Source organism: Scatophagus argus, chromosome 8 (genome assembly GCF_020382885.2).
Source record: "Scatophagus argus isolate fScaArg1 chromosome 8, fScaArg1.pri, whole genome shotgun sequence".
Lineage (NCBI taxonomy): Eukaryota > Metazoa > Chordata > Actinopteri > Scatophagidae > Scatophagus > Scatophagus argus.
In genome coordinates this window covers 20730196-21306911 of record NC_058500.1, presented here as the reverse complement: position 1 = coordinate 21306911, position 576716 = coordinate 20730196, and the positions used below count along the sequence as shown (strand labels likewise).

At 40.2% G+C, this 576716-nt stretch overlaps 9 protein-coding genes and 1 long non-coding RNA gene across 32 annotated transcripts; 5 read left to right on the top strand and 5 right to left on the bottom strand.

The window, feature by feature from the left end:
- Positions 1-92101: 92101 nt before the first annotated feature.
- Positions 92102-371367, bottom strand: LOC124063494 (plexin-A1-like). Of its 5 annotated transcripts, XR_006844116.1 has the most exons (35): positions 371022-371367; positions 345495-345700; positions 313886-315283; positions 293045-293227; positions 233205-233336; positions 220494-220594; positions 218829-218952; positions 218350-218503; positions 217100-217199; positions 209327-209441; positions 193225-193425; positions 163489-163585; positions 157803-158026; positions 150374-150525; positions 148714-148834; positions 148195-148331; positions 145744-145911; positions 138735-138828; positions 136732-136968; positions 133105-133248; positions 125863-126097; positions 120613-120761; positions 115492-115589; positions 114639-114797; positions 113762-113828; positions 108836-108982; positions 108106-108265; positions 106524-106627; positions 106335-106431; positions 103946-104136; positions 101716-101885; positions 100747-100959; positions 98649-98799; positions 96978-97487; positions 92102-96849 (listed from the first exon to the last, which is right to left on the bottom strand). XR_006844116.1 is itself a non-coding variant. In XM_046397214.1 (34 exons), the coding sequence occupies exons 3-34, from the start codon at positions 315269-315271 to the stop codon at positions 97392-97394; spliced, it is 5907 nt and encodes a 1968-aa protein (XP_046253170.1). In that variant the 5' UTR covers positions 315272-315283; positions 345495-345700; positions 371022-371367; the 3' UTR covers positions 92102-97391. The 5 variants fall into 5 exon arrangements, 4 of the variants coding, with proteins under 4 accessions (XP_046253170.1, XP_046253172.1, XP_046253171.1 ...); XM_046397214.1 differs by having other exon boundaries at positions 92102-97487; XM_046397216.1 differs by having other exon boundaries at positions 92102-97487; positions 120619-120761.
- On the top strand, positions 176459-178268 carry LOC124063496 (N-lysine methyltransferase KMT5A-like). The gene is made up of 3 exons (XM_046397220.1): positions 176459-177247; positions 177421-177583; positions 177761-178268. Exons 1-3 carry the CDS (start codon positions 177118-177120, stop codon positions 177990-177992), a joined length of 525 nt encoding a protein of 174 aa, XP_046253176.1. The 5' UTR covers positions 176459-177117; the 3' UTR covers positions 177993-178268.
- LOC124063495 lies at positions 184628-189425 on the top strand. Of its 2 annotated transcripts, none has more exons than XM_046397219.1 (6): positions 184628-185236; positions 185338-185427; positions 185559-187629; positions 187971-188057; positions 188630-188738; positions 188837-189425. In XM_046397219.1, exons 1-6 carry the CDS (start codon positions 185174-185176, stop codon positions 188934-188936), a joined length of 2520 nt encoding a protein of 839 aa, XP_046253175.1. In that variant the 5' UTR covers positions 184628-185173; the 3' UTR covers positions 188937-189425. The 2 variants fall into 2 exon arrangements, with proteins under 2 accessions (XP_046253175.1, XP_046253174.1); XM_046397218.1 differs by having other exon boundaries at positions 188630-188746.
- A 7818-nt stretch (positions 371368-379185) lies between the features above and the next one.
- Positions 379186-382891, bottom strand: LOC124063942. The gene is made up of 3 exons (XR_006844181.1): positions 382599-382891; positions 381088-381158; positions 379186-380118 (listed from the first exon to the last, which is right to left on the bottom strand). It is a non-coding gene; the product is annotated as an uncharacterized LOC124063942 (long non-coding RNA).
- A 9226-nt stretch (positions 382892-392117) lies between these two features.
- LOC124062865 (MICOS complex subunit mic25a-like) lies at positions 392118-457970 on the bottom strand. Of its 6 annotated transcripts, none has more exons than XM_046395902.1 (10): positions 457760-457912; positions 456877-456922; positions 454778-454868; positions 454040-454160; positions 452586-452718; positions 434793-434816; positions 431060-431143; positions 419954-420024; positions 409849-409984; positions 392118-392603 (listed from the first exon to the last, which is right to left on the bottom strand). In XM_046395902.1, the coding sequence occupies exons 3-10, from the start codon at positions 454842-454844 to the stop codon at positions 392580-392582; spliced, it is 660 nt and encodes a 219-aa protein (XP_046251858.1). In that variant the 5' UTR covers positions 454845-454868; positions 456877-456922; positions 457760-457912; the 3' UTR covers positions 392118-392579. The 6 variants fall into 6 exon arrangements, with proteins under 6 accessions (XP_046251858.1, XP_046251859.1, XP_046251854.1 ...); XM_046395903.1 differs by having other exon boundaries at positions 456892-456922; XM_046395898.1 differs by lacking the exon at positions 456877-456922 and having other exon boundaries at positions 457760-457968.
- Positions 457971-458219: 249 nt separating this feature from the next.
- Positions 458220-464087, bottom strand: LOC124062864 (E3 ubiquitin-protein ligase Midline-1-like). The gene is made up of 4 exons (XM_046395896.1): positions 463275-464087; positions 462479-462618; positions 460462-460629; positions 458220-460212 (listed from the first exon to the last, which is right to left on the bottom strand). Exons 1-4 carry the CDS (start codon positions 463899-463901, stop codon positions 459504-459506), a joined length of 1644 nt encoding a protein of 547 aa, XP_046251852.1. The 5' UTR covers positions 463902-464087; the 3' UTR covers positions 458220-459503.
- A 7764-nt stretch (positions 464088-471851) lies between these two features.
- Positions 471852-476128, top strand: LOC124063975. 3 transcript variants are annotated; one of them, XM_046398147.1, is made up of 4 exons: positions 471852-472032; positions 472339-472393; positions 472731-472762; positions 473593-476128. In XM_046398147.1, the coding sequence occupies exons 1-4, from the start codon at positions 472014-472016 to the stop codon at positions 474948-474950; spliced, it is 1464 nt and encodes a 487-aa protein (XP_046254103.1). In that variant the 5' UTR covers positions 471852-472013; the 3' UTR covers positions 474951-476128. The 3 variants fall into 3 exon arrangements, with proteins under 3 accessions (XP_046254103.1, XP_046254107.1, XP_046254106.1); XM_046398150.1 differs by having other exon boundaries at positions 471868-471942; XM_046398151.1 differs by lacking the exon at positions 472731-472762.
- A 656-nt stretch (positions 476129-476784) lies between these two features.
- LOC124063694 lies at positions 476785-492801 on the top strand. Of its 8 annotated transcripts, XM_046397603.1 has the most exons (5): positions 476785-476999; positions 477141-477195; positions 477533-477564; positions 478659-478807; positions 490501-492801. In XM_046397603.1, the coding sequence occupies exons 1-5, from the start codon at positions 476981-476983 to the stop codon at positions 491731-491733; spliced, it is 1488 nt and encodes a 495-aa protein (XP_046253559.1). In that variant the 5' UTR covers positions 476785-476980; the 3' UTR covers positions 491734-492801. The 8 variants fall into 8 exon arrangements, with proteins under 8 accessions (XP_046253559.1, XP_046253563.1, XP_046253562.1 ...); XM_046397607.1 differs by lacking the exon at positions 490501-492801 and having other exon boundaries at positions 476786-476999; positions 478659-480220; XM_046397606.1 differs by lacking the exons at positions 476785-476999; positions 477141-477195; positions 477533-477564; positions 478659-478807 and adding exons at positions 482124-484214; positions 484355-484409; positions 489407-489438 and having other exon boundaries at positions 490352-492801.
- A 5206-nt stretch (positions 492802-498007) lies between these two features.
- LOC124062871 (twist-related protein 2-like) lies at positions 498008-501665 on the top strand. Its single transcript, XM_046395915.1, has 2 exons — positions 498008-500038; positions 501111-501665. Exon 1 carries the CDS (start codon positions 498444-498446, stop codon positions 499089-499091), a length of 648 nt encoding a protein of 215 aa, XP_046251871.1. The 5' UTR covers positions 498008-498443; the 3' UTR covers positions 499092-500038; positions 501111-501665.
- A 1013-nt stretch (positions 501666-502678) lies between these two features.
- hdac7a (histone deacetylase 7a) lies at positions 502679-559904 on the bottom strand. 4 transcript variants are annotated; one of them, XM_046395913.1, is made up of 27 exons: positions 545297-545558; positions 544687-544737; positions 544144-544212; positions 524976-525166; positions 524705-524792; positions 524001-524121; positions 523708-523808; positions 523235-523357; positions 522910-523019; positions 522112-522213; positions 521381-521552; positions 520557-520762; positions 519061-519264; positions 518053-518272; positions 517517-517650; positions 517018-517138; positions 516516-516565; positions 515844-515951; positions 514478-514533; positions 513968-514055; positions 513707-513826; positions 513471-513568; positions 507575-507693; positions 507029-507162; positions 506380-506461; positions 506122-506260; positions 502679-505993 (listed from the first exon to the last, which is right to left on the bottom strand). In XM_046395913.1, exons 4-27 carry the CDS (start codon positions 525120-525122, stop codon positions 505951-505953), a joined length of 2886 nt encoding a protein of 961 aa, XP_046251869.1. In that variant the 5' UTR covers positions 525123-525166; positions 544144-544212; positions 544687-544737; positions 545297-545558; the 3' UTR covers positions 502679-505950. The 4 variants fall into 4 exon arrangements, with proteins under 4 accessions (XP_046251869.1, XP_046251866.1, XP_046251868.1 ...); XM_046395910.1 differs by lacking the exons at positions 544687-544737; positions 545297-545558 and adding an exon at positions 559691-559904; XM_046395912.1 differs by lacking the exon at positions 544687-544737.
- Positions 559905-576716: the final 16812 nt, after the last annotated feature.

The window sequence follows — 576716 nt, the reverse complement described above, 5'->3', positions numbered from 1 at the left end:
GGCATTTGGAGAAGAGTGGTGGTTTACACTCAGGGGTCAGGAATGTCTGGATTTCTGGAGGAACAAACACCCAGAGAAGAGAAGAGCACATGAGTTCATTTTTAATACTTTTAGGATTGAAAAGTGGATTTAAATTCATTCTTGCTTCTCTTGTGTCTCCTTAGAAACTTACAGGTGAAATAATGGTGTCTCCTCCACTATATTCAGTATACACACACACAAGATGGAATGGTTACATTTAGTTCTTGTCTGCGGCCACTGTAACGTGTATGCATGCCTTTGTATTTACTAACTTGTTCATTTATTTGCCTTTAATTTTGACAATTATTCCTGGTCTACATGCACACCCGTACTTCAGAAAATGTGTAATGTACTGTTGGCTCCTGTACATGAAGACATATATATGTTTTATAGAAGGCCCTTCTGTTGTGCACGTGATCAACTAACAAGTATTGTTAAATTCTGTCTCAGTATTAGAAATGATTGTGTGGTATTTTGCCTTCAAAAACACCTTTTTTGCTTCTTAGCTCTTATTTCATATTTTGTGCATGTATCCACAACCCCATGCCACCACACAATTATACATTGTATTAAGCCTTTTGACCACCGGTGAACCAACACCCAATTGTACAACAACATCAGCATGTGTGCAGCAGTGATCCAGTAAAGCAAAGTCAATCATGGTAAATCATTAAGCATCCCCTCCAACTCCAGGGTCAAACTGAATCCACTTCAACCTTGCCTCTGTGTGATTTTACAGCAGAGTCCACTGTTCTCGAGAATCTTATCTCCACTCTCCTTTAAAACACTCTCCCAAGAACCAGAGTCACTAAAAAGCCCTTCTACTATCATTAATTAATGCAGAGTTGATTAGTTTTCCCCACTTGCCGCTCCAGAGCCCGGTTGACTTTTTCCACATGCTTATAAAATAGAGAAAAGCAGCAGTGCAGCGTTGAAATGTGGTCGATCACTGTTGGAAATTAAACTCCAATGAAATGCGGACCGAGTGGAGCTCAGTGGTGCGTGTGGAAGGAAAGCCTGAAGGGTGTGTATGTGTGTATCAGTGTGCTGTAGCAAAAATAAATATAAGGAGAGTTGTGTGGTAATGCATAAACTATCTACATAGATGGAAAGGAGACATGCAATAAAAGCAACATCTGCGCAGTGTAACACAGTTAAATAGCTGTGCTGGAAACTTATAATCTTCCATTTTTGGAGCAAGTGTCAAAGAGGTATCATTTTTCAAACTGAAGTTTTTGTTGCTGCATGCACAAGGGCTTAAGGGGAAGACAGAGCAAGTGAGTGAGGGAGTGAGGAGATGGAAGGAGAGAGATCTCATCGTAAACACACAACCTGGAGCTCATTAAAGGTGTCTCTCGGAGGGCTTCAGAGGCAGTCGCAGAACTGGACTCAGACCCTAGCCTTTGTCCTCCAAGCTCCATACTAAACAGCCTAATTAGACTTAGATTCTCCTGTGCTTGCTAATGATAGACCTTACAACATAAGGAAATACAGCACATTGGGAGCCTTAAGCTGATGCTCATACTCTGGTTGTGGCTCTCTCTCACATCAATAATGTCAGGTTATTGCCTTGCTTCTTTTGTCACAGTGGAATTGTGGTTGTGTCCTGGGGATTACACTCAGCTGTAAATGCTTATTGCTTTATGATGTTTTTTTTCAAACATGACATTACAAACAACTTGAAACTTCAGTCCAAACTAACAAAGACCCTGAACACTTAAGTAGTAGTGCTACCAGTTCATCCTCTCATTGTGTACACTATATAGACAAAAGTATTGAACCATTTGACCATTACACCAGCAGGGACTTTAATGACATCACATTCTAAATACATAGACAGCTTTGCAGCGATAACAGCTTCCACTCTTCTGGGAAGGATTTCCACAAGATTTTGAGTGATTCTGTGGGAATTTTTGCCCATTCATGCAGTAGAGCAATTGTGAGCTTAGGTGCTGATATTGGACAAAAAGGTCTAACTCAGGTCTCATTACAGTTCATCCCAAAGGTGATCGATGGGGTTGTCAAATTCTCCCACACCAAACTCATCCAACCATGTCTTAATGGAGCGTTGCTGGAATAAAGTAATGCTGGAATACAAAGGGGCCCTCCCCAAACTGATGCCACAAAGTTGGAAGCATAGCATTGTCCAAAATGTCTTGGTGTGCTGAAGCATTAAGAGCTCCCTTCACTGGAAGTAAGGAATCTAGCCCAGCCCCTGTAAAACAGTCCAATCCGAATACTTCTGTCTGTATAGTGTAGACTTGAGAACAGACTTGAGAAAAAATAATTTCATTCACTGTGCCGCTCTAAGGATGCTGGTAGTTATTAACAACTTTTACGGTGGGATTTTACAGAAAGGCTTTTAATCACTTTGCTTTTATTGTATTTACTATAGAAACTCTCCATAGCACTAATTGAGTGTTCCAGATAAACTGGGTTATGACTTGGGTTGTAACCAGTTATGATTTTATTATAAATGAACTTGCAGATGATCTTTTTGAAGAAGAAAAACACAAAAGATTTTCAGTTTACATTGAATTAAGACAAAGAGCAGTGAACAGTCTCATCAGATAAGCTGGAATCAAAGCATGTTTAGAACTTCTTAACTATTTTCACTTGAGAAATGACTCATCAGATTTTTTTGTTCTGTCGATCAATTAATCATCTCATCTCCGATTTTGTGTCAGCCAGGTCCTAAGGGTTAGTTCTGTCTGCAGTCTACCATCAGTTGTTTGTTCATGTGTGTAACTGATGTTGGCATTTATTTGATGGATTTAAAAATTAAAAATTCTATATTGCAAGAGTACCATTGTGTATTTACATGATACTTCCTGCAAATCACTTACAAATTGTTCTGTCCAAAATGTGACTTGAATACTGCTTCAGTTTGATTCTCTGAAGTTGTCTTTCTTTTTTTATGTTAAGTGACCAGTTATCACTGCTCCTGCTATCTAGTGCTTGTATTTTTGTAAATAAGGATTCTTATGAAAATGTAAAATGTGCCTTTCATGTTCTAATTACTTTTTACTTTTATTTTTTAAATGAACCATTCATGCCACCAGTGCCATAAAGATAAACGTGAGACATGAGAGCATCTAAAGAAGAGAAACATAGTGAGGGCAGAAGGAGTGAATCACTAGTAGTAAGTCATAGTACATAGTAAGTCAGCTAGAGAAATACAGCAACAAACTGTCAAAGTTTTCAGTAGTTGTCCTTTATCTCTACCTACCTAACAGTTACCCTCTTTTATTTGTCCCTTCATGCACCGCAGCTGTGCGGAAGAACTGAAATGCGAGCTGAGAGAGAGATGAGGAGAAGAGATGAAGAGGAGAGGGGTGCAGGGAGGGGGGCGAGAAGAGCAGAAAATTGAATCATCAGCTAACAGGCTTTGTTGAAAGAGCTTGCTGGGGGCATCAAAGGCAATTGGGGGAAAGGGTTAAGGGCAGGCGATGAGCACAAGTGGGTCAGTGTGTGTACAAATTTATATGTACACATATGTGTACATATGTATTTGTATCAGCCCAGACACACTATGATACAGGGGCCCATGGTGCCCATCGCTCCTCTGCAGGCTCTCTCCGACATGCAGGATTACAGTGATTTGCTGTGATTAAGCAGTCACCAGTTAAGTTCAAGCAGGTTTTTGTAATAGTTTAATTCATGGGCAAGGAGACGGGCTTAAATGAGATTGTAGAGTGTGGTCGATTAAGCTCATTAGGCGTTTTGAACAGGGCAGTCTTTCTCGCATCCCTCTTTTCCCGCGATCAGATCCGAGAAAATGAAAATGGGAATTAATTAGGAAGAGAGACTGTCCTGTCCCAGTGTGTAATTCTGTGGGGTGTGTGTGGCCTTAAGGCTCACTGCTTTTTCAGTCTTCATATCTTGTAGGGCTGGTGTTGTAGTAAATCTCCATCTGAACCTGTGTGGCTAAATGAGTCCACACTCAGGCTGTCACAATATCAGATTTTATTATCACATGTGTATTATTGAAGATATTTATAACTCATTTTTTAATATCATGATTATCATCAGTATCTGTATGTGTTTTTTTTGTCATAACACTATCACTAGTTTTAACAGCACATACAGACATGTTTATTTGCTTTTATTTATCTGTCAACCCCTTGGTGATTATGTTTGCTCATTATCTTGCTAATTTTTAACTTTGTTATCACCTGAGCTAATAATTCACTAACTGCCTGATTTTCTTTTCTTGCTTGTTCTGGTTTTGTAATAAACTTTGTTTCCCTTTTAAATTAAGCGATTAATTAAACACCATCCTGTAATTATCCTGGGATGCTCAGCAAAAGATACTTAGCCTCCCTTTAAAATAATAATTTTAAAAAAAAGGATTACAGTTAAGGTACATTTGAGTTGTGTTTGTATAAAATTTCAACCAGTCACAGTTACCAGGTTGATCAAGATTTTCAGATTATTTTCATCCTCCTGTCTGTGTTGAAGTGCTCACAAATCAAAAGTGTGTTAACTGGACCTTAATTATCAGGCACCAAAGTAAACGCAGCAACTTACTAGTTATTAAACTTGCAGATCGATATTGTGGTGAAGAAAGTGAAACATGAATGGTATCACTGCAGAAGTTGACCTGAAACTTGGGGCTGAGTGTTACCAGACTTGGCTGTGCTCTGACGCCGTGAGGCCAAAGTTGTACCGGCTCTGGCCCGTTTGTGGATTACTTGATTTGGCTGGGTTTCAAGGTGCAGACCTGAGCTGAATTGGGATGGGAATTAACTGCAGTTAGTTTACCTCCAGCCACCTTTGAGCCTTCGAACATGCCTGGGTCTGTTCTGCCTCATCATTCATCAGGAGGCAGCTGTGATTCTGGCTACCAGCTGTGCCAGATTTAGGCTGCTGTTGGGAGATGCCATTTTGGTTACCTGGGAAACAGTCCAGCCTTCACAGTCTCTTAAAAGCCCTCTTAAAAGCTTGACATATCACAGGGGATGACAGAGTTGCACCCACTGACTTATGTTCAGAAAGTCAGAAGAGAGCAGAGAAAAACTAAAATAGGTCAGTAAAAAGTGCCTTTCAGCCAATTGGAGGAACACAGTATCTACTAACTGGGAGGCCAGTTCTTCCAAATAGCTGAAACAGTTGTGACACCATTGGAAGTATCTCTGTTTCCCTGTCATTGTTCAAACTGGGGCAGGATTATACCATGTGTTGACACGGATCTTTGGCCTAATGTGGATTGACCTGTAGACAGTCTCCCTGCACTCTCCCCACTTCTCACTTCCATTTAAGTCCAGGATCATTTAACATACCCTATATAGACAAAAGTATTGGGATGGGGCTGTTTTTCAGGGTGGATTAGGCAACTTACTTCCTTCTCAATGCTTCAACATACCAAGACCAAGGCCTTTTTCTATTCCAGCATGACTGTACCACAGTGCACCAAGCAAGGTCCATAAAGATTTGGTTGGATGAGTTTGGTGTGGAAGAACTTGACTGACCCACACAGAGCCCTGAACTCAACCCCACTCAACACATTTCGGATAAACTGGAACAGAGATTGTTCACCAGGCCTTTTAGTCCAACATCAGTACCTGACCTCACAAATGCTCTACTGCATGAAAAGATCCAACAGAAACACTGCAGAATCTTGTGGAAAACCTCCCCAGAAGAGTGGAAGCTGTTATAGCTGCAAAGCTGACTATGCAATGTCACAGAAGTTCCCATTGCTCTACTGGTCTGGTGGCCCAATACTTTTGTCCATATAGTGTATCTGTATGTATAACAATATTCAGGACAGTTCTTTACTGTGAAATAGCACATTAAATGTTTTGTTCACTGTTTTATAGGAGTTATGTATGTGTAAAGCTAATAAGTCTATTTCACACAATATCACACTATTCCTTGAAAAAGACTAAGCCAAAGAATGGTATATGTCTGAGCTGTGTGTGGTCAGAACGTGAAAATGTGGTCAGTTTGTTAGAGGGCTCAATTGTTGAGTCGACAATGTGAATTTGTTTACATTGTTAAAGTGAACTGAAGGGGCAGATCACATGACAAATTTATGCTGTTTGAATTAAAGGTGATGGATGCAGTTCCAAAAGTAATGCTTTCCATTTGTAACTTGGGTTGTTTGCCTTGAAAGAGAATATATTTTAATTTCACTGTTAACTGTTCTTCTTATATGTTAACCCACCCTGCTCTTTCATGTGTTTCTGTCTGTGGATGTTTTTCGTTTTCTAAGAGTCACTCAGTGTGGAGTATTTCATCAGAGTGACTGTTATTCAGGTTATTTTAACTGTGCGGTCCTCCATGCCTCTTGGCACAAGGGGAGCTGTTTTCTCCAATATTTTGTTCTGCACCACACATATTTGAGCCTCTGAATTAACACACTTTCCATATGAAATTAAATTTATTCTTCGTCTTTTCAAAGCCTTGCACTTGATTGCATGTAAAAGTGCTAAACAAAATGTAAAATCTTTTGTCTGTACACAGAAAATATTTATCTGTAAGTGTGAGCACATGTCATTTTATGTTAAGCATGACATTTAACCCTCATTTTTGCTAGGTATTATCTTTTTCAACTTTAACCATACAACTATGTACAGTTATTGTGGGAAGGGGGAAAGGGGATGTTGGATAGACCCGGCAGACCTAAACAAACAGTGGGGGTTTGTTGGGAACGTCGGGCTGAGGACCCTATAAGGGTGGTCTTCAACTCCCACCTGAGGCAGAGCTTTGACTGCATTTGACTCCACCGAGTGGTGGTAGGGGACATGGAATCTGAGTGGGCCATGTTCTGCATCGCCATCACTAAGACAGCTGTTCGAAGCTACGCTCAGAAGGTCACTCAGGCTAGTTGAGGCAATGATCCTCAAACCTGCTGGTGGACGCAGGGGTGAAGGATGCTGTCAAGTTGAAGAAGGAGTCCCCTACATGGCATGGTTGGCTTGTAGGACTCCAGAGGCAGCTGACAGCTACCGGAAGGGCAAAGGATGTGTGGCTTGGGCTTGGCTCTCCCATCATTAGGGCAGACGTTGCTGAGGCAGATAAGCAACTCTGCAGCGAAGGTGCCCTGGGGGTAGATGAGAGTTGTCCCGGCTTTCTCAAGGCTCTGGATGTTGTAGGGCTGTCATGGCTGACATGCCTCTGCAACGTTGCACATCAGGGACAGTGCCTTTGGAGTGGTAGGCTGGGGTGGTGGTCCTCCTTTTTAAGATAGGGAACCAGAGGGTGTGTTCCAACTACGGAGCAATCATACTACTCCAGAGTGCTGGAAAAGATAATCCATCCATCTGTTTGTCTGGAGTTAGAGCTTGGTTCATATTTCTGTCAATAACTCAAACTCATTGCTAGCTAGGATTGGACTCCATCAGGGTTGCCTTTTGTTACCGATTCTGTTCATAATCCTTATGGACAGAATTTCTAGACACAGCCAAGTAGTGAAGGATGTCAGGTTCGGTGACCTTAGGATTTCATCTCTGCTTTTTGCAAACGATGAAGTTCTATGGGTTTCATTTTCATCGCTTACACTGGGACAGTTTGCAGCCAAGTGTGAAGTGGCTGGGAGAGATGGAAAAATGGATGGTCAGGATCCATCCTGGACATCTCACTGGGTAGTTGTTTCAGGCATGTCCATCCGGGAGGAGACCTCGGTGCAGACCCAGGACACCATACAGAGACTACATCTCTCATCTTGCCCGGGAGAGCCTCAGTATCCACATGGATGAGCTGCTGGAAGTGGCAGGGAGAGGAGGGTCTGGGCCGTTTGCTGAGACTGCTGCCTCTGCAAGCCAGACCAGCATAAGCTGAAGAAAACAACCACAACAGTGTTTCTACAGAACTGTCCAATATTTGCTTTTCTGTTCAACAGTAACTTTGCTTTAGCAATGTTCTATGATGATGACCTAATGATTACAAGGGTGACATTCACCTTCTTCTATCTGCTGCTTACTGTATGCATTGTATGTTATCTCAAAAAAGCCAGAAAACTGCCAAATTCTCTGTAATGATCCAGTATTTCTGCATTTTTCAGCAGAAATGACTTTCCTTTGCAAAATAATTAATTTATTAATTTAGTTCTGTTAATTGTTTTCTAAATAGCAAATATCCATTATTCAGAAAGTCGAAATAAATTGCAGAATGTTTTTTTTACAGTGTTATTTCTAATCTCACAGAGGTATATTTAAAAAAAATGTGCATGTAGCATCTCTTTATTAAACATAAAGAGATTCCATATTCCCTCTGTCTCTGACTGGCCTGCCACAGGCACTTTTATGTGGTTTAATGTTTACATTTACAACCCTCTGAGAGTCTCCCTGATGAAGACAAATTAATTCATCGCTGTTAATTATTCAGTGTGAATTCATAAAGGGCAAGATAAATAAATAATTTAACGACAGGCTATGTGTTTCAGAAGCCCCTTTTCTGAGGACTGTTTGAGAAGAATTTCTTTCTCATTTTTTTTAATCTGTCTACTCTGAGGTAATCTTTTTGAAGCTCTTTTAGTTAGTCGTAGTTTTATCCCAGCAGTGATCCAGTCCAAGCTTATATACTTTACATTTTCAATTTGAGCAGTGCATAAAGTCCAATTGCATGCATGAGATATGCCAGTCCTTCTCCCTTAACTTCTGTGGAGAACAGATACATTATCCAGTGAACTTCTTCAATACCCATGGTCCCTACACCCTTTATGGACTGTCTTGCTCTTTACATTATGTCGTCTGATGTTTTTTTATGCATGTTTTTTGGACACATTTGTTTTCACAGAGTTACACACTATGAAGTGACTGGAGCTCTGTTTTGTTTTCAATAGGAGAGCCATCATGGGGAATTGGTTTCACATAACAACAATAATGGGGTTTAACTGCTTTGATGAATAAAATAGGAATGGTAATGGTTTATTTATATTTTTGAGGTTTCATCACTTTAGACCTAGCAGCCCTCTCCAACTCAGTCATTACAAACTCATGCTGTGCAAGCATAGCTACAGTATTAAAGTGGACACCCCAAAGTTTCTAAACATAACAGATACTTTAGGAAAAATAATCAGGTACACGCAAGTCATCTGGAACATTTGATGGAATGGTACTGCCATAAAAAAAATATGGATATTAGATATTGGTAAGCAATGTTTATAACCTCCTGAAGGACACTTGAGGGGAAACAAAAGAGGAAAATTGCACATTAAGGGATTGCAATAGTACATGAGGACCAGTGCGAAACGTTCCGAATTGGTCAGACTGAGACCTATCCACACAGTCTCAGTGCTGTGATGGTGGCCAAAGGTGCATCTACTAAATACTGACTTGAAGGGGTGAATATTTGTGCAATCACTTATTTTACATTCTATATTTATAATTAATTGACATTACTTTGTAGAAATCTGTTTTCACTTTGATATTAAAGAGTTTTTTTTGTAAATTTTTGTTTAAAAAAAGAAAAAAATATATTGACTGTGATTCTATTCATAAAAGCAATAAAAGGGAAAAACATCAAAGGGGGTGAATTTTTATAGGCACTGTAGGTGCCTTCAGCAGTTTGTGCTGCTGTCAGTATTTGAAAATCATTCTTTATTAAATTTATTCATGGAAATGTCACGACTAGATAATTGCAGTTGTTATGTCAGTGAAAGTGTTGGAAAGTAACTGCTAAATATAAATCATAATATGCAATATTATCACACCTGTAACTGTAATTCACTAAGCTTTTAAGGCACTAACTGAAAATAGTTTTAACACAGAGTAACCATACAGCTTGATCTACTGTTACTGTGCTGATACAAAAGGATATTTATTCAGGATGTGATGGAAGTCAGTTCATTTAACTCTGTAAGCCATCCTTCCTATAGCAACAATTCTGCCTAACAACCCTGCAGCCCCATGTCTTATTACTAAGTTTACTTTCATCTTCAAAAGCAGTTAGACATTTCAAAAATAAACCTTCCTATAAACACTTTGTATGACTTGATCTCAGAGAACATCTTGTATTTATTGTACTGCATCTATTTCACAGCTGTGCAACACAAGCCTTCCTTTAATGTGATGTTATCTCAATGCTGTGAATTTATTAGAACATTTATCACATATAATGAATGAAAATAATCAAGGTAACTGACAATCTTGATTGTTTTATCGTTCACTTATCATCAAACAGGAATAATTGGCTTAAATAGCTCTTGGGATCCGTAGAGATGTTTAAAGGACATTAATCAATGACAAGTGTATCCTTTTCATCCCGTTTTTGATGTCTATGCTCATGTTTTTCCCTCTTAGTCCTCTTTTTGATGACTCCACCCTCTGTGCTGCTGAGCCAGATGTGACACAGAGCAGGGAGGGGTGCATGTACAAACACACACTTTCAGATTAAAGTGCTTCCATGACCAGATCCACATACACTATACAGACAAAAGTATTGGGCGGGGGCTGTTTCTCAGGAGTAGGGCTCAGCCCCATACTGCCAGTGAAGGGAAATCTTAATGTTTCAGCACACCAAGACATTTTGGACAATGTTACTATTCCAACTTTGTGGCAATAGTTTGGGGAAGGTCCTTTTCTATTCCAGCATGACTGTGCCCCAGTGCACAAAGTAAAGCTCCATAAAGACATGGCTGAATTCAGTACCTGACCTCACAAATGCTCTACCGCATGAATGGGCAAAATTCCCACAGAAACACTCCAAAATCTTGTGGGAAGCCTTGTCAACTTCATATTACTGTCTATGTATTTAGAATTTGATGTCGTTAAAGTCCCTGTTGGTGTAATGGTCAAGTGTCCCAGTACTTATACTCCATATAGTGCACCACAATGACAAAGATGGCAATTTATCAGTGTAATCCAACAGTATGATCTTTCACATTCACGATCTTGAGACTGATTCTTGATCCCTATATACACACTACATATATTTATTGCTTTTCCATATAAATAACCAATTCCATTTACCACATAAATGTTGAAGTTGTATTTCTTTCTTTGCTTGATGCACCGTAGGCCTTTCAGAGGTGCATCAGAGGACACTATGGATCAAAATATGTACACAGTCCTCTAAGTCTTTCTGATTCCTCTCACCATCACTGGATGAAATGGATAAATCATTTAGTGTTAGATTTGGGTTAGAAGGAAAATAAAAGACTGTAGCTCTTCAAAAGAGTTGTTAGAAACTTCAGCAGTTCATTACTTATGAACGCTGATGTTTGTAATGTATTATTTATTCAGCAAACCCATTTCAAATTCAGCGCTGTTTACAGTATTTCTTTACAAGTGGTTCAGAAGTATAAAGACATGCTTCAGGCTAGAAAAAGCATTTCATCATAGCATGTGAGTTTTCCCTCTACACAAAGAAGTGATTCAGACAAAAACAGTTTTAGTGAGCTGGTGCTGGCATTACCTGGCATTGTGCATTAGAGTAGAAACAGTAGAAACAGTATATGCTGTGCTCTCCCTCAGACGAGGATGAGGAAACAGACCTATCCCACTGACTTCAAACCATATACATGGCTGTTTATACAGGGTTTGACCTCGATCTGAAATCCTTCATCACTTCTTATGATGCTCAATTACTGTCCTTGTTTCTCGGTTGTTGGTTGACACATCCTTCCACTATAATTGGCCATTTTGTTTTAGATAATGTTGAAAAATATTGACAATTCATTTTATCATCTCAGCAAAAACCATATAAACATTTTAGCCTATGCTCAGTGACTGTCTCAGGATGTCTGAGGGGCAGGGGTGAAAAATATAAAATTGGCACCAGTGCACAGAAAGTTGTGCCAAATTTATGGTGAAACAGTTCAAACCCTTTTCTAGTATGTATAGCAGAACTATATGTCACTACACTGTGTTTGCTCCAATGGAAGAGCACCTAGAGGGCATTTTACTGTGTTTATCTACTGCCATGAATCATCATTCAGACAAAGAAGGAGGAAGAGCACAAGTTTGAACCAAAAACAAGAAAAGCAATTAAGCAATATCACGTGGAAGGCAGAGGAAAAAGTAATGCAGGTTTGTGAATGGATGAGTAAAGAATATAATTGTATCATGCAAACAAAAGAAACCAAGCAAATGAAGTGGACCATGCAGGAGCTGAGAGAAAGAGGCCTGCTTTAAGGTAGGGTTGCCACCTTCAGCATAAACAAAAACCCTTGTCAGCAGCATTATGCCTGGATAGTACAAATCAAGCGAGGAAGGCCTTGAGATTTTGAGTGTCACATAACACATTACCTGTATTCACATGATATTTTGTGGACCAAAGTCCTCTGCTACTGCTACAATAAAATTTCAAAGATTTTAAAAACTTTTTTTGTAGGCATTATAAAATAAATGTCATTTTATCCTTTAGTCCAACAAATTTCAAGAATAATTTGGTGGTCTTGTCTTTGGAAGATTAAATTCCACCAACTGGGTTACAGGATAAATCCAGTTTTTATTAAGACATGCATCTGAGTCTTCGTACCCAGAGCATAAAAGGAATGACAGTCAATGTGCCTGTCATTCTATTGCCTGTCATTGTCTTCAGCTAATTCTTTAATAATACTTCTCCACTATGTCTCATGAAACAATTTTGGTTTTAGTATTTCTTCTATCATTCCAAGCATGTGACAATGTAGTGTATTAACGCACATTTTGTGTATCCTTGAGGTTTAATCAAGTTGAATGCACTTCCTTCCTCACTGAATGATTTCAGAGTTGAGATATTTTGAAATATTCTTCCATGTTAACTAACTTTCAGTCTTCTTGCCTCTGAAACTGTCAAAAAGAATGTGTGGTGTTTGTTTTTTATTTTTTATCTCTGTCTTCCTTCCTCCTTTCTCTTCCACTCGCCCCCTCAACTCTTCTTCTTTTCCTTCTTTCTTTGCTGCCAGTCACGCAGCAGCAATGTGACTCTCTTTGGCTCCCCTGGTGTACACAAAGGTCAGCAGGATGTGGCTTGGTGTGACCATGAAGAGAAACCTTATAAAAGATGTAATTTAAAAAAAAGCAGAACATCAGCTCTTGCCTCTCATGCTTCTGGAACAGAGCGAGGCAGAGCTGGCAGTGGTGCATTGTAATTACTTCCAATTACCTCATCTAAAAACAGACACATATCACACATGCACACACAAGCAGACAGATTTGTATTATACAACATGTAATCATACTGCAAGCATCATAGGTTTTTGTCATGAAAACACCATAACGACAGAGAGTTCTAATAATTGTTTTTCTCCATCTCCTCTTCTTCTGATGCCCTCCACCCTCCTGTATTTAGGTTTATTGTAATACTTGAGAAAGACTTCATTCTGAGGTGTGTACAATAAAAAGTGAGTCTCACTCCCTGTGTGTGTTTGTGTGGAAAGGAGGACACACATTAAGGGTGACCATCTTATTCCCTTTCCATCTCTCTCTTCTTATTCCTATTTCCTTCACTCACACAAACACTCTTAGGCAGACACTGCGAGAAAACACACATTGATACAAAGTCACACTAACATTGGTGACCGTGTACTCACACTTACCAGTGGCTCTGGTAAACCAGGCTATTTGCACATGCTAATTTGATTCTGTCTTTTACTGCATTAGAACTTCCGCGAGGGTGCAGATTTGACTGCTGGCACTATTGACTTTATTTACCATAAAGGCTACTCACAGTGATGTCTTAATTATACACTACCACTGCCTGGAACTCAGAAATTCATAATATAAAATTCATAAAAAGAAATCCTTAATAAACAATCAAAAATATGAGCATGTGCCCATACAGATAGATGCAGAAGCAAATATATGACGTACAAGGAATACAGGAGCAAGCATCCGCAAGCACAAACTAACAACTGACATACTGATACTGATACACAAATTGTAGACACACTCGCTGTCACACACACCTTGCAAGTGAAATCAAACCAAGGAAATCAAAACAGAGTTTTGAAGTCATCTTAACCTGGGGCTGTTGCCCTGGCAACCTTGTCTTTGAGGAGGAAAATCCTGCCAGGGATCCAGAAACAGGCTGGAAAATCACTTGGAGCAAAATCAATGGAACGTCTATGGTGCTGCATTAAAACGACACCATTATACAGGAAAATATTTCTGCTGTTCAGTGTGAAATTAGCGCTGTAAATTAGGGAAATAATTGAAATCCTGATAGCTCAGCAGTCTGGAGCCTGTGTTGCATTTGCTTTTTGGGAGAAAAACCAAAATACTATTTTGGGGTGTTTTTATGTGTTAACCAGTTATTGAAAGAATGTTTTCAACAAAATCCATGATGTTAGTTGATAAACTCAAAACTGCAGTGGTTATCATAAATAAGGATGGTTTTATTAGTTTTTGAATAGCTTTTTTGGAAAAATCCAAGTGTAGTCTTAAGGTCAAAATGAATGTTTTATAATCTGCTGCACACCATCGAGTCTGCTTGGAACACTGCAAAGCTATTTCCAACGAATTCAAAGCATCTACTGTTTAACCACTGCTCCTGTTAGCACGCAGTATCAGCGCTGTCTTGTTGTTTGGTGTGTTTTGGTGACACTTTTAATAGGCTATTGCAAAGCAGTCTGAAATCATGGTTCTTCTACATTAATCTGGCGCATGACAGAACCTCGCCCCACTGGTGCAGCACAGTAGAACACTGAATATTCTTCATGAAGACGTGAAGGCTGGGATCAAATAAAGACTGCTGTGAAAGTAGAGAAGAGGATTATGTCCTGTAACAGTCTAGAGGAGGAGCAGCGGGGAGAAGGCAGCTCTTCATGTACCGATAGGTATGTCTTCATCACTTTATATCAATCACTCTGTCAAAACAGTCAGCAAAGAGAGTGTCATGTATAAAACAAAACATGAGATCCTGCAGATAAAAGTATATGAAAGAGAAGGGAGGAAGGCAAGACGCAGCTCTCAGCCAGAACCTGTGACTGACCGCGTCCCCATCTCTGGCAGCTTGTAACATTGTGTTCAAGTTTCTTAGATTATGACTGATAATTTTTTTCAATATATCTAATTTTTGGTTGTAAACCACTCAATAAAATGCTTCTGTGCTAAATTCTCCTGACTTCACATGTCAGTCAAAGAGCAGATGTGTGTGCGCAGATCAACCTTTTATGCTGCTCTGCTGTGCTGTGTCAGACAGGCAGGACGTCACAAGTGAGGCTGGGAACATAAAACCTCAAGCACTAAACTGCAGGACAAGAAGGCTATTTGTAGTTTGTGCCACAATATAGTGTTCCCGAAATTTAAAATTCTATGGAAGGCTGACAAATAGGATTAAAGCTAAATAAAAAAAAAATAAAAAAACAACAACAAACAAACAAGCAAATGGGATTAAAACTAAATTTAAATTTAAAAAGAATATATATCTACATGTTATATTATCACTCAGTAAAACAAGGAGCAGAAGTTACTTTATTAGTATTTCAAGTAAAAGACTGAATTAAACATCATTATAATTCAGGTGCACAGCTGTTCTGTTATTGTGCTACAACTGGAAGTACAAAGCAAAATGCAGAGGAAAAAAAGAATAATTGAAAATGAATGAAAATAGCTAAATTGAATCAAATATATAATAAACATTATTATACAGGTTGCATTCAAATAGCAGCCTGAGTTTAAGGTACACACAATAAAGTATGGGCTGATACTCGGGATATTTATGTCATTTTAAGACTTCATTCAAGATTTATGCTTATGATGATCTGCATATATAGAGACAAACAAATCACTCACCCCCACATTTACACCTACAGGCAATTTAGAATTTTAGTCACCGGTTAACCTAACCTGCATGTCATTAGAGTGTGGAAGGAAGCCACAGAGGGAACCCACACAGACAGGGGGAGAATGTGCAGACTCCACACAGAAAGGCCCTGGCCGGTGTTCCAACTGCACCGCCATGCCAACCCGTCTAGTTATTTGTTTTTATTTGTAGGTATTTTATTTTAAAAGTAGCACTGCTTTTACCAATACCTCCACTTAGATTTAGCACTGGCACTGTCACCTTTGCTGGAGGATATGAAATACACTGCTATAAACTATCTAACATGCAACCTTGAATGGAAAGATCTGATGTAACGAATAACAGAGGGTGCAGCTGGACAGGAGGAGCCGTTTGATTCGATTTTTGTGGCCACATCAGGGCAGTGGAACGAGCTCGAGATACCACATCAATATCACCTTCACAATAACATATATACGTAATATAAATATTATGGTAAATAGGATTACTGTATGCTCGCAAACAGTTGCCTTTTTACTGTTGCAATACGCACAGATGATGTAGAAATCCCGGAATGATTGTGGGCTAAAGGGGAGAGCAACACGACGAGTGGTTTATGTCATAAAATCCAAGAAATATAAAAGTAACTGCAACTGATATGGTGTATCTAACCTCACGTATTTAATCTTACTATCGGATCATTTCTCCTCTCAGCTGTTTCCCTCATCACCATTAATTCATATCCACATGGTGAGATCAATAGAGTGATCGTGGTGTTCTGAAACATTAAAAAAAACTAAAGTAAGAGGAAATAGAGAAAGAAAAGAGTGTTGTGGGAGCTACCTGCCTGTGCCCTTTTCTGATCGATGGCCTTGCCTGCAGCCTGGTGTCTTGCGTGAACACACACACACACACATATGCACAGCCACACTTTTTGATTTGTTTGAACTGTATGTACTGCTGTATCTTCTGATGTGTTTGTGTCCCCTGAACACACTTTTTCAGAAAGCCAACTCAGCTCTTTTCCTATTCTACACACACACACACACATAGAGAGTCAGCTTGTATTCTATATTGTTCCTGCACTCTTCTTTAATATCATGACATTCAGAGGTAATATGACAGCCTCGCCAAAGCAGAGTGCCTTTTCCTCAGTATTCATCACATCAGCTCCTCTCACCATAAAAACCATATTTTTGCATCAGTGCTAACCCCAGAATTATTGTCAGCACTGCTTTTCTGTGACTGCACCTCTCTTTTCATACCATTGTGCTGGTATCTTGTACTAATGCTGCCCCAGCTCAGTGGTAGAAATGCAGGCATTTTTTAGCACAGGTGGTCCCACTGGTAAACCTTAACCCTGGCACACTACTTGTATGAAAAGAAAATAAAAGAAAAGAAAAGAAAAGAAAAAAGAGACGGGGGCAACAACAAGAAGTTTCTTTCTGTTTCCACCTCTCCCTCCTGGAAACTTCTGCTGTTCTTCAGCTGGGAAATCCTTAAGTCTACAAACAGATGGCAGCGATTGCCTTTTCTCGTTTCCCACCCAAACCATGAGCTTGGTGTGTTTGTATGTGTGTGAGAGTCTGTTTACACATGGGTGAAACATGGGGATGGAGGGCAGGGAAAAAGTGGCATCGCATCCCATGAGGGACTGTGACAATGCATTGTGGGCCACGGTGCGGGGCCCTCCCTCCAGTCTGTCCGTCTAGCACCCCACCTGCCTTGTCCGAGTGTCCATCTGCCCATTGCACATAAGCCCACTACATCCAGAATCAAAGCTTTAACAATAGATTGCACTGTTTTAGCTCGCTGATTAGCACTTTGGAACCACAATGTTCTATCTTACACAAAGACATGCTGCATAGGAAAACCGAAAATTACAACTGAAAATTTAAATTCAGTCCAAATGGTTAAATGAAAGAAGTGTTATTGACTCTCACCTACCAAAGTACTGTACAAAGTCAAATAAAATGAACATTATGGCCACTGAAAGCGAAACTGACCACAACAAAACACGCATACTATTCATGCCAGGCTACCAGGCTTCACTGAAAGCATTGGTCTCCATAGCAACCATGATGTCCAGATCCATTTTACAGTACTTTGAATTTTCCAATCAAAGATGAGACTGACTTTAGGATTATAAAGAAGACAACAATGGCGCTATTTCAAGCACGAGCTGCTTTATTCATGCCTTCCCAGCTCATTCATTAGCTACTTGGCTATCATCTGATTCTCTTCAACTTGTCCTTTCAGCTGTTCCTTTCATGGGTCGCCACAGTGAATCATCTGCTTCCTCATCTGCCCTATCCTCTGTATCCTCTACCCTCACACCAACTATCTTCATGTCCTCCTTCGCTACATCCATAAACTTCCTCTTTGGTCTTCCTCTAGACCTCCTGCCTTGCAGCTCTAACATATTATCTGATTAATAATGTCCAATTAAATTCATACAGATGTGCAGCAAGGCCTTTAGAACCTGAAATTGCTTACTACTGCTTTGCTGATTCACAGTTGCAGACATCCCCTCCATCACCCAACCTACTCCTTAAACTTCTGGTATTACCGACTTTACAAAGTGTTCATGTCTTTTTTGCTGCTCGTAGACAATGAATGCTCAGTCAAAGAAAATCTGTTTAACCATTAATCCATAAATGATCAATCCTGTATTTGATGGTAAAATGTATTAGTGTTAGTTAGTTAGTTAAGAGTGAGTTAAGAGTTAAGTTATGCATACGCCCATTTTTGGTAAAAAAAAAAAACAAAAAACAAACAAACAAACAAAAAAACCCTCAAGTCCATTTGCTCAGTTATTGTGGTTCATCTGAGCTTGAGAGGAAGTTGTCAGCTGCACCCCAAATCAGAACAAACAACAAAACTGACCAGCCGAAAAGGAGGGTCCCTGTTCACTGACAAGTGGAATCTGAAGTGGTCCGTCTGTGGTGTGAAAGCAAACAAGCATATTACAGGATTTTATGATGGCTGAAGTGTGATTTTAGCATTATTTCAAATGCTATTCTACTAATATATTCATCTACTGATCATGAAATTTGTTCGGGAAGCCATCTCATAGTTGATCTGTATTAGCTATCTGCACAGGTATTTTCCCTGCATAAAAGGTGCTTGTATCCTCCTCATCGTACTTTGTCAGTTCCTGTCCATAAAACTGTATTTAACAAGGATCCTACAGAAATCATCACTACGCAAGACGCCTCATTTTCTTCCTGTCATATAACGATTTTCAGACTAATATTACTACTACTAATATTTACAATCAGTTATTTCAGTTATGTACACATCAAAAGCACTAAAGTGCTGCATAAACATTTGTCAGTCACTCAAGTTTGATTTCCCCATGGGTGTCCTGATGATGGTCTGATGATGCAGGAGAACAATCATTAAAACTGTCCAATAAACAAGTTTTCTGTCAGTCTGTATATCTTCATGCAATTCGTCTTTGTTGGTGCTTTTATGAAAAGTCAGTGTGAACGACTACTTGTTAAATGTATTGCTGATGAACAAGATGGAAGGTTATTAGGGTTAATGGTTTCAAGTTGTTGTGGATGTTTTCATAAGAATGACAGCTTTGTGTACTGTGCTCTCATATAGTATAATTAAAATGTTGTGATTATAGGAGAAAAAAAAATGTTTTTTGAAAAATGTTGTGATGGCATACTGACTGAAAAGAAAGTTTTAGTGAGGGATTTCTTATCAAAAAGGTTAAGCCTCCCTTCACACATGTAGTTCTCTGAACCAAGGGAGGAAAAATACATTGTTGTCTTTTAATTCTGGGGTGCTAGGTATTTAAACTGATAAACTAACCAAGATTCATAAACATGATGGAATAAGTGATTATGAGCATCGTTAGTCAAAAGTGCATCTGGACCTCTTTTATCACAGATAGGGACAAACAATCTATGATAAAACAGGCAAAAAGTTTTTCTTCTTCAAGTTATTTCTTTGTACTAGTAGGACTGCATTGCAGTCTTTCAAGTGTCTCAGTGATGATGTCTTTTTAAAGTAAACTCTGCTTTTTCAATGGCAGATGGAAAATTTGGCCTTGGATTTTTGGTAAAGAAAATAACTTCTGTAGTGAACAAAGACTTATTGTATGAACACATCCTGTTCAAAAAGACAGTCTCACACACTTCACACTTAAACAGACTTACTGTATCGGACCTCACATAGTAATACAATTTTAAAGACAACACTTGCGTTGTCTTTGAAATTCATGGTAGGGTATCAATTTATATTGCAGTCCATTTTATGTTTTATATTTTTCATCCTCAAACTTTCAGTCTTTATATTACTGTTAGGCAGTACACACTGATAGTACACTGTACACACTTTGAAATTCATGATGCAATAATTTGAAATACCAATCCTGATTAGGCTGTTAGGGCCCTGGGGTCTGAGAGGTTAGACAGACACTTGTCTGTGTAATGTATGCATACCCTACATCAGCCTGAATGCAATAACCTTGTCAGCTGATGATAGTGGTGGGCGGATGCCTCAGGAGTGTGGTTTGCACCAGGAAAAAGCCTCATGTTGTCTCCAGTCAGAACCAGTAAGAACACAGAAAGTCTCAAGGCGATCGAAGCTGTCACACTCCATAAAGAGTGAGAGACGATGAATTAAAACAACACACAGAACAAAAAGTTTCTTGCCAAGTGGAAGGGTAGTCTTTGACTTCTACTGTCTAAATATTGAACTGATTGTATAAATATCTTCACTCTTATGATAACTGAAATAATACATACGATAAACTGCAGTCTGTGTGGCTGAAGTTCATATTCTCACTGTGGCAGAAAAAAACTTTAACAAAGTGTTATAATATGTGGGTGGCACAACAATTTATGTTTGTGACCTGTTTTAACATTCCAACAGAAACTTTGTAGACTTCATAGTTATCATGAAACTCTCATTAGTGCAAAAACAGAAGTACAAAAATCTTAACTGCTGTAAAAACAATATGAGATTTTCAGTAGTTATTCACTACACAAATAAATAGGTGTTACTTTAATTCTATAAATTGAAAATCAATACACACAAATAGAACAATTAATTTATATCTATTATAACATGGCAGCTATTTAGCTATATGTTCCACTATTGTTTGTGAATGTACTGATTCATATTTGACTGGCACTGCCAAATGTTACGGTTTGATTTGAATTTCGTCAGCATTGTGTGTTCAGGTGCGCTTTTTCCTCCCAAAGTTATTAAGCGAGTGACGTATGCATTAGAGATGCTGGTGTTCTACCGTCACATCTACTGGGAGTGAATGTCCTAACCTTCATTTGCCCTGGATTTATATCTCTCAGGGAAGTGGGGTTTATTTTATCTGCACTGGTCAGTGGTATTTTTTCCCATCATCAATATGTGTAGTTTACTCCCGCTTCAGTAATAACTACAGAATTAATTATCTACTTTAAACTTTTTTTTTCTACTTTTAAACTTGCCACTCCTCCTGTAATTTAAATCCCTTCCAGACCGACATCTTGTTTTGTTCCATGTAAAAAGCTGCTTGTCCTCCTTTTTTCTTTTTTGGAACAAAAACAAAACAAAATACAACAAAATATTATGATTAGCTCTGTGTGAAATGTGACTTTTGTGTGAAACTCAAAATTAAAGTCAGAACTCAAAAAATCAAAAATTACAGCTGCCAGGAGAGCAAGATCCCTTAAAAGTTTCTCAAATTTCCTGCTGTAAAATGACACCGTACAAATATGTCAGACTGGCTATTAGCATTTCCCTGTTTGTAATTTACCATGGATGTGCAGATTACTTTGCATCTAACAGGGATTATTATTTTTGTATCTATTAGACTTGAAAAGCTAAAATATCATGTGGAAAGTAGCCAACTTGCCGCTCATTCAGTGTCCATGTCTACGACAGACCACATCCTATAACTTCCTGACAGTTAAAATGCTGTGCTCAAAGATAAGCGAAATTACAGAAGAGCACAGCTAATATTTCATTCCTCATCTTCCCCCTGCAATGCTAATCCCATTTGAATTGGGCTATAGCCAGTATTTAGTCAGGAGTTTGAGATATTCCAAGATTTGCATTTTTGAAAGCTTAAATTTGATTTCCAAGTTGTCTTAGTCACTGCTTACTTTATTTAATCATTTTTCCACCCCTAAAAATGGAATAGTTTGGAAGTACATAACTGTTACCTTAAAAATCTCTCTAGACTTTTTAAAGCTTTGTTTTCAGTGTTTTCTCTTTTTTGCTTTCAGCCAGTGAAGCTCTCCTCAGAGCAGATCGACATGGTTAAAGCTCCAGGATGTGAATCAGATGGGGAGGGATACGTGTCAAACCACCGTAATCTTTCTATATTTACATTCATTGCTCTCGTCTCTCTCACTGTGTGCCTACCTTGGCAGCGGTTGTTCTCAGATCAGCTCTGCATTGCTTTGGCCTCTGCCCCTTCCTTCTACTCTGCCCACTCAGGTTGCGTTCCTGCCTGCTGCCAGCCAAACAGGGCTGTACCAGTGGCAGAGAGAGAGAGAAGGAGGGGGGCGAGACAGAGAGAGAGAGAGAGAGAGAGAGAGAGAAAGGTGGATCGAGAGGCAGGACAAATACAGCAGAAGGCAGAAAGAACATCCGGGAAGAAAAAGTTTCCTCGTCAGTATGAGGAAAACTTGATATGAGCTGAAGTTATTGGCCAACTGCACAGAAGAAATCCAGTTTACTCAACTGTAGATACTGTTGTGCCAAGTTTGGGAAAACTTTTAAAGACACACAACCTTACAGTGCCATGCAACAAAGGTTCCCTAGCAGACTCTGGGCAAGACATTAGTGTTGTGCCGTTCACAAACGATTCGATAAAAGAACGAATCTTTTAAGTGAATGTACTGAACCGAATCCTTTCCTCAAGTGATTCGTTCATTTCTCAGTGTTCTCACTGCTGCAGGGAGGGAGGAAGGGAGGGACCATGCGCACCAACTGTGCCGCCATACCGAATGACTCATTGACCTACAATCTCCTGAATCATTTTCCTCTGAGGGAGACACTTTCATGGTGACCGTTGTTCCCCGTTGTTTTAACAGATTTAGTTTCCAGACAAACCAACTTAAAACGTTAGGCTGGCAGCAATGAGAAGAGAGTGAGACTCACCAGCTGTAGCTGGCACTAGGCGGGAGCGGCGGAGGGAGATAGAGGTGTGTTGTGTTCAAGTGTACTTTGAAAACTCTGCTTTTTAACTCTACTTCGAATCTTTTTAGTGAACTGATTCTAGTGATTCAGTACATCCAAAAGAACTCCTGTGCCCATCACTACAATACATCATCCCTCCAGGAGGACAGTATCTTTATCAAACTGCAATCCACTCTGCATTTCTCATGCTGAGCTACATATTTGTCAGGTTTAGAACATGTAGGCAGCAGTTGGCAGATGAATGTGTCAGTTCCAGTTCTGTCTGTGCCATACTGCAAATTAATATTAAGTTACAAAAAATCACATAATGGAAACATTATTAGAAAAGGGCAATCATTTAACCCCAGTGCTTTCATGTAGAGCTTTTGCAATTCATTGACTTCTCAAAGTGTTTTACAGCACATGCCATATTCATTCATCCAGTCACTGCTGCCATGCAAAGCACTCAGTCATTCACACTCGCACACCAATGAAATAGCCATCAGGAACAATTTGGGATAGCATCTTAAAAGATGCTGGGATGATGTCCTGACAAAACCGCTTCATGGTTTGTGATTTTTACATGAAGCAGATTTATTGGCTTGGTCAAAGAATGCAAGTTAGATGCCGATATTAGCCCTCACTCCCTTCTCAATGAATTATGGGATCATCTCATTTGTATATTTGTATTTGAACCCATGGCAGCAAGAAGACTCCAACTCCATGTAGTTTTACAAAGTATTAGGAGAGAAATTATTACTTTGGTGTTTCATAAAGACTTAGATTTTTAATTATTAATTAATTTTCACCCCTTTTATGTAACATCTTTTTATGTCTTTGTCATCCTCTCTCTTGCTGTCTATGAAGACCAAAAAGCTTGAGCTCAGCTCTAAATGGATGCTTACACACACACACACACATGCATACATAACACAGCACACATCAGCAGTGATGACACCAAACTTGACATCAGAGGCCACAGTGCATTCTCATATTCATAAGAATGAAATATGAATGAGTGCTGCATGCATGAATACTATGGCACAGTTACACATTCAGATAAATTAAACATTCATATTTACATTTGCAACAAAGTGGGTATTGCAGTTCCTCTAATGCTGAATATTGTATAAAGGGCATTTTGGGTTCAGCCACACATTCATTCTGTTTGACAATGATGGAGGCTGCAGTGTTTCTAGCAAGGGGTGGTGACATGTTGGACACAGCAAATGACCTGCACCTGCGCCTGTGTGTCCAGCCATGACAGCACACACCCCCTTCTCTGCTGATCTTCATATGTTTTGGGATAGATGATGCCATGTCGTTCTTTCCACAGGCATCTGTTAAAGTTAGTGGTTGTCAAGATATTCCAGGATTCCCGCAATTCTCCTGTGTTTCCCCCCCCTCCCTGGTGTTTTGTTTGTTCCTATGTTCTCTCTCCCTGTTTGTCTGTGCATGTGTTTAGAGCTGGGCGTGGTGAACTAATTTCCTCTCCCCGCCTCTTCACCTCAACACCTGCTGCTAATCCACCTCTGATCATCTCCACCTCCTGACTGCAGTTAAAAGACCGGCTCTCCCATTCCATCTCTGCCAGATTGTTTTGGTACTCGTTGTGGTAATAAATATTTCAGGCTCACTTTCTTGTAGATTTTTGGCTCTTGTCTTTGGATATATTTTCTGATAACTATGGTAGCCTCTCTTGTCAGAGGTCTCACCATGTCTTCTTTTGTTTGTTGGCTTTCCCCACTTATTTGGCATCCTGACACTCAAATTTCCCCATTACGGTTTGAGTATAATTTTGATTGTTTTGCCTCACAGTCATAGTGACAATTTGAATAAGAAAATCACTTCCTTTTGTTTTGTGTAGCTCACTTTATTGGACTTTTGTACATAGTTTTGCTCTTTTGAGAACACCTTCTGGTTGGATTTTGTGTATAATGCTTTGTACTTACTGTACTTACTCAAATTGATTCAGATACAATTTTTTCTGTGCCGTTCTTTTTGCCTGGACCTCAACAGTGAGGCCAGCCTTAAAATTGGTCTGCAACATGACCCTGTCCCATGTCCTCTTAGTCTGCTTATGAGGCTTTGAGCTCTTTGATCCCTACTTGCAAACATCATTTTTTTATGGATAGAGTTGTGCAGAATGAGTTTCGCACAGGTCCATTAAAGATTCATAATTTTGTAAGAACAGTAATTTCTTTTAGCTGTGAATAGATGTTTTGCTTTTGTTTAACACAGCTGATGCATTAGAGTTTTGGGTCTTTCTGTGAGTTCTTTGTTAACTGTTTGGACAAAAAGGGTGTTAAAAATGTGTGAAATCAATGAAAAAGTGTTAACACACTGACAAGAGAATACTTCTGCTGTGCTAGAAAAGTGATGATGAAACTCAAATGAATCTCAGTTGCATTAAGTGTGACTTTGTGACTTTGAGAACAGCTATTTTATGCATCTGCAGACAGGGAGCAACAGAACCCATCATTTGGAATCATGTCCACCTGTAAAAGGCATATTCAGTTTTCACTTGGCTTTTAGCTTGGTTTTGATCTTAACTATCTTCTGAGGAAAATATCTGGCTCTTCAGCTGTTAAGGGCTCTGCTGAGTTCACCAGCTATCTGCAAACTTTGTCTGCTGTTTGGTGCTGAGCAGAGAATAAGTTTTTAGAGCTTCTGCATTGCTGCCTGCTGCTGCAAATGGAACTTATGACAGCAGTGAGATGTTGATGTTGTGGGCTGTAGAAGAAAAACAATTAGCTGAATGACACTAAACCCCTCTATAAAGCTAATATGAGGAGTCGGGGTGTTGTTCTCTGCTTGCTTGGTTTGCATTTGATCTTTTGCCAGTATGTAAATATTCATGAGGGCAGCTTTAAATAAAGTGTTGCAAAGGTGCTGCCTATAAGCACAACCAATAGGTTCCTCTCATCATCAGCAAGCTTTGTGACTATCTGATTGGACAGCAAAATGATAGGAAAACATTCATTGCAAGGTTGGGGCCATCACTTCTGCCATAAGGTGCTTGTTTTTGTGATATTCTCTGCAAGGACCTTGTGCAAAGGCTCCAAAATTCATGTGCACTGTTACATCATCCTCTGAAGATAAAGCCTGACTTCACTAATTATTGTGATATTTCACTGTGGTTTAACTTATTTAGCACAAGTTCATGTTACATGAAACTCCAACATTGCCTTAATTTTACATACACCAGTGGCATACACGTTTTTCTCTCCACGACTCTCTATATCAATAATTAAACAAAGAAACATGCTTTGTGAAAAGTAATCCATGAACCAGGGAAAACAAATCAACCTGCATCAGTGTGTAAGCGAACAGATGCAGATTTTTTTCTTTTTTCTTAAGCCTACTGTGCAGCTCACATGTGACACTGCTGATATCTGACACCAAGTGCTGGCAGTAGACTTCTGTAACAGGCTCAGAATGACATGCCGTGTCCAAACTAGTGCAACAAATTTAATTACATGAGTCACCTATGCAAAAAAAATGATTTATTATCATCAATACTGCCCATCATCGTTTATGGAGTTAACAAAGTGGGCCTCTGTTTTGCTAATTGCTGTATTAGGTGAAAATAACTGGCATTTGTGTAGCTTAAGGTGCTCACACACAAGATGAGTGGTAGAGCCTGGCTGTACCATCGTTTTCCTTACAGCGTATTTGGAGTGATGTACATCAATATTTTGGGCTGTTATTGTGTTGTGAAGTCTTGCCTTCACAGAGGTGAAAATATTCTCCTCAAATACACTGCAGTCTCTGTCCTCTCAGGCCACTCAAATCAAACTTTTAAAGTTACAATTTTTTTCAATTAACTCAGCCTCCTGTCAGTATGTTCTCTTTAGTAGCATCTATTAGTTGGCAACACTGACATTATTTACAGATCAGTGTAAAACAGCTACCACCAAAAAAAACGCTGTGATAGGTCAACATAACCAAACGCTTCAGATGACCGTTAATGCTAACCATTAACACATTAGTATCCCTGATGCTAAGTGCTACAGCTAAATCAGTATGCTTTCAGAACATACACATATCTATCTTTTCATACAAACTGCTATTCAAATTATTACAAGTGACCTAAACAAATGCCTTATGTGTCAAAAAAGTGTCAAAAGTGTGAACAGGATTTTGCCACTGCCAAAGCCCGATTACAGTAGTCCTACCTGTGCAAAACGTATTTACTGCTGACACTACTCAGCAACCCTTTTCATAACATCTTTGGATGTCAAATCATCATTGAGTTGAAATATGTACATATCCTGTGGACAACATTTACAAGGTTGAAGACATGACCTGGAGCTGTCAGACTACAGCTTTCACAGCGGATCCTAACATTAACACCTGTCTTTGAGACAGAGACAGTATCAGCCGGGGCCACAGAGTGACATTGATTGAATCGAAATTACACATCCATTACAGATTGGCAGTGCATTAGTTTGCAAATGAGGCTTTCAAAATTTCTTTTCCGTTGCAGTGAGTGGCAGCAATTCTACCTTGACATCATCTCAATATTTTTCCTACTCTAGTGGTTCTCTAATGGTCCTACTTAAATAAGACCTTGTGCTGCTTTATCATACCGGGTGTTGCAGTGCTGACTGACAAAAAAGGGCATGTCTATTGAAGTTACTGTCAGCTATCACTGCTGGTAGCATACTGTCATGTTGAGAAGTACAGTGCACAATACATGCAAACCAGGCTTGACTTTTTCACTAATATTGGATTTTTTGACTTAGTGGCCAAGTATCATCAAAATGTGGCAGCTATTCTTATTTCTGAGCCTGCTTGAGTGTTCCATTTGAATTATGAGGCCAGAGCTGTCCGCTCTATCCATTGTGAATCTATGCGGGCGGTCTGAAACTCAGACAGGATGTCATCACTTTGTTTGGAGGAAACAACATTCTGACACCTCGGAGAAGAGTGACGGCATACCGTTGGTCTCTGGAGAGACATTTTCCTGGCAAACGAGGATACTGTCAAAATGCTCGTACTCGCACACAGATAAACAAGATGGCAGACAATTTGTGCAAGCAGACAGGCCAGGAGACAAAACTCTCTCTCTCACACGCACAAAAGATTTAACAGTAGGCAAGATTGCAGGGTCCAGACAGCACTTTCACACCTCTCTGTCTTCCTCATTCCTTTCGCGATGACAGGGCCCATTGGAAGAGTTGTGTGAAGGACAGGAGAGAGAGATGCTGTTAATGTGTGTGTCCATGAGTCCGAGGAGTGCATGTGTGTAAAAACGTACAAAACCGAGAAAGTTTATTTTAGTGATTAAATTGTATTTTATGTTTTACTCTTACATTACATCATGAAACTTGTTTCGGGTTTCAGCTGGTCTTGATTGATGAAAGATGATCAGATACAGCTGGCAAGAAACGTCAAAGTCTTCAAAGCTGATTGCTTGGTCGGCCCACTCATATCTCAAACATCTATTTAGAGACAAAGCTCAAGGCTATTTCTTGACTTTGAGGAGCTGTCAGGCAGCCTGATGGTGTAAGATACTTGTCCCAGCCAGGACACTTTTTTTTTTTAACAAACAAACAATTGTTCTGTGTTAGTTGGTGACCTTTGGACATGCTTGCAAGCAGGTAGGCCAGCTCCTCACTCAACTTTTCACATTTCCTAAATTGTTGAACTACTCCAATATGTTTTGGTTATACCAGAAAGTGAAACAAAATCATCAGTCATTTCACCTCTTTATATCCACATATCATCAAAGCTTGATGAGATAACTGTTTGAAGGGCAAGTTGAGCTCTACTGTCCCTTTCAATAAAGACAAAAACGGCATAATAATAACAGAATATATAATAATAATAATATATATAATAATATATATAAATGTGTTTTAAGTTAACTCTAAAATGTTGCCATTTTAATGTGCCTGAGCCTTTACATGGTGTTAGTTTTAGCAAGGTGCACTTAAACTGCCAACTGATCACACATCTAAGTAAGCATAATAATCTAATATTGATCGGTACTAAATAATTACACCTAAGAGAAAACTGTTAAAACATGGACAAGTGAGCCTTATTCTAAGACAGCATAGCTTGAAAAGAGTTCATACATTGTTTGAAGATATTAACATATGGAAAATTTATTACCTATTATTTATCTTAAATTTCTAAGGTTTCAACAACTGCATGAAGTCTTTTTATTAGAATTACTTCAGTGTCAGATAGTGGCCTGATTTAATGCTCGTTTCAAGAGACCTTAGCAGTTCATATTTGCTCACAACACTGAAAGATTTGTGTGTGTGTGGCTTGTGGATGTATTCATAAACTCAAGTGCACTCACACATTTGTACAGTGTGTTTGCATCTGCATGCGTGTTTGGCAGGTAGGGGCAGTGCAGCATTTAACACCTGTATGCCAGCGTCACCTCAGAGCCTCTTTGCTGCTCTGTGCCTCCACAAGGCGCCACTTTGTTCAACAGGCTGAAAATGGAGTTGACTCCAGCTGAGTCCCCATGAGAGTACACACTACGGGTCTGTGGGGAGTATATTTCAACACTCCACATGAATAATCGCAGCACTTTGTATTGAGGGAAATGTTTTTTTTTTTGGGTTTTTTTTTTCACTCTCCCCCATCTTTGTCTCACCTCACTCTGGCTCTCTGGGGACCTGGGCAGCTCGCTGCAGGAGGGGACATTTCTTTAAAGTAAATACATTGACCTTTACAAATAGGGGTGGACCACGGCCAAGACTGCTGCTCACTATCTGTGTATCACCATATGGGACACATGCCTTTATACCACAAATAGCTCAGGAGGCACTAAATGGGTTCAGATGCTTCTGGTGTTTTTTCATCATCTTTTGTTTTCCAGCCATTTTCTGGAGAATGGTGGAAAATGGAGAAGAAAGTTTGATGACACAGGCTCAAAGTTTTCATAAAGTAAACACCAGATGATGAAAAACACTCCAGTAAAGCTTGAAATTTATAAAAGGTCTTCTACAAAGTGTGAAACTGAATAGCTTTGGTAAATATCTGCCTGATAACAAAGCTGCTGCTCAGAAGGAAAATAACATTGTCAAGGTTTCCGAAGCTTAACTTATAGTTCACAAATTTGAGAAGGTTATTATATGTATGGTCTTAACTTTAATAAAAGTGTATAAAAAAACAAAATGTGTCTGTGAATTGTGAATTTTCTTTTTTCAGTTACTCTTCTTTAACCATACACTTTTCCATCATATCACTGTCACACAAACATTGACCCATTTTTATTCCAGTTTCTCTGTGTGTATCTTCGGTATGTTCTCCACATAAAGTGTCAAAGTTTAATCTGTGGAAGCAAACAAGTCTATGTGAGAAACATCTGGCCCCTCTGTCGTGACAGCAGGAATAATAAGGTTGGTTCAGTCACAGAATGGTTATCATGAAAACATTATGCAAGAGCAAATTAATGATAAAATTGCAGAGACACTTAAGAAAGGAGGAAAACGTCTTAAGGCTTGACTTGGTGACATGACTTCTCAAGGCAAGTGGTGTTGATAAAACTCAAGTGGTCACCAAAAACATGACAATTTATCCTTTATAGACCATAAATATCCATAACTAATTTAATTAAAATCTTGCCATTTTTTGTTGTGATACCTTTTCATGGATGAAGAAGTTGGTCAAGACCAAGCCGTGACCTGACAGAGGCACGCAACAAAAGGTCAGCAGATCATCACAAACATTTAAAGTCATTCTGCAGGGAACATAAATCCACAGAATACTTGTCAAGAGTCATTGATCCGGATGAATCGTCTGGAAATGTTGCAGTCAGCACTGTCATCTTTTGGCCAAGTTACGAGTGAACTAAGATAGCATATTAAATAAATTCATGATTTTGTTTACTTATAAAACACTGGTTGTAACCATGGTTCTATGAGTGATGAGACCACTCACATCATCAATAATACCGCACCTGAGCACGTGTTCTAATTTCCACCAACCCTGATCACTACGATTGAGAGAAGCTCACATTAGAATTGGAATTCTTATCTTCTGCAATTCTCAGTTGATTCACAGATTCCAAAGATCATTTCATTATTCTGATACAAACAGAAGACTGTAACATGTTTCCAAATGAATGAAGTAAACTTTTTAAAATAAAAATGCTGTATACCTTCAAACACTATTCTCTGTTTTTTTTTTTTTTGTTTTTTGTTTTTTTTTTTTGGTCAGATGGTGAATTTGATCAAGATCAGTTAACTACCAGTAATATTTCATATTGCAACATAGGGGACTAGTGAACAGATCACCTTGATAGCACTCCTGATGTGATAACAATTTGCAGCTAAATAAATTGGACTTTCGAGGCAACAGTTTTCAGACACTGCATCTTTAAACTGCCACCAAGCTGAATTTAAGAATAGAGTGCATGTATCGTTTGAGAAGCATTGACCCAGTTTAACAGCAAACATGAATCCACCATTCTCCAGGAACAAGTGCAGTGGTTTGTCTCCTTTCTGAACTGTGACCTGAAATAATTTAAGGAATGACATTGCATTTCAGGTTTTTTTTTCAAACATTGGTTTCGACGTAAACAACAAAAGTAGATTTTGAACATTCCAAAATGAGACTAATTTAATTTGAAAGTAGTTTAGGAGAATACAGTGTATGAGAGAAAGTTTTTCTGTGTTTATTTTGTCCGCATGCCCCTCCCCTGCACACAAGCAGAAAGTGGTGTTTGTTCCCTGCCAACCAGAGCTGCCAACCAGTCTGCAGTCTGTGCCTTTTTCAGTATGGTAATATCCAGACAGGAAGCAGAAGAAAGAGGAGAAGAGAGGAGAAGAGGAGACAAACAGCTCACATCAAACAGAAGCCCACCTCTCTTCCCTTGACCTGCCTTTTATCTGCATATGTCTGAGATTTTTGTCTCTTCTTCATCTTCAACATCACATTTTTCTTTCGCATCATACACTAAAAATTCAGTGTCATGTTTACCAATTTTGATTCCTATACTATCTCTTTAAACAATTCTAAACCTAATCCAGATTGTTAATTTAAAGCAATAATTGCTTCTTTTCCTTTCCCTGTCCTCTTCTTTATATCCTTTGGAGGACTTTTAGTTGCGAGAAATAAAAGAATACATCCACACACTCCCATCTAGTGGGCACCTCTCCAGGGTGTTTGGCTGAACCACCTGGACTTGCAGCACTTCGCAGGAGACAGACACACACACAGACATACAAAAAGTGGGAGGAATAGGCCAGCTGGTGTGTGTCTGTTTATGTGTGTGAGTCATGAGATATGCAGAGCTACTCATGCCGTTCCCAGTGGGTCTCTTATCACAAAACATTACACACTTTCGAGCTCTGAGATCATCCTAAATCCAAGTCTCTTAGACTCTCTTGGTCTCTCTCTCTCTCTCTCTCTCACACACACACACACACACACTCCCTCACTGTGCTGTTTAGCTGAGCAGTCAGAGACATAGTGCGATGGAGGGTTTGGATGCTGTCCCAGTGATTTTTTTCAAGGAGGAGGCCAGTGGTTGAGTGATGCTGAGAGCCTTAGTGGACACACTCCACCTCCCACATGACATCCTCTTAATGTTAAACAGAAAGGAAAAGCTCTGAAAGCACCATAATGCAATGAATAGCTACCTAAGAGTTTTGCCCTGAATACATATTAATTTCAGAAAACAAAAGCATTGACCTGAAGTTTGTCATCAAAAGACAGGGGAATAATTTAGTAATTTATTATCTTATTATACTGACTCTGACTCAATGACAAGATCATTTTCTTTCAGTTTAATAAAACTAATTTATGGAATGAGGAAGGAATGTCTACAAACTGCAAATCAAAATCAAAGAAAATCATTGATGTGCATGTTGGGTTTTGGTGATGTAAAGACAGTAACATGCTTTATGGCATTTGGCTAGAGGTAAAACAACATGGTGTTTTGGCTGATATATTGGATAATAGTGTAAATTATGTCATTATAGAAATGGCTAAATAAGTTTGTGGTTATTTGGGAATGAGACAGAGCTTACAAATGTATTGTTCAGCAACAATATTGCAGTGCACATACATGGGATTCATGTGTAAAATATTTATGTTATGCATTAATCAAATAACAAATCTACTGATATTTTGTTCTCAAACTATCAGATTTAATATCAGCCTAAAAACTTCAGTGCTGTTTGGACCATCCATCCACTAACCATCACCACCTATCCTGTGCAGGGTCATGGTGATGCAGGCAGGGTACATCCTGGACAAGTTGTCAGTTCATCACAGGGCTGGCATATAGAGACAAACAAACCATTCATGCTCACATTCACACCTGCAGACAATTTCTGCAGACAAAAGTCACCACTTAACCTAACCTGCATGTCTTCAGAATGTGAGAAGAAACCGGAGTACCCTGGGGGAACTCATGCAGATGTGGGGAGAGCAGGTAAAATGACCACATGCTTCTGGTCCTGCCACAAATTTTGCTGCATCTTATCCAGATCTGAAAGTTCTGAACTGAAGTTGTCCCTTCTAGACAGAGAATCCATGAGAACATCATTTAATTTCTCAGCTGTTAGTCTTCAGAAGCACACCTTACCTCCACTTAAAATGATCTGAATGACATCAGAACGGTACCAGAGTATGTGAAGAGACAGCGACTGTCTTTCTGTCACCAGCTGTCACTGGCCCATTAACATACACCTCCATCCTGAACTCCGTGACACTGATTTCTTCCCTCACCCTTCATCCATTTATTGCTTTATCTCTCAACCCTAATCCCTTCATCCTTTGACCTTCAGCCCCCATCCCTCCAGACCCTCAATCTGTCCTTCCTACATCATCTTGTTTATATTATGCGATAAACTTTTCTAAAACCATCTTTACTGGGACAGTCTTCCTTAGGGAAATCACTATCAGAATTGGATCCCCAGTGTGAGATTTTTTTTTTTCCAGTTCCTACTCACCTTCAGTTCCAAATACAATCAGACAAACACACACAAAGATGCTCACAGCAATACAGTCATCATCATCATCATTACTATTATTTTTATTGGCTGTGGTAGTAGTGATGTTATTTGTGTTAATGTTATTTGCATTATTCTTTTATCCTTTTTTTATCCATTATCCCTCCATTTGCATTGTTTTTATTTGTTCAATTATCTTCTTTACAAAGATTACGACTTGGATGCATTGATACTACTGCATTAATCAGTGTTTTATGTTACTACAGTGTGGAGACAGGTAATGATGGTGTACATAGTAATGATTGTTATTAATGATATTAATAATAATGACAACAATAACTATTATGTGACACCCTCAACTGACCAACCTGTTGTTGTGTTGTGGTGAAGATGACAATAGTAGTATTACATGTTTATGGTTGCATTATTAATATTTGTGTGTTGTTGCTATTATCAATATTTTTATTACTAACGTTATTATATGCAGCATTATCACATACAGCTTCCAAACACAAACATTACATCCAAAACATTTCACTTTACTGATAACTGCGCTCATACATCAGTGCAGATATTCATTTGCCTTGGATACTGTATTTTCTTTCGCTTTTATATTTTATTTTATGATGCTACTAGTCCTTACAACCCCTGCCTTTCCTCTGGTGGCTGGACTGTTGTGATTTGGGATACTCTGATGGATTTAACTGGAGGACATCACCCACCATCTGCCAAAACGCCCTACTCTCTTACTGTTCATCCACACTCAGACTGGCGAAGACGAGGGAGGGCCGTGTCTGCACTTTCGAGATGGGCAATTTAATAATACAGGCAAATGCTAAAAGGCGCTGTCAAACAAGTAACAAAAGAAACTATCCAACATATGTACATATGTGAGACCTGTCAAAAATGACATGAGGTTCGACAGCAACCAGTAATGTCCCCTTCCCATCACCATGTGGGTGGTTCACAATCACATCTATCACACCCTCTGTGGGTGGTGTGAGCACTGCTAGCCACCATAGCTGTCATCCTAATATAATGGATTTTGATGAAATGCCTCCCACAAGATTAGGAAGAGGTACTGGAGCTGTCAAGGGTCATACACTGTGGACGTCCATCTGAATTATGTGAAGCCTTCACTCTACTTCACTCCAACTGACATTAAAACTGTTTTAAAAATTCAAATTTATGTTGATTAATCTTGCAGGCACCCTCCGAAGTAGCCAACCACTGGCACGCAGTAACCACTCATCATGCCCTCATCCTGCTTTTATTTAAGCACTTCATTCCAGGTGTATCCCAGACAGAGCGGGGCGGCTGAGCAGGGGTTTTGTTTGGTGTTGGGGAGAGTCACCTCACTTCAGGGCAGATCTTGGGGTTAACATGAGGATCCCAACTCTGACAGGGTGTCAATACAAAGCAATTTAAGGGACCCCATAAAGAATCGACCCCCTAGATAACAGGCAATTTCTCTGCACTGCTGGTCACCACGGCCCATAGAAGACCAAATCAGAGCAAAGAGAGCCAAGAAGAGACAGAAAGAGAGAGAGAGAGAGAGAGAGAGAGAGAGAGATTAGAAGAGAGAAGTGAGGGGATGTGATTAGCATCATACCCTATAGACTATTAATACATGCCCGCAGTGATGCCCTGTGTCTGTTTATATGGACGCTGACATGAAGTACATGCACACAGAAACCAGATGGATGCAGGTATGCAGGTCCACACACACATATCACAGACACACAAAAACTTTAGCTTACACACCCACACTGAGCGCTTCCTCTAACACAGCTGATATGGATGCAGCTCAGAGAAGGGAGGATGTGAAAGCGGTGTTAGGCTGTGAATAAGAGGCAGAACCAGACTGAGAGAAGGAGAGAAAATTAAACAGACACAGAGCAGGGAGACTCATGCTGAGAGAAAATGGACAATGAAAATGAATGAATAAGTTATTCAAAGAACTGAAAGCCAAAGACAAGGAAGAGAACAGAATTTATATTTAAAATTAGATTTTTACTTTACAGCTATGACATGCAATTATAGCGTGTGCTTCAAACAAGGTTGGCAAGGTGGTAAACCTGTTGGAGACAAAACCTCTCCATTTGTAACACTGTGACACACTACATTTCAAAGCCTACTCAATACGATTATTCAGCTGTGATTAAGTTCAGATATTTTTACTTTTTTCAAGAACAATAGTGCCATCAATTATTTATACAAACTCCACAGTTACTATTTCAAATATTGAGTCAGAAATGCACCAGAAAATTATCTGACAATGAAACAATTTGGGGGCAAACTGGATAAACTTTACGGTAGTGCCACACAAGATGAAATTCTTGCTATAATTCTGCAATCGCTGGATATTGTTAACTCCTCCTAATTCCTGGGTCAGTGTGGTCCTTTTTGAATTTGAACTCATAATAGGTATATCCCTTTAAAAAATAACATGTCTTCAGTAACAGGAGGAATTGGGGACAATTAAAAGTAACATTAGCTGCTAACACTAGCATTACTTGTCCAGTGTTGCTAGATCCTGATGATAACTTAGCAGAAATCAGAAAGACTTTATTGCCATTGTAAGTGAAGAGGTTTCACATTGCTAGGAATTTGTCTTGGTGATTGGTGCATACATAGAACGTAAAAAGTGACATATACTAGAAGAATAAAATAAAATGGAATAAAATAGAATAAGTCCTGCCAGCACATTTTGTGGCATCGCTGTACATTTTATAGACTGCAAATTCCATGTAGATGTGAATCAGAATCATACACGATGGATCTAACAAACAAACAAACAGACAGAGTAAGAAAGTGACAACTTGGATGGACTTTTTTGATAGCTATTTACAAAAAGATACAAATTTTAAGTTGCATCAGTATTTGTGTGTAAGTCAAGCAGAATCTTTGTAACTTTCATCAGTTTTCTGTATCAGTTATTAGTCACACCCCTATCTTGTGCACTAAGCCATGTCAATGTAGCAACGGTTTGTGTAGATTCCTATCTTTTATCCCATTCACCACCTTTGCGAACTACAACACTGACTGCCGGCTAGGCCAGGCAGACCTCTTAAAATCTATTATATTAATTGTCATGATATTGTAACGAGTTGTTACAAAATTACATATGGGTGTGATGCTCCTTGTCCACATACGTTTGGCCATACATTGTAATGTGTATATAACAGTGGCGTGCCGTCAGGGCCAGCAAGGCCTTCTCTGCTGGCCTGAACACTATCAGAAGCACTGACCCACATTTACAACCTAAATTCTAATATTTGTTCCATGAAATTGTATTAATTTATTCCCAATAGTTTATTCTCTTCATTTCATAGCATTTCTCTCTGCTGCACCGCTTCCAATACGTGCATGTGGATGTTCAATTTTTGTCCAATCAGATTTCAGCCTCTTTGTGTTGCCATGTCAGTCTAATCTGCCCAGGGCCTTCAGAATCAGTAGTGCTAGCCCACGCAATTTAGACTATATTAGTCATTGACTGTTTCTTTAACCAATCAGATTTCAGAATGCTCGATGTGATGCTTCCCAGGGCCAGCAGTATTCTTCCGTCCTCTGATTAGTTGGTCAGAGCAAAAGTCACAACCAAGTGTGACTAGCAGTTCTGAACTGCTCCAGATGATGTACATGGTACTGTTGTGGTTGTAGTGTAGAGGTTTGGAGTTGTCTTAACTGTGTTTCTTGTTGTATTAATAACACGAGAAATTCCTCTCTCTCTAATGCCACGCCTTGTCATATTGCGTTTTTGGATAGTTTTGGAATATACTGATTTACGGGGCTGCAGTGGTTAACAGTACTCTTCTTATGGACTGCAGAGCATGAAAGTGAAGACTGACACTCAGATGACACTGTGAAGGAGAGAGAGAGAAGCAAAAATAAGGAGAGACTACAACAAGACAATGACGAGTAGGAAGAGAGTGAGCAAGGGGGGAAGGAGAAAGAGACAGCGACAGAGCAAGGCAGAGGGACAAACACTTGAAGCAGCATCTGTTCCGATCATCAAAGTTTTAATGACCACATTCAACCATATTTATTTTTGGGCCTCTTTTATTAAAATACAAACAGAAAATACAGGAAATATGTACACAGAATTTAAAACACACAATTTTCAGAACAAAACGGCTTCTACAGACAAAAGTCAGTATTTAGTGTGACCTCATCCAGCACTGAGCACATCTTAAACTCTTTTGGAGAGACTGTCTTGAAGTTTTCTAAAGTAATCTTCTGCTACATCATACCTGGCTCCTTTCAGCACTTTCCAGAGTTCTTTAGATTTAGGCTGTCTTTTATTTCTTTCTCTGTCCAGGTGATCCCATACTGTCTCTATAATATTCAGGTCTTGACTCTGTGGAGGCCAGTCCATGACTGACAGTGTTTTATCAGCTGTTTTTCTCTCCAAATATGACTTCACCCCATTCTGCCAATGGAGTGAAGTCATATTTGCTTGCATATGTGCTTAGGATCATTATCATGCTGAAAAATAAAACCATTCCTAATCAGACACTTTTCAGAGGGAATGAAATGATGACTTTAAACCTGTCTGTACTTTTTAATATTCATGATTCCATCAATTCAGACATCACCAACACTACTAGGACAGATCTTTCACTGAAGGCAGCAATTACTCATTCTTCCATGTCTCTCCTTTCACATATTTCACAATTTCACTTGGATTCGTCTTTCCATAATACTCTTTTCCACTGATCTTCACTCCAATCTTTGTGAGATTTAGCATATCTTAGCCTTTTCATTCTGTTCCCCTTCTGAAAAGGTTTTTTTTTTGGTTGCTACCCTTCCACAAGGACCATTCCTGATCAAGCTTCTTTGGACTGTAGAGTGGTCAACTTGGCATCCTGATGAAGCCGCCAGATGCTGAGTCAGGTCCTTGCTGGCCTTCTTCTGGTCTCTCAAAGAAGAAACCTTGTGAAACTTCTCATCAGATTTTGAAAGAGGTCCTTCATCCCTCCTGACTCTTTAAATTTCTTGAATACCACATCTTGAGTATCCAGTTTGTTTGCTGATTTCTCTTTGAAGCCTTACATATGTATAGATATTGTCAGGGTATATCACATGATTCTGTATTTCTGACATTTGAAACTCACTTCTGTCTAGCCATGCTAGCTCCAACATCATTAGGACTCATTCATTCATTAAGATTCATTCTGGAAAGCATGAATGTCTGTACGAAATTCCATGGCAATCGATCCAAGAGTTGTTCAAATATTCCAGTCTGCATTACCATTCCTGGAGCCACAGTGCTCGATTGAATAAAATGCTGATCCCAACAAATGACTGCTCAGAGTTCAGACTGTGGTGCAGAAACTCTGTCATTCTAGTAGGAGAATACAGCATAAATTTGTGTGTTATGGATTTTCTGAATAAAGTGACTGCTCGACTAAGATCAGGGCAGCTTGTTGAAAATATGCTCAAAAAACTAAAGAGTACATGACAACTTTTCCTCAAGTCAAGGCTACATTAGTTATCAGATAGAGTAACTGCGATCTTTCGAGAGTCACACTGCCGTCATCATTGCAAACACTAATGTTCATGTTCACTAACTCTGGCTTGCAGATTGTTTCTTTGCGGTCTTAATGAGGCTACTGACTGCTCAAACACTTCCTTGAGTCGGACAGGCAAAGTGATTGAGAGGCTGCAGATGAGACGTGTCTTTAGTGTTGACAGGTAAGCAGGCAACATGAAGATGCATATTTTCCCCAGGCACACACACTTCTGTTTTACTGTGCAAGGGATAACCTTAAATTGGCTGCACTTCTTCAAACTTTCCCTCTGAAGTGGTAATTGTTCTTTGTCTTACATTTATTCTCTTCAGTCTTCTGTCTTAACCACTGTCCCATAACCACCTAAATGACAAGGACACATTTTTCACGTCTTTCAGAGGATGCTTGCATGAATGATCACACTGACACACACAGACAGAAATAGGTAAAACTTACTGTCAGAATGCCCAAGTTAGTTCCCCAATCTTCCTCTTCTTTGAACCTACTCTTCCTCGCCTGCTTGTCAATTTTATCTCTGTTGCTGCCTGTGAACCATAAATGTATGAAACAGAGAAGGAGCAGCCAGGTGAATACACTATCACTTGGTAACCATGGAAACATAGGTAGCAGCTCTCAAGGTGATGCTGTATTTAGAATTCTTCCAGGGACACATACCAGCGCACACACACAAAATGTGTTTTTGCTGGTGTTGCAGTCAAAACCTAACTGACTTCATTTTCTTACCTCTACCTGTCCGACCTATAGCCTCAAACTTCAACCTGCAAGGCAAACGTTTTACGAAGGAGTTCCAAAAACACATCCAAGGCTTCATTTTCAAGCAGAGCAAATGGACTGAGAAACACTTTTAAGAGTCTTTTTACATCTGCTTCCATTAAGTCAGACTTAGATTCCCCCCTTGACTCTGTTTGGGCAGGTGAGAACCTGGTAATCACAGGCATAAAACAACCACATCAAGACCCTTGAATAGGAGGTGGTCTCAGTCCAGTCTCAAACGAACTCTGGAGTAGGTTATTTTTTGGTGGGAACAACCTAACTACCAGGTGTACATCACAAGTCAGAGCAAAACAACCCTGTAGCAGGTGTGTTTTGCGTTCTTGAATGAGACAGAGCAAGCAAACTATTTGCAGAGAGTGAAGATTAGAATTTTCAAGACATTTCGTCAAAGTGCATTCAGCATTCTGCTGGTATTTTACCCAGAATTTTGCCATGATAATTAACATGGTTATGAGCAAATTCAAATGGTGCTGATGCTTTATGTTCAATTGTGTGGTAATGTTGCTTTTGCAGAAATATGCACTAATCAAGAATACTTGACTCTTCCTGCATTTACTTTCTTGCTCCCAATCCAGATACATTTGACCGTTAGCTGGAGTGAATATTCTGATGTGGTTTGTAGACATGAATTTTGGTCCGCATGGATTTTCTCTGTGTGAAATGAAACCGAACCACAGGGAAAACGCTCATCAACTGATTTGGACCATAGCAAATCAGTAAAAGGTGTGAAAATGACCTAGTCTCTAGTCTCCAGTTGTTAGACTGCACCAGAGTTCAACTGACAGCCTGAACAAACCACACATACCTCCACTGAACAAAATCAAACAGATTTGCAGTGAAAATGCTCCTCGAAGTCAGCATTGCTGAAGTGATGATTTGTGTCTGTGAGAAATAACAAATTTGGCTGTAATGCATCCTTTATCGCTCAAACAGCACCTCAGGCAATGAGCAGATTCATTAATTACCACACACTCTTTTCATACAGATCCTCGTTTAATTAATGTATTTGAGTGATTTAAATTTACTGATGGCAGTGCACGAGATACGTTAGATCAATGACTGTTAGATCACTGAGTGACATTACCGAAGTACAATACAATCTGTACTTAAAAGTTGTAATTTTATGACTTTAACTTCATGTTGTGGGCTGAAGCTACATGTACTTTGGTTAATAAACTTGGTGTTCCAGACAGTGTTCAATTCTGACAGTATCAAACAAAGCTTTCTTTGTTGTGTTCTATCTCGTTCTTTGTTGTTGTTAGATAGCCAGTCAAAGCAAGAAAAAAAATGCACTCTTATTCTTTTTCCTCTGTGTAACTGCCTATGACAGAGAACTATTATCTCTCAATGAAGTTAGAGAGATTATATGATTATTAAAAGGATATAGACTGCAAGAAAAATTATAATCAGTTAATTTAGTCTGCTATTTTCACCACTTCATGGTGAAAAGCTGATTACAACCGCTGGCTTTTATTGTCGCTAACTAAAACACACATTATGTAAATTTTAAAGTTATGTTCATGCAAGTGAATGTCATGACATTTCCTGTAAATTTGTTTATAAATGTACATTCCATGTGTGAAGCTGTCTTTGGAAGGCCAATAAACTAATACTAAAATAATTTATGGCTTTTTAGTGATTTTCAAAATGTCTGATTTAACAGTTAAACTTTAGGGCTTTAAATGGATTTGTGTAAAGGCTAATCTCAGGCTTCTAAATGGCTTGATGAGTGGCTGCACACATACTGCATGACATCAGTGAAATATAATGTCATCATAAACCAGCTATGGTGAGACAGCTATGGTGTTTCTGCCGTGTGAGAGACATGACCATGTTCAGTCGTTTTAATTGTTCATACATGCCGGGAAGTAATGGGACCTCTGTGAGAGAAGAAATACACAAATATATTCATATTTGAAGAATATGTTGTAATATTTTATGTTTTTGAGAGAGTCAACATTTTTCCTGAAAAACACAACTTTTGAAAATAAAAATGATAGTGATATTTTCAGATAAAATACATTATCTAGTATGTATTTTTAGTATTTTTTGTGAATACATTTGTGAATACATTTATTTAATGAATAAAATATCCTTGTAATTTGCTTTTCTCATGACAAACACCACCCTTCATTTGGTGACTTTGTACAACAATACAAACTAAATACTTGGAACTACTGTGTAGCAGTGACAAAATAATGCTCAAAATAAGTTGTAAATGTACTACTTCAATTAAAGCCCCTCTGTGGTCCACCTACACAGGTGCTTGCCAGTTTACAATTTATGCAAATGACTGATATTTGTGAGCCTCTAATTAGTTTTCCTGCACCTATTTGGGTTTATCATTCTTATTTGTCCATGAAGTTTCATGAACCTCATGTACTTTCAGCACACAGTAGCTCTGCTAAAGTTCAACCTGAGCAGAGGTCTACTCATGCAGAATAAGTGAAAAAGTCTGTGTGGGTGTCCAGGGCCTTTGAACAGTCTCCAGCCCTTATGTTACATTAGACAGAGGGCTGTTTTTGTTATTTACTCATCCCTCATTGATATAAAGGGGGTGGACAAAATAATAGAAACTCATGTCAGTATAATGCAGTGCAGTTAAACAGCATCAAAAACTGCATCCTCCAAAATGACCGCAGAGTTATATTGAAGTGTCTATTTAACAGTTTCAACAAAAATTGAACATAACAACCATCATGAAAGTATAATTTATTGCAGAATTGTAGTATTGACTGCATTCCTGTTATCAGGGTGCTCCTAATAAATTGATAACTCACGAGTGTGTAGCCTATATACATAACTGATGTATAAAAAATTGGCGTTTCACAGCTTACCAGTGTTTAATATTTCAAGAAAACAACAATAGATCATCATAATTTATACTTTGTGGTTGCGGCTGCCATGAAAAGGTGCAGTTAAAGTCCTAGTCTAAGAGTTTTTAGTCCTTGGTTAAGTTTCAAAAGAGTTCTTAGGAAAGACTATGTGACTTGTTTCTCAAAATACTACGATTACACTCTCAAACTAAATTCTGAGCATCTCTCCAACACTCCTCCTTCTCTGTGATGCTCAAATTTGTTTCTTCCTCCTTCACTTCCTCTTCCTACCATCCGTCTCCTTCCCTCTCCTTTCCTCTCCCCTCACTATTTACAGTCAAATCCAGTCTTTACGTATGGATCATTAATAAAGTGAGGTAAAGATATTGGATTAAGAGCAGATTAAAGATGATTAATGCTGCATAATGAGGACTAATCTGGTGCTTCTCTGTTTCACTCTGTGTTTCAATGTGTGTTTTGCTCCTCACTTGCTGAGTCATCTGCCTCTAGGTACAGCAGCTGAAATATACATAAGATGTTGGTTTACTGAAATAAAGAAGATCTGTTATGAAAGAGGCACATGAGCTGTTTAAACAAGATTTGTGTCTCTTAAATCCAGTGAGGGTAAATTATTAGCATTGAACACACACGCATTACACACACAAAAACACAATATACGGACTCGGATAGTCTAGCAGTTCATGAACACACCACCACACTTAAATGCTGCCATACCACATTATTATGTTGAAGTGCTTAAAGACACACACATGCACACTCATAGACTATGCCCTTGAACAGTGCAAGGAGAGGGGGAAGGTCACAGACAATCATCCCATGGTCCTCTGAGGCCTCCCAGCATCCAGGACGCCACCTTTGGGAGTCCCACTTCTTCACCACTGTTCCTTTCTCCCCCTCTTTTCTACCATGTGTTAAAATGTGTGGTGCTGCACTGGTGTGGGTGTCAGATTTATGGATCTGTTACTCCATAAATCTGAAGACTTATCAGATCAAGTTTGTAATATAATAAGGGAGGATTAGGTTATTGATAGGAAGTTATCATGACAAAAATCATTTTAATTTTCTTCAAGATGATTGCAGCAAAAATATGATATTGAAATTGTGAATGTCCTCAAGGAGAGACTTTCCAAATTGGGCCATTATCTCAACCTCTATTTCAAGAAGGTAGAAATATTTTGGTCTTCAGATGTGGATGGACAACAACTGTGTTGGCTTTGCTTCTTGTCTTCATACCCCAACATGCAGGCCATATTTAAAGGAAGTTGAATATTTTCTGACTTAGATTCTGCTATTAATTGGTCCGTTTTGTGTACAAATATCCTAAAAGTTAGATAGCTGACAAGCAGACAAAAAATGTCATGAAGTGACATGAAATGATCAGTGTCCAATCAATTCTGTCAAAAAAACAAATCTGCTGCTGGTAAACCAAACTGTTGTTCAACAGCTGAAGACTTTTGACCTAGCATCTGACAGGGTCTGATGTGCCACCAAAACACCCTTGGAGCTGCTGTCAAATGTGAATTGTCCTTGGAGCATGTCCCTGTGTGTTATTATGTAGTTTGGTAGTTGGCAGCAATAAATATGTTGGTGATGGAAGACAGAAAAAGCAGCCCTCCTGTGATGAAACCCATTGACTATACTGTGTTTAAACCTGTTATTAGAAGAAATGTGTTGGCATGTTTTGGCCAGATTCTCTTTTCTTTTAGAAAGTGAAAGTACAGGTTTAGTGTGATGATTTCAAATAATAGTTCAACGCAGAGCCACTTTTTGCTTCTTTGAAGGACCATTGTGCTATTTGCTGGAGGCACAGATCCCTGCCAAGAACTTTGAAAAATGTACTTGTCTTTTCCCACGTTGTATAATTGTGAGTTTTTGCTGCGCCTGAGCAATAATTTGCCCTTTTCATTCGTCCTCCGCTACCTTTTCTGCCCTACCATCCTCCAGCTTGTCTTTTTCTCCCTCCTCCACCTATGCTTCATGCTCCCTGAGTCCCAATTCCCCATTTCCCTCCCAATCACAGACTCCCGGAGGATTCGAGGCCCTCTCTAGTCATCCTCCCCCCATGAGATGCACACATAAGATCCTCACACACACACAGAAGCACAGACAGCTTCATACATGCACACACAAACACCAATCTCTCTGCCTCATCCCTTTATCTTCCATCACCATCCCTTTCCCAGATGTGCCCCGTCCCATGAGAGAATCCCCCCGTGCCCCAAAATAATAAAATAAAATCTGGCTGCAGTACTCATCAGCCCCTTTCTGAGAGGGGGAAGACAAGCTGATGAATGTGGTGTGGCTGATGTGGATGAGAGGAGAGCAATTAAAATCTTCTCTGCTCCCCTTTTCTCTCCAGATCCAGAGGGAAAACTGGGAGACAGAGATTGTGTCTGGCATGAAAAAAGAAAAAAAAAGAAAAAGAAAACAGTAAAATCTATCTCATCCCAATCAGAGAAACCTATTTTGAAGGTGAATAGAGACAAAAGAACTACTGACTTTAATGGGACCCCTCTCATGCAGAATCAAGGACATGTAGACCCTTTGAGGACAAAACACTAGTGCAGAAAAAATGGAGCACATATAGAAAATCTGATCTTATCTGAGAATTCTTATCAGTCATTTTTAAACATGTTTTATAGATCTACCGCAGATGTAACAAATCAAAAACCCTTTTTAGTCCACAGTAAAAATGAGATGAATTTACCTTCTAATAATCAATATCCCCATCTGGAGAGAAGACCCATACTGTGCTTTGTTCTGTGCAAAGCAATGCATGAGGGCATTTAACAGAGGTTATGCATTGATGTCACTTTTTCACATGAAATCAGTGCTCTCACCCCTGCTGAGTGCCTACATGAATTGGCTGCTATAAATGAGTGAAGCTGCAAGAGGACAAAACAAACTAATAAACCAAACTAGATAACAAAGGAAAAGGCCACAGAATCAACAATGATCATTGAACATACTGGACAGTCGGTTGTGAATTACACAGAGTTTCTTGACACAGCTCAACAACAACATCAAAGTCTGAAAGCATATGGACATTCATGTCTGTGGACAGGTATGCTCTGCATTATTGAATGACATTTCATGTTTCTTGGTTGTAGAATGGCCTCTTTGCAAATAGATGTTATTTTGTGTGAAGAGAACAGAAATGAAATGAAATGAAACCGAAATGTCGTGTACATGGAGAACAAAATGCTGCCAATGCAGCCAGACTGACAAGTGAAAGGCAGAAAGAGACAAAGATGCCTCTGAGGAACAGTTAAATAAAAATAAATAAAAACAATCACCAGGCAAATGACATGACTTCATAATTCACTGTAAGCATACTGTTGGGTACATACATACTGGGTCATATTGTTGCAAAACACTATGGGCTGGTGATGCCAATTAAATGTGTTGAATGCATTTCCTCCTTTATAAAATCTTTACAAATGTAATAAGAACAGTCTAAACCAGGATTGTTGACACACATGTTTACATGGGCAGGCAGTCTTCTTCTTTCCTCCATTGTTGGCACATTGCTACTTTTTTTGGCTTGTTAGTGGCATCATCCCTCACTAAGTGGAATTATATGAAACAGCTGGGAGACATGTGTGTGCAAGGGCATGTCCATGTCCTGACTCATGCACAAGATGCAAACAAAGCAGGGACTTGCCTATAAAGGCATCTATCTATCTATCAAAAAAAAGCATTGGGTCACTTGCCCATTCAACAGAGCTTTAATGACATCACATTCTAAATACATCAGCTTTGCAGCTGTAACAGCTTCCACTGTTCTGGGAGTGTTTTTGTGGGAATGTTTGGAATGAGCAATAGTGATGTCAGGCACTGATGTTGGACGAAAAGGTCTGGCTCGCAATCTCCATTCCAGTTCATCCCAAAGGTGTTGGATGGGGTTGAGATCAGGGCTCTGTGTGGGTCAGTCAAGTTCTTCCACACTAAACTCATCCAGCCAAGTCTTTATGGACTTTGCTTAGTGCACTGGGGAACAGTCGTGCTGGAATAGAAAAGGGCCTTCCCCAAACTGTTGCCACAAAGTTGGAAGTATAACATTGTCCAAATTGTCTTGGTATGCTGAAGCATTAAGATCTCCCTTAACTGAAAGTAAGGAGCCCAGGCCAACCCTTGAAAAACATAACCATCCCAACACTTCTGTCTATATAGTGTAGGCGATGTAGACTAGTAGGCTAAGACATGCTGTGTTGTTGGTTGGTGCTTGTGGGCTGCTGCGCAGATACCTTTCAGTAGGACAAAGGAAAGTGACTGCTGCAGATGTTGACAAATCTTTAACATCTTTGGTTCTGCTTAATTTACTTTTGTACACTTTACCGATCATCTTGGTTGGATTGATACCGACTGTGAATTGCTGTCAGACAGCACTTGGGGAGCACTACAAGTAGTGTTCAGCAGCGTGACTTTTCTCCTCTATTTTGTTTCACAAATTTAAGTTGGGAGGGGTTTAGGGGATAGTAACTAAGTGGTCTCTTTCTAGTCTGCTCCATCATGCCTCCACTCTCTTGCTCTTTTAATGTCAAGATGACACAAGCAAATATCAATTGCGCTGACAATTATGAGAAATGCCAGCCATTTGATGTGTTTTTTTTCTTCCCCACTGTCTTGGGATTCAGCTCCACCCATTTTGGGGACCTTCATTGTATCTCTCTTTGGATCCTTTCCTGCCAAAACCTTACTACCATTTGTATCAATGAAAAAGTCCTTAAAAAAAAATCATACACTCAAAAAGCTTTACAATTCTTTACACTTGCCAGTGTCAAAAACCAGGGAAGCATATACGATCTATAGAAAGAAAGAGACAGCGTATTGAGGAGCCAAAATTCACACATCCAAACTGTGACATGTATGTGTGTGTCAGAGAAAATTAATTACAATTTTGAAGGAAACACTTTCACTAGTTATCTCTGTGTAACAATAAGGTGGTATGTGCAAGCTTCCTGGGAGACCACAGACTGATATTTTTGGTACAGTATATAAGAGATCAAGATTTGCTCTTCACCTTCACAATCATTTGATGTGTTGTTGTAAAATGAAATAGCAATTATCCAAATGCTAAAAGAATTTGAGCAAAACAAACTATTGAAAACTACATGAACCACTATATGAAAATCTTCTTCTCGTTTTTTTTTTTTTTTTCTTTCCCAAACTAGCAAGTTCAGCCTTTTCAGTCGTTTCTTGGAGAATGCTTATCTGGTTCACATCCCATCATGCCATCATCTTCAAACTCTCCAATCAGTGCAATCAGTCAAAACCAGTGCAATCATCGTGCCCAACAAATAGAGCTAAAATGATTGGTTTAGATTGTCACCGTCCCACAGAGATGCCATATCTCCAAAAAAACAACACAGCCACTGAGTACTGCTTGATTCTTATTCCACTGACAGAGTTCTCAAGGAAAGTAATGATACGTCTAGGATACAGTGCATTTTGCTTTCTGTTGCCAAGTTACTAAATTTGGGTCCTCTTGAGGATTCTGACTGGTTTTTTTTATGTTTTTTTTTTTTTTTATGGTGACTGACTGGGCACCCTACTTTCACACTGTGACCAATTAGTCTCATATGTCAGGTCCAAACCATGAGTATAATGGAAGTAAATTAAAATTAGATGCAACTTTTTCTTCACTAACCAGACCTAAACTTTGCTGCTTTCAGTCCTCTGAGGCTTTGGTAACTTCAGCTGTGAAATTGTTCCAGATGAGCAGCTTTGTGTGATAATGAATGAAAAGTTGTAAGGTACACCAGACAGAGGAAAATGATCTGTATGTTTGGGAAAAACATTTGTGGAAATGATTTCGAAATCGACCAGTTAAGGAAATTATTTTTAAATGAGTTCATCATTGGCATGGGTTACCACATCTAACTGGATGTCACATATTTATTAATACTAACTTGATGGCAGAGGGTGGCACGGCGGTGCAGTGGTCTGGGCCCTTCTGTGTGGAGTTTGCATGTTCTCCCTGGGTTCTCCGGCTTCCTCCCACAATCCCAAAAAACATGCACATTAGGTTAATTGGTAACTCTACATTGTCCCAAGGTGTGTGGTTGTCTATCTTTGTGTATCAGCCCTGCGATTGACTGGCGAGCAGTCCAGAGTGTATCCCGTCCCCCAACCCAGCAATCCTGACGGATAAGCAGTATAGAAAATGGATGGTTGGATGATGGCAGAGCTATGCACATGAAAATGTTATGCTACAAGAAGATCAGTTTGAATCTTAGAGCCACTGACCAAACTGCTGTATTTAATGAGTTGTGAGTGAAAATGCTGATGTCAGGACTTTGGCTGTCTATACATTCACTTAAGTTGACTTCATGTCCTTGTTGTCTCTGCAAATCACTTATGACTCAGTTTGCCCCTCTTCCTGTAGTTTTTCTGGAGTTTTACTTAGCAGCACTGATGTTGAACATTCCATTGTTCTGGAGGTGTAAAGGACGCCCTGTCCTACACTATGTAGCATACAACACTCTTTCTCCCCTCTATCTCCCTTTCTCTCACCCACACCCCCCTCCACCCCCCCACAAAACAACCCCACCTCCTTCCCAGCGGGGGACTGGTGCCATGTGGTGATGAATAGTCAGATCTGAGGCAGGAGGACGCACAATGTAGGTCGAGCTCCAGGGGTTGTCGTCTATTGGTGTGTATGTGTGTTTATATATGTGTGTATGTGTGTGCACATCTAGGCACTTGGGGGGACTGCCGGGTACATGCCGCTCTCCAGTGAGTGCTAATGTTGGGGGGCGAGGTGGGGTTTTGGAGATCGCATATACCTGCTACAGTATGATATATGAAGTGTCCTTACCCCCTTATACACCTGTTCCTGTTCCCTATTCTGTCTCTGCCTTACACACACACACACACACACCACCCCTGCACCCCCACCCAGAGACAAGGTGGGGATAATCAGCTCATTTGTTATGGTGCCGTTAGATTAGTGTATGAACATATGCATGATGATGAACTGCACTGCACCAGAGCGACAACCTTGTTCTGAGGGACCACAAAGTCGCCCACGCAGAGGAGGATGGGCTATAAAACACAGCAACCCCAACTTCAATGACTTTGGGGTCAGAGGAAGCTGGGGTGTAATGGTGAATGGGACCCAGGGATAGAAGGTCATGCAGGCTTTCTTTTTTCCCCTAGATTTAAGGACAGTATGTGGTTTGTGCTTGATTTCAAAGTGCCCAGTCCTGGAAGCTGTGGTGACCCTTTTCCCTCTCTGCTGGTGTGTTTATTTTGAACAGTCTTGGGGGTGGGGGAATGGTAAAATGGAAGCACTGGTACCAGATGGGTATGTAATACTGTCTTTGGACAGACATCAGACAACAGAGACTCTACTTGTTAGTGGAATTTGGTGAGCAATGTACACCCTGTTTTTCCCCTGGCATTTCTGTCCTGCTATTTCTTCTATATATAAATATAATGTTATGGCCGTGACAAGATAATATCAACCTAACATTTGCCCCACTGATTTAGTGGTCTGTTCACTCTTTAACAAACTCTATTGCTTTTAATTTGCCCAAAAAAACTTTAAAATATTACATATACTGATAGAAATCAACAGGAGAGCAAGAAGCATCAACATTGTCTGAGAAAGTCTGAAATTTGTGACCAGTGAATGTATTTCTTTGTCCTTGGGCAATGCTAGCACTTTCCCGGTTGCTAAGTGGATTTGAACGACTGAGAAAATGTTCCTATGGGGCTCAACATTACACTGAAGAGTGACTCCATCCACATACAGAGCAGAGCCGGATCTTACTGTAGACCTGGATGTTCCCTTAGCATAGTGTGCCAGCCAGATTTATACTTAACTTTTCTGTGACACAAGTGTAGTGTACTTTTTTATTTTAATTGTTCCTTCTCTTATATCACTTAGATAAACAAAACCACCTCCTACACATTCACTGTAGTTTTTTGTTTCATTGTACTTTTTCATGTTTCATCCCTCTTTTCAAACCGCCACTTTTATTCAAAAACATTTTACAGCAATTTGTCTTACTTTTATTAAGAACCCCCCCCCACACACACTCACTCACACACATACACACACACCCATACACACACACACCACTCTCTGCTCCCCTCTCCAACTATCCCCTCTCTTCTTCCTATCGCTTTCTTCTTATACTGCAACGTATTGAAACAGCATGGAGGCACCCCCTCCACGCCTTTTCATCTCTTCTTTGTTTCTCTCTCTCATCCACCTCTCTTGTGTAACGACCTCAATCTGTCTGTCTCTGTTAGCTATCGTCTGCGACAGTCATTCTGTAATACGCTCAAGTGGGAAAACCTTGAAGTCGCGTCTTTCTTCTGCTTTCTCATTTTGACTTTATTGGCAGGACTGTTTATCAGAAACAATATTGCCAAAGCAGAATTCAAAGTAAGCAACAATGTGTAACACATACAAACACATCACAAGCTCCATACTTTGGCACTGACATACTTACTCGTGAGCAAATGAGTGTGTGCATGCATGTTGCATCTCCACAACCATGGTGACTTGAAGCAACTGTGTGTGTGTGTGTGTGTGTGTGTGTGTGTGTGTGTGTGTGTGTGTGTGTGGGTGTTCACCACAGTATCTTCGTCTGTGCCGGCTGCGCGGCAGAACAAAACAAAACAAAACAGAGCAGAGCAGATCTGCACTATCATCCCCAGGCAGGCCGCCGCTCTATGTATCTGTGCTCAGTTACCTGTTGGTCCTCATATAATTACAGCAGCCACACTCATCCATCACAGTATTGTTGTGGTGTACACCAGGCCCATTCTTTCCCTGGCTCAGCAGCGTTACATAAAGAAACAATAACAGAGTCTAAACAAGCACCATCCACCAGAGGAAGGGGAGGGAGGGGGCACAGACAGAAGGACGTAGTGCAACAGACACACACACACACACACACACACAAAAGATTATTAGACTATATTGCCACTTTCTTTTTTGTCCTGGTTGGAAGTTTGTAATGACAACTGATACATAGCGAACTGGAGAATGAAATATTAGAAACACCTGCTCTTTCTCTGCTATAGGTTTGATTCCTGAAAGAAATTCACTTTTAAATCAGTTTAACCTGTGAAGGACAGATCTGCTGTGGCTTAAAGAAAGGCAAGAAGCTAAAGAGGAATTTTTACACCTGCTGATAGCTCAGGGAAGATCTGTGCAACAGACATTTTACATTATTGTGCAAAGACAAAAATTCAAAAGTTTTGAATCAACTGATTTAATATGCTCAGCCTTGAAGAATGTAATGAATCTAATGGATTTATTATTTAAATAAGGAAAAAAGAAAAACAAAACATATTCAAATCTACACACTACATTCAATAAGAATTGATTGTATTTGATTGTAATGGATATATTTTTCTTTTCACATAACACACATATTCTAGTGAGTATAAGCAATGTTAAATAAGGTAAAATATTTTTTTCATTAATACACTGACAAAACTTCTATTTTAAATATGGTATTATGAGAACAAAATGAACACCAGCCAAGAAAGGCGCACGAGGATAGCATTTTGCACATACTGCTGTGTAAATAATGTGTTGTATAAATGTAGAGAATTTTCCATCATCGTGCAAAACCTTAAAACTGAATCACCTCGAAAACCAAGAGAAACTCCAGATAATTCATCAAGTTTTCACACTCTTATCTTACAGACACTAGGACTGTCATGATATCAGGTTTTCACTACACAGTTATTGTAGTCAGAAGACTTTTATTAAAGATATCTGTAGAAAATTTAAAAAAAAAAACAAACAAAAAAAAACAGTGAAATGCAGAGTTGATTGTGGAAAACAAATCAAGACTGTTTTATTTAGTTTATGTCTGTATGTGAAAGAGTCATGTTGTATAATGAATTATCAAGGCAATTAAGTTGTCTTTGTTTTGGAAAATGAGAGAAACTTGACAGTACAGCTCTGTTGTTCCATTTATTAGGGAAAAGAAGTGTAAGAATATTTAATTTGTGAGATTTCATAACTTTGTTTTGATTACTTATTACACCAAATGATAAGCAAAGGCAGCTTGTGAAACTTAACAACCTTGCCGCTCGTATACAGCTCCCAGCTGGAACTACAGGGGTGTATCATACCACAGAGGTACAAAGTGGTATTACGAGGCAGTATGGGCCGTGGCTAGCTGGTTGGCATGCTAACTTCATTAAATATCTCTACAACACAATGGGCCGTGGCTAGCTAGGTAGCATGCTAACTTCAATAGATATCACTACAACACAATGCTTGACTGCAGAAACAGTATTGTTTCTTCGCATTCTGCTGATAATGTTTGTTTATTTTTTTGAATGTTTTAAAATAAAATCATAGTTTATCTTACACATTGCACCTTTGTGTATTGTGTTTTTTGTCTTTTTATTTTGACCAAGTAATTACACTCAAAATATGAGTGTATGGAGGTGGATAGAGTCCACAACCATCACAGTACAACATGATGCAAAAAGAACTATTACTCTTAATGAACGGAGAAGGCAACCAAATGAACTAATGTACTAAAGATCTATAAGGTCTAACATCTGTTCTGAATTTCTTAGACAACATTATTGTATATGTATTATTAACATCATATCAAAATGTATTTTTTAAATATAATGTTTATCATCAATACAGGTATATCACAACACCTCTAGCACACACGAAAAGTGAACATCAGACATAGAGAACAGTCATCTGAGAGCTCTGAGATTTGTGCATTTGCACATTATTGTGTCATTTTACAGTTTCAAACTGAGCAATGCTTGGCTTCTACTGTACAATAATTAAAAGAAACACATGAGAGATGTTTCTGCCCTGGGATCTACCCCACTTTAGACTAGACATTAATAACATCCTTTTTCTCTTCCTTGTCAACACAGATGCTGTAATTAAAAGCATCCAATGTACACTGACTGAGGTGAGGGTGGCCATAACAATACAGATGAAAAATGGGACAGACGAGTGGGAAGAGGACAGAAAGACACAAAGACAAAAAGTATTAATTGAGTAAAACACCTCCTTTTGACTTGTCAGACAAATACTGTGTTTTTATAATTAATTGTTTCAATATCTTAATCCTATTTTAAGCTAATATGCTCCTCAAATTACTGTCTTCAGTTAACACTTTTTGAAATGCGACATACATGATGCATGCATTAGCTGGAAACTTCTTCATCCGGGGTAGAAATTTATAGCATCAGCTAGATGACTGTATAGGCAGAGCCAGAGGACCTAAAACAACACTGCCTGCAAAAGCTTTGAGAAACTTTATTTCCCTCTCTTTATTAAACTGTCCATCACATAAATAGCTAGGATTGACTCAATCTTGTGTATTTCCTTTTGAAAAGAAAAGTAATTATCATAAAGGCAACAGGGAAACCTGTAGCCCTATTCCCTTCAGACATTTATTTTGCTGTAGAACAAAACAATTCGGACTTGACCTGTGGGCTCACAGTGGTCGGGCCATCTTATCATTAACATAGTAGATGACAGTGTAATCACACTGTGTGCATTCATTTAAAATGTCAGCAGAACAAATGCCTCACACTATAAAATCTTCTCTCAACTGCTGCTGGCTAATGGACTGGTTCTGAGTTAAGAAGTAATGGAGTGACAGTGAAAAACAACATTTAAAGAAGCAAAGGCAGACAGAGACCCCAGGGTCATTATATTAGTTTATGTAAGTTCAAACAGAGGTTTTGTGAATTGTGGGAGTAAAGCAGTTTTTTTTTGTTTTTGTTTTTTTTTTACATAACATACTAACAGATACTAACCAGAAGTGCTGGTCCACCATGTGCTACAATGAAAAATATTATATTAATTATTACTATTATTTTGGAAACAGCAGAAACATAAAAGTTTTTATATTCTTCTCACCTCTTGTTCTTCAAACCCATGGTAATAATTTTTTACAGTGAACAGTGACTTATCAGTGAATAGCAATCTAAGAACTATGCAGGTGCCAAATCTCAAAAAAGACTAGATCTTGCATAATGGTGTTTTAAGTTCTGTTCTGACCAAAGACTGGCAATTAATCCTTACTGCAAGAGTAAGGATTAATTGTCTAGGACAAAATTTTATGGCAAAACCATCAAAAACTTATTTTGACATTTCAGTCAAAACTAAAGATGTCACACTGCATAGTAGCATCATGATTTGGTGTTAAAATCGTTTCGCATGGAAAGGTTGCATGCTTTGATCAACCTCCCCCAGTACCATGTTTTCCACAGCCATACTGCAGGTCATACAGTCATTATTCACACAGCCAAAAGAGGTTCCTGTCAGGACCAACAAATGACCAACATGGACAATCTCCAATGTACAGTAGAACTATGTCAGTGAACAGCACTCAGACCACTGAAACAATCACAGATGAAACAATCATCTGAAATGTTCCATTCTTTTATTACATGTGTTGAAAGCTCTGCCAACATGTAGTCGGATTTCCTAGAAATAATTAACCTTTCTGTGGCAGGCATTTTATGTATAAAGAGTCTGCTGTCACACACCATGCTGTGCCTTTCTATCCAATTAACTCTATGACCTGTTTACCAGCTTGTGTGCAACATGATCCTCTACAGCATGTACTATGCCTGCATTCTAACAAGAAGCTAATCAACAACTCATTGGATGTGGAAAGTTCAAGCTAAATTGCTGTGGTCAGTGTCAGCAAACGGCTAACATTTTCTTTTTGAAAATCCATCAGTCATTCCCCTGGAGAGAAGACAGGTCTGTAAACATTGTTTACTGATAGTACTCCAGTATGCTTAGGCTAACCTAACGTTCCTCCTGAATATCAAATGTAATAACACAAGTGTCCAAGCTAGAGCACATCCTGAGACAGAAATGGGAGTGCTGACAGCTTGATTGCAGAAGTTTCTCTAGGCATGGCCTTTACAATAGCTGCACACCATCATTTCAATCTGCCTGGAAAGAAACTGCTCTGAAGGGGTGAATACAGATCAGCCTTGGCTTGATGTGATTATGGAAGTGCCAAACAGAGCAGAAAAAATTATATAGTGATAAACGATAAGTGATAAACATCTTTGTAATTGCTCACAGCCTCATGTCGGGGAGTGAAAATAGGTACTTGGCAATGTCCTAGATGTCTTCACGACTATCTAATTTCTCCTTTTTATGTGCTACAATGGAAATAAAGTTGTGTCATTATAGCTGTAAGAATGTATTTGCTTAATTTACAATTTGACCTATACAAGTTCCACATTACCTGGAGCTGTGTAACAGCCGCTGCTGCATCCTAACAGGGCACGGTCATAAATTTATGAAACACATTATGGTGTATTCATTTTCAGCCAAATGTCTTTGATGTTGAAATCAGGCAGCTAAAATGCAGTGTGCGCTCATCTGTTTGCACACTAATATCACTGCATGCCCAATTCAATTTCTGAACTTGCGATGTTTTCTAGATCGTTCTTCATATTCTCTGTTCTCTTCAGTCAAACAATGTGTCATAATAGAGCTTACACAGGGCTAAATCAGTTGTTTTATGCAGGGCCATATTTATTAGAACAGGTATAAGTTTTTTTGGCATTTGGGCTCTGTACATCACCACATTGAACCACATGGAATTGCAGCCATTTTCATACACCCAGCCACAGAATCTGAGCAGAGAGTATAGCCCTAAACACTTCAGAATTCATCCTGCTACTTTTATCGGCGGTCAGGTCATCAATAAACACCAGTGACCTTGTTCCATTGGCAGCCATACATGCCCAGGCTATAACATTGCCCCCACCATATTTGACAGATGATGTGGTATACTTCAGATCATGAGGTGTTCCTTTCCTTCTCCGTACTTTTCTCTTCCCGTCATTCTGGTACAATTTAATCTCGCTTTCATCAGTTCAAAAAACCTTATTCCAGAACTGGGCAGGCTTTTTCAGGTGTTTTCTGGCAAAGTCTAATCTGGCTTTTCTGCTCTTAAGCGTTCCATCAGTGTTCAATTCAATTTATTTATATAGCGCCGAATCACAACAACAGTTGTCTCATGACACTTTCCAATCAGAGCAGGTCTAGACCAAACATTTTTAGAGAGACCCAACAAAAAGGCGAGGAAAAACTTAGGCAGAAACCTCAGAGCAGACCCCGGAATGACAAGCACAAAGACTCTGGGGAAGAAGTTAAGCTAGTGACATGCATTGATTGAGGAGGAGAGAGAAGTTCAGTGCAACTCCAGACCTTTATCTGCTTGATTTGTCGTGGACTAATGAGGGAACAGCTCATACCTGGCCATACCTGGCCATTTGTTCTATCATTTTGGAGCCACCAAAAATAGGGGTGGGTGCATATAAATGGCTGTAATTCCTAAATGGTTAATGCAACACTTTTGTCAAAGCCCTTGAATTAAAGCTGAAAGTCTTCATTTTGCAAATATCTTGAGTGTTTGTTTCAAATTGGCCAAATGGTACAAATATATATATATACATATATACTATATATATACTTGCCCCAATACCTAGGCTGCTTTTCAATAATATACTTTAATTAAAAAGTATACATTATTGAGTTAAAAAGGATAGTCATTAAGTTTCCCCATAATTTTTGTCTGTTACATTCCTAGATTACCTGTTCTATTTACATTTCCTACCATGACTAAGCACTCACAGGTGCTGCTTCTCATAAGAGAACACTTATCACAGTCGGTGACTACTCTGGTTATTTTTCCCTTCATTTCCTATTGATGTAGTATGACTACTGTACATATAAGATGTTTTATTATTTTTTTTTAAGAAAAAACCTACCTAGGCTGCTTTTCACAAGAGGTTATTATGCTTGAATGCTTAAATAAAGTGTGATACAGATTGTCTGAAGTGTTTGAAAGCTACTCTGTCAAGCCTTCCTTTTTCATTTTTTACCTTCTTGTCTGTGTGTGCAAACAAATACCACTACATGAATGCCTTTGAGGAGAGACTGAACAAAAGCTGTGACATAGAGGACTGCTTTGAACGTTTTGCGAGAAGAGAACAAATTTTGTGTTAGGCTCCTCCACCTTGACCTGCAGATGTTCTCTAATGATAGCAAGATTTAAATAACATACTGTGCCACCTCTCAAAAACTGACTTTAGTAAAAGCAAAAACTTCGTGCTTTGCAGCAGCTCTTCATCTATTCATCACTTAAGGTTATGTTGAAGTGTTAGGTGGACTTACTGTATATGGCACTTCTAGAAGGCAAAGACAAATTTAGTTTGACATAACTAGCAGCTGGTGGGTTTAGATTAAGGTGCTCCATTGCAAATATTTTAACTTAAAGTACTTTGTGACAAATAACAGTATACTAGTATGTCTGCTTGTGTTCTCCGCCTCCTCTACTGCAGCTCTCTCTGTCTTCATTGCTACAGCTATCCCTTCCTGATCCTCTCTGCTTCAGCTGCCATGGCAGCACTTAAAATGAGTCTGAAGCAAACCTCCTTGGGACGAGCCCTTTTGAAGTCCAGCCATTCAGCTGTACAGAGTGTTAACCCCGACAACCCAGATGAATTAACTTGCAGATATCATAAGTCCTATATGCAAAGGGTTAGGGTTAGAAAGAAGAAATTCACCTTTTAATTGACTTTCTGCTTAAAGTCTATCAAAAATGTATAAAACATTGAGAGTACCATGCACACTAATAATAGCACTGAGCAAAAAATGGATTTCATATCATTAACATGTCATAAAGATCAGACTATAGGAAAAAATGCAATGAGACAAATGCAAATTAAGTGCACACTTTTTCTTTCATTCTGCAGTTAATGCAGGAACAGTATCCATACAGAATACTGCAGCTATTTTTTGAATTTTTATTTATTTATTTATTTTTTGTTAATTGGCTAAAACATCAAACTCCATCCATTTAAAGATAGAAGGTTATGATACAGGAAATATCAGAGAATACCTTCGAGATTTAGAAATCAAGAGACAGAGTATAAAAGATGGTGGGTTAAGTGGATGAAATATGAGGCTGTAAATTAATTTATGATAATACTTAGACTTAGATTAACAAGATAATTTACAATTAGAGAAAGACAGATTTTCAGAAAACCAATAAACATACGCATTTTAGAGGAGGCGATGTCTCTCTCTCACACACACACACACACACACACACACACACACACATGCACACACACACACTATTTGTTTTTTTTTTTTCATTTTCTTTGTTTTCCTTTCCACCTGTCTGTCTGGTTATTCTTTGGCCTTAATAACAAAGCTGCTTGTGAATAACATATTTGAAGAGTTGTGTTTTAAAGACTGACAGCACTGTGATAACACACATAGACTAAATTAAAACTAAACGAACTTCAGTGGATCTGTTTTGGACTAATTTATGTAGAGATGTGGGAACTCCATATTAATTCTATTAAGGAATTTATCCAGCAAGGAAAAGCCAACATGATCATAGTTTGATTCGAGTGTGCACGAAGAGGACGGCTCTGCTGTCAGTGTGCTTATGAGTGAGAAAGACACCAGAGCAAGGAAGGGCTGAGTGAATCAATGCACTGCACACAGCTCTACAATGGAATGCAATTTTACCTATTTTAAATAACACAAAAAAATAGAGAATCAATACGTGGTAGCCATTGTTGGTACTATGGTGGATTGCCACAAATGATGCCACAAATCAAAGCATGGCAAACAATGAAGGAAAATTATTTTCTGTTAGCACAGAACAAAAGATACGAGACATAAGTAAGCATCCAGAATTAGAAGGAAATCTGCCTCGTTTGATCACAGTTATATGCTACCAATATGAGCTAAAGTAAAATCGGTCCCATCTGATTCAGGCACCTCAGCTGATATTGGTGTCAACAGTTCAACAAACTTCAGCTATAGAGTACAGAGTACAGCTATGAGACATCAGTCTGCAAGGGCTATGTTTTTACCACATGTTATTTTACTAGCCTATGAGAAAAGGAAGAGGCCAGCTGTTTTACTGGCACTTCCAAACAGTCTGGATATGACCACAATGTCCAGCAGGTACTGGTTATTATTAAGTTATCCTACTTCCCCCAGTTAAACCAATCCCATCCCTGTATCTCTCTCGTTCTCTTGTCTTTGTCTGTACATTGTGTATCAAACCAGAGACTAATGCTGGCAACAGGCTGGACTAAAAAAAAGTGTGTTTTCGTGCGTGTGTGTGCGTGCACGCATGGTTTGGGAGTAAAACTTAATAACCTGCTTTCTGCTCTCAGACAAAAACACAGCATACATCCTGACAGGCACATGAACACTGGGCATACAGAACATTCACACTCACACACACACACTCACACTGCATGGCTACTGTACCACATCCACAATAGCAGCCACCTTTGTTCCATAATACATAGAAAGTATTTTAGTCTTTCCCTCCACATGCGCTATACATTACAGGGGGCGACAGCTGATGAGAGAATAGTTACAGGATTATTTCAAGCTTGCAGTCTCATATTGGCTGCCTCTGCCTCACTTGTACTGATCTACACAGCAGGGGGCTCCTGTGGGCCCACACTGCTGTACGGTCTGTACAGAAGCATAAAGTTGAAAAGTGAGAAGGCAGAACAGGATAGCATGCTGATGCCAGTGGTCAATGCCACAGGCTTAATTATAACAGATGGACAAAATATCATTGAAACCGAATTTCATAAATCATGTAAGAAGTGCTTACACTCCCATTAATTTAAAGTGATACAGGTAAATATCCTTTTGCGTTTGAAACAGGGCCATGCCTATCGATTCCCCGTCATTCTGTGGCCTATGGCTAATACCGTGCCATCATTTATAGAGCAGGTGCTCAGCTTATCACGCCCTGAAGCTACTATTACATTCAAGATTAGACTATGAATGATTAAAATGAACCAAGGTTGGGCTATTGATTGAAATCAGGAAACTCAAAACACTCAGCATTCACTTCTGATGCATTTATAGATTTAGCTTTGTTTTGCCCCATAGGCTATACACTCGGCGAGCACAAATTCCACTCCGGTTTGAAAGACAGCACATCTTGCAAGGTGGAATAAGAAATTACAGTATGCAAAGCATCATAAAAATGGCAGCAGTGAAGAAAACAAACAAACAAACCAACTAAACTTTGTGACCTCCAGCTGCTGGTAAAAGATTATTATAATTAAGTCAATGCAAACCAGTCACAAAGATGACAAATCATTTAAGAAAGAAAAAGTGTGATTAGGATATATTACATTGCATCAAAAATACCCAGAAAGGCATGTCAAAGTGACACACGATTTGATAGAATAGTCTTTCAAATAGCCAATCAAGGGGAGCAATTTGTGTGTGTGTGTGTGTGTGGTTGTGCCAGCAAACAGGTGCAGAATCGACATAATGTAAACACTTAGAATGACAAATGTGCTCTTTGTGATAAAATAAAATGAAAGAAACTAGTCTGCCTGACAGACTGTGATACATATGAGGATATGAGCACATTTGCTGCAGTCTGCAACTGAACTAAGTAAGACTATCACAACTTTTTGTTTTCCTTCGACAGGTCAGCCGGTTCAGGGCCACGAGGGAAAGAAAGAGAGATGGATGGAGCACAGCAAGGCAGGAAAACATCAGTTCACACATACAAAACAGTCATACACAGCCACCCGGAACACCCAGTAGCCACACACACGCAGGGGAGTATTGAGCTGTGTATAATAAGTTTAACCACCAGCGACCCTGCTTGGCTCGGTGGAGCTCCGACTGAAAGGGTCAGGCTGAGTGAAACTTAACTGATCTGAAACAATGTCTTTTTTAGATATACTTTCTGTGGCTGTTACAAAGTCAATACATACAGCTTATTAATATTAATAAATCCCACGCTCTCAGTCAGTTAGTGTTGTGTGTGTGCGTGAGTGTATCTTGTAAGAAGAGGGAAACTTGCATAGTGTACACTTGGTGGAATTACATCTCTGTCAAACTGAACTATTATTACAATAATGGGTTGTTTTATATATTGTAATTATGCTGTTACTCATTTCACTGTGATGGTGTCAATTTGAGTCATACTGGCTCAAAAGCAGACTTGCATCCTTTCAGGCATGCTGGGCGCACTTGTGTGTGTGTTAGTACACCTATGTGCTGGTAGTGTTTGTGCTGAAGGAGAGAGGGGCTGAAGGGATGAGAGGACCATCACCAGCGAGTGTCTGACTTAACAGAGATAAGAGGTAGGGTCAGCCAGAACACCCGGGCTCCAGTAGGGAGGGGAAATGGCTGCTAGGCAGTGCCTGACCCTGGATCAGAGGCAGGGAGCTGGGATGAAATGAGACGTGACTAATGGAGACATTGCAGGCTGACCCCTGATCAGCCGAGAGCAGGGAGAGAAGAGGAGGGCAGGAAGGATGAAAGGGGAGGAGGAAAGGACGTGCGCTGAATGAGGCGAAGCAGATTGGGGCTTAGAAGTGGGGTGGAAAGTTTGTCTGTGACATGTGTATGTGGAACTGGTTAAATGTGACTACTGAGGATGCAATCTGATGTAAAGAAAGAACTGAGTTTGTTCACAAGTTTTAAAGAGTAAGATACAAGGAGCCCAGGTCTGTCAGAGCCCTTGATAAATACAGTTTAAATTCACGGACACAGATTAAACACAAAGACAAAAATCAAAGAAAGGCAGCACAGAATAGAGCAGGTTTAACATGCCGGCAAGATGCAGAGTCACCACCACACAGATCACACTTCCATTTAATCAATCATATCTGCAAACCGCACTTCGATTTGCAAAATAAAGGTAGAAACTTTAGAAGAAACCAAATTTTGCTGCAAGTCCTGCAGCTGCTATTCATTCAGGATGTAAACTACAAAAAACACAAAGTGAAAAGTGAGCACACAGGACAAATGAATAACAGAGTGGATTCCTAGTTTAACTTATAAATGTATTGTGAATTATACAATAAACCTTTGGCTGACCAAGTATTTGTCACAGTCAGACAAAAGAGAGAAAAGTGTGCGTCCTGGTAATAATTTTACGAAAATCTAAAAGGAACGCCTTTCCTTTATGAAATCTGACTTAAATTGGCTGCAGCAGCATGTCACTGGATGGCAGTCGAGGAAGAGGTGCCACCATCTGGTCCACAAGGAGTTTAGCCAACTTCTCTAGCATTAAGCTCCAGCGCTGAGAGTCGAGGAACAGCAGGCAGGAATTAGGGAGAAACAGCATCGCACTTCTTTCTCACTTAGGTTCGTTATAACCTGCCATGCTGTCATTCTGTGGTGCTCCTTGATGTACAATGAGGGGGAAAAAAGTCCAATAATTCAACTGACAAAATCAGATTTGACTCGAGGGGGACTCTTGACAGATGATCCTGTTCATCATCACTTAGGGGACAGCCCTGCTGTTTACTAACCTCTTTTGTCAAGTGCGACCTGTCATCCTGCCCCTGGCTTGTAGTCCTCAGTGTTTGTGACTCAGCCCATCACCTGACTCATTACGCCACAGTGTGCAGCACCGTAGCAGTTCTTTAGCTTTCATTTCCTTTCAAATCGTCTTGTTGCTTGGCTGTTTAAATGTTTTAAGCCTTAGCTCTGTTCTGCCTGCTCTTCTACTGATGACCAACTGCCCCCTTGATTGCCTGTCTTTGTATACTGGATTTATTGACCAAACCAGACCACCTTTGTGTTGTTTAATCTGAACCTGCCTTAGGCTCATGTGATTGACAATTGATCTACAACATTTTTGCTTGTGCCAATATTTGTGTGATTTTTGGAAGTAAGATGTTATATGATGTTAAAAATTTCTAGACTCTGCATTCTACTGTGAATTCAAGTATGTTTCTGTTGGAGCAGCAGGTCCACCCACTCAGCCCTGTCAATCAGCACGAGTGACAAGTGAATTTTAAATACTTAATTACAAACTGGTTTGTAATTGACACCTCACATCTATGTTCTCCATATGCCTCTTCATTAAAACTGTCCTACATAGGAACATTTATCATAATTGATAAGATTTGGATTGTGAAATCAGATAATAATGTTAATTGCAAAATGAAGTTATGATACTGTGGAACCAATGAGACACACTGACTTTTAAAAGGGAGCTGTATGTGTCTGCATGTCCTTCACAACTTGCAGATAGGCTGTGTAATATATGTATGCTCACCTTCTGGTATCTGGGTGACATAAGAGTTACTTTGTTTACCTGTTTTTCATGACCAATCTATTTTTGTCTGTCCAGTTCAAACAGAAGCATGAGCTGACACCTTCAACAATGACCAAATGAGGAGTTTCAAAGTTAGAAAAAGATAGTTCTGCTGAACTTTGAGCTGACAGTTACAGAGCTGGGACATACATACTATTTCTACACAGTATGACATACAGCTGCACGGAATTTGCTTTGTCTTTTCCAGATAACCTCTGTCTATTTTTCAACCTGCTTTCCACAGATTCAGCTCAGCTGCAAATTTCACCCTCACTGCCAGAGCCAGACTGCTCTGACTGACCCTGTACCAGACCTGTAATTAGAAAAGGTTGCATGGTAGAGATAATTTCCCAACTAATTTCCATCTACTGTTTAAAGATTAAACCTTTCATGTAGGCTGGCACCTCATAACATTGTCATGTGAGATTGTCTGCAATAATTATACCATGGATTGAAGGATTTAGTACAGTTTGGTACAGTACATTGGTGCAACAAAGTACAAGTATAAAACATGAAGGCAGGAGTCTTACTGAGCAGTGTTAAATGATTTTTTTGAAAACAATTGTATCCTTGGAGAACATGGCAATCCTCCAGGAGAACAGTAGGAGTTTCTGAGTTTGCCAAATACCAGCATGTTTCAGACTTTTCATTGGCAATCATAAAAAGCTATAATAACATTGGAGACATTAACCTTGATATCCCCAGAGATACTTGCAGCATTGTTACAGACTGAGTGGAGCTAGTGTTCACTTTGCAGCATGTCTCAGGTTCAGCTTGATGGTGTGTGGGACACATCTTGCTTTAAGGCATTTTATCTTGTTCTGTGGTTTGTAAGCACCCATGTCTTTCATACTGCCAATTTCTCAACGGTAGTAGTACTGCTTGGTTGCTGTCTGGAGTCTTTATGAGCAAGGAGAAGCATAAAGTTTGCTATCATGAAAAAAAAAAACAATAAACAACAATAAACAATATACATTTCCCAGAGCCCAAAGATTTTTTTCAACCGTCACGCCTTGTGTTTAGGTTATGCTTTGTCTTTTGGTTTATAGTCCATGTGTTTTGTTTCATGTGTGTCTTGTCATGTGTTTCCATGTGTTATGTTCAAGGTTTTTGTCATGTCCTGTTTTATTTTGAAAGTGTCACTTCCCCTGTGTGTCTCTTTTTCATGTAGCTTTGCTTTTGGTTATCCTGATTGCTTTCTCCTCCCTTAATATGTTTCACCTGTCTCTCGTTATGTTGTCTATTTAGTCCTCATCTTCCCTGTCACTCTTTGTCAAGTTGTTGTTCTGTCTTCATGTGTTCACACCAGGATTTTCTTGTCTTGTCATGCCATGTTATTTGCCACAGCTTTTGTAGATTTTTGTTGATCCCTGTGCCAGAGTAGGTGTGTGTGCCACCTACTTGAGTTTCTTTTGTTAGAAATTAAAAAATTATTGTTTTGGACCACCGCCTGACTGCCTTTTATTGAGATTCTGTATCAGGGTTCAGCTCCCTGTGTCAGTGATGACACCGCTTTGTGACATCAACAGTCCAAAACCCATAGAATCCTTTACAATCATAAATGACAAAAGAAAGACAGCAAATCCTTACATTTAACAACTGGAAGCAATAAATGTTGCAGTTCAAGTGTGATGATAATGATGTCTTGTATCATTGTTGGCTGCAGAGGGGAATGGTGTGCTCCAATCAAGAGTGCACCATGCAAGTTGACATTGCATCACCAAGTCAGACCAGGATTCAGATATCTGTCAACCACTGCTATGGCAAACACCCTCCAGAGATTAACGGAAATATGTCCAAAAATGCAAAATTAGAACATATGCACAACAGAAGCATTATAGTGACTTTGTAGCTACAAATGATCTCGATCTAGATGTTCCAAACCATAATGTTCAGGCTTTGTAAAACAATTACAGTACAGTCCTCATCAATCACAGGTGCACAGGAACACATAATTTATATCCTTGCTGAAAACAATCCACTTGTTTCTTGAAAGAAAATCACTATCATTCCACTTAATATCATTGTGTGTAGGAAGGAGCTACCGCAGGTCCTTCATTCCCACTGCTGTGAGACTGTACAACTCAACAGTTCAGTCCTCATTTCCTCCCTTATGCGGACTTATATATAGCTGTATATTGTACAGTGTATACTTTGAAAACTGTTAATTTATTAATGTAACTGTTTTGCACACGTTTTGCTTTTTGCACTCTTTTCTGTTCTTGTGAGCTGCCATGACAAGTGAATTTCCCCACTGTGGGATCAATAAAGTTCATCTTATCTAATCATCTTATCTTACCTTAATCATTCAGAATGTTTTACAAATCTAAATTCTGAGCTTTCCACCACTGCTTTTTTGGACATATTGTATTTGTCCTTAGCTCGGGACCTGAGTCCTAATTTCGTACCGTAAGCATGTAAATGTGAGCTGGTATGACAATAAAAGTTCCTTGATCCTTGATCCTTGATATGTTTATCACACATTATTGTGGAGCTTATTTTAAGCTTAATGTTTATTCAATTCAATTTTCAATTCAGTTTAGATTTATATAGCGCCAATTCACAACAAAAGTTATCTCATGACACTTTCCAATTAGAGCAGGTCTAGACCAAACTCTTTAATTAAATTGTAAACAGAGAGAGCCCAACATTCCCCCTTGAGCAAGCACTTGGCGACAGTGGCGAGGAAAAACTGCCTTTTAGAAGGCAGAAACCTCGGAGCAGACCCCGGCTCAAGATGGGCGGCCATCTGCCTTGACCGGTTGGGTTGAGAGAGAGGGAGAGAGAAAGAGAGAGAGAGAGGGAGCAAGGGAGAGAGGCAGAGAGGGTGGGGTGTGAGAGAAGGAGCACACAAGCAGAGATGCATAGCAGCAGTAATAATACCAGAAGTATCAGAAATGTAGATAATGATAATGACAATGAAGTATACAGAAGGTACTATGGTGATTTTGCTGTACTGAGTCGTAACAGATTTAAATCAGATTATGACTAAACAGTAGTAATTGCAGTAGGTTTTGAGCAGGACGACAGCAGGACCGCAGCAGGAGGGTCCAGTCATGATCGATAGGAATCTGCGGGACAAGAAAGCACAAGGACTCCAGGGAAGAAGTTGAGTTAATAATATGCATTAATGGGACATGAATGTGTGCAGAAGGAGAAGGAGAGGAAGAAAGAGCTCAGTGTGTCATGGGAGGGCCCCCGGTAGTCTAAGCCTATAGCAGCATAACTAGGGGCCGGCCTAGGCCAGCCCTAACTATAAGCTTTATCAAAGAGGAAAGTTTTTAGTCTACTCTTAAATATAGAGAGTGTGTCCGCCTCCCGGACCGAAACCGGAAGATGGTTCCATAGTAGAGGAGCTTGATAACTAAAGGCTCTGGTTCCCAATATACTTTTGAGGACTATATATATATATATATATATATAATAGTATTTTCCTAATTGCTGCAAAATAACAACTATAGATCTATAAATAAACTGAACTGAATTGAATTAAAGCTTCCAGGTAAATATAGTGGTAAAACAAGGTAACATATTTCCCGTTGAGATGTAGTGGAGTAGAAGTGAAAGGTAGCAGGCAGGTGGTTTTAAACAGTCTGTAAAGTTATTGTATTGTTGCATTGTTTTGTGCCATTAGCAACACTTAATTTGCTCCAAACTCTCAGGTGTTGTTGTTCACATGAACAAATTAAGTGTCACACTGTAGCCTCCAAACATGACAAGAGTAATAATACACATTAATGTTTGTTATAAAATAAGTGCTTTGATATACACATTATCCAAAGTTGATACCTACATTTTTAAAAAGTCTTGAATCTACATGATTCATGCAAATGACCTCCTACTAAAAATAGAAATTGTTGCCGCAATCATCATATTATATATAATATATAAAATCATATCTCATCATCTCTCTTGTACCCAAAACAAAATGCCTCGAACAACAAAACCTCTTGTACGTTTTTAACACAGTGATGGTTTTCCCCCCATAAAAAATCCAAACTTCCTCACAAATTAACTGCTACAGATTTAATGGCCTCCGGTGAGTTATTTAGTAAATCGGCCACCTGAAAAACAGAGAAGCAGAGAAGACAACAACATAATAGCACTATGAACATAAATCAAACCAAGCGCAACAGGCGCTAAAGGATCCTAAAAAGTAAACAGTAATGTCTGTGGTAATGTGGGCGCAGCAGTGCATTGAGAAGCAATGTCCTTATAACAAAGTAATTATCCGAGGACTGAAATAGACCTTAATATGCTGCTGGACATTTGTTAAGAGATTAATTGAAAGAGTTTGTGTGTTGCCATGACCAATGCTGTGAATGATAATAGCAAGCCAGCATCAGACCTCTGAGATAGGCTAATCCATTTTATATGACTGATTACCTGCATGCAACTGCAATCAGTAATTCAGTGTATCACCACTCAGTCTGAGTCTGATTACTTTGCCAAAGAAATCTATAGAGTGCAAAGTTGAAGAGACAATTGATTTCAAATTTAAGAGCTGTATTTTTAATGGTTCATCAATAAACCTTTATGAACTCCTTTCCCCTTACAGCTTGGTTAATTTAAGACAATACCTAGCCAAAAAGACATATCAGATTACAGATACTTTTCGGTAATGTATTAGTGAAATATATCTGTAATCAGAATCAGAATCAGAAAAGACTTTATTGCCATGTATGTGAAGAGGTTTCACATTACTAGGAATTTGAATGGGATTCTTTTGGATTTAGACGACAGTAATCCTATTGCATGTACAGTGTTACTCTCTTAGCCAATTTGGTAGCGTAGAAGCTATTATCAATAAGCTAAAGGCAGAATTACATGCTTTGAGGAGCTTTTTTCAAGATTCATTCACCCTCATTTTCTACTTTCTGTTATCCACCTCGGTTTCTTTCTGCCCTCGCCATCTTCTCAGAATGAAATGCCATTCTGAATTAGGGAGTGAATTGGTGAGACTGATGGTTTTTGAGGGTTTGGGGAGATAGCTTAGTTGAGAGTGAAAGAATGTGTGATGGTGCGTGTTCAATTCTGTTTATGTGTGTGTGTTGCTGCGAAGGTGAGAGGCAAAGAGGAGAGAAAGTGAGAGAGCATGTCAGTCAACACGGGTCATGAAAAATGCATGGAGGTTGTGGTGTCAGTTTGCTGGAGCGAAAGCTGCAGAGAAACAGTACAGACAGGGTTTTCTGAACTCTGCAACTTGGGCTGTCTGCACTCTCACTAACATGGCCTACTGTGCCTTTCATGTGCTACAGCTCAATTCATTAGTCCTGCCCATCTCACAACCTGCTGTATTTACCATGTGCTGTCTTTGTGTTTCACTGTGCTTCGCACTGGTGATAAACATTCTCTTCTCTCCAGCCATTAGATCTTTATGGTTGTTCCCCCTACATACCTACTCTGTTACATGGATATGAAACACGATCATGTGGTCAGATTGGGAATGTAGCCACTCATTGTCATCTGTATGTGGAAAAGAGTTGTAAGTCTAGAGAGACAGAGAGAGAGTTCCGCCAAATTTTATTACAGCTAATACTGACAACATCACCTTTGGTCTTTGACTGAAAGAATATACATTATGCATCAGGAGTACTTTTCTCACCTGTCTTCTTCACCTCTCTACAAGAGAGTTCCTTATTAAAACATATTTATGAATTGGTTATGAATACAAAGGTGAATGTAGAAGTGTACAATTTTATTTTACTTTAGCAAAAGTTTAGCACACAAAACTCATTCTATTAAATGTTCTAAAGTATAAATATTTTCGCCACCACCACCACTAATTAAAGAAGACGCTGTGACTAAATGCAGCAGGGGTGCAAACGCACACACACACACACACTATCCAGCACTGCAAACAAGAGACAAAAGGAAAAAATAAACTAGGGGCAATCAACAGCCAAAGACACTGAGGGTAGGAATGCATGAGTTTACTCTATTGTGACACAATATGCACCGTACCAACCACTCCTTATAATATTGTTCGGAATAAATACAATTTAATTGTATTTGTAACCGTAAAGGCTAAAATGTGTGCTACAATTCCAAATAAACCCTCTTACTCAGAAGCAGAGAACCTAAAGCTCAAATATCCCTTACCAGCTGACAAATAAAACATATTAGCAAAACTGAAAATCGATAACAATTTTAATGTAAAAATGCAACTAAAGGAAGGCTAAAGGTTGAGCAAAATAAAACCAATACCAAAGAAAGACCAAACACAATAATTTGCAGTTGCAGCCTCAGCACTGGAATATTGCACTGGCAAACCTGGGCATGTTCGACTGGCCGCACACACACCCAGACACAACATAGGATAGCATGAGAACATCAGCCTGAACATGGAAATGGAACAAGAAGCTCATTGCAGCAGAAGAGAGGGTGCTAAAGGGTTTATCATTTTAACCAGCTGGTTCCATACACAAGCATGAATTCTAGAATTCTAGTCTAATCCCTGCAGTTTAGACTAGACTATTATTATATTTTTTATAAACTTTACTGTGTTTGACACATTGATTTAAACATCAGGTTTTGTATTCCTGCATTAATGAAACCAGGAGCTATATACCTGAAATGGAACACAAGGACAGGTTTTAACCTTGAGTGTGAGCACAGTTTGCCACATTGGTTATTCTCTTAGGGCTACAGTTGCTGTGCTTAGGAAAGGCCATGCTCGATAATGATAGCATTGACTTTGGAGAACAGTCATAATAACGGTCCTTCATAATGATGTGCACCACAAAATCCATTTGGAGACATGCAAATCCGATGTTTAATCTATTATACTTTTAGTCTGTGTTGGTCCCCATGTGTTTCAGGAAAAATTTTAATTTAAAAAAATTTTAAAGGCCACCTCTGGTATTTTTAAAGCAAATATTTATTAATTTAACAAAATCTAGAGAAACCCTTAATTAAACCCTTAAATAATAATAAAGATTATATCCTGGCTATGAGGAGAAATTCTTCTTAACAATATTTAGTACGTAATATTAAATTTTGTCATTTGATTTCAGGTAGGGGATTAATAGAAAGAAATTATAATTTCACATTTGATTTAATTCATACAATTTAGATTTGAAGTGCAGTTCACAGAGACCTCTATGAAAGGCAAAATCAAGGACAAGGGTAACCTGCTGAGGTGACCAGGGCCCCGCCCTGGAGCCAGGCCTGGCTAAGGAGCCCGTCGGCGAGCGCCTGGTGGCCCGGCCCAGCCCAAAGAAAGGACATGAGGCCCAGTGGGCCCACCACCTGTAGGAGGAATCAAAGAGGTCTTGTGCAGTGTGGCAGCAGACAAAGGCAGGGACTTTGGCGGTCCAATCCCCGGTTGGTGAAGCTACCCGTTGGGTCTTGGAATGTCTCCGTACAGGTGGGGAAGGTGTCTGAGCTTGTGTGGGAGGTTGAGAGATACTGGCTAGATATATATTCGGGCTTACCTCTACGCAGCTTGGGCTCTGGAACCAGTCTCCTTGAAAGGGGCTGGACTCTTCTCTTTTCCAGAGTTGCCTTGGGTGAGAGGCGGAGGGCAGGAGTGGGCTTCATTATAGCCCCACAGCTCATGAAATGACAGTTCAGAATACCCACCCTTTTTGTAGTACCTGAATCGGGTGCTGGAAGATGCCCTTTATGGGGATTCCATTGTTCTACTAGAGGACCTCAACGCTCATGTGGGCAACAGTGTGACCTGGAGGAGTTTGATTGGGAGGAATGGCCTGCCTGATCTGAACCTGAGTGGTGTCCACAAGTGCATCTGGACACCTTAGGTTGCAGTTTGATGATTGATTGATTTGATGATTTGTAAGAGTCCTACAGTGGCTCGGACAGTCACGGAAGCTGCTATATAAGCTGGGAGGAGTTCGGTGAGACCATGGAGAAAGACTTTCGGTCGGCATCGAAGAAATTCTGGCAACTGCAACTCAGGAAGGGGAAGCCACACTTTGTTAACACTCTTTACAGTGGGAGTGAAGAGCTGCTGACCTTGACAGAGGATAAAGTCCACCAACACGCATTCCTTGGAGGAAACAGAGCCAGGGAACTCAGGGGGAGGCTCCCCCATGACTGGAGCGAAAGTCGCAGAGGCAGTTAAACAACTTTTCAGCGGCGGTTGGATGAGATCCGTGTTAAGTACCTCAAGGCTCTGTATGTTGTGAGGCTGCCATGGCTGACATGACATTGTGTGGTCATGAGGGACAGTACCCTTGGAGTGGCAAATTGGGCTGGCAGTTCCCCTTTTTCATAGGGGGTGTTCCAACTATAGAGGGATCACACTTTTCAGCCTCCCTGGGAAAGTCTATGATAGGGTGCTGGAAAGCTGAGTCTGTCCGTTAGTCAAAACTCAGATCCAAGAGGAACTATGTGCTTTTCATTCCGGTCGTGGAACACTGGACCAGCCCTACAGCTTCCCAAGGGTGCTGGATGGGTCGTGTGAGTTTGCCCAACCAGTCCACATGTGTTCTGTGGACTTGGAAAAGACTTACAACCGCATCCATCAGCTCATCCTGTTGGGCTTCTCTGGGAATATGGGATGGTTGGTCCATTGTAACGGGCGATCCAGTCTCTGTATTTCCAGAGTGAAAGCTTGGTTTACATTGCCAGCAACGAGTCAAGTCATGTTCTGCTTCAATGCCACATGTCAGAACAAGCTCAAGAGTGTCAAGTCCAGTTAGGGTTGGACAGAGTTGCCCTTGGTCACCGGTTGTGTTCATAATCTTTATGGACAGAATTTCTAGGCGCAACCGAGTAGTGGAGGGTGTCAGATTTGGGGGCCTTAGGATTTCATCTCTGCTTTTTGTAGATGATGTGGTCCTATTGGCGTCATTCAGCAGTGACCTCCAGTTTGCACTAGGATAGTTTGCAGCCCAGTGTGAAGGGGCTGGGATGATGATCAGCACCTTTAAATCTAAGGTCATGGTTTTCAGCCAGAAAAGGGTGGATTGCCCACTCTAAATCGAAGAAGAGTTGCTGTCCCAAGTGGAGAAGTTTAAGTATCCCGTGGTCTTGTTCATGAACGAGGGTAAAATGAAGTGGAAGATTGACAGGTGAATCGGACAAGCATCTAGTGTTCTGCGGATGCTGTGCCAGTCTGTCATGGTGAAGAGAGAGTTGCGCCGAAAGGCAAAGCTCTCGATTTATCGGTCAGTCTACGTTCCAACCCTCACCTATGGTCATGGGCAGTGGGTAGTGACCAAAATAACAAGATCACGGATACAAGCAGCCAAAATGAGTTTCCTGCTTTCTCTTCATTTGCAATTTCACTTCAGTCTATTGGACATCTAAATTTGTTTTCCTGCAAATGACACTTCAGAAGTTTTCCTTTTTTTCCTACAGTGTTATTAATTTTCAATTTCAAAACAGTCAGCTAAGGTTGCAGCTGTTTCCAGGCCTTAAAGAAAGAGGAGAAGAGAAAGAAAAACAACAAGATGCTTCTGTATTTGTTGATTCAGTATACATTAAGATGGCTTTCATGCGCTTGTTGAGACAGCCTGGCTTAATGGACTTTGTGTGTAAAACATCATCAATGAATGGTACTGCGTAATGAATAATTAATTGCACTGCTGTTGAATTTGCAGTATGCTTTCATTTATTCAACCATTTTCAGGATGCAAGGACAATAAGTCGGTGCATCCTGAAAGCCGAAGCTAAAATCACAGTCTCTCCATGGAAATCTGGAAAGAGAAATTAGTGTAAGTATATTTTGCATCAACAGAGAACCATTAACCATAAAAGCTAGCCTTAGTATCGAACCTGTGGTTGAATCTGGCCTTTAGTGGCCCCCACCCACATCTGTCCAACCTTGGGCATCAGAACAGTGTGGCAACATATCAAGACATATAGCAGTGCTATATCTGTTTGATTCCCACACTGTTTTATTTGTTTAACGTATGCTGTCACTACTAGCAAATACCATAATATTTTGCTTCAGGCATGAGAGGAGCCCAGAAATGACTCAGTGCCTCTCCACATGCACTGCATATGGCACTGGGAAAGCTCTGTGCTATATACATATGCATGTTCTGTGTCATTGCTGTTCAGAAATCTTTTCTTTAGATATTACTTCAAACTGTAGAGTGGGTTTTGCTTTTCCTGTCTATAGGCTTAGAGGACTAATGAATGCATAAGAGAGTAGCATTGACTGTATAGTCATTGCCCTACTTCACAAAAATGTTTTACTTATTCTGTCACTTTTGCGTGGTATGTGGTATGAGGTGAATTCAGAGTCCGGAATTTAAAAAGGATTCAAGGTTTTTTTTTGTTTGTTTTTTTGTTCAGTTTTTCTTTTTTGTTTTTTGTGGCTGATTGGTGCTGATTGAGACTAATTTACATCCTGTGAGTTGTAAGGTGGAGTCTCCATGGACCAAGATCATGGATGCATGATCGAACTGAGATATGGAGAATTTAGTTCCATGTTCCTTGAGCCATTACTTAACAGTGAGGTCAGGCACATTGTCCTGTCAGTGGGTAGTTGAAGGCATTGCATTTAATTGTAAAGAGATGGGCAATGTTTACTTCACCTGTCAGTGGTCTTAATGTTTGGGCTGAACAGTGAAACTTCACTGCTGTTGTATGATGTATTTAACCACAAAATTGTGTACATGTGGTGATATGAACAAGGTACATCACCTAGACCAGACCAAACACAAAGCTCTACATTATGAGAATCTGCAATTCAAAGAGTGGGGTTGAGCTGCTGCTCACACAAATCAGAGCAGAGAGGCTGCGTGAAGAGTGCACAATGTGCGTGCAATGCAATCCCTATCCCTTAATTATTTTATCCCTTAATTATTTTACTATGTGTACTTAACTAAGTTCTGTTTTATCTCATATTTCAAATGAATCTTTTCAGTTTTAATTATTTGTAACTTAGAATGGTAAACACAAAACATACTCTACATAGGTTCAATAAGAGGAGGATTCTGTTCAAAAAGAAAAAAACCTCCAAACATTTATAATGGATTTAGACTGGATAAAATTGTGAAGCCTAAACATAAGCCTAAGTAGGATGTATCAATGCAATAAATCCTGTCATTTGTAGTCTTGTGTTTTCAAAATCCTTTAGTAACGTCAGTCACTTTGCCTCTTATCCTGATGTTAAATGTTAATGTTAAATTATTAAAAATGGATAACCCATAACAGAATGCTGAAAGACAGATGCAATTCAATTTTAACCAAATCCAGTATTTGCAAATGAATGTCAATTATGAATTGCAATGAAAAATGTAACAATAAGCGTGTAAGTTTGGATACTGCAGAACATGCCAGCAACAGTTACCACTTTGTCATCAGTTTGAGGGAAACAAACCAAACTTGAAGTGAACTACAAACACGTTTTGCAGCCGAACTCTCACTTGATGATGCATAATGGTCAGCCTGCAGGTCCTCAGTTAGACACATAATTTAAAGCAATGGACTTGGGACCAGTGTTGTGCTTGAATGCATTCAATGAACGATCGTTCATGAACTCATTCATATTTTAGGCGAACATGAACTGAATCCTTAAAACTAATAAAGTAATTATTATGGGCGATTTCAACATCCATGTGAACGATGGTAATGATAGCCTTTGCGCAGCATTTATCTCTGTATTAGATTAAATCAGTGTGTACATAAACCCACTCACTGCTTCAGTCACACTCTTGACCTTGTTCTGACATGTGGCATTGAAGTAGAACATTTAATAGTCTTTGAACAAAATCCTCTTCTATCTGACCATTGTTTAATAACTTTTGAGTTTGTACTATTTGACTTCATACCACCAAGTAAAAACTCCTACACTAGATACCTGTCTGATAGTGCTGTGGCTACATTTAAAGAAGCAGTTCTAATGTCATTTACTTCAGTATCATGTCCCGATACTAGTGAACATTACAACAATCCCTCTCAAATTGACCATTTTGTGGACAGTGCTGCAAGCTCATTGAGGACGTTAGACTGTTGCCCCGCTAAAAAAGAAACGCATAAAACAAAAGAGACTTGCACCCTGGTATAATACAGAGGTTCGCAAATTAAAGCAAAATGCCAAAAACTTGAGAGGAAATGGAGTTCCTCCAAACTTATTGAATCTCACTCAATCTGGCAAGACAGTCTTAGATTACACTGGAATGCCCTACGGACTGCCAGAGCAGCCTATTACTCGAAATTAATTAAGGATAACAAGCATAATCCCAGGTTTCTCTTAAGCACAGTAGCCAGGCTGACAGAGAGCCATAGTGCTATCGAACCTTGTATCCCTGTGACCCTCAGCAGCAATGACTTTATAACTTTTTTTAACGACAAGACTTTAAACATTAGAGACAAAATTCAGCACCTACTGACCTCAACTGGTACAGATCGACATCCAAACACTGGAACCTTTGAAACAGCAGTAGAAACAGATAATCACCCTGACTGCTTTTCTCCTATTGACCCTCATCAGCTATATTCACTTATGTATTCATCCAAGCCAACAACATGCCTCTTAGACCCCATCCCTACTAAGCTACTCAAAGAAGTTTTACCCGTACTTAGCGCCTGTCTATTAGTCATGATCAATCTGTCCCTAATAGCAGGCTATCAAATCTCTCAAAAAACACACACTTGACCCAGAGATTTTAAGCAGCTACAGACCAATGTCTAACCTTCCATTTCTTTCCAAGATCCTTGAAAGAACAATTGTCAGTCAGCTGTGTTACTTTCTTCAAAATAATAACTTATTTGAGAATTTTCATTCTGGCTTTAGAGCTCGGCATAGCACAGAAATGGCATTGGTCAAAGTCACAAATGACCTCCTAATGGCATCAGACAAGGGACTTATCTCTGTCCTTGTACTGTTAGACCTTGGTGCTGCATTTCACACCAATGAACCAATGACCATTTCATCACAGATTGGAACACTTAATTGGTATTAAAGCTGGCTTCAGTCTTATTTATCATATCGATCTCAATTTGTTCATGTAGATGATACATCATCCACACTCACAAAAGTTAGTCATGGAGTTCCCCAAGGTTCTGTCCTCGGGCCAATATTATTCACCCTTTATATGTTCCCAATGGGTGATATTATTAGGAAACACAACATTTTCATTGTTATGCAAATGACACACAATTGTACTTGTCAATGAAACCAGAAGAAACAATCAGTTAGTCAAACTTCAAACCTGGATGACTTGCAATTTCCTACTTCTAAATTGAGACAAAACTGAAGTTATTGTTCTGGGCCCTGAACACCTTAGAAACAAATTATCCAGTGATATAGCTAGATGCTAGATGGCTTAGCTGTGGCCTCAAGCTCCACTGTAAGGAATTTAGGAGTTATCTTTGAGATTGCAAAGACTGCATTCTTTCACCTCCACAATATTGCAAAAATTAGGCACATTCTGAGTCAGAAAGATGCAGAAAAATTAGTCCATGCATTCATTACTGCCAGGCTGGATTATTGTAACTCCCTTCTATGAGGCTGCCCCAATAAATCTAGAAAGACTCTCCAGCTAATCCAGAATGCTGCAGCAAGATTACGCACAAGAACCAGCATGAGAGATCATATTTCTCCTGTACTGGCTTCTCTACATTGGCTACCTGTAAAATTCAGGATAGATTTTAAAATTCTCCTCCTCACATATAAAGCCCTCAACGGTCAGGCACCATCCTATCTTAAAGAGTTGATAGTAACCCTATTATCCCACCAGAGCTTTGCGTTCCCAAATTGCAGGGTTACTTGTGGTTCCTAGAGTCCTCAAAAGTATATTGGGAACCAGAGCCTTTAGTTATCAAGCTCCTCTACTATGGAACCATCTTCCGGTTTTGGTCCGGGAGACGGACACCCTCTCTATATTTAAGAGTAGACTAAAAACTTTCCTTTCCTACTTTTGATAAAGCTTATAGTTGGGGCTGGTTTTGGCCGGCCCCTAGTTATGCTGCTATAGGCTTAGACTGCCAGGGGTCCTCCCATGATGCACTGAGTTCTTTCTTCCTCTCCCTCTCCTTCTGCACACATTTATGTCCCATTAATGCATATCACTAACTCAACTTTTTCCCTGGAGTCCTTGTGCTTTCTCATCTCGCAGGTTTTCTCTCTCTCTCTCTCTCTCAACCCAACCGGTCAAGGCAGATGGCCGTCCATATTGAGTCAGGGTCTGCTCCGAGGTTTCTGCCTTCTAAAAAGCAGTTTTTCCTCGCCACTGTCGCCAAGTGCTTGCTCAAGGGGGAATGTGGTGCAGCTTTTTATGCTTGACCTATGACCTTCCTGGTGACAGCAGTGGGAAGGAGACAGGGACAGAATAACACATTACCTTTTGGCTCATTATTTATTTATTTATTTTTTGCTTGTAGTAAAAAAACAAAAACAAAAAATAACAACAACAACTAAAAAAACAAACAAGCAAACAAAACTCAATATATTTCATTAGCAGGAACAATGGTAACTTCTGCATGTGCAAAAGTGCTTCTGTCCACAGAAACAGCAGCTTTATTCAGGCTAGTTACTTAAAAAGAGTACCTCTGCAAAAGCAACACTTCTCCCCTACAGACTGTCCTTTTCCTCTTTCTTCACACACTGCAATCTAGACGTTCTCCCTTTATGCCTGGCTAACTCATCTTATTATCTCCAACCCACCAAGGGAATTTCCAAACAATGTGTCGTTTATTCCTTTTCTTTATGTCAGTACTCAGCAGTCTGTCATCTATTTACCTGTAAGCCAGTAGTTTCTTTCATACTTTCTCTCTGTCTTCCTTCCTCCCTGTCTGCACTTTCCTCATTGTGAGGAAGAATTGTCTACTTGTCCTGTGTTTAGTTTGCCTGGCTTGCATTGTGCTTGTCAGATTCACTGTCTTTACCCATAGTATTTGACAGCCACACCTGTCTGCTAAGTACTAAGCAGTGTTTCTCCTGTCGGTCTCTATTTGTGTGGTTTTCAGCCTACAAGTCTGTTAGGCTGGTTGACTGTGCCGTTGCACCGTGTGTCTGGTAATCAGTGCGACACATACAGACCCACAGTGCCTTGACCTTGTCTGGTCCAGTGAAGTCATCCCCAGCAACAGCCTACTCCTCTGCTGGTTTGTGCTGTTTGTGAATGCATGTGCAGACAATGCAAAAACAGATTCAAGGTTTCCAAAGCACGTATGGACTGGTTTATTTCAACATTGAAGCCTCAGGTTGAAGGTCTCAATCCTTGTCTGAGAGAACAAAAAGAGAATTGAATTGAAGATTGAATAATTTGACATGAATAATTTGTTTTCACCATTACATTTTGCCAAAATCATCTTTGTCTATGACAGATGACCCCTATAGGACAAGGTTCCAACCTTTGGTGTCCAATACATAAGCTACTTGTTAAGTCTGTTATAAAAATCATTAAATTACCTACTAAGCGAGCGGTCAGTTAGCTTAATTTAACAACTTTTGTTAAATTACGTCCAGCTAATGGCTATTGGTAAGCAACAGAGAGTTTGGGTAATCATAGCTGTCAAGAAATCTGGCACTAAGTTCCCCATTACACCTCCCATGTGTTGTGTATACACTTGAATTTTGGACAGGTTAAACAAGCAAAATATAACTTTAGACAGGCTAGCCATTTCCCCGTGTTTTCGGTCTTTATGCAAAGTTTAACTAAACAGCTGCTGGCTCGAGCTTCATTTTGAGTGGACAGATGAAATTGGTATCGATCTTCTCATCTAACTCTCGGCAAAGCAAATGAGCATGTCTCTTCATGTCAAACCATTCCTTTGAAACAAAATGTGCTTTTTCTAAAAAAAAAAATAAAAAAAAGATCTATCTTATGCTGCTATTTTGTGCCTGAGAGTGAGAAGAATTAAAGTAGTTTCCACACAATCCACACAAATAATGCATTATTTTTACTCCACCGCTGAGTGTATTTCTGTGGAAAATGTGTATTCACTTATCTTTTCAAATGTCAAAAGCTGTGCAGAGTGTAGCAAGGCAATGGCAGCAAGATGTAGAAAAGACAACACGATTTATTTCTGCACTACCAGCTTCGAGAAAGAAAAGGCTGTGACAGTTAGTGTGGCACTCTTCAGGCAGCCTTTTCAACATTACTGATACCTGTGCTGTGGAGGTTTCATCACTCTTGTTTACTAAAAAGGACACTCCCGAAGGATTCCTGTCTGCCATTGGGCTCAGGGAACGAAGAGTTAGCAGATGCAATTTGGAGCTAGTCTATCACAAGCCTGCAAACTAATCTACAAAATCATCTCTGCAATCACCCAGTGCAGATAAAGCAAACAAGGACACGTTTCTTAGAAATAGTTCACAACCACATGTGATTTAATATCACTCAGATTTCATTAGTACATGGAAACATATAGCTTAGCATTTGTCTTCATATCAGATACTGTACAAGGGGAGAGAATGTTTTCTTAAGACAAAGCATGGAGATAAGATATGAATAATGAAAGGGACCTAGAATAAAACTTTGAGGGACACCAGATGCAACATACTGTAAATATGATGATTGGCTCCATGTTACTAAAAATGTCCCCTATTCTTTATTGATTCCCTTATTGATTTATGGTCTATGTGCGGAAAAAGTATGCCCACCCAAAGCAACAGTTTTAGCACATTTTGAGTCTGAACACAGTGCAGAATGTCTGCCTAGTAACATCTGAACGAGTTAAAATAAATGACAGTGCTCCTTTTCTTGAAAGGATAAAGTTGTTAAAAAAAAAACAGAATTAAAACTGACTTATAAATGGCTCTTGAGAAAAATATGTGCATATGCCTAGTGGCATTTGAATAAATCCTAATACTCCTTTTCAAATGGAAATAAACTTGAACCAGATATAAAACTGGCACATAAAACCCACAGTTCTTCTGCAAAAAAAAGCACATGCTTTCTCTGGGAGGATCTTAGATCTCTCTGGGCTAACAATGTCTCCAGCTGCGGACAACACCCTCTTAGATGAAGTGGAGGATAGCTAAATACACAAATAAATTTGGGCAAGATCTGAAAAACAAGGGGTAGTGTGTCTCTCCTCTGCCACCACCAGAGAGCAGGGTCATTTGATACAGAGATGGGAGGCAGGCCTCTGTAGATCTCTCCAACTCTCTTACTGATGGACTGGCTGGTCTGTTGGATTGTTTGAAGCAGCTTGTAGTTCTTCATTACAGACAGCTTCACCAAGGCTGCCTTGTGTTGTGTTACAAGTTAAATACATGATATTATATGTGTGTGTGTGTGTATATATATATATATATATATATGTAAACCATGTGATCACCATCATGAACTTATAGTCTTCTTCCTAGCACACCTGCTCATCTCCTGCTGCTACTGCTGATGCGCCCAACCTGTCCCAGTTGGCATCGCTATCCATTTTTAACTCAAATCACAGGTCCATTGCTGTGACCTCCTTTTGTTTAGTGATTTAGACTCTAACTTGGCAGAAAATACAGATAAAAAACATTGAGACCCTAACTTGAAGTCTTCAGAAATCCCCCAAAGACCCAACAAATCCAGTGGTGGACATAAATAAATTATGTGACTCATATTTAAAGTAAACAGCTGCACCTATACACACAGAACTGTTAACTATTAAACATTCAGGCTCACAGCATGTTGTGTATCCTACATACCACTGCATCAGATTTAGTCTATTGTCCATTATCAGTGATTAGTGATTATTTAAAGAATAAGTGAAGTTAATATCCTGATCTCTATTTTTTTTTTAATATAAACATGTAATAATACAGTTATTAGATATAATACTAATATATACTATTGTGCATTTAGCAAATGATTCAAAATTAGACTGATCAAAGTTACATTTGTAACAGTAAGGTATTTGAATCAATATTTATTTGATTAAAGATGTTGTGCATTGCCAGATTTATCAATTATATATGAAAGTTTAGAATATTCCTTATTGCATTGTACTGTTAAGATGATAATCAATATAGATTTTGTACATACAATTTACAGTAACTGACTGAATTGAATGTGGCAAACTAAATACTTTTAACCGTTAAGAATCCTTTTTTTTTTTTCTAATTATGTTTGAACTGTCTGTCTCTCTGCCTCTCTCTAGACTGTCTAGTTTTCTGAGCGTAGATGCAAAGAGTGCCAACTTTCTGTGTGTACGTGTGTGAGGAGCATCCCAAACCCACCAGCACAGAACAAACAGATGGTAACAGCGTCCTCTGTGCTGATCGGACCAGGCTGGAGCAGCAGGGGCAGGGAGGGTTGTCGATGTACTCACTGGGTCTTCGGGCGTTGCTTAGCACCTAGAAGCAAGTGCTGGGAGCAGGTCAGCGGTCTGCTGTGGGGCTGGGTCATCCAGGCATGATTGGTTGGTTGACATCCGCTCTCAGCTGCTCCAGGCCCACACAGAGGAGTCCTACCCTGAGAAACACAAAAACAACTCATGAATCATTCTGGACACAACTACACAACCTTTGCTTTGTTGCCAGCTATATTGTTGACTTTATATGAATATTATAAACAATGGAAAATAAAGTTAACAAAATAGATCATTTTAGCTTTTCATTACATAATGTCACTATTAACCCTTGTATTATGTTACGGGTCAATTTGACCCATTTCAGTTTTCATGTTGACCAAAGTACTGGTTATCCTTTCTTTTTCTTCCTGCAATTTTGTGACTTTTCCTCATCTTGGGTCATGAACTGGTGTGTAAAATCTGGACTCTTTGATGTGTAGTAAAATGCCTGTGCAGAGTTTGTATACGAAGATGATGTTGCGGGTCATTTTGACCCGGACACTTTAATGTGGGTAAATAGCTGTTTAGATCCAAATTAAACACTTTGATCTCTTTGATATACTTTGTTTAGATTGCCAAATTATTTGTATTTTGAAACAGAGGCCCAGGTGTGAATGGAGGAGGAACTTTCTCACCCTTGTGCTTGTCACTGTTCTCATGTCATCTCTTTGACAAACACACCAAAATGAGCTCCAGAAGTTTTACAGTTGAAGAAACTGTGGCACTGATGTTGAACTGGGATAGTGATGCAGAGGAAGAGATTTCAGAGACAGAGGATCTTTCAGAGACTGAGGGCAATGTTATTGATGATCCAGATTGTCAATTTTCTTCCGATGAGGATTCAGAGGACGAGTCTGCCGTTGGATTGCCATCAGCTGAAAACCAAGGAATGCAGCAATCATCATCCACAGAGGGGACATGGACATCAAAAGATGGTAATATAAAATGGTCAACATCACCACACCAAAGCCGAGGTAGACTGTCATCTTCCAATGTCATCAAAATGACTCCCGGTCCTACACGATTTGCTGTCACACGAGTTGATGATATTCAATCAGCATTTCAGCTCTTCATATCGCCAATAGAGAAGATTATACTGGACATGACCAATTTGGAGGGGAGGCGTGTATTTCAAGAGAAATGGAAGCCACTGGATCAGACTGACTTGCATGCTTACATCGGAATTCTGGTATTAGCTGGAGTGTACAGGTCAAGGGGAGAAGCAACTGCAAGTTTGTGGAACGAAGAGAATGGAAGGCCAATCTTTCGAGCAACAATGTCTCTGGAGACATTTCACATGATATCTCGTGTGATCCGATTTGACAACTGCGACACAAGAGCTGGTCGACGTGAAAGAGACAAGTTAGCTGCGATCAGAGATGTATGGGATAAATGGGTTGAAATTCTGCCTTTGTTGTACAATCCTGGTCCCCATGTTACTGTTGTTCCATTCAGGGGGCGCTGTCCTTTCCGACAGTACATGCCCAACAAGCCTGCCAAGTATGGCATCAAAATATGGGTAGCTTGTGATGCAAAACACAGCAACATACAGCTGCCAGCGCAAGACTGCCCGTTGGCCCTTGGTGATTTTCTATAACATTGTGGATGTGTCTGCTTACAATGCCTATGTCCTGTGGACTGAAATCAACCAACAATGGAATGCCGGAAAATTGTTCCGACGTCGGCTTTTCCTGGAACAACTCGGCAAAGCACTTGTTACTCCTAATATGCAGAGTCGAGCCAGGCCACCTAAAACCCCAGCAGCTGCGGCTGTCATTGAAAAGGTCAAGCTCACGTCACCCAACCAATCTGTAATGGATCCATTAGATACAGGTGTGAAGAAACGGAAGAGATGCCAGGTCTGTCCCCCCCGAGATGACAGTAAAACAAGTACCTGTTGTGTGAAATGCAAGAATTACATCTGCAGAAAGCACACAATTACATTCTGTCCATCGTGTGGAGAACAATGAAAATGTTGAACATTGAAAATGGGGAAAGTCAAATAACAAACAAAAGTGTTCGTGAAGAGAGAAAATTAAAATAAAGATGTTATTGGTTTTAAAATTAAATAGTTCTTAAATATAGTGTTGGGATTAAAAATATATTGTATGTCTCTTTTCTATATGTTCCTATAATCTAAAATAAAGATGTTATTGGTTTAACCTGTTTTTGTTTTACTGTTTTTAGTTGATTTACACAGTACGGGTCAAAATGACCCGCAACATAATCAATGTCATTTTTTTTCAACATAATACAAGGGTTAACTTACTCAGATGACTAAAAGAAAAGTGACTGCCGCTCTGCAGTTGGTCCTGTAGTCATCCACCCTTCTCATCTTGTCACTTTCTTCTGTGGTTGTGGAAATTCAGGATGTAGTCTGATTCTTCCACAATGATGATTCTTATGGGGACATTGATGCAGTGTTTATAAAGACAGAAACAAAACAAATAAACAAATATTCTTTGAATCACCAGTGAGTGAGACTGGGACATGCAGGAGGATCTAAAAATTCACTTAAATTTAGCCAGTACAACCATGTACATCTTCTAAAAGCAAAATAGATAACTGTATAAGATGAGTAATGGCTGCACCACTGAATAAGTCAAATTAAAAAAGGAAAATATTTTTGTTGTTGTCATTATTTGTTAATTTGGTTCTGCTTTAGGCATCTACAGGTTAGTTTAAAAAAGGTTAAGCATCGAAGCATGTGCCTGTGTGAATGGATAAATGAAACATTAGACATTAGAAAATGATTTGGATTAAAGCGCTGCATGAGTGCAGTTAATTTAGGCAACAGTTTTCCAATTGTGTAGCAAACCAGGGCTGACCGTCCTAATCAGAGTCGCTGTTATCAGCCCACAGCTCAAACCCAAAAGGATTCAGCCAGTATCTCTTCTTTGTGGAGAAGCTGAGGCCGGGGCAGACGATTCCCACCTTTGGGAAACTGCAAGTAGATCTTGTTGAGGTGGTCCCGCTTGCTGTTGAATAAGCTCCTGCTGGGGCCTGATAGTCAGCTGCTGAGGACTGAGGAGGAAGAAACTTTTCACAATGATGGGAAGTTAGCACAATTACAGATATATTGACAATTATGGCTATGTTTAAGTGAAAACACAATTTTTGTGTTTGCAAAAAAAGGATTATTTAATATACATGTATAATGTAAATTTAAAACAGTCAGTGTTAGAAAAAAAAATCATATATGAAAGGATAAATGAGCATATGGTCAAATTCAAAATATGACCAAACGTAGAAATCATCTTTCTCGTGAGGCGATGAACTATGGGTCAAAATTCTATAATAAAAAAAGACAAGGTTGAGCACATCAAGAGTTCTTCAGATGTGCCGAAAAACTAGTTTGAAACACCTTGCTATTTAAGACATTCATTTTACATTGAGAAGTCGAGTAAAAGCCTAATTTCACCAAATTTGTATTTTTCAAGCAGGACAAGCAATATGGTGTGAACTGTCCACCATTAAATTCAAAAATTACACTTATTTTTGTAAGGGTTGAAAAGAATGGAATAATGACTCTGTCATAAATAAAATTATATCCTTACTGCATGAATATTGTCCAATTTGGGGGCGACACCCTTCAGCGGGTTACTTTTGCTGTTTGGTGGCTTCTGAGGGGGATTTCTGTATTCCTGGGTGAAATGACAGTACTTTAATGACTTCAACACTGTGCTGTTATATGAGTGTACAACCACCACAGCAATAGGAAAAAGATAAGGTGCACAACAAAACAGTGGAGGACTCAGGCTGTCTGAGGGCAGAAAAAGGGAAGTAGTTCTACGTAGGTGGCACCAGTGCACAGAAAGTCATGATGCATTTATGCTGAAACAGTTACAAACTGTCACAAACTTTATATTTTATTATGCGACTCAGATGTGACGTGACAAACTTGTTAAATATACTTTCCCCTGTCTGAATCTGATGAATCTGGTGGGATGTGATGATGAAGTGTCTGCACTGTAATCAAGAGAATATAATAAGTTTTTTTCACCAGCCGTCTGCTGCCCTCAACTTCATATGGCTCCAAAACTGTGTTGCCTATGAAAATAGGGTTAGGGTTAGGCTTAACCCTAACCCCTACAGATTCCTCCTTATAGTAGAGACACAACAATGAAAGTAATCTTGATGATGGTGGATCTTTTCAGGGCCCCAAACCTAAAAATCTAATTATGGTAATTCTAGTGACACATAATGTTGTGCAGCTCCTTGAGCGCCTGTGCTGTGGGCAGAGAAGGGGTACACCTCAACACAGGTTACACTTTATTGGTGAAATCCCTATAAAGTGAAAAGAGATGCTGGTGTGACCTTGTGTATCACAGAAGGCAACATCCTCAGGCAAGAGGAGCCTGGCAAAACATTTTGAAAGTTCCAGTTACTGTTTCATGTGAGCATTTGGGACTATAGTACAATAGCAAAAATACTGAAGGAAAGGTTATTTTCACATACCATACTTCTACTGTCTAATCTTTTGCTTTCCATATTTCTCCCAACTCCAAGTTCAAGTTAAAGCTTCATCTGATTCAGCCCTTTATTATTAAGGATGTACCATGAATGTTTGATGGAAAGAATGTAGATGGATCTAACTACTCAGCAGTCAACCCCAGAACAGGATAAAAAGATAAAATTCAGTTGCCAGTTCATTAGATTCACCTTGCTAAAACTAAAGTGGCCAAAGCTCTGCAATAGATTGCATATTTTCCCATCCCAATTGTGTGGAAGTATAAGCAAAATAATAAGAACATCTTTTGGTACAATTCATTACCTTCCAAGAGTCCCATAAACTACAGTCTCCAAAAGTTGAATCAGCACAAAATAATTATATAGGAATATTATAACTGCACAAAAGTAGGATTTATAGGACGGTCATATTAGGTGAGTTTGGTTTTAGTTAGGTGTAAATATTAAAGCAACTGAGTGTACCGCACAGAACATGGAAATCAGGAAAGTCAAAAAAGAGGTCAAGAGACAGTCCCACTAAAGAATAATGCAAATGGCGCAGGGAACACAAGGAAACCAAAGCAAACTGACACAGAGGGTGTTATCAGATTGAAATTATGATTATTGAATTGACAACACGTACTCTGAACAGATGGGAAAGAGTTACTATTAAAACAGGAATGGGGAATTTAGAGGAGGTCAGGTCATAAATGGCAGGAAAAGGGTTACTGTAGGGCAGGAAAGATTGTCAGCATCTGAAATTACAGTATAATGTAAGAATGAGCAGCTATAATCAGGGTGACATTGTGATAGTGGTGCAACGACATCAACAATAATAATGCTAATAATAATAATAACTTAAAATCATCAGAGATCAAGTTTTAGTTGGCCCGCTTATTTCACCCTCCTGCCTGGAGATGTCTGAGGCCAAGTTCCCAGCTTTACTGCTCTATCATCTGATATTCTTTGTGAACCTCTCTGGACCAGAGTGCTAATATGCTTTTCGGAAGCTGAGCTTAGCTCTGCTTATTACCAGATGACTTCTCAAACCCCATGCTGCTTCCAATACCGCAGCACTGTCTGCAGCCAAACCATAAGTGATACAGGGAGTGAAAGCAGGAGCACAGGGAGAGGAGGGACAGCAAGAGTGGAAGGGGGTAGATGAGAGGTCGGAAGAGATAAAAGGATGACAGGGGAAGTGGTGGAGTGACAGAGGAGGATGGAGGGGCGAAAGAGTGTAGGGGGGTTCTATTATGACTAGTTTGTCTAGCCAGGTTTGTTCTCCTCTGTCGGCTCTCTCGAGCATCCGTCCATCCTGCTGAGACAGAGAGAGATGAAAGTGTGAGGATACTTCGGTGGGTAGTGAGAGGAAAGGTGAAGCGAGCTCCTGCAGGGACGACGAGGAGCAAAGCAGGCGGGGGGTTAGAGTTGGTGAAAATAGCCTGAGCTGAACTACAAGCTGAATTCCTAATGCCACATTTGCTTTTCATTGGCTCCAGTGGTCTATCATTCGCTGCTTGCCAGAGAAGCACTTACAATCAGACTTCAAGTATTATAGGAACTCCCTTATGGGTGCTATTCTGGAATTCATTGATCTTGCCTGGTGCAGTGAAAGTCAATTTTAACAGGGCTCAGTCTCAGAAAATAGCTTTTCTCTTTTCAGACAGTATCAGGTATGGCCGGTAGGAAATCCTTTGGTAAAACTGCATTTGCATGCATGTACATAGTATGAGGAACATATAGCAGGGGTTAAGGTCATTGACAGATACTCAATAAGCCTTCTTTATGAGGAGATTATACAAAACAAGGGATGTGATTTGTTAACTACAGATAATGAGCCACAGATATTTTCAAACACTATGTTTGATCTCATGCCCAGCAAACAGAAGTTCTATAGACAACCTAGCAAAATTTTACCAACCATTTCCTTAAATTCAGTTAACAGTTACATTTTATTTAAAAAAAAAAAAAAAAAGTAACAAGAATAAGTGCCTACAGCCACGCAAGCAGCTCTGGGAACAACAGCTCAGGTGTTGTTCCCAGCAATCAATTCCATATTTGTTAAAATACCTTGGTTCAAGCATTGGACCAACCAACAAACTGCCATCATCGCTCTCCCTGGAGCCACAGCACTAGTATGGCTAAAAAAGTATCCTAGAACCTTTATCAGCACCTCAGAGGAGGTCAACCACTTTTGTTTTTTTTTTTTTTGTTTGTTTTGTTTTTTTAATTCACAGCTGATTTAATAGACAAGCCAAGGTCTTTCTCACCATGGCCTTTACCCTAAATAGAGAGTTTTAGTTGCCTAATCTAAACATTTTATATTTAACACTTTGACCAACAACCTAGTATCACGTAAAAGGGTACTAGACCTGTCTGTCCACTGTGTCATTGTACCATTTAGCCGCATCTAGCTGTAAAGAGTACACATTGGCAAGCAATACTCTTATAGAACATCCAGTCAGATTTTCAAGCTAATAAAGCTTGTTAAGAAACATTTCACCTGACAGTTGAAGTTTGGTTATACGAAGGAAAAAATGTCAGTGTTGACTTTTGGTTTCACACAGGACACAAACCCTGGTTCTCACATTCTTTTGTTCATTTATTCCAAACATGTCAGAAGTGTATAAACCCAATGCTTTCATTTCTCCTGGAAGACCTGTTGGGCATCAAGGATTCCGAACAGCAGCTATAGGCTGAATAACTATTAAGGTATAAGAACCACAGATCACTTTATTTATGCAAGTTCACTTATGTTTTTGATTGTTGATTCTAAAGCACATCCAGCAATGAATCCACACTGTTATAATTTAGCACTGCATTTAATTCAGACAGAAAGGAGGCAGTCGGAGCAGACGTGACTCTGTCTGCTGCCCTGGTTCTGCTCTATCATCTTATTTCCCTTGCTGGTCGTCATTTATTGGGGCTTCATAAAGACAGAATGAGCAAGCTCTCAGCCAGGCAGTATTAACCACTCGCGTCCTCCGAGACAACTAAAGTCAACTCTCTCTCCTGCTCTCCCTTTCTACACTTCTCGCTCCCTCTCTGTCCTTCTTATTTCTTGTTGCTTTTTCTCTTATCTTTTTTTCCTCTCTCCCCTCTGATATCCTCTTCTCCTCTCTGGAGGAACACAGGAGTCTTATCACAGTTTAATCTCCAGCTGGGAGTCGGCGGTGTGGGGCCCAAGCCAATGTGACTTTGTCGTTTATTCTGTGTTGGGGCATCTTAGAGGACAGCTGAGTGTTTGTGTTGAGAGTGCTCGTGTGATTGAGTTGCCAGAAAAGCCTTCAGGCACAAAAAACACAGAAGAGTAAAATAAAAGAGTGTGTGAGTGATTTTCACAACAAGCACAATTCAAACATGGTAATCTGATGCCCTGAGATATTTGAACACATAGCCAGATGTGGGCTGTAGACAAAAGGAGGGGGCTGTCTGTGAAAGTGGGTGCAACCCATAGCTTTATCTAAGCACTGATATTCTCTATTGTAGTGACACAGCAAGGAAACCAAATAATATGCAAGAGGAAAATTAAAGGATGGAGAGAAGATGAGTCAGAAAGCAACTCCTGTGAGTGTGCCTTCTTAAAGGACCACAGCAGGTAGAGAGATGGGAGCAGATTTTCAGAGATAGTAAAGAAAAGAAAAGAAATTACAAATGCTTCTCATCCCTAGTTTGAAACCTCACCATGCAGAGAAAGAAATAAGAGCTGCAGTTTGAAATAGCCCCACAGGTGGAGGAAAGAAATAAAAAAAGGGGGGGGAAAGGAAAAAAAGCACTTACAATAATAAAGAGAGGTCAATCCCATTCAGAACAAAGACGAGGTGCCTGTGATATCCAGGTCAGATTCTCTCCGGAGGTCTGAATCTCTTCTCTTTATGTTTTTGTAATGGGCTTTTTAATTTGATTGATGGTCTGCCTGTCAAATCCCCTCACTCCCAAGGGGAGGACTCGACACATTTTAGAAGTTACCTTTTCTAACTCATAATGGACAGGTAGAGAGACTTGAGGAGAGAACGTGACTTGATCCGATTTGATATTATTTGCTTTAGAAGAGAGGATGAGGATAAAGAGTGATAGACATAAATTGCAAGACTGAGGAGCTGTCTGAAATCATAAGACACTATTTTGCTCTGCAGTGAATAGTATGCAGACATTTTGAACTGCAAAACATACAGCATGTGCTGTGGTTACATCTAATGGTCATGCAAATTTGAAGCAAAGTCATGAAAAGTCACAGGAAATTTAAGAGTAAATGTCAATAAGGTGCATTTCTATCAATCTTTGTAAAATGAATAAACTAGGCTACTCAAAGCATAATTTCATCAGAAGACGGTGGTATAGGGTGATTTGTCATTGGCTGTAATAAACAGAGTAGAGCAGCTTTAAATGAGATTCTCAAAATGAATTAATGGAGGTGTACATGCTTTGGATGCCATTTTACACTCCATTGTTGGAAGATTTTGAGGACTATTTATCACATAAATTTCTTACTCAAAAATCAGACATTAACATGAAATGGCAAAGGCTACATGGAGTGGACTGGCTCGTTCATATTATAAGGGACAGAAGGTAGACAGAAGGGAGTTTTTCCTTGCCACTGTCTGCTTGCTCGGGGTCTCTGTAAAGTATCTAGAGACAATTTTGATTGTATAAGGTGCTATATAAATAAACTGAATTGAATTGAATTGAACTGAAAGAATCCTACGTTAACAACTTGCAAAAAGTTCATGTTATCTGACAACAGAAAGAAAGAAACTCATGCTTACAATAACTCTGATGTCGAGCAAATCAACAAAGTTACATGCCAAATTTCAAGGCATTCCATCCAGAACTATACCTCCTGGTGGCGCTATATAAATATTAGGAAGTAGGTTACAGAGACCTCTTTTAAAAACCATCTGTACTGAAAGTGCCTTTTTTAAAAGGTAAACTCCAGTGTTAGACATATTGTACAGTTCAGATTTATGATGATCTATCTTGCTGACAGTTTAAGCAAAAATCAATGAAACATGGAGATGCTGAAGCACATTTTCAATCACATCATTCTGCGACTGGTCTGGCAGTCTATGGGACAATTTCAGTATTTTCACAGGGATGGCAATGTAAGTAGATACGGATGGGTGATTGTGCTCTCATCTTTTGTATCTTCCTGACTTGCTTCAAGAATGCATTTCTGGCCATAAAGTCTGTAAGCCTTATTATCATTTTCACCCAAAAAAAGACAAGGGAAATCAAACAGAAGTAGAAGTATTTTATCCAATAGCAGAGAGTACAATCATACTTAAGTCTCATATGTGCTGCTTTTGATCTTTCAAGTTGTCATGTGGTGACATGAACTTGAGATAAACCTAAAACGTGTTACAACTTTTAAATCCACAACTTTGAGTGTATGTAAGGATGGGGAGTGGGAATGAAAACATCAGACAAGCCAGATTTAGCAAAAGAACATGTTTAATCTCTCCTTGATGCGTGTCTATTTACACGTAATAAATCTGCAAAATAGGAAAGAGCAGAATATTTACACAGGCGTGAAACAGCCAAAACCTGTCACAGCAGCTTCAAGTCTGAAACTCTTAAAAAGGTATCAGAATTCATAAAGTATTAAAACTCTTTAAGGTACTTTTTTTTTTCTTTCTACCTCTCTCCACTTTAATCTGTGTGAAGGTATTTTACATCCTATGCTCCTTCTCTGAAATGTACTTTAATCAAAGTGAACACTGCAGGTGAGGAAGCTGGAGAAGACTGGAGGGATGAGAAACCTCTGAGTGTTGCCATTGGGGGGGGGATCAAAAATGGCAGATGAGGGGAAGTATTAAGGTTGTGCGGTAGTGAGGAGGTGTCATATTGGAAGGTGTTGCCCATACTGAAAAATAAGTACATTTGACATACACTTGGGAATACATTTACAGATGGCTTTCAGAATATACAAAAAAATGCTGTGGGTTCTTGAAAACATTTTTCTGAAAAAGCCCTTATCCGCTTTCTTTCTGTGTGAGATGTGAAGATTGATTCAACTCTCGTGTTTGTCTGGTAAATATAAAGCTAGAGCTAGGATACAGTTGGTTAGCTTCACTGAATTCTTGAAACAGGAACTGGGATTTTTCACTTTGTTTCCGAGGGTAAAATGATTACAATGCCAATGTCTGTATGTTAAGTACATTGCTGGAGTCAGTTTAGCAAGACTAAGGTCAGGTTAGGTCTAACGACTGAGTTTGGGTCAGCAAGTCTAAAAGCAGGAATGAAATGAAGTAGACAACTTAACATAAGCTACCAGCAACCCCAAAGTTGTTTGTTTTTTTTTAATTTTTTTAGGTGAACAAAATAATTGGAAAAACAAATATTATTACTAAAAGCAAAGTTTTTCTCTATTAGTGCAGCATATTCCTAGTTGGCCAGTTCCAGCTCTCCAACTCTCTCTAAAACCACAAATGGTTTGTACATTTCTGCGTATGTGAGATTAAAGAAAAGAGACTAAATCTAAGACTCAGCCAGCTTCACAAGTGTCAGCTTGTGTATCTTGTCACTGTGTACAGCATGCTTTGTTCATGCTAAACTAGGCTTAACATGCTGACTCCAATTCAGTATTTAAACACATGAGACTGGTATCAGTCTTCCCATCTCACTCTTGGAAAGAAAGCCAATCAGCATATTTAATGGAAATATTGCACTATTCTTCAAATACATCTCGAATGATTATTGTCAAAATGCATATTCAAATATGCTGCTTTGTCCATTTTTGTCAAATACTTTGATTCATACCCTCTGAGTGTATGGAAAAAATACATCGTTTTCAGTATGGGAAGAGGTTGACAAGGCACAGTGAACAGCTCTGTGTCAGTCAGTTGTTGAGAGAATCTCTCCAATCCACCTCCTTCCTTCTCTCGCTCCACCCTCCTCCCTCCTTCATCACTGTCTTTTCCTGTGTGAAAGTTGAACACCACAGATGCAACAGAATGGAAAATGAAGCGATACCATGGCCTTCAAAGCACTTCCTCTGCCTTGCCCAAGCCTTTTCATCTTTTACCCCAACAAGTAGTGAAGCAGAAAACAAGAAGCAAAACCACAAAACAAAAGCACCAGAGACCAAATGGGCCTTAACTCACCCACCAATCACCATGCTGAACTATTTTTTTTCTTTCTTACTCTCTATTAAGAGATCCTTGGGGGTTGCTAACTAAGCCTTGTTACTCTTTCCACACTAAAATCATCTTTACAAGTCTTCATCAAAAGAACAATTGAGCAATTGAATAGCAGTCAAACATCAACGCAGTGGTCCACATCCTCAGTCTATTTCAGTTATTAGGCTAATTAAAACAGTGTTAGAGTGTCTGTTCATGGAAATAACATTACCTCAATTTCACTATTTATCAAGCATAAAGACAAACACTAAATATCTTCAGTGAGGGGGTATTTAGACATCTATTTAGAATGTTAAAATCATTTTATGGAGGAACTGAAAAGCAGATGGATCAAAGATGATTTCTTTTTCTGATGTAGGTGAATTAAGCTTTGGTCAGCTGCCCTGTATGTTGTTTTACCCTGTGTGGATCAGTGGTTCAAGTATTGAAGCACATACAGTACGTTTAATTACGCCCAGACACATATTTATGCTGTCAGACAAAAACATGGCATTGTAGGGTGAACAAACAGGCTATTATTTAAAGATCAGAATATACTTTTTAAAGAGTTTCATAAAACATATTAAATCTAGCAAGAGAAATGTACTTTTTTTGGACTTAAAGTTTTCACTTGACAGCAGTAATATGTGTTTGGTTTGGGTTTCATATGAGTTGATACAGGAATATTTGAAAAAAATGGTTAACACCCTGACAAAGTAAAAGAATATAGACAAGCAAAATTTACCGAGACATGCCCACTGCCGGCCATGTTGGATGTCTTCAATTCTTGGGGCTCAACTGAATGTTCATGTTTCAACTATAAGGAATATATTATATATTGTTCATTTCTATGTGTATATTTATATAGTCATGTCATTGGATTAAACAAGCATTCTGACTGATTTTTAGACTGGCGTGCTAACTAGGTATTCCCTTCATCTGGAGTAGCTAAGATAAGCTAACAGTTAACATGTGGCTAGTACACGATAGTGCCCCATTGTTTTATCGTGATAATTCATTTCAGTGTCATTCTTACCACAATGCAATTCTTATTTTGCCATTTTTCTGAAGCGTATGACTTATATTGGAGGAATTGCTGCTCTAATACACAATCCAAACAGACTAAAGTGAAATTTGCTCAAATTCACCAATCACACCAAACGTAATAGTCACACTTTCATACTGTAAAACAGCAGTGAGTGAACAATTATCACTTGGTCTTGGTACATGAGTGAGTGGTCCATCTGGTGCTCTCTGTGTTGCTCACATATTTAGTCTCCTAGATGCTGGCCTTCTACATTAATGTCAAGCACAAGAATGTGATTTTGTCACTTCAATTTGGATGTGAACATGTATTAAAATGTGGAATTCAGACTTTTCTTCAGACATTTTTGAAACAACTGAATGCGTCAGACAACTTGAAATTTCTTTGTGCCAGCTAGATGAATCCACTGGATTGTAGAGAAGAGCAGCGCTCCCTATGATCACAAAGATTAAAACTAAAAAAATAACAAGACTGTAAGACTGACGAAGAAATAACTGGCATCTTTTGGCATGATTTTTAACTTGTGTGAATAAGTAGTTTTCTTGATCTCATCCATCTGATCTGGTTGTTAAAGTGTCTGATCTGAAGCTCACTTTATAGCTCACACATTTTATAACACACTCTTCCAGAAACATTTTTTCTGTATTTTCTAGCCTTTGTTATTAACCTTGTAGCCTTTTTACACTCATTGGAGAAAGGAATGTCTTGTGTATGTTATGCATATGAATGTGTGTTTTATGCAAGTTAATGTGCAGCATGTACTGGAAGGAAAACATTTTTTTAACCCCCTATAAAACCACAAAGTGAAAGAGGAAGGCCTTCAACTGGTACAAAAACACATAAATCAGGCTACATTTCTTTATCTTTTCATAAATCACATTCACATTTAAAAAGTGAACCTTTGCTTTACCACTTTTACTGCAACCTAGAAAACAAGCCAAAAATTAAACAATACGTTTTAACCATCTTCTACACCAAACTGGCCTTCATTTTGGATGGCACACCTCATAAGTTTTTTTCAGACAAGAGAGGAAGTCTAGAAAACAAGATCAAGAATATGTGAAGCAAGATATATCAGGGTTCAACTTAAGCGACTGCCTTGTGCCTCTGGAGTTTTCTGCTAACAAAGCATGAGGCTGGCTTCCACAGAAATGACTTTTGTCTCATCTAAATCAGCTGACCAAGCCTCCATGTATTTGGTTTCTCTAAAACAACCACAAAAGCACAGTAGGTCAGTTGGCTCACAGGAAACTTCCAGACATAGTTTGTCTTTCTGATACCTTTAGAGCCAAACATGTAGCATATTATCAGCCCCAAGACCTCATGAAATATAGAAAGTGTCTGTAACATATATATTTTGCCATTTACCTATTTTTTAACTCTCACTTTCAGTCACTAATTATGACAACATTTTCATCATAGCACATTTCATCTAACAAAAAGAAGTCTCTTTGCACTAAACAACATTCAAAGTAAAACATGGCACAGGACGACTTTTTCCTTGTGTTTTCATCATGGAAATATCAAATCCTCTTCTCAAACTTATCTTTTATACATTACAATGGAAAACTTTTTGTTTTTTCAATGTTTCATTTGTGTTAAAAACAAAAGGTTTATATTTATATATCTATATATATATATATATTCATATATCCTTTTTCTCTCTTTTGATTTAGCTTTGTTGTGCAAATTCAGCAGTAACACAAGTGGCAGAGCACTGGGGAGAGTAGGCAGTTTGGGGAAAAAAAATAAATCAAATGTAAAAACAAATCAAATTATGACTTATGAAACTGAAAGTGTCCTTTGTTAGACTACAGCAGAGTTCCTGTTGATAGAGGAGTTGAAGAGTCAGTACTGGAGGAAGTTTCCCTGCAAAGTCCTTCCTCCTGGTTGCCCTGCAGTGGCTGCAGCCTTTGTGTTACCAAGCATCCACCCTGCTGAAGTGTCTTTAAGCCAACACACTGACTCTCACACTGAACATCTGTGGCTCCTGCTCTGTAGCTGTCCCTGACCTCTGACCTCTCTGTGGAGGACGTGAACAGAAAAGAGAAATTTCTTACTGGGATCAAGTATCATAATAATATATCCTGGATTTTTATTCATTTTAACCATAGCCTTGGCTGTGGAAAGCCACTAGTTGGCAGTCTGTACCTTTCCTGTAGCATTTCAGCTCTATGTCCAGTATGATGAGTGATGAAAATAATCGCACTCCTGAGCTGAGGTCCATATAATGTGAGGCTGAGGGTGCGCTTGATTTGGTCGTTTGGGGCAGGGTTGGTGGCTCAGAGAGAGAGAGAGAGAGAGAGAGAGAGAGAGAGAGAGAGAGAGAGAGAGAGAGAGAGAGAGAGAGAGAAAGCCAACCCTTTTCAAACTCTGCTGTCTCTCCAGTGTGCTGCTGCTGGATGCTTGTGTCCTTGCAGTCTTTCCTGCTGCTGTTCATTGTTGTTTGTGAGGGTGAGAGCGACAGACTTCAAACGTCGAGGGTCAAAATGTCACAAAGGTTGTCAGGGAAGGCGTGTTGGTTGGCCAGCTCTCTGCTAGCCAAGGCATGTGATTGACCAGTCCTCAGCTAGCCAGGGCCATGGTGTCTATGACCTGCTCCAGCTTGCCGCGGAGCCGTTGTCTGCGCGACTGTTCATCCTTCTGTAGCGCCGACAAGATCTGGAAACAAACGTGAGGAAGATTACACAACATCATCACACATCAATCGGTTATTTCAATCAAATAGCATGAGGCAAAACACACTGGGTGAGTCTTTCAGTAAATGCGTTGGCACTCTGATACACCAGCTCTTTCGCAGAAAGAGGGTTCTGCTGCTCAGTTTCCTTGTTAGTGATTACATTTTAAACTGATGCTGACAACATGGACAGGGTTGGCAGGGCAGATGTGAGGGCCAGTGGGATGTCTATAATGGCATGCTAATGGCCAATGAAAGTGTGTGTACATGAGCACGCGTGTTGGTGTTATTAAGTGTGACATGAAGGGAGGAAGGAGGAGCTGCTGCAGTACAGCTCAGAAAGACTCTGTATTTATGTGTGCATTTGTCTCTGTGTATGTGAGTGTGTTAAGCACATTTGTGCGCATTCATGCCTGTGCATGTGTATGTGCGTGTAAGGTCAGGGCATGTGTTAGAGGCGATAGGGAGTGTGCAGCTGCCTACATCTGGATAATAGGCTGTAATGAAGGGGAGCAGTTGGTTTGAATGGAGCCAGCTGCACGCAGCCAGACTAACTACTGTAATACTGTTGCAATGGAGGGATGGAGAGGAGGAAGTTGGGGAGGGGAAGAGGCTGAGGCGACTTATCTTTCACTCCACAAAAACATGTATAGTTGAGTCAAGTCAAAACATACTCAATCATACGTATATGGACATTAAGATCACAACCACAATTTTTGTTTGGTCCATATTTTAACAGGAAAGACATGAAAATGATATCAATCTTCTCATCCTACTCAAGAACACTAATGAGCGCATTTCCCTATATATTGGACTTTAACAGATAACACACACACACACACACACACATTTTGGTTTGTACAAAATACTCTACATGCAGGTCTTTGGGAAAAAATCACATAAATTGAATGAAGCTCCATTAGCTTCATAATGTGTTAAGCTCATGCCTTAATGTGCATCCTAATGGTGATAATACCTTCCAGCCTCCAGTAATGTGGACTGGTTATCAGTGTAATTGAATTAAAATGACCTCATGGTATTAGTCAAAACAAGAAGAGATGGGAGTGACAGCACATGCCGCTACTCAGTAATTATACCTCTTGTCCATTCTATGTGATTCTATTCCACATGCAGTGGGAGCTCACCTCATCTTTGTATTTGGTGATGTAGGAGTAGATCTCATGCAGCGCAGACATACTGTTGAACTGGCTCAGGTGCAGACGGGACTGCTCCGCTAGGTAGGCACTCATGTCCTGATCGCTGATGGCCGGCATACGGGAGATATCGGAGTAATACCTAGACGAGAAGTTGGGCAGAGTTTTTCACGTATTTGTGTTCCATCCAAAACTTGACTTACTGGCTGGATGTGAAATATTCTGAATGCAAACGGCAGCAGCCAGTGAAAAATCTTCTCACCAGGGGATTGGTTACACGTTCAATATTTAGCCGACGTTTCAGTATCGTGTTCAAGGACACTTGGACAGGACAATGTGGACATGTGAGTGGCTGTACTGCCAACCACAGTTGAAGAGTGGACTGTGTATCAGTCAATAGTGCATATGGGCAGTTATTTTTCATAAGATTCAGCCTCCCTCTCCGCCAGTCTTGACTGAGTATTAACTTGCATCTTTTAAGGTCCATCCTGTCAGAGTAACAACAGCCTTCACATTATCGACTCAATGTTGTCAGTTGCATCCAAGGAGCAAAAAGTACACTGAAAGTGAGGCAGGCAGAAAACATACTGCACAAACAGTGCAGTATATTAAAAATATATTCCAATATTGAGCTGTACTGGGACCTCTTTGCAGAATCCATATCTCAACCATCTCAAGGTTTAGTGCAGCAGGGCAGGCTGGGGTTGAGTGTTGGTTAGGAGGCATAATAGAAACAAGGTCTAACTGCACCCAATTAACCATCACCTATAAATCCTTATCTCATACTGCCTCCAAATACTCTGCAAGCCTTGGGACTGTAGCACATTCAAGCATGTTGCTCAAAATAAATAAATGGACCTTGTGCCAGGATGACTGTCTGCGATTCTGTTTTTAGCTCCTGAGTGCTGTAGCAGCACAAAAGGACAAAGAAAGTACAATGGCACATTTACTTTAAAACTAACATAGTTTAATCAAATGATTTTGATTTATACATCATCTAATTTCCACCAGCAGTTGAAGCAGTTGAAGCCTGAGCAAAAATCAACTTTTCTATCATTGCATCCCACATCAGTACATGCTGTTTGCCCAACAAAATTAATTTGAGACTACTGGACTGTTGGACTGGACCACCCCAAAAGTGGAAATAATGACCGTGGCATGCGTTGGTAAAGCATATCTTATCGAGAGTTCAGTTAAACATTCTGGAGCCGAACAAAAAGATGCAGGGTGTACCAGAGGACATTTCTTTCAGACAGATGGCAAACACTTGCTACAAATCCATCTTTCATCAGTGTGTTTTCTTACCTCATTTGCTTCTTTATAGCTGAGGTGGATTTAAAAATCACATAGCAAATTTAAAATGTCATAGACTGAACTGGTACTACTAATAATTTTTACACTCTACACTGTGTTATATTTAGAGGCCTGGAGCAACCTTGCGGTAATTAAAATGCATGATTTTTTTTTCTACTAATTTCATTCAACTATGTGCTGTCTGCTCCGTCAAAGGTTTTTAATGCCAGTACCAGAAAACGTTCAAGCTCTTATGTTTGTATAATCATTTATTATTAACTTAGTAGTTAACTTCGATCTGACCACTGCAACATATTTTAATTTTAAGACAAGTTTGCAGTCAACCTTTTTTAGCTCCAAAGTTATTTTAATGAAATGTAATAATTCCATATAATTGAATTACATAAGTTCAGTGTAAAGGATTACATTTCATTAATTCATTTAATTAAAAAAAAGTTTTTTCCATCATATGTAGTCAGTGTAAATAAATTTAATAACTTAGTCTGATTAAATTAAAGAAATGCAAACCTATAAACCTTACATGTCTATTCAGTTGTTACGAGGAACTTCCACATATAATGTTTTCTTTCAAGTGTTTATTAAAGTATTACACATAATTTATATAATAAATTAATTATTCTGTTTCATGTAATAAATCACATTCAATTTATTGAATTTAATGTGACAATTTACACTGAACTTATGTCACAGAATTATATGGGAATTTTCCATATCATTTTCGAATTTAACGTGGTTGATTTGGATGTAAGTGTGTCAGAGTTCAGCTTTGACTCACCTCTCTACCCAGTTCTTGTAGTTGGGGATGTCTTTAGCGTAGAGAAGCTTATTTGAAGGCGAGTCTTTTCCTAGTTTGTGTTCTGACGTAGAACAGGAGTCCATGAAGGTCTGGGCCACCACAGACAGACAGGCATCCGTGATGCTGTTCTTATGGATGTCAAATACAAACTGGGGGTTCTTGATGACGTTCACCCAGAACCGCAGAGGAAGACTGCAAAGGGAATACAGAATAGACATTTTTTAAAGAAACATATTTAATTGAGTGTAACCTCGCAGTTTCCTGTATTACCATGCACCTTCCCACAGATGTCTCGTACACCACCTTTAAAGTGATTGAGTACTTTGCATTGTTTGCTTATTTTACTTTTGTTCATAGTGCACTGTATCATTTTCATTTTCTGATTATTGCCTTGTGTGGGTGCCACTTCCCTCAGGCAAGGCAGCAGCTTACCAGAAGAAAATGCAATTGGTCAGATCTTTATCAAATGTTGACCTAAATGCTCTGCAAGTGCATAATGAATTGCTAGTCTGAAGATGTTATTAAATCATCCAGTAAATTAAGACCAAGCATCCAACACAGCAGCTATTTTAATTTTTGTGCAATCTGCAGACCTGGATTTATTGATTTAATGACTTTGGTATGCAGCGTTCAAAAAAAGATATTTGCTTTCCAGCCATTTGCAGATTGGGTATGCGTTACCACCACATGCTTTTACAGGTCATTTAAACACACTTTAACAAATAATTTCTTGTCCATTAATAATTAACCAACCCCTAAGAACACAGAGATCTTCAGAGAATAACTACAGTCAACTGACTCAGAAAAAAATTAACAAAATGGTAACTCAGCCAGTGATGTCAGAAATGTAATATCTATGTGTATGTGAAATTTTCTGAACAGATGTGCCATCTTTGAACACTGTAATACTTTATTCAGTAGCGACAGGTGAAAAGCAAGGTCACTTACCAGTTGCTCTTCCAGGTATGTCGTACATCATAGTCTGTGATGGAGTGTTTGTCAGCCTGTTCGTCTAGGAAGTCGAACATATACTTGATGGCCAGCGGCAACGCGCTTCCTCTGTGTGCTGTGCTGAAGATGGTCTCAAACAAGTCATCCACAAACTTCTGTAACGTACCCTGAACGGAAGGATGATAACAAAGAGAGAACAAGAAAACCTTGAAAGGATGAAATAAACTGTAATTCCTTATGTCATTTTAATCCTGGGTTGTTTTATGTTGTTGTTTGAATGGTTCTTTTAACTGTAACTTCTAAAGGTAGTTGTAGTTATTTTGGTAATTTTGATGTCCGTGGTTTCTGTTTTATAATTTTATGTAACTGTTTTTCATGCGCACATTAGTGATTTAAGATGGCTGAGTGACGTTAGACACTAAGGTTTTAAATTGTTGTATGAGCTGTGATTTCATGTCTGACAAGCATTTGGCTGGTAGTTTGTCACTGATTCCTTTGGACATTTTAAAACATCACCTTTATTTTGGTAACTCGCTTTGACCTTTGCTTTTAGAGAGTGTTTAGTTGTTTTTTCTTACTTATATTGATTTTGGTCATTCATGTGTTCAGCATTTTTATGCTGCTATTCAAGATCAATCCACCCACCCTAAAAAAAAACCGAAAGAAACACCACTTGAAAACATTTAGTTATAAATCTACCTGTTAATTGGAGGAGACGACAGAAAAGCTGATGTAGAGAATGACAGCAAACAAAGTTTCACTCTGGTGTGTGAAAGAACACAGTTTATCATTTCCTCCCACTTGTTTCCACAGCACCAGAATGGGCCTTAAGTGTGTTCACTCTGGTATGAATGGCCCCAGTGGGAATCACAGCAATAACTCTGTTGCTGTGACAGAATCACGAACAAGAACCCCAGCCCTTGGATTTGGATAGTGCTTTCCTCCAATGGCAATACTTCAGTATAATTACATCAAATGTATCTAAATGAATTTCCCTAACAACACATTTGTTTCCTGGACTTCTCCATCTGGCAGAATCTATTACCACGGAAATGTTTGGGGATTGTATTTAGTCAGCCGTTGCAAAATGGAACAGGAATGAATTCTGTCCCAATCTAAAAGTACTGAGATCTGCATCGACAAAAAGCCCGGGCAGACAGACAAAGAAAGACAGCCATTGAGAGACAAGAACAAGATGAGCCTCTCAATTGCATTTGCTGTCTGTTTTTTTTCATACATGCATGGCCAAACCTTCAGTCCCTCAGTGAATTACCCGTTTCCTGACACCTATCGTACCTGGCTTCCTGCACTCTGAACCACAACTCCATTTTTTATTAATCCGTGTCTTCTTATTACCAGTGAAAATTGAAAAGCTGGCTCTCTTGTACTTGCTGCCGTCTCCCTTCTACATTTAGGAAAGAGATGGTAAAAATGGTAAACAGCAAAGGAGGAAAAGCTTCTGGATGCTTTCTCATATTGGTAGTTAGGCAGATTAGGCAAGGGTTATAAAAGCCAACTCTAAACTCATTTCAAATATACAAAACTACCAGCCAGTTTACAACCTTTCCTGTACAAAGGTGTAGAGCATGCAGTTTTTGCACAAGTCTCTGAATTCCTCAAATCAAGCGAGTATGGTTTCAAGAATGAGTCAGCTTCATTCGCCTCAAATTGCACTGCTGTCACTGATCCTTCAGTATGGAAAAGAGTTGAGTCCATGCTTCACTTTCTTTTCACTGGGGTACCACAATCATCGGTAGTTGGACCTCTTCCCTTCTCAATATACAAGTCCACCCGTCTATCTGCTCACATGATTTTTCTTATGCTTATGACACCATGCTCTGTCTTTCCTTGCTGTCAGATGACCTCACTGTCTTGGCACGGATCTCAGATGTAGGCATTGTGATTGATGATCAACTAAGTTTCTCTGAGTATGTTGCATTTGTCACTCGGTCATGTGCCTCCGCACTACATTAAATTAGAAAGATAAGGTCTTACTTGACCAAATATGCTTCTCAGCTCTTCTCAGGCCTTCCAACATCCTTGCCGGCGTGACTGGTTAAATCTCATTAAATGAGTGAGTTGGATCACTCTGCTTTAAAGAACTCATAATGTCAAAAAAGAGTTTTAGTGGTAAGTGTCACTGTACCAGAATGATTCAAATTTTTTCCCCCCTGACTGGAGTGAGATGTTAAAACATTGTTGTGTAGTTGACTTCTCTGTGTCTTACTTTTGTAGCTAACAGCCTGGTAAGGTAGATCTCAGAGACCATCTTGCTGCCTCGGTCACCCTCCCTCTGGTCCGAGTGGTCGTGGTTCTTCACCAGATGCCACAATTTGGTTCCACTCTCCAGGTCAGGGGTGATCATGGGTGTTCGGGATCGTAGACTGTCTGGACTACTGGCTGTCCTGAGCATACTCTCTATGGCCAGTAACAAACAGAAGACAAAATTATTTGAAAGAACTATGTCAGCTTGTGTTAGATACCTCCTCATTCAAGTTTCATTCAAGGCTCATTTTCATTAATATAGCCCATAGCTCATTTTAAGAGTTTCAGAGATTTTCAGAAACCAGAAAATAACCAATTATTTTTTACAGGCTATACCATAGAACTAATGGATTTTCTCTTTACCTGATAGGTAAGCTAGCAAATAAACCAATGATCACCTATAACAAAGTATCCCCCCACCCAATCATCTATCTGTGTTTCATGATTCATGGCATGAGTGTCAAAGTTGATTAGAGAGAAGCAAGGAGATGCATATCTATGACTGTTTCAGTTAGGACGGAGAGAAAAAAAACAGAGATGAGGTGCCCAGGAGGGAGAGTGGTTCTGCTGAGTGGTTGCTACTCCTGGGGAAGAAGGATGGACAGCAGAGGTGGAGAGATAAGAGAGGGAGAGTTGCTGATGCATGCTGCCATCCCTTCATGTTTGGGTGAAGGATGGAGAGGAGAGGAGAGAAGAGACAGGTAAAAGAGGTGGGGGGGCTAAATGGACAGAGTAACAAAAAGGTCAGGGGAGCGAGGGGTGAAATGGAGAGTAATGGGAGAGCACAGGATAGAAAAATCAGAGAGGCTGAGTGAGGCGGTGTCTAGTGCTGTTGTTGCTTTTGCCAGCAGGGTGCTGAGTGCCTTTGATTCCAAACCCATCATGGACACTGGTGGCCAACATTTACCTGTGTTCAAAAACATACCCTCCTACACATGCACATCCCTGCACAAGAACGTTCCAGCTATTTTTTTCTACACTACACCAGCACGGTGTAGGTTTCCATTCATACAGGCTCAACTTTAAGTATTTGTCATGACATATGGCACAGATTGGCTATAATAAATCTTTCAGTACTCTCTGACTCATATGAATCCTGGTGGTTGTGTCATTCCACAGGAAACTGTCACTGGGCTCTGCAGTTCTGCAGTTCAATTACACAAAACCTTTGAGTGTCTTTCAGCTCGTTCCTTGGGTTTCCGGCCCAAAACTTTAAAGCTTTGGTTCAGTGTCATTGCTTTAATCAGCACCCATTTTGGCTGCAGAAGGCTGCTATCTAGAATCAAGCAGCATTCAGAGCAAGAATGGCAACTTGATGGTGAACACCATGAACATTTAGCAGCCACAGAGCCAAATTATTGTCTCAGGAGTTGGTGGACAGAAAAACAGAGGTAAAAATAGAGTAAATATTTGCTACTAGATGGACATAAACATGACTCCATTAATGTTGCTCCATATCTACTCTAACATATCCAACATATTCATCTAACTCTAACATATTCCAAATGATCTTTTGACACTGCTGTATTTACAGCTTATTTCTGCTGCCCCCAGCAATAAAAGGATGCATGTTTAAAAAATTAATCAATGAAAAAAACAAGTAAAAATGGTCAACTTAACACTAACCCTGTCCTTGTCTTGACCTCTCTGGTGATTCAAACATGAAATAGAATAGAATGTTACTATAGGCAGTATAAGCAAAGGTCTCACCGTGGAACATTTTCATGTGCCACAAATGTCGTGTGTATCACACCACTGCAACATGATTCCAAATGACTTCCAGTCGAGGACCATATGTTGCTTATCCTTCCTCTCACTTTTCTCTGTACTCCTCAAAATTTGTATGAGCAGTTTCAGAAAATGTCCAGTTTGCTGTGAATCTACAGTAGATCAGATACACTGACATCAGTCGTGCTTAACTGAGGGTCAGTACCCTCTCTGTATCACTGGATCCCTTTTTTTAATTACAGAGTAATTTATCTTCTGTGTAGTTTAATTTTCCTGTGAAGTCAAGCATATTGATGCTGGGTGTCCGTCTATCACTGACTGCCAGGTGTCTCTCACCCAGTCAGCTGGGGATTGAGGTGTCTACTTTAATGTCTGTCATTTATGGAGTGCTTGGAAATAGCCGTGGAATGGCCTTGGCCTGGGCTGATAGCAAAGGATAAAAAGGATTGCCATTCAGTTGGAGGGAGGTGAAAAAAACAATGGAGCACAATCATGGCCACCATAAACAAAGAGTAAGAGCGAATAAAGGAGTTAGGGGGCGTGGGGGTAGGCTGATAGCTGCAGGGAGGGGAATCATTGAGAGAACCTTTTAAATAGCATCAAGAGGAGAATGGGAATCGCACCGTATCTACTGAGGCTCTTGGTGAAGGTGGAGGAGTTGGAGATGTTATAGGCAGAGTTCTGCTTTGGCACCAGGGCGATGACTGAGCCATCTGTTACCTACACAACAAAACACAGAGCAGAAACACTCAGTGCATGAATCCAACTCAGCTGTCAACTCTTGCCTATGCCTATTTCATGTGCCGCCCTACCTGATAGTGAGCCAGTGTGTTCAGTCTTTTCCAGTCGTTGTCGATCTTAGTTGTGACATCTTCATCTTGCAGAATGATTCTGGCCATCCGACCCTGACGCCATTCTTCAGGAAAACCGAACAGAGGTTTAGAATAAAGAGCTGAAGTGCTCTGTGTGGCACTGCGTGTGAAATTAAGTCCTTAAAAACATCTTGGAATGAGTTCAGATGTCATTTTATTTTATTCACTGCACAGTCTTGTATTTTCTCTATTTGAAATGCATTTCTTTATTGCACGTAGGGTTTGTCAGTATGCTTCTCCCTTTACTCAAATGACTCTGTAGTACGCAGAATAGTGTTTCTCATAGTGACAAACACAGACAAAATTAACAGCTGACTCCTACTCTTCTCCACAGCTCTACAGAGAGTTTTAACATCTTTCAGCTCATTGTTTTGGTTTTATGTCCCCGAACTTCACTGTTTTGGATTAATGCAGGTTTAATGACACAATTAATTGATCCCAGTCCCTGTTTCTAGTGTTCATTGTGGCTGTTTTCCACACAAAATCAAGTAATTCTGTCTTTTAGAATTAAAAATTATAATTAAGCAAAAAAAATAAATAGGCATAAGAATATGTCACATGCACTTCCATAGGTAATGCCCCTCTGACAAAAAGTGCAAAGAGAAATGAACTCTTACTGGTATGGAGAGCTTTGAGTTTGAAGAGTAAATTACAGTGTTGGACTATGTATTTAAGACAATTTGACATCCTCACTCCCTCTCCTCTCTATTTCGATAATCAATTAATTGTTTCATTTTTGAAGTGAAAATATCAAACATTTGCTGGTTCCATCTTCTTAAAAGTAAGAATTTGCTGCTTTTGTTTGTTTGTTTGAATGATAGTAAATGAATGAATAAATGAGCCTTTTGGTTTGAGACTGCTGCTTGGACAAAAGAATTATTATTTATCAATTAACAATTTGTCACAATTTCTTGTGAATGTTGTGAATGAATTTTTTTCAGATGTTTTCATGATTTATTTAGACCATAAATAAATCAAGAAAACATCTGACAGATGAATCGATAATAAAAATAATCATTAGCTGCATAATAATCCATAGTTAGTGGAGTTAGTTAGTGGATATATAGGAAATTACATTTGTGTCAGTATGATCAAACTAAAAAGGAGTGATAGAACTAAATAATTTGACAGAAGCAGCGGGACCTGACAGACATTATTCAATGAAAAAAACAAAAAAAAAAACAAAAGATAAAATAAGATCAGACAGAACTTTATTAAACCTGAAGGAAATTGTTGAGAGCACCTCGAGCAGGCTGAGACAGCGCCTGCGCACTAATTATGGAAAAGACTAATAGTTTAGTTAATTAGCAGAATAATTGGAGATAATTTGTTTGCTTCAGCGAGTTTCAGTCTGTAAAATTCCTACTTCCTGCTGATATTTAAGAGGTTTTGTTGATCATGCTGACACAAATCTGATTCCATCTGCCTCTGGATGTACCATATTGGCCATCAGAATTTGAATGAATTATTGTTCAGTCCACATGTGTCATACAGTTTGAACACGCTGTGCTGTTTGACTTACCCAGGTCCATATCAGAAGCCTTGGGCCTCTGTGAATAGGGACTGCCCTTGTAGACAGCATCGAGCAGCTTCTCTTTGACCTGAGTGATGGTGTCACAGTTCAGACACTTGACCGTCACCTCAGGGGCATTCTCATTCTCTGGGTTTACACAGTGTAACGTCTGGCAGAAAAAAACAGGTGGAAACAAAAGAAATCAGGCTGAAGCAGAGACCCTATAAGAACAGTGCCAACTGGTGACATGTTTACATGATTATTTTGGGTGCATCTGAATATTTTCACACCTAGTTTGTTTTCACCAGCTATTTAAAAATCTGGACATTTTCCTTGTCTATTCACTCTTTTTGAGGCTATAGTAATTCAGCTTTCAAACTTAGGCACAAAATAACAGTAGCAGATCCAGAGGACAAGTAGGTTTGTGTGTATGTTCCCAATCCAAACCTGAAGTGCTTTGTTTGGAGAGAGAATGTGATTAATGCTGGGCAGTAGTTGGGTCGCTTCACAGCCAGATCACATTCTCCCTCCAAACTCAACTGACACTGGAACTCCATGTTTACCCTGGAAGAAATTTCCTAACCCACAACAGAATCCTCTCAAATTAAGCAACCAATGGCTACTGCATTAGAGCTTGCTTTCAAATTTTCATCATTGTCAGATGTAACTAATGCTTAACAACCCATCAAGTGATTTAGAGTAAAGCAGACAAGCCTCAAGACACAGCAAGTTTACTGACCAGTGTTTTGTAGTCAATCTGCTGCCTGATGAGCTTGTCCTCGCTGAGAGAGTAGCGGGCTTCTCCTGTGATGGCGTCTATGGGTCCCTTCTCCATCTGCTGCTTGATGGCACAGTAAAGCATGAACAGAGGCTCCCCAGCACACTCCTGTTGAGGGAGGAGACAGAAGGAGAAGAGTTGCCAGCAGTTCAACTGACTGATTCTCCTGCCTCAGAGTCTTTCATTTGAATAATTATGAGAGGCCTAAAGAGGTGAAACTGTCCAGGAAAAAAGCAAAAAGTAGAGAAAATTCAAAACAAAACGACAAACAGATTTTATTTCCCCCTTCTGATGAATCTTACCTTCTCTGTTGCTTTCTAGTGGAGGTAAAAATGTGTTAAAATACAGTATATCTAAGTATATACATTTTATAGGTGCAATTATTAAAGCTGCAGCAAATTAGTGTCAGGAGCACAAAACTCTGTGTCCTCACAGTTGTTCAATTTAGCCTGGAAATTACTGTGAGTATTGACGTAAAAGAGCTCAGTCGCACTTCATCTGATCTGCATAGAGTGTCGTTATATAAGGTCAAACAACAAGCTGTTTTGGCACGTCTGAAGAGCAGAGAATAAAAGTGTTTTCTGCTGCTGATCTTGCAGTATTGGGCGAAAAGTAAACAATCTTAGAACTAGAAAGCGTGCATTTCCCACAAGAGGAAGGCTGTGCATGAGGGAATATTAGTTAAATAGCCTGGTGTTTTCATCTCAAAAAAAACAAAAAAAAACCCATCAGTCTGAATTCCTTTGAATAGATTATTTTTGAAACAGATACAAACTAATATAAATACTTACCAGTGCTTTAAATATTTACTGGTTGTTTCACTCATATCACTTGGAGCAGTAGTCAAACATAAAAGTGAGGAAGCAGCAGGAGGATACTGCAGTAAAATCATGTGAAACATACAGCGAGCTCAACACAACACCTGGGACGTGTGTGTGGACGTGTGTGTGGACGAGTGTGTCCATTCTCCCACCCTCTTTATGCATCAGTGTATCATCCCCACAGATTTTACACCTCCTTCTCCCAGATGTTACCTTTCAGACCAAACTTGACCTGCTGCAGCAGTCAGTGTCCACTGATGAGATGGGTGTTGCAGCTTTCTGTGTTAATTAACGTTCCCTCCTCCCACATTTTGTACCGCTGAATGGGAACGCCTTAAAATAAATGTTGCATGAGACCAAATTGTGTCACCTTTCTTCTGTTTTACCAGCACAAAAAGGCTGTTTAGCACCTGTCCACAAATCCTTAGAAAACATCCTCATTTGCGTCTAATGGCAGAAATCCTCTGCTTTAGTTAAACTGGTCTTTATGCTTTTCAGCAGGCTGTTTTAAGTCCATATGTGTAAGATGTGTATAAAATGTAGGCTGACATGCATGGTGCTTAGATGCTTTTTTCTGTCTCGGCATGCGAAAACAGAACCCATCACAAGTCCTATCTTTTCATCTATCATCTCTTCACAGTGCCTCGTGAAGCAGTATTAGCATAAAACTGTTATAACACCTTTATGAGGCGATAAAGCCATCAAGTGACTGGTCAAACGGAACTTGTTTTTTATTATTATTAGATTTTTAAAGGCAGATATAGAGGTCACTGCAGTTGGAATCCAGTCCGGAAGATGTGGATGAAAAGCACAGACTGAAATCAATACAGCTGATACAATTTTGGAAATAAGATCTAAAAAACATCTAAAAAATGACAAGTGGGTGAATCAACCCTAAGGGATTTATTTCTTTCTTTTTCCAGTCTAGAGAACTGACTGAAAGCATGTTATTTAAATCTTTTCAGCTCCATCCCCACCATTTTCATCTCTTATGTGACCAGACACAGATGTTATAAATATGTTTCCCACTCTCCCCTCCATCAAAGACACTTGCCAATCAATAGCGTCATTAGTCATCACTCGGGTCCAAGGAAAACACTCCCAACTGAAGTAGCAGCAGTTTAGAGGGGAGAGAGAGGACACATCATGGCCAATACTCATCCCGACGAGAGCTTAATGATCGACCGCGCAGTGCTCAGAGAGATACTTCAGACTGTGTGTGTGCGTGTGTGTGAACAGGAGAAAGTACTAATTTATCTGTCTCACCTTCACGCACACTCTACAACTCGCTTTTTCTTTCCAACACACATTCCTTTTTTTGCCCTCCTCTCCTCGGTAAAATCAATCCTCACCACCTTACTGCTATCTCCTCTCTCTCTCTCTCGCTCACATCCACACATCACCTTTTTCATGCAGATACTTTTGATTTTGGATATGATGCAAATGCACGGGATGGATATGATGTCAACCTAATGGGTAATAACCAGTTCAGTTATTGAATCATACTTCACACCAGATTTTGGGGAGGTAGCTTCCAGATTTGGTCAGATTTTTGCCTTGTTTCGTGCTATTTGGCAACTTTAACAATAAAGAGGCTTTGGAAACAACACCATTGTCTTGGAAACAAGACAATGTATGACATTTGTATGATGTCCTTGAGGAGTCAAGCTATCATCATTTTGTGTTTCTCCTTACTTCCACATAAGTAGCTTTAAATGTAGCCTGTGGTGTGGCCACAAGCGGCAAATATCAGCTTGCAAATACATCTGTTAGACATCAAGAGAAACAGTGAATGTAAACAGAACTTTTGCAAATCAATCAATGTGCTCCACTGCCTGTTTCTCTCTTAGAACATTTCTTTGTTTGCAAGAAAACACAAATCTCCTAAATCAGTGGTTTCCACTCATGGGGTCACAAAATCTTCATCCAGTGTTTGTTTTTTGTTTTCATGTCAATTATTGAAAAAACAAACAAAAAAAAATTCTCTAAAAATGTACAAGACCTATAATCAATCAGTCAATAATTTTAGATTAACAATGGATGACTGTGTGTAATTTGAAGGGTGTTGCTGGCAGTGGCAAACCCACAAAGAGCATCTTTCAACTCATTTTGGTTTTGGAGTGTACACCTTTACTGTTTTGGTTCCTTCTCATTGCTCTCACAGCAACAAAGTTAAACATTTTAAAAGTTAAACTGAAGAGACAGATATTTCCCTATATTTCCCTACACAAGCAACGATTTATTAACAACATTCACTGTAAAAACCTTAAAGGTGATAACGTCAGTACTGTACTCACAGCTTGTTTATGTGGTGTCCAAGTTGCCCAAAAGTTGGTGCAGGTTTAAATAAAACTAGGAGAGCAGTGGTTTTAAATCTGACAATCACTAGTTGCAAACTAATGTTCTTGGTGGTCTCAACACAGTGACAAAAACATCATCTGATACACGTGCTGAGAAACACATGGATAAACTGATGTGCTGTTCTTCTTTTTTATTTGTCCCTCATCAGCCTTTTCTACAACGCTGTTATGTGCTACCTATGCCTTTCCTGCTGTCTTCTTTAATTTTGCCCTTTACTTGATTACATGAATCCTCTCCCCTCCTCCTCCTTTCTGTCTCCACTTTTTACAGTCCTTACACCACTCCTCATTTTCCCCTTTATCTCCCACCTCCTTCCTGCCTCTCCTCCGCTTTCCCTCTTCAGCCTTTTCCTCTTCTTAACTCCTAATTGTCATGTCCCTGTATTCTTGTTCCCTCTCCCCACCACATCGGAAGTCCACCTCTAACCCCATTCCTCTCCACCTTCCCGCCTCTCCCAACAACCGTTCTCGTCTTTCTTCCTTTCCTCGTTCCCCCGCTGTACACTTTAAGAACCTCGTTAGCATCTGGGCCAATTAGGTGGGCAAGCTGCTAATGAGGCAGAGCGAGCATACATCACAGCGCTTCCGCTTTCGCTTTCCTCGCTTGGCCACTGCATGCTAGTCTAGGACATTTGCCTTTACTCACTATAGTGGCTTCATTAAGGCTCCATAATTTCATGCTGACATTTAGATTTTGGGAATATAATGATGGCTCTTGCAGTACACTGGAATGGGCTTATATTACTACATCACTAACAATCAGTAACTGTAAATCAACTATGCACAAGACAGGAACGTTCTGTGTTTATTTTTTGAGGCAAATAAAAAGAAAGTAATCGGAATTTAAGTAACAATTCCTGTTTTCTTTTCATACATTCTGAGTACCCTAAAAATGCATATAATATAATGATACTGTGTATACAGTATCAAAGTATGCACAGCATCAAACTGAAGCAAGCTCATCAAACTGAGAGAATTACACCAAATTGAATGCCATCTCCCATGTGGATTGCATTTTTTGCCAGCAATATAACCCTAATAATAACCACTTCGGGTTCTAAGTCTCTTTCTGATTTCTTTAAGCAGGCTCTGTAAAGGCGAGGAAATAGGAAGAGGGGATGGAGAGATGGAGAGCATGAAGGAAAAGCTGGGTGGGGGTGGAGGGGGGTGGAGGGGGGCAGCGGGAGCGACATCGCACATCCTGGTGAGGCAAATGACCTTAAGGCAGAGAGGAGAGCGACAGCGGAATAATGACAACAGAAACCGCACAGATGAAAGAGAGATCAGAGGAAGGGAAGATGTGAGCTAAAAGAACGACATAAAGATCAGTGAAGAGGATATGTCAGCTACAAGAGTGAAATTATGAGAGTGGATAGGATCTATGCGCTAAAAAAGGACATTAAAATAGCAGAGATGTGCCGCTGAGAGGCTTTGATGATCTACTGTACGCGTACTGCACTGGTAAAGCAAGACAATACGAGGCCAAAACGGGAAAACTTTAATAATCACACTGGGATGAATGCAATGAGGGAATATTATACGCCACAGGCATTTAATAAACCTCTAAAACGCAGACAGATGAAATACACTTAAACACATTGCACAATATAAATCCACTTTAGATGATGACTATTAATCAGTGTTCAAAAGACACAGCGAACAACTGAAAGGATGGAATACAAACAGGCGTGGCTGTTGGCGCTTACCTTAAGGAACTTGTACAAGAGAAATGTAAACCAGTTGGTCAGCATCTTCTCAGCAACAGACTCCGTTCTGACAAACAGAGGGAGAAGAAAAACAGAGCATTTGAAGAAAACAAAAAAAACAACAACAGAGTTTTGGTTTGCATTTAGTTAATTACTGCTCTGCCTAATCACGGCATGTGCAGATATTGTCCATACAAAGGACTTAAAACTTAACTCCGTTACTCTATCACAGCTAAAAAACTAAATCTACAGTTTCTGGGAGATTTGTGCATTTACAGGTTGATTTAAGATCAAAAGCAATGAACAGAAATACCTCCTGTGCGTTTTCTGGTCATTTTATAATAGATTAACGTACTGTATCTAGGCCCCCCATAAAGCCAGTTGCTGGTTTTTGAAGCTTTATGATTGGTGAGTGAGTGCTGTGCATCATAACATAGACCCAACTAACCAATGATGAAACTGGTTGCCCACTTTATTTTTCATAATCGATTTGATTTGTTTTGTGAGTCACTTGTTCTTCTTGTTCTTTCAGATATGACTAAGGCTTATAAGGCTTAAACTGTTAAGTATAAATTCTTTCTTTTAAGTCTCCTTATGTCTTTGAGTCTCAACCTTCTCAGTCATCATCTTTTTATCTGATTATCTACTTTGTCATCCACCTTTTATTGCCACTGTGCTAGTTTTCTTCGTCTTCATAGTTTTCTTCACCTTTCTTTATTGTTAAACATTTAAAGCTGGCTCAACTTGAAAGTTTTCCTCTTCCACCTCAAACATACAGGTAATATGTACTAAACTGGAACCTCTTTTTGAAAGTTGACTCATAGAATACAAAACTAATGAAGTAAAATATTGAATTGAATCAACACATCTTCCTCACCTCCTGAGCAGCAGTTTGGGGTGGTTTTTGCTCTCCAGGTTTCTGTCTATCAGGTCAGACAGCAGCTGTTTCAGGACTCCGGTGGCGTACTCCATCTCCCCCTGCAGGGCCGTCATGATCAGAGATGCCACGTTGCCTCTGTCCCGCATTGAAAATGACCTGGAAGTACAATAATCAAGTTCAACATTCAAGTTTCACAAACGCTAACCCAGCTTTTGTTGGGTACTCATCTGGAGTTTCTCAAAATAGATGTGCACCATTAGGCAAACAATTCATTAAAACATTAATGCAGATTTAATCTTAATTAAATGGTGTTATAACTCTGTTTCCTCCTTTACAGCTACTCAAATGTTTTTGTTCTGGTTAATTTGCCTTTCCTGTTCTATTCGAAGGCCTTTTGCGTTATAACAGTCAAATTAACTAGTCTATAAAGGCTCATTTTTTTTCCCCTTCAAGAACATTTTTTTTGGTCTGAAGTATTTAAGTATTTAAAAAAAGTAACTACTACATTTGTTCCTAAGAAAAGGCAGAATTAGGAGAGTGCAACATAGATTCCACAGCACAACTTTCCACAACTGTGATATCTTCAAGAAGTTGTAGCCTGTACGAAAGTGGTAGCCTCTCACGTGCTGTACTGACTACCTTCCTGCATTTACAGGATCCTGTTTCCATAGCTAGAAATATCATAGGGGTAAACGTTAAAGCTCTCTACCAATATTGCATGCTTTAATTTTGCTTTTATTTATTCATTGATTTCATTCATTACTTATTTATTTTAATTGTTTCTTGAAATGAATCCGTTGCAAAAAAAAAAAAAAAAGAAAAGAAAAGAAAAGACATATACGATAGACACCTCTGGGCCTCAAGGGTGCGTATGAACGTCAGCAGGAAGTGTTTCTTCGTCAGCAGCTGGCCAAACAGTGTCAGTGCCTTCTCCACATTTGCCTGAACCTGAAGAATGACACACAGACAGACAAGTTACAACCCAGATTAATGGCAGTGTGGAACTGCAATTTTCTGTATACAAACATTTCTATTGAAAAGCACTTTTTGTATTTTCCCTTTTACCATCCTGTTTTCCTAAGGTTTTTACAATGACAAGTTGGAACAGTGCCTTTAAAGTGCACCCTCCTCTCAAAAATGTGCCTTACTCATTGTTACTTCATTTTTATCTTTCAGCTTCGCTGTGCAGAATGATGTATGTGCAGAAGTTGACACTAGAAGGCTGTTTTCATTTTCATCTGCTGAAGGAGGAACGTTTCTCTGTATTCACACAGAATAAACCAGTGTAAGACCAGCATGTAGGCTATGAACACAAATTTTTTACATCGCAGTTAGTTTGGTGGCCAGTTGAAACCAGTGTGGTGAAACATTATACACTGAGAATGAGACTTTTCAATGAAGAACTGTGTATGGAAAACCTTCAGAAAGAAGTTATTATTCAAAGTAGAGTATTTCCAAATGTCTATTTTTCTTCACTCTTTTCCTCACAACAATTTCTAAATACTGCACATGCACTTCAAACTTGTGAAAGAAAAAGTCATGGCAACAAAAATCTTGCAACCAAAATAGTACATCTTTCAGTTTAAAAGATCAAATGCCAAAATAATAAACCTGTGACTCACTCCAAGCAAAGAAAGAGAGACTTTTTTCCCACCATATGATGAGCTGAGACTGTAAACAGCAAACTAAGACTGATTGGATACACTCTCTCCTGCTGCACTGCTGTGTGCTGCTGTCTGAGTGTTTCATACTTGTTGCTCTACAGATGATTTTAGCAGACAGCCTGACATAATTGTCTTCTTGACATCAGGGGGTGGATGGGTCAAAGCATCCTCCAGCTGAGTATCTATGGTACGAGAATTTTAATCATCAGTCCCGACCAACTCTTAAGTTGTCTGAGGATTAGACTGTAGTGTACTGGCTGTCTTAGTGTTTGTTGTTAAGACTTGTGTAATGTTCTAATGTATGTGAATGTCCTATTTGGATCATTCATCTTTAAGAAAATTCTGGCTTTGCAACTAACATCATTCACTCGCTATCAGTTATATTAATTGAAAGCCTTAAACTGAATCTTTAAATTACACTTCAACAGCCCTCTGTCACTGGGAACTCTGTTTTCTTTTTTTATCAGTTCAAGGAACTTTCTAAAAATGTCTTAAGTCCAATCACACTGGCCTGAACCAACTCAGTGTGAGGGAGATTCTTCTGTCAAACAGAGAAGGAGAGGAGGGAGGACGCGCCGGGGCGTAGCAGGATCGTGTGTGTGTGTGTGTGTGCGCGCGCGTGTGTCAGGTTGGTGACAGAGGTGCACCCTGCTTGTTCCGCTGGCTGGCACCTGTCACTACTCATCAACAACACACTAAACCCCCTGAAGACGTCTCTCTGTCGCTCACTCGCTCCACCGTCCTCGCCGCTCTAATTCTCTTCCTAGCTCTTATTGTTGACTGTTTCACATCATTGCTCTTTCACCCAGTTTAATTTCTCCTGCTCTTGGTTTTTTGGGGTCTCTCACATACAGACACAAACACACACCATTTCCACCTCTCTCTCTCTCACACACACACACACACACACACATACACACAATCACACTGTTGTCATCCTTTTGTAACACTGTAACATCTATTCTTTTTCTCCTCCGATGTGCCATAATAAAGTGCCTGGGCCTCTCTCTAAAGTGCTAAATGAGATTCTGGGGCCTCCAGGGTGGATACCGAGTGTCGTGTGTGTATTTGAAAAGAAGAAGCGAGAGCCTGAGAAGACAAGAACAAGAGACAGATGGAGATGCATGTACAAACTGCACAGGCCAAGTCTTTACTGAATTTCAAGGGGAGAGATAGAAAAGGTACATTAAGTTATCTGCAAGACTGCGGATGTGTATGTGTCTACTGCGTGTGTGTGTGTGAGCATTGTGTGTAGCGTGGCTGTCTAGCTTAGGGGAGAGAGCAGTCACACAGAGCAATAAAGCTCGGAGCGTTAGTTTACACAGGCCATTGGATTACAAAGGCAATCCCTGGGGGAAATACAGAGGGAAGGGGGCGGAAGTCTAGACATAACTATAAAATACGTAAGGTGAAGCTCAAATTAAAGGTGAACTGTGCTTTTGTTTTATTCTATCAGAGGACATCTTACCCATAGTGTCACGTCTCCAGTCTTTATCACGATTACACAAAATAAGACAAAATATTAAACTGAATAATATGTTTTAGGACCTATTAGGGTGACTGGTCGACAAAACCGAGCAAAGAAGAATTCCAGAGGATTGACAGGCACATTACATGAGAGAAGGTGCACACAAGCAAAGATGCATAGCAGCAGTAATAATACCAGAAGTAGATAGAACTGTAGATAATGATAAAGACAATGAAGTATACAGAAGGTACTATGGTGATTATGACAGCAGCATTAGTAACAATAATTTTTCTGCCCATTGTAGAATTGTATGGTACTGCCTTTGAGTTATCTAAATTATCAAGACAAAAGATTTATAAGAGTAATCTTTGTACAATTTTACAACACTTGAAGAAAGTCTGGACTAAACTTCACAAAATAAAGATTAAAGATTTCACAAAATCAGAGGGTGTATTCTTTACCTTTGAATGAGCCAGCAATAAAAATGGAGAAAATAGTAATCTCTTGGTTAAAACTTTAAAGATAAATCAGACTTCTGGAGATATTTTCAAATAAGAAGTAGTTTAGGGAGTGTGGTTAAGCAGTTGCCCAGGGAAGATGATATGGGCCAGCGATATTTTAAATTACCTCCAAATGACCATTCAGCATTCACCTTTTATAAGATAACTTCGAACACGATATATAGTGACTGTGGGAACCTCAGGATTATCCTGCAGAGAGATTTGAATGTGAACACTGATAAGGACTCCTGGGAGAAGATAATTTCCAGTTTACACGAGAGGCTCTGAGGAAATGTACACACCATAAGATCGATATTATTTTACACCTGTCCATCTTCATAAAATGGGTTTACTGGAAGGTAATTTGTGCTGAAAGCGTAAAAGGCATGAATGCGCCTTTATTCACACAATGTGGGCTTGTCCTCCAGTTCATTCCTTCTAGAGAGATATAATCAAAACGATACAGAAATTTGCTCTTATTATGTATTGTTGTATTGAACACACAGAGATGATGACGTCCTTTTGCTCCATTGCAGTTTTTTGTTTGTGCTTCTATGTTTATTTTTTGACTTTCATGCTTATTTGTTTGTGTTAATGTTCCTCAGAAGAGAGAAGACTTTAATTCAAAAGTGTCCTCAGTTCCCTACTGAGTGTTGTTAAAAGAAAAGGTGATGTAACACAGTAGTAAACATGCCCTTGTTGAAACATTTTTTCAGATGTGCTGCAGGTATCAGTTAATGAGCGTATACACACACAAAACAATACAGTTACATTTGAAAGTTAAATATCTTGTGTTTGTAGTGCATTCAATTGAATAAAAGCTGAAAAGGATCTACAAATCATTGCATTCTGTTTTCACCTTTTATACAGAATTTTTGAAATCAAAATTATTGAAATCTAATGTTGGAATGTTGAAATCTAAACCTTAGTTAATACAATAAGGGACTGTCAAGGAGTTAGAGTTGATAGCCAATTCTACACTACATTTGTATTCCTCAAAATGCTATCAACTATGTAACAGTTTTATGAGTCACTAACAGTAGTAAAATAAAAAGTAAGAAACTTAAAGCAGATTTACTCTCTAACACTCTAACTATTATGTATTCCTTCGGGTTTTATATTGCAAGTACCTTTAAGCTATAGCTTTATGGTCTCTGCTGGAAGCCACAATGGGCTTTTTTCTATACCCAAAGATAATTCTTTTGTATCTCAGTAATCACCACTGTTCCTTCTTGCAAAAATAAGAGAGGACGATTGACTAAGAAAAATCAAAAAAGGCAGAAATGGGAGCCATGAGACTGCTCAGACGGCCTTTTTTTTTCTTCATATAAGAATATAAATCCACTTTCTGGATTAGAACAATTAAATGAAGTTGTAAAAGGTCAAACAAATTATTCCTCCACTCCAAAAAGTCAGTGTTCCAATCAAAGCCAATGGAGCAGCACCAGATTCTACATCTTAATGATAGTGCTGATTACAAACTTGGCTCTCTGGTTTCGAGCTTTTTTATAAAAAAAAAAAAAAAGTCTCATAACAGTAGTTTATGTTGACATACTATTAATTCTACTTCCCTCAGTCTCAGTGGTGAAATGTCTTTATAAATCGGGTGCAATATCTCCATTCAGCTGTGCTGGCAAGGTGGTTGCATGTACTGGCTTAATTAATAACTTAGCAGTAATGTATAATGCAAGTAACAATCCTAGTAACCCTGAATCTTATGTCTCCCCCTCTGCTCTAATCCCCTTCCAGTCTTTCCCCTTCATTTTTTGCTGCGTTTTTTCCAGGCAGTCTTTTTTTTTATATATATCTCTTCCATAACATTTCTTTTCATTCAATTTCAAGCAGTCCTCACTCTCTAAATGTTTCCCTACATCAAGAGAACATGGTAAGCATTTGTCCCATGAGATCAAACTAATGGTGAGACTAGAGCTCTTGAAACAAGAGACAAGCTGAATACATTAACACAAAGTAGGTAAAATATAGGTTACATGATTGCTTTAAGGTGAAACATGTCTGGAGTTCCTCTTGCCTCACATCTTAGACTTTTGGAGAAGCATGTCTTTGATTAAAACCTGTCATGGTGATAATGGCTACAAACGTACAAAAAAGCCAGGCGGACATTTTCATGCCATTAAATACAACTTTCAAAATATTTCTCAATAGTACTTTCTGATTACTCAGGAAAATCTTCCTGAGGTGAACTACTTGTAGTTAGCATAAGCAGCTACTGTTTCTACCTCTGATGTTAGTTGATTAGTGGAAAACTTGAGTTCTTGGTTCTGCTTCATCGTTTAAGGTGAGTTTGTATCAGTTTCAAACTTGGTTGGCGGTGTACTGACCCGTACCTCCATCTCCTTGAGCACAGGGTGGTCCTCAATGCCTGGGAACAGGACCCTCATTGCGTAAGTCCGATAATCCAGAAAGGGAATCCCAGCTCCATCCAGCTCCTGGGTCAGCTCATGAATGTCTGTCTGAAGCTCAGCAAAAGCTATAAATAAAGATGCAAATGGACCAATGAAGAAGGTTACGCAATGAGCAATGCAGAATGATCATATTGAAAGGCATAGTTTATTTCTTTGCATATACATATAATAGAAACAGCACTGATACTAAACATCACATTTGGCTATGGAATAATTTATAATAATCATTGAAAGACTGAAAATTTGTCATTTGCATAATTTGTCTAGAAGCACTGCTAGCGGACTTCAGTTTACCTTTGACTAAATAATCCATTGAATTAATCATTTCTTGGTCATATCTTGTCTTGGACTAAATAGTCCATTGAATTATAATCACGTCTTGGCCACACCAACTTTTAAAATGATGACTGGCCACAATCAGTGGGGCTGAATAAATTTGACAAACAAACACATTAATGTCTTTTCCCAACATTGACCCAACAACTTTAGAGGGCTGACCTTTTAGAGAACACAGAACACAGTACACAGTACAAATACATCTCTGCAATGAACAGTCTGATCTTATTGTCTCGCTAGCAACAAATCTAACAAGTAGCTTGTTAGCATGTGGGCCGTTAGTACATCAGCTACCTTAATTTAAGTAGTCCCCCTGCAAGCAGCCCAAATTTGGAATGACCATTTCTCTCAGCACTCCCTTTGTGACGAAAGGAAAATATGCCTCTTAGTTTCAGTGGCCAGGGAGGAACCCTGAACTGCCCAGTAACAGTCAACAGTGCGGTAATAAGAACAAAATTTATCACTGGTTTCCCACTTGGGAAATGTGTCGAATTGTTGAACTCAGCTTATTTCAAGTGGCAAGTGAGAATTTGCTCCTAGACCACCTGTGCTTTGCAAGGTTTGTCTGATAGTTGGTAGTTCAGGGTTTTGTCTTATGATTTGCAACCAGTCCCACTACTGCAAACTTCACGTCTGGAGTCATAGAAAGCAATTCCTTGGCAGCAAGGACTTGGTTTAATTCTAAAGTGACAAGTTCTACCAGCTTGATGCCATCAGTCTGTAACACAGGTTATTTCAATTTTATTAGAATACAAAAAGCAGCAAAAGGTTGGGCATAAATCAGTACTACAAATCAACATCAGCATAATGCTCCAGCACTAAGCTGCACCCATGGCAACAATCACAAAGACTCATAGTATATGTAAGAATCACACCACAAGATTTTGGTTTAAGTTTATGACAATGGGATGACAGCAATGTAAACACAGTATATAGGTAGATGGGTAGCCTGAAAGAGGGTCTGGGTCTTATAAAAAGGTACAAGACAGAGAAGTAGCTGTGAAGGTAAAGGTCAGCTATGATGAGGACAGAGGCCCACAAAGGCAATAAATAAGAACCTAAGCACAGACAAGACAAAAGCTTAAGGGAACACAAGGATGGGTAGAGATTAAAGTACAATAACAGATTCAGAATTCGAAATGCAGTTACTCTTGGTAACAGACAGGGGATATGGGGTTGAAGAAACATGTAATTTCTTAAAGTTGTATCTAACTGTTAGGATAGATATAAATCTTGATATGGGAATAAATTAAAGAAAGAAATTCACGTTTTCTTGAAAGATGCTGAAACCTGTTGTGAACTAAATTTTTTGGTTGTCTTAGGCCTGACAAATTCAGTCTTTGCTCGCCAAAAAGGACACAAACATAATTAAAGAAAAAAAGGAAACATGCTTGGGGAGAGAAAAGCAGAATCAGGAGACAGAAAACAAAGTTCCTGGAAAGGAAAGTCAATTAATTGCATGAGTGGATAATTATTAAGAGAGCGATGGATGAGTTTTCATGCATAATTTCTCCCAGCTGTTATTGGACTGTTTGGTCCACAAGAGAGATGGAGAGGAGAGGAAGCTAGGAAGATGAGGGATAGAAAGAAAAAAGGAGATAAGGAGAACATGTAGGAGGTGAAAGTGAAAATTCAGAGGATAGATAAGTGATAGGGACTTAAGATTACATGACTGAGAGAAGAAGGAAAGCAACCACCAGAAAAAAAACAAACAAAAATGTTTCCCGGTAAGGTAAAGTATGTTTACCTTCATTAAAACATCGTAAGGTTTATCTGTCACATGCTAAAACAGACTGTAACAAGGGTCAAAAAGTCAGTGAACTCCCTCAGGACAGTTATAGCAATATCAAGTTTGTTAACATTAGCTACCATTGGCTGCCATACCATACTGGTCATACCAGAAGAAGTAAAGCTGTAGCAGCAACATCCTTGGCTATATTCTAAGAGTAAGAAGGCATTTTATTTCTAATGTATTCAACTTTCTATTTGTTTTCTCCCTTGTTTCAAAAGTTACATAGGGTTCAAGAGTTCAAGCACTGTTTGAAATCAGTATATAAGATAACTACAGTTACACACAAATGTGTAACATCCCACTAATATTAAGATATCTATCTATCTATCTATATAGACCTACATACATACATATGTGCTTCTGATGAAATAATGTGAGTTCTCAGTATTTGAAATACACAGATTTTTTGTGCATAATCTAATGTCTTTCCTTGTTGCTGTAGCATGATTCTATATCCAGCTGGTCAAGAATTCACTTTAGCTGCTGTAAACACTGTGTCTGTTCGGTCTTTCTTAGGAAAATCCTCATGTGCTTCTAATTTGAGTACACAAAGAAAAAAACGACACAAAGTCTGGAAAGTAAAACCACAGCATTGAGTTTTCTTACATTAGTGTGTAAACACTGTATTTGTTTGAAAGGCCATTTGCATTTTGTTTGCTTTCATATGGTGATACGGCGTCTGAAAAACATCCATTTCACATCCCCTTAGCCAAAAAATTTGCCAGTCAGCTGTTGTCATTTCTAATGTGTTGCTAATTATCTTTGAATGATAATTTGGATAATGGTGATGTCTGCTTCTCACAGATGACTGAGACAAATGTCCCCAGTCACGTCCCCTCAGGACTATTCCAGTGAAGCCGACCTCATGCACATACTCCTCCATTTTCTGTCACACGCACACATAGCGCAGCGGACCGCCTACTTCATCTGTTCCTCCACCCACACACACACCGTCTCGTCCCTATAGGCCAGCTGGGAGTACAGCAGGCGGGGCGGGGAGCCTTTTTCAGGGGTTGGGGGTGGGAGTAAGGCCATGCTTCACTTCCTCAAAAAAGTGATTTCATTTCTATTGACTTGAAGACTGTCTATTATTTCTTTGAGAAAATATCATTTCCTTTCTAGTTGTCAGAACATCTTGAAACGATGTACAACAACACCTTTTCTGAACATGTCAAAAACATGCACCAGTCACACTGATGTTGTGGCACTCCAAATGAAATCCTGTTTCATGACTGTAATCATATTGTAACCTTGTAGCATGGGTGTGTGTGTGTGTCATTACTAACCCTAACCCTAACCCTTACCTGAGCTGTCCTTACATCAGTCAGCTTCACTCTATGCTACTAAAACTCCAACAACACAGAAGCTCCCTCTCAGTCTTCAGGTCATCTCTCAATCTCTCATCCAAATCTTTTCTCACCTTCCACGTTTTTTTTAACCTTCTCATTTCTCTGCAAACAAATCCCCTTTTTATTTTTGTTTTATGTGATCTCTCCCCTCCAACCTACCAACCCAACGCTTTTGTGTGCTATCTGACACTCTTTTGCTGTTGTGATGTGTTTTCACTGGGAAGTATGGACAGATGACATGTGAGACGATGCTCTCCATCTCCTGAAAATAACAACACCTACTAAGAAACGTTTTTTTTGTTTCATATCATACCTGTGAGTGAAAACACAGACAGGTAGACACATCATGCTGTACATACAGCATGATGTCATTTGTCTATCAATTGTATTTGTGTGATGCATAGTGATATAACTAAACTGCCTACCAGTTTCTTCAGCTAGGTACTATTTTACCTCAGCTATGTATTTTTCTTTAAAAAAGTTTGCTCTTTGCTATAATTGAGCTATGGCACAGTTAAGCATTTGTCTCTGTAAACATAACCTGTAGAAGCCCTGTTGTCGGCAATGACAGCAGCATTCAAGTGCAGTTGATCGAATCTGTCTGCAGCTTCATTCATAGTTCTAACCACCTATCTGTCTCTTTGTCTTTCTACAAGATTCTTATAATATGTACCCTTGGCAGTCAATTCTATAGAAATGTCCTCGAACCTTGTTCAGTCTGTTCATTCATGTCATGAAACCTCAACTGGCTTTCTCATCTTGTATAGTTGCATACTCATACACAATTAAACACACAATTCAAAGTTGGCGGTTTGTCCAAGGCTCAGCCGTCAATACAGAGAGAGAGACAGACAGACAGTAGCTGTGGTTGAGAGGGGTGGACAGTAATGATTGCGATGTATTACTTTTGCATATTTTCTCAATGGTTTCTAATACTAACTTGAGTCTATACATTGTTTGTTGTTTCTGCACATTCTAACTTTCACTTTAAAATAAAAAAAAAATAAAATAAATTTATAAACCCAGTCTGACATAATAAATCTAGAATTTAAGGAAGAAAGTAATTTAAGTGAAGAAAGTTACCTTAGCTTAGCATTAAGACTGGAAACAGGAGGCCACTAGTTTGGCTCTATCCAAAGGGGAGGGAAAAATCAACTTACAAGCACCTCAAAAGCTTGCAAATAATTAACACGCTGTGCCTTGTTTGTTCTGTCATCACCTTGAGGTTGCTAGGAAACTACAGTGGTCTCTGGGAAGTCCCTGTGCCTCGGCAGGAAATACATGTAACAATATAAATAACATGACCCCAGTGGGCCATATCTGGCCATTTAACAAACATTTCTATTGTAAATACAGGCCTTGTGCAAATTGTGCAAATCCTGTTGGCACTAGCTTCATCTTTACTATATACTTCAGTCACACCTAAATAGTCTACAAAAGGATAAAACAACAAAAAAACTCAAAAATTCTGAATTTTTCCAAATTTATGGATGCTAGTGATCTACATCCTATAGGGCACCAAACAGATTTTCTGTTAGTAGTTCTAGTAGGCAAAATGCTGTGAAATTATTTGACCATATTGGTACAGTGTGACGTATTTTCTGTGACTGAGTATCAAAATAAAAATGTTAAGACACTCAAATACTTGACTAACTTTTTTTTTTATCAAATGATAAAAAAATTTCCTACCTTCTTTGCATTCCAGGGCCACTCTAGACTCCAAGTTGTCCATCTGGAGCTGCAGACGTTTCAAGGTGCGGTCGGCATCCCTGGACTTCCTCTTATAGGCAATCAGTACAGCAATGATGACCAACAGAAGCAGGCCGCCACCCCCTCCGATGCCGATAATGGCAGGAAGTGTTAGAAGGCTGTCAGAGTAGATGTGAAGCGTCCCAGGGGAGTACTCAAACCCACCAGCACGGATCTGATCACAAACACACAACACACATTTGTTACCCAGACAAAGCACTTTCTTTTTAAGCAACTCCCTGCTTTATTCATATTGTTACATATTGATCAAGACCACCCGTTTTATTCGGTGCCACTGAGCAGTTGCATTTTCAGACCTGATAGTTCAGTTCATTGCTCTAAGGCAGGGGTCTCCAACCCCTGGGCCGTGGCCCGGTACCGGTCCGTGGGTCATTTGGTACCGGGTCGCACAGAAAGAATAAGTAACTTACATTATTTGTTATGTTATTGATTATCTGAGTCTGAACGATGTTTTATTTTGAAAAATGACCAGATTCTCTACGTTACTCTTGACGCATGTCAAGATGCCTGTCTCGGTCATGTGATACGTTACCGCTAAAAATAAACCCACAAGCTAGCAAAATGAGTAAAAAACAAACATCTCTGGAAAGGGGAAAAAGAGAAAGGAAGGCGTCGGTCACTTATCCAGCACCAGATGGTTTGAGAATAGATGAGGTGGTCTGAAGAGATCGCAAGTCAGTGGTCTGATGAAAGAGCAGTTGGCTGGCCCAATTTCTACCACAAGAATCATTAAATTTTTACCTGTTCTGTACTCGCACTCAACAGGGCAGTCTTTGACAGGCCTATACAGAGGAGGCTTACATCACCTTGACTGCTCTGAACATTTCTTGTAGGAAAGGTTTTCAGTTCTTGCCTTTGGGGGCACAGCTTCAGAGGGTTTTGGTAATGAAGATCTCAAGTTAACTTGCTCAGTCCTTTGAATGAGTTACCTTTTCCTGCACTTTCTGCAGATATTTAGGTTCCTATTAGAGTTTTAAGATAGATATTTTGTTGTCAATGTCCTCATTTATCAGTGCCAACTTTAACAAACTAATTTAGGTCAGAAAGTGAACAATGCATACGTGCATAAAGTGCATAAACGAGCGCAGCAGAGGTAGACACACACATGGTTACAGCTGTACACACACACAAAGACACACAAAGCACTCAAGACAGAAAAAAATGCACATATCCCCCACACACATACCCACACACAATATAAGCAATCAAACAAAGTAATCACCAGCATTTAAATCTCTCCCCGAGGAGTCTTCATAATTATGGCAAGTCAAACACATGTAATGTTTTTTTCTGACTAAATACATTTACATAAGCTCAGTGTGTCTCCGAGAAAGTTTAAAAAAAAAATCACAGCACTGGAACACATCAAATCAAGTAATCCACAAGGGGGGTTGATAGCCGATTAAAATGAGGTGTGATTATGCACTTTGAAGCTCTTGTGAGTGCACTTTCATGTTAACATTATCAAATTCTGATTAAAAAAAAATATAAGAGAGAAGCTGCAATGTCAATGTAGTCAATAACTACAAATTAAATCTGCAACAGTAGAGACAATTAAACTGGCTTGTATGAGCTTAAGCAGCCAATTAGCTGTGTGGACATGATCAGTTGGTTTGTAAAGGAAATTGAACTAAATTTGGATTGGTCAGGTTGCTCTCATACTGACAATCTGAAGTCATACTAGACTCAAAAATGCATTTGTTGTCTTTCTGATGTATGTGCAAAGTTTGACACTAAAAGGCTGTTTTTTCACATTCACCTACCGAAAGTGTAAAGTTTAAATGTGCTTGCTGAATATCCAATTTTAAGAGGCACACTTTCGAGTATGATTGGTGGCTTTACCACTAGTTTGGAAGGTATCCCTGGCCCAGTATTTAACTTACACAAATGTAATGTGCAAACTTGAAGCCTCCAGCGCCCATTGAGAACTGATTTTTGAATGAAGTAGGAGACATTTTGTGTCCAACTGTAAAAACTTGTGAAATGAAATATAATTACCTATTCATGGATACTGGGATTTGAAATGAGGGAGAAGGTGCAATTTTTAACAAGATAATTAAACTCTTTCGTGGAGAAACCATATCAGATAGAAATTATTATTATTATTATAATTTTGTACATCTTAAATCCTGCCTGGAGGAATCTTTGAAAGAATTTGCATGTGAATCTGATGATATAAGTTTGCACGAGCTGACGCAGCTCCATGTAGGAAATACAAAGTTTCTTGTACTTAACCGTACAGCATTCATGTCATAATGAGATAATGTCCATTTATTAGACAGGCTCAAAGTGGTGTCTGTAACTCTTCACTCATTTTAATCTTTGTCGTGAAGCTCCTTTAATTCATTTTTGCTACATAAACAACACTTTGTAATGGATAATAGCAATTAACCCACAGTGAATTATTAGCCAGCTTTCTAGTTGCCTTCATCACTCTCATCACTGCTTTCCACCAAGCAGAAGGCTGCCATGTTTTCTGTGAGAAAGTCACTGTACACTACCCGCCCAGCACCGGACAGGAGACAGATAAAATTTGCTACTAGCTGGTGAACATAGTGGAGCATTTAGCAGTTGAAGAGTCAAATATTTCACTCAGATGAGAAGAGAGCAATAAACAAACTGTATTGGACTTTGTTTCACAGATAATCAAATAACTCTGGGGTGTTTCAGCACCATACACCCTCGCACAGAAGACCCAACCAGGGATGATCAGTCCCTGACTTAAGTCTAGAAAGCTTGTGTGAGCCAGGGATTTCCCCTTTTGATCTATAGACATCTGGACGCCTTCTCTGCCATGTCAGTGATGTTCCTGATGGCTTTCTTGTTGTGCAGTCCCCTGATCCCCAGCTGCTTGAGAGCCCTGCAGAGCAATGGGCCAGCAATCCTCGGCAACCAACCTCAATGGGGCAGAAACAGGCCTTCCTTCCCCCGCGTGCTTCTCATGCTACTCTTCCTCTCGAATGTCTCTCCCATCCGGTCTTCCCAGGGCACAGTCAATTCCAGCAGGACCAACTGCCTTGATGATTCTGACACAGGAATCATGTCAGGCCTGAGCGTGGTCACCACTATGGTGTCTGGGAATTTGAGCTGTTTCCCCAGGTCGAGCATCAGGTGCCAGTCCTGGGCTGTTGCCAGTATCCCTGCTGTTGGATTTGTGCACTGTTGTGGCTTCTCTCTGGCCTTGACAAAAGCAATGGAGTGCTTTGTTGGTGTTTATAAATATAGCAAATTAATATATAGTATGTTGTCTGTGTTGACATGAGGTGTGATTTGGTGGAAATAAGGGCACAGAAATTCTTCATGTCTTTGGCATTTGGAGGCCCTTTGACACCTTGGACATTAGGTAGGAAATACATGATTGTAAATAGTAAAATGAATGATGGCTGAATTCCATTTAGCTGCTTCACTTACAGGGTCCAGGTAGTGAGCACGGTCACTTTGTCATGACTCACTGGGATGCTTGAAAAGAACCCAGCCATCATTATTGCTTTCTGCAAGTCAAAAGGTCTGCTCTGACAACATCACATATTCAGCAGTTTGATGTGTTTTCACATGAAACAAAGTACTGGAAAGCCCTCAGTTTAGATATTAATGTAAACAAATTTGTTGCCACTACCAGCAACATAGGGCAATTTGAATGTATCACTCCAAAATCTGTGTTAACAGACTGGATATACAATGGACCTTGACTGGGAAACGTATCAATAAAAAAATGTCAGAACTGTGAAATTTCAAGTTATTGGGTTGGTTTATTACCCCTCATACTGCCTAATTAAAATGTAAACTGAGGTCACTGGTGTAAACGATTACCCAGGGGTAAACATATCCTCAGATGACTTGAGTGCAGCATAAGTAGAAGCAATATCAAGTTGGAGACACATTTCTAGGCATTTGTCTATTTTTATTCTGACAGACTGAAGGACTGATGGAGGAACTTAAATAGCTGAAGGCCAAAACAACAAACAAGTTTCTTCGAAAACTCAAGGGAGGCACACAGCTGCCAACACACAGATGAGCATCTGAAGGGACACACAAAGACACTGTGACACACGCGTACAGCAGTTCTTTCTGTGCACCCACGCACGCACACAGAAACACACACAAGCCAAGTATGTCTGGACACCCATTGGGCTCCCCTGTATGTAGGTCATTCTACATGGGGAATATTATTGTGCTACAGCTGTGTCCTTCTTTGCAGCACTGGGTGCGACACGTGCACATACATAAAAAAAAGTATGAACGCTCTCTCTCTCACACACACACACAAGTAAGAGAAATGACCCACAAACAATATGCATGTGCAAACACACACACACACACACACAAACACAGCAGAAGAGATACGAACAGACAGCTCTATTTTTTCTTCGGCTATTGTCAGACGAAGGACTAACTCCACCACCCCCGCTAACACACTGCATCGCTCCAATATTCAACATGACATTTTGTTCAAAAAAAGAAAAGAAGAAAAAAAAAAAAAAACAAGAGTTCCACCTTGGATCTGGCTGGTTCCGTTGAGAGCTATCATATTGAATTACATGGATGCGTTGTAATGGCTTTCTAGGTATATTGGCTGTAGCTAGCGGGGAGTAAATGTCATAAAGATATAGTGAAATGACTGTGAAAGGACATTGGTGACAAGTATGGGGGAGGTGGGGGAGAGTTGAGCGGGTATACTGGCGGGATATCCAAACATTCAAATGTATTGAGAGTGAGTGCTGCGTCGCCTGACTGAGGTTTGACCTTCCTCAACGCAGATGCTCCCGGAGCTGCGTGGTGATTCTGAAAGTCTGCTCCAGTCAGAGTGAATCAGGGATTTCAGTCTGCAGCCTGTTGACAGCTCAACACTGTGGACAAGTAAAGCTCAACGGCTGCCCAGGGACACGCATGTAAGCCCCTTCTTTGACTTTATCCTGCACTATCTCCTTTCAGAAAGTATGAAACACTATAAATGAACATGACATTAACAATATTCGCATGTTGGGTGGTTATTTAAAAAAAAGTTGAAAAAAAAAAAAAAGAGCTGCAGCATGAGATACTTCACGCAAAAAACGGGAAGTTTAACTCAGTGGTGTGGCAATGACTTTCAAAAGATGCAACTTTAGCTTGGATTTGCTGAGAGTTGGACAAAATTTGCACATCAGAAAGGTTTATACAGTGAACGAGGCTCCCGGATTAGAGCTTAGAGACGAGCTTAGTGTCTGCATATCAGTGGCATCCTGGAGAAACAATTCTATTCTTAATACCACCTTTTATGTTTCAGCATTACTTGAGGACACAGCCACACTGTTGACAGCCCCTTGTCACGGACATGAACTGAAGCAAAAGTGGATACTCATATGTTTTTCTTATCTCTTACTACATATGTCATACATAATTCAGTTCTCTTTTTTTCATGGCTCAGGTATCCTATTAGAACCTTAATTTGTTTTGAGAAGTAGTTATATAAGCTTACACTGACAGTATAATAAAAAACAACTTGTCAGGCAAAATGGCAGGTTTACTACAAAAAAGAAGCTCTATTTTTACCTTTAACTGACACAGTGTGCAGCTATTACAACTACTGATTCAGTCCAGGTAACTCAAGTGAGATGAAAAACGTAAAGAAAATCAAGCCCCTGCAGGAGAAGGGACAATTTTAACATAAGAAAGAGATTTCTGTTGCACTCTGACTTTCAATCATTCAATTATTGACAGTCTGATAGAAGACATGATTTGATCAGTTTCATGGATGCACCATACAGATAAAAGTTGTAGTCAAGGTAAAGAACAGATGAGTTGCAGTAGATGTGGGTTGTTTTGATGCACAAGCCAGACAGAGACTTACCTCAGTTTGCATTACACATATCTGGTCAAGCAGGGTCTGCATCAAGTGCAAGAGTAAATAATTTACTCACATGGAGCACATGGGATAGACACATCACACTTTTATCATATCTTACCAAATGGTAATTTGTTTATGGGTATGTGAATACAAGGTCAGCAAAGACCTGAGGTTGTCGTGTGATGCATGTCGTATTTTTCCACAGAAGTTTAGATTCTTGTTTTGTGGGACCTTTTTCTGGATTTTGTTTGCCACAGCATGCTCAATAGCAGCCTCACAACATGCTAAATGTTATAAAGTTCGGGGTATAATGCTGAGCTAACTGTGAACGCAGGAACGGAGCAGTGATGACAAGCATAGTTTCCATTAGAGTTGGATGGTGGGTTCGCTTGCTGATTTACTGATTTTGTGTCTACACCATCAAAGGGGAGACTGATAAAAATACATGACAAATGGAGACGGCACTGAGGGACTTAAAAACTCCTCAAATCTAAAACCAGCAGCACCTGCAGCAAAGAACTGCTGACGCCTGCACAGCTGTTGATGTGGATACGCTTCAGCAGATAGAGAGAAACATGGTCTTCAATCTGCAGACATGTCTGGAGGTTCACTGTGGTCATGTTGAGCGCATTATATGAACAAGTCAATGACTTCCCTCTGACTTGCAGTATTAATGGATTTTTGTGAGCACTTACAACAGTGGAACTGGTGCAAAGTGTGCAGATCTGTGCTTTGGATTTTGAATGCAAATATCATATATATTCATCCGGTGACAAAACTAAACTTCCACCACCTTGTTTTCAGCAACAGGCCAGCCAAAGGCCAGTGCAGATCAACATGTTAATTAGGCGTTACATATTTAACAGCAGCCTTGGTGCACAAGCTCAATGGAGCGTATCCTGCATCTGTCAGAGGAAATTGTTCAGAAAAGATACAAGGGGTTACTCAGATAACTCAACAACAAGGTTAGACTGACATTATGAGCTGGATTGCTAGCCTGGGATGTTTTCATATTCATAAAAATAAATTACTGTGTCAATATGGATATACAAAGTAGAATCGGTGCCATTTTTTTTGTCCTTTTATAAATAGTTTTTTGAACAAATCCTGAAAAGTGACCTGGTTATTTAATGAATATGAGAGATAGGATGTAAAAAATGACATTAAGAAAGAAGTCTACCATGAAGGTCTCGGCACATAATATTGAGCGCGTTCTCATTCAGATAATCTATGCTGGTTGTAAATGGGTCAGGAAAGTGCAACATTTTAGAAAGTGAAAGTCATGCCACATGAAAATGTCACTGACGGAAACAGAGGACACAGAGCCGTGATCTGACCGTGACTTTGTGTTGTCCGGTGAGGTTGGGCCATTCACACAGCAGCTGGCTCTCAGACAGGGTGAGGACGCAGGGAGTTTCTCCAATCAGCACCGTGTAGTTGAGGCGACTGTTACCCGGAGCTGCTGGGATCAGGTTACGGCCCTGAACGCAGACAGAGACACATGTGATGAGGAGAGGCATTCAGCTCATTTACGCACACTTTATTTTCATACAGATGGTTGTAATACCTGATCCAGCTGGAGGAAAGATGTAACTACAGATATCATCAAACACCTTCTCTCAGATGACTTTCAGCTGGTTCAGTGTAACAATGAGCTTCTTCAAAATGACTTTGATGGTATAGTTGTTGGATGGAAATCACATTTCTCTCTCTAAATAAATGCAGAGAAATGAACCGCACAATACAACTGCTCATTTAGAAACGCTCTTATGAGAATGCGGCTGGCGATGCTCAATTCTTTTCCTATTAATGTCAAATCCCACTTAACACAGGTCACAAACTTTCCAAAACACACACTGAAGGTATTAACAAGCCTTACTTGAACAAGAGTAAATGAGAGTGAACAAGAAGACTTCTGATTTTCACACTTCTGAATAGTCAACAATGGAGCTCTCTAGCACAGAGGAAGAAGATATATCAGGCTTTGGATTAAAAGATAAAACTTGTTAATGAGACCAATTCATTGCTGGTTTGGGCCTTTAATTATATTTTTGCTGACAATGAGAACAGTATAAAATATCACAAGATTTATGATTTAAACTGCTTGTTTACTCATTTGCATGCACCAACTGTAGAATTCCCAGCACACTGTTCTTGTTTTTTTTTTTTTTTTTATCTGATTGCCTTTTCTAAATCGCCGTTGTATAGGATGGAAAATTACATTTCTTTTATTCCGATTTGAAACGGATGAGTCACAAAAAGGAAGGTAGAAAATTGCAAAACTAGAGGTGGTCGAGAGACACAACAACTCTCAGCCATAAACTATTACTGTTTGGTCCACTAAACTGGATTCCATGCACCAATTTATACACCTGAAGTCTGTACTTCAGGTGTATAAATTCTAACATTTGTCAATTTCAGTTCCAGCTTTTCATTTCAATATCACGTCCACTATTTCCAGCTTCACACACACAGGCGCAGTTAGTGGTGTGAAAAGAGAGAACCCACGTGATGTCAGGAAAACCAAAAGCAAGAGGGGCAAAGATGAATTCAAATAAAACCAGACAGAAGGAAACATGGCAGGAACACATTAAGAGAGCAGACGCAAGGAAGAGAGAAAAGATTATGAAAGGGGTAGAAAAAGATGAAAAGGATATACTGTAAAGTGAGAAAGAAAAAGGAACTGAGCTGAAAACAGAGCTGGTGAGTGAGCCAGATAGGCAGAATGAGGGAGAGAGAGAGGAGATAGCTGCCATGTCTCCTGCTGGCTTAGCAGTGGGACGCAGGGACAGACTCCGTTTTCCAATCCCATCGTCTCTGCAGGCCACCACCCAGCCGCGCTCTGCAACCCTGTAAACATGCATCCCATTCCATCTCACAAACACACACACACACACAGAGACAGCCTCCGAGCCACACATGCAGAGTTCAAGCCACACATAAGTAGCTGTTGCCCCCCACACACACACACTACAGACAAGAAGCATCATGCGGGGACACGATCTCAAAACACACACAAACACACACAGGGGAGCACTCATGAAACACCACGACCAGATAAATGTTTTTTTCTCTTGCTAACAAACCTCGGTAAAAACACACTCGACACTTCAGATGAGAAATTAATTGCGTGGCAAGCGCAGTGTACGCATCTCTGAGAAATGCATCCCCCACATCCCACCCCGCCAAATTGCATTTTTGTCCATCTCATCAGTGCTTCCAGTGGGTAGGCAGCTCCACCAACAAGCCAAGCAGGAGATTTGGCAATTACTGAGAAGCTCTTTGCTAATAAATTATCATTTAAGAAATAAATTGCGATGGTTACGCTGCTTTCGATCTCTTCATGGAAATAAATGGCGTAACACACTCTCTGTGATAACATAAGAGATAGTCAAGGCACATTCAGGCAGAAGATAAACGCACTGAACTCTGGATTCAATGCAAATTCAATGCAACACATCAATGAGATACTGATCTAAAAGAAAAAAATATATTGTCCCTTTACAGTACAAAGTATACACTCTCATGAAAGATGAAGTAAAACCATTTTACACTACATCCACTGCATAGCCCACACAGTGTCAGCAGTTATTAAGTTATTTCCAGTCATTGATCTGCTGGCTATTTCACTTACTCTGGCATTAGTGTATTCCCATCCAAACAGCCGCTCTAATTCCTCTATAGTCACTCTTTGACTAAACATTTCAGGTGAGCTCCATGAGATAACACTCTGACACACACACACAACTCCGAAATTGCCAATTAATTTTAATATACTTATGTCCAGTCACTGTTAATGAAAATAAAAACCAATAAAATCCAAATCTCCTGGACTGTGCTTCCACACTGCCCTTCCAGCACCAGAAATTAATTACACAAATTGAAAGGACTGTTATTTAAGAGGGCTCGAGGCTGCAGAGGAGGATGGCAGTCAAAGAAGGTGCTGTTAGTTACTGAAGGACAGAAATTGGCCTTGGAAGGTGTGCATGTTGGCTTTCAGCTTTCAGTGATGAATTTGTAAGATTTTTTTTTTCTCTCCACTGAGAGACCTTGTAAACATATTTTCGAGTTTTTTTATTCCCTTGTGTGAAAAAAAGATGTCAGAATGTGTGTGTTGGCATACGTGGGCTTTGCCATTATTAATACAAGATAGGTTCAATATGTTTGAGACTCTCCTAGTCAATCTGAAAGTAGAAAAACCTTGGGAGAAAAACATCTAGCACTACCTGAGTTCTTGATTCAAATAAAATATTTAGAAAGTGTGTACACACATTCTGCATTTCAACACGCTTTTTTCTATGTCTACCCAGCATCACCAGTATGTTAAAAATCATTGGTATTTAAAAAAAACATTGTGTTAGCTGTTCACACCACCAGAATGGAATAGATTTGTTTGTCTGCTCCAATGTAAGATTAGCGAATGTTAGCTGTGAAATCTAGCTTACTAAATACAAGAATCTCAAGATTACTTTCAGTTTAGTTTAACATGCCTGTAGTTAGCTAATTAGCAACAGGTTGTAGGGAGATGTGGATTCTGCAGACAGGAAAAGCTCATGGTATAAAGAAAAAAAAAGACCTTGTTTTCTAAACTCTATTGTTTTCCCAATCTATGTATTTTCAACTTTGGACGAGTTAAGGGCAACACAAGGAACTGCTCATCTAGTGTGAAGCACACTGAAAAAGTTCTAATTTATATTGGTGTGAAAAACTGATCGTTATTTTCAACTCTGTGTAGGTGTCAATAGCCTTATTCTCACTGCATAAGCTTTCTGAAGGCAATGCACTTAAGACTTGTCATCTTCACAGCTCCATTGCAAGTCCCCGATGAGTTAAAAGCTGGTTAGAAAGCTTCTTAGATAAGTCGTGATACTGTTTGTATGGTAAAAAATCAAACCAGAGCACCAATGAAATAAAGTGAAATAAGAAAATGTCTCTTAAAACACTAACACCTCTGCCTCTCTGACCTTGAGTATGAGTGGCGATGTGGGTTTGAGCTCCAGTATTCCAGAGGGACTCAGCGGTTCAAACACGGGGTCAGGGTAGTAGCTGAATGTCTCGTTGACCACCACCACAGAATTCACATTGTCCATGTAAAACCCAATCTCATCTGGGCCGGTGCCGGTCTCGGAAAAACCCAGGTCTGAATCCGCCACCGATGGAGCCAGGCACACCATGACTGAGTTGTTATACACCGTACAGTTCTGAGAGCAGGAGAGGGGAAACAAAAAAGGAGTTATGGTTCATGTTTTTAGAGAGAATCCCCAATAATAAAAAAAAAATGCTTCTTTGTATGAAACTAGAGTAAATGTGGACTGAAATCTAAAAGCTTTGCTTCATAATCCAGTTACAGTTCCCTTTAAAACTAAATGTTAGGTATAAAACCAGCAGCTCTGCCTTCTTTTCAAATCCTGAGAATAATCTTCAGACTATAATTTTCTTTTATACATTATATATATTATTGCATTATATACTCTTTTCGTTTCTTTAGAATGTGCCATGTGTGAAAATTGCGATGCTGTTATACCTATTGGAAATATAAATTGAATGCAAATTTATGAACTGTATGGTTTACACGATTGCTTCGAACAGTACATGAATGTGTGAAGTTACGATCATGTTTGCTTCAATTTACAGGACTGCTTTAAAAACGCTCCCATTTTTTGTGCACATTTTAGACCTTTTACTACAAATGTATTTTGATTACACTGAGGTTTTGCCTGCAGATGAAAAGCTTCTGAATAATAGCTTTATTGTTTTTGATTAACGAAAAACTAGAAATGCATACAAACAAGTGAATCAAAAAATACAACTTCATGCCAATCAACCCCAGCCTGTGGCAAGGCTCACCCCTGCTGATTCACCAACGTCAACACCAAGAAGAAATGTAAATATCAGATGAACTGAACACCATGCTTTGTTTGCCTTCATGTTTTATTTTCAGAAAACAAATGAATGCATTGCTATTCTATCAAGGTGAGTCTTTCTCTGAACACATGATGCTGTTCATTATGATGAATTACCCATCTCAAGCCAGTCTCTGCAAGCTGGCTGTCAAAGTAATGAATAAGAAAGGCCGCCTAGAAAAATGTATTGAAAAATGTAAGCAGACTCTGGAAAATGGCTGTCAGTTAGGTATTCACGATTTGTACTAAATGAGCGACAACACGAAAAAGAAAAAAAACAAAAAAAAACAACATCAGCACAGTCCTTTAAATGTAAAGTAGCACTTCGGTAAAAGGGTGTGTGCCATGCATTGTGGAGGCTGTTTGCCGTAATAAACGACAGCTTTATCTGTAGGTTGAAATGCTTTAGTATTGTTTGAAGTTCAATCCTTAACCCTGACAACTAAAGAGCTTCAGCTCACAGTGACAATCACCAAAGTGTTTTGCGAGCATTATCTATAGAATTCATATACGCTTCAACTCAAAATGGAATTTAAGGTTTGACATGGATTCTTTTCTTCCTCTTCATTCCCCAAATTATTTTGTGTCTCACTTTCTTTCACTCTCTCTCTCTCTCTCACACACACACACACTCACACACAGCCTTTCTCATGTGGACTCTTTCTTTTTGTGACACAAACACTCATGTGGTGCGGTGACATTTGAAAAGCTTTGCGGCCTGAGGTAGTTTCAGATGTCTGAAGCTGTAGCTGTAGAGAGAGAAGACGTGAGCAAGACACAGAGACAGACTGTCTGCCACCCTCGGCAGCAATATAGAAGAAGATGTCTGCAGATGTGCTTGTACGTGAAGGAATATCTCTGAATACATTTGACACATGCTGTATGTGTACGTCTGAAGACTATATACTGTATGTACTTCTATTATGAATTTATATTGAACATATGAGCTTGAGTATGCTAACGCTGTGCCTGTGGAAGTGAATACGTTTGTTGATCAGCGTGCTTGTGCTGTGCTTGCGTGTGTGTTTGTATGGTGAGAGTGCTTCATTCACACCAATACTCACATGAAAGGATTCCGCCTGCCCATACTTGGCCCTGATCTTTGGTTCTCGGATCGTTGCGAGGTTGGTCCCACTCACTGTCAGCGGAGTACCACCACTGTAGGGGCACAGAGGAAGAGAGACGCAGAGGAAGAAGTTAAGTAACTGTGAGCAATCTGATTAAAGGAAAATACTATTATTTTTCTTTGATGCCTACCTGATATTTTGTTTCAGTTTCTTAGGTAGTAAATGTGATTTTGAAATCACCAATTAGAAAACAAAATTTACATCCTACTATTTCGTTTTCCCAGTTCCTTTGTGCTGTTTAACATAATCACTGCCTGGATCACTGCCTATAATAACAGGCAATGTCCCTGTGGCTGGTGTGGACCTAAAGCACAGAATTTTGAAACTCAAGATGGGGGTCCACAGTGTGTGGCTAAATTTAAGTAAAAAAGACCTTTGGTTAAGACTGTGATTTTAATTGATAATGTTAATCAACATGTTGATTTGTTGTGCTTCAGGTAAGTCTGATGATGTTTTCTTAATCCAAGGCCATGACTATTGGTCAGCCAAAACCAAATGCTGTGAATGCCTAACTCTAACCATCAGAAAGTTCTGTAATACTGTAAGCAATACTGTACTGCATGAGTATTTTTTGTTATTTTTTTATTTTTTGGCAAAAATGCATGAAATATATTCGCAATCAAGTTCATTGACTTGTTTGTTAGCAATACACTTTAATTAAAAGGACATTAATTAACAACATTTCCAAATTATGGCAAAAGAAAACCTTAATCAGTTTTTGCAAAATAATGAGCAGAACACTTGGCTAATGTGAAAATGATGAATTAACACTGACATTTGCAGCTGCAAAAAAATGGTTTGTATAAAACTGTGTAGTTCAACACTCTATGTGTGCACCGACAAAGTTTATTAAAGAACAAAGAATAGCTGTACAGGTAAGACAGAAAAGAAAGTTTGGTTGTAGAGAATGAGAACATGAGGGAATATGTGAGAATGAAACTCAAAGAAAAAAGAGAAAGAGAGAGTGAGAGTGAGAAACTGAGTGAGGGGGAAAGATCCACAGAGATACTCTACACAGCCTAATCACATCTCTATACAGAGTAAATATGTGTTTGCCTTGAGTCGCTGAAGGTCACTGGACTGAATCCAGTAAATAATAAAGCCAGAATTTGGCTGAAGCCCCAAGCTGGTGAGTAGTGTGTGAAGGCAGACTCACATCTGCTTGGTGTAGAAATATACATTTGGTAGGATATTTGATTTCACTCTTTTATCCATCATGGCAAATGCTCATAGATCTGAAACAACAGTTAATTGATGTGCAAATTCCACCAGTCAAATCGGCAAGTGTTGGGAAAATCTTAAATAACCTTCAGTGGTTTCCCATGTTGGTCTGCCCCAAAATGATTGGTGGAATTGTTTCCTTTGATATCATCCACAATGCAAAATTACTACCACTGCTGAGAATGCATCATTAAGTATAAAAATAAAATAAAATCTTTATCACTGGAGGTCTCTTGCCACTTGTAAAGACAATGGAGTTAGTCTGTCCTTTGTCACTGCTACACTTTTGAATTTATGTGGTTTTCATGAGAGACATCATACATTCTTGATGCCTGCCTTGTTTTACAGTGGCAGTTCCAACCTCTGAGTACTCTCAGTTGTTTTCTGCTGGGAGATCACTTCCTTTCACTGCTGCCCAGGCTATCTGTGCCACTGAAAAATATAGTTTATAAGATTCCCTATAGGGTGTCTTCCTGTAGGTTTTGCATTGCCTGGAGGGGGATGCTGTAGTCTTTCGCAATGCTGTCTGAAATAAAAGGCTGAGATGAAACCTTTTATCTTGAAAAAGTCATAAACAATGTGCAGCTCCCTTACTGCACATTGGACAACCAAGCATTTTTTAAAAACAGGAAGTGAGCATCCAGTGGGTATTTTGGGCCTTGGTGAAGGCTGCAGATCAAATGCCCCTGGCCAACACCCACGGTTATGATATCTCACTTAAAAAAAAGGAATGTCATCTTACTGCAGGCTACATAAGGGCTGAATGTGGGGTGTAATACACCTAATTCTCTTTTTACAATTCCCTACTCTGTTGCCTTCACTGTCTATACTTTAAAGATGAGTGTTTTTTTTTTTTTTTTTAAAGATTTACTCCCTCTGTTGCTTGGCTATCTTCAATGCAAACAACTCTCTGCAGGGCGATACTTTCAAGTTAGGGAATGGTCTATTGCTACTGCCATGCCTTTTTAACTTCACAACTCTGTACTGGGGACTGACCTCCCACTTGGGTATTACTGTATTGCTCTTTTTGAATATTATGGAGCTTGATCTCAAAATCTTGTTTGAAATGTTTGCAAAACAGACATCTTAGTGCATCTTGACCAATCATCTTTCCACACCTGTACACTGTGGAATGTAGATGAAGGCAGTACTCTGCCCTGTTCTTTATGCCTTTATTGCTTATCAACCAGTCTTTAAGGATTCATAATTTGAGTAATCCTGCATGTCTGTCTGTATTACCTCCATATGAATGTGATGGACCTGCCAAATGAAGTATCCTTCTGCCATTTGACGTAAACATCAGGACTTATTTTTCACCGGTTTTACCTTTATTAGCTGCACATGGGAAGAGTGGGGACTCCACCAATTACCCACTCCTTCTAAACTGCATGAATCACAATGTGATGGCTAGAGATGACAACCCTATCTGCCTCTACACCAGTCAAGCTTAGGATCGGGTGAGGCATGCTGAGTTCTACTTTCCTGACAAGGAAGGTAGGACTTCCCTCTTGTAGTTTGAGTCTTTGTTGTAGTTTGAGTCTTTGCTAAATCAGGTAATTGATCCAGGCAACACATCTTATCCAGGCAGATACAGCAACTACAAAGTTGCTATAACATCATGTAGGGGGCACCAGGCAAGGCTTTGACCCTGTCTTGGCTTGCAGTTCAGAGAATATGTTTGCCAAATCTCTACTGAAGAAGGATAACAACACAGAGACTCTCTGGTGAGACGCCATGTGACCACTGATTTATCTTCAAAAACCACTTTCAGCTTAAGTAACTGGAAGTGAAACACTTCAGTTCACTAAGGTCGATTGCCATGAAAGTCTGCCATGATGTGGTAAAATTAATTTTATATAAATCAAGTCTTTTCTGTTCAGCAGAATCTTATTAATGTTAGAAAGTTGAAATTGTAAAATTGTGTAGGGTAACCTCCATGTAATCTCTAATGATTTTTTAATCTCATTCCACTTTGAATGCAAATTAATTTTCTGATGTGTCACAGTAAGGGAACGTACTCTTGGATTCTTCTTCTATTAGTTCAGACTCTTGCCATTATTTATTAAGCAGCTGTAGATATTATATGAATATATTAAAATGTTTAGCTACAGTTCTTTTGATTGTAAGATGCACCGCACTATATTATTATGACCCTTATTATGACGTAAAACAAATTGTAGCATAATCAGTACTTCAGTATAGGCTCCCTGTATGTTATATATTGCACATATAGTAATTGAGATGCTAACAAAAGAGAAAAAAGAGAGAAAAAAAGAAAGTGACCTATTTTATTATTGTGTTCTTTTTAAGAGAGATGCTGGCAGATGATCAACAAGCCACACTCAAATGAACTAATTGGATGTTTATGCCATTGCCACAAATGCATCATGGGACTAAGCAGACTGCACTTATAATGCCGCTTGTCCTCTGTTTCCTTTCTCCTCCTCCGTTCCCCTCCTCTCCTCTTCAGTTTGATGTATATTTGTGTTGAGTCCCTCTGTCCCTGTTGCTCCTCTCTTTGTCTAAGTGAGTCTCTTTAGCTCAGGTACATGCTTCAGGGAACAGACAACAGGACAATAAGGATAAACTCTCAGGAATAGCTAGGGAAATCCAACCACTGTTGTTAATGTTCTTCTGTCTGCTCTCCCTCTTTCTTTTGCTGTGTCGGTCCTCTCCTTCTGTTTTGCTACTTCGTCTGGTTTCCTTTTTTTTCACCCTCTGTTTGGTCTAATCCTCCTCTCACTAACTGATATACAACAGGAGATGCATAAAAGCATATCTGTAAGTTTACGTAACACTACCTAAAGTGAAAACACCAGTTTTCATTATATCAAAAGGGTAATGATTAGCTAGACATCATCAAATTCAAACATAAATAAATAATGGGTAATATAAATGAACACACTGTGTCAGCATTAAAAGGGTGCCATTTTCAATTAATTCAGTGAACTCACTTGTTCACAGAATGCAGCCCATCTTGACAGGGCTGACAGAGAGCCAGAGAGTCCAAAATGACAGACGCTAGCTGTGCTGTGCTCCATTGTGCTTTATTAAACCTCTGTAGGTCTATAAAATATTACACAAAACATGTGTGTATTGTCGACACACTGATCTCTGTCCTATGTGTGTCTCAAGTATATTTTCTGAATAAACGATCTGAACTAAATGTTCCGTTATCAACCGTGCTCTTTAATTTCAAGTCAACAGCTCTTTATTAGGTTAAATGACGTATTCTTGGTGATGGTAAATGCTGAAAAGGACGGAAGCTTGGAGAGTCAACTATCGCCGCCACCACACCAGAAGCCTCTACTCAGTTTGTGAGCATATGATGGATGAACTTTGCTTTGCTGTGATCTTAAGTAAGCTAAAGCTTTTGGGATATCGTGTAAGCTTGCCTGCTCGTTACCTAACACCTTTATTTACCCTCGGGCACTACCCACTACAACCAATTTAGTAACTGTTACCTTCAAACAGCTGCACTGAAGTAATAGGGGTAATCGGTGCCTTGCTTAAGGGCACCTTGGCAGTACTTGTTGAAGGACTGGCAAGCCCCTATACCAATCTGTTTTATATAGTCAGTCGGTTTGGGATAATATTTGAATATTTAGGAATTATTGCTCGAACCTCTGCTGTTGCCCAGATAACTTTTCTCAGTTTCTCAGATGAGCACATTTCCTTGATTTATTTTTGAAGTGCTCTGTCTTCTTCCTAAATGGAATATAATCAGCCAAGCAAAATTACAATGGCACCACCACCTTTTCTCTTCTCACCGTTTTTCATCCACTCTTGCTGTCATCAACCAAGCACAACGATAAAGCTCTGCAGGCGTGGATGTATTCGCACAAAGTGTCTACCTTTGTGAGTCAGACATGAACCAGTATGATGTCCCCTTTGACTGGTTCGTTATACTTTCTACCTGAGCAAACATGTGATACGGTGAGAGAGGGCACTGGCTGAAATGCACTGCTAAACGAAAGCTTCCATCAGCTGGAAGCAACACACACACACCTTGTCTATCACAGTTATTTCACTTATTTCAGATGTGTGTGTGTTGTTCGATGGTTTTCTCAGCCAGATGGAGGAGGGAACTGGGGCCAAACATCAGGGACTCTGGGAATCAGTGGGGTGTGTGTTCATGTGTGCATGTGTGTGTGTGTGTGCGCGCAACTGAGTGAGTGAGCGTGGTACGCGTGCATGTCTTCTCTTATGTGGGATCACCACCCCTAGGTGTGCTTCCTGAAGTAGAAGCCAGTTGAAAACTCCACACACAAATACAAAAACACCCTCACAGTGGGTGTGCAGGGCAGTGATTGGACCTCAGATGATGCTCAGCCAGTCCTACTGGGCAGAAGGAACAGGGCAGGATTCATCAACACTCTTTTCTAACAAGCTTTGCATCTATCTGCTACCATCTACTGATGAGTCACTGCAGGGAAGAACGCAACACACAGAAGGATGAAAGAATGTAGGAGGGAAGGTGGTAAAATGAGGTGAAATAAGGCATGATGGCTGCATGTTTCAAATAAATTAACAGGACAGGGAATTTAAAAAAATGCAGAGGACTGGAAAGAATAGTGAGAGGAAAAGTGTGCAGACATGTGGGTATCTTAATACTGTCAACTCTGTAATATGGTCTGAATTTTAAATATTACCACATATGACCACAGATGAGGTGATCTGCAATGGACAAAAAGTATTCCGCACAAAAATCTTGACTTTCATCAACTGTCAGCATCCAACTCTTATAAATACAGGAGGACCGACAGGTGCCATTAATCAGAGAGTATTTAGAATTACAGTTTATTCAAAGAGAGATTGAGGGGAAGTAAACACATATGCACCCTGAAAGGATTAAAATGACTGACTGGTCCAAGCAATTTCAAGATCACTCCCCAAATCAGGAACTCAGAACTCAGGCTGGATGGAGCATCAGAAAAGCCACTGAGGTAAGGGCTAGGTTACTCCCAAACAGAGTAGCCTTGAAGACACAATATGTGTGCGCCCTTCCTGATAGTAAATTTACTTTAATGTGAAAGTCTTTGCTTGTGTTTGTGCTCCCCAGTGACGCTCCTGTTATGTTCAATGTTAAGCAGAGGAGAGCCTTTATTTATTTAGGTGCTGCATGACAAGCTGTGGAACGCTGAGCAGCACACAGAGTTGCATTGGTTCAGGCAGAGAAATTCTCGCACACCATCAGCCAATCAGTATTAGCTTAACATTCAATCAATGGACTGTATAACCCGACAAGCTCCATGTTTTCCGATCACCCGAGCTGCTGTTACTGCTGATGATTTCTACCATTAAGAAATGTCTTGCTTGACTCAGATGAAAAATCTCCAGAGACACCGTCAATTTACCTCCATCCAAACACGCTGTCAGGGTTTTCATCTAGCATTTAAGTCAGCTTCGAATATGCTTCCTCAGATTTGTCCTGCTAACGCTGATGCATCACAAGCAGTGGTGTAAACGTCAAGGCCCTAACCTGTCTTCAAGACAGTGTCCTTTCATCACATCCACACCGCATGGCAAAAATTTCCAGTACAAAACAGCATTTTGGGTTCTAAAATGCTGCTTGAATTCATTTTATGAACAGCCATTTGATTCTGTCTCTCGCAATAAAATGCTGCTATTTTGTGAAAACATAAATAAATGTACATAAATACAAAATGAATGAATGAATAAAACTAACTATTCCAGTTAAGGAAATGATAGCACAATATCTTGCCTGGCAATGCTCCAGTCAGGTTCAATTTTCAGGACAGTGGGGTCGTCAGTGTAGTTAAACTTGACTTCTGGGTTTATGAGCTCTGCGTCGTCGATGTCCACCAGCACTGACACACTGCCTGGTGCGATTCCTGCTGGTGTAATGCACACTATCTCACGGGCATTCCTCCTGAATGGACAGACAAAAGAAAAGTTTGAGGACTTTTATATTACATTCATGCATTAGACAGACAGCTAAACAGTGGCCAAAATCAGACAAATGCTAAATTCCCACAAAGCTTGTGGTACACCATAAAGCTAGAGTCCAAACGATTATGTCATAAGAGCATGTTGTGAACTAGGATACAAATGAAATCAATAATGTAGAGGGAAAGTGAAGTGAAAGTATTGTGGAGAAATAAACACTTCACATTACAAGAGAGAGAACAACAGAGGGAGGCCCATGACAATATCGCACAGAGAGGCTGTCTGGCAGAGTCTGATCACTCTAAAACCAGAATTATAATAATAAAGAGGCAATGATTACTTTCTCATGCCAGGGCATTCCTTAAACACTGAGGTCCAAGCTGAAGCATTGACATATTTAATGACTTACTCATTGTGCTTGTAATTACCAGTGTCCAGCCTGGGAAGCCAATTAGTCCCACTCACTTAAAACAATATTGTAACCCGCTAATTTGATTAGATAATTCCACTCATGACCAATGCACTTAAGTCATCAAGCCAGTCAAGACACTGCTGGCCTGTTGGATCACAGAAGTCACAGAACTTTTTCACTACTTACATAGTGTGTCATGTCTGTCATGTCATGTCATGTCATGTCACATTTATAGCTGGTACTACCATGTGATCTGTCTAGATTTAGATTTAGACTGAAAAATGACATCCGATTTGCAGCCTTACACATTTACATCCCGTATTAATAAATGTTCCCTTTATCTTTTCCCTTTTCTTTTACATGAAAGGAAACTAGTGTAGGCAGAAAGAGGAGGAGGAAGAGACAGAGTCAGTGAAGGCATGTTTAATGAACTTTATACCTGTAGTGATTAGGATCAATGCCACCAGTCAACAACACTGGGGGAGGGATGGAAAGTGTATGTGTGTATATATGTCTTCCTGTAGTTGTGAGGACAAAAATCTGTTTACACAATCGCATTGTGAGAACTCGCTTTACTTATTACTACTGCTTTACTAAGTCTCCATGACATAAATCATTAAATATTAGGGTGAAGATTTGTTGTTTAAGGTTGGGCTGAGGTTAGAGTTAGGTTAAGATGAGAGTTAGGATTAAGCAGGTAATGTTTATTGTCATGGTTAGGTGGCGGTTAAGTCTCCAGGAAGAAATGAACGTAAGTCTATGTAATGTCCCCAGGAGTGATGGAAACATGACTCTGTGTGTGTGTGTCCATGCTTGTATGTCCCATAGGCAAAATAACATTTTCAAATGCAGTCTTGAGTGTAGTCCCCAGTAGCTACATTATCTAATATGTATTTAGCACAGTTGAGTGGTGGCTGCTTTTCTGGGCCATGACTTCACAGGATGTGTGAATGTGTGTCTGTGTGTGCATACACTTCAGCGTAGTGTTGCACACCCTATTGTGCCTCTATATACCATCACAGTCACAAAGAGTGGGAGAAAGAGTGTGATCAAAAAAAAAAAAAAAAAAAAATCTACAATATCCACTCTTCAAAGTCCCTTGGCCTGTAACCATAGCAACCCCATTCACAAAGAACAGATGCCCCAGCAACCTTCACACGATGCCACAAACACAGTCACACAGTTAGGGTGTGACAGATAAAGACAGAGCCGAGGTGAGTGAACAGTTATGGTGAAGTGGGATCTGTTGGATTACTGCAAGGAGGCTGCGGCACAGAAGTGACTGCTGTGACATCAAAGCTAGCATACAGTTGCTTCAGTAGAGATTAGCTACGAGAGGCTAATCCGTGCATTTGACATGCAAGCAACTGTGTTGATAGTTTGGATTTTTGCACACACTAGATTAGGGAATGCTTGTGTGAATGCAGACAAAGAGATGCTGTGTGTGTATGTATGTGTGTGCAAGCAGCAAGCTTACATACACACCTAAACATTCATGATCTCATACACACACACACAAACATCCTAACCTGACACACAGAATACATACTTACACGTGTGTGTAATATTTTTTGTGATAATAAAATGTGTTGGCAATGCTCACAAACAAATCTTCAAAGAGATCATTTTTATTTATGCCACATGTTTTCTTTATCTTTATTTATTCATTTCTATATTATCTACAGTACCTAAAGTTATTATGAATTTGTTTTACAATCTTAAGCACTCTTTTCTGTCTTATTCTTATCTGAACACTATTCTGATGTGATTGGTCCAGTTTCCCCCCAGGGGAACTTACAAATTACAATTTAATTTAGAATGAAAAAAAACAAAAAAATAAACAATGTTTCTTACTTCTTAAAGTAGCAGGGCTGTGGTCCAATGCTGACAGATACGTAACTGCCTGCATTCAGGTAGCTGCCTTCGATGGTGATCCGGGTGCCACCGGAGATTGGCCCCTGGGATGGCTGGATACGGGTGAAGTATGGAGTCTGAAGAAGAAAAGAAGAGAAAATCATTTAGATAACATAGACAGCATAACAGAGACATTATGATTATAAATTTCAATCAAGAAGACATTAAGGAGAACAGCAATTAAATAGACTGAAAAACAAAGATATATTTTGATCTGTGATTTCAAAACACACACTGGACCATTGGAATTTTGAAAATCATGGAAAGCGGCGATGAGATGTCTCATTAAAAAAAAAATAATAATAAAATAAAGAAAGCTATTTTAACAGGTAATATTGGTAATAAGTCACTAACATAAAGCACTGAATGAAACCTGCAAAAATGACACAAAACCAAATTCCTAAAAAAAACAAAAAATGCTTAAAAAGAGTTTCACTGTGGTCCTTGTAAAATCCTTACCACAAAGGTGAACGGCCTCGGTGACAAGGCTCTGTAGTCGTTGACGCAGTCTCTCACACACACCTCAACCTGAGCTTCCTGGACCCGGTAGCTGGTAGCGTCGTTCAGCAGACACACGATTCTGTGGATGGAAAGTGGAAGGGAGTAACAGAGATGAGTCAGCTTGTTATTGTCCTGACCTTGAAACATACACATTTTTATTAGGGCCTTGTATTGGAAGCAATACATACCACCATACAGGTTTTATGATTCAATTAACTTTGATAAATCGATATTTTTTAAAAACATATAGAAACCTAAAACTATAGGATAGCTGGCATAGTACAAAAAACACACCACGACCACTGTATGCTTAAAATCTGAGCAAAACAGTTTAATTTTTATGGAGTCAGAAAACTGTTATCTGTATTTGTATTCATCACAGTCTCTGTATCATCTAACATCGTAACACGAATGTTTGTGCAATCAGAAGAAAAGAAATAAACAACTGCCAATGTCAGTAAAGAAAAAAATAAAATAAAATAAAGGTGCTTTATTTTAACAGTAACTGTCACACTTTCCGTGGAAACTATGAATTAAAAACAGATACAGTGTCATAAAATATAATACCACCATAGTCGCTGGTATTGATACTTTTTAACACTAATTCTGATTTTCATTAATTTCAGAAAATACTATTTTTATATTCTCCATACCTCACATTCACAATATGTGTTTATTAGGAAGCTTGCAAAATTACAAAATAATACAGTAATATCAATAGCAAATCAAGGACATCAACTGACAAACAAAGAACCATCACACCCACATTCACAATTTGTGTTTCTGATGTAGTGAATTGAAGAGTAATACAGTTTTCACCTGCCTTCCTGCAAGTAAGTGCTTTAGAGTCAACAAGATGAAATGAGCATTCAGTCACATAACCATTTTAGACTTTGTACTCTGCACCAAAATACCTGATACAATAGACATGAGACTGTCTCAGAAGGGGTGACAGAAAGAATAAAGAAAACAAGAAGACCAGGAAGGGGAAGAATATAAAATAAAAAAAAAATATCCTAGACATGTTTGAAGTGGTGCAGAGATGTCAGGGATAATGTGTAAAATAAGTCATGTGTGCGTAATATTTGAATAGAGATGCCCTCCATCTCAACATGCATCATTTCCCAACTAACTACACTACAGAGAGATTGTTTGATCTGCGTGAACTCAATTCCTCAGCCGTGTAGGACCCTGCAGAGGAGTAAATGTCAGGATGGAGGGATGAGAAGGATAAAGGAAAGCGCATATGTAGGGAGTAATGGAGGGGAACAACAGATGGAATTTACAGACACACACACACACACCCAAAAAAAAAAAAACCCTGACGTCAACCCTGTCTTTTCAGCTGCTGGATGCGGCTGTCAGTTGATTGATCATGATGAGAGAGGTATGGGTACTTTGGAGTGTGTCCTCGGATCTGTGAGTGTGTATGCTTTCAAGAGAGACAAATGCAGCCTGTGTGTCTGTAAAAGCATTCATCTGTTTGTCTGTGTTTTGTGGGCATATGAGTACATACCTCTGTGCCACTTTCATTCCTTTTGGTGCATGTGGGTGTGTGGTTGCGTTTGGTGTGCGTGCTTGCATGCACAATAGTCCTGCCCTCCGTTCCATAACTTACCTCTCTGCGCTCACATACTCCTCCTCAATAGGCACACAGGGCACCTTGCCCAGCTTGACGCCCATCTGGATGTCTCTGAACTGCAGACCAAGGTTCTCCCCCAGGATGGTCACTCTGGTTCCCCCTTGACGAGGCCCCGTCTCAGGGAACAACTGGACCAACAAGAGGATGGAGGACAGAGGTCGGATTGCGTGGAGGAGGGAAGAGGAACAGGGGAAGAAGGTATAGAAAAGAGGCACAAGAACAGGAAGATGTAAAGGTGATGATGAAGGAAAAAGACAAAAAACAGAATCAATATTTTGCACCACTGCAGTAAGACATATGTTCACACACGCACACAAACACACACACACACACGCCCACAAACACACACACTTAGGACATGAACTGTATCCACAGTTTCATATGCTGTCCCTCAGCTGGGTTAAAGTCTCAAAATAGCCTCCAAACATGACATAGCATGAACACCGCCCTCACAAACAAGCACACACACATGCATAAAAGCAGACAGCCACCGACCCACATAAACACACACACACACCATACAGAATCACTCATATCAAGCGATTCAAGTTTTAATGAGGAGAAATCACCCTCTTGGTTTTGAACAACAGTGAAAATGAGATAAAGGGAAGGTTAAAAAAAAAAAAAAAAAAACTTGCACTGGCAAAGAGAACCTTGGCGTCGTGGGAAGGGCTGTGGCGGTGTAATGCTCAGTCACACCACCGAACCATAATGTGATTTATCTAGCCAGATTATGGCGCGTAACGGGGACAGGTGCGGTGTGACAAAACAAATATGGTGACCGATGGATGGTGGCTGTCACAAAGCCGCACACATACACTACAGCATGACATGCACGCACAAACCTAATCCTTAACAAGCATCACGAGGTTATTATGTGTAATCTGTCCATTGCCCTGTTCTCTTGCAGTGCTTGGCTGAGTAGACAGCGCAGTGTGGAAATGCAAACCCAGGTGGCCAACAGTATAGAGGCACAGTGCTATTGTACCAGGGGTTTTCATGTGCAGCTTTTAGTCTGAAGCACTGCTAACTTATGGGGTATAATATAATTTTACCTGGAAACACAATTAAAATGGAGAGAAGGAAAACATAAAATTGGAATGGAAAATTGGAGGAAGTCTAAATGAAAACAAGTGTAAGAGATTAAATTGAAAACTGCAATGAGAAATGATGAAAAGAAAATTCATGTAAAAAAAAAATAATTGAAAAGCTTAAATATAAATGTACAAATTAAAAGCATTGCCTGGAAGTCAGCAGTAACAAACAACTCACGGACTCACATAAAAGTCAAAACCTCTATGAGTAGAATTAGAATATTTTTGACATGCAAGTTGTCAAATTATAGCATGAAAGGCTGCCAGACAAACCACATATTGGACGTTCCTGCATGTTAGGAGTAAAACCAATAACCTCTGTAACACACAAAGACAGGCCTTCGTTAACAGCCATGCAGCTCTTCACAGGCTGTATTAGCTCCTGTATATGTTTCAGAGAACAGTTTGAACTATGATGTATTAATCATTGCAACAGGAAACAATCTATCAAACAAAATAGTAACTGGAGTGAACTGAGTTAAGAGACCCAGAGGGAGACAGAGTGAAAAGCAGTCTGGTCAGGGATAATGCTGCCTACTGTTTGGAAGCAGACTCACACTGGAACCTCAGGCGCCAGTAGAGCCTCGGCACTTTGGCTCCACAAACACAATAGCTGGTAAACACTGACCAGAGTGAGTAGCCATCAAGCTCTAGGGTACGATATGGACAACAGATGTCAGGGTGTGGAAATGGGGCTTCAGATGGTTTTTGGAAGAATGGAGCTATGATACCACAAAACACAATATGAGCTAGCCACCAAGCCCTGGGATATAAACACTGGGAGAGCCACAGACACACAGGCAGCAGAGAAAGAGAGAGAAAAGTGCTGTTAAAAGGGATTACTACCATCATCTGAGGGGAGCACTGAAAAAGAGACCAACAAAGACTATGGGAACATATACCATCACACCTTAAACACACACAATAGTCAGCAGTCTGTGGCTAAAATGCCCTGGGGCATCTTATGCTTATCCTCCACATACTTAAACACAATTAAACTGTTTTGATGCTGAATTAGTTTCACTCCTAATGTGGAGCCCAATTCAGAGACAACTGTAAATTCCTTTTAACGTATGAGTGCAGCTGAAAACAGACATTATCATATTAGTCAACATACAATCCTGTATGCAGTCAGCTGTAGCTCTCTGACCTCTGCTACAAGCATGTCCTAAGGAAAGCGCCGGCCATATTAGACTGTCCAGATCAACTCTTGCAGGACGAGTTTGAGCTCCTACCTTTAGGCCATACATACTCAGAGTTCTCAGTGGACAAAAACATACAAAGCCTGCACAGCAGTTAGTAGATTAAATTTGCACATGTGATCTCTGCACCAAAGCACTTTAAGGACTGTTATTCAGCATCAAGCTGTTCGTTCTTTATTTGAAGTGATATTGCATTTGTACTGTTTTTTCCCTCTGATCTGTCTAATTTGGAGTATTATATGATTATGTTTGACTTTCAACTCATGTTTTCCCAGTACTTTCTTGGAAGCTACACAAAACGCAGCCTTTACATCTTTAAGTTACATTTGGGGTGGATCCGCGCCTTGGAACATGGACTAAATATCAGCTGGGGCCAGAGACAGATCCAATCGCAGCAGTGTGCCATTTGGCTTGCACCCCGATTCGAAACAACAAAAACAGCACTTCTCTGGTTCACAAAGGCCAGGTAATGATGCAGAAGAAGAGCAAATACCTCCTGATTATTTATCAACAAACTAATGCATGGAATTAGATGTATGTGGGGATGTATTCATATACTGCATAAATGTGGATTTTTACTTTCCTGTGTAGTTATGGAGTTTTGTTAGGATGGCTTAGGCACTGACAGGGTTTGATGATGCAATCCCACATAAAATAACCATATAAAAACATTTTAGATGAAAACCATATAAGTCGTTTGCGGAACAGGCAATCTCAACATCCCTCAGAACCTTTGAGGGTTCAAGCGCTCGGAGGAAACTGAAAGCACTGGCTGGGTAACTGAACACAGATGTCTAACATACTTCATGAAACATGGAGATTTAGTAAGCAATAACACTGCCTTTAATAAACTCTGTCATGATCTCTAGCACTGTGTCTGAAATATGATCATTTTGGCACAGAAGACAGAGCCAGACAACTACACCTCCTAGCTACTAAAAGACTATAATGGTTGTTTACCATTATATTATTTCTGTGATGTCTGAGAGTGGATTTCCATTGGAACCTCAAAAACTCTTGGAAGCATGAAAGTATGGCACCACATAACAAGATAACCAGTGTGAGCCTGTGGGCACGCAGGCAGACGCCACAGTGTGGAAATGGGACCTCAAGCAGCAGTGATCTGACACAACACTAATACATTTAAGCAAATAACCACCACTCTCCCGAGAATGTGAAGTTTAGACGCCCTGATTCTCAAAACAGATCTCAGGCAGTTTTGGGAGGATAGCGATCGGATACAACACAACCACATTCAAGCTATAACTAACAAGCCATAGGACACAACTGCAGTAGGATAACAGATAAAATTGTCCCTTATGAGTAGCTAGGACTCCACTGACACAGGAACCACAAATGCTTATGCATGCATAATAGTCAAAATCTCAGCCGCCAACCACCAAACTGTGAAGTTAAATTTCCCAATGGTCAGACTGAATGGCAGTTTGGTTACAACTTGATGTATTATGTAAGTTATGTATGTTAAATTCCTTGTTAGCTGCTTCATGTGGGGGCAGGATTCGTTTTGCTCCAACCAATCACTGCTGACTTACAGTGCATATCCAGCTACACGTCGTTGTAATTAAACACTGAGGTTAGCCAGCACAGCATAGCATAACCTAAGCAATTTTGCAGAGGACCACGGGTGTTCCTTAGCCAGATGCTGAAAAAGAGGACATTCCTTCACTGTGTCCATTGTTTTTCAACGTTAAGACAGTGTAGTCAAAGGGGTGGCATAGCTTTGGATGTAGAAATAGCAAAATATTTGACTTTTTTCCCCTTGTTTGGCCAAATCATCTGAATACCACCAAACAGGAATCCACAAGAAATAAAGTATGATGCTGTTGCTTCGTGGTGGTGTGGCCTTCATGCTGTAGTCCTGACCACATAGTAGCCACATCAAATTATCAATATTGTAGCAGGGGGTTCTTAGCAATCTTTCATCTATCCTGTACACATATTATGGTTGTGCATTTGTGTGTGTTCTGTAACATAGTAATCTTGGTGTGGTCTGAGCAGTAACCATTATCACATGAGCCATGAAAGGCCAGCATTTGTTAAAAACTTGGCAAATTGTTTATGTGGTCAGAAAATGGTTTGGGAATTCAGGGTGTGTGGGAAATTCGATTTGCAATGGGCCTTTTTTCTTTCTAATGGATACTGGGAGCACTATACATATTCATTGTACTTGTACTTTACTTGAGTATCTCAATTTGGTGTAACTTTAAACTTCTTCTCCACTATATGTCAGAGGCAAATGTGTTTTTAACTCCACTACATTAATGTAACAGCTTTAATTAGAACTTATTTTCAGATTACAATTTTCATTCCCTTCCTGTCCAGTGAAATATCACTCTTATGCTAAATAAACTATAACTATTAAAAACTCTCTTGGGTCAGCTAGAAAATCCATCATCAATGTGCTGATATTTTTATTGAAGTAAAGATTTAAATGCCCTGCATTTAAACCTTAGGCGTATTTTTAGGTCAAAATCTTATCAAATGTGTGTCTGTGGTCAAATTTGTGTCAGCTTAAAGGTCCTTGATGTGAAAAAGTTTGGGAACCACTGAAAAAGAGCACTTGTTACATACATGGCAGACAATATTACCCAGGACAGTGGGCAGTGAGTCATCAAAGTCACTGTTACCACAGACACTAATAAACCTGGTACATCTTATAATAATATATAATATAATAATAATAATTATGACTTAACCCTACCAACCTCCACTTGATGAAGTAACTTAACCCCTGATGTTCTAACTTGTATTTGCTCTTCTATGTTCAATTGAAGGTCTCTTCATAAAAACCTGTTTTGATGGAGAAATGATTACATTATTACATAATCAGCAATACCTATTAAAATAACCAATGTGCTTGACTGTACTATAATTGTTTTGATTATCATGTTGAAGTCAACAGGATGACTATTAAACGAATAGTACATGCACTGGTACTGAACACAAAACAATGATGGTAATGAATCCTTGACTCAAGGGAAAAATCTCCTGGATATCAAAATGTCATTTGCTTTGTGCTTTCACAACTCTTCCAACATTTATTACTCCCAGTCTCACTCCACTGTTATCTTAATATAAAAACACATAAGTCTTCCTCTCCTTTTCATGCCCTTGTGTTCTCACAGAAACACCCACCAAGACACATGCACAAACAAAGATAAACAGGTAAGTACTGCTGTGTGAATGCATGTTTAATGCAAGCATTTATAAACATATTCACATAGTACAGGATGATGTAGCAGCAGGGCAACACAGTGGATGCAAATTTTAGCAGAAAACATCAGAGATTCTTTCAAACAAGAAACAGGACACGTTGTGGAGGACTCAAATGAGAAGAATTGAAGAAAATTCCTTTTCTGTCTGCCTTCTCTAACAAACTCAAGTAGTGAAGGTTTCAACACAACAATACATCAGTGGCATTACCAGTTCAGCAATCCAGAGCCAGAAACTCTGAACCACAATGATCCACAAGTGATTTCTGAACCAACTGTGTGCCGAAAATTATAATTCAATTTCGATTGTAAAGAGAAAAAACTATATATAGCTACTGATATATGGTCAAAAGAGTTACATAAAATTTAATGTAAAATAGACAATTGAAAAATTGTAATCTCTTGAGTCATATGATCAAGTCCTGAGGCTTTTTAATGAGACTTACTGCTTTTAAAACAAATGTGAATAGATAAGACTAAGTGGGACTCTCCTCAAATGACACAGATTAGTCCATCAAGATAATCATCTGATTCATTAAATGTTCATTTCAGGTGCAATCAAGCATAAATGCCTCTTCATTTTTGTATATTTTGTACCTGCTATGAAAGAAATGTGTTTCCATTGTCTTCTTGTTGAAGTTTTACTGACTCAGATTTTATAACAGCTGAAAGCCAGGAAAGAAAGTCAGGTAGAGGAAAAAGATCCACAAAGAATATATATATATATATATATATATATATATATATATATATATATATATAGAAAAAGGAAACAGGCGTAAGTGGTGACTCTAAAGATCTATCTGACCAATGCTGGATTTTGAACCTTACAACGTTCCAAACACATCAACACAAAGGGGGGCTGTGAAAGATAAAAATGAACATACCTAAAAGAAAAAAAAGAAAAAGAAAAATCAAACAAACCTCTATGTCTGCACCTCTGTCTCTGCAGTAGCAGTTTGATGTAACAGTGAGTAATAATATCATTTCTGTGCCAAGGGCAGGCACAAGGTCCCAACATGGGAACACTTTAAAATAGAGCAGATTTCATTCTTGGTTCAGGACACATAGGGCTTTTGTGACCACAGGGGCTTCAAGAGAGAGAGATGACGCAATGGACTATCAAGGTTTACCATCCTTGGATCTCCACAGGTGATTTACACTCTTCGCCAGTTGAAGAGATTATGATGTGGCGCTCAAAGAAGCTGCACTGCTTTTCTTTGCAGGTGGTTTTAGAACTGTAAGGTTGGAGTTAGTTTTGATTAGAAGAGTTTCTTTTGGTAGTTGCTGACTGTGGATGTTGGATTTATTTATTTTTTTAATTATTTACCACCAACAGTGATGCTCCTTTGGAGTAAGACTGTCTAGGATTAAATTGGCTTTACTTTGCAACATCAGTACAAACTTACTTGTATGTGTTTGTACTTTTTAACAGTTACTTACCTTTCAAAATGTGTCAGACGTTGCATTTTGCAGAAGTCATTAAATTTCTAAGAGCCACGGCATAGAGATGGTTTTGATTTCTGGTCACTTATATTTATATCAGCAGCTCATGGAGAAAAAAAATTTTAGTTGTGCAGTAACAGTATGTCCTATAGCTAAACAATTCAAACTTAAACATAGCAAAGAAAGTGTGTTGAGTGTTGAAGAAAAATTAAAAATAGAGTTCTTATTATGTGATTTCCTTTACAAGCATTTGTTTGATTTGGAACAAACAATCTTGAGTCTGAAAAAAGGCCAGGAGTCCATAAGCACAGCAAAGACACAGTACTTCACACACTTGCAGCTAATGAAGGACTGCCAGCTCACACACTCAGTACAAGATAGGTTGTGTCCTCTATATAGCACTTATCAAGAAAAACACACACTGACTTACCTTAGTAATCTTGGGGTGGGCGCAGCGGCTGTTTCCAGACGTGGCGTGCATCCACCCTCCACCTTCAGCCAGCTGCAGAGCGAGGTGAGAATTTCCTCCACCAGTACACTCTTGTCTGAGGGAGCATTTCTTGTCCTGGATGCACCAACCACATTCAAACCTGGGGTCAGCCTTCAGACACATACCACAGCTGTCCCGCAACGCCTTGCACTTGTACAGGTGAGCTGAGTGGGAGACACAGACACAGCAGAGTTCATTACAAATCCAGTGGTGGTGATGTTTTATGGCCAAACGAAGGTTCTCACTCTGAGTCACAGCCTCTGATTGGTTGATAAATACAACCTGAAGTCTCTGACAAGCAATATCCAGAGATATTGATAGATATATATTTAGGATGTCAAGTACAAGATTGTAAACTTCAGATGTAAATTTTACTGAAATTAGTAGCGCTAAATATGTTAACCTCAACACTGGTGGGGAATGAGACAGTGTGTAACATCATTTGAACACAGAATATCCAGTCTGGATAACTAACTGGTTAACATGGCCAATGTGCATTGCTTGTTTTTCAGTTAGCATCCAGAGTAGTAGATTTCGGTAAGAGATTGAGTTAATAAAGACAGACTCTACCAAACATCACAACCCTGTTCTGTTAGTTTTTTTTGTGCTACTTATTCCATCCATTCTGAGAGAATTATTAAAAATTACCTGAAAAGTGAAAGCTAGAGCAGAGGCTCACAAAACAGCTCGTTGTCTCTTACCGTGAGCTCTCTACCCAGGGTAACTTTCTCTGTTTTCAGTTTTTATGCTAAGCTAACTAGCTGCCGGCTGTACATTCATATTTAGAATAAAGAGCTAAATCACCTTAATTCTTTGGATGTACATACAACCAAAATGCTAAACCATGTCAAGTAGGATACAACTCTTCTGGGGTACACAATTAAACAGCAATAAGCTTGAGTTAAAGGCATAATCTAATGTTGCTCTATTTTGGAGATTTTACCTTTTCCTGATGCTTAAGAAATATTCTGAATAACAACAGCTTGTTATACAAGTTTGCGAGGTGATAATTTGACAGAAAGCAACAGTGGCAAGAACAAAGTCAAAAGTAAAATCAGAAGTATATGTGTCCGTGAGCCTGAGACAGAGTGGGAACAGTATAAATGAATGTTAATCATCCACATAACACCTAAAACCTTCAGTAGTTTTATTACCACTTGGAGGCTGTGACGATGGAAAAATAACTGTTTCCACAGATAAACAGAGAAAAAAAATGAACAATTGACCTACAGGGATATTACAGAAATTAATTCGACAGGTAATGTCTTCTAACGCCAATAGGGAGTTGATAATTTGTTGTGTAAAAACCATTCCCTCAACTCTGCAGAGTGGAAAAAGTCATTAAAAGTATAAAATGAATAAATAGATAAATAAATAATTAAAACCTCAAACACCTGAGAAGAGAGAGGAGAGGGAGATGAAAGGAAGCAGGGAGGAGGGAGAGGGAGTACATTTTAGCCGTGCTTGTTAACAAAACAGCAACAAGAATTGCTATGAATTTAAAGACCGTGAGGCCCCGCGAGGACAACAGAATCAGAAAAACAGATAGAACCAGAAAGAAAGAGGTTGTGAGATAAATAAGAGCGAGAGCAGACAATCTGGGTGAGCAGACAAACAAGCAAAAGAGAGAAAGTCATACACAAACAAGAGAGAGACAGGTACCGGAAAGTGGAAAGGTTTTTTTGATTTTTGTTTTGTTACCATTTGTCACCTGTGAATCTCTGTCATAATTATCTATTATCATTGATACTAATGCCACGACCTGCAGGCAGGTTTGTTTGCTGTCACACCAGTTAAGCAGATTTGAAATGAACTGAAGTGGAAAAACAGAGGGGAAAAAAGAAAGAAACAGAGCATAGAGGAATCTCCTCCCTCCTCCTCCGCCTCCTCCTCAGCAGACAGACGGCGGCCGGACTTCAAAGCGAGCTTCTTTGGTATCCATCTGCCCGCCTCGGCCCTCCGTTCAGTCTAATCTGATTAGCTACGGCTCAGCTTAAAAGTAGCGCGACGCTAATTAATCTGAACCAAATGAATGATTTAATTAACATTAACATCTCCACTTTACACCGGGGCAAAGCTGGGCCAGGGCCGAGCGGCTGTGCTACAGACGGATAATACAGCTCCAATTCAGAAAGAAAAAGACAAAGACGGAGCAAGGAGGGATTAATGGAGGATGGATAGAAAAAGGAAAAGAAAAGGAGGAGAAGGTCTTGATGAGATTTAAATGAGTGAGGATGGTTTTATAATTCACGTTTTGAAGGAGTTTTAGACCTCTAACACTAAGAATTGCATTGAATTTATAATCCTAATAGGTTCTCTGTGAGGCTTTAGCACAATAAGTTTATCTATGGGGGGTTGATAGGGTTGTTGATGCATTACTCATCCATAACCTATCCGCATGTGTCATAAGTCTGTCTTTGGCTTGTCTTGATGAATATACCGCTTGTCTAGGATGCTGCCTGCATAAATTCTCCACAGCCCAGAAAGTCAAGTAGCAAGCACTGCTTACTCATAGTCATAACAACAGGAACATACTTGTCGAGTTCGCACTCACTAGATTTCACACTCTCAAAGCTCAATACCATTGCTGTCACATGCAAAGCACTGTGGCATACGTCCCTAAGGGCTGTTTCAAGAGTTAGCTGGATAGCTTTGCTGTATAAAACATCATATCTGGAGCAGGGGCTGCTGTCAATAGCCCTGTTATGACATATATTCAAAAACAGTACTGATCTCTGATTGAAGAGACATCAATAGTGAGCTGTGAGGAAATCTGGGGATTTGAAGATGCTATACAACAAAAGCGGGGACAGTCTCTGTAAATAACATGAATTTTCTGACCTTCAGCACAATCATAGTTTTAATATTATGATTTAAATGACGTAGATGAAGTACATACATTGTTAGTAACAGACTACTTGATTCACCTTTGTGTTAAATGACTCAAAATTTTATGATTTTGTAATTATAACAGAGCCACTGTCTGAGATAATATTGATAGGTCATAATTTCTCCAAGCTGATCATGTTATCAAAGTTATATGGGGCTGACATGCTGATATCTTGCTCTAATGAGATTTAGAACATTCAACATCTTGCTTAAGCACGTGAGCATGCTAATATTTGCTCATTTGATGTAAACACAAAATGCAGGGCTGATGGTAAAGTAGGGATTAGGACATTATTGGCAGTATTAGACAAATGAAACATATTGACCTTATGGTGGAACTGAATGACAAGTCAGGGGGATCACTAAAATCAATAGCATTCATGCTCTGGTTGGTAATTCATGCCATATATTTAAAGATATTTAACGGCACACTCGCACCTGTGGCTTGGTTCATATGGTCGGGACAATGGGAAAAAAAAATTGTTCCAGTTTCATTGACTGAACAGTTTTGATTGTCATCCTGCAACATCACTGTATCATCAAGCCCCTATGGGGAAATCAAACTGCAGTGACTGACAAAAGTATGTGCAGCACTTTAATGCATCTCATGTATATTTATGTTCTTCATAAAGAGTTCATGAAGAAACAACTGATGATAAGGCTTATGATTAGACTGGAATCGAAAGCATGTTATGAATTGTGACTAAGAGGTAGAGGCAGGAAGAAAAGGAGGCATCTTGTACAGTAATGATTCAGGCCTAGTTACTCTTTGATGAACATGAATTGATAAAGAACACAAAGGAGGACACAAGCACAGCAGTTATAGCAATTTTTGACTTTTTAGTCAGAGAAAATGCCCATGCAGACATGTAGTAGATCAGTTATAAGATCCCTTCCTGCAAACTTCATGATCAGCACTTCCGTTTTTCGGAATTAAGCATTTGAAATTGGGCTAAAAACATTACATAATGTGCTACCATAAGTCCTGTTGGTTGCTTTGCTTTCTAGACTAGAAACGAGCTGAGACCACCCTTTCTTGGTGATCTTAGCCCACTTGTTTTGTCCCGCATCCGGGTGGGAATGCTATGTTTACATAACCCTATACACACCAAACTTTTGGGGGGAACAATGTCTTCAAATGAGCCACCTCTGTCTGAACCCAAGAGGTCAACAAGCCACACAATATTGCCATCCATACAGCCAAACTGCAGGCATGGCTAGAATTAATACATTGTTGATTTTTGGTTCTACAGGGTTGTATGTTTACAGGAAAGGAGAAATCATAAAGTTATGTATACTGACAGTTACTGGACAGTTTGGGTAATTTTCATCCTGCATCTTCCTGGTGCAACAGAAGATCGTAAGATCCCAACAGCAACAAGCAGTTCAAGTTGGGTGACAATTTTAACTAAAAAAAAAAGCAAACCAAAGGGACACATGCATCATTGTTGTATGAAGTATGTTAAGTATGAAATTTAAGTTCTCATAAATGTTAGCTAAACTGAATTGTTCCATTAAACACATCAAAATGCAATATGTAGAATTACTTGACTCACTAAATTGATACTGATACTCAGTGGATTATTCACCAAATATAGGCGTGTATTGCTCAGTTAAGTACTTATCTGATTAAGAAAAGTCAAATCCATAGTTCGAAATTAAAATATGGGATCCATCTACTTGATTGTACAGAAATGTAATTACTTATTTTCTTGTGGCAGCTACAATGCTTCTCAGCACATGCCAAACTCGGGATGTTTAATCCCCAGAAAAAGATCTATGAGTACAGACATACCGAAACCGTAAATGAGCATATTTTAAACAAAATAACACAGGCAGAAAAATTAGGTCACAACTGATAAGCAAATAATATCCAAGCAATCTGCAAAATGAACTGCTAGTCTGACATTTATCAAAATGAGGTCAGACGGAACAAAAAGGATGTGAAATTAAAACGTGCATGTGTATCACCTAAAGACTGAAGTGGATAGAACAGAGAATGAAGAGTATAGAGCAGGAAGGGTTAGTTGTCAGCATGCATTTTTTTATTTTTTTTTTTTTGCAAAAGACTGTAGGACACACTTGAAAGCAAGACTTGTATTATCTCATGTAATGGGACGTCTAAAATCATTAGCCTCCACCACCCAATATATCACACTTGATAAAGAATTTAGAACTGGTAATTGTTTTCCACTTCATGCACAAATAGCGATTAAAAATAATAAATGCCATCCCCCCATGTCGCCTCCTGTTTTTCTTTATCAATTCCTTTACTCTCATCTACCCCCCGCCATTACATGGCGCATTTATCAACCTGTCATCCACCTATCGTTCTTTCCCTTCATTCTTTCTTCTACGTATTGGTCTCACCATTTGTTTATCTTCCTCTCTAATATCAGTCCCTATTAATTTCTGTGTTGGATGTTTGTTTGTTATCATCGCCATCCATCAATCACTGCCTCTGCCCCTTTTTTTTATCCCTGAGACATGAATAGTGTTTCTCCAAACGGATGGTACACTTTCACCTTTCTCCCTGATGGCTGTCAAAAATGAAATTACAGATTTCTTTGAGGGGAAAAAACTGCACACCGTGTTGTTGCTTCACAGAAAATCATTACAGACAGATAAACAACCAGGAGTGATTCAAATTTTTTGCCAAGCACCAATGCTTGCATGTTCCACCAAAAATGAGTGTTGAAAATAAGGAAGGTTAGCCAGAGAAAAGAAAATGTTGTACCTTGGATGTTGAACGGGTTGTCAATGACAAAGATTCCATTCCACACCACAGAGAGGTCGACCGGTAAGTCACTGATGTCACTGCCCTCGTAGTCATACTGAGACAGACAGAGAAACAGAAATTTTTGATTCATAATGGATTCAATGCAAATTGGGAATCGCATGAGGCACTTTTTAATTTGCATGGTGATTCTCCCTGGCTTGTTCATTGCAGACAGTGATACAGACCAAGCATGCACACAGGCATAAATCCATATTTACCAAAACAGACATTTTTCATAAATACACATGAAGAAATAACAGATGGGTTACAGTTGAATGGTCATGGAAAAATGGAGACAGAAATGGGAAGGAAGGAGAGGAGATGAGGTAGGACGGAGGGAGAGAGGACAAGAGGGGTGATGAGAAGAGAGAGGAGGGAAAGGATACAGAGAATTGAAAAGAAGAAGACGGTGAGAAGGAGGAGAAGTCGGAGAGGTAAAAGCAGACTGAAATCGGACACTGGAAGACATGCGAGAGGACCTTATTCATTTAAGCATGAGCTAAGTGGTGGTTTGAGGGTGAGCAAGAGATAAGATACAGAGCAGTGTAAAGTGAAATTGGCATTTCCAATTTGCTCCCTGACACACTGGATTTGATAGACGGGTCTCGACCATCCCATATGGGCCCTGGCTTTAAACAGACACAAACACACACACACTAATATTACAGTCAAAACACAGAAGAACAAGAAGTTCAGCATCTGTTTTCCTCGAAAAAAAACAAAAACATTCATTTGCTGTGTCACAAACAACCTTATGATGCACAGACGTCATTGTGAGGATGTCAAAGTAAACACTGAAGAACTCAAATGAGTGTTTTCTGATCTGGTGATATATGGTTGTTTGTCACGGTTTTACAAAAGTTAACCCATTTAAAATCACTCCAGTTCAGCTGGGCTGTCTTGCTTTAGCTACTACAATACTTAAAGGTTAAAGAAATACTGTCAGAGAAATATTGGTTCGAGTCCAAATATCACCACACAAACATTAATCTTGAATTAGCTGGAATATGTTGGAAGTGCATGTTTTGCAGACATGTTTTGTAGAAATGTTTTTGTTTTATTTTTTTTCATTAACAGTGAGCAGTTCAGCAATATGTTCAATATAAAAAGCTCAGTAATTTATGCCACCAAAACGCTATAGCAGTAGCCGTAATGATCATTTTTATTGGCGTTTTTGCCTTCATTGGATAGGACTGTACAGAGGCAGACAGAAAGCAAGGGAGGAGCGAGAGGCACGACACACATCAAAGGACCACAGCTGGAATCAAGTCACCTGGCTCATGCCTCTACCATTCTGCTGTCAGCACAACCCAGTAGCATCAACCTTTATCAGCTCTTTTGCAAGGCTGTAACACAGATTTGTATGGAATTGGCTAAAGCACTAAAAGACTAGACTTATTTAAAAATAATGAGCTGCATGGGCTGACTGTGTACAGGCAAAGTAGATAAGCTACTGATAATACATGTAAACCTTTATTGAAGCAAAACATGATACTGGATCTGTTATGGTTTCTTTTCAGCCTAAAGCCTTGAGGAGAAGGAGATGAAATAATCGGACAAAGAGAAGAAAAAAAGAATGTAAACAAGAGGAAAAAGAAAAATAATGGAGACATTGTAAGCAGCCACAGAAGAGGGAATGTGGGAAGTCTGGATCCATTGAGACAGTTAAGAAGCTGAGAGGAACACAGACCAGTGAAACCACAGGATTCTGGGAGGTCAGCAGCTCCAGGGCAGAGAGATTCAACCAAAAGACTCTTTTCCACAAAGGAAAGGCCGATTGGTTCCTTCCCACTACAGTATTTCAGTGTGACCCTGATCCATCACACATGAGGTAGGCTGCTGACTTTATTAGCATCACTATTACGTCCCACTGTTTAAAGGCCTGTGTATGGCTGCTTCCAGCCTCAGTGAAACCACAGGACCCACACACACACACACGCACACTCACATGCTGCTCATCTCTCTGCGGCGTGGCCCCCATTAAACTTTAAGGGCTTCGACTTGTCTGTCGTCACCAAAACACTGGGTGAGCTTGTTCTCTTGTCAGTCCCTGCCCACCCTGCTGCCCGCTACATCATGCTTTATTCATACTGTCACATGGTTTAAAACGCCGACACAAACCACAGTGTGACACTGCAACACTGTGCCACCCAGTCGCACTGAGCATATCCCACTGTCTAACTCACTTCCTGAGCACTTTGGTGTTAAAGACAAGTTTGAAGCTGAGGGATTTCAGAGAAGAATACAAGTCAAGCTAAAACCACTTTAGAACTTAACTGCCCTTCAACCTCAGGTGTCACAAAACTTTCAGAAGATCTATTTTTCATCTTGCCCAAATTTTCTTTATAAAAGTAATACAAGTGGACAAGGTTAAGAGTCTACAGCAATACTAGCAGGTCTGTAAAGATTCCCTGAAGCACAGCAGCGCTTATAGCTAAATGCTAATGTATGCACATTAACAGGCTTACAATGACCATATTCACATTCTGATCTAATGTTACCATGTCTCGGTTTCGTGCATTAGCATGCTAACGTTTGCTAAAAGACACGAAACACAAAGTACAGCTGAGGTTGATGGGACTGGCAATTAACTTTACAAATATTTGGTCATAAAACAAAGTATATGACAAAATGAAATTTTGACCCGAGGCTAAAACTTGATGAATAATCTGAGGATCATCAAAGTTACTGCACCTGTATTTGTGTATTAAATTTTATGGCCGGTCCAATACTCGTCATGATATTTCACTCAAAATTAGAAATGTCAATCTCATTGTAAAGAAAAAGGGAATCACCAAAGTAAATAGGCCTCGTCCTCTGGGAACCATGAATAACTGGATCAAATTTTATGGAATTCCATCCTATCCATTGATTAATTGTGGAGATATTTCATTGTGGACAAAGGCCAAGCAAATTTGTCATCCCTAGAAGCATGCTGCTAGAGTGGATAAAACTTTATCTAAACGATGAAAGAGCCACATCAACATTCAGTTGAGCTGACACTTTAGCAATTTATCATACTGGTCTTGTCAGTCACCGGCAATTAGTCTACTCTGACACTGAAGCTTAAAATACTTCTCTAATGAGATTTATGGGTGGCACCTGATATCTGATGCAGGCACTTTGCCATGACTTAGTGTTCAGTTCACGAAGACAATGCATCTATTTATCCACAAAACTTCGTATAAGTTTTGCATCAGCAGTGATATATTGTCAGGTGTCACTGTTACTGTATTTTACTTTATCTTCTCAATAGAACTAAACTTTTTGATGGACAAGAATCCAACTGAGACAGAAATGCAAAGATTTATTCCAAAATTAGACAGCCATCTTTTGAAAATGACAGATACTCTTGACATCATGATTATAACTATGGCATGAAAGCACATCTAATTATGGGATGCTGCTTAAGGCATTGCCTCCATTTGGACCTCTCGTCACAAAACGTCCACATTTTAAAGGATCTTTATTGGGATATTAAAGTGTTGGCTATCAAATCATGGGTATGCTGAAACAAAAAGTGTTTTAATGTATGCAATACAGGATATATACTGACTGCTGAAATAAGATAAATGCTAAAAAGCTAATTTTCAGAGCTGAAATGGCTACATTATCTCTTCACAATAGCAAAATGTTTCACTTGTTTGATCATTTTTAGCTTGCTTCAATTTATTTGGCACCACGCAGTCTTATCCAGTATGTATAATATTGTACATATTGTGGGTTAACAGTTGTGTTGAATGCCTAATCCTTTATTTATTTATTTATTTATTTATTTTAAACATAAAGCTTGTCGGTTTTCACCTTGCATATCACACAGCAGATACTGTAAGCACCAGATCATGTGTACTGTTCATTCTCAGCCTTTTATTCTGAGTTCTCTTTTCTAGCTGTGTGTGTGAAAGTGAATATGATTATAGTGTACTGTACTCACTGTGTCTCAGGAGCTACAGAAGGAAACGGGGAAACAGAAGGAGGTTTCAAACAATATATTGATATACAGAGGGTTGTAATATGACTGAAAAAAGTCTGTATGAGTCTTGAGTCTTTCTGTATGAGTTTGTGATTTATTATCCATGTTCATATTTTCCACATTTCCTGCATTTAATTTGTTTTTGTCTCTCAGACGGCGTCCATGTAGGATTTCTTCCATACCAGACATTCCTCTGGTCTACTGGTGATTAGCTGTTTGGATTTTTGTCTTGCTGGCCTACAGCTTGTTTAAATAATTCAGTACAGATATGCACATGTAGGTGGTCAGGTTTGGATGTGACCTGGTTGAAATATTTTCTTGGGTACCTTTTTTTTTTAGTATATTGAACAGAATAAGTATCGACCATCGGCATGTCACTGACTCTTGGTATAGCTTTGATCTAAAAGCGGTGGCAGCAGTGCTGTTAGAAACTCTGTATCAGTGAAACCCTGTAGGTAAAAGTTGCTCTCCCCCAACTGAGCGTCGGACCTCTCTGCTGGCCTGCCATCCTGACTTCCCTCCCCCGAGCACCCAGAGCTGCTGGAGATGAGTAATCAGACTCATTACTGAAGCCTCTGGCCAGCTTCTCCATGTCACTGCATGTAATTAATCTACCTGAGCCAACTCATAGTGTAGCCCCCCCTAGGGAGGAGAGAGGAGAGGATGGGAAAGGAAAAGAGAACAGGAAGTTTGGTGGAGCGAAGGGTAGAGGAAAAAGAAGGGGATATGGTATGGAAGTTGGGTGGTTGCTAGCTGAATAGCAGATAAGGAGACGGTGAGAGGAGGGGAATTAGAAAAGGAGGAGAGGATATTAAAGACTAGAGAAGGCAAAGAGGAGAAGAGAGGAGATTCTGGTAAGGGATGACAACAAAAGGGAAGGAGGAACAAAGGAGAGGAAAACAGGGAGAGGAGAGTAAATGGGACATAAAAGAGTAGAGGACAGCAGAAGGAAGAAGAGTTTAGGGATAAGCTATAAAAGAGATACAGAGATGAGGGGAGGTAATGATAGGGGACAAGGAGGAGAAGAAGGGGAGGTGACAAGAGGAGAAAAAAGGAGAGGGAGGGGAGGAGGTGTAAAAACTACAAGGTGAGCACAAAGCCGTCCCTGGCCTCATTACAGTAACACACCAACCTGGCACGGGTTCATTCGTTATCTGCTCCCGCACTCATTTATTCTCTCGCTACATGAATCGTCTCCATGGATTGCATGTCTCCACGGATTGTATGAGCAGATATGGCTGGCATGTGTGTTTGTGTGTGTGTGCTTGAGTGTATGAGGGAATGAAAACTGCCGATGTTAACAAAACAGAGCAGCTGGCTGGTGAAGAGGGGAGAAGGTAGAGAAACAGAGAGGTGTGCGCATATGTGTGCGCGTCCATGTGCAGGTCACCCTCATGTAATTAGTCATGTTGAAGGATACCTGAGCGTGTGTTAAAAATACACTGCCTGCACACACATACACACGCAAGCTCTCCCCTTTCAGTTCAGTTGTATTCATTTCAGTTCAATGGGGCTTTATTAACAGTATTGGTTCATCCATAAATGAATTTAAACAAGCTGTGTTAAAAACATGCGAATAATAATTCTTCATAGCAATACTTTCCTCTGTCAACAGCTTGTGTTTTCCTACAATATCTGCACATGCTAACTAAAGTGTAATTATGATTTTTAATGGTTATATTTAGGCATGTGCATTGTTTAGGTGGAGAAAGAAAATGTTGATAAAAGCATCAACACATGAAGTACTCAATGGTATTTTCATTACATTCATTTCATTTTTCTATTTAATTTAAGCCTCCACCTTTGCAGATATAATATGGAGCAAGTGAAAATTGAAATGTCTATAGGTTTTGTTGAGTTTTGTTATTCCAAATAGCCAATGTACTAACAAGAAGTTCATTTTGGAAAAAGAAAAAAAATCATGTCTATGTCTGTGAACGTACAGGACACAATTACTCGTACTGAACATAAGTTGTAATGGATATCTACTATATGTGTGAAAGTCAGGAATAGTCTAGACAAGAGCAAAGTCTGGACCAGTTCATGTACTGTGGACACAAACATGCATAGTCTGCCATCCTCCTAAAACTGATTGTCCCAGATGTATGGATTTAGAGTGGCAAGTTCATGCATACACACACACAGTGTTTGATAGCCTATGTGTGTCAGTATAATAAATCATGTAAAGCAGGTTGCTGGTTGTTGCTGATGCTACAGTCTCCGTCTGCTCCACATGATTAGGAAGAGGATCATGTGGAGAATCTCCATATGTCTGCTTCGCGTTGTGCATCCAAACCCCTGGGGAGGATGTGTGTGTGTGTGTGTTGTCCATGAACCAGTGGGTATCCACAGAGCTTGTATGCATCGTGTCTATGTGTGCCTGCGAGTGTGCGCCCTCCCCAGCGAGTGTTTTCCTGTGAACATCCCAGAGTGCATCCATGCATACTTTGGGTCCCTGGTGTATTTGAGTATGCAAGTTCAATGTTTCAGTGTTTGGCGAGGGGCTAAATAATGCACAAAGAGACAGTAAGAATGAATGGATGAGTGTACATCTACTGCTGGCTAATTTTCTCTGTGATTTATTACACTCTACTGTCCCACTCACAGCCAGCTGTGATACACACACACACACACATCTCTACTGAGAATACTGACTACAATGGTAGAAAGTATACAGGTCATCAATCATAGACAGATCGTCTGTGCGTTGATCCTCTGTATTAACCCCTTCATTCTCATTTTTCCTATTAACTCATATGTGCGTGGGCATATGCACATTTGCATCTTCTTAAAGCTGTGCTAATTAATATTTCATTATCACAAAATTGGTCAAATGGCTATGTGCAATGTACAAGGGTCGTTAGTAGTGACAAACCCACAGAATATTATTTTGTTATTACCAAACAGTGCAGCTATTTCTATAGTTCTAAAGAATGGTTTACTGCCTTTAAGCTCATTGTTTTGGCTTACTGCTCTCATCAATGTCTTTTCCAGATGCAGATGAAAAAAAAAAAACCTCACCACATTCCCATAGAGGAGTTAACAATTGCAATGATAAAAATAATAATAATAATGATAAAAAAAACAATAACAAAACAGAATGCCGCCACAATGCGGCTTGATCGTCTTAAATAAAGTACTCAGTGTCTTAATCAGACTGAAGTTCCCTTCAGCACCAAAGAAGACATTATACAGCTGTTTTCACACGCTGAGCAGCAGTCATCATGATGAGTTACAGTAACTCAACTTAATGTGTTAAATTGTTTCAGTGCCCTGTTTATGTAGGGTATGAAATTTACATAGCAGAGTTGAAACTCGCTTGATTTGTGTAATCCATCACAGTGAACATCAAGTCAGTATTCATTTTTATCAAAGTTATGTAAGTAATACAATGTAGACATTTCAAATTAATCCACACTCAAACTGCATTACCATGCAACAATAACGTAACACTGACAGCATTCGAATTCGGTTCGTACACTATGATTGATAACGCAACTCAAGTTTCCAAAGAGTGCCAATAGATGTTCATCTTGCACAAGAAAGTGCCTGCAACAGCGAGAATCTGCAATGTCAAAATTGGATGAATATTTAGACAGGAAGTTATGTATGTGTCTATCACATGGAGGCATTGGCATGGTTTTTCAAATGCCTTGCTCAGCGGCATCTTGAACAGGAGTCGTTTAGTGGGAAAGTGGTTGCCTTGTTTGCTTTTTCAAACAGGTCCTAGAATGTGACATAAGATTGCTTTAGCAACTTGCCAGACTCCTGCGACGTACAACTGAACATCGCACTGCTGAAAAACTATGTAACAGTCCCTATTGTCCCAACTATCCTTTCATCCTCTGCTGCTCTCGTTAATCTCAGCAGTTTCACTTTTGCACGGATCATGATTTTCTTTTCTTTCGGCAACACTTTCTCTTTTCTCAAATATGCACATCTTTTATATTCCACATACATTCTCTCTCCATCTGTTTGTCCCTCATTTGTTTGTTTCCCCAGTCTGCTTGCTGAGCTTAGTCTTTCTTTCCTCCCCTCTGTCTTTCTTTATGCTTCTCATTCTCTCTTGCCTCTCTCTACCTCCTCCATCACACTCTCTGTTGCACCGTCATTGTCTGCCCCTAATTCCCTCACCTCCTCTTTGGCTCTCTCTCTTTGTCTTTTTGCTTCCCTCTTTTCCGTTTTAGTGGTTTGCCAGGCTTGTGTGTGTGTGTGTGTGTGTGTGTGTGTGTGTGTTTGAGTCTATCAGTCTACCACACCACTGCAATTCATCATCATTTTATCTACAGCTACCTTAATTGTATCCTATCACAGTCCCACCTGACGAGGAGAGAGGGAGGGGGTAGAGAGATGGAGGCTTAGCCACGAGACAACATGTATCTGCTTACACACACACACACACACACACACACACACGCATGCACTCGAGATCCTTTCATAAGCACATGCAAAGTTGTGTTTAGGCTGGTATATTTACTATGGTTCTTGTTCCCTGCGGAAACGTCATCAGGGTTTTATAAAACATTAAAGAGCAGAGAGGAATGAAGAAATGAACATATGTGCGAGTGTGTGTGTGTGTGTGTGTGTGTGTGTGTGTGTGTGTGTGTGTGTGTGTGTTTGTCTTTATCACATGGTGGGAACCAGCATCGGACAGCACACTCACAGTGTGGGAACCAAAATCTTGGTGGGGACCAAAACCCTGGTCCCCACTTGGGAGAGCATTAAATTCATTGAAACAATGGCTACAGGGATGCCCTGTCAAATTTTCAGGGGCTACCCCACAATGTAATGACAACCAGATAAGTGTGCTTAAGTGTGCTTAAGTGAGGTTAACTCACTAACCCCCCTACTGGTCGGACCTGGTAAGGCAGGAACACACACTTCACACACACTTGGCTCATCTGCACATGTGCAGACACTTGAATGCAAAAATAGACTGTTTCTCTCACATACTTCATCCAATGTGGATGAAACTTTACAGTTATAATGACCATCTGAGTCTGAACAGATTGATATGCCAATATGATGATACACTCATAGCGCCACCTATTGGCAGTATGCTTTCTGTTTTGGCAGATTTTCCTCTTCCCACACGTTGTACTTGAAGGAACTCCTCCTAGGGAGATGATCTGATCAACCCCAAACTTTGTCACATGGTTCTGAGGACATGAATAAGCAAAAGCTATCAAAAGCTTTTTTGAAAGGTACATGGTGGGGACGGTGTGTCGCTGCACAGTTGATCGTTTGCCAGTATGGAGAAAGTTGCTGTATTTCTTGAATTATTAATCCAATATGCCTTAAACTTAGTAATTACATCAGCCCCTGTCCCAGTTTTCATATAACTCTGTCATCACAAGCGGACGGGTCCAAATTGCTCTGCAGCGCCCCCTAGAATAAGACCTGGGTCACTGTAAGACCTACAGACACGAAAATTGGTACACAGATGTATCGTCTCTATACGAGAAATCTCTCTCTTGGAGGTATCCTCTAAAATATACAGGAAGTCCGCCATTTTGGACAAACTGCGCCAGTTTGTATTTCACACTCGCCATACTTTATCAAACTCCTCCTAAGGGAATTGTCTGATCGAGCTGATAATTTTTTCAGGTCACTCTGAAGGCATAAAGGACAAAGAGTTATCAACAGCTTTGGTCTGTGTTACACGGTCTGGCTGTTCTTCCGCCACTTGACCCTTCACCAACACACAGGAAATGGATGCATTTTTGCCTGTTTCTCCAACATACTTCATCCAATGTGGATGAAACTTTGCAGTCATGATGAGCATCCAAGTCTCAACACATTGCTATGGTAATATGATGACACATAGCGGACGGGGGACCTGTCTTTTGTACATGTGTATTTTTGTGTACGTCAGTGGACAGTACACCACAGCAGATGACAAAAAGGGGGGAGAGAAGAGAGGATAGGGGAGGGGGTGGCTGCGGCTCCCGCAGACCGAAAGGAGTGCGAGGGCTGGGTCAAAGTGGTAGCGGATTTTCCCCTGTCTGCAGCTGCACTTCATATTGATGAACTTTTTACCTGTTTATTAGGAAAATACAAAAAGAAATGTTTGTGTTTTTGATCATTCATACGTTTTAAATGTCTCCTCTGTTACAATTTTGAGTTTCGATCAAAATGCAGTGTTTTTATTACATTATTACACAAAGACAATCACGGTTTTTCCTAATCAAAAACCATGGGTGGACGGCACAGTGTGGCCCCTGCTAAAAGCCCGGGATGCAGCCTATAGGTCAGGAGATAGGCTGGCTTACAGCAGGGCCCAGAAAGAACTGAAAAAGGGCATCCAGCTGGCTAAACACAGGCACAAGCAGCGCATTGAGGAGCACTTCAATGACAACGATCCACGTAACATGTGGAAAGGCATCAGGACCATCACGGACTACAAGCGGAATGACCAGCAGGTCAGCCATGACCTGACCCTACCTGACACCTTAAACAGCTTCTTCGCACGCTTCGACTCTCCAAGCAGCAGAAGAACTGCTGACCTTCCTCAGTCAGAGGTGCAGCAGCAGCCTCTCGTCCTGCAGCTGCACCAAATGACCTCCGCTTTGAGGAGAGTCAACACCAACAAGGCTGCAGGTCCAGATAAGGTGTCAGGGCGCACACTGAAGTCATGCACTGACCAACTGGCAGGAGTCTTCCTGGACATCTTCAACCTGTCCATACAGCTGTCCACGGTCCCTGTGTGCCTGAAGTCCTCCATCATTGTGCCTGTGCCCAAGAAATCAACCATCACCTGCCTCAACGACTACCGACCTGTCGCTCTGACCCCTATAATCATGAAGTGCTTCGAGAGGATCCTCCTGAGATACATCAAGGACGCCATCCCCGTTGGCCTGGACAGTCTGCAGTTCACCTACAGGGAGAACCGTTCTACGGAGGATGCCGTCTCGCTAGCACTTCGCACGGCCCTGACTCACCTGCAGCATCCTAACACCTATGTTAGGATGCTATTTGTGGACTTCAGCTCGGCCTTCAACACGGTCCCCCCAGATATGTTGGCCCTGAAACTCCACAACCTGGGTTTGTCAGACTCACTCTGCTCCTGGATCAGGGACTTCCTCACCAACAGGCCCCAGGTGGTGAGGATAGGGGAGTCTACATCAGCCCCACTGATCCTCAACACTGGCACGCCGCAGGGTTGTGTACTCAGCCCTGCCTTATTCACACTGTACACATACGACTGCTCTGCTATCCACCCCACAAACATGGTTGTTAAGTTCGCGGACGACACCACTGTAGTGGGTCTCATATCTAACAATGATGAGACCCACTACAGAGACGAGGTCCAGAACTTGACACAGTGGTGTTCCAGGAACAGCCTCATCCTGAACATCAGCAAAACCAAGGAGGTCATAGTGGACTACAGGAGGTCCAGGAAGACTGATCACGCTCCCATCTGTATACTTGGGAAGGCGGTTGAGCAGGTGGACAGCATTAAGTTCCTGGGCATCCACATCTCCTCTGACCTCTCCTGGTCAGTGAACACCTCACACCTGGTGAAAAAGGCCCAACAACGGCTCTTCTTTCTCAGGAAGTTGGACTGGACTGTCTACTCAGCTGCTCATGAACTTTTACAGAGCCACAATCGAAAGCATCCTGTGTCTCAGTGTGACTGTGTGGTATGGCAGTTGGACAGCACAGGACAGAAAGGATTTAGCCCGGGTGGTGAGGACAGCACAGGGGATTGCAGGCTGCAGTCTACCAGATCTAGACTCAGTTTACACTGCCCGAGTCCAGAAGAAGGCAAGACGCATTGCCACAGACCCCACCCACCCGGGCAACGAACTGTTTGTACCGCTTCCATCAGGAAGGCGGTACAGGAACATTAAAACCAGCACCAACAGACTCAGGGACAGCTTCTTCCCCAGAGCTGTTAAAGCAATAACCCCTATACAGTGAAACACTCACGTCCCACCCCCCTACAGGACTTCACACATACACCCTCCGTCTATCTGCATACACACACACAGCATACACATAGTCTGGCACTAAGTGCACTTTGTTTTTATCTACCTCATTTTGTATTTTGTATTTTATATTTTTATATTTTTTCTTAAGTGTGCAATTTCAATGTTCTCCTATTTATAAGTGTGTTTTTAAGCTGAGAATCTGCACAAAATTTCGTTATGCTTGCATAATGACAATAAAGACTCTTGAATCTTGAATCTTAATGATTACATTCGGATTAAAGAACATATTATCTACAGTATTTCAGGATAGACTAATAGATTATTTAAACATATGTATAGTACAGGTCTTCATGTTTTCAGGGTTTTACTTGTTTGTCCAAGTATCAGCACCAAAAGAAGTATGCAAGGACATGATTGGACATTTTCCTGTAAAAAATAATAGAGGACAGTACAGACACAATGCTAAAGGCTACACCTACATGCTTTGCAGAAAGTGCAATGGTCCAGCTCTGCTTCTCAGAGAAATAGAACTGCTTTTGGGAGTATCATAATTTAGTTAGAGTTTTCATTCAGTTTTCCAGGATTTGTAAAAAAAATATCTGATTTCAGTAAATATAATTCTAAAATAAATAATAAATAACTCAATGTTTTTATGAAAAATATCATTCATAAAAATATTACTTGTGTGATTATCATTTTGGTGTGATTATGAGTTTAGACAACATCTAAAAGGTAAAAAAAATGTTTACAATTTTCTTCTATATGTGGGTCTTTGGGGGTGAATAGTAAAGGTTATTAGATACTGCCATTACAATTTAAATCAATTTCTGATATGTAATTATGGTGCATTACCAAAAAACATAGCAATAAGTCAAGTCTTGCACGTTTAAATTAGTACTTACACGTGGAGAAAACACTGGGTCTCATTGCTTAATAAATAGTTTTAATTTTTATGCCGTGGATAGATTGGTGGGGGAGGGGCACACATGGGTGGGCTTGATACACGTTACGGGACATGACTGGCGGTCGGAGTCATCTGTAATGCACCTTTACCACATTTCCTGGATGTACTGATGATACAGAACAAGCGCTCTTTGACATGACAGCTGAAGGAGCAGACGGGCACAGCGTGCAGGTCAAGTGGCAGAGTGGACTCAAACAGGTAAGTCATCATAACTTTAACATTTATTTACGCGAGTCTGTGAAAAAAACGTCTAAAAGCAACTTCAGCATGACGTATTTGGTCATAGAGTGAAATCGTGAGTTTTGAGGGAGAGCTACTTGACGTTAGCAGAGCAGCTAGCGCTAGCTAATTAGCTACGTCACGGGTCTATTTAAAAGCCAAGAATGCCAAGCTGAGAATGTTTACGCTCCTCCCTCCATGGCTGAAAATCAAGCTTGTTGTTCTGGGTTGTGAGCGTGAGTCTACATTGAAAATAAAGGCTTTATGTGCGCAAAAGATACTACACCTGAACGCCCCCCTCCCACACACGCTTTAACCAAGGCGGCGGCCGCCTTGGCCTTCGATAGACAAGGAAAACCATGATGTGGGACTGTTTGTTAGATGATTGGCTGTTCGCCATCACTCTTAGTAACTAGTATAACTCATTTAAACATTTTCATGAAATGCAATATTTATATAACCCCAAACTCTGTTAATATTATGATATTTTTGTATTAATGATTAGGTATGTGATGGCTTCAAGACGAAGGAGGAGGAGGCCTCCCTTAGAGGATGCAGTGGAACATGTTGTGAAAGCACTGGACAAGACTGCAGAACTGGAAGTAAAATACATCAACTCCTATAAAGGTACTGTGTGTTTGCCACCTTCCGTATGCAAGTTTATGACCTCGTTTGTGTAAAATATAAAACATACTTTGTGTTTTATCTTGTTATGAATCCAGTTCACTTTTAATGTGGTGCACTTTAACCCCTCCAGCCTAAACTGTATAAAATAACATTTGTAGTATTGGTTTTAACAGGTCGAGGGGTGTTTGCCAAATCCCATTTCTCAAAAGGAGACTTTGTGGTGGAGTACAGAGGGACGTTGATAAATTTGGAAGAGTCAATAAAGAGGAAGAGGACCTATCACAGCTCATGTGCTGTTTTCATGTTTGACTTCTACTGGAAAGAAAAGACATGGTGGTAAGGTTTTGATTGATTGTTTTTTTTTTTTTTCTTTTTTTGGTAGCACTGACAAATCTCATAATAACCTTATGGTGTTACAAGGAACATGAGAGTAATGGCAAATTAGAAAAAAGGTACTTTAATCAGTAATTTAATATTATCAAGCCCAGTCATTTATTTTTTGCTATTCCAAAGCATTGATGCAGCCCAAGAAGATGGCAGCCTTGGACGCCTTGTCAATGATGACCACAGGCATCCAAACTGCAAAATGAAGAGGGTCATTACGGAGGCCAAACCATACCTCTGCCTATTTGCTTTGAGGGACATACAGCCAGGAGAAGAAATTACATATGACTATGGTGGAAATGATTGGCCATGGAGGAAACAGGTATGTCATTATTTATTATCAGTGTCAAATGTGGCTTAAATATAATGCACCAGAATGATTCTGATTTTTGTGCCTCTGTTCAGATTTCGACAATTAAAGAAAGCTTTGCAGCCTATCATACAGTTTTTTTGAGATATTTGTTTTTTTGTATACATTTAAAGAAAATTAAGGCAATGCAGTAATGAGCTTGCACTAATGTGGATATAACACCTACACAGTAATAATCATTGTGACATAACAGTTTTTTGAATTTCAACATTAGTTCAACATTTCAACATTTCACTTGGAGTAAAAAATGTGCAATGATTGCTGTTGTGAACACTTGTGCACAAACTGCTCATTAATGATGACCTATTATTTCAGACAGAAGAACAGCCTTGTGTGGCCGAGTCCTCTCACTCTCAGGTCTCCACACCAGCAGAGAAGGTTGCTGAGACACCTCCATCCACCATCATACAGGTAAGAATCAGTTAGTTTCAACATCAGTGTTTCTCTTTTACTCAAATAGGTGCAACATTTGCTCTTGTGCCCAGTCTTTGGTTTATTCTGCATTGGTTAAACTGGTTTCCGGCATGTTGCCAAGCACAGTATGGTTTTCTTACTAAGTGGGGACCAGCCAGCCATTTACACTAGCTGCTGTCTTACACACTTGTACGGTGTCTTGTGGGGACCACCGTAGCTAAGTATTACTCTGCACTCTTAGTGACACTGATGAGATTCTTTCATTCTTACTGTCAACTGAAATACACGTCTAAGACAAGGCCTATAACACAGGCTAAGTGTGCTTCCTGTACTTTACATCAGTTCTTGTGTCACAGCTCAGTTCAACCCTGTACAACTTGATATTCACTTGTTTTCAGCTGTACCAGTCATTGCAGTGCTATAGCAAGCTATATAAAACTCATTGTAGCCAGAGACAAGTGAACCTATGGAAAAAAATATGATTTAGAGCCAGGTACACACTGACATTGATGTTTATGCTATAGTCTTCTGTCTTGTTTTCACTGTTGCTTTGTCATGTAGTCTGATAGATTTATTTCTGTTGACAAACTGCTCATTAATGATGACCTATTATTTCAGACAGAAGAACAGCCTTGTGTGGCCGAGTCCTCTCACTCTCAGGTCTCCACACCAGCAGAGAAGGTTGCTGAGACACCTCCATCCACCATCATACAGGTAAGAATCAGTTAGTTTCAACATCAGTGTTTCTCTTTTACTCATATAGGTGCAACATTTGCTCTTGTGCCCAGTCTTTGGTTTATTCTGCATTGGTTAAACTGGTTTCCAACATGTTGCCAAGCACAGTATGGTTTTCTTGCTAAGTGGGGACCAGCCAGCCATTTACACTAGCTGCTGTCTTACACACTTGTACGGTGTCTTGTGGGGACCACCGTAGCTAAGTATTACTCTGCACTCTTAGTGACACTGATGAGATTCTTTCATTCTTACAGTCAACTGAAATACACGTCTAAGACAAGGCCTATAACACAGGCTAAGTGTGCTTCCTGTACTTTACATCAGTTCTTGTGTCACAGCTCAGTTCAACCCTGTACAACTTGATATTCACTTGTTTTCAGCTGTACCAGTCACTGCAGTGCTATAGCAAGCTATACAAAACTCATTGTAGCCAGAGACAAGTGAACCTATGGAAAAAAATATGATTTAGAGCCAGGTACACACAGACATTGATGTTTATGCTATAGTCTTCTGTCTTGTTTTCACTGTTGCTTTGTCATGTAGTCTGATAGATTTATTTCTGTTGACAAACTGCTCATTAATGATGACCTATTATTTCAGACAGAAGAACAGCCTTGTGTGGCCGAGTCCTCTCACTCTCAGGTCTCCACACCAGCAGAGAAGGTTGCTGAGACACCTCCATCCACCATCATACAGGTAAGAATCAGTTAGTTTCAACATCAGTGTTTCTCTTTTACTCAAATAGGTGCAACATTTGCTCTTGTGCCCAGTCTTTGGTTTATTCTGCATTGGTTAAACTGGTTTCCGACATGTTGCCAAGCACAGTATGGTTTTCTTACTAAGTGGGGACCAGCCAGCCATTTACTCTAGCTGCTGTCTTACACACTTGTACGGTGTCTTGTGGGGACCACCGTAGCTAAGTATTACTCTGCACTCTTAGTGACACTGATGAGATTCTTTCATTCTTACAGTCAACTGAAATACACGTCTAAGACAAGGCCTATAACACAGGCTAAGTGTGCTTCCTGTACTTTACATCAGTTCTTGTGTCACAGCTCAGTTCAACCCTGTACAACTTGATATTCACTTGTTTTCAGCTGTACCAGTCATTGCAGTGCTATAGCAAGCTATATAAAACTCATTGTAGCCAGAGACAAGTGAACCTATGGAAAAAAATATGATTTAGAGCCAGGTACACACTGACATTGATGTTTATGCTATAGTCTTCTGTCTTGTTTTCACTGTTGCTTTGTCATGTAGTCTGATAGATTTATTTCTGTTGACAAACTGCTCATTAATGATGACCTATTATTTCAGACAGAAGAACAGCCTTGTGTGGCCGAGTCCTCTCACTCTCAGGTCTCCACACCAGCAGAGAAGGTTGCTGAGACACCTCCATCCACCATCATACAGGTAAGAATCAGTTAGTTTCAACATCAGTGTTTCTCTTTTACTCATATAGGTGCAACATTTGCTCTTGTGCCCAGTCTTTGGTTTATTCTGCATTGGTTAAACTGGTTTCCGACATGTTGCCAAGCACAGTATGGTTTTCTTACTAAGTGGGGACCAGCCAGCCATTTACACTAGCTGCTGTCTTACACACTTGTACGGTGTCTTGTGGGGACCACCGTAGCTAAGTATTACTCTGCACTCTTAGTGACACTGATGAGATTCTTTCATTCTTACTGTCAACTGAAATACACGTCTAAGACAAGGCCTATAACACAGGCTAAGTGTGCTTCCTGTACTTTACATCAGTTCTTGTGTCACAGCTCAGTTCAACCCTGTACAACTTGATATTCACTTGTTTTCCATTTGTACCAGTCATTGCAGTGCTATAGCAAGCTATACAAAACTCATTGTAGCCAGAGACAAGTGAACCTATGGAAAAAAATATGATTTAGAGCCAGGTACACACAGACATTGATGTTTATGCTATAGTCTTCTGTCTTGTTTTCACTGTTGCTTTGTCATGTAGTCTGATAGATTTATTTCTGTTGACAAACTGCTCATTAATGATGACCTATTATTTCAGACAGAAGAACAGCCTTGTGTGGCCGAGTCCTCTCACTCTCAGGTCTCCACACCAGCAGAGAAGGTTGCTGAGACACCTCCATCCACCATCATACAGGTAAGAATCAGTTAGTTTCAACATCAGTGTTTCTCTTTTACTCATATAGGTGCAACATTTGCTCTTGTGCCCAGTCTTTGGTTTATTCTGCATTGGTTAAACTGGTTTCCGACATGTTGCCAAGCACAGTATGGTTTTCTTACTAAGTGGGGACCAGCCAGCCATTTACACTAGCTGCTGTCTTACACACTTGTACGGTGTCTTGTGGGGACCACCGTAGCTAAGTATTACTCTGCACTCTTAGTGACACTGATGAGATTCTTTCATTCTTACAGTCAACTGAAATACACGTCTAAGACAAGGCCTATAACACAGGCTAAGTGTGCTTCCTGTACTTTACATCAGTTCTTGTGTCACAGCTCAGTTCAACCCTGTACAACTTGATATTCACTTGTTTTCCATTTGTACCAGTCACTGCAGTGCTATAGCAAGCTATACAAAACTCATTGTAGCCAGAGACAAGTGAACCTATGGAAAAAAATATGATTTAGAGCCAGGTACACACAGACATTGATGTTTATGCTATAGTCTTCTGTCTTGTTTTCACTGTTGCTTTGTCATGTAGTCTGATAGATTTATTTCTGTTGACAAACTGCTCATTAATGATGACCTATTATTTCAGACAGAAGAACAGCCTTGTGTGGCCGAGTCCTCTCACTCTCAGGTCTCCACACCAGCAGAGAAGGTTGCTGAGACACCTCCATCCACCATCACACAGGTAAGAATCAGTTAGTTTCAACATCAGTGTTTCTCTTTTACTCATATAGGTGCAACATTTGCTCTTGTGCCCAGTCTTTGGTTTATTCTGCATTGGTTAAGCTGGTTTCCGACATGTTGCCAAGCACAGTATGGTTTTCTTACTAAGTGGGGACCAGCCAGCCATTTACTCTAGCTGCTGTCTTACACACTTGTACGGTGTCTTGTGGGGACCACCGTAGCTAAGTATTACTCTGCACTCTTAGTGACACTGATGAGATTCTTTCATTCTTACAGTCAACTGAAATACACGTCTAAGACAAGGCCTATAACACAGGCTAAGTGTGCTTCCTGTACTTTACATCAGTTCTTGTGTCACAGCTCAGTTCAACCCTGTACAACTTGATATTCACTTGTTTTCCATTTGTACCAGTCACTGCAGTGCTATAGCAAGCTATATAAAACTCATTGTAGCCAGAGACAAGTGAACCTATGGAAAAAAATATGATTTAGAGCCAGGTACACACTGACATTGATGTTTATGCTATAGTCTTCTGTCTTGTTTTCACTGTTGCTTTGTCATGTAGTCTGATAGATTTATTTCTGTTGACAAACTGCTCATTAATGATGACCTATTATTTCAGACAGAAGAACAGCCTTGTGTGGCCGAGTCCTCTCACTCTCAGGTCTCCACACCAGCAGAGAAGGTTGCTGAGACACCTCCATCCACCATCATACAGGTAAGAATCAGTTAGTTTCAACATCAGTGTTTCTCTTTTACTCATATAGGTGCAACATTTGCTCTTGTGCCCAGTCTTTGGTTTATTCTGCATTGGTTAAGCTGGTTTCCGACATGTTGCCAAGCACAGTATGGTTTTCTTACTAAGTGGGGACCAGCCAGCCATTTACTCTAGCTGCTGTCTTACACACTTGTACGGTGTCTTGTGGGGACCACTGTAGCTAAGTATTACTCTGCACTCTTAGTGACACTGATGAGATTCTTTCATTCTTACTGTCAACTGAAATACACGTCTAAGACAAGGCCTATAACACAGGCTAAGTGTGCTTCCTGTACTTTACATCAGTTCTTGTGTCACAGCTCAGTTCAACCCTGTACAACTTGATATTCACTTGTTTTCAGCTGTACCAGTCATTGCAGTGCTATAGCAAGCTATATAAAACTCATTGTAGCCAGAGACAAGTGAACCTATGGAAAAAAATATGATTTAGAGCCAGGTACACACTGACATTGATGTTTATGCTATAGTCTTCTGTCTTGTTTTCACTGTTGCTTTGTCATGTAGTCTGATAGATTTATTTCTGTTGACAAACTGCTCATTAATGATGACCTATTATTTCAGACAGAAGAACAGCCTTGTGTGGCCGAGTCCTCTCACTCTCAGGTCTCCACACCAGCAGAGAAGGTTGCTGAGACACCTCCATCCACCATCATACAGGTAAGAATCAGTTAGTTTCAACATCAGTGTTTCTCTTTTACTCAAATAGGTGCAACATTTGCTCTTGTGCCCAGTCTTTGGTTTATTCTGCATTGGTTAAACTGGTTTCCGACATGTTGCCAAGCACAGTATGGTTTTCTTGCTAAGTGGGGACCAGCCAGCCATTTACACTAGCTGCTGTCTTACACACTTGTACGGTGTCTTGTGGGGACCACCGTAGCTAAGTATTACTCTGCACTCTTAGTGACACTGATGAGATTCTTTCATTCTTACAGTCAACTGAAATACACGTCTAAGACAAGGCCTATAACACAGGCTAAGTGTGCTTCCTGTACTTTACATCAGTTCTTGTGTCACAGCTCAGTTCAACCCTGTACAACTTGATATTCACTTGTTTTCCATTTGTACCAGTCATTGCAGTGCTATAGCAAGCTATACAAAACTCATTGTAGCCAGAGACAAGTGAACCTATGGAAAAAAATATGATTTAGAGCCAGGTACACACTGACATTGATGTTTATGCTATAGTCTTCTGTCTTGTTTTCACTGTTGCTTTATCATGTAGTCTAATAGACTTATTTCTGTTGACAAACTGCTCATTAATGATGACCTATTATTTCAGACAGAAGAACAGCCTTGTGTGGCCGAGTCCTCTCACTCTCAGGTCTCCACACCAGCAGAGAAGGTTGCTGAGACACCTCCATCCACCATCATACAGGTAAGAATCAGTTAGTTTCAACATCAGTGTTTCTCTTTTACTCAAATAGGTGCAACATTTGCTCTTGTGCCCAGACTTTGGTTTATTCTGCATTGGTTAAACTGGTTTCCGACATGTTGCCAAGCACAGTATGGTTTTCTTACTAAGTGGGGACCAGCCAGCCATTTACTCTAGCTGCTGTCTTACACACTTGTACGGTGTCTTGTGGGGACCACTGTAGCTAAGTATTACTCTGCACTCTTAGTGACACTGATGAGATTCTTTCATTCTTACTGTCAACTGAAATACACGTCTAAGACAAGGCCTATAACACAGGCTAAGTGTGCTTCCTGTACTTTACATCAGTTCTTGTGTCACAGCTCAGTTCAACCCTGTACAACTTGATATTCACTTGTTTTCCATTTGTACCAGTCACTGCAGTGCTATAGCAAGCTATACAAAACTCACTTTTACCAGAGCCAAATTTGACCTATGAAAAATCTATGAAATACATGTTTGGTTTGGCTACATTGGTTAAACTGTTGTGTCAGACATGTTGCCAAGCACAGTCTGGTTTTCTGACTCAGTGGGGACTCGCTAGGATATTGTGACACTGATCTAGAATCTTCATCAGTGAAAGAGTATAGTCAGGTTTTGCACATTTTAAATTTTTGCTATGCCTTGTATTTTTCTTTAATTTAAGCAACGTCAGTGTTTTCACAAGTCCTCTATCAGGCAGCATATGGTTGACAAATCACAACCAACTTGAAACTTTAGACCTACATAAAGACATTTTTAAAGTAATTTGTAGTGGGGTTTTTTTAAGTATAATAATACAATAATGCAAACAAGTTTAAATTGAATTCAATAAATAAATTATTCCAAATTGTTTTAATCTTAGTCGTCTTTCTTTGTGTATGTATGTATATGTGTGTGTTATTCATATATTATGTCTTCACTATTTCTTCTCTAGAACAAGGATGAATCAGGACCGATTCTTTCATCAAACAAAGCTGGAGTCGATCGTCACCTTGTAAGCTACATGGATTCTGATGAGTCTCTGTGTCCATGCACCAGTTCCTCCCAGCTAAATGAAAGCTGCCTGGTACTTTGAAGTTATTTTTAGTATTGAGTATTGAATAGACATTTTTCCTTTTTATCGTGTACATTGGTACAAATGTAATCTAAAATTTCTGGACATCATAGACATGGAGTCCACCTACTGAATCTGATCTGTCCCCCACTGACCTGGACAGACAGTCTACTCCAAGGTTGAGAAGGACCAAAAGTATACAGGTGTGCACAACAAAAAATGTACAGAAATAGTAATGCATATGCTGAACACTAATTTTTTGCATTTAAGTATTTATGAAAATGCTTAATTAGTGTGCTGACTTAATTGATTTTATCTTTTTTATCTCCTAAAGATGAGTGGACGCATTGATTTTGATTCAGATGAGCTTTTTGATCCCACCTCAGACGACAGTGGAGAAGAGTATATTCCTAAGAGTGGTCAAGACTCCTCTGAAGATACAGATACAAGCGACATTATTGTCCCAGTTAATCAGAAAATGAAGAAGCTGAGATTTCCAAACATAGGGAAGACGGTGGATGTTGGAGAACAGGACAGCAGTTCTTTGAAGTCAACAACTCAGAGGGGGCGCTCACCTGTAAGAAAACAAAGTAGGAGATCTTCAAGCAGTGTATCCTGTCCAGCACAAACAAGTACTATTAACACCACAAAACCTGCTAGACCTGATACAGACTCTCCCCTGGGTGAACCGCCTGACAGTTTACTTTCCATACCTGCTGTTTGTAAAAAAGATGATGGATCAAGAATGTACAACAAAAAGCAATATTGTGTGTACTGTAAGTTGGGGGTTATAAAAATGGCAAGGCATTTGGAGCGTGCTCATCAAGACAAGCCAGAGGTTGCAAGGGCTGTGTCCTTCCCAAAAGGCTCCCAAGAAAGACGAGTGCATATGGAACATTTGAGAAACAAGGGCAATTTTGCACACAATGTTGAAGTGCTGAATTCTGGTGTTGGAACTGTTGTGCCTCGCAAGCAACCAAAGGATAAATCTCAAGTGGAGAATTTTCTGCATTGTGCATATTGTCAAGGCCTTTTCTTAAAGAAGGTCCTTTGGAGGCACATGAAGATCTGCAAGTTCAAGCCTAATACTCCACTTAAACCTGGCAGAACTCGCGTCCAGGCCCTCTGTGCATTTGCTGCACCTCCACCATCTGGAGTGAAGGAAAAACTTTGGAAGCTGCTTAACAACATGGTTCAAGATGATGTGTATTTTGCAGTCAAATCTGATGCCTGTATAATGGAGTATGGTGAGCATTTATACAATAGGCTTGGATTTGACGTCAGCAAACATGAATATATTCGTCAGAAATTGAGAGAGCTGGGAAGGCTTCTCATATGCTCAAGGAAAACCACTCCTCTGAAGACAATTCAAGATCACATCAAGCCTGCAAATTTTATGCACGTTGTACAAGCAGTGAAAAATATAGCAGGCTACAGTTGTGACACAAATGCATACAGTTGTCCAAGTCTGGCTCTCAAAATTGGATATAGCTTGAAAAAGATTTCAATGCTTGTTGAAAGTCGTGCAAATGTACAAAGTGACTACAGTGCAGCAAAAGAAGCTCGTACATTCCGCAGTGTGTATGAAACCAGGTGGAATGAACTGATATCATCTGATTCACTTAGAACACTTCAGGAGTCAAAGTGGAACACCCCCCAGTTGCTTCCATTCACCAAAGATGTGCAGACACTCCACTCCTATTTAGATGCTCAGCAACAAGAGCTTTTCAGCAGATTGTCCTCAGAGACATCCCTCCAGACATACACGCAGCTGACAAAGGTCATTTTGACACAAGTAATTTTGTTTAACCGACGCAGAGCTGGGGAAGTGTCAAAAATTCCTCTTTCTGCATATTTATCTCACAATGTATCTGATCCACATGAGGATGTGAATGTTGCACTTTCAGATCTAGAAAAGAGACTTTGTCAGCATTTCCGAAGAATGGAAATTAGAGGTAAAAGGGGACGAAAAGTACCTGTACTCTTAACTCCAGCAATGCAACAGGCATTGGATCTGCTTGTCAGCAAACGACAGGAATGTGGAATTCTACCAGAGAACACATACCTATTTGCAAGGCCAGCCAGTCGGATTTGCTACCGTGGGACTGATGGTCTTCGATACTTCGCCAAGGTCAGTGGTGCAAAAAGCCCCGAAAATCTTACTTCAACAAAACTACGAAAACAAACAGGAACCTTGTCCCAGGTCCTTAACCTCACCAACACAGAGTTGGACCAGTTGGCAGATTTCCTGGGACATGACATAAGAGTCCACAGACAGTTTTACAGACTTCCCGAGGGCACACTCCAACTTGCTAAAATCAGCAAGATTCTTATGGCTCTGGAGCAGGGACGTCTTTCAGAGTTCAAGGGCAAGTCCCTGGATGATATTAGCATTGATCCACATGGTATGAAATGTTTAATTGTTCCACTTAAAAACATTATTAACTTATTTGGACTTATTACTTTTGCATTATTCAAATGTGTAAGGATCAGGTGATGCATTTGTCATTTTTGAGGGGCCATACAAGGATTTCATCCTCACACACATGCATTCTCCTTTCACATACATACATTTTCACTCATATTTATTCATTTCGCTCACATTCATATATTTTTACTCTCATGCATACATTTTCACATGTATACATTTTCACTCATTTATGTATTTGAGCACACACTGATGCATTTTTCTCTCTGTACAGCTCCTCACACATTTTCCTCCCTCTCCTCTTCCTACCCTCCACAGAGAATGTGTACCTTGACAGCGACCAGGAGAGAGACCCTGGGGCCCCATGTGATGACCCCGAATCAGCCTATGAGTCAGATTCAATGAGTAAGTGTTTGTTTTTTTCCCCCCAGTATGTGTGTGTGTGTATATGTGTGTGTGTAATTGAAGCAAAATCATCAAGATGTGATTGAAGTGTAGATTTCCATTTTTAAGAGCTTGAACAAAATCATAAAATCAATCATCAGCATTACATTATCTGTTTGGAAATGAATCATTTGTATACTTAGTCCTTCTTTTTCAGTGAGTCAACTGTAATTGAACAGATCATTAACAGATCATTATAATAATCCTTCTATTTAGAAGGATTATTTTGGTACTTGATGAAGTCCATGCTTGATACATTTTGTGGTGACTTTAATTCATAAGCCATTCTTGCCTGTGTTTCTGACCTGATTACTTTATGAAGATATTACAGTATATTAACCAAGAAAACAATTATACAACCATGCAGTCTTCCTTGATATTTTGGTGGCCAAAGGTCATGATGTGCCCTCACAAAATATACTTCGTCCATGGTTCAGAAATTCTTTCACTGACTGTAACAGTAATGAAGAAAGGTGGCACCATTTCCAACAAATATCCAACAGGATGACATGCTAATTTATTTTTTTTCTCAGAGCAATCAGTCACAACTGAGAGTGAGACAACAGGGCCAGATGTGAGCCACAGTGTACCACAGGAGGACTCGGCTACACAAGCCACAAACAACCAGACACCTCTGAAAAGGTTAAAAGGTAAAGTTTTAAATCTTAAATTTCAAGATTGGCTGCTCAAAAATGTAAAGAAATATAATGAGAACGCCTGTGTTTTGTGTGGGTCTATAGGGCGACAGCCTGGCAAGAGGAAGAAGTGGGAGGAGGAGGAGGTTGCTGCTGTGGAAAAGCACATGATGTCCTTTATCACAACATGCCGGGTTCCTGGTAAAAGCGATTGCGATAAGTGTATCGACTTGGAGAAAAGAGCTCTTAGATACAGAAATTGGCTAGCTATTAAGTTTTATGTAAAGAATCGCATTACAGCTCTGAAAAAAAAGGTTTGAAACCCTAGTTCGCAAATGTGGTGTTGTTTGTTTTTATTTAGCCCACATAAAGTTGCCTGTAGTTGCATAATAAACATGGTAAAGTAACCACTGTAGTGGCAGCAATCATAAAAATCAGAGACCAAAAGAAGAGCTTTTGTGATTGTACAGTTGTGTTTCAGGATTGTTCACAGCAGAATTAATCAGATTAAAAAGTGCGTTCACTATTTGTTTTCCTTTTTTTATTCTGATGGAGACAGTATATAACCCAATGGAGTCTGCGTGAGTACATCAGTCTGTTACCTGTTGTTAGAAACACAAGATGACAGTTCTGCATACAAAATGTGCTCCTGCATCCCAATATACAAAGAACAAATTAAACAAAATTTCAAATTGCTGAGAAGCTAACATTGTGTTGTGACTTATGTCACAATCAGAACTGGGGATTGTGAGTGACAGTCTGATGATGGTGGTGATAAATACTGCAAACTGATCACATCAAACCATTTACATCCACTGATTTAGATCAAGTTCTCAATGCATACAGTATGTACATATTTCTATACATAAATAGATGTGGAATGTAATTACATTAGCAAAGGCAGGTAAAGGTAGAGCATGTTCTCTAGTCATTTACATAGCATTAACTTATTTTATCACATTGTTAACATCCATATCATTCACACTGATGTTAAAGGACCTTAATGGTCCACATTTATATATCATAGATCATACAACAATATTTACATTTTAGCTGTTAGGTGGTTCAGGTCTGTGCAAATTCTATTCCCAGTGTTAGGTCTTAGAAGTAACAGCAGGTAGGATGAGGGCCTTTTTGATTTTTGCTTAGATTTTCTAGCTTAAATTGTCTTTTGATAGAAGCAATTTTGTCCGTTGATGACAGTACCCTATGTGATTTTTAAAATAAAAAAATAACTAAATCCTTCAGGAACTGAAGGCTGTACTATCTGTCAAGTAAAGACAGTCCCACCAAGTCATGTTAGTGCTCCAACAACAACATACTTGAGATACTCACAGTTGATTTCCTGTGAGTCGTTGAGGTCTGAGGTGTTGATCACTGTGGTGTTGGAGGTCGGGGGGCTAGGGGTGGATGCTGGTGGAGGGTCTGGACAAACCTTCTCTTGTTTTTCTGCTCGGCTTTCTGGCAATTTCTCCTTCCCTTCAGCTTCTGGCTTAGGCTTTAGTTTCAGTTCCTTCTGCAGAGTCCTCTTCAGTTCTGCCAGTCTCTGCTGCAGCTGCTTGATGGTCCTGTTGTTGTTGCTGAGCTGTTGCTCCAGCTCACGGTTTACTTTCTGGACATGATCTGGCTATCAGTAGGAAGGTTCGCCCTTATGAGCTGGGTCCTGCTCAAGGTTACTTGATTTACATAGCAGAACAGGACTGTTTTTTTGTTTGTTTTTTTGAGACAGTATCACTTAAATGATTGATATTAATGAATCATATTGTAATGTTCACATTCAAAAAATCTGCTTGGATTTGCAAAAAATTGTTTTGATACAATTTATTTTTCTTATGTGATAGCAGGGCTGTCAAGCTATTAAAAATAGCCCTTGACCCATGTCTGTCTATTACTTAAGATGACTTGTAGTAATAAAATCTTAAACATGGCATCATTTGCGCTAACTTTGAGAGCTATGTGTTGCAGCTTAGTCTTAAAACTTAAAAAATGACAAGATGAGACTTCAAATCACACATCTTTCGTCATTTTCATACAACATAAGCATTTTACCTGGAAATTAACTTCTATTATTAATCTTCTTATTAATTCAACTCAGATATTCAAATGAATATAGTCTTTTAATATGGTCTAATAAGTCTTTTAAACTAAATAATTACCCCATTATTTTTTTTTTTAATGAATATTAACTTATTAACAAAACTTACAAATGATATGTTCCTTCAAATAAATGTTTAAACACCATCAGTGTTTAAGGTCTCTACAAAGTAAGTTAAACTTGAAAGTGTGTCAACTGGTCCAAAGGAAGATAGAAAAATCTGAAAGTGTGTATAAGGTTACCCCACAAGTCACTAAAAACCTGAAAAGTCCCCAGGAAGCTGTCCCTGGTCAGGTGAGGAATTCTACTTTGTCTGATTGACAATTTGAAGTGATATGTGTGTTTCTGGCTGCTCCAGTATACCACCTGATTTTTTTCAATGCTGTAGGACCTTCAGAAAGGGTGGTTCCCACATTGCACGTTCATGTCTTGTGTCCCTACAATGTGATATAGACAAGGCTGTGTGTGTGTGTGTGTGTGTGTGTGAGTGAGAGAGAGAGAGAGAGATAGTTTCATGCTTCGCTCCTCCGCACACTGTTTAAGATTCTTTCCTCTTGTGAAACCGAGCAAACTGAACAGTCTGTGTGTGTGCATTCATTCAGTTTGCCAGTGAATTGGAGATTTGCTGAGGAAGGCCAAGCATCAGCAACTCTCTGCAGTAGTACTGGTGTGGTAATGAATGTATGCGAGTCTGGGGGGATGCAAACTGCACACTGTGATGTCTTGGAGTAAGTGCTGGTGGTTGGCCTCCAAGCACATTTGAACAACTCAAAAAGGGAGAGAAGAAAAGCAACTAACTTTAGTAGAAATTTGGTGTATATTTGTTTTATCTCCATAACAATTTTTGGTAACACTTTAATTAAAATAGACTACATTAACCATTAACTAGTTGCCTATTAGCAATAACAGTGCCCAATAACAGTCAGTCAAATCAGTAAAGGCCTTATGAAGAATTATAATTGTCCCTTAGTGACATTTCATTAACACTGTGTTTTCTTATGAAATAGAACTGTAACAAAACAAAACTACACATGCCACATAACTCAAAAATAATTCTTTCTAACTCACAATATGTTCCCCATTCTAAGTGAGGTCTTGTTCATAACTAATTCACTAGTAGTTCGAAATTTATTAACCCATATAGGTTCTACTGGTGAATTAGTTATGAGTTATGAGCAAGACCTCACTTAGAATGTTAGCAAGAATTCATTTAGCATTATTGGCAACATGGAGAAGCTGGAGAACATGTGTTCCTTAATATAAAGTCTGACCCAGTAGAAGAACTAGTCAATGACAGAGGTCAGGGCTTCACTGTTTCACTGAAGATATATGGAATAATTTGATAATAAAAGCCCGAATTCATTTAGGGAAATAATTGTATGTCTAACTTTGCCCAATTTACTAAAATATTCAATTTGATATACAGCAATTACAGTTTTTCCTTTTCATTTTGGTGCTATTCAGTAGTCTGTTCACCGAGGACAAAAGTGACAAAAAAACACGAAGTAATAACAACCCAAAAAGTCAAATCTAAAAGAAAATTCACTTGTATAAAGCATTTACATAGGGTGATTAAATATGCACAAATTACATTTCCAAAATACAAAAGAGCTGCAGGGGCCATCATTACAATCTGGAAATTTACTTCATTAATATGCCCTTGAACTATTTTCCGTGTCCCGTCAAATATCAGACTTCCAGGATCGCAACGCTGAAGCTCATTCTTTCCTATTGTAGGGACAAAGTGGGTGACTGGGTAGAGCTCAAAAACAGCAAGTGGCCACAAATCAGCGATGTGTTCCGCTCCCAGCGGTAATGCAGCAGTCGGCTAAATGACCCACAGCCCTTGACAAGCGTGTGACAGGCTGAAGAAAAGGCGGCGCGCAAGGCTGCCAAAGCCACACACTGGCTCCTGCTGCCTTTTAACCGCGAGGACTCACTATTGGACCTATCACTGCGAGGGCTGCGGTGTGCGGCTTGCATGTTAATCATATGTCTCGTTAAGTAAGTCATAATTGGTGTCGTTAAAATGTCTCCACTTTGCCTCATGACCTGATTGAAGTTGAGGAAATTAACATTGCTCAAATAGTTGCTCCCTATTAGCAGTGACAGTTTGACTGAGGGCTAAGAGGCAGGAATGAGGAGTGGGAATGAAGAGAGAGTGGCTTTGTGAGAGTCAGTCCCTCTGGCCATACACTTCAGTTTCAAGTGTTCGCCAAACCGGTCTATTATTGCTGGTTTCTTTGTCCCACAAGGCAGCTAACCAGATGTAAACCCTCCAAATGGTTAAACCAGTATGGCTGTCCTGAATGGACCTGTGATTGGTCAAATTGGTAAAATTGATTAAGCTAATGTAATTTCACTACAAAGAAGAATTTTAGAATTTCTCGTGTCTTACCACGGTCTTCTGGCATTGTATGCTGGTGCTGTTGAACCTCAGAGCCGGGACGCTGTGCGTGTTGCCCTGAATGTGGAAGATACACTCATAGTTCTTCTGTCCAGACTGTGGCTGTGGCAGGTTCTGGGCCAGCAGGGTGATTGGCCTCATAACTCCAGCAGGGATATAGATCTGTGTGGAGGGCAGGATCTGAGGACACTCCTGTAGAAGAGAAAAATATGAATAAAGAAATTGAGATGCGGCTGGAAAAGAAAGCAGGAAATCTCAGTGGGATGCAGACCTGGGTGGACAGAATCTTCCACGGAGACGAGCAAACTGAGAAAGAAAATACGGATCTATTTATTCTGATTGACAGGTAATAATTGTATATGAAATGGCACCATGGCATTACAGATCTCACTTATGTCCATAATTACCTATGAATCATTTTCTTTTTCTTCCAACCACACAATTCAGGATGCATGCCAGCATCCTTTGTTCTCTTGGAGGAATGTGTTTGAAGAATAAGGCAGCCTGAAACCTCCACTTACAAATTATCAATACTCTTGAGGATCAAGTCTTGTTCTATTTATGAACTGCTGAGTATTGAATGTGGCTTACTTGTCAAAATCAGTACCTGCCATTTTGGAATTAACTCTTTCCCAGTATTAATGAGGCTGCTACGGCTATTGGTTGTGTTTTTGCCTAAGTGAATGCATGAAAGGATTTTCTGACTCTTTCTGAGTGGACAAAAATGAAAGCCTGAGGCAGCGTCTCTTAGGACCATGGACAGTGTTAATCGTGCTATGCTGTACTGTAAAAACACCAACAGTCTATCTTCGGATTATAGAGGGAAATGACTGAGGGGTCAGTACTTCCACTCAGCGGTTTCTCGCTGCTCTTCAATCAATAAAAAAATTGGCTACAGCAGTAGCTTTGCAGCACATTAATTGAAGGAAAATAACTGAACTCTCCAAGCATTTTTTTCAGCCCTAAGTAAATCAAAAGACAATATTCAGCTGTCAGCTGGAATCCATGCTACATAACTGCTGATGCTCCAGAGTTAATTAGTACTTCAAACTGTGTTTTCAACTCGCTCAACAATTCATTTCAACACATTCATGTGTGGCATTGATCAGAGCTGTATATTGGCGAGAATCTGATGGTCCCTGTATCATGATACAGGGCTTTACTATTCAGTATACTGCAATGTAATTAGATACTTCAAACAAGGCAATATATTGTTTCATGGGCCTGTCTAGCTGTTGGCTCTTTCAGCACATCAAAAAATCAACCACAGCCACATATTTTGGTAGGATTTGTAAATCATTCATCAAAAATCAATACAGTGTTGAGTTAGAAATGAACATATCTACAATGTGAAAAAAACAATGTTAATATATAGCGACATTTTCACATTTAACTCAACAGAGGAAAGACTAGCCAAAGAGTTTCATTTTGTTTTTGTTGAGTTTGAAAGGACAAGGGTTTTACAGTGATCTATGTGGCAAAATTACTGTTTTTTCCCCAAAAAGTCTGGTGGCTTTGAAGAGAATGACATATGGGCTGTGTCTACTTAAACATAAAGGAACTGACAAAAAGGATCATTCCCATAATGTTGTCACGCTCAGAATAATAATCTGATTCTGTCAGTGGCAAAAACATGCACTTTCAGTGGACTTTGCAGTATTTGCTATCAAAGATTAAGACCACTGAAGCCTGCGTTGAGTCTGGAAGCTCAGGCAAGTTACTTGTCAAATTCCAAAACTTTTTGACACAAAAATATTTCAAAATAAGCATCTTTTGATTAATAACACAGGAAATATTTGCCTTGCAGTTGTTCTAAGTTGCTTATATTGTTGTTTGCAGAAAAATCTAATTTATATTAAACCTGAGTAAAAGGCTCTGGCTTGTTAAGACATTTTCTGCAGTGTAAGTGGATAAAAAGAGCTTTTGCAATATCATAACGGCTGTAATTATCACTGAGCAAGTTTCATCCACTAATGCGTGTTTGGTGCTCATTTGAAGTTGTGGTAAACAATTATAAAGGCCATACAAATTACAAACAATCATTTATAAATTAAGTTCTATTCTATATTAAGTGTCATTACGCAAACTATAAGTTTCCTATTTGGATGGCAAACGTTTATATCTGCAATGATAAATCAGTGAGAACTGCATTCTGTTTAATCAGGAGCAAATAGCTGAAGTCAAATCACACCAGCAGCTTTCTCTGTAGGGTAATCTCAATTTCAGTTTGCTCTGCGCAGAGATACTGTCTAATGGAGCTTCGGTAATGACTTTCAGATTGGCCTGGGAGCTGCAGAGAAGATGCAGAGGGGAGAGAGAGGTTTGGACAAAATGTCACCAAGAGACACCTCTGCTCCCTTCATGACGATATATTTGTAGACAGATGGATATGGTAGAGGGAGCACTTTAAATAGTGTTTTTTATCTATAATTCAATATTTTCTGTTTAAACAAATACAAAGATGGAATTGAACACAAAAAGGAACAAAAGAGTGGATAAAGTCGACAAGAGCAAACCTGGAAACTTTATGATACAGAAAATAAGGTAAAGGGGTCGTTTGATCATGAGTCACTGAAGTACTTCTATCAAAGAAATTTTGAAAACCATCTGTCATTATTAAGTTCCCTTAAAGCTGCAATAATTAACTTGTTTCATATTACCTAAGACTGAAATGACTGTATGTAATGGGCAAAATGACAAACCCACACAGAGTAGCAAAATAATTTTAAGGCCTTCAAACTCCATTCTCATCTGCCTCATCTCTACCTCTTGTCACTGGCTGCTCTAATAAAACCTCTGGATGGTCGTGAGACCCCAAACAAGGGAAGGTGATAATATGTCTGTGTTATATATGACAATTTGTTCTACTGCCCCCAAGTGCCCAGAAGAAGAGAAACTGAAAAGAGAAAGAGAAAATGCAGCTTCATCCATAAATGAAATACAACAAATATAGATTGCTTTTTTTTTTTGGCTATATAAGCTTCATTACACCTGATAATTTCACTGAAATTAACTCTGTGGGCGAGGTTTTGCCAACTGTCTCAGTCTGCTTTACGATCGCAGTTGGCTAATGTGAAAGCTCCTACTTGTAGCTATCAGCAGGGGGCTGGCATGAACAGGTTTTTTCCCCACTCAGCAGCTCATATCGACGCAGAATCGAACATGATGTAAATGTGGCGATGTAGTAGTAACAGGAAAGCAGGAAAAGGAGGAGAGAAATGAGGAAAGAGAGACAGAGAAAAGATCAAATCAATGCCAGTGAGCCCAGTGAAGCAGATTGTCAATTAGTGAGGCTGACAGTCAAAGTTTAAAGTATTCACAGATGGCGACAGACCGCTAATGAACTGCTTCAAGGCTCTAATAAAATGGAAAACAGGACCAAAGAAGCCCAGAAAGGCCTGTGTGTTTGTGTTTGTGTGTGTGTGTGTGTGTGTGTGTATGTGTGCACGTTGTGCATTTTTGTGTATTTGTGATGAGATACTTTGACCAAACAGAAGAGTAGCTATTCTGAAGTAGCATTCATTGTCAATGTTGGACGGACTGGGCTCAAGCATCTGCTCCAGTTGTGGCATTGAAATCCTATGTGGCTGCTACATACCTACACACACACAAGCACACAACGATTGACATTGTGGGGACTTGCATTTTGTCCCCATAAGTAAGGCGATAAGGCCATAAGTCGATGTGTGTAAACAGAGTTTTGTTCCCAGAACATGCATGTTCCCAGAATATGCGCCCACACGTGTCCACACACACACACACACACATTCTCCTATTCTTTATTACTGATGCATCAGAGTCAGGATAAAAGCCACAGCGTCATGTTCCTCTGAGGAACATGATAACGCATATGCATGAACACACATACAAAGGCATTCCCCACACAGAAGACACATATACAGTACAAAGACTCACACTTGCATCGACACTAAAAAGGGAAAAAGAGAGGCTAACACACACACAAAGGAGGGAGGGAGTGAACAAAGGATAGTGGGAGATGTTTCATTAGCAGTGGTGACAGGTGTCAGAGCTGAGTCTGCATCAGATAGCAGAGCAGTTCTACACAATGAGACACAACAATCTCTTCACCTGTGGGATTCCTCTAATCTCTTTCTTTCACACCTCTCTTTCTTCTTCTTACTCACACTTGATCTTTTCTTTGCATCTTCCCTCTCTTTTCCTATTCCACCTTGTTTTTCAACCTTTATTTCATCCAGGCATAAGAGCTAACTGAGCGCCATCTTCTTATTCAGAAGATCCAAACACATTCATGCTGATTCATTGGGCCCCATAACTAACTGCTTCCCAGTTATGGCCACTGGAAAATTCCCAGTACAACTAGGGGCACACATCATCTAGAGAAATGCCTTGTTGAGATATAAATTTACTGCAGCGCAAGTTGGAGATGAACAGTGATGCGGAGGATGAGCAGAGATAAACCACCGGATAAGAGAGGGTGAGGAGAGGTGAAGCAAGAAGAGAAAAGGGGGAGGAGAAGAGAAGGCGAGGCAAGGTCTTGGGAGCCATGCACTCGCTTATTAAAGTGGGGGGATGAGAGTCCAGGAGGTCAAGTTCCCAACAGAGCGAAGCAGGGGTGGAGCATTGTAACACGGGAGCCATACACACCGCTTAGATATATATCCAACCTATTTCCCAGATGGGTAATACAGGCACACACACAAATGCACGCACACACAGTTGCCCTCAGAAACTGCTACACTGAGATAGATATACACAAAATGCACATAATATACACACAAACCAAACATTTATCCTCACACACGACTAATACTTACTACTACACTCACACCGATCAAAGGCTAAATCTTGCCCTCTGGCTCTGTGCAGTAAGCTAGTGCAGTCTTAGGCCTGTGGAGTGTTTTACAGTAGCCTTGGGGCCAAATACACAGACACTGTGATCAAAGGCCGGAAGGTAAGCCTTCAGAAAAAAATTAGTCTTCCAGACGACCAATGGAAAATCTCTATTTGGTCTCTGTCAGCTGCTTCGAGGATCTGTGGACCCTGAGGCTACTTTTTTTAGACACCAACATATATAATGTATATCCACTGTGTTAATGAATATAGTGGCCTGAACTGGAAAAGTGGATGTTTACTACGTGGACAAAAGCATTGGGAGACCTGACCGTTACACCAACAGGGACTTTAATGACACTGCATTCTAAATGCATAGAAAGCTTTGCAGCTATAACAGCTTGCACTCTTCTGGGAAGGCTTTTTCTGTGGGAATCTGGGTGCATAGCATTGTGCCAAAATGTCTTTTTTTTTATCTTTTTCACTGGAAGTAAGAGACCTAGTCCAACTGCTGAAAATCAGTACATCATCCCAGTGCTTTTGTTTATATAGTGTATATCCATATCAATTCACATTACATGTGATTTTTGACCCTGTAGGGTTTGGTTACGCTGTAGGAACAGCAGGCCTACAAATCCTATATGCATTCTGAAATGTGATGTTGTTGTGCACTTGTGTCCCACATTAGGCTCATTTCACAGAACGGACATCTCCACATGGCACAGCTGTAATTAATAACAATAATGATGCATCAGTACCAGGTTCAGGTATTGTGCATGACTGGCCCATTAGGATGAGTTACTGGGATACTTAAACGGCACAGAGCTATTATTAACCTGAGTTCCATAACGAACTCAAGGATACAATTTGAATCAGCAACAGACTGAACTTATGACTGAACTGAAGACAGTGTGAGAAACTCCTGAATGTCACGACAACAGCATTAGTGGGGAAATGACTGCTTACTGACAAACATAATGAAGTGCATTGGAACAGTGATGCAATCATTTAGCTTGACTTAGAAAAAACAAAACAGTAAAAAAATAAAAAATCTTTAAATTGAAACAGTTCAGCTTCAAGTTTTTCATTACTTTTTGAAGGTACATGGTTTGGGGCTTACTTGAGACTTTGGGTGATGTCAACCTGTAAATGGGTGTATAATGAAAAATTAGGAGCAGTTGTATCCTAAAGTGAAGTTCCTTTCCTACAACTCAGCCACAGACAATATTCCATGAAGTATTTCTGATCCAGCCTGGCCACACCTCTGTGTTTTCAGACTCTGCTCTTTCTATACACCATCCTAACCTCTTTCATCCAATCCTCACCTCCCACCCTCTGGTTACTACCAGCTCTGTTGTTTATTTAACTTCGATGAAGTCTGCAGCCATGATCTCCCACTGGCTTGGATGTTCTGCTGGATTTTCATTTTCACTTTTCCTCTCCTCCAAAGCCTTCTTTTCCTCACATCCTTCACCCTCCGTTGACATGTGAGGCTCATTAGAGGGGCCATCAAACCAAACAGAGGCCAGCGATTGAGCGAGCAAGAAACCCACATTCGACTTATACGTGGAGGGGGCAGTATTTGTGCAGAAAAGAGACATGGTATTACTTAATGCATATCTAGTGCTCACATACCTTAATTTATCATGATATCTATATATTTTCTTTCCCTCACTTCTAATTACTTCCTATCAGGATGAAGACATCGCATTTACAGTGATGTCAGAGACGAGACGAGAGCCCCAATTGGCTGCTGGCTGTCACCCATGAGGCCACCTCCATGAGATGCTGACAACCCCCGAATATGATGGATGAGGGAGTCTGTGTGTGTTCGTCTATGTGTGTGAGTGTCAGGGGGGTCACCACAGTGTAGAGCGTCCCCACGGATTAGCGATACAGTCCAATGAACCATTTCAGAAAGGAGGAGGCAAGACCCCATCGACCAGTGCTGTTACACACAGACACCGACACACACACACACACACACACACACACACACACACAGGAAAGAAAGAAAGAAAAAGGACCTGATATGATGACCACATCTCCCAAGGGAGAAAGCGTAAGACTCATCTGTTGAGCAATGTCTCAGTTTTAGACACTAATATAGTTATGCCCTTAGAGAATAAATCTAACAGCAAGTAACACATACACACTAACATACACACACCAGAGAATACCATCATAACAGTGGGTCAATGTTAGTAATCCCTACAGATCTCTCCATTCAATCAAAATCCAGACAGGTCCAATATCTATATCTGTATTTTCCTGTTCAGATCTTTCCTTCTCATTCTACTTCTCTCACTGTTTCTTCTTTTCTTTATTTCTCACTGTCTGTCTCTTATAACCCCTATATAACACAGTACCACGCATGTCAAAACGGAGGGAGCTTTATCAACCTAGAATTCATAACATCCCTCTATTTCTGCATACTACAGACAGATACCCTCTTCATTGTCTGCCTATGTGCTGAACGCTGTAGATCTCTTTACGTAAAAAAGAAAGACGAGAGGTCAAACAAAGGCCAGACATAAACTGATATTCATCAGCACAGCAGCCTGGGTGTGCTACGATCCTCTTGTGGGCCCTGCTGCTGCAGAATAATAATGTATCATGTGTGGATTGTGTACATCTCTTAAACTGGTTTACTGTGTACATGAGCATATGCCCTAATGTTGCTGCGATCTCTTGTCCAGATATTGATAAGCTTTCTTCCTTTCTTTCTTCTTCTTTTTTTTATCTTGGCAAAATGATGATTGCTATGATGATTTTACACTACTTAATCTGTCAGACCAACTCCAAGTTTCTGTGGGTGGTGTTTTTTTCTTTTGTTCAGATAAAGTGCTTTCTTTTCCAACAGAGGATTATTCTCAGAAATAACACGTAGGAAAAAAAGTGCTAAGCAAATGAGTTCATGACCTTCTGCATTAAGAACCAGAAAGGTGTTGTTGAGCAGAAAAGTACAATTAGTTTTATTATGACTGCTTTATTGTTTTTTATTATACTTGCCTGCCCTAGGACAGGAACATTATGGATGGTATAAGATAAAGGAGACTACCATTTTATTCCATAGCATTGCTCTAATATATTATACAGCCGCAGTGGCAGTACTGAGCCTGATGATGATGGATCAGGGCTTGACAAAATCGCACCAACCAGATTAAACAGGGAAATTCCAAAACTATTTAAGCCACGTCTGCATTTGTCCAACAGTTCAACTTTGTAGTAAGCAATCAAGCTACAAAGAAGATGGTTTGTCGAATGGGAAAAGACTCACTCCACTGACTCTTCAGAGCTCCTCATCACACGTCTCCATTAGAACAGAATTGCCCTGCGTGGTATCTCTGATGACCAAGCATGATAGTGTGTCTATCTGGATGTTATCAGGTCTGGATGGTCAAAGAGGAGGATGTAGCTGATAAGCATCAGCTAGCAGATCGATAGAAGCCTCTAAAAATATACAATCTGTTGTGTGTGTTTGTGTGTGTGTGTATTTCTGAGGGTGACACGGTAGATACATTACTTATTACAAGAAGCTCTTCAGGTTGGCTTGTCTAGCTACAACTTTGTGTTCTCTTTTTTCAGCCTGCAGGATCAAAAGTTGATGAATTTTATTTTTTCTTCTGAGAGGAAAATGACACAGTGGGAGCCAACCAAAAACAGACTCGCAACCCATTTAAAACCATGACCCACTGAATAATAAGAGATTTCTGTGACCCACCTAAGTATCAGCCAACCTTTCAAGGTCAAGATGAAAGCCCATGAAAAATGAACTAACTTCCCCATCATCCACTTTCATGTACTTAGGTTTATTCGCTCTGTTAATCTTTTAACAAGTGAATGAGCTTCTTGGTCCCGATGGTCCTAGGGTAGAAAAGTTTAAGAAATACACAATGCAGCAAACTTCACAACAAAAGATATATCGCAGTATCTAGTATGCAAATTAACTGGGGCCAAGAACTTTTGAAAGCGATCGCTTCTCTTTGCGAGACCTGTTTCATCTTTCATTCTACATTTGTGACTCATCCCCTGTGCTTCATTTCAACGAAGAAACTTTTCATCTGTTTTGCTCAAATGACCTGAGTTCCTCAGTCGCGGTCTCAGGTGGAAGGAGGGCAGGCACCCCGCAGTTCCAAACTAGGAGCTCCTCTGTTCAATAAAAGACACTTTGAACTGTGTTAGAAGCCTTTTGGAGTGTCCACCCACTCTTCACAGCACTTTACTATGGGGGATATGGAGCAAGGCGGGTGATGTGGTAGAGATAAAACAGAGGAAGAGAATTCGCACTTTCTTTGAAGTGAGCATATGACACCTAAATAAATGTAAGAATATAAACAATGCCTTGCCTTTATTATGGCTTCAGAAGTCACAGAAAAATTAATCAATTTGACGCATAAGTACTTTTGAAAACATGAGCGAACTACTACCTACTGACTACCTACTGCCTGATCATTTTTAATCAAAGTAACCCTTTTCTCATACCTCAAGGAGAACTCTCTCTCACGAACTCAAAGAGGAAGTTACACTGCTAGTCAACTTTACTAACCACAAAGCCAACCTAAGGACACTGTGGAAAATGGAGTACAGTATGATAACTATATAAGAAAAATAATGAATAAATGAATCTAGGAAATGGCTGTAGGTCCATTGCACTCTTTGGACTTGTAAAAAGAAAAGGGACCAAAACGGACTTAGCTCAACTGCTATTTTTTCATATTTCCTATATCATCTGAAATGTGCACTCAACGTCTCAACTTGAAAAAGTCACACAGCCCAACTAACAATTTTCCTTTAAAGTGCTTAACAACACCCACTACCCTCTAAGCAATTGCGCAATAATAATGACTATGCTTTGAACTTGTTGAATTTGATTGGAGCCAAGTTTATAGTGCAACTAGAGTGTCTTTAATTGATCTTTGATAGAGCAGATAGAGCAGTCGGCTCCTTGTGACAAGTAAATTTTATTTCTTGCACATTGATGAACATTATGGTAAAAATGCTAGAATTAGCCAAGAAGCTAGTTTTCATCTGTGGTCCCTGGCTAGGTCAGTAGTTCGCAACTTGAAGTCAGCCTAAGGAACAAGTGTATAAAATATAGTCATGATGTAATTACAGTAACAGCAGAACATAGACAGGAGAATCAATTGCGTTTCAACAAAATAACAAACAAACATTAGTGAGGGCAGCTATGAGCCGTAGGCAGCAGGCTGAGGCAGACATGAGCAACACGTCAAACTCACAGATTAGCAGACCTTGTCAAATGATGAAATCCAAACTAAGTGCAGACAGATTTGTTGTTAACCATCTAGAAAAGGACATGCAAGTGGTGAGTTCCCTTATGTGGACTGTTACAGCATTCCAATCATGTACTGAAAATACAATGAAAGCAGATTTTCTTTGTGGGATCATGCCGTTTTTTTGTTCTTTCTCACTTACTTGTTGCCTAACACAGCAACTGAGCGAAGGTGGAACCATTCCAAGAATAATTTTGTAGATGAGATGTATATCTACATGCTTGATCTTCTCGGAAAATTTGCCAGTAAATGACAGCAGTGAGAACTGTTAGGTTTCTTATCATGGTTTGTTTATATAATGACTCTTGTGTCTTCAAGGTTGAACTCCAACCAAGTACAAGTACTTCACTTTGTATGAGATCTGTGAGAGAAGAAGACAGTGGAATGCCTGGGAACCTTTTTCCAACACTTTGGGTCTTTTTATGAAGGTATTTTACTAATTAAAAAAAAAAAATCCCTACTTTGCATATGGTTGTTACAGCCTGTTAACAAAGAACAATGGACTGAAGAGCACTGATACCATGGTAAATTCCCCTGTCCCTCCTCCTCATTGCACCATTCAACAGTTTGATGGCCATTAAATGTATCCACTGAGAGAGTGAGCACCATCAAAACTCTTTCAAAACTAATTTCTCGCATATGATTACTCATGTGCCTTTGGAGCAACAGAGTGACATTTTTTTAAGCCTTCAGCAGAACGGAGAAGCAGAGTCAGATGGGAAACAACGCAGGAAAGTGTCAGAAAATTGAATATTTCCTAGTTATGTTATTAAGTTTTGGAGTCTTAAAGACAAACTAAAAAAAAAAATTAAAAAAAGAAAGAAGAAAGTAGGGCAGATAGCATTAACTAAATGACATGGAATTATTAAGCAGACGCTAAGGAGACATGAGGCACGGGTGGTGTCACGACCCTCGCGCATCCTTTCATCTCCTGAATGGTTAAACATCTTTCGCATCCTCCTCCCACGCCTCCATCCTCCTCGTCCTTTCAGCAACTTGCTCGCTCCTTCCTCTCCTTCTGTTCAGGCTTCTGCTGATGTTGATCTCTCCGACTCTGATGTCTTCTTACTTTACCAGTCTGGCTCTACCTCCTGTTCTCCCTTCCTTTTGTCTGTTTCATTCCTCCTCTGTCATATCTTCCACTCCCAACCTCCGCCCAAGCATGATTTATGTATACCAGTTAAAAAAAAAAAAAAAAAAAAGAAATCAAAGCTTGTTGACAGATTTGAGCAATTTGGACAAATGCGCAGTCTAGTCTGCCATCACAATTTAAATAAGCATCTTCTTATTCAGGCTATTTTTTCTGTTTATTCAACTAAGTTTCAGTGATATTCTAACAGAAGTTTCATAGGTGAGGTACTGTCATTTAATTTAATGAATTGTTACATGTAGTTGTTAGACTTGTACGCAATATTACAGGCTGACTCAAGTTAAAGGGATACCTACGTGATGGAAATTTGCACTCATTTTATGCAGTGTTACTGTTTGCAAAGGGCTTTTTTTTCCTAATTATTTTGTTTAGTGTACACATGGTCGTTTAGCAAGCTTGCCTCATCTCTAACAACTAGGCCACTGCCACACTCCTCCCTTCAATTTTTATTGTGGAAGCTCCACCTTTCGCTTCTCATCTCATCTGTCTCTCTCCATTAAACACGCCAACGATCAGAGAGGCATCTGGAGATGCATCTTTAAGCTTTAATACACTTTGAATAATTAACACATGTGTGTGTGCCCACACACACACACACACACAGCTGAGTATATCAGTGGCAGGCAGCTCCCCCAGCCAGAGAGACCCAGAGGGGGAAGAGAAGCTTGCTCTGTGCCAGCCCCAGAGCCCCTAAGCTAGGCAACTCAAAGCTGTGTGCCAGCCTGAGCTCCAGCAACCAGCAACAATGGAGACACAGGTGTATCTCTGACACCCTTAGCTGAGAGGCAGAAAAGAGGGTGTCTGGCTTCTGCTAATTGACTTGTTGAATGAATGATGGAGTGGATGGGCAAGAGCAAAGAACTCAGATCAAAAAGGGAAACCCATATGGAAGTGGCTGACGAGGTGCATGGCATGCTTTGAGTAGTGATAGTATGGGGTTTGTGTGTAGAAAGAGTGTTCATGAGCACACATGTATTCCTTCATGCCTGCGTTTGTTTTTGCTGCAGCAGCGAGGTGACTTGACAGTCACATATGAGCATCTAAGCAACTCACTCATCAGGGTGATTCATCCTCTAATTAGCAGCACGAGGGCTAACGCTGATCCACATATCTATATTCACCTTCTGTTCATCTGGAGCCCAACACCGCTTGCTAATGATTATCAATGAGGCTAGGCTACAGAGCCACTAGTTCAATTCCCTGTGCAGCAGCAATGCATCATGGACCTACTGTGTTTCACTGAGTATATACAGGTCAGGCCTCTAGGAAGGAGGGCGGGGTGTAAGGGAAAAACAAAGGATTGGGATGAATGGGACAAAATGGAAGCAAGGGCGAAAGCTGAAAAGAGGAAGATGTGTAGGGTAGAAAGTAAGACTGAACACAGGAAAGAAGAGAGGAGATAAAAACTAGAAAGGAAATATGACAGAAGGAGGAAAGAATAAAGAAGGAAACCCACACTGGGAGCTGTCAGAGCCGGTGAGTTACAGTTTCACATACTGAAAAGGTCAGTGCCTCCACAGTTAAATAAACAGAACAGCTGATGCAGAACAAGTACTTGCTCATAATGAGCACGTTTTCTGACGGATTCAGATAACTTCACTCAGGCGCTGTCTTAATGAGTAGCCATAAATAAATACCAGCTAGAAGCTGCACTTTCCTAAAATATGAATTAATATATGAAAAAAGTCTTACTTGTACAAAAGGAATAGAGTGATACAGTGTTTTTTGTACTGTGTCAGGGTAGAGGTCGAGATGGTGGATGGGCTTGGAGAATACAGGATCATCACAGACCTGCAAACGAGGTTTGCTTTGCCAAGCACGAGTCTACAGGGTTTCCGTAAATTTAACTAACAGTTGTCTAACCCTAACCACGCTAAGATAGTTTGTTGTAGAATTGCAATCTTCCCTAATGATGCTATGCACCATTTCTAAAACGCTGGCATCACTTCAAATAACATCGGCAGTGAACATTACCCGGTGTGATGAGGTAGAGTAAACAGTAAAAATTCAATATTCACGTTAGAAAGTAATGGACAAGGGATGTCTTCTTGCATGAATTCGAACAGTGGGAGGCTTGCTGGATACAAATTGCAATGTGTTGAGGCAAAAAATTCACAGTCACACAGTGGAGTATTTTCAATAGCTCTGCATAAGCACTTCCACTGTGCAAACTCAGTAGCCTCTCACTTGAATGGGGACGTGCATTTTTTTTCATTCACTCAGCTTTAGATGGCTGTGTCACCTGTATGCTCTCCTTGTACACTGGGTCCAAAGTAATAAAACTTATTTAGCACAAAAAGGCAAAAACAAACAAACAAAAAAAACCTAAGAGCTATTTTTTATTTAATTTACTTGGCTTTGATGCTCACTATGTGTTTACCAGATTTTTTTTGTTTTTTTTGCAGCATTATGTGAAGGCAATATAAGCATATCATCAAGCTGTTGTTGTATGGGGTTTTAGTGACAAATAAGTCACTTCCTGTCAAGCTCCCATCTGGGGCTGTTACTCGGCAGACATTTTGTTTCTAGTGTCAATCATGTACTGCATTAATTTGCTTGTGGGACATGAAATATCCTGCGTAAAAAGCAACCTCATGCAAAATGAATGGACGACGTAATTAACAAGCGAGCGAATTGCAGTCGATAAATGAGTAGGCAGGCAAGCTTGTAGACAGGGAAATAAATGCAAACAAAGCTGTGTTTTTTATTACTTTTTTTTCTGCTGGTTTTTATTATCGTCTTATTTTTCCTATTTGAAGTTATTTGAACCAACCCCAGGGCCCAGCAACGGCTCGTTCAGCTCTACCAGTTCAATGCTGGGATTCACTGGAGCAGAGCAAATTTGTTTGTCTCTGTGTTTGTTTGTCCTGGTGTTTGTTTCTCTCATTGTTTGTGTTTATACACATTTCTGTTCATGGCCTTCTCAAGTGTTTCTCCGACTCTGGCAATTTTCTGCCTGGTCGCCCCTAATGTGCCTCTCTGTTTATCTGCTGTCACAACACAGCTGATTTATATATATTCACACATCCAGGAAGTGACAACAGAGAATTATATTTACTTTAAGGGGGCAAAAATTATACATTAGTGGGTATCAGTTTACCGATGGAAAAGTGTATTTTTGTGATGTACCCGAGGAACGGATTGACAGATGCTATGAATTTTATCAGATATGAAGTGAAGTCAGCCTCAAGAAATGTGACAAATGCCTTTGGGAAGATAACCAGCGTAGTGTGAATTCAATCACTTTGGCAACCTACTGCTAATGACACAGGGGGAAAGTTTTTAAGGCAGCAGAGATGGGCAATATTGCTTTCAGCAGGGGCTATGAGCTGGCAAATTGGAACAAAATCAAGGCTAGAAGAGAGAAATGTGTGATGACAAAACTACTGCTGTTAGCCCAAGTGTCCATATGCATTGCTTCAAACTGTTGCCTATTCATTGACAGAGAGTGTACATAGGGACACATTAAAACACATGCATCCGTCACAAAAGCCCAAAGCTGTCACTTCACTGTCTGCTGTGTTAATAACAACAATCCACGTAAAGATTCAGTGATGGCACTGGTGTGTGTGTGTGTGTGTGTGTCTAACAAAATTCAGCAAAGCCCCCCTGACATTCAAAGTGTCTTGGTCACCATGGCAACGCCTTCACCAAAAAGACATGAGAGTGCATCAGAAAAAAATAAATAAAGAAATAAAATGGGGAAAGAACAAAAAATAAATAAATAAATAAAAGGCTGAATTGGTGAAGCTCTCCAAAAGAGAGATGAGGACAGATGTCAATCTGTAACGTTACGGGGTGTGTGGACCCAAGTGTTAGCCCTCCTCCCGACCTTTCTGCCCAAATTGTCACACAGAATGCCTTGAAATTGCAAGATTTACTTCAATGCTCAACTATCTTTATAATTTAATGTATAATGTGTTTACAAACAGAAACTGACAAATTCTCGTCAGTATACCTTTAACAGACAAAAAACTTTGATCTCTTTGCATATTACACATGAACATAACACAGATACACATACGTCACTTTCTTGCCCATCACATTGAGTACTTAGAGGTGTATGGGTTTGCTTCTGTGATTGCATGGTTTAAGTGAAAGGATGAGATTTGTGTGCAGCGCATCTGACGGGACAAAACAGGATTTGTTTTTATCAAATAAAAGGAAAGATGACAACAAGGAATGAGAAGTGGAAGAAAGAGAAAGAATAGAGAATATCTGATGTAGCTTTCTTTCAGCTTCCATGCATGTGAAAGTGATTTTAAACTTCTGCCTTAAGTTGAAGTGAGGTTGGCTGGGTGTGCAGTGCAACTTTCTGAAAACACAAAAGTTAATATGTGTTTGTCAGTGTAAATTTCTGTATTTGTGCCAGAGACAGTGAGAATCAGAGACTTAGACAGCGGGACTGTGAAAGTGAGTCAGCTCGTGGATAGTTGTGGGTTTTCATGCAAATATAAGATTTGGGAGGGTAGCGCGCACTTCCATTTGCATACTCATTCACCCCGACTTGTTCATAAGTGAATAACTCCAGCACTGCTTGGAGTACAACAGCTGCTGCTGGGCCACTCAGAGCACCATTCATTCATGTACACTCATACACACACACACACACTCAAATCGTGTGCAGGGCCCAGCTGCACCCTTTGCATTGGCTATGCCGATATACAGACTTGTGTGTGAGCGTCCATTAATACTTGTCAATGTATTCCTGTTTTGTTTTGAATGTCTGTGCTCCTGAATGTGCAGATGTCTATGAGAACATGTTTAACTACATGTGCTCATCATTTGTGTGTGCTTTCGTATGTTTTGTGAGGGTGCAAACTCAAACCCTCACCTCTGAGGTGTTGACTCGTCCCTCTTGGAAAGAGCAGTCGCTGGCGTCCTGTGTGCACATGTGACGGTATTTGCACCAGTGACAGGGGAAGTTTCCATTAACACAGGATAGACACCTGGTGCAGATGAGAATGTGAGAGATGGAGGAGAGAAAAGAAGAGGGGTTAGTGCTCTTGTTAAGGAACAGTTGAGATTTGAATTTTAATCTACATTTGTGAACTGTTGTGCGACATCTCTTTGTTGAAATATTCTTCTGGAGATTTTTTCACTTCTTTTTTTGTTTGGTCAGCCATTGCAACTGCAGTGTATAGCTTCTCATGCTGACGATTATTTTGGCTGCTTTCGTTTTATTCCAAAGAAAGACGAGTGATAAATCAGCCAATATCATCTTATCACTAACAGCCCCATATCTTTGTATATGTCAGTCAATACGCAGCAAAAACAAAAGATTTTCCAAAAACAAATAAATGTCTGCACCATTATTATTTATTTAAAACAAATATAATCTGCAAATCTTTATATTATTATACAGACTCTTAAACTCATAAACATCCATGTCAGTATTGACATAAGTCATATAGAGGAAACCATAAAAAATTATATGTCAGATGTCCAGGATTACAATGAATAAGTGAGTACAAGCTTTCATGGCATTTTGCAATACTGAAAATAATTACATCATATTATGATTAATCAAATGAATCAAATATTAAATAACGGGCTACAGTTCCATCCTATACTGGCCTCTCACATTTCCTGAACACAGCATCCATATAAGAACCCAATAAGAAGACAATCAAGAAGAACGTTTTTGTTAAAAAAGAAAAAAAAAAACAGAGAAAAGTAAAGTTTCAAATGTTCTAATTTGTACTTCTACATTTCTCTTTATAATTAGCATAAAGTATACTGATAGAGATCCAGCTACTATAATCAGAATTCATCAAAAATTAGGTACAATATGGTCGAGCAGAACTGTTGCTAAGTGAGATAGAGGAAGACTGGAACGACAGATCAAAAGAACACCTTCAACAGGGGACGGGTATCACGCACCGACAGGCCGAGTGTGGACATGCATCATCACAGTTGCACAACATCAAATGTTTATGGCCAAATCTCCTGAAATCACGTTGAAATACAACTATAACTGTGGCCTTGTGTGTTAAGACTTTATTCCAGCTGTCAGTGAGGCCAAGGCGGATGCTGAAGACAGCAGAGAGAGCAGAAGAGAATCCACTCCTCCCTTCTTATTCTCCATGCTCAGAGGCTTACGGTGAACTAAGCTGGCAGACCAAGATAAGCCTGTTTTTATATAACACTTGTTTCTTTTTCTTCTTCTTCAGAGTTAAAGAAGCAATATGAATATATGCACATTCAAGCATGGATTACTGCGCTAAAACAAGGCTATCATGGCTACCAAAAAATAAATAAATAGAATAAAATAAAATAAATCAATGGGAAGTTGTAAAAAAATGTTAGTTTGTGTTTTTACTTTAAAGTGCTAAATTTACACTCTTTCAATAGATATATATATATATATATTTAATTCAGCAATGCTTTGTTTTTATGATGAACAAAACTAAATGTTGCTCAGCAAAAATATAACTTTGTTTTGTTTGAAGTCTCTATTTGATCATAACTGTAGCTCAAGTGATTTCATTTCTGACACCGACAGTAAGAAACAGGAAGTCTCCTGTCCCCAATCTCTGTTGTCAAGTTGATGTCACTTTAATGCACGAGGTCTTTGCTTGCTGAGAAACAACTTTGTTTTCAGCTGTAAAGTTTGCTGCAAAAGGATGAATGGAAGTTGAAAGACAATAATTTCTTCTTTAATTTTCTTCTTTAATTTCTGTATTTCTGACAGAAATTGTTGTTTGGTAACTCTAAAAAGCACTGATACTCTCTTTCAAACAGAACAAGTCCTGGCTTTGCAGTCTTCACACCACTTCTGAACTAAATTTCACTTAACTGGCTGAAGAAAAGCGAGCTCTAATTACACGTTATGTCAGTCCTCTCTCCCGTATGCTGTCACTGCACTCAATCAGGCCTCCTACAACACAACCCCCACACACACAGCCTCCACTCGCCAGCTCACATCCAACCAAGGAACAGACTGGGAACCTGTAGGGTCCATTTCACGTGTACAGCAAGCAACAAGGCTGTTAGTTCCTCTTAGCATAAAGACTGGAAGCAGATGGAAAACAGCTAACCTGCACATGTAGGTAAAAGGTAAAACATGCAAATAAGTACCTCTAAAACTTAAAAATGAACACATTATTTGCTTTATCATTAACTAAATTGTATTAATTAATGAAGCCAAAGTAAGTAAGATGTGAGGTTATCTTCTGGAGAAAGTATTCTATTTAAATGACACATGCTTCTTGTTTGTGTGTTGTTTATAGAGAAATTCATGGCACTGTCTTTCATTCTGAAATAGCAGATTTGCAAATTTTTGCTCTCAGTCCCACTCCTTAGTGACTTTTTAAAAAAAAAAAAAAAAAAAATATTCTCTACACAAGAACTAATCATATAATAATAATCTATAGAGTAGTGTCATCTTCGTGTTCAAAGTGACACATAGAAACATAGTCAGATATGTCGCGAACAATGAAGAGGAGAGTACGAGGAATGAATTTTAGACTTTATCAGGTGGCCAGAAACATGACTTAAAATTAATGCTAATGTTGCTATGTTTCTGCTTTTTGTGTAAGTGTAAGTATGCAGCTGTGTGACAGCATTGACTACGATCATTTTAAAGCTATATGATGAAATATGTGTTTCCGTTTTACAGCCTCAAAAAGCCAAAAAAAATAAAAAAATAAATCAGTTTTAAAGCTTCTTGACATTTCTCAAAATAACTCTTTTATGTTGCATTATCATACATATATTATAACAAAATCTGGCCATGCTAAGCACATTATCATACTGTACAACGCAGTCATGTTGCTGCCTTGTCAGTGACAGATACAACACAGCAGTGATTCAGTGTGTATCCAGTATATGAATTCTGTTCTGTTCTAGTCAGCTGCTATCTGGCTTTTCCTTTGAAAAGAGAAGAGCGGCTTGTTTTGGAAAGAGCATCTAAAGAAACTTTTTTTAACAGTAAAGCCAAAGGAAAAATAAATGACAACACCATCTTCAGTGTTTGACTGACAAGTGGTCTCTGACAAGTCTACTGCAAAAAAACACCCACGTAATGAGCCACCACGGGGGTTTAAAACCGGGTCCTCCAGGCTGAAGGACAATTGCTTAGTGCACAATGCCACCCTGCTGCCAGAAAGACCGACTTTAAATTGGATTTCAGTCTAATCCTTGTTCTGTCTTTGTCCCTCTGTCCTTGGTTTATTCAGATTTTGGAGAGTTAACTCCTAAATCGCCCATATTGGAGTGACAGAGTGATAGGGGCTTCATACAGCCAGCGATAAGCTAGTGAGACTAGACTGAACTGCAGTGAGAGGTTTATAATCAATGCCAGTGGATTTCCATGGGGAGAAGGGGGACTAAGGTTATGCTAACAGTCTGATGTTTGTTAGTAGAGCTGGTGAGCCAGTTCCTCCTCACTATTAACCCCAGGGTTCATCGATTTCTTGTTGCTGAGAGGTGCATTCACACATTTGTGTTTGTGTGTGTGTGCGTGTACTCATACTCATGGCTGCAATAACACACATACACAGACACACTTTTACACACACAGCTGTCACCCATGTTGACATCGTAGCATTCCTCTGGGTCACCTGGGCAGTGGAGACTTGTCCTATAGTAGAGCTGTCAATGCCTGGACAACTGGCTTGGGTAAGTGGCTACGCTGCTGCAATGTAGTCAATGAAATCCCCTGCTATTTAACAAGGCCTAGCAACAGAGCCGGGTCAAACGCTTTTTCATCTTCTCTGAGCTTTTGTTCTAGCGAAGCTGGATCGATGGAACAAAGCTGTTGATATGCGAGCAATGGCCCCGCACAAACGTATATGATAGGATCGAATGATCATATGCTCATTTAATTCTGGTCAATGTGGAGAAAGTGACAAATAAAGTTGCAATTCTTTCCTAATTAGGAGGTTAATCTTTTATTTAAAGCTCACCAAAACACCACAACGTGTGCCAACCCAAATGAAGGAGGTCAGTGACCCATTTTGAGGCACAAAACATAAAATTTTTAATGGTATAATCAGTACTTACAACTTTTGATTGGTTGTGATAGTCATATCTCCCATATAGCTTTCATGTGGATAGTGTTTAGAAGAGAGATACAATTGGCTATTCTATGTGAGCTATAAATAGGCCTCTTTGTGTTTTATCCAATAAAGCTCCAAAGTGAGCAGCAATAAAACGATGCACACATCATTAAGTTACAAAGCACAGGAACCAAATGAGAAGTTTAGATTCTCAACAAGGGACTCAGACTCATTATAAGATATTATTGCATCTTGATGGCGATGTCCAAAAGCCGTAAGTCTGTGAGTCTCAACTCTCAGTTTAATTAAAATGGGTCACACTTACGGGAAAGTGGACCAACGACTATGGCCACCAAAATGAACATCAAATAAAGGTGATGTTATTGCAGAGAAGTTTAACTTAAAACCATTTATGGAAGCTGTTAATGGATAACACAGTCGTGACATATGGCTGGTCTCTGGGCAGGAGGCAAAAGTGAATGATCAGCCTGCATGAGAGTCCTTCCTAGGGGCCGGTGCGTGGGCGCGTCCCCTCCCTTGAGTGCTTCTTTTCACTGCATAGATTTCCAGCCCTTTCATATTGTAATGGTCATGGTGGCCAGAGGCTACAACGCCAACCTTTCAGCTGTGTGCGACGCATTATTCCTGACACAATAAGCACAATCTCCATCTCATTCGCTAACGCTCTGCTTTATATCTCTCTTTCCCTCTTCGTGCTTCCTTCTCAGTTGTCTTTTCCCTCACCGGCTCTCAGGTAGCACCAGTTTTCTTCCTCATCCCGCTCTTCCCTCCAGGGCTCTCCCTCCCATTTGTTTCTCTTCCTCTCTCTAAAGAGGCATTATTCCTCCTCCCGCACACTCAATTAAACTATTCCAAACTTCTTTTTTAATGCAAATTTCTAATATTGTAACAGTTTTTGTAAATAGCTTGCGGCGCTATTTGCTGTTCCAAGTCTGTGCCTTCTGTCCCTGCATGCTTCTTCCGACTGTGTGTGCACCTGTTTAAGTGTGTTTGGGAGAATGCGTAGGGCTGGTGCATACACCTTTGAGCATGTTCAGCGAGGCTGTGTGAAGCTGCACACAAGACCGTCTGGGTGCTTGCCTGCAGGCTGCTCTGTTTGTGCATCTGTGCTGATACTGTACGTCTGCTGCTGCGAGTCTGTGATACACTTTCACCCGCCCACGAGGAGGAACTCCATTATCTGCCGCTGCTCCTGCACCTTCCGACAGGCGGGGTCAAAGGTTCAGGGGTGAAAGGTGACGGTGGAGGGGGAGTGGCGTATAATATGTGGGTTTATGTTACAGCTGCTGTGGTAATAACTGCACTGTAGTTTTAAAGTCCTGCAGAGTCCTAAGGGGGCCAGCAAAACCAACTTCAAAGGCTTAAACAGCAGCACCCCTGTTTATGCAGCAAAGAGAGCAGAGCTAGGCGGTCTGGTTAATAAGGGGGACGAAGCACAGACACAAACACACACACACCAGAAAACACTTCCTGCATGCACGCAAATATGCATGAATGAACACTACAGTGCAGTTAGAACAAACAGAAAACACACACATACATGCACACACACACACACATTTGCAAAATGAATCAAAGCCACTGAACTAGGCCTGAAGGCCCTAAGAAGTGGCCCAGGTGAGCTCTCTCTCTCTCCAAGTCCACTCCATTATGACCATCTCCACACAGGCACCCCGACTCAAGCTAATTAATGGCCTATTACTATGCAGATATATGCGAGGCCAAGAGCAGAGCGCTGGCTATAAATGGACTTGATGAACAAGAGTGGGGCAAGAAAAAGAAGGGAGGGTAGAGAGAACCAAGAGGGGTCTGGGCCGGGGTGGGAAAGAGGGGTAAAGAGAGAGATGAGAGAAGAGAAAGTAACAGGCAGACAAGAGGGAGGTGGGACGGCAAGAGAGGAAAAGAGGGCCAGGGGGCTGCAGGGAGGGAGGGAGGGAGGGAGTTGGGGAAGGATGGTGGCATGCAAAAGAATGAAAGCAGGACAAGTGCACATTACGCTCCTCATTACTAGTTGCTTGTACGGCCTTGTAAGGCCTTCAGGAATTAAAAGTTATTGTAATAATTTACTTTTGAGTTTTCAACTCTTTTCATTGTTTTGGCTCGGGAACATTTTTTATATCCTGGCTTTCTTTCCCTTTTTACAAGTCTTCTCTAGAATGAAAAAAAGAACATAAATAAGAACATAAAATCAAAAGTCAAAAATGTATCAAGCCAAAGGAAATTTTAAATTATGCAAATATTAGGGAGGAAGCAATACTGTCATTAATCAACGCTTGGTAAGAGGAAGAGAAATCCACTCTGAGTATACCGTAGATGCATTTTCATTTCGGGGTATTGACACAGTTCACATACGTAAATGTGAGAGGTGAGCTCGTGCCAGGTGGAGGAGAGCTGAGAAAGAGTGTGTAATACTCTACGTGGTGACTCCCACTCAGTGACTCCAGAGGAGCAGCCAAGAGTCATTTAGGGAATGACATTTTATTTATTTTCATTTAACCTTTATTTAACAAGGCAGGTCAATTAAGAACACATTCTTCATTCATTAACAGGCCAGCCTCGCTGCTGCCCTGCCTCTCTCTCTTCTCTCCCCCTTCCTCCCTTTGCGTTCAGCTTAACTGAAAATCTTCACTAGCATGACAAAATCACAATAAGGCCAAGCATTTTATGTTGTGGTCTAAATGGCATTAAAACAACGCAAGTTTGAATCAATTGTGTTATAAAAATAACAAGATAAAATGATGCAGTTTCTTCTTGTTGAGGTCCTGTCAGTATTTTTTATTTCAAACCAGTCATCTGTCCATGAAGCCGCCAACACTAACCGTCAACAGCTACAACAAATTTCTCCTCTACAGCTCTTTATCATGCAGTATCATAGCTCTAGCAATTTGGAAATTGCAGTCTTGCAGATTGCAGTTTTAATAGAAAATGATTAATTGTTTAGCTTTTAACAATTAACAAAACATTTATTTCATCAACTGAAGTAACACTGTAGATGTTAAAAATAACTAAAGACTATGATTTAGCACCATTCATAAAGAATTAAACAAACTGTTCTCTTCAAAAAGATATACATATTTATATATAAAAGTTTCTCATAGCAGTGCTGAAAAACCAATCAGTATTCCTATACTTAAATTAGGAATAATTCTTTTCCAAGAAACGCAACTGATGTGTTTTAACTACCTAAGCTTGGCTGCCCTTCTAGGTCTTGCATGGTTAGCGATCGATTTATTATTTCACTCTCCAGTAGTCTCTTCATTGCTTGGAATTTAATTAACTAATTGATTTGTAAAAAGCTTGAATACATTGAATAATGAATTAGCAGAGGTTGCATGCTGTTCTCGCCATTCTCTATTATTTGCAGGCCAATATTTTAGCATTATTGCTTTTTGGTAAAGTCACCTTATTATTGATCAGTGCTTTCAGCCTGTCTGCATCTTGCTGGGTGTGTCATATCACTGTATATTGGAAATAGAATTAAGGCTTTTTAACATGGAAAAGGGGGATATGCATTTGTCCCTTTCTTCTTCTTTTAATTCTTCTCTTTGTTGATACAAGACACAATTAAAAAAAAGAAAACTCACGATTGATGGACACTGCAGTTGTAGAAGACCAAATCCACGCTAGCAAACTTCTTCCCCGTCTCCTTTGACTTCAGATACAACTTTATTACACGTTGGTCACCTATAAGGAGTCACAAAACACCATATTATCAGTGCTTTTTATCTTTCAGTGGTCTTCTTGTTTTCCTATAGGGCAAAACTGATATTAGACTCCATATAAATGGAGTGAAAGGAAAATGTTTCATGAATCCAGGATCATGCCTGAGCCCAGGCAATGTATTCTGAAATGTTAACGGCCTAATTTAAAGTGTTACTTGTCCATTTCTGTATAGCTGACATTTTGGGGCCACAGCGTTTCTGCTGAAAAGTAAGCAGAGCAGGGAGCGCGATCGATGATATTGGTTGAGAAGTTACTCAGTGGAGGAAACGGTTGAGCTGCCCACATACACTTATGGTTTTGTGTAGTTAGTCTGTGAATCAATGCTTTCTTATTTTGATAATCACAAGGAAATGTGTGCAGTTAAGCAGCAGAATGACTTGTGTTTCACACAGCTGAATGAGCAGGCTAAATGAAGCAAAAAATGTGTGTTTGTGCAGCATTAAACAAAACTGCTACATTAAAAAGGCCAGATTTAAGTAGCCATCTTCTTTACAAAACAAAGGATTGTTAAGGGTCCAAAATGTCAGCAATTGTTTAAGATTATTAGGCCTGTTTATATTTTTTTATTTCAGAAATTGTAACTTTAGGACAAATCTGACATGTTCACTACATTATTTATAGGAAGCTCAAAAGTTTTAAAAAATGAAAAAAAGAGGTGGTTATAAAATTAGGAGTCATATGAAAAAAATGTTTTTTTCACTTTTCATGTTGTCATTGCCCTCCCACCTTTTAGCCAATCACAACACCTTAGAAAGTCAATGCTTAGCAAAGTATATAAAGATCATAATTCATGTACAACAACAAACTAGCAATAAGCTGTCATAAGGAGGTTATTGAGGGAAAGCTCTTAGTTAACAGCCTAGTAGTTGTAGAATATTCTGTCATACAGAATAAGGCATTAAAAAGCGCTTCACAATGACCAATAAAGAACCAACATGTGACTAATATGAATGAACACTTAGCAATTAGTTAATGAGTAATATGTGTCCCCTAATGTGTCCCCTATTCTTCATTTTATAATGTTTTTGGGTTCCACAAACAAAGGAAGCCCCCAGAAAGCGATGTTTATGGTTCCACACTTTCTAGACATTCGAGACATATTTCATTTTACCCTGGTCTCTTGTGATGGGGGCCACCTCTTTTCTAGAGGGGGACAGGCAGAAGATCCGTCCACCGTAAATGCGCCCTTCCGTCTCTACATAGTCCTCAAAGGAGCAGTTTACTCCAGCGGAGAGACTGGGCACATTCTGCGTCTGAAGTACCAACTAGGAGAAGGAAGGAAAACAGAAAGGTGAAGGACAAAATAAATGTGAAATTAATATGCTTCAATGGTGATGTAATAGGCAATAAAAAAGATTTGTGCCTTAAGAAAAACTCCCTTATCAGGTCATACCCAAAATTATGCATACATGTTGACCCAAGAACAAGCTTTGTTTAATCACTTGGCATATCTATCTTGCTCATTTTGTTGTTCACCTTTTTTTGTCAACTTCTACTAATTTATTCCTCCTGTCACACAAAAACGCACACAAACAATCCACACACTCTGACAGATATGAGAGCACATGCACAGATACACCAACACACTACCTGCACTTCTGACATTGTGACAGAGAGGGTGTCTGGTTGGACGGAGAGTCGAACACATTGCTCCGCTCTGGTTGTGAAGCGCTGAGGTTCCTCTGCTCGCTCACAGCGATCTTTCCTCGAACATCTAGAGCAGGAGGACATACTACAGTCACATCTACATTCAGAAACCTTGACAAGATTGCACAGTAATGTGGTTATTTGTTGTCCTTGTCTTGGTAGAAGACATTTTATTTGCTGGGTTCAGGCAGAGTCTGTGCTCATTAGTGGGTATATGGGAGTAATAAGAGAGGTGCTTATAAACAGTGTATACAGTTAAAGTGCTTATGCAGAGGTAACTGGAATATCAAAGGTTAGCACTGGCATGATAAGCAGAAATTCAGCTCTTTTTCACAAGCACTGTAAGAATAAAAGTGGCTGAGGTAGATGGAATCATAGTCATTAGCCCTTAGGGTGTTAGGAATTCAGATATCCTGAAAACAATGTGTGTGTGTGTGCGTGCTTGTATACCGTGTAACCAAGGGTTGCGTCAAAACTAATCAATGGCTTTAAAGGTTTAAGAATATCTGCAAATAATTCTAAGACTGTCTGTCATTATGAGACAAAAATAATAGTGTCGTGAAAAGCAAATGGAGCACAGCATTAGTTCAGGCAGGGCTCTGATGTCACACTTGCATTAGCAGATTGGGACCAGCTGCTCATTCATGCTTCACCGTCAGTGGTTCATTCATCAGCTGCTTGGCTAGCAGCACAGGTGTACATGGTGGGCTTTAAAGTCTGAAGCTTCTAATGATTACTCTAATGACACGTTTACCTTTGATTCTCCCACACAGAGTAGAACACTTTCTATCAAACGTGGTGGTCAAATCTTTGACACAAGTGTCTCTGACAGAAGAGAATTAGAAAACGCAGGTTGCTGAACAGAAAAAACAACAAAAAAATGGTTCCTGAACACTGATTATATCTTTAAGAAATTTGAATTGTCCAGCTTCAGGCTGATTGTTCTGTAAAGTGGTCAATATGAGTGAAATCATGCGCTTGTCAGGTCATCAACATTTCCACAGTCCTGTCCATCACAGTAAAAGATCAGAATTAACTGCAGGGCACCAAATACACTATATAGACAAAAGTATTGGGCCACTTGACCATTACATCAACAGGGACTTTAATGACATTGCATTCTAAATACATAGCCAGCTTTGCAGCTATAACAGCCTCCATTCTTCTGGGAAGGCTTTCCACAAGATTTTAGAGTGTTTCGGTCAATTTTTTGCCCATCCATGCAGTAGAGCATTTCTGAGTTCAGGCACTGCTGTAGGACGAAGAGGCCTGGTGCACAATTTCTGTTCCAGGTCATCCCCAAAGGTGTTGGATGGGGCTGAGGTCCGGGTTTTGTGCGGGCTAGTCAAGTTCTTCCACACCAAACTCATCCAGCCATGTCTTTATGGACCTTGCTTGCACAGTCATGCTGGAACAGAAAATGACCTTCCCCAAACTGTTGCCACAAAGTTGGAAGCGTGGCATTGTCCAAAACATTAAAGTTTTCCTTCACTGGAAGTAATAGGTCAAACCCTGCCCCTGAAAAACAGCCCCTGTCTGAATACTTTTGTACATATAGTGTACCCCATACTGCATAGATACCACACAATGAGCAGGATATGCACTTACACATTATGTAGCACACACCAGCCACAGTGAGGGTCCCCTGATCCCAGGCAAGCTCTGCACGATGTGTACTGTTCACAACTCTCCACCGGTACACGGGTGACCTGGAAATAAAACACACGCAGGAACACACACCTGGTTAATATTGCACACAGAACCTGTGTACACCACCTTCAAACAGCCATAGGCCGGATGTGCACAGGATCTACCGGAGGTGTCCTGTGCGTGGAACATGAGATTAAAGGAACAAGCTCACTGTGACTATCAGAGATAAACAGCTCTAGAAGTGCTCCTTGCAACTCCACACTGCTGCATACAAGGCTAGCTAGAGGGGGAGAAGCAGAGGTTTAAACACATGTAAACACACAGATGGGTTAAGATTACACCCTCTGACAAACATCTCTCTGTAATATACTGTGTACCACCCACAGTTCTCCTGTGGATCGGACAACACAGATACAAGCATGCAGTTTACTAAACTATGAACGAGATACTAAACAGAATCTAGAAGAATGTAAATAGCTAAAAACTGGACAGTCAGTAACTGTTTGGACAACATCCTTCCAAAAAAAGAAACATACTGGGTTTTCTGGTCACTCAATTAATTTCCAATAGCTACAGATTTTTATATGACATAATTCCTACATAATTTCTACATACTTATACTTTATTATCATTATTATTTTGTTGAAGGATTTTTAAATCACTTCTTTTCATTCAAGTCTTGCAAGTGTAAACTGAACTGTAACAGATTAAAACTAAAATAAAACTGGTCCCAGAGCCACTATTTAAAGAAGCAGGTGTTGTGGCGCCCCAAGTACAGAGGCTGAATCAGCCCTGGCTTGATTTTGACCGACATTTCCTTCTAAAGTGCAACTGACAGTGAAAAAGGATCACAAGATGATCAAAACTTTGCATTGTCATAACGTTATATAAACGATGCTGTAATTGAAACCCTGTGACACAAGCGGGGGGCTTTGAGTTTGAAAACCAGTCCGTGAGGGTGTAACAAAGAGAATAGAAAATTTCACGGAGCGATGAACTCATGTCGTCAGGCTGTTTTGCCTTGACTCCACGCTGACATACAACACCTCACCAAACTTCAGTTTTAATTGTACATAAATACAAACATATGCTATTTATACAGTATTGCTTTCAGGCCATCAAGAGCGACAGCCCTTCAAAAGTATCCATCAAAATGGGAGCTGCAGTACTCAAATAAAAACGAGCAAAAAGGAAATTCTTGACCTTCATTCACTTCTTTTGTTTTCTTTTTTTACACTAAATATTACACCTGGCGAACAGATTTCTGCATGAGTCCAAATCGGAACATAAGAGGACCAAGTTTGCTTAATGCCTTGCAAAGAATATGCTATTGTACTTAACACCCTTGAGATAAACATCAAGGATTACTCCTTTTGTCTGCTAAATCTCTACCGGCTGCCATCTGTGTGTCTGCATGACTGAGATAAGATGAAACTTTAATGATCTCTTTCGGGAAAACGGAGAACTCGGGTATTAACAAGGACATCAAACAATGCTGTCCAAATTTACCTGCCTTTTAAACTGCAACCAAAGAAGTACCCAAACATCAGGGGAGTGAGTGAGACGGAGAGGAATTGTCATTTAAGAAGCCCATTTCCACATATACTTGTCTTTGCAGTTACCGTTAAATGGACATGTTTTCTGCTGCTGCCTGCATTTTTGCCATCCACCATCTGTCTGTACGATCATCAGGAGAAGTTACCTTGAATTTCACCAAGGTTGTGCAATACTCTATAGCCGAGAAGTTATCCTTTAAGAAGGTATTTTGAAATGCTTCATCATCTGGACATTCTCTGTGTCCACAATCACCAGTGTATCCACATCCATGTGTTGCATCTCAACTTGCCGGATGCAGTTTGACAAACAGACTGCTAGGCAGGAAACTGCCTCGCAGGCAAGCAAAAACACGCGCACACACACACACACACACCAGTGAGAAAGTTACTATTTGGACCAAGCTGAGAGTTTGAGACAAGTTTGGGGCAGTCATTAAATACTTAAATACATCACTGACCACCCAAGACACGCTCACACACACCTCCAGCTGCCTCAGTCAGGTGAAGTACGACATCAATAACACTGCAAAGGCAGGGGGCACACCAGGTGAGCTGGAAGGGGGTGATGGTGAATTCTAATGGCAGCTGCGGGCACAGCAGTGCAGAAATCTTCAAAGAGGAAACTACCTTTATGCACCTTTTTTAACTTCTCTACCTTTGAACAGTACATCATGTCTTTTCACGTACTTTGCCCTAAACAACCATGGCGAGATTACTCAAACACATATGCATATGTTGGTTTTCATGTCACTGTCTGTTCTTCATACTATCCTTTCTGTCACATTCATCCAATCAGTTTTAAGCTTAGCATCAGACTTTGAATTTGAAGATTCATCTCTGTTGCTGAGCTAGGTCCTGCATCAGTCATGACTTGTGTAGGCAAAATAGCCTCTACATCTGCATCAAAACTTAAAAGTCAAGAAAACAATTTGCGCTCAGTTTAATTACTTGGTGGCACCCCAAGTCAAGTCAAGCTTTTCTTCTGATACACACAATTTATCAGATACACAAGATCAAAGTCAGCATCAATTCCTGTATGCAAAATCAATTCACAAAATCAATCAGTCAAAAAACACATCATTACATCAATATACAATGAATAGGAGTATCACTACATGTCAAAATTCAAATCTTAGAAGTCTAAAGCAGTGAACAAAAATTCAAATGAAAATAAGGTTGTTTACTCTATTCTTCTAAATCAGATTGAAAAATCTCAACAGCTGTTAAACAGCTCATTCTTTCAATCATGAAATTTAGCATAAACATCAGCTTATGGTCCCCAGAGGATGAATCCTCCTTTAAGGTTGCCCCCAAAATTGACATTTTACTTCTATTAATTGAAAGTTCTTCTATTTAAAGGTCTTAAAATCTACTGGATGGATTGCCATGAAATCTGGTACAGATACTCACTTCCCTGAGAGCTGGTCCCTGAATTATCATCCAGCACCTACAGGTCAGATGCTTCAAGGAAATTTCTTCTTCTGTCTTTAGTGCTATTTAGCAAATGTTAGCATAATAACATGAGAAACTATTGTGGGTGAGTAAATGTTATATCTGCTCATCATCAGTGTGTTACCTTAACCCCACCCCATAGGAATTGACATTTAGCTCAGCGCATTATAGTGCCTATGTACAGCCTCACAGGGATTATTAAAGTCATTCCGATTCAAATAAAGTGTGAAGAAAATGCTTTTCTTTTGCCTTTTGTGATAGCAATGCACATATTCTTAATGTGATGTTATTTATAAAGCTACATCCCAAGACATATTTCATAATAACACATCTCTGAACTAGATTCCAGTAATCCTTCCATTGAATCCTCATCCCTTCCTTCTGTGTCATCCTGATGTACAGTTGGACACAATAGCTTATGGCAGATTCATAGCATGATAATAGTAACCTGTGTCTGATAACTATTATAATGCTACCATTACCAGACACAGGCCTCTTACGGGACACCAAATAGCAGCAAATTGCAGTCATTACTTGTGCTTGGACAAATACCACACGAGTAATACAGCCTATCTGATAGAGGGAGGAGGCAAAAGAAAAAAAAAAAAACATGTCGCACTCAAACACAACAGCCAGGGAGAGAAGTTTATTCAATGGGGCTTTGTGGTAGTGGGCCGGATGATGTATTCCAATGGAACAGTTCAATTATTGAGTTTTAGAAAACAGATAATGGGATGGGAAACGGGAGATGCTCGGCCAAAGACTCTTTGTCTTACTGAGGAGGCTAGGGAGAGTGTGTGTGTGTCTGTGTTTGTGTGTATGTGTGACAGTAAGTAAGTGAGAACCACCCATTTATATTAAATATGGCATTTTCATCCCTGGCCTATTTGCTGCTGCCGAGGGAAACACATTCATCTGTGGACAGTGGAGGCAGGCAGGGGGAAAGGACAGGGGATGAGGTAGAGGAAGATAGAAAGAATGAGATCACAAAATGTCCATTTTAACCATTCGTTTCAGTGTTCAAACCGATAATGGAGTGAAGGAAGGAGGGGGAGCAAAGGAGATGGGGGATGAGGGGTTTATTACAAATAAATAACAGCTACAAATGAGCCTCTCTCATTTGGGTCATGATAGAGAAGCTCTTAATTTGCCTCGTGGTGGATGAGAGGGGGGGGGGGTAGAGAATGGAAGGCGGGGGTCGGGGATGAGGGATACAAGGAAGGATGGATGAGCAAGACACACAAATGTAATTGCGACTGATGTTTCATTCCACATATGGGGCCCATGTGGTCCCAGCTAGCAGCAGCTATAGGCCCAGTTGTAATTGTCCCATCTGTATAATGTGGGGGGGGGGGTATAAGGCGCTATCATGACACAATAGGCTGATGGATGGTTTATTTTGCCATCCAGACAGATTTTAAGACTGCCATGTAACCAGCAACAAAGTGCATGCAGATATGCAATTTGTGGCATGCACATTCTGACGTAAAGTGCTTGCACATATATGGTCTCCACATGCGAGTTAATAAACAATGAACTCTAACACGCAGATGTGAATTAAGGGGACTCGCATGTACACACTATACACAGAGACCAGCAGTATGAGTAAGTGTATCATAAATAAAAGCAAGATGTAAAATAACCACATTTTATTCTCTAAGAGGATTCTCTGCTTTTTCTTATTTCTTTATTTGTCTGTTCAATTTTCTTCCTTTTTCTTCTCTTTCTGCCCCTTTGTCGCTCTGTTATGCTCCCATCTGTCATGAATTTGGCTGGACACACCAAAAAACACAGCAAATGAGGCCATAGATCACAAGTAGACACCGACAGACACAACCTAATAGGAAACAGACACAAGAGAAACAGAGGAAAAAAAAATACAGTACCTGGTAAAGAGAGTATCTCTCCATCATTGTCCTTTAAAGGAATATTCTTATTTTCCTAAGCTCTTTAATAAAGATTACTATGCTGTAGTGTCCCAATCAGGCTGGACAACTTACAGTTCAGAACTGCACTGGGCACGACATGAGACATAACTACTTAATATTAGTAACAACAAAAAAGTGTCTCTCCGTCACACTCTAGAAAAAGACTTTATATCACACATATCCAAAACAGGTGCTACCTTTTATATAACTGAAGTGACTTTAAAAAGAGTAGTTTTAGGTTCATTTGGATATTTTTTGGTTTTGGATTTGGTTTTTTGTGAATATGTTGAGATGTCATGGAGGATCATATGCCAGGAGCAGTGATTTTCTGAAGTCTCCGTCACAAAGCAACATCAGGGTGACAGTAAGACCTTTTTTTTTCTTTTTTTTTTTTTTTAAAGAAGTGCTTTTGTGCAGACTTTGCTAACTTAAAACAAATCCAGGATTGCTGTTTCTCTATGTCCAGTCTGTGTACTAAGCTCAACATCTCGCTGGCAGTGGTTGCGTATTAAAAAGAACGATCAAAGGAACGAATGAAGTTCATGTGGTATTAATCTGACTTCTGACTTTAATCATTTTAGTCTCTGATAAAAAGCATTTCCGCACATGTATTTAGGTAGTTTAAAGATCTGACACAGCTCTCGACTTTCTCGCTCTCTTTATCATACCCATATGCTCACGCAGTTTACAGACGCTCAGTGTGGTTCTTTCACAAATCAACTTTAGACAATTTCCTTGTTCAAACCCCAGTCACGTTGTTTCTCTCAACTGCATTAAGACATCTCTCTCTCTCCGTCTCTCTCTGCCTGTCTCCCTCTGTTGCTGTCTGTCTTTTTGACCGTCTCACAAATCACATTCTGATCAGCCAATCACTCATCTCTCTGCCTTGACAGACTGCTGACAGGTGGGATGTTTGTGTGTGTGTGTGTGTGTGTGTAATTGTGTGTAAGTAAGGAAGGGTTTTAGCAGATATCATGCCATCCAAAAATATGCCGTATGTTAAATTTATTCAGTTATATCAAATATCATATATTTTGACAGCACACTGCAAATATGTGACTAATATCTGAACACAAATATGTTTATAGGGCATTTAAAAAGGCATTATGAGATTAGCTATCTTAACTTTTCCAAATTTATCATATGATAAAATATATATATTTGAAATTTCACACTATTGCCTGAACTGCACTTTGTGCCGACTACCTGACTAAGCTGACTACCACCATGACGAAACAAAACAAAATCCCACCACACATCCAATGGGTTCCACACAGACTGTTAATGAGCACAGGAGCAACTGCTATCAACACTTGTAGCAGCACTTCCTCTACCGCTGTCAACTTAACCAGCCTTTCTCTGACTCAGGAAAAGCCAGGCACAGCACTTTTCCAGAGTGGTTGTTTACATCAGATTTGGAGCCACCATTCATTTCCGATTATGCAAAAGAAATTTAAATAAATCCTTTAACTGTTTATTATTGCCTCTTGTTCACTGGATATGGGCACTTAATATCCTTAAGCAGGGGTGCCCTAACTTTTTCCATTGGAGGCCCAGGACAGAAATGATGATTAATGGTGGATGGCAGGTGAAAAGCACTTACTGCATTTAAATGTATTTATAAGACATAAAATGGTCCTGGGATCTTAAGCTCCTTTGATTCTGTGAATTCCTGTGCGACATTCATGCTAAGATTATGAAGAATAAATTAGCTCCTACATGTTTAAAGAGCATTTTTTAGGTAGATTGATAGATAGAAACATCTGGGGGTCAAATTGAATCCTTTGGCGGGCCAACTTTGGTCAATGGGCTCCACTTTGCGCAACTATTTGAAAGGTTTTGCTCACAGCCAATCAGTGCAAGTGATTTGACAGAGCTGACAGCATGACATGTCCAAATTACTACAAAATGTTTGAAGATATAGTTATGCTGCACTCCTGAGGTGTTTGATAAAAATAAATAGATTCTTATATAGTTGGATTATTTCAGGAAAATCTGTAAACACAAGTAACATAAAGTCACTCACTAAGCATGGAGGGAAAAAAAGACTCCATTGGTAGCCCTACTTTTACCCATCGTAAATTTGAGCTTTAGACAGTAGCGGCACCTCAGAATCTTCAGAAATTATACTCACAGTTGTCTTCTGCTTGAAATGACAACGTCCTTTATCAAAAGTCTTAACAATATGTCACTAATTGCAGCTTGCCTACGCTGAACAACTGATAAACTAAGATATGTTGTGCCAAAACGCAATTAACTGACAGGAGCCAGGGCACTTTCTGATTTCTGTATCTTCTCCTGATAATTCTCCCTATCCTTGTCTCATTTTTTTTATCATCTTAAAAGTTGGACAAACACCAAAGAAACCGCTTTAAAAAAGGATCGCGTGGCAGTCTTTCTCCCTGACCTCCAAGTGCAGTAAATGCTGAGTCCATTGAATATGAACCCTCTCTGATGTGGTGCCAGGTGTAGGGTTTCTCCACTGTGTGTGCACTACAGTACAGCTAAGTACATTTCTGTACTGTAGCTAAATCAATACACAGAGGTACATCATCAGACCATTATGCCACTGCCTGAGCAGCCTCACAGGGGCAGAGGCGAAGGCATTCGCTGCCAACAGGTCACCTTACCGAAGCTGTTTTACAAGCGGAGAGCCTTGACCTTGCCCTGTGAGTTCAGTAGGGGAAATGTGGTGGTGATGTTACAAAAGAGAAAAGATCAGAGACCGGGCTAGGCCTGACTGGCATACGGTCCATCAGTACAATACAGGTACATTAAACAAAAATAAACAAAAGTATTAAATACACATTCTCAGGCTCTGTTAGTCTGAAATGGCAGACAATAACTCAGTGTAATGGGAAATAGGTCAATAGAAAGCTTCATTCAGTGTAGTAGAAGCAAGACTGGTAATTATATGATAAGTGAGTGATTTGGTACAAAGGTACAGTAGAAATCAATAGATTATGAGTTGTAATCTACTTAGTCATTTACTTTAAAGCAATTAGGTGATGTCATCTATAAGGACATGCAGGACACAGGAAATATTTCTGTCTCAGTGACATCCACAGCAGAGGCTGATGACAGGATGAAAAATCTCTTACCCTGCTGTTTTTATTGGATCTGGAGAATTTGACCACATAACGAGGGAACAACGACAAAGATAAAATTGATTTAGTGCTATTGTTCGTTTTTATGGGCACAAAACTGATGTGATACGAACGTACAGAAAAAGACAGACCGAAAGCTAGAAGCAGGAAAAGATGCACAAAGTGAAAGAACACGAAGAGACTGTCTGTATGAGCATGAGAGTGTGGGACTGTGTGTGTGTGTGTGTGTGTGTGTGTGTGTGAAGAGACATAAAGAGAGCCATGTATAAATCCATTGCTTGCTAATCGAAAACTCTCACCTCGCAGTGAATCGGACAGTTTTATGTTTTCACAGCATTTGTGCGTGCATGCTTATATGTATGAGTCAGTGTTGCTGTACAGATATGCAGTCTATATGCTGCAGTCCAATCCACCGCTTTTAATTATGTGTGTGAGTGAATATAGGAAAAGGTAAATTGCTCTGTCAAGCTGGGAAATTGGCTTTTTGATGTTTGAGGTCTCATCACTTGGCATTTCTATTATTCAACAAGGAGAGAGGAAAGGGGGGGATGAAGAGGAAGAGGAGAGGAGAAGAAGAGGACAAACAGGGTGAAGGTACACCTGACTCCTACATGTTGAGAAGAGTCTAACGTCAGCCTCACTGAGGACCCAAGCCCCATGCATCACTTCCTTCAGCTGTCTCACATGCATTGCTAACAATGCTAAACCTGCTGAAAGCAATCCATCTAGCTTTTCATTCCCAGCTCCAACTTCCAATTTCCATCGTAAAGGGAAAGCAGCAAATGATAACAGAAACTTATCTTGGGGTGTTGGTGCTTGATTTTAGTGATTTATTTTCATATGTGGCATATACATTATGCTGATCTGTAAGAATGTTATAAGATTATTAGTTATTAGATTATTAGTATTAAGCTGGATAAAAATGCTTATTCATAAGTTGTTAATACTAATTTTAGATACAAAGATACTCAAAGAAAAAACTAAGACTAAGACTAACAAAAGACTAAGGAAAAGATTATAGCTATACCACCTTAAAGGTTTACATGTGTTGTTTTCTTACTTACAAATACTTTGTCATCCTGAGCAAATTGGATTTGGGTTCACAGTTAGACTCTCCTGGGCATGGCACTCTTGGGACATTTTGGAGGCAAAAGTGGCAATCTTTCTCAATTTCTGCTGTCTTCGTACAACCGAGCAGATGTGGTTAAACTTTGCATCATTACTTGCATGACCGCACCCATGAATGTAACTAAGCAAGTCCAGAGAAAGCACCTATAGTTTTTACTTTTTGCATACTTTGTTGGCTTGGAGTCAGGAGAAGTTTATGCACCCCCAGGCTTGGCCAATGACCTTAAACCACAATACATTATCTCTAGACCAGGCAGCCTCAGGCTACAAAGACACTTCTCATCAGTAGGCCTGGGAGGCTCTGCACACACTCCGGTCCTGTACCGTCTGGTACACAAGTTCACATTCTGCAGCTGAGGCAAGATCCTTATTTTGTTCTGAGCTGTCTGAACTTGCTACTGGGAGAGCAGTTACTCCACAAACTCACTTCATCTGAGAGAGGCAGAAGTGAGGATCCCTAAGAATATTGAAAAGATGAGGCAGGAAGAGTTGCAGAAAAGGAGTGAACCATATCCTGCAAACCAATTATATTTTCCCACCTCCTCAACTCTCACTACCTCTCTCCTTTTCCATTTCATTTTCTGACTGGACTGTGAATTTGGACAATGTTGAAGCTCTGGAAGTGAAAGACCATTACTGCTTTACAAAGAGATGGTCATTCCATCTCCTGCCAGTTGCTGTGATTCTGATTTTGACAGAAATTGACTAAAAAAAGATCAAATTTGAAGCAAAACTCACTATCATTGCACAGATCTGAGGCAAAGTAGCATCACAAATGTGTAACTTCCATACATCCCCAACTGCTATTAGAGATTTCTTTAAATGAATAGTGAATGGTAATTGAATAGAAATGTTGAGGAATATGCTTATTCCCTTTCTTGCTGACTTATATGAGAAGACTGATAAGAAGAACATATCTGCTAGCAAAAAAAACAAGCAGAGAGTTTAGCACAAAAACTGGAAGCAAGAAGTCAGTGCAACTGATCAGGGAATAAATAAATTTTACAACTTGTCATTTAAACATTCCAGTTCGGGTATAGATTAGATAAATACAATGTGTCGATGAGTAAACTTTAGAGACTGCTGGCTGTAGCTTCATATTTAATGGACAGACATGACAGTGGTATTTGATCAAAAGCTCTGCTAAAGGTAAATAAGCCTATTTCCCAAATGCTGAACTATTTAAGCATTAGATCTGAATCTGTCTACTCTCTAGGTTTCAGAAGACCATTCCCCTGCAAGATGGAGCAAAAACAGTGTCGGACATCTGCAGTATTTTTATAATGTAACAGTATCACCTTGGATCATTTTAAAGAGGAAGCATTGTGGTTTCTACGAGGCTCCCCTCCTGTTACTAGACCTCCCTGCAGTCATTGCACTAACATTCAAAGACATGCAGTGGACATACCGGTGCTCATCAAAATTAAAACACTAACTTGAATAATTGAAACAGACTTTCTGATGGCAATAGAAGTCATTGTTAAAGCAGATGACAGGAGCTAAAAGGGAAAATCTGGGAACACTCCCAGCACTCTCAGCATTCTCTGAGCAGCTGCTGAGCATGAATGACTAAAACAGAGATGCTTGTTGTACAGAGGTCATCATTCTAATGGATACTGTCGAATTAGAACAGGTCTCAAAGTTTGTACACATTTTTATTATGCTTAAGCTTTCTCAAAGCAGTCATTTCTCTTATCCACCCGGACTTGTTGAGTCCTTTCCAGACAACTTCATCCTTAACGTCACATTTTTAAATTTTTTTTCCATTTTTGACTTATTATATTTTAGTATTTCTATCACGTTGGTGGTTTCAGGCTTATTTTACTGTCTGCAGTGCTGCGAACTATACGAACTCACTCTACTGCTTCCAATCTTTTCAATGTTGCAACTGAACCCCTTTGTAAATATTAATAAATTTGAGAATGAAATCTTTTTCTTTCTTTGCATGCATATATGATTCTGTGTCAGTTTGTGTTCCCAAAAGTGTTCAGTATGTTTGTGTGGGTAGACATCCTCTGCTTGTATATGCATTTATGCATCTCCCTGTAAAGTGCATTTCTCCTTCCTGGACTGCTGTGATTAAAGGGCCTTATTTCCCTCGCCACATCAACACAGACACCGTCCATTGGTATCAATTACTCTGCACTTCCTCTCTGTGCTTATTCAGACACATGGAAGTCAATTATGTTTAATTGCTTGTAAATTACACAGCACTCACATGGCAGTTACTCTCTATGTACCGGGGAGGTCTTGTTGAAGGTTATCACATTGCAGTCATTAATTGTTATGAGATAAGAGAATCATGCAGGTAAACCAAGGAGAAGAGGCCATAGCTACACTGCAAGGTGCAATATCAAACTCCTGTGAATGCATGCAGGATTATATTGTATATATCATTCTGCCACTGCGGTCGCAACAGGAAGTTAATCAGACAAAGAAATTTAAAATGCTAACTTTCCAACAATAACATTACAACACCATCAATTTTTGTCAAATAAAACAGTACAACACTTCGAATGAGGACACCATCTGTGTCTCAACACAAAATATCTGACTCTGGAAGCATGGTCATGTAAGGACTTGATCAACTCACATGGGTGTTTAACTACTGTAGCTGGCAAGCTAACCATTAACACAGTGGCCAGCTGGGAACACGCTAGCATGGTAGAATAAACAGGAAGAAGCTCACCGAGCTTGTTGAAGACAGGAACAAATGTGAATGCTAACTGATGGTATTTGATCATTAACTAAGGTAGTTAAATATATATATATGTATATACTGTATATACTGTATATATATATATGTGACCAGGCCTTTAAAGTCAAAGCTCCCCCACCGCCAAAAAATACACAAATAAATTAAAAAATACAATACAATATAATACATTAATTGAAATATAATACATTAACTGAAACTTATGATTTGAAATTATTGGTTACAAGTTCTTTAAAAGTTTTTTAAAAGCAATGTTCTTGCTCTTGTGAAACTAAAAATGTCACAACTTAAAGATCAACTCTTTTTTTTCCTACTTCACAGCAATTAATATGCAAACACACATTCTATCCCTCGTGGAATGGTGACATGGGGCTTCATCCTATGTGACACATTGTAATATTCATGATATTAATTAGCACTTATGATTCTGTGTGTGTGCATGTGTGATATTGCTTGACTTGCATATGTTCATGCTCTAAATATGCTACTGCAGGTAGGGTATATATATGTGTGTGTGTGTGTGTGTGACAGCAGCATATGAATGCATGCAGAGTGTGGAAGCAGTGTGTGTATATACTGAACTAGGTGTGCATATGCCCCAGGCTGTCACATATCACTGGATCCATCCCTAAATTCACCAGACAGATAAATGACTATTGATATTTAGTCATTATATCCTCAGGGTTGTCAGCAGCACCTACAGGCTGCATTATGGGCTGCACTGCTAACCTTGCCTGACTGCAGATCTTTGTATTTTGAGTGTCTGCACGTGCTTCTCATACCTGTTTATCAGTGAGGGCATATAAATACTGATGATCTGGGCTGAAGAGCAGATCTCTCAGGATGGGGCTCCCGTTGCTCACCACCACATTCTCATACAGCAAGGCAGGTTGGATGACAGAGTTCACCAGGATCTGGAAAAAAGTGAAATTATTGTTTTACAATAGTATAAATGGCAAAAGAAGATTACTCTGAAGATGAGGATAACATTATGAAGACAAATTGTGTCTAACAATTTCCAAATGGCTTTAGTTCGCCAACTTGATTGGTGTACTTTTAGCTTCTGCTAGGTGGTGCTGAGATCTCAATGTGCTTAGGTATCAGGATCTCCAGTTAAACAGACGAGCTTTCACGCCATTTGACTGAACCTAAACTACAACTTATTGATCTACAGGGTCAAATTTTTGATTTGTGCGATAAACTCTTTCAAAATTTCACCAATTCAAGCGTCCACACAGCACACTGTCTCTCCCATGTATGTCTCCAATGAACCATTTGGTGCATTTTAATATTCACACACGCAGTTCTTTCTCATAATCCCCAGGCATCAATTGGTCACTGTAGTGAACGCAGCTTCCCCAGGAGAACAATAAATTCTAACTGAATACTTTGCAACCTTAACTCTGAAAGTCTCTTCTAACGCACAGCAGTTATGTTGAAGAAAATTGTGTTCGCTTCCACCTCTTGTAATAGCAGCCAATTCTCGTTTTGTCTAGAGTGGCACTTGAAAATTTACCTTAAATGCTGCTGTCAGCTGAAAACCAGCTACCAGACTGACAGATGACAATTTCAGCACTTTCATCTGTTTAGCTTCGGTGCCACAGGATGGATGGGGGTTGTTGTGTGTGTGTTTGTGTGTGTGTGCGCTTATAGGGTTAAGTCTACTGACAAAATTACAGTTATGAGGATCAGTCCCTGTGTACCAGCAAGTAAATCGTTTTCTCCTTCCCTCTGTACTTTTTTGTCTGGATCTTTCTCTTTCTAATTTCCCGACCTCCATCTGCTCATCCATCACCTGACAGCGGTTTAGTCTGTTACAACTTTTCTGTTTTTCTATCGCCTAGACTCACTCTGTCATCACTCTCTTTTTCTCCTTAGTCTCTGCAGTTATTATCTGCCAAAAACACTACAAGAGTTTCCTTAATCTTTTTCTTTTTTTTTCCCCCTGACAGAAGCTTCATTAACAGACATGCTGTCATCACTGTATGTGCCTCTGTAGCTTAAGAGGAGGAAGCAGCTTTTGGTTACAAGTCAAGTGCTTCAATAAATCAACTTTGAGGAGGTTCTCAGTCAGACACTGACAGTCTAAAACCTGAGAGTTTTACAGTACAACTTCCATTTTAAGGTGTTTTTACAGAAGAAAGGTGTGCATTTTGTTAGGGCAAATACTAGTCATATGTCATTTTATATTAACTTGTATGGTTTAACACATTTAGACATTTCTGTTGGTTTCAGAAAAGTTGCAAATTGTAGAACTTTTCCTGACATTCAAAAGTGTGTGTGTGTGTCTGTGCATGCATGTGTGCAAAGAAGGTGTATCCCAGTTGTTACTGTCAAAAGGTCATTTGTTTTAGCAGCCCCCTTATGTTGCTCCCACATGAACCCAAACACACACAGTGGAACCTTTATTGATGTGAACATGACCTTTTGTCCCCTTGTATTTCTGGTTCTGGTGATTTCTCTCTCTCTCTCTCAGCAGTACAGGGAAACTCATACTCACACATTCAGTCACACACATAAACTAAACACTTTATTCTAAAACTGCTACATGCCCTGGGCCGCCGTATCACTTGTGATGAGTGAAGGATTGTGGCGAAGCGAGGGGGGGTAGGAGCAGGGAGTGTGCAGTGGCCTACAGCTCGGGGCAGAGGGCAGTTGGAGTGGGATTCAGGTCAGCTGGCTCAGAAGGGACTGCAGACTGGAACAGGTGATCATAGATTCTCATCTAGACTGCTAGCCTGCAGGTTTCCGCTCTCCTTCTGTGACCTCCGCACTCTGGAAGTTAGTGTCCAAACAGGCTTCTCGCTGGGGAGGCGGCAGGGTGAGAAACTTTAATAATTCCCTTTTTTGTCCCATTTACTTTTCATAGAAATCTAGATTGAGATACTGTAGACTGTGTGATCACACCTAGTAGAAAACTTTATTGAAATTCAATAAACAAACAACATAAGGGTTAATAAGAATTTCTAGCAAATGTCATATGTTTACGTAGCTGAAATAACTACGGCAACCAGCTTCATAAATTCCACTTTTTCCCTCCGTGCAGTCTGTGCTCACTAAAGTCAAAACCATAATAGTGGAAAAATTGGGTGACAGTGGGGGATCCAGAACTTTTTTTTTATGTTTCCATTCGTCCAGTTTCTCGCTTTCTGGAACTTATTAGTGGAGAGCCCAGGCCATAAGATGAAAGAGACTCAGCCACAAAAGCAGTGCCTACCCTGTATTAAACGGTAGCTTTTATAGCAGCTACCGGCATGATTAGACAAAACAGAAACCCATAAAAGTTCTTTCTTTGATGGTACTGACAGCTTCGAAGTCATTAAGGTGTTTTTTTATTTTTTTTAAACTGATTGGTTTACCCCGTTGGAGCAAAGCAACCATGTGCATTTTTATCATGCTCAGCAGTGTCACTCTCCGATGAGTGCAATGAACATTAATTGCTGCTATTTGCATTTAAATTATTCACCAATCAATTAGTTTCAAAACACAATGTTTATTTGGAATATATGCAGACTAAAATGACATATCAGTTCACTCGCTGTGTGTGATTACTGAATCCTCCATTTATATTCCAGGCATTTAAGCTATTGCTCTTTTCCAGAGTGATGTGCATTGGGGGCAGGCTGTGTGTCTCGCTGCAGGACGGGGCAATAAGACATGCATCATGTCTTTGACCTTTCAGCTGAAGTACGGTCTCTCTCGGCCACTGCAACTCTACTGTGACAGCACTGTAGAGAAAGTTGCGATCAGGAAGAGAGTTAAAGGTGACTTTTCCTGATGTCATCCCTTCGTTTTCTCCTTTGCTATCCCGTGTGTCCCTCCTTTGGACCTCTCTGCATCCTCTATCCTCCTGGGATGAGGCTCATTAAGCAATGTTGATATGCCAAGGACACTATAACACTTAGGCACACGCACACCAAGCCCCAAAAGTGTAGACAAAAATGCATACGTAAGTACACACACTCACACTTCCAGTTATACATGTGCACACAAACACGCCAGGTCCTCACAAGTAAATAAACAATATTTGTCACTTTTCTTGCGAGGACACTTTTAATGTGCGCAATCTACTGTGCTCGTAACTGCTAGGGAGGCGGATTTCAGGAGCACAACCGAATATAAGAGCAGTCAACAGGCGAAACGTACTGTAGGAAGGTGCGTGTAAAGTCATATTGTGACACCAGGAGAACACTTAAAACATGTGAGGACAGTTACTCTGAGCAAAGTATTCAAGTATTTAAAAAAAAAAAACCTACAAGACTGTGCTCTGTCTGAACATTTAACATCCTGTAAAGATCAAACATCGACCGACATGAAACTGACTGATGAACTGAATGTAACAACAAGAACAAAGGTCAAGGTAAATACTGGGACATCGTGCTTTTGCCAGCAGCAAACATAAACCTTGAGCAGTGTTAAAATGTTTGCATGATGTGTTCATGTTTAATAATGATGTGAAGAACAAGCGTAAAGAGGTAGTGGTACAGTGACAAGCATTTGGTTTTTCTTTAGAACTCAGAACTCACCTTTAGAGGGGAGGAAATGACAGCTCTGCGTCAATCAAGTTGACGTCTCAGGGTGAAACCATTTAAACAGGAAGCATAAGAAAGCAAGCTAACATACAGGATTGTTTTCTAGCAAAGAGTTTTAAGTTGGGTGGGGATGAAGGCTAAAGTTGATAATGATGGTGGAGACAGATAGGGTGGGCTGAAGGTGGGAGGTCTGCTGGAAGAGAGAGAGAGAGAGAAAGAGGGACGCTGTCTGTGCACAGAAGTGTGTCGGGTGTGTGTAGAGGAGGACAAGGTAATAAAAGTGAACAAAGGGGAGTAATGAGCTTTGGCTGGGGTGCTGCTGTGATTAATACCATGCTGGGTTCAACCACCGGTCACACCTTTGGGTCAGGTAAAGACACAACCACATTCTATCCTTTACTCTGAACCATGTGTCATTTTTAAAGCTGTCCTTGATTCTTTTTTCTTTCTTTTTTTTTATTTCTTGGTGGCTTTGTTCAACTTCCTTTCCCCCCATTTCTTCTTTCTCCCTTCACTTCTTGTCTTCCATTTTTCCTTCTGGCATGTATTTCTTGAATGCCACATAATGCATTGTTTTTTTTTCTTTGCACTTGTGTTTTTATTTATATTATCCCTCTCTTCCACTTCCTTTTCTCACCTGCCTTTTCCTTTATTTATGTCTTTCCTCGTTCTAGTTATTTCCTTCTTAATGTCTTTACTTCATCTCTGCTTTTCCACCTTTCCATTTCTTTCCTCTCTTTCTAAAGAATTTTCTCTTCTGTCCTCCTCTCTATGCTTCAACACTCACCCCTGTCCTTTTCCTTCCTCTCACAGACACAGACTTTTTTTCTCCTACGTTGTGTGTGTGCGTGTGCATACACATGTGTGTCCAGACACAGCAGTGCCCTGTCCAACCTCAGCTGTTAAACATCTAGTTAATTACATGGCTGGACAAAGGGAGGGGAGTTGAAGAGAAGGAGGGAAGGATGCAGAGAGGAGGAAAAAAAACGGAGGAGGTTAGGAGCTCGTTAACCTTGTTAGCATTTCTTACTGAAACCAATGTTACAAATGTGTGGTGAGAACGAGTAATGAACCCAGGTACTAAATGTCCAAGTAGCTCTTTGATGATGGAACAGAAAGGAGGAAAAAAGGCATTTCCTTAATGAAATCTATGGGGGTGTGTGTGTGTGTGTGTGTGTGTGTGTGTGTGTGTGTGTGAGAGAGAGAGAGGGAGAGAGAGAGAGAGAGAGAACGGCTCCTCATTGCATTCATGATCCCTAATGAAATTGATTTTGGTCTCATCTGTTGAGAGGGTGCGCGCACGCACACACACACACACACACACACACACACACACACACACACACACTTACATAAACACACCTTAAGCCAAGTCTGCACCCTAAAATTTAATGATTTATGTTATGAGGACTTGTATTTGTCCCCGAAATGAGAGTGAGTCCCAACAGTGTGACTGCGTGCAAACACACACACACACACACACAGCGCTGTCTCAAAAAGGAATTTCAATTTAAAATAACAGCTAGTAAAGAAGTGATAAATATTAAGTATGCAGCTCGTCACATGTTCAAAAACAGATAATATGAAAAGAGTCGATGTAAAGGAGACTGAATGGTGTCAGTGTGAGTTGGTGTTGTAGGATTTATAAGGCAGTCAGCTCAATGAATGTATATGTGGGTGTGTGTCTGACCCTGACTGGAGGGCATCCAAAGTATCACAGCATACCTGCTGACTACACAGTCTACAGCCCTCACACACACACACACACACACACACACACACACACACACACACGGTTTGGCAAAGCAACATCAGCGAGACAGGTTACTCAGAGTGAAATTAATCATCGTACTTTTGTCGCACCGCTGCTCTCACAACAGGAGGCTGGCCCCAGGTGACACACACACACACACACACACACACACACACACACAAAGAGTGACAGGCAGACAGCTGGCCGGTGACAGCACGCCACTATGAAGTAGTTTCCCTAACAGCTAACAATAGCTGGCTGTGGTTAAAGGAGAACGACACTGCAAAGGTGTGGTCACCGTCAGTGATCAGATGGATCTTTTGGAAATGTTTTTTAGGAACATCCAAATGACCAGTGCTTTCTACAATCCAGTGCCAATACTGAACATTTATCTATCCGCTATACTCAGATAAGAACGCTTTGTGGCTGATTAGACTTCCTGAAACTTGGGAAGAATTTAAACATTTGTTTCTGTTCATTAGCTTCAGCAACACATGATGTTGTTGATTCTTGACTTTGGAGCAGATTACACAAAGTTGTAAATAAGTCCAATCAGTGCAGATGTTAAAATGTTTGAATCTCATTCCATTTCCTTCTCTTGGTCTGTAATGCCCTACTTTTTAGAGTGTCAAGTCAGTTTGCTCATTTACAACATTTACTACTTAGATAAATTAACAGGAAACTCAGGATGAGTTTTAGATATCACCTGTGAACACCTTGTGGTCAAAGTCATTGCTTAAATTTGGGCATTTGGATTGCCAGTAGAGTTGCAAACAAACCGACAGCACGGCCAGATGATAACCACTTCTTTACCACAATACATTACAATACATGCGGTGTGTGTGCGCAACTACATTAAGTACACCAAATCAAAAAGTTGAACCGAGAATTTGGTTTTATAGCAGATTACTATCCAGATTACTATTTTTTCTTTAAACATGATAATGATCAGGTGCCCATCTGACATCTCCACACTCTGATATCTCATAAGTTAACTTGGTAGGTAAAAGAAAAAGAAAAATAAGACACTAGTTGTAAAAGAGCTAATTTTCACTGTCAGTGAATCATACACCAACTTGGGGGATTAGTACAGCTGACATGTTAGCCTTCCAGTAGCAGTTGTTTTGAGCAGCAGTGTAGCATTTTCACTTTGAGCTGCCTCCACTTGCCAGAATGTGACAAGTGTGGCTAAAACAGCAAGCGCAATTAGATACTCCCACATTAAAAATTCTCAAAGGTATAAACTGACAACAGCTTGAATTATATTGATGTTATTTTTCTTCCCCCAGACCCCTGGCCTGCTTTATTAGTGCTATTAGCACTGTTAGAATTTCTCATTGAAACAGCAGAGCACTGGGAGCGCCAAAATGTCACTGCATGCCTTTGACTTACATCCCTGCTGGGAAATATGTGCTATAAAATGACACTTTATAACCAGAAGACACTCACAGAAGACGTCTCTTTCTATTCAAGTCAGGAGCACACAGATAAGCACACAACCCCGTTCACCAGAGCTGCATCTCTACACCCTTCTTGTCACACAGTAAGACATGGCACAGTACTTTTTCTGCTGTCAGCCGGGCTGGGCTGGCATGGTCGCGTGTGTGTGTGTGAGTGTGTGCGGGTGTAAGGCCTCTTTAATCTTTCACAAGTGTGATGGACTTGAGTTTCCCCACAGCGTCGCTCTCACAGTACACATACACACAGTTCGCCTCCCCTGCCTGCTGCTATCATAACCACAAGTTGTAACCAGTCCCTGGAATGATCGCTCGCCTCCTTCTTCATTCTCTTTGCCATCTCTTGCTTCTTTGCTCTCCTTCTCTTTCATCCAGCCCTCAACTCTCTCATTTTATTTTCTGCTCCTCTTGCTAACTTCGTTTCTACATCTCTCATAATTTTCTCCATCGTTCTCATGCAGCCTCCCTCCCTCTTTCATCCCTTCAAACCCATTTTTCTGCCCAAGTTCTTGCACTGCAGAAAAATGTCTGTCATTCTCAATCATTAAGCTTTAGTCTTATTTCCTTGAAACAAGGGGAAAACGCTGCCAGCGGGGGGGACCATAAATGAGCCCTTAATTCAATCTTGTCTCACTTATTTCAGTAACAACACGGAATAATGCACATCACTCAACTGGTATCAAAAAATGACAATTAATTTACAATCTCGAAATAAGTTGATTTGCAGCGAAATCGAGTGGAATCGTCTCTGCCTGTTGGCACTTCAAGTTTCAATTAAATGACTCATTGAGGAAGGTTTTGTGAGGTTCCTCTTTAATTCTCACTTTCGCTCCCACTTTTCCATGCCATACCTGAGAATGCTTCAGACACAAGTAGGTTTGGCTGTGTGTTAAAACATATTCCACCCAGAAACATCTCCTGTAGGACAAAGCCAATGTGAAGCTAACTATTTCCACGTGATATCCAAGTAGAATGTGCTGTGATGGTGTGGTTGCTGGTTTGAAACCTATGACTGTAATTGCAAGCAGGATCCAGGGAAGAATACATTTGTGTAATGTTGGATGGTATTGCTACACAATGCAGCACATGTGAACTTCCTGTGAAAGAAGATGAGGAATATAAGTGAATTTATATACAGGAAATGTTGTCCCGCAGTAAAGATGATCCTCAGTAGCAAGTTTGGAGTGTGTGAAGTCAGTGTCTTTCAGTATGAGGATGGGACTTACAGAGCTACAAGCTGATTTTTGTGTGCCTCCAATCATGTCTCCCAGGAGCTGTCTGATGGAAACAAACACAAGGCCAGCAGAGAAGTACTGACACTCCAGTGGCTGACAGTCTAAGCCCGCTTAGCCTACCGGTTAGTAAATAGAACTTGAACTGAGATCTTTTTTATTTTATTTTTTTCAAGGTCAACAAAAAACTTAGGCCACCATGGGGGTTATAAAAGAGAGATTAAATCAAAACAGATACAGTCTTTTCTTGTGAATAGATCAATCTCTATGACAACTGAACAGACTCCACCTTCCTCTACAGATCATGACATGATTGAAAGCTCCAGAGAAAGCTACCTTTGAGAATTGGAACTGTTAATATATAATCCACCTGATGTTTTAGGTACAGTGCCACTATAGTGTACAGCAAACATTGTAGAAGCAATAATATTGCAGCAGTAACATTGTTATTACTACTGTGGTGGTACAAGTGCTCTTGTAGCTCAAAAGTGTTTCTGTTGCTTTCAGCACAGCAGTAGAACACTAATTTGACAAAAACACCAAAGATGGAAATGCTTTGACAGATACAAACAGGCAATGCTCCACCAGCAGTAGTAGTAGTAGTAGTAATAATGCAAGACTGTAGTAATAGATTTTAATCACTTTTTTCAGATATAAAGAACCAGTTTCCTGTTGTGCGGAAGGGTGCAGTGGTCCTGAAGAACTGATTCTTTGCAAAATTTGGTCACTCTCCCGTGTTTCTGCATGTTTGGAGATATGCAGCATGTGAGGCTGAGGATTTCAAGGTGAAACAGAGAGCAAACAATCAGGACGGAGGAAGCATTTCTGCACCCAAATATAACAGCTGGCCCTGAGCTATTGTTTTCACACTCCCACCATAATAGTTTTATCTTGACAGCTTTGATGACGACAAGCGAGGACAAATCTTCATCTCTCCAGCTCTATCGGTGATATGTGCTTGTGTGTGTGTGTGTGTGTGTGTGTCTCTATTTGCATCTGCACAGCGTTTCACTTCCCTCGCAATATCTGATTTGGCACCACCACCTCTCGCTCGCTCCTCAGAGCTTTGGAAACAATTGCGTTTCTCTTTTGTTTCCCTCTCTCTATCCATCTGTCCCTCTCTCAACCTGCTCTCTCTTCAACTTGTCACACTCCCTCTCTTCTACATTTTTTTTCCCCTTGATGTACCAGCTCAGCTGACACACATGAGCAGCCAAGCAGAGCACACTTGTGTACAGCGCAGCCCAGCAGCATGTGTAGGTGTGAGTGTACGTCTGAGTGAGTGTGTGTGTGTGTGTGTGTTTTGCCCTGCAGTGAGTAGTGAAACTACTGCTAAACTAGCTCAATTTGTCAAGTGCAGAGAGGTGTGGGCCTTGAGGACCACTGCACCGCTGTCTTCAAGGTAAACAAAAGAGTATGTATTTAAAAGGAAAGAAAAAGAATTTCAAGGATAAAATTCCAAAAGATGTTATACACAAACTTTATGTAGCTCACACACACACACACACACACACACACACACACACAGTGCTGTTCCTTTTGATCAGCCTGAGTGGAGCAAACACCAGGAGGAAAGGATACTTCATCACTGCCACTCCTTCACTGTGTATGTGTGTGTGTGTGTGTGTGTTGACTTTGACAAAGAGCGGTCAAGACCTCTATGTTGACTGAGCATTTTATGTGTGTGCGTATGTGTGTGCGTAAACAAGAGCCTGCCCCACCTCGAGAAGGCGACGTCTCATTATTAAAGGGGTAGTGCGTATAAATTATCAGCTGCTGGCCTGAAAGAACTAAATAAAGAAAACAATGTCGCGATGCGGTCACAGGGTGAATGTCTACTGAAACGAATGATAAATGTCTCTCTTTCTTTCTCTTTGCTCTTCTCCTCTGGCCTGTTGCCACGGTGATTAATTCTGGGATGCACAGAGAAAGAAAGAGAGAGAGAGAGAGAGAGAGCAATAAGAGTGACACATTTCGGACAGCTTTTCTTCAAAGCCACAAGCTTATCACAGTTATACACACACACACACACACACACACACACACAGTCTTGTTTCCATCACTTGTGGGAACATTATATAGACTTACATTCATTTCCTGGAGGCTTAACCAGCACCTAACCATAACAATAAACATTACCTGTCTCATCCTAACCCTCATCTTAACCTGACCCTAACATCAACCTAACCTTAAAGCAAATCTTCACTGTAATATTTAGTGATTTATGTTGTGGGGACTTTTGTCCCCATAAGTAAGGCAGGTCCTCACAATGTGACTGCATAAACAGATTTTTGTCCCCACAACTACAGGAATATGCACGCACATAAACCATATTGCCATACTACTACCATCCAAACACTCACACTCATAAACACAAATACGAATCCATACACAGTCACACCCAAAGTTAGAAGTATGTGATGAGCCTCAGGCATTGTGTGCGTGTTTGTGTTAGCAGTTTGTTGCTTGTTGTATATGTGTTTGACCATGGCTTGTTTGTGAGGTGACTGTACATTAGGGAAAGGCAATTAAAAAGATAGAAGAGGCGTGAATTATGAATTTGTCTTGGTAAGATGATAAGAAATGCAGAAGCAGCATGTACAAAAAGCACATCTCTATCTGACACAGTAGCTTTCACACCCCAGTTTTGATGGGAGGCCTTCATTCCAGTTTCCCTTTCCACCCTTCCTCCTCATCCCTCCTTGTTCAGAGTTACTGAGGACACTGACTCAAAGTTACTTTAGGTGGCCTGGAAAAAGATTAAAAGCTTTTGAAAACCAGCAGTGACACACAGATTACCAGTGGTCACTTGTGCTGTAGCAGGGAAGAATTGGATTAATGAGACTTTAATGACCAACAGACAGAATCATTCAACACAGGTTCACTGATACTGTGCAGGGTTATTTTTCTCTTACTTCAGACTTACACAGGGTGCAAATTGCCAATTTCATCACAATATATTATCTTTGGAATACAGTAATTGCCAAAATCATAATCAGCATTATCTCCAAAGTTTTATTCCCAAAAGAAAAGTAGTAGTGGTCACTAGGATTAAAAAAAAAAAATTGTCCCATGTCTACTTTTACAGATTAACAATAATTTAAGGGGGTAAACCTGCTACTTGCTACTGACAGATGTGAAAAAATGGTCTAAAATGAGCAACAGTTGTGGAGGAAAAGCTCAAAAAAACACTAGATGGTAGATTTCCCACAATTGAACCAACCATATCATTTCCGTTGGTCCTTGTTGACAGTCATGTCTTTCGAACTCATGTCTTCAGCTGGAAACGCAGACTCTCTGTTAAAAATGATTGGACCCTGTGTCCAGCCTGAGACAACTGCTGATGACTTCATAAGGATCCTTCACAGGTACATTATACTACAACAATTTTCACAGGATGTGTAGTACCCATTGTGTCAGGTATAACTGACCTTTAGTTTTAAAATGGATAGAGAGCATCAAATAAACTACCAGCTGAAATTACAATCATATTATATATCTTACATAATTTTGTGTAGCACCTTGCTTAAAATAACACAAAAGAGTAATAACTGAATTGAAAGATTGCTAATCATGCCAACTAACTAAGCTAAGCTAATTACCAACTGTAAAAACATTAATAATACAATAATAATTGCTACATGTGAAGATGTTTCAACATTAATTGAGAAATTCAAAGTTACGTAAAAGGGCCATTACGGGTCCCCATCAATGTTTAGTACTGAAGAAGCCTTTCAGATGAGAGGTGAAGCGTCTTCAACATCCTAAAAGAAATCTGGTTGCCTTCGCTTCCAGCACTTATACTACCACGACACAGATGACTGAAAGCATACATAGACATAAAAAGGTCATTAGTTGATATCTAATGTAGCTAACATGCTATATCTGAGGTATCTACTTTCTAGGACAGTTGGTACAAGATTGCATTGTTCTCCTCCTCCTGCATTTTCTCTATACTTGTCATCCCTATTTTCTTGTCTTGGGACCAGAGACAGCAGTGGACAGTCAGATTAATGACCTCGGCCTCTAACACACTCTGTCTTCCTCTTCATGTCTATCTGCTGCTGTATAAGAGCCTCACAACCACACTGGGATGAGACACGTGACGAGAGTTCTGGCAAAGAAAAGCACTCATATTTTTGGACTGTCTGTTCTCCTGCTGTGCTGTCATTCATCTCTTTTTTTTGCGTATTTGTAGCAACTGTTAACACAAAAAGTAAAAGTACCTTTGCTTAGCAAACAGGCAGAAAATCAGACTGGTAAATGAGCTTTAACCTATTAGTACAGGTGGTAAATAACAATAAATGTACATGTAGATGCACGCCTTTCCTCTGTCTGTGCAACTGGCTGCACTCCTGTCTGCCTATGTGTGTGTCTGTCGCCCTACTCGGATGTGTAATTACAAAGGAGAGATGATAAGCCAGTTTTTTTTTACTCTCCTGTGGGAGCTCACAGCTAATTATAGAGCCAGCAGAGCTTCAAATTGCCATTTAAAACAGCCATACGGTGGGAGACAATAACACACTCCCCTGGTGGTGTCACCACTGTGTAGTAAGTGTGTCTGCATGGAGGTATCACAGTAGAAGAGAAAGCAATAGAAGGAGCAACCATGCGGAGGAAAAAAAATAAAAAAGTAGCCCTGTTAGCCAAAAAAGTCTCATTCCCTAAACAGGAGGCCATATTTTAGCAGCTACAAGGTGTGTGACTTTTACAGCAGATTAGGAAGAGGGGATTCAGGCTGATGCGAGAGGTTAATGGGTGGAATAAATCTTCAAATCAACATCATTTAATAGGTAACTTTCTTTCTTGAAACAGTATTGTTTTCTTTCATTTGTTTAATGCCAGTGAAAAGCCCTAAATCCTCTACAAGCAAACACAAGCTGACGTCTACTCTTGACTGTACTGTACGCTGCCAAAAGGACCTCTGATCACTCTGAGGAAGAGTTTGAATCCAGAGACATATTTTTACCTTTTAGGCAAGACATAATACGGGGAGAGGGGAAAAGAGGAAGCGGAGAGAGGGGCAAAAGAGAGGGCAAGGAAAGAAGAAGGATGCTGAATGTTGGAGAAAGGATGAGAGGGAAAGATGGAGGGTGAGATAAGAGAGAATAAACAGAAAGAACGAGTGAAGAGCGAGGAAAGCTAGAGAAAGGACAAGAAGGGATTTTGTGGTCTGCGGTGGAATGTGCTTTGAGGGAAGGATCACTGCCAGCATGCACACAAACACACAAATGAAACAATCTTTCTTTGCCTCTGGCCATCCTTTACTCACACAGGAATCCCGCCATACTCTATCTCTCTCTTTTTCTGACTCTCTCTCTCTTTCACACACACACACGCACATTCCACCCACACAAACATACAGAAACCTTGCAGTAATATATACATTACTTATAAGCCATGGTGTAACTTATGTGCATATCTAAATTCTCCAGCACTGATTTACACATATGCAAATGCTTAACTGTGCTCCCAGACATATCATTTATGAACATACACACACAGATAGCCAGTAGCCTCAGGAAGTACTGTTTGACAGGATAAGATGAGAAACCAACATTAATGAGTCTTCATTCAATTTATGTTCATCAAAAACACTCTTGTAAGTATGTGTGAAATAGGAGAGGAGGTGTGGGACATGTGTGTGTACACACATGTGATCATGGATCATTGCAGACGTGTGTGCAGTTTATATGTGTGTTTGTGTGCACGCGCACTTTATTAGTGTGTTTCCTGATAACACTCCCTCAGGTTTACATGGGCTGTAACTCATGTGTCAATTAATTACCAGCGTGCATGTGTGCCTGTGTGTGTGTGTGTGTGTGTGAGGGAGAGTGTGGGATAGAGTTACAGTCCATCAGTGTAATGAGTGTAAGAGGAGCTGTAACCCAACACTGGTCTTATCTGTAACTAACACCAGGTTAGATACAGTCAGATATCAGTGACAGTCATGTTAGGTTTGCTGTCCAAATCCATGTTACAATACAGAATTCCTTATACATTAGAGAATTTGTAGTAAATATGTGACTGAATTCTATTACCTTCCAATTGTTACTTAAGTTTTCAGTAAGTTAATGATAAATGTGATGTAGCTTTTATGCAAATACATAATGGACAAAATACTGGAAAATATTAGTGGATGATATCTGTCATATATTGTTTATGTTATTCTGTAATTAATTCATGAGCTAACATAGAGATGGTTGTAGTTTGTTTAAGACAATTATAATTTTCAATTTATAGAGAATCTTTGAGTGGAGACAGAGATACATGTTAATGTGAGTTTGTTAATGTTCTTACAAAGACATCGCTAACATGGTGATGTTATGGGAATCCATGAAATAGGTGAGGAGACATTTCACTCAAGTCTACAACAAACAACCTCATGATGGTACTAAAGAAACAGTCAGGGGATCACCAAAGTAAGAATATTTTGTCCTCTGGTGACCATGAATGCATTTGCAAAAGGTTATGGCAATTCATCTGTTAGTTGTTGAGATGTGGACCAAAGTGGTGGACCTACTAACTACTACTAACTTTCCACGGAGCCATATGTGGCTAGGATAAGCCCTCAGGTGCAAAAATCTAACCCACCAAAAGTCGGAGAAGCTGCTGGCATGGGTTTTACAGGCTTTACGTGCCAGTTTCTACACATACAGAACGCTGCTTGTTCCCCCAAAAACACACAGCCCCATCATCGAACACATGCAGAGTTTTTTTCATGAATGATAATCTCATTACAGTGCCAGGCAGAGGCCTGTACTCACATACACAATACAGGCCACTGACCTTTACTTCCTGCCCACGTGTTTCAAGGGTTCTATTTATGTTATTAAATTCAACAACAACTCATACAGTTTGCAACTCCACCTGATACGATGTTTAAAGGTTTTATGGTGTCGGGCAACAAAGGGATCCAGAGTGTAGACCACACTTATCACAAACCACACTTTTTACGAGTGCAGAATGGTGTTTACCAAGCTTTAACAACTTTTCCAAGATGATAAAAATCTTTATGATGCAAATTCACAGTGAACATTACAGTGAACAGTATCAATCTGGAGAAATTGGCAAAGGATTTGCTTGGGGGCCAAATACACAGTGAATCAATGCTTTTGTGCAAAGTGTAATTGATTTTTGTTTATACTGCTGCTTATGTCTTGAGATCATACAATGCTTTACTCACCTTTTTATTTACCACAGCATCAGGGCAGATAATGCCTGGCTGTAAACTGCAGCTCCTGGGGGTGTAGACAACATGACTGGAGGCTGTGAAAGGCTTTACCCTTCCCATTATTGCTGCGACTGTATTTATGGATATGGGATTTTGCCCCTATACCTAGCTCCATTCACAGCTGGTGGTAAAGCTAAAGCCTTGCACTACACAAACAACCACCCACCCAGCCAGTGCAAACCAGTTACAAAACCAAACGTGCCCTGCAGGCGCAGATTTGAATTGGATTCCAAACATAAGCAAATTCAGGTAATTCATCTCTCTCTTAGAGTGAATTTGTCTTTTCTGTCATAACCCTTTCTTCCTCCATGGAAAAGTGAAGGAAGAGGATTTTGCTCATTTAGTTTCAGCACCCAGTCCCCTTGGTTATAACCTTTCCTGTCTCTCTCCCTTTCTGTGTGCATCTAACAACAGGGCCGCCAACATTCTCGCACCTCCTACATGCACCACAATGGTCTGCCACACGGACGTATGAGATTTCACTGATCATGTTCACAAGCGGGCAGCACGGTGGTGCAGTGGTTAGCACTGTCACCTCACAAGTTTGAATCCCAGTCTGGGTGGAGTTTGTTCTCCCTGCATATGGGTGGGTTTTCTCCGGGTACCCCTGCTTCCTCCCACAATCCCCCCCAAACACAATGCACATTAGATTAATTGGCTCTGCATTGTTCCTAGGTGTGAGTGTGTGTGTGTGTGTGTGTGTGTGTGTGGTTGTTTGTCTTTGTGTGTCAGCCCTGCGGTCCAAGATGTACAGCACCTGTCACCTGTAGTCAGATGGGATAGGCTCCAGCCCCCCAACCATTTAGGTGTCCCATGCCAATTAGTAAAGTTTTTATTTCTCCCCTCACCCATGGGTCAATATGCGTTATGTTAAAATGCAGCTACTGCAGCTGAGTATATAACTTAATGCCTTTTACATTGCAGGGTATATTATGTGGGCTATTTTAGTTATAGTTGTTAATTATTTAAGTACCAGTTCAGACCAAATTATCATCAAATGAATGGTGGGTTATGGTGAGCTTTTGCTTTGGGCATATAAATGAATGGGCCACTGTTAACACATCGCAGTTTAAGTAACAGCGAAGCTATAAAACATCTTCCATTTTGTGTCGGAGGTTATAGATTTTTGTTTTGTGTGTATGACAAATTAGTTTAAAAGAAGATTTTATTTTAGTTCTATCTAGTCTTCAGAAAAGAGGGAAGAGGTAGTGTGAGGTGCAGGGGTGTGTGTGTGTGTGTGTGTGACCAAGAGGCCCCGTGATACCTCTCCATCAGTCAGTGGAATATATTTCCATCCACCAATTATAGAGGTGGTGACAGCAACAATTTGATCTCCCATTATGCACTAATGAGATCTGGAAGAATAAATGGATGACAGATGCAACATAAGAATGAACAGAGAGAAGGAGCACAGATTAAAGGACCATTTCAACAAATAACTCAATGATTAATAAATGAGTCAATAAGAGTTTCCTTACATGACTGAATAAGAATAAATAGCTAAATGAAATCAATTCATCCACACAGTACAGCTAACATTGTCAGCTTGTATAATGTACTGCCAATTCCACATGCTGCGTACAACTCTACAGTATGTTATGGTCACCTTGCTGAAAGGCAGTTAAACTTGTCCATAACACCATTTATGGGCCACAGTCCTCATGAAAGCACAATAAATAGCAACAGTCAAACATTAAACTAGCTGCAAGTTGATGCTTTCATAGAAAAAGAAATTATGACTGAATTCTATGAAAATATTTTACAGTAACATCTGCACAAATGACAGCACACTGGGACAAGGTCATTTTGTATTTATTCATTTTCTCATTTTAATTTATTGTTTTGCATGCTTTAAATTTTTTGTTTTTATAACACTATTTTAAGAAATTAATGTTTGGACTGTACAATCATGAAGTGGGAGGAGTAGAGCTGCCAGCAAATACTATCAGTTGTCATGTGTTAGTGCCTGCAGAAAGAGTTTTCAGTCAAAGGAAAGACAGAGCTTAGAAGGGAAAGATAAGAAAAAGCACGACTGGTTTTGAAAAGAAGATGAGTGGGAGGAAGAAAGGAATCAATGCGGAGAAGAAAGTTCTGTCACTGAATTTGATATTCTCCTCAGGCTGCTCTCTGCTGCTCCAAAGAGCAAACCTTCCACCACTCCCACCATGATAGAGCCAGGGTGGTGCCTGAATCTTGCCCAGTGAAGGAACACTATCCCAGGGATGATCTCCTGTCACTCCCTCAAAAACCTCCAGCTCCTTTGCAGCTCTGGAGTTGTGAATAAAAAGGCATCACTTGGAATGTTGGCTGTTGCAGAAGTGACACTGTCATCATTTGAATGGGACCAATGGGGCCCAACAGGCTGTATGAGTAAATGTGTGAAGTCACGAGGGAGAAAATTGCCAGCTTAAAATGTAGAGTTTGTCAGTAGTAATTCATGTGTTTGTATGATTAAGGTGACACGTTTCCTTATCTTTATTTTAACTGTAGCCTGTCATAAATTTGTAGCCTTTCCAGTAATGGTGACAACTTTTATCCTCACTTTGAAGGTAAAACTTAAAAACATTCCCAATCCATTTATCAATCTCCCAATGCAAATGCCTTGTACAGCAACAGGAGTGCTATGGTCAAAACAGAAAAAAAATGTATTGCAAAGGACAGGTAGGTTAATATATGAGTATTGCTCACCTGAAAAAGCCCCACCTCCAATGCATCATAGGCTTTGCACCTATGCTCCCTCAAGGGGGGAAGCTATTACGATTACCGTGCACTTATTAAAGTTGGTGCTTTATTGTGGGAACTGAGGAAGTCGGGGCTTACATGTCAAATATCGACGCCGTACTTTCTCAAAAGAATTCTTTCCACAAAAGCTAGATGGATGCTTGTTGTTTTCTAAAGGAGCAGATTGTGCCAGAAAAGGACTCAGACAGAAGACGTATAGGTGGCTTTGTTTATGCTACACTGGATGTCTGCATAGATGGATGAGTTAAAACATGTCTAATTGGCGTGCACCATCACTATGAACCCTCATCGACAATGGGACATTACGTCACATCGAGTCTCACAATTGTGCAGAAACTATAAATTAAGCTTTAAATGTTGTTTAACATTAAAATAAAATATTGGTTCAGAAGGATAATCTGGAGTGATTAGTTTGTTTTTCACCAGCACCCACGAAAAAGATGAATTACAACTCGTGGCCAGATTTTCATAAAGCTTGCTGTGTATATTGCTCATTTTATCCCTTTCTTACTTTCAGAGAAGTACTGGAAGAGTCTTCTTATTGCATTTATTAATATTTTGATGTTTGTCAGGAAAGGAATGCTTTTAAAAGAGCTATTATATGTGACTGACAATGTCTTTATGCAGGGTCATGTAGGGAAAATAACACGTTTCTTAAACTGCGTATGTGTGCATGCATAGAATTAAGTGTGATTATATGCCAGTCTCAGTTCAGTTGTGTGTGTGTCTGTGTACGGTAAGCTAGGGAGGAATGTGGGCATGTGTTTTTTGCTGTGGGTGGGCCTCGGTGAGTACTGTGCCAGGCTGTAAAAGAGACCAATCCAGCCCTGAGTGCCCTAATCCCACAATCCGTCCTTCATTTGTTTTTCAGCAGGTCTTTTCATTTTTCTGCCTCTCATTTCATCTTTTCATTTTGAAATATTTTCCCCTTCGCCTTGGCAGAGCAGATGGTTACAGAGAAACAGACAGTGAAAGAAAGGAAGGGAAGACGCAGGAAAAAGGGAGAAATACAAAAAAATTTAGAGTGTGCAGACGTGAGGCGCTTTGCCTTACAGAGACAGGAAGTTCAGCGTCAGTAGAGATGAATGCAGAGAGAGAGAGAGAGAGAGAGAGAGCACAAGACAGAGGGAGGAGAGATGGAAACGGCCCAGTGGAAACCATGATGTCATGATTAGTGAGGTGCGACCGTCCTGCAGTCACATTGGCACCACACGTCCTGCAGTCACAGTCACACGCACACACACACACACACACACACACAACCTCTCTGTGTCTGCCTATAACTGATCACAGCTGGTACCAGAAACAATGCGGCCATTGTCACTCTAAAACTCCATCATATACATGTAAACACACATACACACACATGCACATAACATCAGTCTTAAGACATTCTGGTGCTGTAAGTAGTGCTGAAGTGTGATACTGCTTGACAAAAGATCACTTAAATCTGCACTAAGGAAAATATCACAGGAAAAGCCCAGATGTCTTATTTTACCCACATTATTATATATTTGCCAGTAATCCTGACTTAAGTTAACAGAATAGAAAGAGTTTTTCTAAAAGCACCTCATGCATTTACCAAATGTCAGCTGAACATAATGCTGCCATAAGTGGCTTAATCCTGAACTGTGTGATCATGAGTGTCAAGACTGAGAATTACAAGTGAAAATGATGCATAATTAAGAGCAAAATGCATAACTGACTCCTCTTCCTGCTCTGACTCTTTGTCTGTAACAGATGAAATAAAAAGCCTGAGTAAAGTTTCTCTTTTTTTCCTTTCTATTAATAGAAAAGACACACATGGTGATTAAAACCAAAACTGGCAGCTCTCAATGAGGTTGTTTCTCAGCCTCATGGGACCCCCGCGAGAAGACAAAACAAGCTAACTGGGTGGAGAGACTAAAACTCAAGCTAACAGGCTGATAATTGTAACTGAAGAAAGACACGTTAGCTTATTAAAGATCAATTAAGGAGTGAAGGAGCTGACGGAGCGATATACAGACAAAGACACAAACAGTCTGCCTTGTTCTCACTTCACTGTGTGTGTGTGTGACCAGACTACACTTCAGCATGTCCAACAGAACTTTATCTCAGCGCGATGAGCCTACAAAATCTCTGCAGTGGAAACAGACCGAAGGAGAGCAGGATGAGGAAAACTCCTGGAAAAAGGAAAAGAGAGAGAGAGGAGGTGCTACTTCGGCAAGAAGAAAAAGAAAAGACAAATGCAAAAGACGCTGATTTCTCTAGCCCATCTTTAAATATATTCCTTCAGTGGGAAAGTGTGAATTTAAAAAGGCTACATTATAACACATTTGTCATTCACAATAGCTGCCGGGATCAGCGTGACATGAATTTTGCCACTACTGACAGTATTCAAGCGTCCATCCAAAATGTATGATTGTAGACAGCAAGCATGTTCAACATGATGTAAAGCGGACATTTTTTTATGTTTTCATTGTCTCAATTTTCAACACGTCCTCCATACATTGTTTGTCATTACCTTATATGTCACAGATAAACTGACTTGGCAACAATAGTGGTCAAAAGGTGTTTAAAAAACAGACGTCAACTGTGGACCAAGGTTTTCCACCAAGTCCAGCATTTTATTGACCCATCCATCTACCCTGACTTCCATCTCTGTGGACTCAGTCGCTCTATAACAATGTTAACATTGTTCTCTCCTTTACTCTGAAACGACAAGAGTCATGATCCTCATGGTTGCTAGAGGCTTCACGCCGTATTTTCATTTGTATTTTAAAATATCTCCCATCCACATAAAATCCATATGAGGTTTTATACACTTTCCATGAAACTTCACTACATATGTGCATCTCCTTTGGTTACATGCAAATGAAACTCTAGATCTCATTCACTCTGCCCCTTCATCCGTACGGATGGGCGACATTGGGAATAGAGCTTTACCCAGACACCTTGCAGAGATAGGTTTCATACTGTTTGATTTCTAGCTGCAACATCTTGACTGCTTCTCACATTAATTTACCCTCAGTGACTAAGTAAATGAGGTCTTTGTCACTTGAGCATAAACAGAAGTTGTTTTGGGGCATTTCTTGAAATGATAGATGTTGTAATTTTTTTATAGGATGACGGTTTCCCATTTCAACTGGAAAAAAAAAAAGATGGTTTGAAATGCATTGTAGCTGCTGTCCACATCAATATATCTTAAAATTTCTGGAATTTATGATTTTCAACATTAAAATTCTTGAAGTATCCACATTATTTTGTTAATAATTCGCGAGTCTGTATTAACTTAACTAGACAGGCTGTGAAACTTCATCATCCATTTGTACAAAACATCATGTGGTCAGTTTTCTATTAAATACTGTTGAGTTATCTTATAATAAAACGTACATTATCCTCTGTGTCCATAAACAAAAAGAGACTTAGAAATCCCCTGCTGTCAAAAGCATCTAATGAGGAATACTAATGATCACTCTTAAAGTGTGTTGTTGTTAGCTGCTGCCTTTTAATTTTAATTTTACAGTTACTTTTTAATGTGCATCTTTGAACTAACATGAACATGGATTATCTTGTTTGTATTTTATCTTCTGTATGTCTTTTGGGTGTGATTCTCAAATAAGCCAATATGGGGTTTTACCACACCCTCACACTTATTTTTCCATATGAATTTCCTCCCTTGTTTTGTATTTATGTATGCAAAACAAATAAACTAAAACCAAGCTAAACTCTAAGAGTATACTTGGGCTCTGGGACAAAGACTCTCCTACAGACCTGAACCTTAATACATTTTATTAAAAACATTCGTTCTCAAAGAATTTAAAAAGCAATAAAGGGAGCTGCAACACATTTGCATCACATTTGCTTTCCTGTTAAAAGCATGTTCTCATTTTTTAGCTTGCAATGTCAGTGGGTCGTTTCTCAAATGTTTGTACAAATGCACATTTTGAGCAGTTAATGACTTCTTTGTCTTTTTGAAAGTAGTTAACTCATGCAACTCCTTTTTATTTTGGCTGTAACTGGGGAAAAAAAGAATTTCAATGAATTTGCATTACATTTGCCTTTCATTAAAACTGTTAATGATTCCATTTTATCTCTTTAAAACGACCTATTTTAATAAAACTGAGCCCTACAGCCATTAGACACTACTGAGGTTTATATGTACTGCAAAGCTGCCTTATGAAGACTGATGTTCAACCTAAAAAGTAGGCAGTGAAAGGTGTGTAAGCAGGTCGAGGATCACCGGCACTCCTCACAAGAGCATGCTCATTAAGACAGGGAACAAAGACCAGAGTCCCCGGACTGACCCTCGAGTCAGAGAAACACACTGAATCAGACAGGAAATCAACAGGAAACCTGAGGTAAACAAGGTGCTTTGCAATTACTGCTGATAAAAATAACAAAGCTAAAAAAATGGTTCCAGTACCTGTGATAACAATAATCAGTGTTCCTGTGTAGAGTGAAGGGAAATGTGATGTAGTAATAGTTCTGATATGTTGCTCTGTAATGAATGCAACTGCATTTTTGTCACAAAACTGTATGGAGTCCCAGCATCATACCAGTAAAGCACCCTGCGAATTAATGGGAACTCAGAGGGATGAGGGAGATTCAGTCTTTGCATTTTCCATTATTCTGAAGATGAAAAAGCTGCGGTAGAGAGCGAGCTGCCCGGCACTGCTGGCACTCCTCACAGGAACATGCTCATTAATACAGGAAGCTTGGAAGAGCTGAAACCTCCTGCTACTCCCTTCTAACAAACAGGAGAACACCTGCTTCATATTCTCCTCAGAGTAATGAGACACACACACACGCACACACAGGCTCACTCAACTCTGAACACTCTGCCCGTCTCTCTTTGGTCATTCGATTCAATCAGCTTGCTGAGAGAGACAGATGAGATCAGAGCTTTGACCTCTACTCATGAGCAGACGTCTCACAAAACACACACACACTTCAAGACAAGGAGCCTATTTGAGGAAATGACATCATCATCAGCCGATGTGTCACTGAGGTCAAGGCTGGCTGGAAACCCATCCCATCATAGCGGAGATTACCCGGGCGAATGGTTATTACAAACCTTATGAGGGATCGCCATGACGAGGGTGACTACAGACACTGCTCAGCCAGCGTCCCCCACCCACCTCCCACACCTGAACTGGATTGATAGCGTAGCCCATTACTGATAGATGGATGGAGCAGATTATGGGACGCTCCATTAGTGTCACTTCATATAGGTGGGCGAGGTGTGCCAGTCTGCGGCAGAGATAGTTACACAGGAGAAGGGGAAAGGTGTCTGGAACAACCGGGCACTTGTCGCTGATTGTAGTGGCAGGAGTATGGGACTTAAAGGTTATCTACTCTGGAACTGATTGAAACAAGAGCAATTAAAATTGGGGCCTAGTCTGACTGTTAATGTATAAAGACAATTTCAGTGTATGTACATGCATATTTCATGCAATGTCCAGATATACCATATCTCATTGCACACCTCTTGTAGCACCCGGCCATGTGATGCAGTGTTTTATGAATGTCTGCAGGGATAATCTTTGATTATCAAATCAAAGATGCATGCAAGTGTTTAAGTAGTTTGGGACAAAGAACAGTCTCGCTCTTAAAAACTTTAATCCCATTATAGGATAAGCCAAGATGTTGTTTAAGGTGAGATTGCGAAGTGCAGAAACACTACAGAAATGGGTGAAGAAGAACTACACTTAATTAACACTCAGTCTGTAAGTGTTTAATTCAATGTGAAGTCAACAAAGCACAAAATTAAAAAAAAAAAAAAACAAAAAAACAAAGCTGTCAGTGGTTTTTGATGACAGTGCCTAAAAGTGCTTTGAGCTGACTGCCACTGTCGGTATGCTACCATGTTGACACTGATAAGGCAGGTATGATGTTTTACCATGTTCACTAGTGTAATGTAAGCTGCACTAAACATAAGTGTAGCGGAGCCCAATGGCTGATTATGGTGCTTGCTGAAAAGTTAAGGGGTCACGGGTTATTACAGGTGATCCTATGCTGAACATGAAAAAACCAAAGTCATTAAGACTGATGCTCTGGACACCATGAATACCTGTGCCTAATTTAATGACGGTCCATCTAATAGTTGTGAGATATTTCAGTCATTGCCATCCCAAGTGTAGCACTGCTAAAATGAGTAAGCTATACTATTTGTTTAAACTGTTGTCCTGTTTATTTCTTTGCTTTTGTACCATTTTCACATGTTGATGAGCTAAAGCTAGGCTTTGACTTGGGTGGATAACGATGTTTTATTCCCTAAATATCAATTTGTCTTCCTTCCAATAACCATTCATGCAGGGGACTCGATATATAAACCGTACACATTGTAGTGATTGTAAAACCCTCTGATACAATCTTTTTGATTTTGTGCAACTATAAACTGACTTGACTTGTGTGGTGTCCCCACAGAGCGATGGACATCCAGTGGGTGGGCTTCATTTACTGCTTGGTTGCTCCTCAGTGTCCTACCGACAGGACAACATGCATGAACACACACACACACAGTGAGAGAGAGAGCACTTGCCACATCTGTGCACTGAAATGATGCATGCACAGACGCATAATATACTCCAGAGAGGGCGACCATGACTCCAGCATGTCTGCCTGCTTCATTACAAGCTGCCACCACACCCATTTACCTTGACCTGAAACCCATACTGATATGGCAGGGAAGGTCTCTCTCTCTCTCTCACTCTCTCTCTTTCCTCTCTCCTCCCTTTCCACCCCATTCCCTAGATGAGAGTGTTATTAACCCCCATGGAGCCAGTGGGAAGGTGATTCACCTCAGTTAAGATAATGTCGCCCGTCCTCACCTCATCTCTTGGCTAATGGAGCCTGGAGGGCTGGCTGAGGTAAGGTGGAGGGGATATTTAATCTTGGGACAAAGATTACTCTATATTATTTGATGTAAAAAAAAAAAATAGAAGCTGCATATCTACAGGTTCAAGACTTTCATGTCCACTGAGCAAAACAAATAGATGTACGTGTCCTGCCAGTGCCTCTCTGGATTAATTTAACAGTTCATATGCACCACAAAGTTTGAACTAACTGTATTTAACATATTTTAAGTCCATAACTGTAATTAATATGTTACCCATATTAGAATGTACTGAATTAAGTTTATCATATGAATCAAGGTTCCCCCTGTTATTACGGGAGGCCCTAAATGGATTGTGGGAGCTGGAGTTTGCTAGTAGGGTGAGCACTGGGTCCTTTTAGCCTGTGGTGACCTGTGATCGATGGAGGCCTGGTAGAGCTGTAACTGCTAAAGCTGCTCTTACAAAGCTGCTAGTGTCGACCACCGCTCTGCGGCACTTCTACTTAACGAGAGGTCTCCTCTCTCTCTTGCCTCTCTCTCCTTTCCTTTTCTTTCTCCTTCTTTTCTTCCTCTCTTGCCAGCCTCCCTCTGTCACTTTTCTCATCTGCTCCAAGCTCCAGCAAGCACCACTTCTTTTCCTCGCTCCCCTCACCCGCCCTCACTTCCCCTCTCCGTCTCATTCATCTCTCTGCTTTTAATCACTCCCTCTCCCCTTGTCTCTCTCTCTCTCTCTCTCTCTCCTTCCCTTTGACTTTCATCCCTCTTTCTTGCTCAGTTCTGTTGAGTGACAGTACAGTTAAACTGTTACTGGCTTCTGCAGAGGAAGCAAAGCAATAGCAGAAAGGCTTGGCAGCACAAAAACAGGAGCTTGTCATTGTGGTTTTGTGTGTGCATTCATGCAATGTCAAATATAAAAGTATGTGACTCAAATGAACTGTTCCAACAACTGAAAAAGTTACATGATTCCAGGGGAAAAAGAAGGGTGGATGTGAGGAAAGGTAGAAAAAACAGGACTGGAGCATTGCCATAATATTTCAAAGCAAAGAAAACAGTGCAGTTTGGTGCTATCTCTTAGCATCACTCACTTTCAAAAGAACACACATGTATGTGCACTCTCTCAGCATAAAATCCCACACTACAGCTATGAAAACACTCTGTAGGTTACTGAATGTAGGTCATGAAATGTGAGAAAGCATTCATAGCTTTTAACTTCAGCAGTTAGCTTCATTTCATTCATAATGAAAAAAAAAGTCAATGGGTTTGGTGCCAACAAGTGATACGTACCTTGGATTATGTCGGTTATCTGACTGCAAAGAAATGAAACCAATATGGGAGCATCAATTTCACAATGATGGTGGTATTAATGAAGCCATCTGTTTAAGGATTCATGAAAAACATAATCCAATGTAGTTAACTAAGCTAAAAGCATGATTTAATCTTGTTTCAATATGCAGTATTCCCTTTACACATTCCTATACACCCTTCAGACCATTAACTTAACGAAGCAACATTCATTTTTACTTTCAGTGCAATAAAAGATAACTGATACATGGAATAGAGACACTTAACAGTATGCTGGAGTTTATTCTAGGTCAGTTTGACTTCCTTTTGCTTTTTGTCTCGGCTGGAAGAATGAGCACAAAGCAGCTTCAAAGATTTGATGATTTTACTGCAATTTTAACTAATCTCTTAGACAGTTGGAAAAATTGCCAACAAGAAGACACCATCAAAGTTGGCACTACCACTAGCAGGGGCATACCTCTGTAGCTGTCATATCTAAAGTCAAACAACGTAGTATTTTAGGCACATAATTAGATGAGCTCAATTTCTGTAAGAGCAGCTGTCCTGATTCCACCGATACTGCTTTACTGTGTGAGCATACAAAACTCTAATGTATCTTAGAATAATGCAAAACCCCCAAATCCTTCACAATACTCTGTTAGCTACATTAGTTTCTGGCATGCTAGTAACATTTGTTTTTTCCCAGTGGACATGGTAGCGGCAGTGACAATCACTTGGAGCAGCCCAATTAAGAAGTGTCATTCCTGTAATTTAACTTGGCAGTTGGTCGAGCTGCATCTCATCATCTCTTTCACACTTTCCATCATTTAGGCCAGGTCAAAGCATTTAAAAGAGCAAAATGGATTCATTTGAGTGAAATCACAATAACCGATGTATTTGCTCACATGGTAGTAAAAACCGCAAATTTGTGCTGTTGACTAATAGCAAACCACCTTTACAGGAATGAGCTTTGGGAAAACAGAGACAAAAAGCTCCGAATGATGGTATTGAAGATTGTTAGCACATTCCTTGATTTTGTTAATTCCTCTCAAAGGAGCAGTGATTTATGACAGTTGATGGTACAAATACCTTTTCTGAATTCTTACTGTAACATTATCAAGCAAACAGGCACGCTAACAAAAAGGCAGAAAGCAGTTAGAAAGCTGGTTAGCTTGTTTTTTGTTTGTTTGTTTGTTTTGTTTTTAACCTCATGTAATACAAAATGATGCAGCTGGCAAAACACTGGGAAAATAGGCAGTTTGGAGAGTTATTGTTAGTGGCTGTAGCACAGTGACCATCCCTGGGAGTAGTCACCACATCACCAAGCTTCTAGACCTAAATGTTTCTAGACTTGACTATTTTGCGAAGACGGCACAACTTTCTGGTGTGACCAGGCCCTTTATGGCACTCAAATATTTTTCATACCAAGAAGAAACACCAGACATATCTGAATCACTGAAAAGAAACTGGAGATGTGGAATCACACTGGGTTCGGTACCGGCAGCTCGCAAAACTGATTGTGTGATGGATATCAAGGTCCACCGAGGTCAACAGCGCCACCTGGTGTGTGTCAAACTACAAAGAGATGATAACTTCCTTAAATGCATGAGAGGCCAGAGTCCAGCCAGCTATGACAGGTGAGGCTGGAAGATCATGGTAATTTTTGTGATCATTAAATTTAAAGACCCAATCCCATCTGTGCGTCATGAATGGGAGCATCCCAAACAAACACATAAAAGTGTGTTTTGTTTGCACAAGGGTATGTGTGTGTAAGACTTATAGATGCTCCAAACACGCCTCTTTAGATGACAACAAAGGCTTGAACCTTGAATTCCGCATCAACGTCGTGAACATTGGTGAATTGGTTTCTTTATCTCCATGGATTTAATTGTGAGGAGCTTCATCACACAGCATGACTCAGCTCTCTACCCAAACAACTCAGACAGACAGATAAAACCTGTCTGATTGAATATTCTCTCTTTCACCCATATTATAAATATTAATTCAGTGTGTCGTGTGTCTGTCTTCAATGTGTGTGTCTGCCCTCATGTGTGCGTGTATATCCTTGCACACAGCAGGACACTTCCACCATCTCACTTCGTCACAAATCACCTTATTAAATTTCATTGCATTAAAGCCACTTTTATGAATTTAGCATAGTCCCAGGCCCATTGTTCGCCTGCAAATGAGATTAAAGCAACATTTGCCTTTCTCCCCGCTTTCAATTATATTTCTGGAAGGACAGCTCGGGCACAGTGCCTTAATGAGGAGAGCGGGAATGTAAGAGAAAAACAGGGCCTTCATAGCGCTTTGGACAGTTTTCTGAATTAAGACAACTTAGTAAGACATTTGGGAAACTCAGACTTTCTTCCAAAATGTACCATCATTGCCATAAGGTTTATTATTGCATATTTCTTCTGTCAACGTTGAATAATAATCACTGAATTTTTTGGTGAAGTTCTTCTAAATTCTTGGGTTTGTTTTTGTCATTATTGTTCGCAAAAAGGTCTGTAATGGCATAGGAGTGAATGGTGTTCATATAAAAATACACTGAATGGTTTTGCACTCCCATTCTGATTAATAATTGATGTTTTTCTACGTGTGTGTTTTCTGTAATCAGCAGTGGGTGCTCTTTTTGTGTCTGTTATTGTGTGTCCCTGTAGGGATACAGTGCAATAAAGCAGAATGAGCAGTTAAGAGTCAGCTTAAGACTGCCTTAACACAATGTCGATTACAACACCTGACAACGTGAACAAAGACTAGAGTAGTTAATTGTCGATGAGATGGTCATGTTGCTAGGCTACACATACAACTCCTGCCAGTAAAATATAGGCTTTTGGTGCTGCTGAAGAATGTTTATTCCAGGAGGTAAAATGTAAATTACTGGAGGTTCAAATATAATATAAAATATCTAAGGGTCAAAAGTCTAGACCTGCTAGGCTACCAGGACATCATTTATTTTCTCTCGGGAGTTGTCCTTGTATAAATGTTGAAGAGCTAAGTTTGTCACTGATGGGCACTGTTGTGTTAATGAGGATTCTAATGCAGCAATATCCCTTTCAGCAGGTGTCTAATCAGTCCTTGAACCGTCTTTTTGGAGACTTTGTTAAATAAATCTATAATGACAAATGCAAAGCATAATGTCTTCAGTGATTATTTATCCATTTATAGACGTTGAAACTGTCAGATGTTAGCAGGATTTTTATTTATTTAGTTTGTAAAAGTTTTGTAATCAGTAATGCATTACCCTACACATATAGTAATATAATATGCCTTATGACTTTCCAGTGAAAATAATTAATACTACATACATTATATACATAAATATTTGTATTACATTTGGAAAGTAACTTACCCAACACTTGCTACTAGCGGAAAAATTGAAATTGGTTTGCTGCCTTTTAAACATCTCTTTAAAATGATAAATAATGGGGGGGTGGGGGGAGATACAGTTTGGCTCCACTTTGTAAAATCTGACAGTTGGCTTCTATCTGTCTCCATCTGTTTTACCTCTTTGAAAATTGAAATTTGAATTGAAATTTTCCACATTTTAGAGATAGTTTTTATAAATTATAAATTTAGAATTTTATCAAGTATTAAATGGGAAATGGGCATTCCCAAGTTGGGAAACAACCAGAGTAAAAATCATAAATAAATGATTTTATATTATCATACTAAAATCAACAGAAGACACACATCCATGCTGTCACTTAAAACCTGACAAAAACTACAGATGGATGTAGTACAGCCTTGATCCAGTGAGAATAAACAGGGGCCTCAAGCCGTCAGCCGAGTCAACACCCACAGCAGCCAGTGAGCATTGTAACTACTGAAAGGAGCTGGTGGCCAGTCAGCCAACAACACTGGACAAGTGGGTTTTGTCGAGCTGGAGAAGACTATATAGCGGGTCCATGTGAAAGCTTGTGTGGAGAGGCTTATGTGGCTGATCTGCATGTAAAAAACATGGGGCTTCACACACACACACACACACACACACACACACACACACACACACAATACAAGGCCTTTCAAAGTAATGGATACATGCACATGTACACACACACACACTGCCAACAAACAAGGGGGGGGGGGAAGGAGACCAATAGGCACACTGCAAAAAGAGAAACAAAGGGTAAACAACAAGTTAAGACAGAAAATTTTATATCTTAAGGATCCGACAACCTTACATGATGTTGTTGTCCTTTTAAATCTCTTTGTGCAATTGAAATAATAGTTCAATATATTTAATGAATATGTTCTGAATCCTTACTTTATTGTAAGCCTTAACACAAACATGAACACTGTTTTGTTTTTTTTTTTGCAGTGCATGAGCACGAAAAAAATAAATTATGACCAACCAAAGCCAACAAGAACCACAATGAACTGCAAGGGAGACTTGTGCAACCATGCAATCCCAATTTGTTCCCTGTGGTGTCACCAGCTCAAGCACTGTTGATGAAGACTACCTTTGCTATTATTGCATTGCTTTTTGTTTTTTGTTTTTTTTTTTGGAATGGAAACACTCATAACTGTCCTTTTTACATCTGTGAATTCAAACTCATCTGTATTCGTCTAGGCTGCAGCATCAAGCGCAGCCAAATCCTTCTCTTATGGAGTTTCTCTGAACGCCCTCCAGCTCTTTTCCCCCAAATATAAATCTAAAAAAGAAAAACACCTCCCCTCCTTTCTTAACTCCCATTCTAAAGGCTCGGTTCCTTCGTTTTTCTGCGGTTTTATTCTTTAAGGCCTGCTATCCCGTTCTCCATGCCTCCTCTTCTTTCTTTTCATAAACTCTTTTTATTCACTCTCAAAGAGACCTCTTCATTTCTTTATATTTCCAAGTAATGCCTTTTCCCTATAGCATCTATTGACTCTCATGACTGCACTTGAGCCTGTTTGTGTAATATAATTGAGTTGGTATATATACTAGTGTGTTTCAGAGTAAATTTGTGTGTGTGCACGATGAGGAGAAACTGCACATGTGTGGGAGAGAATTTGTACATTGGTTTATGAGCCTGCACGTCTAGAAAGCATGTGACAGAATTCATGTAGAGGTGGGAGAGTGTATGTGTGTGCGTGTATTTCTGTAGTTGTGGGGACACTAATCTGTTTACACAGTCACATTGTGAGGACCCGCCTTACTTATGGGGACAAAAATGAATCATTAAATATTAGGGTGAATACTTGCTTTAAGGTTAGGTTCAGGTTATGTAATGTCCCCAAAAGTGATGCAAACAAGACAGCGTGTGTGTGTGTGTGTGTGAGAGAGAGAGAGAGAGAGAGAGAGTGTCTGTGTGTGTCTCTGTGTGTGTGTGTTACCATTTACACATTTTTATGCACTTCCTTGTGTGCATGTCTAAAATGTGTATTTGAGAGTTTATGACAGCATGTGTGTTTCCTTCTATGAGCATGCATCCGTGTTTGTGTGTGTGTGGGAGCGCGCATGTCTGCATATGTATGCATATGTGTGTGTGTTTGATAAGGTGGGAGGCTGGCAGATATGACACACCTCATCTTCCTTTCCCTAGGCCTCTATTTTAATCTGGCAAAACAGGCTGTGCGTGTAATGACCTTTAGAAAGGGTGAAGATAAGTAGATGAGGCTGACTGTGAGGAGTGTTGAGTTACTGTATAGAGGAGCCAGTGCTGAAATAAGGGAGTGGATGACAGAGGGAGGAAGATAAATGAATGAGGGGATGGGATAAAGTAGAGCATTCAGGGAGATATATGCGGACAGAGGGCTGGGAACTGGGGGATGACACAGAATTTTAAACCAAAGGGACCCGAACCCTCAGTCCTGCACCCACATGCAGAAGAAAAAGCTTTCAATTTCTACCCATCTACTATGTTTACATGTCTGTGCTAGCAGATAAAACTTTTATTACTCTGAACACCTGACACCCAGTGTTAAGCACCATCTCACCATCTCAAACTTCTTCCATGCTAGCAACTCTTACAACAGTCTTCGGCTGTACAGACCCAGCAATCTGGATCTGTACAATCTACAGCCTCGCTCTGTGAGGACTCATTGTCAGCATGCTAACATATGCACAATGACAATGCTAACATGCTGACATTAAGTTAAATGGTTAAGTTAATTTTACTGTCAAGACCTATAGTGCCATGAGCCAGAGCACTGCACAAAATAAAATGACCTCCTGATAGGGTAAGAGCATTACATGAGAGTTGATCCTTTGAGTAGCTGTCATGGCAATCCATCAGATAATTACTCACATATTTTGGACTGGGCCACAGTGGTGGACCAACTTACTGACATAGAATAAATGAAGTCCCACTCACATGCCAATTATTGCCACTTATAAATAGCCCAACTTTTCCCAACTTTAGCCCAATATATGACATTCCTAGATAAGACAGACAGTATAGTGGGTATGACATAAGCATGTAAATAAGGGAAGTGAGCATAAACAGCCCAGTGTTCTCAACTTCTCTTGCTGTGGAGTGTAAATTAAAAACATGACGCCTCAGCAAGCAGAAATTTGTATTCAGTGCTGCGTTTGTCTGTGGTTCTATTTTGGTTGTAGCTTTTGTTGGGATATCAGCGCTTTTAAACCTTCACACCTTAAACCTTCCACACTCTAAAATGTTTTTCAAAGCAATTATTCTCATGTGGTCAGTCAGTGTTCACAGGGATATCTGACTTTTTGACACAGCCGGGACGTCTAAACTTTGATGCTCCGTATCTCAGAACTACACTCCACTCAGGTGGGGGCTTGTAATTCCAAGCTGCTGAGCTAAATGCCTACAGTGTAGAAGGTAATGATAAGGATAAGTGTAAGAGGATGAGGTCACGGGGATGAATAGAAATACGGGATGAGAATGAGGAATTGAGTAGAGGTATAGAGACTGAGGGATGGATAGAGGGATAAGGGAGTGACGGAGGCTGAGGGGAAGGAGGAATGAGGAGGTGGTGGAGGGCAGAGCAGCAGAGGGATGATGGGATAAGGAGGTGAAACGCAGTGGGAGACTGGGAGGGGGTCCTCACAAGCCCCTGATTATGCTAATCCTGGTGGACCCCCCCCCACATCCCATAGCAGATTAGTGCCTGCACACACACATACACACACACACTCAAGCACAAATGGACAGACATGAACCTTCTGTTGCCCCAGCACAAGTTGATTTGCCCTACTCTCTGGCACCCCATGGCCAAATCCAAATCCCTCACAGATTGGGCAAAATAACAGCCGGGACAGGGAGGAATGGTGGTGGAAGTCACGATTCCCTTCAAACACGACTCGCTTCAGTTCATATTGAATCAGTCAAATATCTTATCACACTTAAATAGGCACATTTAAGATTTACATTTAACTTATGTAATCTTGCATTTAATGCAGATTCATATATTTCATATGTTAACAAAGATAGAAGATTTCAACTTCCAACAATCTACCTCAACACAACGAAGGTGTCTGGAATTTCTTTTTTTTTTCAAATCATTGAAAAATCTGACAAATGACTGAAATGACAAAAAACTGACAAATAAATCTTAACTCAAAGTCCATTTTCTAGTTTTTTCAAGATCATCACACTGGAGCTTCTCATGCTGCATTGAGCTCAGGGCCACACACATTCTGAGAACTTCAGCTAAGCCCAAGCCTAAGGAAGCTTTCACACTGGTACAATCCTGGAAAAAGTGGGTTAACCCCAATTTTAGGTTAAGGCTTGCTGGTCCTGCTTTGCTGGCAGGATAGCCCAGATGTTGCAGAGTTATCCCCTAAAACGTGAATTCATGGGTCTAAAAGTGCCAGTAGAGAATGGGGCTAAAAGAAACAGGACTAGTAATGTAATGCAGAATGTAAACATGTGTTTAGGATGGTTGACAGTGTGTGTGTGTGTGTGTGTGTGTGTGTGTGTGTGTGTGAAAAAGGGGCTAAATTTTCATCATATGGTGGACTAATTAAGTCATAACTAAGCCAAAGTTATAGGCCATCTTCATAACAGCTTCAACATCCTAAACATGGTAAATATATCAAATCTTCTTTCTACCTACCGGGATCAACTAGATGACTTGTCATGGGTTTCTGGCAGATGTGTGAGGTATTTACATGGTGTTATTAATATTTATTAATATTCGTTAAAATTGCTTTGCTTGTGGAAAACTAATAAAACAAGTCTAATTTCTAAGGTAAAAAATGAGCCAAGGCTAAATTGAACAGTATGTGCCCTTCAGGGGACAATGGCTCAGGCATTGTATAAACAAGACAGCATCAACCACTGGTTAAAAAAGCAGTGCAAATTAAACTTCAAGTAATCCAAGTATTTATGTCAACATTCACTAAAAACCAAACCAATGCAAACCAAAGACATGACCTTTAATCAGGCTTTGAACACCTTACTGCTGCCTTGCCTGCATTAGTAACTGTGGCATTGCTTAGCCAATGTGTAGAACTACATGGAAGCAGAGCAGAAGGATGCTGTCAAGAACATGTGCTCAGCAAAAACTTCTTGGATGAATAGCTTCAAAAAAAGAATGCAGGAGACAGATTGTGTCACAGTAAGCACAAGCTACTAGTCAAGGAGGTAAAGAAGAGGGCTGAATGGCAGGATATGCTTAATGTCAGCCAGATTGCACAGTGCAGCACTTCTCACTGCAAATGACACCAAAAAGGATGAGGAGGGATTAGAGAAAACAGCATGCTGTAGGCTCAGGAAGAGTTACAGGCTAACTGAAGCAGTGCATTAAAGTCACGAATGTACTGCACAACACACACACAGTAGCTTTAAACACATTGACAAATTGTGCTCTTTGTCAGGTATGTTTTCCCTGAAAATGTCGCAGAGGATAAACAACAGTTGAACCATTTTTTTTTCTAGGAATTAATGGACATTTTACTCAGCTTTTCTTTATGAGTTTGTTTTGTTACAGACACACCTGTCATCACACCCTGTGTTATGTTTGCTTCTCCTCCTGCATCAGTTTCACAGATTAGCTGGACACACACGGACCCAACTGTGTTTCTGTTTCACAGGTCATCTAATGCTCCCTCTGCAAATATTAAACTTTGTTTAGATTCCACTGGGACAGAGAAAGAGTGGGGAAAAGAGGGACAGGGAGAAAAGCTTGAAGGGATGAAGATGTGACAAGAGAAAAGAAGAGAGAGCCCCTTTTTAATGCAGTGTGGTTTGCAAAGTTTACCCTGCACAAGATGCCCAATCACTGCTCTCTTTTACTGATACTGTGCAAAAAATGATTGCATCTAAAGCTCTCAACTTCAGATAACTTTACTGGAACATGTACAATATTAAATCCCTCACCAGATGGCTATAATTTGATATTAGGGATGTGCATGATCATAAATACCAGAAGGTTATTCCATCCATCCATCTATCTTCTATACTGCTTATCTGTGCAGGGTCGCCAGTCAATCACAGGACTGACACACAGACAGACAATCACATGCTCAAAAGCCAAAAAAAAAAACCCATGAAGGCACAGAGAGAACATGCAGACTCAACACAGAAAGGCTAATTCATGAACATCCTTGTGGTCAGTTTTGACTGTTTTCTGGGTGTTTTCTTACTTTTAATTTGGACTAAACTTTCCATTTAAAGATCAAGGAAATTGGTTAGGAACATCCCTGTTAGATACACAGCGTATCACTACTATGACATATTCCGAGAGAATATAGTGGAGTAGTCAAAGATAGATTTATAATTATGAAAGTCGTCATAGCAGATACTAAGCAGTGGTTCCCAAAGCTTGAGCTGCAGACCTGTACTGGAGCTAAGAATATTTACTGAAGAAAAAAAAAAAACACTGAATAATAATTACATGACTTTACAAGCTTATTGGCTAGTTGAGCAGTAATACCTTGAACATGGCATGTGCTACATCTTGCACATTCCCTCTCACACCCACAACAACAGGACATTTTCAACTTAAGTAGGTCATCCATACAGGAGGTACTTAGTTCATCATCACCCACCACAGCTCCTCCATCTGCATAACATTAAAACTGTCAACATTAAACTGTCTGCGGTGCCAAAAAGCGAGGGAACTCTTGGCCAGCGAGGTGGAGACAAGGTAGGCTGAAACACAAGCTCCTTTTTTTGTTTCAAGACTGAAGCTAAGGAGACTTTTCTGTGAAGTTTCACAGATTACCACCTTATTTGTTTGTTGAAACTGACATGTAATTTTTGCGGGTTTCTTTGTGTGCTGCTGTAATAAAATTTTCATTGACAATCCAGTGCAAAGCAGTTAACCTTACTGAACTAAACTTATAACAATGAGTCACCACATTATTATCAAAGTATACTAAACGAATCGGAATGAACTGCAAAATTCTCTGGGAACAAGATAGTTTAAAAACTGAAAAGAAAGCTGAAAGGTTGCTTTTAACTCTCTTTTTAACTCTCTCTCTAGTGATACTACAGAAGAAGCTATTCCAGTCGCTCATGGAACCATTTCAAAGACCTTCTCTTTTACTTCTGGTCCAAAGGAGATGCCTCAAGGCATTTCAAAATGACATTTATGACGAGTTTCCTTAATAGGACTGTCACCAAAGTGAGCCATAATATAAATAAATAAGTAAACAATGTAGTCTGTAGTTCCTCAATTCTCCCAAACATTCTGCGACTGCAGCTCTCGGATGTTGGCCCTCTCACAGCCATTCCGCTTGGTGACTTTCCTTGGCTGATTGAATTAATGTTGCATCTGCTAGTGTTGACATGGGAACCCTGCAGTGATATTTTGGTGCTGTCTGTTTCTGTTGGGTCTCCAAGCCAGGACACTCAGAATAACAGGCAGAGTGGCCTGGTCTGGTGTGTCACTCACTGTGTGTGTGTGTGTGTGTGTGTATGCGGGGGGGGTTGTGATAACTCCTAGGCCACATGGCTAGAGGGTAATCATGTTAACGACAGGGTTGATAAGTTCACGTCCGCCAAACACAAACACACACACATACACAAACACATTAACAATGTTGTGGTCAAACAGCCTTCTCTCCCTAACTGTTCACTCATCTGAACTTCCTTAACTGGATTTAATAGGAAATGTTCTGAGAAAGATTTATGCATTGCCTCCAAGTAAAGGCTCAATCAAATTAGATCGCAGCGCAGAAACATATAAGCTTTGAAAGTGCAATTATAAAAACACACAAATTTAACTTTTTGGGGATGAAAAAACAGGAATAACATAAAAGCTACCTTATTAAAATTATTATCATGAAAAGGGCATAAAGGGAACATTTTCTTTTTCCTGGAAATACTCAGAAAGCCCACAATGACACAGGTCATCCTTGTGGGATCATTTTCAACCATAAGCAAGAAGCAAACTTTCTTCTTCTTATTATTATTATTATTATTATGTGTATACTGACATTTACTGTTGATGCTTGCAATACTTGTGATGCTGACAGCATGCATCTGGCATATTGAATTTTAATTCATCAAGTAAACTGACTGCATAGATATAAAGACTTATAAAACATTCATCAACGCATGTGCTTCAGGAGGCAGTCAGCATTCAGAGTGAAGACAAGGAGAGAGACATCAGGAGAGTCAATAGGTTGGCAGCATGTTTCACCAGGGAGATAGATATCTGTCACATGTGGTGCTTTGGTCTGTTAACTGTCAAATCCATAGAAAATTGTATTTCTCATGTTTGCAAGCAATGGTTTCTTTTGTTGCAAAGGACAAAACACAGCATTTTCCAGAAGAGAGTGAAACTACTTGTTGAGGCTTAGTGTGCCTCATATCTTCTGTTTATAGGTACATTTGAACTCAGCACGAAGCTGATCACTAGAATATGGATATATACTCTGCACCCGCATGAGAGAAGATGCAAAAGTATGTGTTCTATGGACTGATTTGTGTTCATACTGACTTTTGATAAACCACTTATATAACTGTACTTCACTTATACAGATGCACCTATACACAGTTCAATATCAGTATATAGATTTAACAGTAGTTAAGCTTTGGAATTAATATTAATATCCCTTATCTACTCTCACAAATTAATAAAACATTTGAAAAAAATTCATTGTAGAAGGACTTGAACTGACTGCAAACCAGGCCTTATCATTTGACATCAGTGTTCCACCTCATTCATGCTCTTGTGGCTGAATGGGAGTAAATCCCTGCAGTCAGGTGATAGGGAATGTTATGCTGTCCACATTCTGTTGGCCATTAAAAATAAGAAGTCAGCACTCAGTCTTTTTAGTGCAAAAAACATCCTAAAAAGATACCTAAAACAAATTAGACTGTCTTCATCCCATGTATATACTTTCAATGCAAATTAAGAATATAAATATAGCAAAAAAGTTTCAATAGACTTTACAGTTGAGCTTTGATTTGCACTGGTGTTTCAGCCTGTGGCGTTTGGCTTGTGGAGGAGAAAAAGAAACATGAGACATGAGAGAAAACTGAATGGGTCAAATGACTGACTGTCTCAATCGCCAGTTCAACGTTCCCAATCAGTCGAACGGAAAACGCGCCTCAAAAACTGCAGCTGACAGCCAGCTTGGCGGCCCTTACAAACACACACATATTCACACACACATTTTAGGGCATGTGGCACCAGCAAAAAGCCCAAAACTTTGGACATCAAAACAAAATACAGTACAACAACTGAATTACAATGGAGACCTTTGTCTCCCTGGAGAGGATGTTGACAACTATCTCTCTTCCTCTCTCCTTCAAACTTTCTCTCTGTCTGACTATCTGCATCTGTTCTGGTCTCCCTCCCTGTATATTCTCTCCTTCTTTCTATCTTATTTGTACTCTTCCTGCCTTATTTCAGCAGAAAACTACTTTACTGGCAAAACAGGAAAAAAACAAGCAAAGCAATAGAGTATTATGTGAAGTAATATCACAAACACTACTCCTTCTATTTCTCTGTATCTGTGAACAAAGTTTCACATCTTTTCTTCATATCAAGTCTAAAGGAACTAAAACTAATTAAATCATTAGCTTTAGTAAACAAAACACATGAGAATCTCTCAGCAACTTAGGGTAGCTGGAAAAGAGGTCAACTCCTCTGCCCGCAAACTCATTTTTGACAACAGTGCTACCAACTGAGACGACAACAACGACTTTTAACAGATGACTTTCTGTTTCTCCAGAGGAAGAGCGATCGTGGCGATGTCTGTCTAGACACAGTTGCCTTAGAGTCGTGCTGGGGGCATCACGTGCGCTCCCATGCATGTGCGTAAGAGCTGTGGGGAAAGAAAGCCAACAAGCTGTAATTAGCTAATGCTGCTAGAAGGCTCGCTACAATGCTCACTGAATGAGAATGGTGTAAAGTTCAGTGGAAGGTCATGAGTTTGGAAAGTGGAAGCGCGCGCACGCACACACACACACACACACCCGGGCACATACATGTAGCATACAGATATACACATTCACACACTGATAATACACGTTTGCTGAGATACACATGTATGTATGTAGCATACACTCACACAGATAGTTAGAGAGTCTGGTCAGTGTCACTGTTTTTTAGCGGAAATACTGGTAGCCCTCTCAGCTCCCTGCCCTGCTAAATAATGGTCTCAAACTGCTCTGTGAGATCCCATTTTCAAGTTTAAATCCAGCATCATAATATTCTGAATCCTTTCCAAGCCCATATCAAATCTAGCACCACATTCAGGTAACTGATATCAAAAAAGACAAGCTTAAAAAAAATCTATATGAAACGTATGTAGATAAGTTCAGTGCAGAATGAAATGGGTGATGTGTTTGCTGATTTCCCAAAGTAACAGGAAGAAAGGCAGCTCCGGTTCTTTCAACTTGTACACAGAAGACGTAATGTGCTGGTAACGCTGCGATTATCCGATCCCTGATCACTTTGACAATATAATGATGTTTATGAGTGAAGGAGGGATATAAAACTCGTGCATTTATAGATGATTGTTAGCTGGCTATCAATAAAGAGCTTCATTACCCTCTGTACTGCGGAACTGGTGTGGCACAAACACTGATTTAAATGTAGCCCTGGAAAACCAAAACAGATGGAGCAGCCCAATTAATGTACACAACCTGCTGGTGCAGCCTGAAAACTTGATGAACTGTATATCACAAGATAATTAAATATGTATCTTATTACTTTTGAGATACTTGATCCATATGATCAGTATGATAAGGATGAAAGTGTCAAAGGCCGATGCTGACTTCTGAAATGGATTTAATACAAACAACCTTATACTGTAGTTTCATGAAACGAGACTCAACACTGCTTTGTTGAACAGCACAAAAACACATTCCTCCTCAGTTGAAGAGCGGTGTTATCCAATGATGTGTCACTCTCTAACAAGTGATCCTTGGCTGAGTACGGACAAGTTTAATTTGGCCTATTGTCAAGTTTTTTAATGGAATTAACATTTACTAGCCACAACTGATATAATTTGCCGCTGGTGACGTTTGTATCTTCAACCGGCAAAAGAAATGGTCAGTGTCGGCTAGAAATGATATTACTCATTGCTAATAAAAAAAAAAACTAAAATAAAAAGAGGAAGAATGAAAAAAATCTTGCCAACTTGGACCTGGATCCAAAAGACTGGTTTAAATTTAAAAATAAAAGTTCATGTAGGCATTGTTCATCCTTTTATTGCAGGCATTGTGACGTAAGTCATCTTGGAGTTGGGCGAAGACATGCACAAGAAGTATATACAGCACAACAACAACAACAGCCCCTACAGAGGCAGAGACAGCAGCCTTGTGTGTTTACATAGAGAGCGCTAACAAGGTCAAAAGAGAACAGCAGCAAAAATGATAAAGAGAAAGAAAGATGGAGGGGGAGTGACAGCTCAATGCTTTCTTCAGCATCCTTCTGCTCCACAGCCATCACTTCTTACTATCTATATAAATATTATGCAAATGCCCGTGCCGCCGCGCAGTACGCTATAATGTGATGTTGGTGGTAACAGTGAGCAGTAATCATGTTTAAGGAGTATGGGTGGAGAAATCAAACAAGGGTATTTATTATCCAGCGATCTTTAATCCGATAAGCTGTCATCACTTCACTCTGCAGCAATGCCTTCAAAAGAAGGGGAAAACACTCTCCGCTGAAAAGGAATGAGGGACAGGAGACAGAGAGAGAGAGAGAGAGAGAGAGAGCATCAGTCTGACTAAACTGCTCTCTCTCTTTTTTGAGTGCAGACAAATCTGGATTTAGCACTGTTATTGTGTCTGTCTAGTTGTGGGTAATTAAATGTAGCTGATAATTTGATCTTTTTGTCTTCTGTCTTTTTGTTCCTTTCACACAGCCGCTGTGGGAGACTATACTGTGGTGTGTGTGAGTGTGAGTGAGACAGAGACGGAGAGAGAGATGTGTGCTTGTGATGCTATAAAAGACTATGCACCCCTTCTAGACGTCTTCCAATTAGAAGGTTAAACAAAGCAATATGTTCAATAGGCTCTTTACCCCAGGGGAAACAGAGAGAGTGAAGATGAAGGAGACATAGTTTGACCCACATGCATACACACACACACAAACTACAAATAATAGTAACGGCACTGTGTGATTTGTATTTCTCTCTGTATTTTGAATTTTACAGCTTTTGCAGGTTATTATAGACATTGGGGATTATATACTGCAGTTATCATATGGTCTTACTGTCACAACTGTTGTCCATTGAGTCTTTCTCTGCATATTATTCACTGCTATGGCAACATAGCTTCCACAGTAATAAACAACCATTTAGGACACTGAAGCGGTCAGAGCAGCCACGCAGTAGAGAGGGATGAGAGAATGGAGAGAGCAGACTGGAGCACAGACAGGAAACAATCAATCAAGCGCCCTCCTCCTAACCCCATCTCGGCCTCCCTTTTCTTTCTGTCTTTCTTTTATTAAACTTCCGCTCTGCTGACCTTTGACCTCGCCATTCCCGACTCCCCATGAGTTCCAAAAGTGAAGCTTTTTGCCTCTTGAACCCAGTCTACAGGCTTTCGCCCTGAGGCTGACTGACAATTTAAAAATGTTTCACAGTGCTTCTTCTTTTTCTTTTTTTCTTTTTTTGCTTCGTAGAAGTAAACAACTCACAATGGCCGACCTGGGAGCAACACTGCAGATTGTTGGTTCAAACTGAATAAACAATAAAGGGTAGAAAAAAAAAACAATACATATACACATAAACACACTGCTGCCCCCCATGGGCTCTAATCCTGCTTGATGTCAAGTAGTGGAAGCAACATTTCTTCTGTTCTTGTACTACATACTACACTGTCTAAGATACTAAAACACTTAGAGAAAAGGAGAGTTGGTGTTCATTCTAAAATCTGCTACCTTTAAGAAAGGTTCAATCGTGATGGCACTGCAGTGTGACACATATATAGCATATGCAAATCCAAGTTCAGCTCAGTCTAGCTCTCACAAAGCTAGCTAAGTTTGTCTGTCTGGCTTTTCCTCTCTGTCTCTAATAGTTCATGTGAGGTCCATATTACAAGCCAATCATATGCAACATCATAACAATCATGAGAAAAGTCCCTAATATGACAGGAAATGAAATAATAATTAGTTTATGTGATTTTCAGCAAAGTGAAATACACTATATGCAAAGTAATCACTCCGCTATAAATGAATCAGAAGCTGTATCCACAGAACAAGTCAGGCAAAGAAATACATCCAGTATTCACAATATAGGCCCTTAACAGCCAGTACAATCTGCATTTCTTTTAGTCCTGACACACAATATATACAGCTGAATACAGCTCATGACAACAGTCAGCAGTCACACATCCACGACTACCCTGAACTCCATCCAGAGGAGCTGTGTTTGAGTCAGTTAAACTGAACATTAACCAGACTTTACTCTGCCAGCTTCTGAGTACAAAGTCAGTGTAATGTCCGAATGAGCCCATCTGTGAACAGACCAAGTCATTGTCCGGGGTATTCTCACCAAGCAAGTCGGCATGCTGCTGACATCCATGATGTTGTACTCTGCTTGAAAGTAAACTGCTTTCCACTCGTTTGTTGATTGCATATATGTTGAAATACATGATGTCTTGATATCAGTGCAAAAGCAGTCATCATCACAGATGAGTCTTCTTCCTGCATGCTCTACCCAGGCATCTGCTCTCACCTATAGCAAAGAGATTATTTCCAGTAGGTGACAACATGTCTTAGGCAGACAATCTCCTCTTGCATGCTTCATATCTGCCATGCCAATGGGAAAAAAAAACAAAAAAAAACATGACTGGACTGCACAATGCACAGATCTTCATCGCATCCATTGCCTTTGGTATGAACCTGATCAGCCAGCATCAGTAGGAGCAAACCCCTGCAGCCACGTTTCAAAATCTTCCCTGGACCAGTGTCCAAGATCAATGGTTTTGGAGTCACATATGGATTTAAGACTTACTTGTCTACATATTTCTGCTCATGGTGCATTTGGTTATGGCGCCTATACTATAAGTTCATATTTACATACACATACATGCATGTAAATGTGCACACAAGCACCAAAGTTAACACAACAATGATGTCCAATAATCTTTCTTCTTCTTAATCCCTCTCTCCACAGTTTGTCATCTGTCTGGCTGAGAGAAAAGGACAGAAGAGGAGAGAGAGACAAACAGTGAGACTGTTGGCTGGCACACAGGCTGTTTGGACTGATACAGGAGAATGTGGAGAGCCCTCTCATCTCTAATCTCTCCCCTTTCTCTCCCATCTAACCCCCCTCTCATCCAGCCTATGAGTCTGTTCATCTGACTCAGCCTCACTCGTTCTGCTCCTTTTTGGCTATGTTCTTCCACACTAAGGACCGCAGTTTACAAGATCGGCCATCTTCATTGAACAAATCATTAAATTTCTATGGCAGCGCCAATCAAATATGTCAATGGATGTTAGTGACTACTGTAAGAAGTATTCAGATCATTTACCAAAGTAAGCATGAATACCACAAAAAAAAAAAACTACCAAAACATTTTGCATTGAAAAAGGTTGCTTAAGTAAAAGTATGCAAGTATAATTAGTAATTAGTATTAGTATAATAACTTTCCTAAAGTATTCAAAGTAAAATGGAAAAAAAAACAACCTGTCCCCTGATACTGATGTACTATTAGATTATCATTAGTCCTGCATTAATGTAAAAGAGGGATTTTAGTTGTGGTTGGGTCAACCTCTTTTTTTATTTATTTATTTATTTTAAATTTTTTGAACTTTTGAACAGGAACTGTAACTTACTATTTCCATTGTGGAGTAATCTGCTTATTATCTCCATCAATCAAATGATTTGCAAAAAACACAAAAAAACAAAACAGAAAATAGGGACAATTCACTATTACCCAAAGCCCAAAGTGACACTTTTACAATATTTACTTTTCCCAAACAGCACTCCAAACCTCAAAATTATTCAAATGAATAAACCAAAAAAAAAACTATTAAAAGAAAAGCAACAATCTCATATGATCGAGACAAATGACAATTATTTTTCTGCCAATCAACTAATTGATTTATTTGCTAATCTTTAAAGATATTTATTTTCTGTGTAATCTGTAACAATCTTTCATATTTTAGCTGCCTAATGTGTTTGTATGCAACAATTTTGATCTGTAATGTGACTAAATGTAATAAATTTAAAAAAAAAGTATTTCTCTTGGAACTGCAGTGGAGTACAAGTAGAAAGAGTCATGAATATACTCAAATAAGTACCTCTAATTTGTACTAATGTACAATGCTCAAGCAAGTTACATTCCACCACTGTCACGTTCATCAAACCACACTGTTTAACTGTTAAAATAACCAGACATATGTGTTAGTGAACCAAATGTCCTCTCTTTTGGAGCCTGTGAATACTGCAATAATCTGATCATAAAGATGCACTCTCCTGTTCAACCGGGCCAATGCCAATGGGATCCCTGCGTGAGCACCAGTGGACCCCTGAGGAAAAATGTGGAATAGCGCAATTTTGCCATTGTTTTATTGGCCACAAACTGTCTTAATACTGCTCCCCAATGTACAGTCTCTGCTTGAGGACAACAGCTAGACAAACACAAGATACTCTTGAGTCAAATGAAGACCAGTATGCTAGTCAAATGTAGTGTGAGAAAGTCACATGTGGCAGCAGCTGTGTGGTCCAGTGAACTCCTCAGAAGTCTCAAAGGTCTCATGGTTCCATTTAGCACCAGCGTGACCGGCTCATGGATTAAATGTCACGACACTGAGTCAGAGTGGACAGTGTCAACACACATTCACAGTGTCAGTGTTTGTTATTTGTTCAGTGCTTATATTTACCTTTACTAAACATTGTTTTCATTCAAAAATGAACACTGATTTTCATCTTATTATTTTCAGTTGAAATCAAAGTTCATTTATTATTCTGTAGCTTTCTTAGGCAAAAATGCAGGCTGTCTGAAGTCGGTGCACGAGTTCGAACACCCACACATCTTAAAAAAGGCAATAAATAACATCTTATCAAATCAATTTGGGATCCCTGGGCTTCTGGAGACTTGGATTATGCTGGACCAGCTTCAGTTACTTAGGAGAATGTGGCAACACTGTTTAATTCACCCAACTTTCCAATAGCAAGGGGGTGAGTAGTTAGCGACTGAATTCTATCAAACTGCTTATATCTAATTTAAGTTGTATCACATTTAATCTAAACTGTCATCTTGTCTGATTTCACTGGATGGTGCACTTGATACTATGCTATGATAAGTGTGATCCGGATTTTAATTTCATGCAGTTTATTTTAGATTTCAGTGAAGCCTGAGTTTCATAGAACATTTATATGGCATTTTTCTAGATTTGCTCCAACACTTACTAACTAATGGATCTATTTTCTTCACTTCCAGCTGAAGGGAACATATCTCATTTGTATTTAATGTTTTGAAGCATGTTTTTACCCACTGAACTCATGTGACTCATGTCACAGAGAGTAACTACTGGTTAAGCAAACCTACTCTGTTCAATGTGTTGTGAATTTTTGATGAGGAAACAGTTGAACCAGCGCTTTCAGGACAAGTTTATATCAACAAAACAAGTGCAAAAATCCATCCCTTTATCTATCCTTGATCCGTTAACTTCTGTCACTCGCCTCCATCCATTCGCCCATTATTCTATCCCTCATCTCGCTGCTATAATCTCCCATTCAGACATCCCCGGTGCATTGTAATCTGCTGTAATCTGATGGATTAACCTCACTGCTCTCTCTCTCATCAGTGGATGGTTACGGCTCAGTGCTGAGACTTCAACCACGGCTGCTCAGTTTTTCTGCTTGTCTGTTCGTAGATGTGTGTGCAGGTTTCGTTGTTATTAGTAAAACACAGCATAGTGAGGAAAAGAGTGGGCGTAGCAGGTGTCATGTCTTTTATTGTCTTTTTTGATTTTACTTAGTTTGATTTTTTTTTTTTTTTTGAGATTTGCATGGGGTTCTATTGAAACTGTTTTTAATACTAGGAAATGAACAACCAAAAAGAGAGATGTGGAAAAGATAAACCAATGACAATTACATTTTATGGGGAAATTTGAAATTTGTGGCAGATGAAAGAAGAACATACAATGAAATGTCACTTATGTCAAATCTGGAATTTTAAGGATTTAAATTAAGATAGTGACACACACACACACACACACACACACACACACAACACAGTGTAGCCCAACATATACTGTTTTCAAAGGGCTGAACTACTTGTGCCTGTCTCAGAAGGTGATCAGGAGCACGAGACCAAATCCTACATGCACATGCACAAGCACACACTTCAGAGAGCAACATGCCTGAATGGATTAGGCCTTGTCGTTTTAGAGACTGAGCATTAATTGGTGTGTGTGTGTGTGTGTGCATGCGCGACAGCTAACATCTGGGATGCCGCATGTAAGTGCAACTGACGCACAGGGGCACCAAATCATACTGATATCTTAGCAGCACTGACAATACAAACAATCATTTAAAAACAAAACAAAAAAAATATGAGTGAAGTAGTTAGAGGTTTTCAAAATGTGATGGCACCTGGCGAGTGAGAGGGAGATAAATGAGGTAAAGATATTGCATGGGTTGAAAGGGAGAGATGCATGGCTGTGTTGTAATAACAAAGTGAACGTAGTTATTTTAGTTTGTGGATGTGACACAAAGCTCATGGCTCAGTCAAGGCACTTAGCACCCAATTGTCACAATTTGCTTAACCTCCCCCACTACTCACACTTTTAGATTCAGTGTGACTTTCTCTTTCCGAGGGTATCATTATATCCAACGTCCATCACAAATAAACATCCATAAATCTGTTTAGAAATCAGACAGAAAAGATACTTTATAACTCAACACCAGCTTGAGAATCACCAAGTTTTCTTCAGTATCAAAGTAATCCAGTGATAGATGTCTACATCCACGGGCACACTGCAAACAACTTCTACTAATAGCTCATTTGACAGAGTTGGAATGAAATGTAGTTGTCTCAGTTTTGTCTGGGTACACAGACTTTGTCAGACTTTGAAAACACTAGGAGAAGATTATTCATGCTTATTTCATTTTCTTTAAATCAAAAGCCTAAAAGGAATGTCTTCACCGCGTACATTTGTGAGCCATTTAGAAATATGAGAACAAATGTGAAAAATACGTGAAATGTAATATTGTTGCATTACGATCCATTTGGGAGTAACTAACTGCATTAGCTCTTTTCTTACTGTCTAATTCTCTCCATCATCAGCTCATTCCCATTCTTCTCCCCCACCTCCACCCCCAACCTTTATTCTGTTTTTTTTCACTCTCCATTCATCTCCCATCATTGGTTTTCCACAACTCATCCACTCCCCCCCTCTTTATTTCTCTTCTTCTATTGTCCCTCCATATGACTCTGTGACATCAGGCACCCTGCCAAGTCACTGTATATTTCAGTTAGACATGCACACACACACACACAAAATGCAAGGGCCGTCTTTCTTTCAGTTGAATACTCTGCATGCTTCCCAATGAAAACCAAAAAACTAGAGTGTGTGTGTGGTGTGTGTGTGTGTGTGTGTGTGTGCAGGCACTTAGAGCATGAGTGCGACTTTGATATCAGTCTTGGTAATCTAAGACATTCTCTTGGCTGAATCCAGACACAAAAGAAGTTTGTGCGGCCATGCACACACACACACACACACACACGCAGACCAGATGGCTGAACAACGCCAGCTCTGGTTGGGTCTTTGTCCTGCTCTGTTCTCTCACTCTCAGCCTGAATATTTATTTTCTCTGTAGTTCTCTGCCAGGTGTGTCTGCTTATCAAGTGTGTCTGTCTTGATGCATGTAATGCATGTGTTGGTCTCTTTCCTCTCACAGTCACTTTCAAAGTTTTACAGCAAAAATCCTCCGAGGCAGCTGCACAGGCAAATGGCAAAACAATTTCACAAAATGTATTTATAGATTTTGTTTGTTTGTACCACATCAGCTAACGCACAGGAAAGCATAGTAAAGGGTGAAGAATTATTAAAGAGAAGAGGCAGGTGCTGAGGTAAAGCCTCGACAACCTCTATAGAGTGGCATCACTAATATAAATAAATATTGTCAGAAATTAAATGTATTCCTTTGTACTAATTACACTTCAAAGGAATATTTTTTTTATTATTTTAAAATGTAGGGGTCTTTTATTTATTTAATTAGTTAGTTTTTTTCCCCTATCAGATTTTAGATTGTGTAATCTGGAGAATGAAGTCTGAAGGTAGGGAGTGAAAATACAGAAATAAGTAATAAGTAATAACCTGAACAGTCCAGTGAAGAAGATGCCAATGCAGCAAGGAACATATGAAGCCAGAGAGAGGGAAAAAGATTGTTACACATTATATCTTTAGGCATGAACCATGTGTGTGAGCGTGCATGTGAAAGAGTGTACACAAAGAGAGAAGGGTCATTGTCCTTGATTGCAGTGCCCACTTGAGACATTGAGACTCGATCACGTTGCAATCACAATGTTCAGTGTTCAAATCTGAAATCAGGAAGCTTCTGGAGAGCAGCCAATCAATACCATAAAGATCATCAAGGACAATGCTGTGACTGCCTCTGACACACACACACACTCTCTCTCTCTCTCTCAACCTTCTTATTTTCTATTTCATTATATCCCCTTGACCCCCACCACCTCTAAGAATCTCTCTCTTTCTCTTGCTCCCTCCCTCTCTCATTAACACATGGATGCTAAGCCATGGCCTGACATTCTTGCGTGAGCTCATTTTGAGTCGGAATAAAACACACAGAGAGAAACCGAGGTTAGGACAATGACTGGACAAAACTAGAATAACAGCCTTGCACCACCGAGTTGCTGTTCACATCCATATGTAACTGTCGTGACTGATACAAAGCTTCATCACATAGTGAAACAACAATCACCTGAAGCTCATTACACTCAAAGTCAGTGAGCTTGTGGTGGACTACAATACTTCAAATATGGATGATGCTGCAAAGGAGCAACACATACTACAGAGTGGATACTTCACACACATCTTCAACCCGGCAACACAGAAGATCTACACAATCAGCACAGTTTCAAGATTAGGATCACCAAGCACCTGAGTTCAGTGTCTGACCAAATGTGAAATATGGTCACAATCTGCCCTTCTATTCTTGAGTTATGCTGTTGAATAATGGACAGAAAACTATGATGTCACAGTGTAGTTGACCTTTGACCACCAAAATTAAATCAGTTCATCCTTGGTTCCAACTTTACCTTTAAGCCACATTTGAAAATAAATAAATAAATATTCCCTGGGTGATGAATCAAGTACATAGTAGAGTTGCTTTTATCTTCAGCGTATCATTTTATTAAACAGAAACACCATGAATGGTGTTCCGCAGTGTTGATCAGAGCTGACCAACACTTTTCCTCACATAAGACATCAGAGAAGACACAATTAACATAATTGTCGTGACGGAACCCATTGAGTTTGAAGTATGCCATGTGTGTCTGATAAAACAACAGAAGGACTTTGTGTATGCATTAGTGTATGGGTGTGTGTATGTGTTTTTGTGTGTGTATTAATGGACAGACAGATGGGACAGTCTAGAAGAACAGTTGATCAAGGCTTTATACTGCAGCTGGCCCTTTCTCCTCCCCTCTGCAGCAAACACACACTCAGGGATACAACAAAGGTTGACTGGCACTGCTTGCATGTGTGTGTGTGTGTGTGAGTGTGTTTAGTGTGGCAGCTGCCCTGGCATCAGGTGGGCAACTCCAATTCTACATGAAGAAAGCACAGCTGCTCTAATATGTAAACACATGCCGTTTCCTCCACTAAACACAACACACACTGATGAAGATCAACTCTCATGCCGACACTGGGTGTTTGAGACTCCGTTTAATCTAAGGATCAGCATCTCACAGAGACGTTCACACAAACAAATGGAAAACTGACCCTTTGCCATCTTATGACACGTACACACACGCACACACATACAGTCTGTATCCTTTCCTGCATGTGCCCTCTAATCAGATGCACATATATACACACCCACACAAAACACACACCCATGCAGGCTGTGTCATTCCTTGACGTGAAGGAGATTAACAGAACAGGCACAAACACACACTGAACTGCTTCTTCTGCACTCTAATCAGACATAAACACACACCCACACAAGCAGCATCTTTCCCTTCATGTTAAACCTGAAGACTGTCAAACACACACACAGAGTGAGCTGCATCCACCCTTAGACACTAGTAGAATGTGTCAAACAAATCTGCACAGGCACACACTACCATCAACATACCCCACACACACACACAACCAGCGACCTCCAATGTGCCAGTTGTTCTCCAGATGCACGCCAGAAACTGAGACACATGTCCACCCATCACCTCCCGTATCTGTGCAGACACATGTTGTGATGGGAGGAGGTTAGCCAGCTTGAATCAGGCCACTGGCACCTGACACCGGTCATCAGCACAACAGCTGTCTGAACACATCGCTGGCTGCTGCTGAACGTCTGCATATGTGTCTGTTGTTTGTCTGGACTTGTGGCCGTACATGCCCTAACAGCAGGACATTCTGACTCAGTGTCTGCAGTAACATGCGTTAGTTAGGGGCCTGGATTTCTGGAGTAATGGTGTTAATACAGGGTTATTTCTGATGGCATATTTTCCATCCATGATTACGATGTGCTGTGTTCACACCACAGAGGGGCAAGCCCTTCTTGGAAGACAGTGAAGCAGATAGGAACAGTGGAACACGTATGTGATCAGCACCCAAGTCATTATCACAATGGAGGACATTTTTATTGTCAACATTCATAACTTTTTATCAGAGTTTTTTTTTTCTTTGTTTGTTTGTTTGTTTTTATAAACACAATCTGAGCAGCACCAAGCAATAAACCAATGAAGTTAGTAAATAATAAATAGTGACTATTGTGGAGCATTTAGCAAAAAGGTAGACATACTCAGGAGATGGTGGAGACAAACAGAGCTAAAAGGACAGTGGATATTGGACCTCAATTCATCAGCAACAAAAAAATATGCGACAGCAATGGTGTTTTAGCCAGTTGATAACACTTTAATAGTTGTAATAGTTTATTGTGTGACTGCCAGCTGACACTTCTGTGATGAGCATGAAAAAGGCAATTTCAGTCTAAGTTTATCCAAAATGTAAGATAGCCTTTTTTTCAGATGGATTTACTATATACAACCAATAGGCACACCAGTTAGTTTCTAAAATGTCAATACCAAAGTCAGTGCAAGGGTTTTGAGTGAATTAAAGCATCTCACAGTTGATAGGTTTAGCTGTGATCTTTCCCTTTGTCTCTTGACGCTCGCAAAGCCTTCCCACTTATCAAAGATTCATTAGCTCTCTAATCCATCCATCTAGCTCTCATGCACATCGTCCATCCATTAACACTGTGCCATATTCCTCCAGAGGGACTGCTGAGATAATGCCCTGCTCAAGGACACAGGGGGTAATACATATGAAGTGATAGCCCACCTGGGAATTGAACCCACAACCACAATGGCACATTAGCAGTGGCTGCCTCTAATGAGTGATGCAGAACAGTATCATATCAGCCTACATCCTGGAAGTGGCAAAGACCCTGCATGCAGTTGTAATTCAGATCACTCTAGCAGAGCTAAAGCACCACTTCTGTACACACACACACACACACACACACACACACACACACACACACACACACACACACACACACACACACACACACATACTGTCCATTTGTCTGCCACTATGATAAGTAACAGCTGGGGGATTCAAATGCAGATGAGTACAGAGGAGACATTTTAACGGGCAGAAGGTGTAGCCCCATTAATTCATTTTCACACTCGGGCATTCATTCTCTGCATGGAATCATTTTGGCAGTAATAAAGAAAGAACGTAGTCCCGTGATTTCCTCAAAAGAAAACTATTTCACATGTACTTCAGATGAAGACATTTTTCAAACCAAAATTTTCACAGAAAATATGAATATAATGGTCATACATTTATATTCATATATTATTCATTTAAACAATAAATACTTCAAACTCATCCCTTTTGGCCTGTGCACAGATGGAATCACGTTTTGCATATACTAAATATATTTTAGTCAATCTATTTCTACATATGTTCGACTGTATTAGTCATAAAACAATAAGATAATGCTTTCCTAATCCGACAGAGGGGGTAATTTGGGTATTACACCAGCATCAAGACAGAAAAAGCAACAAATAAGTCAAGAAAATTAGGAAATAAATTATTCCAAGCATACACAATAAAAACATGAATAGATATTGCCCTGTGCATAATGCTATGGATAGGCCAGCTGTCAAAACTGCCCCGTTATGCTCCATGAAAACTCTGGTTTCCTTGGAGTCAAAGTGAAGCGCATTGGGTCATTTTGGTGCTATTAGTTTCCACTATCATTATAAACCATGACTTCAGTGTTAAGACAATGGAACACATTTCACCAATTAAGCTCATCTCAATCAAACACATGCATGAGGATTGGACGTGGATGCTCTGTAGGACTCTTATAAGCAGGTGTCATATCTACCTTACGTGTCTTGTGTCTTCATTCATCTTTCTCCCTGGTTGTGTACCACTGTGTCTTTCTCTCACATGAAAGGACTGACAGAGATAACACTTTTTCCAGGCTGACATACACTAATGTACTAATGGACAGACAAGATAAGGACAATGAGGAAGAGGAGAGAGGGGATGAGGAGTGAAGGAGAAGGGCAGTGCAACACACACACACGCACACACATAAACGCACAGATGAGGCTGGAAATTCTCGAGGGAGGCAGATTTTGTGGGCATGTAGCCCACCTCAGTTGGAAGAGAGAGACAGGGAGCTGAAGGTGACATACGAGTGAGAGGGAGTAGAGGGGAAGAGAGGGAGGTCATAGACAGCAAAACTACAAGACCTGAAGAGAGGCAGTGCAGAGAAGTACTAGTGGAGAGAAGAGGATAATAATTCACTCAAACAGTAGCACCGCTTACAGCCGTAATGTTATCACTGCAAGATTTACACACTAGTCTTTTCTCGACAGGCTTTCAACAGTGTCTACACACACACACACACACATTTTGCCACATATTCATTTATGGAGGATCAAATATGAACACGAAAACATTGCACCACTGACAATTTGATATGTATCATTTCATGTGTCCAAATACTATCAGGTACACACACACAATGAAAGTGTGCACGCCAGTCTAGTGTCAGTGACACTCAGATCGCACTTTTAAGCATGTGTGTGGCATATTGAATGTGTGCATATACTTGTGTAGACTAAGTGCATGTGTAGCAGGGAAAAAGTTCCAGGCACAAACTACTACAAACACACACACACACACACACAGCTTCACAAAAAGCCTGTTGTGTACTCTGAGAAACTAATAGGACATTATTCCACTAACTTCTAGTTAATGGGATAAGGATGGAATTAGTGTGTTCAGGTGTTGCGCTCATCTGCTCATTATGAGTTTGCATTGGAGAGAAGAGAAACTATAGTCTGTACACACTCACACACAAACAGGGAAACAGACAGCAGCCTGGACCAAGATTATCAATCATCTCTACCAGCCTGGTGTTTTTGCCATTTAACCAGGCTGAGCAGTCGATGCGCTGCTTCAATCATCGTCTGCCAGTCTAAATGCTAGTGCTAATTAGCATTCACATGCTAAATTACCTCCCATCCCATGTTTCCTGATTAGGCTTAATCATTCTGACAGCTAGTTTTACTGCAAAGCTTGCACAGCCAGTACGTGTACAACTATCTCAGACTCCAGGAAGGGATCCAAGACACTCTCAGTCACATACTGGGATTTGAAGAGCAGTTATTCTGCTTGCAAAAACCTTTGAAACCAGTGTGCAGACAGTGGAGCAACTGTCCAGTGGGCCACAAGATAAATCTGAATGATGATTCACTTTTGCTGACTTTTCCCTAAACATTGTGTTTTATGTAGAACAGCTTTGCCTCTTCAGGCCTCTGAAGTTGTTAAAATAATCTGAGAAAGTTAGAAAGGAAAACCACGTTGCTGGGAATTTCTCAGTGATGAAAGAAGTACTCAGATCCTTTATTAAAAGTACCAACAAAATGACAACACTGCATTACAAGTAAAATCTTCACATTAAAAAAAGGATAATCAGCAGCTCAATGATTCAAGGAGCTTTATTGTCATTTCACACATGTAGAAACATGAGGTGGAACGAAATTAGTTTCCCTGGTCCCAGTATAAGCCCAATAACCTAACAAAGTACCTAATGCTATAAATACAAAACAACACTATATAAATATAAAAAACAATCAGAATAAAAGATATAAATGATGTAAACAGTGAACAGTGTCAGAACTAATAGCAATTGTTCTGCTGAGAAACAGCCCCTGTTGAAAAAAAGGCCTCCTAATATATTCTTGTATATGACATAATTAGAATATTAACACTGATAAATCAATGTATAAAAAGCATGTTACTGCTGTAAGCTGGTTGAGGCGGAGCTAACTGATCAACTTTATGGATAGTTTAGTCCAGTGGTTCCAGATCAGGGGTCAGTTCTCCAACACAAATTTTGTATTTATTTTTGCGGCCTTTCTCTTTTAGTATTATCAGTTATGTTGGCAGCAGCCTTCCCGCAGCTGGATAATGTACCCGCCTGGAGGCCGCACGGTCCATGTACAGGACACAAAATACCCCCAGAGGTCCTGTGTCGCTTCTCCTGACAGGTCAGAGCTGTTTTGGCAGCACAAAGGGGAACCTACAACATTTCAAGCAGGTGTTTCTAATGTTGCAGCTGATCAGTGTATGTCACTGTTGTCACTCACAAGTTGAGGAGAACATGTGAAGCATCTTGCTAAAGATTGAAATTGATGACGTCTGTGTAGGTGGGCCATGTACCAACGAAGGAGCATGGCCTTGAACTTCTGGTCTGGCTCTGAGACGCCCTGAAGCCTAACCAGTCCCACTCGTCTCCGTGTCTCAAGGCAGTGAAGAGCCAGCGTTATGTCAATCAGCCAGTTGGCACAGTTACCTCTGAAACGCTGCTCCAATCACTCCTGTCACTCAGGCTATCTTCCAAGATGGAAAGGAGAGGGAAAAGTAATTGGATTTGCTGCTAGGAGGGAAATGATGAAATGACATGAAACCACCCTTCACCCACCACACACATCCCCATTCACACACCTATACACCGCTTGGAGGAAATCTCCCTCTCTCACCGCCCGCCTCTTTTTGTTTCTGAAATCTGGAAATACTTCAGGCTGCCGAGTGTTTCTTTTCATCTCTCCTGATGTGGTGAGAGTGCCTTGTTCTCCCAGGTAGACAAAAGAGGAGACGAAATGAGGGGAATGAAAGGATTTCCAGGTTTTTATTGAGATCTAGGGGGGGTTTAGGATGTTTCTGGCAAATGGCACAGAAGGCAGCCCATTGGTACCCCACCTACAGTTTGTCTCCCAGCGAAGTGATGCACTGCAGTGTTTAAAAGAAAAATGTAATCATGTCCACTTTGAAGTACTGACCAAAGAAAAACAATGAAATGCACACATGCTGCTGCCGGCTGGCAAGCATGAGACCGCTGGGTTTTGACTAGTAGAGAGGTAGCCTGTCATACTGTTTCTGAAAGGCTGAATCCTGCATCCCTTCCACCCAATACTGTGCCCCATACTGAGGGTACTGTGCCCTTTGTCCTACCATACATTCCAGTCTTGTATCATATATTCCATTATGTCCTTCAGTCTTCAGCCAACACCATCTAAATCCTTTATCTTCTCTACTCCACATCCAACATTACTGGTGTTGTCATGATAAACAATTTAATTACCGGTAATAGTTAATTGAAGCCACAGTGGTGAAATTCATGGTCTTAATTTTCAGAGGGGTTTTTTTCCTCTTAAATTGGTTGCTTTTTGTTTTCTACACTTTTCTCTAACACCTGACTCTGAGTAAGCGTAAAGTGAGCAACATAGCATCCATTTTGGTTTGGGTAGTTGGAAAGCAGCACTGTTTTTATAACTTAACAAGTGAGACCATCCAAACTCACATCCAGATCAGCATGTACACAGCATCAACATTTTGTCATTGCTTTTTATTTCTTATTGGTCATTAATTCCTTGGTTTTGATACAGGGCTCTTAATCATGTGCAGTGGTTACCACTATCACAGCAAATGGGTTCCAGGTTTCGAATCTCGGTTTGGGCCCTTCTTTGTGGAGTTTGCATGTTCTCCCTGTCAGGGGTGGAGCTTCTGTGGTGGCATGGAGTGGCACCCGCCCCCCCAATAATCTGTGCCTCCGCTATGAAAATACTCTGGCTCCGCCTCTGCTCCCTGTGCCTGCATGGGTTTTCTTTGGGTACTCTGGCTTCCTCCCACAATCCCAAAAAGATATACATTAGGTTAACTGGCTTCTCTACATTGTCCCTAGGCGTGAGTGTGTGAGTGCGTGGTTGTCTGTCTTTGTGTGTCAGCCCTGCGATTGATTGACAGGCCAGGGTGTACCCTGCCTTTCGCCCGTAGTCAGTTGGGATAGGCTCAAGTGCCCCCATGACCCTGACGGATAAGCGGTATAGAGTGGATGGATAGATGGCTTTTAATGAGCTGTTCTCCATTGTGCCACATTAAGCCAATAAAGAGTCAAAAGAATTTGACCATAGAATGCAGTCAGAACCAATAAAGAAAGAAGCTACCAAGTCAACAGCACTTGTTGGGTGGGTATTTTACACATACATGCCGTTACCTTAGTCAGTCCCGGCTTTTTGATGAGTCATGCTGATGTAAAGCAGAACAGATTAACCCTTACATCACAGCTCGCCTTGTGTTTGTCTCTCACAAACATACGTACCCAGACAAAGACACCATCACTTATCCAATGGACTGCCCAGGTTCAAGATTTACTCGAGCGGTTATATATTCATAGACCAATCAATACAGGGAGTCTAGCAGTCGAGACATGCCTATGCAGGCAAACACACATTCAGCAACAGTCACGATGTAGGAATTCTAATGAGCGTGCACTTGCACAGACATCAATATGCTGTGGCTTTACATTTCATTAGGCCAAGGAGGAGCGCAGTTTAACTCCCAATGAAGAGCAATAAAACCACACAGCCTGTAAGCATTGCTTCCCTCAGTCTCAGCATCAGTCTCCTTTTCTCCCTCTTTCAAATCCCATCCCTATCCACTCTTCCTCCCTCCAAATTCTGTTTTGTACAAATCTAGTTCACTCATTAAACAAGTTGTTCTCCAATTTATCGTGGAAGATCTAATTTAAATCTAAAACTAATCGCCTCCTGTGTCTTAGGAGACTTGCCAGGCACCAACAAATGCAAAAGCCTCATAAACTGGCTATAGGTGTAATCGCTGCTGATTTGTTGTAACTGCTGTTCTGTCTCACCATTTCCCTGCTTATACACATGACTACATGTTACTGCAGCATCTGCATTGATCTGCGCGAGGACACCGGCAGCCTCCACCTCTGTATTCACCTTCCTCCCTCCATCCCCGGACACAGGAAGACACGCCGGCTGAGGGGAAATGGGATTCCGATCAGCGGGATATCATCCAGGATCTGCTGACCCCACACACTCAACACACACACACACACAAATCAGCTGTCTGCACCCACACAGAACAGGGGTCAGGCACAAGGACTAGCGGGCTAGGTTTCAGTCGACTTAGCAAAACACCAGAGACAGGAAGCTGTGCAGGGAGGCATGTGTGTGTCCGCGTGAGTGTGTGCACATTATCATAGCCTATATAAAAGCACTTGACAGCAGCATTACTGCAACAGATATTGCACTGAATACCAAAACACACAGGCCTAATGTTTAAACTGTCAAACTTGTGTCAAAAAGTGTAGCAGCTGGATGTTTCAAATGCATTTTAGTTAGCTTTAACAGCCTATGGCAGAAAATAAAATGTAAACACAAAGAATTCTGAACAAAGGCATCACCATGTCAGCACCAACAAAGTGATGGATGACTTGAAAGTAGTGTCCTTAGGGGACATTGTCTAAAACTTTTCAAAATTCAGTGCTGCTGACATTGACATGAGAATGTAACTTTTTATTGTTTTATTATTTATTTAGTGCAATATATGGAGTATTGGTGACACAAACACGCTCATACGGAGATGTCCTACTGAGGGGAGAAGTAAAAAACAGTGAAAATACACAAGAGTCTCACAGTCGGATCTCAGATAAAGAACAGCTGATTGGCATACACACTGTGTGGTATACTCAAAATGGGCACTCGAGGAACACACACACACACACACACACACACACCCAAACACTGTAAACCCACAGGCTCAAAGGGGCTGCATGATGTGTGTATGGTGAACATGATGAGAAGTTACTGCTGGGTTGTGATTGAGGATAGCACACACACACACACACACACACACAAAACAAGGTGCTTTCACACCGAAGGTACTCTGGAGACACTTATAAGAAATCATCTTCACCCACCTTGAGGCCACTCAGAAACACTCCCTGGCACTAGAAAACACTGTGACTAGACCGCCAAACAACACTCGACAAGATAAAACCAACACAGCTTGGGGTTGTCGAACAGCATGAGCTCCGCACATCACCCAGAAACACACAGACACACACAACCTCGCTCTGTAAAAAAGATGCAACTCCAGAGCTGCTACCTTGTTTTTGTCAACTAACATTTATGTGTCTTATTTGCTATGTTTTAAAAGTGTTCTGTGACAATGCCAAAGCACTGGAAATCCATTTTAAGACAAAACACACTCAATATGACATTAAAGACACACACACATTCATAGCTGAGGTATGTAATAAGATTTCTGATGACAAAACCAGCAATACCAACAGTGATGCCCATTGAAAATACATCTTAAAATGACACTGAATTGCTTCAAGTGAAAATGGCTTTTTGTAGACTATGAAAACACATTCACACACACACACACACCGAAACACACTGCGGTACTCCGGCACTTTTATTAGTCTTCGCAGTTATTGCTATAAATTATGTTGCACATCATCACAAATTCTAAGAAACAGCCAATGACAAAAGTCAGAAAATATTTTACAAGATGACAATAAAGTCAGTGTCATGTGAAAATCTTAGTTGGTGGATGAATGGAGATGCGAGGTTTTCACACCACAACAGCAATATTTCTTCTACTTTAAAGAGCAAACTGAGCGCACACACACACACAAACACGCCCACTTCAGGAAGCCTACCTTCTTCATGCGTCCACTGCGGGTGCCAGTGAACGCCACAGTGTGTCCGCGGTAGTCATAGGCAGCCACAGAGGTCATGCCGTCGTCTTTGTCCACATAAAGCGGGATGCCTTCGATGGCGGTGGTGCCCCCTAGAGGCTGGTTGAAGTCCTGGCCGCAGAAGTTATCATCTATCTGCAGAGGCTGGGATATCAGGGGGATAGGAGGAGAGAAATCCATTAACTTAAACCTTACCACTTTTGAAATCCCCTTTTTCTCGTTAAACTAACATTAATTCCACCTCTTTTTACACTTTTGAGGTGCTGGAACAGGCAATCTGCTGCAGATTTAGTGAGAAATGGTGCAAAATTCATGTGCATCACTGGAAAAATTAACTTCAGTTCTCAACTCCTCAGTTTCTCATTTTTTAAAATCATGATAGACAAGAGGACAAGGACAAAAGGCAGTTAAGGCCTTTTCTGACTGGTGCTTTCCCCTTCATTACAGCCTTTGATTATTCTATAGAACATGATGTCAAACCAAGCAATTAAACATCTCAGCATGGTTCGAATGGATGAACAGTTGTTTGCTAATGTTTTAAATATTGATTTCTTTGTATACAGCTTTGGCAATGTGGTTTATAATAAGAGACAAGCCAATACAGAGAGTAAATCAAACGGAGCTGAAACAGACATGAAGGGGAGAGGGATCACATGGGCAGGACACCAAAGGAGATGACACACAAATGACAGGAAGTAAATTATAGGTTAGATTAGCATATCATAATCAAAGTGTCTCGTACAGGCACATTGCCATGCTGATATGTTGATATGTCATGCCTGATTTATGAACGTGTGTGCATGTGTGTGTGTGTGAGTGAGTGAGTGAGTGTAATAGGCATGTCATTAAAAGCATGTGATAGCTGTGTCACATCAGGAGGTTCCCCTGACTGCGACACGTGTAACGGAGATAATCGACAGCGACTGAATTACTCAGGCGACCTCACAAAGACACACACACACGTTCACATATCCTGCACACATATAAATGAAATACACAACTTCAGGTCTAACAACTTTGAAAAGAGATTAACCAGATGCACATTAATACATACGACACATGAGAGAACATCCAGTACGTGTGTGCTTAAGTTTACATCCAAACGTAGTGCAAGTTTGAACAGAATTTCAGCATAAACAAAGTGCAAATGAAACGTGTTTTCCATCCACTACTGTTATGTGAATTTTAATAGTTCCCTCATGGAGATAAGAGTTTATGATGCTTACTCTAAATTCTGATGTCTCCAGTCACCATTAGAGAAGAGTGCAGGATGAGAACATATGATTGAAAGAGCACCACTCAAACCTCAAACAAATAAAGACAAAATGGAAATGTGGAATTTATGGTTGTTTCATGTATTAATTTGAGGAAGTCTCTTTATAGAACCACACAGATCTGATATTTTCATCTGCTGCTATTTTAGCCGCAGGAAATGTTTATGAGGGTCACTTGCTTCATGTAAGTTATGATTTATTCAGCAAGTCTGTTTCTACTGCACGGTATTGCGTTTATGCTTTATTTAAACAGTAACTTTTCCACCTCAGCCAGTTTGTGATATCCAATCAGGTTGTTTTTTAAGAGCCAATGAAAAATGCGCTTAAAATAGCTGAATAGAACCTACTCTGGGAATTCACATGCACACACAAAGAAAAAATAAGAAACAAAAAAAAAAAGATAATCAGCACTGACAGGAACAGATATACAGCATCACAAGTAAACACACACATACACAAGTAGCCTCCCACACTACACAAATTAACACGGCAGCTTTCTCTTGTTCATAACAAGACGTATCGTCTCCATGGAGACAAATCAATCACACCTCCAAAAAAGCGAGGCTGTCAGGATATGTGTGTGCATGTTCACACACACAAGTGTGTGTGTTGCAGGTTGAGAAAGGGTTGAGAAAAAGCCTGTGGCAGACATTGTCTGAGGTGGCCAGAAACACAGCAAAGTTAAACTTTAATGAACAAAGACAGAAAGTGAGACAAAATGGGTAAGAGAGAGAAACACATACAAACAAAGCTTCAGCTTTTGTGTGATTTACACAAACGTTCTCAATTTTGGAACTGTTTTGCAAGTAATTTGAGAGGAAGAAAGGAAGACAAAAAGAGCAAGTAAACAAAATGAAGGCAAATAAGGTGATGCAGAGGAGATGGAGACAGATATGAAGAAAAGGGATAAAAATGGAGAAATCGAGACAGGGAAAGGAAGACGAAGATGGGCAAGAGAGTAAAGAGACAGAGAGAGATGACTCGGTGACAGTATGAACCCTGGCCTTGGGTTTCTGCCATACAATTCCCCTTGTTTCCTCTGATAAAGACACCACTTCCTCTCTTTCACTATAATCTTTCTGTCCCTCTCTCTCTCTCTCCTCGTCCCGCTGCTAATCCTCTTCTTCACTCTCTCTTCCTTCTTGTCTCTCTTTCCACATATTTCTCTTCTCCCTTTCATTATTTTTTCTTTCAAGGTTCACACAGAGTGGCCAGTGGGAAATCATGTCCGTCCCAGAAGATTTACTGTATTCCTAGTGTTTTCACATGCCTGTGGCTCTCTGGGTTTCTATTTCCTTCCTTCCTTCCTTCCTTCCCCCTTTTCTTCCTTCCTTCCTTTAAGAGCATTATCAGGATGATGACCATGGATTTGAAGCATTTACATGTCACATCATGGTCGAGACAAATGACATAGGTGTAATAGAGGTGTAGGTCACCAAGCTAAGAATAAATAATTGGGCCAAAGGGGAGACTTGTGTGGCATGATTGTCAAAAGCGATGCTGCTGTATATTTGCATGTGTGATTAAAGCCATAAGTGTTCTGTTCCCCTGAAAACAACGCCTGCCATCCTCTTTGTGTCCAAACCAAAACTTTTAAAGGGCATGACTGCAGTGAAAAATGGTTTATTATAGTGACTCGTGATAACATAATTTAGCCTGGATTTATTTATGCAGGGCGCCTCAGACTTGTAAACTAATCTGCATTCCCAGTGTCTGTCGAGCTCGCACACACAGAAGTGAGATCGCCATCTTCCCAGCGCTGTTGCCGGCATGCTGAGGACGCTAATGGTTTGTTATGTTTAGCCTGACTTGCATCATTACCATAGAGTCAACAGCTCAGATTGAGGCACAGTGAAGCATTCAGTCGACGTGTTTTCACTGCAGACAAATGTGGCCTCACACAGACCTGACATCTGCTAGCTGTTGTGTGCCTTGTAGACATGTAATTCCTACAGTTTTCCTACTCGATCATTCCTATACAACAGCTCATTCATCCAGCAATACAAAAGTGACTGAATAGCTTTTTATTTTATTTTTTTAAAAAAGCAGACATTCATCATTTAATTACATTTTGTTTATTTTGATGTCTGGGAACTGAGTCATTATTATTGTATTTGATGCATGTTAACATGCGATGCATGTCATGAATACATGTGAAAATTATTCCTGAATTTGTCACTCCTTTATGTGACAGTGCATGCCCAACAAGCACTCATCACATGTGTTGCATGCAATTACCATTTGTGCTGATATCTTCATGCATCTCGGGCAGATCCAGTAACTACCCAAGCTCACAAACTCTATGAAGGATATGAGACAGATTAAATCCCACAAATGCACTCTAGCCATATGTTGAATAGGTGTAAATGTATCTGCCTCTTCAAGACGCACACGCAAGCTTTTCTCCTCTCACAGTCAGTAAGCAAAGACAGCTAAAGTTCACTGACATTAGGTGATGCTCACGTCGCTTGAGACCGAGCAAACGCAATCTCACTGATCCCTGAATGACCTGGTAGAGAGTGAGAGAGCTTTAATCTCTGTGGGGGAGGCAGCAATGTGAATGAGAGCTGGTGAGGACTCACAGTCCATAAATGCACTTTATCCATGTGTTTGTTTTAGTTTATGGATAATTTGTAGTTAACTACCTGTGGTCATCAACTAGCTAACAAGTTAGCGGTTGCGTTCCGCAACTTAAATGCAAGTATGCAAAAGGTTTTTGGGCAGTTACCAAACAGCTTCAGGTGAATCACCAATCCCTCGTTGCACTGAAGCAGAGCTTTCTCAGATTTGCGGGAAGGTGAGGAAATCACCTCAAAACAGATTGATCGGATTTGTGATCTGCTAGATGGCGATACACACCTGGTTATGTGTAAGAGTATTTTAAAAACATCCTACCTGCATACAAGACGACTAAGACATTTTTTTTATTTTTTTGGATCCACCACGTCTGAGACGAGTTCAATACCATCCAGTGGATTTGCAGAACAATGTACTATTTTAACAGCGAATATCATGGCAAGCTCACTATTATAAATGTAATTAAAGCTATTTCTGAGCTTAAACAGATATTCAGAACAAGGGCAAAATTTTGAAATTTGGTCCAAGCCACTACTGAACAGACAAATACTTGTTAATATGGTACTTTTATCTCATCAAAGGCTAAAATAAAATAAGAGCTTAATATTTTAACTTGAGCAACTTTTCCATCTAACAAAAGAAAAAAAAATGTTCACATTTGTTAAATGTTGTCCAAATGCTGTTTAATGTAGCCATACAGGAACTAAAGGTACAGTTCTGAATTCCAACAATATGAATCTGAGTTTCCAGTTTCCAGTTATCAATACATTTACATCATTGTTGGTCTTTCATTATCATATAGGATATTAGGTGAATATCAATGCTTTATTACAGAGAGAATACAGACAAACTGGCCATGTGGCAAAGGTTACTTCAACCACCAACTGCTGCTCACTACAATCTGCTGCAGCTATCTTTGGCTGTAGCTACTAGCCGCTGTTAGCTAGTTAGCTCAGTTATACAGTATGTGCAGGTAGTGGCCATATTACTTGACTCAGGGGAGAGCATCAAGGGAGAGTTGGTGTTTGCACTTAAGTACTTGAGTTCTTTATTTCGAGGTTCAGTACTTGAGTATGCACTTAGTTACATTCCACCACTGGGTGTTGAGCAGTGTAATAATTCTTTACTTTGTACCTACCAAGATGACCTGCTGTATTCTTTCATTAGTGCTTTGTAAGATGTGTGTAGTTTGTCCCTGTTGACCTACTGGACCTCTGACCATGCTATTATTATTACTAGCTATAGCTCATACTCAGGACACTGTACATAGCATTATTACACACACACACTCACCCTCTCTCTCTCTCACACACACACACTCTTGTTCTATTTCCAGGGAGTTAGACAAGGACAGAGTCCCCCGTGCTGTCCTTGCCGAAGACCTCTGCTGTACACAGGCTTGCCCCTGGCAACATACGCATACATAGACCCCTGCCAAGCTCATGCTGGGTGAATGATGATGGGGTGATAAGGGAAAGAGTGTGGCAAGTGAGTTGAAGAGAATCAGAGGAGATGAGGAGTGGAAAAAGAAGGGATAGAGGAAGAAAGACATCGGGGAAGGTCAAGGGTCAACAGCACTCTTGTTGCCACTAATGAGCCTCAACCCATGAAGAGGAAGAGAGAGGGAGGGAGGGAGGGAGAGAGAGAGGGGGGAGAGGGAGAGGGAGGGAGAGAGAGAGAGAGAGAGAGAGAGAGAGACCAACCATATAAGCATAAGACCATACTGTGGCTTTAGAAGATGTGGCTCTGGGAGTAACACATTACCATCATCACCACTAACACACATTACAAACACACACACACACACACATCACCTTGGGCTCAAAGCAGATTGTAACAGACAATTTTCCCTAGTTTTTTCTGACACCGTATTGGAAAATGATTTAATCAAGAAAGCCCCTGTCACATTAATCAATACTGAGATTAATCAGTAGCTGAACGGCTTCTTCTGTATGTGTCACTTTACTATGAATCTTAGGACATGCAGAGCTCCTGTTTTTGACTGAAGCAGCCCATTAATGAGACAGTGTTGTTGCTGTCGCTTTTAGAATTGTCTCTCCACTTGGTTTGGGATCGACTGCATTTTGGATGGCATCTGACTACATTCAGGTGTTCTAACTTGTATTTGTTCTCTCTTGTTTTTTTAAAAAAATGTATTTCATAGACATGAGGTGCAGGTGTTTTTTCCATGAGTTTATTATAAACCAGTTTGGGATCTGTGAGAACCTTTACTCCTCTACTGCTGGCATATTCCAGTGTGTATGTGCACTTCTGCTTCTCTCTCTCTCTAGCTCTCTCTGTGCTTTACTGGGAAAGGAAGCATCTACATCTGTCTAATGAACTTAATTTTTTTTTTCTTCAAATCATTTATTTGCAGAGATGCACTAGAAAGTCACATCACAGGCATAGATAGGGAGGGAGAATGAGCGAGTTAGAGGCAGTGAGCGAGGTAAACAGAGAGTGAGACAGAGAGAGATGTTGTCAGCATGCTCTCCAGAGAGCCAAATGTCTCAAGCATCTCCTCATCCAACTCTGGCATAAACACATCGCTTCAAACCCATGGAGAGGGTGTGTGTTGCTGCAAGTGTGTGTGTGTGTGTCTGTGTTCAGCATAGCTCACGCCTTTTTCCCATGTGAGAAAGATAATGTTGAAGTGAGAGTTGTACTATTGAGACATGCTGGCTGATGCAATGAACAACAAGACTTACAGAGTGGAAAAATTCATTTAATGACATGAGAGTTAGTGTATGTGCATGTGTGTGTCTTTTTCTTTAATTAATAAAGGAAGAAAGGAGGTTAGATTGGACTGCTAAACTTGGGAAGAGGAATGAAAGAACAACACACACACTCTCTCTCTCCTGGCTTGCATCCAGGTATTTGCTGTGACTTGGCGTTAGAAGCGGAGAACAGCACTGGTTGGCCTTTAGTTTCCCCCAGTGAGCCAATATCTGCTCTCTAATTGGTTGTTAATGAGTGAGTGAGTGTGTGCGTGCCTGTGTGCGCATGTTTGTTTGTCTGTGTATGTGAAAGACAGAAAAGGTCTGCGTGTGAGCGTGTGTGTGGGTGTGTGTGTCTAACATCTGTCTCACAGACTGCAACACTTGAAGCTTTGACCTGCTCAAACAGAGACACACAAAGTCAAGCAAACACGTATGCATGCGCACACAGTCCACTGTTGTTTAATAATGTGCATCTGTGTACATGTGGGTAAGAAAGCGCTTGTGTCTGTGTGTTTGTGTGTGTGTATACGTGTTTGCAGTGGGGAAGCGGAAAGTGTACAGACAGCCTCTGGAAGATATCCACACACACCCAGAGAGGACTTAGTGCAGACATCTGGTAGTGCAGTCTGCTCTAATGGCAACAGAATTACAAGCATCTGCATCCCACTCCCACACATACATGTGCATGCTGTCACATGTTCTCTCTCTCTCTCTCTCTCTCTCTCTCTCACAGACACACACACACTCTACTAACTATTATAAAAGAATATGCACAAGGTTACCCTGACACCTCTTAGTGGGGCTGTTTTTCAGGGGTTGGGCTGGGCCTCTCAATTCTAGTGAAGGGAAATCCTAATGTTTCAGCATAGCAAGACATTTTGGACAATGCTATGCTTCCAACTTTGTGGCAACAGTTTGTGGCAACAGTTCAAAAATATAAAAAAATGGACTCACAACCTCAAGGATACACACAAATTCAATAAGAAACTGAATATTTGTATTAAAAGGAAAACTCTGCAGGATAAATTTCATAATTTAATGACCCAAATAACAGATTTTTCTTTAAAGGTAAGTAAACGACTATTTGTCATAATAATTCTTTTTATCATAGAAGAAATAAAAATCTAAAAGTCTCTCTACTAGTATTTGAAAATTATGCAACTTCTACTTTTCACTCCATTTGATGTGTCTGAGAGCTTTAGTTACTTTTAAGATTACACTTGTTCATAGCCTGTCCAGTGAAAACCATGTAACCCCAGATATGTTGAGTTGATGTCAACAAACACACTAATGCAGTAGTAACATTAATCCAACTGCACAGGGACTACTTTGACTCTTAAGTAACTTTTGATGACATTAATGGGATTTTGGATCTGAAGTCTTCACCATACTTAATCATTCCCTTAACATTCTAACATATCCTGCAAAACCGATAAAAGTTGTGACGGCCTTGGTAGATCAACAATCACTGATTTTATTTTAGCCACCGAAAAGCCACTGAGACCATTTGGTACTGCATGGCTTCATAAGAGATAACTATTTTACAAGAATCTTTGCATTCAATACAAGGCATCACCGGCCTGATGCTTTTTATTTTTTGGTAAATGTTTTCTCTACTTTTCTGTGAGTTCATGAGTGGAAGGAAGGCGCTTCGACATTTCAGCATCTGTTGTTTTGGCTTGGGTGAGAATGAGGAGCATCAAGTTGGAGATGGAAGGAGAGTCTGGCAGCAAGGAGATGTGCTCTGGTGGAACAAAAAGCTGCAGGCGAAACACAGAAAGAGACTTGAGCCACAAGGGTCAGAGGAATAGCTGGGACGCCAAGAGATCAACATTTATTTTGCAGCTACATTTTATTTCACACAGTTTCCTTGCTCTGTTGGTTTTATCACTCTACAGCCATATTTATATCTTCTTTTCTCTCATTCTTTGATTCTTTCCTCCCTCAGTCTTTCCTTTTATCTCCACTTCCTTTTCTCCCCCTCTGTGATTGAAAACAGATGGGCCACTGTGAAGAGCTGAAATGGAAAAACATACAAAACTTGACTGACCTGCAAACATGAAGCGTGAATATGTGTGTATGTGTGTGTGTGAAAATATTGAGAGATCACAATAAAAGTGAAAGATTTTGATTGCATGTTCGTGCATGATAATTAAGGAAACAATCATGTGTCTATCTGTAACTCCTTGTTTAACTCCACCACAATTTCCAGTGTTCCTATTTTCCCTCTCTTTTCTATTCTTTCTTTTTTATATAATATCTGTTCAGGCTTATCAATACTCACATTATTTCTCAGTTGCCTAACTTCCTCTCTACAGCCACCCCCTCTCAATTCCTCTATCACCAACATCAACAAAGGGACCGCAGCACGAGGGAAGCCTCATCAGCTCCAATATTTGTCACACTCAATATACTTTATACCTTGAAACACTCTTTTGGAATTCATTGCAGAGTTTAAACAAAGAGGCTGAATCATTAACGTGAGCCTGTTGCTTTAAATGCCACAAAGGCAAAAACAAAGCAGATTTTAAAAATCCCTGCCAGTTGCTTTGTTTGTCAAGACTAATTCCCAGTGGGAAACTTTTCTGGGTCATAATTTCAGGTGAAGGTGTGCAGAAAAACAAAACGTACAACGCAGAGGAATCCCTGAGAGACAGAGCTCTGTGGGAAGAGAAGGCTTGGCTCCGACGCTCCGGTGTCAGTTGGACATATAGGTTAATGTGCCACAGTGGGACGGCAGCTCTGCCATCAGCTGAGCCAATTCCACGTGGAAAGCTCCAGTCTGGCATGCTGCTTTTCTGACACCATGGATACTTACTGACATCAGTGATGCACAGTTTGAACACTTTGCCTGCTGCAAATGTGTATTTTCTTTTGATTTAAGTTGATGGATATTGATTTTTCAAAATTCTTATTTACCTGTTCTTTTGTGGTTAAATATAAAAGTTAAATATAAAAGTTGTAAAATATGGCAGTTTTCCAGCTGGTATATCACGACTTTAAATTCCATACCGACAAATATATTTTTTGAATGTCATAGAGAAAACTGGAATTAATGCCTCATAGTCATTTGCCTCAGCCTACCAGTCAAGTTGGCATGTCTGTACAGACTCATACAACATAGTGACTGATGGACAGCTTCATCACGCAGTGCAACAACAATCACCTGAAGCACAGCATCACCAAACCCAGTGAACAATACTTCAAATATGGACGTTGCTGCAAATATGCTGACTCTAAACGTGCATGCTTCACGCACATCTTCAACCTGGCAGCATAGAAGATCCACAAAGTTTCAAGGTAGACACCCAAGATTAGTGATACCAATTTGATATCTGACCAATTTTGGCCAATTTTGTCCTAATTAGTGCATGAATTTTTGAGTCACAGCTAAAAACATATTTTGGGAAGACTTTTGACCACCAAAATTAGTCCATCCTTGAGTCCAAATGGACATTTGTGCCAAATTTGTAGAAATTCCCTCAAGGTCTTTCTCAGATATTGTGCTCATGAGAATGGGTCTGCCTATCGCAGGGCTTCCACACTGGAGTCCAGTGTTTATGTCCTGTGTGAAACCAAAAGTCCTAGTTTGACTTGCTTCAGTAAGTTAATTTATGTGATACAGTGTTAGTCATGTATTTATTATTGTTTATCATTTACATGCAGTAATATCTTAATGTAATTAAGTCTATATGTGTTTGCCTGTATGTCTTTTCTACATAGATGATGAGATGGGTCTCCAGAGGTTCACAGAGGTGTTAGAAAGGTGTTACAGGGCCGACAGGATCGTGGACATTTTTGATGGACTGAATTCGGCCAAAATAATCCCGATCAAATCTTTACTCCTCTGAGCTTAATCCACTTCAGCTTGCAATGACACATCTGCTACTTTTGGCCTATTTTTAATAAATGTAGGCAAACATGGCAGCTGTATGTTTGCCAAAATGCTTTTTCTATGTGACACATGTTGGGATCTCTGGCCATGCGCTCTGGAGAACAATAGAGCGGCCTACATGTAACCCATAAAGCCTGAGTTAGAGTGACTAACCGTTAGAAATCTATTTTATGGCGTACGCCTAGTCATAAATTCCTGAGTTCGAACCCCGAACGAGCACAGACATTGGCTGTGTGCCAGCCATCCCTAAGGAATCTACGGTGACGTCACTCAGGTAATAAAAGGTCACTGCGACCATCACCCTTCGCTTTTTCCCCGTGCGTGCTGTGACAGTGAGAGCTTCTCCAGGCTCTCCAAGTGTCCAAACCGCCAAAAGGGAGCAACAATCAAACGTTTTGATTAACATCATTTTAGATCCCGGGTCACAGTTCTGCAACTCGCAGGCCGAGAAACAGACTGCTGTAATTTTCCTGTAACTTTTCCTTTTTCCCTTTTACCGACGTGGATCGCTGGGCAATCAGCTGATCGCACGTTAACGAGCCGCGCGCCGACTTTGTTAAGGACGAAACAAAGTTTGTTTAACCTCTTCAACGGTGATTTTCTCCGCTGCCGCCGAGACATCAACATTCCGCATCATCAGAATAACGGACCGCCAGCATCCCGCCGAGGACGACGCTGCGAACGTTTAAGCGGATCATCATTTCAAACTCCGAATGATCGGAGCAACGCAACGTAAGAGGCTTATGTCTGGGCAGAGATAGTGTAACGTAGGGTTGTTTACACATGCTTTCTGTAACTTTTAAGTGCTGCATTCATTGATTTTAGTTTCCGGTCGGTCATTTCCGCCGTTTCAGCGAGACCGCGCGTCACCAGTTAAAGGACCAATAGCTGAGCAGATAAGCTCCGGTTTACTGACTCCGCTACTGTGTGGTGACACGCGAGTTTCTAAAGAATTAGAGTGGATTATTTTATTGGGTTGTGTTTTCTTGTATTTTCATTTCTATCTTTCCTCACACTCTTCTTTCTGAACGGTGAGGCGAAAGTCCGAGCACGCGATCACGAACCGTAACCAAGGGGTACGTGGCGCTCAAAGGCTTCCGCCCATTGTTCTCTTCTATAACCACATAAGCAACATCACGTTGGTTAACACCATCTTGGCTCTGAGTAATACGGCCGGTGTATTCTTCGGTAGTCATTTGGAGTTTTGCTGAGTCATCACATGCGTGTGACTAGTTTTGTTTGCTGAGTCATCCTTTATGTGGTTGTTCATCCTGGTGTGCTGACCCCTCCTCATGTAGTCCTCCACCATTTTGGTTGTAGTTTCCCCACTCGCCATTCTGGTTGTAGCTCCTCCCCTCATGTGGCCATCCGCCATCTTAATTGTAGCCAGCCACTAGCTTGTTGTTAGCTGCTATCTTGTTAGCTGCTATCTTGCTAACCGCCATTTTGTTTGTTTTTAGCTTGTAGCTTGTTAGCCACCCTCTGGCTAGCTTGCTAACCGCCATTTTGTTTGTTTTTAGCCACTAGCTTGTTAGCTGCTGCCTGGCTAGCTTGTTAGCCTCCATACTGTTGTCATCATCTCTCTCTCACACACACCCATACATACACACACACACACACCTGTATATATGCACACCTGTATATAGATATACTCTTGCTACTGTACCTGTGTTATCTTTAGTTAATAGTTAATGTGTGTTAATAAAACTTAGATTATAATAGTGTTTATTATAAAGTGATACTTATCTATGGATGGTTGTTGCTGTTTAATAAATCCTGTTATAGTTTAACCTGTCGTTGCCTGTGGTTATTGTGTATGTACTTGTAATAACAGCTGAATTCATGACGGCCAGTGCTCGGAATCATCCTTCACAATTTTAAGAGACTGTTTTCCCATTAATTAATTTGGCTATTGGTCCCTGGTAACAGGGTGGTGCCCCGATATTTATGTGTATTAAGCATACACTGATTTTACTTTAATGATTATTTCCCATAATCATTGACTCTTTGCCAATAACCAAATTGCTCCTACTAAGTCGCACAACACACAGGCCAAATGATGCTCTTTGAACCACGCTGTCCATCTGAGCACCGCCGACGATAATCTGTGTAATCTGAACTCAAGCCTTCCCTGACAGATATAATCCAATTATTACAGACCACGATGGGGATTCACCCAAACTCTGGGAGCCTTTAAAATACCGTACAGTACTGCTGTGTGCTAAGAGTGTTAGGAACATACTGACACAGAGAAGGGTATGCTGACAACACACACACACACACACATTAATGCATATGACACAGGACATATACAGACAGAATTCTGAGTGGCTGTAAGGCTTTTGTTTTTGTCTGACTCATAAAACTGTATATTAAAATGTATATCAAAGCTATAATATATATTATAGATACATAAACATGTCACATTCTGCTCAACAACTTCAATCAGTTTAAAACATATGCACACTCTTTTCAAAATTAGCTGAATGCGTGTGGGCCTGTGTGTGTGTGTGTGTGTGTGTGTGTGTGTGTGTGTGTGTGTGCCCACACATGCATCTCCACACCCACATGCAAAAATATGAAGCCCAAAGTCTCATTATCAGCACCTGGGGAGCAGCAGGCAGAGAAGTCCAAACACAGCTGGGACAGACTGCTTTGAACACACATACACACACACACACTTACAAATATGTGCACCCCCTGCATTTACAGAAACACACATTTATGAATAATTAAATAAACAAATACACATAATTGAACGCATGTGTTTGTGCAAACACACAGGCATACATTCATGCCCACATGAACACATACAAACACAGCATAAATGCGCATCAATAAATAATTACGCTCTTCATTAGATGCTGCAGGTCAGCACTTTGTGAGTGTGCTGCAGACATTTGACTCCTGGACAACCAGCACGGGTTTCTACAAAGGGAAGAAGACTTTCCCTGACTTTCTGACCAAGTTATCCAGCTACAGAAAGTATAAATAAGACTTTCGCTGCACTTTGGTCCTTCTGAGCAGATTGCTTGGTGAACACAGACAAGGGAAGTTTAGGGTTTAATCAGTTGTTCTACCACTTGGCCACGTCTGACTCCAGCCTTTGTTGGCAGATAAAAGCTGCTCATTTCAAAATGTGACATTCTCCAACTGAGGCCCTTAAACTGCTGTATCGCTGTTGATATTTCTGCCCAGGGTCAATTTGAAAATCTCTTTAAGATGACTGGTGAGTAAAAAGGTCACTTGAGGTCCAACTCATACAGCTTTAAGGCTAAGCAGCAGCAAGCTCCAAAATACTCCACAAATCCATAACAAGCTGACACTCTCATATGAATGAAGGAGCCTATAGCTGCCATCAATCCATTTTGTCATGTGCTAGAGTTAACAATGAACACCACTGTGCAGTAATTTTAGCTCACAGGCACCAGTAATAGTTGTAGTTGGATCAGAGAAATTCCCCTGTTGAGAATTCACTATAAATTGGTAAGACTTCACAGCATGGTAGGGACCACGTGATTTAGCCTGGGGTGGAAAATATCACAAGACAAAAACATTCGGGACAGTCCGACGGCTGAAGTCTTTAAAATACTCGACGTATGTGATATTTTGCTGCGTCATGCATCAAAATGTCTCAAGAGACAATAGAGAAAACTGCACCTCATCAGAAAGTGTTTCCCCCGATGGGCTGTATTCAGGAGCGCGATTCACCTCGGCACTGCTCGTATTTATCACTGCACTGTCAAAAAAAAAATCATCTTTATAAGTCACTTAGTCTCCCACTGAGTCAGATAAACTTGAGTTCTTTAATACAAGGGGGAATTCTATGTGCGCCCTGCGATAACACCATCTGTTTTCAGACCTGTTCTTCACCAAACAACATCAATGACCTGTATGGTTCACACGGCAATGTGAAGTAGCTACGCTGATAGTGAGAGATTCTGAATATGAAATAGCTCATCATTCTTGGCATCAGAATTAGGTGTTCACAACTCTCAGTCTGCTCGTTCTCATTTTCTTAACCTGTACTGTAGGTTTACCAATGTAAATTCTCATTTGAATTGTTCTGTATTAATTTTACCCTCAGTGTACTGAATTATAGAAAGACAAAAGTCTCTTGGATAATTTAAAACTGCACTATTTGTTTTTTAAATATAAACAGTGGGTGAAATTACTACATGTTATGTGAAAGGAGTCACCCATAGTAACATACTCCCAGAGAGTTACCCCAGCTCTGTGCTACGTCTTTCAACTTATTGTTTTGGTTTTAAAGGTCACAACTTTGGTTTTGTTTCAGTCACATAGTTTTCATCAGCGCATCTTTCATCAGCTGTTTTCAAAAGTGCTCCGATAAACCTGCACATTTCCTGTCCAGCGACTAGCTGGTGAACATAAACGAGGATTCCGCTGCCTGAGATAATAGTGAGATAATAATAACAGTAGTAATAATAATAATAATAATAATAATAATAATAAAATCAAGATGTGTCCTCCTGTCTGCTGCGATGCAAGTAAGCAAGTGCTTGCAATCAAATTCACCATAACAACTTCATAAGGCAATAATATGTCAGTGTTGCATTTACAGTTTGTTCCCTGGCCAAAATCTATTAATCAAAAATGTGCTATAAGGAACAAACACTGCATCACATTTGTTAAATGTATCCTAAATTAGTAAAGATTCAGAAAAATAAAAAATGCTGAATGTGTCATCAGGTGTAGTCTCAGCTGCACACAAAATTACATTTCTATGCAAACTATTTACTAATAAACTTGCTCATGTTTTGACCTGATGAGTCAATCAGGACAGTTTCGGGCTGAACCAAGCGAACTGGAAGTGCTCCAATAAAAAAAAAAATGACTAATGGTTGCCCAAATGTCTGAAACAGCTTCTTCCTCTGTGCCACACCTGTAATAATGTAAAACCAGTAACTATAGCAGGTATCAGGGGAATATCCAAGTCAACATCAGTTCTCCAAGTTTCTGCTAGCTAGGAAAACATTTTATCTAGGTCAATGTAAACAAGTCACCTCATAAACATATTAAATATTAGAGAAATATTAGTGTGCATGATGTTAGTCTAGCCATTAGAGCCTCGATATTCCCCTCCCAGCAGGCTCAAAGCCTGATGCAATGTGGGTGATCCATCCACCGAGGCACAAGCTAACGGTAATGAGACTGAAGATACAATAGAGAGATAGGAGACTGAAGCAGTGAAAGGATGCAAACACACACACATGCATACACACACAAGTCACCAGTCGCCTGGAAGACAGAATACAAAATGCCACAGAAATAGACTATAATCCTGGCCAGCAGTGATCAACACTGATAAATATTAATAAACACCATTATGCTCAGAGAAAAATAGAGACAGAGTGAGCGAGAGTGGGAGAGAAAAGATGGGGAGAGAAGGACAGAGAGAGGTAGAGTCAGAGAAGGAAGAGGGCCAATAACAATAGAAGAGTCTTCTTTCTCTCTGTTATTGCAGGCAATTTTCTGTGTGATGTCCACCGAATTCATGCACACACGCACACGCGCACGCACACACACACACACTCTCTCTCTCGCCCTCTCTTTTCTTATTATCAGCCTATTTTCCTCTGTTTGTTTTCACTGTTATTTTGTCCCTCTTTGGAGGCCAGAATAAGGGGTACACACACACACAAATGAGTACTGTGAGAAGTATACAAAGAGAAAAAGAGGTACAAAAAAGAGAGATAAAATGAGTCCTAAACACACACACACACACATATACTGTACACACAGCGGACAGTATCTCTCTCCCTGTGTTTGAATCATTCTCATTAGTCATGCTGAGGCTGTAGCGTTGCTCGGTCGGCCTGCTTACAGAGCTGTAGAGCTGGACGGCAGCCCGCAGCCAGCGAAGGTCACCCACCACTCAGTTTAACTCCCAAAACGCAAACACCAGCTTCTTCCTGATAATGAGTGGACATATAGATGCCCATGAAGAGACCTGCAGTTTGAACCACACCCATTATGGTGTGTGCCTGCAGGAGAACATGCATACCCAAACTAAAAAGGACTTGGAATGATTAACAGGCACAAAAACCCATTGTTGCTGTGCATAACATATAATGTGACTGTAAGACCTACTGCAGAGTTTTGGAAAAGAGAAGAGAGAAGAGGAAAAGAAAAAAAATCACACAATCTTGCTTCAAAATGAAATTATTATTTAAAATAGGTTTGAATGCAGCAGTAGCTACACATGCAGAAATTTATTTTTAAATCTTGCTGGGTTTGTTTGTAGACAAGCATGTTGGCTATTGTGCATCATGGCTCAAACGCTAACCCGCAACAGATCTTTCAGAGCAACAGTCACAGAAGTGATTTTGATCTGCGATTTTAAGACGCTGGCATTGAACGCAGGACAAAAAAAGACATCAAGTCTGTTATCAATATTCTAGTCTTGAGAATTGTTTTTATCCTTACTGGACTTTAGCGATAATTAAATCTTCCTTGAACTGATAGAGCTATCGTAAAATCTCCAAATGTCAATGCAGAATAGTGGTCCTTGCCTGCATTACAAGATATGTTTTCAGCCTGCCAGCATCAGAAATTTGAGACCAAATTCTCACACATTGCTACAATTCACATCCAGAAAACAACCAATCAGAATACAACATGAAAGGCTGACGACTAGACTGGCTGATGCAGCATTTTAGTCTAATTATTTTCAATAAAGTTTAGGGGGCAAGAAAAAGGCAGATAAACATACAAACCAAAACAAGGATGAAGGGTGAGGATGAGTATGAAGAAGTATGAAGAGCAGATGTACCTTATCTATATCACTTACATCACTGCAAAAATCAAGTCACAATGATCCCAACATCATGCAAATTATGTATGTATGTTTCAATGCGTTATGACTAGGAGAAGAAGAGGTGCAGTGATCGACAGGTTGCATCAACAGGGTTCTTCTCATGCTTTTTAATTTCATGTAGGCCTTAGAGATCATGAATGAAGGAATGTTCATTGAATTTTTTTTTTCAGTTACAGCCCTTTCCATCTGTTACTTCTGTCATTTTGTCTTGATATTTTAGCGCATTCAGTTTTTCCAACCATTTCCCTAATATAAAATGTTCATTCTGCCATCACTGACCACATGGCAACCACACAAACCAAGGAAACAGAGGTATCGAATGTGCAGGACATTGTAAGACTATTTCATGGTTAAACTGTCCCCGTTACTGGCCATGTAGTTCTCTTGTTCTGTAGATTTTGGTCTAAAGGCCCTAAATATACTTTGTGTTTAAACAGAAGTAGACTACTGAATATCTACTCAAACTATGGATGACACTGAAAAGACAATCAAGGACTGCAACATCATACAAATGACTTTCTCTCCCGTGTATGAATTATACTACTTGAGCTGTAACAGGAAAATTGGACTTGGACTGATTTCAAGTCAATTTTAGATAGTGCGGAACTGTGACTATAAAGTCCTTCCTTTTAGCAGCTATAATCCAGATACCAGTTGTCAGTGATAATCCAGTGCCACAGGACTATGAGAGCTGTATAATAATTTGTAATAAAGCTGAAAACATTTACCTGCTGTACACCATCATGATGTTTGATAGCTTCCAGGTAAAGATTCTGAGCCCTAACTCACTGACCCGACCTTGTCTCTTGAAATGAGCCGGTATGAAAGTTTCCACATGATGCCAGCGCAGAGGCAACGGGCTGTCGCTGCTATCGTCAGGAAACACTGAACGTGCCTGTATGAGCAGTTGATAAATTCATCACAGCGACGTCCCAGAGCGAGCTCTGATGACACGACCTTGATCGATCGCAGGGAGAACGACAGATGGCCATAAAGGACAATCATGTAACTGTACGCTTATTAGCATAATCACATGCATATACAATATACTTTTTACAAGGCCACACGGCACTTGCACAGCACCGGTGGGTTTGTGACAGAGATGTAATGTTGTTGTCTTGCATGAGTCGTGTCACTTTTAAAAAGAAAACGAAATTAGCAAATACAGCAAGAGCATGCTGAATGTGATTCAGTTACTTGAAAATGCATATTGTCAGTGTCCAGCTGACAGTGACTTTCTTCCATATTTTTCCCGCTAATTTTTTGGGGGGGCAGTACAATATCAGTGGGAGGATCTGGACAAAGGTTGCTGAAACATATGGAGGGCAATAGCACCATAATGGCAGCATAATAGACAAGTGCTTAGAGAGACCATCCATTAGTGGAACAGCCTCAAGTTTGATCTCCCCAGCTTGCAAACACAAAAATGAACATGTTAGCCCACTGTAACTCCTCTAAGCCCTCATAAGCGGACCAATGGTGTATGACACACTGTGTACACTATACACTGTAATAAAATGTTACCAGTAGCAGAGCTGTTGGAATTCTGCCTGGCAGTTGTGATTTTCTCAATAATTTTCCGCCATAAATATCTACACTATGTAAACAAAATTCTGGGACCTTGGTGACGTTGCATTCTAAGTGCAAACACATTGCAGTGGAGTTGGATCCATTCCCTGCCTCCTTTGTGGCTGTGGCTTTCTGCAGGATTTTGAATGTTTTTTTTTTGCCCATGCAGTGGAGTGTTGGTGTGGTCGGGCACTTTCCACCTTTCTCTATCTGCTCATTGGATTTCATACAAAATTTCATGTTTGTTTCCTCTCTTCCCTCACCCATTTTTTCTTGCTCCCATTCCAACAATTTTATATCTGTCTGTCTTTCCATTCTTCATAACAACTTCCCTTCCTTATTTGCACCTCCTTTATTCTTCTTCCTCAACCTTGCTTTCGAGCGACATCCTCTCTACCTTACGCCCCCTCCTCCCATAAAACCAATGACACCATCTTCCTTTCATATCCAGTCATTCTGCTCCCCTCTTTCATTGCATCATCTGTTACCTCCACATTGTATTTTCAGATCACATCGAGGCACTGGTTTTACACACTAAGTCACTTTATACCTCATCAATCAGTGGAAAGTCAGGGAGGGGGCAGAGAGAGATGGTGAAAGAGCAAAGGCTTGAGAGCAGGAGACAAGAGGGAAGAAGCAGAAGAGGAACAAAATGAGAGGAAGTGTAAAAATGAGGGAGGTTAAAGGTTAAAAAATGAAGACAATGAAAAGAAGTCAGGAAGAGTAGTTTGGAGAGGATTACAGAGCAAAGCAAGTGAAAGGAAGATAATAGAAGGAGCAGAGGAAGAATGGGGTTAACAAAAAGAAATAAATCTTTATGCAAATAGCGAAAGACACGAAAGAGGAAGAGACAATGGGATAGTGGAGAGAGAAAGACGAGATGGTGACAGAGAGGTGAAGAGTAGTCCAGAGATTTATGGCAGGTTGTTACGGAGCACCGACTGAATAACAGAAGGTGAGACCAGGTGAATTATTCATGAAGATACAGGGCCGCGTGTGTGACATGTGGGTGACACACACACACACACACACACACACACACACGTCTCAGGCACCCTTATTCGAGATCATCTGTGAGGAAAAGGAAAGACAAGTCACACACAACCTGTGGACAGTCTGAATTATTCCTAAAAAAAGATGGGGCTCAGAGACAGCTGCTCTGTCCTCAAACTGAAAGAGTGATCTCATTCAACAGTGGAGACATAATAAGAATATTGTATGAATGTATGATGGAAAAAAACCCATCCCTCCTTTGATCACTAGAGACTAGAGATTGCCAACTCAATATTTGACAATCACAGCTCAGTTCATTCAGCTCTTTTCTATCTTGTATGTTCACATGAATTTACATCATTAGACACTGTCTTTAGGAATCAACACTGACTATTAGTGATATTTGTTTTCTTGTATCAACCTTCATGGATTTATTAACGTTGAACAGGGGACAAAAAGGTTGATGGAGGTTGAGAGGTTTCTAAGATTCAGGAAAGTATTGAGTATAGGATAGGTAAATTAGCCATATAATGATATCCTATGCCGCCGTACAGTCATCATACTCAAAGCACACAAATATGGCCTCTAAGGTTGTAAATGCTTCAGAACTGCACAGAACCTTTCCAGACCGGCTTAATTTGAACACACCCTAAAACCCATGACCTCTAAAATGTTTTTTGGCAAGGTTCATGGTAAAGACCAGCTATCTGATCCAAACCTATTCCAAGAACTGGAAACAGTATTTGAAACTTACTGTAAAGTGGTGTGAACTAGCATATTACGTGTTTTCAATTTCAAACAAACACATGCATAAACAACCACAAACCAACATTTCACAAAACAAAGTTCCCAGAACAATCAGGAAGAACATAATTTTCATGACTACTGATCATCGCAAGAACACCTCTGGGAGCTACTGTCTCACACACTCACCGAGTTGATGCAAGCCAGTTCCTTGTTGAGCAGCCAGGGCAGGGAGAGTTTCCCCTCCCCTCTGTAGCACGACTGAATCCTCTCTTTAATCTTCTCCTTTATCCGTCTCATTGTGAACAGACACAAAGCCGACTCCTTGGGTGGCTTGGCTCTGTTCTTCTGACCTTGGGCGAAGACGGTAAACAGAACCTCCTCATGCTCTTGAATACCAAGGGAACGTGCCAGACGGCTCCCCGGTCGGGCCAAATAAGCATCCTGAACCAAGCGGTACTCCACTCCGTCTTTGGTGCAGCCAATGGGGAATTCAACATAGGAGTAGAACTTAGGATCATCAACACATAATCGGACGATTTTAGAGGTGAAGAATTGTTCGCTGCTTGCATCTGGTGAGGTGAGCTGGGTATCAAGCTGTAAGGTAAGATAATACACAAATTGCTCGCTGTTGAAGCCATAGATGTAGTAGATGTCAAATGCTGGGAACTTGGAGAGAGTATCTGAGGGAATCTTGAGTTGTGAGGAAACAAACTCATCCTGGTAGACAAAGCTGAACATGTCAGCGTTCTCCTCGTTGGACATTAACTTGCGGCTTGACAGTGTCGGGAAGTATTCGGATTTCCCATCGATCGGGGTGCCAACAAAAAGTTTGCCACCTCCACCAAAAAGATCTGGGGAGATCACGACACCTGACATGGTGCCTGCTTCAACAACACTGGATAGGTAATGTTCTTTACGGTGGTGGGGCTCGCCGAGCTTGAACAAATCATCCAGACGCAGGAACTGGCATATCCCCTGGGAAGTACTACCACAGGCAATTAAGCGGTTGTGGGCAGCATCAAGTAGCAGAAGTTTATTGACATTAGAAGTTTGCACCAGCTCATGGGGGCAGGACTGAACACCAGGCGGAGGATAACAGCGAGGGTTGTCTGTAACTGGACCAGTAACATGACTTCGTAGCTTGGTCAGGTTGCTGGACAGCTTGTAGATCCAGTTGACTGCACCCAGGTATACCTCGCCTGTTTTGTTATGGACCACCAAATGTGTGAGACCACCTTCCGGTGGGGAAAAGGACAGGAGGGAGGAGGAGGAGGAAGAAGGGGTGGAGGTGGAGGGCATGAACAGGGAGAGGAGAAAGAAGAGGATTGGGAGGATGAGAAAAGGTGGTTTGAGGTTGGAGGACATGGTGGTGAGGGAAGGGGAGGTTTGAGTAAAGGAATGTAAGTGTGTATTTTTGAATGTGTAATCCTCTACAGGGTCAGTCAGTGCCTTATGGGACCGCAGGGTGTGATGATACAAAAGGAGTGTTTCCGAGCAATTGAAATCCTCTTTCTTGTTTCCCCCTTTCTCCACTCTTGTTTTATAACCGCATCCCCTGATCCTCAGCCTCATCCACCACCAGCCCTGCGAGACAGAAACAAAGCAAAATTTTAACAAACACAGATATCAATATATTCATGAACTTATGTTTTTGCACTTCCAGAGGTCTGACAGAAAGGATTTATTTGTTTGTATCGAAATGACAAGACACTGAAAATTTGCCCACAGACCCAGACTCAGCCTCCAAAAAAAAAAAAAAAAACAAAACAAATGAGCGCACTATCGGCTTTGTTTTATTGACTTCTCGACTCTTGGCTTGCACCACTCTGTGGAGTGCATCTTTTAAAAGAAGACAGGGCCAAACACTGCTCCTCTGCGAATCGATGGATTGTCTGGAGGTATTTAAGGATCCAGTCGACAATGAGCATACGCACACAAAAATACATACACACTTCAAACATACAAAGTACACAAAAAATGCATCCTGTAACACACAAGTCTGCACAAGTAAGAAAGCATGTATGCACATACAACACACATAAAACAGGAGATGTAAGCACATGTACAAAATGTCACAAAGGGTGCACCACTGATGTGCAGCATCGTGATAGCAGGTAAGCCTTCAGAAATTCCAAGTGGGGCCGCAGGGAGAATCCTATAGAATATTTACTACAGACTAACAGAGCAGAGGAATACAAGCACCCTGTCGTTTAAAAGGAAAGGGGAGAGAGGTGATAAAAGAGAAGAGAGTGAGAGGGAGAAGTGAAAGCTATTTGGCTTTACACAAGTTCAATAGAAATGATTTCTATGAGTGAAAACTAACAGAAAAAGAAAAGTGGATGGTCCATCCATTTCCTATACCTACCTTTCTAGGTTCAGGGTCACTAGAGCCTAGGGCCTGTCTCTGAGTGCACAGGGGGATGTTCCTCATACTCAATCATCAACACCACTGTTGTGTAAACTTACATTCTTGAAAACACCTTATTTGCATTTCTAACAAGCCAAGATCATTCAAAAGAGAAGCAAACCAAATATTTTGATATATGCACCTGATGAGTAGCTTTCACTGGAGTGAAAGGACAACATCTTGCAACAAGGTTAGCTATCACAATCCATCCATGGTGTCAGCCATGAGAAAAATAAATTACATTCACTGATGTCACCTTACATTGGAAACCCAAATCTGTAGAACAATCATTTTTGCACTGGGACAGAAACAATATAGTGGTCCAAAAGGCTGCCATCACTTGAACAGTTTTAAACCAGCCACAAACCCACATAGTGTCCAACCTTCTTTTCATTAATTCATTGGTTTCTGCTTGGCTAAACTCAGAGCACAAAGCAAAGGCTTGTTTCATAATGGAGTTTGGTCAGCAAACTATTCTCGTCTTTTATTTCTGCTGCCGTTTTTTCTTTCTCCCTTTTATTACATTCCTCCCTCTCTCTCTCCCTCTCTCTCTCTCTTTCTCTCATCAATAGTGTCTTTCATCTCCCACCCAGTCATGATTACAGTTGCCCAGAAGACGATGCTGTTGCCTGTCCCTCCAGGACAATACATCCTACTGTCAGCATCTTAGACACACGCACACACACACACACCCACACACACACACACACTCTCACACACAAATGTGAACACACAACACACACGTACAGCGTCAAAAGCATTTTTTTGTACACACTGTCACAGATACTAGTGACTTCACCACATCTGAACACACAGTCATGGATAGTTTATGTCATTACTGACATAAAACAGATGTGCCCACACACACTCATGCACCACCCATGCACTTATCCCGCAGATCAACACAAATATGCAGGCTACACACTGTTACAACAGACAAGAGAAGAAGCTGAACTTCATATGTTAAGTGACTTGGCTATTTTTGCAGCATTTTCATCTCACCTTCTCTGATGTATTTTATAAATTCTATAAATAAGTCAAAACTAAGCAGCACACATGGACTCTGTGGCTATACAGCTTCAGCAGCCAGTGGAGCTGAGTGCTGGGGATGTCAGGAGCTGTTTGAGAAACTGGGACAAGAGAGGACGTCTGTGAGCTGAAAAACAAGTTTTTGATTTAGAACAATTTCTTTATCTGTCTGAATTAGATCAAAAGGAAAAAAATGGTTCGTGCTTGAAGAAAGTGGTTAGAAAAGTGACTGGCTAAATACTAGAATATGGGAAGACAAAAAACACTGAATAATGAGACAAAATATTCTAACTTTCCTCCTGCTGTGGTGCACAACATGCTAATTGAATAATAATAAAAAAAAAATCCATCCAAACATGTTAAATTTGTCGTTATTGTGTGCTCTTACCAAACTCATGAGCGGTGAAATTAATTACAGAAGATGCATTCATTTAATAATTTGTAATATTGATAACTTTATTTATATAGCAGCTTCAAAAATATGTCACAAAGTTGTTTTTTCTTTTTCCTTTACAGAAGCAGCAAAATAAAACAATTACATTTGCAGATAGCACCTTGGTGACTCCACAGCGTATACTGATACAAAATCAGCCCCATGCAAAAACATTATCTGGCCTGTCTGGGTTTCTCTTTCAAACACATTCAACTCTAATAAAAAAATAAGTTATCACTTGGTATATCATGTAGGTAATTTTCCTCCAACAGATCAGCATCTTATCTGATCAAATAAAACATTGAATTAGCCAGACCTTCACTCCTGTGAGTGTATATGTGTGTGTGTCAGGGCCATAGTAAAGCCCACCTGCCACATCAGATGAAGCTGTAGAGTCGTTCAGGTCTATCCCATGCTGATTTATTGCTGTTGGCATATTGATTGCGCACACAGCTACAGACCTTGGCCAAACACTTAGGCAAATTTATATACATCACTTCTTTAGCATGGAACTCACATCCATGTCTGCTGGCCTCACTCCATGAGAGTCTTTGTGTTTGTCTATCCTGCATCTGGAGTCAATATTATTTTCTACTAAAACACAGATCCAAACGCATCAACCTATACATAATCTGTGTGTACACAAAGCATACAGAATGGCAGCCTGACTGTGAAAACCACAGCAAAGTATAAACATTTACATTTATACCATTTCCATTTGAGAGGATATTTTTCTGGATAAAGCACAGTGGAGAGAGAATATGGGGGGGGAAACATGGGGGACCTGAGCTGGAACTGAACCACTTGGCACCTTCACCTGAATTTATAACCCTGCTGACAAAAGCAAGTGAGCAGAGGTTTGGATTTTTACATATAATCAGCAGCATAATCACTTGGTCAAGGCTTAAACCAAGGTTTTATAACACCACTCAGGTTTCCACACATTATGCTAAAAGTTCAAGCTATTTTATGCCTTGTGCTGAAAGTTATTTGAACTTTAGCCTCATTTGCAACTGACCTTTCAAAGTGTGCACAGTCAGTGTACAACTAATCAGGAAGCTCAAACATGGAGGAATCATGCCAGAGTCTCAGAGAGAGTCTGATTTAAAAATGCATGTGTACTGGCTTTATGTTCTCAAAAAACAAAAAAAAACAAACAAAAATGTTTTTTGTATTAGCTTTATGCTTGATTAGCACTACAAACTGTGTTAACTGAGAGGTGGAAAACGGAGCGCAATGTAGTTTTACCTCTGGTCTGTTAATTAGTCAATTAACCATTTGTTTGTTTTTGATAAGTATGTTTGAGTATTTCTTTTATCAAGCAAAAATGACCAAAAGCATTGTGGGTTCCGAGTTCTTAAATGCAAGAATTTGAAGCTTTTCTTTGTCATGGATTATATGACAAAAACCTACTATGTCTTTCTGGATGACTTGTCAGGTAAACAAGACATTTGAACATGTCATATTGGACCCTGACAAACAGGAAACATCCTCCCTCTCAGAGGAATAGTAAGAACCAAACAATCAAGCAAAGCTTGAACCTTTTTTCATGGACCCAAACATTATATGCATCCATGTTATATCATGGACAACTGTCATTTAATTACGGTAGTTGTGCTTTTAAATGTCATTAGAGAGTCAGAGAGTTCAAACTGACTTTGAGCAAAGTTGTAAAGTCTTGTCTTGACAGACCACATTTCACTACCTAAAAGCGCCCTGTGGGGTTTTCAACCTCTAGCAGTTTTTCTATGAGTGAATACCTATTTTGTTAATGTTCAGCAGACACAAAAATCACATTCCTTACTTTAGCCTTAAGTGCTATTGTTGTGACAATGTTTAAAAATCAATTTAAAAAGTTGAATGGAGTTTTACTCCTGCTAAAGTCTGACAAATGACGCCAAATTATTTCCTCAGATGCTGCAAAACAGACATCTCAGGATACGCATACAAAACTTGATCTGATCAATTCACTTAACTCCAGAGTTACTGCAACAGATGGTAGCAAAGTTAAAGTTATAGTACAGGTCAGATGAGGACACTGAAGATGGAGGAACAGAGCAGGAAGCGGACACACACTTGAACGTGAGGAGATTTTTATTTGGAATCCATTTCCTGAAAGGCATAATATTGACAAGTACTAATACTGCAGACTGTAGTCGTCTCACACCCTCCTATCCTGTCTTTTAACAGATGGACAGAGTTAAGAAAAGACAGAGAGGAACTTGATCAAATAGAAAGGATACACAGACAGAAAAATATCCTGCTTTAAAAAACAGACCTTGAATGCTGCATTGTATTTATACCAGGAATGTATATTGTGACCAAAGTAATTAATGCTAACAATATTATCACTGTAGTTATAGTGGATTAGCGCCACCTACATGTATAACAAAGAGAGTGAAAAGAAATAAAAAATGATTAAAGACGCACTGGACTACAAACAAAATATAATCATTTGTGTATTATTAACATAATATCAACATTTCTTTTGTTTAATTATCAACAACCGGCATTTATACATGGATCATGGAAGGTTAAACTTGCTACTTGGTACCAACTGTAACCAAACTGGTATAAACTTATTATGACACATTTTCTTTACAGAGATTACCAGCTCCAACCTGCTTGGTGCCATGGTCTTGTCACATTAACGCAAAGAAAATTTAGATATAATGAAACCTGTCATTACTGATGCTTGAAACACAGTTTAATGAGTGTGGACTCTGGACCAAAGATATGTTTTTACACTCAACACATTGTTTCACTCTAATTTCTACGTATTAAGTAGACTGCTGTGGCACCAGAAGAGCCTTCAATTTGATTCTTTGTATTTTTGAGTTTAGTTCTTCACTTTAAGCCTATAAGAGGTTTGCTTGACTCGACTGACACAGGTTGATGTCTTTTAATTGCATTTTGTCATGTTTTATCTTTAATGCAAAAATAATTGGATGATACTGGTGACAATATGCCATGTCATCTAAACTAATTGGACCCTCTACTTGGGTGTGAATCAAATGAAATAAAGTAAGTGGTTATGCAAGCCTGAAGGAATAAAAGAATGTGGTTTGGACTGTGTGTGTTTGTGTGTGTGTGTGTGTGTGTGTGTGCACGTGTGGGCTGCTGCACCATGCAGTGGACACACAGTGGTTTCATTTACAGTCGCATTCCACGACTAACGTACAGACAGCTGCACGCACACACACAAACGGTGGGCAAACCAGCGGAGCACTCGCCTCTAACATCAGTCCCATTAAACACACTTCACACAGCACTCATTTATATGGCAATGATTCAACATAAAATAAATCTTTTCAGTTGAACACAGACTGACACACACCCGACACATACACACACATTGGTTTTTTTTTTCATTAACAACAGGGATTAACAGGAAAAAGCAGACAACACAATGACTCCATTCAGAAAAAAACACACATACAGGCAGACAGAAGGGTTATATACTGTAGGAACATGTGAATGCGAATACATTTATGCGAATACATTTATGCAAACATCTGCAAACGCACAGCTACACACACACAACATGCACATCAAGCACCAACAGCCCAATAAACACATCCACAAACACACAGATTCACCAACACATGCTTACTTTCCAGGCTGACAGGTGCAGCTCAGACATCACTCATTCAGACAAAGGAGTAAAAATCTACACTGAACAGAGCTGAGTGGTTGAGCCTTAATCATTCTTAATCTGACTGAGTCTCCTTTACAATGGACTCACTCTGTCTCCAAGCCTTCCAGAGTGGAAGGATTTAAGGATTCTTTGGATAAAGTAAAATCTAACTGACACCTGCAGTATGCTTGTTCTTCCACCCTGCAATGGACAAATCACCCTGACTTATAATTACATGTGCAAAAACCAGGGTAATGTGTAAAACCAAAGGAATCAAAAACCAAACCAGGTTTCCAAAAATAAAATATTATTTTGTGCCAGATATAAGAGAATGCCACAAAGTGTTTCTGAGGAGATAGTGATGGGGTTTAATATTATTCTTTGGTGTATTCGGTTTGTTTCCACCTGTCTCATCTGTGTGTGGATCGTTGCTCACACTGGATCAGTCACACTCCCATTAAGAGAAACATTAAGTTCACACACGTAGGTGGAGAGGGCAATAGTGACTGCAGCCATGTAGAGAGAGCTGTCCCAACTGAGGGAAAAAGTGAGTCATGTTTCACCCTCATAATGCTGATAACATGGGTGTTTTATAATGGTTTTCTGAGAAGAAGAATTTGCACTTTGGTTTTATTGACAGTTCTTATTTTTGATTGGTTTAATTTTTGTCCTGAAAACAGTATATATTCAACCAGAAAACTTTGTTTGCAAAAGTTTGGTAGATCAGTGAACTTGAAACGGCAAATAGTAACAATTGTGCTAAATACACAAAGAGTATGCACTGACTTCCATTCTTACAAAGTCAAATGTATTGGTGTATTTTTGTGTTTTTGAATCTTTTAATAATTGTCATACAGAAAAAGAGTGCAAAAGACACTACAAACTACTTCACCACAACAAAATATAATTCACATTTTATCAGAGTTGTTGAAAAGCTGATGGTTTTGTTTGGATTCTGCAGAAATGTCAATTGCAACTTTTGTCCATTAGAGTTATGAGTGTCCCATCACCTCTTTGTTGCTACAAATACTTAGATCCATCATCAGGTACCTGTCGTGTGTGTATGAGTGTTTACCCACATTTTTTCCAGTATTTTCTCCTCTGAATAAAAGGTGGAGGGTAGAGTCAGAGTAGCTATTCAGCCTCCTCTCACACAAGTAGAGACAAACAAAACAACAGCACAAATGTCCAAAGTAGGGCTGGGACTTTTTTTTTCATTGCTCCAACAAGTAGGCCAGGGCTGGATCTCGGGGATACTGGACGCATTTGCACATCGCACTGTCGAGATTTAGCTTTTCTCTGGCAGGTGCAGATAAACTGGTGTTTCCTCTTGCATGGGGTGAAACACAGGTCTGCTGGTTTCTGACATTTTACGTAGTTCTTATCACACTGATATATGTACAAATGTTAATTTTTTCTGATATACTATATAGACAAAAGTAGTGAGCCACCTGACCATAACAGAAAGATAAACTTTGATGACATTGCACTGAGATCAAAGATTCATAATAGAAAGATACATGACTGAACTCAACCTCAGCTGAGGGTGCTGCAGAAGTTTCTTTTTAAGGGCGGTCTATGGGAAAACGCTGTATTTTTTGCTGTAATACCACAAGTGGCCACTGGGCAAAACTGTGAGTGTAGCCAGTATACCCAAGTCTAAATATTACATTCATGGGGAAGGAGTGAGAGAAAAAGAGAGAGAGAGAGAGAGATATTTGTATGTGCTGACAAATCCTTTAAAAAAGAGAAATTACTCTGCAGTTGGATCATTCCCATGATGGGTGTTGAACTCACTGCAATGGAGTGTGAGTGTGTGTGTGCAGTCTCCAAAGACGGGACCCTGCAGCTAAAGCCATTAAGAGGGGCTTTAAGTGTTTGAATAGGCCTTGAAACACAGTTCTTTATCAGGGAATCTGGCGTAGATAATCGAAGCTGGCTCCCAACCGCAGTACAGCAATTTTGCAGTTTAAGAAAATGAGAGGGAGAAAGCAATGAAGGATGGAAAGAGTGAAAGAAAGAGAAAACAAAAAGAGTCTCTAAAGCTCGTTCATTCCAAGTCCAGAAGAGGGAAATCACTGCATTGGTATCAGTGCGTTTGTGAGTACATGCATACCGAAAAAAAAAACTACAGAAACACAGACAAGGACACAGCATAGAGTTCTCTACTGTTCCTCATGTAGGTCTGTGTGGAGACAGATGGGAAACTCAGCACATACTGTAGTTTCATATCTGGAGGCGAGCAGAATATCACCATCTATCTTGGTTGAGAGACTTTATTCTCCATCTGCAAAAAAAAAAACCTGTTTTATTGTCACGGCAGTGATGGAACACAGGCTAAGTTGGGTCGCTGGTACAAATGGGACACAAACACAGTAATATGGCAGCACCTGTTCTGCATGAGACTGAGCTGGGTTTATTTACATGAAAAATAGTAATGACAAGGAAAATCAACCAGCAACATGACTCAAACAAGTTAGGAGAGAGGCAGCAAAAAACAGTGAAAGTTGCAGAATGCTCATAAAACATATGTGAAACACATGACTGTATAAAGGATATTATTACATGGGCTCAGGAACACTGTCCCAAGTACAATTTTGATGTAGAAAATCCAGGGATATCAACATCCATCTGGCAAATGACACCATTAATGTGCAGTAAATAATGATGAGTCCTATTCTAAAACTGCAGGCTAGTAGGCTTCAGCTGCTGTGGAGCTAGCATGGTGAAAACACCTCCGTGTTGTCTACTTTGGTGGTGTTTTATTCTACTGTCATTCCTGTGGCAGGTACAACAGCAGCCTTTTTGTCATCTCTTCTGGTTGCTCTGCTAGACATATGCTTACATGCTAATGAAAATAATATTAGTTATATTAGTCTTCAACCTTACCCCACACTTTCTGAAATTGAAAATGTAGCAGTGTTTACTCAGAGTACACAAGTAATCTTACCTTTACTTGAGTCATATATTATTGTAGTCACACCCATACTAGTTTGCACTCTATATGCATGTAGGTGTAAGCACGGACAGCAATATGTATATTTCCTTTATAAAGTTTAAAATGTACATCAAATGATGGCCTGCACTTTTATCAAGCAGTAAAATATAATTCATTATATAAATATAATGTATTTTCATCACTAAAATGCTTAAATTAGGATGAATGTGACCTCACTGGCCTAACTGGCATTTTCATCCAAAAGTGGTTAACTTTGACTTTGAACTTCCCTGTGTGTCGTCATAATGTAATGGTCGATTGAACTATCTGGTCCACTCTGCTGTCAATGCTGCTTTGAACATAATCAGCGTGTTTTAGTCATTTAAAGAGGTAATAAGAGGTTAAAATAACTTCTGCTGAAGATAATCATGATGAAAGCCTTTTGGCCATAAAGGATAGCAAAAGTGAAAAATTAACAGCAGGCAGGAGCCAAATGCTGGTGAATTTTGGTAATTGCCTACTCCATCAGCCACTCTGGCAGGTCACCAGCCACCATTTGAAGATCCTTCATGGTTGATAAAAGCTGCATGGTGAAATTATGAAAACAGTGGGCAGATTTTGGAGATGTACCTGCTGCTTTTTTCATGTAGACTGAAAACTGAAGAGCAAGTTGTCACACTGTGGAAATGTCCTGGTGGGGCACTTCCTACTGCTGTGCAGTTTAAGGTCAAGGCTTTTCAAAGTCTGACACCGTGGGTCCCAGCTTTAGACGATATCCAGACAGCTGCTTTTCAGAAGACGATTAATAGAAATTAATAATAATTAATACTGAATCTGTAGAGCTACTGTCACAAGGATTGTGTACACAAGACACGCATGTAGGTAGGGAAGAACTGGTATGATCCTGACTGGTACGCTGTGTCAATTCCTTACTAACAGTCCAGAGTGTCATCACACGGAGAAGCACGAGCAGCACCTCGTAATCACGTAAGAGTGCTCTCAGACACACGATCTGGAAAACACAGGGAGGTTATTTACGGGTAGGTTTATGTATTTATGTACTCGCACTGTTGTTTATGTTGCTATTTATGCTTTTAATCCTCTCTTCAAAGCCTTTATGTACAAAGTGCTGGATTTCTTTGGCACTAGCAGGAGTCTTACTTTGACAGTATTCTGTTTAAGTGTGTTTAAAATCTGTTAATATGATCGAATGTTTTATATTTCTAAAAAAAAAAAAATGGCACCAATACATACATAAAGAAACAAGAGACGTATGTGCACAACGCATGCACACACACACACACACACACACACACACACACGAGATAATGTAAGTGCTCTTTCTGTTGCCTACATTTCAGATGCCAAGCTTACAGAGGAGGGATATCACACTTGATTAAACACTGCCACTTGAATCAGCCACTCACACACCTACACACACCTACACACACACACACTCACATAAAGACATATACATCCCTTAGGGAAAGAAGAAAGATCCAAACACACACTTGCAGACACGGCCAAAACTCTCTTCGTGTGCATCTGAGAGTGAGGCTGTGTGTGTGTGTGTGTGTGTTGTTGTTGTTGTAGATGTGTGTGAATGCCAGAATTTCTGCAAAAGCTAAGTGTATGTGTGTGTCGTCTATCCGTATGTCATCTCTCCTCTGATGTGACCTTTACACAAAGATATTTTCTTCCCGCCCTGCCAGCAACACTGCTAACACAATTACACTGGGCTAATGAACAGAGGACCCTGATAAAGTGCTACACACACACACACGCCCACACACACACACACTTCCTTCATGCATATCAATCTCCCTGTAAAGGCTACATTTGCATCTTTAATATAAATGAAAGTGCTTATTAAAGTGCACACAGCAGTTCAGATCAGATGGAGGAAGAGCTCGTCTAACTCCGGCGCATTTAACCCCTCGCGCTCCTTCTCGTTTCTATTAAATCCAACCTTCTTTTCTCCTCTTCCTTCTGTCCACAAGGGTCACACTAGTAAATCAGCTTGCTAATGCAGTGCTTTTGTTAAAACTGAACCCAGGGTCATGTCTAAAAATTACTTGTTTTGCACGCCTGCAACACAAAAATAATCAAATCGCTATATATATGAAACAGGGAAAAGCAGCAAATTGTCACTTTTGAGAAAATGAAATACTGTTCAACTAAATAATTAATAAAACTGCTGTTCTGTAATGGCTAAATCCGCTAAAACACTTACTATTATTATCTTGCCTGTCAGGTGATTATCAAGTATTACAGTAAATGCTGTTTTAGAGGCTTTTGAGTAAATCTATTGTGCCAGAATGGTCCTATAAAAATGCTCAATATGAGCTTTTATTATTAAGGTATCCATACTAACCTTTAGAAGCTTGTATGAGTAAAACCGTAAAATATTTCCACATGTGAGTAGTGTTTAAGGTTTACAATGATAAGGCTACAAGGAACCAAAATCTCATGCACCAATTTCCTTGATGAGACCGAGAAGCTCTTAACATGAAATGATCCCACTGTGACATTCTGATTAGATTTCACACCAGTATGAATAAATTTGTTTCATTAGTACTAGTGCTTATATTTACAAAATGCTCCCGAGGGCTTCTCCGTGGTAATAAAAGGAAAACTGTTCACAGGTTGGTTGCGAGGTTTATTTTGCAAGCAGAACAATTTAAGCAATGATAGCAAAGCATGATAACAAGGCACTAAAACATAGATAGAACAATTCTTTACAACAGTAAGGTGAATTCTGAATACAAACCAATACTATACAAACCAATGGATACTGCTTTGACCGCAAATGTTCAACAGGCCTCGCAAGTTTTTCCATGTTGACTGATTTGTTAGAATGCAATGTGGCACCTGACTAAAATTTGATTGGCTGATTGGTGCTTAGGTACTTGCAGAATGAATTACAAGTTTCACCGTCCCCACCACCATTTATTCAGGGTCAAAATTAAATAAAAAATATTAGGCCTAACTCAGAAGAATGTTAAAACACATATTTCTCTGCTTTTGTATGATTAGTGTCCACAGAGAACATTTTTAACCAGCCCCAACTTCCTGTCATTATATATCCTATTGCAGTGGATGTCAAAGTGGTCCCAATAAGCCCTAGGTGTCCCTGAGGGAGGCTGCAAGGACTCTGCATTAGAATGGAGAAAAACGTGATTCCAGTTTCCAGTTAGTAACACTCTCAACACCACCATCTTTCCATTTACATTTTGAACAAATTCACTTCAGTCCCATTTGACACTAAATCAACAACAGACCTCTTTTCCGTATGAGATCCCTGGGATAAAATCTTATCAAATTGGGGTCTGGTAACTAATTTGTCTTTACTCAGGGGGCCGTGACATAAAAACATTGAAGAAACTCTGCTCTGATTCCACTGCTAATCAAATCTGGATCTACATTTTTGACATGAGGTTATGGTCACAAAGGAAGACAGGCGAAATCTTGAGGCGCTGCATTGGTCTGATTACGATTGGACAGGATCCTGGGTACTTGGGTCTGGATCTGATTATCACGTCTAAGAACTGACAGCATTCCAGCACTGCTGCAGGCTCACGCCCTCACAGGGGGTTGGGATTAACCACTGCACATGTGTTCTTCTCATTGTATAGTGCTTTATTTGATGGGATAAAAGAGAAACCAGTCCTGGTGTGTAGACGCTGGTAAATCCAACTAGATGACCCAATCTAAAGAACCCGAAGTGCAGAGTCTTTGAACACTGAGCTGCCAACTACCAACACCAGGGCTGCTGTTCTGTAGCTGAACCTGACCTCTGACCACAGTAATGTCCCTACAAGGAATGATAAAGTATCACAACAGTGTTATTGCAGTCTAATGGCATACAGGACAGAGAAACAAGAGGTGGGGTTCAAGAGGAGTTTAAGATCTGTACATGGGAGAATGAAATAAGTTTAAGTTGGCCCACAACTTAGGATGATTATTATAACCTTTCCTTTCCTTTCCTTAGGCTCACTTGTTTCTACCGCAGACAGGCCTTTTTGAACATTTATCTTCTATCAAGTGTTGAAAGAATACTTGAAGTATTTTTTTAAAAAAAGAGGTGTCACTAAAGATTTGGCACAATAAATGGCTTCATGACAATACATTTTGTTGATGTGGGATAGAGTTCAAGTAGATAACAAGTGGATAACAGAGACAGTTAGAGAATGAATCTGACAAAATCAGGCCATAAAACTACTGGGAAGGATACCAAAGTTTACCTTTGGTCCATAGCAATAAACACATACTGCAGTACAAACACAGACATGCATACACACACATGCACACACACACAACATGTACCCTTCATGCACATTCATACCTTAAAGAAATCCTTGTTTCCTCATCCTGGTCACTGTCAAACACACACACACACACACACACACACTTATGGCATATGGACTTTGCACAGAGCCTCGGGCAAGTTCCAAACACACACTTGATTTCTGAACACAATATTACTCTGGTGTTGCTCTTGTTAACATAGCATCTTAACCCCAGACCCTCCAGCCACACTCTCTGACTCTATGTGTTTATCTCAGACAGGGGGACTTGAAAGCTGGCCCATGGCTTGTTGCATTTCTATAACACAGCGATAGATATCCATGATTTGCTCTTGTTAACCTTAAAGCAATATTTCAGTTGGGTGCAGCACTGTGCTGTAGATTTTGGCAGGCATACACCCATGGGGGGTTCATAAATAATCAACTGCATATGTTTTCTGTCCAGGTTGAGAGGGGTGATGTATTGGTACTTGCCTTCATGTTGCTTTTCTTTCAGTGTGGAAATCATAATTCAAGTGGATGCAAAAAAAAATAAAAAAATAAAAAAAGTGTTTCCAACCAAATTATAGGCCTTTGGTTGCTGTTACTGTTGCTTGCACTCTTTAACAATAAGAATAATAATAATCTTTGTCCATGAAGCAGTTACAGTATCAACACAGTTTCACAGGAAAGGAGAGAAAGACAAAAACAAGACTCAGTGGTAAAAATAAGATTGTAGAATATATGAAAACAATAAAAATTAATAGATACTGACAGTAAAATGAAGAAAAAAATATTCTCTATCAGGCCTAAAACTAAGAATGAGGGCAAAGGCGTTTTCAAAAGTAATTTGAGCTGTTTGAAAGTACTGATAAAAGAGGGTCAGGGTGGGAAAACACACACCGTAGGCCCCACTAATGTAATAAAAATGAAAATACTGTTCCACAGCGTAATATCAGTGTTGCTCAAGTTATCCATCCACAGCCAGAGACCTGCTGCGGCTGAATAAATATTCAGTCAGACTATGTTACAGCTAGAGACCTCCTGATACTGCTTTTAAACCGTTTTTCCTTCAGGCATGTGGAGGGGACACCCATGGGCCTGGGGGTCAGAGGGGGCGTGAGAGCATAGAAAGGCCTGGCTAGGAGAGAAAGGAAGCCATAGAGGGACAGAGACCGAAGGGATCATGTCTCTGTGGATGTGCTCCAAGGCAGCAATCCAATACTGTAAACATGCTGGCTACCCTTAACCTGGGAGACAAGACCCCCGAGGCCACTGAGAGAAGATTTTGAGAAGAGTTCAAAAGGTTATGAACAGCAGAGTCCATCTTAGCAAGTCATGCAGTCTCATACTTAGAAAACTTTACTTTTCTGATGCTGTTTAAGTTCTGAAAGATTGCTACTTCGTGGGAAATTGTAAATTCTTCACTGGTGCCCTCATGCCGAGCTAATCCAATCAGTGAGATCATCACAAGATCCACTTTGGATAAAGGGAAAAGACACAGATTTTTCTTGTCATCTCCTTACTGGCTTGTTCTAATAAAAGAATAAAACAACCCAAATCATAATTTAAAAACAAAACAACAATCAAACCTTTCTGATTGAATCATCCAACTGCTTTTGTATACAGAATTAATAGCCAGTACATGTGTTCACTCACTGTCTAAATTCACATCCATTCATACTTTTTGAACAGGAAAACGCATCACATGAAAAGGGAATGATTCTATCTCATGGGACCCGTGAGTGAGAATATGTGAGCTTTAAGTAGCTTCAGTGACTGCTGGCACTCTATTTCTCACTCTGTTTCTGCTAATTACTTTTCAATTTAACACTGCTGTCAACTAAAACATATAATAGGAAACACACGTGATTTTTGGACTCTGTGAACAGATCGCTCAGTTTTGATGTTTAATATTTCATCAGTTTTGTGGGAAGGAACTCAGTTTGATTGCTTTTTCATTCACTCAAGTAATTCATTTTGATAAAAGTATCAACATGTTAAACAAGTCAAGTACAATGACACCTTTTCAAAAATGATTAAAAGACAAGAAATTGATTGTCATCAAATGTTAGAAATGATCTAATCCACGTGTCAGAATTACAATCATTTTCATAGAGCTACTCAGTGTCACTGCAGTGTGAGCCTGCAGGTTAAAAACTATACAATAAGCAGCATCTTTTTGCAGTATTACCCACCCACTGAGTCAGTATCCTGACTGCACAAAGCCAATAATATGACTCATCACTTTATACAAGCAGCAGACTGGCAGCAGGTTTTAGTTAAGCAAAGATTTATCTTTGTAGCTGTTGTAAAAGAAGTGGAAATAGTGTTCGCTGAGCTAAAACTGCTCCAACAAGTTTTCTGGCTGTAACGTTAGACTGAGGCACCATGATGACAACAACTCAGCTCATAAAGTAATCAAGGTGACTAGTTATCACAGCCAATCTTCTATGTTCAAATTAAAGCCATAAAAGTGAGGTTATGGAGGACAGCATGTTAGCTAGCCTGCTGACTTTTCTTTATAATGCTCTGGTCATACATTAACAGACAAACGTATTATTTCTGTTTTTATATTTAAATCAATCTTAAGGTAAAAAAACAAAAAAACAAAAAAACAAAAACTGACTTATCCAATGAGAATATGTCAGCCTTTAGAGCAGCTCTGCTTTTGACAAATGTTTGTATAACTGAAACTACCAATCTGAAAACAAGCATTTTATTTGCCAGGATTTCTTGGCACAGAACGAGGGGCCATATTCCATTTTTGTGAACATATATTTGTTGCTATTGCCAGTGTTAGAGAAGTGATACTTTCCATCAAAAGCCTTAGTTGGAATGTTTTCAATCAACTAATGTTACACTTCTCAGTTTCTGGAACGTCGTAATGGCCAACTATCTTCTCACAGGCTCCATTTGTTTATTTGTCTTTGCCTGGCTCCATACGTTTCTTTGAACATTTTTATCACAGAGCATTGGAAAGCTATTAACACATCCAATTGTACTTTTTAAAATTCTGGTTAAACAGCTCTGCTTCTACCTATAAATACAGTCCTATCAGGTAGCTGGGCCATGTTTTTTAGCTCGAGGTTAAAAGTAGAAGGAATATAAATTGAAAGCAGGCATTGTCACAGACAGTGTGGTCATTCATATCATATACAGCACTGTGTGAAGGATTCAGCAGCTTCTCTGAGGACTCTGTCACAAAGACGAGAGCTACAGTTAAAAAAAAAATGACTGAATGAGACATCTCATTCAGTAAATTAAGTCATGGCTCCATCAGATGGAGCAATGAAGGAGGCTAAATTTTAGATCTCAAAAAGGTCCATCTCACCAAAACCAGGAACATCTGTCCAAATAGATCTCTCCTTAAACAGTGAGAGGCTGTGCAAGGAGAGAAACGCTCGATGTTCATGCAGTGCATACTAATTATGTCTGTGTGACTGTGTGTTTTTGTGTGTGAGAGAGAGCAGGAAAGCTCCAAAACAAGTCCCATTTACAGTGATAAAATCTGTTAATCTGCCTGTGCTGGACCCTCTCAGTATATCAGCCCCATTCATTTCCCTAAAGGACCTCTGGAGTGGGGTAACACACTCAGCTCCTCGACTCACTCACACTCGCAGAGAGAACCAGATGTTTGGACAGAGTTGATATACTCATCACATTCGAGTAGTAATCCCCTCCGCCGTGTCATTGAAGCTGACATAGTCTTTCGCCAGCAGGCACACATTTCACATAAACAAGACATCAGCAGCCAGAAGTGTAAGGACATAATCAACACACAAATGTCAACCATCCGGCTGCCTTTCAAGCATTAGTGTTGATTTCTGATTGCACTGCAGACTGTAATGTGACTACAACTCGTTCCGTGTATAGAAAAACATCGAGAGGAAGACCGAAGTTGACACAAGGCAACAATGAATTAACGCAGCATGTGCACATGTGCAAGCGTCCATGCGAAGAGGTCAACCCAGAGCACAGGTCTGAATGGAAATGTTTGTCTTTGCATGTGTGTGTGTGTGTGTATGGGGGTATAAAGCCCTTGCTCTGGCCCTGTGGCCTCTTTTTCCAGCCTGCAAAATGTGGAAAAAATGCGCTGTGCCTCCAAGCGTGAAGCAAAGTGCCAGAAACACTGAACCAGGACAAACACATAAAAATCCATGGCTCCATCAGCCATGTTCAAGCTTAGCCTGGCACCACTTGGTTTGGTTCACTTTGGCAGTGGAAAATGGATTTCAGAACAACAGCTGCACAAAATACTAATTCCAAATCCACTCTTCAGTCAGTCAGTCTTCAACAAAGGTCAAGTATGTAGTTCTAGTTTCTGCTGGGTCCCCCCCTTCAGGCAAAATCTTTCATTCATATATGCTGGAATGTCTCCTGTTGTACAATACCAATAATATACATTATGAATAAGACTGTCGCAGACATCACAGAGTGTGACATCACCCAAGCATCTTCTTGAAACAATTATCACAACGTAACATGCTGAAGCCTTTATTTTGGCGCATGTGCACTCACACAGCTGTGACAGCTTACAGTGTAACAGTGTGAAGAGTGGATCTAATCAGAGAGGATGGAATGTGACCCCTCACCCCTACCCATGACCCTCTGCGGCCGCTGTAGTTGCCTTATCTGATTGGTCTGTCTGGCACAGTAATCACTTCCAGAACCCCAGCAGAGCTGCCAAAAAATGAAAGGGGGGGGGGGGGCAAGAATGAGCTGTTTGAAAGCATGAGCACTGCAAAATTCATTCAAGCTGTTTGCTCCTTCTAAGAAAGCAGCACAGACCATGTCGCTGAATGATTTTAAGATAAAACAAGTATGCACATAGTCTTCATACCAATGAAGTCTTTCTATTCTTAATTCTACTCTATAATTTGCAACAACAGATAGTCGAATTCAAAGGCTGATGGACAGATCACTTCAGAAGAGTTTCTCTTGGTGTTCAGGACAGACATAAAGCTTTCTCATGATATTCAAAGCAAACAGACAACAGTTTCTTACCAAAATGAATTGTTTGTATCCTTGAGGACAAACAAATGTGTTGAGTGCATGTCACAAAATATTTGCAGAGCTGACTATTAAAATATTCCGTATGTAATTGTTTGATAGCTTGCAGACATTTACTGCCTGTGTAATCACACTCTTACTCTTCTTCGAATTAATGCCACCTACTATTGATTGGTAGAATAACATGAGTCCGACAACAGGAATTAGTATTAAATTGCCCACGTTTGCACATGCTGTATGTCTCCTTGAGCATATGCATGAGACTAACAAAAAAGGAACCCACCCATAAGTGCTACAAGTGGTCCAAAACTCTGCAGGATATCATTAATGTTAGATGAATTTGGAAACATCAGGAACTAGTGTGTTTTGTTCCTGATGGCAACAGTGAAATGTTTTGAATTTTCTACTTCTGACCGGCTCCGTTTTCTCATGTAACATAAAACTTCACTGTGTACAGAGGTCTGATGACTAACTGGCTGTGCACCATATTCCTGCAGCACCATAGCCACTAAGTCACTCTTAAACAGCACCGCGAGCAGCAATTCCTCACTCTTTCTGTCTCGGCAGCTCTCCCACATGCACACAAACACACACTGGCTCCACTCTGTATTTCTCTCAACGCAACATTTTTGTTCCCCGTGTTCTGAGCATCAGCATGCAGAGAAAAACCCATCAGTAATCCCCTGCTGCTCAGCTCTGGAACTGCCTGGCTGCCCCATGGTAGTTATAGGTCACACACACACACACACGCACATGCATGCACAAACACAACTGCACACACGTACACATCTACAAGCATGACAACGTGGTTAGTATAGGTCATGGTAGTATAGTACATCTTTCTCTGCCTCTCATACACACCCACACTCACACAGATGCACCCACATACACAGCAGCAGCCTAAGTGTGTGACAGAGAAATGCCGGTCTTTATCGCGCCCTGCAGTTTAACCCCTTCTAATCCCTTCAGAGTGGCAGAGCTTTATGGTCAATTCACACTCTTTCATGCTTTTTATTCTCTCTCTCTGTAGCCTCAAGAATAATCCCCACAGCAGCTGTGGCACAACATCAGACATGTGTGGAATAGACTTGTCATACACAGTGACATGGATATAACATGCATACACAAGAGCACATTGATACACTGCACAGTCACACCATAGTGGCAGGTAAGGTGCTGATGTAATATGACATCTGAACAGACGGTGAAGTGACAGCTTCTTTTTTTTTTTCTTTTTTACATAATAGGAAGATATTCCCAGTTTTCTTTTTTATTAAGCAAAAGGAAAACTGAACAGAATAAATGTTGTTAAAAATCATTTTTGATAGTATTTATTTCTTTCTTTAGTTTAATACAGTTTTGTTTCAATTACATTGAAATGACTGTTTCAATCATTTGGTCTGTGTTAAACACATGAGAGGCCGCAAATCCTCACATTTGAGAAGCAAAAAGTAGTGAATGTTTGAACCGTCTATCACTCATTTAAACAAATGAGTTGTTTGGGCCTCATCAAATTCACTCTGTGTTAAATTTAACACTTAACACACACAAGAATGTGATTAACAGTTTCAAACAGCTCTTGTTATTTGCAGAATTTTTTGGGGGGAGATCCTTTAACCTTATAGATTTCATTTCCCAGTATTAATATTATATAATTAATTAATAAAAATAATTATTATATCATGTCATGCACTAGTAACAATCCAAACACTGGCCACAGAATCTGCAATAACATTCCAGCCAGGTCAAGAACAGAAGACAGGGAGGCGTGATGTGGGTGTTTTAAGATCACCATCAGCAGCCAATAGCATTATGAGAATGAAATGATGTTTTAGTGTGATTATGTTGTCATGTGATCATAGGTCAACAAAAGGCAGATTAATGACAATCCTCTCCTTCATACCTCAGTGTTCATTATTCTTCAAAATAGAGCAAAGTGTGTTTTCACTGGTAAGAGAACACAAAAATTGCAGTTGTTGGGTTTTGGGCTTTGGTCAATCAAAATTTGGTTTGCGATGGGTGAATTTTTTCACAATTAGAATAAGTGAATAATCAGGATGGCAGAAAACAGCATACAAGAGTGGCAGGCAAAGCTTAGTCAAAGAGTCATGATTGGTTTTATGTAAAACAGACGAAGAAAAGACTTGACTAAACCTTTGTCAAACACACATACACATACACAGGTGCAGGTATGCATGAGGTGACCTTATAATACAGAAGAAGAAACATGGAGTTGAATTCCTGTAGGAACGCACAGGGAAGCCAGTCAACTACATCAGCACACAGCGGGAAAATGAAATGTTGTGTTCAACAGCCACATAAACTGTTCAGTTTTCTTGGTTTCACAAGAGGAAAGAATCTGAAATAGTGTGTGGAGGGGCGAGGCATGAAACACACACACACACACACACACACACACACACAAATGCTCAAAAACGAACCCCATAGCTACAAAAACACGCTGACTCAAACGCACATAATATTTCACACAACCAATTTTGCAAAACCACATATATAAACACTCAAGAGCTCCCAATACATACACATAGACACACACTGCTAGGAACACACATTGGCACTCACACACACAAGAGCAGTGCGTAGAAGTGTATGTATGCAGCAAATGGTTCCATTTCTCTCATTAGGGAGAAGGAGCTGCCTGCAGCAAAGCCTCCTCTAGTCAGTCTGCTGAGATCTCTAAAACCAACAATACTAGTCAGACAGAGGAATAAAGCAGTTATACTGCACCTACACTGAAAAGAAAACAGATAGGGAGGATAAATGGAAGAGAAAGTGGAACCATAACTAGAAAAGGAAGGATGGTAGGAACATGCAGGGTGTCTTCCCCGATCTGAATTGTAACAGTATGACTATTCAACTTGGAATTCAATGCAAGGCCAAAACTAGAGTTCACAATTACAAAACAATAAAAATACAACATTAAAAGTCGAACAACATGAGCCACAGGACAGAAAGAAAAACTTCAGAATATCCTCCTGTAGCACACAACAGATACACACAACAGGTTATTGGAGTCAAGACACAGTAGATGGGATGTACCAGAGAGATAAAATTGATGCTTTTCTGGAGCATTAATGCATGTGGTACTAAACAGACCAATCTGCCAGCGGCTTTCTATGTTCCTCTCTCTCTCTCTCTCCCTAGCAATAATGGTGGCTTAGTTCAAATGTCACCTGCAAGTGAAAGGACATCATGCTGTCTATTAAAATTGTGTAAAATGATGCAAAAAAAAAAAAATGTTAAAAAATGAAAACTTTCTAAATGTAAACACATAACTGTTTCAGTATTTCAGTATGTAGCATGTTGTACTTCTGAACATAGTTCTTGGCAAAGGAAGAGCAGTAGACAAGACCACATAAGTCAGGGCCAAGAAAAGCCCAACGGTTTCAAGACTGAGCCAAATGTTTTGGTCATAGGGAGAGTCAGCTGTGATTTAACTTCAATCCCTACAATCCTTTGGACTTACAAAATTCAGAAATGTTACAGGAACGGGAAACCTAAACAACACAAATTTCCATGATTTTCCTAAATCATGATCAACTTAATTTTTAAGTTTTATGAGAAAGAGATTGGCAATGAAATTATGATGGGCTATAAGTTTTCTAGATTCTTGTGCATAAAACTAAAAGTCTAAAATAAGAATGCATGATTGGTTGTTGGTTGTTAAACGGTAAGACACACTATAGAAAACAGACATCAGTTCTACATGTAAATGACAATGTAGAACAACGCCAGCGATACTAAAATAATTCTCTGTGGGATACAGCTGAGCAGCCTCTGCAGTCTGATATTGGAGCAGCTAGTCACACTGCACAAAAAAAGACAGGAAAGGACAAAACTAAACAAAACAACTGTCCTCTGTTCAGACCAAAGACCAAGACAAGTCTGAATAACAACACCCAAGAGACCGAAACAGTCCAAGTTAATATAAGCAAGATTTTGGGCCTACAGACATGCCAGCTGTGAGGATGTACTTTAGTACAGCAATGCTTTGAACTAAATGCTAACTTCAGCATGCTAACAACCTTTCAATGAGACATGCTGGTGTTTAACTGGTATAACATAATAATGTCTGTACCAGTAGCTGACTGAGCAGCATCTATGAAGCAGAACCGCTAACATTACTAAAAACCCCAACAGAGAGCATTCTGAAACAAGTCTGAATGCTGAAAGTCTGAACACCCACTGGAAAAGAGACAAAGCAAACGTCATGGAAAATTCTTGACACCAGTCTCAAGAATCAGCTCAGGTTGGGCCTGTGTAATTTTTTTGAAGTCGAACACCAGATCAGACCAGTACACCAAATTCTGCCACTAGTTGTCACACTTGACGCAGCAGCTCCAACAGAGCCCATGAAAAGAGGTGTAGCAACAGCATAAACCATCAGTACAACTGGGACGCCACTAAAAACAACCAATCATCTAAACTTGACGTGACGTTTTCTTCTTTTAAAGTTTAACACCAAAACAATACACAACAAAATAAATTGTCCTGCTAACTAATTTAGCCACATGCTTCTGGTTCTCTTCAGGCACACCTGAAGTGCTGGTTCTGTCAGGGTTTATGAAATTATGAAATGCAGGCTGTTTACTTCTGCCTGCAACCTGGAAAGTCCATAGGACAATACTGTGTCTTGAGGCCACATAACGCACATCGGCCAGATTTGATAAATAATGGAAAAGCAGACAAAAGTACTTGCTGCTACAAGGTGACAAACATGAAAAGATCTTTAATAACTTTAACTCTCAGTACTATTTAGGGGGTATCATCTAAATACACTGAATTCTTTAAGATTTTTCAGTGTCTTGTGAATATTCTGAAGGACAAGGGAAGAGAAAAAGCCAGGCAGAGAGGAAATAAAAAGACAGTGAAAGAATAAAACACAAAATAACAGCACACAATACCGAGGCTGTGGAGAGAGAGAAATAGAGATGGGCACAAAAACAGAAAATAATAGACAGCCCCATTAAGCAGAGGTTATTGAGTAAATTCATCTCACTAGACAAAAGCTTCTCCCGTGGTTGTGTCAGTGCTGCTTCCACCAAACTCAACACTTTCTCTCCAATTTTGATCCATTTGCAACCCCCCGCGTCTGTTAAAAGCTAAATTGCCCGTCTGCATTGCCTTAAAATGGTTTCCCATGCATCACCACCCTATAAAGGTAGCGATACGTGGGGCAATTTCAACGGCCTGAGCACCGCCGCTTTCAAAAAGGAAACCTCAAGGTGCCTTAAACGGATTTCAACATGTTTTTGACCCTGTGGTTTACTTTGTTGTGGGGGAGCGGAAGCATTAAATATCAACACTACACCGTTTCTGTGTCTTATCAGCCATATCCTTCTTTCAGACAGAACGCAGGGGAATTTGAAGCTGGCAGAATCCCATCCAGAGACAAAAGGAAGGAAGGAAACAGATCTGGATTGGCAGCAACTCACTCTAGAAGGCTTAAACTGAGCAGAGAAAGTTCATTTCTCAACTCGAGCAAGAAGTTCATCTGTCACAACGAAGCAAAAGCCAGTTACCCTCAAGCGGTAGTCAGACACTTGTACACTGTACTTCTCCTTCCTCCTACAATTTAGAGGAAGATGAATGTTGACTGGTGTTGTTGGGCTAACAGCACCTGCTTCACTGCGTCAGAAGGCCGACTCCCCTAAGAGACATCAGCAGTGCTGCTTCCTGATGTACAAAATCAATTAGACAAAGTCCAAAGCAATCAAATGCCAAACTTTTTGGGTGTTTTGCACAAGGATGCAAAAACACCTGCTGTGGTGTCCTTGAGTGGAACGCTGAACCTGGAAGCTCCACTTCTCGTGATGGGAGCCAAGAGACACATGAGAGGACGCATCGCATATGGTTCTCTGATCCCATTTCTCAAAGACACACACTGACAAAACCTTAGGCCAACCCCACACCACCCATGCAGGTTTGACTAGGCACTCAACAAAATGAGATGAGCCTCTGAGTGTGTGTGTGTGTGTGTGTGTGTGTGATGATCAAGGCAGTGTCATTGTGCTCACTGACTGACTCAGCATTTCTGAGCTGACTGTCATTCTTGTCATTTCACAGCAGTTTATTCACCGCAGTTTATTCCCTCTGAAAACGTTCAAAACACAAGATCAGTGGCATTGTCTGTTTACCTTATATTTTTCCCCAGCTGCCACCTGGCAAACTGGTTATTTTGGCAGTACCATGAAACACTAATCATACAAACACTGCTTTGTTTGTTACAGCCCATTTCTTTTTATTTTATTTCTTTTCACTCAAACAACAAACAATAGCTTGTTTGACCAAAAACATAACATTTGCATACAAACATTCTGCTACATATATCAGCAAAAAAAATGTGCAGTATTTTAACATCAGAAATCAGTGATAAAAATACCATTTAAAGTGCATTTGAACATATAAAATATTTCTTCAAACCGAACTGACAACAGATCAGTGCAGACAAAATGCACTGCAGATGCTTCAAGTCTTAAGGAGTACAATACATTGTACTACTAGCTATACATTCACCATTACTGCTGTTTCATGTCGCATTTTAGAACCCCAGCCTGTGCCACAAGCATCCGCCTGTAGGCTCTGAAGAATATAACCGTCACCTCCGACTCCCTGCTGTGCTTTTTTATCGTTTCTTCCAATTAAGTTCAACAGAAAGTTTTTTGGCAAAACAATTACAATGTGCTGCAGAATATGAGTGCATCCCATGTTGTCCACATTAGCCTACACTGTTCACTTGAGAGCACCTCATAGTGAAAGACTGCACCAGCTCCATTTGGGTTACGCAACGGCAAGGCGAAGCTAGGAAATAGTGAACTGGTGGACCGATATCGACGATGGTCTAATCTAGTCATCGAAATCAGCAAGAACAGCAAAGCCTGTGTCATCAAGTGAGTCACCCAGGTCGCCCTCTCTATATCTCCTTTCATGTCTTTCCTTCCAACTTTCCTCTCTTCCTCGAGATTTGTAATCACTTGCACAAGAAACCGAATTTGAAATTGCACAACCTTTGTTGTTGTTTCCCTGCCTTTGTTTCCACCCATCCCCTCTTTCTCTCTCATCTGAGTCGCGTTGTCTAGAACACCGTTCTTGCTCTGTTCGCCTCACTGCTTCCAGCTCCCTTTTCTTCCTTTCTCATTTTCCTTTACTTCTCTTTTTTAAAACCTCGCCTCAGTCGTTCTCTCCATGGCTTTACCCTGTTGATGTTTTGTCGCTTTCGCTCTTCTTTACTTCCTGCCTGCCTTCTTTCTTTCCTTCCTTTATCCTTAGAGGCCACAGTCAAAAATCCTTAGCTAGGTTTCAAGGATTTCAAGAGTTCATTAGATTAGATTATATGGTGGATAAAATATGTTTGTTATATTTGAACAGTTTTTGAAAAATTCTTCATTGTCTTGACAGTATTCCCTGATATCATTTTTTGATTTGCTTAAGAAGCTCATTTAGTGGTTTTCATTTTTTCAACTTATTTACCTTAAAATTATGATTTTTATTGTGCACTTTGCATGACATCATGATATGTGAACTCTCAGTTCTTACTTCCAGACACTCTGACAGATTTCTCTCTCTGTGACTGCAAAGTAGCATACTTTCACCTCAAAGTGCTTAACATGGGCTTGCTTGAGGGAGAATTCCTGATGAAAAAAAAAACAGTTTCAAGAAACCCATTCAGTCTAGTATTTGAAACAAAAGCTGACATTGTTCTTAAAATCAAGCACAGGGTGTAAGATGTAGTATTATTATTCAAAGTCATGTTGGGTCACCTTATCCTTCCCTCTGTCCACCTTCTCCTTTGCATTTCCTTTCTGTTCCTCCCTCCCACACCTCCTCATGACCTGGGGAAAGTCTAACCACCACTACAGATAACAGAAGACAGATCTGCATCTGAAAGTCGGGTACGGAAAAAAACAGGAAAAGCACTCTAATGCTGACCTTGGCCCAGCACTAAATATATACAAATAGAGAAGGAGAGCAAAGGGAGGATATCCGAGTGTGTGAGAAATATGAGGACATGCTGATCAGGCTAATGTCGAAGAAGCACGCAGGAAATACAGACAAGTTCAGTAAATGTGGCTTTGTTCAGTTAGACACACACACACACACACACACTATTTTGCTGCCTCAACTGTTCAGACAGCGGAGAACATAAGGCAGAAATTGGCCATTTGGGACAACAAACACAAGCTGCGAGGTCTCCAGCAGCACAAGAAAATGGGATGCTGAAATTCTTTTAATTGCTGACAAAACAGCAGCAGAACTATCTTTGCTCACACTAGGACAGGAAATAACTCTCCCCCCCCCACCACCCACGCACCATTCGTCTCACTTGAAAATGCCGAACGCGAATGCTAACGACAATCAAAAACCTCGTTGCAAGTCCTATTTTGAACTTGTGAAGCGAGTGTTTGCAATCAAGCGGCGTCTAAAAGTGGCTGCCACCTCCGTCTCGCCGTTACCTGTCACATCTGTGCAGCGTCGGAACGCCTCTTCCCCTTACAAGAGAAACTGTTTCAATCTGCCTGCCCCGTTTGATCTGCCTTGGCCTTTCACGGCAGAGGCTGCATCAAAAAGACGCCGGCAACTTAAAAGCACCATCGCTTCAGCTCTCTCTCCACACCTCTCTCTTTTGCTCTCATCCACATTTTCTCAATATTTTCCTCTGTCTATTTTGTTCAGACAGAAATTGGGAGTTGCAAACGCTTTGTCGGTGGCTCACGAGAAAAAGAAGCAGAAAACAAGACCAATTGGCTCATCCGCTTTTGTATCACCAAAACTCACGCTTGAGTCAATTCAAAAAAGTAGTGTAATTTCCTATAGAAATGACTGGACAGTGAGCGATGCTTGATCAGATATACCTGAGAGGTTTTCCACCAGCTGGCTTTACTTTACCATTGCTGCCAGTGAGGAAGTCCTGTCCCATCTCTTCTCTACCTGAACCTACATTTAATAAGAATGGGTTTTCAAATGGAGGACTGTTACTATTCCAATAAGTGTTTGTATCAATTTAAAATGACTTCTCCTTATTGGAACAACAAACAGACATATACAGCCAGCAGAGGGAGAGAAAAACCCTATCAATACTGCATGCCTTTTGGTTATAATCAAGTATGTAACCCATGTTCCTCTGATAAATCTTACTTGGTGGTTGCATCATATCATATCAGATCCAAACGCAGTTAAAACAACTTGTGTTGTAGGTGGGATTCAAATTGGTATTTTGCCATGTAATATCAGCTTACTTGGCAGTCTGGTCGTCAGCGGCTCAGTCGGCGAGAGCATGGCTCTAACACTGCTGGATCAGTGCTTCAGCTCCCGCTGGGGCCGCCAGTGCGGCATTTAAATGTAGACTCTGAAGGCACTCTGAATAAAAACCCTGAGCTAAATACCACTTCCATTACATCCTTTGGACATGTTATGATAACACACCTTTCCTCTGGGTGTTGCTCAAATGGAATGAGTTAGAACTGCTTTATCAATCTGGTTTATTGTCATTCTATTGCCATCTCTCCTCCTTGGTTTATTTATTACAGGCATCTGAGGCATGAAGCAGCTCAGTGCAGACGGGCCGCAGGGTGTATCGTCGATCGTCTGTAGCTCTCAGCTCAGCTGGGGTCTGATCCGCTGAGGGCTCAGAGCACTGACACAACACCACCCCCACATCCACCTGAACAGCCCCCCCTCCACACACACACACAGACACAGACACACACACACACACTCCCTGGGGCAATTGGTATTTTCATCCAAACAGTTTTCCTGCTGGGCGAGGTGGTGGGCACAGAGTCCATTCTCACTTATAATAAGGCTCATAAAACTCAGTGTCAAGGAAGCTCCAAGAAACAGTCTTCAGCCAACAATAAAGTTACTTATGAACACAGAATGAGGCTGTTCACCTAAATACACCCTTCTAAAAAAAGAACTATGCAGTTAATTATTCATTAATTAATCTCAAAAGGGATAGAATAATTTCAATAATGACAGCAAAGCCTTGAAATATGATGGCTATATAACAAAATCACATAAAACTGCCATTAAATGTCAAACTACCAACTAATGATAGCACATCACTATCAGTTCTTCATATCACATAAATGTGGTCATATTTACTGGAGATTTAAAACACTGCTGCAAAGTAGGATGGATGTTTTAAATGTTTGATTAAACATCAATTATGCTTGTATCACATGGCAAGTGGCATCGCCCTAGTACTTCCCTAAAGTCTGACTGAACACTGCTTACAGCATCCACAGAATCATGCATAGAAAGCAGGAAGAAATGATGATCTCCCCAAAGAACAAATTAATAACACAACAAGAATAAACGAGATTAGGTTACAGGTTGCTAAAAAACACATGTAATGCCGCTGCCGTCTGATTCTGACTCATTTCAGGCTAAAACTTCGGCAAACAGTGCATGTCAGCCAGTGTAACAGGAACTAATATGTTCCACACTCATTATGACACTGGATGCATGCAGTCACTTTGGATGTCACGCCTCAGCCCCAAAGTGGAGGTGATGATCAGGGTTTCTGCCTTATCAACGCATCCCAGCACAGGCACATCATCACACACACACACACACTTAGGAGAGGAGAAGTCATTCTTCCCCATACATCTCTTTACATCTCATCCAAAGCTCCCACATCATCTCTCTCTCTCTCTCTCTCTCTCTCACACACACACACACACACACACATCCTCATGAGTTCGCCCTGGAGAGAGATAAGAAGGGAGAGAAAAGGAGATGAGAAGAGATTCAGAACATGCAAAGACTCTCTCTCTCTCTCTCTCACACACACACACACACACACACACACACCACCTAAAGAGATTTTCTTTTTCCTATGTGCTTGGCAGCCAAACGGGTGGCTTGGTGCCCGTAGTCTCTCAAAATCAGCCCGTCTGCCTCACCTACGCATTTCAAGTCAAAAATTCATAAGGTGACACAAAACTGTCAGAGCACGTTGATGTGACTCCAAAATGATGATGCTCTGTGTGTGTGTGTGTGTTTGTGGGGGTGGGTGAGGGACACGCACATCTGCACATGCACACACAAATACATTCCAGAAGGAAAAGCCTCGCAAGCCCCAAGACTCACAGGTCAATCACAAGGCATACTTACACCCACTTTTAAACACTTGCATTTTGCGTCTGAACAAGTACAAATAGGCACAGCGCTCTATAAAAACTTGCGCTCGCATACACACACAATCATGATTTATGGCACAAGACACCGCATAGCCCATACACACTCATCTTAGCGCACATGCCCGCGGACAGGAGAGTTTTTCAAGTGCGTTCCGTGTCTTGAGCGCAGGTGAAAACATATTCCTGCCGGGTTCAATCCCATTTCCAGCAAGGAATCATCACACACAATAAACCACAACAGCTACTCATCTCCAACTCTAATAACATTCTTATAGTGGCTGGTGTGGCTGTGGCGCGCTCAGCAGAAGGTTTATAGTGACCCAGTCTAATGGCATCACTAGCTGTATACCATTGCGACAATATTCCTATAATATTGCTGCGAACCTAAATGTGCCATATAAACATTAAAGCTCAAGCATGTGGGAGATAAAAACACCCCCGAGGAGCTCATACACGAACAGCCTATTCATACCGCCACTTTGCATCCAAAATCCGCAGTTCCTTGCCAGTGAGATAAAGCAGTCCTTCACCTTCAGCAAATTGACCAATTCCACGAGCAGAAAGGGGAACAGTCATTTCGGAGATAGTTCACGCCGCTGTGCGCACAACAAGCCATGCGATGTTTTGAAGCACAAAGACTAATCATCAGACTCATGTCTCCCGCAGCACAAACTGCTCCACGAGTGCTCTTCTCAGACACGAAGACGGGAGACAGACATTGGCGGAATTTATCAAGTAGGACGCGGAGAGGTAAGGAGAGAGGAAGGGTTTGGAGGAGGAGGGGGGGGGGGGGGGTGTCGCCACCAACATTTCAGATGTAGAAAAAAAAGAGCTCCAAGACGAGTGGGGAGATGATGAACAACCACAAAAAGTTTGGCTGTACTTACTGATCAAACGGTCCTCCGCGTTCTTCCTGCTTGGCATGATTTTTAGGATGTCAGAGTTGCAGCAGAAGACATTCCCGTTCCCGGCAGCTTCGTCAGACAGCAGCAGCAGCAGCACCGGTTCCAAAGCTCAGCTCTGCAGCTCCGTGTGCACAGGAGAGCAGCGCTCAGCATGAATGAGAGGAGCTGCGGTTAGACCCCGGCATCCCCTGGTATGGAGAGAGAGAGAGAGAGAGAGAGAGAGAGAGAGAGAGAGAGAGAGAGAGAGAGAGAGAGAGAGAGGTTAGTGACATGAGTGCGCCCCCTGGCTGCCTCAGTGCGTTACAGCGACTCATCCGACGTGCATTTCCATGACGCGCATAGGTGGCAGCATCGGACCCGCTACCAGCTGCGGTACCGTGTGTTCTCACGCTCCCTGTAGTCTGGTTGAGGTTTAATACACGACATGATAAAGGTGGTTTCATTGGAATCTGATTCGTTGATACATTCGTGCTCAAAGCCTGGTCCTACCCAGTTTAACTGATTGCTTCTGTCGTGTTATAATTCATGCAGAGTGGCACTGTTTTCATGTCTCCCTCCCAGAGTGAGTGAGTGAGTGTGTGTGTGTGTGTGTGTGTGTGTGTGTGTGTGTGTGTGTGTGTGTGTGTTATCCGTTTTTGTTTTCTTGGTTTCTTTCATGACAGCGTATGCTTATGTGTGCATGTACGTTTTCTGCACGAGTGTGAGTGCCTGCCTGTGCAACAACGTGCTTGTTAGGATTATGCGTGTAACTGTGAGTCTATTCAATAGCATTCACTGCTGAAGGTCAGCTCCCTTGAAACTTGACAAATCATCTTTATCCGCAGTGTTGGCCTTGTCTGTTACTTCACCAAAGACACCACAGGCCGCTGGAGTTAATTTAGAGCAGATTTTTCACTCTGCACCGCCATTAACAACTTTTTCTTTTCAGATAAAACAGTTGACTGGATGTTTAAGTACTTAAATTTGGGAGGGGGAAAAAATTAAATTAACCTGCTATTTTCAAAGTACGTTCCAAAGAGACACTGACTTTAAAAACCTCATAAATGAAATCTCAGTGCTCATCAGCCTTTGGTGAAACTTCTGTCAAAATGATGCGTCTCGTCATCGTTGTGGCCCGCATAAAGTTTGTCAAATCTTTTGTTGTTTTGGGTTTACAGCAGCACTGTGAAGGATTTAGAAGCTTTAGAAGATTTAGAAGTTTTCTCAGGACTTGGTGCAGAGCAAATCAAGACAAAAAAGAGCGTGAAAGGAGAGTGAATATTGGACCTGCAATCATCAGGAGGTCAGAAACATGACTTAATGAACACCACTGCTGCTGTCTCTGCTGTAGATATCTGTTTGCTTACACATTATCCATAATAACATTATTAACTTGGCTTTATTAAGTTACCTGGATTTTTTGTTTCTTGCCCCCTAGTGGTGAAATGTCATCATGTGTTTGTTTTACATGTTTTTACTACAACTCTTCCACACTTCACATTGTGGTAGACCCATTATCAAAAGCAATCAAACGTTTTTTAAGGTAGGTTTCAGGTAGCCTTTGTGATGCTGTTTAAAACAACAGGTTGATTAAAATCTCCGCTTTTTGGTGCATTCAAGGAAGCTAGGAAATCTGAAATTTATGAGTTGGCTGCTGCACAGCAACAACTAATTTCACCTCATCCTTTTTTTGCCCCAGACATGCTGGCTTGTCTGTCCTTTTCGACTAAAGTCTCCAAAGCTTTTTTGCAGCCTTGTTCAGGGAAGACATTTTGCCACAGCAGAAAAAGCACAGATGCAAATGAAGAAATTAATAATGGCCGAATTCCATTTAGCTGCTTCCAGTTTGAGGGTTATACTACAGTGCATGATGGCTCACTGACACACTTGAACAAAATAAATGGAGCCATCATTAATGCTATTTGCAATATCTGCACTTTTTCTACAAAACAAGTCAATTTTGTGAAATACTGTGAAAGAGGCCTATTGTGTTGTTAATGTTCACATGACAGATCAATCCTAATTTCATTACGCAGGATATTTTTGAAAATGTCCCTTGCCTGCAGCTGTAATAATAATGATAATAATAGTAATGGGACATTGACACACCAAAAGGAGACACATCACATTAAAGGATTAGAACCGTGTGCACATTAATTGTCATGGCACACTGAACTGGCTTGAAGACAGATGAAACAATGTTTGAACTTAGGGTACGCTGTGGAAAATTATCAGAAGTGTAAACTAAATTATATAACAGTGACTGAGTTAAAACATACAATCTCTGGCTACATTTGCCAGTACAGCCTTAATTCCATTCATATACAGCTAATTTGTAACAGCAAATACGTATACAAAGGAAACAGTAATGCTGACCAATTCACATAATAAGGAAATGTGATTAACGTGCCTAGCAAGTCACAAAAAAATCAAACAACCTCACTAATCTTAACCAGAATGCTTTTGTTTTTTTTGTTTTTTTTTAACTGAACCACAGATCAGAGAATGGACTCAAACCATGGTTTCTGGTCTCAGAGTCCCAGATTTTGGAGACTTGTCATCCACCCGACCACCTCCCCACTACTCCAGTGCAGGACAAAATCTCGAACAGCGACTACTTTTCATTTCTCATCATATTTCATGTTGGAAATTAGTTGCATTTACACGTATTTTCTCCATGACAGGGTTGGCCAGTACCATCCTTTTATTGCCCTAGAGAGGTTATGCCCAATTTTCATATCATGGCTTCCACTGTAACTCTTTAAATACTAAGAAGCATTCGAGCAGTGGGAGGAGATGGATTTGCACCACAAATAAAGAAGTATGGCTGGTGTGCGTTCTTCATTTGCGTTCACCTACGAGCGTTTCTGTAGTTTTTCTTCATTCTCGGCCCCTGCTTTGACCTCAGCGATCCCCTTGTGCATATTAAATGTTGATATTCCTGCACGTTAGTGATGACTAGGGAGTTTTCATACAGAGCGATGGGGTGTCCGGTTCCTCCTCCCCACACTGAGGCAGAGGATGTGGTGACACAGATGATACTCTGCTGCTCAGGTTACTGTATGTGTGTATGCCTACGTGCATGTGTGTGTTTGTGTGAGCATCCTTTCCTCTAACTCCCATGGACTTACATGGCTCAGCGTGTCACTGCCAGTCTCAGAGTTCATTTCTCATGCTAAAAACCTGTGAGTTACCCACACCAGCCCTGCTCTGCTTGTACAACAGGAATCTTTATTGCTTAGAATCAGCATTATATGAAATGTTTAGATAAAGACCTGTGCTCTTTGGTTGTTAGAAGCAGGAGCCAGATTCAAAAGTTAAAATTGCCCGACTGGTTGTGTTTACCACCTCTTTATGCTACAAGAAATCAGTTTCATTTCTTGTGTGTTTTGAGAATCATGTAAGGGAAATTGGTGGGGAAAAAAGATGAAAATGTGTTTGCATTATCGTGATTACTGACTGTAGGGTACACTACTATGTATTGTATCATCACGTGACTGCATAAGAGTGACGGTTGAATTAACATTTCTGTACGCAACTAAAAATAGTAGATACACAGCAGACAAGACTGCTTCCTCCATTAAACCTCTGTTGTCCTGAAGGGGATAATAGCTTACTGCTGCACCTCTGATGTGCATACCGACATTATGTGTTTACCTGTGAGAAAACACATTATGTACCATACTCTAAGACACATTTTATAACTCTGCCCTTGCAAGATGACAGCACATTAAGAATTTGTACCAGTAATATGAGACAGTCCTTTAAAAACAGATGTGCCTTTTCTGCTTCAGTTTTAATCTGCATTGGCTAGTTTTCTTCCACATCAGTTAGTTTTCTGTTCTTCTCTTGAAAATATGTGACTCTACGCCCCCCCAACACTCCTCTGGGTTCACCAGTGAGTTGCTCTTTTTTTGAGTGTTTACAGTTGGTGCTCTTTGCTTGCCCATGTTCGGTCCAAGTCACCGTCTCTGATCGAGGCTGGAACACGCCGCTTGTGAGTGAACGCACACAAATGTTTGGAGAAGTTCTCCCCCTTAGATGTTTCTGTAATGTCTGTAAGGACACGAACATTTCCTGACTTGAAATTGTATTAGCCAATCAGCTTGTTTGAGCTGAAGAAGGGATTTTTATATTTGGGAGTTGTGCATGTTGGTTGCTCTGTGTCTGCTGCTGACAACACGCTACCTGACAGCAACATAAGAATGGAGCTCAGGTAGGTGACATCAAGTACAAGCAAGAATCAAGTATCAAGCACAAAAATACTTTTAGAAAAGTGATAATGTCTTCAGTTAAAATAATTATGTCAGTTAAGTTACGCATGCTGTCAGCCCTGTGACTGACTGGCAGCCAGTCCAGGGTGTACACCGCCTCTCGCTCGTCGATACTCAGTGCTTAGAACTGCAAAAGCTTTCAACAGCTGCCAATGAAGCTGGATTATTATATCAACTGAGAAAGTAGCAGAACAGACATTTCTATAGAAATGTTGTGGCTTTTGACTTTTTAAGTGCAAATTTTAGAACGAGCAAAAGTGCTCTGCTTCCAACAGGGGTCTTGATGTGTGCGGCTTGTCAGCATGTAGCTGAGCATGGTATGAATGGAAAATGTGTTTGATCAGCACCACAATCTCTCTCTCTCTCTCTCGCTCCCTCCCTCATTTTCTGGTTTGCTCATATCTCTCTCCATCTCTACCACCTTCCAACAGGGCCTTGATCAACAATGTCCATTTCATCCCATAAACGCCGACTGATGCCAAATCATAATTAAAATCTCCACAGAGAGCCGCCTGAAAAAGAAGCTAATTAGGCAGTTAAAAAAAAAAAAAAAAAAAAAAAACCCTGTGTGTTTTTGTTCATTTTTCTTTGCTTTTAGGCTTAAATCAAATCAACTCTCTTAACTTTTGTGCTTAAGAGTCGAGGTCTCCACGTGCATTTATTGAGATCATATGTTTTACCTGTTTTTTGTTCATTTATCTTATTCTTTAGGTGTTATATTTTTGTTTTTTATGATCAGTGACAAAAATCACAGGAATCCTTGTTATGTTAGATTCAACGGCAGCAGCAATTACAGACAGAAAGGGGAGTAGATGAGCAAAGAGACGTGCTGGAAGGGAAGGAGGGACGGAGAGGGAGAAAGAAAAGGAGAAGCCGGCAATCAGAGAGATAAAGGGTGCAGCACAAGGTTTGCAGCTCAAAGGACAACCAGACCTTTGAATTTGTTGGGGGGGGGGGCAACACTTGTCACACTTCTTTGAGCTCCTTCCCTCCTTTTGTCACTTATGGATGCGTCTGTAATTACAGCTCAGCGGGTGATGGACAGCAACAGTGGTTGATAATGCAACAGCTAACCATTCAAACTGTACAAGTATAAGCAAAAGACCAATGAATAGCAGCCAGAGAGAGATCAAGGTGACTAGCTATTGTTCATATTGTTTCTAAGACCACAGAGAAATGGAGCTGGACTAAAAATGCTGTTCATCTGCAGCATTACAGCTTCTGTTTGTTCCGTTCATTGTTTCCTCTCCACTCTAATCCCTCATGTTACCCGGTGCAGCACTCGTCTTCTTAGTCCTCGTATTCATTCTTTCAATCACTGAAATTATGTCAAATTTACCTACGTGGAAGATGGTTACTCACTGCCAAGAAATTAAACCTTGAAATTATATTTTCACAATAACACATTTTCTTTACTGAATTTAGAAGATATTGCTCAATTAAGACTACATGAAAAATTATTTCCTGTTAAGTTATGATGAAGTTTGACAGCGTGTGGGTGAAAAGTGGCTCAGTCCTCATCAGATTCAGTATAATGGGTTTTTGCTGTAATGGACCATTGACAGGCTTGTATCTGGCATCTCTGTCCTGTAGGATCAATGCTGACATGTTCAGGTTTAGTTTCTTCCTCATCTTGTACAGACCATAATGAGTCACACTCACTCAAAGTTACCTTCAACAAATATGCATCGCATGTCGTGCTAAATTACAAACAGGGCATTTCACCCAGGAGTCCCATCCACTACCAGCCTTGTCCATGTACAGACTTTGTTGCTCTTTGTACTACATCACCAAATACCAAAAATGACATGAGAAAAACTGAATGTGGACGTCTTTAGATGAAGCAAAGAAGACATTCTGAAGAAATGACCTAAGACGCTCAGCTGTTATTAACACAGCATGTGCTGAGCCCAAGCTGTTGAGGGACCCAGACAGCATCATACCTTTTCTCCCTTTGCTCTTGAAAGACAATAGTCATGCCTTTTAGAGTCTAAAGGAGGACTATATGATATAAACATATGTAGTTTTTGGACATTTGCATTTGATAGGACTGAGGCTGTCAGTCTTACACATTGTTTCTATGCGGGAGGCGTGTCCTGAACAGCAGCAGCAGCTTCAGTGTGGTTTGTGTCTGCGTGTAATGCATTAGGGCACAGTGTTTGAGCACAAGTCATGCATGTTCAAGTTCTTTATTGTATGGGACATATAGGGCATGTCCCCTATCTTTGCTTTCTGTCTTGAATGCTTTAGATTTGTCTCAGCCTGTCATTCATTTTAATCACATTTTTAGCACTTTGAGTGCTTAATTTGGAAAATGCACAACTATTACAGTGAAGCTATTCTTTGTTCTCAGTGCCCATCCAGTGAAAAATCTTGCAAGTAAAATTAGAATCTGAGACCTAAATAAATTAGTTCCAAGGTTAAAATATAGGAACAAAATACAATACTGTGGTCATGCAATAAAATGTTTAAAGAGTCATGCAAACAAGTTGTAATGTAGTGCATGTAGAACTTTTGTTAGATCAGGGTGTAGGCAGATATGTTAAATATAAATCCTGTGATGGATAAACAAGTTGAGGTATTGCTGAGAGCATGCTGGCCATAACGGGATAATTTTCTGACTTCTTTTATATTAACACACTGACACAGAGCATAAAGCCCTTTCAGTGTTGTTTCTTTGCAGTTGCAGATGTGGGTTTATTTATGTTTTTCTTTTTTTTTAAATTTTTGTAGCCCAGTATGTGGATGCATAATTGTATTCTGATTATTAATTTACTGTATTTATCTTTATAGAAAGTTAATGAATATTATACTTTTCCCTGGTGAGGGAGGGACCGAATGCGTTGTCTACAGCATAATATTATGCATGTGCATGCACACAGTGAGAAATGCACATGAGTTTACACAGCCAAGACTTATATTTTATCTTAGCCTGACCTGATTCTGATGGCTAACAACAAAAGGTGTGTGTATGTGTGTGAGTGTTTGTCTACTCCAGTCCTCCATTAGGAATTCAAAAACAGAGGCAGAAGCAGACCATCATGCAGCCACTGGTGCTCACAGCCTGCTCTCTCCCACCCACCCACACACACACACACACACACATAATATGTATCAGATGTGTAGAAATAGTATCACTGCTTTTCATGTATGTTGGCACAAAGTCATCAACTGTACAAAAAGGGACCTGGGACTGCAAGGTGCGTCATCAAGAGCTGCTGTTGTTGAGTGTTAATGAGGCCAAATTGCCTCACCAGAATGAAAAAAATGTTTAAGCTAATTAGTTCATTTGGAAAGCTCCTCAACATTTTATCATTCTGGATAAAAGTGCTGGTACAGTGACAGTGCTTGCAATGAAATATTGCTTTTGGAGTAGGAATAAATCTTATTCTTATTCCAAGTGTAAATGACAGCAGTGAGCCTCCGAGCAAGCCTAAACATTTTTCTCTACATTTGTTCCAATTACACGCTTTGGTGCATGTAAACACAAACTTCATCAGATCACTTGATTTAGTGTTCAGATAAACAGTTCATTTGGAAACTTCAACTGGGAGGAATTTATGCAGTGATAGAGATGTAACTGCAGCTGTACATACTGATAGATGCTGCTTATGCTGCTTCTGTTGTATTTGTCCAGTGTACATAAGCAAAGGGCAGCATGTACAGTACTACAGCACTGTATCAGTCAAAATGACTCCCATGAATGGTCCAACATAATACAAGCTCCACTTGGGTACCAACAACACTTCAGGGCACAAGATAAAGCTTCAGTTTCACTTTATTGCTCACACAGCATGGTTACGGCTCCTTGGCTTTGAAAAGTGGAACAGTTGTCATGATACTACAATACAAACTCAATTTGGCATAATTTTGGGGCTGGGCAAAGGAAGGATTCTAGGATGAAATAAATGTGCCTGGATGACTCAGCAGGAGAGCCGGAACATAAAATTGTAATAGAAAAAAAATGCTGTTGATCATAATTGCCAGTGGAGAAATTGCTGGTCTGTATTCCCCCTAAAATTTTGCCTTGTGTCACCGACTGCAGGGGCTCCAACATCTGCAATTATTTCTCCTGGAAATATTCAGTTTGAACTTCAATATCACCTTTTCCTCTTCCCCGTGTCCCATTCCTCCTCCTCCTCCCCTTCTCCCTCCCCCTTCTCCCCCTCTCTTTACGCCCCCCCCCTTCTGCTCAGGACCAATTTGGGGTGGCGAGGCGATGGTTATCTAAATGCAAAGTGATGCTGTAATAGCACTGAGGAGGCGTAAACGGCTAGTGGGGACCCGGAGACGGAGGGATGTGAGAGAGGAAGAAAAAGGGGCAGGTATCAATAAGGGAGGGATAAACAAAAGAGAGGCAGGGAAAAGGGTTGAGGTTGTATGACAAGCGGAGTGACAGCAACAGGGAGGGAAACCAACAGTAGTCTTACCACATCCCAAAACCTCTTAGGGAGAAGGTTCAAATTGTCTCAGAAGCAAATGACTCAGACATAAGAGACCATCTTTCATTTCTTATTTCCTCCCGACAGTCTGCACATGTGTTTTTTAACCAGCTTACCTAACCTTAAAGCTACAACTCCAAATATTTCTTATATTAACGCTGGATCAAATACACCAAATGTCTCCATTGCCCAACAACAGACCAATGAAGTTAGCAACTAGCTACTGAAGAAAGTGCAGCACCTAGCAGCCGCTTCCAAAACGCCTTGGGAAATCAAATGGGTAAAAACAATGGGAAAAGCGGTGCAGCTGCTCCACCTTGCGCTGAAATGCTGAGAACATTTGAACTTTTATGATGTGAAAGAAATGCAAGAAAAGTGCAGCTCAAAGTGACAGGACAGTGAGCGAGAGAGAGAGAAAACAGATCTAACTTGCAGCAGGAACTCATGGAAGTCATTGCTGTATGCTAGTGCTGATCATATCAGGCTTCAGCGCAGACATTCAGTAAGACTGACAGCCTCTCTTTAGTATGCAGATGATGTAATGCCTGTTTTCTTTTTCAGTGCCAATACTTGTTTCAATGCCATTCCAACTTTCTACATCTGTTCTCTGTATTTTTTTTTATGTTTCATTCTGCTATAAAAGTGCCAAGTTATTTTATATCTCTAAAGTCTAATATTGTTTGTGGCTCCCTCCGTGCTTTCCGTCTCTTTTAGTTTATTGCTGGTAATTTTTCCTTAATTGCCTAAATTTTGTGCACTGGATACCTCTGTCTCCATAATTCTGGTGAGGCTGTTCAGAGGAAGGTGCTTATATGTTTAAAACTGATCATCAGTTGTATGCTCAGGCTGCATAGTGTCACGTCACACATTTTTAATATTAATTAATTTGCTTCTGCCATCATTGAAAACAGGCTTCTTTGCTCTGATACCCGTGAAGCAGAATTGAATTAAAATGAGAATAAAGGTAAGGAGAGAAAGAGTGAGGACCACCCACAACCATTATGGATTTACACAATGAGAAAAAAAAAGGAGCATTATGTTATTTATGTCATGCTATAGAAGCAATTTATATGGAAAAGAAATGAGATGAAGAACAACGTAGATGTGAAGAGGTAAAAGGGGGCTGGAGATGGAAAGGAAGAAGGAGGTGAGACAATTTTGTGTGTATGTATATACGCATACATTTTGTGTGTGTGTTGTGTGTGTGTTGAGTGTGTGTTGAGTGTGTGTTGAGTGTGAGAATGTGAGTGGGAAAGCAGTGAGAGGAACATAACACCAATATCCTCTGTCAGTCAACGGTCAGAATTGGACAAGAAGAAGAAAATGAAAAGAAGACGGAAGAAAACAACAATCAGTTCTATGAGTATTATTCAGCCTATACATATATCCCTTCCAAAATATCTCTACAAGGCTGTTGATGTGGCAAAGCCAGTATCCAGAGGAGGACGTGTCAGTCACAGTACGAAAATCCACAGGCTGGTCAGTGTGTCTTTCGTTTTGGCCTGCAGCTCTCCATGTGGAGTGAAGGAGTCGCCCCCTGGCCTCTGCTAACAGCCCAGTTTGTCTGTCTGTGTCCCAGTCGAAGTGTTAGCATTTAGCTCATTGATTTTGCCCACTGAATCGCTTTTATTAGTACAAGATAGGCACCCTGCCCTCCATTCTTACTAGCACATGTTCCACTGTGTGTGTGTGTGTGTGTGTGTGTGTGTGCATGGGGGGGGGGGGGGTCTCAAACAACATACTCATTAGAGACACTGACACATTTTCCTCCATCTGACTCTCATACCATGTTTTCCTTTCCTTATTGACTAAATGATTTGACTGTGAGATTATAATTTGAAATATGGCAAATGATGCTTTTCGCTCCATATTAGTAGCATTTTAATCCACTTTTGTGAACTATGCAATACCTTGCTGCAGAAGAGCAGGCATTGATTTCCACTCATCTAGAAAGATGAATACTTAAATTGAAAACAAAACACTTTGCTGCATTCTCACTTTATAAAATTTATTCTACAGTTTAATATAGAGGTTTATTTGATGGTGATTAGTGAATATAAATGCTATTACTCCTGCTGAAATGTTACTAGAAGGGGCTCCATGATAGAAGAAACTCATAGCACTCGAGTGTAAGTTCACATTAACTTAAGTTTTAATGAAAACTCATCAATCATAAAATACTCCAAATTTACAAAACACAACTTTATCCCTCTTCTGCTACATTTTCCCCTCCTTCCGTTCTGTTTTTTTCCACATCCCTCTTCTCATAAAGTTATCTGCGTTTCAGAGACTGATGGCATGAAAGAAATGCACTTAGTTCGATTAGCTTTAAATGCAACCCGTTCACCAGGCAAAGAAACAATTTTGGGGCTGTGGAGCACAAACAACAGCAAACCACTAGGACGCACAAGCACAAGGACAGACATATTTTCTAAAAACGGAATGCTGGACCACCTGAACTTTATTCTAGGATTTAACTTTAAACAGAAGGATTATCACAAAACAGGTCAGTGACATCCAAAATCTTTCCAAGGCTAAAATCAAATTCATTGTAACAGTCAAAATTTTTGCTGGGTTGTTATTCTTTTCTTTGCTTTCCTTTTAACATTTGTTAGAGATTTTTCTCTAAACCTGTCAAGCTGCAATAAATGTGTATGTGGTAACCTGTTTATAAAAGTCAGAAACAAACTTTGGAAACGAAGTGTTGGTCCATGGCTGTATCCACAGAGTTACAACAGATTACTTTCTTTCACTTATTCTCTCAAAGCTTTTTCAAACAATTTTCAGATGATATTCAGACACCAAGGTCTCAGAACAGGAATTTGTATTAATATAAAGGTCCAAGGCTGCACAGATAGAGCTTAGACCTTAAGTTTTGTAAAGCTTTTCTATGTGCTTGCGTACTCCTTTCAGAGCCTTGTCACTTATAGACGTTCACAATGATGTGGCTTCACTTTACATAATAGAAGAGCCATTTGACAGAGATCGCATTAGCAATTTGTGTGGATGTGTGTGTGTGTAAGAGAGAGAGAGAGAGTGCCTACACAAAACAAGAGTTCTCGACAAAAAGGTGGATGTCAAGGTAAAAGTGACAAAAAGATTTGTTTTCTAAGAGATAATAGATAGAAGATAATAATAATAAAAAAAACCTCTCATAAAATACTGTGCATTAAAAGCGGCTGCTCAGAGTGAGGTTACTTCTCACATGCCCTAGTCAGTTTTATACTAATCCCTCAGCCCAAACATGAATGAGTTTGGGAGACCGATACACAGCCAAACGACATAAATACTGTGAAAGGTAGAGAAAACAGACAGAGAGTAGATATTGTGAAAAAGGCCGCTCAAAATCGCTGAATCCATTACATGCTCATACAAAACTTTCTGTGCTGATGTTGCTTCAGTTCCTGCTTGCACCTGCAGACAGATGTTGTGACTTTTTTGCTCATCAGAGATAAATACAATTGGTTTATCTCATGACACTTTCCAAATAGAGAAGGTTTAGACCATAAATTAGTCTTTAATATAGAGAGATCCAACACTCCCCCATCAGCAAGCACTTGGCATGAGTGTGTGAGTAGCTGTAACTTAAGCCGTAAGTCAAGATTTAAAAGTGCAATACAAATGTTTATTGAAAAGCCTTTGACACACACACTTTTCTCTGCAGCTGTTACAGTAGCTCTGATACAACCATGATGATGACAGTTCACCTTTAAAAAAATACTCTTCTCTAACAAATGTACCCCTACACAATTCAAAATATTGACTTATGCTTCAGTTGTACTCACTCAGTAGTTTCATCATACATAAAATACCTCACCTGCCTATCAGTATTTTGCAGTTAAATTAGATTTTTCAGAAAAAAGAGCAGAACCATCCAGCAATCTCTGGAACCCAAACTTCACTTTAGGGCCTAAAGTTGACTTAAGTTCTGCCAGCAATACTTGCCTATTTAAATCTTGATGAAGGAAGAAAGTTAATGAACCTGGAAAGTCTGTCTTTCTCTCTTTGCTTTCCATCCCCTCTGATTCTCTCTATAGTTGTCTGGACATGCAATGAATGGAAGTGAGTCGTGAGTTTTCCCATTATGAATAAAAATAAATTTAAAAAAAAAAAAAAGAAAGAAAAATCCCCTCCTGGGCAGCCCTCTGAATTGTTGCACAAATTAATCCCCTCTCCTAATTTTATCATTTGCCCCCAGCTCCCCTTTCCGAATTATCCCTTTTCAATTATTCCTCCCTCCTTTTCTAATTTCTAGTCACCATTGGAAATATCAATGGTGATGAGAGTGGAGAGGAGAGAAGAGCAGTGAATGCGTTATTAATTGCTTTGATGTGGATTAGATGTGAGCATGCCCCCCTCAACCCCCTCCCCTCGTCCCCATCCTCCAATCACATTTCAATTAATAACAGTCGGCCAGGCTTCGCCTCAAGATATGCTTGCAAGATGATTGGCCTGTCAGTCAGAGCTGCTAGGGAGCATTTGCAATTTGTCACCAGTTTCCCCTTTCTTTTTTCACTGTTGCTCAGTCTTGTCTCTATCTCATAATCTGTTTCTCTTGCTACACTTTGCTCTTCCTCCTCACCCAGTTTTTTTTTTCCTCTCTTCAAAATCATGCCACATTTCATCCATTTATTCATTTTTTTTTCCATGATAGCTTGGGCAGCATTGAAAAGGGCTGTCTCTACATGAGCGTGTATGTGTGTATGTGTTTGTGTATATGTATATGTGTGTGTGTGTGTGTGTGTGTGTGTGTGTGTGCGCGCGCCCATGGATCAGCTAAGAGGTTTTCCCCTGCCTGAGATGGCATGCAACTTTAAAAACTGTCGTCCTGCTCCACATTTCAAATGAGATGGGAGACGACACAGCCATTTTCTATTAGGGCCCGTGTGCTCTCATGATAACCTGCTAGCCAGGACTGGCTTGCACTGAAGTACACACAAACACTCACGTTCAGTCATTTCTCTTCTACATCCCCTCCTCGTATAGCTATCTTTTTTGTCCAGTGCTCCTGTATGTGTTAGAGCAAATCCAGGCCCTATGAGGACTGGTTTTTCTGTTTTCCCTACAACCATGATTCCTGTAGTTAATATCTACAAACTTATAAAATGCTAAGCTTTACTTGTAAAAGACTCAATAAACAGACACATAGTTTAAAAGCATTAGCTTCGCTCACAATAGTAGCTCTACCGTTTTTTAAGGTTTTTTTTATGTATACATCTAAAATAAACGATGAATGTATCATTTACACTGCCAAAAGACAAAGTATTCATTATTCACCAGCAGAAGTTACATTAGCCATTACATTAGCCAGTTTCCATTAGCCTAATATAACTCAAATGTCAAATGTTCCTTCCACCAACATCCTCAATGAGACAGAGAAATAAGACTTGCAATTTAAGAGGCAGCAGGCCTCTTTTGGAGGTATTTAATGCCTGTCAGCTGCTAGCTGAGCAGGCTAACAGCTCAGAGGGCACATCACCATGCAAAAAAAATAAAATAATGTGGTATAATGTTGGAGTATGCCTCCTTTTTTTGGAGCTAACCACTGAACTAATATAGAATGAATGGAATTCATATCAAGTCCTGCAACAATGAACAAGCAAAATACCAAAATGTAGAAATATTGTAGATTATTGGGGCTTGATAACTCTAATGGTATGGTATGGTATCTAATGAACCTTTTACTAAACTCTAATGATCAGTGATGGGCAAGATCCTTTTTTTTTTATTATTTGTTCTTTACCGATCAGAACTTTTATAACTAGTTATTAATTACGTTACTTTGGGTTGTATATAATATGTGGAAAAGAAAAACAAGAAACGTGGTTTTACAGCAACCAAGACGACCACTAAATTTTCAAAGTGATGGATGTTGCTGAATAAAAAATGACCATTCTACACACACATTAAAGTAACGTGTTATGTGCGTTACTGCCCAACATTCCTCACCGCCTGGCTACAGGCTAAATCACAATTGTACAATGTAATTTGGCACAACAAAGAAGCCAAACAGACAACTATTTATATGGAAATGTTGCAAATCATTTTAAGTAGACAAACAGTGCTGACAGATGCCTTTAGCCAAGTGCCACAGGAAAATTGTGTAGTCTTTGTCAAATTTTTTTTTCTGCATGTTTTCTTGTTTTCCTCATTCATCGCCATTTCTTTACATTTTTTTCTTCCTACAAAATGTGCCTCATCTCAGCCACAGTAATTCCCCCGCTCTTCCATCTCTGATGTATAATGCAGAGTGACTAGCTGCAATCTCTAAAAGAGCTTTCAGCAGTCACTCTTGGTGTATGTGCGTACATGTTCTTCTAACAGAAGGTGAATTATTTTTCCACCAATATTTGGAATTCCTCTACTTGTTACTTGTTGAGTCTCAGCAGACGGTTGGGAAAGCCTCCAAAGCATTTTATTAAATACTTTGTCTTCTCTTATGGTGCTTTGTTTTCTTTGTGTCTTGTCTAATGTTTGAGGGCAGCTCCTGCAGGAATAACAACAGAGTTTGTGCTTTTTGACCGAGTCAGAGGTCCTTCAGCACTACAGTACACTGAGCTCAGGTCAGATCTGTTAAGGACATCAATGCTGGGTCAGTAACAGGGGGAAGAGGTTGACACCATGTTTATTTACACACCCATTCCATGTAAAGTTTTTCTTTTTTTTTTTGAAAATTGGTTTTCGGTTCCAATGGAGAAGCAGAGGTCTTTCACTTGTTTTGAGAGGGTATAGTTTCTCAGTTCTCAGCGATTATCTTTTATCAAAATGAATACATACTGAAATGATTGAGATCTTCATACTACTGGCATCTTATTCTCAAATATCTGAAAAGGGTTTCATATTTTTCCTCCATGCAATCAGTACTTTGGTGTGGCTTGGAGGTTTGCTGCGTCTTTGAAATTGCATCTGCACTAATACAAGCTTGCTGCACTCAGCTTTTCTCCTGTAATACTGCAGCCACAGTCAGAAGCAGCATCCGGAGCCTGTGAACATGTTTGACATGTAGTTATCCCACCATACACGGTTGGGAAATTGATTTTTCACAGATCTCAGAAAGGAAATGACAAGGAGACAAATCAATTTTTTGTTTTTGTTTATTGGAACAATTGTCTCCTTTTTCAGTTGTGACTATCTGCAGCTGTGAAGAAGGCATACGGCATCTGTCATAAGACACTATTCACAAAACTCATGTCTTTATAAATTTACCAAGCTGTAAAAACAAAAAACAGTCTCAAAGGATTGTTTAAAAAATAAATTAAAAAAAACAGTGATGCCAAAGAAACACTTCATAGTGTTTCCTGTCAAGATTTTGCACTGAATTTCTCAGACATCACAGTAATGTCATCCACAGCAAAGACATGTTCGCTACATGAATGAATGAATATTTCAGCACTGAATCCTCAAGCTGTACTGACTATACTGAACCCTCAGCATTACTGATCCAATAGGTAGCTTTCTGTGTCAGATCTCCCATCACTCACAGGGCAGCGAAAGCTACAGAAATAAAACATGAAGTGATAACTGTGTTGCAGGTAGGTGGTTGCTGAGCTACTGACCTACAAGCACCTCTTATAAGCTTAGTTTTTAAATGCGCTGAACAAAAAAAGTTGAAGCCAGTCTAAAATAACTGATGCCACAGTTCTGTAAAGCAATTTGATTGCTGCTGATGTGGGTACCACTATGCGCTAAAAATGAACAAACTACATCCATGACTACTTTAAACTGGGCTGAAAGAATGTTTTTGAATTAGTCGTGATTTCTACTAGTGACTACTGTGAGAGTTTCCAAAGGTGACACATTTCTCTGACTGTCTGGTCATGCCAAATAAAGTTATTTCTGTATGGAAACAAACCAGAATTGTCCAATGAAAATGCAACTGGATATAATAATGCTCAATGCCAGTTAATCTGTGATAGACAAAAGCAAAGAGCGCATTTAAAATAATGATGTGACTCATGAGAGCTAGTGAGAGAGGAAACAAATACGAGAGCCAGTTATTGAAATGGTTGAACTCTCAGCCTTATCTTGAAAAAGGTGTGGAAATGGTCTGATTGACAAGCCAGATGTCCCCTCCAGCTCCCCCACGGAACACCAAGCACACAGCTGAGCTTAAGGAAGCAAGAATGTGAGGAGAAATGAGAAAAGCCTCAGCCTATCTACTTTTGGCTGAGTGGCTCTGCACCGCTCTGCTCTGCTTTCTCTCTCTCTCTCTCTCTCACTCACTCTGCTCGCTCCCCTTTCTTTATTAAAAAGAAACACATGTAGTGTCGGGGCGTCCAAGTATGAAATTCAATTCTCATCCTCCAAACAGTGTTTTTATTAAAGCCGTTACTATCACGGCTAGCAGGCGGGCCTGGCCAGCTCAGCTCGGCTCGGCTCAGCTGTGTGGGTACATACTGTACAAGGAGGGAGGGGACAGAGTATTAGGGAAGGAGAGTGCAGCAGGGAGGACGAGAGACAGAGAGCGATTGTGAGAAAGAGAGAGAGGGAGGATACAGTGTGAACAAGGCAGCGAAGGATTGGGGCAGTCAGCAGCAGGGCGACAGAGGGGCTTAATTTGCCCGAAAGGCAGCTCAGCCTCTTATGCAATTTAACCAGGACATGCTTGACTTGAGCTTGGGTTAGCACCCCGGCATGGCCCGGTGCACAGAATCAATTGCACATTGGACATGCAGGAAATTACACTGCAGTCTTGTTTGTACTGTGTATATAATTTTTTTTAATCACTGTAATAGCATTGCCCTCAGTTATGACATAACAGCTGTAAAGTCATCATCAGAAGCTGTGATCTCAAAGAAAGTTTTCTGACATTCAGTGCTTTGGCAGTTGTTTGTGTAACAAATCATGTTGCAACTGATTTTGCAGGCGGGAATGAAAGCACTGTTTTACAGCAAAGATAAAAAAAAATGGTTCTTCTGAATTCCACAGCAGATCCCATTTCTGATTCTCTTTAAGAGGAGAAACGTTAACAAATAATCAGTCTCTAAGGCTGAGATAGTTGAAGTTTTGATGTGAAATCATTTCTGAATAGGTCAAATGTTCCACACAGCTTAATTATTGTGATTTGTCCTATTTTTAGTCACACTAGCAGCAGAGCTCCAGGGATGGCAGTTTATGCTGGTCGGCTGGTCAGATTTAACACTTTAATCCACAATAAAAATATCCTGACATCCATTAAATGGATTTCAGGCAGACTATGTATACATGTTCCCCATAAGATGAATTGCAATACTTTTGATTTTCCAAAGTTTTGTTTTTGAACCAGCACCACCATAAGGTTGCATGACCAAGTACTTGCTAAATTAATTCTCATCAGTCTGCTGGACTTTATATCGTCAGACACGGGAGATGTCTTGCCGAGGTACATAACCTTTCTAACACACAGTTAACATGAAAGAGCATGCCAGTTACATTTAAACACAAAAACTGTGATTCCATTGAGGCAAAGCTATGACTCATTGTCTCTGGGGTGCTAAGTGGTGTGTCTGACCCACCACTCAACCCCAACCTCTGCCCCTTCTGAACTCTCATTTTGTAAACTACATTGCAGCGAGCAGTTGCTCTGATGGTGTCATACTGCTGCATATATGTGCCAAAATGAGTATTTCTCAGACCTGGCTGGGTGACTACCTAAACATGAACATGGTGGCATTCACTGTGCAAACAGCTCATAATACTGCTTTGCCAAAGTGCAGTCTCATCTTATGGCTCCTTTTAATTCAGTCAGTTTCACTCAGTGAATGTTCCTCTGTGTTTCTGTCTGTGTAATTTCTTTCGTACATTACAACTTGAATGGTTGTGTTTTGAGGGTTGAAATGGCAAAAATAAATCAGAATTGTCAAACATTCAGCTACTGTTAGAGCTTTCTGTGATGAATCTCCCCCTTCTCCTTCCCAACAGTAAATACACAGTTGGGGTCAGTTGACCCTGTCTGTGCCTCAGAGAAAACAACGCATTGTAGCTAAGCTTTTCTGACAGGCCTGCCCTTTTTTCACATGAGGAAGACCAAGAAGGGAGGATGGAGCACTGAGTTGGTGGTGGAGGAGGGGTCATTGGGGAACAATGCAAACAAGTGAGGAGGAAGTGAGGGAGGACAGGGGGAGAAAGTGAAGAGACAACTATGGGGGTCATGGTGGGACCCTGCAAAACAAGTGGGAGCATGACTGCGAGCCTGGATGTGTGACTGGCTTATTCATTGGGAGGCTGCATCGTCAGCTGGCTGAGTTCAAGGCTTGCGGGATGCATGGCTGACTGACTGGATTTCAGACTGACAGTTTTGCCTGTTGATTTGGTGACCAGCTGCATGGCGGGCTGACTGGCTGACAGAGTGCTTGATGGGTGTAAAGGTTGGCTGGCTGCCTCTGTGGATGGCTAGTTGGCTGTCTGAGCATTCATTATTCATTCCCTGTATCTGATGATGTGGGTCAAGCTCAGTTCTAGCCAGCTGGGGCAGCAAACAGGCAGACAGGTTCTGCAGTGAGCAAGGCCCTGAAGCTACAGCCTGCAGCAATACAGCACAGGCTGCAGTATCAGCAGAATCTTAATATACTGTAGTTTACTGAGGTCCACTCTTTGCTTGTTAGGACCTGCAACACTACATTCTTAATGTGGTCTGCCATACTTAAGTAATTTTAGCCCTTGATTCACTGTCTTCCTGAGAGTTAGAGCACAACATTAATGTCTCACCCTCTGTTCATACTCACACATGAAATGTGTTACTGTGAGGTTAGCTTAGCTTAGCATAAAGACGAAACAGGGAAACAGCTATCCTGGCTCTGTACAAATGTAACAATATTTCTAAAACCAACTAACAAGTTACATGTTTTGTAATTTGTTTGAACCATATAACCATCGCAAAAATAGTAGAAAAGTAAAAATAAAGAAATAAATCACAATCTTACAGGCTGCACTATGTATTGGTTGGAACCAGTAGCTTTCTGGAGTCTATGCTTAGTCATACATTCCAGCCAAGAAATACTCTGGCACACAATTGGCCTTAAAAAACAAACCATCATTTTTACACCCTGGTTTCTGTGCATAGTAAACAAACAAGATAACATGTTAATGTTCAACTCCTTAGAGTCGTATGTTTTCAAACATATTTCTATATGAAAGAGTAATCAACTATAAAACGAAACCCATTACAGTTAGCAAGACTGCAAAGGTGCACAATGAAGCAAAATTTCAAACACCTTGAGCAGTTGAACAACTTTGATTGAAGCCCGTCCATCCAAGTCAACTTTGAGTCATCCTTACATAACAGTTCTGACCCAAAAAAGTAGACTGCTCTTGTTTCCCCTCTTGTTTTCTCCCTCACTGTCCATTGGTCTGTCTTTCTTGTTGGGATCAAAATTTGAAGCATCACAGCTGTGCTGAATAAAAACATCAGGACAGCATCAACTCAGTGTGCGGGCCTCCTTTGCAAAAGCAGTTGATACAAAATGAGATACTTATACTATCTTTGGGTTCTAGCTCCGTTACTTAGTTGAAACTCTACTTGTAAACATATGCCCATGTACCTGTACCTGTATCTGTACATATTAATGTATCCTCTGCAAATATGCTTGCAATTTTGGCATAAAAGTGGTAGAATTTTTTCAGTCTTTTGATGTTATTTGCAGTATAAACAACTAAAAAAAAAAGTAGCCATACATAATGGTGTCACGGGATTCCACATCTATGTATTGAATTCCGTCACAGACGTCCCCATAGGCAGTGGGATACTCAAGGAAGTCAGTAGTGAAGAGGTAATCATCCTGCCTGAGAAAGAACAAAGCTTGAAAAAAACTGGTAAGTTCACAACTGGGTGCAGTCTTTGTCTTAAAGTAAACTTTAAGAAAAGTATGAATGAGGCTAAGGAGCTGTAGAGTGAATATGGGGCTATTGGCAGTATTCGTGTAGGTGAATGACAGACATGCATGCACACAGTTACATAAACGCTGTATGCTGCTTTGAAGTGTAACAAATTAATGGTAATAAATACCAATAAGTATGCAATTTTTAATTCTTTGTGATGTGGCTCCCTTAGCGACCACCGATACAGCGTATACAGACAGAGACTATGCCAGAAACCCTTTTTTTTAACCAAATGTGGCTCAGCCTTATAATCCTAACCCTGTGCCTAAGGTAAGATATACTTGGACACTGGACAGCACCACAACTATGCAACTACATGCATTTCAAACAAGATGCTAACTAAACCTCTTCAACACGAAAAAATACAAATTCAAGCCCAAGTCAACCCCTCGGTTGTAGGGGTCAGGGAAATGAAATCACACTCAGGTGGCTGTGGCTCAGGAGGTAAAGTAGGTTGCATGGAATACAAGGTTGTTTCAATTCACACATCCTCCTGTTCACATGTTGAAGTGTCCTTCAGCATGACACTGCAGTACATTGCATGGCGTACTGGCCACCATAGTGTGTGAGGGGCTAAATTGAAAAGCTCTATCCATTTACTGATTTTATTTTGTGTGAAATACATCATACTGCTACTATATTCACAATACTGCCGAGTATGGACATATTAAATGATTTAAAGACATTAACATTTATCATGTCAGGGCATTATCCACAATGGAACACACTTTCCTGAATACAGCCCTTATTGATTTGATTTTCACTCATATATACTTGTTAACCTTGCAAGTTTTTGAATGAAGTTATTCAGGGCTGTCTTTCAGGTCTACTTTTTGTAGTCACTATTGACTGTGGTGATGATACATCAATTCCCAACGTAGATAATTCCTTACACAGAGCCAAAAGGTTCAATGAGAGGGCTTGATGGCTGTGAGCCCACACTGTCTTGACTCCTCAGAGAAAACCGAGCTATTCTTTTAACTGGATTCAGGCTCTAACCCTTAAGACCTTACTTTTCTATCATAATCTACCTTGAACATCCTTTTATTACATTTACATTTTTTCCACTCTTTCAGCTCTTCCTTGGCACAAAGAAACCCAATCGCTATGGTGGTGGAAGAAAGTACAAATACAAGAAAAAGCAGGGGTTTGCAAACACAGTATACAATTAGATAATACAGTGTTGTCTTCAGAATCATAAATTGATGACTTTTTTTTTTAAACTGAGCTATATACAACCTGGGTGTAAATACCTTATGTAAATAATTTATTTACTTCTTTCTCTCTGTATCCCCTCCAACTGGCCTGACTATCCATTCTTAGGCTAGAATCTTCTGGCCTTCGCTGACATCCTTCATTAATTTCAGATGAAGTGAGGAGCAGTGATGGAGATTTCCCCTGTGGCGAGATGGAGATGCTCTGATTAACAACAAAGAGACAGTGGGCCTGAAGAGAAAGAGCAGGAGAGGAGGACAGGTGGGAAATGAAAGGGTGAGAAGAGGGAAGAAAATGGGAGAGTGGACCATGAGAAGGTATAAGGTGAAGTGAGGTAACTGCCCAGACCTAAGGTGGAGAGGAGACGCACATGGAGTTTTTCAATAAAAAAAGGCAGAAAACATAGGAAGAAGAAAGGAGATGAAGGTGGACAGCTGACTCGTATCATTCCTCATATTTCACAAAACTGAGCAACCCCGGGACCCGGGGTAAAGTTAAATGTTAAAGTGTGGTTCTATGACTACGTCAATCCAGCAGACATGCCCTGCAACACATTTATTCAATTTTAACTTCCTTTTAAGCTGTTTTCTTTTCAAAATCACCACCAAACACATAGAAAAGGCAAAACTAAGTACTCAGGCTCTAATTTCACAACAAAAAATTTATATGCACAAATGAGGTTATACCAGTGCAAAGTTTTGAACAGGGACAATGGTGTCCAGATGACCAGAAAGTACAGACTGCAATGGTGTGTAAGGGGTTTACAACTAGTTATCAATCTCAGAGATTCGTGATAAGACAGCATCCAGCAGGTGAAGAGAGTGCACTGAGGCATTCGTAAACAAAACATCCCCATAGTCCATGAGAGGAAAGTTAGTCTTCTTTCTCAACCAACCTTTTGTTTTCTAAGAGAAGTCTTCTCTTGGCCAGCAGTGTGCAGTCCCATGCCATCAAACAACCCGCAGGTTTTCATTCCAGCCAAACATCAAACTAGACAATTTCACAATCCTTGGAACACAAAGGAAGGTATATTGTTTAGCATGAATATAAAAGATTCTCTTACTCTGTAGAAATTATGAACAACGGCGGTTTCAAAGGTAGATTGAGAAAACATTTTGCTGTAAATCTTTCCAAGTTGCCTTAGATCCTCAGGATTTTTACGGCCACTGGTTTCCTTGATATGACCACGTCATAAGAGAGGCTCTGGACCTGCCTGTCAGTGCGAGAGTGCTCTGTCTTCCCTGCCTCCAATCCAGCTCCAGGAAAATGCCAGGTTGAGTTTTCAGCCTGAGTGCATGGGATGTGCATGGTGCAACCATCAGTGTCAGCAGAGTACAGTACCTGAAGCATCCCCAGTCAAAACGCTGACAGGATAGAGAAATGGAAGATGATAAGAATCAACCAGCAGTCTAGCCAACCAGTCAGCGACGCAAGAGCACATAAATTACATTAAAACATTTTGTATATTATATTTTTTCTATATTTTATATTCTACTAGTTTAAGTGAGTGATATGACCTGGAATGTTGGCTAACCTTAAGTGTTTGACCACGGATTACAATGTATCTTCTGTTTGTTGAGCTGGTCACTTATGGTGAAGGCAGTGGTACATTTGGTACCTAATTGATGGCTTGCAGAAAAGGTGTGTTAACCTGTTAAAACCAGGTTCTAATAGTTCCCACTAAAACATTGTGCAAACCACTTTGCCCTGAAGCAGTATAATTGTATCACCCTCTTCACAGTGAATGCAGCTGTTATTACCAAACTATGGTAGTTCCTTGCTCACGTGGCACTGTTGCAGCTACCTGTGCTCTCCCCTATAGAATATTCCTATCATTCATCGCTCTTCTCACTACAATACTGTCTGGGTTTAGCTTAAGACTAGCTGCTACTGCATCAGTTAGGATTAGCATGGTTATATTCCTTTGTAAAGATTTTGGGGAATGTTTGTGGGTGACAGTGTCCATCAATCCTTAGCCATGATAATTCTAATGATAATTCCTAACATATCTGTCTGCAAACAAGAGAAACAGAAAGCTAAAATCAACATTAAATCTCCAGCTAGAGCTGGCTCGCCCCTTATGGCTATAGCCCATTAACCAGGACTAAGACATACAACTATAGTAGCTTAGGTTAGGCAACAGACATTACTTCCCTTGCAGCTTTTAACACATAGACGGCTGAAAGACGCAATAAATCCAGTGAAACCGACTTGTCCAAATAGACTGTATGATCAGCTACCTGTCACCTGGAAGAATGACTCATGTCCCATAATACCCTGTCCCCATTTTCCTTCGCATTTACATGGCCTCTCTGAGGTCTAGTCAATAGAAATCCATCTTAGCAATGGATAACTTTAAACCCGCCAAAAGGGTGATCCTTCAAAATACTTTTTGAAAAGTCACATAAGATTGATGTTTCTTACAAGAAAGATTGCACTGATTCAGTGTCTCCAAGAACATTTCACCCTACGTGGCATCGTGTTTATGTCCATCTGTCTGACTGTGTCCTTCTACAGCCGTCTGCTGCTCAAGGGGATAGCTAAGCTTTTTCCTCAGGTTTCTCAACCCAGTATTGCTTGAGGAAAAAGCACATCTAAGCATTTTTCCCTCCTTCCCATTACAAAATGCGTCGGACGACAGTTTCTGCAGATGCAGTGATTTTCTATCCTTCTGCTGTTACTCATCTTTGCCCTTCCTTCCAAATCAAGTATTTCCCTGAACTTTTACACTGTTTTTAAAACAGTCTGCTCTTCTTTTCCTTATTTCCTATACTTTTTCTCTTCAAAAACATCTCCTCCTCTCAAAACAATAACAACAAGCTTTGTGATGCAGCTCACTGACCAGCTCATACTCCAGAAGGAACTAAATCCCAAAGCTCAGCACCAACAGATAATCCTCTCTGCAATGCCAGCCTTCTCCGTCTAGAACAATGCTTTCATTTACACCAGAATGACCTTTGAAATTGATGCAGGAAATGCTGAAAGATGCAAAGGAAAACGTATAGTTCATATAGAAGTCAAGCACTGAATGGTTTGAAGAGAGGCTGCAGCATTATGGTTATGGTGTGATTAAGTCTGGGGGGAAAAAAAAAAAAGTTTAACTTTGTGGTCGTGACTGGCATTTTCTTCCACCAACAGAAAAAGGCCAAATTTTAAGCCTTAACATAGCTGCCAACAAACACCAACAACACAGCAATTGGACAAGTCAGAGGTTTAAAACTCTCTCACACACACTCACAGAAAGCACACACTATATGACACAGGGACGCAGGAAACCTCGCGGCTGTGTGTCCGTCCTCATCCACTGATGACTGCCAAGACAAACACAACAGCAGCTGTGAGGTCCAAACAAGAGGATGCATTATTAGACTGCACTTCAAAGCTATAATCACTAGCGGGACTTGGTCAGATCACACCAGGCAACACACAAACATGGCACATACAACCCTGTGAGTGAGGCTGTTTTCAGGGTTTCTCAAGCAGAAAATGTGCCAGAACTGAGTACAGACAATAAGAATCCCTTTCCCATCACCTCACCTTGAGCGAGATGGACCATTGAGTTACCTGTACTTATCAGGCCTTACTCATTATATACAAAAAACATGCTTTAGATTAGTTCAGGTAGGACAGCTAAGTGTAGACCATGCACTCTAAGTAAGCTAATCAGTAAATGGCTCAAACAAACAGAACTTGTGTTCATTTATTCGTACAGTTTCCAACACTGTTGTTTAGTGAATTCTCACCCTCTGTCTCAGCCTGAAGATATCGTCCTCTGAGTCAGGTGAAGGATCTTCCACTTCAAACTCACCATCAGAGCCTTTGTCTGGTAAATAAAAGATGGCTGCTGTGCTTCTGCTGCTTTTGGAAGGCAGCTTGAAAGAAATTACTTTGCTTGTGCTACTGCTGTGATTCTGACTCAAACTTCTGATCTAACTGGCCTTAGCATCAGTATCAACTTGTTGTATTATGATTACAAATCCAGTCCTCATCCCAGGAGAATGCAGAATATTAAAGGTTACATATTGAACACTGAACCAAACAGGCCAGACCGCTACTGCTACTGCACTGCTCTATGGGTTCAAACCATCTGTTCTCATGTCACAGCAGGTGTTTTCACTTGATAACTTGATTTGAAACACCTGCTGTGACATCACAGATTAGGGTGTGGCCAGAAGTGCAATATTCCAACAACAAAGAATGTAATTCAGTGTCTATTTACTATTTCATGATGAATATTTAGTACAGTTGTTTTTAATCATGTTGTTTATTGCCAGCATTACGTGATTAATGTATCCTCTAAAGAGCAGGCACACATCTTGCTGTTTCAATGCACACTAACAGTGATTTATAAATATCCTAAATCTCTACTTACTGCTCACTTTAAGAGAGTAAAATACTGGATGTGTATTATATGAGGGGTTTTTAATTAGTGGCAGTGTTAAATTCCTTCAAAATCAGCAGAATGTGTTATGTGTGAACAGTTAGATCTCATTATTCTGTCTTAGGAGCATTTATTCATTATGGTTCACTGCATTGCTAGGCATGTTGTCACACCATATACAAAGCCTAAATCAGGTACTTCCAACAGATTTTAAAAGAGTGAAAACAGATGCAACATGCAAACAGTGCTGAGTCATTTTTCCTACTTGGCTGCTAGTAGTCCCAGAGTGAACAATAAGCCACGAACGCGAGAACAGCCCAGGCCGAAGGTCACACTGTCATGGCTTTTGCGAACACTTGAATAGAACAGAGCCGTCATCACGTTATTAATAACACCTGTGCTTTTCATACTTTAAAAAGTCAAAATGGCTGCTGTGAAAACAAAAAAAAACAAACCTGTTGCTCCACATAAATTGTTTACACCAACCACTTAGTCCTGTTTGTTGATGCATTGAACTCCAACCACTTCACTGTGGAGGATCAAATACTTTTACTCCTAAATCTTTAGAAACCTGCTTGAAGGACCTGAGAAAACTAAAAACTGTTTCTGCCTCATACAGCCAGTAACTGACTGAAATCTGCCAGATGGTCTTGAAATAAAATTATTTAAATTTACTGTCTCTCCAGCACAGACTTGAGCGCTGTTGATTCTTTCATTAAATGCAACTATGAAATTAAACTGCAGTCTTTGCAGATTACACAAGTAGTGTTTCAAAGTGGTATCAGTGTTGGCGTCCTCTTTACAAAGACGACTGGATCACTTTACATTTTCCTTTACACTCCACTTTCCAGAGGAGCAACTACCGACAATACGGGACAAATCTGTGAGTTTATTCATTCTTTTAGTCTATAAAGGAGACATGAAGGGAACAGGAAAATCACTTGAGTCATGTCTAGATTTTGCTTATAGACAAGATTTAATAAACAAATACCTGTGTGTAGTTTTGTCCTTAAATCATTCTTAAGATCGAAATTGATCATAAGCCTATTTTATCAATGAGGTTCCAGGTGTGCCCTGCCAGGGAGCTTATTTCAGGAGATTCTGGCTGCCTCTCTGTTCCTTAAACATGTTACATTTAATTTATCGTGCGTTTCATGAAATTCCATCACAGACTTTAAATGACTTTACTGGCACATTGGTGTTAGTTGCTGTAGCAACCCTCCTGCAGATATGTTATGATGTGAGCTCAGAAAATGTCTGCTTGCTATTCCTATGAAGTGATAATTCATTTAAGCTCAATTTAATTATATTGCGCAAAATCTCAAAAAAGTTATCTCATGACACTTTATCAACAGAGCAGGTCTAGAATATATACTCTCTAATATAATCTATAATCTATATATTGTCATGTCTACTTTGTCACTTACTTGCTGGCTATGGGGGCAGTAGCATGAAGCCTTGAGATTCAATATGTAGGGTCATACTCACATTTGCTTTTATCATTTATGAGGGAAATGTGTTTTAAATTTTATTTTCTGTGTGTACTTCTATATTTTCTTTAGTCAATGCAGACTTTCTCTTCTCTGCTACTGAGAATGAGTCAGACCAACGCCATCTACGTGACTGCTGCTACAAAGAAGCACAGATGTTCATTAGCTTTCAGAAAGTAGGAGAACATAACTAGGAAATAGTTTATCTATTTGTATATCATAATTATGTTTAATTTGCATGCAAGTCTTAAACTGAAATGATTAGCATCTTGCTCACAGGCCCATGTTCACTTTTTTCTTTTTTTTTTTTCACAACTGCTATCGACCTTGGTTCATTTTCTATACATCATGAACAAAAAAGAGAAAATCAATAGCAAGAGCTGTAAACAGTCCAGTCTCACACCAAAGTGTTTAACACACACGCCGATGCACTGGAGGATACCTTGTCACATGTCATGTCACTTTGGCTCACCTAGGTGTCAAAAGCACACTCAAGTATGAAGGTGCAGTAACAAACATAGTACTTAGAGTGTGTATTAAGAGGAGGTTGAAGTGGAGAGATGGGTTAAAACACCAAAACACAAGACTTTCATCCTTGTGTCACATGTGAAAACAAAAGTCAATTTTGACTTAACTTATGCAACATACTTAAACTGGGTCATGTACCATTACCTTTTCCTAAACAAGCAGTTTTAGGGTCTAAATCAAACCAAACTGGGACAATCATCTGAAATGTTTCTCCACAAGCTTTATTTTGAAAGTCTTAATGGAAGTGGTATATTTCACCAGGGAATGAGAATTTGCACTTTTCACATATAGGCAAACATAAATGTGACACTGGCAGTGGACCGCAGTGGCAGGCCTGGCAGGTCTATTAAACAATTTGTCATGATACCAGTTTGGCGTAAAAGTCTCTCTATTGAAAATCAGTGTGATCATCACCATCAGACTGCAGTGTGAAACATGCAGGACCTCATACAACTCCTTCCTCTGATATTCTCATCTTTTCTCTTCTCTATACCTGCTTCCACTGACTCCATTAGACAAAGGGTCACACACACACACACATACACACAGAGGAAGAGTGAGTCACAGCAATAGTCTGTGTGTCCCTACCTGTCAATCAAGCCTCCATTAGTTGCTACTTGGCTGGGTGGCTCGGGGTCCACTGCTGTAGACGAGAATTTGAGATGACAGCAATTTTTTCTCCACAATATACACATTTTCCCTCCATGTGCGTATTCCTCTGTGTGTGTGTGTGTTAAACCCTGCCACAGCCACACCAATGGTATACGCGCTCACGGACACAAAGCAACAAAGACGCACACACCTCTGCATGTGTGACTGTGATTTACAGAAGGAAAGCAAGACATTTTTCTCATTTTCTCATCATTTCCATCGCGTGCGTGTGTGAGTGTCCAGGTAATTTTACCCCAAGCGATGTCGCATTTCAGCTGGATTTCAATTTATTGTAAAATTCAAATCTTATTTTGAGGACTTGAAGCATTTAAAGTGTTTGTGAGTGCTTGTGTCCCTTAGAACCCCCCCCTCCCCAAGAGGCAGGTCATCATGAATGATGTCAGTGCAAATCTGCTTTTAAAAGGAGCCCTCCGTACTAAATTGAAACACACACACACACACACGCACGGTGGCCAGTGGCTGGTTTGCATCCAGCAGTGGTGAATCACAGCAGTCATCACTGGGTGTTTCATATGCGGAGCATGACAGACACAGATTAGTGGAGCACTGCTATAGCTGGCATCTGCTCTGCTCTCCTCTGCACCTCCTCTTTTCTCTTTCCACTTCCTTTTTTATTTGCACATCCTTCAATCTCGTTCATTTCTTCTCACTTGTATCTCCTTCAATCCCCTCTGCACCTCCATTCTCATTTTCTCCTTTCTTTCTCCTTATTTATACCCCATATTTACTGTGCCCATATTTTATTTTCTGCACCTTCATCCTTCTCTTACTTCCTTTCTTGTCACTCTTTTCTGTTATTGTTCTCACTTCATTTCTGGGTTTTAGTCAGGATTCCTTAACACATATTTTCTTTTTATTTCTGCATCTTCTTTCTGTTCACCTGCACCTTCAGCCTTCTCCTTTACTCTGCACCTCTTTTCCTGTCCTGCCCCTGCTGTCCTCTTTGAGTTGCCCCAGCCCTCATCTCCTCTTTTTTTGTACAGCTTTACCCTCTTCCTATCTCCTCTTCACCTCAATATCCTTCTACCGTCCCCCTTTTTCCCCTTTTCCTCACCTTCTTTGTTTCTTTACTTCCCTAATCTCCTCTATTACTTTTTCCCCTCCTCCACTCTGTCCTTGCCTCCTTTGGCAGCCCAAGGCACCATTTCATTGCCTGTTAGGCCACTGAATGAATGAATATCAATAATGTGAGGGGGTACGGCAGATGGGTCACGAGGGATGTGATCAGATCCCACAACACGGAGATGCTGCAGGGTTAAAAGCATCATGACCAAAGATGAGTGAACTAAGTTTAAAGCAAAATCTTACCAAACAACAACAACAACAAAACAATAACTTTGCCTTCTTGGTAAAAATATTTAAATTTAAAACAGATCGATGCATAATTACAAGTCAATGTTTAATTCTAAGTATTTCTTCATGAATTTAACCTTGTGTGATTACTCATGTGCCTGCTACCTCCAGGTTGCCTCTCAGCTGCTGCGTGTGCATGTCTTAGTAGCTTGAAATGGATAATAACTTCTGTTAATCAGCTTTGGATGAATCTTCTTTTTTCTTGAGGTTGAATTCTTTAATTCCAGTTTGAATGTTCTCTCCTCTCTCTCTGTGCCAGTGTTTTGCACATTTGAACATTTTATTATATGTTTCAGGTATAAAGTGAAAGAAAAAAAAAATCACAGTTCAATGTCTGAAACATAGCTGAACACCATGCTGAGGTTTGTGTGTGTAAACTGAAGGCAAGGCTGCCATCTATTGTTCCCACATGATCTCACCATGTGTGCATACATGAGAGTGGCTTCCAGTCTGGAGACACACAGAGCTACATTTACATTATTCAATCTTTCTTTAAAAACGTCCACTGTCAGATCCCCTTCGACTAATGTTAAGTGCAGTGGCTGAACTTCAGCCTTCAGTCAGAGATGGCTGTCCTGTATGTGCTTACAGCAGGCTTAGCCATGCGGTCATTTGGTATTGAGCACATGGAAGGGAAGAATCTTAAATTTAACAGAGACAGAATACTGGAGCTTGTTTGCTGTTGCGTATTGCATTCTGGTTTACTGGGGCTATTACTCACATTCTCACACTGAAGGATTGCTAAATGAAAAATACAAAAGTAACATGTGTGGTTCCAATAATGCCTTTATTCTTTGATTCTCAACAAGTTCAACTAGGCCTTTACATTTGCTATTGATGTTATTACATTGTTAAAAGTTTTTTGTCCTGCTGGACACTTCTTGCTGAAAGGCAAACCCATGTTTTTGTGACTTTTTGCATTTTCAAATGACTTTTGGCTTTAGAAAGTACAATTATAGCTAATACTTTAATATTGATTTTCACCATTTTTCCACAATTTACAAATCCCTCTCAGGCTGCCTTCTAGCCTTCATGAGAGAAGCTGATCTAATGGGTGAAAGCAGTAATGATCCGATTTTTCAGTGGATGCACCTCATAAGCTGAACACGCCTGAATATGCTGCATACCTAATGAAATGTTCAATAATTCAGTAGTGGACTGGACAAAGGATTTTCATGCACAATTAATAAAAGTTACTCTTTGGCTATGGGCCAATCCGCTGTGTACAAAGACATGGGCTAAAACTTTATACTGTTATTGCTCAGATTTCTTTAAAGCTTTGCAGTGAAGTTGTTTGCCTAAAGATCCGATATGTGCTGCAAGATCTAACCACAAAGTGCAATATGATGTTTGGCAAGCCTGAGCCTCTGAGTCCAAAACCAATATATTTCCTTACTTCTGACTCAATAAAGTTCTCCAGGAGAAAATTGCATTCCTCCAATGTGTGTTGAAGCTAAAAAATTATCTGGTTCACTTTGCTTCAATTTTGCTGGATTATGTGATGGGCTTAGTTGTGAGAAGTTGCAGCAGATTAATGGAAGAGTTCTCTCGAAATGTATGTTTACAGCTTCAGAATGAAAAGCTACAAGTGTAGAGGCAATTATTTTGTTGACACTGAGTTTTCCTGTTGTCACAGTTACTGTGGGCGAGGTTGTTGTGTGTTTCTACACTGGTTTTGATGTTTGAATAGGATGTCTACATGCTATTTCACAATAAAGTTAATTTAAACATATACCTGATGTATCTTAGGTGTAGAAGTATGAATGTTGTTTTACTTTTGGGCATATGGCAGCTTTTCTATTAATAGAGATGAGACTACAGATAATACAATTGTGTATAAAAGCACTGACATTTTTCATACGCACATTGTGACTTATGATGTTGATAATATGCTTTTCGCTTGTTGACAAACAAGAAAAACTTGTGCTCATTAGCCAGTTTTGGAAGTCGATCTGGTGTCTCCAGTTTGTAAGGTACTTTCTTACTTCTCCAATTGTGTTTTAGACCTCTGTTACCTTCTGGCATGTTGCCATAGCAACCTCTAGTTAGGCTAGAAAAATACTACAAGGTTTTGATAAGACTTAGCCCCAATTAAGCCAGCCCACACAAATTTAGAAAGCCAGAGTGGGAATAGCAGCGCCATTCTTCCCAGAGGGTTTTTTATTTCAGAAATCTAATTTTGCATATTTGTCTGAGATGGGACTTTAACAAAGCAAAGCCTTATATGATTAGCTGTTTGACTAGATCAAGGCAAAATCTGAAATATTTATCCATACCAAGGGCATTGAAAGTGTGTGTGCATGTGTGTGTGTGTTCTGAAAACATCTACAATAAGAGAGAGCATCTAAACCTCAAGCACACACTGATGCTCTCCCAACCACTTAAATGTAAACCTTCCTCTCCTCTCAATCTAATGTATCACACCCACGAAGACTCATGCTTGCGTTTTTTTTTTTTTTAATAGAGAGGTTATGTAGAAAAACAAAACAAAAAATCTGTCCAAAAACCTGGGCATTGACTGAAAAAAACGAGCAGGAGTGTTTTTCCTATTGGTGTTGTGTCAAGTGCTTGTCTGCCAATCAGGGGACCATAGGGGGAGGAAAACCAGACACTCTGTCATACATCATTAAATAGGGCTCAGTTTGAAAGCTGTGGATATAGCAATATAAAAAATACAGACTTGTTATAATTGGGTAAATAATGACATGTCCAGGGGGCAGTTGGAGGGAGCATGAGCCTGACCGGTAGCAAATAAATAGATGTTTTGGCTCCTGGTTCCTTCTTAATAATGGATTTTTTGAGGGTGCAGGTAAAATGAGAGTATAATCCACTATGATCTTGTTATGTGTCATGTATTATATAGAAATATATGTCGGGATGTTCTGATCATTAAAGTATTATATACAGGATTTCCCAAGTTAGGCAGCATGCAACAGTTTCAAAAGAAATAAATTCATAAGTAAAATTTCTAGTGAGATTTCATTGCATTGTATGTTACATGTTGCATAAAGCTATAAAAATTTAATTTATATTCACAGTAGAACATTTTAATACTCATCCATCCATCCATTTTCTATACCGCTTATCCGTAAGGGTCGCAGGGGGGCTGGAGCCTATCCCAGCTGACTACGGGCAAGAGGCGGGGTACATCCTGGACTGGTCGCCAGTCAATCGCAGGGGCAACACACAAAGACAGACAATCACACACTCTCACACTCACACCTAGGGGCAATTTAAAGTAGCCAATTAACCTAATGTGCATGTTTTTGGTATTGTGGGAGGAAGCCGGACTACCAGGGCTCAATATGGGCTGGTCATACATGTGTGAGTGAATTCTTGCTATACATATAACACATAATACGCATTGTGCATGTTTACACTAATACACTGTATCAGTGAGAGATGGATTTCAGTGAATGGGTCACAAACTGACCATCTATGTAACAGCAAATCACAAAGACACAAACTCTCTGTTGCAGTATCTATAGGTGCACAGCTAACTTTAGATTTATTAATGCAATGGCATTTAAGTGCATTCCATTATAAGAATCAAATATACATAATATAAAAAAGAAAAATCTAATATACTGGGTAGATGAAATATACTGTTTCAGTTATCACAAACTGTTCATCTCCTTCCATCTGCAGCATTCACTTCACTTTTTCTAAAGAATTCATGAGAAGAGATGTCAAGACTTCTGCTTGGCATTTATTTAATACATCTGTGTGGTTGCTATGAGCAACGGGTACGACATCAGACTTTTTTTTTTCTCACGTCCTTGACTCCTGCTTGCTGAGAAACATCAGGAAATGTATTAAATTATTTCCTGATGGCTCTGCAGGTAAAAACAACTTGCCACATAGTAAGTTAGCTCTAAGTTTTAATTGTTAACACATTTAACAGAGCTCTCATTAAAAGGAAGTGCAAGAGGCGCTAAAGACATGTTTTAAGATCAAAGATAACATCATTAAAATTGTGGGCAGATCTTGTGTTCATAATGAGGGTTCCATCATCATTTTTACTTGTATTTCACTTACTTTCTATTTCTGCAGCTCTAGTATAGTTTCTCAGTCCATCCTAGCCAGAGTCTTCCTTATCAAACCCATATTTCTTGTAAGTCTCTTCATGTTACAGTTGCTTCTCACTGTGTCTTTTTCTGTTCTTATTCAGAGAGGCTCCAATAGCTTGTTTCTCTCTTTCAAAACAAGAGATTTGGTGATTTATGGCATTGGGAAGCACTTTCACAATGATGTATCAGTATGAAGTGACACGCAAGAGTGGAAGATGTCTCTGAGCTCATCGGTATAACTGCAAGTCTTTTTATGCCTCCAAGCCAGGAACAGCAGTAGCTGGGGGTATTGTGCTTTCAGACTGTCCATCCTGTCCTCATGAACCCGCTGACTCCCTGAGAATTCCTGGAGTGAATTTTACAACATCCACAAACATCAACTTGGACTAAAGGATGGTTAGAATTTGGTGGTTAAAGGTCATTGTGACATCACAAAAAACATCTTTGGCCATAACTCAAGACTTCAAATGATGGGTTTTATGTCCAAGAAGGTCAAAAGTCACTTCACTGTGACATCACCATGTTTTCTGACCATTATTCAGCAGCATAACTCAGAACAGAAGGGCAGATTGTGACCGTATTTTACATCTGGTCAGATACTCAACTGGTGACACTAATCTTGGTTGTCCACCTGGAAACTGTGCTGTTTGTGGAGATTTTCTGTGCTGAAGCATCTACATTTTTGAACTCATAGCTTTTTTTATGCTCTATCAGTACCAGCTTTATTGACCAAGCATGTAAACACATGCAAGGAATTTGATTATGTTTTTTTTTTTATTTCCTGTTTCTTTCAAATACACTAATAGACATAAAACAAACCTTAACAAAGCCAAGTCAAGTCTTGAATCAGATGAAGAACTCCCATTAATAAATAATAAATCCAAAAATGGAAGAAACCACAGGAATAACAGCATGTTCTGTCGGAACAGGGCTTCAGCATTGTAAGCCAGGGCCAGTTTTTATTGATTTAGACCCCAAGGTACTTCTATGAGTCCATCTCTTTCACCTTCTCTCTCTCAGTGGCAATGGACTTGAACGGCAGTGGAAATTATTCTCTGGAATCATACTTCAATGGTGATCACTTCCATTTCACTGAGGACCAGTTAATTTAATTGACTTTTATTATATAAAAGTTCACTATATATTATTATATTATATTATATACTACATGGATGTAAGCTGCAACTTTACTGGTTGGTGGAGGCAGTAATTCTAGTCTTAAACATGCTTCAGTTAAGGCTGTCTAAACAGGCCTGGAGAGTTGAGGCAGAATCATCAGACTATGTCTGAACATCTTTAGTAGAATGCAACTCACAAGAATGAAAGTGCACACCGTAGTGATCAGCTGTCCTCAGTGCATGCAGGGTCACACAGTCGTAAGGCTCCCTGAAAGAAACATCGCACAAGTCAAGGATTTTGCTGTGCCTAGCAAGGCGAGACACACAGTGATGAAAATTTTTGAAAGGTTTTTGACATTGAACATTTGTTACTCTCCATAATGGGGATCAGACATATGGATTGTGTTGTCATTGCTACCTTGAAAAATATGATATCTGAAAGCATCAAAACAAATAACAGGAACTCCTGAGGCATGTCTGCAGGGCAGAGAGACAACAGTGCTACATCTTTGGTCCAATCTAGGGCTTCGGTCAGGGAAGTGAAAGCGTGTTTATACCTTCATTTATGTACAGACGAGACTCGTCTTCTATTGATCTGCCCACAATCCATGTGTCACGGTGCATGAGTAAAGGTGTGCTGAACCTTTCAATTATTACATCTGAGTCAAAGTCCTTCTTAGCCAAACATATAGTATCTCTGTGTCTGCTTCAGTATGGATATTTATATATTATAGCAAACAAGGCCCTTCTCTCATCTCCACCTTTTCCTGATCTCCTCCCTGCCTGCACTGCTTCCTAGTTTTGCAGAAAAATTGTTAAAACTGTTAAAAAGGGAGTTCTCAGAATGACAACATAAAGCTGTAATACTGAAACTACACATTTAATTACCTTTAATATATTTTGCATTATTTATAACAGTTTTAATAATTTATTGCACTCTTGCACAAATTATTTGTTAAGTAATAAATATGCATATGTGATTATTCACATTACATTGTTAATGCTAACAATTATGTCATAATACCACAATCAATCAAAATACCATTAAAAATAAAGGCATAAGCTGGTGGTTTTAGGTGTGACGTCACCTTGAGAAGCAAACAACAGATGCACCTGTTATCCTAACCTCATCTTCAGTCAAAGAAATCTGACAGGAGCAAATGATAGATTTTAACATCGAGACATCAATGTATCTTTTTAAAGTTATTATATCCTCTGTTTAACATATGCAGGGACATCATTACTACAAGTAGCCTTCATTTCCAAAGGCTGCTGCAAACTTCTGAATAAACTTGGTGAGACAATATCAAAGTATTACATTATGAGTCAGGCTCAGACCACAGCAAAGCAGAGCAAAGCTTTTCAGTTGGACTTGGGTTGGGTTGGGTTGGTTGCAGTGTTTGGGCCATGAAATGATCTTTGTGTTTAAAAAAGAAAATAAATTACCCTCTCACTAAGAGATCTTCCATAGCTGCTTATAAAATTTAACATGTAAACTAGATTCAGATTTTCGGAGAAAAGCTTCCTATTTGGCACCATGGGTCCAAGACATGGAGGAGGTGTTTGAAGCCTTCATTCTCAATAACACTGTAAGGCTGGATAAGGCTGGATATCTTTACAAATAAAGAAGGCCATAGCGTCATTTGTTGTTTTTGTCCTTACACGTTAGCTAGCGGAGCATGGAAAAAGCGTTCAATAAGTCGCTCACCGCTCATAGACGTAGTCTCCACATCTTACAGGCGGTGGGTGCTGGCGGAGGCCTCCACAGTCACACCGTGCCGTCGTTTCAGGTGACTAATGAGGTTTGTGGTACTCTCTGTGTAGCGTACAGCAGCATGGCACATTTTGCAGTTTGCGTCTGACTTGACAAGTTCTCCTTTAACTTTATAAAATCCGTAGTATTGCCAAACTTTTGATTTATATTTGACAGGTGAGCAGATAATGTTCACTGGCTCCGCCATTTCGTATTGAACAGCGCGCCCCCATAAAATCAATACTCCCCAGGCATACGTACAACAGTATACATCCGCGGTGCACGTTAACGTAACTTAGATCCTATTTAGTCAGAGTAAAAATGTCCAAAAATAACATCTTATTTGGTTTGTTATAGGTACAAACAAACGCAGAATCCACCCAATGATAAAAATATTGAATTTTATCGATGCAAACTTTTAATAATTGATGCATCTCGATTTTGTTCAAAAATTGCCCAGGTCAGTCTTCAATTAAAGGATTGACCTACACTGACTATGTGGAAAGGACCTTATTTGCAGTATGACCTATTATGGTTCCTTTTCTGTTTTAGTGACAAGTTGTTGAATGTCTCTTTCACACATATCCACCCATGCACCTACATGTACAAGCATATGATTACAGGATGTAACACAAAGTAACAAATAGTTCTATAATGAGGTGCACATGGTTCATCATAATCTGACTGGTGGATATAGACATAGAGGGATGCATGCATTCACTCATCATGGTTTCAATTAGCCTCTTAGAAAGCTACTGTATGTTCATGTCACACAACATACATGAAAGCCTGAGGCTTTCAGTCAGAATGATGTGGCTAAAGCTTCTGGAAGACACTGCAGGGAAGCTAAAAAGGAATGATCTGAAGGATCGCTCTCCTTTCTCTTTACTGAAACAAGGATTTGGTTAATATTTGTGTTTAGTTCTGATTAAAGCATATTAAATCTTGGAGTTAAATTCTATGTCTAGTTTGTTTAGTTAAGGAAGGGTGGAGGCATCAGATTGAGAAGAATGGGTATCCTCCAGATTTTTTATTTCCGTGTCAGTGTCGGATAAGTTAACCTCTAATAACACACTTCATGGCTGTCTTTGACTATAAGCCCTTGTTATTCAGCCAAAAAGCCAAGATTTCATTTATAATAAATTCCAGTGTGTGTTCATCCCAGTGTACAGATGTAGTAAATCTCCACGTAGTGGGGCAAACCTCTGGTAGTGGAACTAAACAAAATGCCATTCTCATCTACGCATGATCTGATATTAAGATGTTCCCTGTGATAACAGAAATGAGTGACTTTGAAATAAAAAAAATAAGAAGTAATTGATGATGGGTAGAAACATGTCTATGATCCATTAAAACCAAATCCTGTTAAAACTCCTGTTCTACTGTGTCCTTTCTATATATATATATATATATAGATATATAGATACACTGCTAATGTCCAGAAAGAAAAGAGGTAGGTCCACTACTGCAGCATATGAATTCATAAATACCACAGATTTCAAATCTTCTAACTATCATCTCCCCTTTTTATCTGACTGTAGTTCAAATATATTAATATTAAGATGTACTTAGCTTTATTGAGGTGGTGGAGACACCTCCTCTTAATGGAGGAAGGTTTATTATTCAGAGACAAAGTGAAACTCCATTAGAAAGGTACAAAACAAGCCAAGTTAAAAGTAATGTCTGAGACTGCTCTTAGTCTGGCCAGCTTAACAAGAGTCAAGCTGTGACTGGATGGAATCTAATCTAGAGCCACTAATTGGACCCTGTGATGAGATTGTTTTGTCACGTTTAGATTCTTGTACTTGCACTCATCTTGATGAGATGTGATGTGACCAGTGGCTCATGTAACAAGGTGACAAAAAAGATGCAAATATGACTATTTTAAACATGTGGTGCAGTGGTTAGCACTGTCACCTCATAGCAAGAGGGTTCCAGGTTTGAATCCCGGTCTGGGCCCTTCTATGTGGAGTTTGCATGTTCTCTCTGTGCCGGCATGGGTTTTCTCTGGGTGCTCCGGCTTCCTCCCACAATCCCTAAGACATGCACATTAGGTTAATTGGCTACTCTACATTGCCCCTAGGTGTGAGTGTGTGTGTGTGAGTGTGTTATTGTCTGTCTTTGTGTGTCAGCCCTGTGATTGGCTGGCTACCAGTCCAAGGTGAACCCTGCCTCTCACCCGTAAGCAGCTGGGATAGGCTCCAGTTCCCTGTATCCCTGATGGATAAATGGTATAGAAAATGAATGAATGTTAATGAAAAGGTAATGCATATTGCTTACCCTGTCACAAAGTAAGCAACATGAATTTAATAATTAATCATTTATTATTTTAATTTGAAATTTGTCGCACATTCCATCAGTTGAAAGCTCTGTTCATGTATCCTAAAAGATCTGTCTATCATCTACTGCGACGCTTTTCATTGCTGCTAACAAATAAATCCATAGGAACAGAACAAAAACCGAAACAGCACTTCTATTTCTTGCGCTTCTTTGCACCACAAAAATGTGGTTCTCTTAATGAACTTGGCAGAAATTCAAACAGGATATTAAAGTTATGCTACATGTAGCCCCAGTGGGAATCATGCCTTAACCTAGCAATCCTCAGCAGAAGGAGATTTGTCCATTTTTAACAAGGCTGGTGAATGGTACATTTGTCATTTTCCTCTTTACTTTTCTACCTAAAAAAACCCCCTTGCATTTAATAAGGAACCAGCCAGCAAGCCCAATTTTTTTTTTTTTTTTTTTTTTTTTGCCTAACAAGGTGGATACCATTTAATGTGAGCCACCTGACAGTAGCTGTGAGAGCAAACATTTTGACAGCAGGTGAGCGGTAGTCCGTTTGTTAAAATTTAACAAGGATGGTGGACTGAGGGCCGGTCTCCATTCAATCGTCTATCTGCCACACACATCATTTCAGATGTCATTGATCAAATTCTGACAGCGCTGAGAGAATGATACATGCCGTTGGTATGCAGGATTTCTAAAAACTTTACTCCCCAGTAGGTGTGCTAGAATTGCAGGTCAAATCAGACTGACACATTTGTTCCTGATGGTCCACTTGGCTCAGAGAACTGCTGAATCACGTGTAGGGGATGAAGTATCGTTTGCTTGACTTGTTTTCTCTACTTTTCTTTTCAAGGTCTTGACAGGAGCTGTTCAGTATAATGCCAATGATGTGATCGTTTACTCTTTGTTTTTCTGAGAACGAGATTAGAGAATTTACAGCAATCTCATGTCTCTGTACAGTCTACAGCCTCGTGAATTGCTCTGTGCGGCTTCTTATGCACAGCTGTGCTTTGAGATAAATGCTTCTCTCAGCAAGCTAAAATGTTTGCAGTAACAAGGCTAACAAAACTGTTGTTGAGCTGGTTTAATATTTACCCTGTTCACCTGCTGCCTAGCACTGCTAATTAGCACTAAAGACAAAGTAGATTACAATCACAGGTTTGTAGATGAATCAAAGCATCAGACACATTAAAACTTTGACCTGATGGTGGCGTTAGATGAAAAATCAGTCAGCCACACACACACACACACACACAGTCATGACTAGTCATACTAACACTTTGGTGTTATGGGTTATTCATTTGTATTAACTTGCTGAATAATTTGTGTTCACGTCTTAGCCAACAGCAGTTTGTAGTAATATACCAGAGCCAGTCAACTTCAGCACCTGAATTTGAAGTAATCATGGGGGTCTCAGTACAAGTAACTGAATTTACAACAGCACAGAGGGAACTTGAGCAGCAAGATACTTTGACATTAACTCGAGAAGAATCAGGTACGGGCAAAAACAGGAGAGTGAGCTGCGCTTAGATTACAAGCAGAGGAGGGAAGTTATCTTTGAACTACACTCTAGGCTTACAGAGTGAATTTACTGATACTCAACTGTGGGACAAAGGTGAGTATCAAGAAAAACGATTAAAAACAAATAAATAAAACACTCGAGACCTATTCCTTAGTGAGTGACAGATGCAAGATGTTTTTTCTTAACAGGGAGCATCTACAAAGATTTCTACTATGACTTCACACGATGTCACACCAATTCAGCTACAGAGATTCAAATTAAAACCAGAAATACACCCACAACTCTTGTAAAGTTGAAGTATTTATACATTCTGTCTTTTTAGCTTTTTCAATAAGCAGAAATTTTATATTTGTGATTTATGGGTGGGGCGGCACGGTGGTGCAGTGGTTAGCACTGTCGCCTCATAGCAAGAGGGTTCCAGGTTCGAATCCCGGTCTGGGCCCTTCTATGTGGAGTTTGCATGTTCTCCCTGTGCCTGCGTGGGTTTTCTCCGGGTACTCCGGCTTCCTCCCACAATACCAAAAACATGCACATTAGGTTAATTGGCTACTCTAAATTGCCCCTAGGTGTGAGTGTGAGAGTGTGTGGTTGTTTGTCTTTGTGTGTTGGCCCTGCGATTGACTGGCGACCAGTCCAGGGTGAACCCCGCCTCTCGCCCGTAGTCAGCTGGGATAGGCTCCAGCCCCCCCCGCGACCCTGACGGATAAGCGGTGTAGAAAATGGATGGATGGATGGATTTATGGGGGAGGAACATCCCGGAAGTCTTTCTTGGTGAACAACCGCTGAGTGCAGCTGTGTGCAGCTTCCAAAAGCCTTCTCAGTCAGCTTGTGAGAGGAATCAGTCAAACCTGTGCTTGCTGACTACACGCAGCCACCACAAGATCACACACTGTCAACAGATATTTCTGTTTAGAACGTAAAAACCTGGAAGCAGGGGGAAATAGCTGGATACATAGTGTCAAAGGTTCAACTTTGGAGTTGTTGGTATGTGTGCTCTGGTATTTAGGACAGGAAGGTGTTTGCTTACAATCTTTGCGGCAAGCTAGGCTAAACACATCCTCACACACCCTCGGACATACATGGCACTGATGCATCTTCTCATCTCACCTTTGGAAAGAGTGAGATTCTTATAATGTTCAAGTATTAAGTATTTATATTTTCAGGTACAAGTGCTCGCTGCTTATGCAGATTTAGTAAGTTCACAGAAGCCTTATTGTAGGAGCCCTTTGTCTCTAAGAAAGAGTAATGAAAATAGGCAGATAAAGGGAAGTCACCACATTAAACAGCATTAAGCCACTCAGTAGCTGACAAGAGAAAGAGGGAATGAAGAAAAGGGTGAGAGGGGAGAGAAAATGACAGTGAGGCCCAGAAAAAGGAGCGAGGCAGTGATAAATCGGGGGACTAATCCGGGCTACTACAGGAGGATTAAATCGTTCTCTTGTTGCACTTTTGCCTGCTCCTTCAGACGGCAGAGGTTAAGCAGACAGCTCTCCCTCGGCCCGCTTTTCCTCTTCTTCTTTCTCATTCCCTCAACCACTTCTCTCCTTTTCTCATCGTTCTAATGGCATTAGAGAGGTGGAAGTCTTTAATCGGAGGGGCCAATGTAGTGAGGAAGGACTGCAGAGCAACCCAGACACTGTGTTGAGCAGATGGAGTGTCAGGCTAATAGATGTCAGTGTTTTTGATAATCGGACGGAGGGGAGAGATAACAGAGAGAATCATTGATTTCCCTTGTGGCAGGTGTGTGTAAGTGTGTGTGCATGTGTGTGTGGGGGAGGTAGTACAGTATGTGTTACAATCCATGAACAATGTTCATTCATTTATCATTCCACAACAGTGGGCTATACGACAAAATGTAAGCCTTTACTCTACTCCAAAAACAAAAATGACTAAAAAACTAAAAAAAAACTACTGTAACAACTCAGTTTTCCTTTCACTCCTCCCTCAAGTGTCAACATTTTTCCCAACTGATTCTTTACAAGGTAATCAGACCAAATGTCAGTTAAATATTTGGTCTCCTCCTCCACTCCCCCCGTGTGCTACCATGACTCATTTTGTGAGCCAGGAGCCAGAATGAGCCAGAAATTCCCGTTATTCCAAACCACACAAAAATTGTTTTCACACTAAACAGAGCAAACCATGGTTCAGTTTGATCCAGATCAGGTCTTTCGTTTGGACTTTTGGTTTGGTGGAGGTTATACATCTGTAGTTTGAATTCACATTAAAATTGAGTAGCCTGAAAGTCTGGACCAAAAAGATACATGTGAATTAATCTCATTGCATTGATATTACTGCTACTAATATTGTACCCACCAAGTTCATTGATCAGTCGTGAATTACCAGTGGGCCACAGCAAATAGTTGTCCTGGGGGACCCTCAGGGGCCCTGAAGGCTTCAGGTTCACGATGTCACAGTCTAGTTTGTGGTCAGCTATTTCCCCCAGCACTGTACAATACATTTCATTCAAACACAGCAAATGTCATCGCAAGGCACTGACCTGACATCAGGAACAATTTAGGACGCTCGTACATGTGGATAAAAAAAAGCCACGATCAGCTCTCTCACCATAAAACCTCCCGTGGTCATCTAATTCATTAAGTGTTTGCATGTACACTAAAAACTAAGATGAGAGGGGCCTTACAGCGACACCTGATCCTGAAGACCCATCTTGTAGAGTTAAAATTTAGTCTGGTCTTTATTACCTTAGCATAAACTGTGTTCATATTTACATAATACTGATTAGGATCTGGAAACGTGATAGCATTACTGAATGGGAGTCTGGTCAGATTGTCTCACGTGTCCTTTCTGTACAACGCACACACAGGAAATACTCAAGATTGTGTAGGTTGTAGGTTAGTTCCAAGTACAGGAACTAATGTGTATGCAGAGCTGAATCTGCAGTCCACACACATTCCACATACTCCTACATTTCAGAGAGCTTGTCACACGCTGAAATCTTCACCTGTCTTCCACACGTTTCTTTTGAAGATACAGATAAGAAAGATTTTTGCCACAACCTTCCCCTTCTGAACGTGTGATGACAGGCGTAGGTGTTTACCTCGGCACACGCACGTGCAGCTTCCCTCTGAAAGGTTCAAGCAGACATCAGAATACTCCTCTTTCTTTCTTTATTCTCTGTACGCGGAGCCCACCCCCCCCCCGGCCCCCTGCATCCCCTCCCCCGCGCCGCGCTCCCCCTCTCCCCTCGCTGCAGTGGTAATTGGGTATGACACGGGATCAACAGGGAGAGAGCGAGGACGCATTTGAATGCGCGGAATGTCGTCTTCCTCACTTCTCTTCTCTAACCTGATGCCTTCCAGCTCCCAGTCCTTGCTCACCGCTGTTACCGTAGCAACATCTGCGTGACCGCATCCTCCACCGTCCTTCCTCCACCCCCGTGTCATTTCTTTTATTAAGATTGGCCGCTAGTGCCCAGATATGTGTGCGTGCGTGCGTGCGTGCGTGTGTGTGTGTGTGTGAGCTGCATAGCAGCAGAGCGTTGCCAGCTCGGGTCCGTGCTCCAAGCCAATTACCACAGCCTCACTACAGAACTGAAAGCTACAACTCAGGAAGAATTACCCCGAGCAGAGAAAAATGTAGCCACTTGAGTCAAACTTGTTACATTAAGTCAATCAAGTACATTATTGCACACCTGGGTACACCTCAGTGTTGCTCAAATATCTCCCGCTGTACAAGTCACACAACTGCCAGGAAAAACTGCCTCCACACAGCTTCGGAGAAAAGAAAATCGTTCCTCATGTTTCTTTCCACCCCCAGACCGACTTATTTATTTATTTTTATTTATTTTTTTAAGGATTTGAAGTACTATGTTGTACTATGTTGAAACAATTCTATCTGTTCTCTCTAAAACCCTTTTTCCCATGTATTTCCAGCGACGTCCTAAAATCTTTTATCTAAAGGTGAATTTTGATGCAAATCCTAACCTCCAATTAGATTTCTTGTCTAGCATGGATATACAAAGCAGGTAAAACTGCTGGTTTTATTATCCTTTTATTATATAATAAATGATTCCTGTAACAGTTTAGCCTGTGAATCTTGAAATATAAATATGAATCATTTAACTTTATGCATGTATGGGGCCTTATTTGAACCCTAGTCTTCTTATATGTGCTTATCTACTGATGCCATATTGGATTAAACAATACAGTATGTCCATCCTGTTTTATGAATTGTTGCTGACATAAACCAGGATCTGTTTTCTCTAGCAGGTAAGTTATTCATTTTTTTATTTTTTTTTTTTAAACTTTATCTGCACTTGACTGCTCATTTTAGGATTGGTTGGACTCCCTCGTCATACATGATAAATGACATCTGCTGCTTGACAGTAAAATTCATAAGCATAGATGGAACAAGTCTGCAGAAAAATGGAAGGCTGTGCAGTGAAACTGACACAACGGTCATTGTCAAGACGACATGCATATACTCCATGGGCCCACAAGTGAAAGACTGAAGAATATGGTGTCAAGTCATTTTAATACAGTGCCTCCATGGCTGGGTGGCCATGGGAAGATTTCATCAATGAACACACTCACAAGGTCGCATTTAACATAATCAATTTTCTTCTTAATATTTTTGGAACCTCTTGAATGTCAGGTTGAAACTTTTGCTGTCTATGTTTCATGACTTTCGAACTCACTGACGCTATATCACACATGAACCCCCTTTTAAGTCCTCCACATTGCTAACCAGAAGCCTGAGTGAATCCACATCTGCATTTCTCTGTAAGGTCTCCATCATCATCTGTTTCTGTCTCGTCTGCTCCTCTTAGAGACTTTTGGCCTCAGTTCCATTCAGCCCTCAAACTCTTCGGCTATGTAATAATTATGGTTCATCCATCCATCCGTTTTCTATACCACTTATCCATCAGGGTAAGCTAGCACCTAGGGGCTATGTAGAGTAGCCAATTAACCTAATGTGCATGTCTTTGGGATTGTGGGAGGAAACCAGAGTCCCCGGAGAAAACCCACGCAGGCACAGGGAGAACATGCAAACTCCACACAGAAGGGCCCAGACCGGGATTCAAACCTGGAACCCTCTTGCATGAGGCGACAGCACTAATCACTGCACCGCTGTGTCGCCCTAATTATAGTTCATTTATTTAAAAAAAATGTTGCAGCTAACACTTCAGTATGGTTTACATTGTCACTACTTCAAAGTAAAAACTGAGCCTGGCTTTAAAAGGCTCAGATAGAGGCACATAGCTGGGGACCATCCACATGGCAGTCTGTGCCTTGTCCCCAGTGGATTCAACACTGTGGTGTAGCTTGGGTCGAGCTCTAACTTACTAACTAACTAACTTATAAGATCGAGTGTCCTCTCACTTTATTGTTTCATTTCAGTTTGAAATGTGACTAATGTATATCTATGAGGAAGCATTAAATCACTTAGTCAGAGCAAAAGGCACTTTGCTTTAAAATTAAAAGAGTGAATTAAATATGCATGAAACACAGAATGAAAAACTTCAGACATAAACAAGCACAAGATATGAATGCTTTAATGAATTCATACATCATACATCACAGGACTGATGAAGTTGTGGCCAGGATTACCTGAGCTTATTCCTGTGTTCTTAAAAAACTTAAAAAAACTCATAAAATTCAAAAGCAATAAAACTCAAGCTTTCTTTTTTTTCTTTCAGTCAGAGATCAAACACGGACGGCCCATAAGCAAATGTTGTCCTTTTTATTAATAAATATTCTAACAAAAGTAGCAGAAGCTCAGATGTAAACTGAATCTCACATTCAGATGTAGGAGGGATGACCCTGAATGGATCCTTACAACTCAGACCTTAAAAATATTTTGTGCTGACGCTGAAAATGACTGAATTTAAAGTATACTGACTCAGGCCGTGACTCTAATACGCACACGTTTTGTTTTTTTTCTGTCTGTTTTTTTGTTTTTTTCAAAAGCTTTCCTGTAGCAGGTCAATAGAACACCTTTACTAGATGATACAAAGGATAAATAGCATAATTCAGTTTTAAAAACAAGGCATGCTAACAGCAAATCAACTTTCTCGTATTTCATAACAGCAATGCGACAGGTGCTGCTCTTAGTGCCAAAGTAAAAGCCTTCGTCAAATAACTGTTTTACCCTTTTCCTTCCTCTCTTCATCCATGGTTGACAAGCAGGTTCTAAGAGAAAAGAAGAAAAAATGAGAGAATTAGTCCATTTGCACTCCTGCCACACCCTCCGACCTTTGAGATGCTCTTCAGTGTAAGCACCGTTCCTTTTTGATCATAGTTTGACAGCTTTAAGCTGCCATAACTGAAAGGTCAGACCTGGTACTAGTGGTGATAATCTCAGAAATGGAGAGAAGTGAATCTGTTGACTGATGTTACTTGGCCCTACATCGCTACTCTTCTTCAAAGGATTGTAATTACAGGAGGACGACAAGATAAGAATTACCCCTCTTGGTTAATAATTTGGCAGTAGAGCAAAGCACTTGAAGTCTGGGCATGGACTAAAAAAATCTATTAACCATTTCATTTTGTTTTATACTTAAAACTATAACAAAATATTATACAGCTGGTATATTCTGTTAATGACCAGTCCATAGTTGTTAAATGAGGCGCTTACATTACTGTGTATACTCAGTGTATGTCTGGTATTTTTAAGAGCAGCAGAGCTGGTAGAATAAGGAGAAATATATTAAGAGAGGGTTGCTATTCCCACAAACACATATGCTGCAGACTACCTCATGATGGGGAGGAGAGTCTGGAACACTGACACTCAATAATGTTCTGAGTACAATGATATTTGTTCAACCTGTTAAACCGTAAATATTGCAGATGATGTCTCTTGTTGATAAAGTTGAGGTTTTGGTTATGACGGCGCTGATGTCAAGGGTATTTCCAATTCATAATAATGTACAAAAAAACTTATATTCCGAAAGAAAGAGATTCACACATTCAGATTTCTGCAACTGTAAATGCATTTGTATGGTTTTTTTTAATGTAATGGCAATACCATTTCTATATTTGCGACATCGTTCTAGTAAAATTTGTTTTTACTTACTGGCAGGCATACAGTATCTATTAAAACCAGAAAATGATAAGCATCAACCAGTAGTAACACTCCAGCAGGATTAGCAATCATACTTTACTTTGAAGAACAATAAAACCTTTAACAACACAAGTGGCAAAAGTAGAGCTATTTTAAGTTTTTGTGTTTCTCCATTGAAAATGAAAATATTTAGTGCTGAAAGGAACCCTGTTTAAAGGTTACAACCAAGGTTTCTAATCAGAACCTGCACTAAAGGGATCCCCATTAGAACCTATATCTAATGTAACCCTCTTTGACTGATGAATCCTTTAAAATATGTAAGTTACAAGAGCAACTTTTTTTTATCTGATTTACAGAAGTTGGTTATACATGTAAAAAATAATGTTAAGGTCCAGCCTTGATGGTGTTACTCAGAACTCCTTATTATCATGAGCTCTACCTGGAACCCATTTCAGATAACCAGGTAAATTCTTTGTTCTAAGTCTTTGTTCAGCCTATTCTATTCCATGCCTTTACCTCCAAGACAGCTCTAGTCTACTGATCTTACCTAGCAGCTACATGTGATTGCTCAAAGAAGTGCAATCCCCTAGCTACTCACTGTACCCGAGAGAACACAACATGTCTGACATCATGATTCCAAGCTACAGTGCATAACCTTGTCTTAAACACCGTGAGAGGGCGCCGCTCAGATTGTGTGCTCTCCCATGAAATAGCTATCATCGATTAACATGTTGAAATCCTGGAAAGATGATCCTGAGAGAGACACAGCTTATCCAGCCAAGGTCATAACTAGCCACTTTGAACGGGGCTTTGCCACTATGCACACCTATTTCTATATACTTGGAGTACAACCTCAAATGATCAATAAAAGCTTGGTGATATACAGTACCTTGTTAGTGAGATGGTCTTCACAGACCCTATTTAGTTATACACCGTAAGGGGGATGCTTAATAGCAGGTAATTGGCTTTCTATGTGTCTATGTGAGTGTCGATAAACCCTTTGAAGCCCTATTACTGAAGCCTTCCAAGAGAGACAATGGTTTCCTGTAACATTTTTGATTGTGAATTACTCGGTTCATCCTCTATTTGAAGGTTGGCTGTGGAATCTGGTTGATATTCATGTTCTCCTAAGAACATAATGTTAAGAAGAAGAATCAGCTTTATTGGCAGTATATATATTTTTACATACATACACTGAATTTTTCCTCTGCATTTGACCCATTCTTGGTTGAACACACATGCAACACCCAGCAAATTACATGCAGTGAAACACACACAGGAGCAGTGGGCTGCCACTGTCAGGCACCTGGGGAGCAAGGTGACGGGTTAAGTGACTTGCTCTAATTAATCACTCCACACCCCAAGTTTTCCTGATTGTACGGTGGGGGAATCGAACTGATGACCCTCCTATCACAAGCCGCTTCTCCAACCTCTAGTCCACTGCTGCCCCCCTTAATGCATAATGCACAATAATAATGTTAATGTGGTTATTAAATAACTTGTTGTCTTTTACTTTGGTCCATGATCAAATACCTACCACATGTGTGAAACTGCCACAAGACTCAGCTGTACTTTCAATTTACTGCTAACTAGAAATTGCTAAGTTTTAGCATGCTACCACACAAAACTATGACAGCAAAGAAGATAAAAGGAACCTGATAAACATCAGCATGTTTGCATGCTGGCATTAGCATTTAGCTCAAAGCAATACTGTGCCTCAGTACGGCCTCACAGAGACACTAGCATGTATGTAGATCTTTATATGATGATGAATGATTCACTGTATATATGTACCCACAAAGAGCTCACTTCACTCATGCACAATTTTGTTAGAAGAATTTATATTGTAATTGTAATTCTCACATTACTATAATTATTGGGGCAGATATTTAAATGTTATGCTTTCTTTGATTAAAACAAAAACTTTCAATTCAACAAGTTCCAGTGAGTAATACAAGAATTACGTGTATTGTTTATCCAGTTTTTTAAAATATATATATCATAAAACCAAGGTAGAAAAAAAACTCAAATTTTGCTTTGGTTTCAGTCAGAAACAGATCAGGCTCAGCCCTGCTTGGGTTCAGAGGCTGGACAGCAGTAGGAGGGCTGTTTCAGAATGACTACTGGTCCCACTCAAGTCCTGTTGCTCCATTAACCCATGTGGAACGATGCAATGAGCTGCATTGACTAAAAGCTAGGGGTGCATTGACCTGAAGCCAGCTGGTGGAGAGACAGACTGTTTGTGTGTACTGTTTGTGCGCGTACTGCACGTGTGTGGAGAGGGCATCGTATCCGTTCTAAGCACTGCAGAGTTCACTCCAGCTGTGAAACTCACACCATTAAAACCACAGAGAGACTGAACACAGCAGTGTGATCAATATGGCTCCCCTCTGTCCTATCATCTCATCCCTCTGTTTTCCCTCCCTCACCTTTCATTCTCTACCCATTCTTCTGTTCTCCTCTCCTATCTGCTCCACTCTGTTATTGAGGCTACTCCACCGTTCCAAAGTATAGTGGATGTTTATATACTGCATTGTAAAATAACTGAAATGCAAACCTGGGAAATATTTCTTATTTAAATTCTCTTAAGTCAATGCTTCAGTTCTTAAATAAATAAAGCAATAAATGCTTCCAATAAATAAATATAAACACACACACATCCTGAAGGTTAGATATTGGAGACTTGTGTCATTTAAAATCACAATTTTTCAGGTCAAAACAAAAAGCTGTAGACCTAAATGAGTCACTTGCATCATGCAGGCTGCAGGATGATGGAAAATGAAAACAGTTTCTTTAGAGTATAATAATGACAGATGAGCTTTTAAAATGAAAAAAAAAAAAAAAGTCTTCGACTTCATGTAACCTGATTATGCTTCCCTTCTCTAAGTATCTTCTTAGACTGTTGTTCTTAGTTTTATGTTTGTCACGGGCAGTCTTTAACTACATACAGAGCAAACTGCTACATTAAAAACTGGTATTTGCAGCAAAATTTGACACTATGTTATGTCCAAGGTCGAGAATCAGCTTTTCAGTCAACATGGACAAGAAGTGCTTGAAGGGCTCGGGAAAATGGAAATGACAGTGACATAGGCAATCTTAACCTGCTTATGGAAATCTTATGATATGACTCAAACTCCGGAGCAGCAACAAAATGCTAAAAATCTTTCCGTCAAATCTTTGCCCTTGGACAAGAACAGTTTAGCAGTTGGTCATACACGTGTTCACTGTGAGGAAAAATGTCTGTGCTGCAGAGATTCACTGCCATTTGATGTAGAAGATGGTATTTGCAGGGGAATATGGAGGAGAACACGGACTGCAACTACTGTCCCCATCAATACAGTTCATTTCAGGCTACCTGGTTAATCAGCTTCTCCCACTTCTATTCAAAAATATAGGAAATAGAACAGTTACAAAAAGAACAAAAACAATCATGAAACATTTTCAAAATCATCAGTTCATTATTTTTTCAATTACTTGATTACTCCAAATCCCAAAGCTACTGAATTTGTGATATAAAACAGAGAAAAGTAATACAACCTTACATTTGAGAAGCAGAAAACCGGTTTTTACTTTACAGATTAATCAGTTATCAAAACCAACTGGACCCCAGGAAACAATCACCTGTTTAGATGAAGCTGACAGGGACCCTAAATGAGATACATAAAGGCTACAAGTTACGCACCATGTTGCAGTTTATTATAGCCTACTGTATGACTGAATGTAGCTCACAGATACAGTAAAAGAACTGTTTAACAGTAAAAAAGTAATTTAACAAGTTCTTAAAATGGTGCTCTCCTGCTGCATTATAAAAAATGGTAACGCCTCAAAACTCACCCGCTAACAAACTAATGGATTTCCCACCCGTTGCTCTAATGAAGAAACATTCTGAGTTAAAGTAGTCAATGACTAAGAAGACTTGCTGGGGTTACATCACACTGCCTCCCAAATAGAGCACTGACTGGTATCTGGGCTTTTACAACGAGCTCTGACCAGTAGATCAGGGAGAAAGAGTGAGGGGAGAGGAGAGAGAAGAAGAGGAGCAGGGGCCCAACACAGTAGGAGATAGAAAGAGAAAAACAAATAAACAGAAAGTCAGGAGAGGTAGAAGAGTGTGCCTGTTGTACGCTCTGCCTGACCTAGCCTGGGAGCCTTGACTGAATTGGAAATCCATTTTATCTGATGACTGGCAGGCAATTGGGGCTCCCAGGTAGATAGGCTGAGGCTCTGTGGTTGATAGGCCTGACCACTCCACTGCTGAGGGATGGAGATGGAGGGGAGTGTGGAGGAGAACATGTACTGCAAAGATTGCCTCCACTAACAAAGTTCATTTAAGGCTAGCTAGATAATCAGCTTCTTTCACTGCTATTCTGCTATTAAAAAGACAGATATTATATAATATATAATAAACATTTTCATCATTATTTTTGCTCACATAGGAAGGCAAATCCTCACATTTGATGAGCAGGACACATGATTAGAATTTGGATTATGAATGTTTGCTTGGTGACTGAAGAGGTGAATTCACTGTCAGAAAAATCAGAACAAACAGTTATGAGCATTCAAAACCTAATACCCCTTTCACACAGGACAAAAACCCACTCACACTCACTAGCATCTGGATTTTGTCTTCAGTGGGAAAGGGTACAATCAGCAGCAGTCAAAGGTATTTTTCAGTTCCAGCTCCAATCAACAGTGATGAAAACATAACAGTCATGTGGACATGCTAATTTCCTCCTTTTTCCAGCCTGATGGAATGATGCAGGTTCCGGATGTTGGCATGTAAATAGTTTTCCATCGTCTCTGATGAGGCAGCGCTCGAACATCATTCAAACAACGCTGAGTGTGAAAAAGAGACTGAAGTAAATAAGATAGAAAAAGTAACCGCTGAGACATTGTCAATGGCCTCCATGCGACTTTCTACTTTCACTTTTTAGCAGCTTTACTCACATTTAAAAAGTGCTTACTTTGGTGTAAAAAATGTTTAAAAGGCTCTAGACTCTTGTTGCACTACTGAGAAGTTCACTCTTCTTGGAGAACAGGAGAGTTTTGATAGACAGAATGTTATCTTACTGCTCAAAGCACTGAGAGAAAGTGTAACCTTAGCCTCTGGCCACCAAACACACCATACAGCAGTGGTGGAAATTAGTGTAAACAGATATAGCAAACAGATACAGCTGATACTATCCTCAAGCTAATTGTAGGGCAACACTTTTAATTATGTTAATTAGAAGCACAGATGGAAAAGTAAGATTTTAAGGGACAAAAAAATACCAAAAGTGACAAGCTCATCGATCTTAATTTTAGTTCTTTAGAAATGAAACATCTGCTAGACAAAGAATTGTAAATAACTGCAGTACAAAAAAAAACACAATTCCAAAGTTTCAGATGAAAGTAAACTTGTCAACACAGCTCTGAGAGCAAACAATAACACAACAGTATTTATTTATGTACAAAAATGCCACAGAAGAAGAAAGAAAAAAAAAAATCAATCTCTTTGGGAGTACAGGGTGTGAATTGGAGAGCAATCACAAAAGAGAGGCAGGCCTCAACTCATAAAGAGAAAGAGGAGGTGGAGAGACAGATGGATTGAGTGACAACAGGACACAAAAGAGAGGCTGGTACAAAGTGGACTGTTCCGATAATGTTGTGGCTGATTCGAGGCAACAAAAGCCAGAGAAAAACCCACCTAAAAACCCTGCTGTTGTCCTCTCTTATCCCCGCTGGTGGTCTTAGTTCCACAAAACCTCTTGCTAAGCGCAAGACAGGGGGGGCGATAAAATACTGACCAGAATATTGGTGAAAAACGCAACCTGAAAAAAAAAAAAAAAAATCAGCTGAGTGTTTAAATTGCTTATGCAGCCGGGGCGGCTTTCAACAGAACACAATACAGAGTTCTGTTGAATTATTATAGGGGACCCCCACTAGACTAGGCAGAAAGACTGAGAGAGAGTAGGGGGTCTGGTGGCGCGAGCCGACAGGCATGGTGGTGTTCAGAAAGGTCAGGGTACAGCGAGCGAGGGGTACAAAAGCAGGTGAAAATGCCTCCCTCAGGAGGCAATTGTGAGCACCCTCAACTGCCCCTCCCTCCATGTCTCCACATCCCCGACTCTCAACTCGTTTCAAAGCTTTGAGGCGTCTGAGGGCCACCGGGGGCCACGAGGCGGATGAAAGAGGAAACACAGGCTCTAGATTTGGCTTGATGTGGTGTTCGATCGAACACTGCAGTGCAACAAAAGGCAGAGAAAAGGAAATTTGGGAGAGGGAGAGAAAGGATGAGGACAGAAAAAGAGGCGGCAGATAGAGACCCAGCAAGTCTTAAACGTCTCTCAGAGAGAATATAAAATGTGTAACACTGTGGCTAAGAGTGGCAGACACACACTGACTGTCAAAGATGGCTCACAAACACAGGCACGTGTATGGCCAGCAAAAGTTCAATTTAATTGCAACAAGAACAGCAATGTTCAAACAATTTCTTTTGAAAGTTTGGCGATTTAGGTTTCTTTGAAAGCCTTCAGCGTTCCATCTGAGTAAACTATTTTTCACAGCACTTAGGAATCTGTGTGGTAGTGGTGTGTGTGTGTGTGTGTGTGTGTGGGGGTGGGGGTCTACCCAAATACATAAATGTACAGGGTTGTGTTTTTAGCGAGGTGATTGCTAGATTAAAAAATATAAGCCACAGAACATGCAATACAAGACAGACAAACAACAAAAGAGAAAGAAGAAGAGCAGATAATGATGCTCAAGGGTGATTGGTTGTGATAGGCTGTACAGTGATCAATGCTGGCTTGAAAGGAGGCAACCCTGATGGTTTATGACTAAGGGCAAAACTGCCAACAGTATGAAAATGAAATCAATAAGTCCACTGTAGAGCAGCAAGAGAGAAATGAAGGAAGCAGTCAGGAAAAAGAAGAGAAAGGTTTAGAAAGAGACAAACAGATAGGACAAGACAGAATAATACCAGAGAGACAAAGAGAGAGGGGTGGACACAGACACAGAGGGAAAAAATACAAAGTTGCAGACAGACATAGAATTCAGATAAAAGATGCTGGTTTACAAAAAAGCAGAGGCAGAAAAGCAAAATTGACAGATGAAGGAAGATTCATTAAAGATAGATTAAAAAAAAGAGGCTACAGCGAAAATAAACTGACGAACAATCAAATAAACCAACTGACAAAAGCGTCCTCGACTGCGCTGATGTAAGCATGTGTAATGTAAGTAACCATAAAACAAACCCCTTTCATTCTGGGCACCTCAACAAGTAGGGAAACAGTGTGTCCTGTTAAAGAAAGTTATTACTTAAGAAATAAAAGAATTCATAAAGAAATATTTGACTAGGTAGGAAATAGAAAAAAAAGGGATTTCAGCTTCAAGGTAAATTTGCCTTGCTGCTTTGTGAGGGAAGTGGGCTTAAATGTTCATATGAGTTCTTATGACCTGCGTGCGTGTGTGCCTACGCTGACAGTAATGACTGCCCTAACCTCTGTCACTCTGTGCCTGGCTGTTTTCCAGTGAGTCAGAAACCATGACTACAAACTCTTCAATGGAGCCAACACACTCACACTCAAGGTCACTCAGCGAAAACGTACTGCGGCAGTGTGAAATCGCAGGGTTCACAAAGCACAGGCATGTTTGTATCTGAGTTTGTGTGAATCTGTGGCAGCCAAAGTTATAGATGTAACATAAAACAACAAAGGAAAAAAAAAAACTAAAACACCCCTCACTTGCATCGTCTTTTCAACAGGAAGCTTCGGACTTGTGGAACATGTGGGCCCCAGCTTTGCACTACACCCCTCCCAGGCTACCAGCTGCCTTCATTCTGTTTTTAGTCAACACTTTGACAAATTCAGCTTGTAAGAATCAACCATGCTTAAAGTAAATCATCACAGTCTCAGCTGAACAGCCAAAATCTCTCGGTTGTCTAACGCTACCGCATCATCTATGCAGACCTTTTGAAGGTACTTGGCCAAAATTTGCCCCACAATCAGTCTTAAACTTTTATCTGGTTAGACAACACCAGAAACATCCTACTGCAGGGTGTGGAACGGCTCAAAAAAGTGAGTTTCAACTGCAGGAAAAAAAAAAATCATCCTTATTATTTCATGAATGTACAAAGACGTGGAAAATAAAACTTTTGGTCAGCAGACCCTCATGGCTACAATACGCATTCTACCCTTGTGGTCCGGTGACGCTTGATCAGTTTTTCTTTGGCACTGTGAGCTGGGGAGGAAAAGAAGAAAAAAAAAAATCAATGATTTCTTAAAGCTTTTCTTCTTGTCTGTAGGCAGTCACAGCTAATGAGGCACAAACAGACCTTCCACTGAGAGCACAAGGGAAACAAGAATCTGACAAAAACTGTGATCCAAATGAACGTCACCTTTTCAAATCAATTTAACACCTTTGCAAAAAAAAAAAGAAAAAAAGAAAAGAAAATAAAAACTCTACTGAACAATTTGTTAAAATTTACATTTCTTTTTGTTTTTTTTTTTTTTACTTCCAAGTTTCATTTCAGTTTCCTAAAGTGGGCACGCTGGTTTAAGCACAGAGTCACAAATAGGATAAAAGTTGCTATCTGCTCTATGGTGCATCAACTTTGTAGAAAAGTTCTACACTTTGAAAGAGGATATAAAAAACACTGCCAGACTTTAGCCCCAATTAAAGCAACCTACAGTTATTTAGAAGCTTAGTGTGAAACTTCAGTGCCTGAGTTTTTAATATGACACATTTTCTCCCAGAACAAATATAAAAACCGAGAGAAACTCTATTCCTTAATTAGGCCTGGTTTAAAGAAAGACACAAGACACTTTGTAATATTTATTCACGCATTGAAATGAGGTGAATGTGGAGTTCCACTACTAGTTCGCTTCATAAATTTTGTGTCAAAAATTGAAGAGTATGTTCTTAGGTGAAAATGTGTGAAACTTTCTATGTGTGTGTGTGTGTGTGCGTGGTCAGTATTGGGTCCAGAGAGCAGTGGAAGCCCCTCATTCTTCTTCATTAGTGATGACTGCTGAGGGGCCTGCAACCTCCTTCTCGCTCTGCATATTTCCATCCTCTGTCCATCTCTAACCCTTCCTCTATAACCCCCCTCTCCATGTACATGTCCTCCTCTTCAACATTTTCTCCCCTCACAGCAATCGCCATTATACTTTCGACCACAACTCTTTTTCCTCCTCCCCGTGCTTTGTTTAGATTTTTTTCTATCATTCATTTCTCTGGTTAATTTTCTCCATCAGTCTCCATCAGTCCTCATCACTGGATTTGTCTCTCCTTTTTTAAACTCTCATTCATTTTTTTCTCTTTCATATCGACTCAGGAGGAAGTCCGTTCCATTATTTGTTTCGCTTCAAGCGATCTCCAGATCTTCCCTGTTAACATTTAATCTTAGCTTTCTCTTTTAGTTGTTTCTTCTTTCACTGTGCACTCTTGTCATGCTTTAACGCCCCCTATGTACAGCAGTCTGCAGGTCTCTGTACATGTACAGCAAGTCTTTTTAGTTCTTCAACACAATTCTTTGTCCACAGTCTTCTCTTTGTACTCTTCTTCATTTTGTTTGTCTATATTGTTATCTGTCAGCAGAGTAGCTGAGCCGCTGTGATCTTTGTACCGGCATGACTCCTGTTCAATCAACAATAAAACCGAAGGTAAAAGAAAAAAGAAATCAATATTAGGTTTTATACCGCTGTGATTCAGTGGCTTTGCCAAAGTTGGCGTGCATTCAGATCAGCAAGAGATACAGATTTATTATCGGTATATCAGTATTGTCAATAGGGTTTTTCTTTGAGAATGGACTTATCAAAACTTGATGAAACTATTTTCTCTTTCCCCTTATCTTCTGGTGTGCTGTCCACAGGGAATCACACTTGCACACTTAACATGCCTCAGACAAAGCACACAGTCTCCTGCACAATGGGGCTGGGCCATTTGGAATCACAACAGTGCTCGAAAAACTGCTATACCATCCCTCTGTTGGTGCACAGACAGCTCCTCCGCATTAACCAAGATACTGAACTGCTCCAATGTTTTGTCCATCCTCCTGTTAACATGAATGAGATGGACAGAATGGCAAACGTCTCTCACTGTAATGCAGTGTAGTACTTAGGTACGACATATAGGTTTTCTGTCACACAGAATGCAGCAGTGAATGTTTTGAATCATTGAAAAACAATGAAATGAAATTTACGATTTAAAACCTCCTCCTAAAAACCTACTGGTTCTAATAAGACTTTACTACCTAAAAAATAAAGTAGATTTTAAATGTGAAGGATTCATGTGCAAATTCTGTCATTCTGAGAAAAGCTCCGTCTTAACACAGTAGTTATTAAACTGCAAAGTGGCCACTGATGAACAGCAGACATGACATGTCATCAGTCAAACCTCCTACCCACTATTGTACCTACCTGTAGCCCCCGGTGGCATGACTGTCAGGGACTGAATGGTACAACAACCTAAATTATTAGCTAAGCACAAGAAAGGAGAATTAAAAGTGCAAATTAATGCCCCTCAATCAGGAGAAGGACAGTCAATCTTAATGCACTGGGTAGTTTCAGAGAACATCTGACAAATCTGACATCTCATCTGCAAGTCCTCCCACCTCTATGCTCCCTCCCTCAGCAGCCAGGGACTGACGACTTCAACAACTTGGACGGCTCGCCAAGAACATTTGAGCAGCCAGATTAAAACAATCTGATTTAGTAATAATCAGTAAGGCAGATAAATATACATTTCTGAGTAGTTTCTTATTGTGGCATGTGCACACAACAAGGAATAGGGATAATTTCCTTTTTACTTTATTCACTGTCTTATGCCACATGACAATCCATCCATCCATCCATCCATTTTCTATACCGCTCATCCGTCAGGGTCGCAGGGGAGCTGGAGCCTATCCCAGCTGACTACGGGCGAGAGGCGGGGTACACCCTGGACTGGTCGCCAGTCAATCGCAGGGCCAACACACAAAGACAGACAACCACACACTCTCACACTCACACCGAGGGGCAATTTAGAGTAGCCAATTAACCTAATGTGCATGTTTTTGGTATTGTGGGAGGAAGCCGGAGAACCCGGAGAAAACCCACGCAGGCACAGGGAGAACATGCAAACTCCACACAGAAGGGCCCAGACCGGGATTCGAACCTGGAACCCTCTTGCTATGAGGCGTCAGTGATAACCACTGCACCACCGTGCCGCCACATGACAATCCATTGAGCATATATACGTATAAATATGCAGTATTATTATTGATGTTTTTCTTCAGCATACCTCACTTACAACCAGTAAAAATCTATTTCACTAAACAGTTACACTTCAGTCCAGCCCAGAGCAGCGACCCCTCACTAAACTCAGCATCAGCCACAGTCAGATAAAGAAGAGTCCTGGTCATGGTTCAATTCTAAAATCTTAGCAGGCAATGTAGAATGTCTCTGCTGAAAGTGCTGTCAACCCAAATGTTGACCACACTGGACAGCAGCAGATGAAGTGGTGCCAGCATCTGCTTTTGAAATGAGTTTAGCCTACATTATTAGCGTTTAAGCACTGGAGCTGAGAGCAGTCAAGCATGCTGTTCGTTGACAAGAGCACGGATCGGCTTCTTGAATGACTGTTTGAATAATCAACCTACAGGGGATGACACATCTACAAGGAGATATTCCTGTAGGCAGAAACGAAAACCACTGTACAATAAAAAAATAAATAAATCAGCTGGCTAACTGTGGAATCCTCATATTAGCCTCGACTGAACTTCAGAATGCCCTTTTGCAAATGTTCCTCGTTTCTTACAAATACTCACAATGCGGCTGCATGATCAGTTTGGAGACCACCAATAACTGACCGATAAAGATTTAAGCACGCATATTGTACTTTAGTTTAAAAATAACACAATCAGAAAATATCTATTAGCTTATTCTATATTGTGTTTTTGTATTTCCAAAATCACAGAAAAAAAAACCCAGAAACGATAGCACGACGTGGAAAACGTGAGTATGGAGATGTATCAAGGCAGGGGAAAATATACAGACGCACAAAAGCAGAAGTGTTTCCAAATCGCTTCCTAAATCACTCCGCTGCTTCTCAGCACTCTCTAAACTTTTTTGCTTTAGGTTTTGCTGCAGTCTCTGATTCCACTTCTGTTTCACTGTGTTTCTCTCTCTCTCCAGTCTGACAGGCAGCTTTTAACTTTAGACTGAATTCTCTGGGTATTAGACCCAAAGCCTGCTATGTGTGTACTCCACAGCTGGACTCCGGATACATACTGTACATGTGAATGTGTGTGTGTGTGTGTGCCTCAGTAGCTGGCCTTGCTGAAGGGGAAAATAACGGCATTTAAAGTTTCAGAGGTCTCAACTTGCAGCCAGCCAGATCCTGACCTTGTCTTAGCTCCACATGCATCTGTGATTGGACGAGCTGCTTCAACAGCACTTCTCTCAGTGTTTTTCAAAATCACCTTTGCTGTTTAACTCCTTCTTGATCCTTCACGATCTCTTTTTTCCTCTCCATTTCACCCTTGACATTGGTCTGTCCTGTACATCTCTGCTCAGATTTTAAAAATCCTCACATTTCCAAATGTCTTTTCCACCTTTTTTCATGCCATTTTCTCTTTCGCTCCTCTCTCCTCTGTGAGCCGAGCTTCCGACACTGATCAGCATCAGAGCCAGAGTCCTAAATGACCTCAAAGTCCCACCAGGCATATAGACGAACACATGTGTGTGTGTGTTGTGTATGTATGTGCATCTGTGAGTGCAGATAAATGAATAGAGAATCCCACCGAGTGTGCGGACACTGTGCATGTGGTACATGTAGCAGCCTCCCAGAGGATAATGACTCGAGGTTGTCTGCTCCGTCTCTGCAGGCTCTGTGGGATCATTTGCCATCAAACGTACGCACATGTCCACACGCACACATAAAGATGGTAGCGTAACCCAGCAGGAAGACGTCTGTGATATGCAGGCTGGTCCTCTGACCCGCTGTGACAGTGATCAAAACACATCACAGCTGCTTCTGTGAGCCTGGGAAGACCAAGACAAGAACTGGAGCAGATTCAGTTCCAATGAAGTCCTTTTCACTCAGGAATGAAAACTCATCATCTGTGCTGTCTTCCCCCGCGTCCTTATATCAATTCATTCTGAACTTTGATTAACTAAATAAGCAGTGGTCTCGCTTGCCGGCCACTCCAAAAACATTTACAATTTGAAAAACGAAAGAAATGCGAAAACAGAAAATAAATTTTCCTCAAGCTCACAGCACACTCACTTTCCATGGGATGCAGTAGCTTAATATTTATTACAAAGAAGAGAGGGGAAATAATGCTTGGCTTAAATTAAATACACAGTATATTTGTCAAAACAATGGCATTTATCCCCAATGTGCCCCTGTGAGGCACAGGGAGGATGCAAACCCCACACAGAAACCTGGAACCCTCGTGCTGTGAGGTGTACACCATGCAGCCCCTCAAGCATGAGGAGGACCCTCTTGTGGGTTTATCTACCTCGCTCACTGACTCGAATCACAGTGCTTACAGATTTGATTGACTGCGCTGCATCACGTGAAACAATTTGTGACGCATGCATTTGGTCAGTAACTTTCCTGGGCAACTAGTGCCGTAAAGGCTAGAACTGCTAAACCGGTTTAAACAGAAACGCTTCACCACAATGTAATAATTCTCAATAACTTACTGGTTATAAATCCCGCACTGATCACTTCTGTGAAAAGGTTATTTTGTTTTCAAACATCATAAGCTCAACAGGATAAGCAGCAATGTTTTTTGTTTGTTTTTTTCCCCCCACGCTGTGTAGTTACATTTAGTGCATCCACAGCCTACACAGCGTCTACTGCACAGGAAGAAAAAGTTATCAGTGATAACCAAACTAACAGTGACGGCTTTTAAAGGCTCGAAATGGAGGAAGAACTTTATAAACTTTCAAACTGACGGGCTGAAAGTCAGGGAGATGCCTCAGGGACTAATCAAGAGGCAAGACCTTGATGTGCAAGTTAAAGCAGACTGAAATGTAGCAAGCTATTCATGCACCACACACACACACACACACACACACACACACACACACACACACATAAACACACACACACACATTGTGAATGATCTGCTGTGTTCTTTTAAAGACAGTCTTCAAAGAGTCTTCACTTCACTCCTTGTTATCTCACACCAACTAATATGAGGAAGAGGCTTTCACTCACTCTCTCTCACACACACACACACACACACACACACACACACCACGCCAGTCCCTGTGAGGACATTTGGTTCTCATAAGTATAGAAATACAACAACACAACGTAGGTTTAGCTTTATGTATATTAAAGTACGGTTGTGTCTGCATGGGTTTCATGCAAGACAGTTACAAAGCTACAGATGCTGTTGAAGGTGCACAAACACACACACACACACAAACACACACACACAAACACAGTATAAGAGCAGAGGAATCAAGTTGCAGCAAGCTGATTATCACATGCTGTATTACTATATGCCAGGGGAAGCCTCGGAGCCCCTGAGCAACACAGTGGAGATGTGAGCAGAGAGCAGCATTAGGCAGGGTAATACGCTGTTCGGGTGCATGATGAGCAGCTACACCTTCAAATGCCTCTACTGTACAAACTTTGGAAGGGCAAGCTTCCAGCATTATGTCCTCCAGCCCCTCCTACCTCCTCCTCATCTTCACATTTTCTCTCCAACTTTCTGTGTTTTGCAACTTAAAAAAATGCTGTGGCGAAGCACAGACTTGAGACTTGCATTTTCTTTTGAATAATACAGCTGTGAATCCAACTGAGGAATGTGGAATGCTGGAAACAAAAGTCGAAAGGCTAGATTTCACTGAGTGCATGTGTTAGTAGTGGTTCTTATGATAAAATACAAAAGAGTGACAAAGAGCAAGAGGCAAGATATATTGACTGAGTGAATACATTGTTTATAATCTGTCTTCACTGCTCACAGACAATTCTAATACAAAGTGCATGGAACTTCAATCATCAAAATTGCCTGTAGATTCCTCCTTCAGCTAGGGGGCACCATAACTAACAAAAATATAAATGAATACAAAAGCAATGCTAAACACTTTTTAAATGGAATGTAAAACAAAACAAACTATTGAGATGGTTTTCCCTTTACTGCACTAGCTGCTAAAGTTAAAAATTAAAACGTTGTTTATTTTACTCTTCTTTGGAAAATAAAATGAGCTAAAATAAAAACTTGTTTTTTCAAAACTTATTGGAGGTAAAATGAAAAGTATAAATAATCACAATCCTTTTAAATTATTTAACCATATATTCAATACATCAATACATTTAGCAGTATTTTCTAATAAACATGTCCTGCCTTCTGCCACATTCAGGGCACCGCATGTGCCAGCATTTGTTCTGTCTTGGTCTCAAACAACTCTCACAGATTAATGTTAAAAAACACAATGTAACTGACAATTAGGTCTGCTCCAAATTTTGCAGACACTTACATTTCACAGACAGTTAAATTTACTTAAATGCAAAGGTCTACAGTCTGCATGGCGAGAATTCTGCTCTCCTGCACTGGTGATAGGACTGTAGGCATTACTGCACCTGACTGGACAATCCAGTTTTGTTTAGTACAAATCAACTGTCTAACTTTTTAATTTCAAGTCTTCAGTTCAAATATTAATAAAATAGTGGCACTGTTAATGTGCCTCAGCCAGAAAATGTCAAATTTTTGCTTTACCTTCTTTTTCACTTACTTTAAATGACTTTGCGCCTGTAAGCTACTTAAAATTAGAACCAAAAATGTGAAGGCTGCAGTGACAAGCTGAACTGTCACTGAAGACTTATTTCATAGAATGTTTTTGCCTTTGAAAAGGTGTCATTTTCAGTATTGGTAGGAAAACAAGTTTGGTAGCGCTGGAGAACTTGGATTTCGTACTTTTACATCAGACATTCACTCTGAAAGCTGCTTCTAATGACAAGATTTTTCTCTGTGCAAAAACCCAAAGTGACGGCACTCAAAATGCTATCAATCAGACTTTTTTTGTCCTTAACTACCCCAGAATAATCTTGAGAACATAAAAAGAAACCAATTTCTTTCTTTTACATCAGACAGAATGTTGCTGTGGAAAAGACAACACATCTTTCAATGGTGAACTTCAAAAGCCACCAGTCAGGCTCGACTGTTACGTCACGAACTTCTCTTAACCCTTTCTTCTTTGAGGGTTCATGTCAAGAAAATTAGTATTAATATTGCCTGAAGATTGCCACTGACATGGCTCTGGAAACTGAATCTTAATGTATGATCTAGGATTGTTTTTAAGCTTAATGGGAGTACTGACAAAATTGTTGTAATCTGGATTCCTTCAAATCTTTTTAAACCTTTCGAATTCTTTCCAGATTTAAGAAAGCTCTCACCTTCTTTGCAGCATCAATGCACTGCAAGTATTCTTTGGCCAGGTCTGAACACCTTAGAGTCTGGTTTCTGTTCTCCCTGTAACAGGATAGAATCTGAGCCTGCAGGCCAGGACACACCGGGTCTGTGTTGTGAGACCTGCAAAAGACAAAGACAGAGATATAAATAAAAAAGGAGACGACTTATGAATGGAGTGAGTTCTTTATCACTGACAGTGTACATTTGGGCCTGCAGTAAAATATTGAAGACTGGAGAAAAAACATCAATGACATTGAGCAACTGATGAGCATCAACATCTAAAGACTGAACATTAGACCATATGTCAAACCTACTGATTCTGAAAGTCGCTCGTGGTGATGAACTTCAGCTCGTTCTTTTCAACAGTGTTTTGGTTCACTCTCACTGGTCAGGTTTAGCAACAACAGGCTAGCTCTAAATATCATCCATATACTTCCTGTTCAGCAGATGAGGTCAGAGACTCACTGAAGAGGAACTTTTAGCGGCTGAGGAGCCAATTATTCTCCTTGGGAGTTAGTGAGGACCAGAAACAGCTAATAGGAGGGCGAGTATAAGGACTTACATTCATCAGGTGGCCACACACATAACTCCAAATGAATGAAAACATTGCTCCATAATTACCGGATGTGTAACTTCGCAGTTTGTTTCGGTTGCCCCAAAGTGTGGCAAGCAAATCTAATCTTGCATGTTTAACTTAAGAAACGGTATTAGCATAGGTTTAGCTAGCCTGATTTGATTATTTGCAGACTGTTGTGAATATACTTAAGTTAAGTTGTTGGGAACATTGTTTCTAATTTTGGTGTAGTATATACATAATCTCTACCACCTAGTCCTAACAGAACATTAAGTAATTAAATAAAGAAAAATATACATGTTCACTTCATGTGCTTCACAGAAAAGTAAAAAATCAAAATATAGGAAAAACAAACTTTGAAGAAAGAAGAGGTCTGAAGATATGAGGCAAGACAAAGATGAAAAACAATTAACAACCTCACCCAGTGCAACTCACTTGACAACCGCTGGTGAGTACAGAACGTGCTTCACTGCAAATCATGCAATTAGCGCTAAATCACACTTAATTGAGTGGGTAGGATCATTCTGATAAAATACAGCTGAAAAGTGTGCTTTGAGAGATTGAATCAGCCGTGCTCAATTTGATATGTGGGCTGTATTATAATTGGTCTTTGCGTGTCTATCCGTATGATTGTTAACTATGACAGGCTTGCTGCCTGGGTGCCTCACTGTAATGGATTCTGACTGATTGAAGCGGAGACAAGCGAGTTACGCATGCCCACGCAGGTATAGAAAGGCACATGCACATATGTACACACCCACACACACTTTGTAGTACAACATAAACATGAAAGCATGATCACACACCTAACACCCAACGTTCCGATCTCCTCTACACTATGCCCCTGTATACACACTTTGTCTGTGAGGAGCATTTAACACCAGATTTAATTGAAAGCCAAATGAAAGATTCTTTTCAGCTTTGATTCATAGAAGACAGCTGACCCCAGCGTTTCAGTTAAAGCATATCCGTATCCACACAGGCACAATACACACTTTATCAACAGTATCACGGATGGAGTGACTGATATTATGTGAGCATGGGTGATAGAGGTTAAACAGGAAAATGAACAGAGATGGAGAAAAAAACATAAAAAGGAAGTGAGATAAAAAGATGAAAGGGAAGGAATGAAGCATCCATTGGAGCTCCCTCAGAATTTCTCTTCCTCTCTTCACCTCTACCTCCAATGCTTTAATTTGCCTATTTAATCTGTCTCCTTCCACTTTTAGTTTCTGTCTTCTCACCAACTCGGTCTCCTTCTTACTTCTCCCGTACTTACTTACCCCCTCCTTTTCTCTCATCACATTAACGACAGAGAGGACGACACCAAGGCGCGCCATCTTTATCTCTCTCTACGTTTGAGGCCACCAAAGATAAGGAACTCTCCTTTAATTTGAAATAAATGGCCTTCATCAGAGAAGCCAAAGGCTCCTGATATCGCTGCATGGTTTATTAAAGGCGCTTGAAGCAGAAAATTGGTTCAGCCGCAGCAAAAGCTAAAGCTCTGTCCACATGCTACATCAAATTGAAGGTGAGGTCTTAAATCAACAATATTTACTGGGCCGCTTTGAAAAATAAATAAATAAGCATACAGAAAGAGAAGGAGAGAAAAAAAAGACGGGGGGGACACGACGATTTGGCTTTATAGCTGGAATGAGGTAAAGCAGCATCCCTGACAGCCCGCTGAGCCATGTATGGGGTTGTTGTTGTTAATGGGACTGTGTGTGTGTGTGTGTGTGCGCACGCTTTGAAAGCATTTTAATGTGTGTGTGTGTGTGTGTGCTGCAAAGACATTTTAATGTGTGTGGGAGCAGACATCTTTGGGGGAGCTCTCTACGCATCCATGAGCGGCAAATATGACAAAACATAAACAGTTAGATTAGTTCCTTAATTAATGGTGCTGCCCATTATTTTTAATCTCCGGCAGCGAAGGCGGAGGCGGACGGAACACAGAGGCCTCAAGACTTCTAGACCACGCAGACCAGCTTACTGAGACAAAGAGAGGGAGAGAAATGAAAGGAGAAGAATTGGAAAATGGACACGAAACACACCACCAACTACAAAAGCCTCTGGCAAAGCTACGAGACTGATAAGGAAGATGCTTTTATCGCCTCTAAACCATGCTCGTCTCTGAGTTAGAGTGATGTTTTTGTGTTTTTCTTAATGGCCTTGGCTATACATATGACGCATTGTTTGTCCTACAAGCCATTTTATTTCTATCCTGTCAACTACAAAACACTGGTATCTCTGCTTTGTTTCAGGCAGCTAATTAGAAAATCTTGTTAACATCTCACAAGAAGTGGTGCCCAAGGAGGAAAAATGAGAAGAATCCAATATTATGACTGGCTTGAGGGCTACAACACAATTTCAGCAAAAGCCTACCACATCTTGCTTTGGCGCCGATACACTGGGCATATGTTGTATTAGAGGTTTTGACATGTTATGAATATAGTGTATCATGTGAATAAGTCCTCTTATTCCCATGTCGGCTTGACACAACTGTATGTTTTCAATGTCAAGACTGGACCAAAGACTGCATGAACAAAAACCAATTTGGCTCATCTTTCCACTGCTCCAACAATCAATAACTTTGGTTTGGTTGCAATAAATCCTTAATTCACCCAGGCGGATGTGAAAATAAAGGGAGAGTGGAAAGGAAGATGGACGTCAGGGAGAAAGCGGGGGAAAACATTGTGTAGAGCCAGAGTATTTTCACGACTAAAGGTTGTACACTTTTACACTGTTATGTGTAGGCTTAAGCTCCTACCTTTATCTTTTCAACTTTTTAGCTGCCGACATCCTAGATATATTCTTCTGACCCATATTGTCAACTGTTCTGTCTGTTTCTCTCTGAAACTAAATCATATTTCTTCATGCAGTTAATAACAATGTGGGCTCCATGCTGGCTTCACTTAGTTTTGGCATTCATGACATTCTTTTCAATTGGCAGTTGGGCAAATGGGTCTAATATATCTACTCGCTCATATATAAATTGTTCTATCATCAAATAACAACAGACTTATCTGTTTAATCTTATCTGCCTTGCTCTCAAAGTTGCAGCAAGTTGAGCACATACATTTTGAGTTTCACATTGTCAACATAATTAAACTCCACGATAATTAAAATGTTTGCTTGTCTTTCACCTTATGTCCGTCTTTACCCTAAACCATTTTCTCATGAGTGGCTATTGGCACTGAGCAGGTGCAACTCTCAACAGAGATGAGAAAAAAAACTAGATGGTCAACTCCTAAGGTACATCCATCATCAGCTTGGGAAAACGTATTAAATTCCTTTTTTACCGCTTTCACAAAGGAACAACTTAGTTGCAAAATTCACTAGCCTGATATTTAACTGAGGGAGTGGGCAATCTTTATTGCTGAGCCCTTCAATAGTTCATATTTGCTTTTCCAACTAGACAAAATAAAGCTGAATAAAAATATTCTATTACAAGGGTAATAGAACAAACAAAACATCAGACATAACACCCAGACAAGACATTCAAAGAACAAGTTTATGGCTGCATCAAAAGAAGAAATGAAAAAGACCAGTAAGAGCCGTCTTTCTCTGAGAAGTAAAAAGTTCTGCATATTCAGTTACTACACTTTCCTCAGGCCAGGCATCACACTCACATCAGCAACCATTAAACCTAGGCATTTTGTTCTCTTAGCCCTGAACAACTTGAGCCTACACTGTCAGAATTAACATCATGTTTGATATTCTGTTTAACATTCTCCTCTACTTCTCCCCCTCCAACTCTGGTGGATTCCTTCTCTAATCCCTCCTGTCAGTGAGGCTTCTGTTGTTGCTGCTGCTACACTTCTCTCTATAATTTTTTCTTGCATTACTTGGGTATATGGGCATTTTGTACAGGGAATATAATATAATATGGCATACATAGGCCAAGCCACAGGTGACTCTGATGATAGAGATAGTCTTATAGACTTGTTTTCATACAGTATTTGGATGTGTGAAATGCTCAGGTAGATGGAATCAACTGCATTCAATTCAAGATCAAAGTGGAAAGATAAGACTGTTCAACATTTTAGGAAATATGCTTATTTGCATGCCTTTAAGGTAAACACATAGCCAGCAGGGGACTGTCTTGGCTTAGCCTAAAGACTAGCTATAATCTCATGGCTGAAGCTTCATATTTAGTGTACCTACATGACAGTGGCATCAATCATCTAACTCTGCAAAATTCATTTCCTGAAACATCTAATTCTTTAAAGTCTTCAGCTTGAATCCAGCTAATAGAAATGTACTTATTTAGCATTGCTTTGCAACATTTCATTAATTTGCTTAAAATTGGATGAGTCCTTTGATGTTTAATCCCTCCTGTAGAACGATTCTCATTCTCCCTGAAGAACCTTGATTCTCTGTAGGGAGGAGAGTGAGGTAAACAGGTCCATCCTTATCTACTGAGGCAGGAAATGGCATTTGACATATCAGAGGTTCCGAATTCCTTAACAGACTGCTTTACCATTACCGCCTTGATTAATACTGGGGGCAGTGGTGAAGTAAAGAGAAAAAGAAAGATGATAACAGGAGAGAAACGGGGCAGGAGAGGTGAAAAGGAAAGCAGCTAGAGAGACAGAGTTGCCTCTTATCTCTTGCTTGTAGCTTGTATGCACCTGCACCCTGACATGTTTTCAATTGACTGAGGGCACACATCCTCTTCTCACCTATTTTGTATCTCCACACTCCTTCCCTTGTCCTCACCCATCTCTCCATTTGTACCACCACCGCAACCACGAAGACAGGGTCCTCTATACACACTTCACTTTGTCTCTCATAAACCACTGAAGTGAAGCTAGAGAATGTCATCCCACTCAATAACCTCTCACGTTTGACACTCCTTTTCCAATGCTGTTTATCTTTCTGGTTTCCACAGTGGCTCCAATGAATATACATAGTTTCCACAAATACATTTCTGTGACCTTAAAATATTTTTTTTTTTGCACTGATGTTATTTTGTTGCTTAGAAAAGTTCTAAAGAAATAAACAGTCTGCTTCCCACAACAGTCTGACACACTGTGGAAAAACATAGTAAAATACAATATTTTCTGGCATTGCCAGATATGAAATGCTCCTATAGTACAAATCAGATCTTAAATACCCTTATCCCACATCATTTATAATAAATGCACCATCCATGACCACCCCTCTTCTAGTTTTAAAAATATGTTCATTGAAAATAGATTTGATTTTTGATTTAATGTCTGCTCCTCATTGGTTGATGTATACAATATATCATACAGTACTGCAAATGGCACCCATACTTCACTTCAAAAAGGGAATTCATCTCATTATCCATCTCTACTTTCACTGCAACATGTCCCTGACGATACTGATGGATACCTTTTTTTTGGTTGGCTTTTCTCTTAAAGGACAACAACAATTACCAAGGAGACTATTTTAACACTTGGACTCTGGCCATGTCAATGTTTCCAGCCTTATCACCAAGTGATCTCCATAGGCTGGTATCCTCTGACACAGGCTGGGAGGATCTGACAAAGGCTGACTATTAAGGCTAGTTGGACCACTACTGTAATAGACAGTGGGCCTTGTTAAAAGCCTCAGAGACTGACCTGAGCTGTCTGATGTGGGTATCTAGCCCTGTCTGTCTCCGCCTTGCTCTCATTCTATTCCTTTCAGCTCTGAAGAGGAGGCTGTCTCTCTCACTCTCTCACACACAAAATGTATGGAAACTAAAAAGACAACTGTTTCCATCCTCATGTCTTTTACACTCAGTTCGTAATCCCACAGCTAGGTAGATCCATCTGCTATTATATATATATATATATGCAGTCATTTAGTTAATTTTGATTAATAGTTAATTTTGCATTTATTATCAATTAGATCAAATATTAATATCAGTTATTAAATATGACAAAGACATATGACAAAGAAACATTCATTTCAAAATAAAGGATAAAGACAGAGATGGTGTGCAGTGAACTTACACAGTGTGGAAAAAAAATGAAAAAGCAAAGCAAATGGAAAGAGAGAGAACGAGGAAGGTTATTGGGGCTGTTTTGTCATGCTCCATTGAGTTTGACATTTCTGAGTGCTACAGGCCACAGTCTTTCTTGCTCTTTGTATCACCTCTCTCTTTCTCTCTCCCACACACACATACACACACACACAGTGGTTCCATAAAAACCTCAAAATGCTGCCAGCCAAAGGCCCCTTTTTGCTCCTAGGATTAAACTGTGGATTAACACATCACACATATACTGTATACACATACAGGCATCTATACACACACTTATACAGAACTTATACTTATACTGAACACAGAATGACACAAATAGTGAAGTCAGAGGCTTTTTCAAGTCAAGTTGGATGCTTCATCAAAGTCAAAGTACTGAATTTTTAAATCTATTCTAATCTATTTTATCAGCAATTGTATAAAAAATAAAAAACCCCACTGATTCCAATAATCAGAAAAATGCTAAATACCGGATATGATAATCGCTCAAATCCAGTTCACAATATATGCGCTTCATTTTGTTTCATTTCTTTATCATCCAATTATATGGGGTGCAGGGGCAGCAGTCTCAACAAGGACGTCCAGACCCTCCTCTCCCCGGCCACTTCCACCAGCTCTTTCATACATGTAAATATGTGTGTTACTTTTACTATTTGCTATTTCAAACAGCAAATGCTACGTAAGTACTGATTGTGGCTGGGTGCTGCATGTGCCACCATCTACTAAGACAAAATGATCATGAGGTGAGATCTGGGTGCTTTAGTTTCCTGGGAGAAACCCTGTACATATGAACTTGACATGGACTTCACTCACACACCTTTGGATAGGAGAAGACAGATTCTCCAAGGCTTTTAACTTCAAATAAAAGGTCAAACAGCTAGTGAAAGTTTGCTGAAAAGTATGAGAGCTACACCACTTAGGTGTAAGGAAACAGTGATGCATTCAGTTCAACTATCTGAGGACAGAATGTTCAAATCTGTTACAATTCATTTAAAAAATGAAATTAATTCCAACACTACAGAGCCTATGTCCTACTTATTCATTTTAATTATGAGCTAAGAAACTAACTGGACATGTAACTGTCCACAACAGCACATTAAGACAATTACAGCTTGGGCAGTGCTACACACTATCAAACTATTCATTAGGCCACAATGGTCCACGTCAAGTGCACCCTATTTAGTTTGCATATTGTGACATACAGACAGTCTTATCCTGTCACCTTAATCCACTTATTACAGTAAGACCACTACATTTCCCGGAGGTTAGGGTTAGACAAGATTACAGAAAGAATGCAAGAATAATCCACTTTCCTTTAATAGCAGTATATAATTGACCATAGGGTAGCATCATGCAGGAAGTCCAGACTGTTTTATCTTCTCTGATAAGATACTCATGGATTTAGAATACCTTTCTTCTTTGTCCCCACACACACGCGCATATGCGCGCACACACACACCATCCCAATGTGCAAGGATTAGGGGAATTACTGTACAGCATTTCCCAGAGGTGAGATCACCTGGTCTTCAGCATCAGCATAGATCAAAAACATGTTGGCACTCTTGTTAAATCTGACTGTAATGGGGGTCTCATATTCCTAAGCTGCTGATAACAGCATTCAGTCACTCCAGATTACCATGGAAGGGCTGTATTACCATAACTATAGGGAGGGCTGGCACAATATGAGTGTGTGTGTGTTATCATCAGACTTCGGCGTGAATGTGTAGTCAGCAGGTTATTCTCTATTCAGTTTTCAGTTCATTTTTTTAGTAGTTATCCAGGCAGAACTGACTGACCATCCATCTTCTTAACAAGTCATGTCATGCTTTCAGTACACCTTCAGACTGCTGTCGGCTACTGGGAGCTGTACAGTACATCCACAGCACTCTATTTGTGGCATCTGCTCTTCTTAGGGAAGAATTCCTAATGAACGTATTCCCCCTGCTGATATCACTGTGAACTGTGCATCATTTGTAACTGCTATCTGCCCCTTCTTGAACTTCCACCTTACCGTGGTGGAGGGGTCTGAGCGCCCAGGAGCTATATTGTCGGGGCCCCCACCCTGGAGTCCTGGCTTCACTCACACACCTTTGGATAGGAGAAGACAGATTCTTCAAGGCTCCAGGAGCCCATGGGTGAGCACATAGTGTCCTTGCCTTCACCCATGGGGCCTGGCCGGGACCAGTCCGAAGTACGGACATGGGTCTGACCTCCTGTGGGCCCACCACCCGCAGCAGGAGTCAAAGGGGCCTTTTGTAGTGTGGATTGTGCAGACAGACAAAGGCATGGACTTTTGCAGTCTGATTACTGGTTGGTCATGGAGATGTTCAATTACTGGACTTCTGTGCTAGTAATTGTGTCCATAAGTGCACTTGGCACCAGGATACCCTAGGTCGCAGGTCTGTGACTGACTTTGTAGTCATGTCATCAGATCTGCGGCCGTATGTCCTGGACACCCTGGTGAAGAGAGGAGCAGAGCTGTAAACTAATTACCACCTGGTGGTAAGCTGGATCAGGCGGTGGGGAAGGATGCCAGATAGACCTAACGGACCTGGAGAGTGCTGGAGGGGGCAAGAGTTTGCCCAACCAAAATACATGTAGACTACATGACTTTGACTTGAAAAGGGTTTACGACTGTGTCCCTCTAAGTATCCTCTGGAGGGTTCTCCAGGAATATGGGATGGATGACCTGTTGTCTTCTGTGTCCAGAGGAGCCATTTGAGGTGGTTCAGGCATCTGGTCAGGATGCCTTACGGACATCCCTGTGGGGAGTTGTTTCAGGCATGTCCATCTGACAGGAGACCTTGGGGCAGACCCAGGACACAATGTAGGGTCTACATCTCCCAACTGGCCTGATAACACCTTAATGTCTCACTGGACAAGCTGATGGAAGTGGCTGGGGACAGGACAGTCAGGGCTTCCCTGCTGAGACTGTTGCCCCTGTGACCTGGACCCAGATAAGCGGTAGAACACAAGACAAGACGAGAACTGGCCTACCTCAACATCTGTCTCACTTAAATTAAAACAAAGCTTTAAATGAATCATTTGTAATTGAAATGAGCTGAAAATCATGCAATACACAACAACAAAAAGCTGGTCACAAACTAAAGCCTCTTACTGGTGTGACACAATATGTAACAGCATGTTGAGGCCTGGTCTCTAATGTGAATTTCAGCAGGGTCTTTTACAGAGTGCAGTGGCAATAACTGGTCACCTTTTCCCTGACTGCGGCTCATTACAAGTCCACAATGAGAAGTGAGCATGATGAAATTTGGTATTGTTGAATTCAGTTTAATTAAAGCAGCCAATTAAAACAATTATCACACTAGTGAGGCGTTCTCTAAGAGAATGTATAGATTAAACTGGCTAAAAATTGAGTAAAAGTGCAGATCACTATCTATCGCTGCTTATTAGTCTGCTGTGTGGGTGTGTGTGTCAGAGGTTCCAGGGAATAACATTTCCTCACTATTAGAAAGGCAAATTTGATTGTGAATATGTGATTGTGTGTGTGTGTGTGTCTCACCTCACGCTTTCTTCCATCTTGGAGGCAGCTTGGTGAAATTGCTCCTTGCTCTGTTCGTATCTTTCCAAGTTCTAAGGACATACAAGGACATAAACAGAAAGTATTGTTGAACCTTTTATTTTCTTCTTCTTTTCCTTTGTGTTGTAAGTGCAAGCTGTTTCCATATGGACATAATAAATCAGATTTGGGCAGTGGCTTCATGCAGTACACCTTTTTGACCAGTTTTGTGCAATGCAACATCTGAGAAGCAAAAAAAAGGACTCAAAACCACAAAAGCGGTGTCTCATGGTTGGCCATGAGTAAAAGAAAAAAAAGAGCCATTTATAAAGGGCATGGAGAGACCTATTTACAGCACAGCATATGTCTGAAAACCAAAAAGATCAGGTGAAATATATAAAAATAACATTTGCAAGAGGAAATGTGCTTGGGTTATGGAGACTCAACAGCTGCATGTAGAAATATTTCAACACCATTAAAAACAAAAAAAAGAAATCTGCATGTTTTTCTCTGATAAAGCTTGATTAGCTGTTTTCTTGTCTTTATGCTAAGCTAAGCACACCACGGACTGGGAGTAGCCTAATAGCTAACAGACAAATGTTGGATCGCTCTTCTCATTTAACTGAATTTTTGATTCACTTTTGAGACTTTGTGGCATAGTAACTTAGTAACATAGTAACTACTATATCCATCACAGATTTTTTTAAAGAATCCCAGCCTTCTGTCTCTTATTCTTTCTCACATTCTTCTCATATTTCATTGGTTCATACTTTGTCCCCACTGAATCATTTTTTTTCTCAATGTACTTCATTCCCTCATCTTTCTCGTTCCCTCATCTATTGCAGCTTCCTTTTCGCCTTTGTCTTTGTCTTTCACTGACATCATTTTAACACAAAATGTGCAACATGATGGAAAAGTTCATAGGAAGGCTTTGCCAGTCCTGCCTCTTTTAGCAAAACTAAAGCTCAGCAGTAAAGAGTTGCGTTTCTCATACATTTTTTAAGAAATAGTGATTTCTGACTTTGCAGCTTGCCTGGTGAGCACCAAACCTCAGGCAAGCAGGCAGTGGTATTATGATAAAACAAGCAGCTAATCCACAACAACTGCAGCCCTTCCTCTGCTGATCCTCCTTAGGCCTTCCAGCGCCAGGCAACCCCACCCCAAATGTTTAACCAGCAAACTGTACCAGCTGGGGAGGGAAGGATGATGGGAAAAAGAAAAGAGTGAAAAAGCAAGAAGGGAGGTAAGAGAAAAATAAAGACAGGGGAGAAGCAGAAGGCATGAAGGTAAAAGGCAAGAAAACAGAGAGGGAGAAAGAGGGAAGAGGGAGAGAGATTCATGAACTCTGATTTTTTGGTGTAAACAATCTGCCTTGACTACTAGGGTTGGATAGGGCTCTGTGTATAACAAATCTGTGTATGGGCACATGTAAGAAGGTATGTGAGATATAAAAGGAGTCCTGCCTGTGACAGCTGTACACTGTATTGCTCTCACAGGGGTGTTAAAAGGGGATTACACAAGCCTATGCATGGCTTATGATTGCAGAAAGAACATTTCCATTCTACAAAGCGTTCCTCTTAGGGGCAAAGCAATGGGTACTGAGTGAGTAACCATAACTAGGTGGTGTGTCAGGCCACAGAAGTAGTCCTCTTCGTGCCATGGCTTCCTAATTATGGCAAGTTATTTTGCTGAGGGACTGTCTAACACACACAGTTGTGTTGCATGCCACAACCAACACTGAACTAATAATAAAAGTGGGATGACTACCAATGCAAATTCAGTTATACAGATGGGACTATAAGGCACACCATTGAGTCCAAATAGTGTAAGTGTACACAGAGAGAAAAGTTTCACAAGAGTTAAGAACAACTCAATTAATTAAAACTTAAGAGTGTTGACCCAAAGGGCCAAAATCACACAAACGGAAAAAATGGCACAAAGTGGTAGGTACTGCTGTGGTCTTCCACATAAAAAAGCAGAAAAACAAGTTATAACCGGCCAGTCCCATGAGCATGGAGTGCAGCACATCTATTATCAGAGGCTGAAGATCAACTTATCTGCCCTGATGCCTTCAGATGCCTGCAGGGACTTAATGAACTGAAAGAGAACCTTTTCATACAGGCTGGTATGGACAAATGATAGCGTAAGAGTCGCATATTTCATTTCATTACACCTTTGACATCGTGCCTCAGTGTACCCTCATTAGCGCTTTTCCGATCTAAAACATTTACTTTGATTAATATTACACAGTCTCATTCAGCAGTCAGATGCATGTTCATAGCTACAACTAGTGGCACAGAGACAGAAATACTGTAAATATACAGTATGCATATTCTACACATACATTTCATACACTGTGAAAGATGGTGCATGTGCACAAGGCTGATTTCCACTCACAGTTCGCCATAAACGAACATACACATACCCTTAATGACACATTTGCATACCAATACATCTGCCCACTCTACCACTCATTAGACCTGTCAGTGAAAATAAGGACAAAGAAGCAGCACAATTTTACCATTTGTGTCACATCAGCAAGGTTCCACAATAATGCCAGAGCCGCTGACACATCTGTGGCTATTTGCAATGCCCACAGGACTAATTCATCACATCCACCTGTACCGCCGAGCCCTCCATCACCACCATTACACATCAGAGATGAAACCAATAATTTAGTTTATAGTGCTTTTATCAATCAAACACACCAACTAACACAACAAAATGATAACTCTGGTGTATATAAAATTTTAAAAAGTTAGCATAGTTATAAAAGTAATTTTTCAAAACTAAATGTTTATGCTTTCTACTTCACTTTCCTTTGTAAATTTCCACCTTGTCATATACAGTCAAAGGTACACCACGCATCTTAGCTTTTATAAATACCAGTGTATGTGTGGCTAAATGGAGTATGCATGCTTCAGGCTCAATGCATTGACAGTGCATCGGGTCTCAAGGCCATGGAGCAATACATCATGGAGACTGACAGACAGTAAGCTAGGGCAGGAAATGTTGCTTGCTGAGAACACAGAGTAAATCCTGCAAGTTTAGTGTCACAACTACATTTCTAGCATTGGTGCTTTATTCACTTTCCATCGTACTGGATCGGTTCCAGTATTTAATGTACCAATTTTGTATAGAAAAACTGAAAAATACAAATTCATGCCATCAAAGTAAATTTCATTGAGGAATTATTATTCTTTTATTATTATTTTTTTACCTTATTCAAAGAGACAAAGTGCGTGAATATGTGTGGCATCACCAGTTGCCATGGTGACAGCAGCGACTTAAGGGGTGTATGTTGTTTTTCTTATCCAGAGGATGGCATATGAAGTGTCTTACTTTAACTGGCAGTGAACTGCCACCATCCCCCTCCTCCTGCTGCTCAACAGTTTTCTTTCACTCCTTCTTTTCTATCCATTAAAGCTTCTTTACCACTATACACATTTCAGACTGTAGCCTTATCTGCAGTCACTGTCCTCCATTCATCGCTCTGTCACTATCCTCTGTGACAACCTGAGCTCCCTCACACTAGTGAACTGTATTTGCCACGACAGATGATGCTGCAAAATAGTTATGAGATTTTGCTATGCAATAAAACCCCAGATAAGAATAAAATTCAAACATATCTGCCACCACTCCTGTCTTCTTGTACCATCTTTCTCAGTGTCGCTGCCTGCAGATGCAGCTTGGCAGGTGCTGCAGATCTACATTTCCTTTTAAATCAAGAAGGCTGTTCCTCTTCGTGAAACATGCTTGTCACAAGACTTACCATTCTGCACAAATATCAGAAGATCCCCGCTGACAACAGTGTGCTTTTCTCACTATTGCCGCCATAATAGTAGCATGTATGCAAGAGGCACATCAGCTTAACTTTGACCGTGTTGCACATACATGCAAGAAGGTAAAAGGTGCTATAAAAGGAATCACATAATACCTTGATTAATCATGTCTTAGTTTTTAACTCTGGCAGATTGCCAAGACATCTTCTTTTTCAAAATCAGTGTACAGCTCCCCTAAGGACACTATTAAGGTTGGAAAAACTGATAGAATTACTGAACATAGATATCTTAGTAATAATGGATAATTAGTAATAATGGATCAAAATTACTCATTAAATTAAAATTAAATTTTTTACACAAATATAATTCTATGGATACAGGCGAGATGTAATTATGCATACCTTGAGAACATTAGAGCACTTGTACAAATAAATATTAAATATTCTGGATAAAAAGCCAATTTAATAATCATCACTGGACAAACATTATCTTCTGAACTTTTTGCATACACAAGACACAAATGTAAATAAAATATAAAATGCTCAAAGGCTCTGACCCTCCTCTACTACATGATCTGTTCGAAATACAGCAACTCTGCAACCACTGACTGCATTTGATTGGTTGACATGATATACAAACATTGTTGCCTTTAATATGTCTAATGTGGCACGCACGTGTGTGTGTGAGTTAATTGTGACCAGCTGGTGGATGGCACATGAAAATTAGCTGAAAACTAAATTTGGTACGTCAAACGGCAACGTTCATATTTTATATTAGGCAAGGACCATTACAGGTCACTGTGGTGACAATCACAGAGTATACAACTTGTTAGCTCTCTCACTTGCACTATATAGGCAAAAGTATTTGGACATACCTCTTTACTATTGAAAGCAGTTGAGGTATGTGGCTGTTTTTCAGGGATGGGCCCAATACCAATGTCCAACACCCCCTGTTGGAGTCCCAATACTTTTGTCCATGTAGTGTATGTCCTCCACTAATCTTGCTTCTCTGGTCCGATACCATTTTTCAAATCATCCGACTTCATTTTGTTCTCATCCTTTTCTCTAATCTGTGCCAGTTCACAATGAGTGAGTAGATAAGAGTTGACATGTCCTGCTCAAAGTCAAAATCTACAGCAATCAATACAACGTCTATGAAATGAAAGAAAAAGGCAACACGACAGAAAATAAAAGAATAATGAAGCAAATGTCTACAGAATTAGGGCCAGGAAACAGGCAAAGCAGGTCAGTGAACAATGTCATCAAGCTTGTTAGTTGTGAAAAGGCTGTCAACAGTCAAGCAGCATTTCTGCTTCCCTGCTGATGATGATTGCAGCCATCGCCCCAGCTGTCGACACATGTTTACACCTGCACTGCAACTACAGGAATACAATTCTTAATTTCAGTGCTTGGAGAACACTGGAGCTGATGGTGATCTTGCTATTGGCTAATTAAAACAATTTCATTTTAAAGGTAACGCGGAGTTGAAAAAAAAGAAATTGCAAGCAACAGATTAAGATAAACAATGTCTCACACAGGGTACAACTGGTCAGAGTAGAGCATTGTTAAGGTTTTGACTGAAAGTTGGTGCCGTGACATAAACACACAAATACAGCACGTTTGCACTGTAAGACAGGAAAATAAACAGACACTTGCCAAAACAGCAAAAGGCCTAACTTTTAAAGACATCACAAGCATTGGTCTGCATGTGGGTGGTAAAAAAACTCACAAACGCACGCACACACACACACACACAGAGCTCTTTGATCCAACTGTAAAAGGAGCAGTCTTTTAACTCACACACACCCACTTCATCTAACCTTTTGGTCTGACCTGACGGACGGTGACAGTGGCATTCACTGAACAACACAAAAGAATTTTATATGGTGTACACTATTGACCCAGGGCTCTGTGTGGACCTGTGTGTGTGTGAGCTCTGAAAGATAGTCTGTGTGTCATGTTCTGTGTCCTATATGCTTAAATGCATATATATCCATCTCCTTCAACATTGTCTTACATTCGTCTCTTGCACTGTGGCCATATTGGAGTCACAGAAGTCACTAATGGAACACCTAATAAGTTACAGGTTCAGACTAACTGTACCTGCGACCTTACAGCAACCACAGAATACAACCATATTTTACTCAAGTACACACTTGCAACAAATTCTAGCAGTGTTTAGCTTGTTTAGATGTTTGAGAAGCAGGAATTGCTACAGTATGTATTACTTAAATAAAATGATGTTTTGGAATGGTTTAGCGTGGCTTGCTTAATAAATTGTATGGTATTGGGGTACTGGGGGCAGCCGTCGCCTGCTCCCCGGCACCTAACACCCCAACTGCTCGCCATTCACCTGACACGGCAGCCCACTGCTCTTCTGCATGTTCACTGCATGTATTGTGTTGTGTTGCATGTGCATTCAACCAGTGATGGGTTAAATATGGAGAAGAAGAAGTATTCTCGTTTGGGAAAAAGACTGCATGAGTGCTCCCTGTTGCACATGCCAACCATGAAGATTCGGGTGCATGCATCAAAACTGGAACAATAAATTTGAAAATCACTTCAGAGACAATTTCAGATTGCACCACGGGATGACTTTTTTGATTTAATTTGAAGACAAAGAGTATTTGAAAGAAAAAATTCCCTCTCGTGGCAGCTAAATTGCAAATGAATTGTCCTGATGCGTTTAAGCCCATTGGCCCTAAAACTCCACACAGAACGTTTAAAATACAGTATACAACATGCATTCCACAGCCCAGAAGAGAAATGTGTAAGAGACAAAATAAGAAGTTATGTATCTTAAACAATCTCCATATTTTTCAGTCTCACAGTGTCATTATCAGGATATTTTGTACTTAAATGACATTAAATGTAGCAGGTTGGACCTCAATGGAGTGTTTACCACGGGTGAGCAACATACACAAGCACTTTTTTAGCTCAGGCAAAATAATGAGGGAAGAGGAATGTAAGCCGCAGCGCTGCAATGTTTAGTAATGTTAACTTATTATGAAATTCATATCTTCATCTCCAGATGGGTGCAGCCTCAGTGGAAATACTGCTAACAAGCTAAACTAATAAGCAGATTCGAAGCCCTCGCTCCAGCATATTGAGCAGATAGCTTTCCACAGGATGAAAGCGGTAAACTTTGACTCGGTCTACATAGGGCCCTGAGTAAATGCACTTCCATAAGAAAGTGCAACACAGCAGAAAAGTGAAGTTTTTAATACAGTATAAAAAAAAAATAGATTCTAATCAGAGGGCCATCCTGGCTCCACTGGTTAGGAAGACAGACACTCATACTTACATATCGCCTATGTGTGTATATGTGTCAATATGGTGGTGTGTGTGTGTGTGTGTGTGTGTGCGTGCATGCCATCTTAAATAAGTCCTCAGCCTCTCTGTTTGGTCAGGAAAAAAGGGTACTGCTTTTGGCATTATATGGCGTAAAGCAGTGTGTGTGTGTGTTTGTGTGTATGTGTGTGTGTTTAAACTCTGCAGATATTTCTGGTGCACTACGTGGAGGCCCCTGCTGACAGTGTGTCAAGAAACCTGTCAGACTCGGAGGAGGATTATTATCTCCTTCTGTATCCTCTGTTTCCACCAGCTTCAAACTATACTCTACGATGACAAGGGTGTGAGAGTGAGAGAGGAGAAAGATAAAGGGAGCATGAGGCAAATAATAACAGGTTCATATAGAAAAAAAACGAACACTAAATGGCCACATCATATAAATGGTACTGCTGTTTTACTTGTATTGGCATTTTGCATGAAATAAAGATGTAGCATATCCATATAGACACTATAAAGGAACAACTAAACAGTCCTGGAATGGTGTTACAGCTCTTCTGTGTAAGCTAAATGCCATACTTCAGGTTTTCTCAACACAAAAACACAAACAGTGCTCAGCAATATCCTAATGCTCCACTCACCAAATGCATTTTACCCTCTTAAAAGCAACCAGCAGTCCTTTCTTTTAAAAGCTTTTTCCAACAAACACCCAAGCCTAGTGAAAAAAACAAAACAAAACAAAAAAAACTTCCATCCTGATTGGAAAACTGTAAGCCTTTTTTTCATTTCCCAAAGCATTTTTTCTAATATTGAAATTCAGGATTTTTTGTTTTTTCGTGTGTTTGCATAAAAACCCTAACAATAAATTTCAAAAACACTTCAACAATTTCTGACTACAAAACAGGATGACTTTTTTTTCCATTTAATCTGAAGACAAAGAGCATTTGAAAGAAAAAAAAATCTCTCTCGTGGGAGCTAAACTGCAGCTGAATTGCCCAAATGCGGTTAAGCCCATTGCCCCTAAAACTCCACCCAGAACATTTAAAATACAGTAAACAACATGCATTCTACAGCCCAGAAGTTGATTTTTTTTGTTACAACCCAAACCAGGACATATGTTAATGCAAAGGGGAACATAACAGCAACATAGGCCTAGCTCAGTTTGACTTCACTCATCTTGCTTAACTTCAGCTGAGCAATTTAAGAAAACCAAACATGACGAATTGAGAACATTCTGAGCCATCAAACAGATCCAAACCAAGGCATTATGTGGCTTCTGGTGCAAACACACAGAGCCTGCAGATGGACACATAAATTCCCGCATTTATATATACAGTACACATCCACCTGAATATACAGTATGCATTCAAAGCACATCCCTCACTCTCTATGCCTGTCTGTCTGTCCCACACTCACAAACATACCCACACATCGACGTCTGTCTACAAACATCCTGAGCCCAACAGCAAACACAGCTTGTGCCACCCGTATGTCAGCCTGCCAGTCTTCTACTCCCTCTGCAAACTCAACCTGTTACTAATGAGACTAACACAAATAGCCAGGCATCTGACACCAGGACCTGTGTGTGTGTGCACGCGCATGTGTGTGTGTGTGTGTTTCAAAAGTGTGTAGATTCAATTCATCAAGGTTATAAATGTTTACTTGCAGACTGCGTGGTAATTAGAATACAGATTTTGTTTTACGGTGATGTAAGCTGTTTGTGCTTGTCTGCCATTTAAACAGGACAGCTACAGAATCAAGAAAGACACAAAGAAGACCTATTTTCTGTCTTCTCTTTAGCAGGACAGGATTGGACACGCCATGCCTAAAACTTCAGATTTAACCAAACAGAAAAAAGCTTATTGCTTGAGTCAGTGGCTACCAAGAAGTCTATCCGCTTATGTTAGCTTATGGCAGACACTAAACACAACCTCCACTAACATGAACGCACACACTTTTTTTTTTTAACCCACTCAGCCAACCACCAGACTTGGACTCCTCAGATTTTTGCTCCTTTCAATTTTCCAACAAATAAAACAAAAATGACTGACAAGATGTAAATGAACAGAAAAGTGAACTTCTTAGAGGCCAAGTGAGTGTTTGCACACAAACAACTGGAAAACTGTAGCGATGGCACACCAATAATACGACTGCCCTGTGTACCCTCTGCTGCCTCCAATCCTTTTTTTGCAGGACAGGCTTGAATTAGCCACGATAAACAGAACATAATACTTAGATTTCACACATAATGTCCCGTAAATGTCTTCTCCGTCTCAGAACCAGACGAGTGCCTTCCCCCTGAGAGCCCGTATAAAGGTCCTTCTTGTGTGGTGCCTGATGAAGCTGAGACTTAACTCGAGACCAGCAGCTTCCACACCTTTCCTGCCTGCTAAATGTCAGACAGATGAAAGGGAAAGAAAGGGCTTGTAAAGGCTCTCTGGAGATGCTCAGGTTGGCTAAAATCCACTTTGAATAACATTTACAGACAAACCCTGCACAGTGCTTTTTCTACAGATTTTTTAGCAAACTGTACTTGTTGTGTTTTTCAGCAGGGGTGTAGCAACTGCATTGGCACTGTAAAGAAAAAAAGTTTGTACAGTACTTCAGTACGCTACTTAACACAAGCGTTCAAAATGTGTTCTTCACAAGGTGTTTGACAACCAGACTCAGACTGCTTATGCCATTCTTGCTGCAGAATCATCATAACACAAGTCATTTCCCTTTCTGTCACTGTGCAGTGACTGACTGAATATGCATAGAATCATGAGGATAATTAACATTTGTGCATGTGCATTATGACACATCTCTTGAATTTGTATGATTGAACAATAGTGTGTGTTTGTTTGGGGTGTTGTAATAATAATACAGTAACACACATACTGGTCAAAAGTTTGGAATCACCTGCCACAGACACTTGAATTGAATGGATGAGTTGGCTGAGAGGACTATTTTATATTTCAGTCTTTTATGCTTTTAAGTTATAGAAAGTCCTCTTAACAAATAGATGTTATTTTGTAGGAAGGGTTTGCAAAAATAAAAAAAAAGCTTTGTACAAGTGCTGGAACAAGGTTAGAACAGAATGTAAATTGAACAGGCAAAAAGAGACAAAGACATCTGGAAATACAAGGCTTGTTACTTTAGCTATTCTTCAAACTTCAAAAGAGAAGTATAATGCTGTTTTTGGATTGGACTTGTTTCACAGAATATGAAACTGACTAGTCTGACAAGTAAAGTTTAAACCTACTCAATCTAACCACTGAGTAGACCTCAGAAGGTTCCCAACATATTAAAGCTTTGTTCAGACTGTAGGCACGTCAGATTTGTTTCTCAACAAAACACTTATTTGCTTATTTGCAAATGATCAGATCTGATTTGTGTGCCCCGACAGCAACAACCTATCTGTAAGGGTTGCTGTGGTTTTAGTAACCTTGTATGTTGGCGACTTTGTGACACAGACGCACGAGAAATGGAGAGCCATCATCCTGCTCCCCAAACAATGTTGTCAAATTGCAGAGCAGACAATTTATCGCAGCGTCTGTCCACAGACTGTTGTACTTTGTGTTGTCCTCCACGCTCTGCTAGGAGCAGCCTGGATTCTACTCAGCTGTGATGCTCTTCCTGCTGGTTACACGGATTTGGCCATGTCGCCGTGTGTCGTGATCTAAGCACCTAAGCCCGGCCGGATTGAGAGGCATCAGAAAAATAGTAATAATGATGTTCTCTGCAACACCGTGGGTATATCAACTTAAAGTCTTTTGAGGCCCAAACTATTTCAAATGGAAAGAACATATTTGGTGTCTGAATTATACTGTTTGATTTATGATAAATTAGCCATTGTTGAAAGAAAGAAGAAAAACATCAATATCACAGGTGATAACCTTTCAACAGCAGTGTATGCGTGCATCATAAAGTTAGGTCTGTCAAAGTCTGGAGACATTGTTCATTTGTGTATACAACATGTTCAGATTTGGCAGTCTGTGAAAGTTTCTAATGAAGTCCTTATAACTTTATGTGTGAGTGTGGTTGTGTAAATGTTGTACCCTTTTCTCCAGCTGTGCCAGCTGCTCCTTGTAGAAGGCATCCAACGCTTTCAACTGTGAATCTTTCTTCTGTAGCTGCTGAGCCTGCAAGATGGCGCACGCACACATGCACACACACACACACACACACACACACACACACACACACAGAGGAGAGGGGATTAAACAGTGTGTAACACTGTGTTTCCTCACTGCAAGGTAGAAAACTTGTAATGCTGACTTTGGTTTTGTACTGTTTCCCCCAAAGATTAGTAATTATTTTCATTTAATAAGTGATAATATTATGTTATACTTACAATATAATAAAATACAACAGTGGTTTCCAATCTAGAGTTCAAGACCCCCATATGGGTAAGTAGAAACTAAGGTAATGCCTTGCAGTTGTATGCCTCCATGTCTATAGCAAAGACTCAGGTGGTGGAAGTTCATAGAAAAATAACAGGTGCAGCTTGTGGTTAAATAAAAGTCCGCACTGTATTGACATGTATGATTCTAAAAGATAATTTCCAATGAGAAACATGCCGTCTTCATTAAGAGACTGTTTTAACAGAGGAGGGCAGAGGCCTGCTAGAGAGCTTCATCACCTGAAGCAAAACTAATGAGCATGTGGTGGACTGCTGCTGTTTGTCTATTATTGTGCAAGTTCACTTAGAGAAACAAAACACGGAGTAAAATTCCTTGTACGTGTTGACATGCTTGGTTGATAAAGGTGATTCCGACAGAACACGAAGAATTTTCTGTTGTCATAATTAGAGTATGAATTCTTCTGTGAGGTCTTAATGATGTTCAACCATCAAATTCTAATCAGCTCATCTTTGCGTAATGCTCACACAGTGGACAGCAGATTAAAGCACAGCGCACAGTAGAGATAACGCAACAAAATGACAATGTTGCACAAACAGCTGTTGAACAAGCAGAACACAAAGTTGAGCCGCAGTAACTTCCAGTCACACATGGTCTGTTTTACGCAGCCATACTTTATGCTAAAGTGCTCAGAGTGCGTGTTTGTTTGGGGTGTTGTAATAATAATACAGTAACACACATACTGGTCAAAAGTTTGGAATCACCTGCCACAGACACTTGAATTGAATGGATGAGTTGGCTGAGAGGACTATTTTATATTTCAGTCTTTTATGCTTTTAAGTTATAGAAAGTCCTCTTAACAAATAGATGTTATTTTGTAGGAAGGGTTTGCAAAAATAAAAAAAAGCTTTGTACAAGTGCTGGAACAAGGTTAGAACAGAATGTAAATTGAACAGGCAAAAAGAGACAAAGACCTCTGGAAAAGTGCTCATAGTGAACTCTTGTGTACTCCAAGCTGAGGAAATTGTTGACAAAAGAATGCTATACAATGTTAATCATATGGAAGTGGCTTGGATATTAATATACTCTAAATGAGTCATGTTTGCACAGTTTTACATTAAACTATAATCTTAAGTTTAACCCTCTGCTAGCTTCAGGTTGAAGTCATTAGGATACTCTTCAAACTTACAGCAAATTATAGATAAATAGAAATATTGACCAATAAGAAAAAAGAAATATTGTGATCATATTTTTAGCCATATCTTCCAGACCTAGCCAGAATCCAAAATAATTTATTTGATTAAAATTGATTTAACCTGCAACTGTGATATCAGTCTTGCTTTTACAAAAGAATTTAAGCTCCATGATTGGATGTTTCTTGCCAAAATGCTCCTTAGTAGCTGTAGTTAAAAAGGTTTTGGTTTTATATTTAAAACAGCTGTTTTTGTTGTTTTGTTTTGTTTATTTTTTTTCATAAATGAACTGTGAGAATTCCATGTCCAAGCTGTAGAAATACTCCGATGGTGGACGACATAACACAATCAGTGGGGAAAAAAAATTCATTGCAATTGTATTTCCACAAGCTCCTTTATTTGCTACTAGATAAACTTTAAACTTTGTTGCAACTTTGCAAACCTTAAAAAAAAAAAAGCACAAGGGACGGAAAAAAAAAATGACGCAAATACCACTAAGTGGTGCTGTAAAAACATCCAAACAGGATTTCTGCTTCTTTCATTTAGTCCTGCAAAATAACGTCAATAACTCTGGGGAAATTACGAAGTGAATTTTTTGGTCATTTGTTGGAACCACTTAGCCTAACTGCAAAACATATCCTAATTGGCTCATTTTGTTTCACTTACAAAAAAAAAAAAAAAAAACGAGCTCTGCTGTAAATGGTTTTATCCTACGCAAGCTATTTAGGATGGCATGAGAGTGGAATGGAATGAGAGTTCCATTGTTCTTTGTGTTGATATGAAGGGACCGATGCGCTTCACAATCCCATTTAATCGATAGCATATCAAATGAGTTTGCTAATAAATGTGTTATGATTACTTTGACCTCCTCCCATCACCATTACCTTGACATTAACATGGTGTACAGTAGGGAATCCCTTTATTAAAGAATGAATGAGGAAAGGAAGCCAGTGTGGATCATTAGAAAAGCTAATGGATTTCTGGCACTCTACACAGAATATACTGTACACGTACAATACACGTATACACACCAGTGGTAAATGCATGTGGTACAGATCAGCGTTAGAATGACTTCATTAAATTAGTGCTGAAAATGAAACATATTAAGCACATTTGAAACTAAACTTACAAAGAGTTATAGGAGTAATTTGGTAAGTCCACAAAAACAGACACACACGTATACTGTGTAAACTGCTGCAGCAAGACACCTTACAGAATAAAGAAAAAATTCTAGTGAGCCACAACCTTGAAATTATACCTCTCTGAAAAGCTTCAGTTTCCACCCGCCTCTACCTATTCACCCATCCATCCATCAATCCATCCAGCCAGGCATCCACCCATTGTGCCTGTGTTTGTAATAACACAGAAAATCGTGCCACACGCCATCTCACCACATGTTATTTTCAAGTAGTTTTGAAGCACTAAAGATTACAAGTATGCACATGTGTTGACAAAAACATGTGTGTGCACAGGTGTGAAGAAAAGCATGCTGACAAACAGGCTCGTACATACACGTACGCATATGGACACACTGCACACCAACTGAATGACAGGAGAAAATAACCACAGGAGAAAGAAATGATAGAGAAGAGAGAGAGGATGAAACAAGGGGCAGAAATACAACAGACAGAGACAGAAAGAGATAAAGTGAGATCACAGAGAGATGCAGAAATGAAAATCAAACTTTCTGTCAGCTACAATTGGTCACTTTTCTTTTAGGTAGTATTTAATTCAACAACTTAAATTTAATAAGGTAATCAGCTCTTTGCTCAATGTAATCATTTAGTAAATCAATCAGCTGGGGATTGAAGGGACTTTAGACTCTGCACATTAGGACTGGGCCATTGCTGAGGGCCAACAGTCTTCAACAATTGATCCCTCTACCAGTGTAGCACCACCCCCACCCACCCATGCGTGGAACTATTTGGAAGGACAGGCAGAATAGAGCACCAAACCAGGAGACATGCTGAAGAGAGATAAGAGTGGAAAGAAAAAAATAAACATGGAAAGGAAGGACGGGAGCAGGGTGGAGTCCACTTTGCTTTCAGTTCAATCAAATCAAAGAGGATTTTTTTCCTCCAGACACATTTTACTTTTTCACTTGCAAAGACTTTCATTTTGAGGAATAATAAACTACAATGCGACAAGGACGGATGGACGGTTGGTTGGATGGATGGATGGATGGATGGATGAATGAACAGAAGAGCAAGAGTTTGAGGTGTTATGATGTTGCTTACCATCGCATTTATCTCATCTGCAGACTAGAGCGGATGGGAAACAGAAGGTAGAAAGAGAAAGAGAAGAATAGGTAGAGAGAGAGAGAAGCACAAACAATGAGAGAAAATCTCTCCAGACACAGTGTTAAATGATTAGCATCACGAGGAATTCATTAGCATCAGAGCTATAAGGAAACAGTGTTTACTTACAGATTTCATTATATATTACTCCGTTTCTGACCCCAGCAATTAGAAAATACTTGTTTGTATTTGCAGGACAACTCAGAAACCAATCTCTAAACTCATTATTCAGAAACTATGCTGTAACGGAAAATTTATTTTATTTATTTTAACCATTTAAGGCTAAATTTCTTTAACCACACATCCAGCATCATAACACATTTACATATGCACAATTTTTGGACAGATTTTTTTAAAGAAATGATCTTTCCAAAGATACCAAATATGCATAATCTTGAGGGAGTGTGTATAAAGTGGACAGTAACATATAATACTAACTAACAAATATGTGTTTCATACTACTATAATATGATCAAAATGTTGTACAGCACTGTAACAGCAAAGTACTCTGCTTTGAATAATAATAAGCCTCTAATATACACGATATAGACAAAAGTATTGGGAAGGGGCTGTCTTTCCAGGGGTTGGGCTCAGCCCCTTACCACCAGTGAAGGGAAATCTTAATGTTTCAGCATTCCAAGACCTTTTGGACAATGCTATGTCATGGAAAGCCTTCCCAGAAGAGTGGAAGCTGTTACAGCTGCAAAGCCATCTGTGTATTTGGAATGTGATGTCATTAAAGCTGGTGTAATGGTCAAGTGGCCCAATACTTCTGTCTGTACAATTTACATATAATAATAAATAAATACGCAAAAACCACATTCTCAGAATTATAACTTGTCCCTCTCCACTGAATATGCAAATATTTTTTTCCATTTCAGAAGTTGCTGCTGAATAAGATGACACTAAAAAATCCATTCACCGTGTGTGTGGCCTGGGGGTTTCCACATCACACCTTGTGTAAATTGCATATATTGGACCAAGATTGACTTCAAAACTAGTTGTGATGTCACAAATCCTGCTCATCCATACACATCTTAAACTTACATTTAAAGTGAGTACAGAGAAACTACAGCAGCTGAATATGAAAACAGCCTTCATGTGTCAAACTCTGCACATACATCATTCTGTACAGTGAAGCTCAAACATACAAATGAAATGACATTTTTGACATTAACAATTTGTCTTCTGTTATCTTCTGTTTTAAATTAAAGCACAGTGGGTTCCTAAGCTGCAGCACCAACATTTTCCTACACGCCTTTTCTGAGCCTCAAAAACATCTATTATGTAGAGGTCAACAGATAGTGGCTTTTTGATGACACAGGTGGACAGATGTTGCATTGTATTCTCTTCCTTAATTCAGATTAAGAACTGCATAATATGGTGTATCCTGCCTCTAATATAAGTGATGGCTAAATTTGGCAGCGATGTAATAATGAAGTATCACATTTGTTGTCAATGTTCACTTGTCCGACTGTATAAACGGGCATTAAAGTGGACCAAGTAACACAGATGAAGCAGTTGCTGTGCTTTTGCTTTACTCATGGCTCAAATGTAGTTTTGATTCAGAGTAACCCGGCTGGTCCACCACTGGTGGCCGAGGTTCTGTGGACTTTCTGAGTACTGTGTTCTGAATGGGTTTATTCAACTAACTGAGTAGTACCCCTTCTATGAGCTAACACTAAGGACGACACATGGGAGTAACACAAACCGACAGAGAGGACATAGCTATTTTCTGCTGTCTTTGTAGATTGTCACACTGCTTGTCAACTTGTCTGCATGGCGCGTCCGCATAATTAAGTTGTTCACATGTTACTCTGGACACTACAGCCTCAAAGTGAACTTGCATAGGTCACCAACACTATTCTGAACTTTTAACGTACTGTTAGGAGTCATGCATTTGCCAGTTTAAAAGGTGGTTTGTAGTTAACACTAAGCATAACCAGCATAAAACTAATAAAGCAGAGACAGCCTGCTTTCGGCAGACAGTCACCTTCAGTGTAACGCATTAATATAGTCGAACTATAACAAGTTTGACATGTTAGATTTACAAATAAAGCTCCCTTATATAAAGTTGGCTTTCATTTATATATAATTAATCTCAGACACACAATGAGATTACCTTGTCATCATGCAAAACAGTGATGTCGATCCCCACCATTGGTGGCGTACCACCAACCTTTGTAAGTGTGCTAAAAGCTTGGAATTAACCAATTTATTGATCGATTTTCAAGGATTCAAGGAGCTTTATTGTCATTTCACACATGTAGAAACATGAGGTGGAACGAAATTAGTTTCCCCGGTCCCGGTTAAGCCCAATTACCTAACAAAATACCTAATGCAAATGAATATAAAAAATACTATATAAATATAAAAAAAACAATCAGAATAAGAGATATCCACAGTACTGCGATATTGTGCAAATGGCGGAGTAGTGCAAATGACAGTAGTGCAAATGAAATGAGTAGTTCAGAGTTCTGTGCAAATGGCTGCATTGTGCAATGTTCCATGGGTGGTTGTTGGGAAGGGGTGTGTGGATGTGTGGGTGGGGTGTAAGGTATGGGGTAGCAGCAGGGGCTACAGAGGACCTCCAGAGTTCAACAGTCTCACAGCTTCTGGAAAGAAGCTTTTCCTCAGTCTGGTGGTCCTGCTCTTGATGCTTCGCAGCCTCCTGCCTGAGGGGAGAGGGGCAAACGGTTTGTGTGAGGGGTGGGTGGGGTCCTTCATGATGCAGGAGGCCCTTTTCCTGCACCTGGAGGTGTAAATGTCTGTGGTGGTGGATAGGCTGTGTCCTACAGTCTTCTGTGCAGCTTTCACCACCCTCTGCAGAGGGTGTAGGTACAGATTTTCTGTCAACAGTCCTTACTGGTAAAGTACGGCTGTTGATAGACTCTCAGCACGGCTCATTTGGAACATGTTAAAATTAAAATACAGCAGTAGTGCTTACTAACAGATAAGAATTCAGGCTACAAGGCCTCTCTTGTTTTCCAGTAAATCAATAAACTACACACAGACTAGTATGTTAGCGCTGACACATCAGGAGATGATTTCTGAGACTATAAACCAGTTCAACTTTGCCAAATCTTGTGGCGTCAAAATGTATCAACATTTGGAAAAGCTTTGACTGAGGCTTGTTTGTCACAGTGGGAAAGTCAGCATGCACAAAGTTGAAATAATAACTGCAAAGTATGTCTGAAACAGACAGTCTGTCAGACACTATGTGAACTATTCCAACGTATTAAATCTTTACACAACTGCTGCACCCAGCAAATTAATGCCAATCAATTTATCTAAAGGCCTGACTAACAGCACTGAGGCTCTGAAAAGCAGCATAAGCGGAGAAAGGTAAAGAGAGTCTACACACACACAGAGGGAGGAAGATTCATCATAATTATCGGGGCTGCTGAACGCCAAATCAAATCAGAGCCGATCGTCTGTGTTTCATAAACAGACCTTAACTGAGGAGAGACAAAGAGCGAGAGGGCTTGTGATTTGACAGATACTTCCACTGTCAGGTGAAGGCTGCAGCTGGTGCATGTTAATGCAGGTGAAAAGAGGGAATGAAACTGTTCTTGTGCTAATTTTATATGTTAGACGTGAATCTGTTTGGAGGGGATTAAGCAGAAACTGAATGGATTTAATTAAAAAACACAGCTCTCCTTCCTATCTGTGTCTCTGTGTTGGTCCTGTTTTAATTTGCAGTCAGAGAAGAAACTGCAAGTGAATCAGATGACTCCTCTGGTGTCCCTCCAGGGACCTGCAAGTCTATGGTAGATAACAGCCAGCCAGGCGTGACTTTACGCACAACACACCATACCAGACACACACACATACACACAGAGGTTTGGCTGAGGTTTATATGCTCAGGTTTGCTCAGCCTCTGTTGAGAAAACTAGTATTGTCGTTCATTTATTCATTTAGTCTTTTACTGTTTCTACTAATGTCTGTCAGTGAGTCCATTTGTAGTTCTGGTTTCTTGATTTAAAACATATTTAGACCAACCATAGTACTGTAACAAAAAAAACAAAACAAAACACATTCCACTCATTTATTTTAATAAAATAAAAACTTCTGAAGGAGAGCAAAATGCACACCAACAGCATAAAAAATTAAGGGTGTCTCAACCCATCATGAAGCCAGACAACACAACACAACACAAGTCTTTCTTGGTACTAAAACATAAGCACCAAAGTGATGGCAAATTCATGTAAACCTCCATTAAAAAAACAGTGTTGATCTGTTTTGAACAAAAAGATGCTCCATATGCTGCTTTGATGCTACGACTGGGTATTAGTTGCCATTATGGTATAAAAACATCTTTTCACCAGTAGTTTACATTTAGCCATGCTATAGGCATCCCTCAGAATGTCAATGCTGGTCTCTACTGATGAGTCCAGCAAATTGGTTCACAGTGAATTATCTCTACAACTATGGACTGCTATGGCTTATGTTCCTGACAGACTCTGGTGATCTCTTAGCTTTTCCTATAGCGCCATCATCAGGTACAACTTTTAATTTACCAAAACATTTGCAAAACCCATGCTAACACACTAAAATAAAATGACAAAAAATAGTGTGTGTTTACCATCAGTACGTTAGCAGTTAGCTAACAGTTAGTCAAAGAAGCGCCTGCCAAACTGTAGCTTCACTGCATGGCTGAGGACATTTAGTCTTGTTTCTTTTCATAAAAGAAGCTAAATCTCTCAAATATTAAATGTTGCGTGAACAGATGAACTAAAAACAATCTGGTTCATGTTTTAAAACAATAGATTGATTAAAGTAAAGAAGTGTACAATATTCTGACTTATTCTCAGCATGTCAGTATTGAAAAAGTACTGTTTGATAACAAGTCTGTTATCAGTCCTCTCAAGGCTCCTTTAAAAAACAAAGTTAAGGGGGAAAAAAGTTAATTCAACCATGAAGTCTGTCATTTACTAGTCTTACAACAGCAGCGTAGTTTTGTTAGTGCTGTTAGGGTGTAGACAGAGAGAGAGCTTTTAAGTTTCGAGAATAAAGAACAAGCCTCACAAACGCACAATGGCCCTGTCAGGATCATCCCCTCATTACCTGAATCTAACACCTAAACTGAGTGTTACAGCTGTGCACTTGTTCATTTTGTAATGCCTGTTTTTCCTGCTGAATTGTATCAGAATCGCCATCAGTTTACTGGCCAGGTGAGCCTACATACAAAAGAAATTCAATTTGATGAGCTGCTCAATCTCAAAGTCGATTAATAGATCGAAAAATTACATGGATATCAAGTACTGTGCTTTTAGACATAGGTTTAAAAAAAAGAAAAACAGGCATTGTTGTCACTGATGTGTTTCATTTTATTCTGCACTTGTGTTGAGATGGATATGAAGTAAGGAAAATGTAGCTTTAAGAGCACCATTAAGATCAACAGAAAGCTATAGCAGAATGCGAACTTGTCCAGATCTCACATCCATACTTTGCATTTCCTAATAGACTGCCCGTATTTAAGGAAGGACTTACAATATTTACCTTCATTTACTTTTTATAATACTTATGTTATATTATATTAATATATTTTCTGATGTCAAATTCATTCTTCCCTTGCACTTTTCTCTAAAGATATCCTTAATGTCTAAACTGAAAACAACAAAATAGATAAAAACTTATCAGGTCACGAAGAAGAAAAGAGTGAAGAAGACAGATAAGGCAAAAGACAAGAGAAAGAAGAAATATTTAAGAAATGTAAAGACAAATAACTTCAGTTATTAAGACGGTGCATAATTGAATAAGGCAGCTGCTAACCATAAGCTAAACAGAAGATTAGCTTACAAACATATTATTATACATTCTTCCTGCTCCAGGCCCCTTTTGGATATGAATCAATTCAGTACACAGCTAGAGGTGTGAAGCATCTACTTAGAGGCTGCAGACAGAGGAAAAAAAAATGTGTGAACCCGGGAGATAGAGGAAGCAGGCAGTAGTAAGTAAGGGACAGATGAGCTTGGAACAAGAAGGGAAAAGGAGAGACAGGTGTAACAGTCAACATCTATGAAACAAAAAACTGACAACATGAGACAAAGAAAAATCACAGCATTAATAAACGAGCAACAAGAACAAGAAATGATGTTTGTGGACTACTCTCTTGAAGCTTAAAGTCTGGTATTTCAGCCATCACCATTTTGGTTTCTTTTTTTGGATAGAAAAGTGACCATATTTGAACAAGATGGTAGAGATGGTAGAGATCATAAACTCATTAGGAGACTGCTTACTGAGGTAATAAATCAAGTGAGAAGTAGGGTCACTTTCTCATAAGCTTACATACAGTCAGACTTCGTTTTGAAATGAGTAAAGATGCCTCCTTCTGGTCATTAGAAAGAATGCGGGTTTGAGACCTTTCCACACTTTTCGCTTCACTTTTCAGACCTAAAAACTTGGTCCATATTTGATACAGTCAATGTTTCCAGTGCTGTTTTGCTTGTAAGCTTATTAACAACAGGACAAACATTTTAAACCATGGACACCAAAAGGGTTTGAGCCATGGAGGCAAACAGCCAGGACAGCAAGTAAAATAAGGAACCAAAGAGCAGACATTGCTGTCACAGCTCACACCCTTCTGAGAATGTGGTTTGAATTTTTTGAGACGTAAGCTCAGGTGGATGAAATCTCCTAATTCTTTCAGAGCTGGACCACATAGAAGGGAGCTTCTGTTATTTCATGCCTTCCAGGCATAAACCCTCCATTATGAAAGCAGTTCAGTTTCCCCCTTCATTAAAAGAAAAATACATTTATTGCATTAATCTTGTCATTTCGTCATCATCACATAATTTATGACAGGAAATCAGAAAATAAGGTTTTGTCAAAATCTTTTCCCCAGCATGAGGATCATTTGTGTACATTATCATTCCATCACAACAGATCCTAAAGCAACACCTGAAGTAAGGCACAGCTTTCTTTAACCAACTGATGACTCACTCTGTGGAGAGACATGTTATCAAAATGATGTGAAAGACGTCAGTGAGAAGCATCATACTGTTTCAGCACTGCTCTGGCCAGTCCTTGTTTCATCTTTGTCAGTTGGCTGCAGCTCTCCATCTACATGTCCCACTGCCAGGTGGCCTCTAAGAGAAGTCTGATGCAGTTCATTAGTGGTAAGAATACAGCTCGTACTGACCACGGGATTATCTTAAAAGATATGTTTGTCTGCCGTGTCCCCTATCATGTCCTGATAGGATATTCTGTCTTTGTTTCATAAGGCTCATCATCACTTTAACAGCAGAGGTCCAGTTTCAACTAGTGCTCATATCCAACAATATCTTTGTAATCTCTTTGCTGGGCTGACCACCAGAGAGGATGCAAAGAGCCTTTGATCATAGTATAGTGCAGCATTACCTGCTGTCCAGCCAGATGAATAAACCTCTTGTTGATTTCACCTCATTTGATTCCGTAACACAGATGACATAGGTTATCAAAGCTGCCTGACAAATAAAATATCTGTAAGTCCAGTATAACAACGGATGTACAATAAGAACTAGATACCAAACTCCAAGAATACACCCACTGATTTGAATGAATGACTGTACGTCAAACAGCCAAAAGAGATTTTAAAGCTTTGATGAATTCCCACCCACATTAAAATCACTTTTCTCTGCTTTGGGAAAGTTTTACAAAATGAAGCACTTATCATACAAAGAGTATTAATTGACCTTGTCTGTAGTTGGGTGTGTCCTGGCAACAGTTTTAAAGACAGCTTTTTCTTAATCGTGGTCTAGGGAGGTTAATATTTTTGGGGCTGCAGGGGACTGGCAGCAATTTGCAGCTGTATCCAGCTCTCTTCACACATTCATGAGTCCAAAACAAAAATATTACCAGACCCTAATAAACGGGGTCAAACCAAAAATACAAATCAGATCTACCCACTTCTCAGACAGATTTTTTTTTAAAGAGTTCCAGACCGTACTGCAGGTTCTGAGGTTAAGCTGTAGGGACACCAGATGGTAACTGGCTTAGCTGTTAGTCAGTGTGTCTGCCGGGTAGACATCACAGTGATATCAATTATGGAGGGCCAATCCCTGATTCAGTGCAGAAGGAACACATGAAGAGAGCATCTGAGGGCAGCGCACCAATGTTAACAGTCCAATGGATCATCAACACAACACATGGGCATGTTACACTAGTGTTTGTATATGTAAGTGTGCCTGGGACAGACACGTATAAACACACTCTTCCCCTGTGGGCAGTGTGTGTGTGTGTGTGTGTGTGTGTGTGTGTGTGTGTGCACGCGCTGTGTTGCCATCTGATGGCAGCAGCAGTCTGTTCTCCCTTTCTCCCCCCTCTCTTATTTACTCTGCTGCGTTTATTTAACACATAGCTCCCAGCGAGGCAATAAATTAGCACTCAATAATAATCTGACTGATAATTACAGCCAGGCAGCTACACAGAGGAAGGAGTAAGACAATATGGGCCACTAGCCCTCCTCCTCCTCCTTGTTCCAACCCAACTTGCTCTCCTCCATGTTTAGTTTTACTCCCTTCACTCCAGACTAATCAGACCAATCACTTTGGTTCGATGCATGCTAATGTTTCTCTGACGCTATCAGGACGGAATTCCTCAGCTTGTCGTTAAATGTGGTCTGCTTGCATTTGCTTGGTAAGTTTGCTTAATTCTAGCATTTTAAACAGCGTATATGAATATTGCGTCTTCACCAGAAGTTGTCAGAATGATTTGGTATGTCACAGTTATGATTTTGTGTGGTTAAATTTGAATTGCTAATCCAAATCCACGATTGCCCAAAATGTGAAATGCACTAAAACATGTTTTTGTGACTCACCAAAATAAGAGATACAATCAAAAACTGTACCGCTTTTAGGAATCCAGTCTTGATTATGATAGGATTTGACATTTTGACTTGTTATAGTACGTTTTCTTATAACAGTAACAAAAACTCTGTTCTATTTACGTGCCTCTGCAAACCATGACGGCGTGACAGTGAGTCAGCACGCACAATACCAGGACACCGAAACTGAATCAGCTAAATGGAATTCAGCCATCATCGTTTGATGATTTTCACCTGTTTTCTCCTTCAAAATGTCTTCTCTATTCAGCTACAATTTAACATAATTGATTTGACAGGACTGGATATTTTTACTTGCTCGTGATTCATGATTTGACATTTAATCATAAAATGCTACAACATTTGTGGCAATATGGCTTTTTTGCCAGCAGATGTACTGCTAAGACCCTGTGTTGTTAAGCTCTGTGATCTTAATGAAAATGAACTTTACAGTTTAGTCAAACTGTTTAGTATTCATGTGGAAGAGTGCAGGTAAAGAATCTTACATAAAGGTTACTTATATCACTAAACTCAGCCGTATATCTGCTCATTTGCATCCCGGTTTCACTGTCTGCTGTCCTCTTGTATGCTCATGATGATGCTGAAGATCAGGCCAAGTTGGTGTTAGCAATGGCCAGTCAGATAATCATTACCATCAGCGAGAATTAGAGAATTAGGGAACAGATAAAGATGTTTAGAGATGGGCCAGGAAGCGTCAAAAATATTGAGTTCACTGTAATAAATGTGCATCCCAGTCCTGCGGGGAACATCGTGACACCTTCAAATTCTCCAAGCTGTATTACATTACAGTATTACCAAATAACTGCTTCAGCGAGGTATAGTAAACTCGCCTCTTGTGCGCACATGTGACTTTCTGTCAATAACAGACAACTTTAAATGTGCCACAGACCAGCTGATTTAGGAGCAACACTGTCGCTAATAAATGTAGAAAAAAAGCAATCATCCCTGACGTTCGTTTCTTTTCTCCTGTGCCAAGATTTACTGGACTTCTCATCTGCGTGCCTGCTTACTCAACTCATCTTACCCAACTATCCGACAGCGCAATGAGGGAAGCTGGCTTTTGAGCACAGAGTCGGCTTAATGGGTTTACATGCAGAACCATGTCAGTTCTTTCAGATTACAATTACTGATACAACTGCAGGCTTATCTGTACCCTACCTTCACTCACCTCTTTCCCTCCATTTTCTTCAATGCCACTCCTGCCATCTCCCCATCTCCTCTGCGCCCTCATTTCCCAACATTCCCCCTCCTGTTTCTGTCCCTTTTGCATTACATCCTTTCTTCTCCACTTCACTGATTAACTGTGTGTGAGATCGATGCGACATCCATTTGCGCGGTACATGTATCCATACAAAATTAAAGCATATTTGTGTTTTGTATTCACACAGTAATAAGGCTTAAATTGCTTGACACATGTAAATCTGTTGAAATTCAAGACTGTGCGCTAAACAAGGCAACTCATTTACCCTGTTTTTCACTAAATGGCATAATAGCAGTGTATTACCATATGTCTGACTAAATAAGCAGTCAGAGGAGTACATGACAAAACATCAAGCTACTCACCAGCTCATATGTATTGCCATAATGAAGCATGTCCCCATCTGCCTCAATGTGCTTCTCTGCTGTGTGTGTGTGTGTATGTGTGTCTGTGTGCGTGGGTGAACACAGCTGTTTCCCTCATACAACCAAAGTCTGAATGAGTTTCCTGAGTGTGTGTGAGAGAGAGAGAGAGAGACAACACTGTCGCGCCATCAGCAGAGAATCTCCAGCTGATTACATGGGTTTAGGTATAAACAAGAGAGGCAGGTTTATCAAATCAGAGTCGGCATCTGGCTCATTCCAGCAGAGCCCATTGACAAACATGCAGACATACAAGAGAGGATCCCAGCACTATTTTGCCTGAAGTGGTGCTGCTACCTCACAATAACATAACACGAGGAATTTAGCATAACATTTGGCCTCCTTGCTGTAAAATACTGGTGGTGTTAAGGGGAAATATTCCTGATATGCGGTGGGTATTCTGTGGCAGTGCTTGCAGTAAAACCAATAGATCCTTAAGTTGTAGCTGAGATGGAAAAGTTTCAGTAACTTTCGATTGTGTGTAAACTTGCATGAGATGAAAATTGCACAAAAAAAATAATGAAATAACCCTTATGATGTCACATTGGGTGGCTGTTGCTCAATAACTGGAATATCAGAGGTTCACACCCGGCTTTGGTTACATGTCAAAGTGTCCTTGGGCAAGATACTGAAGCCTAGATTGCTACTAATGACTGTTCTATCCGTGTGTGTGTGAGTGCACGGCATGTGTGAATGGCTGAGCGTACAAAGCATTGTGGAGCACTTTTGACAGGATGTGCTGTATCAGTCCCCTCCATTAGCGTATGAATGCAGGTGTGAATGGGCGCATGTGACAAGTGGTCCGTCGGTGGACAAGAAAAGCGTGGTATAAATGCAAGTCCATTTGGCATTTACAGTACCACAGTGATGTCATCAGGGTTACGTTGGCTTTAGTTTGAGTCTTACTGTGGCAGGAGCTGCAGTCATTTAGCAGTGGGCTGAGCCATACACAAAAAAAAAGATAAAATTTCATTTATCTAATTGCTTTGGGGGGTACAATATTCCAGCTGTTGTGACGCTGCACAAAACAAAAAAAAAATTGTGTGATTATTCTGAATTTTATGCCAGCAACAGGTTTCAAACACGCTGGAACAGAGAAACGAAATAAAAATTGTGTTGTGTTGTGTTGGTAATAGATGACAGCATCATAACGGAGTATTAAAAGGGCCGTCATTCACAAGCAGGAATGGGCCGAGGTTCACCACTTTGTGAAACACATGATTACTACATGGGCTCAGGAACACTTTGTGAAACCATTGTTAGTAAACACAGTATGTCAACATGATTGCATTCTTTTTTTTGTTAATTTACATTTTACACAGAGTCCTTTCCTTTTTGGTATCAGGGCTGAAAGTAGTTCCTTTGGAACAACATGATATTCTTACAATCCCCATAAAAGCAGATGAGACAAAAAAGGTCACCAGCTCTTGGCATGTGACAACTTCCCTGAAGACTAATTCGAACATTAAAATTAAATGTCCCCTGTCACTACAGACAATTCTGAAGTAATAAAAATAAGAGAGGAGATGAAAGGTCATTGTACTAAAAAAAGATTAGGTAGATTAGAGAACACGGGGCACCTGTGCAATAACATTTTTGACTGGATTTGCAATGAGAGAATTTCACACTTGAAATAAACTTGACGTGCATGATGGGCTGAGAGACAAAGCAACAGAGAGCATGACAGAGAAATAAAGGGAGAGAGAGAGAGAGAGAGAGAGAGAGAGAGAGAGAGAGAGAGAGAGAGAGAGATGCTTCCACCTTGAACGGGCTTTGGTTGCCATCTAGTGTCAAATGGAGGAACTTGTAACCCAAGATTTTCAACTGATGTCTAATTAAGTAAATATGGACATATGCAGGAACTAATCATTTTTACTGAAACTGAACTGAACCTTTCTGACTCATCGCAAATCAGCACCATTGTCTGCAAACAATTATTGCATCCCCTCTCACATTACACAGTATCCCTGCGGTTTACCTGACAACTCTAATTTCAGCACCTAGGAGCGTACCACTAGCTTGTGAGCCCGTTAAATTGTGCACCCTGTGGAGATTCTGCATTTAGGATGCAACTGGCAATTGCTGGTGGAGGTGAAATTCACCCCCTGTCAAATTCACCTCCAAAGGTTTACCCTCTGGGATGCAGCTGTCAGAGACAACTGAGCTTTTCTATCAGTCTGTCCTACCCATACTTATCCAACTGTTCTACACCCAGCATTGAAGAAAAATCTTATCTGCACCTCAAACATATCGGCCATTCCAGGTCCGTACCCATTTTTACGGGTCACAGAAAAATCATACAATTGTTTTCACAGGCTGAACGCTACACCTCATGATGAGTAAACTTAAAGTGGCCATAATTTCACAGGAACAATGGTCCAAATGGAAACAACAAGAGAATAATGAAAGTGACTGTCTGAAGTGTTGAAGCTACAGAGAAAACTGCAGCTTGCTTCAGCTTTAAGCAGCATTATACCCATTAGCATAATGTGAAAAATGCCATTATGTGCATGTGGCAACTTTGACCAACTCACATTTTCCCTGTCACACTGTGTCCTAGTAAGATGCAACTGATTCACTTGTGCTTTACAGGCGTGTTCAAAGAATCAGTAAAGCAAGGATGGTATTTTGCATTAGCTGAAGCTCCATCAGACGAAGTTAAAGGGCAGCTAATAAAATAGGCTTCTTAATTGTTCTGCAAGAACAGAGAGAGAGAGAGAGAAATTTACCATATGCTAATGTGACTTATAACCTTTTTCTTGTTTTCAACAGGCACCGAAAAGGCCATTAATACATTATAAAAAGAGAAAATCCCTTTTAGCCCTTTAGTTCGACTTCCTTTCTTTCCATTCTCCAGTTGCCCTCTCTCATTCTGAAATTAATCTGTGGAAGATTTGCTATTAACAAAGACCATTCAGAGAGCGAAGCACAGTGGGCGAGGGCCTTGGCTGAGATGAAAAAAGAGCCAGAGGAATAGCGAGGATCAGGCAGTTCACTGGGAAAAGGACAAAAGACAGGAGGAAATGAATGAGGGAGTGAAAGACAGATAAAAGAAAGACACAACTAAACAGCAGATGCGGCACATCGCTGTCTGGTTCTGTCCGAGTTGTGATTCTTTCGCCTTTTTCCACCTGTATCCTTGCTGCCCGCACCTCTGTTCCACACTCAAGGCTTAACACTGCATCTCGTCTCTAACATACACTGACTGGCAGCACACTGATATTGTAAAACTCTCTCCTCTTCTCCTGTATCTCCCACCAGTCCTCCCCTTCAGCAGAATTCTGCAGGTCATCCTGTCACATGTTGCATCCACGTTCTTTCTTATCATCGCCTCTTTTTCCTGCAGTAATTGTAAATTAAATAGTTTTTCTCTTTACATCGAACGATGTTTTTCCTATCTATAGGAAGGCATTTTTCTCTTTCGTCCTCCTATCCTTTCTTTCTTTCCTGTCCTCCTCATCCGCCAGAGCTGAACTTCTCTACCCATCAGTCTTTTTCACTCCCCTAAATCTTTTCTCCTTCTCTAAGTGCTCTTACTTGTGCACGCTGTTTAGTAATTTTGCAAACATTCGTTTTAATCATATTTCCTCTTTCTTCTAATTCATCCTCCTAAAATCATTTAAGAAACATTGGTAATCCCTCCTTCTGATTCTCTCACTGTTGCTCTACCCCCTCTACCTCCTCACAATCCTCCAGGAAATGTTAAATCACTCGTGAAGACTTCTCTTTCACCCTCTGGATCAGTCCTTCCTCTTCAGCTCAGTTCTACAGGAAATGCATGTCATCTTCTCTTTCACTCTCGTTCATTTCTCTGCTCCTCGTCAATCTTCATTCAAACCCCTTCACAAAATGTTCAGTCACTTCTTTTTCATCTTCACATCCTCCTACCCATTACTTAGTCAATGCTTAATCAGCTGTCACCTCTTACTTCTCATATGTTCAGCCCTTTTCATCCTTTTTCTCCAGGCAATATTGAATTATGTTAAATGTTTCCCCCAAATAGGACGAAATTAACATCGGCCATCTGCAAATGTAAGTCGGTCCTGACCATCACAGCCCTCACAGCCCACTGACTCTGTCAAATTACCACCAGCCGTGCTGACGCGTACTCTAATTTGGGGGATCTATTATGAAAGTCTCCTGTATTTGAATTCTTTGTATTTTGGGAGTACACGTACATGGTTGCAATACACTGCAGGTGCTAGTAATGTTTTATGACACTACTGAGATTTTTAACCTTTTAACTGATAATATACCCTATTTATGGTATGTATTTGCTCAGGATGTCATTTAAAAGCGGCACTAAATGATATTGTGTTTTTACATGAACATCAGATTGCATTACATGTTTAATATGAAGTAAGTTCCTTATAGTGACCAATCTACAGAGAATTATCAACCAGCTCTACAGCTCATAGGCACTAAGGATGTAAAGAAAAAGTGGGTCCATCTTCAGACTGAGAGGAAATGTATTGCACACCCTGGCAGTGTTTGACTGACTGATCTGGAAAAGTACACATTCTCAACAGTTAAACAAAGCAGCTGTTTTATTTGCTTGACTGCATTGTGATCACAGGGGTCGCATGGGGCAAATAGCTGCAGATCAGGCATTCTCAACTAGTGAGACTTAGAGCGCCTCCTAGTGGGCCACAGAGGCAGCAGCACTGACGAAGGGTTAGATTAAAATCAAAAGTATTTTTTTTTTATTACAAAGCTATTGATTTTCATATATTATGTGCTCAGGAAGTCACATAAATGAAAAATGTCAAATTAAAGGGCATCAATTCAACAACCATTAACATTTGAATATCATCATGCCCCTCACGACACATCCTTAGGTAGAGACAAATGTGTTTTTGCAACTGTTAGTTAGCCAAGATTCGGTTTTGAAAACAAAACAAAACAAAAAAGAACAATGTGGGAGACAACCTTGCACAAGTAAAAGCTCTGAAGTATGAGGTGAGGAAACAGGACTGTGAATTCATTAAACCTGGATTTATAATGACAAGCAGTGATGCTGAGCTGTGCTGAATGTTGTGAAATCCTGTCACAGCCCAGCTCCTTTTTCCCTCTTTCTCTCTCCCTTTTTTTGTTATGTTATTTCATTTTCATTTCTTTTTTTTATTATTGGCGGGGGGTCCTCTGGACTTTTTCAACAATTAGAAGTGGACCTTAAGTTATGAAAGGTTGAGACCATCTGCTACAACAAAACAAATCTCATTTGTGAATGCGAGTAAGTCTGCACACACTCCATGTGTATGTATATATACATACATACGTATGAATTCACAGTACAAGAAACAGTAATTGCAAGGCACCCTCTGTATCAGGAGATCCAGTCCCACTCGACCGGTCATTCTGTTCACGACGTCCCTCCAGGGGCCTTCTATTAGTGGTGTGGGAGTGTGTTGGAGTGGAGATAACAGGAAGACCACGTGAATAAGGCACCAGCTGGTGTGTAAAACAAGCTCTCCCCTTCCCACGCCTAAACCTCCAACCCTGCACCATTCCTCCTATCTCGAGCTCCAGGAAAGTCTCAGGGTGCAATTTACCGCTTGCACGGCACTGATAATACTGTCTCCGGGGCAGAAGAAGAGAGTGATGGGCTGGGATAGAACAGAGGAAAAGACGGAGGGAGATAGAGGGTGGCGGTGGGCGAGAAAGGAAACGAGGGATAGAGAAAATGGTAAAAAGAGGGGAGATAGAAAGAAAACAGGGATGTAATAGGTAAAAGGAGGAGGAGAAGGAGGAGGCAGAGAGAGTATCACCATGGAAATTACAAATACAATCCCAAGCCCCAATTTGTGTCAGTATGAAATGCAGCAACATGTGATTAAACCAGAGAAAACCTCACCAGACTGAATCCTCACTTGAACCTGTGCAAACTTATCTCCAGCTACAGAGAGACATTCAAATTAATCCGCTTTTACAGCTTCATCACTGAACTCACTGCACGTAAAACTTAAAGTCTTCAGCTCTAGACTTACTGCTGACCAAAACTCACAACTCATTACATGCACACTACAACAGCTCTGCCAACAGAGGACTGGTGTTTGTTTCAGCAGGAAAGGGATTTTCTAATGAAAGGAAACACGACAGTGAAGAAGGTTCTTGCATGATTTAAATGACACTCATGAACAAAAGTAATACATTGCATCATGTCATTAATGTTGAAAATGCAGACAGACGCCATGTTTAATCCTCTACCGGCACATTTGTCCGTAGATAAAGTTACAAACAAGCTCAGCAAGATCTGAGCGTTTAAAACTAGCACTGCCTTGTAAGCAAAGATTTCTCATTCATCTATGGCTACGTCTCTCAGAAACACTGACCAGAAGGACAAATGTTATCCACGGATTAGAATCAGAATCAGAATCAGAATTCCTTTATTTATCCCTGGAGGGAAATTCTTGTTTTTACAGACATTGCACATGCAGTATTCCCGACCAAAAAAGGAGAAAAGTGCGGAGTATAAAAATAGGATAAACAATAAAGATAGGATAAACAAAAACTAAAATCTCAAAGTACAGGTATTTACAAAAACTGTATTCAAAGTTTTTAAGAAAATTTTAAAATACAGGTATGTACATGTGTAGAAAACCAATATATACATTGTATATATACAATGTAAAGTGTGGCCGTCACAGTGCAGAGTTTAACAGTTTGATGGCGACAGGCAGGAATGATTTCCTGTGTCGCTCTGTGGTGCATCGTGGCAGTATGAGTCTTTTGCTGAATGAGCTCCTGTAGCCGATCAGCACATTGTGGAGAGGGTGAGAGGGAAAGTCCAGTATAGTCCTTATTTTGGACAACATCCTCCTCTCAGACACCACTGTCAGAGAGTCCAGTTCCTCTCCCACAACATGGCTGGCCTTCTTAATGATTCTAAAGAGTCTGTTAGTGTCCCTCACCCTCAGGCAGCTGCCCCAGCAGGCAACAGCATATGTGATGGCACTGAACACCACCGACTCACAGAACATAACATTAGCTCAAAGTTTGGTCGCTATTCACATCTAAGCCTTGGTGTCTTTTTCTCGGGCAGCAGCACATACAGCACAGGCGTCCCAGTCATTCTAGTGCGGCCAAGGTTTGTAAAGGCAACGCTGCAGTTGCTTAAAACTGCTGCTTGTTACCTCACATTCTACTTTTGAAAGTATGACAACCAATGAACAATTAGTTGTTGATTACAAGAGACATGTCTTATTTTCTCTTTCTCTTTTAATACTGATTTTCAATAAAGCAAAATCAATGGCGTGTGTGTGTGTGTGTGTGTGTGTGTGTGTGTGTACCAGTTGTTTGGCCTTCTCGGCTTCCTGGCGCATGTGGAGTCTTTCTCTCGTCATCTCCTCCCTCGCTGCCTCGCTCTCTCTCTGTGCCACCTTGGCCAATTCCTCCTTCAAGATTTTCTGCTGGCGTTCATACCTGAAACACACAAACACAAGCACACAGATAACAATGCTTCCATTTTTTTTTACATACCATCACTAGCTTATGCTTTGTCTAAATACAGTCAAAATGCTATAAACATATATATTCACAAGGTGGCAGCATATACCAGGTTCCATTAGACCAGTCAAATACATGGAGCATCAAAGTTCTCCTGTTATGAGAAGAATTCTGAGGGCAAGAGTGAAAACAGCAAAAACAGGAATGGCTTGAGTCTGTTCAACTGGATCTCCAGCAGCCGTACAGAAGTTATCAAGACATGACACTTTTTATTAAGCGTCATAAAAAGAAATGTGACCTATTTTCCAGCTCTTCCTTATTGGTTTGACCAGTCTTCTACATGTTCAATTCAAGAGGGCTTTTTGTATTGAGGGCTGCAATAAAACTTAACTGATCCCGTCTGACCTTGACCTTACTGAGAGGAGGCACATCTGACTAAAAAGGACATATGCAAAATTTTCATTCTTCTACCCAACTTAACCTTCGTCTCTCAGGTGTCATTCTGTACTTACTTTCCCGGAGAGAGCCAGCAGACCAAAACCAGGTGACTCTCAAAATGTAAACTTTGGTTCCTTACCTATAAACCATGCGTGAACTCCAGCATGCAGCCTTGGTATGAGGAAATATCTAATTTATTATGCAATAGATAGCTTTGTGATATTCAGATCATGCAGGCCAAGATACATATTGAATATTTCTTACAATTCTCTTAGCTTAACACATTCTGCTCAGAAATCTCTAGCATGTTTTTCTGGCCACTGAATTTCAGGGGAAGCACCACAATGACTGCCTGGATTGAGAGGTTGTTAAAAAAATATCTCTAAAAAAGACATATTATGCATTAGGGCGGGCGGCATGGTGGTGCAGTGGTTAGCACCGGTGTCTCAGAACAAGGGGGATCCTGGTTTAAGTCCAGGTCTGGGCCCTTCTGTGCATGTTCTGCCTGTGCCTGCATGGGTTTTCTCTGGGTACTCCAGCTTCCTCCCACAATCTCAAAAACATGCACATTAGGTTAACTGGCTACTCTGCATTGCCTCTAGGTGTGAGTGTGAGAGTGTGCGGTTGCCTGTCTTTGTGTGTCAGCCCTGCGAATGACTGGCGACCAGTCCAGGGTGAACCCTGCCTCTCGTACGTAGTCAGCTGGGATAGGCTACAAGCACCCTTTGAATTCTCAACAACACATACAATCCAAAGTGGCTATTTTCATATTTTCAATATTTAAAGCTACTGTTATAATCAAGGGTGCATGCAAGTTTAACAGGCATCAGTCTGCTTGAATGTTTTTTCAGAATCCCACCTTCTCTGTTCGTCCTTAGCGTAGGAGGCTGGTTTGCTGTTGTTGGACTGGCTGCTGGGTGGGGCCCGGTGCTGTGGGCTCTGCTGGGGTCGAGAGCTTGAGCTGGCACTGCCAGAGGCACCTATTACAATTAATACAAGTACAAGCACATTGTTAAAAAATGTCCAAAAACTTATACCTGACACATTTTTTTCTGAAAATTACTGTGGATATTTAGATGATTAAGGTTTCAAAACATCAGATACTCTTGAATAATGAAACTATTTGTGTAATATCGGTTCATACTAAGAACGTTACATTGATTAACTGTAGCCTTAATGTCACTAGGTAAGCTTTTTAAGTCTGCTCACAGTGTGTCTGTGAGTCAGCCTGTGAGTTTTTGACGGACTGGATGGACAACATTCATTTCCAACAATAAAGTGGAAAAAAACCCTGACAGGTGAAAAAGAGTGAAAAGTATGATAAGCGCAGAACTGACAAGAGATCGACTTATTTGTTGTAGCTGTCTTTTCAAATCAATGTCCAGGCATGATTCAAGCTCCAAAAAATACAGCTCCTACACTCCCCATAACAGCATGGTCCCTTTCAATGTCTAAATGTGCAACTAGAAGTCTACAAGTTTCAGGACACACACTGTGTGTGCATGTATGGTATCTTTATGTGGGTTTGACAATATGTGAACACTACATCAACCAGTAGTCTTTGGTTTTCAAGGACGCACTGTAACGTGCATGATACCTGTGTCTTTCTGAGGGACTGAGGTTGATGAAGTGCGTTCTGGAGCAATGTTGGCTACTCCTCTCATCCTCTGGAGTACATCTTCTGACAACTAGACAGAGTGATAAAACACAAATCAAAAAAGGAAAAAGACAGGCCAGAGACACAGAATCAACAGAGAAATGAGAACCTAAAATTGATCCCAAATTTTTTATTGGCTTTGCTTTCTTAACAGCAGGAACAATGAGAAGACTTGCTGCAAGTTTATTCAAATGTTTCTAAGTGGTTTTATTGCTATCTCTGCCACAACCTTTCAGTTTTACATAGATTAGTTACTACCAACAACACAGGACACAGGACAGCTTTATTCATTCATTTAGTCCGTGATGGAGACATGAAAGAAATAAAAATGGCGCCAGGCTGTCAGCCTTCATTTTCCCAGGAAATTTTGTGCCAGGTGACAGTCAAAACTGCATAGTGAAACCAAGGCTTGAGTAACCAATCTAAACACCCACAGTGTCATCATTATATAGCCATTACATTTTGAAATCAACATTTATTTCATAATGCTAAGTTAAAGCAAAAAACTTGTCTATTATCAGTTTACTAGCAGTTTACTGGAGTATCAAGCACACTATGTGGTCTCATCTTTATTCAAATATTTTTTTCTTTTTTTTAAGCTTTGCTGGCTTAAGGCAAAACACATGAACCTGCAGTGTGCCACAAAGTAATGGGTCACTGCAGCTCTATTTTATGTGCATGCGTGTATCCAAGGAAATGGTTAAACTTAGTTACACTAAAAACCACAGCAGGCAGCACAAGCCACTGACTCACTGTTTCTATGACTCACAACATTTGAATGTGCAGGCAGGGCTGGCAAATAGGATTATCTGTCAGTCTTTTTGGTTTTCACAGACATTCTGATAGTCATTATAATGCCTATAAGTACAAGAACTATAAATTCTTAAAACTTGCTTTAACTGCACTGGTTTAGCTTTTATATTCCTGTCACTGTTATACTTGACTAGCCTGTTCACGGGTGCCTTGAAAAGGAAATTAGGAAATCAGATCCAACAATTTCTCATACACCTCAGAACGTAGGGATTTGCTATGGCTCCAGGCACACTACAGGCATTCATATTTTTTGTGTGGGCACAAGCATCTGACTTTAACCATACGTTTGGAAAACAGCATGTAATTAAGGTTTTAAACATAACACAGAGCTGAACAGCACCATTTCACTGAGCTCATCGAGTCAAAGATTTCTGGATTGCTGCACCTGTGACCCCACCCAGCATCGCTGTCAGGTGTGTTCCTGTGGTCAGAAGAGTGCTCTGTAAACACACTCTACAGGCCATAAAGGTTAAGTGCAGTACATTTCCATATCTCTACAGCAAGGCAAGAACCTTAACCACTTGAGGGCAACCAAAAAGCATTTTACACTAAAAATATGGACAGTCTGTATGGGAAAGGCCGAATATTACATTCCATTATCTAATGTTTGTAGTTAAGGCCTCCTGATGGAATTGAGGATGCAGAAGTGGAAAAAAAGTCAAGGCTGGGCATGTGCGTACTGTGAAAGTAACCATTTTCGTACAGTGTACAAAACATTTGAAATTTTCATGCATTTCTCATTTTTGCTGTTCCTATGAACATTTTTTCCATTCATGGCATTAGTCTAAACACAGTCCTATTGTTTCCCTCCCTGCTTCTGCACAGGTCCTCACATTCTGACATGAGGTCTTCTATGTTAATCCAGTTTGATGCAGAAAATCTCTTTGCTAATTGCAGCAGATCATTGTCATTGTTATTAAAAGTCTGTATAGAGCTATCACTCAAAGTGTCAGGTTTGTTAGGATGTGAAGCATAATTCTGAAGTCCCGATGTACAGTACATAAGCTATACTTGTAGGCATCCCTATGAACTATATTTAAAAAGTTCACATGGAGTAGTCTAGTATTTCATGTGCCATTAGATTACCATTTCACTGAGAGGGTGTTGTAGCCAATGCTATGGTCTCTTATACAGACCACGGTTTACTATCACTAGAGTTGCTTAACTACAGTGTTGCCAACAAGACCAGAGAAGGGAGAAGGTGAATTAGAAACAAGAAGACTAACCCAAAGTCTACTCACTCACTGGTCCGGACCACGAGTTTCAGCGCTCCTAGTGGAAGAAAACCAGTGGTCTGTGTTAATGACAACGCTCAGTGGACAGACCACTGACTTGGCTAGGCCTACAACCCCTATTTATTTTAGTGTCTGTCACTGTGACTTGCACAACGTACAATTCCGACATTTAGAATATCACTGGAAGGCAGCACTGTCAAGGGGCTGTGAACATCAAGCCGAACTTCTAAATGAGTAAATTTAACGCCAGGGTTATAGAAGAATACTAGCCATGATATTGAAGGCCGTTGAGATAGCAATGACAGTCTCTCCTTGATTTAGCAATACAACCGACACGTTCCGACAAAATATTATCGAATGTAATATTCGCCTCTTAACTTCCAGCTGAACGTGTTGCTTGTTATATTGTTAGCAAACCCTAAGGAGGAGCGTTAACGATAGCTAGATAAACCTGAAATGTCTGGGATTTCTAATAAATTTGGTACTGCTGGGGAAGTTGTGTATATGCCCAATTTACCAGAAGAATCTGAAGGTTTTATGAAGACGTTTTGTCATCTGCCAGATACCTTAATTTGCAGATAAGCAAGGCACACTTCTACCTGCTGCATGTTACGACTTGAGTTTGTCCTAACGAAAAAGACTGCGGTCAAGCCAGTCGTTCAGGTCGTATGTCAAACTGACCCAACGCCTGCATCCCTTCACATCCTCCTCAATTCAGCAGTCGCTTTACAGGTTGCAGACCTAACTAACAACTCAGAATAAACTGGTAACTTAATCTGCTGTGCAGCAACACGCTAACGGCTAGTTAGCACTGGACGCAACATTAAAAGTAACGTTAACGCGGCTTATCAAACGCTAGCTAAATTAGCATTACCTTGACTCCACGAAGAATCCTGACTCTGTCCTCGTCATCGACACCGAAGGACACTTTCCTGGTCCTACTCTCTCCCGAACCCATGTCTTCTAGTGTTAAGTGTCAGCTTTTCTGGTGATCCTGAGTGGAACAATGTTACTGACATGAAATAATACGACCGTTCAGCCCAATGACAGAGGTGACAGATGGGATGTAGGTTGCCAGATTCGTTTTAAATATCCACCACCCACGGACCTGTGTGCATCTTGGAGCACATTTTCCTTTAATTGTATTGTTGAAATAGATCGAGTAACGTAAATTATTCATGAAACAATTTGTGTATCTCGTATGTAAATCACGTGTTTTCGGTACAATAACAACAACAATGACTCGCGGTTAGTAGTATTACAGTTACAGCCCAACCGGGCAACTTGAACGTCACACACTAAAGCAGGCTTGAATGAATGGATTGAGGCAATCACAACGTGGAGGAAGACTTGCACAGGTCCTTTAATGAAGTAAAACTAACCTGTTAATAGCACACTGGAAAAATAATCAATTGAAAGTCATTCATTCAAAACCTTAATAAAACCTTAACAATGTATTCAAAGCACATTTTTTGAGAAATTGTTCCTGCTAGTGTACTGATGTTTCTGGATTAACATTAATGTGGCAGCACTATGTATTTTAACTACTTTATAATATGTTGGATAGTTTAATCTACAGGAATGCATCATTTTCTATTATACTTTATGTTTCATGTGTCCTGTTCAGCTTTAGATATGTGAAAAACAGCCCTGTTTCAGCTGTGTAACAGTGCATTTCCCAGATCATCCAAGATGGATTTTAGACAGTATATGATGTAGGAGAATATTCTCAAAACATAAAGAATCACTTAATCCTTAACTTTCTCGCAAAAATCATCCACAATTACCAAATTTGTAGATAGATAAATAGTGAATTGAAAAGTAAAATGCTTGTCTCTGAGATGAAGTGGAGTTTAAGTATAAAGTAAGATAAAATGTAAAAGAATACTTTGAATTTGTACTTAAATGTAGTATTCTCAAGTACATGGACTCACATTCTACTACTGCTGTCGTGTACCATATAGACATGTTGCCATACGTTTGGTCAACAGAGACATCAACATTATCGTTTATTTGCAGTATAAACACAAGCATGTCTCATATTCAGCCTAAATGTCAATGTTCACGCACATCAGTGTTTACTGTATATACAGAAAATTAAAGGCAAACTCAAAACAAACACAGCATAAATTCAATACAGACAACAGACAATGGAAACATACTACAAACAAAAAAAACCCACCAAAATTAATTTAGGAAACATCTGTACTGATCTATATACTGCACAAAAATCACCCTAATCATCAATAAAACTGTAAACAAATGATTAATTTCCTTGTGATTAAAATGCACCACTTATAATGTAGTCATACAAGATGGCATTTAAACACATTTGCATTACAGCACTCGGCTAAAAAGCATTGGTACCAAGTGGATGAGAGTTTATCTGTTGAATGTGAATTGTGGGACATGATAACTGGGTTTCACTATGGTACAATTACACATGAATGCACCATTTTGGCAGAATTGTGTGTCAACTTGCACTTTTTATTGGTTACAGAATTTTGAAAGGCAAATACAAAATCACAAAGACAACACCTTAGCTGAAGGCCAGTTCACTTCCCTGATCACCCAAATCACTTCTATGCATGGCACAAATAAATCATCAGACGGTGTGTTCATATCCCTCTGTGCAGTGTGATCCACGAGTCTGGTGTGTTTGAATGGATACTGAATGCTGGGTAAACCGGCTCCTTAAAAACAGTCCTGAAAGTATAGAGGTGCTCCCTACGCCCTTTGGTGCTGTGGAACGTTAATGTCCCCCCCTCATAGTCCAGTGCTACCTCCATCCTCAGTGGGTGATGGGTCATTTCCCCCAGAGCTACATTACTGGAAGACTGGCATACTGTGAGCTTCCCATTTTTCCACTGCATGCGCCAGGACACAGAGTTGTGTCCTAGACGACTGTGGTCACCACGGCGAGGGATGCTCTTGTAGCACACACCCAGCGACCACATGGTGTTGGCCCCCACTTCTACCACCCATATGTGCTCACCACTAGAGAACCCCTGGCTGCACAGAATCTGGGGTGCGCTTGTAAAGCGCTCTGGGTGCTCTACATACGACTGCTTGGAGTGGCTGTACTTCACTGTACGCAGATCATTGGAGACTATCAGGGTGGGGTGGGCAGTGCAGACGTTGAAAGTGAGTTCCAAAGGATTGAGGAGGATGTGGAGGGAATCTAGGAGATGAGTCATTTCTACGCGAAAGTCTTGGGTTTTGAGGCCTGTCTGGAGGCGCTTGGTGTTAAGAGGAGCCTTTGAGGGGATATTGGAGCAAATGGGCCCTGTGACAACTTCTCTCAGCTTCTGTTCAATCAGCACAAACCTGGAGCAGAAGAATTTTCTCAGTTGCACTCATCAGTTTTAATATGCACCCTATTTTGTTACTTTATATCGTGTATTCTCACCTCTATCGGCTGTGAGAATGCAAAGACATATGTTTAAATAAGCCAGAATGTGAGTAAACTTGGTATTTCTTTAACTAGATTTCAGTAGGAGGTTTCAGGTTATTTTATGTACTGCTACTACAATGACTATGTACTTTTAGTTTCAAAGCAGAGATTGTGTGTCATACCTGTGTATGAATATACATGTGTCTGTCTCCTTGAGGGCCTCTGTGGCCCTCTGCTGGGCCTCTAGTAACTGATGTTGTTGCTCTTCTAGTGCACTCAATCCCACCTGCCAGCTTTTTCTACGCTGACCTCTCTCCTCTTCCAATAGCACATGCAGACGCTCCCTGTACCTGAACACAACACAGCAATGGTTCATGTAAAGGCAGGTAAACTTGAAGCTCCAGTCAGTAAACATCATCATCATCATTTTCTACCAATACATCTAATTTTATTTCTCCTATTGTTACCACCAGCGCTTCTTCTTACTAGAGATACACTCATATATGAGGACTGATATTTATGTTAGAGGTGTCTACCTTCGATATAATGTATACATATTTATATAATAAATTGATAGGATATCTGGGTGATTGAAAATAATTTCTTCAATGTAAATGTAGTCTCTATCTCAGATGAACGAAAATTTAACTGAAAATCCAGTTAACTTTTTGTAACTAACTCGCAGCATTTCTGATCAGTATTCCATATGGCACAAGTTTAGGTACTGTAAGGACAGCATTTTTTAACAAAAAAGATCTCATATTTTTGTTTTCATTTTTTGTGACCTTTAATGATCAAACCTCTCCCATATGCATCAACATTGTGTAATTACTTTCACCACCAGATGAGGGAGACAAAGTTCCTGCACTGCAGATTTATTTAAGGCTCTGCAGAAGAGGCTAGTTCACGAGCTGGAGAAACAGTCATGTCTGTAATAATACCAGAATACAGAGATGTACTGCAGGCACTTTTAGACGGCAAAGATTACAACCTGTTGAAGAAAATTACTTTAGAGGCGAACTCTGATGAGTGTCATGGATATGGACAAAATCAAAGTTACAATGATCTTAGTACCAGCTGTAGTTTTTTTTTGTGCTCACATAAATGCTGTTAAAATCACTAAGCTTCAAACAGCAGGATGGCAATTTGAATATGGACAATAAACCCCAGGAACACAGATTGTGTTTTCAGACAGGCCAGCGAATCAAATGCTGAATGAGACATTGCTTTGAGTTACAGAAGTGGAACTGAGACTGATGTCAGGACTCTACCCTGCACTCACTGCCCATGTTACCTTTCTGTCCTTGTCGAGCACCATCATGAAGGTGACATTTGTTGTTCTGAGTACGCCTCAGTACAAATGTAGTATGTTCCTGATTCTGTAATGGTTCATCCAACACAATCATCAGAGCAAACTTTTAATTGATCTGTTTGTGTTTGATGTTAATTACCACACTAAGCTAAGATGGTAAATTTGACTTATTATCAACATGTTGGCAGTGTTATTGCTATCCTGTTAGCATTCTGATGTTTGCTGAAAAGCATTTTAAAGAATTTTAGAGTTGTACTTGAACTGTCCATGACATTTGAACACTTTTCTTTGCTCCAAATGTTAACTGGCACTCTAAAAATGCTGATAAACTGGATTCATCTCATTAAATGATCAGTATGCTGACTTTCATTTATATCTGCAAAATCTTGATCCTGCTCTTCAAGCCTGAAGTAGGCATTGCTACTGATAACCTGATACATATAGTCCATCTCTTTTTACTAAACTTCTTTTCAAACCTTTTTATTGTACATCTTCTTATTAATTAGTGAGATTGTGTTTTCTTTGTTATTGTCAAGATGTACATTTACTGTATTCTTTAAGCCACTGAAAATGTGCAACAATTAAAGTTCAGAAAAAAACCATCCTTGGATATTCTTTGTTAAGTTTAACAGTCAAAAACTCTTGCTTCATCAGGACCGTGTGGGTGTGGAGTGTTCTGTGTGGAGTTGACCTATGAACGTTAACAATAAGAAAAAACAACCCAAAGCCATGATCAGATTCTGATTAAAATGTAGATAAATCCATATTGGTGCATCACCACACTGATTGAAGCAATGCATTTTAGGATCTTTAATACATCAGCGCTTTAAGAGACTACATTTTACTTCAATAGGCAGTGCGACTAGCAGCACACATGTAGTATATACCTGTCCAGTAGAGCAACCATACTGTCCATGAAAGTGACAGCCTTGTTAACTAGTTTGTCTCCTATAGCTTCAGAGGCTCCCTGCTCCTCTGCTGTCTTCTGCAGGAGACTCTCAGTCATCTGCAGCCTGCAGGAAACAACCTGCAAAGGCAGATTTTTTGTGTTTGAAAAACTGGAATGATTGGATATACTTCTTCAGGCAAGCTGCAAACAAAGCCTAGAACCTAGACGTAATTTAAGTATTTGAATCAGTCGTCTGTAATATGAGAACTAGCTCTTATCCTGTCAGAACATATTACACATTTCTCTTCAGTCACACTATTTCCGCATTCTTATCATTTAGCATTTCCAGTTCACAGCATTGTCCCAGATTGTCAGCAGACACTTGTTTAAACCTCTAACATTTCTCACAGGCATAAAGTAAAGCCTCATCATCATTACTCAACAAGCAACGCTCTATAACGTGCTCTTTTTGGTAACAGTTTATTTCTTTGGAAGAAATGTTTGATTGAGACACCAGTAAACATTCATTAATTATTCATTATTTAGTAGAACATTATTCTCCTTGTATTTCAAATTGTATTGCACAGTACACACATTTCAAAGTTTTGCACATTCAGCTAACCAGCTTTGCACTGACTTAGGAAAAGTGGCCAGCTTGCCAGTTCAGTTAAACAGTTTGCAATTCCTTAATAATTACTAAAATAAAACATGACCAAGTATTTTATGATAGCTGCAGCTGTCTGTTGGACTGTGGAATAAAAGTGTTTTGAATGCAACTGAAACGATGAAACTACCTTGGCGCGGCTCTCTAGGGCTCGTCTCATCTCCTCTTCGGCTGCCCTGAAGGTCAGAACATCGTGGTCCTGGTGAGAGCCTTCTATGAAACATGTGGCGCACAGCAAAGTCATGTCACTGGAACAAAAGTACTCAAAGGGATAGCGGTGGACAGGACAGCTCTTCATCCCCATCTCATTCAGAGGCTCCACCACAGTGTGTGTCCTGAAAGACTCCTTCTCTTGGTGTTTCTGGAAGTGCCTGGAGCACAGCGACACCTCACACTTCAGGCAGGTCTTTACAGCCTTGTTCTTCTCATCTATACAGTTGTCGCAGAAAACTTCCATCCTGTTGGGCTCAGTCTCGGGCTGCCTGTCCAGCTGTGGTGCTGTGGCTCGGAAACCATCGATGATGCTGCAGAGCTTAAAGTTCTTCTGCAGAGATTCCACACCTTGGAACTCCTCACGGCACTCTGGGCAGCGTGGAAGCCTTTTTTCAGTGTTGTTGGTAGTGCTGGCGGTCATCTGGATACAGGCTCGACAGTAGTTGTGGCCACAGGGGAGAACCACTGGATCAGAGTAGAGCTGAAGGCAGATGGGGCAGCTCAGCTCGTGGGCTAGCTGCTCCACTGGCTTGGACAGAGACATGCTTAAAGGTGAAGAGGCTAGTAGCTTCTTACTTGTTACTTGTTGCTTATTTTTGTCCTCAAAACATCATCTTATTTCATCTGCACCTTTTGTCTGAAAACTATCCTTTCTTCTTTACTCTGCTCTTCTTCTCAAATTGTGAGCCAACAGGTGAGTCTGCAAGCAGCAGCAACAACAGGTGAGACTATGCACAGCAAACAGGGAAGTCACTTGCCCTTAACTATTTACGAGAATGACAGGAGGTGTGTCCACAAATGTGCTCAGGGCAGCATTCCTTTCCAAGAGACCCTTTTTTTGGGCTGCTCGGAATACATGCCACCATATGGGTTACTGTTGACAGTAAAAATATGCTACACATGACACTAATGTACACAAGTCTTCAGAAATCAATTTTGAAATTAGTAAGGAAGTGTCAGGACCCTTCTTTACTGGAAAGAAAATGTAACTCCAGTCCTGAGCAAGTTGCACAAGCACATTTAACTCCAAGTAATTTTCTTGTTAAAGCTTTAATTTTCTTCATTAGGTATGAAAATTGTGCAACCATGCCCATACAGTGAAAAAGACTTTCTAGAGAATAAAGGAAATGTATCTGAAAAAAAATTGGTTTTTATGTACTGTCAGCATTGTTTAGTTCATTGTGTAAATGCAAAGAAAGGGCACAGTTTTATGTGTGTTTTATGTGTGTGTGTTTACTATACCGTAAATGGAGGAAGGGAATATCATACACACAGCAAAATCACACACACTGATCTGTCTGTCTCCTGTTGACTGTAAACACCGCAGTGGGGAATGGTTGTGGTTTTCGTCTTCACTGTTGTCATGTTTCATGCTTTAATAAAGAATCTAAATGATGCATTCAGGGAACTTTTCATTTGTGGTATCAAAGTCAACTACAAACAAAAAGTTAAGTGGAAAAAAAGCAATCAAAATAATTTCAGTAAAATTGAGGGGATTAGATATCTCGGGAATTAGACACAAGCCGTTTGTGACTCCAACTGTTTCCAAAATAACTGAAAACCACAGGTACCTAAAAATCCTGTTTGACAAAGACATAACACTTGCGTATATTTGCGTATACCAAAGCACAGAGTGCACTTCCTGAAATGGATCATGTCTACTCACTGAGTGGCTGTAAATTCTGAGAATGCTTTGACATCCTTCAACTTTTTGTTGTCAAGTTCCCTGAACACATCACACCTGCAGTCTGTCACTGCTGATGTGTCCCACAACAATCTTCACTGACATGTTTGTGGACACCCTTGTAGAGAAATGTTTTAGATAGCCAACACTGGTGTGAGAAGTTGACAAGAGGACACGAGAAAGGACATCTGAGCCTGAGGATCCAGGTATATCCATCCATCCATTTTCTATACCTCCAATCCGTCACGGTCGCGGGGGAGCTGGAGCCTATCCCAGCTGACTACGGGGTGACGAGAGGTGGGGTACACCCTGGACTGGTCGCACACTCGATTCATGTTGGCCTAATTATGGAAAGTTGTGAGAGTAGTTTTGGATGAACGCTCAAGAAAAAGACAATAAGCGATTGTCTTCCTCAAATCAGAAACAGATGTTAATAGGAAAAGAGAGATAATACAAGACTTTACAAATCAAATCCGTTCATCAGTGAATAAATTACACAATACATATGGGATGTGCAAAGTCCACAGAAAGCAAAGTGCATGCAAAAAAATATGTGTTCACATGCACTGTAAATTAAAATTCATCTTATAACATAGAGCTTCATAGTACGTTGGATTTCGTTTGCTTTGTAATAATAAATCGATGGAATGAATCGAGACCACTTGTGAGGCCTCAGGTCTCATCTCTGGCTCCATCTTGTGTAATAAAAGGATCAGTTCAACCACATCAACAAACCAAAATAGACAAAAGTCAGCTTGCACTTATCTCTAATGGTAACATCTCAAATTGCACAATGGTCTTTAATGACCATCTGCCAAGGGACAAATTGATGTTTTATCCTTTTATTTTATTCTATCTAAACATTAATTGTGTATGACATGTAAAACCAAAACTATGAGCTGAAAGATGTTAAAATACTCTAGTTTGAAACTATAGGAGTAATGCCTCTCATATTAGGATATACAAATATACATGTATATAAAAATAAATATATAAATACGCATATTACTTTAACCCACTGTTTACTAAAAAACAAAACAAAACAAAACAAAACAAAACAAAAAACCAAACAAAACACAGCTTTGATAAAAATATTGCACACTACAGCCAGCGATGTAAAATTATCTCAAAGTGAACGATCAGTTTAAAATAACACTGAACACTGTAATGATCTCATTTAGTACATCAATACATAAGGATATAATAAGGACATTTGCCTTCTGTAATTTACATTACAAGGACATCATGAATCTGTTTTGCAACATGCAAAACACCCCCTGCTTCCATCTGTCACTCATACACACACACACACACGCACATTATCATTTATTTGGAGTGAAACAGCAGTCAGTGAGGTTAGAGATGCGCTTCAGTAAAATGGTCAGATTTATGTCATATGTGACATATTTTACACATGCAGACATGACACCTACATGTCTAGAGCCAAGCAGCAAGTGCACAAAGCAGCCTCCACATGCCAGAGAGCTTCTGCTTGGCGAGTGCATGAAAGATGCTAAAATGCTCTAAAGAGGGGAACTGCACAGTTTGTCATGTTCTCTGGAAGAGTACTGTGAAAATAAAATTTGCCTTCTGTGATTTATATTCTAGAGTCACCATAAACATGTTTAACAACATGCAAAACACTTCCTGCGTCCATCTGTCACTCTGATACTTGAACATTAATAACCCACATACACATAAGCATTATTGGATATTTGACCAAGAACCAGTGAACAGCAGTCAGTGAGCTTGGAGACACAGAAGGAGGACAACTGCAAACAAAGGTGGGGAATTCATGCAGAAAAAATATTTGGACAAGGAGTAAGGAATAAGAATGGTGATATTTCTTAATTGCTTAAAAGACATTTTTAACATTCCCACAATAATAATATTTATCCAACAATTTAACAAACTCTAAATTTGTCTAACTGCACGAGAAAAGCATAGGAAGAATTTTGAATTACTAACATAACACTTTGACTTGTAGAATAATGTCATGTCATGCTGATGAGACCAGGTTTAAGTGTATTTTTTAAGCCATATAATGTGTTAAGTTGCTGTTTCTTTTCCTGTGACTTGTATTGATGCTGTTTTTCCCCTTCTGTCTTTCTTCTTCTTTGGCTGTCCATCTTATCATCCATACACACAGACATGTCAGTCAACTCCTCCTCCTCTTCCTCTCCATTTGGTTGTTTCTTCTCCAGTCTGAACAATTCCATGTTTATTGCCATCTTCGTCATCCAAATCCTCTTTGTGCCTTTCTTCATCTTCATCCTATATGTGGGCTACCAGCGATGGAGAAAACAGTGCTCTGGTGCCACAGCAGCTATGACGAGCCACTCTGACATCTTCACATTTAATATGGTTATCTTAGATCTGATTGGTGTCTTAGGGTCTTGCTTATACTATATCGCTACCAACACTAATCAAGAAAGTGTAATGACATTGGGGATTGACATCCTCTCCATCATCTCACCTGGAGAGACCATGTTTCACCTCCTCGCCTGTGTGGAGCGCTACCTGGCTGTTGTTCACCCCATCATTTACCTGGGGCTGAGACAGGCGGGCGGAGCCAGGATCAGAAATATCAGCATTGGCTGTATTTGGCTGCTTTGCTTTGGATCGCTGTTTCTAACAAACCTTCATGGTTATTCTTATTTTATCTTTTACATTTTGCATTCGGGCTTGTTTGCTACTATGACCTCTTTCTGTAGTTTTTCGGTTCTCTGTGTTCTGATTCGTCCAGTGCCAGGTGAGGTGAGGGGGAGCAAGAAGTGGGTTGACCCAACAAAACAGAGGGCTTTCCACACAGTCGTGGCTATAAATGGAACTCTGTTGTTGAAGTTCTTGAGCAGCCTGATTTGCGCTGTGATATCTGCTTCATCAGAGTTAAACAACGACCGCAGCATGTGTTTATTGACGTGGAGTCCAGTCTGGTTCTCTCTACCCAGCACACTGGTGTTACCTCTATTGTTTCTTCAGCGAGCAGGAAAACTGCCATGCTGTAGACACAACGCTGTATCAGCTTGAGAACTGGGTTTGAGTAGCATAAACAAAATTTAATACAAATATCTTACAGAAAGAATTAGGTTATATTGAGAACATAGTTATCATTTTAGTGTTTGTAAGAGCGCTGACAAGTTTGAGGTGTACTGGTATTTGAGTATGTAGGGTCCCGTCGTAAAAGTGATATTTTGTTGAAGTGTGTAGGTTAGATTAGAAGCATAACAACAATGAGGCTGTCATTTTTTATTTTTTTTTTGCATGCACCCATAATGGAGAGCTGGGCAACTGGGCTATGATAAGCAACTTTTCCTCCTACAGCTGGACGACATGGACCTTGCTAGACAGACACCTTTCTGACAGATTATTACGATTGCATGTGATGCTAATGAGATTCCTGGCATGTCATTTGAGAAACCTTTGTTTGTTTTTGAACAACTTCAAAGAGACTTAACGCTGCAGTTTGCCAGCCTGCAAGTCAATCTAAGACTGGCTAGCTGCACCAAAGTGGATCATCTGATGAAGATGATGATAACATCAGTGGACACCCTGTCAGAGAACAACAACATCACCTCTATCAGGCTAACACAGCAGTGGAGGTGGTCTTTGCTACTCCACAATCCTCTCTGTGTATCACCTCAGTTGTGTGTTCAGTGTGATTAATTTTGAAACTAAAATGTTAAAATGTTAAGTTTTTCCAGACATAAGTTAAGCGTCTACCTTTAAAACAAACCAACTCAAAACCCCACACAGAAGAACATGCCCTGGTTACACCTATGAGTGAAGTCCTGACATTCTGATGTGGACAAGATAGACATATTTTTAGCGTTTTATGAAATTTGGCCTGGTTCCCATCTTTTTTCCACACAATTTTGATACAAAGCTTGGACCTGAAAGTGAGTTTGGCCTTCAAACCAAAATAACTGCGTTCTTTTAAATCACTAATCGAAAAATTAGCAATAGATTCCACACATTTCCTGCCACAATTTAGAGATTCAGAGATTCTTTTTTCCAGTGCTTCAGTTCTCCAAGAAAGTTCTCCTTACATGGTTTGAGTTTGTGCCAAAATCCAAATGAAAAGGGAGACATCTGAATGTTCTGCAGCCTTTCACATGAACTCTCATGGGTTCTTATTCTGTTTCCATGACAGTGACTGGCTCCCATGCCAGTGTGCATAAGCGAAACACAGAAACGGAAATATTTAAGTTTTATTGTATTATTTTCAAATTGTACTTGTGAGTGTGTCCCCTGAGCAGCATACATCATGGAGTAACTGATTGTGGTGGTGGAGGATGATGCCTCTGCTGAGGCTGATGAAGTGATGAAGCTGGTTGGTCTGCAGAAACTGGGCTTTGATGGGGTGGTGATGAGGTGTGTATAACAGCAGCTTTGATGTACAAAAGGCAGAGAATTGTATTTGAACAGACAGTAGCAAGAAAAGAGGCCCAAAATGTAGGTGTGCTAATGAATAGATTTGTACAACTGGTGACACTAACTGATTTCTCAATTAATTTTCCAAACACAATGTCTGGAAAATATGACTGGATAGCATGATAAATGAAATACAGAATTAAGAGTGCAAAGGACAATGAGTTTCATTTTATCTGTTAATAAAGAGTGCCTTAGTTTTCCTGTGTCTACGCCTTTTCTCAAACTTAGCTAATGCTGTAGCTCATTGACTGACAAATGGCTTCTGATGTATTATTGCTAACTTTCAAGGCTGAACTACAAAGGGACAAAGCTGTCTCAGAGCCCCAGACACCCTGAAAGCTCCAGGATCTGTGCGGTTGAACCAACTGGCGAGCTTCAAGAGGGTCTCTGCGTCAATTTAATATCTTGATTACTCCACTTGATCTTATGTTTTCTGTGTGCGTATGCCTACATATATGTTTCAGATGACATTACAATTAAAAAGTGAAAGCATCAAACATCCAGAGTTAATCCAGAGTTTTTCAACCGCTTTCCAGTTTCAATATTTGCATAGCACAAAGCTATTGTTGCCTGGAAAAATAAGAAGAGAAGAGCATACACGCATACATTTTATGTAAACATAAGTTTTTTTTAAATCCAGTAATAATATATTTTATCTTACTCATGGGTGAGTTTTCAGTTTCAAGTGTAAAAAAAACAAAACAAAAAACAAAAAAAACAGCCATATTTCAAAGACATCTGTTAGAAGATGTAATAATGGTGGTTGTCATGATTTATTAGGGAGTCTTCTTTGTTTACTCATCAACCAGCAGGTGGCACTTAAATCTGCCTCTGTAGCAGTGGAAGCCCCAGTTGCGTGCATCATATTGCATACTGTACATTTTTTCACTTATGTTTGTCTTTTGCCCATGATGATGCTTTATCGCTCTTGCACAAATTCTTAAGAACATTTATATGTTCCAGATTAAAGTTGGGAATTATTATTCTCAAGAAATTTAAAGAAAAAAAAACATCAATAATATTTAAATATTAAGGTACATTAAAACCCAAATACATGGGATAAAATACACAATACAAAATGTAATAATATTACATGATAGTACAGAGGAAAATGTATTTATGCACTGTCCAACTGGACAAACATGTTTGATTAATTTGGACATATAATCTGCGTGCTCTGTCTTCTTCTGAAAGCACCTAATGTACACTTTTAATCTACTCCTTAACTATGTATTTGAAACATACAAAATGGTGAACTTTCCAGAGCTTCCGGACAATATAAAGATCACAGAGACAGCATTACCTTTTCCACATAATGTCATATTTTCCAGCATTATTCTTAGGCAAATTAAAATCATTAAACAGTTAAGTGTTACTCATTTCTTCTACAGTACACAGTAAATTTTGGGGCAGTTGAGTATGTCCAGTAAGCTCACAGTATACAGGCAGCATCTAAGCCTATGTGAAAGTGACCTTACTTCTCTCTTCACTTCTCACCTCAGTGAACAGTTTCCCAGTGAGTTTATGGTCTTAGTCGCTAGTTTCCAATCTGCTTTAACAACGCAGCATTGTGTTGATTTTGTAAATTATGGTCCCATTCAAACTAAAATAGATGGTAAAACAAGGTAGGGCATGGCTACTGACAGGCTGCTACCACAGCAAGGTTTATATTCTCTAGGTGTTGTGCAGTATCTTAACTGTGCTCTTCTGAACAGAAATCACCGATGCTGTACCTGGTATCAGCTGGAGCTACTCTTCCAGTCTGGGGTTCAGAGCCCCCAGATTACTACTGGCACCAGTTGCTTTTCCTCTGCACATCTTTTCTAGCTCTAGTGTGGTAGACCCCCAGCCTCTATTGATCTTGTGTCAAGTGCCTGTTCTTGTGCTGCCATGATTAGTGCTTCTGTGCTGTCCTTCACTCTTCTTTCTGGTGGTACATCGAGTCTGTGCTGATTACTGGAAGTTACATCTTCCGTGACAGTCTTGAGCAACAAACTCAGGACCTGGTCGTCCACATCCTTCAATTTATCAAGAGACATTTGATCTACATACCATAAGTAAAGCTACCATAGTCAACACCAACATTTGTCTGCATCTTTATGTGTCCCAAATTAGGAATGTTATTATATCCAGAACTGTCCTTTTTGAAAAGTTTATGACATAACAATTAATAATCTTCTTTGTGCTGCTTTAGTTAAATAAGCTAGTTGATTCTTCTTCTTTGTACACAGTTGAAACATATGAACCTGCCAAGTGCAGCATGAGGTGTTGGATGATGTTGACTGACAGGTGAGGAGTGTTCCCTTTGACAGAAGGTTGAAGTTCCAGTTTTGCATAAGGCTAATTCAGAACATACCACAGTGCTGAGCTTGTTTCAGTCTGTATCAGAGGAGTCAAAGACAGACCTGAGAGAGGGACTCTCATTCTACTGACCACATTTCAATCACATCACACCAAGGAATTAAAGGTGAGAAGGTCGAAGAAGAAAAGGAGTTGAAGACTAACTTCTTATTTCATCTTTGAGCTGCTTCACTAACAATGGACCGATCTGACACTGGTGAGCTTCCTTTAAGTCTCAACACACTGCTGAGATTTGGATCTCTGTCTTAAAAAATAGGATCTCAGTTTTTCACAGCTGTCTCAAAACAAAATCCACAACAGTGTTTACTTGCTGTAAACAATCCTCTTGTTCACAGTGGCCCTTTAGAGACCAACTCCTATCAGGCTTCCATTGCAAATGACCAGGACAAAAGTCAGAAATAGATATAACACTTTTTTGTAGATTAATCCTCTTAATGATGACATGAGAGGTTGATAAAAGTAACTTTCTCTCTTTCATCTGTATCCTAAATTTGTTTGTCAGATGAGCTGAACATTCAGATGCCTCCTGTTGCAGAGGACAACAGCAGGATCAACAGGTGAACTCAAGACTGACCTTTTATTATTCCACTAACCACCTGGTGTTCATTTTAGATATAGTACACAATAAAATAGTCAATATTCCAGTTCCTGCCTTCATCTCAGATATAGTTATATCTGTTATCCATCCAATTCTTTAAACCATAGTTTTATGTTTTACTGTAACAAAGGAACGACTGTAACAGTAGCAGGCAAATGGATAGTGTATTTTCCCCTCATAGCACTGAACGTAATATTGATGGTGATGGCAGTTCTCTGTTTCTTTGCATGTAAAGACGTCATGCTTTTTTACACATTACTTCAGACTTGACATTATTATTCCACTGTGTATTACAGAGTCATCAGACAACTTCCCTGTGTTACCTCTCGTAAGTCTTGTTTAGTGTTACAGTATATAAAATAATATGGTACAGTGGTATAATATGGTACTTAGCAGGTTACAAAGTCTCATGTTCAAAGTCAAAGTCTCATATTTTATCTATGATTTATTAATTCATGTCCTAAGATAAATCTGTATCTTATTTCAAGTACCAAACAAGTCAATATGCAGTCTTTGCCAAATTTATAGCAATTTACATTTTTTAAGAGAGCAACAGTGTGGCATTTCTGCATTCACAACAAACCTAGACGGTTTGTTATGGTCAGTCCTGTGACACAATTACAAACACACATCTTTTGCTAAATGGTTTGCAAACTAAGAAAACAGACTTTATATCTAATATTGTCTTCCAAAATTAACATGTGGTCACTAATAATTAAAAACAGTGAATTATTTTTAAGGCAATGTAATGCTACCTTACTAATGCCTTTTTTAACATTAAGGAGAAACAGTGGTATTTAATATATTTAACAAGTCATAAAATGTTGATACTGAAAGCAGCAGTAAAAACTTTCCCTTGCCTCCTGACAACATCTTTTATTTCCACTTGTAGCAAGCAGGTATCATGAATTTTTTTATGGTTGTTTAATTCAGGTCAGGTAAGGATCATAGTCTTGCTTTCAGTAGGGTGCAGTGATTAATATTTGGCCGTCACCTTTTGCTTTTTGCTCCCACTAACTAAGATGCTTTTGTCTCCTAAATCTACCACATACAGGACTACCTCAGATGTACCTGCAACTGTTGTGATTGGTATATTTGTACATCTGATCGTGACCTTTCAGTCTTCCATGTGACTAATGAGAATCCATCTGTCTTCAGGTTTGGCATCACTCCTTTCCATCTTTTGCTTTGGACTGGTGTCAGGAGCTCCAGGAGGTCTTCTGCTGGGAGGGACAGCAGTCGTTGTGCTTCAGTCCCTGGAGCTTCTGTCTGACAACAGGGTGCTCATGGACCAGTTAGAAAAATACACCACTGATGATTATTATTTGGAAAAACAAGAGAACAGAAGTTTAACACAGGAAGAGAATATTCAAATACATGACATTCACATATCCATATTTACAGTGATATTTGGTGTGTTTTCCTCAAGCTTGTCATTAGCTGCAGGTATCTGTATTGGATTATCAATGTATTCACTGGTGATTAAACACAGAGGTGAAGCAGCAATGGGCAAGGCCCTGAGCATGGCTGGGTCAGTGAGTCTCGTGGGTGTCATTGCAGCTGGATACATTCTGGGCCTCACTTTAGAAAGTTTTCTACTCATGACTTTATATGTGCATATTTCTCTGTGGGTTCCTGTTTCAGGAGAACTACTACTGCTTCTGTGTATCGTCCTGGCCAGGTCTCAATCAAGTTATATTTTGGTTGCAGTTGGTCTTTCTTTTTTGACATCACATGCTGCATTGATTACATTTATTATCGGTAGTTTCTGTAAAATGAGGTTAACTCTTCTTTTTACTTTAACCCCTATGATGCTAGCTCTAAAAGAGCTTGAAAAACCACATTCCATCGAACCAACCACTCTAACTGTGCCATTGATGTTGATCATATGTGATTTATATAAAGTTGCAGGGCAGCAGATTGTTACCTTACAGCCACCAACATCCACAGACACAAGCAGTGTTGTACCAGAGGCCGTTTTTGTTGGACTTTTAACTTCTCTGCTGTGGACAGTTACTGTAGGAATGTCACTGTTTGAATCTTGGCAAAGGGGCGGAGCAGGTAAAATCTGTGCTACTGCTGCAGGTTCTGGTGCAGCAGTTTTGGGTGTCATAAAGTTGGCTCTGCCTGTGCTGGGTCCAGGTCCCACTGTAGGAGCTCTGGTGGGGGTAGCAGGAGCAGCAGGAGTATGTGTTTCTGCAGCGGTGGCTGTGACAGAGCAGCATGGCCGAGAAGTAGACCACTATGGGCTGGTGGGAAGTGTGGGGGTGACAGTGGGGGCAGCTGTGGGAGCTTTTCTATCCTCATGTGTCCACAGTGGGCTGTCAGGTATGTTCATGGCTCTGTGTGCAGCTACAGTTCCTGCTGGAGCCTTTCTGAAAGTGCTAATTTTACGTTCCACATCACGACTGCTTGTGTATTTGTGGATATGCTTATATCTAGTCCTTATATTCCTTAACCACACTACTTTGCTCGTGTTATGGCTATTGAACAAGTTTGAGAGAACAAGACACTGAGTCCAGATAAGCGTTTGAGCACCGTTTCATAAATAATTTCTGCTCATACTACCATGCCCAGAAACATATATCACATGATCATCGGCATACACTGTACAATGGAAATGTTGCTTAACATTGAATAATAACATATCACCTGCAGATGTGGCAGTACCATTCTAAAACACAGGAAGTGCACAACAGCTGCTAGTTTTGACACCAAGGTTAGCGACACCAATAACTTGTTATCCATGATGAATGAACAGCTGGTAATCAAACCCACGTGGGTGAAATTGGGCTTCAGGGCTTACTTCCAGAGAGCCCTTTCTGCAAGAAAGCATTTCTGCCACGTAGTGAATGTTGTGAAAGGGTCTTTCTTAACCCAAACCATGATCTTTTCCTTCCTGGAGGCGCTGTTATTTGTTTTCTTCCTGAAAGGGTCACATGGTAAAGGTGTGAGAAATCAGAGGAGGAAACTTTGACTCATACGGCCCAATCAGGAAGCAAACATAAGCGTCCATGTGACTGCTTTCAAAACTCTGTATTTCCACCTGTCCAGACATACACAGTCCTGGAGTTTTCAAACTAAGACGGCGTCAGCTGCATTTTTGAGAGCCTCTGTCGTAGGTCTTCGAATACGTCTGAGTAGTGAGGATGCATACAATGGATGGATGCATGTTACACATAAACATAGCAAAAGTTCTGCATTTTAAAATGAAAATGTGTTAGTGTGGATTTTTTATGGGAAGGAGCTTTGGCATCTAGACCACATGGACAATAAACACTTAAAAAACCTATGCACAACACACCTGCTACACAGACAGAAGATTCTGTGTGATATGAATTATCTAGCAATAACATGCTTTGATTCAACAACGAATTGGAAGGAGTGGCACATTATCAGCACACAAAACTGGACTTGCATGCAGTTTGAAAATCTTGTTATTTGATGAACTTGGGTTCATTGTTTGTGTTTTTCTGCTTCTGTACAGCTTTAGTAATGAATACAATGAAGAATTAATGGTGACACACTTTAAAACAGACCAGATACTGCATATCAGTGAGGGTTACAGAGCATAGAGGGGAGAACTGGTTACACAGCAGACAATTTTGTCCAACTTTTTAATTTAAAGTCTCCATCTTGTTATTTTTCACTGAACCCAAAATGTTTTTGCTCAGAATAAAGAACTCCAAATGTGTCCTGTGCTTGTTTTTCTACATGACGACTTAAAGTTACAGGAACGGCTCAAAGCTCTGATACACTTTAGCTCAGTCACTGTAGCAGAGTGTAAACCAATACAAAAAGATTCTCATATTTTGCAATACAGTTGGTAACAAATGATGTTCTCCACAATTTATGATGTTGTTTTATCATCAAAGTGTTTTTTGTTTTTGCCCTCAATTGAACTGAACCCATCACAGTTTCTCTCTGCTGTGTTCACTCTGAAGTACAGCCGATGGTGCTGATTACTGGCAGTTAACCCAGCCCAGTTCTTGATACACAGACTCAGAACCTGATCATCAACATTCTTCACTTTGGCAATAGAAAAACACTTTTTAGAATGCTGTATCACAAGTAAAGTTGCCTGGCATAGTCAAATCCAATGTGTGTCTTTACTTTCCCAGGTACACGTTATGAGACCCAGGATGGTCTTTTATAAATAGTTTAAAGTAGCATATTTAGTAAGATGTAACTGTCCTCAATGAGCTGCTTTAGTTCAATAAGTTACTTGATTCTTCTTCTTTGGGCACAATTGAAACATATGAACCTGCAAAGTGCAGCATGAGGTGTTGACTGACAGGTGAGGAGTGTTCCCTTTGACAGAAGGTTGAAGTTCCAGTTTTGCATAAGGCTAATTCAGAACATACCACAGTGCTGAGCTTGTTTCAGTTTGTATCAGAGGAGTCAGAGACAGACCTGAGAGAGGGACTCTCATTCTACTGACCACATTTGAATCACATCACACCAAGGAATTAAAGGTGAGAAGGTCGAAGAAGAAAAGGAGTTGAAGACTAACTTCTTCTTTCGTCTTTGAGCTGCTTCACAAACAATGGACCCATCTGACACTGGTGAGCATCCTCTAAATGACCAGGACAAAAGTCAGAAATAGATATAACACTTTTTTGTAGATTAATCCTCTTAATGATGACATGACAGGTTGATAAAAGTAACTTTCTCTCTTTCATCTGTATCCTAAATTTGTTTGTCAGATGAGCTGAACATTCAGATGCCTCCTGTTGCAGAGGACAACAGCAGGATCAACAGGTGAACTCAAGACTGACCTTTTATTATTCCACTAACCACCTGGTGTTCATTTTAAATATAACACACAATAAAATAGTCAATATTCCAGTTCCTGACTTCATCTCAGATATAGTTATATCTGTTATCCATCCAATTCTTTAAACCATAGTTTTATGTTTTACTGTAACAAAGGAACGACTGTAACAGTAGCAGGCAAATGGATAGTGTATTTTCCCCTCATAGCACTGAACGTAATATTGATGGTAATGGCAGTTCTCTGTTTCTTTGCATGTAAAGACGTCATGCTTTCTTACACATTATTTCAGACTTGACATTATTATTCCACTGTGTATTACAGAGTCATCAGACAACTTCCCTGTGTTACCTCTCGTAAGTCTTGTTTAGTGTTACAGTATATAAAATAATGTGGTACAATGTTATAATATGGTACTTAGCAGGTTACAAAGTCTCATGTTCAAAGTCAAAGTCTCATATTTTATCTATGATATATTAATTCAGGTCCTAAGATAAGTCTGTGTCTTATTTCAAGTACCAAACAAGTCAATATACAGTCTTTGCCACATTTATAGCAATTTACATTTTTTAAGAGAGCAACAGTGTGGCATTTCTGCATTCACAACAAACCTAGAGGGTTTGTTATGGTCATTCCTGTGACACAATTACAAACACACGTCTTTTGCTAAATGGTTTGCAAACTAAGAAAACAGACTTTATATCTAATATTGTCTTCCAAAATTAACATGTGGTCACTAATAATTAAAAACAGTGAATTATTTTTAAGGCAATGTAATGCTACCTTACTAATGCCTTTTTTAACATTAAGGAGAAACAGTGGTATTTAATATATTTAACAAGTCATAAAATGCTGATACTGAAAGCAGCAGTAAAAACTTTCCCTTGCCTCCTGACAACATCTTTTATTTCCACTTGTAGCAAGCAGGTATCATGAATTTTTTTATGGTTGTTTAATTCAAGTCAGGTAAGGATCATAGTCTTGCTTTCAGTAGGGTGCAGTGATTAATATTTGGCCACCACCTTTTGCTTTTTGCTCCCACTAACTAAGATGCTTTAGTCTCCTAAATCTACCACATACAGGACTACCTCAGATGTACCTGCAACTGTTGTGATTTGTATATTTGCCCCACAACGTGAACGGCCACACAAAGTAGCTGCTGTTGTGCGCTTGCATGCATTTCTGCTTGGAAACGTGTCTGATCAACAGCGGCACAATAACATTATATATAATAATTAACATAATAACAACCCTCTCTAATACAGTTTGAGCATACCTGAAGCCACCTCGAACTTGTACTTGGTGAGGATAAAGAGATCATCCAAGTCAAAAATTAAACCTAAAGTCATGTGACTCCCACACTGCTAATGGTACTGCACAGAATGGATGGTGACTCTGATCGTGACCTTTCAGTCCTCCACGTGACTAATGAGAATCCATCTGTCTTCAGGTTTGGCATCAGTCCTTTCCATCTTTTGCTTTGGACTGGTGTCAGGAGCTCCAGGAGGTCTTCTGCTGGGAGGGACAGCAGTCGTTGTGCTTCAGTCCCTGGAGCTTCTGTCTGACAACAGGGTGCTCATGGACCAGTTAGAAAAATACATCACTGATGATTATTATTTGGAAAAACAAGCGAAAAAAAGCTTAAAATGGGAAGAGAATATTCAAATACATGACATTCACATATCCATATTTGCAATGATATTTAGTGTGTTTTCCTCAACCTTGTCATTAGCTGCAGGTATCTGCATTGGATTATCAGTGTATGCACTGGTGATTAAACACAGAGGTGAAGCAGCAATGGGGAAGGCCCTGAGCATGGCTGGGTCAGTGAGTCTTGTGGGTGTCATTGCAGCTGGATACATTCTGGGCCTCACTTTAGAAAGTTTTCTATCCATGACTTTAAATGTGTATATTTCTTTGTGGATTTTTGTTTCAGGAGTACTACTACTGCTTCTGTGTATCACCCCGGACAGGTTCAAATCAAGTTATATTTTGGTTGCAGTTGGTCTTTTTTTTTTGACATCAGTTGCTGCACTGACTACATTTCTGATGAGTTTTTTCTCCAAAGTGAGGTTAATTCTTCTTGTTATGTTAACCCCTATGATGCTAGCTCTAGACGAGCTTGAAAAATCACATTCCATCAAACTAACCACTCTAACTGTGCCATTGATGTTGATCATATACGATTTATATAAAGTTGCAGGGCAGCAGATTGTTACCTTACAGCCACCAACATCCACAGACACAAGCAGTGTTGTACCAGAGGCCATTTTTGTTGGACTTTTAACTTCTCTGCTGTGGACAGTTACTGTAGGAATGTCACTGTTTGAATCTTGGCAAAGGGGCGGAGCAGGTAAAATCTGTGCTACTGCTGCAGGTTCTGGTGCAGCAGTTTTGGGTGTCATAAAGTTGGCTCTGCCTGTGCTGGGTCCAGGTCCCACTGTAGGAGCTCTGGTGGGGGTAGCAGGAGCAGCAGGAGTATCTGTTTCTGCAGCGGTGGCTGTGACAGAGCAGCATGGCCGAGAAGTAGACCACTATGGGCTGGTGGGGAGTGTGGGGGTGACAATGGGGGCAGCTGTGGGAGCTTTTCTATCCTCATGTGTCCACAGTGGGCTGTCAGGTATGTTCATGGCTCTGTGTGCAGCTACAGTTCCTGCTGGAGCCTTTCTGAAAGTGCTAATTTTACGTTCCACATCACGACTGCTTGTGTATTTGGGGATATGCTTATATCTAGTCCTTATATTCCTTAACCCCACTACTTTGCTCATGTTATGGCTATTGAACAAGTTTGAGAGAACAAGACACCGAGTCCAGATAAGTGTTTGAGCACCGTTTCATAAATAATTTCTGCTCATACTACCATGCCCAGAAACATATATCACATGAGTTACAGGCCTGCTTTGACTGCACTGACTGGAGTGTCTTCGAGGCTGCAGCCACAGACCTGGATGAACTGACCGACACTGTGACATCCTACATCAGTTTTTGTGAGGACTCATGTGTGCAGACCAAAACCTTCTGCACATACAACAACAACAAACCATGGTTCACCAATAAACTCAGGAAGCTGCGCCAGGCTAAGGAGGAGGCCCACAGAAGTGGGGACAGGGCCCTGTACAAGCAGGCCAGGAACACACTGACGAGGGAGATCAGAGCTGCAAAGAGGTGCTACTCTGAGAAGCTGAAAAACAGGTTTTCAGCCAACGACCCTACTTCAGTGTGGAAAGGCCTGAGAGACATCACCAACTACAGGAGCCCATCCCCCCACCCTGTGGGTAACAAAGGACTGGCAGAGGAGCTGAACAGCTTCTACTGCCGCTTTTCACACCCTTCTCCCACCCCATCCACAACACTCAACCTCTGTGCCATACCTGACACCTCACCCTCCCCCCTCAACTCAGACCTCCTACCAGCACTGAAGGTCAATGTGGAGGAGGTGCATCGGCTCTTCCAGAGGCAGAAGACCAGGAAGGCTCCAGGACCTGACGGAGTGTCCCCCTCCTGCCTGAGAATCTGCGCTGACCAGCTGGCACCCATCTTCACCCAGATCTTCAACAGATCTCTGGAGCTGTGTGAAGTACCCTCCTGCTTCAAACGTTCCACCATCATCCCAGTCCCCAAAAAACCCACCATCACGGGGTTGAATGACTACAGACCCGTCGCCCTGACGTCTGTGGTCATGAAATCCTTTGAGAGGCTGGTGCTGAACCACCTGAAGTTCATCACAGGCCCCCGGCTTGACCCCCTGCAGTTTGCCTACCGGGCAAACCGGTCGGTGGTCAACATGGGACTGCACTTCATCCTCCATCACCTCGACACCCCAGGGACATATGCCAGGATCCTGTTTGTGGACTTCAGCTCTGCATTCAACACCATCATCCCAGAAATCCTCCGCCAGAAGCTCTCACAGCTCACAGTGCCGACCTCCACCTCTCAGTGGATCTACAACTTCCTCACTGACAGGAGGCAGCAGGTGAGGCTGGGGAGCATCACCTCCAGCACCAGAACCATCAGTACTGGCGCCCCCCAGGGGTGTGTTCTTTCCCCGCTGCTCTTCTCCCTATACACTAACGACTGCTCCTCGGGGGACCCGTCCGTAAAACTACTTAAGTTTGCGGACGACACAACTGTAGTTGGCCTCATCAAGGATGGTGATGAGGCTGCCTACAGACGTGAAGTAGACCAGCTGGTCCTCTGGTGTGGTCAGAACAACCTGGAGCTTAACCCGCTCAAGACTGTGGAGATGACAGTGGACTTTAGGAAGAACCCACCCACCGTACCTCCTCTTACCATTCTCAACAACACAGTGTCTACTGTGGACTCCTTTAAGTTCCTGGGAACTACAATCGCCCGGGATCTCAAGTGGAAGTCCCACGTAGACCTAATCAGAAAAAAGGCCCAGCAGAGGTTGTATTTTCTGCGACAGCTGAAAAAGTTCAACCTGCCTCAGGAGCTGCTGACCATCTTCTACACCTCCATCGTCCAGTCTGTTCTCTGCACTTCCATCACTGTCTGGTTTGGATCGGCCACCAAACAGGACAGAAACAGACTGCAACGGACAATCAGGTCTGCAGAAAAAATCATCGGGGCCGACCTGCCCTCCATCCAGGACTTATACCAGTCCAGGGTCAAAAAACGGGCAGGAAGCATCACTGCAGACCCCTCACACCCTGCACACAAACTGTTTGATCTGCTTCCCTCTGGTAGGCGTTACAGAGCTCTGTATGCCAAGACCACCAGACACAGAAACAGTTTCTTCCCCCAGGCTGTCTCCCTGATCTCCCCATAAACCACCTGCCATTGTGTGAACCATCACACTGTTTGCACTACCTCATTCCACTGTTTGCACTACATGTATATATATATATATATATTTTTTTTTTCTTGTAAATATTTTATTCTTCTTTTTATTATTATTATTGCTTTTTTTGTATTTTGTATGGTGCACAGGACAGAGAAAAATCCGGAGTCAAATTCCTTGTATGGTCACACATACTTGGCAAATAAAGCTGATTCTGATTCTGATTCTGATTCTGATGATCATCAGCATACACTGTACAATGGAAATGTTGCATAACATTGAATAATAACATATCACCTGCAGATGTGGCAGTACCATTCTAAAACACAGGAAGTGCACAACCGCTGCTAGTTTTGACAACAAGGTTAGCGACACCAATAACTTGTTATCCATGATGATTGAACAGCTGGTAATCAAACCCACGTGGGTGAAGTTGGGCTTCAGGGCTTACTTCCAGAGAGCCCTTTCTGCAAGAAAGCATTTCTGCCACGTGGTGAATGTTGTGAAAGGGTCTTTCTTAACCCAAACCATGATTTTTTCCTTCCTGGAGGTGCTGTTATTTGTTTTCTTCCTGAAAGGGTCACATGGTAAAGGTGTGAGAAATCAGAGGAGGAAACTTTGACTCATACGGCCCAATCAGGAAGCAAACATAAGCGTCCATGTGATTGCTTTCAAAACTCTGTATTTCCACCTGTCCAGACATACACAGTCCTGGAGTTTTCAAACTAAGACGGCGTCAGCTGCATTTTTGAAAGCCTCTGTCGTAGGTCTTCGAATACATCTGAGTAGTGAGGATGCATGATACACATAAACGTAGCAAAAGTTCTGCATTTTAAAATGAAAACGTGTTAGTGTGGATTTTTTATGGGAAGGAGCTTTGGCATCTAGACCACATGGACAATAAACACTTAAAAAACCTATGCGCAACACACCTGCTACACAGACAGAAGATTCTGTGTGATATGAATTATCTAGCAATAACATATGCTTTGATTCAACAACGAATTGGAAGGAGTGGCACATTATCAGCACACAAAACTGGACTTGCATGCAGTTTGAAAGTCTTGTTATTTGATGAACTTGGGTTCATTGTTTGTGTTTTTCTGCTTCTGTGCAGCTTTAGTAATGAAAACAATGAAGAATTAATGGTGACACACTTTAAAACAGACCAGATACTGCATATCAGTGAGGGTTACAGAGCATAGAGGGGAGAACTGGTTACACAGCAGACAATTTTGTCCAACTTTTTAATTTAAAGCCTCCATCTTGTTATTTTTCACTGAACCCAAAATGTTTTTGTTCAGAATAAAGAACTCCAAATGTGTCCTGTGCTTGTTTTTCTACATGACGACTTAAAGTTACAGGAACGGCTCAAAGCTCTGCTACACTTTAGCTCAGTCACTGTAGCAGAGTGTAAACCAATACAAAAAGATTCTCATATTTTACAATACAGTTGGTAACAAATGATGTTCTCCACAATTTATGGTGTTGGTTTATCATCAAAGTGTTTTTTGTTTTTGCCCTCAATTGAACTGAACCCATCACAGTTTCTCTCTGCTGTGTTCACTCTGAAGTACAGCCGATGGTGCTGATTACTGGCAGTTAACCCAGCCCAGTTCTTGATACACAGACTCAGAACCTGATCATCAACATTCTTCACTTTGGCAATAGACAAACACTTTCTAGAAAGCTGTATCACAAGTAAAGCTGCCTGGCATAGTCAACACCAATGTGTGTCTTTACTTTCCCAGGTACACGTTATGAGACCCAGGATGGTCTTTTATAAATAGTTTAAAGTAGCATATTTAGTAAGATGTAACTGTCCTCAATGAGCTGCTTTAGTTCAATAAGTTAGTTGATTCTTCTTCTTTGTGCACAGTTGAAACATATAAACCTGCAAAGTGCAGCATGAGGCGTTGGATGATGTTGACTGACAGGTGAGGAGTGTTTCCTTTAACAGAAGGTTGAAGTTCCAGTTTTGCATAAGGTCAGTTCAGAACATGCCACAGTGCTGAGATTGTTTCAGTCTGTATCAGAGGAGTCAGAGACAGACCTGAGAGAGGGACTCTCATTCTACTGACCACATTTGAATCTCATCACACCAAGGAATTAAAGGTGGGAAGGTCGAAGAAGAAAAGGAGTTGAAGACTAACTTCTTCTTTCATCTTTGAGCTGCTTCACAAACAATGGACCGATCTGACACTGGTGAGCTTCCTCTAAATGACCAGGACAAAGTCAGAAATAGATGTAACACTTTTTTGTAGATTAATCCTCTTAATGATGACATGAGAGGTTGATAAATGTAACTTTCTCTCTTTCATCTGTATCCTAAATTTGTTTGTCAGATGAGCTGAACATTCAGATGCCTCCTGTTGCAGAGGACAACAGCAGGATCAACAGGTGAACTCAAGACTGACCTTTTATTATTCCACTAACCACCTGGTGTTCATTTTAAATATAGTACACAATAAAATAGTCAATATTCCAGTTCCTGCCTTCATCTCAGATATAGTTATATCTGTTATCCATCCAATTCTTTAAACCATAGTTTTATGTTTTACTGTAACAAAGGAACGACTGTAACAGTAGCAGGCAAATGAATAGTGTATTTTCCCCTCATAGCACTGAACGTAATATTGATGGTGATGGCAGTTCTCTGTTTCTTTGCATGTAAAGACGTCATGCTTTTTTACACATTACTTCAGACTTGACATTATTATTCCACTGTGTATTACAGAGTCATCAGACAACTTCCCTGTGTTACCTCTCGTAAGTCTTATTTAGTGTTACAGTATATAAAATAATGTGGTACAATGTTATAATATGGTACTTAGCAGGTTACAAAGTCTCATGTTCAAAGTCAAAGTCTCATATTTTATCTATGATATATTAATTCATGTCCTAAGATAAATCTATATCTTATTTCAAGTACCAAACAAGTCAATATACAGTCTTTGCCAAATTTATAGCAATTTACATTTTTTAAGAGAGCAACAGTGTGGCATTTCTGCATTCACAACAAACCTAGAGGGTTTGTTATGGTCATTCCTGTGACACAATTACAAACACACGTCTTTTGCTAAATGGTTTGCAAACTAAGAAAACAGACTTTATATCTAATATTGTCTTCCAAAATTAACATGTGGTCACTAATAATTAAAAACAGTGAATTATTTTTAAGGCAATGTAATGCTACCTTACCAATGCCTTTTTTAACATTAAGGAGAAACAGTGGTATTTAATATATTTAACAAGTCATAAAATGTTGATACTGAAAGCAGCAGTAAAAACTTTCCCTTGCCTCCTGACAACATCTTTTATTTCCACTTCCACCAAGCAGGTATCATGAATTTTTTTGTGGTTGTTTAATTCAGGTCAGGTAAGGATCATAGTATTGCTTTCAGTAGGGTGCAGTGGTTAATATTTGGCCACCACCTTTTGCTTTTTGCTCCCACTAACTAAGATGCTTTTGTCTCCTAAATCTACCACATACAGCACTACCTCAGATGTACCTGCAACTGTTGTGATTTGTACATTTGTACATCTGATCGTGACCTTTCAGTCTTCCATGTGACTAATGAGAATCCATCTGTCTTCAGGTTTGGCATCAGTCTTTTCCATCTTTTGCTTTGGACTGGTGTCAGGAGCTCCAGGAGGTTCTCTGCTGGGAGGGACAGCAGTCGTTGTGCTTCAGTCCCTGGAGCTTCTGTCTGACAACAGGGTGCTCATGGACCAGTTAGAAAAAAACACCACTGATGATTATTATTTGGAAAAACAAGCGAACAGAAGTTTAACACGGGAAGGGAATATTCAAATACATGACATTTACATATCCATATTTACAGTGATATTTGGTGTGTTTTCCTCAAGCTTGTCATTAGCCGCAGGTATCTACATTGGATTATCAATGTATTCATTGGTAATTAAACAAAAAGGTGAAGCAGCAATGGGGAAGGCCCTGACCATGGCTGGGTCAGTGAGTCTTGTGGGTGTCACTGCAACTGGATACATTCTGGGCCTCACTTTAGAAAGTTTTCTATCCATGACTTTATATGTGCATATTTCTCTGTTGATTTTTTTTTCAGTAATTTCATTTCTACTTCTTCTGTGTAGAACCCTGGCCAGATTTAAATCAAGTCATATTTTGTTTGCAGTTAATTTTTCTTTTTTGACATCATATGCTGCATTGTTTACAATTATTATTGGTAGTTTCTGTAAAATAAGGTTTACTCTTTTTTTTATTTTAACCCCTATGATTCTAGCTCTAAAAGAGCTTGAAAAATCATATCGCATCATACCAACCACTCTAACTGTGCCATTGATGTTGATCATATGTGATTTATATGAAGTTGCAGGGCAGCAGATTGTTACCTTACAGCCACCAACATCCACAGACACAAGCAGTGTTGTACCAGAGGCCATTTTTGTTGGACTTTTAACTTCTCTGCTGTGGACAGTTACTGTAGGAATGTCACTGTTTGAATCTTGGCAAAGGGGCGGAGCAGGTAAAATCTGTGCTACTGCTGCAGGTTCTGGTGTAGCAGTTTTGGGTGTCATAAAGGCTCTGCCTGTGCTGGGTCCAGGTCCCACTGTAGGAGTTCTGGTGGGGGTAGCAGGAGCAGCAGGAGTATCTGTTTCTGCAGCAGTGGCTGTGACAGAGCAGCATGGCCGAGAAGTAGACCACTATGGGCTGGTGGGAAGTGTGGGGGTGATAGTGGGGGCAGCTGTGGGAGCTTTTCTATCCTCATGTGTCCACAGTGGGCTGTCAGGTATGTTCATGGCTCTGTGTGCAGCTACAGTTCCCGTTGGAGCCTTTCTGAATTCCCTTCTGCTATTCCTTAACCACACTACTTTGTTTGCGTTATGGTTTAAGAACAAGCTTCGTCCACCTGTTCATAATGAAGTGGAAGAAAAGAAAGAAAGAAAGAAAAAGAAAAGAAAAAGAAAAAGAAAAAGAAAAAGAAAAAGAAAAGAAAAAGAAAAGTCTCAGTCCAGATAAGCATTTGAGCACCGTTTCATAAATAATTTCTGCTCATACTAACATGCCCAGAAACATATATCACATGATCATCGGCATACACTGTACAATGGAAATGTTGCTTAACATTGAATAATAACATATCACCTGCAGATGTGGCAGTACCATTATAAAACGCTGAAAGTGCACAACAGCTGCTAGTTTTGACACCAAGGTTAGCGACACCAATAACTTGTTGTCCATGATGAATGAACAGCTGGTAATCAAACCCACGCGGGTGAAATTGGGCTTCAGGGCTTACTTCCAGAGAGCCCTTTTTGCAAGAAAGCATTTCTGCCACGTGGCGAATGTTGTGAAAGGGTCTTTCTTAACCCAAACCATGATCTTTTCCTTCCTGGAGGCGCTGTTATTTGTTTTCTTCCTGAAAGGGTCACATGGTAGAGGTGTGACAAATCAGAGGAGGAAACTTTGACTCATACGGCCCAATCAGGAAGCAAACATAAGCGTCCATGTGATTGCTTTCAAAACTCTGTATTTCCACCTGTCCAGACATACACAGTCCTGGAGTTTTCAAACTAAGACAGCGTCAGCTGCATTTTTGAGAGCCTCTGTCGTAGGTCTTTGAATACGTCTGAGTAGTGAGGATGCACACAATGGATGGATGCATGATACACATAAATGTAGCAAAAGTTCTGCATTTTAAAATGAAAACGTGTTAGTGTGGATTTTTTATAGGAAGGAGCTTTGACATCTAGACCACATGGACAATAAACACTTAAAAAACCTATGCGCAACACACCTGCTACACAGACAGAAGATTCTGTGTGATATGAATTATCTAGCAATAACATATGCTTTGATTCAACAATGAATTGGAAGGAGTGGCACATTATCAGCACACAAAACTGGACTTGCATGCAGTTTGAAAGTCTTGTTATTTGATGAACTTGGGTTCATTGTTTGTGTTTTTCTGCTTCTGTGCAGCTTTAGTAATGAAAACAATGAAGAATTAATGGTGACACACTTTAAAACAGACCAGATACTGCATATCAGTGAGGGTTACAGAGCATAGAGGGGAGAACCGGTTACACAGCAGACAATTTTGTCCAATTTTTTAATTTAAAGCCTCCATCTTGTTATTTTTCACTGAACCCAAATGTTTTTGTTCAGAATAAAGAACTCCAAATGTGTCCTGTGTTTTTCTACATGACGACTTAAAGTTACAGGAACGGCTCAAAGCTCTGCTATACTTTAGCTCAGTCACTGTAGCAGAGTGTAAACCAATACAAAAAGATTCTCATATTTTACAATACAGTTGGTAACAAATGATGTTCTCCACAATTTATGGTGTTGGTTTATCATCAAAGTGTTTTTTGTTTTTGCCCTCAATTGAACTGAACCCATCACAGTTTCTCTCTGCTGTGTTCACTCTGAAGTACAGCCGATGGTGCTGATTACTGGCAGTTAACCCAGCCCAGTTCTTGATACACAGACTCAGAACCTGATCATCAACATTCTTCACTTTGGCAATAGACAAACACTTTCTAGAAAGCTGTATCACAAGTAAAGCTGCCTGGCATAGTCAACACCAATGTGTGTCTTTACTTTCCCAGGTACACGTTATGAGACCCAGGATGGTCTTTTATAAATAGTTTAAAGTAGCATATTTAGTAAGATGTAACTGTCCTCAATGAGCTGCTTTAGTTCAATAAGTTAGTTGATTCTTCTTCTTTGGACGCAATTGAAACATATGAACCTGCAAAGTGCAGCATGAGGCGTTGACTGACAGGTGAGGAGTGTTCCCTTTGACAGAAGGTTGAAGTTCCAGTTTTGCACAAGGCTAATTCAGAACATACCACAGTGCTGAGCTTGTTTCAGTTTGTATCAGAGGAGTCAAAGACAGACCTGAGAGAGGGACTCTCATTCTACTGACCACATTTGAATCACATCACACCAAGGAATTAAAGGTGGGAAGGTCGAAGAAGAAAAGGAGTTGAAGACTAACTTCTTCTTTCATCTTTGAGCTGCTTCACAATCAATGGACCGATCTGACACTGGTGAGCTTCCTCTAAATGACCAGGACAAAAGTCAGAAATAGATATAACACTTTTTTGTAGATTAATCTTCTTAATGATGATATGAGAGGTTGATAAAAGTAACTTTCTCTCTTTCATCTGTATCCTAAATTTGTTTGTCAGATGAGCTGAACCTTGAGATGCCTCCTGTTGCAGAGGACAACAGCAGGATCAACAGGTGAACTCAAGACTGACCTTTTATTATTCCACTAACCACCTGATGTTTTTGACAGTTTTAATTCTGCTGAATGAAACCGAATGATATGCAGGCAGTTCCATTTCTTTGAATTTACTGAATTCATATTTTCTTTTTAATTTACACATATTTTATTTTTTTGCTACAGAAATATCACACCACCTGCCTGTGGTACCTCTGGTAAGGTTTTTTTTTTTTTTTTTTTTTTTTGGCATTACAATAAATTGCAATTCAAGTCCTTGTCCTAAACATGGTGTTACGATGCTTGGTAATGGCTGTGACACATTTCCAATGATTTATAACTTCTAAGGCACAGTGTTTCAACACTGATGTCTGCCTTATATCTAACATCATATTCTAAAAATATGGATCGCTGGTTCTATTCCCCGTACCGGTGTCCATGGCTGAGGTACCCTTGAGCAAGGTACCTAACCCCCACTGCTCCCCGGGCGCTGCACGCGGTCGCCCACTGCCCCGGGTGTGCACGTCACTTGGGTGGGTTAAATGCAGAGCACAAATTTCATTGGAGTGAGTTCCCTCCAACGACGAAATATGTCACTTTTCACTTCACTTTACTTTACACCACCAAGTGAGCTTTGAAAGAAATGTAATGCTGCCAGGCCTACAGATGATGAGGAAAACAGTGTTCCTTGTTGAGTCATGAAGTATCGATATTGAACATGACAGAACTTATTGGATGAAAATCCTTCCGATTGCTTAAAATATACAAGGCATCAATGTGTTTCATTCATGCCAAAACTGATATTGTGCAGTGAGTGCAGTGTATGCAGCCAAAACTTCATTCAAACTATGTGGTTTGTTTAAACACCATTTAATGAGTAGTATTTATCACAGGATCATGAAAAGAGACTCTGCATACCATTTTTTTCTGAAAACTTGTTGGCCTAGTAACTTCTATCCAAAACCATGAGTGAGCAGATTAACTAAGTTTATTGATATTTTTGCATTTAGTCAAGTTTAAAGTTGAGAAATCAGCTGAGCGCACACCTCTGACGGTGCTATACAGGATAAATGACTCTGATCATGACCTTTCAGTCCTCCACATGACTAATGAGAATCCATCTGTCTTCAGGTTTGGCATCAGTCCTTTCCATCTTTTGCTTTGGACTGGTGTCAGGAGCTCCAGGAGGTCTTCTGCTGGGAGGGACAGCAGTCGTTGTGCTTCAGTCCCTGGAGCTTCTGTCTGACAACAGGGTGCTCATGGACCAGTTAGAAAAATACATCACTGCTGAATATTATTTGGAAAGGAAACTAAAAGAATTTTTGCAGTGGGAAACTAATAATGCAGTGAACTTTCACATATCCATATTTGCAGAGATGTTTGGTCTTCTATCCTCTCTCTTGTCATTAGCTGCAGGTATCTATATTGGATTTTCAACATATTCAGTGGTAATTAAACAAAAAGATGAAGCAGCAATGGGGAAGGCCCTGAGCATGGCTGGGTCAGTGAGTCTCGTGAGTGTCACTGCAACTGGGTACATTCTGGGCCTCACTTTAGAAGGGTTTTTATTCATTACTATGAATGGCAGTATTTTGCTGAGTTTTTTTATTCCAGTAGTGGTAGTATGTCTGTTTACAATAATCATTGAGGTCAGCTTTAACTTACATTCTCATAAGTCATATTCTTTGTGGCTTTTTACACCAACTGTCGTATTCTACCTATTCATAATGGGACTTATATCTAAAATGAGGTTAATTCTTCTTGTTATTTTAACCCCTATGATTCTAGCTCTAAAAGAGCTTGAAAAATCACATTCCATCAAACTAACCACTCTAACTGTGCCATTGATGTTGATCATATGTGATTTATATGAAGTTGCAGGGCAGCAGATTGTTACCTTACAGCCACCAACATCCACAGACACAAGCAGTGTTGTACCAGAGGCCATTTTTGTTGGACTTTTAACTTCTCTGCTGTGGACAGTTACTGTAGGAATGTCACTGTTTGAATCTTGGCAAAGGGGCGGAGCAGGTAAAATCTGTGCTACTGCTGCAGGTTCTGGTGCAGCAGTTTTGGGTGTCATAAAGTTGGCTCTGCCTGTGCTGGGTCCAGGTCCCACTGTAGGAGCTCTGGTGGGGGTAGCAGGAGCAGCAGGAGTATCTGTTTCTGCAGCGGTGGCTGTGACAGAGCAGCATGGCCGAGAAGTAGACCACTATGGGCTGGTGGGGAGTGTGGGGGTGACAATGGGGGCAGCTGTGGGAGCTTTTCTATCCTCATGTGTCCACAGTGGGCTGTCAGGGATGTTCATGGCTCTGTGTGCAGCTACAGTTCCTGCTGGAATGTTTTTATATTCCATATTTTGGAGATTGTTTGTGTGTTTATGGATGTGCACGTATATAGCTGCATTGTTTTTATCATTTACCCATATTGTTTGGTTGGATAAAGCAGTAGACATGTTTTTTCTCAGTAATGTATATCTATGTGTATATTTGTGGTATCTGTCTGAGGAATAGACAGTAAGTTAAACCATGTCTCTAGAGGGTCTTTAAGTTGAACCTCAAGTAACCTTAAGTTAAACAATGTTTAAGAGTTCCTTCGATTTTGTTACAGGTGACAGAAACTGCAGCTGAGCCAATGACAAAGCCACAAGTTTATGTGTACAAATCTGTCAAAACTGATGTATGAATTAATTATTGTGCACTTTTTTGATTTTAAGGCAGTCCTCTACACTGCTATGTCAGGCTGCTTTTATAAGTGAAGAAGTAACTGAAGTAACTCACTCTCTTGTTAAGCTCAATGGCTAAACTTCTTGTAGGACCCAAAATGCAGAGCGCACACACACGCACAGAGCCATTAGTTAAAGCTGCAGTAACAATTTATTGTACACACATTCTAAGTTGCAGTCCGAGAGGATATTTGAGTCTCTGAAAATAATAAAGAAGGAGTAGCACTCAGAGTGACACAGATTTTTCAGGAAGGACAAAATGATCCTGACCTGAAGACAGATGGTGGAAAGCTGAGTCTGGAACTGAGTGAGGAACTGAACACAAGGACAGAATACTGGACCTGAAGCACAAGCCTGACATGAGTACCAAACAGTCAGACTGTGTAGTCTGGAGAAAGTATATGAATGAACTGGCCTTTAAATACAACAGGAAGAAGGTGAAGTTGATTGGCAGAGTGGGCTCAGCTGTGCAGGTGAGTTGGTGTGAACCGACCTGAAGACCACGCCCAGCTCTGTACACACATACACGCATACACACACAGACCACAAAGACACATGCAGTAGAAACTTGGTGGAAGAGCTGAATGCCCTATTGGTTGTGTGGCACAAATACAGACTGACATACACTATATAGACAAAAGCATCAACAGGGATTTTAATGACATCATATTCTAAATACTAGACAGCTTTGCAGCTATAACAGCTTCCACTCTTCTGCCAGGGCTTTAAACAAGATATTACAGTGTTTCTGTGGGATTTTTTGCCCATTCATGCAGTAGAGCATTTGTGATGTCAGGCACTGATGTTGAACGAAAAGGGCTACCTCACAATCTCCGTTCCAGTTCATCCCAAAGGTGTCTGATGGGGCTGAGTTCAGGGCTCTGTGCAGACCAGTGATGTTCTTCCACACCAAACTCACCCAGTCATGTGTTTATGGATCTTGCTTTGTGCACTGGGGCACAGTCATGCTGGAGTAGAAAAGGGCCTTCCCCAAACTATTGCCACAAAGTTGGAAGCATAGCATTGTCCAAAATGTCTTGGTATGCTGAAGCTGAATACTTTTGTTTATATAGTGTATCCGAGCATCTTTTTTTCCCTTCCAGGTTGGTGACATTAGGCATTAGTCTTGTTCGTCAGCCTCACATATCACTGAAGGGATACTCTGAATCTTGAGGAATTTTAATGTTGAAGTGTTGTTGTCTTTCTTTGTCCTGATGATAGACTTCAGTCAAATTTGCATGGATCTTGGTTCCTGTCACTTAACATGGAGTTCAGCTTTAAGTGCAATCTTTAAAACATGTCCAGACTGATAATTTAAAACATTCAAAAAAATGTTAAGAAATAACAGTATATCAAAGATATTTGTATACCGTGTTGCTTAGGTGAAGTTCAGATGCTAACTCACCAAATATAAAAAACAAACAAAAAAAAAACAAAAAAAACACCTGTTTTACAGCAGCACAACTTCTGAGCTCAAGTTTCTCTTTTCTTTGACTGAACTAAGATGAGCTTTGCTGACTCATTACACACTTCATTCAAACTCAACAGAAACAAAAAGAGGGTTAAGTGCTGTCCTTGGGCATCCTTGTAAAAATAAAGGCCGAATGTATGAATACTCCCAGCTGTCTTCTTTGTTGTCAGATCTGGTATTACCCACAATGCAACCTTACTGCCAAAAGCTAGGTGTCTAATTCCACACCCAAGATTTTTTTCATTTTCAAATTAGTCCCCGCCTCATGCTGACTCAAGTGACATCACTTAAAGAAGTTTATTTTTTACGCCACATGGTTAAATCTGGACACACAAAAGACTATATACAATTTGTACACATATGTGTAGCAGTAGTTCTCCCCTGTTAAGAGAGTTTGATGTGTAACATCAATGATTCCCCCATTAGCAATATAGTATATTAGCTTCTGTAACTTGAAAAGCATTAAAGATAATTATTTAGCTACTGAGAAGTCTAGGATAGCTTTAGAGGGGATTTTCCTCTGACCTTGTCCCCCCTTCTAGAAACTGCTGTGTTCAGCTCACTATGACCTTCCTGTTATGTGTTTACATTATGCTGAAAAGAGTAATATATTCACAGATGAGAAATTGGGTGTCTGTGGCGACATTCTCAGAAAAAAAGGCAATATTAAGTTACTGCTAATGCAAAGCGAACATTTCCCACTGCTGCAGCTTTACAGTAAAAGCATTTAACTGGCTCGTCTCAGGAAATGCCATCCTGCTTTCCAGTCAGCTCAGCAGCTACCACTGTCATTCATCAGAAATTGTCTACATACAAGACAACGGTCATTTTCAGGAAATTTTTGACAGCAGGTACTGTACCTAACATCCTTATATCGTTTTGTTTATATAGTGGATCCCTTTTATTTTGTGTCTGTGTAAAGGCATGCCACATTGCAAACCCATGAATTTTTAAGCATGCAGGTGTGCTACATGTGTGTGTATGTAGGCTCCACATGTGATAACATTCTCCAGCTTCTCTTGGTGGAAATATTTATGCTACGTCCTCATTTGAGCGTGCAGTTCAAACAGACAGGGTCTGGTGTTTTTTCTACTGTTTCCAGACGCAGTCAACCTCCGGGGGGCCTTCTCATACAACACAAAGCATTGTGAGCGTGGCCCTCCCCTTCCCTCTCCTCTGCCCTATTCTTTGCGTGCATATCAAGACCTGATATCCATTTTCCATCACTCACTCCTGAAGCTCTGAGATATTTATTTTTAGCAGGCAAGGAACAGTTTCAAGGGAGCTGTGATAAGTAAATACTTGTGATCCATCAGGTGTCCACAGGTGTCCGATCGCCCACGGTCTGATGATGTTTAAATTGAGGAAGATAAAAAAGGAGCTGGCCAGTTTGGCAGTGGTCTGTTCACAGGAGTATATGGAAACTAATTTCCACAACAACTGGATTGATTGTGTGAGAGCAGAGATTTTTTACTTTAAAACAGGCTTTCTGATGTAAGTAGTCATTCAACACCAGACTGTGCTTATATAAATCTGACCTCATGCCTAGTTTTATCATGTAAAACCTGAGAAACTGTAACTCTCTTCAGACTTTGAAAGCTTTTCAAAATGATTTCAGCTGTGTTAAATATTGCGTTATATTAATAATGAAACAAATGACAATGTGAAATATGAAAAATGTTGCCAGACTAGTTTTTTAGTCACTTGAGTTTGTGAAAATGACAACAGAGCTAAAAGAGTGAATACTGGACATTTGTCATGCCAGAGATTTGATTCCAAATCAGTGTCAGTTTTGCTCGGTGGTTTGCTAACAGGGTCACAATAAACAGAATTTAAGGACAATATGACACATGGTGTTTCTTTTGCTTATTTCTTTTCCCCAAACTGACATTACTTTGGGTTGTCGTTTAATATAGCTTTAAGCTAAATGTTGAAGGCATCCTGCTGAGTTCTTGTAAGCAAAAAGTTATATTGATTCATTCAATGTTTCTCTGTAAGATGCACTGTGTGTATCCTTGAGGCTTAGCAGATGTGTCAAATTCTTTTATGTGCATATATAACAAAAATTTAAATTACTAATATAATGTATATTAATACTATAGGAGTCTTCCTCTTTCCCTTTGCTGATGAATTGCTATGTTTCTTGACATGATTGCTGGGAAGCGATCAAGGAAATAGCATGAACCTGCAGGAATGTGTACTGCATTGCTAAGTGCTCATGTGGGTGTATGTACATTCCATGCAATACAAACAAAACAAACCCCTGACTTTTAAAACAACATTGCTCCATAGTGCTACAGTGGTCAAAAACTCCACAGGATGTGTTTGAGATTTTACATTGTTAATCCCTGTGGTGAAATTCATGCTGTGCATTTCATACATCTTAACTATTTGAAAGCAATGGGCAGTCACAGCACATAGCCCAGACATCAGATGTAGTTAAGTTCAGTATAATCAGGAGGACCGATTTCTTGCGTCTGGGATAAAGAAACCAATGTGACCATGAGAAAAACTAAAGTCATTTCATGCATTCACACTTTCTGTGCCAATGTAAATATTCCAGCAGCAAGGTGCATAGTCAAAGGTATACTTGTAATTTCATGTTTGCATTTTTCATACAATCTCATGTCTGTTTACTGTCTACTGACAGTAGACAGTAGACAGAAGTCTTTAAATATGTATTTATTTATTTTACAGTTTTTGAGTAATGAACTTAGTTATTCTCTTCACGTGTTATGTTCACTGCACTGACCTACCACTGGCAAGGACCATCCAGAAATGTTAACCAATGGGCCATGTTGCCAGTCAGACAGCCCGGGACTGACCCACAACCCAAAGACTTCATTTACGATCATAAACTATCAAGAAAAGCAATTAATTCCTATTTTCAAGAAACTAAAACCAGCAAATGTTGGACATCTTTCACTGAGAAATGACTGGAACAATAAATCAGTTATCAAAATACTTGTCAAATAATTGTCTTTTTCCCGATTAATCAACTAACTGTTGCAGCTTACAATAGGTTTACAATGGAACAGATCTAGAACTCTAGTTTGTCAAAGACACACCTTTGTACAAGCTATCAGCAGGATCAACTGGAATCAGCAGGAGGAGATGATGAAAAAGAAGATAACATTGTGTCACAGAAGCCTCAAAAAGCTCCAGCAACTGTTTCAGACGCGGGGCTGTACATATTACACATACTTCTGCATATACTATTGTGGCAACAAAAAAATGCACTGTTGTGGTGAGCAGTGGTGTCTGTACAAGAGAAATGGTGTCATCTGTGGGCAAACAATAGAGGTTTCTCTTCTTGCTGTGAACTTGAGCCATCTTTGAGTTGATTCAGTGGAGTTTCCATTTCTGTGTCTGAACCGTGCCTGTGCAAAACCATTTTCATTTAAGTGCTTTCATCAGAGGGAAGCATCTTGTCAGAGTAACGCAAAACGCTGTACAATAGACTCTTCTCTTGGGGAGGTGTGGCTGTGGGCCATACTGGAGTCTCACCCAGAAGTTTGGAGAGCAAAGTCTATGTTGGACCAGGACCAAGGGTTGTTCTAGATGTAGCTCAGTAGTTGAAAGCAACCAAATGTCCCACAGGCCTCCCCCTGATCCACAGAACTCATTCTTTCCTTAATGCTGTGATTAGAGCTCAGTGCTGCAGTGCTGATTGAACGCCAGTTCTTTCCTCCCTCCAGGTCCACATTTAGAAACTACAGCCAAGTCACTGGCAATAAAATAAAACACACTGTCTCTGTTGTTTCACAAACAAGAAGAGCCCTCTGTAAATAAGAGGTGCTCCTTCTTTTAATATTTTAACAAACTTTTTTCAACTATTTATTCAAGAGATCTTAGTCACAAAACACCCCGATTTTTTTGTTTTGGCTATTTGCCAAATGATGGGTCTGTTTATGCTATGGTAAAATATCATTCAATTGTAATTATGTATTTGTTTATGTCTACATTATTTTTTTGTCATCTTCAGTGTTGAATGTTGTAAATTGTAACGTCAGTTTTTTAACCCATAGAAAATGAAAAATGAAAGAATGTTTACACACAGTGTCTAACATTACTCCATCTGCCTGGAATGTTATGTGCTCAAAAATCATCACATTTCACTATTTATAAAGAACACTGAACTACCATGTGGCAGAAAAATGTATATGAAGTTTGTCCAACTTTCAAACCAGAAACAAAAACATTTGTGGAGCTTCTTTTACAGTTTTTTTCTTCTTTTCTCTGAACTATATTGAAAGCAACCGATGATGGTGCTGAGTTGTAGAGAAGGGAGGAAGGGGGGTGCGGAGAAGCAGGCTGTGAGAGGGGGGATGGTAACGATTTGCTTTGGAAATCTGGAACCTATAAACTTGAGCAACTTCTATGACAAGAAGCAAACGTCACAACGGTTCGATCTGGTTGGCTGTGAGACACACCTTTGTCTCCACCTCGTCCCTTTGATTGGACCAATCGCTTCAGATCCATTCTTCCTGTTGTTTTAAGCTCAGCTGTCCAAAAAAAGCCCTGCAGACCAATAAGCAAGTTAGATGGGAGGGAAGCTGAAAGTTTCATGGTCTCCTCCCTTTAAATAGTCAGATTCAGGTTCCTGTTGTTTCACATGCAGCTACTGGTGTGGCACATGAGAACAGTCCGCTTTGCCGATGCATTGTACACTCACAGAGACCGGGAAGTGATCATTGGCAGGTTTCCTAATATGTGAATGAAGAAGCACTGTGGCAATTTAAAACTGAGTGCTGATTACTTATCCATTTTGGCTTGGCATGTTTGGATATGACAAAGTGTGAAGCTAGTAACTGCTGGAGAAGAAGAACAACACAGGAGAAGGCTGGAGAACGACACAGAGGGAGTTCCTGAAGACAACAGAAGAGGGGAAAACTTACGACACAAGCAGAGGGTGAGTGAAGAGAGGTATACTGAAGGAAAGAGAGAGGCACTGGAGATATTCGGAGGGGTGAAGGATAGAGAATCCCATATAGGAAAGAGAAGACAGAAGAAAAACGTGGCCAAGCATGCGAGAGGAGGAGCAGTGTAATGATGACCACCCTGAGGGAGGGGTGCTTTCCAGTGAGGAGAACACAGGACGACCTTCCTCTAATGCCTGTCCTGTAGTTGTAGCAACACCAAGGGTCAATGGGCATAAAAGGCAGATGGGATCACATATGGATGATCAGGTTTCCACAGTTACTCCCATCACATCAGCAGACGATGGCAAGGTCAAGGCTGGGGACGACATCCAGATCTACACCCCAACTGGAACCAAAAGATTAAAGAGGAGTCCTCAGCACCGACCATCTTCCTCAGGCCCGTCACTTTCCCCTGTTCCTGGGCCTAGCCCCGGAAGTCTCTCAGCCCTTGAAGACCCACAAGGCCAGCGGGCAATCGCCAACATCCGGGAGCGCCAGCGAACACAATCTCTGAATGAAGCCTTTGCCTCGTTGCGTAAAATAATTCCAACACTCCCTTCTGACAAACTGAGCAAAATCCAGACCCTTAAGTTGGCATCGCGCTACATTGACTTTCTGTACCAGGTTCTGCAGAGTGATGACATGGATGCTAAATTAGCTGGATGTAACTACCTGGCCCACGAGAGACTGAGCTACGCCTTCTCTGTCTGGAGGATGGAAGGGGCCTGGTCGACCATGTCTGCTGGACACTAATACCACATACCTTAAAGCAACTCTTGTCTTGCCTGTTGCTTTAAACTGTATGAATTCCTCATGACAGGGAAATATTCTTACACGGCATAGGGGGCTGAGGAGAATTCTAAACTGCTCACCTGTGGACTCACTATTTCACACCTCAACTTTAGCTTGTTTGACTCAGTGGCAGTGGAAAGACTGATGAGCAGAGATTCTGACGGTTTTATGTGAGCGCCAGGACAGTTTTATAGGAACGTGACAGCACAGCTTGTTCTGCCAGAGCTCTCTGACCCAATCGGCTTTCTCAGGTTCTGAAGCTTGATCTCTGGTTTCATCACAATTTTCATCCTTGTTTTGCAATCAGTATCATCATCATTATTACTGTCTCCTTGTAGGTACGCATACTTTGAGCAACATTTGAAATTCATTTCATATTTTTATTTACCTCTATTTTTGCCCTGGGCTAACAAGAGTAGAAGGTTTTGTATAATATATGAAGAGCAACAATAAGGGAATGCAGAGGAAGGAATAAAAGAAAGTCAGAACTGGAAAGACAAAAATGGATGTTTGAAGAGAGATTGGGCCTTTGACTTTTCAGTATCCTTTCAATTCCTACATTTCCAAGACACTGACATATTATGAATCCCTGACCACCTCTGAACCTCAGCCATGATGGAAAAAGTAGCCATCGTCCTAACTTAACTTTCTTCTCTTTATACCTAAACCAAGCCCCTTTGTTTCTCCGAGTGCCAAAAAAACTCTCCTCTTGACATTCTTTCCTCCCATTCTGGCCCAAATTTGCTTGCGTTGCACGAAACTGTGATGCAGCTAGAGCGAGCTGACGAGGAGGCGTAATGAAAACAAACGGTTTCTAAATGCCATGAATCATGTATGTCACCATCAAAGGGGAGGCTTGATGTGGCTCCCTGCTGGGCTCCCATAAACCACTGGAAGTGATGGAGGAGGTGAGAGCTGATTTATACACACACAAATGCACACATATGCATTGGCGTAGCCATGTACATGCACAAGAGGACACACCTCTCCCATCTTCAGTTTGAAAAATTGTGCCATTTTCTTTAATTACTAAGTTATATACATTTAATAAATCAACAAAGTTAACTTTCATTTCATATAAACAACCAAACTCCAAGGAGATGGGGGCAGTTGTTCGTATTCCATACATATCCATGACAAACCACTGCTTCCTTCATTGCCAATATGCATGAAGCCCAGCAACCTATCATTAGAATGTCCCAGGGAGGTAGCTAATGTTTCCAGCTCCTGTGAAGTCTTTCACTGATCCCCATAGTCAGCACAGTGTGGTCACAGAGGACCACACTGTGCTGACACTTGACATTTAAAAAGACTCCAGTTTTGGGCCAAAATAGAAAAATAGCCCCTGTGAATTTTGTATATAATATTAGAGTAGCTGGCCTATGGAATCAGGGACATAATTTCTGAGTGAACATTAATTTCAAATAGCCTTGTGTAATCACTGAGCCAATATGACAGTTACTTATTGGTCAAAAAAAAAAAAAAAAAAGAACAGTGATATGTAGAAATAGCTAATTTGGCCACAATAATGTGCCCAAAGTGCATTTGTTAAGCCTAAAATATGCTACCACCGAAGCTCGGTTTAGTGCATCCCTTTGTATTGTCTCATTTAAATCAAGCAGCATTCTGAATTGGTGCACTGATTGCCAAATTGCTATAAATCAAAAATGTGACAAAATCAAATGAAAAAGGAGAGATTTATTTCCCTTTAATTGTTCCAGTGGTGAAATAAAGAATATTTTTCTTAATTTCACCATTATATTATCTTCCTCCTCGGGCGTGTGAAATTAGGTCTTGTGATGATCAGTGCCCGCCCAAAAACAAAACAAAACAAAACAAAACAAAACAGTATGAATATAAATATGTTTTGGCAAATATCTAATGATGAATATGCTGACATTGGTATAATGTGATGCCTACAAACTCTTAAATGGAAGCAAAGGGTTACCACAGTAACATGTCTCATCTTTGTCTTTCCAGCTGCTGAATAAAGCGACTGTGCTGTGATCTTCCATCTACATCTCTGCTTCATGCTGCCATTTCTGACATTCTGTTCACATGGACTTTAAGATGACAACTTTTTGGGTACCTCACTTTTGTAGAAAAGGACTGATATAAAAAGGCATCTTGATCAAGATACAGACTGACACGGAGAAGGAGGACTTTCCTCTGAACCGACTAAGCCAGCAAAGAACTGTCATTTACCAAAAAGGAGCTGACATTACATGTTTGGCTGGAACAGTATTCATGCTCAGCTTCTGTGTTTCATACTATTTTTCCTGCAGTTAAGGACTTCTATCTTGTACAGAGATTAATGTATTTGTCTGTTGTATAGCAGTTTTGCAACAGATTGATGTTTTGGTTATTTAGGAGTATTTACTTGAAGTATATACAATGCGGTGCTTTACCGTGACACTGATATAGTATTACTGATATAACTATCAGTCATGTGATATAAATATCACAGCAGGACATCAGGAGTGTTAGATACAGTGATACATTATTTGTCTGAAAAATAAAACTGTCCCCAAGCTTATTCATGAGATTCTTCTTGTTTTAGTAGAACTGGTTGATGAACGGTGCAAAGATTTATACTGGCACCACACCCTCTTTGTCTCCTGTCTCTCTTGTTAAACCGTCTCTCTTGTTTTCTCTAACTCTCTCCTCCCCTGGTCTTTTTTTTTTTTTTTTTTTTTTGTTATTTTTGTTTAATGAGGTCTGTGTGCCTTTGCCTGGTCAGTCAGGAACAGCTAATTCCTCCAGAAAGAACATGTTAATGTGCAATTAAGGGCTCTGGAAATATTTATAGCCTGTTTGGACCCTAAGTCTAAGCCGTGGCTTGATATTTTAGGTTATGCTATGGTGGCCTGCAGGTTTCTGTTGCATATACCTTACAAAGAGTTAACTTGAATTCAGTTTTCACACATGGTAAGAGTAACATTTAAGCATGGATAAAGGTATGGTATGGCATAGCTAGACTGATCACCGTGGGTCTAAACTTGCCTTATCTCATGATGTCAAAGGATGGAAAATAAATGCACTGATCAATAAATCATTTATCACTATTATGAGACGTCACAGTTTTATATTGCATGATCTGGATAAAGTTATATGGTGTCTAAATAAGTGCAGTTTCGGTTTACAGACCCAAGAAGTTTGCTTGTTCTGGTGACAGTGACAGTGCTCAGGGATGATAAACAGTCATCACAGCTGAGATCAACACCACCCTCACATCGTACACAATGCATGGGAAACATGGTGATGCACAGTTTTGAAAGAAAAATCCCACGGGCCAGGAATCTTAGTTTTCACAACCAGCATTACAACAGACAAGTTTAGTTTGATAAGTTGCATTAGTTTCCATACAGTGCTAGGATGATAATTTTGCTCAGTTAAATATCTGTAAATTTCATTTTGTAATACTTTCATTTTTCACAGTTTGTAAAATGTACCCAGTTTGATTGTGTAAATGTTGTGAAACAGCAGAATCACAATACACAAGTTTTTAAATTCCGATGTTTGAGAGAAAAAGCAAAAATGGGCTTATAATGGAAGTAATTTTTTTTTTAATCAGGAAGAAAAGACAAAAATAACAGTACAAAATAGACAATCTTTCTTTTATACATAGACACGGTAGGAAATGTGAAGAAAAAAGTAACACATACAGGTAAATAATACAGAATAGCATGAAACAAAGATTTCAATGTCGGGTTTATAGACACAGAGTTACTGTAAGTCCAGTTAGTTAAGCGTTACCAATACACATACTACTTAAGGCATCAAGGCACGTATGTCATGTGTATTTTGGTCTTTGAGTTTCTATTTACAGTGTATTTCTTTAAGGATAAGGTACAAATGACATCAGTAATAAAGGGAATTAAGAATTGAGGCAATACTGGCCTCTACATAAGACCCCCCCAAAAGAACAGCAACTGAAATATAATACAGGAGAGGTCATTTACAGTATGACAGACAAAACACACACACACAATAACAGTTGCAAATGCCTGCACAAAACACATGACAGAAGTCTGCATATGTACTACTGCGTTTGCAATCACCACCTCTCTCACACTCAAACATATACACTCAGACAACATTTACTTCATAGACACCACATGCACCTGCTGGGCACACTGTACAAGAGAGACACAGCATTTTGTTTAGTGCTGCCACTTGCTGTTAGGAATACTATGAACAACACTATGAATGTCCCATTGCAGAGCACCAGTCCTCTATGTGTTTTCTTTAATTGCTACTGGGATGGAGCAGTAGTGCAACCACAGTGGTATTTCTGTAATGTCAAAATCTTTTGGTGCATTTTGTCATGTTTTTTTGTTTATTTGTTTTTGTTGTTTTGTTTTGTTTTGTTTTGTTTCAATATAAAAGCGCTGAGGCCTTCTGTTGAGCAGACGATGCTCAGGGTCTGACTAAATCAAACTCAGCACTCATACAGTTTCCTACCTAAATGCTAAGCTGACAGAACTTCTTTCAGCTAGTCAAATTAACTTGCTGTGCACATTTGCTCATTTCAGTTCTAGATGTTACAAAAGCTGCATTGACACACATACACCAAATGAAGTCTCTCTTTATCAAAACAGCCGGAAAACAGACTGTGCTGCTTTAAATCCAATCTTGGATGTAAAAACTCAAATGAAAGCTCTAAAGCAACAATTCCTAGACAGAGCCAGGACTGGAGCAACCAACTAGTCACTTTTGTGAGTCTCATTTTTTTACTGGACAGTTTAAGTGTCTAGCTGCTTTTAATACTCTAATTAGTACAATTATTAGAATAAAACAGAGAAGTGAGCGTTATTTTGGCCACAAATTCAATTTTTAGACTATCTAGGCTATCTGATGAACTCATCTAAAAACATTAGTATTGGCCATCAAAAAGCCTTGTTTTGCTTATACAATAACCTCAAAACTAAGAAACAAGAAGTTGTTATTTTTTTGCTTTTGGAATGCAGAGCCCTTACATGCCCATGCAGCAGGGCAGTCAGGAAATGATTCAAATCAATAAGCAGCATGACTTCAACATCTACGGCAAACATCAGCTAAGATGATGGACTGTTTCGTATGGCATTGTTTAGGTTGATTCTAACAAGAAGAGCTACTAAGCACACTTGCAGAGAAGGATCTCATGGAAAAACACTCAGTTCACAAAACGCCTTAGTTTCCTTAATTAAACACTGATAAAGCTGGAACTCCAAAACTGCTTTTTTTAGATAATGAAGATAGCATTCAAACCAGGCCTGGTCACTGTATTCATCATCAAACAAATAGTATACAAAAGTCTGTATATATGATGTTCACCTAAATCCACAGGTTTGAATATTGTCTTCTGAAAGTAGAGTCACTGTAAGAGCAGTATCCATACTGGTCCCTTGTGTTGCTTCCATACAGCCTGCCAAATGCAGGCTGTTTTAAGGCAGTTTTCTTTGGGTGATGTCCATTAAGTGCATTAACATTATTGCTACTATAGAACAATACAATGGTCCTCAGTGGTGCCACAGTGGAATGAACGCTCCTTTAGTCTCAAATATAAACAATAATATACAGTATTCAATACTAGTGGTACAACAATAGTTCATTATCACTTTGTACTTATGTGTTTAGGTGTGTGTATGTGTGTGCATCTAAGACACTGAACAGCAGTGAAAAATAATCCTGCTCTTAAAATTTTGCCTACTTTTAAGATTAACTTCAAAGGAAATACAACGGTATTTCGACCCATACATGTCCTTAAAGTGAGACTTCATAAGACATCTCTGACGACGACTTCGTAAGACTTCTCAGATGAGAAATGGGAAAAGTATAGTAAAAGTAACACATCATTTCATCCAAGTCTTCAAAAAACTACTGAATGACCCATAGAGAGGAGTTGTTTTGTTATTTTTTTTCCCAGAGCTTTGGAATTTCTTATAGTTCACATTATGGAATGAACAGTGCAATAACACAACAAGGGCATTTGCCTCTTCTTTGTTTCTACAAAACCACAGTTGTCCATTTCGTGTCTTCATTTTCTCTCTTCCCCTTGAGTTCTTTGTTGTCTACTTTTAGTGGTTAAACTGCATGTAATGGCATCATTGAACAGACAATCTCCATGTCTTTTTTCTCTCCACATTCTTTCTTTGTGATGTGGCCACTTCTTGTTGATATTTTTGCATCTAACACATCAGATGTAAGCGCACATGCTTTCACTTGATGTCATAGGTTCATTCTGCCATTTGTCAGTCATTTTGCATCCTGTTTGGTCTGCATTTGCTTCAACTCTGATGTGGGAAGCAAAGTGGCAGAAGAGAAAGGAATTTCAAATCCAAATTCTCCTCCTTTTGAAACCTGATGTTGGTCCTTACATTAAGGCAAAGTTAAGGCAACAATACAGCCGCTGGTACATAGTGCTTCAAGAAGAATCAGAGCTGGACTCTGCATCCCAATTCTGTCTATTCTTTGAAGGTTGGTACTGGACCTCTGAACACACACGAAATCCATAATGTCAGTCAGGCAACATGAGGAGTCAATAAAAAAAAAAATCATCTGGTATCGCTCTTTGGTGAGGTCTCAGAAGGTTTCCCAGTTGCAGGTAGTGTTGCTGGTTTCAGTTACCAGCACTGAGGTGCTCATGCGGCAGGTCTGTAGAGGTTCAGCATTGTGAGATGGTGGACGTGTATGTGTGTGAATAAGGCAAAATGGGTGGGGCTCAGCGGCATTACAAACACGTCCCCTTGATGGTCATGTGACAGTACAAGACATCCAAGGCTACAGGTGGGGCCAAAATCCTGAAAGGGAGTTGTGTGAGGTGACTGGTCAGATTCTTCTACATGGAGTCACTGTCATGCTCCATTGGCTCGTCAGGGAGGCTGGGGGAGAGGGTGAAAAACAGATGTGAGTGGAAGACATGGAGGTCTAGTGCCAAACTGAAAGGTGAAAGTGTGTATTTTTGTCTTTGGTTGGCTGCATAACTGTGTGTGTGTGTGCATGTGCATACTTCTTATTAGAGAGAACTCCCACAGAAAGAGAGGCCAAAGCATTGACAGCATCTGTTTCCTCACAGTCTCTTCTCTGAGCAGCCAGGTAGGACAGACCCACTGATCCACTGTAAGCCTTAACACTCTGCCAGTACTGACCTGCAACATCCACACACATACACCTTACTGATACTGCTATCATGCAAACACCACACTGATGGGGATCCGTTCAGATTCCAGCAAGATTTCATGAAGGATCAAACAAAGGTGCTGCTCACTTTGTATCTGTATCACAGTCTGCAGGGAGCGGACTGCGTTAGCGTTGGGCTTCTGGAGTAGGACTTCTTCTGCCAGTGGTTCCTGCGGACAGACAGACAGCCAGCCATGAAGACAAATTACCATCTTTTCAATGGTTTAATACTTGGTTAAGGAAGTGACTGAAGAGATACAGTCAAAAGTGTTCAGTATTACACTGTTATCATGACAACTGCAGCCAAACTACAAAACTAATTTTATTAAAATTCTTAATTTCCTGTCAATAAAAAACAAACACTTCCCACACGGTCTTTAGACTTCTGTAAATGCACATTTTCTACAGTAAGTAGTATTACAATATTACTATTATTACAATAATATTATGTTCTCCGTAATTATATGTGTCTCATTTTTTTAGCTTTTTTTTTTTTTTTTTAGTTGAGAAAAGTAATAAAGGAGAGAACTGACATAAATTTTGATTGTAAGTTTCCCTGATATTTTCCACCATGCCTAAGCTTTTAAAATCTTCTAACTGTCCACAAATTCACATTCCACTAAAGCTGGAAAGCATCTCAGCACAGACACTACAGATGCTTCTCCCATCTGCTAGTTAAAGAGATAAGGCTATAAAGCAGACATACAAAAAGAACTCTATTACCCAGAATGCCTTACCTGTATTCCCAGGAGCGCACTGACACACGCTTCAGATGCATCACAGATAGCCGTAAGGTCGTGACCTCCCTCAAGGGCCAAAACCAGACGACCTCCTGCCAGAGACATCAGCTGGCGGGTCAGGAAGCTGAAACCTGTGGTAGACAAACGCACACAACACACACACAAATGTTAACATGCATTATGAAGAAGGAGAATAAAGCTTGGCAGTTAACCTGCAATCATAAGACTTATCAAATTAGTTTTGCTATAATTTCCCGTATTCTATGAAAACAAATCCACATTTTTAACTTGTGGCTCCTCCCACAGCAACATACCAGCTCCTAATGACTATAATTATGGTTACATCAGCGATGCAGGGATTTACTTTAAAAGGCACAGCTCCTGCTCTTTGGTCCACACTCGACAGGAGGAGTGATAATCTTATATCTAAATGCCCACCGGACCATAAAGTAAAGTTGTACTGGTATCCTTTAATGAAAACAAGAGCTTAAGGTAAAGACTGGAAGACAGACTGTGCAGTCTGACTTGGAGAACTGTACTTACATTTTGCAGAGACCTTGTACCCTCCCAAAGGAGCAGGGTTTCCCTCAGCGGCATCAAACCCAGCTGACACCAGAACGACATCCGGGGAGAACTCCTGGGCGATGGGCATCACCACAGACCTGCGGAGACACAATCACACAGGTTACTTCAGGATGTCTGTGCTGTTGCAGTTCCTACAGGGTGCCAACAGAGGTTGATACAAGTCATGTATTACACAACACTGTTAAAAGGATAACACCAGTGAGTCATTTCAGTTTTCCTTTTTCCACTAATTCCAATGAAAACTCTGCTGTGTGTGCCATGCTGTGTCTGCAGGGTTGTGTGATCTCCTGGCTGTAACATGCACCCACTGGTTCATAATAACACATCAAAGAGGACAGAAACACACAGAGTCATAAGCACACAAAAGCCAACAATTCAAATTACACGTGTGTTGTAGCTGTAGTTGCGTTTTCTCCTGATATATGCACATTTAAGCCTTAATTATATAGTTCAACCCAGAGAATAGATACTGAGGAATCTGTTCATTTGGTCACAGGAAGACAGAGTTCCTATACAAGTCTCAAAGATAACTTATGAAATCTGGACTTAGAGAGAACACTACACTCGTGATTTCACCCGTCTACACTCCAGAGAGGTTTCACACATAGTTCTGATCAACCGTTAAATTCATCCATTTCATCACTTTGCTCATGAAGACCATCAGTGAAATGTTTCAGTTTAAACTGTGTATTTCCAAACCGGGCAGTGTCCTCATGGACTTCATCCACAAAAACTATGGTGAAATAAAAAAATATTCTTCAACAACCTTTTTTTCAAGAATAAGACAAGACAATGATGAGTTAAAAATAGATCTGTGACAATAAAAACTATGACAAACTGTATGTTTTGTTTTTAATGATGAGAAAAGACTAAAATGTTAGTGGCGGGCTATCAGGAAATCAAAAAATGCATGGATGTCTGTCAAAATATGAACAATACTTTCCTGTCACCGACTGACGTGGGCATGGCATCATGATGCAAAAAAGAGTTTGGTAGGGAAAAAAAGAACAGATCTTTGAATTGAGAGATGGTGGAAGATGGTGGCTACAGATTAACTCTAAATCCTAATGTTGTCGTCCACCAAGGTTGCTGGGTATTTGAGCTTTTGGTAAATTGGCTAACAAAACAGGCTGGCTTAGGCTGTCCGGAAGCCAGCTTTTCTCATAAAATCGTTTTCAGTTTGCAGCAGCAAAATAATGAATGAATCAGCCTAGCCTCCAGGATTACCTGGCTGGATTAAGGTCTTAGCTAATGTAAGTTTGCTAGCTTCAAAGCCTGCGAGTGAAACATGCAGGACTTGACAATTAACGTTAGAACTTGTCTGGGTGAGTGAAACATGAGGGGATAACCGTGTTGGCTTCTGACACCTGCTCCCCAGTGCTGCTTTTACAGTCTGCCAGTTTGCTTGTACGTGTTTATATATTTGGACGAGCAACTTGGACTTAAATGCTTGATCTGTTTTCACTTACCTGTCCTGATCTCTACGGTCAGGCAGGCATATCAATCGACTACTTGTTTCAGCAACTGTGTGATTTTGATGGTATATTTCTAAGTAGAATCTCTGCAACAGCCTGGACAAATTGTCTGTCATGTTCAGAAAGAAACCTGCAAACACGGGGCTGCTGAAGATGCAGAGGCATCTGTCTTTTCAGATGATAAGCAGTGCAATACCTGGAGAAATGGAGAGGCTCTGTACAACACTGCCTGCTACTTTAATTAGGTTTGTATTAGTCTGACTGAATTAGTTTAAAGAGAGAAACCAATCTGACTAAAGCTTGACTAAAACTAATCAGGACAGCAAAGGCTAAAATGTTAAAATAAAAAGCTATTTTAAAGACTAATACTAAAGCTAAATCTGAAACAGTTGCCAGAATTAACACTACCCAGTGGGGACACAATATTTCTAATGCAATCTAAAAAAGTCATTAACTTGACAAATGAAACCAAGGTTTGGCAGATCACAGACTCAGCAGCTCAAACAGAGCTGACAAAGGACTATTGTTCTGCTGCACGGCCCCCGGGTGAGACGAGTCTGCTCGACAAAGTCATATTGTTTTGTCCGTTCTTATAGCTGTTCCGCGTTGTTTGTGGACTACAAGCAGATGAAGAGTTCCGTAATGCTATTGTTGTTGTTATAAGGAGAGCAGTGCTGTCCCAAGGCAGAAAGAGGCTCAACTCTGTGGCTCGCTGATGTCGGCAGAGTTCAAAGCCGAAGCGTGTGAGTCTGGTTCCCATTAGAGGCTTGTCACTCTCCTCACGTCATTGACAACACAGGGAACAGAGGAAAAACAGTCCATCTGGGATCCATTTACCTTCATTATTCTGCCTGGGGACTTTGGAGACCCCCACCTACCCCCACATTCATACACACACTAACACACTCACACACACACCAAACACATACTGCTGTCATGACTGCATACAGATGGACAAAATGAGATCATGGACTAAAAAGAGGACACACAGAGATAAAACACACAAAACGCACTCCAGCATGAGCACTTACACACAAATTTCACACTAACACAAACACATGTAGCGGAAATAATCTTGCTTTGCCCTCCTGTGGGTGGTGTATTTCAATTAAATAATTTCAGTGCATAAAATTTTATCATAGTCATGTGGACATGAAACATGAGCATGCACACATACTTTACTCATCCACACACACACACACACACACACACACACACATACACACCCCTAACCGAAAAACCCAACCCTATCTCCCCTGTAGACCCATTAAAGCTGCCCCCAGAGAGTGCAAGTACAGACAAACTAATGGAAAGAGGGAGAAAAGGAGGGGGAGCGGGGGGGTTGAGGGGACGCTTATTAAAGATCAATCAAAGGAGGAGAGGAAGACGGAGAACGTGTGTGTGTGTGTGTGGTGGTGTTGAGAGTCAGATGATGGAAAAGAAGGGGGGGGGGTGAAGGTGAAGGATAAGGTGCAAATGCAACATAGCTCCCCTCTGAAGTTGAAGCACTCACAAAGTTTAGCCTATAAAATTTATTACATAAAATGCCTTATACACTTCAGTTTTTTTCCACAGACCATTCAACATTTGCAAACTTTATTAATTACAAAGCGGAAGCATGGTGCCTTAGTGGTGGGTGGCATGTGGGGGCGGCTTTTAAATTTTTGCTTCATGAAAGAAAAAATGCTTCTTTTGAGTAAGACAAAGTACCTCCCCATTAGGGCCTAAAAAAAGACTAAGTGAAGCTAGAGGCTAATCATAATAACTATTATTCATTCACACAAGAATTTTTCTTCTTGAAAAAAGCTCAGCTCAAAATATTACCAGCTAGTAGTAAATGCCGTGCGGTTATTTACTTATTTTGCAATGTAGCTCTTAACATGATAATTAATTGCCAGCAAAGTCCTGGACGGCAACATGCACAGGCGGTGTTACCAATTGGACAATGGGGGACGCTTAGCTTTCTTGAAGTAAAGATAAAGCACATTGTTGAGGACACCGTGGGGCACAAGGTTTCCAGAATATCATTCAGGTGAGTGCAGTAATTACTGAGACAACGTAGCATTGTGTGTGTGCACATAAATCATCTACGCCCTCAAACAAATTATTTTCTCCAATTATAACCCATCCTTCATCAGAATGATTATAATGCAATCTGTGCATCACTGCATGTTACATTGAGTTATATCTCATCAAGATAAAGACTTTATTTGGAAGTAGACTCTGTTTGCTGGATTAAGACTCAGCAGGATCCACAAGCCCACCTACAACTGAGCAGATAGTGATGTGAAAAGTTTGCATGTGATGAACTATCACCATGTCAGGCTCCAGGCACATTGGAACACACTGAGAATCACTTAGAACTTCTATTAGGTGCAGATCTGAATACTGAGCCGTACCATTGGCAATATGTCATAAAAATGATACTCTGAATTAGTTTTGTTGTTCCCACTGAACTCAAGGAGACCCATCCTTCTCAACTTTCCCTGGATCGAATGATTTTGGAGACTGGTTCAACTCAATTTTGTCATTAAATACTTTTCAAAACATTTTCTATATTAAATTTGAAAAAAAAAATCCATATTTTGTCATGATATCAAGCTCTGGAAGGTACACATCTCACTTTTTGAGTACTTGACTTGGAGAACACTGAACCTCTGCAACATCCAAACCTTTGGGGAGGTCTCTAACCATGAAAACAAAACACCAAAGCCAGCATTACCTCGTCCACTCACAACTTTGTCTGTTCAGTTCTGATGTTCAGGAACAAACAGGGAGGGACAAATTTGAATCTAAATTGTGAGCAGATGGATGTGCAAACATCAAATGTTACACAAATGAAAATTGCAGTAAATTCTTTTCTTGAGACTCTAAGATACTGGATACAATCAGATACTGGATTTCAGACTAAATCCAGTAACTGGTTGCAAAACTGTGCATCTACTTTGCAAGTACATTTTGAGTGTTGGCAAAAGTGGGTATGTCATTCTGGTGAAGGTGAACTGTTCTTCCTCAAAAACACCAGCCGCACAACCCCTACACTCTGAATTATTCTCATAGGATAATCAGTCTTGCTGTTCCTGTGCTCCACAGAAAGGTCAGAGGTCGATGCGAGCAGTCCTGGAGCTGCTCAGAAACACTGGTCGGCATCTTTTGGCATCAGGATCTCTGACTTTTCATATCCAAAGGTTACCAAATGAGCAGCATTATGTCTGAAAAAAATCTCACACTGATTGTAAGTGATCTTGTGTGCATGCTTGAAGTCTGTTTGTGTTCAAATACTGTATACAAACATATGTATGTTTGTGTGTATGCCCACAGCCATGCCCCCACCCACCCTAAGCCACTCTGGTCGCTTTCCAGTAACGTTGCGGTTACCACAGTTTCCTTGGGGTTGAATGCACCAGACAACCAAAAAGCCCACCCTACTGAAACTTTACTGCCGCCAAACACCCACCGATCACAATTATACAACCCACAAGCAGGAAGTAACGGTCCGCAATCTGTCAAACACAAGACCTGGAGACCATTTACTGTAAAGCATCTCAAGTTATTGGAAACAGGGCGCGCCAGACACATGCTCTCCAAATGACGAGGATTATTAATTACGCAAGAAGTACGTCAGAGGGGATGTTGAGCTGATCAGAGACTCGGCTTAAGTGTGTTTGTTGTGGCTCATTGTAAAGGAAATGAGAGAAATTGTCTAATTACAGCTCTACTGAACAACCTTATCCTGATCAATAAAAACTGGAACACAGTTTGCAGCAAAACTACCAGGACAATGAACTAACATTGTCGTCTACTGCCTGGTCTATTAGCTTTCACATACCAGACACACATCAAAGACAGATAAACCAAATGCTTTCAATATGTATGGGATATTTTTTAGAGAATGTTAAAACAGGAGAAAGATCTGTTTGCTCAGTTTCTCTCTTTTGGTGGTTTGTTGTGCTCCACCTTTGATGAAAAAGAAAACGCAGCATCATTACCACTAACTTGGAGAATATTATATATGATAAAATGAAAATTAAAACAAACAAACAAGAAATCATCAAGTCATTCTATACCCTCTCTTGTGAAAATATCAGTTTCTGTTACTGTCCTTCACCAACTTCACAAACTTAGATGAGACTTCCCATCAAAACACATTTAAGAACCTTTCTTTTGTACTGAGTCTTTGAGCCAGCAGTGTACATTAGTCAACATATGAGCGCCATAAAATAGGAAGCACTGAAGCTGTTCCAGAGGCTTGTAGTAGAAAAGCTTTGAAGTAGAAAGACTTCAATGCTGGTGTTCCCTTTCCGATGTCACCTATCTGTTTCTTTCTCTTCTTATCTTGTAAACTTGCAGAATTTAAACAGAGCAGCAGTTGGTTTTACCTGAACGCAGCGAGGTACTCAGCATCTCCCATGGGTGGGTCCAGTCCTCCTGTCCACGCCACATTCACGTTAAAGCCTTCACCTGCTCCAGAACCAACCTAAAGCAAAATATACATGTTGAATTTCATTTATGCAGGGTCATTGCTTAGTCAAAAATATGCAGTTCATTTGTCATGTGTCAGGCTCTAATTGTATGTATGCAGAATGAGCCTCAATGTGCCCACGACATCACCCACCTCAGCTGGCGACCCGCTGCCGGGGAAGAAGTTTCCGTCATCGTAGCGATGAAGCGAAATGTAGAGCACACTGGGATCGCTGTAGAACACTTCCTGGGTGCCATTGCCATGGTGAACATCCTAGCAAAAGGATGAGGGAAGACAGATATGCTGTAATTCTACATGCCAGTATTAAATTTGTTGTTGATGCTGATATTAGGTATAGACACTAGCAGATAATCTGGAAAAAAACAATAATAGTGAAAAAACTAGCTGCCTTACCCAGTCCACAATGAGGATCTTGCTCACGCTGAGCTTGTGCTGGAGCTGCTTGGCAGCTATGGCTACAGAATTGAAGTAACAGAAACCCCTGATAGACACAGAAAGAAAACAGGAGTTAAAAGACATTTCTGAAGAAGGTTGAGTCTCTCTCCTTATTTCCTGTGCTGAGTTGTAGAATGACTGATGGGCTGGGTTTTCAATTCAAGTTTATTTTCATGTTGCACAACCTGGTTCTTGATGAGGGCATTTGCTTCTGTATGTGTCAGAAGCGTAAAATGGTAAACAGTACAGGAGCTGTTCAGGACTGTGCTCGGGATACACGACAAGAAGATGAATAGTCCAAACATCAGCAAAGACACAGACAAGAAAATATTAATAATCCTTGTTTGTCCTTCCCTTTGTCTTCTCCATATAACTTCATAAATATCATCCACAAAGGAGCTGCTGACACTGCAGCAGAAACAGGAAAACCCACTGTGGCCATGTTGAGCATGTGAAACACACACTTACATTGGATTGGAGGGGTCTGCGTGATGCCCTGGTGGTCTGACCACAGCAAAGCCGTTCTGTTCAGAAAAAGAAGATGTTATCGATCAACGTTTCACTGTTAAGAACTTGTGTAAAATGTTGAAATTTTACGGACTTTTATATAAGGTACAGTGATATACAATTTGGTACACAGAGATGAAGCAGAAAGCTCTTCCCTAAAGGCACACTCCAACTGCTCCCAAGCATGTCATTTAGAAAATGACTGACAGGACACAAAGATAAACCCTAAACATCAACCAGTGTTTCCTGGTAAGGGTAGGGCCTATTTGCAGGTTTCTATATTTATCACATTTTTCAATTATAAAACTGCAATTTATATGGTGTATCAATTATTTTGACTTGATCCAGTATAAATATTCATGAGTGTTTCACAGAAAGTGAAGTGTAATGCAGTCAATTTCATTTCTTTACTACCCCAGAGAGTAAAAACCCAAACATTTCATGAATAAAAAGATCACATGCATGACTTTGGGCAACGTAAAGACAATGGAGAGCCTTAAGATACTTATTATGCTGTCTCGTAAATTAGTATACATCGCATATACAATATACATTCTCTCAGATTTGTATAGCTTAAAACAGCAGCATAGTGGTTGTATTGTGGTTGTTGTGTGGTGTTGTGGTAGTGTATCATCACTGCTCAGTACAGACTGAGCCTTTGAGTGGTGGTTACAGTTTTTTATTCTCAGCCTGCCCGCCTGCCTTGTTTTACACAGTCTTTTTTGTTTTGTTTTGTTTTGTTTTGGGCTTAAACCATCTGGATTGAAGCTGGCAGCTATAAATACTTTTTGCCAATTGTATTTTTATATTCGAAAAAAAAAAAAAAATCATGTTTATCCCAGATTTTTAATCATCGTGAGGAGGAAAAAGAAGAAAATTTAGGCCATGATGTGACAGGAAAACTCTTTTCTGAAACCCAATTATCTTTGAAGTGGGTTAGTAGCTCCTTCAGGCAGGGTGAGGCACACTTTTCCAAACTAACGTGTCTTTCTGAGCCTTGCAGTTGATACAATTTAAAAAAAAAAAAAAAAACACTTTCAGCGGTCAATACAATTTCACAAAGTTCCCCATAAGTTGGAAGTGCTTTTGGCCTGTGACCAAGTGCCTGAACATCAGGGACTGTGACCATGGTGTGAGGAAGCCCTTTTAGTTAAAACAGGTGGCTATTCTCACACACAGTGTTCTTTGTTTCCTGAAGTTTTGAATTATATGTTTATGGGAACAATTAATCTGTAAACCAAGTTTGAATTTTCCACCTCACTAATCTATCTTAAGATGTTTAATCTGGAGGAGAGAGAATGGCATCATGTTGGGTTTAGTTTCTCACCTTTAGCTCTCCTTTGGCCACTCTGAAAGCCAGCTCAATAACACTGCCCGCTGCCATGCGTGATGCCGTAGAGGTGTGGGACTCATTCCAGGTGGTGTCATTATCAACCTGCAGACAAATGATGGGAGGTCACTGAATGACAGAATGAACAAAGAGCAAGCAGCATGGAAATATTTATAATACCTGTTTAATATCTGCATGAATCCTGACTATGTCATTCAACATTCATCTGGGAATCAAGAGTTAAAATGTCAGTTTTATTCTCCCACTTCAAAGCCAGATCCATATTGCTTGTAATTTTCCTTTCCATTCTGTTTTTTTTCCCTCACTGTTTGTTCACAAACTGGCATTACTGTCCATCTGGCTCGGACAATGAAATCCGAGGCATTTCTTTTATCCCCGGTCTCGAACATGTTGTTCTCATTAGTCTGACTTGTCATGGTCGGACACGGACTGTCAGGCAAGCGTTAGCGTTGGGCCAAGCCAACTCTCTTTTCCTCTTTAATATCCTGTCTTTCTTGTAATTTTCTCTTCCTTGACTTTGTTTGATGAAATACAATATTGTATCAAAGAAAAGAAACAAAGTGATTGCGTTTCGTCTCGCTTTCATTAAGCGCTTTGGAGAATTACAGTATAATCAAAAATTGAGTTTTGTGTGTTGGTTTCTCTTACCCCAACACCACCACATGGTAACATCACAAACATCCTTTGTGAGAGGATTCCTGAGGAAACAGAACACAATGATTATTGTATATTAAGTACATTCATTCATTACATTTCAGTTTCTTATTCTTTTCAGCATAATTCTTTTATGTCAAGATGGCTAATGAAAAGAAAAGCGGTATAATAACCTGGCATGGTCCATTGAATTTAAAGTGTACATGGCATGAGAAAACTATTTGTGAGGACGCTTTGTACCATCATGTTTGTAATATCCTTTTAACTTAGTAAACACAATTAAATAGCTAAAATATAAAAGCAATTTTTGTAAGAACTGTAAAACAAAATTAGTTATTGAGAAGAACTGGACATCTGAAACACTGGTATTGATGTACCTCATTACATTTACTCCACAAACAACTTTAATGGTTACTATTGTATCACATGAAAGCTTAAAATGAAATGGTTTGGCAGGATTAAACATACAAATCTATCAGTCTGAGGTATCGCATACCAGCCAGTTTGCGGTTGTCCAGTTTGAGTCTGTTGAGCGGATTGGTGCCATAGAGCAACACATGGCGCTCCGTGTGGACTGACTGCAGCTCCTCCAGAGTGGCTTTACGACCACGAATACTCTGTAGGAAAAGAAAAAAGGAATACACCTCCATTTTGATGGTCCAAGAATGGCATGATGTGAGGAATCAAATGCACTTGGATAATGTAGAATATGGAATAAAGAACAATGTTAAGCAGACAGACTGTCTGGCCCAAAAAAATATCATGCAAATGTAAACTTATACTTTGTATTTTCAGAAAGACACAAACTCACGTGTTAGTTAGTTATGTAACTCAAATAATGTATTTCAACTACAACAGATAACAAAGTCAACTCAGTATGAGAACATGAGAGCAGTAAGAAGACAATACCTGCGTCAGCATCATCTCACCTTCACTGACACCAGACTACCTGATCTGAGTGTGTGTGTGTGTGTGTGTGTTGTCTCCAGTCGTACCTCACACTGTCCCCTCAGGCCTCTCTCCTGTAGTCTGGACCAGATGCTCTGTATCCTTCCAGCATGCTCTGGGTGACTGCTGTTGTCTCCACACGTGCACTGGTGCTTCAGCATCTGAGAATCATACACCAGGCCTGCAAACACACATACACACGCAGAGAAAATAAAGAAAAGCTGATCTCACCTTTTTCACCTACAAGTGTATTCACACTACGAGCCAAAACGCTGACCCTCAAACACTTCTCATATATTTACAGTTACACATTTGTGGCATCTGTGGAAAGTATTTTATTACCACTTCCAGTTTTTCATTACCTTCCTAGGCTATCAGAAATATAACGTTCATATGTTACAGTAAGGTAGTTTTTACAGTTAATTTACCATTCTTTAACTTTTCCAGATGAGGAGCACAAGTCAGGTAGTGCTTGCACTCCAAGGTATTTGAACATACAGAGATATCAGATATGATGCTCCATGCTGGGGATTATCATAATTTCCTTTTCAGGGGCACTACTGTATAAGCACATGCGACTCACCAGTGGTGAAGCGGGGTTTGCTGCTGGTATCCTGTGCAGCCAGGCTCAGGGGTTTCTCAGGCAGAGTGAGAGAGGTGGAGGCCGGGGATGACTGTGTACGTGACAGGGGGCGATGGACACCCAACCCGCTACCAACACCGCCGCGTAACATGGGCACTGCCAGGGTCTCCATCTGTCGATGCAGCTGCTGCAGCTGCTTCTGCTGTTCCCATAGCAACGACTACAGAAAAAATACGAGTGAATAATGAAACAGTAAAATCATAGATAGATACTAGATACTTCAATGTGAGTATCATAAACATAAAAGAAGACAATGTTGATTGTGATAGAGTGCAGCAGACACTTTGCTCTAAAACAAAGAGAAGATCTGCGCTTATAATATTCAGCTCCACTGCTACACATATGGTATGCAGCTGTACATCCCTCTAAAACTCACAAAGTAATTTGTATTCTAGACTGATATTAAGTGCTGAAAGTCACAGACTTCCTCCATCTTAATGTTAATGTAATATGAGATTTGGCCTTCCGGATCTGACCCGCACTTTCAAGAGCAGTCTGTCAATATCAGATTTATTGCACTGAAGCTGCGAATGATGTTTGACTCTTGATCTCTACATCAAATGTCAGGTCACCAAAACAATTAAATCCTGTTCCCTACAGCAAACACTGAAAACATCACTGACACCTTTGTTTCTTCAATACTGAACTGATTTGAATTTTTGTTGTTGAGAAGTCTTCCTCCGGTCATAGTTTCAAATAAAACCTGACTCAAGCTATATGGTCTGATCAGTGACGTGACAACAGGCCTGCAAACAGCAATTATCTCAGCTTAGAATACATGCACCCCATCATCATACGCTAAAATAATTACTCTGATATAATGAGTACTTGTCAAACCACAAGAATCAAGCAAGTACAAGTGTTAGGATGCCATCTACAGGACAGTTGGATGAAGAACATGACTTTCTACCTGCCTTCCGTGTGTGTGTGTGTGCTACGTTTTCTAACCTGGTTGAGTATGAGTGCATGCTGCAGGTTCATTTGCTCTTCCTGGCTCTTGGATGCTGTTGGCTCCGCCTCCCTCAGTGACTCAGCCCTCACTCTGCTCTGATAGGTTGGTTCTGGGGGCGACGTCCCACCACCATCTTCTGAGTCCATATCCTCAGAGGGAATCTGATGCAGTCTGCGCTTCTCGCTGGACTTCGACATCAGCTGCACATTCACACATGCACACATTTCAGTTGGCAAAACTACACACGCTGACAAATGCCTGTGGGTGTACTTATTAATTTGCAAGAAGACAAGAAGGCGCAAGACGTAGCATTTAAAAACGCAAACAATCACAATAATGAGTGTATAGAGAAATTCTGCTGTAGTGCTGGTGTAACCTTATGGTGTTTTCCATCAGCTGTTAACAGTCACCTGCTATGATGCTCTGAAATGCAAGCTACAAGCTTTCATTCTAAAAGTCTCAGTTACCACAAGATTAACTTCATACATCGAAAACATTAACATGGGAGGAGAATACAAGATATGTAATATAAATAAATATGACTTGCTAAGTGGGAAAAATGCCAAGTGCCTGGTGGAAATGCGGATGTTTTTGAGGGCTCCAACAACAACAATCACAACAGCTGGCATGAACTTCTGATCTTCTGAAGCTTACTGCTGGAGGAAGACATCTCATGCTGAAATGTCTCTGTAAATGGAGCACGACAACAATTCCTAAAATGTCTTCACATTGTGTCTTCTTAAAGACTTATATGAGCAACAGAAGCAAATGTCCATACATTTTCTACCATATTTGTTTGCATAGTTTGTAATTTCTCCCGGGATGCAGCTTCGCAATCTGACCTGATGCAAACATGGCGTAAAGCAGTGAAAATGTCAGGCTCTGTGCCATGGATGTGTCTCTTTTTCTCTATTCTGTCTACCAGGAATCCTCAGGGACAGCATCAACAGCCACCCTTTGGAAAACACACACCATCATGCCAACACACAAAGAAGCCAACCACTAACGACCAGTCAGCAATCTCACGTAACACTTGGAAGAACTGAATTCTGAACAGCATCCTCCCAGCCATCAGAACACAGCTGGACCCCCTCCATTTTGCCTGTAGGGGTAAATGAGGGACAGTTGATGCTGTGGCATGTTTCCTTCAGTCCCTCTTGCAACATTCAGAGTCAAAAGACAACTTTGCTTCAATGCTTTCTGTGGACTTAAGCTCCGCTTTCAACACAATTCAGCATCACCAGAGAAATGTCACCTTTGTAACAGCCATCTACTCATCATCCACTGTGTTGACAATTTCCCCAGTAACAGACCAGAACAGTTTTGTCTCTTACGTCACAGCAGTCCTGAACAGACAGCCTGACTGAACATATCTGTGAGAGTATATCCATAAGTGTGAGATGCAGGTAGGGGCATGAATGTGAAGTGTATATTTCACGTGTTGAGTATATCAGACGAGTACAGATGAGTGTGTGCCTTCGCTGGTCCATACCTTGCCCAAGTGAGTTTGCTGTTTGAGCCTCTCCAGTAGTTGTGTGTTATGCTGTTGTTGGAGGAGATGTGTGTGAAGGGTACGTGGGCTCTGGGGAAGGGGCTCCGAGCGTGTTCTGCTCAAGGGCTTGTGGGGTTGAGCGCCTCCAGGAGCCAGGTGATCTAACTGGGGGGCAAACTGTAACGGGACCGGGTCCAGACCTGGAACTGATCAGGGAAAGAGAGACAAAGAAGCAGAAAAATAATTAACTTCATCTACACACACATGATCAGAATTTCTCAAACAGCTACTACTGTGTCACCCTTGCTTCTTCTGCCTTGTAAATTAATTAAATAATTTCTTTTATTGTATCATTTCTTTTACCCTTCATTATTGTTTATTTCCAATTCTATAACACATGGTACACACTTTAAATGAGACTGCACTGCACTGAGATAAAAAGAAGAGCTTGGGTGGATGTGGATTAAACAAGTTGTAATATACCATAACAACACTAGTTTTGCTGATCCATCCAGGAAATAATGCATTATAATTGTAACCACTGGGTGGTGCTCTAACATTGGAGACCAAAAGACCTTTTTTGAGAGCACTGCTTCATTTACATTATACTTCATTTACATTTTTGGCCCTTTGTTAACATTTTGCTTGTGTGAACTTTGCACCCTTGTGCAGTTTTTTCATGTGCATACAATCCCAGTCTGATATGTAAGTGAATAACAGAATGCAATTCTTTATCAGCGTTTCAACATCCCAATCAGTGTAGCATTTGGTCTTGACGGTGTGCATGCGTGTACAGTACATGTGTCAGTTTGAGAGTGTCTCACCAGTGAGTAGCGGAGTGTGTACCAGTCCAGAGGGCTCCAGGATGATGACAGGCAAGTGAGGGTTCAGCTGCCCAGCCTGATCCTCTCTGCTTAGGGGGAGGAAGACCGGCGAGCCCCCGGGTGTGACCACTGGCACCCGGCTGACTTTCAGAGAGGAAAGCTCTCCTTCAGCCTTCACACAGACAGATAAATTGTTTTACAGCTGAAGACAGCACGGTGTCAGACGTTTTATCGCAGCTCGGTTTACAACACATAAGAAGGTGAATATATTTCAGCGTGTTGACACAAGATAATCAGTTTTGTCCACGTGACATGACGAGAAAACTCCTAAAGCACTTCAAATTAAATACACAGTACTCACAAGTATGAACGTCACAGTGAAACAGCATTTTCGGAAGACAATGCTTGCTTTATTTGGTCTACTTCCTTTTTAAAGCAAGATATCGGTGAGAGTAGACTTTCATTCATTTCATTGATATTTTCAAGTCAGGGGATGGTATGTGAGCTTTGTAAGTTATGTGAGCGATTTATGTTCACTGCACTGTCACTGAATCATGAATATCTCTTGAAGTTGTCTGTCTAAATGATATTTTCACCAAACTAACACAGTGACATACAGTGATCTTCATTTGACTACACGACCTTTTTGAAAGACTCACGTGCTTTACTGAAAAGACATGATTCAAGAATAAATTATTTGTTAGGATAGACATCGCAGTTTGGTGTTTTACCTTGGCGTTGGCTGGTAGTCCCAGTGTGATGGTGGGCAGAGTGGAGTGGCTTTGGATGGTGAAGTTAGCTAGAGTGCCATCTCTGAGAAGCAGCTTCTGGGCCTGAAAATGTCAAACGTAACCAGCATTCAAAAATAATACATTTTTTATTAAAATCTGAATTGAACTGTGTTCATAATAATAAAAGAAATCCTGTTCAACATTCTAGACCAATGTTGGCCATTGTATCCCATAACAAATCTGTCTAAAGCTCTGCTGTAGATAACCTGTCTTTATTATATTCTCTTATTGTTTTCTGCAGCAGAGACCAAATGTCAGTGTTCACACTATGTAAATCTACAGTAACCTAAACCGATGTAGTCTAATTAAACCTGAGCTTGTGTGGGGAAGAACAATGGGAAATCAAAGGAGCCCACAGCAGGTGTGACAAAGTTGACTTTATGTGATTAAATGAATTATGTAGAAACAGCTGACAAACATTCAGTGCTCCCATACTCCTGTGTCATTGCTTTAAACATGTCATTACTCAGCGTCTCGGCACAGCTCATGGACATGAAACAACAACGCGTGCTGACTTGTTTAAAAAGATGCTCATGTTTTTTTTCATCTCGAAAGAGCCTGTTTGAATGGCAAAAAAAGGAAATATTTCCCTTTATTTTGTCTTTTCAACTTGTTTTTATCCAAACATACAACACTGTTCAGTTTCATTTAATCTTGAGGTCAGAATGTTTCACCAACTGATGTTTTACTTTATTAATATTCTGAAAGGACATAATGTGTGTGTGTGTGTTAGCTGACCTCATGTGAGAGGCCGCCTGCAGATGGCAGCAGACCATTCTCACTGGGCAAACTGTCATTGGGGGAACTACAGCCAGAGACCGGAGTGCTGCTGCTGCTGGGGGACGAGTCTGGTGAGAGACGGGCAGCGTGTGAGTTCAAAAGATGAATCACGATCACACTGTATTTCAAGTACATGACAGTTAAGCACATAAGCGAAATTAAAATCAATTAAATGCATCCTAGTAAGAAAGAATAAACTCACTGAAATCATCACATATTAAAGAACAAAAACGCATTACCACTCTTATTTATTCTGTGTGTGTGTGTGTGTGTGCATGGTTACCCAGTGTGTCAGGTACTCTGTGTTTGACAGTAGGTGGGGCACTCTCTTTGCGGGTGAGCGGGCTCTTGCGCGTATGCAGGTGTTTCTTCAGCTTGTGTTTCACCTTCAGATTGGGCTCAGACGCTAACAAATTAAAGCAATGCGGGAAATGTTACCTAACATGATTAAGTGTTTAGTGCACTCTGTATCGGTGTATTCGTTGCGATGTCAAAATCTGATCTCTGTTGCCTTAAGCAGTGAGTGGGACAAATGCCTCAATCTAAACACATCCAACTGTTCCCCTGGTGGAAAACGTTGGTGTTAAAAGATTGAGTTTTGTCTTTGAAAGAAAAAAAAAAAAAGATAAACATGATTTTTTAAGAATCTTTCATAGGATAATTTAATTTGTCATTAGATATTGAATTCAGAATTTCACCTTACATACTGTGCTGCTTCAGGCCCTGCCTCTGGACGGTGGATGTCAAATTATTTACCTGCTCTGCGCAGCGGCGTCCCCTCTGAACCCTCAGAGGAAGGCTGTATTGGAGACGAGACCAGAGTCTGGGAGGGTAAACTCGGGTCTGGGCCCAGCTTTCTGGGAAAACACAACATCCAAACACAAACAGACATCCAAACATTAGGTTTAGAGTTTGCAATTAATCAGAGCGTTATTTAAAGTAGTACTGCTGTGTAGAAGATTTAAAGACTTGGTATGATTATGTTCATGAAGCATATTTCGCGTTTATTTTCTATGGTGCTTTGTGCGTGTGTGTGTATTGTGTGGCACCTGTATGCTACAGGAGCTGCATTCGAGGTGTTGGAGTTTGTTCTTTCCAGCGCCGCTTGTTTCTGCTTCTTAAGAATCACTTCCTGAAGTTTCTGTTTCACCAGGGAACTGGCCACCGCACCTGTCAATCAATAACACAAGCGGTCAGACACACAAAATGAGCAACTGCTTCATCACAACACGAGACGGCACAACCAACCCTTGCGCCACATTTGTGCAGGCTGTAACCAGTGACTAATAATAAAATACATGACCAAGACATCGGAAAAGTACTGTGTAGAGTTGTGGAAAATACATATTTGTTACACCTGCATACACAGGAGAGAGTATGGATGCATGTGTGTGTGTGTGTGTGTGTAGAAAATGTGTGCGCACAGAGGTGACAGGAGGTGCTAGGAGTGATCAAGTCAATATTGACCCAGTGACTTCATGTGCCCAGAGTCAAAGCTATATTTAACTCCACTGTTGCCACTTGACTTGTCAGGTTATATTTAGGTCGCATTTCAAAGCAAACAGCTTCAAAAGTAGAGTCACGTTGTTCAATACACACTAAAAACTCTTACAGGGACTTTCCTCTTCAGCCACATAATTATTTTTAAAGATGCGGAAATGGCTTTATATAAAGCTCATTGAGAAAAAGTTCACACACTGTAATGTAGTAATATGTTATCGGACATTTAATGTGTGAGTGTGAATGTACTCACTCTGCTGGCTCTTGTCTTTGTGTTTGAGCTGCTGCAACTCCTGTTTCTCGTGATGCTCCTGCTCTCGCCTCCTCTGCTCCATGTTGAACTTAACCCCACCCACACACACCCATTTATATTATGGCAACATGTATAAAGCAAATGGTCACTCAGAATATATATGTACAATATTCCTTTTCAAGAAGCTAAACTAAACCTTATTTCAGACAGTCACTATAGTATGAGAACTTGCACAAAGAGGATTAGACTCGTTTTGTTTTGTATTCTTTACCCGTATGTGCTGGTGAAGTTGTTGCTGAGAGAAGGAGGTGCGGGGCTGAGGGGAGAACGGGGTGAGGAGTAAAGGCGGGTGCAGCGGGGTGAGGAGCGCCGTGTCTGAACCAGGGCGCATCCCCCGCTCTCCCACCCTGAGGTCCATGGGAAACAATGCCGCGCACGACACCGGCACCGCCACGGAGCAATCTGGGAAAAGAGAGGGGTGAGGGGAGGGACGGGAGAGAGGCGTCAATTTACTTCATCCCCACGAAGAACAGTTGATTTACACAATAGTCTGAGGAGAAACCCTACCTGAAAAACAATGAGCACATGTAAACAAAGGCCAAATGAACCAGTGTTTGGAGAAAACATGTACCCAGAATTATGGTTTACAGACATAACAGGTATTTCAGTTGCAAAACTCATGGAAAAAAAAAAAAAAAAACCTCTTCAAACATTCAGAAAGAACTGACTACGCAAACAAAGCTAACTAAATATTGCTGTTGCGTTACTGCTCAAGATCCATTCAGAAATGCTCAATGTTCGATAAAGTTTCAGACCTAGTAAGCTTATTTTCCAACTGAAGATAGTGCAACAAAGTTAATTTTACTTAGGACAGTCTGCTGGCGAAACTGGCTTTTAATCTAGTTTATAATGACCCTCAATTTTAGCTTTTGAGTCATATGAATTAGCAACAACTACTGTCAGCTTGAAAATTAACTGCATTTAGAAAACCCTAACCCATGAGCCATGGGCCCGCAGTCAAAGTTTCATGGGAGTTGTAGTTAGCTGTAGTTATGAAAGTTTTAACTGTATTGAAATTGCTACATTTTGAAAGGGTACGAGTCGTTTTGGGGCCGTCACAAAGATTAAGGAGAAGACAATGTTCAGTGACTACAGGTTAACTACACTTTACTAAACTGATGAACCCGTAAAATATCCTGTGCTAAGAAAACAGATAGTAACCATTTCATACAGCCAGGGGTAATTTCTGTTATTTTTATGTATGTTGTGTGCATCACTATCAGACCTTACAGTATAACACTCAACTCAACTATTACATTTGCCTATTACTAGTTTATTAAATGGTCTAAAGCCCAGGTCAAAAGTGTGTGTGACCAGTGTTGTGTCCTAACTGAGAAACATTGGTTGCATAGAAATGGTGGGTTACACCGGCTCTCCAGGGGCCACCTAAACAGGTGTCCCATGCAGGTTGGTCCAAACCAACCAATAGCAATGAAATCCACTGCTGATTCAGAAGCAAAGTTTGATCTTTTTCTCCACAAAAACAGATAAAGAAGGAAGTTGGTCAGCTTTTAGTGCGTATTAATCAGCTGCATATGTCTCTCTTACTTAATATGTCAACTAGTAAAACACAAGCAGTGACAAGTTTTGTATCCGTTTCCCTTGTGTGTTACACATAAACTCACACTGTCACATGTTCTCTCTCTCTCTTTCTCCATGTTTGTGTGTCTGTGTAAGAGACAGACGCACACACATACACATGAATTTCCATGCTCTTTGCATGCTGTTGGGGCTATTTGCATTGCATGGCTGAGTCAATGGGAAAGATTGCCTCATCCGGCGCTAAAAACAGGATCCAGGAAGTGAACAGCTTGGGAAAAGGCTGGGGGTGGTTTCTGTCTATGACACACACACACACTCATAGAGGCACTTGCATATGTACAAAAAAAAATGCACACACCAACTCATACGTTAATTTAAAAAGAGGTGCAAACATAGAGACATTTACATTTGTCCTACCACACAAACAGGAACACGAAACACACAGATGTATACACACTGATTCATACACTTACATAAACCAGAACACATACACACATTTGTATGTGGCACACTCATACACAGCTGCACACACAAGACAGGTTTGAGCAAACATTTATTGCACAAACCTGCCTTGACTCTTAAACCAAAACTTAAAACACACACACACACACACACAGACACACACACAGAGCAAGCCTTGAAAAAACTTGGTGTGACATCATCTCTGTGCTGCTGCGCCTGCTGCGCCTGCTGCTCAGATGTCAGACTGCAGTGTGTGAAGTGAATGTCAGTCATAGAGAGTTTTGGCCTGATGCCAGTAGCTGCACTGGAAACTGGTTTAGGGGAACAGAGCAGAGAAGTAAAAAATAGAAAAGACGTGTACACACACACACACACACACACACACACACACACAGTAGGCTTGAGTTGGTGTTTCTCTGTACTCTCATTAGCATCACAATAACATGTAATATAGCAGTGTTTGTTTTTGTGTGTGCAGTGTCAGTGCTCCTCCTCCATATTAGGAGTAGCTACAGACAGACAGTAAGAATGCCGACCGTGGCTGGAATGACATCTGCAAACACACACACACACACACACATACACACCCACACACACATGCACACACACAGAGCTATGCACACATATTCTCTGTAAAGACAGCAAGGAATAACAAGTCTATTATTCTGAGGAAAACGAGAGGAGAACATGATTATACAAGGAAACAAAGGCTGCTACAGTATACACACACACACACACACACACACACACACACAAATCACAGTGGGGAACACCAGTGTCTGTCTCTATTGCCCTGCCTCCCATGGGCTATAAATAGCAAAACAAGCATTGGTCCAACATTTACCTACACAGGGCTTTTTGTTTCTACAGGGAAGCCACACACACACACGCACAAAACACGCACACACACACACAGAAAGAGAGAGAGAGAGAGAGAGAGTGATGTCACCTCCAGTTTCCAGTTGTTGAAGAGAAAACAGTTAGACATAAATGAGAGTGTAAGAAAAAGTAAAGGGATTAAGGGCAAAGAGAAACTGACAGGGAGGAGGCAAAATATTTCTTGATGAGTTCACACTTTGGAGTTAATTTATAGTTTGCTGAGAGCAAAAGAAACTTAACCACTTTGCATGACAATTCTCCAACTGTCTGACCACAACACAGCTCACACCTCTGAAGAGTGTGCTGTGTGTTACTAAGTACGTAAAGCATGTGGACAGGGGTGAGAAAGTAAGTTATCGATTCGACATCAGAAATAACAAGAAATGACAAAAAGCTTCAGAGTGGAATATTTCCCTCTATTTTTAAAAACCCAACATTAAGGATGTTTGACCAGCTGTAAAACCACTGTATTTGAGGCAGGTTTTAATTCACACCAGTATGTAAGATGAAAGCGTCGCTGCATTTACTCACACGTCAGCTCGTGAAAACTTACTTAAGATAATCAGTTTGACCACTTAGCTGCCCAGTGAGAAGATACATGATGTTGTAAAAGAAATGATAATAACCCCATGAAGCCAACATGACTTTAAGCCTAGAAATCGCGTAGTGGTTTATTCTCTGGACCAAGCTCATTTTATCCATCCAGTCTTTCTCTCCAAGTAATATGAGGTTCTAATGTTTTTAGGACTCTTAAAGAATGACATTATGTTGCAGCTCATTACATCTGCATGTCGTACTTAGAGAAGAATAACATATTCTGACCTTGTGGTTGTGATTCTGCGTTGATTTTATCTAAACACCAAAGTTTTTTCTGTGCAAGCAGAGCTGGGTAGGCATGTACTAAAATAACACACAAAGCATGAACACACATTAAGCCACATATATTTAAGCAGGGCCATGTGAGAGCATGAGGTCATATGATACGCTTGCCTTGAGAAAGCCTACGACTGTCAGCAAAGTCAAATAATTAAAAACACAAATGCAATGCTTAAACTTTATGAGCACTGAAGTGAGGAGCGCAGTGGTTTTCTTCCTGCTACAGGTCAGAAGGAGAAGGGCCTCACTGCACTTTAAACAGGTTGGAACACTACTTACTGAGCAGTTTGACATTTTTTTCCTCAGCATCGGATGCCTGCATTATTTTTAGATTTTCAACAGTAGATGCAGTAGTTTTTTAGTCGAGGAGACTCGGGTTGCTGCAGGTATTATTCAGTGGACTAAACAGTTAGCTGACAAACAATGTCAACCAAACAGCTTAGTAGTGTGCCACTGCAGCTGCAGAAAGACAGAACTGTGGCTGATATATATAAAAAAGTCGTGTAAATAACTCCTCACACCTTTGATTGATAATTCTGTTCACTTTGCTTATAAAGCTCATGCAAAGTTCACCAGAAGCTTGAAGAACAAGAATCAGCTTCATTGGCAGTATATATATTTTTACACACAGTGAATTTTTCCTCTGCATTTAACCCATCCTTGGTTGAACACACACGCAACACCCAGCAAATTACATGCAGTGAACACACACACACACACAGGAGCAGTGGGGAGCCACTGTCAGGCACCCACGGAGCAAACTGGGGGATAAGTGCACATCAGCCAGCTACACAAATGCCACACCCAATTTTTTCCTGCACATCCGGTGGGGGAATCGAACCGACGACCCTCCAATCACAAGCCGCTTCTCCAACCTCTTGGCCACAGCTGAAGCGTCCCAAACTGCAATACACCTCCATGAGCAGCAGGGATCAAATCTCTTACATCAAGTGTGACTTTGCTTAGACACAAGATCATTTCCATGTCAAATTGAGGTTTTATAAATAGTTTGAGCTTCTTTGGATCAAAAGTGATCATGACACCCCAACTGTCTGTCTGTTGAAATATGTCCTTACGGTTATCCTCCTTTTATCCTTTTAAACATTTGCACTATAACAAACCCATGTTTGATACTATTTATAGCTGCCAATTTTCAGCAACAGCCAATGAATATTTTTGCATTCTGTAACTGTCAGTGTGGAGCATTCTTCACTAAAATAAAGCAACGCCCACAGCTCAGCCTACAGTTTAACACCGTAAGGGACCGTAAGAGAGGTGATCTTCTTCTGTGCTATTTTTCGGACCGAGTAGCTGTTCAGGGTGTGTAACTTTTGATGGGCCTGTGTTATTAAAACACAATCGTAGTTACCAGCAGCAACTGCAGGTGTTGCCAAATCAACCAGGACTGAAGTCTCAGGGATTACAGAAGCATCTGACACCAAAGTGCTCCTCTTGAAAGAACGCTCAGTAAAATTAAACTGATATGTTTACTTTGTCTGTATCTGTGTGTGTGTGTGTGTGTGTGTGTGTGTGTGAACGAGTGAGAGAGAGAGAGAGAGAGAGAGAGAGAGAGCATGTGTGGGAATGTCAGTGTGTCATTATGGAAATCACCAACGACAGAGTATGATATGGCCTGTCTGGTTATGGAGACCGTTGGGAATATGCTGCTTATCTTAAAAATTAGACAGATAAGGCACATGTACTGCATAAAGACAAAATGAAATACTTTGGGCGTGTGCATGTGCGTGCGTGCGTATGCGACTGAGACAGGGATACAGAGAGTCTATCCCACAGATTGGCATTTAGGTAATACCTGCCTACTTATTCCTCCCTTTTCTGTTCCCTTTTATTCTGAACTTGTGTCCTGCTGAGTCAGGACTGGTTCTACAGGTAAGACAAGGATCTATAAATGTCTGTCTCTCTCTCTCTCTCTCTCTCTCTCTTGCCTTCTGTCTCTCCATATCGTCTTGTGGAGTGGACAGATGTTGACAGAGTGAAAGGTGAGGACACGCAGCGCAAGAGAACAGGAGGCGACACAAACAGAACTCCAAAAGGAAGAAAGAAATTAAATGTAGACAAAAAAAAAAAGAAACAAATGGAAGTCAAAAGACAAGAATGGTGAGTGGCACAGCAATATTTAACCAGCTGTGGATAAGTGTAGTCACTCACTGAAGGAGAGCTGACAGCCAGCATAGTGCCACTTGTGACACTCAGGCTTCACAAAGTTGGCAAGTGAGCAGATGCCACTGCTTCACGTCTTGTCACGTGTCCAAATACAGCTGCAACACTTTCTTGTGTTGTGACGGTGCTGCGTACGTGAGAATGCCTAAGCTTTTAGGAGCAACAGCTACTTTCATTTGACAAAGATGTCATTACCTCAGGGTATCTGGGAGGTTGTTGGCACAAGAAAAGACTCTGATGCAAATTAGGGCCTTTAAGGTGGGGGAAACTCACACACAGAGTTATTAGGTGTTTCAGAAGGAAGAAAAACAGAGAGAAAAGCCAAAAAGGAAGTGCAGGTGAAATGAAGAGGCTGAAAGAAAATAAAGAAGGATAAAGGGAATATGGACCTGGAGAGGGAGTGAAAAGATCAGAGCAGAAAGACTGAGAGGACAAGCTGACACTGCTGTGAAACTCAAGAGCTCTCGTTTTGACTCCATCTCTATCACTCCTTTCATCCCTTCTCCTTAAGCGTGGAGTAGCATGCATCCCTGTTATTATAAAGTCTATGTGTGCATGTCAAAAAGCTCCCTTGCATGGTATAAGCTGCAACAGGCGGCCGTCACTTCTCTTGATTGTCCATACAAAAATGATTGCACACTCTTCAAACACTTGACAATGTGCATGTGGTTGGGTGTGTGTGCACGCATGCAAGAGTATTCGCTCCAAAGAATTACTGATCCAAGTTTGCGTTGCCAAAGAAAACAGTTCCCATTTCATCTAAAGCAAACAAACGCAGGGTCAAAGCTGTAGGTTCAAGTCTGGCTTTTCTTATGCAAGTGGAGACGTCTGATAATTTGCAACACAGAATTAACACAGCAGCAGATGGAATAAAATGTTCAGCTCATGGAGTCACTTTAAAAATGCACTATAGGTATATATATATATATATATATATATATATACCTCTGGTATGGGTTTTAAATGATGTTTTTCATCAAACAAAATCTGGTTCTTGTGCAGCACGCCTTAGATCATTATTACAAGCGGTGCAACTAATGATCATTTTCATCAGTGAGTTATTTGGTGATTTTTTTGATAAATAATTTACTCTTGGAAATGTAAGAAGCAGTAAATGTTTGTCGTTGTTTGTGGTTTCTGAAAGAGCAAGGTATAAAAAATTGTTTGCTTTGTCTGACCATGCCTTAAAACCCGAGAAATATTCAACCAGCAATCCAGCAAGTGTTTAGAATTTTTGCTTGATAAATCACTCACACAATCAGTCTACGATCAAGATTGTGGGACTGCTGTTCTGTTGATTGCATTGGAAGTAAAATTGTTTCAGTACTACTTATTACTCAATAGAATTTACATTTAAGACAGATTCAGAGCCAATGGGCTATAAATGTACCAAAATGTACACTTGTATATTGACAAGTTCTTATGATTCCTCACTTCCTGATTTAGAAAAGCAAACACTGAACTTTGTGCTGAAAGTGCATTTTTAACTTTCCTCTGCACTTTTCACTCAAATACTGCCTCTCAATACCCCAGACAGATTTGTTTGGGCAGTTTAAGTCCATTTTTAATTAAAAAAAAAAAACCATTTTGTATGTGCAGCAGCTTTCCCTTATACAAACCTGTAGGACACTAAACAAACCAAAAACAGCAGCTATCCCCAAACAGACTTCGTTATTCATATTAACGGAGCGTTACAAGTCATCATTTGTGCAGAAATCACCCTGAACATTGTGTTAGTGTAAGCATGGATGTAAGCACGGATTTATACATTGTGTGTGTGTTTGCATGTGTGAGTGTGTGCGTGTGCCTGTGTGGAAGGGCAAGACAGTAACAGAGGAAGGTTGATGTATAATGCAGCATGGGTCCAGTTTCCTAAGGCCTCACTGAGTTTCCATAAACATCCAGGACTGATGTCTCTTAGGTCAGCAAGCTCCCTCTCTCTCTCTCTCTCTCTTTGCTTTTGCTCTCTCTCTTTCTCACACACACACACAGAAGATCTCTTGCATGGTGTTGCTGCTGTTACAACAAGAGTAGTAGCAATAGCAGCACAAGAAGAGTATCAGAGAGTGTGTGATACAGAGGAGAATGACTTAACACGAGAATGAAAAGCTAGTAAGTCTGATGAGGCTTGATCATCTGAGTTCATCAAACTAACACAAACACACACCACAGCAGGCTTCCAGTGCGCCGACGGATCCAAGGAGTTTGATACAACATCTCCGATCCACAAGATACAAACAACAAGCTGCAAACGTACAGGCAGTCACACAGAGTAAATGATAAAGTCAAAAGCACATACCCGTGTTTGTCTCGTAAATATACAGCTATGTGAAAACCCCAGCAGCACTTCTGCCTCAGCCAGCTCACAGCAGGATCTATAATTAGACAGAGAGCTCCACTCCCCTCCAGTCATCTTTTACTGTCGGCCACATCCTCTTTTCTTTAACTCCTTCTCTTTCTTCTTCTCCCTCCCTCTCTATATCTCTGTCTCTATTTGCTGATGCAGTCCGACACCAAACTGTTGATTTCATCATTTCATTCACACAGCAGAAGCACCTTGCCTGGGAGCAAAGGTACAATTTCTTCAGGGTTTCTGCAGACAGAAACGACTTCTTAAACTCCCTTTAAATGAAACTGAAGTCAGATTGCAAGCAGAATTAAGAGACAATGAAGTTGAAATCAGCCTGAAAGTGTGCAGACCAACACAAAAGGTTAGCCAGAAATAACTGGAGGCTTCTAATACCATTTTATTACTTCAAAAGCCTTTACACTCTTTGTGGACCCCGTTGGCCAACAAGAACATCTCGGCTTTTTTTACACTACATATTCTCTAAATGTCACACTCTGGCCAGTGATGACCATCTTGCTACTGTAGGATCTTTACAATCCATCCCATAAACAACAGGGACTATAGCCATGGTAACAGGGGCGGTCGTGCTGGCAGGAAGTTGAGTCTATAAAAACACAACAATGAGAGAACCAGGGTGGCTTCCTGTTTAAGAGCTGAGTTTAGACTGCCATTTCCTCCCCTCTCCTCCCCCCTGCCGTTGTTGTGACGCTGCCTGCCGCAGTGCCCTTGAGCCCTATGGCAGTAAAGTGTCCCACTGGAACACATGCTCACACAGCAAAACCAAAACAGTCATGGCTTCCCTGACGCCACCCCACCACTTTCTCACACACACTCCCAAATCACTGCTCCTGTTCCTCTCAATGTATGGCTTTAGCAACAAGCTGAAGGCTTTGAAATCCATTAACCACTAAGATTAATGACTAACAGTGGCCCCGAAGGCAACACGGTAATGTGCTGGACACACAATCGCTTACAAACACACCCATTAAAGGAACATGGAAAACTACTAAGTAAACTATTGGCAGTTAAATTGTTTTTCATCTATTTCTGTTGTCGTGGGACTGAATCAGCTGGTATAACCTGAATAAGTTAAATCCAAGAATAACTAAGCACAGCTCTGATTAACTCAGAGCTACATGTTTGAGAGTAAAAACAAACTGTAACATGCAGAACACATTTTACACAACGTCATATATTTCTTTACATACTACTAAAGTTAGACAATTGCGCTTATTTGCATTATCCTGAGAGTTTGATGAGAGGATAAATACCTCTCTCAAGCTAAATGTGAAGCTACAGCCATGAGACAGGTGAAGTGAATAACATTAAGCATGTCTTCACAATGCAGTGTTCTGCAGAGGAAAACTTTGGTTCTGGCAATCATGTGGATGTTCTTTGTTACACACCTCCCACCTAAACATTGCAGACCAAATTCAGCCAAATCCCCCCCCCCAAAACAACATCTCTTCCAGTCAGCAGCAGCCTCCCCCCAGCTGGACAGTGTACCCGTAACATTTCAAAAACAGCTCAGGAATGTCTCAAGGACCACAACAACAGCCTGCAGACTCCCCAGATCCCAACCTGATCGAGAATCTGCAGGATGCACTGGAATAAGCAATGCACAGGACACAAAATAGGTTCTGTGTCTCCGCCTCTGACACGTCAGGGCTGTTTTGCCAGCACAAAGGGGACCTACAAAATATTACGCAGGTGGTTTGTTGCAGCTGGTCGGTGTAATTCCCAGCATCTGCTGATTGTTACTGCTTTTGCAATGGTACAAAAGAAGTAACAGTGTAGTGTTTGGGTATTTCTGCAGAGATCACCACTCGATCCAACTGGTTGCAGAAATGAAACATTTGTCTCCCAGGATTTTCAGTTTGATGACATTCGAGTTTCATTAGGAGGTGCCGTCTGTTTTCTTTATCTGTTCGGGAGATGACACCAAGTTCTTCCTCCGTTTTTTTTCTAAACAATGATCTCTTCTTCTGGCTTTATAAAATGTTCTGTGAACCAAAGGATTTTCCCAGGAAACACCAAGAAAACGATTGCACTTTAGAGCAACAATTCTGAATAATTTTACTGCTGTAGTTTGATTCACTGTTGTATCATAGTTTAGTGCAGGGAACTATACATTTATCAGTACAGAAGGAATTATTGATCAAATATCGTAAAAAGATGCAAGAAGTGAAGTTGTATTCACAAAAAAAAAAAAAAATCTACAGAGTTGCTTAATGAGCCTTGTGCAACACAGGATCTCTATGAATAGTCTGGTACTGACAGTTAGGATCACATGTCCTTTACTCTGGGAGCTCTCGCCATCTCTCTCTCTCTCTCTCTCTCTCCAACAATACTTCAGCCCTTCAACAATCAGATTTTGTTCATTTTGTTTACATAATTTAAGAAAGGAAATTAGGTAAAAGAAAAGCAAAGCGAGTTAAGTTATGAATAAGCATAATTGTGGTATCTGTACCTACTGAAGATTCAGGTTTCAGGTTCTTTTCCTTTGAAGTCCTTTTCCAACTTATCAAGCTCTCATGCTTACTCGTCCTGCGTCCTATCTCTCCCTCTCTCCCTCCATTCTGAGGAATCCACAGCTGTCAGTCCCATTCAAACCCTCTCGTCTTCCTGTAGCAGCTGGCCAGACTGTGGTGTGTGTGTGCATGTGTGCGTATGTGTGTGTGTGTGTGTATGTGTGTATGTGTGTGTAGGCCTGCCTGCCTACAACTGTCGCCAAAGTATTTCTGTATTTATGGTGTTGCTCTGTTGGTGCATACTTGAGTGTTCAAGTGTAAATGCTAGTATGTGTGGCTGTCGACAAGTTTAAGAACTACACTCTCTCCTGCGTGTGCGCGTGAGCGTGCGCGTGCGCGTGTGTGCATGCATTCATTACAGGGATGGCAAGACGAGGACGACCCTCTCAAGTGAGAACATTTTGCTGGTGCTCACATCTATCGGAGGTTAAGTGAGGACACCAGAGGCAACTAAATCATCCAGTTGTCTCTGGTAGAGCTCTGGCTCCCAGCCTTCATGTGAGCCTATTTTTAAGGAGGGACAACTTTATGCTCTCATTAGATGCAGACAAAAAAACAAAAAAAAAAATCATACTCTATAGATGAGTACTTTATTCATGAAGTGTTCTCTGTACTTTCTTTATACTTTGATTGGTGGTTACCGGCAGTTCTCACAATCCCTTTACTTGTTTCATAAAGGAAAAAGTGGGATAATGTGTGTTAAGAATGCTTTCACATACCTGTTAAAAGTGAGTAAGTCTGATCCTGGAAGGACTGCCTGAGTCCAATTTTCCCAAAAAATACATTTAGCATTTTATTGTCATTCATGTTGAGATTAAGAAAAATGCAACTACAATAAAACTGACCTAATAATGCAAAGTATAAGGATGCATTTTTTAACTTGCAGTCAGACACCAAAGAAGACCGTCTCCATGGAGTTTGCAGTTTAGGTTTCGAAAAAAAAAAAAAAAAAAATCACATTTGACACATAGTCCAACACAACAATGCTGCTTTCATAAAAGGAATCTAAGTAAGCAATTACATCCTGCTCTGCTTCAACTAAACAGGTGCCTTAGGATTCCAACAGGTCTGCATGCCAATAACAGACCTTTACACAGCTTACACAGACAAATACCCTACACAAACATTCCATGTGTCCCTGTCATCTTTCACCCGACTCAGTTCGCTGCAATTCACCTGAAACTTCAGAGCAGCTCATTCATTACACCCACACACACCCACAAGCCTGAGGAGGCACCAGGTGTGCTGTCCAATTTGACAAATGACAGTGAAGCCTCTTTGCTTTGCACAGACAACAGACACAAAGTCCCACTCAGGTCCCTTATTGACATTCACACGTCTGTTTCCTGTCTTCAACATTATCTGCTGTGTGCTGCTGAACACCAGAAGCTTCAGTCAACTTTCACAGACAAATCGGATTGCACTCAGATGCTCCCATTTGTGTTCTTAACGCTATCAGGTATATGTTTTGGTTTTGAACAGTCCTCTGGCATAGCAAAAGTGATACATTCTGTTTCCGATTTGTTTGGAATAAACAGAAGAAGTGCGTAGCAGTAACAGCTGTCACGACTGGATGGACGTGAAAATAAGCACTATATGCAACATCTTTATTGCTCCCTGTGGGTGAATTTTTGTTCCTGGTCCTGTCCTCCACAGGGAGGACAGAGGTCATGATCAGTTATAACACCTGTGGCTGGAAGGCATTCACTGTTTTGACACTTCAGCAATGAGATGTCCACGTATCATCTTGCTGCACTGTCTCCGTAGGCTGCTGCTATACATCTGCTCAACAGCCTACAGCAGGGCGGGTCATACTGGGCAGGTCCTAATGCAGCATGAGGAAACCCTTCCTCATCCAGCAAATAAAGCTTATACACACTCTTCCTATGTATTTTCAGCTAGAAACCTGGATTTCATTCTCACAGATGTAAAAATGTATTAGTTCAGATTGACTGCAAAGACATAGAAGTGAAGAACTTCAAAGTTTGAGTGTATCTTCACAACTTCAATATGACAAATTATTTCAATATTTCTACACATCTGTCCAGGCCCTCTCTCTAACACACACACACACACTCCTGCTCTCTCCTCAACATCAAACACATTCTCCACATTTCCCAACATAGATAGAGCCACTCAACACAGCAGCTTACTCAAAGGGATCTCCCCCCTTTATCTCTTAGAACACACACACACACACACCACATGCAGTCACAGTCACCAGCCTTTATCACCAAAACACAGTCACACGTTACGCTCACACTCCTTACCTCGGCATACAACGGGGCAGAGGCATGCTAATGCCACCCGAATGTTGTTCAAGTGTCTGCGGTCGAATCTATCCTCACCAAACGCTTTGCAATGCCATGTGGGATATTAGTTACTGAATAATTGTTTGGTTATCAGTGGCGAAAACAGTGAATCATGAAAACGGTGACTGATACACTGATAGCCTGTGGCAGTGGTGGAGAGATTGGTAGCTACAAAAGAACTACAATCTGCAGCAAAAGCTTTTCTGCTGATAAGAATGAGAGCAGATATCTGCGTATCCTGCTGGAGCCCGAGTCAACCCCGCAGGCACAAGACTATTTCATTTAACTCAGAGAAAAAACACTGTTCATTTTATTATCTTGATTTTAATATGCTTTCTGCAGGACAAAGAAAGGAATATTCAAGACACATTCCCAATTCTAGGCCACAGGGGCAGCTGTGGTCAAGAGGTTGGAGAAGCGGCTTGAGATCGGAGGGTCACCGGTTCGATTCCCCCACCGGACGGGCCGGAAAATTTGGGTGTGGTGGAGTGATTAATGCGAAAAATGCTCCCCTCTTCCATTAGCCGGCAGATGTGCCCTTGAGCAAGGCACTTAACCACCCAATATGCTCCCCGGGCGCTTGATGCTGCCCACTGCTCCTGTGTGTGTTTCACTGCATGTAATTTGCCAGGTGTTGCATGTGTGTGTTCAACTAAGGATGGGATAAATGCAGAAGACGAATTCAGTGTGTGTATGTAAAAATATATATACTGTCAATAAAGCTGATTCTTCTTCAATTCAGTTTCAGTTCAATAACTAAAGAAAAGCACCGTCTTCTCCAATCAAACGCTCGTCTTTTGACTTTTGGTTTCTGAAAATTAAAAAAAAAAAAAACAATAAAAAAAAAAACAAGTGAGAGAATTCATCTCCTCTTCTCTTTTTGCTTATTTTCAGTTTCTTCGTCTTATTTTCACTCTGAATTCTTTTCTTGGTAAAAGTCAAGTGTTCCAGGAAGGCAGCTTCATGAATATGCACAGTCACACTCAGCTGTCTGCACGGACAACAAAGGAAGAAGACATTAACATTCCTGCACATGCTCTGCACTGGTCAGGGATGAACACACACTCTCTCACAGACCCACACACCCCCCCACACACACACATATTCCCTAAAATATAAATATACAGATAGAAACAGACAAAAAAAAAGACAGAAAATTAATCGGCAAGTATTTGATAGTGGATTCGTTGTTTAAGTCACTTTCTTAAGAAAAATGCAAAAATCTGCTGGTTCCTGCTTCTCAAATGTGACTACTTGCTAGTTTCTTTGAAAATGACAATAAACTGAATATCTTTGAGGTTGTGACTGTTGGCTGGACAAAACCTGCAGTTTGAGTACATCACATCTGAAATGGTGTGATTCATTCTTTATAGAATAATCCATTAATCTATAAATCTACAATAAACAGATTTATTGGTGATGACGTTTGTTACTTGCACTTAACTTGACACAAGGGTTTCCAGCAGGAACTAGCAGGTAGCAACAGAAATACACAACAACCTTAATCCTGCAAGTGGTGAGAACTGCCCTGCTTTGTAAAGTGGCTCAGACCACAGACAGCACAAATTATTCAGTGTTACTGGTAGAGTATTTGCATTTTGGCAGACATTAGTTAGACGTACACCAAGTGTGGAACATAAGATATTTTCAGTATTAAAACAAATTTTGAGTGTGTCAGTGTAGGATTTAACGTGCAAAATTATTTATCAGTAGAGAAACATAAACTGATAAAGACGACCAGTGTGAGCCTGTGAAAAATCACTGCATGCATATCATCCAATGTACTTCCTCTTTGTAATATTGGACTCAAGCTGTTTAATGCACAACATCTACAGCTACTCCCTGACTGCTCTCACCTCTCTCTAAGGAGGACTGTAGTCTCCACCGCCTATGTGCACATCTCAAAAGGGTGTCTCTGAAAAACCTGTCTGTGTACACACACACACACACACACACACCATCCTGACACATGCACACACCCACAGACAGAAACAAACACAGACACACATTAAATAATCATGAATTGTGTCGCTCTCTTCCTCCACTTCACTGAGTTACAGAAATTAGCCTAAATCTGTAAACATCACTGGAGGCAATTCATCATGCACACACACACACACACACTCTGAGTCAGATGTAAAGTCAGGAGTCCATCCAGATGGGGGGGGTATCCTATTACATGGGTGTGAACAACAGGCTATCTGATCTGAGGTCAGTGTCAGCCACCTCGGTGATCTGAAGTGAACGTGAGTGGTGCATTACTGCGCTTAGGTCAGACTATAGTAAAATACAGTGAGGAGTCTGGACTGGTAAACCTGCGATGAGGGTTAGACTCCTTTTATCACATATCACAAATCATTTGTGTGCAAGATGAAGATAAGCATTCCAGACATGTAACACAGAACATCAGAGTTTCATTTAACAAACTCTGTATGCAGGATTTTAATTTTACCTTTGCAGTAACTATTTTCATGAAGGCCCAGGAATTTTCCTATCAATCAATGAGTAAAGTTTCTTCAGAGTACCAGAGTACCCTGCATTAGTACTTAAAAAGATCTAACCGAGCCTCAAGCTCACACTGTGATCCTAAATAAAAATAAAATTGCTTTTGCTATAGGCAAATGGTAAAACACAAATAACTGGATACAAAACACTTTTCAGATCCAAGCACTCTGATCTGGTGCAATGAGAGGGGCTGAGGTGAAAAGGATTTCCCACCCAACAACATCCACAGGAATGAAGCCACAGAAAAGTAACTTCATCAACTTAAGTAAACTTCAGTGGGTGTGTTTATGTGTATATGCTTGCATATATGAGAGAGAGAGAGAGAGAGAGAGAGAGAGAGAGAGAGACAGAAAGACATCCCGAGGGGGATTCAGACTGCGGCCTGAGGCCAATAACAGACCAATTACCCAACAGACCACAGCAAGGAGCCTTTGGCTCAAAGGTTAGTACAACATGAATTGATTTGACACGCTAATAAAACATTAAGGACAATGTTACCTCAGGCCGCACCACTTACACTTACACTCTGTCCCATTTATACCGAATATATTCATAGAGAAAAACAGAAAAATATACACACTCACACTATTAAGAAACCTAAAAAGAAGAACACAGACACACACACACACACACACACACACACACACATGTATATACAGGCATTGCTATGGGGCCCCTCAGAGGGTATTATATAACATTACCCCGACATATCAAGTGATTTCACGCACCTAGAGGCAGGACAATTGAGCCATTTGTTCAGCAGGTCAAAAATAGCCGCCTCCTTCTTTGCCGTCTACTGTTACTACCATTACTACCACAACTACTGTGTGTGCACTGCAGTTTAGCTTTAAGGGTCCATATAGTTCAAACTTACAAAATTAATATATCTGCAGAGTATAATGAGGTGGTTGATCAGTACAAATAAGTCAGGTCAGTTTTGAGGGTAGCTGTTGAATTCAATGACTTCATACTGTTTTGGAACAAAAAAGCTACACACACCAGAGACAATTAAGTGTTGAATAAACAGTCTAGTAGTTCCTGTAGTGTTACCATTCCATTATGTTGTTTAGTGATGTATTACCTCTGTACTGACAAGTAAGACTGATCAGAGACAAGAAAAGCATTAAAGATGAAACCACAGGTAAGGCTCATTCAACAGGAGCTCATTCACACATTCTAATTAATGCCTTGATGCTGTTACAAAATGTATTTTTCCATACAAATATGAACACACACACACACACACACACATATATATATATTTAAATATTTAGTCAATTAATTGATTAAAATACACTCCCATCCTGCACCCCCACTGTGGCTAGTGGAACCGTCCTCCATCAGCTCGCACACTGAACAGAAACCAGTGACCAAAAGAAGCAAAGCCCCTAGACCTGAGTGTTTGGAAAGCAGGACCAGGAAGATATGTGATCTCAACTGCAGCTATTATAATCCATGCCTGTTTAGAGCAACAGAGACGACAGAATGAAATAAACATTTAGAGAAGAAAAACAGAATGAAGAAAGAGAGTGTACTGTGTACTGAGAGGGTACACACTACATGAAAAAACAAGTCTGGTTTAATGCACTTTGCAAAATCTGTATGGTGTGGCAGGTTTATTTTTTAATTATAGAGATGACTTGACTTGATTCAATGTAAGATCTAATGATTCAAATAAAAATCTTGAAAAAAAAATCAATTCTCAAGTCTCAATCCACTAGCAGACTGTATTCACTTGTTAAGGTGAAAACATTTCAAATATCTGAACTTATGATTTGTTCGTTTCGCTGTGACATAGAAAGTGGACGTAACACAAAGAGCAACAGGGCATATGTGTGACTTCTTGACAAAAACCAACTTATTGACCAAGAAATGAAATAAATATAATTTGTCATTGAACATGTATGCATGCATTTGTATCTGCTGCAGGAGCAAGAGTGTGACACAAGTGTGAAAGTTCTTGAAGATATGAGTTTTCAAGATATTAGGAAAAGACTCATAAGTAAAGTAACTTGTGTGCATCGTGCACTGTGCCTGTGTGCAGGCTTTCTTCAGGTAATTGCTATAAGAGATATCGAGCATAAGCTGGTATTCAGGTAGACAGTATTACTACCCCATTGACCGTGCATGTACAAAATGAACTTTAGGGTTACTACAGACGAACCAAGAACAACACACTACATTGTAAGTGAGACATAATCCTGGTGGCCTGCAGGTCTATTACTGCAGCACTGAGTGCTGTGTAGTTTAAAGGGCTTGTAGTTCTGTAGGCTTTTAAAATGGTGGTTTCACATGTTATGCACATCTGCTGCCACCTTAGACCGCTAACAAGTCTCCAACTTCAGAGACGCCTGGCATGGCTCTCAAAACTGAAAAACAATTCAATGTGAGGAGAGAGAGAGACACAGAGAGAGCAAGGAGATGGAGGTTAGAGAAGAAGACAAAAGAGAGAGAGCCAGTGTCAGTTGTCCCGCGTGGACAACACACATGTAACCAGACCCTACAGTCGTGGCCATGACCTCACTGGGTTTTTCCACAGGCAGAAAGACACACACACACACACACACACACACGCACACACAGGGCGCATAGCAGGTCCTTGCTTAGCATACAGTCAGCGGAGCCTGGCACAGCAAGAGCCAGCATCCATTCAGAAAGTCATGCATTGTAATCCTACACAGTGTGATCACACAGGCATACTTCACAGTGCAGAATGCTATCCTAAACCAAAAGGCAGGACACAAAGGAACAGCCGGGTGACTACAGGTCAAAGAAAAAAAACTTCTGAGAGTTTCCCACGTGAGTCAGCAGTACACAAGCTGACTTGCGGTGATGAAGTTCTTTACATGATGGGGGAAAGCAGAACGAAGAGAAATTTGACAAAATGTGGCTGTCACACTGTCATTAATTTGTCTGAAGGGGGATTGATAAAAGTGCACACGGGTTAGCTCAGGTTCACATCCTGTATCACACTAACAGTCAGAGCTGACATTTTCTAACCTCGACCACATTGAGATCACGCAACAAATTCAAAAATAACACAACTGAAAATGTTTAGGTAAAATATTTGTTGGGAACAAATTTGCATAAAGTGTCAAATTACTGCAATGCTTGGAGGAAATGACACAGTAATAGAAGAGAAATTGAAACAGTGAAGTAGATCCTGTGTATACTGGCATCACCGGGCAGATTTTCACACTAACAAAATACTAATAAGAACTCAGGATTGAAAGACCTCTTCGAAAAAGAACTACAACTTGATACTTTACGAGCGGCAGCCAAAAAATACAACGAATATCTGAAGTTAAATTTAACTTTCACACATTTTTGTGGGATTTTTTTTGAAACATAATAAAGCATGACCTGCAGCAAACCCACACTTGAAAAACACAGCGGGCCGAGTGTATGCTTCCAACCAGGCCAACACCTGTTCTGTACTTTACTGCACTTCTCTGAGAATCAAACAGCTTAGATCATTCTGTACTGGAAAAACTGCTGTCACCCAAGTGTGTGTGTGTGTGTGTGTGTGTGTGTGTACCCTGTACGAAAAAAAATGTTGTAAAGCAGACACGATGTAGTCTTAAGTAGACGGGCAGCATTTTTCCACATGAATGTTTCAGCGCTGACAGCTGTGACCTAACTTTAACAGGTTTGAGTGAGATATTACTGACTCACAACACAACTACTTATTAAGTTACAGTTGGTGTCTAGTAGACTTTCCGCGGAGGTTAAAAGTTCTACCTGTGACTGGATGAAATATGCTGTCCGGTCTGTCTGTCCTTACGATCTTGCCAGAGGTGTCGATTCCATCTGTGGAGACAAAAAAATAAATAAATACAGCTCATATACACAAAACAATAAGACATCAGTAAAACTGGTCTGTGGCGGCTCAGAGGCTCAAAACACACTTTTTCAAAGTTTTCTAAAACACTCCACTCTGTTGTGAAAAATGTCAAATGCAGGCCAACATAAACTGTCCCTGAGAAGGTGTTGCAATTGCTGCTGGCAGGCAACAGAGGCAGATATAAGTCATAGATGACTTAATGCTCTTTAAAGGTTTGCATTAGCAGAGCCGGCCACCTGATGGGTGCGGCTGGGCACAATGTGAGCTGCTCCTGTGATCTAAGCCGCACCCGTCATGTCTAATGTTAACCCACATCTGGATGAAAAGGTCACAAAATGAGTATGGCAGTGTCGGTTGGGCCAGCAGAAATAAAACACAGCCACACACCGAAATAAGACAAAAACAAAACACGCGTGTTTGAGAGAAGCAGGGTGGTGGACCTGTTGCTGTTGAACTCTGATGCTGATTAACGTCTGTTCAGCAGCACTAACCTAATTGGGATCAAACATAAGAAACTGTAGGTTTATGATTGACAGACCTCAAACACATCAACAAACACTATAAGCAGAACAGACGGCCTTTCTACGGCGATTTACTGCGCGTTTACTGCATTCTGTTAGACTGATTTTATCCTACTTCATCACACTTTTACGAGTAGGCTTGATTCTGTTATCCAACTTTACCTGTTAACGTGAACATGCGCCTGAGGAGTTTAGATAAGGAGCTAGAAGCGACATTATGGCAGTTGCAGACACGTATGCATCACTATAACAACGCGAAAACAACTCCACTGAGACAGAACACAGTTTATCGATGCAGTTTTCTTCAACCACGAGCTCCTTTTTTTCCTCCCAGGCGCACTTCACGCGCTTCACTTTTGAGCGCTCGCGAGCAATGAAAGCAGAGCAGAACACCTGCTGCAGGTAGCCAACCGCCCGTGCTTTGTTTCAGCAAAGCGTAAGTACGACAGGAACTACATCACACTGAACAAGTGAAGCCCATCTAACCACCTTCCAGCTGATCCCGCACCAGACCACCGGTGGAGCCTACCTTGTGAAACAGAACCCGCTAACACCTTACAGCCTCTTGAAACAGTCAGAGTCCAAACATTTCAACATAATCCAGCTAAGCAAATCCGTGTGCATCCAAGTGATCGGAAACCTGACGGGAGGTGATGGCGAGACGCGCCGCTGTTGTCAGCAGGCTGTACAGAGGAGGAGGAGGAAAAGAAAAGAGACTTATTGGAGGCAAGTTGCAGAAAAGAAAAGCCCGGCCCATCGAGTCCTGCCCCCTCCCCTCCGCTCTCCTGCTGACAGAAATAGCAAGCAAGGCGGGTCCCACCAAAAATAGCCTTGACTTCACACGGACCTTGAGGACTATTGTTTTCCCGCACTGACTGGCTCCCATTGGGTACACACTGCAACCAATCGGCGCTTGGCTCCTCATAAGTCGATCAACAATCCTAACTTTGTTTCACCAGTGTGGGGACTTGAGTCAATTAAAAGAATGCTCCCTATACTGTGGCTCCACCTGCTGTCAAAAACCTCCAAACCAGCACTGGTTTAGCACCAAGCAGAGCGACGGGGTTGTGGGGGTCCTGGCACCCTCCATGGACCCTTTGGAGGTTCCCCACGAATTTTGAGTTTATTTTTACTTCTCATACCCTTTGGTGCTACAGTTCAGTTTTCCATGTACATTTTTTTTTTGCAGCAGCAGCAGACTCTCCAAATATTTGTGCTGAGATCTGACATTTTAGCAGTGTCGTGAGTGAATGACATGAATATTGCATTAGGTATTTTGCATTAGGTATTTTGTTAGGTAACTGGGCTTATACCAGGACCGGGGAAACTAATTTTGTTCCACCTCACGTTTCTACATGTGTGAAATGACAATAAAGCTCGTTGAATCCTTGAATAACCCACCCAGTGTGTTATTTCTGTTCAGGATGAAACATCATTCAGACCAGCTCATCATGTGACCCTCCAAGATGAAGCACATGTTAGTCAGTTTGCTCTTTTAAAGTAAAGGAATGTCCAACACATACAGTCCCGACTTACAGTGATCTGGTTAGTAATAAACTGACATTATTTGTCCTTTGTGTTGGTTCCTGGGTTACTTACATACAAGAGAGAGCAAGTGTGAACATTGAATGGCTTCAAATGAGGAATCACATTATTCTCCCCTAAACTCAGGTTGTCTGTCAGTAATGCAGGCCACAGCAAGAAAATCTCTAATTACAGTGCGACTTAATCTTAATTCTATGTCATGTAAAATTAAAGAAACCTTGAACCGCACCTTGAAGCTGGTATATGATAAAAGTTTCTGCACAAAACCCTATCTGTTAAAGTTGCAAGCGTTCTTTTTCTGTTGTTTGTTTCCTTGTATACACTCTCAGGAATTAGGCCTCCTTTTTCATTTTTATATCCTGTTTTAGTGCCTTTTACTGTACTTAATAGTACTCCAAAAACATAATTCTAATAAACGTACAGATAATTCACAGCACAACTGAAGAGTCTTACTTACTAAGATCAACAAGTGAACTGCAAAACGGATGCTTTAAACACACCCTGTTGACTAATAATGAAAGTTTCATGCTCACTGTGAGTTCAGGAGAGCTTTGAAAGTTTGAAAGATTGGACCATTTCAGAATTCTTTCTGTATATTTAATACCACTGCAATATTCTTTTTAATAATGTGAAAACTTGCACACTTCTGTTTGATGAAGCCGTCCTACTTCAAAATACACTCCTGAACATTGTTTTCACATCCTCACCAACAGTGGAACAAAGCCTGTTGAAAGAGCCCTCATCAGGAAATGTTTCAAATACTTTCCGTGGGCCTAACAACAATGTCATATATTGTTGAGCTGATTATACAAACAGCTTTACTCACTACTGTACGTTTCACTTCACTGAAAGGCTCAAACCGTGCCACAAGTGAGTTGTAATCCATGAGATTAAAACTGTAACTAATATGTTCATATTTTGTAGGATTATATCAGTATAGAACAGAAGTCTTTTACGAAACAATGCACATCCCTGCAGTGTAATATTGTTACTGACTGGTCTACACATCAAAATGTGGACTCTTTTTTGCACTGTTTGGGCAGATCAGTTTTAAATATTGCAAAGGAAGATTTGCCATTTGTTGTGAACAATGGTTTTACTGGTTTTGTCGACATGGAAAACCAGGTCGAGGCGTGGCTGCTCAGAGCGAATATTCCTCCTGCCTTTAGAGTTCTGTAACAATCCCTGAGCACAACCAAAATAATCATTCTCAAGGACAATTTATTTATCATATAATAATATTTATTGAAACCCCTGAACGAAAGTGCTAGAACAAAAGAAAATCGTAAAATTATTTATTTTTTTAACACTAGAGTACTGCAAATTTACAGCATTATGAGAACAACTGTAATCCAATTCACAGGCTCATGTACTGTCATCAACTACTACATCATAAAAGTTCTTTAACATTTAGACACCATTATTATAGATACAGTGTCGTAAAAGAGTCTAAAAGTTACAAGATCACAATGAACACGCCACAATATTATTCTGTTAATTATAGTGATGTTAATACCTCTCTAAATATGAATAATGTGAATGTGTGTTTTTACGATACGTGTCAGTTGCAGGCGTGTAATGTAGATTTCTCACACTTCTATACAGACGAAGAATGAACATACTGCACCTAACGTGTGCCCATAAACAGACATACTCTGATAGATTTAGAGTCCTGAAGAGACCCCACTACAGAATGACTGACAATCTTCATAGACAATAAGCTAAGAGGAAGCATTGAGGTAATATGGTTGAGAAGACTTGCCAACAGTTACTGTAAAACCGGGGATGTGGTGGAGGGTAAAGCAGCCTCCATCTCTGTGTGCTGACATAATCCATAACAAGACAAAAACACATCACAACTTGTTCTGTGGAAGTCAAAGAAAAACATGTACGGTATCTTTGAATAATTAGAATAAATTTGATTCTTGTGTGTATTGCTCTTTTTCAGATCATACACATTTAAAAACTGCTGCAACAAAAATTTGTTTTTGTACAAACAATTTATATTCTCCCAATCTCTACATATTTTCTGACATTTCAGTTGCAAATCTTTACTTGCTGCTAGGGAGGAAGCAGAGAACCCTGTCCGTTCAGCCTTCAAACCTCACGCCACTTATATAGTGATTGGGGACGCTAAGTCCTTAATCTTTTCCCTGTTTCCTCAGAAATTCTGTAACATCATAAAAATCGGTATAGGTCCTGTAACACAAAAACCCAATCCCAGAACTTTCATGAATGCAAATTTCAGTTCCAAAGTGAATATTTTCAAAATTAGAAGACCTAAAGAAATTAAATAAAAAAGATGAACAGCTACAGAAGCTGTAGTGATTCCTGTCTTAAAAACAAGTCCCTGTGGAATATCAATATGAGAGAAGCGCTTAGGTACTTTTTGTCCACCTCTTCCCTGTTTTTCTTACTTCTTCTGAAATTAATTCTATCTGCATAATGTAGCTGTGTTTTTTTTTTTTTTTTTGAGGCAGAAACTGACATTTATTATATGAGTTTCACTAGCAGTTCTCAGTGTTTTTCCCCACTTTCAACCGTCCTTTTGTTTCCACAGAGCACAGGGTTGTGTGTGCGTGTGTGTGTGTGTGTTTTATCCTTTTTTCCGATCTTAGCGTCAGCCAGGTCAGCAACTGATGTTTCAGACCAATATTGAAACCAAGAAGCGTGTGTATGAATACTGCTGGTGGTGCTCCATCGTCCGCTCGCTCTCGCTCACCCTCGGGTGCCTCTGTGATCAGGGGGAACCCAGCAACGTTCCCAGAAACCCAGTGTGTGGGTGTGTAGAGCTTTGTAACTGTGTGTGTGTGTGTGTGTGTGTGTGCGTGCCTGAGTTCGTGCATGTGTGTGCGTCATGTGTGTTTGTGATTGCATGCGTCTGTGTGTACTGACTTAAAATGTGTGTGCAAGTGTGTGTGTGTGTGCACATGTGTGTATGTGGTTAGTCCATTCAATTACACAATCTACCATGCAGTCTGAATCACATCCGGTTTCAAGCTGAAAATAACAAAACCACAGGGTGACAGAAAAGCAGCGCAGTAGGCAACCGCCCACAGGGAGAAAGGAATACATACATACATATACACACACACACACAGACGCAGTCCAGCACTGGTCAGTTAGTATTTTCCACAAACAACATCTATTTTATCTTAAAAGAGCTTTCTTTTGCAGAGCTGGTGTCTATTTGCTCTGATTAATTAGATTTTGAAATAAAAGAAACCCTTTTAAATGAATGTAAAAGCCTACAGTCTATGTTTGCAACTGTAACCTCAAAATGAGATTATTTTAAAATATATGGGCAAGCTTATGAAAAAGCAAATATCAGCCACTCCTTGTTGCCTGTTACAGAGAAAATCCCTGCTAATTCAACACTGCTGTTCAGGGAGAACATTTACAGCACATGCTTCAGCGCAGAAATGTCGGAATTAATATCAGTTTTCACAATCATGATGAATCAAGCCTTGAATTAAAATACACTGAAATGACAAGGTTATAAACAGTCATTGTGACATGTGTACCTTCTTTGTCAGTACTACATGGGGCAGGATGTGGTCAACTGTGTGCTACATATTTGCCTCCCACCTGCAGAGTTGTGCACATCCAACGTTTAACACAAGAAGCGGTCGTTCATATAATATGTAAGTCTGCAAAATTCAAATGAAATCCTCGCAGAATGATGGTCAGAGGAGTGTGCAAAGAAAAATGCTGGGTTTTTGGTGTCCACTGAGTAGAGCTGAGTGTCCAACCTCAGCGTTTGGAACCAGAATGTGTCAGTATAACCAAATGTGGAGAGCTGTTGTGGCGACTATAGGCAAAGTTCTTTTAGGTTCAAACATGTTAGACAGCTCTGGACCCTTCTGTTTCTTTTGTTTAATGAAAATGAATGATTTGCAGAAAAGCATGCTTATATTTCTCAAAATACTGATCCATACCAAAACCAGGTACCACATAAAAACATTTCCAAATTTTCTCTGAAAATTGTGCATGATACCCAGACATACCCATGGTACAGTTAGACACACAATCATTCCTGAAATCAACTTGAGACTATCAGATGATATATCCAACCTTTACTTGTTTCCATTTCCTTTGAAATGTCTCTATATCTGTACACCGCACGCAAAAGTAAAGCAACTGGTTTGTGGCTTTCATTTACAGTCTGTGTAGTGACGCAGTATATCTGTGTGTAACACAACAAGGTTGTATAAATAGAAATCTGTACACTGTTGGGCTCATTGAGAGGAAATTTACTGTCAATTGGAGCATACATTTGAACATCCACGATGCATTCAAATACACGCAGACATAAGGGAAAGAACACTCATTTAAACATACTCAAAATGTGTCAGCCACTCCTTTAAGAAAACTGTCTGGCTTTGTGAGTGCGAGAGTGTGTGCGCTAAGCCGTTTTTCTGTGAACATTTGTGTGTCTGGTACTTTATCTCCCATGTGCGGACAGTGTGTCGTTGTTAAAAAACACAGCACATGCTCTTGTATAAACATGAATGAGCCTGTTTTACGTAACAGAGAAGGGTATGACCCTTATTTCCACTAATTATGAAACACAGTGGTCCCAGTAAGCTGTTTTAACACAGTTAAAGTACAGGCACACAGTCTGTGAAATAGAATTAGCAAGGATGGACGCTTTAGAGAGACAAAATGAGGGTGAAGAAGAACAAGGTAAAGGGATTAGAAAGATATAAGACATACAGAAAGTCAGAAAGGGAATATGAGATGTAGAATCTGTAAGGGAGGAACAGACAAGGATAGACTGGATGAGCGAAACAGAAAGAAAAAGGCTGAGAGTACTGTAATAATGTTTGCCCTTGGTCTGCCAGCAGGGTCCTTCCCCCTAAGAAGCCAACAGGAATGCTAGGAATGCTGCGTGAGAAGGAAGAGAAGGAAGGAGCAGAGGAGAGAAGGAGAAACAGAGATGATGATGTGAAAGAAAAAAAAGCCAAGAAGGAGGAGGAGGAGGGAGGACAGCAGGGGGAATCCAGAGCGAGATGAAGATTGAAAGAGGGAGACAGGAAGATGAAGGCAGAGAGAAATATGAGTGGGTGGGGGGGCCGACAGAGGAAAGGACTTATTATCTTTAGTGGGCTGAGTAAACACAAGAACAAAGACGATGAAAATAATAAGACTGGAAAATATTTGGAGGAAAAACCTGAGCTCTATTTGTGTATTTTTATTTTTGCGCATGCAGATAATCATATGATGTGTTTGTTTGTGTTTACATACTTTGTATTTGTGTGTGTCTGTGTGCCTGTGTGTGTACAAGAGAGAATGAGGGTGTGGTCAATGACTGTGACAGCACTGAACTGCTCTCAAAAGTTTTCTAAATACAAGTTTCCTTTCAAAGGTTCTCTTTGCCAGTAAACTCAGTGCCAGAAATTTCATACCTGCAACATTCTACAGAAGATATTCTCCTTTTACGTACGAAGGCTCTTTCAGTCAGTCTTGTGGCAGTCAGTTGACAATCATGAGATAGAGGCAGACAGAGACTTTGCACATCAGCATGTACACGCTTAAACTGTGTGTGACCAGTTTGCTTCATGGAAGGGCTACAGGGTGATTTAAAGCAGTAAGTAGGCATAAAGGAAGAGAATTCGATTTCAACTCTGGAGACTGAACTCACTGAAGACACGCTAACAGTGCTGCCTCCGATGTCAAAATGCAGTAAGGATGAATTGAGTTATGACAAGAAACAGAAGAAGAACGTTTTCCTTTACTATATAAAATGTTATTATGCCATAGGACTGTATAATTCCTTTAAAAACGGCAATTGTACTCTTGTGTGGTAGACTGGGTTCTTTAACCAAAACACTGCAGTCTGTGATTGAAAAATTGTTTTGATCAACTAGCATTAGTTAATTTCCCACACAATTAAATACAACATGAGTTAAACTGAAAAAAAAATCACCTAAATTAATCCTGCTAAAAGGTAGCCTAGCAGAGCAGATTAGCTGTAAGTGCTTCTACATGTCTACTTTTGCTGTAATGTTGTTGGAATTCAATTTGTTGTGCTCAATAAATATTTAAGTTACATATGAAATACATTGAACTGTAAATTAACTTTTCCCATTTGTTTCAATATAATTTTAATAGTAGTAGGGCAGACAGACACAGCAAAACAGAAATGATCAGAGCTGCATGCATCCAATGTTGTCAGAATGGGAAAACCTCCAGTTATTCCGACTTGGAAGGTTTCATGCATTAATCCAGTATGGCGCCAGTAAGCCCCTCTGTCGCTTTGTAGCCCAGATTGGTTATGTTCTGTGCTAATGTTTTGAGCAGTTTGTTGACAAGTAAAGCCAGATACAAGCAAGCTGTGTACAATACTCTTTAAATTAGATCAACCAAATGTAATGGTTAATATGAAATGTCATTTTAATGTGACCGTGGTCATCTGAGTGCAACATAGCTGCAGCCCAAGAGAAGAAATATGCTACTGCAACAACATTTGTGATCAAGTGATCAAGATCCAACATTCAAGAACTTTAGCTTCTTTTGTTGAATAAACTGTCTGCTCTGGTGATGCCATATCAGATGAAATTCATGGGCCTGGTGAAGAAGAAATGCATCTGTATTTTAGTCGGAAAGCACCGTGAAGAAAATCCAAACTGTCCCAGAAATATTTATTTAAAGAATGTTGTTAGTTGTGTGGGATCTCACACATCATAAGAATTACATTATTACATCCAGTGCAAACATAAATGGAAACCTAAAGAAGCCACAATCATACATTCCCTTACAGACTGTTCACTCTTTAAAGACATACAAGCATGTACAAAAAGTTTCCATGGTACATATGTGTGTGTGAGGGAAGAGAGACAGAGCGACTCGGCACATCGAAAGCCTTGGTGACATGTGCAGTCTACAGAACCACAATGGATCGCTGACAGACATTTTCCACAACAGAGCAATGGTATCGTGTGCGCAGTCATCACTAATAGGTGTTGAGAGGTAAAATAAAGTAGAAACATGACGTGTTTCCAGGGGCCCATAGAAAAACTACAGATATTAAGATGAATCTGAGTTCCCCAGAAAGAAACTTCCTGAGCAAATCCAAAGAACTTGTGCCACCAAAAGCTGTCAGGAAATCTCTGGGAAGTGTAATGCATGAACACCACAGCAAAGATGAAGAAAAATGTAAAGATGGATGTCTAGATGTTTGATCTGGTTAAACTGAAAGTGAACTGAGGGCAAACCTCGGCAACAGCACAAGCAGAGTGCATAATAAAGGCCCGAGGATCATTTACACCCTAAGGATGTTTGGAGTTAGGGCAAGTTGTTGAAAACACAGAAAGAAACCAGAGCGACCGCAGGAAAATCCCAGGGATATCAACAGCACACACACACACACACACGCACACATATGAACCCTCAAAACACAGATCAAATCAAATCAAAACTCACCCTTTTAACACCCACCATTCTGAACAACAACAAGCCTGAGAAGCGTGAGTGTGTGTGGAGGAAAACACCCAGACAGGCCAAAAATAGCTCTACACTTTGCGTTCCCCATCTCTCGCTTTCAGTCCCTCGCTCTTTCTCTGTTTCTCTGTCTGTCTCTCATTTGTGTCACTATAAACCATTCATAGGAAAAAAATAAGTTAATGTTCCCATACGGAAAATATCACGCACTTAAAGAGCGCACTTGAATGTGAGAATATCAGACCGTGATGTATGTGATTAAGTGTATGGAGAGAGTAATAGCTATTTTGGCATAAACAACAATAATGCGTCTCACAAAACTGAAACATTAGTAGGCTGAAATTTGTCTGTTTGTGTGACACACTGAACTGATGAGGGAAGAATATGTGGTATAAAATAAGAAACAAATAATAACTAATACTGGTGCTTCAATTGTTTCTATCATGTCAAAACGAAGTTAGTTCAGGATAAAAAAAACCCAAAACATAAAAAAACAACCTTTTTCTCTTTTTTTTGTATGCCGTCACACCCACAGATATTTTGCTTTGGTCCAAACCCTGGTGGCAACTTCATCAGTTTGTTTAGCTTAAGGATGCCCAATTACAAGTGCAGCTGGGCTTATAAACAAAAGTCACATGGACTCACAAGTAGCATGTTTACTGGACACTTTTAGTAACCTGTCATCCTGCAAGGTTAGAGATTTTTTAAACAATTGTAATTGCAGTCTTTGTTAAATAAGCAAAGCATGTTGGCAATGTCAACCTGAACTATATTAAGCCAACTCAGTGTGTGCTAAAAGGATCATTTTGATTCATTACAATTTGTTTTCTTAGTTTTGCCATCCTATATTTTGATAACAATAACAATGTATTCACTAAAGCAGTTGCTAAGATCTGGGAATGTGTCCACATCTGTACAACAAAGTCTGATGGGGAAAGAAATCTGTGCTCAGACTGCTGGAAAAGAAGCTAACATTTAGCCAGATTACCTAAACCACTTTATTGGGAGGTGCAGTAGAACTATAGCACGTATGGTAGATCAAAACTAAAGCAGGAAATCAGTCTGTAAACTGTGAAGGATGTTTGCAGAAGACAGTTTGGATGCTAATTTTACTCATCTAAATGTTGTCTAAACAAAACATCAGAGAGAAAACAGAGAGAAGCTGCTTGAGCTATGTGACTCCTGCTAGTCCAGTCAGCCAGTGAATTAGCGGTTAGTTCTCCAACTACAGCAGTTAATGTCACTGTATGACTTTCTGGTTTGACTGGACCTTGGTTAACAGGAATGACAGCAAAAGCAATGTAAATAAAACCTAAATTGTAATAAAAACCTAATTCTCATGGGATCAACCCAACAGTCTGTTGCTCAACATGAGCAAGTCAAAGTGTCTTCTGCTTCATCTGCTTATTTTAAACCAATGTCTTTTCCTAAAGGCTTGCAGCGGCTCTCTACACTTCATAGTGTTCTCACTGACATGTGACGAAGAACTAAAACCTTGTGTTTCGGGTTGTTTCCTGATGTTAAATAACAGGCCGTAGCACAGTTTTCTAGGAAGAACCTCACACTTTCTGTCAAATTAGTGTCATCATGTCATGGCAGTTGAGTTTGAATGTTATTGTTCTCACAGATGAAGGGGAAACTTTCTAACTCTATCTCTCTATCCTCTGCAGTGCACAAACACAGCTGAGACAACACTGATCTGTTGCCAGGTAGGGTTAAGTGTCTTGCTCAGAGACACTTCACCGGGGCAGGTAATAAAGAGGAGGGACTGCACCAGAAGCTATGAAACCTTTAGGCAACCCGTAACCCAAATCTGAACCGCGTGCAACATCAAGACTAAGTACTGAATTTAATATCTCGCAAAAAGGATACAAGTTGCAGGACCACAACCGGATGGCAGTATTTTTTCCAGTCCTTTAAAATATAACAGGGATGTTTCATAATTTTCACACACTGTCTGTCTGGCTCAGATAAGATACAGTAAAACAAACTTTGTTGTCCCTGCAGGGAAATTTATCTTGGCTGTTGTAACCCGTGCAGTGAGTGGATGAAAACAGCAACAAACATCAGCACAGGATGAAAAACATACAGCTATCATCACACACTATAAAACACTTCAGACACTCTCAGGTCAAAACCCATCAGGCGTACACTTCTGCTATCTGTCTCTGTCACCGATGACTGATGCAAGTGAAGCTTCTAAGTCGGGAACTTGTGTTTTCTTTGGTGTTTTCAGTGAAAGGTTACACCTCTCCTCTCTGCTGTGCCCTCTGTGGGAATTTAAGACACAGAATGAGAGGGAAAGACAGAGAGACAGATGGGTTTTCCTCGCAGGATATCCTGTTCTAAGTAGAGCTGCTGGGCCCACTCTGACCTACTCACCCCTCTTGACCCCTGCCCTGCTCATAGTTTAGGCTCACATCTCCAACGTTTCCTAATCGCCCAAATCTCTTTGTATTCTTTCAGTTTTGCTCCGGCCTCTTTGCTTTCTCTCCTTCCTACCTCCTCTGTCACACTCACAGGTGTCACTTAAATGTTCCCTCCTTCCTTTTCCTCTTTGTTCCCTTGTCTGCTCCCACACAATCTACTGCCAGCCGCTTTCTCCCTCATCATATTCTTTTCTTAAAACATTTGCACCAGTAGCAATAGCCTAGAAAGTCTTTGACTAAATAAATGATTGTTCAAAATACTGCATGGAGCAAAAAACCATTACTTAAAGTGGACATTTGGCCAGAACGTTATATGCATTTCAGGACTCATGAAGTGCAGTTCTTCTAAAAAATAAATAGATAAATAAATTAATTAAAATCTTTGATACCACCCACTCAAATTTGCTGGCTTTAAAAAATTGTGATTTTTCACTATTTTCTGCTGTTTTTTGGACTAAGCAAGTAGTCTGAAAAATAATCGGCAGATTAATGGATTCCGAAAAACAACTGATAGGTGCAGCCCTACTTCCATTGCAGTTGGATTTGACTTTAATGAAACCAATGACATTCTTGAAATAAAATAAATCGCTCAAGTAGTATGGCTTATGAATTAACACCAAGAATATGTAGTCCAGTCTCAAGATCAGTCTGGTCTAAATGACTTGAATGCCTTTTGGTGCAACCTATTAACATCTTTCTGCGTTGCTACCTTAAGGATCTGGAAAGTGTCAATCATCACATCACATTCTGATATCAAGTTTAGTTATCTCGATGCTATATGCTCTGAATGTGCTCAACAGTTGATGCTGGACTCGTGTTTTCACCCTCTTTAATCTGTTCGCTCTGGAGCAGCAGTGTGTTTAAAAAGGTGTTGTATATTCCTGTTCTCCTCGCAACCCTTTTCCTCTTTGTTCACTTCGACTCTCAAATTTCTCACTTTTCAGGCTTCGTTTATAAAGCCCACTTTTTTAAACAATGATCCCAATTGTCTTTCTGAATATGGTGCAGTTCACGTGCGTCGTGCTGAAAATGAATACCTTCCTAATACTGTCTTGGAGCAAGTGAAAAAAATATGTCATTGAGCCTGAAATAATTTGAATCAAGTGCAATTTTCTCTTCTGCTTACTGTACTTCTGCTTTGCTCCGCCATATCTTGCCTTGTTTCGGGATACTGAACATAACTTTAATGGCAAGCTTCTCAAATAAGTGATGACATCACCGCTTTGGCAGAGCAACCTTGAAAACCACAAATGAGGAAACCACCACCACAATTATAAAAATCTTAATTTGACTACAAACAGAAGTATGACTCTCTCTTACACAAAAAATCCATCAGGTTTTCATGCCCTCAGACGGCCTATTACACCCCGCCCCCCATTTTCTCTTTATGTCAGCCTCCCACTCTCCCTCTCCTTCTCTCTCACTCACACCCAGCCCTCCCACCCTGCTTTATAACTGGAATCCATTAACTGATGAATGGTTGTTTGTGTTATTTTAAGCTCAACAGTGCCACCTCCGGCCCGTGTGGCCAAAGAGGGTGATGACAAAACATTTGCTGTGACCAGAGGAATAATTAGCTAATCATCCTCTGACCTGTGAGCCAACCTTGAGGTCAAAGAGACACAGACTGGGCTGCTACCCAGGTGGTTTCCCATGAAAACCATCAGGCAGCAGAGATATAGTGGAGTCATTGTCTGCAGACAGGTCACACACACACACACACACAGCCTATGCATTTCTGTCTGTATCCCAATTTCACTGCATGCATGCTTGTCCGGGGGTGTGTGAAGCTTGCATCTGCCTGTGTGTGCATGTGTGTAAAGTGATGAGGATCCCAGCGGGCCGAGTGCAGAATTTGCCCATAGAGACTGCGTTGGAAATCAACCCTTCCTGCTTCCTGTGGCAAGAGGAAGTGCTACCGTCGCTGTCCCCTTATCGCTGGATACACAGGCAGCACCGAGGGAGGAAGACAGGGCAAGAGGAGAAGGAGACGGAGGGTGATCAAGCTGGCTGGACAAAGGGAGAGGACTAAAGAGGAGATGTTGTTTTGTTTGTTTATTTTTCTTGGTTTGTGGCCAAACATGCTAAGAAGGCAGAGAATAATTTTAAAAGCAGGATGATGATGAGGAAGAGAACATGTGTAAAATGTCTTCTGCAGGCTTGCACTCCATTTGCAATGACATATAAACAGCTCTTTGGCTGCTTTGTTGAACAGCTGCCTTCATCTCTCCTGTGGCAGAATACAATAGCACTTGGCTACTGCTTGCTAGTTAATATTAGCCACTGAGCTACAAGGAAATGAAATATTTGACTGCATATGTTTATAAATTCGTATGACGTATATATAGGCAGACCATAAAGGAAATAAAGAAACAAAAAGGAGAAAGTAAATGAAAGGGTGTAGCATGTTTCTGTCAAATGGGGAGAAAAGCAATTTTACAGGTTGCAAACAAAATGTCTTACTGTATTGTGAGGAGCAGCAAAAAGAGAAAGACAGAGGGAGAGAGGGGAGAAAGAGATGTTTGGGATCAGGGTGGGGAAGCTTTCAGCACTTGGGATTGTCCCAGATGGACACAAGCCGCTCCCTCCCTTTATAAACAGCCTCTGGCTTCTACTTCTCCTCTCCGTCAATCTCTTCTGCTTTCCTTTAATGCCTGTTGTACACAACTCAGCTCCCACTTTCCAGGGATTCCAGTACCCACAGCAGAAAATATTAACAAATTGACACTTTATGTTTGTGTGCTTATGACAATTTCATCTGTCCTCCAGCACCAGCTCCCCCTTCAGTCCCTGCCATTTCCAAAGTCAACACACCACTAAATGCGGGACTGACTCACTTCCACTGTGGGTGGTTCTGTTTCCAATTTTCTCACCACCTCAGCCACCCCACCACCTCCGAAGAAAAGAGAAAACTTTTGTCCAGAAAACAAAAAAAAAAAAAAAAAGATTGCCAACCAGACATGCAAAAGACAGCGACTTTTTTGTCCAAGTTGCTTAGTGTTAAAGGGACAAAAGCGTGCATGTATGTGCAGAGAGGAGACATGGGGCAAAACCAAGCATGCTTCTCCCACTTCTTTTGTGGCTCTGAAATGGTTATCGTTGTTTTCCTTCCTTTCTTTCTCTTTGGGAGAGCGTGGGAGCGCCCTCAGAGTGCTGCATAGAAACCACGGGGCTCATAACAACAGGAGGAAGCCGGTAACTTGAGTAACTTGGGCCAGGCAGAGAGGGGGATATGGGGAAGAAGCAGAATGGGGAGCTGAGGAAAGGAGAAAGACAGCAGGCGACAGAGAAGGGACATGCTTCCATATCTTACAAACTTGAAATCTGAGCTCACACAAATACTGAAAAACAAAAAGCCACAATTAGAAATGCTGCACCCGTTGCCTTCCAGACAAGAATGTCCCACATGCACACACATACGAAGGGGCATTTTCACACACACTCATCCCTCTGCAACACAGTCCGCATGAAATCAGACAAGTTTCCCAACCGGAGTGCTGCCTTACCAGTCTGTGGTGTGAACATTCAGCATGAGGAGTGCCTTAGAAAGTCCCGTCAGTCATGCTCACATACAGTTCAGTCCAGAGAGATCGAGAGTGATGAGGAAGAGACTCAAACTACACGCGCACACACACACACACACACACTCACACACACTTACACACGGTATCAGTTCCCTCTGTCCAAGTGTTGAGAAAGTGAGGGGCCGCAACAAAAGGCAACAGAGGCAGGGAGGGAGAGATCGAGGTAGAGAGGGAGAAAGAGAGAGAGAGAGAGAGAGAGAGAGAGAGAGAGAGATTAACCCGGCTGAACTGACTGGTGGACTCTCTCCCTCCCTCACACACACACACACACACAGTTGGTTTGCCGTATCACTGACTTCTTGTGTTTTCTCTCAAGTGCCAAGAGGAGGAAGGGAGAGCAGAGGGGGACCAGAGAGTATGTGTGTGTATTCATGATTATGGATGTGTGTATCGCAGTGTGTGTGTGTGTGTGTGTGTGTGTGTGTGTGTGTATTTTAAGGTAGGAGGAACCGACTGGCTCAAGTCCAGAGTCAGCCAGCCTGGTAGAAAAAGACAATAGCAGGAAACACTATATCAGGAGGAGGCAAAATACCAGCACAAAAATAATTAACAGACAATGACATCCACCGTGGAAACAGCCTGCAGCCTGCACTGAACAATGATAGTGGAAACAACACTCTTTATTGTTGTTGTTGTTACCACAGGATATAAAAACCCCAAATCCAAACAGATCTTAGGGATTAGTGACGATGAATGTCAGAAACGTTATGTATTATTTTTGTAGGTTCAAAAGCTTTGAGCTTTCTTGCACTGGTCACCATTTCAGAGTTCTTTGAAATTACTCTCATGCTCACTTGTGCACGATCACAAGCATTCAGACGCACATTCCCCATGAAATCAGTCAGCCATGACTCCCACACAAATCTCACCACCACCCACACACATACACACACACACTCACACACACACATTCCCCTGGCTGTAATCATATCTAGTGATAAGGGCAGCTTCCCCCAGCGGTCGCTGGCTCTCCGACTCCAACCACAGTGACTTACAATGGCCCTGTATTCTGAGACTGCTTTGATTACACACACAAGGAGCTGCATTACACCCTGCTAATTCAATTTCCTCCCCTCCGGGTCAACCTTTGTGTGTGTGGTTGTGAGTGTGTGTGTGTGCATAAGGAGGAACTGATTAAGTAGTCATTGAAGGGAACAAGCTGCTTGCACAAAAACTGACTGTAATAATCTATGTGCGCGTGTGTTGGGGGGGTAATTGTTGATCAATACCATAGCTGTTAGTCCAATTCTTTGTCTGCTCTGTGTTGGAAGTGCTTCATCTACTGTCCAAACACTGGAAATCAGCTGTTCAGTGGTGCTATGAGCAATTAAATATTGCAGCAACTATAACAGATATACAAGTTGTACCTGTTGTTGTTTATTAGAGTTATTTAAGACATGTTCTCAGTGCAAAAGTATCACACCGTGCCATATCAGCACTTAACCAGATGCATCTGTTGGATCCAATTAAGTCTCTTCCTTCTCCCTGCTGGGAAAATTTGACTTAAAAGTACCTTGTGGAGTTTTTGACCCGTAGTATATGGGGCAGAAGAAGGCAAACAGATGTGTCAGGATGTAATGCAGAGAAGGACCATCTGAGCTGGAGAAGATGAAGCCTGCATGTCAAATTGACCAATCTGATACTAAATGACTTCAGAGATACAATAATGCATCGTCATTAAAAGACAAAAATGTGAGATAAGGTATGTACACAGCTCCACCAAATATAGAACAAAGGCATAGTCATTTAAATGCAGAAATGCTACATATTAATTAAGCAGAGATAAAATTTACTGTGCTCGCAGCTGTGGATCCCATGGACATACAGTAGCTCAATCTATAATACTTTCCGAAGTGTGCTTGGAGACTGTGTTCCACAAAAACGTATGTCATCAATTGTTATAAAGTGGTAGCTGTGCAGTCACAAGACACTGGAGGTACGCAGACGTTCACTCACGAAATCGCGAAATCTCCAACTCGCACGTATCCTCAGATGCTGAAAGTATAAATTCTGCTTTGGTTAAGTTTTTTTAGCATGCTCACATTTGATAATTAGCACTAGACACAAACTACAGCTGATAGGGATTGTCATGGTTTAGCAGACATTTGGCTACAAACCAAAGTACTGAATGGGTTAAAATCTGATCTGAACTTCGTGTGAAATTAATGTCAGAGGATGTTATTGAAAATGTCTGTAAAAATGATCATGGTGTTATGGCAGGCATGGGCACTATGTGTGTGTGTGTGTGTGTGTCTCTACTGTTTCTCTCTCTCTCTCTCTCTCTCTCTCTCTCTCTCTCTCTTTCTCTTGTGTTCCTCAGGTGCCAGCTCCTAGGATGGGTTCACCTGTGTAGTGGGGCTATGCTGCTGACTGGTCCATTGGAGCCTGAAGCTGGCCAATCATTATTCAGGGATCCCAGTTCCCTCCTCCCCTGACATTTTTGGTAAAAACTCTTGTTAAGTTTAGTTTGGTATAATAATAAAATACTAGATCTTCTCCAACAACTTGGCTCCATTAAATTATTTGGTTGTTGTATTGTTGTGTTACAGCCCCCAGTAACCCCAAGGCTCCACCTCAACGGGGGTGTAACGATGGCAATCCATCCAGTAGTGCTGGAGACATTTCAGTCTGGTTATGGTTCAGGAAATAAGCATAGTCACCCAGCCACACACACACACTGACATCTTCCCTGTGAGATTCTGTGACGTCACACCTCTTCAGTCAACAGTCACACAGCCACCTGTGGTGCTTGTCAGTTAAACTTATTTTGAACATTCAAACAACAACAACAACAACAACAGCAAAAAATGATGCAGCCTCTTTTCTTGAGAGGACAGGAAAAGATGCTATGCCTATAAACTGAAAGTTCCTCCGTTTTGCGCAGCTTCATCATCAGCTGGTTGTGGTAACGTGCTAAGAAATCAGTCAGCAAAAGGCTGGGATAAAGAAGACTGCTAGCCAAATAACATGGATGAAGGTTGACATGCAGTTTGAAATACTGCTCAGCTGCAAATGTCTGGAAAGATACATTGCAGTCAAATGGGCCAGAGATTCATTGTTGTTGCCAGAAGAATTTGAAGTCTATAAATACTGATCAGCACAATGACACAGTACAGATTTAACAGCAGATTTTTGTGCAGATTGTTTTGGGCTTGGATAGAAAAAGACTGAGCATGTTCTGGCTTGGTGTTGGAGATTATGAGAGATCACTTTGGGTTAAGCTGAGGGATCTTTCACTGTTTATGCAAGCTCTCTTGTGACAGGTTAAGCATGGTGAGCATTGAATAGCTTGGAATCAAAATCATCCAACATCTTCTTTTTTTTTTAATTACATCAACACTTTTAATTTATAGCTTTGCAGTCCAGTTGTAAAAGCACTAAACACTAATTAAAACCAAACCTTTTTTTTTCCTTTGGAAGTTTGGTGGTCTCTCTGTGGAGGTTTCTCTGACAGCCTCCAAAGAAAATGATGTGTGGGGAGTCAAAGTCACTAAAATCAGGGTGGAGATGCAGAACGCAGAGCTACATCAGTTTATATGATGAGAATCAGTTGTTGGAATGACTTTGTTTGCCCTCCTCTCCCAGGTTTCTTAAACTTAGGATATGGACCCAAAATAAGCTGCAGGCCTCCTTCTGGCAAATATGCTAACAACATGTAATCCTGGGTCCCACAGTAAGACACTGAAGTCTCTTTTTAGTCCCTATGATGAAATATTTTAATAAAAATACTTGCTTTAATTTCAAGCAAGAGGTCAGATCTGCAGGTTTTTCCACCGATTCTGTGTAATGCAGCCCAGTGAAGCGGCTGGCTCGCTGCAGGTTGTTTATCAGACTTCTTCAACACATCTGAGTCTCATTTTGGCCAAATAAAACAATGCAGTAAATCACCATCAAATGCATGGCAAACATAAGGAGTGTGTGTGAAAAAAAAAAAAAAAAATGAGTGTGTGTGTGTAAATGTCCAAAAGCAAAGAACGTGTTTGTCATTAAAATGACTCAATACGAGGGCGAGGTCCATTTGGCTACAAAATATCGAAACTATTTTAAGTAATTTCTGTATTTAAGTACTCACATTAAATTGATATAAGTACAACTGAGTATTCTCAAAAAGCAAACAAACAAAAAAGTTAATTAAGAATAGGGTCTGAAAAGAACAAACAAACAAAAATTTGGGTAGGGGTTAGGGTAAGCTTGCCTTTCTGCTCTGCACAGACTGTAGCAATTAGCTTAGCAGTTCCAGCTGTTTAATTATTAATTATAGCTGTCTAATTGTTCTATCATATACAAGTTTAACATCACATTCATTTAGTTTATTTTTGCCGAAATATGTCCAAACATCACACTAATATCTGGTTGATCTAATGCAAGATCAAGTGATGCTCATGGTAGTTTTACAAAGCAAAAAACAAAAACAAAAAAGCCTGTTACTAACACAAACACAATTAAGATTTTTAGCTTAAGTTAATTTCCAATTGCCTTTGGTAACGTCACTAGCGAGAATCAAACCAGCAACCCCTTCTCGACTTTTGTGTAACGTCAACAAACCACAGACACATAAATCTTTGTCATAACCACACACACACACAAACCGTCACACACCTTTTATGTCGGTCTAAACTCCTGTTCTCACTCGCCATCTCTCACTCACTCACACACACGGAAAGATGGCTCCAGATGTGGGTGTCATGCTTGTACACAGTGATTAGTGAGTGAGTGTACTGTGTTGTGTATTTCCACCTCCCCTCCTCTGTTTTGGTTACCAACGTCGTCTGCTAAGCCTCACTAATCAGTCCTACTGTCAGAATAAAGAACACAAGATACAGAGGCCTGAACACTCAGAACAGTTCGCAATGAGCTGTTTTGTCAATCAGAGACTGACAACTTACAGCCCTGCAATCATTTACACATCACCGTACGTTTCATTGTAACTCAGACGTCTCATCATGTATATACAGATGAACTACTGCTACAGGCTGAAATGAAGATTCCTGTAAATCTAATCAGTAAATCTAAGAAATGTATGTTCACCCTTAGTGGATAAAGATATTCATCAAAAAGTCCACATACAGCTTTTGCTCTGTCAGTGATGAAGAGTTGAAGAAAACCGTGGGCTTACACATGTGTTGAAAAATGTTGTGGGGAAAAAGATAAAATCTAATTTGGCTCACTGGTGAAAACCAAGAATTCAGCAGAGGTCAGGGTTCAGTTTTTGACAGAAAGCATGTGAAGTCTCAAGTCCAAACTGAACTATCTTCGAAAATGGTCTGACACCTACACAGCACTGGCACCCACACACTGAACATGTGATATGAAAGAACATATGTGAGGATGTTTATTTAAACCAGAGGCATGCAGGTGTGTATAAAACAGGGTTTATGTGGTTTAGGTTCCTCCTAGCTGATAGCACTGCTGGCAAAAAACATAATTCAAAGCAGACAGATCTTTAAATAGATGGTGGGCCGAACAAATGTTAATACTAAGTTAGGGCAGACTGTGCATAGCCTGTTCATAGAAACCCAGGACAACAAAGAAAGTCCCATGTACCAGCTGCAGAGGCTTGTTATGGTGCAGTAAGAACAAAATCCAGGGACAGTTGGAATTATGACCTTTGACATGTATAAAGATGGATGACACATCCCCACTTCCTCCCCCTGTAGAAAAGTGAAGACAAAATACCTCGTATATGAGTGCCAGCAGCATTCATCTGTCTTGATGTGTCAACCCTTCTTTATAACATTGGTAACTAATTAACACACTACATTAAAGATGCACTTTTCAATAATTTTATGTCACCAGCTCTGATAAACTCAATTCAGAGGACAAGCCTGTCACCATTAACAGCAGACAGATAAAGTTAGTGATTAGCCTAGCTGGTAAAATTAGCAACGCATTTAGCAAATGAAGAGAAAACAGAGTGTGTGTTAGACCATGCGTCCATTGAACTGCGTCTGGACGTGTCTGTTATGCATAAATAAATAAATAATTCATTTTTAATTACGAATTATCGTCTCAGGACTACAGAGCCTTGCTCATGTCATTGCTTTGGTTTTACTTCACTGTCCGGTTCACTCTAACCTGTCACATCAGCCACATTTTCAGCATCAGGCAGCTGCTTTCAGCAAAAAAAAGTATTAATAAACCGAGCTAAAGGGTCAGATATTTCCCTCTGGAGGGATGAGCCGAAGGAGAGTGAGTACTGGACTGGCATTAACCAGGTAGCCAGAAACAAAACTCCAAACAAATGTTAATAAATGTAATAAAAAATGTTTCTCCATGTTTGCTGGCTGCGCACAGACAAAGGTTTGTTAGCAAGTTCACCACAACAACTGTATAAGGAGACATTTTGTCCATGTTGAGTTTTCAACACCCCCAAAGTGAGAAAAACAACCATTAAAGCAGCCTTAAGAGTGATCACGTTCCTCAGCTGCTGCCTGGTGCGCCCACTGCTGGTACTGTCACCTGGGACACCTCTGACTCAGTCCATCGATCAAATGAAGGGGTGGGAACTTCCTCCACAAACCACTGCAATGAAACCCAGATGTAAACAGTGTGGCGCAGTTATGTAAACCTAAAAATCAAGATTTTCCAAACACCTTTAAAGGTAATTACTTCAGTCAACGCAGTCAGCCCAGTCTAACAGCACACTTTGCATGAGTGAAATAACGCAAGCAAACCAAGGAAAGGAAAGGAAAGGAAGGAGACGAGGAGGAGGAGGAGCAGGAAGGACGAGGAAGGAGGGGATAAGATGGGGTCCAGACCCCCGATCCCAGCAGCTGCTGCTGTTTTGTAGGTCAGCATTACATCAGTAGGTTTATGGAAAAGGCTGGGAATCACTTCTCTACTTGACCTACTTAAGGAATGTTAGTGTTAGATGACATGCAATACTCCCCGGCTTCCCAGCACTCACTCACTTCCTACCCAACATGCAGCAGCGCACATTGTTTTGTCATCTTGTTTTATTAGCAGTTGCTGAAAGGCTGCATAATTTAGGAAGCGAGGCCTTAAAACGTCTTGCCTCGGAAACTTTGGCCAGGTGAATTGCTTTGAATGTCTAACCTTTTGTCATCACTTTGATGTTCACACATTTATTATAATTAAGGTGTCTAAAGGGAGAGTTTGTCGACTGACCTTTTGATAAAACCCTGGCACAGTTCATTGTTGTTGTTGTTATCAGTAAAGAATGAAATGCATGTCAGGAATGTAATCATCGATTAAAATAACATTTAGCGAACTTATTTTTCTCCTTCAATAAAGTGGTGGTACAAAAACTCAGCCCACGCTTCTGACTTCTTCTCAGAAATGTTTGAACAGAGCTGTTCGAACCCCTAGTGTCAAAGTGTACGCCTCGTCAATATCACGGCTGATTTAACGTGCCAGCTGTCTTTTTGGAAAGAATTATGGTTTTAACTTCTTATGAACGCCAGCATCAAACCCAAAGGAGTCAAAATAATTCTACTGAAAAAAACCAAAAAACCAAAAAGCTGAAATGTGTCGCTCAAGAATTTATTGGTCTGTTTGAATTTATAGCATCCATATGTTGGGGGATTTTTACGGTGAATAGATGTGGAAAGGATTGTGTGTGTGTGTGTGAGAGAGAGAGAGAGAGAGAGAGAGAGAGATGCAGAGGTTAAGTGGTGTGGCTCTGGTCTCTCAGGCAGGAGCCTTCTAACACGGGTCAAGTCTTTTTCTTCACTGCTATTGAACCACATAGGGCACACACACACACATACTCTGAATGTATAGAACATATGAGATCATCAAGAAAGTAGAGCTGCTGCACTGACTGTAAATGTTTGACTGACAGTGTGAATTGTGAAGTAGACGATACATTCAAATAACCCATGGGTGCTGTTGCTGTGGCAACAAAGCTGCCTTACACTCATTCATACACACCTAATATGGCATGTCCTGAATTTACTTCTTGATGCCATCATGAAAACAGGGAGGCGTCTCGGGATAAAATGTTGATATTCACAAATCTAGATTTAGAGACTTTACAGCAAAGGAACATTACCATGTGTGCTAGTAGTCTAACAGGATGAATATCTGGTGACCAGTCAGACTAAAACAGAAATGAATCAGCCCCTAACAACAGCACATTGTTAGGAGCATGCAGCCTGCACAAGCAGTCAAACTTTAACATGTTTAACAGCTTGTTGTTTCGGCCTAACTCTAATGTAAATAGATCCTGCTTTCATCCAAACATCAGTGTGTACATGACGCTGCCAGCGATGTACACAAGCCTTGTGGAGGCAGCGGAGACAGGTCACTCTGTCCAACACATTACAGCTGTTTATGACAGCCACAGAGTCAGAAATTACTGAATGAACATTAAAAACTCCAATGCTCCGAAAAGAACAAAATGGACAAAAGTGGATGAAATGTGCTCAGTCACTCTAAGTTAACAGTTATTTTTATTTCTATACATTTATTTATTGAACAATATAAATCATAATATACATAATAAATGGTACCTTGAGGTTACTAATTACCTATTTGTAATACCTAATAGCTGACTGTTTGCAGAGTATTTATAAATAGGAGGCTAAAATTCCATTGATGAGAAAAGAACGCCGCCGTGTGCACAAACTGGTGTGTGTAATTTGGGTTCTTCAGCGCAATAGCATGTGTGGATGTAGACATCTGGCTATGACATGCACATTTGATATAGCCCATTAAAATGACACAGAGTTATATAGTAGCTCTGTGGATACAGTGACAGCACCTGAGGGTGATTTATACAGAGACTGAGAATTATGCAATAACACTCTAAGCCTCGAAGCCATTTTCTAGAAGGTTTTACCAGCAGAAAGCTGCAGCAGATTTTGGTCAGTTTTTACCAGCTGAGGTGAGCGACACCATGGAAATCAAGCCTCCGTAGCTGATGCATATGTGGACTTGAGGTGCTTGTAGCATCCAGCACTTTAGAAAGGATTGTGATTTATATCATAGACATTTGAAGTTACAAAATGTTCTCCAAAGTTTGTGTATGCCCACACTGGCATTGGATCTCAGTCTGCAAACTTTAGGCAGAGCCAGCGGACTTGTCTACAAACATGGTGTGACCTGGGTCAATGGGCTTCTCGAAGAGCATCATTCATTTTCATTCATTCTAGATATTGATTTTGAGAAAACGGCAGAGATGACATCATCAGGGGTAATTCATCACGGATAATAGATATGAATGGAATGGAAAGCTAAAATTTCCTCCCTTGTGTATAGTAATTTGGAAACACGCTCTACTTTATCAGACTGTTCAGTTAGAACACGACAGAAATGAAGTGTATCCAAACCACAGCCGTAGTTTCAGAGACATAATATCCGTACTATATATATATATAGCTATCACTTGCACACAGCCAACTCTCCACTTAACATTCATGATGAAGCCAGATGGAGATGATAGATTTGTGATATCCGAATGCCAAGTGTGTATTTACCAAGGATGTGGAGATGGATGGATGGCGGAAGGAGGTGGAGAGGGAACACAATGGGTCTAGGAGAAAGGGAGGATGGAGGTTCTCTCAGGGGGAAACTGGTGGGGGATTTTTCTTTCACCTCTCATTCAAGTCTTACCCTCGCTTTTTCTGTCCCACCTGTTTCATTCAGAATCTAGCTTTCCTATCTGTAACTCTCTCTTCTCTCTCTCTTGCTCTATCTCTCTCTCTCTCTCTCACACACACACACACACACATTTATACACACACACAGATGAGGTTTTGTCTGGAGGAGGCAGCAGTGTGAGTAAGAGCAACAGCTGCAGGGATTAAAGACAAGGCAGGGAAAGGGAAGGGAGTGTGTGTGTGTGTGTGTGTTTGTGCTTGTGGGCGGTTGTGTTGGGACCGAGGGAGTGAAATTGTTGTAAAGCGAGTTGTGTATGTGTATGTGCTTGTGTGTGTGTGTGTGTGTGTGTGTGTTCAGACTAGAAGAGGACTTGTTAGTGAGAAAGACAAATATGTTCAGTGACGGTAAGGAAAAAAAAATGTGTCTGTGCATTCAAGTGTGTTTTCTTGCATGTTGCTGTGTGTGTGTGTGTGTGCGCGCACATATTCAAAATACAGATAAGGTCGGCAGCAGCACCACAAACTCTTCATATGGCATAGCTCTATAGGTATACATATATATATATATGTACTGTATATATGTTGGTTTGTCTCAGTGGTGAGCTCGTGGGTGGGACATGTGTGTGTCTCTGAGATCATATACTTTGTTGTTGGAAACACCTGTAACTTCACTGAGCCAGAAGTCAACAATGTCACATGTGTAAAGATGTAATCAGCTCTCGTCTGCAGCAGCTCACTTCTCTCTGCAGGAGTTTATGTTTTCTTTGGTTTGTCAGCAGAATGTCTGAAAAACATGTGAGTGATTTGGGCAGAGAACAGCAGGGATTTTGCCAAAAATCACATGATTAGACATCTGGATACAGGATTTCTGCTATTAGATGATTATCTGTTTTCAATCATCTTTATGGAATGAGCAGTGAAGATGTCTTGATTACAAATCTTATACAACAGAGATTTGCATGATTAATAAACCTGGCAGTGAAAGGAGTGATGTGTTTTGTTGTAACGTCTTGCTCAGTACCTTCTCATTTTGTAAGGTTATGATTGTTTATTTTGTCGTTGCAATAAACAAAAGGTGATATATGGAACTTGTTAAGATTCTTGAGATATTCTTGAGTATATTATATGATCTTCATTGGAAGACACATTGTCCAGTCATTGTGGATCTGTAAAGACCTCTAATCAGGGGCTTCATCTGCTCATGAAGATCATTAGTATCGACAGAAAAACAATAGACCTCATGGTGAGATTATTTTCTCAACTCTCATTTCCCATTTCTAAATTGCATCTGCAATTTGATGATGACAAGACAAATTTTATCTGATGAGGATTGTTGATTGATGAGGACGTGATGAAGATCAGCAGAACAGCTTCTAAATGGACCCTGTGGTGAGATTAGGGGTGCAGTTACAGAGATAGATAGATAGATATTAATGTTTCATCTGATAAACTATTATTTTTTTGTAAATGAACACTCATTCTGAATTTGATACCAGCAACATTTTCAAATGAGTTTAGGCTACTAAAGAAAAAAAACAGCAAAAATCAGCTGTTTGGAATATTCCACAGGTAAACAGGTTCAGTGGTGACAGTATTATGGTTGGGCATGAAAGTGACATCCTTGTCGTTCACAATCAAGGACGACGCAAGGTTCATCACTTTGTGAAAAAACTGCACGTCAAGTGGTTCAAAAGTTTAACAGTTTTCAACACAGAGTTGCAACGAATTTATGGATTTTGCCATCTACCATGCATGATAAAAGGTTCAAAGAATCCATGGGAATCTCTGCCTGTAAGGAGCGAGGTCGAAAAACAGCACTGAAAGCCAAGGATTTTCAATCCCTCACACAGCATTGCATTGAAAACTGAAAAAGAAAAAGGATCTTACTACATGAGCTCTGGGACACAGATCATCACTGCATATTCATCTACAAGTGTTAAGATTCTGCCATGCAAAGCAAAAACCATGTATTGGGTCACCTGACCATTGCACCAACAGGGACTTTAATGACATCACATTATAAATATGTGGACAGCTTTACAGCCATACCAGCTTCCAGTCTTCTGGGAAGGCTTTCCACAAGATTTTGGAGTGTACAGCAGTGAGGTCAGGCTCTGATGTTGGACTAAAAGGCCTGGCTCGCAGTCTCTGTTCCAGTTCATCCCTAAGGTGTTCAATGGGGTTGTGGTCAGGGCTCTGTGTGGGCCAGTGAAGTTCTTCCACACCAAACAAAGTTGGAAGCATAGCATTGTCCTAAAGCATTAAGATTTCCCTTCACTGGAGTAAGAAACCAAGCCCAACCCCTGAAAAACAACCCCATAAAGAAGTGTGTTGGAATACTTTTGTCTATATAATGTATCAACAACATCCAGAAACACTGCAGACCTCTCTGGGACTGAGCTCATCTGAGCTGGATAGATGAAGTGTGGTGTGCTGTGGTCTAAGGAGAAGAAGACACCATTAATGCTGAAACTGATACTTCAAGGTTGTAGAGCAACATGTGCTGCCATCCAGATGACATATTTTGCAGGAACATTCTTTCTTATTCCAGCAAGACAGTGAAGCCATATTCTGCATGTGTTACAACAGCATGGTTTTGTGGTAGAAGAGTGCATTTAGCAGACTGGCCTGCCTGCAGTTGAGACCCGTTGTCTTCAGTTGTCTCCCACTGAAAATGTGTGGTTCATTATGAGGAGCACAACAGGGTCCAGAGACAATGGAGTCCCTGGGCTACTGAGCAACTGGAGTTGTATACCAACTGGCCAATCTGCAGCTGTATTGGAGCAAACAGAACCTCCGTGGCCTGCTTTCTCAAATATACATTTAATTTAAAAATGGATGTCTGCAGTGCATTTCAGCGTGACCACCCTCGTAGTGATGTTTTACTGATCCAAGAGACCCACTTAGGTGCCCAGCAAGCCCAGATGTGTGTTCTGACCTGTGGTTTAAAGAAGTGATTTTACTGTTTACCAAAAAATACTGGGAAACCTGAACATGTTGCTGAAATGAGAGGTACACTTGAAATTAAGCATTCTTCCTGCTCTTGTTTTGATGCAAATGTTCAGACACAAGAAGTGCAAGCAACCATGCAACAAGAACAACAAGACTGTCCACTCTGTGCACCTTTGTGCACAAAAGCAAGCAACCGGTGTGGAACATGTGCAATAACACATACGTCAAGAGAACAACCTAGAGGCAGTGTACACATTTTATTTAGACACAAACACACACATTCTTTCTGTGTGTCACACCGTCATTACTTAGCGCACTGGGACTATTTAGCTGAGGTAACAGCTCAGGGAGGGAGTTGTCAAAACAGGAAGTGTTTAATGCAGCTGAAACATTCCATTTTTAACTCTCACACAGGCTGGCTAAAATAAATAACACACTCAGCACCCGGCATGGGAGGTGACAGGCCAGAGTGTGTGTGTGTGTGTGTGTGTGTGTGTGTTTAAAGTACCCATATGTTTGTTCCTGCCCTGTTGTGCTTGCTTGTGTCTTGCAATTGTGCAAGCAAGCGTGAGTTTGCAGGTGTGCGTGTGTGTGTGTGTGTGTGTATTTGTGTTTGAACACATACCAGCCTTCCCCCCGAGGTACTGCAGAGACCTCAGAGTCTCGTGAAGTCATATCCTCTTTGATGGGGACCTTGACCCTGTGACTGCACACACACAGAATTACAGTCCTCTAAACCAGGACTCACTGCGGAATCTGGAATATTTTTAGACCAGTATAGAGCAGTGGGGCTCATAATCACATCTGGCATTGTGATGATGGATATGATACAGTTGGATTGTAGGCTGAGACTACATTGTTCCTCTGAAAGGATGCAAAGTGAGTTGATCCAGAGGTTTGATAAACATTTAAAGGTAAACCACAACTTGTTAGATATACTTACTCAAAAATTAAAACCTCAGCATCTGCCCTGTAGTCGTCGTAACTGAAGCACTCAGTATCTGAGGTGACAAGTCGCTGACCAGGTCAGAGGCCAGAGACCTTGTCCTGACCTGTAAAGATGGAACTCTAAGAATGCACTCCTCTCTGTTTCAAAGATTTTTGAAAAATAAATAATTTACTGTCTTGAGAAACTGTGAAGACACATTATGTTAATCTTGGAATCCTATTATTTTTAGGTAGTAAATGTAGATGATCTAATTTCCAGGTGGTGATTTAAGTGTCAGGTCTTTTCTAGACTGAACAAAGTCACCAATGAGGTCTAAGTACAGATAAATGTTTCTCTATATGTTGAGTTGTTTTCTGTTGTTTTTCTCAATCACTGAATATGAAATGCTGACATGGAGACATTTAGTCAACTTCGGTTCATTGGCACAATATACCTTTTTACACAGCGGACACTTTGACTTGTCATAGCAGGAAAAGCACAGGTGTTACTTATGACACTAACGATGACTCTGCTCTATTTAGATGTCTCAACAAGTCATGGCAGTGTGACAGTATGCACAATACCATGACCTTGAAACTAAAGTGAAATGCAATTTAGCCTGTTTATTTTCCCCCAGATGTGAAAATATGTTGATTCTTTAGAGCTGTGAGGGGCATTTGGTTTATCTGGACTAAATGACTTTCCTCTACTATTTGGCTTTGTTTGCTTTGATTAATTTTATAGTGTGTGCTGCATCACCACTGCTGTTTTCCCCTTGGCTGTTAGCTTAGTTTTTTGTATAGTTGTGTAAAAATAAACAAAATTAAAATAACCAGTGTGTGGGCTCCCTCCCTTCTTGGTCATGTCTTGAGTCAGCTATGATACATTACATGTCACAATTCATTTCTTTCACAATTTCCAGTCTTTGGATCATGTTTGTTGAACTTCTGCATTAGAGGACTTTTTTCGACATTTTGGGAAACACAGTTTCAAAGAGATAGATGAGAAGACTTACAGGAATGCTGGTACAGTAAATAGGTGGAGTCATCACCTGGTTAGCTTAGCTCAGCATGGCTAAAGCTCACTGATCAACACATTATGCAAATTGTGTTTTTTTGGAAGCACTGCACACTGCACAAATATGGTGATAATCATGGCATAATAATAAGATAATGCAAGTGGTAGTTTTCACAATATTATAGGTTACTATCAGAATAACAATTTTCAAATCATAAAAGTCAAAAATAGTAATTGTCATATTATTATGCTGAAATTCATCCTCTCTTGTGTTCTGAACGCTCTTTTGTTTCAAGGGAATTACAAATGCTGTGTTTAATGCTGAGATCCTTGACAGTGACGGTGATAGCTCACGTCTAATTACTGTGAATCAGAGCTGCAAGTGTAGATTCAACTCAGAAGTGAAAACCTGACTAAAACAGGGCAAGCTGGCCAGGCTAGCCAGTCAACTTAGCACTTAGTCAGGCTAGTATCAATATGGGCTAGGCACTGAAATGAGTCTTAAAGACATTTATTACTTACTGTCTGCTTATTATGTTCTCATGAAACCAAGCAAAGCAAGGACAAGCATTTTCTATATCAAACAGAATACAAGCTATGTTTTGAAGATGAATTTCTCTTGCAAACACTTGCACAAATGCACTGTGCAGCCTCCTCTTTAAGGAGTTGTGTATGTGTAGACCCTAGCATGAGTGTTGTTGAGCAATATATAACAGTCAGTGCATTTGTTTGTATTTGTGTGCATGCGCATGTTTCTTATTAGTCGCAGTGACCCCACCCAAGTGACCGGCTGAGTGAAGAAAGCTGTGGTCAGTGCTGACGTGGACGCACAGCTGCCTCCATGCAACACGTTATAGAAAAGTGAACAAAAGCGGTCAGCTAATTGTGGTTGATACAGTGTTTCAGTAATTTGCAGCTTGACAATGCTTGGTCTAAAGTTGTGTATTGTTCACCTAATGTTATGTTCCTGGGGTTTGAACAATTAAAGTGCAGTTTTCCCTAAATGTTCAAGGCATCACACTTCTCCCTTAGCTCCACACATACCTCCGCTCTGCATCATACTAATATCTGCTGATGGCAACAGAGCAAGAGCTTGCCAACCTCAGACATCCCCTTAATGTTTCCAACTAAATTTCTTTTCACAGTACTCACACTTTGGCCCACGCAACTGACAATTACAAGACGCAGCAGGATGAGACGGGAAATGACCATTTTAATACTGGTACTGTTATTGTTAACACTGTTACTGTTAAGTCATTATACCGTTACTGAATGTGATTTTTAGCAGTTTCACCTTCACACTTTAATGATGATTCATCCATTTAGATTCAGCTGCAACAAAGAAAAAAAACACTTCTGCTATCACCACTCTTCATATGCACTCTACAGAACCACTGAAGACACGCAATTCTTTTCAAAGGTTGAGTAGTATTTCACTCATTATTTAAAATCTGTGGAATGCCCATCTAATAATAACATTTCAAAATTTTTCAAATGTTTTTTTTAAAAATAAAAGGTCAAAAGATGAGGCTTAAAGTCATGTGCATACTGTATGACCCTCATCCATCTTTGAGCTGCCTGACACACCTAAGCCCAGTGGATATAAAGAGTTATTATTGTTCCTGTTGAACATATAACAATAAGGTGCACACACTAATTAAGGACAAGCTGTAGGAGACTGAGATGTCATCTTATGGTCTATTATGGTGAATATTTGCTCATAAATCATTCACTGGTTGGAAGCCTCACATCACTGCCTTTGTGAAAAGTGAATTCTGCAAGGTCAAAGGTTGTGCAGAGAGGTACTTCCACCATATCGCTGGATGAAGGCCAACATCAGCAAAGTGAGATGTTATACAGATTTTTGCAGGTCAGCTGCAGTACAAATCTGGGAGAACAAAACAATTTACTCGCCCACCAGCCCCCTTGATGCAATCTGAGCAGGTCGCCCACCCTGCACAGAGACAATTTCCATGAATGCAGCAGCAGCAGCAGCAGCAGTAGTAGTAGTAGTAGATTGCCATAGCAGACAGCATGTTAAACACAGGTCAAACCAAGAAGTCAGAGCGGAGGAGGTTTTTTCCTACCCCAGAATTCCTCCCAACCCACACACACATCCTACAGTGACAGCCATCGAGTTCAGCTGAAAAAGAAAAAAAAAAGCATGAGGGAAAGTGCAGAAGTTTTTGAAAGAGATGACAGAGATTAATCCTCCCCAAGGAGCAGATTTACATACAGCGGCAGAAGGAGGAAAGGAAAAATAAGTAGAGGAGATGGGGAGTGTCTAGTTTAATATGTTTAAAAAGTGTTTTGTGTAAAGTAATTATGTGATGATTTGGAGCTAATTGTTCTGAGAAATTACAGTGGTATTAGAAATGTTGAATGACTGATGTGGTGATTTTCTATTGTGCCTAAAACAAGACCCAAATTGTTGTTTTCATATGCTCTGCGGAATGGAAAGAGAGGAGTTAAAAAAACAAACAAAGGA

Bases quoted from the DNA above. Each gene is read 5' to 3' on its own strand.
- LOC124063496 (XM_046397220.1), top strand. From the start codon at position 177,118: ATGATTAGGTATGTGATGGCTTCAAGACGAAGGAGGAGGAGGCCTCCC. The intron at 177,248-177,420 runs GTACTGTGTGTT...TGGTTTTAACAG, and splicing joins ATACATCAACTCCTATAAAG to GTCGAGGGGTGTTTGCCAAA. The intron at 177,584-177,760 runs GTAAGGTTTTGA...GCTATTCCAAAG, and splicing joins TGGAAAGAAAAGACATGGTG to CATTGATGCAGCCCAAGAAG.
- LOC124063495 (XM_046397218.1), top strand. From the start codon at position 185,174: ATGGATTCTGATGAGTCTCTGTGTCCATGCACCAGTTCCTCCCAGCTA. The intron at 185,428-185,558 runs GTGTGCACAACA...TATCTCCTAAAG, and splicing joins GAAGGACCAAAAGTATACAG to ATGAGTGGACGCATTGATTT. The intron at 188,747-188,836 runs GTAAAGTTTTAA...GTGGGTCTATAG, and splicing joins ACCTCTGAAAAGGTTAAAAG to GGCGACAGCCTGGCAAGAGG.
- LOC124063494 (XM_046397214.1), bottom strand. From the start codon at position 315,271: ATGAGGCTGAGGATCAGGGGATGCGGTTATAAAACAAGAGTGGAGAAA. The intron at 220,595-233,204 runs GTATGAGAAGCA...TTTTATTTCCAG, and splicing joins ATGCCCTCACTGATAAACAG to GTCACCCGTGTACCGGTGGA. The intron at 106,432-106,523 runs GTAGGGCGGCAC...TTTGTTGTGTAG, and splicing joins ACACACTGGCTCACTATCAG to GTAACAGATGGCTCAGTCAT.
- LOC124062865 (XM_046395899.1), bottom strand. From the start codon at position 457,843: ATGGGTTCGGGAGAGAGTAGGACCAGGAAAGTGTCCTTCGGTGTCGAT. The intron at 454,869-457,759 runs GTAATGCTAATT...CACTCTGTCTAG, and splicing joins GGATTCTTCGTGGAGTCAAG to TTGTCAGAAGATGTACTCCA. The intron at 452,719-454,039 runs GTGGGATTCTGA...TGTGTGTTTCAG, and splicing joins GCTAAGGACGAACAGAGAAG to GTATGAACGCCAGCAGAAAA.
- LOC124062864 (XM_046395896.1), bottom strand. From the start codon at position 463,901: ATGTCTCTGTCCAAGCCAGTGGAGCAGCTAGCCCACGAGCTGAGCTGC. The intron at 462,619-463,274 runs GTAGTTTCATCG...CTGCCTTTGCAG, and splicing joins CCCTAGAGAGCCGCGCCAAG to GTTGTTTCCTGCAGGCTGCA. The intron at 460,213-460,461 runs GTATGACACACA...CTTCTGCTCCAG, and splicing joins ACATGTATATTCATACACAG to GTTTGTGCTGATTGAACAGA.
- LOC124063975 (XM_046398147.1), top strand. The intron at 472,394-472,730 runs GTGAACTCAAGA...TGTGTATTACAG, and splicing joins GACAACAGCAGGATCAACAG to AGTCATCAGACAACTTCCCT. The intron at 472,763-473,592 runs GTAAGTCTTGTT...ATCTGTCTTCAG, and splicing joins ACTTCCCTGTGTTACCTCTC to GTTTGGCATCACTCCTTTCC.
- LOC124063694 (XM_046397602.1), top strand. The intron at 484,410-484,746 runs GTGAACTCAAGA...TGTGTATTACAG, and splicing joins GACAACAGCAGGATCAACAG to AGTCATCAGACAACTTCCCT. The intron at 484,779-485,608 runs GTAAGTCTTATT...ATCTGTCTTCAG, and splicing joins ACTTCCCTGTGTTACCTCTC to GTTTGGCATCAGTCTTTTCC.
- LOC124062871 (XM_046395915.1), top strand. From the start codon at position 498,444: ATGCGAGAGGAGGAGCAGTGTAATGATGACCACCCTGAGGGAGGGGTG.
- hdac7a (XM_046395910.1), bottom strand. The intron at 517,139-517,516 runs GTACGACTGGAG...CTTTTCCTACAG, and splicing joins GCCTGAGGGGACAGTGTGAG to AGTATTCGTGGTCGTAAAGC. The intron at 507,694-513,470 runs GTAAAACCAACT...GTGTCTCCGCAG, and splicing joins GAGTACCTCGCTGCGTTCAG to GTCTGTGGTGATGCCCATCG.